The following is a 550,201-nucleotide window of genomic DNA, read 5'->3' on the forward strand; positions in this document are numbered from 1 at the left end:
CTAGTTGTGATAATGGAATCATCGTCTGCATACATCATAATTCACAGAAAATGTGAGGTGCTATAACACTGAACATTAAAACAGTTTAGTTTTTAGTGCAGATTGTTGCCTGAAAGAACGTTTGAGTGTGCGTGTGGCTCCTGATGATTAATCTGGACTGGGTTCAAGTGTTAGGTTAAAGTTAATGTGCACCTGATGAGTTTTGAATGAATAACATCCTGCAAGTTTCTACTGCTCAAAATAAATGTGCAACTTTCTTTCTTGTTTTGTTTCATGTTTTCATGCTTTGAACTTTTGTGGCTGCCAACATCACATTTTCAAGTTGTCTATATGGAAATGGTCGTTCATGTGAGCGCAGTGTTTCAGAGGCTTGAGTGAAATTCTCCAAATTTGGCACAAATGTTGACTTGGATTCAAGGATGAACTGACTGACCTCACGTCCATCCCATTCTCACCAACACAATATCTTAGAAATGCCTGGAGGGAATTTTATTACATCTAGCACTAATGTCCACTTGCACTCTTGGGTGATGTTACCAGAATACAAGTCTGGACCGTCATGCAAAGGAGCTGCAACTTGCAACTGCAACTGTTCAGCATCGTTGGTATAAAAGTGTGTTGGTCTCTGCAGAGATTGATCCTGTGTTTAGCAGAATACTGGTACAACCTTTTTAAATGGTCAGAATTTGAAACTTAGTGCTGTGTTTTCTTATTTTCTAGTGTCCAACTTACTTTTCATTCAGTAAGAAACAAATCAAATCTTTTCCTGTGTTTCCCACTGAATGACTCTAAATTACTACATTTGCTTCTGCGTTAGCTTGTGGAAGGATTTTCCTTAACAGGAAATTGTCAAGATCCCCCAGAGCCTCTCTCTGGTTTAGTGACCGAATATTGTTGTTGAGGGTTGAGAAAATAAACTGAACGGTAAGAGGCTTATCTGATAAATTTCCCTCTACTTTGGGTCCCATGATCCAATACTGCAATAAGCTTAAAACCTTCCCATCTGCTCCACTAGATTAATTTTATACAAATACAAATCTATCTTATTACTCCCTGTTCAGCTTTTTGTGTGGTTTATACAGTATCCGTGTATCAGTTTGTGTTTATTTCCATAAATTTGTACATTTCTATTTTCCCCTAGTATCCCATTTTGTGCTGTAGATAATATACATATCTTTTGTTTGGCGTGATAATGTCGGCAGTTGGTGGATTATAAGTCCTGTTTGGGCGGCTGGGGAACAAAGAAACTCATTAAAATTTGTACTAATATGTTTTATATTTTGTGATAAATTAATACCTGGTTTATTCCATATGCACCCACAGGAAAAAATAACAGAACCCATGATAATTCATAATAATTATTTTCACTGGCTGCATATTTAGGTGCAGGAAGATTTGGGAAACACAAAGATTTTGGAAGTGTTTTTGCAGTCATGTTTAACAATGAGTATAAAGGCCAGAGCATGTCATTCACATCATTTTCATGCTAATCAAACCATTCAGTGACCCCTTGTGCCCTAACGGTAGGATGTCTCCGATCATTTATTCATTTTGTTATCCCGTAATTTGTCCATCATTCCTATATTGTATCTGCAAAGAGGAAAGAAGACACTTTCACTATCACATTGGACCTGTTTTTGTAGATTATTTGTGATTAGTATATGGGATGCTTTTAAAAATAAAAAGATTTAAATGTAATAAAGACCAACAGGCCTACAACATTGTTCTGCTTTAGTGAAAATGATCCAGCATCCTGAATCCAACCCAGCTCTCCCTGTCTGTTAATATTCTCATACTCAGGCCAGACTGAGATGGTGGTTGGACCCCATGAGACCCTGCAGATGGGACAGCTCGTGCCATACTGTGGGCCGTCACATCCAGACGGTAAAATGTCACAAAAATGTCAGGGGAAACCCAGTTGGCTTCATAGCAGATACTCTTCACTGATACACCATTGAACAACACCAAAGAAAAGGCCAAACTCTGCACTCAAGTGCTGTCACAGACTGCATATTGGCACTGTTGCTATTGTTCAGACAGTGGTTCAATATTTTATTTGCCTGTTTTTCAAGACTTAGGTCTATAACAAGCAGAGTTATGAATACATTTATTGGGAAAAATGAAGCTGTACAACACAAATATTTAGTTATTAACAATGACAGAGACCTGCTCTTTGCAATCAGTCCACAGCTTTAAAGGGGTGTTAAATAATCTATGACCTTTATGGGACTAGTAGGAATTGCAACCAATTTGGCAGAACTTATCTCCTCCTCCAAGTCTCTGGCACAAAACCAATCTCCAACCCTCTGCTTCCCCTGAGCGACGGCAAGATGCAACTGACACAAATTACAAAGATGCATTTTGAAAAAGGATATAAATAAGCAAAATGTGTCATTTGAAGAAGAGATTCAGACACCAGGATGCAAAATGTGGGACCTACATTGGTAAAAGCCAATAATAGCAGTTAAAAAACATTCTATATATGAATATTAAATCATAAATACTGCTTACTAATGGTCCTAGCATGCTGTGAAAATAACATTCTTTAGTATCACTCAACAGCACAACTACAGTATATTTAAAGTGCTTCTGGCTGGCGTTAAACTGACGTTCTTCGTTCTATGGTATAAAGCTGTGTTGTATTTTTAAAATGTTTTGTCAAAGTGCCTTTAGCATTCTGCTGGCAAAGTTATGAACAAAAACAGCACTCACAGCAAAACATCCACTCTTTAATCAACATTTGTTGGCATCGGAGGAAAACTAATCACTCATTGATCTGCAGTAGATGAACCTTCACTTTAATTCAAACTTTTTAAAACCATACAGCTGGAAGAAGCTGGTTTGTGCACACTGTTAAAATGTTATGGACACTTTCTGCCTAAACTTCATGCTTACTCTTGTTTCACTGCAACACTGCAGAATATAATAGTGTGTGTAACCCAGAGCATGTGACTTGTGATTTACTGTCTTACCAATTCTGCAAAGCTGGGACAAATATAATTAAGTTGTATACAGCTGAGTGTGCAGAACATCTCCTTCAATATGGACTTGACTGTTAACTTCACCCTGGCCATTAATCAATAACAGTAGTCATGAGAAAATGTTGTGAGCTGGATAAACAACACACTGCTGTACAGACTTTACTTTTATTTAGGTAGCAGAGATTAGCATATGACACCTTTGTGTGCTGTGAGTTTGCAGTGTTTGGAGCCCATCCCAGTGGTATTTGTTGATTAGCATGTGAGCCAACTGGAATCTGACTCATTATCTAACAAGTTAATTACGAGCCAATTATTTCAAGGGAGCGAGGTTCATCAACTTTGCAAAGTTGTGAAATTGATAGAGACAATCAGCAGTGAGGGCAATCGTTATAATTGACGGAGTACCTGTTTGTATAGCTGAGAAAGAAATCAACTGAACCTCAGGAAAACTGGTACATCTCTAATTATAAAACCATCTATGCTGCAAAGGAAAATTAACATGAAATCAGTTTCTCTAACACTTACTAACAGCACTTTAGAGAAAAATTACACACTGATCATAAGCAAAAAAGTCTTTATTGGCACAAACAGGAAGTTTCTCACACATTAACACATTTTTAAAAACTCTACATTTAGTGGTTCACTGAGTGTTACAGTCTTTTAAAGCTTGGAGGATTCCTGCTGCCTTATGGTTTGTAGCTCTGCAGCTGTTGATAGAAGCCGGGGTTGGGGCGAGTCGAGGGCCGCGCCAGCTTCACCTGGCTGTGTGCATCTTGAAAAGAGAGCCCCTCCCTCAACATCAGGTAGCCAATCACAACAGAGGAGGAGCGTGACACACCAGCGTTACAGTGGACCAGAACCACACCCTCCTATGGAAAGAACGTTTACACTGAGGATATTTTAGTCAGAAATAACAGAACATCTTTTACTATAAGAGTGTGGACTACATGTTAATCAGTCTGCTACTAGAATAGACCGGTCAGTGATCAGAATCAGCTTATTATATATTCTGGAAAGAGAATTCCTCTCATTCAGCTGTATTAATACTTCAGAACATGCACGTTGTCATTTTTATCATTTCTCTTTGTTGTGATAAATGAACATGAGAGTGAAGAGTCAGAAAACAAAGACCTCAATTTCATGGCATCTCCAAGACCCTCATTAATATAATAATTAACACGAACACTGACTGGGGGCCACTAAATCCAACAGGAACCTCCATCATGGTGACGAACTAAACTGTAAAATGGTTCTTAATCACATTTACTGACACCACAGTCTTGAACCCACGACTTATAGCACAAATCATAAAGTCCAAGCAGACACGTCACTCAAGTCATTAATATATTTTTTTATCAGCCAACCACAGCTTTTAAAAGAACGTGTCCTCCCTAGAAACTGGAAACACACCTCCTCACTGAGAGAAGAGGTTTTGTCCTTTCCTAGCTCAGAGTAAATGGAAATCACTCTTAGGCTCCGAGCTGGGCTCAGTGAATACGGCCCCTGATTTCTATCATGGCTCTTGTGAAAATGTCCGTAATAAACCACCGTGAACTTGTTTTACTATTGTTGGAGCAGAACATGTGAGCGAGGCGAGCAGGCACGTTTTGGACAGAGCAGTAATGGTGGAGCTTTTAGCAAAGGATTGGTGCAGGTGATATATACATATATATATATATATATATATTACATGCTCTGCTGAAATAGTAAATTACACGTTACTGTGTTAAAACTTTGTTCTGTAGTTTAACAGCAGTTACTAAAAGCATTACAGTGTGGTTATTCAAGTCATTGTAATCCTTCAAATTCATTTTTTAACTTTCTTGCCTTAATCTCATCCCTCAAATTTTTTTTGCTGTGTTCTGCGTCTCGATGTCTGAACTTGCTGCAACACCTCGATTCACTCGTCGTCAAATAAATGGGCAAAGGTATTTTCACGTGTAGGTGCAAGGCTGAAGTGTCATCAGTGAAATCTGTAAACTAACTACAATAGAGAGAATCATTCAAACATGGCAAAGGTTCAAGCAAACAAACAAAGATCCAAATTGAATTCAAATGTTATGTCTGAATAAATCTCAGTTTTGGAGTTAGTAAGATTTAGTAGACAGGAATTATGGGGAACAAACAGCACACGACCATCCTTACCTACACATATGAAGCAAACCACACAACACTGATCCTCTAAGGCGGCTTTTGAGTTCTTGTTTAGTTCTGGTTTTGATTTAGGTTTGTTTCTAGTGGTTTGTTGAATGGTCTTGTGACCATTCAACTGATCAGTGCAATGTCAACTTAAAACTCTTGGGTTGCTGCACAAGTTGCTGTGTGGTTAAAACACACAGTTAACACAATAATGTGCAACATTCTCATTTCTGAGACAGAAACTGTCCATCAGTGGTGGGGAACAGATCTGTTACTCATGAAGCTTCATTATCGAAACAGGAAGACAGGAAGCCATAAATATCTCATTAAGGAAGGTGAAAATATTAAACTCATGACCAGGATACACACATATCTTATCAGTGAGATACCAACAAGGGTATCAGGGTGTTCATGAGGATCTTATTAGATCTTTAGCCTCTGCGTGAAACACCAAAATGAAGAAATTAAAAAAAATGTTTCAGATCCAGAGGACGGAGCCCCAAGGGTCATAGTGCACAGTTTTACTACATCTGAGAAAACATATCAAGTTACTTTGTCATCTAATATTTAAACAACTGCTCCTTCTGGTTTAGACTGGTGTCAGTCTAACCTCTTATGACTGGTTAATTCTCACAGTTTAATTAAAGAGGAGACGAGTGTTTGTTAAATGAAACAACTCCAAAACGAAGAGTTGGATCGCTTAATTTTCACCAAGGAGCTGTTTGAACGAACTGGATCGTTCCTAAACATAATAGAAATAAAAATATGCATCCATTGGTTATGGGGACACAATGGCCAGTGTTAGGCTTATACCCATATTAAGGAACTGCCTATTATTACCTTAGGTAGTGAAAATATCCGTCTAATATATTTTAAGCTGTACTTTAAAATGAGCCTAATGTAAATGAAATGAAATGCGCTGTGTGATAATGGAAGCTCACAACAGACTCAAATCATCACCGCTGCATTTTTCCAGTGATCAAACCATCTTAATGGTTTGATCACTTTCATTTCTGGTGCAAATGTTGTTTTCTTTCTCTCTTTCTGCCATTTTGTCATCTGCTTAAGTAACTCTGAAGATTTTAAGTAGTCATCCTCCCTACTCTGAACAGTCTTTTAAAGGCTGAGATGCTTCATTAATAACTTTTATCATTACCAGGATCTAGTTTTATATTTAAAGGTGGCTTAAATTTAGGAAGCTTTGTGACTACAGCATCTGATCCTCAGTTGAATATTTTTTATCTGATCTCCATCTTTAAGATTTCTGCTACCATCCAATAAAATAGAGGTAAAAGGAATTCTATTTGTTGGGCTCAGAACATTGAAAAATTAACAACAGTGTGTCCCTGCCAAGAACAATTTCATGGTTACAGAAGATATTTCAAGGACCTCGCTGTGAACTGCAGATAAAATATAACTGTACTGGGGTTGGAGCAAAGACATAAAAATAAAATGTTAAATATGCTAATGTTATCTTCTCATCTAAAAACCATAAACACAATCTAACAAACGACTGCAGCGTTCACCATGTTGATATGTTCATGTTCATATAGACGGAGAAAATCACTGCATTTTCCTGAAAACCTGTAACTTTCCAACGTAGAGCAGATTAAACTGTGTCTGTGTGCGTCAAAATTTGTGATATGATTAATATTAATGTTGATGTAATTATTTTAGCGCCTAGAGTGCTTGGCTGGAAATAATTTTTTTAAATTCCAGCCACATCTTCAGACAATGCGAGCAGGCCCACGGCTCAGCTCTGAAGCTCGGTGTATTGACACATTTGTCTCTTTTATTCAACACGGAGCCTCTATTCACAGAACAAAGTTTCTTTTCAGGCTGAAATCGAGCGGAACAGAAACTGTAAGCACATTTTTGATTTTGCATTGAGAGACAGGAGATTTAAATTGGACAAACACGTCCAGGGCTTTGGTTGCTGTAATTGACATGTTACCAACGTCATCTGTGCTTTCCTGTCTATATATAACCCAATCAGGTGGTTCCTCTGGGTGAAATACAATCAAATGAAGCACATACAGTACACACAGAGAATATTAGTCCTTTATAAGTTCCTATCAATCAAAACTGTTTCTTTGCACCTTTATAATATTTGTGCTGGTCTCTGCAGTCAGACAGTCACATATCAGGTCTTGTTTTCTTTCCCATGGAAAAAAAACAACAGTAAACTTCTACAGACTGAAAATTGCCTGAGCAAGAAAATCCATCACAACAAACATGGAGGCTTAATTTGGTTTTGTCAGAGTTTCTTGTTTTTCTGTTATTTCATTGCGCTGGAGTTGAGTGTTTTCATATCAGTGCTCAGATCACATTATGTTCTGCTTACGATCAATCTCCAGACACACACAGAGGAAGAAATGCAAGTCGCTGCCAGAAAATAATGCTTATTACATACAACACGTGAAATGATTCAGTGAAAACTAAGTGTAAGAAGAGGAAAAATTCATTTTTGACATTAAATGACCACCGCATGGTGTTTTAATAGGTGTGCTGACCACCCACCGCGCCTTTGTGCTGTGAATAGATAACTTACTGCTGGTGATGTGTGTAAATGCATCACAGTGAGGTAGCAGAATAGCTGTGTGTGCACACTGACATGTTAAATTAGCTGGCAGATATAAGAGAATCCATTTTTAGACTGCACGAATCTCCTGAAATAAAACAGATCCAGAGAAGTTTAAACAGATTCAGAGCATCTTTAACTTGTCAGATTAACTTTAAAAACCCATTACAAGCAAATGACTGTACTTTAGGTTCTGTAACTTAATGGAACAGTTTAAAATTTAAAGAAATGCACTTATTGACTTGCTAAAAGTTGAAGTGAGTTATCTTAGTTTAGCATAAAGACTAAAACACAGCTAGCCTGGCTCATTCATCTATACCATTTATCCCCTGGAGGGCTGCAGAGTGATACCCAGGACAGTTCAACATTCACACCTACAGGCAATTAAGAGTCACTAATTAACCCTAACCTGTGTGTTTGAGTGTGGAAGAAGCCAGAGCACAGGAAGAACATGTGATCTCATACTGTGTTTTGTTACTTTCCTTAAGTTTACATCTAGAGTCATGTGAGAAGTGGATCGTCATGTGCTAATTGTGTGCGTGTACCTGCTCTCGAGCCTGGTCTATGAAGATGCTGCACTCCCCGAGATATGAAGTGATATCGGTGTCTGGGAGGTCCAGGATCTGAAGTGTCTTATACATGATGTAGTCTGGGAACTTGTTAGCGACTCCATAGGCCACATTTAGCACATGAGACACCTGTCAGAGACAAAGACAGAAGAGAGGAGCTGCAGACACACGGTGCTCCTTGAGCAAATGACCCCTGAGCATTGACTTGTTGAGAGGCTGTTCTGTCTGTCAGCCATATTGATGACATGACACTTCCTTAATGTGACTGAGAGAAAGAAAACAGAGGGAGAAAGAAAAAGGAGGCTTTGCAGAGAAGGGGGAATAAAGATGAAGAGCAAAGACAAAGGCGAGGGGGAACGGCAAAGAAGACAGATGGTCCAATTCATTTTACAGTATCTGTCTACTCTCACTTAAATTTAGGTTACCTCAGAGGGTTAAACTCTCTCCTCCTGTACACCGTAGTATTGTACTGACATGTTAGGCTTTAACGCTGCTTGTAACACTTCTTTCAACACATATTCAAGAATGAGCCTAGTGATCTATCTATCTGATTTATTTTTTTGTACTGACAACAAATCCCTTTAATTCCCTATTTTCAGTACAGCTATTGACATACTTAATTCCTCCATGTAGAGCGCAATTCTCCTTCAAAAACACATCAGTTAGCCAAGGTTGTGTTGCAGTATGTTCCTTAATTACCATGAACACACATTAAATCTCACAGACAATGTCCTGCTGCTGAAAATACTCACTAAAGGACCAAATGTAGATTCATCCGCAGCTGAAAATAGTCCCTAACGGATGCACTACCTTGTGTTCAGTAATGTTTGCTCTAAACTACAGTGAGCAAGTGTTGAACAAATTCCATTAGTGCCCTTTTAGACTGACTATAACATTGTCTGTGTTGGTGTTTTAAATAAAAATACATAAAATAAAAACCAACAGCAGCTTTTAACTGTGACAATGCTCATTGATGAACGAGAAAAAAAAACTGCATTAAACGCTCATTTTCATCATTTAGTCCCTGAACACATCATGAAATTCATAGATGCAGCTTAATATACTGTATTTCAAGGTTTTGTGAAACCTTAATGTTGCCAGCTATAGTACCCCAAGTAAAACTGTGAGATATTCACATTTTAATCACAACAGTTGATTTTTGCCAACGGTGCATCCATAAATCAAGTTATAACGTGATTAATCAATAAAACATATAACAGTGAACGGTATAACTGATTGGATCCACTGCTAAAGATTAAATGGAGACGCTAAATCCAGCAGAGTGCAGAAACGTTCAAACTGTGCTCATCTTCAACAGTCAGTCAGTCGATACAGAAATGTGTATGGAATGTGTGTAATGTGTGGAAGAGCTATAGTCAAACATGCACTCATGCAAATGATCAGAAATCTGGATGATACAGGGAACAAGTAAAGACCTGTGCAAATGAGAAAGTCTGAAATAAACTGAAAACAACACTATGCATGTAAATACATGTACTGTGTTCATTTTCTTTATGTGTTTTACATGTTCTACTGGTGAGAAGGCATTTTAAGTGTCCTTTGGAAGCACTGTCCGGGCTTTAATAGCTACCTGGTTGATTTGGTTATTACACAGTCAAGGTTTTATCCCAGAAACAGAAAGTGAAGGTATTTGAAATCTCTCCAATTTATCATCCTGAGACTGCACAGGCAGCACTATGCTCATGCCTGCGAGCAGCCACTGCAGAGAGGAGTAGTCACATTTCTCCAATGTGCAGGAGCAGCGCTGAGACTTACTGTAATCATTTACTCCCTCTACTGAGCTAAACTGTCACTGCATGAGTCATGAAGCTCTTAAGGCTATTGGCTGGTTATTGCTAACCTGAAGCAAAGCACACCTACATGGCTCAGTCTAATCTCATGTTACTACACATGCGATGGCACACAGGCAAAGGCGTGTCAGCGTTATTGATCCTCTGTACTGACCTTATATCTCTGCAGGATGTCAATGTCGTGAGCTGCATCTTGAGAACCTGAAAGGCAGAAACAACTTGATGAGAACAAGATAAACAGGAGAAGAAGCCTCTGCTTAGCAAAAGTATGTTACAGATTCTTCCTGCAGGCTGACTTTAATTGACCACTTATAAAATGATCAAATGCTAATTTGTTCTCCTTTGATATTTTTAAATCATTTATCAGAACAAAATATCAAACAGTTGCTTGTTCCAGCTTCTAAAACTGTTAAACAAGTGATCTGAACACATGTCACAATATGAGAAGTATTATGTAATATGTTAAATATATTAGACAATAGATTGCTGTGCTAAGTGTAAAAATAACCTATTAATGTATACACTAATTTTATAATAATTACCCAATAATTGTTTCATAATTTTACAATTAGAGCAAAATAAGTTTGAAATTTTACTTTAATTACCTGGTAATTGAAATGACACAACGTGAAACAAGTTTGAAATGTTAATATAATTACATGGAAACTTTTGCATTGTTAAGACAATATTTCACCTAATTACAGTGAAAAACAAAATAATAAAAAAACTGAAATTTACTAATAATTACACAATTTACCTTCCCATCAATTTGGAAATTTAGCTTTATAATAACAACAATAATTGTTTTTTTATACTAATTAGATTCAATATTATCTCATTTGTGAACACTTTCTCAGACAATTATATTACAATTTAAAATAGTTTCACACTAAATGCTTGTTTGTGGACAAACTGACAGGTAATTATATCAAAAATCAAACTTATTTCAAAGTAAATTAAATTCAATTGTGGTACAAGTACGAGATATTTATTATTAGCAAAATAATCAGCAGATGAAGATTAAACTGTATTACTAGTAAAAGGAACAAGGGAATAATCACTATCATATAAACAGAGCAAACTTAGCCGTCATAAATATAAACAGATATTTAACAGTGAAGCAGAAACCTACAGTATGATAACTTACTGCAGAAAAACTGCATCTGCAGAAACAAACATTCAATAGCATCTACAGCTGCAGAGTGGGAATTTCATGATTTTGATAAAAAGTGTGAGCAAAGGCATCAAGACTTCATAAGTGCAAGAGTTTGAACGACTGATGCAGCAGAGGAAGCAGGTCAAAGACTAATGGAGAGTTGTTTTGGCAAATAACTCATGAGTAGCAGTGGTAGTCTTTAATAGCAGGCGCTAGATAATTATGTGAAAGAGACATATGGACAGTAAACAGAAAATGATGCAAGGGCTTCCTCCTGATTTCCTCTGTGGAAACTCTGCAGCAGCTCCGAGCCTTCAAAGGAGCAACATTTGCACTCTTTGCATTAGCCAAGCCACTTTCACATAATGCCAAATTCATGGTGTTGAGTAGTAAATCTAAATCCAAAGGATGGAGCGTCTTTGGAAATAAGCCAGCTTCAGCCCATATGCCTCATCAGTGTAGAAGGAAAAGATTTAAACTGACACATCTGTGAAAAGATGCATCAAGGCAAGGATTTTATACAGCATTTTGAAAATACTGAATATGCTAAACAGCAAAAAGCAAATATGTCATCTTTATTCCACTGAATACACAATGTTCTTTAAATTCTATTTATAGAAACAAAATATTATATTTAGCATTAGGCTCTGTTTTCTTCTTGTTGTTTGTACTGATTTTAATTTGATGTTTTATTACTTTTCCTGCATGTTACAATTACTGTACAAATCATATCTGTATACCAATATCCAAACTTATTTAGCTTTAGCTAACATTTCATGGACATATTTTTCTAAAACTGAAATACTTTTAATTTATATTAGCATGTGCACAGAAAAGCTTTATTGTATAATAGTGTCAGCTTGTTGTCTATAACAAAAACTATTACTGTACGTTATGTGTTGCTTAAACTTTTGGAAAATAAGCTTACTTGCTTCAGTATTTTTGATAAATTATTTTGATTTTAATTAATTTATTGTAATATAATAGGTCGCATAGACCTGTGTTTACTTTTCACTGCGATTCAAAGGTGACTTCCAAAATCTTCCAAACGTGGTGAAGAACTTTTAAAGGCAATTTAATGATGAGGATTATCAGCTCATATTTTGGGAAAATAAGAAATAGTTTCATGTTATTACAGTAGGAGCAAAGCACTGTATGGAAAAGAGTCACCTCTGCTGAGCCTAACAGATGTAATATTTTATTGATCCCTGCTGAGAAATTCTCTCTTTGATTCTCTCCTGAAGTGAGGTCAAAGCGCAGCGCTAACTACACAAGTGAACAGCACCTCAGAGCCGTGAAGGGATTCAATGTCAGACTCAAGGACACCTCAGCCGGATGGATACATGCTGACATGTGAGGGTGTCAACCTGCGTCCTCCGGCTGAAGGGTAGACCACCAGGCCCCCTGAGACGAATTCAAAATTAATGACATTGATTTATTCGTTATTAGGAATTTATTTATTTATTTATTATTGGAACAAACCATGACGAGTGCCTTTGTGGACTGTAATGCTGTAAATCACCGGACCACTGAGAAAATAATACTGGTTGAAATAAAAAAATAAAAAAAACACTGTTGGTTTATGACAATAGAGATGTTTAGTTATTGTTATAGTTCGCAGTAGTGATAATACAGCCTGTTAGTAGTAAACATAGTGGTCGTGGAGCAGAGAATGTGGATTTAAGTGTAGTCAGAGTTTATAAACAATAGCCGACTATTATCACTATTAGTAGAAGTACTAGTTTTTAGTAGGTATTGTAGTTTTTTTAACAGTGTTTACTGTATTACCCAGAAGTAGAAAGGGTCTAACGACACCAACTTGAAGGTCGAGGTTTGTATCTTCTACAAACCCACATCCACTTCCCTCCTCCAGCTCTTCGACCTGCACCACCTCCCCATCTTCACCACCGCTCCTCCTCTCCAGCAGCTTCCTGCCCGTCACCGTGGTAACACGCGTGCACTGTTTCCTCAGGCAGTTTTTGGAGAATCCCTGGATCTCCTGAGCCAGCGAATGCATCACAACAGGCTTTATGGGATTCAACTGAAACAAACCAAAACCAATTATAAGATTTTAAGATAAGATAAGATCATTTTTTTGCTACATTATGCATCATGTAGGCTATTTCAGAAGAAAACATTGTACTATATTTATCAGCCAACTTTAGTTACTAATTACTTTGCAGATTCCGACTATTAATAGTAAATATAATTAACAAATAAATTATTAGTTTGTATACTATAGGTAAATATAAGACTTTTTACTAATTCCTGGCAAACAAGCAGAAGTTTTTGCAAAGAGGCATCAACAGGATTATGTATTATCTCTGCAAGTATTTTGCCTGTTTGTTCACTGAAAGGATGTCTTGTGCAGTTGAATGCATTTTATTGTGTATTAGTTACACACCAGGTATCCTTTTAACAGCTGTAACTTTTAAGTAGTGTACAAGTTGAGGCAATAGTAATTATTTAAGCCTATATACATAATTCGGAAAGGCTCTGCACAACGTGTATTAGTTTTAGTATGTATTTCTGGTATAATTTGACTGTAACATGTTTGCACAGAGTGTATCTATATTATTACAATGCTACTTTTACTTTACTAATACAAAACCACGCGGAGCTTTTCCATTATAGCTTTCCTGCACCCACCTGTGCTAAACGGTCTGAAATCAAGTAAAATCCCGGTAAGGGTTCGATCATCGCTGCTTAAAACACAATCATGACCTCATTACTCCTATCTTACTTAGTAAAGGACAAAAATATGTGAGAATTAGAATTCAGCAGGAGCAAAATAAGGTTGAACACCGAGCTGACAGCTGAGTCGGAAGCTGCGTCAACCAAAAGATGCGTTAGAGGACACCGAGTAAAATTGTAAATATGCGAACTCACTTGGAACCTTGTTGTGCTCAAATGCACCAAAGACCAGAACCTATAGCAGTTGATGATTGTGATGATTTATGTTAATTTATTATTTATTTACATGAAGACAGAGAAATTAAAATAATATAATTATGCATTCTGACAGAAAAGCATTTCTTCTATTAACCCATAGAATTACCCTATAGCTAATATCTTATTAGGGCCGACACAGTCTGGCAGCTGTCCAACCTCAATTTCCCTGAGAGGATCAATAAAATATACATTATTATTATCCTGGTTTTTGATACAAATGTGTATTCATAATTGTCCCTTAACAAACACAATAAGACTTTAAGGATCCCCAGGGGGAAATCCACGTTACAGCAACAACAAAACAAACAACAACAACAATAAACAAACTAAACATAGCAGGCAGCATTTATCTAGAGCATGTCCACATGAAGAAACTAGGGAAGCTAAGGCTGATTTTGATTATTATAATTACATTATTTAATATGTATTAATCAATTGATTAATTGATCAACCAAAACTCCAGGTAACCAAAACATACAGTTTAAAATCACAAGTCGGTAGAAGTTTATTAAAGATGTGTTACAAACAGAGTCCAAGGAAGGTGTTCTATTCCAACATATTTATTTTTTGCAGATATTAATACTAAATATAATGGTTAATGAATGTGTATGATACTTAATGGTTAAAATGAAGTCCTCTTTTACTAGCTGGTGGTTTGATTCTACTCCACACTGATTTTTATATATTTTTTATTAATGCTAGAACATTTTCTTTGTTTATTTTTCACCTTTGAACGTTTGTTTGCACATTACAGCTCAACTGTGAAATTAAATAGTAAACTTATAAATAGAATAAATCTGTAGAAGGTTTGGAGGTGTCCTTTGAACGCGCTGCACCTGAACGCAGCAGCAGCCCGTCGTTCTGAAACCAGGACACCTCCTCATCCCTGTGACCGGAAAAAAAGACACAGGCAGGGAGACGGTGGGGTGGAGTCCAGGAAGCTGCTGTCCCTGGAAATCTGAACATGGGCGAAATCTAACAACTACACACATCACTGCGTCTTTTTTCCCTTCCTTTTTTTCGTGGCTGCGGAGATTTGTGATATATTCCTGCCCTGATTTTGGAGATTTAACCGAGCGGAGAGAAGATGTCTCGGGGAGTGATCCAGCCCAGCCAGCAGAAACTGGCAGAAAAACTCACCATCCTCAACGACAGAGGCGTCGGGATGTTGACCCGTGTTTACAATATCAAAAAGGTTCGCACACACCCCGTTATATCCACATTAGCCACACGGAGCTGATCGGAGCTCCGCTGTATGGAGAAAGATCTGCACCTGCACCGAGTGTTAATGTTAGCGAGACGGGATGAATGCTTGATTAGCTAGCACCGCTGTTGGTAGTTAGCGGTAGCTAGATGTGTCTAACATTACCCCTGGTGTTTTGTATATAAGCCACTGGTATCAAAATGTGTAAATATGCCTTAATTGACACTTACGTTTTCCCAAATGTGTCTCCTCTATCGATCCTGGAAGCAGACTGTGGTCCCTGTTAGCCGCAAACAGTCGGCTAGCTTGCGGTAAAGTTGCCGACTCGTTTTACGGTGTTAAATGATGTTCGGTTGTATTAAACACACATGATGATGTTTATTATCACCAAGAAACCAGCGTTATAACCGAAACTAGCTAATGAAACCCCTCAGGGTGAGATTAGGCAAACCTCCAGGCCTGCAACAGCGTTATTAGCTGCTAGCTAAACGTCGGGTAATGGCGGCGGCTGCTGGCTAAGCTAACCACGGATAAGCTAGTTAGCAATCGGGCGTCGTCTCCGCTCCATCAAAACACCACAGCACAGATTCAGCTGCAGCTCGATCCTTTCATCAGTTATTTAAAACACGTCTCTGGTGTTTAAAACCCAACTTAGTGTTTTTGTCGTCCCAGCTTGGAGATAGTTTGGTAACGTTATAGAATTTTAAGAAAACGAAACGGAGAGTAACATAAAACACTGTTGTTGTTGTTGTTGTTAATGCCTGAATGTAAGTTAGGTAACGTGAGCTGCCATGTTTATCAAAAATACAATAAAATACTCCTTATAACAAGTTATAACAGCGGTGGAGATGAACTAAGAATTATACTTATGTATAAAGGTGGAAAATAACTAAGTCAGTTTCATCAAGCACTGTATTTAAGTACAATATGAGGTACTTGTACTTGTTATGTGGCTTTTAACGTTGATCTACTACAATTCAGAGAAAGATGTTGTATTTCTTTATTAATTTATTTGACAGCTTTAGTTACTAACACATTTTAAAATGTAGATTCACTGTTAGAAATATAATCAGCCAGTTTATATAATAATAATAATAATTAATGAATAATAATAACTGTGGTTTAACCATCTAATAGTAGATAAAGTAGTTAAATCAGCTCCAGCTTCAGCAGCTGCAGTGTTTTTGTTCCACATTAAGTCTCTATGAGATGCTTTACTTGTACAATTTTAGGGTATTTACTTATAAATTTCAATTATTATATCTTTGGAGTACTTTTTCTGTTTGTGTAAAATTGTAACAGCAATGAATCTGAAGTAATTCGCAACAACTCTAACATGAGAGAGCCCATAATACAAACACTAAATGTGTGTTAGAATTCTTGACCCATTGCAGGGACTTGACCCCTAGGTTGGGAACCACTGACTTAACTTGCTAGCAGTATATAAAATTGTTGAAAAATAGCTCCTTGTACACCAACTACACCAGTAAAATGCTGGTCACACACATTGATGCATCAGTATTAACAAATTACTTTTTAACTCGTTCAATATTGTAAAACTGTCAACGCCACATTATATTTAGCTGGTGTTTACTGGATAAATGACACAATATAAAAGTTAATTCATTGATATAGCCCTATTATGCCCACATTGACATCTGCTGTTTATACACTAGTGCAATAGACACAGTAATAAAAAATCAACCCATTTACTGATGTTACTGACTCTTAACTGTGAACAGCACTGGTTTGTGTGTGGGAGCAAAAGAGTAGTGAGTTTGTTTGTGTAGGATGACCCTTTGTGCTTGAGTATGATGAATAAAAAAAGTGTGAGAGAGTAAAAGAGGTCTAAAAGACATCCTATCAGAGATTTAGAGAGTTCAGAGAAGAAGTTAAACTGCCCCAAAACCCATATTATTTACTAAATTATAGTTTTTTTTCTTCCACTGTCAAGAGGTATGTTGCTATTATAACAAGGTAATTAGATTCAAATGTTAGATAATTATAAATTAGCTTAAGTAAACTGAAAACTTTCTACTTATTATTTATATTTATATAAATATATAATTATGTATATATTTTGAACACATCGCAGTATTTTTGTTTTTCAGTGGAAGTTACGAGTATGAACAGTCCAACTCAGAGATTTTGCTGCTGATTACTCTTCTTAATACGCCCTTCCTTTCCTCCTTCCTTCCTTCCTTCCTTTTTCTTTCTGTCTGTTCCATCATCTTCATATCTGTCCTGATCTGCCTCACCATAGGCGCCTGAGCATTTCACCCCGAATTGCTGTCCTTATGTTTTGTTTTTTTAAGCATTCTTTTACCTTGTGGTATTAGAAACTTTAAAGCATCCAGTAACAACTTCATCCCAAAGTTGGAAATAAAAAATATAGAACTGGGACAGTTTGTGTTACAGTCAGTGGGATCATTCTGGTATTAATAATAGCAATTTGTAAGTTTAGCTATAAAATTTGAACAACAATTCCTGCTCTTTTCACAAAGTTGTCACTAGTATCAATGATTGAAACACATGCCCGCTTGGTTTCTACCTTTGGGAGAGAGTAATTCATGCAGACTAATGATATTTGTATCATTTATGATCACAGCAATGTTCTTTTCTCCATTCTAAGTATATATTTACTCATTACACACCATTGACTTGTGGCAGAAAATCTTAAGATATGTTTCTTCACTTTCCAGTAACAGTCACCTTAATTAATCTTGGCTGAGCGGCATTAACGCTTTTCTTTGCTGTGCTTATCTTTTAGCCAGTTGAACATATTATCATATTTTGTCTTGCACACAACACTTGGGTTTTTTATTTTCCTTGAACTTGCTTCCACTCAGGTAACCCTCATTTTCTTCCAAGCTAAAAAATATATCTTTTTAGATGAATCATCACTACAAAAACAGGATAGTCCCTCACTATAGGGGGGAAACACAGCTAAATCGGTTAGACTTGCTTTATTCTGTTGTAAATGCCAGCTGTACATTGTTCTGTAGCATTAACTATATCCCTGAATACCTGTAAATTATAATGCAGCTTAGTGTAAAAGCTCTGTAACAAGACCTCACCCTTGTGATGCCCTTGTATTGTTAACTTTCTCTTGCAAATTCAGGCCATGCTCTTGTTTTTTTGTTTTTTTTAGACAAAGCATGCATTTAAGTGGTCTCAGATCTAGCTTTAGACAGAGTCCCAAATATTTTGTATTATAGTTTTATGTAGCCAGTATTTTTCAAATTGAATAGATTTTTAGGGGCATTTTAGATATCCTTGACTTCATTTCATCTCAATTGAACTAGTTAATTTCCATTACATAGTAGTAAAATAACATTAGTTTTTTACCACTAAGATTTATTTTATAGCACTTATTCTCCTAGTGTTGGACAAACTGACTCACCCTGACTTCTCTGTTTTTGACTATTCATTAGTTTTGTGAGATCAGGATTTTCTGCTACTGCCTGTGTGGTGCCAGCATATTCCACAGATTTATTCTGCAGTAGTTTACTGATCAAAACAATCTGCCAATTTTTTTTTTTTTATTTGTTGCCTGGAATACACTAGAAAGTGTTTCATGACCGTAGGCTTATCTGTCGCGGCCCGGCTGCAGTCACACATGATTTTTACCTACTGGAAAAAAATCAGATTAACATTTAATAAAGGGCACAGCTGATTACCAGGAGCTCTTTACTTATTTTTATTTAAGGTTATTTTATGAGCTATTATGGGCAAATTGCTCCAGATCTGCATATATTTCTCATGGTCAGAATAGCACGTTCCCTTAGGGAAAGATGCAGTATAAACTGATTTTATCAGAGTTGTTGGCACATTTATTTATTTTTTTTTTTTTTTACAGATGTGTGGGACAAACATTGGAGTGATGTGTAACAAATGAATAGTTGTGCCATTCAGGGCTGTGAGGATGCAGGTTTTCTTTGAAATTGAAGGCTTCACCAGGTGGTTATCCTTCTCCCCGGTTGAAAACACTCTCACCTGTGGTAGTGTTTGACTTGGAAGAAAACCTGCAGGCTCTCCCAATGGCATTACTGCACATCTGTGGTTTACACAGTAGCTGATGTCTAAATGTTTGCAGAGTAAATCCCTTTTTCTCGTCGGTGCTCAGTCAGAAGCAGTGGTTCTTCTCATAAATGCATACACACATGGAGAAAAGTCTCTTATGTACAACAGTGAATGTATTTTAAAGAGAGATCAGATGAGAGTTGTTTTTATTCCAAATGTTTCATAAGAAATTATGTGACTGGAGTAACAATAACTCATCTGTTTTCCTCAACTGTTCTTGTACCTCTTTTTCTTTTACTTCCCAAGAAGAAATGTCAATAGATAAGAAAACTTACTAGTGAATGAATTTATAGCTAATCATACATGTGAAGTCAATTCTCATCAGTTGTTGAATCATTAAAAAGTTAAACTAGTAGCAATCTGGCCATAAACAGCACTAAATGGTGTAATAGCTTGATGCTAATCTACAGTAGTAGTATTTGTTATAATAATACTGCAGAGCTCGTGCAGAAAAGTTGGTATTTTTTTGTAAAATGCAAAATAAATTTTAATCTGTCAGTTAGCTTGAAGCCATTTTAATTGTGTTTCACTGGTCAACCTAATGATATTTTTACTTAAATATTTTAATTTATTTGTATTGATGCGGAAACACACTCAAAACAAACTTGGGACTGAGGCATGTTTGCCAATTTTACATCTTCTTTTCACTTTTAATCGTTTGGAAACAGAGGATACTAATTATTGTAGATTTACAAGTGGATTATTTTCCCATTTTTGCTGCATTCAAGATGTGAGTTGTTTAACAGTCTGTGGTCACCATTGTGTGATTCTCCTCTTCATGATGTGCCATACATTTTCAGTAGGAGACCGGTCTAGACTGCAGACAGGCCTGTCGAGCAAACAAAATCTGCATTTATAAAGCTACGCTGCTGTAGCACGTGCAGAATGAGACCTGGGATTGTCCTGTTGGACTATCTATAGACTTCCTGATGGCCTATGTCCCAGAATCCCATACCCACTAATGCACCCCCATACCATTACAGATGCTGGTTTTTGCATATTTTTCTGAGAACAGTCAAATATATTAAATATTTGAAGCAGAGAACCTGACACATTTAGAACAATGTTACCTGAATATTATTTTGCCCCTGTCCCAACGATTTGTGTGTTTTAGCATCAAACTCTAAAGTTGATTATACGTAAATAAATACAATTAAGATGATCAGCGAAAACACTGAAAATGTTTTTTGTTCTTTTGGAATGACAAATCCAGGTTTTAATTCTTATTGTATTTTAGGTAAAGTTCCACCTTTTCTAGAAATGGGGTTTGTAATTTTAATATTTTTAGGAAACAATTTGTTTGCTTGCTTGAACTGCCTCAAAGCTGATTGTCCGCACCCAGGATCCTGTACCACAGTTAATCTGTTCTTATTTAGATTTTATATTTAAACTCTGATCTCGGTGTCTGCAAATTTTAAGTACTGATGTTGTACATGAACAATAATGCTAGAAATGTCAATATCATCTTCAATAGAAGCGAAGAATCAGTAAATAACATTATTAAGGAAAACTAACAGTATTTTGTCTGCTAAGGTCACTGTCTGTGTTGGATCAGACTGATTGACATTACCTAGATTCACCTTAAGTGAATTCAAGATTCACCTTGAAGTTTTTGTGAACAGGTATCATCCGACAGTGGATGACATAAATGGCACAACCTCTCAGTTCACCTGAAATGAGCGTTTTTGTGGATGTATAACACATACAATAAAATTGCCAGATTGCCCACCTCTACTTCTTGTTATTTTGGCAAAACCCTGCTTAAAGCGCCGCCACAGTCCTACTGCAATATTACTATTTTCTTTAAATAAGTGGGGTAAATTTGGATGGAAAGTGATCAAACCAGTACCACAGATCATTGTATCAACACATATTGTTGTTGCTGTCTATCCATATAAATGATCAAATAACCATGTATTAGAGCATCACCAGCAACGAAGCGCCCAGTGCAGCAGTGATGAGGGAGCTCCGCATTGTTAGTTACTAAGCAACAGCTATGGAGCAGAAAGCAAATATTGCAGCCAGAGAAAACTGCAGGGGCCAAACTTGTGACATAGTTCTGCATAAGACGGCGTCTCTGCTGATGCCGGCGTGTCAGCCATATTATTACAGCCCCTTCACACTTAAAACGAATGTGTTATTCTCAATATGTCTGAGTGTGTAGGTAGACCTGCTAGACTTTGTGCTACCTTGAAGACAGCGTGCGTTTAACAAGTGTTAAAATGATCACATGTTGGTGCAGCATGTGTTATGTTTTATGTGCGCTCTGTTGGAAAGAATTACCAGAACGGCTGTCCCAGATTACATTCTGATGAGATGCAAAGGAACTGTTTTAAGACATGCATGTGTGTATGAGTGACTGTATGTGAACGAACAAATGAATAGACCAGTGATCCAGCAGTTTGTTTGGGTGGGCTCTTTGTTTTGATTTCTTCTCTTCTTCTCTCCGTTCCAATGCTTCCCCCCTCTCCTATGCAGCAAGGACAAGTTTGGAAGGTTTGCAAAGTTTATCACCTTCCACTGATGAAACCCCTTCCTTTTCACTCTTCCTCAGCTCCCCTTTCTTCCTCCTTCCCTGCCCTCCTCCACCACCTGGCTACCTGTACTGATCTGTTGGTCCTCTCCTTTGTGCCTCACTCCTCTTCATGTTTGAATCTGTAATGCTGAGAGTAAGGCTGGGCTACATTCACTGTCAGTGTTACCAATCCATAAGTAATACACTGTAATCAGTGTAATTCAGAGTAATGTATTTATTTCAGATGTCACATTCACGTGCACGTTTGTCTGTGCTTTAATTGAAAATTGGCCAAGTTTGCTAGTCTGCAAAAGCCAAAACTTGATTTAATGCTTTATTTGTGAATTCCAGCAGTGCCTAACAATCAAAAGGCGGTTAAGTCTTGATTTGTGAATATGGCTTTTAAATATGCCCGTTACCAGATACTTTCATCCACAGCATCTGACAAATGAGTGTATACATTTTCCAACTGTGTGAATCAAACCCCCAGATGTTGCAGTGATGGTTTCATGTTGTTGATCACAAATGCGTAAAATATTTATTAAAAATTAATTTTTTTAAGGATTTTACAATTATTATGCACTGATACATTAGGTACAGCAAGTTGGACAATTTTTACCAACTCTTTCCAACTTAACCTGTCATATTAATATCTTTTATTTGTGAAGAATATCAATTCATAAAGGAGCTTATTCAACAAGCACTTTTTACTTGGACATTTAAATAAATAAATAAAAAAGTTTTTGATGTCCATATGTTTGGGTAGAGAACAAGGACAATAATGCTGACAAATGCAAATGCATGAGTGAAGATTAACACTTTAGCCAGCAGACTGTTCAGGCAGTCAGCCAGCTCTTAGCAGGTTGCAGTCGTCTCTGGTGGTTCTCTTTCTAATCACGTGAGACTCTCTGTTCTTTGGAGCTCTTTATTTCTTTTTCTTTTTTTTTGCAGCAGTTAATCTCTCCTTGTGAAAATGAGAGAGCTCATACTGTGAGAGATGACGGACAAAAACTGCTTCATCTCAGAGATGATGAGTTTGTTTTGCGTGGTTTACTGGGGGAAGGATCACTGAGAAGGTGTCATGGGGTGTTTGAATATTTCATCCAGTAATTAGCAGATGTAATTAGTTCTCAGATGCAGGCTTCCCTAGCCCAGTGCTATCTATTTCAGGGTCCCCTGCCATATGTCGATTAATGTGGGGACCCTTTAAAGAGCTCAGCTGTTAATTGCAACCCGGAGTGGGGAAACGATGGTGGAGGCGAGACTAAGGTCTGTTCTGGTATCCATGCAACAGCTCCCTTACTCCTCCCTGAACACTACTGATTCTCAGCTTTTTTCCCATGCCCTCTCCCTTCATTCACTGCACTCCTCCTGCCATCCATCCTTCCATCAGCCCCCACCCAAACCCAGTCAGCCAGCTTATTGCACTAGTCACCACCAGCACTAATGGACAATACCATGTCATACAGATTTGATCTGTGAAGCTAAGAAAAAAGCTAGCTAGTTTTGTTCTTCATCTCTAGCAAAATAATGAATAATAAAAATCTAGTTGAGGCCAAGTTAAGATGAGTTAATAGCGTGACTGTATCTACAAATAGGTCTTTAGTAATTGCTAGTACAATAGAAACAGTTGTGAAGGATCTGTTTGGAGATTTTGCATGTTTTAGCCCATTAATTAAACTGTTGTTTGTCAACTTGTTAATTGCTTGTATATATATCTCTTTGTCAGAATCAAGTCACTGTCACCTTTAAGTCAGTGATGACAGTGAGTTAAAAACTTGATTTCAAGTGTTTGTGAGAATTTCTATTATTTTGCATTATGTCAGCTCCTGTACAGTGTCAGAAAATCTAACCAGACTGACAAAATAGAATTTTGGTTGGTTTTTGCACTATGAAACATGTAGGTAGCTTTCCTACAAATCTTGGATGTTGGAACTTCCTACAGTCATTTGAACACACCAGCAAGTAAGTAAATAAATCAGTTAAGTTTCTAGAGCAGGCATTGCTAATAATAATTTATAAACTAGGCAAATTATTTATCAATGCAGACTGTACATAAGTATTCAGATTTTAAATGTTGATTTTACCTTCAGATTTACATTTGGGCTAAAACATGGAAAACACTTAGTTTCAACATACCAATGTAATTTAGTAATCAGTGTTTTTTTGTTTGTTTTATTTTTGTTTTGTTTTTTCCACAGTTGCGTGGTGTGAATCAAATGGTAACTACTTTTTAGTAGAGACCAGTCTGTTGTGTAGGGCACAGCTAGTGGTGTGTTGCCATCAGAAGAGAACACGGCTTGGGCTTTTGCGGTTGCATGGATTTCACAGTCACATCTTGAATCCTTGTTTCTCATTTTACATGGTTAAAATTCAGTCTGCCTCTCACACACCAACAGATTTCCTTTGTCCAGTAGCTGTTGAATAAACAGAATGACAAGGACGATGAGCTTTGACGGCTCTCAAATGTGGAAATCTGGCCAGGTGTGAGAGAAGTGGGCACAAGGAAACAAGCTGAGACTCAAGGTCCAGTCTGTGTCATTGATGGGTTTTGAAATCATGTTGGTGTTGTGTGTTTTTTTTGTGTCAAACCCTTTAAGTGTCTGAGTGTTTTGTGTCGAGATCCTGCAGTTGTGGATGTGTTTTAGACGCAGCTCTACAAGAGCTCAGCATGCCTGTATCTGGTGTTTGTAGCGAGTGAACTAGCTGAAGCTTACAGACTAAACAGAACTGACATTTGGGTCAGTAGGTAGCATGATTTTATTTTGCTCAGAGTAGTCTCTCCTTTTTTTCTGTTAGGATAATATTTACAGTGGATTTAATGTATTTGTCACGTGCACCATTTTGCATCCCATGTTGAGTTGGAGGAGATGCAACGTGGTAGAAGTTGCTGATCAGTGTTTTACATTTAAACTTGCTAGTAAACCAGCAACATCCACAGAAGTAGCTTTAGTTTAAATGTCAACTAGTCGTAGCTAGTGTGTAAATTCAAAGGTTGATGACATGAGAACAGTGTTGCATTGATCTCTGTGGGTTAAAGCTGTCCACGTCTGTTGCACTGACCACACCCATTGTGAGTAGTGTGGTGTAATACACTTGGGACCACAATGCAAAATAGAACTGCTTATCAGCTTTGCCTGTGAAAATCTCAAGAAGAGCAGATTTTTCAGGGTGTGTATCATCATATTTTAATACCTGGGCTGTCAGTTACCTACTGTGCTTGTGTGAACTAGCATGCGTTGCTGTTTTGTGGTTTCATTTTGTACTGGCGGAGGCTGGAAACGTTTCAGTGCCATGCAAACTGAAATCCAGGGTTATGGTTGTGGTGCTGTTTTAAGCCTGTTGGTTCATTAGCTGTGGTTTGTTATTGCAGATGAAACATTACATTGCAGATAATACATTACATTTGTAGCATAGCTATGTGTTGTAGAATTCATCTGACTTCATGTTACTTTTATGGTTCTTCTCAATGTGTGCCACCACTTTCTAAATCTAAACCTTCACCACGAGGAACTGAATCCTCAGAACGGTCAGGCTTCTAGGATTGTTCCTCTGCGTTGGCAGCAAACAAACAAACTTTAAACATCCACTTAATTTATGGCACATGCATGAACCACATCTTCCTCATCATTCACTACTACATTACCCATAATGCATGAGCGCTGTTGCTTCCTGCCAGAGACGAGGCATTCAGGCAGATTCAGCAACATCTGAAGATGAATAGATGAGAATATTAATAAGAGAAAAGCAACTGTGCAGGTTTAGGGACATGATTAAAATATTGCTGCTCTGCAGAAAATTCAGCTAATGTAGGCACAGACAGCAGGGGACATACTGAGGAAGGACTTTCTCTCTGACCACTTATCTGTCTCTTTTCTCTGCCATTTCTCCTGAGTCATTTCTCACTTGACCTCTGTGTGTGACCCTTTTAATTTAATCTCCCCTTTTTTCCATTTCTCTACCATTTCTTTCTTTCTCTGTGTATTTCTGTCTCTCTCGTTTCATTGAGTGCCGTCTTCACTCCACCCATCCATCACTCTGCCTGTCATGCAGCGGCTCTAACCAGTGATGGCTCAGAGATGCAGTTTGAATCTGAAACCCTTTCATTACCCGTTGCACCCTCAGTGGTTCTCAGCCTTTCTGCGTTGTGGACAACTTCTGATAAAGCACAACTTTTACTGGTCGACATTTCTGGACACACTATATCTTCAGACACTAAACATGTATTAAAAACTTCAAGTCTCCATAGAGAAGATTAAAACACACACAGCACTATTTGTATTTGACATAATTCTGTTATCTAGTATCTAGTTTAGCAAACTAATGTTTCCACAGCTCAGCAGTTGAGAGCCACTGATCAAATCAGGCTATTGCTTAGTCTTTTGCAACAGTCGAACCTGGTTTATCCAGACATGAAAACAACATACTCACAAATAGTATAATTGGAAAATCTACCCTGCTGATATTTTCATGATATGTGCAAATTAGACACATGCACATGTCACTGTGTTTTCATGTCTTGAATACACCTCTGGTCTTCGCTAATTGTCAGTATTTCATTCACCTGAACCCCATTCATAAATCCTGGGCCAGGATAAACCAGATTTCACTGTAAGCACTAAATGTTTCCCTGGTGATGACCACACATCTAACATGCCTGACCATGAAGAAAGTAACTGTTAGAATAATCAGTAATGTTTAAACAAACAGTAAACAGCTTAGGTATTTCAGTAGCAGCGGTGTACTTGACATATTTTTATCTGCCTCTCCACTTATTTTCCTCTCCCTTTCTTTCCAGGCATGTGGCGATCCCAAGGCTAAGCCCTCCTATCTGGTTGATAAGAACCTGGAATCTGCAGTTAAATTTATCGTCAGGAAGTTTCCTGCTGTGGAGACTCGCAATAATAACGTAAGTACGCCTGCACGTTTGCTTCCTGTTTGCCAGTGTGGCATAGAGAGGAAGACGACGAGTTTGTTAACTGGTGTGGTTGATATTTTCTTCTTCAGGTGAGCAGGTACTTGGAAAATTGTCACTGTTGTTTATAGTTTGGGTTCGTCAGCTACACTGAAAGGTCTAGGGCTAACTTGGCTAATTATGCAGCAGTCGCAAACAAGTAATTTTTTGGAGGCTCAAAAATAAGTAGCATTATAAAGCACAAAGTGATGTGTATGTTTTCAGTTTTTCAAGAGATTTTACTTCTGCTGGGATTGATCTCTTGGATAGATTTTTAAAAAAGGAGTGGACAGATGTTCTTAGGCGGCCCATCCAAGTAAAGTGTATTTGTATGAAACATTGATTTAGTTTGACCCGGCCAACAATTCAAAATCTGAAAGTATTAAATACTTGAACAATAGAACAGCAAATTGGCACATTGATAAGATTTTTCCTTTACGTTTTCTGGTAGATTTGATTGAAATATCACTTAAACCATCAGTCAAATGTCAAATTATTTTATTACTTTTGTTTATTATACCAGCTATGATTCAGTTTTAAAATAATTGTAGCCAGTAGCCAATCACAGTTTCCTCTTGTGACTGAATTAATGATGATAAATCAAGTGCATAAATGTCAATATGCCCCACGTACCCCTGAACTGTCATGCTTGTGATATGATTTAATAAGACTGTGAATCTAGCTATGTGTGTGTCTTTGTGTGTGTGGAGTGAACTAAATGGAGTCATTGCTCATTTATTTATTTATTTATTTTCTTTCAGCTTTACCTGTTAGCTTAGCTCATAGCTTCTGGCCCATGTGTCATGTAGTAAACAGTGTGTGAAAATGATTGTGTGTGTGTGTGTGTGTGTGTGTGTTTCTAGCTAACTGCTTTATTTATTATAACTGTGCAGAAATCGTCTCTTACGTTGTTTTTCTGCTTTGTTTCTGTGTTTTTGGTTGTGTTTTGCATGCTAAACTTGGCTTATTCCGGACTTGTGCTTTTTGGTAAGTTTTGTATCTAAGTTTCTGTAACTTTTATATTTTAGTTTTATGTATCTAAGTTTTGTAATGATGCAATTTTTGTACCTGTATTTGAAGCTGTTTTGAAGTGTGTTTTGCTTTGCTCCGCTTTCTCTTCCTCTGCTGACATTATTTTAAGTTTCTCCTTCATCCACTGAGTGACTGTTTGGCTGGTTGACTGGCTGATAGTTGGTTAGATAGCTTGATGACTGACTGACTGGCTGGTTGCTTGAATGACAGGCTGCCTGCACTGAGGAGCGTTAAATGGCACATATACTAATCAGCAGGTTTACTCAATTACCACGTTTTAATGATGGTTGATAAATGTCAAGGCAGGTCTGAGGACATTTTTCTGCTATAAATCCAGCAGAAAGGTAAATTACTAATTTTTAATAAAAATAACTTATTAAAATAAAACCCAATGCTATTATAATGTTCAAACACTCATCTGTTTCACGTTATTTCAACTCCTTGGTGCAGCAGCAGTGTCCCACACCTTTCCTACACTGGTCATTTCTTACACTTTTTCCACTTTACCCAGTAGATCAGCTCTGATTTAGATTCAGTTCTGACTTTAAAAGCACTTTAAGTTTAATTTATGTAAAATCAGCTTCAGTTATTTTTAAAAGAAAATGCTTCTTACTGACAAGATAGAAGGTTTTATTTGCTTTTAAACTTGTGTTTACATATATATAAGCTTGTTATAAAATAAGAGAAAGGTTGTGTGAACATCTTTTACAATTAAATTTATTTTCACAGCATCAGCTTTTTCAGCTTAAATTTTCCAGACATCAACAAGCACAAAAAATGTTTTTCTTTTTAGTGCTTCTGTTGATTTTCCCATCTTATGTATACCGTAAAAAGTTTGATTTATAGAAAAGTATAACGTGCTGCTGGATGGGCTGTCCGGCTTTGCTTCGACATTTGAATTCTACTTTTGGTCAAACATTTTTATTGAAAGTTATTTGGATTTTTTTTCCAAACATAATGATTTGTTTGTTAAAAAGTAGGGAAAACAATTTAAATCTGAATGTATCTGTATGTATTTAACAAAGACAAAATATACAGCAAATATTCAGATACAGTAAAGGAAATGTTCTGCCAAAGTAAAATTACTAGAGAGAGATAGGTGGGTTTAATTAACATATTTATGGAGATATTAAGTGTTAAGGTCAAGTCTGAGTCTTGAGTTGGTAAATTTAATGCAGCACTTACAAAGTGGGAAAGTTAAATATTTGGTTAATACATGTAACATCTGCATGGACCTATAAAATGCAAAGAAGAGATGCATTAAATGGTAAAAGTAGAGTAACCTGGGTTTGCTGATATATTTAAGGTGATTTCCTGTTGCTGCTGATTTTTCATGACATGTGTACTCTGCTGGGTTACAGCAACAGCTGGCTCAGCTGCAGAAGGAGAAGTCAGAGATTCTGAAGAACCTGGCTCTCTACTATTTTACCTTTGTGGATGTGATGGAATTCAAGGTGAGAAAACACACACATGCTAACACAGTCGAGTGTCTATGGTGTTGACTCCAACAGATGTATTTACTGTGTGTGTGTTATGAACAGGACCATGTTTGTGAGCTGCTGAACACTATTGATGCCTGCCAAGTCTTCTTTGATATTGTAAGTATCAATACCCAGTGGTGGTATCAATATTAATTCATGTAGTTAAAACAATTTAGAAACCTACAGCAGCACAAGGAAACACTACAGTTTCTGATCATTATTATATCACCAGCTTTTGTTCTCAGCTATCTGACTTTAAAAGTGTGTGTGTTTGTGTGTGAGGGTTCTGACAGTATCTGACCATGTAACAGGCAGTTTGGAAAAATCGATAACCCACTTTGTGTCTTTTGGTCCTTGTTCATTGGATGTTTGGCCTGAGATTGGAGGAGCGCTTGATTTGATGCAGTGGGTCTCCTCACTAATACAAACATATTAGTGAGGAGACAAAGATACAAAGAATTGCTGGTACTTAAGGAGGTTACATGTTGATCTGTAAACCTTTAATCATGCAGCCATGACGCTTCCTCTCAATACATAAAGATTGATGATATGAAAGTAAATATAATCTGCATTAAAAATTATGTTTTGCCTTTATTTCTCCTGCCAGACGGTGAACTTTGACCTCACCAAGAACTACCTGGACCTGGTGGTGACTTACACTACTCTGATGATAATACTGTCTCGCATAGAGGAGAGGAAAGCCATCATAGGACTGTACAACTACGCCCACGAGATGACACATGGAGCCAGGTGAGTGAAATACTCACAAGTCAATGAGAGAAACGCACGTTAAGTTGAAAGTTAAAACAAGGCTCTGTGGTCTCTGCTGATTCACAACGTAGTGACCGGGAGTACCCCAGGCTTGGCCAGATGATTGTGGATTACGAAAACCCTCTGAAGAAGATGATGGAGGAGTTTGTTCCGCATGGAAAGGTAATGTCTAGTAGTAAAATATGGTAGTGTACAAACGCTATGTGAGATTATTCAGAGTTCTTAGCTTTTACAGTAGTTGTGCTTGTTTCCAGTATGTTGTTCCACATGTTCAGCATATTTAATCTTTTTTATCGGGACACTAACTAACACTGACACTGCAGTTATTGCTGTCATAACCTTCTGGGACATTGAGATAAATAATAGTGATGCGTGGTGATCCACACTGAAGGGCAGAAATCCAAGTTCACATTCATCAACATTTGACAAAAATGCTTGTGAATTCCTCTTATTAGTCAGAAACCTGCCACTGTGCTGTTTGTAGTGTTGAAGTTTAATTCAGTGGCTTATCTCTCTCCTGCTGTCTTGTCTCCAGTCCCTGTCAGATGCATTGGTCAGTCTTCAGATGGTCTATCCCAGGAGGAATCTGTCTGCTGACCAGTGGAGGAACGCCCAGCTGCTCTCTCTCATCTCGGCCCCCTCCACCATGCTCAATCCTGCACAGTCAGACACTGTTAGTATGAAAAGGATCACACTGAAATGGTTGAGATTATGTAGTAAATGTATATTTTGCTTCAATATTCATTCGCCAGAAAATGTAAAGCCTTAAAGACCACGCCTCTTGATATAACTTATCTCTATTTTAGTAATTGTTCACTTATATCTGAAGCTCTTTTATCTGTCTTTAGATGCCGTGTGAATATCTGTCACTGGACACAATGGAGAAGTGGATTGTTTGTAAGTACTGTGTCAGGGCCTGGTCATATGAATTGGTTCTCAGTTGTTCAGATGTCTTATTCACGTGTCCCTCTCTGTTTAATCTCCAGTTGGTTTCATCCTGTGTCATTCGGTGCTGAACAGCGACGCAGCAGCGTTGTCATTGTGGAAACTGGCTCTGCAGAGCTCCACCTGCCTCTGTCTGTTCAGGGATGAAGTTTTCCACATCCACAAGGCTGCAGAGGACCTGTTTGTGAACATCAGAGGGTAAGACCTCTAGAAAACTGGAGTGAAATAATGAAAGTTTGGTTGATTAATTATTAAATAAATCTCATGTTAACTGAATATATTTAGGTTTGTCACACACTAATGTTTGACTGCCCTACATTAAGCCATTTTCTCATATAGCAGATAACTTTCCTACAAACTGGATAATTCAAATACGAATTCTTTCTTATTTTTTTTCCAGGTACAACAAACGCATCAATGATATCAGGGAGTGCAAAGAACAGGCCTTGTCTCATGCGTACGTAGAGTCGCACACAGACAAATCACCTTCTCCTCCTCTTTATCCCTTTTCAGTTGTTTCCTGTTTTATCCTCCTGTGCCTCCCCACTTTGTCTCATATCTGCTTTTATCCTTATTACTTATTCTGTATTCCCCTTTCATCTCTCCATTCTTCTGCCATCACTGTCATCTGCTCATTTTTTATTTTATTTTATTTTTTTGTCCTCTTACAGGATTGTCCTAAAAGTGTCAAAATACTGTTTTTATCATGATGCATGTGTGGTTTGGCGCTCTGCTCTGACTTTCTCCGTCTGTCTGAAAATCTGCAGAGGCTCCATGCACAGAGAGAGACGCAAGTTCCTCAGATCGGCTCTGAAGGAGCTGGCTACTGTTTTAGCCGATCAGCCTGGACTACTAGGTCCTAAGGTAATAAAAAATAACACAAAACAGCAGCAGCTTAATTATCTGAGATTCAGTTTTAAAGAAGATGTTCATTGAAGAGTTTCTTTCAAAAAACAGATCAATTCAGAAGGGAACTGAGAAAACAATTCTAGAAAAGCATATATGTGATGTGGCTCTGCAGACACATTAGATATATAGTAGGCAATGGTTCTGCAAAAACATCTTTAAGCAATGCTCCATAAATATCTCAACTTGCATTATTAACAGATTTTACCATTTTAAAAACTTGTGTAAATGTCTCTTGCCAGAAGCAGACCTTCCTAAATCTATTACAGGATTAATTTCTAAGCCAGGCTCACTGTAAACATTTTCCATATTTAGTTCAGAGACTCTGAGGGTACAGTTTCTGCCAGATGCTCTTGTTAATTTATCTTAGAATTATTAATCTTCTGAATTTCCCCATTTTTTTGAAAACCTACCTCTCTCTCTGTGTCCTCTTAGGCCTTATTTGTCTTCATGGCATTGTCGTTTGCCCGTGATGAGATCATTTGGCTACTTCGCCACGCAGACAACATTCAGAAGAAAAACACAGATGACTTCATAGACAAGTATGCACACGTACACCTGCAGAAAAATTCTGCACCAATAATGCACATTTACATCTGTTGCCAGCCGATGCTGCTTTATTTCAATTTTATTTTCCAGTGTAGTTTCTCTGTGACGCTTTAGATTTCGGTCTGATGTTTTTGTACGTGTGTTTTTGTGTTTTGCAGACACATAGCAGAGTTGATCTTCTACATGGAGGAGCTCAGAGCTCATGTCAGAAAGTACGGACCTGTGATGCAGCGATACTATGTCCAGTACCTGTCTGGGTTTGATGCTGTGGTGCTGAATGAACTGGTGCAGGTATAAACACACAGCACAGAATAGAGCACTACTACAGCATAATATAACTTAAACTAAACTAATATACTATACTTGGTTAAAAACAGAATCTAGACTTTACGTAGAGACAGTTTTTCTCACTGCTCTTTCTAATCTCTATTCTGTTCTGTTCTGTCTTTCTATGTTATAGAACCTGTCCGTGTGTCCAGAGGATGAATCTATAATCATGTCTTCATTCGTCAACACTATGACCTCTCTCAGCGTCAAACAAGGTAACCTGTCACTTTATGGTAGAGTATAAAGCCAATTCATGGTTTCTGTGTGTCCTCAAGTGTTGTAATTGCTGTAGTGTTGTAATGATGATGTGAATTGCTATGTTTTTGTTTCCAGTGGAGGATGGAGAGGTGTTTGACTTCAGGGGCATGAGACTGGACTGGTTCAGACTGCAGGTATCCATTAACATTCCTAAAGTTCCTCCATGTTGCACTGGAGGAACACTCAGGACTACTGAAATAGTTTTTACAGTCAGTGTTTTCCAGTAGATATCTAGGTCGTACTGCTTGATAAAGAAAATATACTAACATACACTTAGTTGGTGTAACTGACCACAGTAAACCTTTGTCTCCATATTTCCTTTATGTTCTCTTTATACTTATTTTTCTTTGTTTTCCTTTCCGTAGGCCTACACCAGCGTCTCTAAAGCCAGTCTTGGTATAGCTGACCACAAGGAGCTTGGTAAAATGATGAATACCATCATCTTCCACACAAAGATGGTGGATTCTCTCGTGGACATGCTGGTGGAGACATCAGACCTGTCTATTTTCTGGTGAGACACACATTGAGATACAGTCATTTGTATAATCAGTCATTATGATTTACATATGTAGGTGTGCTTTATGTAGATGAACAGAGCCATGAAGTGTTCTTCAGATTTTTAAATATATTTTATTTACAGTAAATAACTTTTCCTGTGTTTCTGTGTGGGTGCAGCTTCTACAGCCGTGCATTCGAAAAGATGTTCCAGCAGTGCCTGGAGCTTCCCTCCCAAAGCCGACACTCCATCTGCTTTCCTCTGCTCTGCACACACTTCATGTCCTGTACACATGAGCTCTGCCCTGAGGAGGTACACACACACACACACACACAGTTACAGTCGTACACTTCTGTTAATACAGATAAGAAACCCCAAATCAAAAAAGTTTTATTCATCTAGCCCAATTTTCAAACATGCTAAATGTTGTTTGTCTTTCTGTGTTTTGTTTTTTCTTCTTCCATAGCGTCACCACATAGGCGACCGAAGCCTGTCATTGTGCAACATGTTCCTGGACGAGATGGCCAAACAGGCCAGAAACCTGATCACTGACATCTGCACTGAACAATGTACACTCAGTGACCAGGTAGGACCGTGCACACAAAGCAGCGAGTTTTAGTGCTGCTTTTGCACAATACACCCAGCTAATGTAAGGCTGCAGCCAGCAACTGATTAGCTTAGCTTAGCTGAAGAAAATCCCCCTCTCAGAACCTCCGATGCTAATTAATTAACATATTGAAACTTATGTGTTTAATGTGTAGACCTAAAGGGTTCTTATGCTAAAACAACACATTCTACACAAAAGCAAACCTGGACACTTTAATACTTTTATACTCAGTTTACATAAAGCTACCGTTCTACCAATTAAATCGGTCTTTGTCAGCTGCTCATCTGTCGTCTTCTCTTTCTCCACTTCCTGCTGTAGCTGCTTCCTAAGCACTGTGCGAAAACCATCAGCCAGGCTGTGAACAAGAAGAGCAAGAAGGCGACGGGGAAGAAAGGCGAGCCAGAAAGAGAGAAACCTGGAGTGGAGAGCATGAGGAAGAACAGACTACTGGTTACCAAGTTAGTCTCTTTATATTTCTGTTAATAAATCATTACTATTGTTTTCAAATGATATATTTATATTTTTTAGTTGTTGAGTCCAACATTAACATCACGTCTGTCTTTGTTCTTATATATTCTGGCACAAACTGCTCATATTGTTACTGTATTGCTATTGTTGTACCAATGGTTTCCACTTAATAAGAGAAGAGCTGTTTACATTGTCACATCTCTAACGCCTCCATGTTTAGTCCTCTTATTATGTTCTGCTTTGTTTATTGTTGGTTTTTCTCTATTGTATTCTGTTTATTAGAACTTTCATTTTATATAACTTCTGTTTTCTTTTTGTTCTCCCAGTCTGGATAAACTCCACACCGCCCTGTCTGAACTCTGCTTCTCCATCAATTATGTTCCCAACCTGGTGGTCTGGGAGCACACGTTCACACCCAGAGAGTACCTCACTTCACACCTGGAGATCCGATTTACCAAGTAAACAGACGAGCTAAAAATTATCTTTAATGACCATCTTGTTCAGTTTAGCATTTAATCCACCTTTTAAGTTAATTATTAGATGTTTTGCTCTGGCTGGAACATGTAGACTGTCTTCGACTTTCTTTCTCAGTTTGTCAGTGGTTTTAAAAGCAGATTAATTTGCTTTTTAATAGCTTGTTAGTGTCAAGTAAAATGAATTTGAATTGTTCAGTGTTTGTGCATTTAAAAAATACGTCCTCTACGGGTTGATGATAATAAAGATTTATTTTTAAATCTTGCGTAGATGTTTAGGGGGATATTACATTTTTTAACACCATCGTGATATGTTTTATTTGTCTCTATCTTTTTCCGTCTTTAGGTCCATCGTGGGCATGACCATGTACAACCAGGCTACCCAGGAGATAGCCAAGCCCAGCGAGCTGCTGACCAGTGTTCGGGCATACATGACAGTGCTGCAGTCCATAGAGAACTACGTCACCATCGACATCACCCGGGTCTTCAACAACGTACTCCTGCAGCAGACGCAGCACCTGGACAGCCACGGGGAACCCACCATCACCAGTCTCTACACAAACTGGTACGTTTGCTCGAGCACCATGATCTGAATTCAGACAGATGTCGCACCGTAATGAGGGATAAAAGTGTGATTATCACTGGGATAAAATACATTTCCTAAAAACATATGTGGAATCAGGCTTTCAGATTATATTTGTACAGGCTCATGCAGTTAAAAATTTCTGATCTGATGTTGCAGAAGCTTTCTTAGAGTCTGTTAATGGATTGCCAGGAGTTATTTTCACTATATTACAGCTTCTAATAAAACATGCAATCAATAATTTTTTGTGCCCTGCCAAAGGAAATGGCTTTTATTGTTACATGTCTTTTGTTCCTGCAGGAAATACTATTACCACACAAACATCAAAATGCCAAACCTCTTCTATTACAGCCCAGAAACTGCAGGATTGTTGTTCTTTCATTTGTTATTAAAGTTCAGGGCATTGTATTTTTCTTCTCTTTGATTTGGGGGTAAATTAAGTGGTGTACTTTTACAGAAATGTTTATTAATGTTCACTGTCGACTTGAAAATAAGACGAGGAGGACGTGTCGTTCTATCAAGCAGTAGTTCACTGAGTCTTCTGAAAATTGGATTTACTTTTACTTTTAGCATTGTTGAGATTTCTAATATGGACTCAGGAACAGACGTGCTCCTGTAACGTGTGATGATAAAGTATTTTGTGTGTGTGTGTGCAGGTATTTGGAGACGTTGCTCCGACAGGTCAGTAACGGACACATCGCCTACTTCCCCGCCATGAAGGCGTTCGTCAACCTGCCCACTGAGAACGAATTGACTTTTAATGCTGAGGAGTACTCCGACATCTCTGGTACAAACAAGCAGACCTTTCACTCATAGAAACAAACTGAATCTTCTCACTGTGTAGAGGCTAGTTCTGTTCCAACAGCTCTTCTCCACAATAATACACATTTCCACTCAAATCCATGTCCATACCTAGACGGTTTAGAGATGCAGGGTTTGACTGATTATATGCTGAATTGAACTTGCTGTAATTATTTGCATGTGTTATTTCACAGAGATGCGATCTCTTTCTGAGCTGCTGGGGCCGTACGGGATGAAGTTCCTCAGTGAGAGTCTGATGTGGCACATCTCATCACAAGTCGCTGAGCTGAAGGTACAAGGACAGCCACAGTGAATACTCACATGTGATGAGTCATTTTCATTATGTCAAATACAACGTATTAAACATGAACTCAACATAGTGATTGAAGCTAAATCTTTGTCTACATGTAGAAACTGGTGGTGGAGAACATGGAGGTTTTGACCCAGATGAGGACAAGCTTCGACAAACCGGACCACATGGCCGCGCTCTTCAAGAAACTCACATGTAATCACAAACGCACACACATCCAAGCTTGTTGTCGTTGAAAGTCTGTGTGTGCATTTTCTTTTGTTAAACCTTTGTGAACACTTGTGCTTGTTTTAGTGGAATATAATTTAGTTTAATGACTTGATAACCAATTAGTGAGACATATATAAATATTCTTTCTGTTTTCAGCTGTGGACAGTGTACTGAAGAGAATGACCATCATTGGAGTGATCTTGAGCTTCCGCTCCCTCGCTCAAGAGGCTCTTAGAGATGTATGACTCACACCCAACACATTTATTCAGTTGTAATAGATGTAGACAAATTCATTAATTCTTCTGCTCATGAAGATTAATATTTATCCATATTTTGAAGATTTCCTGCAGAGTGCTGATGCTGCATCACTCTTTGTATCTCTCCAGGTTCTATCCTGTCACATTCCTTTCCTCGTCAGTTCTGTGGAGGATTTCAAAGACCACATTCCACGAGAGACAGACATGAAGGTAAAATCCACTCACAGACATGTAAGAATAAAATAACCCCTGGACATGTTGTCAGTGTTCTAATCTTCTCCCTCTCCTTGTGTTTACGTGAATATTCTGGGTTTGTAGGTGGCCATGAATGTGTACGAGCTGTCGTCAGCAGCAGGTTTACCCTGTGAGATCGACCCCGCTCTGGTGGTGGCTCTGTCCTCACAAAAAAGCGGTATGACACACACACACACACACACACACACACACACTGAATTCAGCTTCCACACATCCCATCTCCAAATGACAATTTGTATGTGTGTATGTGTGCAGAGAACATCAGTCCAGAGGAGGAGTATAAGATCGCCTGTCTGCTGATGGTGTTTGTGGCTGTTTCATTGCCAACGCTGGCGAGCAATGTGATGTCACAGTACAGTCCCGCCATTGAAGGTAGGAAACCAAGCTGCTGTTGTTATGTTTCACATAAAAAGTGTTGGTCACCCAGAATAAGTCAATTCTAGTTTTGGTTAGGCAGGTAATGGTTTAGTCTGTAAAATGCTGTCATGGTGCCCTGAAGCGGAAGAAGATCTTCATCTTGTTTGGTCCGATCAGCTTTACGTAACTAAGCAGCTTAGAGGTAATTCTTGTTGAGAAAAAATATCAATATAATCACTCACTTGATATTAGACCACACAGTGCAACTACAGTACAACAAGCACTTTTTAGACAGAATTCCTTTTAAAAAATAAAAAATACGTTCCTCAACCGGGGTGATTTTTCCAGTTTCGCACATTTACACCTCTGCCATTACCTCTCAACGTGACTTACAGGAGGGTCAGCATAAAACTATTTGAAAACGTTATGTGCTGTGGGTGTTGTTTGGTATAATCAGATATTACACAAAAACATTTCCCCCCATTTTAAATAAAAGAAAAAAAGAATTTCATCCCATGTTGCATCAATGAACCAGTTCAGAGCCGAAGAGCAGCACAGAACAAAAGCTAAATTACTGCTTCAGCAGCATTAGACTTCTGTATTCTAATGAGATTGCCCTCCTGCCCTCAGATTGATTCACTTGTGTGCATACGAGCTATATCATCGAGTCGAGTATATCATCACCGTCATTACTCATACTGTTTTTAAGATGGAAGTATTAATATATTTTATAAGTCAGTGTGAGCCGTTGAACCTTGTTTCATATATTTAAGTAAAAAGATTTGTTCAGTTAAATAAACCTGACATTTAGTACAATAGAGACACAGTTGTTACTGTAGTTGAATGAGGCTTTTGAAAAGGCATCAAAGAGACGTGTCACTCATGGACGAATTATCAAGACACCGCCTCTTAACAACCTTGAAATGAAAGGTGCCGTTGTCGATAAGGGACATTTGAAAAGGATAATGAGTTGTAATGGGCTTCACCATTGTTGGTATGCAGACAGCATATTGGCCAGCAATTGGTTTTCCAGCTGCGCGTCTCAGTCAGCAGTCACGCTAACCATCCTGTCAATGTACATGCACGTGTTTATTCACATACTTATTTCATACATCTGTCTTAATATTAAATAAAATACTTATTTTTAACACTTTAATTTCTGCGTCAATGAGGATTCTCTGCTTTGAACGTTTTAAAAGAGCCACACACACTTTAATTCTGGTGATGTCTTTTTGTTCTTCCTCTTATTTACTGTGTGGGTTTGCTGCCCCCTGCAGGACATTGTAACAACATCCACTGCCTGGCTAAAGCAATCAACCAGATTGCTGCTGCTCTCTTCACCATCCACAAGGGAAGCATAGAGGACCGCCTGAAAGAGTTCCTGGCTGTAAGACAAACACTTGATTGAATCTTTGTTTTTGCTTTAACAATCCATATCTACATTACGGTCCTTGTCTTCGTCTAGATTAAGCATTGACGCCTCCAGTCCCACATGGAGAAACATAAAGACTTTAGTGCCTTCTTATTTACTCAATCTTATGAATTTTGATGCTGTACCACAAAGTTCTGCTGCTCCATTAATTATTATTATTTTGAATCATATTTACATAAAGGTATTTGATTTACGGTTTATTTTGCACCAGGATACTATCTTGTCTAACCACTTGTGCTGTGTCACACTGTATGTTACTGTCTCTGTGCTACATGAAACAACACGCCCCTACTGTTTTGACATAGAGGAAATATCTGCTTAGCCACAGCTGAACACGTCCTTCTGTTTTTCTCTGTAGTTGGCCTCATCCAGCCTGTTGAAAATCGGCCAGGAGACGGATAAGATGACAACACGTAACAGAGAATCTGTCTATCTGCTGCTGGACATGGTGAGAGGAAAAAAAAACAACAATACAGAAATTACATGACGTCATGTGTTACGATGGTACATTTGTGTTGCTTAGTAGAAAGCAGCAGGTTATCAGTGGAATGAAACGAGAACACAGTAGTTATGTAGTAATGTGATCTAACAGTTGGACTGTGCTGCTGTTCGTGTTGCAGATCGTGCAGGAGTCTCCCTTCCTGACCATGGACCTGCTGGAGTCCTGTTTCCCCTATGTCCTGCTGCGAAACGCCTACCACGCCGTCTATAAACAGAGCATCAGCGCTAACGCATAGATGCACAGTAAACACACAGCAAATGCCCATCATGCTGTTTACCATTAGAGCATTAGCGCTTCTACAGCAACAACAACAACAAATACATACTAACAGCAAACACTAAAGACAAACTAAACACACTAAACTATGTGTACGATGCCTCAACGTACTATACTGACAACACGGGCACAAAAATGCTGACACTACTTACAGAACAAATACACTAAACGCCAAAAGAACTCAGAAAAACAGCAATTAATTGCACAAAAATGACACTAAAACATTGAAATTTGACAAATATGAGCAGAAACACACAGATACACACTAGCTGGATGAAATTGGGGGATCAGTGTCTTTATTTTAATCATTGTACTTTTTTCATGATGTTGCCAGGGACCATAACCATAGCAACACATAATAAACCATATGTTTGGTTGGTATAAAAGAACAAAAATATAAATATATAGTATATATATAGTTGAACCTAAACTATTCTTTGTTTTGTTTTGTTTTTTTCGATGAGAGATTTGAGATTTTTAGAGGCCAGCTGACATCTTCTATGTGGTGATGGATTTGGATGCTTACTTTTTGGGAATGCAAATGGTTCTGATGTGATGTGGGTTTTCTTCTTTTGCTTTTATCGAGGAGGACGGGCCAAGGATTCCTCTGTTCATAATAAAAGACATGTTGCTTGTTAATGTTTACACATATATTTACATGCAGACAGACATACACACTAATCTTCCATCACTTCATAGTGAACACACACAAACAAACTTGTATAACATGGTGATGTTTTCTTTCTTTTTTTCTAGCTAGTCGTAACATGAACCTTTTGTGGGTGAAGACATAATATCTGTATTCTACTTTGATGTGAACTGAACTCGTCTGTTTTTAATGTTCATGTTTTTGTTATTTTTATGACGACGACAATGATGATGATGATTTGCCAAATGTGTTGACACTAAAAATTGTGTATCAGGGCTTGGAAGTGGTGGAGTGTTTGGGTATTAATGGGTGGAATGCCGTTTTTAAGTGTTTGGACGATTCTGGAAACGACCGCCTGTTTCGGTGGCAGCTCGGTTAACAGAAGGGGTTAAACGAGAACCTTTTACAGTGGGAACAAACTTAAAATGCTGGTGTCCCATCCTGCTATCGAAGACCCTCAGTGCACCTGCAAAAATCCCCCTCAATTGTTCAACTCACCTGAATAAGTAAAGCTCTTCTAGAAATTAACAAACCAGTAGAAACATAATTTCAAGTTTTAGCAGCTTCTGGATTTAAAAGTTTTTCATCTTTACTGGGGGATTTTTTAGTTTTGTCTGCATTGAATTTTTACATTCTGGTAGAGCGACTGAAGCAGCTTCATCTACACTCTGTGGGTAGACAAACGTGGTAGTACTTAACAATAATAGAAACAACTAAAGTAAACTTAACAGATGACGGTGAAACTGTAAAACGACATTAAATCCTAAATTCTGGTGTCTGGTCAAAGTTTACAAAACCTGCAATAAGAGTAGAAATAGTGGACTTGTAAACAGTTCAAGGGTCATCGTCCAGCATCTTTTAGGACAGACGACATCTTTTACTACGTGCAGTCGGAGGATTATTTTTATTTTCTTTGTTTTTCTCAATCAAGGCGCAGCAAGGGCTACATAATGAGACACCGACAGACCCCATGCTCCCTTTGTGCCAGCCCTCTGCTAAAGTATTAGTATCCAGTCTCTGTCTCCAGGCTCATACTGCATACTACTCTGGACTGTACTTTAATCGAGGACTGTTTAAAGTTAAAATTGAGACACAGTTACAAAGTGCATGTAGCAGGAAACATCACTTGGATCACGTCTGTTTCTACCGAGTAGTGTGCTTTGTGAACCCGTGAGGACAGATCCGTGGACACATTCTGCCATTTGATGTGGAATGGTTGCTGTTTCCTTTCTAAACTTTTATTTTTATGTCTCTGATTCCACCGTGTAACTTAAATGATATGAATAAAATAAACTTTAGGGCTGTGTCACACCTAAGATGTAAGTCTGTGATGGTGGTTCGTGCAAATGACCTGGGCTGAGATGACATGAGATAAGATGAAGTGAAAACAGGTGAGTGGTCAAACTTTATTTGTGCAGGCCAATGTTTTATTGGTGATGGTTGTACAGGTGTGGTTGACTCATCTCAGGACAGAATTTAATTCTAGTTTAGTATAAAAATGTTGTATGTATTTTAATATTTTCTCCTGTCTGCTGCAGACGTGAGTTAAAACACGTTTCTACATGTGACTGCAGGCTGTATTTTAAATATATATATGAACTAAAATATGGATTTTGTAGGAGGTAGTTCAGTATATTGTGCAGTTTAAATGTCACCATTGTCAAATTTGAGCTGCAGAGGATCGTCGGCTCTCAATAAGTTGGAGTCAATTATTTTTTTCAAATATTATTAAATTAATTTGTTAGCTATATTAAGCGTTATTGTTCTTTACTCCTGAAAAATACAGACACCAGTTCTAAACCCGTATGACTAGGGAAGAGGAATAAATGTAAACAAGTTGCAATTGAAATGGTTAAATGTTATTTTACTAAATGCAGAGATGAATTTAAGGATCTGACAAAGCTGAACATACACTGTACCTGTGTGTATTATAACATGATGAAGTATCGTTTCAGGTCATTTTAAGGTGTTAAATCTTTGCCCATTTTTTAATTTAACTGTCCTAAAAGGCGACTGAGGCTCTGACTGAGCCTGCACATTTACATTTGCAGCAGCCATGATGAGTTGTTTCATACAAAAGCCAGCAGAGGACACCCAAAGGAAACTAACACGCAGTGCCGGGATGAAGGAGAATCAAATCTGTGGACGTGTGTAATTCTTTATTGTTTACAAAATCAAGGTTGACTTTCTATTGCTGTGACAAGAAGCTGCAGACAGAGATTAACAGACAGGAAGAAACTTTAAAAACATGAATCCTCTCAGCAGTTCATCTGTTAATGCTTCAGTTAACAATGTTTTCTCATCCAGTCCAGTTTAGAAACAGTAGAACCTGTGCTGATGAACCGTAAACTCTTTTTTAGTTGTGTAGCTGCAGAGCCGTCTGCTCAGTGATAATTAGAAAACTTCACAGTAGAAGCTAAGGTGTGTCTGCAACACTGGTTGACTGAACATGTCACCACCTCCTGTTAGACGTCTGTTTTAAAAATAGAAAACTATACTAAAAACTACGTGTATTACTTATTGTAGTACTTTGTAGCTTTGGCTACAGTTTGTTTTACATGTTCTGTTGTGCACGTGCAGATTTCCTTCATACAGGGACCTTTACTGCAAACTGGAGGCTGAAATAACCAAAAGAAAACTGTTAATTAATGCAGAAGGTGAGTAGAACTGAAATGAGAACCCCTCATATACTTGATGATCTACTATATACTGTGATTATAGCTTCTAAAATATAAGGATTTGCTGATGTCTGTTATGTATCGTCAACAGAATTTGGAGTTTTACACAGTGAACGTTGGGAAATTTTAGGTGTTTTTGTTCTTAAATTTTTTTTTTTTTATCTACTAATTGATTTCAAGCCTTAAAATCTTTAAAAGAGTTTTTTTGTTAAATACTCAGAAAGCCATTTATACATAAACTCCACACAACGTAGACAGAATTTGGTCTGAACATTTAGCTGATTTGTATTTTGACACACACGGTGCAAAGTCAGACGTGTTCTCACATGGGAAATAACTGAGGGGAAAGCGTGGGGCCTGGCCGCCTCTGCAGAGCACAGGACAAGTAAAACAGCAGAGATCATGTTCTACGTTATCTAGACTAGAGTGTCTAGATATGTTTAGGGTTCCTGTGCATGTCTGAAATCAGCTATAGAAATGTTAGTAACATGACTAAAAGTCAATAAATGATCGATAATGGTCCTGATGATGTTAAATATTCGGGACTACCTCTGTTGTCTCACTTAGCCACTTATTAGCAAACTTCTTAAGACTTAAAAAAGAATCTTGTTTGGTGCATTTACTGTTGCAGAATAAATGTTTTCTGTCCAGTCTGTTTTTGTTTTGTCCAGAATATATTGGTGCCTCTCTGGTCCTGAGACTTCCCTCCGGGATCAGTGGTCCTGACGGTTGGCTTCGTCCTCATCCTCCTCAGGTACAGAACTTTCCAGTTTACCTACACACATACACACAAATGGGACTCGTATTTAATAAAACTATTGCAACTGGTTAACGTCTCAATCTGCCACACTTTAACTATGACCCATGGACGCTACGCTAAGGTTCTCCCCCTTGTTTTAATTTAACTGTAATGGTCCCACTGCTGTAAATCACCTACAGAGGCAGGAGAAAGCAAATGGAAATGAAAAATGAACAATAAAGAAGTTTTGTATCATACAGAGACGGAGGTGAGCGATTTAATCCAAGGTGTTGATGCACTGAAACAGAACTTAGTGTGAAGAAAATCCAGACATTTTTGGGAGATCATGTGTTGCATGAATATTCGAAGACCACTACGAACAAGAAGAAAACCCCAAAATATTCTAATTTTCCAGTTTGGTTTGGAAGATGAGGCCCTGGTGACAGTCTGACAGCATGTTACTAACAAAATGTGACCAAATTGGATTCAATAGAGTGGTTTTCAGTTGTTGTAGGTAGTGTGTCTACTCTAAACTTTCAAAACGAGGTTCAGTTGATCCTGATCTCAGTTCTGGGGGAAAAAAAGAAGAAGCAAGGGATCAGAAAAGCTGCAATAATGACTTAACAATCAATTTTCAACTTCTAACATGTAGTGTGGATTGGAAAAAGTAAGTGAACCTTTCAATTAATGACAATAACTGAAGCTACCTTCAGTTGGGAGTTTGCAAACCTGGAGTAAAAAAAATGAAACAAGACTGGAGGTGTAGGTGGTTTAAGATTGGAAAGAGTTACCTGATCACAAGAAGCATCTGATGATGTGAACTCTCAAAAAAAATGAAGAGATCCCAGAGGAGACATGATAAGTTGTTCGTAGAGGTAAAATCACTGAGTGCTGACACTCCTCAGCACAACTGGGAGAATGACTTGTGAATTTACAAAACGAATTTTCAAAACAGCGTCCCTCGTGATACCACACACAGCTGCTAAGCTTGTCCATCCCTCATGATTTAAAAAATACTCACACATTCAGTGTATGTTTCAATAGAATCTTTATTCACAGCCGTTTCTACACAAGCATCCTCACCAACATCATCTACAATATTTTAAATGTAGACTTAACTGAAATCTCTACGTGTCTGAACGTGTGCATGAAAGAGAGCGAGAGCTGCTGCTAAATCAAAATATACAGTACTGATGTGTCGCACAAGAGGGAAGCAGTGTGTTAATGTGATCAGATGAACAGCGGAGAAAGAGGAGGAGAAAGTCGACGACAGAGAGATGAAATGGGAGCAAAGGTGGCTATCGGGAGACGGAGTCGGGACTCGTTGCCTCCTTTTTGTGGTCACGAGACAAATCTAGGAAAGAAGGAGAGAAGTAGAGAGGGAGGGAGGTAGATAAAAGAATGAAGGCCATGCAAATTCACAACAGGAGGGAAGACGAGAGACAGAGAGAGAGGAGTTAGTGCTGTTAGTAGTCGTTTGTCACAAGAGTTATTATGGAAATATAAAGCAGAGTTAATAATTAGTATATAAACAATCTGCACAGTTTGTGAGCCTCGTTGTTGAAATGCAGATTAATCACTGACAAGCAGAGGACAGAAAAACATTAAACAGCTGTCAAATGGACTAACTGATGTACAGTGTTAGGACAACGACGCTAATATTTTGTTATTTTTTTTAATCAATATTTTTTATATAAGTTCATCCCTAATGTCAGGGCTTGTTTGAAGTTTACATCTAACGAAGTAAAGAAGTAAAAAGCTCTTTACTGCTGCACATGTTGAATTTAATCCTGATAATGCAGTTTGAAGTTGTTTAAAATCTGTTCTATTCTTATTTTATTCCATTTGGTATCTTTTGTTTGTGTTATTATCAGACCCTCAGTATGTTAAACTCTTCTTTGTATACATGAGTTGTCACATCGTGTACTGAATTTGCTGTTCTTTTCTCTTTTCTCTTTCCACTCACCCCAACCAGTCGAGGCTGATGACCGCCCACCCTGAGCCTGGTTCTGCTGGAGGTTTCTTTCTCTCCACTGTCGCCTAGAGCTGCTCAAGTGAGATTTGTTGGGTTTTCTATATAATTCTATGTATTTTATGTTTCCATATAATTCTGTTAAAGCTTTATTATATATAATGTTTTGTTGCGATTTGCCGCTGTATAAATAATCTGAAATGAATTTAAATGCTTCTTAGGATTACGAACAGGTTTTGTTGAGTACACTTCCCTGCAGTTCGTTACCTATAGCCCACTGTAGATATCCATATTTATTTATTCAGCTGATTAGTGTCTAAACTGTCTTCCAGTTTTCTCTTGGTAAATTGTATTATTACTTTTATTCATCTTAATATAATTGAGAAAAATTTTAATTTAAAGAATACATTTGGTGGAGATGTATTAGCAAAATACAGTGACTGTTGGCTGTGTTATTCAAACTTTGGTCAAATAAATGTACACTGGTGTTAATAAACACTGGGCCAACAGCATGATCCAGATTTGAATATGAAGTATTTTTTACGGTGTTTGTTGTTTAACATCAGCTTTTCTGTTTAGCTTTAGTCTTTTACCATCCACTGTAGAGACTAAAATGTTGTTTACTGTGTGTTTTTCCTTATCTAGTGTAATTTTATTTTCTTTCTGTAAGGAACTTAGATCTAAAAGTTCCTCCAGCTGGTGTAAATGAGTAGAAGAGCTTCAAATTCACCTTAACACTTTTTAGTTGTAACTCTCCTGTATAAACTATAAAAATCTTAGAACACAAAATTTAATGTACACTGCCCGTCCAAAAAAAGGTCACCTGGATTTAAATAATCAAATAGGTCAGAGCCTCCCACTGGACAATTACTACATGGATGATTATTCATGATTATTTTTCAGCTGGTAACAAGTTATTTAACTCTAACTGATGCAGTGAGGAGCTTCTCATCCTGTGGTCGTAGAAAAGATGTTAATCTGTTTCAGAAGGTTCAAATTATTTTATGAATCAAGTAAAGAAAACATCCAAGGAGATTGATGAAACTACTAAAACTGGGTTAATAACTGTCCAATGGAAGAAGGTCATGTGGTCTGATTAGTCCAGATTTATCCTGTTCCAGAGTGATGAAGCATCAGAGTAAGAAGAGAGTGATGCTCCCATCATGTCTAGTACCTACTGTACGAGCCTGTGGGGGCAGTGCTATGATCTGGGGTTGCTGCAGTTGGTCTGGTTGAGGTTCAGAAACATTATGTCTCCAAAGAATGAGGTCACCTGACTACCTGAATATACTGAATGACCAGGTTATTCCATTGATGGATTTTTTCTTCCCTGATGTCACGGACATGTTCCAAGATGATAATGTCAGGATTCATCAAACTATAATTGTGAAAGAGTGGTTCATGGAGCATGACACACATGGATTGTTCCACCACAGAGTCCAGACCTTAACCCGATTGAGACTGTTTAGGATGTGCTGGAGAAGACTTTGTTCAGCGACCTACTCTCCCATCGTCAAAACAAGATCTTGGTGAAAAATTAATGCAACTCTGGACGAGAATAAATGTTGAGACATAGCAGAAGCTTATTGAAAAGATGTCACGATGAATACGTGCCGTAATTAAAGCTAAAGGAGGTCCAACGAAATATTAGAGTGTGACTTTTTTTTTTTTTTTTTTTTGGACGGGCGGTGTATGTTTCTTAGTCTAAAACTTCATTTACCGCCTGAACTGTTGCTGTCTGCCACTCCTCTCTCCTGATTGGCTAACTGCAGACTCGCCTCATTCCCATTGGCTTCTTCTGGCCCGTTGTGATTGGCCCACAGGGAAGCAGTGGCATAGAGCTGTGCTGTGATTGGGCTCGTCTGACCATCAGACTCGCACAGCCCCGTCCCCAGCAGGTGCTGCTCCACCTCCTGCTGAAGCTCTGAGGAGAGAAGATCACCTCCAGTGGAGAGATGCTTCAACTACGACATACCCGCTGCATCACACACAAATTGATTCTTTTTGCCCACAGACTTTGATCCATTCAGTCTAGTGTCTTTTAGAAAGTCTTATTTTTATCTTATATTTATGTCTGGAAGCCAATTTGAGTGTTATCCAACCACTTAATGGTGAGTTATCCGTATTTATCACACCCATAGTTAAGGTGCATCAGTGCATCTACTAGTTATTATGACAGAGAGCAAAACAAGAAACCATGGGAATTTCAAACAACTAGTTTTGTGCTAAACAAATCTAAAAAAAACAAAAAGTCATTCTTGAATGAAAATAAATGCCATAATGATAAATAAGATGGTTTTTTAATGACCTACTGAGCTGCACGTGGAGCAGGTCTCACATCTATAGTGGTGACAATAGATCTTGGACATTTTATTTTTTATGGATTCTGGCAGAGTATGTGCCACTGGGTAGCTTTCACAGGGAATGAATTAATAATGCTATATTTTGTTTGGTATCTGCTCTCTTAGTCTAGAACAGTCTAATGGCATGTGATAGGAAAATTAGCCCCACCAGGTGTTCACAGTTTGCATAATGGTAGAAGAAGGAAACATGTTGTTTTGCCTATTAAGTCAAAATTGTTCATCTGTGAAACATTTGGATTGAAATTTTAATTTAAAATAATGAAAATAACACTCAGCCAGCGAGAAGCTTCAGTGGGAGAAATCAGAGAAATAAGTTTACTGATTGACAGAACAAACAATTTAATCTTTAAGATGATAACTATATCATGAAATAGTGTTAATTCTAAAATGTCAGAATAAAACCAAATAAGATTAATGACGAAACGTGCTGCTCGTGATCCTACAGACTATAAATGCTCCGTGTTTGGTGCATAGACATTATTCATAAGGCTAAAAGCTAACTGGACTCCACACACACACACACACACACACAGACTCAGACCAGATCAATAAAAAAAAGCTTTTACTGTCTCCACTTCCTGGAACCAACTCTCCAGCACTCACTGGTAGAGAGCTCCACACACACATGCACTCTGTCTTCCTTTAGCACCCCTGCCCCCCGTTGCAAAAGAATAAATGAATAAATGCCCATTTTCCTGCAAAGACACTGGCACTGCACATTTTTCAGCTCCAACACGTACGATAGGAATTAGGAAGCTTTAAACTAAACAAAGCTTGTGCAGTAGCTGCATGTTTCCTCGGCACATCTCTACACGGAGACGCTCCGTAACTGTTTTATAAATTATTCAGCACAAGCGATGATAACAAAATGACAACAACAGGTGCTCTCAGCTTGTGTTGGTGGTGAAAGCTTTGCAGCCAGTGACTTATTTTTCCAGATAAAGGAGCTATTTGCTTCTCAGACGACCTTTACTGTACAAGCAGTGATCATTTTTCATTATGTGGAGCTGGAGTGACTGCTGCTGTTGCATGTCTTTGGCTGCGCCAGTTAAGTTTCCTCAAGTCAGCTGATCACTTGCTGCTTAGCTTGTGCGTGCCTAGTAAAGTAACCCGCCCCCACTGCCGCCCCATCACCTTACCAGCTGGGCTGAAAAACCAGACTAAGAAAACAGACGTGGGTGTGACACCAGAAATATCAGCAGATAACACAGAGAAACACAAACAGAACTCAAACAGAACTCAAACATATAGGAACCATGAAACTGAGGAGGCAGGAGACGTCTGTGTACACAGCTGCAACACAACAGCAGAGCATGACATTACCGACCTTACAGTACATATCAGCACAGAGTACTGGAGCACGCTCAGTTAACATCCAAATACTTGGAAATTGGCTTTGGCTACACCTACTTTTTGGATAAAATATGGATCTGTTGTTAATAAACCAGAAGTAAGAGAACTGTATCGGAACACTAACACACTAACAGGCACTTCTGCAACTGCTACTGCATAGTTTTTGGTTATCTTTGTTGATTCCCATGTTATTTGCTGCAAACATTTTCACCTCTGCTGTCTTCTTGTCACCATTTTCCTAATTTAGAGGAATTTTTATGATGATTCATTATAGCAAAAAAATTACTTATTATATGAGTAGATTCCACCCAGTAAACCTCAATCAAATTCTTCTGCTTTACTTCCACAGAAGATAATTTACATATGCTCAGATTTTATGCACATTTTAAAAATCAGGCTGAAAACAGTTTGTACCTTTCATGGTGGGTGGGATGTAGGTGCTCTGCTTCCTCTGAGAAGAATCTGAAGCCTGCAGAACAGGATAAAACATATCAGCACTGTACAAATCAGATAATAAGGTAAAGTTACTGTTGCTTATGATTAAAAATGAATATCCACAAAGGGAATACACCATGTTCTGCTTCCTAATCTTATTACAGTGAAACATTGAGTCCCCTCCAGACAAACTATCATTTATCGTCCATTTAGAGACCTGCTGTGAAGCTTTAATGTAAAGTGCTATGAAAACACGTGTTGTCATGCTTAGTGCCCACACGTCCTGGAAAACTGGAAAAATTAGAGAAACGCTAAAATATTCTTCCTTAAGTTTAAATTTTACTCAGATCTTCACAGGTGCATGTGAAATTAGAGCTAATGTGTGTTCAAGGATCGAGATTACGCTGCTTATGTATTAACATACTGTAAATGTAAAGTGTACATGTACAACCTGTACATTAAAGTACACTCAAAACTAGTAGTAGTTTACTAAGTACTATATGTCATGTGCACTACTTTTAACTGCTCCCCAGTTTAGAGATGAAAATAAGTCTGTTCTCATATAAATGTTGGCTGTATTAGTGGTGATGATCAAATATAATAATATTAACAAGTATCGTAGTACTGAGTGTACACTAAATATGAAGTACTGAATAATGAGGGTAGGTAACAAGTTCTGTAGTTGTATTAAAATCTGAGACTGTGCTGGACATAAAGAGCAAACAAAGATAACTTGAGTGCTTTTTGTGTTAGTAATGTAGATTTAAACCCGATCCAGCACATGGAGATGCGCTAGCTTGTCTAACAGCTAATTTACATTCTGGCTAGTGACCCGAGCCAAATCGAACCCGCCCCACTGAGTGGATGAGAGAGGAGACATACACACAAACCGAACGCACCCCGACCCGCCTAATGTTGAAGGCTGAAATTTAAAAAACTCGGATAAAGTCACTGTTGAAATGTGAGTAAAAATAATAATCAATACTGCCATAAATACTGTTTTACAAGTTGTAGTTGACACTGTCTATATGTTTATTATTCAGGTTGAATTGCTTTATATTAAAAGGTGCTTCTAACATTTTAACTGAATTATTTATATTTATATTCTTAGGGACCCAGAACATCGAGCAGTGATCTGCAACCATTTACAAACCTGTGGCTCTTCGCTGGCGTTGTGTTGATCTCCAACATCTGCAGAGGAAGACAGGACACCAGCAGTGAGCTCTTTATCTTTTATTAAGTGGATCCATTTCTGGCACATTACTGTTTGAACATCTGCACAACATTCTCAGTGGGTCTGTTGTTCCGTCTGGACTTTAATCCACATGGGTCAGACTGGGTTGTGGGTTCTAACAGTCTCGTTTCCTCTGTGACCTGAAGCCAAGCTGTAATACGGTCGGAAATTAAATATCCATTTGCTAATTTAAATCTCAGCCGTGCATTTTACAGATTTATTATAGGAGAGACCAGTAGTCAGTAAATGTCCCTTAAAGTGGGTCAGTGATGGAACGTAATATTTGAACTTTGTCATGGTGATCTTTGTAGTTTGAAGGCAAAAAGCCAGTGGCCACTTTGTGTTTTCACAGCTGCCAGCTGGTTTAAGACTGAGTGGATTTGTCAAACATTTGACTTTGAGCTAATGAACAACTGATTAACTGACAACTGATTTTTCAGGGGTTTAATTATTAAATTAATAAAGAGAGAGAAAGTGGATTTTCTTTCCTAAAATCCATGATATTAAGGTTATGTTATGGTTTGCCCACAGTTTTGTTCCCAGGCCTCCTGCTGTGTTTGAAACCAACATTCTTGGTCTCTGATTTCTTTAAAAAATATACAAACTGGCCGGTTGAAAACACCTTGGGCTTCCACTGAGCTCTACACAAACATATTAGAACAAGACTCTCAGATGTGAGCTCACAGAATGGACTCAGGCCTATTATTCAATCACTCGGTTCCTGTGTAGAAGGATTTATAAGAGCTGAGAGCCAATACACACACGCACTTTAGGCATCCATCAGTTCAATCTGAACACTGAGCTCACTTACCAAAAGCTGCAGCACAAATCTAATAAAGGTTCCATTATAGCTGCTGCTTTTCAACTCTCTCCACCTCCCCCCCTTTCCTCCTTTCTTCCCTCCCTCCCTTCCTTCCCTCTCGCTCCCTGCAGTTTTACCTGTGCCAGGTTGTCTGTAGATCTGCAGAGTTGCAGGAGTTGGTCTTCTGCGACGGATCTGAGGTAAACACATAAACACACCTATTTTTAATGTTGCTTTCAAAGTATTTATTTTTTTAAAAAAAAAAGGAAAAATACAAATCTCTCACACCTGGTAAGACTTCTCTCAGCCCTCTGATCCAAAATGGTTTGGAAATAATATATTTAATGTCCCAGTGAGATGGTTTTAAAAACACTGAGTCAGTAGACTGTAAAAAACACAAAACTCAGCTCACTGTCCAAATAAAAGTGAATTAACAATACCAGCTGGTGCTAATTCAGTCCTAATTGCTGCATTGCAAAAACCCACACTACTGTATACTTGATTAGACATAATGAGAGCATTTGCAGTTTTAATGCTTTCTGAATTGAAGGTTTTAAAAGCAGAATTGTTCAACATGTTGCAGCAAATGATTAAGAGTATTAGGCAAACACTAACATCCTAAAGCCTTACAGCCACCCTTTAATTAGAATTTCCCCTTCTGTTAAAACTTACACTTTACGTCTTACACTCTAAAAGTGAAAGCATGATTTATTTTTATAAAACTTACTGCAACAATCACTTTTACAGGCATAAAAGTGACATTAACAAACAGAAGTAGAAGAAGAATTTAACCCTCTGTTGGTGCATGAGAACGTTAACCAGGATAAATAGAATAAAACTATCAAACTGTAATGTAAATTTCTATCATCCTGTTCATTACCAGCTTCCCTAGAAATTAACACCAGTTACAGCATCTTTACCTTGCTGCTAGTTCAGCGTTTGAAACACCGTCTTCTCTTTTTTGGGCTCTCTGTGCCATTCAGAAACACCACAGTTTACATATTATGGTAGAATTGACCTTTGTATCATGTAGTTGGTGATCTCCCATGTTTCCCAGGATGCCTTTCAACACCCCCTCAGTAGAGAGTGAGAGTGAACTGTTTGCAGTCAGTTGGAGATTGTTAGTGACAGGAGTCAATGCAACTTAAAACATGTCACTTCTGCATAAATGTACAACATTATGAAATGATTATAAATTAAATTTACATCCTCAGCTACTTTATGGAGCAAGAAAAAAAGAGGATATGAATAAATGTGTGATTAATAGAGGAGAAGAAAACTAGTCTGAGCAGTTTGAAACGCTGACATTTGATTCTACTGTAATATTTCAGGAAGAATAAATAATCATTGCATGTTTTTAACGATAAGCAGGGTGGCCTCCCCAAACTATCACAACTATCTTTTTAACTCTTGGCCAATTGACATCAAAACAAGTTATTAAAGCAAAATACACAAACACGTCACATGCACAGAAGCTCAAATACGACAGACCCATTAAATACATATGCCAGAAACACAAACAAGACTTTCAGAAGTCCTGACTTACGCACACATGCTGATTTGTACCCACACACGGCAAATTCCAGACAAGACTCAAATGATCATAGAAGCCTCTTTCAGCCCCTCGCACATGCATAAACCTACACCGTCCCCCGACTTTGTGACAAACAATTATGCTTACATGTTCAGCGGCCTGTGGGTCCAGCTGTCCCTGCAGCGGTGGGACAGCAAACTGGATCTTCTTTGGACTGCTAGGCTCCATTATTACTGACTGAGAGATGGGAAGAAAGACAGAGAGAGAGAGAGAGGGAGGGAGAGAGAGAGGGAGAGAGTGTATATGTGGGTGCATGTGTGTCCAGGAGGCAGGGAGTAGAGAGGGAGGGAGTGGTCTTCCCTCGACCAGCAGAGTCCATTATCACTAATTGACAGGCTTGGAGAGGGAGAGAGAATAGAAGCCTAGTCATTGCAGTATTTTCTAAACTATAAATTTGCTGCAGCATGAAATAGTGCAATAATATCTGAAAAGTGAATTTATTTTGCTGTATTTATTTTGATTTCACCTGACTGTGGTTGATTTAATTAAAAGCTTTCTTTATACTGCTTGCATCCACATTTAGCCCACGATCAATGTTAATTTGTGAACTGTTAGACAAGAAGCTGCATCAGTTTAAGTGTACGCCAATCTTTTTTGTGGTTTGAAATTAAAAAACCGAATTCGACTCAGAAACATGTGTATCAAGAGATAAATAGCAAGTCTCCATCATGTGACGTTTATCAAATTAAAAACAAGAGTCTGCTGCCAACAAAGCTTGCATGCACTCATTTGGCTGGCTTAGTGTTTACCATGTTCAGAAGCCGCTTTATCAGCCAAGTGTGTGTACACATACAAGGAATTTGACTTTGTTTTTTTGTTGCTCTCAGTGTACTCTCACACAGCAAGAGCTAAAAGAGCAATTCTCAGAAGACAGATGGAAATGTATATTCAGATCCAAGTAAAAATCCCGCATTTAAATGCAAATATATACCTTAAGTATCAAAAGCACTTAATGTGTAGATCTTTTTGCATTATGTGAAAGTTATTTTCCATTTCACTGTGACTTTTTTGAGAAAACACTGAGAAGAAAGTTGCCTTTTACTTTCTGCTCCACTTTTCTCTCCATCTCCATTTGAATGTTTCTACCCCCAACTCAGAAACCTGCATCCTATGCCACCGATGACATCAGCCTGTGTGTGTTGGGAGTTGTAGTGGAAACACTTTGTGTCAGAGGAGACATCTGGAGAGACTTAGTGGCTACTGTAGGTGGAACAAACCACGCACACATCATACAAAGAGCCTCTTGTTGTTTTTTTCACGTAGTTGGAAACTTTCCATTCCTGCTCTGTGAAGGTGAGAAGGGAAAGACTGCTCTGTTGTCTCTGGCTAACAAACACCTGCATCTTCTACTCATTTAAATGGTTGCAGTTAGTTGTTGTAATGTAATGTAGTTTCTATGTTGTTGTTGATGAGTTGCAGTGATTGACATCTGTGACGTGCAAAGATTAGAGTGTGTATGTGTTTTTTATATTAGTCGTCCAGTGATTCTTTGTAATGTGACACAGTTGATATTAAGGTTGATCTCACCAAGAAGGAATGAAAGTGTGGCTCTATATCTGATGGATAGCTCTCTTTCTGTTCGATACATGAGGCAAGTAAATGTTGCAGTACGCTGGAGACTGGATGGATCTGGAAAACAAAAATTCAAAGATCACCAAACACTTAATTTGACTATCAGAAATATTTAAAATGGAGCCAAAACCAAGAAATCAAAACAACTAAATTGGAAATAGCAGATTGGACTTACAGGAGTGTACTATATTCCTACTAGACTACTCTAAACAGAAGGTTTTACTTTCAGTATCATCATTAGCAGCATCTGCTTAGATAAGTCACAAACCGCTGCATGAGCCGGCAAAGCCTTTTTATTTTTCTGCACCATTAACTGTGGGTTTCCTCTTTATCTTATTGTTTTGTTTTATAGCACATGCAGCAAACTACTGTGGGCCACTGGGGTTTGAATCCCACCTGTGCTATTTTCAGGCGGGGTCCTTGAGCAAGACCTCCTAACGCTTATCCTGCCTTTGTGCCTTGTTAGTCTCTTTGAATAAAAGCATCTTCCAAAGAAGAAATGTCCTATAGTAGATGAAAAGCACATTCAGTTGGGTAAAGGTTATTTATTTACATTTCAGTGACTTTGCACATTAATCAACATTAACATGTGTTTTAGCTGCTGAAACATACAGCTTGTATTTAATATTTAATATGTGGAGGCTCTACTGAATATTTCACATTGAATGGCTGTATACAGGTATTATTAGTTTTTACCATCTGGGTAACTCTCCACTACTGTAATGGCTCCAGTATGTGAAGGGAAACTGCATTGGGTAACAGCATGGTTGTGATGTGACTGCATGCAGATGGCTCTGGGGTACATGTTGGGGCTGTAGCATTGCGGGAGGGTGTAGTACAGGGAGTGGGGGTGGTGGTAACATTTGAACCTGAGCAGATAGGGGAGGAAAGTGTTGAGGTAGTTGCTGCTGGTATTGGTATTGATACGACATCTGCTGCTGTTGTTGATACTGGTTTTGCTGTAATGCTAGTTGCGACATCTGTTGCCATGGCAACCCCATCTGCTGCCATTGAAATGGTTGTGGAGGCAGCAGATTGTAAGTTCTTCCCTCTCCTTCCTGACTTGGCGCTGTGTTTTCGTGCTCTCTTCCCAACAGGTTTTGGCGAATGGTGAAGAAGGTGTCGTTGTCGTGCTCCTCAGGTAACACCTGCAGGTGGAGTGTGGAGACAATTCTTGGAGGGCGGGGCAAGAGTGAAAAGGGGGTGAGGTGAGGAGTAAAGGATGAGGGCAGGGAGAAAGACTTGACAAGTGGAGCTCTTCGAGTCATCCCATTTGCCCTGATTTTATCTTCCTGACTCTGCGATGCATTTCCCTTTTGTTCATCTCCATCTTCTCTAACACATTCAGAAGCATTTTCACACACAGGTGAGATCCTGTCTGTTTCTGCCTTCTCAGGTGCTGCAGGTACTGCTACAACATGCCCAGAGTAGCTGCTGCTGGAGCTGGACTCTGCTTCTGACTCGCAGTCCACCTCCGATTCAGAGTCTTCAGCTGAAGAGCTGGATTCACCGTTGGCCCCGTGCCACCGCTTAGAGTTTGCATTGTGGTTGTAGCAGGCAGCACAGCGAGACAGGCCAAGGAATTCATTTCCTGATCTATCCTGGACACAGAGAGAGGTAAGGACAGACAGGCTGCAATTAATCCAGTCAGTTAGTTATTTAGACAAGCAGACAGTCTTCTACTAAATTATTTATGACCTTTTTCACTGACTCAGTATAGTGAGCTTGACCCTCATGGGGTTGTTCAAACCACGCACCAGGTATGTGTATTTAGTTGGGGGCTGTCCTAGATACTTGCACGTGTGCAGCTGATATACATTTTCTATAGTTAAATCTGAAACTGAAATGTTATTACAACATGATTGAGATCATTTAAACCTGCAACAAGCTCAGCTGCTTCATCCAACGTTATTAGTGATGTGCTATTTTAATGTGCTGCAGATGAATCCTGCTGCACATTAAAATGTGTCATCATAGAAATTAAGAATACACCTACCTGCTGCTTTTTATGTACCTGCAGCTACGTAACAGTAGCTAACAATGAATTTTTATCCAGGCGATTTTTGAGACTGAATCAGAAGTGTGTTTGTTTGACTTGGTCACGGTTTCAAAGACACACGAGGTCTAGTGTGTGTCCCAGTTCACACTCCCTTCCAGTGGGTGGCGGTAGTGGACTGTTCGACTACAGTTTATTTTATCTCCTAATTGAAAATGCCATCATTTAAAGTAGAATTAAATTTATTTATTTGTTTTTATTGAGATATGATCATATGCATTCAACTTTGACCTCTGCTGACCCCTGTGACATTAAGACAGTGGCTGTGATATACTGAACAGTATATGTAAGTATGGTATATGTAAGTATGGTATATGTAAGTATAAATGGTTACCCTTAGTAGTTTCGGACTTCGTGCATACTGTTGCTTAGCAGAGTCTCCATAGTACGGCCGAAGTCCTCTAGAGTGGTCTGGACCAACAGAACCACAGAGAATATGTAAAAGATAAAAACATAGAAGCAGGAAGAGAAGAGAAGGAACATTAAGAATCAGTATCGATAGTTTTAAAAATTTAATTCAAACTCACTAGTTGTGACTAAATCACACATCCATCACAGCTCTTTACCACTCTATTAGCAGTGATACAGAATTAGATCTTAAAGTTGTGACTGTGAACGTCCTTATCTGACACAAACTGCCAGCTAAAGTAGGTCAACTGCACCTCCCACAAATCTTGAGTCAACACCTGAACACCAGCTGCTGCGATTAAGAAAGCATGAAAACTCTATATCAAGTGAGCAGAGATATTTAAATACAACTGATCTATAAGAATAAGAATTAGTTGGAAAGTCTGGCTTGTGTTTGTAGTTGGATGTTGTTTAATTACAAACTTGACAACAAACTACTGAACTGGGGAAAAGGGGGAAAAACTCAGATCTAACTAACGACAATTCCAAGATCACCACCTCGTGTTTGACAGGTGTTAATCACATCACTGTTATATTTCTAGGCTTTTAAAATAAAGTTGAAGTGTCAGTCATGTTAATTGTCTTACTTGTATATTACCGTTTACTTTGAATTTTCAGTTAATGTTAATTTCTATCTTGTGATGTTTATATAATTTGTTTTCTTGTGTGGTTAAAACACAAACACAAACTCATACTAAAACTTCATTTCAAATTCAAATCCACTGCTTGTTCATCGACTCATAACAACTATAGAGCTGAAACGGTAAGTTGAAGTTTTTCAAACATAAATACTAGAGATTCTCTGTTAGACATCATTTTAAAATGAATAACTTTACGTTCTGGTTGTATAAAAGACAAAGACATTACATTAAAAGTATTCATTTATCAGAAAAGAGTACTTACCCATACCTCCACTTTCTCCTCTTCAGGTCCAGGATGCAGCTCAACTGTCAGGTTGAGTCGACAGCTGCTTCACATACCTGTGTTTGTCAATGCAAATGCATGTTTACGCCCAGGTGACTGCGCTTGTCTCTGGTGTCGAGTGAGTACACAGTAGGTCGCATTGAAGTCATCAATGTCAAGTACACGCATAAAGACACCTAAGTACACACCCTATGTACACACACAGTAGGATCGTTCTCCAGGCCCCTTCTAACTAAAAACTGTCACTGTTAATTACAATTACTTAATACTCAATAAAAAAAAAAACACCATTCATTTAGCTTTAGTTTAAAATATGTTTTTATTTTCACAATGAAAAGACGGACACAACCACACATCACTTTGTGCAAAGTCACTAAAGGCGTGAAAATCTCGCCACTAATTTGGCAAAACTGAACAAGCTGTCAATAAAACATAATCCGAGATTCAGTCATGATTCAGCACTTTAGTTCGGTTATTGCGCTTGTTTTAGTAGGAGTGTTGGGTTTTCTATATAATTCTACATACATTTATATTCTGTAAGGTCTTGATATGACTTTTGTTGTAATTTGGTGTAACCTGTGTTTTTTATTTTTTGTTTTTAAGCTCTACTTACAGCAGCCCCAGAATATGACATTTTCTTAAATGGGTTTGACCGACTAGCTGTAATTAGTGGCTCAGTTAAAAATAATTTAATAATGCTTTATAGGTCACATGTAAATCATTAATAAGAACCTTTGGGTTGCCAGGTTGTGGAAAATCCTTCTCATGCTTCTGTGTCGTTAATTTTTTTGGGACTTGTTGAGCTTGTCTTCTGGAAGAGTGCTGCAGAAGTTACTAGGAGTGAGTTTTACACGGGTTCTCACAATAATCCCCCAAATGTTAATAAGGTGTTTATGGGCCTGATGTTCCACAACACTTTTCTAGAAAAACCTATTGAGTAGGCGACTGAAGAACTGAAAAGAAAAGCACAATGGCATGCTAAAGATTTTCTCCGTTACAACCTGAAAAGCCAAATGTTTTTCTTAATGGCATCAGAAACATTTGGCCGTGAAGACCGATTAGTCCACGCTGGACAAGGTTCTGCACTCCTCACACACAAGAGTAGAGGCAGATGTAGACATTGTGCAAGAATGCAAAGTTGTTTGCATTGGCAGAGGAACATGTAGCTTCTCAGGCAGCAACAATGAGACAAAGAAAACAGTTCTCCATTGCCATGTATGCAAAAAGCATTGTCTGAAATCACTGCTGAACTTTGCTCCCCTTCCCCTGTTGTTCATTCATTGGCTTCTTTTAAGCACTTATTTATATTGAACCTGAGTGCATTTTGACTGAAGACAATACATGCAAATACATAAAACATCTTCATTTTTAAATTGACAACACATAAAGCAAAACAAAACACGTGTAATACATCTGTGTTCACACAAAACAACTAAAAAAAAAAGATGCTGTTGATTCAAACACTTCAACCAAACACAAAGATGCTGCAAGCTGCACAGTTTTGGCATGTACACTATGTATACTTGAGTGGTGTTTGCTATTTATAAATAGCTAAATAACAAATGAAGAATGTAACACTGAAACTTAAATTATTAACTTGATTTCTAACAACACTGACATTCTGTCCACTTCGTGCACTTCTTGATTTGGCTTGTATTGTCCATGCTTGCAACATGTTTGTTTCGTGTTGATATTCATGTCAAGCTGTTTAATAATTAGTTTTTATATTTTATTTTCTCAGTGCTGGGCATGTGTTGTCAAATTGACGATTTCATTGAATTTCTTGTGTCTGTCTTTACGTTGCAGTGCGTTCTGCTCTCACAGTGACAGTAGTGGTTGCTTTTCAGAGACACGTTGACAAGTACACACTCAAAAAATACAAATATATAAGATGACTGTTTAAAATGGTTCCAGAATCTCTAGCTAATCCTGAGCTACACTCAGCTGTATCACCACTGACAAACCATTATACCTTTTGTTTCAGCAATCAAACACAACTGGAAGAATTATGTTTAGGAGAGAATGTCTAGGTCAGATCATTTCAGAAATCCATTTTCTGTGTTATTTGTCTCACCAGCAGGTGATGGTTGTTAAAAGACTTTTTGACAATTAATTTTTAATTATGATTCTAAAGTGCACTTAAATGGCAGATTTACTTTGGCCTCCCCCAGAGTTCAGAAGGTTTACACGTCACAGAGAATAGACAGTGTCTGTCAGTGGGTTGGGTCTTGTCTGTTCTCAGGAATGGAAGATGTTTCACTGTTGAGACTGGACAGCCCACCTGCAAAACACAAATTTAGCCAGTTGAGTTGTTTGTTCTGAGCATTCAGATGCAGATTCATGACAGATGTCTCAAGTTGCATCACATCAAAAGATGTTGATACTGGACGCAGATCACCCAGGATTCTGTGGGTGTGTAAGGAGACTGTGTCCTCTTAGAACATATGTAACTTGCTTGCTGCTTATCTGGAGTTTACACGTGATCACTCAGGTACCTGGTCTAGTCTTTAAAAACATTGGCATTTCTGAATTCTGAATGCAGGACCTGTACTTGTAATGGAATATTCCTGCAGTACTTTGATTTATGTACTGCACGAGTAAGTTTTAATAGAGAAGCACCAGTCATATAATAACATTACTACATGTGATTGTGGGCAACAAGCACGGGCAGGTGCGTATAGCTTCTCCAGGATTTACTGTTGCCACATAAGAACTTGTTGTGACGTTAACTTTGTTCTTCACCACTGGCAGGTGCTTAATGTCTGACTGACTGCTGTTCCCTCGTGGGAAAGACGTGTCGTAGCCATGTTCCACGAGTGGGACGTGTTGGTGGTGAGGCTGGACGTGTAGCACCTCATGCACCACAGAGAGCCACCCGCTTTACGGTAAAGTTGATGGCGCAGCTGTCCTACGCCATCTTTGAGTGGGACTAAGACAACTTTGCCCGTCTGGACAAGGCCAAGTAATCGGAGGAGGGGAGGGACGACTACATCCAGCTGTCTGCCAAGGAGATGGCCCACCACTGTCGCTGCCACACGCGGGGTGTGGACGAGACGGAGATGCTCATCCAGGAGTTCCTGATGACTTCTGGGATGTGCGGAATGCCCTGGGCGCCCTGCTGGTCGACCACAAACGAATGTAGAAGAATTGGAGCATGCAGTGCCGTCCTCTTTGCTGCATTCAGGATCCTCCAGGAGTTGGCGCTTTACACCAAGACGGCTGCTTGTCTACCAAGCTCCCTGTCTACAGGTGCACCAGAGGAACCACTTTCCTGGAGTCGTTCCACCTGATCCTCTTCATCCCAGGTGAAGGTTTTAAACCTCATGGTGCGTGTGACGTGTGTGTGATTAACATATTGTGGCTCTCTCTCCTCAGGAACAACGGCCAGCGCCCTAAACTTCCAGGTGGAATGAAGACTGACAGAGCTGCAGTGGCTGGAGCTCAGAGACCATTAGCGCCGCCACTTGGTTGTCATCAACATCTCAGACTGGTCCCACCCACCAGGGTGGAGGAGGAGCAGCAAGTGAGTCTCACTCATCATTTGGACTGTATGTGTTTGTATGTTTTCATCATTAATTCGTAGAGCTTTACATTTAACCTCCTCCTCTTCTGTCTTCTAGGACAAACATGGGCCAGACGGACACAGCGGGTACCAGCGTGTGATGGATCTGGCCCACGCCCTTGTGGAACTGCGTCACCAAGCTTATGTACAGGCGCAGGAGATCGTTTCCCTTTGGCTGAAGCTGTCAGAGACAAGGCTCCAGTGTCCTTTCCCCCTCTTGCCACCAGGACTGGTTGTTCAAAGGACGCTTCAAGACCTCTCACACGCCCGGTGTCGACAGTGCACAGCGGTGAGATTAAAACGTTTTGCTTGTGACTCCACTGACACATACATTACCGTGTGGATGTTGAGCCACCTTTAACACCGGACTCGTCTGCGTGTGTGTTGTTGAGGCCTCTTTTTGGAGCTCTGCTGGTGGAACTACGAGGGACGTGTGATAGCTGGCGTCCGGATTAACGGCTGGGGTGTCATCATGAGGGAGTACAACGTCCTCAGCTGCCCGACCATGATGTACACCACTTTCCAGGCAGCCTGACGGCTCCATCTACTGGACAACGGCTCTGGAATGTCTGTCACCCACCGTGGGCCTGTGGCAAGGGCACTTTTCGACGTCCTTGCTTCTGCCACTGCAGTTGCCTCCACCTCCTCTACTGTTGCTCCTGCCCCTCTTCCTGTGCCTCCTTCAACAGCTTGACAGAGGAAGCTGAGCGAGCAGCAGCGTCGGGAGTGTGAGTGGGGTCTTCTCTTCAAGGAGAGAACTTACACATCGCTGTGGCCGACCCAAGACCGAACAGTACAGAGGAGAACACCTGCTCACAGCTGAGGGTCGCTCTGTGGAGGAGAGGTCGGCAGAGAGGAGGAGACAGGAGCCAAAACGTACGTCTCCCTATTGTATTTTAGAGATGGAACCACCGTCCTCCAGCCACTCACCGTCCTGTGAGAAACAACCAGCCTTAAAGAAATACACTGCATTACTAGATAATAACACGACTTCCTTTAGTACAAAAACATAATTGTCAGTTTAGTTTCTAATAAATAATATATTTTTCCCTCTGACATAGATTTTGTCAACAGCACATAAATGTTAAAACAGTATATTAACATTGTGATTATTATAATTGATTCCGTTAATTAATCAGTGAGATCAGTACCAACTCTTTTGGAGTGCTCTTTTTAGTTTATGAAGTCGTTCTGTGTTTGGTTTTAGTTTGAATAATAAATAACTGAACTTCATGTAGTCTCTAGTAACATCAGATTTACAAGAAGCCACGACTAATTAAGAGTCTGTACTACACAACATTTATTAAAACTAATATATACACTGAATCCTGTCTGGAAGTTCTGGGTGTAATTTAATTCAAGAAGAAAACTTTGGGCAAGTCAGATATATTTTTTAAATTTGATATTTTTAAAGGTCAGTATTTGAATATTTTACCTAGTGTTGACACAGTAAAGCTTAACGTCAAACAACATTAAACATAAAATGTAATTTAAAGTCCTCAAGGTGAAATTTTAGGGTTCGTCTTCGCACAGCAGCTGTACGACCGCTTTCTCTGTTGTATGTTTGTAAGAGGACAGGATGATTATCGACCGGCTGACGTAGCCACACAGCTGCAAAGCAGTAGTTCTAGTTCAACACATCAGCTGTTCACTTGCTGCCTAATATAACCAACCAGTTCACACCCGTCAGTGCAACAAGATAATAATAAACCTGTTGTGGTTTTAATGTGGTGGCTGTAAAATGACGTGATGGAGTGTGTCTTACGGTCAGTATCGTAAACGGAGCTGTCAGAGCACGTCCGGTTCCTGCACTGAGTCGACCTCTGACCTCCACCCACATACTCCTTCAGCACACTTGATCTGAGAAATAGAAAAAAAAAAAAAAAGTTCAAATACACTTTATGAGTTCAAGAAACAAACGACCAGCTGTGTCCTAAATAACTCTAAACACTTTAATGTAAAAACACTTTTTTGTTCTACTAAAGTCGTGTTTATGTCCTTTGACCTTTCTTCATATTACACATTTGCATTGTTCCCAACACTGTTTGTTGTTTTAGGATTTGATGTAATTGATCATTCTCAAAGTTTTATAACCTTTGAGTTTCCTTACATCTTTACAAACATGACATAGATCACACGTTAGAAACACGACTGAAGACAGATTTATCCATCACGTTTGTCTAACTGGTTTTATTAATGTAAAAGATAATTTAACATTTTACTCAGAAGTGTTTTTTAATCATTTTAACTGTGCTTGAAAAGTACGGCACAAATAAAGTTACTGCTGCTATTAAACAGTGAGAGGAAGCTACACACTGTGTGTGTGTGTGTGTGTGTGTGTGTGTGTGTGGAGCTCACCTGTCGAAGCTGTATGTTCCAGGGTGACTGACTGATCGCCTCATCTGGACAGAAGAGAGAATATTTATTAGTAGCACTGTTGACACAAACCTGCAGCTCCTTGAATAAAACACTTTTATGACAGGTGCAATAAGATCCGTCATAAAATCCATCCATAAAATTTTTCCTGCAGCTGATTTATTTCCTGTAACTGCTGTAAATCATGTTTTTAATTAGATTTAGTCTATTTTAGTCTGCGGGCATCAGGTGATTGATGATCATCACAGTTTAACGCAATATGCAGACACACATTCATGTCATGAGTTCAAAATGTACTTGTTACCCTTTCCGGAGGTCGGAGGTCAGGGCTCAACCTCTGGCCAGCCAGGGTCATGCACTCCTCCAGAGTCCTGATGAAAGTTGCACAGGTTGCACTGAGAAGAGAAGCCTGGACACAGAGAGAGAGAGGATATGAGTCATCTGTAAAAACTGCGTCACTCAAAGCTGCAGTGTGAGTTTTTGTTTTTAGTAGAGACGTGTTTCATCTTCAGGTGGAGAGGTTCTGTCGAACTGCTGCGACACAGACTCACAGAACATCACTAACAGCGAGGAACAGGTGTTTGAGCGAGACGCCCCCTTCTGACCAATCAGAAAGTCTAAAATGGAACGACGGTCTCAAAGAACTGATGTAGCTGTTACCTCAGAAGTGGGACTGGTCTCTGTGTTGGTGGTGTGCTGCGTCTGGATCGTGTGGACCTGCTGCATGAGGAGGTCACAGTACAGACGCACTTCAGACATCTTCGTCCTCAGACAGTCTGGACCTGACGGTGGAGAAATACTGATGTTTAATCTTAATCATGGAGAGTTAAATCAAAGAGTTTGTTAAATTATTAAAAAATGTTCTCTTCACGTTTAATCAAATCATGCTGATTATTATTGATTATTGTCATTAAACTGAGTTACATGAAACATGAACGGATTACGGCTTCAACACTGTGTTCATTTTAATCAGACTGAAATGTTTATTATCTAACAAACAGATTAACATCTATTACATGTACTAAATACTATTGTGACACATATATAACCCTGAGGTTCCTTTTCATTTTACGTTTACTGCCATCATCTGGTCAAAACTCTGCTCTAATACTTTGGTTCATGACCAAAACCAACAACGTTCATCAGATGTGTTCAAGTCACAGAACAAACCCACATAAAGCAGACGGACACTTTAACATCCTGTGTGCACCTTTGTGTTTGTGACTGTCCAGAGTTCCAGCTTTGGACGATCCTAAAGCCACCAGCCACTTCTGTCTCTCTGCAGCGTTCACGGCTCGGACGTAGAAATGCTGCTCGCCGGGGATGATGAGCTCCAGACGGGTGGGATCTGTTGGATGAACTGAAATATAATAAAAAAAAAGAAACACAAGGTTTGAAGAACACGTTTCTCCTCATGGTACCATGAGTGAGGAGAGGAGAGGAAATCGAACCTTTAATATCACACACAGACATCTTGATGGATCCTTTGCTTCCTTTACCAACGTCCTCCTCACTGTCATAGTAAGAAATGACTCCGTTCTCCAGGATGAACCAGCGGGGCTGCCAGCCTGAGGACAGAGGACATGTCACCTCGATCAAACGAGAAATTAAAAAGAATAAATATAATAAATGAGATTTTATTAAATCTGACAGGATGAAGTTTCATAGTTAAATCAATTAAACAACTAAAGCTTCAACTAATGAGTAATTCTTTAAATCAGTAAAAAATAAAATGCAAATAGTGAAAATGCTTCTTGAAGAAATCTACAGATTCAATTTGTACAATAACTGTAAGAAAAGTAAATACTGAACAGTAGAATCTTAACATGTAGCTCATTAAACTGTGACTTGAGGAAGAACACAGTCACAGTTTATTTGGGTTGATGGTAACAGGAGGTTCTTCTCAGTTTCTCTGGGTTCATCTTCCTGATCCTGGTGGAACCTGTTGCATTAGTGCACTTTACTGTTCTATGCAGAACCCTTCTATGCTGAGAAAGTCTCTCTTAGAATAAAACATATTCAGCTACAACAGGTGAACAGTGAGTTCATAAATCACCTGAGTTAACGTGTTCATATCTACACAATGAATCAGTGACGCACAGGAATCTTACAGCAGTTAGACCATCATTTAGCCGCTGTTTGTGTGTCCGGTCGTGTAATACAGTGAGTTAAAACGCAGACAGACACTCACCTGACATGTAATTAGTCCATTTGTACAGAACCCCCTCCATTCTTTGACTTCACATCGGCTGATGAAGACTGTTAGCTCCTCGGGCTAGCTGCAGGCTAGCTGCAGGCGAGCTAACTCACGTTCAGCGTGTTTCCGAGCTGCTGAGCTGTCAAAACAACAAAAAAGAGCGAAGTGTTGGTGGTTTGTGTCGGGGGGAGGAATTCATGCTGATAGTTTGTCGTCACTCGACGGAGCAGCAAACCTGAGGACAATCAGCTGATGCGGAAAAACAAACGTCAACAAGCAACAGCTGATCTACGGAAGCCCGCTGAGGCCAAGAACCCGCGATTAAACTACAAATAAAGTCTGACAACTGTCCGCACAGGTGGGATGTAACTAACAGGTGGGATGTAACTAACAGGTGGGATGTAACTAACAGGTGGGATGTAACTAACAGGTGGGAGGTAACTAACAGGTGGGATGTAACTAACAGGTGGGAGGTAACTAACAGGTGGGATGTAACTAACACAGGTGGGATGTAACTAACAGGTGGGATGTAACTAACAGGTGGGATGTAACTAACAGGTGGGATGTAACTAACAGGTGGGATGTAACTAACACAGGTGGGATGTAACTAACAGGTGGGATGTAACTAACACAGGTGGGATGTAACTAACAGGTGGGATGTAACTAACAGGTGGGATGTAACTAACAGGTGGGATGTAACTAACAGGTGGGAGGTAACTAACAGGTGGGATGTAACTAACAGGTGGGATGTAACTAACAGGTGGGATGTAACTAACAGGTGGGATGTAACTAACACAGGTGGGATGTAACTAACAGGTGGGATGTAACTAACAGGTGGGAGGTAACTAACAGGTGGGATGTAACTAACACAGGTGGGATGTAACTAACAGGTGGGATGTAACTAACAGGTGGGATGTAACTAACAGGTGGGATGTAACTAACAGGTGGGATGTAACTAACACAGGTGGGATGTAACTAACAGGTGGGATGTAACTAACAGGTGGGATGTAACTAACAGGTGGGAGGTAACTAACAGGTGGGAGGTAACTAACACAGGTGGGATGTAACTAACAGGTGGGAGGTAACTAACAGGTGGGAGGTAACTAACAGGTGGGAGGTAACTAACAGGTGGGAGGTAACTAACAGGTGGGATGTAACTAACAGGTGGGAGGTAACTAACAGGTGGGATGTAACTAACAGGTGGGAGGTAACTAACAGGTGGGATGTAACTAACACAGGTGGGATGTAACTAACAGGTGGGATGTAACTAACAGGTGGGATGTAACTAACAGGTGGGATGTAACTAACACAGGTGGGATGTAACTAACAGGTGGGATGTAACTAACACAGGTGGGATGTAACTAACAGGTGGGAGGTAACTAACACAGGTGGGATGTAACTAACACAGGTGGGATGTAACTAACAGGTGGGAGGTAACTAACACAGGTGGGATGTAACTAACAGGTGGGATGTAACTAACACAGGTGGTTAGTAATAAAGTACATTTACTCAGTAATGAGCTTGTATGGAGGCCCTAAAAGGACAAAAAGGGAAAAAAGAATAAACTGAGAGTCCAAACATCAGCTAAAGTGGATTTTACTGTACTGAGAGTTGAGTTCTGTTTAATCTGTTTCCTCTCACATTAGCTCGTGTTTGTTTTGTTGAGCACTGAGCAGGAAGAGATATAGGATAAAGGTCATAGTTCATCATAGAATTTCCATACATGTATTTTCCATAACCAGACATAAGGAGGACTGAACAGCAGCACCTTTTAATGTTAACTGACATAAACTCATCTCAAACATCATCATTTTATGGTTCTAGCTTCATGTTGTTAGAATAAAATGACTACACAATCTATGAATTTAAGAAAAACATTGTCATACTTACTGATTTCTGCTACTGTGGAGCTGGAAAACAGATCTGAAACTGTTATGGTGCATTCAAGTTGATATTTCATATTGAAGTGACACTTACAGCTTCATTAGGGGGAAATTCCAAATTGTAATGTGTCCTGCCCTAATTAAAATATGATGTTAAATTATTTTAGCATTCAAAAAGAAGAAGAACAGTTTTAGGTTTCCGTATAAAAGATGACTCATGTTGAAAATGACATTTGAAGGCATCATACGTTCATTGTGATCTGAAGCTTCACTGTTTTTAAATAAGAACAATCCAACAAATGATCAGAGCCTTCAGTGTGGTCCTAATGTACTAATGAACTAGGACAGACGGATCCACTGATTCTTGATCCCACAGAGATCTGTTCTGCAGTGAACTCTACACCTTCTTCATGTGACACTAATAACTCAATGAAACATGCTGCACCTGCTCTGTTGTGGTGACACAAGAGAGACTTTACTGTTGAGGGCGTCCTGCAGTTAACCACCAACTTACTTTAGTACATTTACTTTACATTACTTATTATTATTACTTATTCTACAGCTGATATTAGATCAGTCTGGTTTAATTTAGGTGGAATTATGCTCTCACTTGTCCTGCTCCACTTCCAGTTTCTTCTATCAGGATAATTCATTCAGTATCAGTAGAAGAAGTCTGTATCAGTCTTTTAGTTTCTAACAATCTTCTTGTGTCGAGCTCCACCTGCTGTTGATACCTATTGACTAATTAATCAGCATGAGCCAACATGTTCTGGTGAGGAGCAGTCCACCGGGCTTGACCGTGATCATCAACGCCATTAACACTCTGCATGACTCTAGTATGAAATGACCTCTGACCCAAGCTGACGGTCGGGTGACAGTGAACAGCAGGGAGAAGTTGCGTTTTCCTCAATAGGCTTTGATTCTGTCAACTATTTATGTAGCTTAAACTGAACCTCATCACACAAACTTGGCAAGAAGACATTAGTCAATGCACGTAGCTCGATGCTTCATCAGCACAGTCGTGCAGAATCTACGCCACGGGAGGCTGCGACAGAACCAACTGAAGACAGTTGGTTGGAGCCCACAAATCTGTACTTCAAGTTTGACCGAGATGTGGATCTTTTCTTTTTGAAGTTACATCTGATCATAAATAATTTAATGGCAGAAACAGACGTTAAGTTATTGTTTAAAACTATTTTATGGTAACTGACAGATAAATATTAAAAAGGGAGTCAAGACATTGAGTAAAAATCAGATTGATAATTCTTAATCTCTCTTTATTGCGTTAGAACATACATTTCTCATATATATCTATATATATATATTTTATAAATGTGAATTTGTACACTACAATCTTTTATTGTAACATGTTAGAAAATACTCGTAACGCTCCAAAAACATAGCACTAAAAACAGTTACCAAACAATGATTATTACATTTCCTCGTTTTGTTTTACATATTGTTTTGGCCACCAAGAACAGAAAAACAAGATGGTGGAAATGAAACTGTCGATCAGGAGGAGAGGAGAGGACACAGTCAGAGACAGACGGTAGAACTGCTGCAGCTTTCAGTGCCATGCCAGCCACTAATCAAATGGACAGGGACGAGGGAGGGGTGGAGTCTGTCAGACCAGGAACAGTACAGGTGCAACAGGTAGAGTGGAAACATGGGAACGGAGCGTGTGTGTGATAAAGCGGGATATCCATGTTTCTCTGTCTCTGCAGGACAAGTAGGTGAACTGTGCACCAACCCTGCTGCCACGAGAATGTGCCGACTACTTTCTCACTGCAGTCATTTTTGTTTTGTTCAGTAGTAATGAAGATGGTTCAGTGTCATAATAGATCATCAACTGAAACTGAGTAACAGCTTCTGATATAACCGTCAATTACACAAATAACACAACATGCGGCGTATGATGAGAAGTTTAAAGTAGTTCAAATCTAAATCAATCAGAAAAGTAACGAGAAAGCAAAAAGTTTGAAATATTTCATATATATTGTTTAAAACCTTAAGACACTGACACAGGCATTAACAGCCTAAACACCATTTACCTCACATATTTCACGTGTTAATGTAGGAGTGAAGTAAACGTACAGTGGCAGCTGCTGTTTCAAATTAAGCATTTGTTAATAGTTTATTAAGAGCTAGTGCAACTCAGGCCACGTGTTTAATGGAGGAATCAGGAAAGTTAAACTAGCAAGTAGCCAGCAGCAGTAAGGGTGGAGGTACTGGAAGCTGGAAAGTTGTATCACAAAGACACAGCTAGCAAGTTGAGACCGAGCAGGTTAAAGCGAACATGGGAGCAAAGGTGCAGAAAGTGGAGACAATCTAGCAGAGGAGGAAGATGGGTACAGAAGAACCAACTAACACACAGACACACCGAGGCTAACGACCGGCACTGCAGGGAGGTGGGTGGGTGGTGGACTGACTCAAAAGGACAGACAGACTCTGTTTGGATGTAGATGTGTGGAGGAGGAGGAAGAGGAGACGTGAGACATCAAGGAAATCAAGAGTTCCCTTTTTTAAATCCAGTTTAGCAGACAGGAGACACCTCGGACTGATTGTCCTCTTGAACATTGTGCCCCTCCCCTCCCAGTCTCCACTGTCCTTCTTTCCTTCGTCCTCCTCTTTCCTGATTTCTTCATTTCACAGACACACAGAACCCTGTGACCTTAAAACACATCTATATATATATGTATATACACATGTACACACGTTCTCTCACACACGACACACACACAGACAACAGGTAGACACATTTTGACCCAGTAACACGGCTGACAGGTTGTTGAACAGGAAGCAGATGTGAAGCGCACAGACTCTGCAGTCTGTTATTGATATGACGATCCGAGCTACAGCGGCACAAGATAACCCTACTAGTACAAAATCAATATTAACGGTTGTCCTACTGCAATTTGAAAAATGAGACGGCGTTTTCCCATCATTAGTCCGAGAGCCTCCAGAGATTATTAAATCAATTAAAGAGAAAACTGAAGCAACAAAATCTCCAGCTTGTCAATTTAGAAACCAAATAATCAAATGACTTTTAAATGAAACTGAAAAACATGCAGCCCTAAAAATAGATTTTGCACAGATTCAAACCTCATTTGTTCCTCATTTCAGCTGCAGAACAGAAATGTTCCATCTATCTACCACATTCATATGTTTCCTTCTTCCCCTCCTCTTCTCCCTCAGTGAGCAGTATCGTGGTGTTATGATGTTAGGTTCCTAAGGCAGTATCACAGTACAGTCCATAGAGAAACAACAGCGGTACAGAATTACACTGGCCTGCCCAGAACCATACATCCGGCTCAGGTGGGACACTGACGACACCTGGATTGTTTTGTTTTTAGGCCTCCAGTCATTTTGCTTCCAAACAACTAAAGTTGCAGCTGTTGCAAGAACAAGAAGCAACGAGGGGAAAAAAAAAGATTCTAGATTCAAGTAACTAACAAATGATAACGTCTCATTCTCCGTGGTGCCCTGCTAGCTCAGCGGGCTAAGGCACGCGCCAAGTTCCTACGACGTCACTGGTTTGAAACCGGCTCATGACCACTGTCGCACATCATGCTCGCCTCACCTCTGTCCTATCACACTCTATTCAGACTGAGTTATTAATCTACCACATGATCTTTATGTTCATCATCATTAGGATAAGTTAACACCTCAGATTTACTGCACAGAACAGGATCCACCAAAAGAAAAGGAAGACGGCCTGATTGGTTCAAGGTAGAAAGTGAAGTTTAGAGTCTTAAAATCAAAATCAAACCGTAAGTTATGAGAATTAAAAATGTTTTCACAAACTCAGTCTCCTGAAGCGTCATATTCAGATATAACTGCAGATATCTGTACTTCTCACAGTAGTTATATGTTTGGAAAACACATGCAGGTTCTTTTTCACTGTTTTCTCTTATTCGAAGATAAAACAATGAATTAAAATAAAACGAGATGATGTTTAAAAAACTGTTAATATTAGATATAGCAGTGATGCAGATCTCCAATTTCATATTTAATTTTCAAAGTTAAACTCCTGGCGTCACTTCAGGGACCGTTTGGTTTCCTTCTGTGTCAAATGAATCAATAAGACATTTTCTACAAACAAACGTTTGCAGTTTGCTGCTATTGGACGTGGAGGAAGTCTCCTGCTGCGACATGTGGGATCTTGTCGACAAATTCTCGAGGCCTCCAAGTAAACTCAGTGGCACAACTCTCAGATATAGGGTTCTGGGCCAGAGCTGGAGCGGGAACCGCCCGGCATGATGTGGGCTGGCTCTGGCACTGCAGTTGCATTTTCTGATTGGTCTAACATAAGTCAAACTGGCTATGGATGGCTCAGACAGCTCAGGTTGCCCATTTTTCTTTATGTTCAACTATACTATGACTACTAGACATCTACCTATCACTACTGAAGCCACCGGAGCGCCCTGAAGTGCCAGAACCAGCCCAAATGTCTCTGATTTGAGTGATATTGTAGTGCATGTGGTCTGTAGTACAGTAGCATCAACACAATGGTTCAATAGACAGATCCGATAGAAGATATCATACAGATGGTCCAATACAATTATATTACAACATCTATACATCAACTATACATTGTGCGTTTTTTTTTTTCCTTTGTTAAATTTTCAAGGGATCTCAGGGGTTAGACTTGGTCACCATTACATCACTGCTGTAAGACGGGGGAGGGTTGAAGTAGTGGTAGGCAGAGCCACAGACAGACAGTGTTCAATCATTACACTTTGACATTGTGTGCTGCAATTCAGCTACTTGGCAACAGGTGTGGAGGTCAACATGAAGACTGTTGAGTTTAGTGGCAGTAATAGAAAGCTTTTATTTAATGATTCAGAGGTAGCATCTTGGAAAACTTGTTAGCTCTTTGGATTTCTGTTCACCTCTGGATAAATACTGAAAGTATGTTGCTGAATTTGTTTGTTTTTTAATGCGATTACAAATCATCCCCACTGCAATAAAACTGCATTAGAAATGTTCTTCCTAAGCAGAGCCATACAGTACCATAACGACACCTGCAGTAGTGCTAAGTAATCCAGGACGTTCCCCTGTTTTGGGACATAACGCAGTAAGTGCTGTTTTTGAACAGAATTAAAATTTTAAAAATAGAATATATTTGTGGCATTAAGAAATATTAGAGCAATCTTGAATTTAATAATAACACTTAAACTCGATAGCTTTCTAAAAAGCAGAGGTGCATTTCACTCAACACATACCCTGTTAGACAAGAGCTAACAACAAGCCAGCACAGTCCAACCAGACCAAACAGTGTGTCTATCCATGGCTCTGGTTCCAAAACCAGAGCTGGGTAAGAGGGTTTAGGGTGCTGAGGAGTTGAATGGGTGAAGGGACTAAAGAGGGTACAATACTAAGAGGTTTTAGGACTCTGGATGATGAATTGTTGAAGTCAAGGTTTACAGTGTTGAGAGATTTACCAGGATACAGGAACTGTGAGATTTATGAGTGGAGGTTAGTATGAGTCTCATGGGTTGGTAATGTTAGGATATGACTGTGGCCTCCGTAACTATAGCAGGGTCTTCTATGTCAGCTTTACTTTGAATCATCCTCAGCTCCAGCTGGGGCGGACTGGGCCTCCGACCAGGACCTGCTAACTCTGAGACGAGAGGGGCAGGTGGGGTGGGGGGTTGGGGGCAGATACAGAGATAAACATTCGTTTTAAAGATACTAAACAAAATTACATTGTGAGATTAATTACAAGAATCCTAAACCAGTCAGGCCTCAGCTAATTTTCATCTTGTTGACATCGCCTGAACTTACTTGACAGAGGTGATAAACAAAAGCAGGTGACGGCTGTTATGCCGTGTCTGCACAGAAGGCATTTCAGCCTTGTTCTTCAGCCATCAGTGTCACATGCATCTGAAGGAACGAATACATTTTATTTTGTCCTATAAAATAGGGCACACAACAGATGTGTGTTTTGCTGCTGCCACATGCTTCTAAAAGCGTCCCAAAGCATAATAATGCTCTTCAAGTCTATATTTCATTTATGTGTTTATAATTTTGACCACAGTGGCTGTATATTGGACTCTAAGCACGTCAAAAATGCAGGTTAACTGCACCTGAATGCCTCCTGCTCTGCTAGCGTGCTGCTTACCCTGTGCTGTCTGTGTCCACACTGTTACAGTTTTTTAAGAATCTGAAACTCTTAGAAATTTAGTTTTGTTAACTTCAGCTAATTTTTTACCTGCTAAATGCAAATTGTGTTTTTTAATTAAATTAAATTAAAATCTATGAATCATGCTTCCAAAATCAGCATATACTCGAATTTCCAGCTACCAGGTTGCTGGAATGCATGTAAACATACCTTGATCAACAATCATAGATACACAATAGTTAAAAAGCGTCACAGTATCTACCATTCAAACAACAATACGTTACTTCAACATTTACCCTTCGGTAAAAAACACTTTCTCTTGTCTTACCATGAGCATAAGATATGGTCCTCTGGATAACATGGTGCATCACTGAAAAAGTCTTCTCACAAGCAGTCTGAGAAGGAGACAACAGTAAAACTAGTGTAATTATTATGTTTTATGACTCTTGTATATGTGTATCTCTATTGTGCATGTTCATGTTTTCTACCTTGAGGTCATTAGGGTAGTGGTGTGTCCACGCTAGCAGCATCGCAGCAAACAAATCTCCAGTTCCTACAAAGACGGCATCCACTTTGGGAACTTCTATTCGAACTCTCTGTGTCGTCCTGGTGCCGTCCGGACGAACTGAACAGCAGAACACATCCAGTTTATTTGGAACCACTACGTTAAAACTCTGAATTCTTAACGCTGTCTCATAAACAGACATGTACAGGCACACACAGCATACTATATTTAAAAAAAAAATCACCCACCATGGCGCTGACTGCCCAAAGACACAAGAAAACGGTCTCCTAGTCTAGAGGGCAGATCGGAGGAGGTTATGACCACTGTGTCTGGGCCCATAGCATGGAGAAGGTCCATAACCTACAGACAGACATCAGAGAGTGAGACAGTGGGCGTGTGTTTAGTCAGCAGTAAGTGAAACGAGGAAAATCATTCATTAATGCAACATGTCAAAATACTGCAACAGTTTATTCTATACACAAAGAATTTCCATAAGAAAGGAATGAAACATTAGATAGTAGGTGTTTACCTCTACAGCGTCTTTCTCTGTGCTGATGTTTTTTCCTGTCAATAATCTAAAACGCAAGCAAACATATGGCCACATTATTCCTTCAGGACTCAAACACTTCAAAATAAAAAATATAGAAATTACCATTTACGTTTCTAATTCTACTGGTTTGTGTAACAGATACAATAAAGAGCGAAATCCACAGTTTATTCAGAATAAAACGTTCTCATCCTACAGGCTTATAGAAACCACTGACCACTAGGGGGAGCAACTTGACAGCTCAGTCTTAATGTTATCATCAGGATTGCAGATATTTGGTCAATACTAACAAAAACACAACCAACAAAATGCAGAAAACTCCTCATATCATTAAAATATTTAATTTATACCAGAGATACTAAAATCAAACTCTTTTCAACCTGCTGGAATCCCTGGTTGTTCATTACAAAGCCATGTACAGCGGGTCGTGTGGTCGAGTACTGCTAAAATCCTAAGAACTTTGTTTAAGATCACAAAGTATTTAACCTTATATTTCTATTAATAAAACAAAAATAGATTTTTACAGCGCTGAAACAAAGTGAAGAGAAGCAAGAGAAGAGGAGATAAAAGAGGAGCTATTTTCTATTTTCCTTTAATTCTTTCCTAAATTTCTAGCACCACAAAATGGAGGTATTAGATAACAACATGAGTACCATTACATAAAGATACTTTGCTATTCCTCTGCTACCCATACAGTTACAAAATCACTGAGGTGAAGGTCATTCACCAAATCATGTTAGAAATAAACACACATTTGCAAATATGAAGTAAGTAAAAGATGTACTCACTCAGCCTCGAACTGGTTAGGAGTAATAATGTCAGCAACAGGAACCACCTTGTTCTTATAGACCGGGTAAAGATTCTGAGGGACATACTGCAGAACAAGACACAGGTTAAAGTCACAACACACTGAGAGTGCTATAAGGCTAGGATTAAACACACCTGACACACAGGCCCTGAAATTTTTCTTTTGTGTCTGTTTTCATGGTTTAAAATAAGAAGCTCTAAGTGACTGAATATGATCTTAACGCCTAAAACAATGGTAAATATAAACACAACACACAAACACATACAGACATATGTGGAGATGAGTCACTGTGTATATGTTGTTCTGTCAGATCACAATAATCCTTGTAACACACCTCCAGAAGAAAAACACACACACACAGACAGGGATGAACAGTGATTCCTCTTCCACACACACACAGTAAACCCACAACAACACCGTTAAAGGTCTTGCTGATAACGACAAACATTAACAGAGGCTCACAAACTGCATGTACAGTAGGTAGAGCATAAAGATGCCAGTAATCTCACCATAGATCCATGATCACCGAGGACAGGGTCACACACTGAAATGACAGACACACATTCAGAGTCAGACACCCAACACAGACCTGTACAGCTCGAACTACTAGCACAAAGTATAAATACTTATAAATACTTTGTTTTCAATGTCCCAAAAAAAGCTATGGAAACCTGGAGGGACTAGAGCAACAACTCCTGTTCTCTACATCATGAATCTAAAACCATATGAGGGCAAGTCAGAGCAACAGAGAAGGAAATAACACTCTACAGGCTAGAAAGAGTTGCCTCCTGTCAAAGCAGGATCTTGTCTGGAAATTAAAGAGATTACAGTAAGTAAAGCTAATTAAATGAATAAGTTTATTTACTGTGTAATCACAGATATTAGTTACAGTTTAAAAGATTAGAAACTGTTAATGTAATCCTGATGGGGGATTTGTTTCACTGTCCCACATCAACTTGCACATATTTAAGCTCCATTAAGGAACATTCTAAATTAATAGTGGATCATGACCATGCATAATGTCAAAAGGTTCCCTCAAAGTGACAAATCCACAGAAATATCTCTCGACTCTGGAGCTCTACAGTTTTTTTTTTTTAGCCTCTTTTAGTTCATATCTTCTCAAATCCGCTCTCATCAACCCAGTTTCCAGCAGCATTCATCTGTTTTCCCCCAAAGCTACAATAAAACCTGCGTATGCTCCAGTGCACAGCAAAACAAACTGCATCTAGCAGCTAAATGGTCAGATGAATGAAGGTAACTTAAGCACTGAGCTCGACTGGTTTGGTAGAGGAAAACAGATTCATATAACGTAAAGTTCATCTAAAGTAATATCCTTCCTGATGTAACCCCGGACAGTGCGGGCGGTTCAGTGCTTTGTCCAGGAACACTTAGTGTCCATGGTCAACCTCGCTCCCAAATGAACCCACTGAGAAATCCAATAAAAAACAGGGAGTCTGAGCTGAGTACTTACCATACACCAGGTTGGGGTTGGCTGTCTTTAACTCCTGAACAATGTCCACCACCATCTCTAAGAAGGATGTGTCTCTGGTATACCCTGAATACAACACGTGAATACACACATAAATAAAGATAGGTACATTATCATACTCGTTATATAGTCATTCAAAACTTTATCTGAGTGGAAAACATTTATTTTAATTGATACTTCTGTTCCAAATTTTTTAATTAACTGTGAGGGCAGAAACTGTGAGTGCAGAAACTTTAGCTACTTCCTTAAGATTTTTACAGTGATCTTAAGTCTCGGATGCAAACTCCAGTTTCCAGTACAATTCACATACAGTGCTGAATGTAAAGTGATGTAAATAAAAGATTTACCAGCATGTAGAAACGTCATCATAATTAACTAACTGTGGAGGAGTTTTCAAATTACACTCGGTTTTTAGCAGTGTGAGAGTGACTGATCAAAAACACACGATTCACCTGTTAAAACATAATCGTAGTGATGAACATTGTTCAGTTTGATTCCTTCATAAAGAACATGGAGTTCATCTGCTGTCAACACCTGGCCTTTCCAATGAGAATAACCTGTGGAGAGCAGAGCAGACAAGTTATTGTGTTTGCCAAGTTGCTGACTCTCACCCTTCCCGATGGTTTTCCCACATTCCACTGGCGCACACATGCGCGCACACACACACACACACACACAGACACTAACTTTTTACCCTCTTACCTCTATTCTTGCTATTTTTACTTAAGTAAAGGTAAAATTGTTTCTTTCACCACCAATTGACCTGCTGCTCTTTTCAGCTGCTGGCACAAAATTAAACATTGTCCCATCCAGAACCTATATTTTGACCTTGTTGGTCCAAGTGTCTTCTGCTTGTCACTGAGTACTGTGAATTTCAGTGAAGTAAGCACAGAAAAGGTAATGCTGAGCTCAAAGAAAACAAACACAGGTGGCCTAGTGGTTTGTGTGTATAACCAAAACATTGCTGGTTTATGTCCGGCTAAGAACCTTTGTCACACCCTCTCTCTCTCCCCCTATTTTTCCTGTCGGCCTTCTACTTCCAAACTATCAAAGAAAGGCCAAACATTAAAAATGTCCAAAAAATAATGGATTCTCAAAAGGACACAGACACACACCGAGGGGTCTTAGTGCAGACTGCAGCAAGTATCTGGTCAGACAGGGTCACAGGGACGGTTGGAGGAGGACGACGGCACAACCATCCTACTAACAAACACACCATCATTATGTGTGGAGGGGTGTGTTGAGTATTTCTATTTATGCATACGTGCGTGGTACTGTATGCACCGATTTACATTTATGCGATGTGAATGCCATTGTAAGCAAGCGTAAGTGCACGTCTGTCTGCGTATGACACGTCTGCTGCAGGCTGATGATGTCGCAGCTCCAGGTGAGTCACAGCCAGATCACGTGGCGGTGGCGGTGGGGTTCTGGTTGCTAAGCAACAAGCCGGGAGAAAGCCAAAGGGGCTAAGAAAGAGAGATGAGCAGTCAGAGCGCTGTGTGTGCGTGTGGCAAGCCTACAGATAAGAGCTGCTTCTGTCGTCATCATTCGCTGCTGTCGCAATTCATAATGCCTGCTGCTGTTTACTGTTGCGCCCCACTGCTCGCTCTCTCTCTCTCCTCTCTTTCTGTCTTTCTCTCCAACATCCGCTGTCTGTCTCTCCGATTCATTTCTATCCTGTCTCTCTCACACTCTCTATTCACCTTCTCTATCCCTCTCATCAACCACCCTCTCACTCTCAGAAGCAAATGTCTTCTTCAATATGTCACATCAAATTACACACTCTGCTCGGTGAAATTGCAAATGTTAGTTTCCAAAACACAAGATCTTATTGAACTAGCACTAGAGTCTTGGCAATTTTTATGTTAAGCACTATCAAACAAATAATTTACAATAGATTTATGTGAGTTTTTTTCCTTATTGATTTTCGTCTTGACATTGTCCTCAGCTGGGAGCTCACAGGAATCCCAGCTCAGCTGTGTTGAGACAGAGAAGAACACAACAAGTAATGGTACTTTCGCCAGGCTTCACAGCCTAACCTAATGTAAGGATGTTTATCTGAACATCTGGTAATCTCTAGAGAGGTTTAGGGTTCCAGCACATGTCTGATCTAAAAATCTTGACTTGAAAAGAAAACTGAGAAGAAAAAGCCCTGCATACCGACCATGAAGTGAACTTGATTTATTAAAACAGTCCACTTTGGTTTTCTTTAAATATTTAAAAAAGGGAGCAGTGTACAATGCTTTGGACTCAGAACACAAATAAGCAGTTTTCTGTATAAAAACAAGTCACCGACGAGTTTCTTTTACTCCCGAGGATTTTAAAAACCTGGTCAAAGGAACCAGTTATAAATGTTTGTCTAAATGCAGCCTTTAATGCTGCTGCTGACTAGTCCCACACTCGCCCACACAACAACACTTATCCTACACAACACCTACAATTATGCTTACCCCTGCCTCCAACATCACAACAGATTATTTTCACAACATTTAAGCTCAACATCATCCACATCAGTAGCAATGAAATGACAAAATCAACATCAAACCTGCTTGTTTCAAACAGACTTCTAGGAGTACACGGTAAAAACACAACTCTGTCAAATGTCATCAAATGTTAAACAGCTTGGTGACTTTACAACCTGAATCTGAACTGGATGGATACAGTTATGGTTACTTGTATTCTCAAACTAGACCAAATGAAAAATTAGACCACAGTGGCTTAAGGGGGATCACGGTCACAGAAAAAAAACAAAGCGTGTGTAGCAACAAGCAACAGCTGGGCAGATGTGCTGGTTTTCATAGCTCTCAGCTGATTCATTCTTCAAGTTCATCTTGCATAAATAACATGAGCTGAGACTGCCCATCAGCGCAAGACAAGGGAATGACACAGTGCGTATTAGTCATTCATAGCGCTGGTAATTAGATCAAAATATTACAAGTAAATGTGACAATGCAGATATTATGCAGACGCCTCCCGGCCAATCAGTAACAAGATGTAATCATCCATGATCCTTCAAAATTAGATTATTGCTGTTGCAAGAATGTCTTTTTAAAAGTTTCCGATGTTGGATCACAGACTTTGTTCAATGAAAATGGTAAAACACAGAATCAGAGAACAAACTTACACAAGAAAGTTTTCAAGCAACCTAAATGTATAAATCCCTCCAACTACAGCTACAGAACATATGAAAACATGTATGTGAAAAGCAACAAGTCACTGTAAAACTTTTAATATCCAAAAAGTTGTAGTTGTAGTAGTGATAGTGAATACAAGGTCCTCCTGTGAAATGGACATTGCAGGATGCTAATAAATACACATTTACTGTGGCTGAAGATATGAAAATGTGTAAATGTTCACCAACAGCAGGTTTCTTTGGTCATTAGTGTACTTCTTACTAATATTAGCCTTACAGTACTATTCCAGTACATGCATTCTGATAAAGGTGTGCTTTATTTACAGCTGCTCTTACATAAAGTTCAGCAACTTTCAATAAACCAATGGTTAAAAAGGTACTTTAGAAAGTTCTTCTAGCACCACAGAACACTTTATACAACAGTGATCACAGACTGAGTAGTACCCTTCATGATATACAGGACATAGAGTACTGTACATCAAGTTATTCTTCATGAAACCCCAGCGCAACACAGACAGATATTAAGGATGAATACTAAACAATGAATGTGAACAGAAAATAAAATAATTTCAGACTAAAACTCAAAACTACAACGTAACATGTACAAACACGACGCAGTCTTGTGTGAGTGTTTCTGTTTTTTCATGCTGGAATGCTCCTCTAATTGTTATTATGTACTGTGTGAGTCGAGGAGATCAGCATCATCTGAGAAATCCCAGGAAAGTCTAATTTCTACAGCTACTAGTTTGAGAGCTGCTCTTGTGTCAGCCAGCGAACACACTGATCTCCAAAAAACTTGACTCACCCATCTGCCGACTCATGAGCCTGAAAACGGCCTTTGCTTCGACGACAATCATCTCTCTAATGCTCGCTAACACCTCATCACGACACCAGAGGCAGCGACTGACTCATCCACACCCACCCACACACACACGAAGTAAAACATGCACACGCAGTGAATTAAGCCATTTCGTCAGCGTTACCTGTATGATTGGAGAACTGGACAGAGTTGATGGAGTCCACCTCAAATCCTAAAACCTAGAAACAGAAGACAGAGCGAGGAAAGTCATTAGGTGACAGGAGTACTGCATTGTAAATATAATAGTATGAATATATGACTTGCATGCACACACAGTGCAAAGTGTATAGCAACTGCAGTTTAGACAGTACATATTCAGACATTTAGATGTTTTGTTCTTTAGGTTTGTTGCTTCAGCACATTCAATCTGAAATAAATTGATAAATTAAATTTAGATTTACAGATTTACTGTAAGTAGGTTTACATCAATAATTTTACCATAATATTAATATCTTTGCAGCTGTGTCATTTCGTGACACTTTGTGCCCCTTTATAGTCTATTTGTGGTCAATCTGTGCCTCTGTGTAGGCATTTTGAGTCCTCTTATGGTCTTTCTGAGTCTCTTCGAAATTATTTTATGTCTGTTCTTTTTAAGTGCTTTTTTTGTGGATAACATGATAGTGATTTTGTGTCTCTTTGTGGTCATTTTGAGTTACCTTGTTGTTGTATCTCTCCTTGTCGTTTAATTCAGTTCAATCAAGAACAGCTACTTCCTCCATAAACTCAAACATAGGACCATTCTCACATCTCAGGTTCCTTTGATTTTACTAGTTTAATCAAATATTATGATATTGAACTGCACTGGTCGAAGTAAACAAAAAAACTAACAAAATGGACGTTAACTTCAAAACACCAAAACCAATTATCTCTGAGTGGAAGAAAGCATTCTCTCAGTTTGACTTCAGTTAAAATCTGCACGGTGCTTACACATTTGCAAAAAGCATCTCCTGGTGTCCTCCCCTCTCTTTCTGTTTCTCAACAGATTATTATTTTTTAATTACTAGAGAGAGGCACACACACACACACACCTCATCCACGTGCGCAGCCAATTGTTATCTGAATGACTTTATTTAATTTAATAATCAGGAAGTAGGCAGCGTGAAGGAGTTCTTTGTTCTTTTCAACTGACTGTAACTTTAAGATACAAGAATCTGCTTTCAGAGGGGAGAAGCAGTGATTCCGCCCAGAAAAAGGAGTGCAGATATTAACTTTGACCTTGGATGAACTTTTCCCTGCTATTGTCAGACTAACAAAACCTTTCTCCTGTGTGGAGAACACATTTTTAAGATTATGACCACCTAACCCCTCTTATGTCATTAAACAACAATATGTGGTTGATCATAACATGTGACAAGGAGATATCTGCTTACCCGCACATCTGAGAAACTAGAAACAACAAATATTTCTCATTTTTGCTTAAAATTATTTTTCTGTTAACAAATACACTCCATTTCCAGTTTATTTGGATCACATAGGCATAAATGTGTAAAGTGTGTGATCAGTAGACTAGAGAAGTGTCACCAAGTCGTTGAGCGACCTACAAACATGTTATTTTGCTCACATCCTATCTATTCATAAGCCTTAAGTTATTGACACAGATGAACTGTTTACAATGCTGCTGACGGAAAAGCTACTGCTCAAGTATCATCAAAGACTGAGGAGATGATCATACATTAAAAAAAGTCAACATTTTGCCTTTTTGAAGGAACACTTAAAGCACTTTTTCGAAATTCCCAATTGAGAAAAGCCCCGTCGCTAAAGACAGTTTCTTTAATTAGCATGTGTCACAGCACGGACTGATCACATCTGAGTCAACATAAACTCTATATTTACTGCATCGTGACTTCACTGGCAGAGTGCCTCAGCTCGGGATTATCTCCTGAAACTTCACTGTTCGTTTGTAGCTTATTAAACACATCTGTGTTGTCCAAATTAAAAATCTTACAAATGTGTTACTCGTGTTTGTTTCAATTGTTTTCTGCATCACTTTATAAACAGGATGTGACAGTGTATAAACCATCTGTTGAACATCAACTTGCAGTATGCCTGTGAGGGTAAATGTTGTTGTGTATTATATTTCTGATTAAATTTAGAATATAGAATGACATTATATCATGTGCATCATATGCAACCACAGTCCAACATGATAGTTTCAAATGACTTATTCTGTTTGACTAACAGAAAGAAGACCAAGAGTCAACATAATTCAACTCTGAGGTGGTACTTAAACACTGTGGTGCTTCAGGCTAAATACTAATGTCAGCATGCTGACCTATTTACCGGCACCTTAGTTTAGCATATTAACATGCTAACATTTAACAGTTGACATATTAAATGCTGCTGAAGTGGTTACAAATTCACAGGTATTCAATCAACAAAGCACAAAACTGAATAAAAAAAAAACAAATCTAATAAGTAATTACTTTTTAAGGCTTCATGTTTCCATGTCATTGATTCAATCCATTAATAGTTTCTACTATAGCTGCAACAGCTTGCAAAAAGTAGAAATAAGAACTAAAGTATATCCAGGCCCGTCTGACTATCATCAATGATGGAATAGTCATTTTCTCACAGGGCTTCAGTCGGTGGCATTAGCATCAGTATCTAAGACTGAACGAACTGCCAATTTTAACTTATATGATTTGTTGACAGCAGAAAAGGTTTCAGGGCATTTCTGTATTTTTCCACCAAATATGGATCAGGACAGTGTCTTTTCTTCCTTTATAAGTTCATCTTTCAGTGTGCTTTTGATTAGGTTGTAAACCCATCTGCAATTAAACAAACGAAAACTGATAATACACAATCAATGTTCCCCAACATTAACATTTAAAGTGCTTAAATCTCCCCCGTCTTGAAATTCATTTCTATGTGAAAGCTGAATCTATCCAGTCCAGCTCTAAGGCTGCCTGTCTCCATCTTCAGTGACGTTGTGAGGAGGAATTCAGTAGCAGCCAATCTGAGTCTTGCTTCCTCACAACGCCGACTCCTGCCTGAGATTCTCCTTCCTGACAACACAGAGGAAGGGATGCCCTGCACGCTCGCTGACGACATCACTATCATCTTATCCCTCATCTTCAGCACCAACTGAATCATGGTTATTACTCAGAACAACGAAAGCACTTCCTTCACTGACCTGTGGGGTTTCTGGTTTATGAGTCTAAATATAACACACTGTCACCTTTTTTCTCTTCTGTTTATATCCACAAGGATCAGTAGTGGTTCATTCACAAACTGACTGCAACACTCAGCAGCCAAATACAACCTACAGTACTGTAAAGGTAAACTTATCAAGCTTTGACTACATCTAAATGTGCATTTACATTTTATCAGCATTGTATTCTCATAATTGATTAATCATTTGTCCATTTTTAGAATAAAACAAAAGAAATTATTTTATGGTTTCAGCTTCTCAAATGTGAGAACCTGCCACTTACTGCAGCCTCACACTGTAGTTATATGAATATCTTCATGCTTTGGCTCTTAGTAAAACTCAAAAAGCTATACTGAGATCACCCCGTTGGGTTCTCTCTTAATTTTTCACTATGTTCTAGCATCTTAACAGACCAAAAGAACAAAAACAACAACAAAATAAAACAAAAGGCCAATTCAATTACTGTAATGGCTGGAAAGTAAAAGCACTTGAAAGATATTCTGCATGACTCATAGTTCATTTAAACAGTAAAATGCTATATTTAGCCACAAGACTATTTAATGTCTTGAATTTATGTAAAGTAGGTTATATAACTTGCATATACTTTGTAAAATAACAACAAAGGATTTATTACCAGTACAGTGTCTTTAACAACTTAATGTAGGCAATGAGTTTAAAGATCATCCAGTAGTGTCAGATATTAACTTAGGTACCAGTGTTATCTGATTGTGAAACTGGTATTTGAGTATTATTTTTCACAATAGCTATAGCACTTGGCGGTGAATATTGCTGCTTTTCTACATAAAAGACATTTAAAAATGTTACTTCTGTCTGTCAAAACCAACACTATGGAAACCAAAACTGAACAAATGATTTGGTAGAATCATTTATAATGAATACAATCATTGGTTGTGAGGCACATGAATCTATTCCTCCTTATTAATGTCAACATTGAACTTCACACTGAGCCACTTTAAATGAGTTGTAAGCAGCTAAAGCCAAGGTTCAGTACAAAATGCAGATTAATATCAGCTATTAGTAAGATACACTGGTAACTATTATTTTAGCATTTGTCTTACACCACTCAGGCCTTAATCAGGCATAGTAGCTGAACATTATTGGCTACTCTGAACCCTGGTGACATGCATCAAAGCCCAGCAGTCATTAGGAAAACCGCAAAATAAATCCTGGGGTTCTGCCGGCTAAAAATAGACTCCGGACTTCTTACAACAACTGACTGTATTTGAGGAGGATGGCACGTGTACTGTAGGCCTTTAACAGCCTCACTATCTATACTGACTGACACTCATGGAAATTTTTAAACTCTAACAATCACCAGCATCCTCATGCAACAATTATAGACTCAAAGCAATCACCATTATCATCCAACTGTCAACATCAGGGATCATAAAGAGAAACAACTAACGCTTTCATGGCTAGAAGGAGCTAATAACCTCGGTGTCCTTTCACATAATGTCAAATCAATTGAGAGTGCATTAAGTCTTTCTGGCTCCTTATTCTGATAGTTACACCTTCTTGTAAAGCACTCTGTAAACTCTGCCTTTGGATAAGAGCCGAGCATTAGTACTGTTAATGGAGGTAATCACTCAACACTAAAGCCAATAGTTCCTAGTATTAGGCTAAACGAGACACATGTTGAGCCACTCAAATGCGTACTCAACCATTTTTCATCTGTAAATGGTTTACAGTCCACTGTTCACCGCTTCCTTTTCTTTAGTCCCGAAGGGACTGGTGTATGGTGTGATCTGAAATCTATATTAATGAAAATGGATAAATCAGCAGAATGGCATGAATATCAATGAATATAACTATAGAGTATTTTATAATCAGCAGGTGATGTATTTCCTCTCTCATGCTGGCTCATATCTGATGTGACAGTGCTCAATCAATCACCAATTAAAGATACTGGATAGCTGGAGAGCTTGCTGGTTGACCTTTTCATAAAATGCCATTGGCTCCTGTCGCAGTTCTCAGGTTGCAAATGTGGATATATTCATACTTCTGGTAGATTTCCAGCTAAAACAGAGTTGTTTGTAGTGATGTATTTCTAACAAACACACACACATCAAAACATATACGTTAACTCTCAGAAACCAGAGCAGCTGCTGTGTTTGTAGGAAGGGTAGAAAACTATGATAACACTTTCCCCAATGTTTGCACGTTTATCAGCCAACTGATAGGTGTATTGATTGTTAGGCTGGATTTCTGTCCAGCCTCAATGCAAAGTGTTCACTGCACATCCTGCCCATGACACCTGAGTAGATGAGTGGACAGAGCCCGTGGTGACTGGTTAACAGGCTTCTTTGTACAATTTTCTCCTAGACCCTTCAGATTATCATTAGCTAGCTTCTTGAAGCTTGCTGGTTGGTGACCAGCTGCTGTCACAGACAGGCTAACTAAGGACGTACACTGACCTGTGAGTGAACAGCTTTGCTCCTATAACAGTTATCATCAGTCTCATCACTGATCCGAGCAGGGGTCATTTGATCAACACCAGGAGGTCCAGTACCAGCCACAAATCTGCCACAACTCATTAACATTGTCCCTGTTACTCTACAGCCAGACATTTATTGTCTGTTTATGAAACACTGAGGTGGTGATGGTCGAAAATCTAAAACAGACCATGTTCCATTATCGGACACCCTCAATGACAGGTGTCGTGCCACAATGACTCCGTCGGATAAAGAGTCTAAACATAAAGCATCGTTCAATAAGTAATCAATTAATATTATATTAATCATCAATTAATATAATATAGTATAATATTCATATTTCTCAGTTTTCAGTCAAATGGTTTATGGGGATTGTGCACGACACCTGTCGTCGCGTTTATTGCCTCATATCTACGTTACTGTGCTGTTATTTGTGGTTTTTCATGACATGTCCTGAACAACCAGCATTTACGGGCTTTAACTCTTAAATAGAAGAGAAATAAAACGAACTGATCCACAAACTAACTCATCCAGATTCCTGTTAGCTAAAACTGTACCAACTTTGTGAGACGTAAATTAGCTCGTATCATTACAAAAATCCAAGGTAATGTCAGTCGAATTGTTGTTAAAGGGAGGTCGCAGTCAGATTTGGTGGGGACAGGGGGCCCCGGGGTGTCAGACACCTTCGTGCCCGGTAACGAGTGTCTCGCCACCGGCTGTCCGATAATGGATGCATGCAAGTTGTCTTTACCTGTAACGGGAAAGAGGCGCTCTTGTTGCCCACATATCCCCTCACTACATGGCTCTGTATGGACAGAACACGGCATTCCATGGCGGCTCCCGGTCAGCCGAGGAGAGACACAGATCCGTCCGGTACTTCAACGACAATCACGACTACACATAACAAACGTAAGCAGAGTTTTATACACAACCACGGCGCCGTCGGTCAGTGAGAAGCACCGTTAGTTAGCCTGCTAGCTAGCTAGCTAACAAGCAGGATGGCGGAGTGTGTGTGAGCGCGTGCGGCGGTTGTAACCGCTAATGTGCGGGGAGAGCGTGCGTGACGGGGAGAGAGAGAGAGGGCGCGTGCGGCTCCGCGCACAGAAACACCGGGAGCCGGTTCCGCCGCGCCGGTAACGGAGCTGCTGGCGTTGTCGTTAATGTTTAGTTAACGGATATCCCGCACGGTGTATCACGCGCTGACCGGACAACCGGGAGGTCGCGTGCAGCTACACCAACACTGAAGGACAAACGCGCACGCGCACGCACGCCGGTATTCTACGCAGGCGCTCTTGGTGACCGCCCAAACCCGATGACGTCACCGCAGCGCCACTGAGCGCATCCCATCGCTGGACGTGAATGAATGAAAATGACAGTTTTCCTCTAATTTGTTGTTTTATTCCATCTCTTTACGAAGCCGAATTGTTTCATTAAAGCGACTGCATTCAATGATTACATAGACTTGTCTCTCCTCTGCCGAAATAAGTCACAATTGTAAAAGAAGTTTCATTTTTGCAGCTTTAGGTATGAAGTCTGGTGCCGTGTTGAGTTTGTGTGTGTCCTGTATGTGTGTATCCATGGCTGTGACTCACACCATCTCTATCACAGAGTCGTGACTGTGGGGGGGATTGACTTGGCTCTGTCATCGCACAACACGGCCAGCAGTGATGGAGCGAGACAGAGTGCATGTACAGGGAAATATAGAAAGCTAAGAGAGAAATCATAGAAAGGAGGGAGAGGGAAACAGGCAGAAAGAAAAACATATTGAAAATAGAGAGATGTTGAACTGACAGCTCCACCTGCTGTTTAACGAGGCATTGACTGGTATCTGTGATGCTTCAGTTGCAGGTGACACATGCAAACGTCCCCATCCTCAGAATCAGAAAACACCAGACTGACTCTTCTGCAAGTGCTGCTTTAATGAACAGAGTTTAAATCATTATTGCACAGCACACATTAGTACAACAGCGGGGAATGTGTCCCTCTTCTCTTTTTCTGTTCTCATACAGACATAAATTAAATGGAGGTGGAGGAGAAAGAGCATAACGAGTAGGTGGAAGCATTCATGGATCATTTGGAGTCCTGGTCCATGTTGGGCTCTAGAGACAATAACAGCAGAAGTAAGTTGCTGTACATTCAGAAATACATATATTTCTTGTCACTGCAGGTAATTTATTGAGTCTGTGCAGTGAAAAGCCCTGTGAACGAGCTGCAGAGCTGCTACAGAGCTGAAACATCATGTTCCAGAGTTAAAAATACAATCCATCATCCCCATAGGAAATAGGATTAGCTGCTGTAATGTATTACCCATGTGAGGCAGACGAGGCCTTTTGTCAATGTGATGCCAGATTAATTGAAAAATCCAAATACCAATCAACATTTTAGCTATTTAAATAACATTATATTGTGCTTAAATTCAGTGTTGTAACATAAACACATAAAGCAAACAAATGCTTTTGGAAAGGATTCTGTATTTTTAGTACAGAACAGTGACACAGATCTAAAGAGTGAAACATTTTAGACTTAAAATAATAATTCTTATATTATCTGCACTGCAGTTTCTTGCTATGTATAAGAAATAATCTGTCATAAACTGATTGTGCACTGATTCATAGGAAATTAATCTTCTAGTCTATTTCAAACCCACCAACACACTCAGGCAGAGACTCGTCCACCCCAAAGACCGGACTGCAACAGGTTTTAGGTGATAAGAGGCGGGACTATTACATCCTTCACATCCTCATTGTTTCACCTACTGAGCCTAATCAGGCCAGGGATGGAGTGAAAACAAACCTGGAGGATAAATGTGTGGGCTCTAACCAACTATCTTCAGACTGAAGAAGCTACTTGATGAGTAGTGAAAGGTTTCAAACTAACAAAAGGAAGTCCTGTTGTCATGACTCAACTTCCAGATAACTTCAGCTGGACGAAGGAGAATCTTCTCTGACATAAAAAAGGATTCTGTAGAATATTCCAGATATAATTAAGGTGATATTTACTCACTGGTACGACACTGTACTCACCTGTAAAGGTAAACTGAGGGAAGCTGCTCAGGTCTCCTCCTCCATACAGTTTCTGGAGTTTAACAGTCTCCTCCGACCAGGACCTCCTGTAACCTGGGTCGGCTTCTGCTGGTCCTCCTGTCAACCTTAGTGGAGAGGAGATAGAAGATGGTGAAGCTGAAAGTTCAACTGTTGTCTTCTCCACATTACATCTCAACACCACAGTTTACCTCCAGTAAACCTCCTGTTACTTTTGTTTGTGTTTAATCATCTTACAGATATTGTGTTGGATGGTATTTGTTACTTTGGTGAAGATCAGATCAAGTTTAATGACCTATTTATGCAGAAAAGCAGTAAAATTACAACTCTAATTATAACTAGAACCTTTTTTTTGTCTTAGTACCTTTGCAGGTTGTTGTACTCTCTGATCTTTTCCAGGAAAAGTTTCTGAGCCAAATCCAAACCTGAAGATCACAAATAAAAACACGAGTGTTAAAATCAAACCTCATATCAGGTACTGGTACTGAGCAGAACTCCAGGTTCTTGGTGTTTGGGTTCCACATTATTAATGAGGTTATTACCTTTGTTATACTTTTTCATTATCAACACAATGACCCTGTTACCTTGTTAATATGGAGATATTAACCCAAGCCTATTATTGCCTTGTAATTACCTACATATTACTTCATTATTACCATGTCATTTCCGAGCTGTCCGTGTTACCTAATGAGATGCTGAGAGTTTTCATTACCAGTTAAACTGCTGTTGATGTAAAACTACACAGACACACAGATGTCACATAGCTCTTACCCACATGTGCACAGACTTTCACTTCACTTCAAAATTCACCCTTCTCATTCATTTGAATAGATAAAGTATGTGTGTAGAACTACTCCACTTCCAGTTATGGTGTTGAACCTTCGATGTGCTATAATCCACGTGTTGCCCATTTGACCTGATTGGGTACAGTACGTACCTTCTTCATTCCCTAAGGCTTCACTCTGTGCTCCTGTCTCCTCCACCTCCTGTCCCAGCAGCACCTCATTCAACGTAGAAGAAGCTGCAAGATCATCAGCCACTGTATCAACTGCAGCTGTAGTAACACCACCAGAACCAGGACCCACTCTGGCTCTTTGGTTTGAAAATCTACACACAAACACCTCTATAGCTGGCACATGTTGATTTAATCCGTACACAAAAGCTAACGTTAAAATGATAAGATACATGCTGGGACAACTTCAGTGTGAATAGCAGTAAATCAGTCCACCCACCTGTGTTTTTGGTTTGCATGTCTTTAGCTGCTGTGTCTACTGTGACGTCTACTGTAGGCTCTAATGGACGTTCAACAACAGGAACACAAGTTTCTAGTGCTTCTATGAGGGGAAGACTGGACTCTGCTGGTGATTCTGTTGCAGATTTTGTTACAGATGGAGAAGATGATGCTTCTACATTCAGGTGAAATGTTTCTGTAGCAGCTTCTACTTTGGTTTGTGTTGTGGAAAGGCTATCAGCTGCAAAGGTCTGAGTACAATCAAGAGGAGACTGATGACTCATTTCACAGGAAAGTGAAATGTTTGGGTTTGTTTGAGGTACTGATTTTAGTTCAGGTGATGGCTGTGCAGCACACGTCTTTTTGGGAATGCTACAAGCAGCAGGAAAGACGTAAACAGCTGGCTCTGTCTTTGAAAGCAGAGGAGAATTTAAGGTGCCGACTTTCCTTGATGAGGTAGGAGGAGGTTTATTAGGCATGGAGGAGGCTTTGGCAGAGCGAGCTGCAGAAGGAAGGGAAGAGGAGAAGAATATAAAGAAGAGAATCTAGAGGACGTGGAGAGGGGGAATAAGTCAAACCACTCAGCACAGAGATGGAAGAAGACTTTGGGCAAATCTCTTCTCTTTTCAAAAGAGAAGAATTGCTGTTTTTTTTCATCACTACATATTATTTATTTGAGGGGTATCTGGACAAAAATATCACATTCAACTATCACATTCATCAATAATGGAAATATTTGTGATTATATGTTGTTTCCCAGAGGTTTCTATAAATGTAGTTCCAGAAATGTGCATAGTTTAGATCTTATCCACGAGTCCTACAACACATTTTACTGCTGGCTAACACAGAGTGTCCCGGAATCATACAGGGGACAATATGTCGTGATGAAGAAAGGGTTGAGCTCCTTATCTTTTAAACTTAAAGGTTTCTAAACTGCTTACATGAATAAAACATCCAGAACAGATTCTTTGTATCTGGAGCAGCACATTTCTATCCCTTGCTCTTGTCAGATAATGAAAAAGATGGATATCTGGAAGTCTCCTGAATGTGCTGACCTGAAGCAAGAGATGCTGCATCCGGCCTCTTCTGGGAAAAGAGCTGCTCCAGGAGTTTAGCAACATCGACTGCAGGTTGGGGTTTGACTTTTCCTGCCAGTATAAGACAATACATGCTGAGAATAATATTACAGCATCGTCTCATCACCTGGTTCCACTTCTTCTGTTCCACTAGCATAGACGCAGTAATGCAAACACTTTACTTTTCAATAAATTCAATAAATATATAGTTTACGACACACTGTAATGAACACTCTAATTCTCTAACACTCCTTGTTACAAGGTACAACTATTACAGTGCATTTATTAAATTTTCTTACTACGTGTTGATGCAAAATAGACTTTAGCACCAAAATGTGAACAAAGTGCAGCGAGTGTGTTTGTCTTACTGATGTGTGTTCGTCGTGGCTCTTTTCTGTCTGATTTGGAGCTGAGCAGAGCAGCCTGGTCCCTCAGTGGACATCTGCACAGGTCCCTGTAAAGACACTGGACACAGACACAAACATACAGTGAACATCAGGTTATGTTGTTACCAGATCAAATTAATAAATATATTCAGGTAAGATTTAACGTTAATAAAGGAAACCACTGGATTCAATTAGCTCATCATAACTATGGTAATTAAAATGACTTTCATAACCAGCTGGAATATTACAGGGGACATTTTATTGATTATTTATTAATGTAATTATTTTGCTGTACTTCAACAGGATTTTAAATACAACACTTGTAACTGAGTATTTTGAATCTGTGTTAGAGAATCTGTGTATTTTCCAGGATTTAACAGTACACTATGTGAGGACTCTTTCCACCTCTGGTTATGGGTGCAGATATATCAAACATGTTCTGTGCTTTACTCTAATAAACTGTTAAATACATGGGGTCAAAATAAATCTACCTACTATTATGTACAGATAGAAAAACATGTACTTACTTTTGCACATAATCCTTTTCTGAACAAAGCAACAGCCATGATAGACTGAACCTAAAAAAGATGGACAGATGTCAAAACGAGCAGAAACACACAAATTATAAATTAGTTTGCAGCACGTTATACAAACTAAATCTAAACACAGGATAACGACACCTTCTTCCTGTGTCGATCACAGCCGTTGTGTTTGTAAGCTCACTAATAAACAGTGTTTAAAGAGCTGTTTCTAGTGTTACACTTACATAAGAGTTTTATTTTAAAGCCTTTTAAAAAGTGATGGCTGCAAAAACAGACGCGTTTCCGGTCAGGACGGTCAAAATAAAAGCCTCGATAGTAGCTACTGATATGAAAGTGACAGAATCTACATCTGCAAAAGGTAAATTTCAGAGATATTAATGTTAAACTGTACCTGTAAACTGTAATGAAGGAAAAGTACAGTACTAAAGTAAATGTGCTTAGTTATTTACCACCTCTGGTGATAATTGACATTATTGGTGAATGTTCGTTATTTTTCCCTTAAATTGATCAGTTGTCTGTAAAATTTGGTTTGTGCACAATTTATTGATTTTAGAGTTCACATTTTGTAGGAGAAAACCAATCTGACAATGAACAAATGTACTGTTAAATGAAACACTGATTGGTTTTGTTGGATGATCATGAATGGTGTGCTTTTATTTTGAAGGCCCAGCTCGATCTCTTCCGGATTCACTAAGGTTCAATTTGTGTTTTGACCCAGCAGAGAGCAGTAAGAGCATGTGGACTGTGGACTCCCTCCAAACCCAGGTCCTGGATGTCTCTGTACTGACCTTTATCCAGAGACAGTGAACTGGTGGAGGAGAGGAGGATGTTCTCACCTAAAAATACTGAATCATGTTGCTTCATTGTTGTATAACTTGGTTTTCCACTGCAACAACATGCACTACAGAAAATAGATTAAAATAAAATAACTTTCACCTGTGCTGTTTCTATGAGTGATAAAGCCAAATGAAATCAAAATTAGGAAAAGCCTAAATAAATACATATTTTTAAAGTAGAAGATGAGAATCAGTGCTGTAATATGTTTACAACTGATCAGAGGAAAAAACACCATCACATTCTCCAGATCCAAAGTCACTGTCTTCAGATGAGCCGTGTCCAAAACCCCAAAGATTTGATGTTTAAACTGACACAAAGCAAAGAAACACACTTTAAAATCAGTCTTCATCCTAAAAGAAACCAGCTGCTCTCTTGGTCCAACTGAAGTTTATTCTGAACATTGAAAGACAACAACGTACATCATCATCTTCTACAGTGATAATTAACAGCAGGCTGTCTCTATCGCCCCCCCGCCCCCCCGTAGCGCTCATATATTAACTCTCAGATAGCAGTAGTATTATACACAACCTGGAAAGTAGACAGTAAGAACAGGTTCAGTCTGAATTAGGTTAGTTACAGTACACTGTTGGAGGAGGTGGGGGTGTAGGGGTGGGAGGTACTGGAGAACAGTACTTTGGGGATGATCGGGATCAACATCATCATCATCATCATCATCAGCAGCAGCAGCAGCTTCAATCTGGGGAAACACAAACATTCGTTCACACCTTCCTCCACAGCCAAGGTGTCTCACTGACGTCTGATTGGACAGTGGCTGGTCACAAAGGTAACTACTGGTCGTCTCAGGACATTACTGTAACCGTGGCATTAAAATAAAAACGACTAACTAAGTTCACTAACTGGCCGAGTAGATAGTTAACCGTTTCTTTTATCACAGTTTAGAAGGTTAAGTTCACTACTTTGACTACTCAAAATGGCCGCAGTGCTCTAATGTCAGCGTCTGTCTGAGGTTCCTCAGGGTCAGAGCGTGGAAATAGTTAAAGTTATGTTGTACCTAGCGTGTTCGAGGGCCCCTGTCCAGCTCTGGGCCCCGGATTTTTGCCTTCCTGCATAGTGACAGCCACTGCGACAGCTGCAGCGTAACAAAAGCTGTTAGACGTGGGACAAAAAATCACCTAAAACTAGTGTGACCCCGTGTGAGTTTAGCATCAAAAATAAGAAACAACAAGACGTTCTTCTTTACAGTTTGAATTTTCTGCTGCGAACCCACGTTTCAGCCACATTACCATAACGGAGACATGTCAAAGGGACATCTTAACATGTCTGTAACTTCTTTACACTGGACACTTGTCATAAGTCTTTTTGTATTTCCAGCTTATTGGCATAATTAACATTTCTCAATAAACCTGTACATATTTAGCACAATAATTAGATAAGATAATGTGACAAGTGTCAACAGTGTTAGTAAACAGACTAACATTTTACAAAGTCAAGATCCCGTCACACGCAGTACCTCAGGGCTGATCTGAACACTCAATATATAAAAACAAAAAGGAAATGTACACTGAACCGTGCCGTTAATTAGCCCGTCCACCTTGACACCTGTACAGTCATTCACACCAGCTGTATGTCTCACACACTCACACGTGCACACTGGGGATCCGGTTTGCTGGGACAAAGAAGGAGGACTGGGATTGTCACTGGAGTGTCTGTGAGACTGTCTGATGAAGCAGAAAGGGAGAGAAAACAGCAAAGACCCGGCTGATCTCCGAGAGGACTGGACTGGATTAAACCAAACCAGACTGGAATAAACTGGACCTGACTGAAGGAGGACAGAAGTAGACTGGACTGTGCTGAACAGAAGCGTACTGGACTACAGTAGCTGATCTGTAATCACAAGTGATTCTGTCTTCACCCCTTGTGTTTTGCTTTCTCAAGGCTCCAATAGAAACATGTTCTTAACATGAATTAAATAATAAAGATGCCAGGACGATATTATAATTAGAATAGTTTTGCAAATTCCCAAATTAATCAACTATTAAAATGCAAACAGTACACACTAAATTTAGGGTTCAGCAAATTAAATGTAATACTTTTAAAAAATGTCTTTTAAATTTAGAGTAAAATCAAATTTAATACTAATTCACGGTCACACGTTCAGTCAACGTCAGAAAATCATTAGGCTATAGTAAGTTGACATTTTTATCCCATCAGTTTTACATAACAATAATTCATAATAATGTCATTAATATATTAACGTGACCTGGAACCAGATAAATGGTAGAATACTGACGGGAAGATTAACCAACTAAAAACAGCGACAAAACAAATAAAAGAATAAAAGCTGACTATGAGTCAGTGAGCTCTGTAGCTACTGTGGCTAGCAGTATAATAATAATAATAATAATAATAATAATAATAATAATAATAATAATAATAATGATTTAAAAAACCCTCTTGCAGCACAGGATGTGTAAAATCTCTCGACAGCCTTACAAAAGCAACCTTTTAATAGCTCATAGGGTTTTTTAGGGACCTGAATTCAAGGTTCTATATAACTTTTCAAGACCTGTCCAGTTGAAGTCCACTTCCTGATCCCGATTTACTAATAGTTTTTTCATTTTATTTATCATATACTTGATATTAACTGTTCGCCTTAGCTGAATGTGTCGTCCTCCCCTTGTCAGCACTAAAACACCAAACTATGAAAATCCAGACCAGTCGAGTCTAATCCAACCCAGCTTCCAGGGCCTCTCTAAGCTCCTTCTCAGTTCAATCTAGTCCAGTAGGGTCCTGTTCTGGTTTTACGGTTCTTCGAAGAGCTGGAGATCCAGCCTGACAACGATCTCTCCTGTGGGAACCTCGTGGAGCAGCAACCTCTTCGTGATTGGTCCTTTAGAGCCCTGGTCCTTCTTTATTTCAGCCAACCGGATCTCAGTCCTGCCCAGGAAGTCTGTAGAGAAGAAGTCAGAGAGCGGGTGTGAGATGAAAATGTAAAGTGAAGCTACAGTATTTCTCCCTTCATGGAGATCAGGTGATCTGAAAAATCTCTTTACAACAGCACGTTAGTACTGACCGTCAGGTGAGAACTGGTCTCGTTCAAAAACAGTGATACAGAGGACGTCCTGTTCCAGGTCCTTTATAAAAAACTGACAGTTGGAGTTCCACTTAGGATTCAACGTGTCCTACAGACAAAGACAGTTCTGAATCATCGTATGCACGTGAATTCGTTTCAACATTACATTTCTTTTTTTTTACTTTTTTAATTCCACAGTACAAAAACGTAAATGAAAACCAGAGCCGGTCTCATAAAACTGTAACGTCTCTTAATCTCTAATTAATAATCAATTAAAGCCGTTATCATACCTGTAATGTTTTTGTGATATGGCACTGGGATCCCATGGTCACCTCGCAGTAAGGGTTACTCTTTCCTGGAAATACAGACAAACAAATATTTGCTTGCTGTTGATGTTTTAGAACAACGAACCAAATTTCAGTAAAGGAGCGTGTTTTTACCGTGAGAGCGACAGGGTTTCAGCTCAATTCCCTCCACAATGTTGACCATCAGTCTACCGATACCTGTAGCCCTCTGAGAACGAACTGAGACAGAGGAATCAGAGAAAAGCATAAGACGACATTAAAAACTGAGAAAGAAGTAATAATAATAATAAATTAAGACAAAATAAGAGAAAATGGATCAAATAAAATAAAACACAAATACCGATACCTAGATAAGCCTTCTCTCTCTTCTTCTTCTCTGTCTCAATGAAGAGTTCTGAAGCAGCCTTGATTTTCTGAACCCATGCCGTCCTGCAGAAACACACATAAAAATCACAAGCTTTTCAAAATAAGAGCAGAAATTTCAATCTCATCAGCAAAGGCGACGACTGAACTGTAGTTATAACCATGTGTATGTGCAGCAGTGAGAACGTCACCTTTCATTGATGCTCTCGGCTCTGAGTGTGTAAACTCTGTCTATGTGAGAGATGTGGAACAGAGGTTCATCTCCTGATGGATCTGTTGGCAGCTTCACTAACACTTCATTTAGGAAGATCGGCTGAAAGAGACAAGTTAGGTTCTTAGGAGTCACAGAGAGGTTATTAATGTTTTTGTTAAAGCCACATTTAAGATGATTTAAAGTTTTCCCTTATTTTTTATGTAAATATGACGAGTGAAGTGTGAAAAATGGAATAAATTATGTATAAAATAAATTGTGAAGAGGAACAAAAGAGCGGAAACACCTATTTCACAGCAGTAAAGAGCTTTTTTTTACCGTCTTGTACATGCGGTACTGCAGATGTGTCTTTGAGGAGAAGACTTTGTCCGAGCCAGATGAGCCCAGAGGTTTGGTCACCTGTGAAAGACAAGAAGACGACCAGGGTTTTACAAACAGAGAAACAGTTTCACCTGCAGAACACACTCAGAGAGAGAACAGACTCACCTGTGTCAGCAGCAGGAAGTCGTTGAACAGGAAGCCGTACAGCTCTTTGCTGCTCTTGGCTTTAAAAAGTTTCCCGCTGTGAAGGAACTTCCTGGGACCCAGACAGTTGGTGACGGAGTTAAACACCAGTTGCTGACGGACAGAGAGGGAAAGAAAGAGTTGAATGATTTCAGTTCAATACTTTGAATGCTGTTTGTGTCTCTTATTATCTTTTAAATGTACAGATAAGAGGTGAAGCTGCCTTATTAGAACAGATAATACAACAATAACCTGTACGTGTTTGTATATTTGGGTGTTGCAGTTACCTCTGACAGACCCTCACACTGAACATGAGCCTGAATCCACTCCAGTCGATCTGAGTTCTCCTTCTCCCTGACGCCCTCGTTCACCTAAACACACACAGTCAGTTTCCAGCAGCCCTGTTTACAGTCATAGTAACAGTCATGTTCGCTCTACAATGCTTCTGTATAAACCTGCAGGAGATGTTTAACAGCTACAACCTAAAGGGTAGATTGATGTTACAGTGGAGTGTGAGAATAATGTTTCTCCGTGCCGATGTAGTAATAATAAGTTATTCTAGGCTGCTCTAGACCAGTAAATCCTACTGGTTTTCTATTATACTTTCATATCGTGGCCTGTGTGACCAAGAAACACTGTAAGAGCAGCTTGGTGGTTTGTGTGCGTGTTTGTGTTTTCACCTGTGAACACAGCTCCTCTGCTTTCTCCAGAGCTGCCTTCAGGTGGCTGTGGTCTGGATGTGACTCTGGGGTATTTTCTAAGATCTGTAATTAATAATGAGGAATAACAGAATAAGAATGATAGCTTGAAAATTACAATACCTTACAGTGAGGAGGTAAAACATTTACGTACATTCTTAATGATGAGCGGGTAACGCGTGACTCTCTGCATGGGTTTGAGCAGGAAACTGGACAGAGGCATTCCTTTACACCTGGGATCCATGGCTAACCTCTGACAGAGACAGAAGACGTTTTAGAAGCAGCACATTTTACAACTGATTTGTAAAAAATCGGACCTGAGTTCACTCTAATCCTGATGTTAAGTGTGTGTTAGATACAATATGAAGAAGCTACGGGAAGTATTCAATGCTGTGCTTTGTTTTATTTTAGGTTTTTATCAATACTTTAGTGACGTTTTTACACCTTTTTTCTTTTACTCTGACTAAATGAATATTTTATACCTTGAGGAAATCTTTGATCTCCGGGTTGTCGTCTGTTTTCTGTTGAATCAGCGTGGCTCCGTTCAGTTGACACGAACAGAATCTGAACGAACAGAAGATTTTACAAACGTTTACATCACAGATTCTTTAACGAGGAATCAATTGAGGATTTACGACAGCTTCATATCAGACAAGAGACTGAACCTAATGTAGGGTTGCATGTGAGGCAGCTGGTTGGTGAGAATGTCCCCGATCATCTTCACCGGCATCCGGTCACCTGACATCTTCTTCCTCACTCTTAGAGCCCTGCAGGGACGAGGAGGATGCAGCAAGTTTACTTGACTTCACTACAAAGTAGATTCTAGCAGTAATACATGCAGAAAAGCTGAGTGTAGTTAAAACATGACTATAATTAATTTAATGAACCTTCTCGTCTATTGTTTTTAATATTTAGTTAAAATTCAATGGTGTCTAAAGATGAGGTGCTGGGGCCAAACCTCACTGACTTTTATGTTAATTATAAAAATAGAGCACTGCTCTGTTTCAGGTTGGACAGTGAAGTCAGAAAATATGAGCTGTGGCTCATATATGGTTTTTCAGTTTAAACATTATTCAAAGCAGCTGAACTTTGCAAGGCAAACTTGGGTTCACGCTGATGTTATCTTTAAAATTCAAATGAAAGCCAATGACGACTGGATTGTGGTTTGAAATGCGTCTTCAATGCAAACTGTCTACAACAACAATCTACTGTTAACCTGTGTGCACAACAGTGTGACACTGGAACGTGTTCGGTGCATTTCTCTTTACTTGAGTAGCTTGATGTTGCACATGATGAGCTCCTTCCAGTTGACGAAGATCATGGCCACTTCTTTCTCGGTCAGCAGCTCGCACTCCAGCAGAGGTTTGTGAAAGATCTGCGTGCGCACACACACACACGATAGATAGGCATTACTACATGTCTAGACATCTTGTAATTTGTCCACTAACATTTGAACAGTGAGATTTAGTCAATACTGAGGTCCTGTGTGATGACTATTTGAAACCATATAAAGTCAGTAACAGTGTTCAGACTGATTTTACCATTTAAACTCCACAAAATTTACACTAGAATTTGTTCTGGCTACCACATTTCTTGCTGTATCTGTGTGTTTACCTCTGTGACGAGCTGCAAATCGTTGACATAGTTCTCCTCTGTAACGATCAGCTCGTGAATGTATCCCTGCCTCTTCCTCTCCATAGGGCTCAGCATGTCCAGCAGATGCAGGTCAGCGCACCCTGAAACACAAACAACACACAGACCCACACAGCTATCAATAAAATGTCTCGACACAGGACTAAATAAGGAAAATAAATGATACCTGTATTAATGCATTACCGAAAATGTACATACCTGAGATCAACAGAGAGGTAGAGGTGATAACAGTCATCAGTTACTCTCTGGACTCAACAGTGTTTATTTATTTATTATCAGTCTACCTGAGCTTCGCATTATCAGCTGTTGTTGACTGGTCTCTATGTCAGATTAAGTATTTATGAAGGTATTTCTGACCTCTCATATCAAGACGTGTCAAAAGGTGAGAGCATTAAAAGAGAAATCAAGAATAAATGATTCCACTTATTCTTGATTTAAAGCTATTAAATTGAATAGTGAGACGTACTAAAGCTGCAGCCTCCGTTTCTGCAGAGTCAAACCAACTAAACTGAAAACATTTTATTGCAGTAGGGATAAAGCAGAATGTAATTTATGAATAACATGAATATATTAACATCTTTATCACACCTATACACTTCCAGTAAAAATGACAAAAGCAGCATCGTTAAGTATGAGCTGGATAAGATGCAGAAAGTTGATTAACTACAACTCAACAGATGTTTCTGACAAAAAGTGCTGAAAATTATTCGACCAGTTTTTGCTAAAATCATGTAAGATGACTGTAAAAAACTGTATTTCGCTAAAAGTTGGGTCCAAGACTGATCTGGTTCTACTGACTTTAAAGCTGTATTAATCAATCTTTGACCACTAGGGGGCAGAACAAATAAACAGCAAGCTGACAACATGTAGAATATATTATATTATAATTGATATTACTTACTGAAAACACCTGCATAGTTGGTGAAATTTCCATTGGGGCTTCATCGTTGCATTAGATGCCCACTTTTAGATGGAGTAATTTGATTTAGTGTTAAAAATATAGATTAATGCAATTCTACCAAAACTAGTATTTAATGATTTAAAATGTACAATATTTGTTTAAATACACGTTAGAACAAGAGGCTTATAAGAGAAATTGTGGGAAAATGGAAAAATGAGTAATGAGGCCAATCAACTGCAGTCTGTCTCAGAGCGTTTAATCATCAGGACCAGTCAAATCTCCACCAATAAAACCTCAGGACATTTCCATATCAATACTATACTACCATTCTGTACACTTCATTCATTCATTCAAGTATCCTATCCATTCCTTTGTGTATCCATCTGACCATTCATGTCCATAAAATTGCTCATTCATGCTTTAATTTCCACTCACTCACACACTCTTTCATTCATGCACACGCTGACACCGAGTGCAGTCTGGTTACATTTGGCTTGGCTGTTAATCCTTTCACCCGTTCATCAGAGTTGCTATTTTTATCCATCAGATGCACTAATCATAACCGTTCATTTGATTAATTATTAAGTTGACTTTTTATTCTATTTTAATCACACCAGGCTAGACCAGAGCCAGGTTTTAGGGTAGAATTGAGCAAAGTGTGTTTTTTTTTTAACAGCAAAAGAAATAAATGTTAAAATACAAGTTCTGAATGAAGAGCATGTTTAGCTTCCACCTGCACCATTTTGAGTCCCTAAATGATTCAATCTTAATGGTAAAAGGGACAAAAAATGTCCACAAATGAGAGCAAATAGTAACAGAAATACAGTGTAATGTTGATGCAGCTCTTTTGTAGCATGGCTCTGGCTTAGCTTGGTTTGTTTCTAAACTAAAATATGCAGTCTGACTGTGAGGAGTCTCAAAAAAAAAAAAAAAAAAGAAAGTCAAGTGACCCAATCTGGGCCTCGAGCTTCAGTTTGATAAACAACCGATGGTTTTTGACTCACACAAATCAGAGAGCTTCATGTCCAATACTGACACACTGAGGAGACAATGAGATCCAATCAGGATAATAATATTAATAATATCACAATAACACCTCTGTTGCTTGTTGTATAAAAAGGTTGTGTAGCTCAACAATCATTTCATTCACCATTTGTGTTTCTGAGGGTAAACATTAAAATCACAATACTGTCATCTGGAGAAAAACAAACAAACAAAACAACAAAAAAACAATACAAATCCAATATGGCAACCACTATAATACTAGCCTGTTGCTAAAGGAACAAAGAACTGTGGAAAACGGCAAAGACCCAATGACGTGTGTGTCACCATGACATCTCTTAAGATACGGCAGATACTGTATACGGTCTGTATTCCTCTACCAGACAGGCTGTCCATCCCTCAATGTGGGGATCAGCAAATCAGTATTTGATATCATAAATTGGTTCAGCTGTGTAAAGATGTCGTTCTATTATGGCAGCTTAACTCGCAGAGAACTGCATGATCATTTGAAGCACAGGAAAAATTTGAGATTGAAGTAACGGAGCAGGATGTGTCTCTAGAGTCCAGGATGTTTTAGCACCACTTTAAGATCAAACTTAAAATCACCATTTTTGTGAATGGAGTATGGTCATAATTGATTAAAAGACCCTGAAATGTACATTACAGTGTGAGAAATGAAAGGTCAGTTGAGTTAAAAGTATGACCAGTTGTTGAACTGAGCCACAACCAAAACAGCTGTGCAACTTAAAAACCAGTTTGATGTTTTGTGGTTATTCACTATGAGACGAGAAGATTACTACAGCTCACTTATTGTTCGTTAGCTTAGCCTAGAATAAAAACACCTTTTAGAGCTCCCCACATCTGGAAATGGTCGTTATGCTAAGCTAAGCTAATTAGCTCATAGCTCTACAGATGAGAAGAAAATCTCTTCTGACTCTCAGAAACAAGGCAAATAACTAACGTCCCCAAAATATCCAACTACTCTTTTAACTGGAATGATTTAAATTAGCACTTCTTCAAATGACAATTTGTTCCACCCCACTAATTCTGTCTGTGTGATGTCATTGCCCTTCGTCCTGGTGTAGCCATCAACAGCATCTCATCATTGAAACACACAAATAATGAACATGTAAACAAAACAACAACAACAACAGAACATAAAACAGATCATTTAAAGTTATTATAAAGTCATAATGTTAAACTAATGTTGATAAAAAATGTGAGAGAGTAATGTGTGTCTGAATACTCCAAACTGTACCATCTTAACTGTGTGTGTTTGTTTGTGTATTTGATTAGCTGGTACGCTAAGACGTTACCACATGGCTTTCAATTTAGCCCTGAGCTAAGGGCTTAGTCCCACTCCTGCTGCTAGCTCCCTTCTATGCCTCCTTGCCTCCTTCCATAACATGAAAAAGACAGAACCCTGGAAAACCGTAGAAGGGAGCAGTGTGGGTTGAAACTGAGCCTTTAACTGCTGTGGGATGCACTTCAGTACGGCCTCATTTCATCTCCTCTCCTTTCCTTCATCTTAATTTATTTTTTTTCATGGGTTAAAAACGGAAAGGGGAAGAGGAAGAAAAGAAGCTTGACGGAGTCTTTGGCATTGAGGAGAGGAGAGGTGAAGAAAAAGGTGCACTGAGCACTGTCCTCCAGCAGATAGTGGGTCTTTCTGTGAAGCTGTGGGAGGGAGGGGTTAGTTAAGGGGATGGGGTGAAGCCAGAGCGTTTGACTGACAGGTGAATGAAGCTGCTGAACCAATGGAAGAGGTTAAAAAAAGAGGAGGAAAAGAAGAGGAGGAAAGAGGGGATGAGCTGAGCTCTGATTCCGATGGCAGAATCTACCATAAAGCCACAAAATGACCCACTATCCACTGAACCAGGCTAAGATAGGGCTGCGTGTACAGATACATGTTAATGCGTGTGTGAGTGAGTGTGTTGTGTGAATACAGTCACTGTGATCCTGTCAAAACATGTTCATCAGTCCAATCTGGGAGAAAGGACCTCAATAGTCTGGTCTCCTCTTTTGCTCTCCTTTAATCTCCTCTCCTCCTTATCTAAACGCCTGACAAACTGAAAGAGAGCGAGAAAAGGAAGAGGAAAAGGAAAACAGAAGGAGGAGGAGAAGAGGAAAGTTAGAGAGGAGCCTGACTATTGATCTCCCTCCTGTTGAACAGTGCTGTTTGGAGCCAGAGCCTTAGATAAACAGTTTGGCCAAGTCCAGTCAGAGCCATGCATAGACAGAGTTCTCGCCACCACGGGCGTTTTAACGTTACAGTCTGTCTGTCTGTCTTTCTCTCTCTCTGGCTTCTATTGGTGGAGAGGCGCCATTTCCGGGTCATGTGACCTCTTGCTGCTGTCCCATTGGTTGAGTGGCCTAGTGGGCGTGGCCTAGTGGGTCTCTTTGAGGGCTTTGAGGAGAGGGGGGTTCTGGGTAATGATATGATCCTAGAGAGAGGACGACAACAACAACATCAACAAAAACAACTAAACAAAACAACAACAACAACAACAACAACAACCAATCGGGTGCTAGGTGGGTGGAGCGTGCAGCAAGACAGAGAGTGTGGAGGTGTGGTCTAACCTAGCATAGAAACAGAGGTTGAAGAGCGGGCAGCACAGGAAGTCACTGAAGGGTGAAACGTTTTTTTCTCCGAATGAAGACAGTTTTTTATTATTTAGTATCGACCACATATTTTACTGTTCTGTTGACGTCTCCAGTCGTTGGAATCATTGACTGTGTTTACATGCACTTAACCAATCATGCTACTCAGGGAAACCAGGTTTTTGAAAAATCAGGGAACAAGTTTAAATGCACTCAAGAATTACTGGAAATTCGAGTTTACATGGAGCAGATGAGTAATCTGATTTCTCCTCTGCCTTGGGCTCATTTTGTAAGTATGGTTTCCAGATTTGAAACGTATAGAGACAGAGGAGACTCTGTGTTGGGGAAGCTGATTGACGCTGTAAGAGAGACACGATGCTCCTTTTCTTAGTGCAACCTTATGAATTGAAGAAATACATGGTGAAAAGAGTCTTATTTAGACGTCTACCTGGCACGTTGTGGTCAGACTTTGGGTGGACTTGCAGTGACATCTATTTGCAGCCTTTGTTCGGCACATATGCTCTTGTAAATAGCCATTAGAAATTTGGTTATGTTTATATTATGTGTATACATGGCAGGAAAAAAGCTGAGTTGTCAGATTGCGTCAATAAAATGATAACAAATTTTGCGTTTTATAAGCTCTTGTAGCTTCATTTATATTTTTTGGTGGCTAATACTGTTTAGGAAAATTCCTTTAAATGATAAAAAGATGTTTCGCTGTATTTGTAATGGTTCTACATTTAAAATCACAGTTGGTTTGTCTTTATTACATCTGGTACAGTTTTGCAAGCAAGACTGTGCAGCATGGCTTAAATCATTTCAACAGTATTAATAAGAGTACTTTTCTTTTGTCATGTGACTATGTCTTTGTGACACAATTAATCCTGAAGTACATAAATTATAAATAAATGCTGATACCTATCCTATAAGGTTTTCAGAGTTGCCTTCTATTAGATTCTATTATTTACTTGTCATTCTTATTTTTGTGCACGGACCAATACGACTTCTTAGTGATAAAAATACCAACAAGCTTGTTGATCGGCTTAAATTTTCTGCACAGGGACATCAGTTCAGGTTTACTGCCGGTCTTTCCGCTCTAGAAACTCTAAGTCTATGGTGGATCATGCTGAGGGGACACATGCAGGAAAGAGGGAAACACCTTTACACTAATGTTGCACATACATGCGCACACACACACACGGGCACACACACACGCGCGCGCACACACACACAGGCATGCACACGCACATACACATTATATAAACACACAAACACCACCCAGAGGTGGTGCATGACTGGGAGGTTATCAAAGAGGCCCAAAGGAGTGTTGAGTGAAAGGTGAAAGGTCAAACCAACCAAGGGTCAAAGACAGAGAGGGACAGCATCTCCACACTTGGCTCTGGGTGTGTGTGTGTGTAGGTGTGTGAGGGAGAGTGTGTTTCAGAGTGTAAGTGAGACTGTGGGTTTTACATTAAGACCATGTTAATGTGTTCATTGGTGTGTGTGTGTGTGTGTATGTGTGTGTGTGTGTGTGTGTGTGTGTGTACTCACACTGTGTGCTCGGGTCGGTATCCGTGGTGAGTTTAACGTAATTGCTAGGGAACAGACCCTCCCTCCCGTTGAGCTCTCCTTTCCACCAATCACAGTCATCCTTGTTGAGCACCGTGATCACCTGGCCTTTCTGGAAGGCCAACTCGTCGTCGTTCTGGGCCACGTAGTCATACATACCGATCACCTGGCACAGAGCTTCAGGACCAGAGACAGTGAATCAGACATGATGGACACAATTTGGACACAAATTGTTTAGACATTAACAGAGAGTTTATAATCCTTTATGCTTGTGTACCTGTGCTGGCAGGAGTCAGTTTAGGGGGGGTGGGCTCGGTGGGTGTCGTCTTACTCGTGCTGGGACTGAGCAGTTTTACATAATTGGCTGGAAACCAACCTATCTGGCGCTTTTTCCCCCGAGCCTGAACCAACCAGAACATGATTATTAGTCATTAATCACAACATCAACTTCCTGTGCCTGTTGTGATTAACTTAATAAAAGATGGCCTCATAATTAGAGTATATATATTTTAATCTTGTTACATTTATAGCTAAAAACTTCATCTACTAATACTTTGGACGAACCATTACATGTTAAATTCATACATTTCAGTATTTTTAAACTCATCAGTCACATGACAATTTCAGGGGTTTTCTGGCCTTATGGATTTTAGGCAGATTCTTTCATGTAAAGTTAAGATATTCATACCTGGAGCTCACCCTCCCACCAGCCCCCTGGGTTCTTTTTCCTGATGAGGATGAGCTGTCCTGGAGCTAATGTCAGCTGCTCTGCTCCTGTAGCATTGTAGGGGGCGATCACCTGAGCGATTTCTAAAGGAATAAAGGATGCTGTGGTTAGTTCTGTTAGTTAATTAAGTGCTGATATCAATATATAGTGTTGGTTAATGACCTGGAATGTTGACTTTAATAAAAAAATATATTTGTATGGCACCAAATCATAATAGAAGTCATCTCAAGGCACTTTACAATGTTTAACTTTCAAGACCTCACAAAATATTACTCTATACAGAAGGTATATATACAGGTAGGACCAGTAATTATACTGTGGGGATATATGGCTCCAAGGCCGAGGACACCTGCAGAAGAGAACAGAGAGAGGGAGACAGAGAGGAGGAAGCACTTGCTGTGATGGAGCAATACGACAAATTAAATTACGCTCACCTGGTTTCTTTCCAAGGCTGCCTGTCTTCCCTGCTGGTCCCAGAGACTAGAGACAGAATAAAAATATAGAATTCCTCATTACAAATATTTCTTTCAGCACATAAAAGTTTCAAAAGTACATCTCCCACTCTTAATAACTTGTTCTCCCACCTCTGATGCTGAGTCTCGCAGTTTGACGTAATTTGACGGGAACACTCCAGTTTTATTCCCGACCATGCCCGTCCACCAATCGCCTTCTTTCCTGGTCACCATGACGATATCTCCCTGCTGAAAACTGAGGTCCCCTTGTTCATTGCTCTCATAGGTGTACATGGCCACATACTCTGCAGAGGACAAAGGAACAGAGTCTATGATAATCACCCACCTGATTTTATAACGAACAAAAACAGAAAACGTGCACGTGTTTGTTCATGTTACCTTCTCCAGAGTCAGAGGGTTTTGTTGGGGAGGGTGAGGGTCGTTTTCCATTGGGTGGGCTGTCTGATATTCCAGGCTCACTAGAGGAAACAAGAAAGAAACAAAAAAATGTGCAACTTTGAAAAATATAAACCATACTTCTTATTTTTTAATTCACACAAAAGTTTGGTGTTAGGAGCCCAAACTGCAACCACCATAAGAATGAGCCTGGTATTGCCACATGTCACTCCACAGTAACTGGCCTCAGCTATTTGTGGTGGATTTTTCCAATTGCTGCTGGTGGACAGCTCATTACAACGCCTGAAAGCCAGATGCAATCAGTCAGTTTCAGCTCAATTACATCTGATATTTATGGCAGAGGAGTTCCAGTCCTAGGGGCTGTAGCTGCAACAGCCCTAATGAAGGATTAAATGATGTGAGATGGAGCAAGAGTTGAGACCAATAAAGTAGAGAAAGTACTATGTACAGAGTGAAATCTGGCAGCAAGTTCCAGATCGTGGCTGACGACTGTGGCAAAACTATAGCAGGTTTGGTCCTATCAGGTTTTTTACTTGAAGAAGATGAAACAGTGTGAGACGACAAATAAAAGACCAAAACCAATACAGAAAAAACATAAATCCATTCTGACTTGATGTGACTCGTTCACCCACCTAGTGTTTTTGCTGCGTGTTGTGGTGTTAGCAGGGGCCGTCATCGTGGCGGAGATAAGCTTCACATAACTTTTGGGGAACCAGCCTCTCTGTCCGCTCTGCAGTTCACCTAACCACCACATGTCCTGCTGCTCCAACACTGTAATTATCTATATTAACAACAATAACAACACTGTTAGGTCTACTCTGTTAAACATGATAGACCACTCCGAAAATCTGGCTCACGCAGTTTTACCTCATTTTTGTTGAAGTTGAGGTGGTTATCCTTTTTGGCTCTCCAGGGATACAAGGCCTGAGCCTGGAGGCCTTCAACCTTCTCTCCCTGACAAACAGAAAAACAGGGAAAAGAAGAGAAAACAGCATTTTAGTTACGATGTTCATGTGGAAACAAACTAATGTTGGACTTTGTATTAAAAGATTTATCCCTTTCAAGCCAGGACTTAGACTTGTACAGTTTCATTATGTTCCTACCTGCCCTAGTACAGGTGAAGGAGAGGAGCCTGTTGTCATTGTAGCAGGTGTAAAGGCGGAGCGTTGCCGTAGCTGTGCTGAGGGAACACTGAGCGAAGGATTTTGACTAGTTGAAGAGGTCGGCCATGCATCCCACCCCTCGCTGTCTGATTGGCTGGCTGTATTTGAAGGCCAACTGAAAACATATGCAAAAAGATGACAACACACTTCTCATTCCTCCATCTTAATGTTAACAAAACAAGGACATGATTGTCAGGAAGCTGGTGCAGAGATCTGAAAAGTGGTGCAACGTGTGTCCTTTTTGGCTGATCAAAAATGAGACGTGCTGCTGCATTTTGGATCATCTGGAGGGGTTTGATAGTGCAGCTGGTAACCCCATCAGTAAGACACTGCAGTAGTCACGTTGAGATATGGCCAGAGACGTATTATCTGTATTGAAATATATGCAAGTTTTTCAGTAAGGCTCAATATAACATTGACATCAGCAGGACTCACGTGGTGCTGAAGTCGGCCCAGTTACTGTTGGCGGATGATGTGGAGGAGGAGGTTTGTCCAGGAGCAGGAGGTGGTGTCGTAATGGGCTGCTGGACTGAGGTCGGTGTGGCTGAGGCTGTGGCACGCAGGCTGATAGGTGCTTCACTGTCCGGTATCCGTTCTGCATAATTAGCTGGGAACCAACCAGTCCGGCCCCTGAGCTCTCCTCCCAGCCAACCGGGCTCACCTGTTTGGGACTCATCCACCTATCAGAAGAATTTAAACTGGTGTAAGACTGAGTTTAGGCATACAAGCACAAAGAGAAACCCATACGATACATGGAGATGTGCATAGCTGTGCATGTTCTGATTCATGGCAAAGCAGAGCAGCAGTGTAAACAACAATGGAGAACAACAGCAGCAGCTATTCAGAGTTAAATTCCAGGAAGTAAAATGAGTGCTGTAGGTAATCAAAGGGACAAGTGTCATATATAAACTGTGCATCTTGATTTTTTTTTTATCTTATGTTAGCAAGGCTCTTATATTACAATCACTTCTCTAACTAAAGTAACTAAATTATTCTCCTTCTTACATAAGTTGACAAATCTCATGATAAAACCTGCGTCTCTTATAGACCACAGTACCGCTGTCCGGTACATTGTTTTAATTGATAGTTACAATAAACACACTGCATTGAACTGCTGATGAATTCTTTTTAAATCTAATCTACACAAGTCTGTGCTTACTCCATCAAACTCCAACTGAATCACCAATAATTTGGAAGACTAAACGCTAATTGGCTCTGAGCGTTTTAAAAACACAGATAGTAATGTCCCTGAACGCCTCAGCAGTGCTGAAGCTGACAAATAGCTCAAGCTGTAACTTCTTTATATAGTGTTACTTTCTTAATGCAAGACCTGCAGACAAAGTAAGTAATGTGGCTATTAATATGCGGGAGGTCAGGGGACTGATATTTTACATTTCTTTATCTCATAGTTAAGCACATTCACAAAAAATAAACAAACAAACAAACAAAAAGCTCAACAAGAATTTCACATCTGATTAAAATGACATGGTTAAAAAACAAAGTGGAATACATTCATCCACAGCCAAATGAATGAACATGAGGATGGCATGAGATGGACCAATGGCAGCAAGAGCTCAAATGAGTGCTGGCTTGTGACTAGTGGAGGCACAACACTGGGTGGGGGGAAAGAACTTACCCATTCCCCCTTCACCTTCAGTTTGCATAGCAGAGGAGAGAGGAAACTGTTAATACACACACCACACAGTCACACACCACACACTCACACTTTAGCTAAGGCAGAGAAACTCTAATACAGTATTTCAATACAAAAGAAGCATTAAAACATATCAGTGCATGTACACATGGACACAAATCCTTCAGTGACTGCAGGGGGACTTCATTAATGTAAACGCAATATATACAAAATTCCTTTATTAGTCTCTCACATGATCTGCATCTGCACCATCATCATCCTGTGTTCCTGCGTTACTGTAGGAAGGTGGAGGACTGAAGGTTACGTATAAACATCATCTAATTTTGTGTGTAAAATACATACCATGATTACATCTCCGGGAGTGATGCTGATTTCATCATGGCTGCGAGCATCAAATGGATATAGAGCCCTGTAGTAAACCACCTTGACTGGCTGCTGCTGCTGGTCGAAGCCACTGGCGGACGACTTCTGATCAAACAGACTGGGTCCTGGAGCTTTCTCCACTGTAATTAAACAGAAAAACAAAGACATAGAACATCATCAAGTTTTCTTGAGCCAACAAAATTCACTTTAATGTCTGTTTTCCACATGGCGTCGCATCTCCACCCTGTAATTTTATGTAACAGCCATAACACACCTGTTGAAGCCCAGGGGTCTGCTGGCTGACTGAACAGTTTATTCAGTTTTTCGTGCATGTCCTTCTTGTTTCTTCCCTCGTCTTCTTTCTCCTCTACAGACCCTGCTCCTTTCCGGCCCTCTTCTTCTTCTTCCATTCCTCTCCTCTTCCTCTCCTCCTCTTCCTGAGTCACTCTGTTTAGCCAGGCATGAGGCGCAGAGACAGAGGCCGGGCTAGGAGGTTTAGGTGCAGAGCTTCCTGCTTCATGTCTCCAGGCCGCAACTTCCTCTGACCTGCAGGATGAGAAACAGGGAAAGAGAAACTTTCACTTAAATATTTTAATGTATGGACTTTTTTTGTATGGCACATACTGAAAATAAAAACGTTCTATTCCAATATTAAAGCATGTATAACATTCTAGCTCTCAACAGTCAATGTGCAGTTCATCCTCACCTGTTCTCCTGAAGCTCAGCTGACTTTCTCTCAGTTGGGGTGTGTATGTGAGACTGTGTGTGCGTCAGTGTGTGTGTGTCTCCCTCCAGCTCCTTCTGTTTCTGTCTCTGCTGCCGGCTGTGGATCTCTCGCAGCTCCTGCAAGGCATCATGGGATACAGGAAGGAACAGCGGTGAGGAGGAAGTGGGATCAGAGGGCTGGTTGCTATGGGTTACCATCGACAACATACAAGAACAATAACAGCAGCAGCAAGTATGTATTAGTGAAGTGATCAAGGCAAGCTCCGCCCCTTTACTGAGTCACCGAGGTGATAAAACATCCTCGCAGGTAACCAGGGCAACCATTTCAATGTTAAATCTTTTTAGATATGGATGGTGAGCAGCTTATTGGTTCTGATGTAGATGCTCTGGACGCTTTGCAACAGGGGACACTGCCTAAGATCCTCCATATCTGTCCTCATTTGCTCAGGAAAAACAGCCACGGTACACAGACGTTTTATTTTTGTGTGTACTCACGACTTTATCAATCTAGCAAAACCATCTGTACCCACACCTACTTTCTCAATGTGGCCAGTCACCACTTGTTTCTCTCTCTCTCATATTCAGTGCTAGTTGTAGTTTGTTTTCTAAGAGGAATATGACTGTGAAGAAGCTCCTAGTGTGACAAAGAGTGGGCACTGAACAAAAACACATCCAGCAAGTCAGTGAACTGACTTTGCTTACAGACCTTTGAGAATGCATCCAATTTTATTTGGCCTCCCTTTTAGTCCAACAAGCAACAGAAGATCCTAATGTGAAAGGTAGCACATATAACTGTTAATTTATCTCTGCATGTTTGGTAAACCTAATATGCTGTTCGGGTCCTATAAAAATGAAATTTTAAATCAATCCAAGCCAATAAAAGTGGCAGGAGATGTCACTGGAGATTGATCGTCACTGCTGAAGATTGGCACTGACCCAGAGCGGAGGAGCTTGCACAAGGCACAGTATGTTTGAGGGAGGAGGTTAGAAGTAAACAAAAAAAGGGGGGAGGGACATGGGTGGACATGGGGAGCCATGGGTGCGGTGGGGGTGTACTGTGTAGTCATGACAACCAGCTGTGCCATTAGAACACACTCTGTTACTATAACAACACACAAGGCAGCTGGCGTGTTTCAGCCAAACAACCAACGTGAGGAAACCTTCAAAAACAAGCAAATCGATCAGAGAGAAGAGGCTGACGGAGGAAAAAACTACAACTCTGGAGAGACTGAGAGCTCCAAGTCACCTGAAACAGGAAGTGGAGGACATATGAGACAACACAGCATGCACAAACTCGACACAGGAAAACTTTCACCCAAACTAGATCCCACGTGTCTGGCTGAAACATCCTCTGGTAGCAAAACAGAATTACAATACAGAGTAATAGCCTAGTAAGGTAGCCTAGCAAGGCACCAGCATAAAGTAACCTAAATTAGTGCACCTGCTAACCTGCTAATCTAGAGTGTCTGTTAGTTTAGCATGCATAGAGCATTTACTATGGGAGCACAGCTAGCCATGTAGCTGAGTAGTTATCTAACACCAGCTTGGCAAAGATGGGATACTAGGAGAGGTAGAGGGAAAAGAAAGGAGGAAGATGGAGGAGGAACTGATCTGAGAAAAGAAATAAAAAGTAAGAAAGAACAAAGAGTCACTGATAGAAGAACAATAAAAGAAGATGCAGGAGATGAAAAAAGGGAGGAAATAAAGGAACAAAAGAAGTGGTGGGGCAGGTAGGTTGGGTTCTGATGTGTGGACCTTTATAATGTAGTCTAGCCGAGCCAGACACACCCTGACGGCTGACACACACTCCTGTAGCTGTCCCTGCTCCTGGCACTGAAACAAATATATATATATACATACACACACAGTATCAACCATTCTGTAGACACAGACGCTCACTCATAGGTAATTAATTATTTAGTCCATATTTATGGAATTAATAAAGTATTATTTGTCAGTGTCTGAATCAACATCAGACATTTTAAGTCCTCTTGAAAGTGGCCTTTGTTAATGCAATGTTATAAGTCATACTGTGTATAACCTAATGTCCTGAAGTGGATTCATAAGTCATTATTACATACATCGGCAGTTATGTTTTGCTGGGTGTGTTTTACTTGATTTGATCTTGGCCATTCAACTGGAATGTCATGTTTTGCATGTGAACCTGTGGAATTTCCAGACTGCATGGATATTTTAATCGCTAACACATCTTGATGACTTTCTTCAATAGAGATTATTTGCAAATTGAGTCGTGGCAACTGGACTTCCTTCTTCTACTTCCTACTCCAGTTGCCATGACTCAGCTACAAGATAACTTAACCTGGATGACTGAGAATCTTTACTTTTAAATAGAGATTCAACGTAAACAGAGAGTGCACGATGTTAGCTCATGCAAGGAGAGGCACGTGTGACTCACTATGATGAATAACGTGCGGTCACAACTGTAGGTGTAGCTCGGTACAAAACAGGTTCAAATTGGCAACAGAAAAGTTGCTTATTTGTTGCAGCTTGCAATCAGCCTCAACAGATGACTGTGCAATGGATAACAGATAACAGCTTGGAATCCAAAGTGTCTCATTTTCTGACTACTGGCTCCAGGTAAATGAACATATCATATCATTCTTCACACTGATCAGATCAATGAGTAAAAAAAAATCAGGTAAATAAATATGTAGCAGAGAACTGTAGTTTTGGCTAATATTGATCTAACTATTTATTGTATTGTTGCCTACACTGACCTGGAAGATTAGGGAAACAAAAACAACACTACTACAGTCAAGTTTCACCTAGCTACAATACATCTTACAGCTGTGGTAAACGAGGGCATTTTAAGATTCTGGTTTATAGGTGCTAAAGGTTAGTACTCTATTAAGAGGGTGTACAGTGCTTTGTTTGTGAACCTGTCTGTGATATTCTGCAAAGATCAGACAGTCTAGGACCAATATAAATGCAAAACCTGTACTGTGCTCCAGTTTGGTCACTAAAGGCAGAATGTTCACCAAAACGTTCGATATTATTTTGTGTTAGAAATTGCATCCCAGCTGTAGTACCACCCCAGTACAGCAGTGGCAGTGTGCTCTACCTGTCTCCCTCTCTGTTCCTCCTGAAGCTGGCGTCGCAGGGCTTCTATCCTGGCACAGTGGTTGGCATAGAACTCACACAGAGACTGGTATGGGCAAGGGAGCAAAGGGCCAGTGTAGAAGATAAATAAAGGAGTAGAAGGAAGTGTTTATTATGTGGATAAATCAAAGAATAGAGAAAAAAATTAATGCATGAGGTCAAGAGATACAGGTTAATGAAGCAGGAATGAAACACAGCGGAGGACAGCAAGCAGGAGCATAAAAAAGGCAGAAGGAGCATTGAAGAGTTCCAGTAGGTAAACAGAACAAGAAGCACAGCGGGGCGACAAGAGAAGATTTGGGGGAGAGGAAGTGGTGTAGAAAGGAAGTTGGAGGGCACTATAGTCAAACACAGTTCACATCCCAGTGGTTTATGCCTCTGCTTATCAAAGAAATACAGCCTGAACCTTCCTCTAGAAAAAAACTGGTGTCGAACACTCAAACCAACTTCATTAGATTAGCCATCAGAAAATCTATTTATTGTGGTCTGTGTTGTCTCTGCTTTCGTCCCTTTCCGCTGTTTCTTCTCATTCTCCTCGCCTCTTACTCAGAACAGAACACAGGACTAACTCTTCTCTCTCTGACCTGACTGTGTTCTGGGGATATCAATAAATTAAAAAGTGATCTGGCAAATATCAACAGACTGCTTCGCTACAACCTTAGTAATAAAATAATAATCTTTCCAGCTTCCTCTCAGTAGAACATTACTGAAAAGCTGAAAGCCAGATGCAGTTGTGTGGAAAACAATTGGTGTCTCTGTGCACAGCTAGCTCCCTCCAAAACCACAGCAACCACACTAATGCATGTAACAACACAACATAAATACACCAGGCAGCCAGATATAGATGTCAAAACATCAGCAAACAAGAACATTGTGAGTATATTAAAGTACTGTGAGGATGAGGCTACGAGGAAAGGGACAGAACCAATTATAAGCTACAGTCACAACATCAAGCCAATGTTTAAGCTTCCACAATGTGTCATTTAGCCAAACAATTAGTGGATTAACAGGACAGTTAATAAGTTAAATGGCTATTTAAACAGATTTGCTTGAATTACAAAGGCACTATAGCCATGTATTTAAGTCTACTGAAAATAAATCTTATCCTATGAATTAGCATCGTTTTTTATTTTACATTAACACAAAAACAAAATTTTTAGGCAAATGTTTTTATTGTTTTAGATGTTATGATGGATTACTCATTACTTCACTAAGGTTAGCGTGTTATGTGTTGGTAACACATCTTCATTCCAAGACTTGGAAGATTACTATCTTCAAACATTTGTGAAAATAGTATTAATGCACCTGCAATGTGTTGATAAAAACAGTAAAAATACAAATATTAGACAGAGAAAAATAATTTCGGCAGCATATCGATAAAATGCTGTACTATTTTTATTTTATTTTATGTTTTTGTATTTTTAAGTGCAAATTTAACTCTTTTTTTTTATTTTTAACAGTTTTTTCTACAATAACTACCAGCACTCCACAGCATCCATTATGTTATATTCATTATGTGTTTAGTTTGTAAGACAAATTAGTTTTTCAAACAGGTGTTAAACTGGTACAGACACAGCTTTTCTCTTCTGTCTAGTATTGATATGTTGGTTAACTAGCTGTTTACCTTCAGCTGAGTATTAAAAGCATCTATTTCAAGCAGTTTGGCCCTCGTCTCTCTCTCCACAGCATCCAGCTGCTCTCTGAGCTGCTGTCTGCTGGTTTCCTTCTGCTCCACAGCCTTCTGCAGGGATGACAGACTGTCGCCTAAATAAACACATAGAGGCAATGTGAAATCAGAAACTATCTCCGACACTGTGGCAAGAAGAAGCACATGTACTACATGTGAGTGTCTTTAGTGTACATGGTACTCACGGTGCAGGCTGTTCTGTTGAACTTGTTTTAGCTGGTCATTGAGACTCTGTTTATCAGGAATTAGCCTCCCAAGCCATTGCTGGGAGTCCTGCAGACAACCATGAACAGTAACATTGAGCAAAACCATTTTAAAAGTTCCCTTTAAAAGTAATTTACCAGATTCACATTTTACTACATAAAAGTTTATTTAAAATTACATCACAGCTACACTACATGAACTATATATTAATGGGGCACATTTCTGATACATTTGAGTTTATCTGCTGATGGTTGACATTTGTTTTACATACTTGCAGCTGCTGTTGCAGTACAGTGATTTCAGCAATGCGCGTTTCTCTGGTCTGATTGGTCTGCTCCACCTCTCTCCGCTGAGCTGACAGACGAAACCGCACATCCTTCAGTTTGCCCTCCAACTGGGTCTTCTTATCATTCTAGTGAGCAGGGAAGAGAGATGGGAATATACTATTAAGTTTCTGCTGATGTTTGTACAATATATTAGGTTACACAAAGTATTAAATGTCCGCTTTCTGTTCTTCTTATGGCATTATCTGATTTCTTCTGGTTGATCTCAGTTCATCCCACACTGCTTTGACTCTAAAAAATTCCCATGCAGTATGACAAGATATGATCTCTCCAAAATCTGCACTCCTTGGACTGACAAGCGCTGTGTTCTCTTCTGCATGAGTGTATTTTTATAATGAGACTAAGGCGTGTGTCTGTGTATGGTTACCAGAGCCTCCAGTTCAAACTCCAGGGTCTTCTTCCTGGCTTTAAGCAGCACTATACTCTCCTGCTCTCGGTTCCTTTGAGTCAGAAGCTCCTGGCGACGCTGACGTTCCCACTCCAACTGACGCTGGCGCTCTAATTCACGCTTAGCAGCCTGGACAGATGAAAGAGACACAAAAGAAGTTCACAACACAATGATACAGATAAGCAAATGCATTTCAGACTTACGCAAGACTGGATGCTACATCACATAATATTATATTCCCATATTACACGTTTCACTGTACACACAAACCAGAATAAATTATGCATTTTACTGTAAGGTGGTGGCTTTCTGCAGAAGTTAAACATTAACTCAACCCTAACTCTTCAATTAAAATGTGCATAGTTGGTAATCCATTTTTCTTTTCCACCTCTTGCTTTGTACCTCTCTCCTCTCTATCTCTTTGCGTCTCTCCTCTTCTCTCTGTCTCTCCAGCTCTCTCTGTTTCTCCAGCTGTTTCTCTAGCTCCTGCTGCCGTCTCCTTTCCTGCTCTAGACGCTCACGCTCCTGAAACACAAATATACAAACATGAGCTGGCAGAACAAACAATGATTTTATTTAGTTTTGTGTAACTCCAATCAAATTTCCTACTGTTTCAACACTCATAATAAATGTAAATAACTGATAATCGCCCATTCCAATGGAAATGGTGGCTGATAGCACTGTGTCCATTATAACTGCAAATATTCTATATATAATCCATAAACCATGACCAATTTAAATTTTAATCAGGAAGCTAGATAGTAAATATATTCTGCCTTTCTCTCCTGCTCTTCTCTCTCCAGTGCAGCCAGTCTCTCCTGCTCTTTCCTCTGCTGCTCCTGCAATGCCTGACGCCTCTTCTCCAACTCCAGGTTTCCTCGCTCAAAGTTCTCCCTCTTCTTATCCTCAAATGTCACTGTGGAGAGAAAAACAGACTCAATATAAACAATGCACTGTGGCTTTATAATAAAAAACGTGGCTTTGCTTCAAGTTCAGCTTCATTGTAATTTGCACATTGAGGAGAACTAAATGTCACTAAACCACAGTGCAACAAAGAACAGGCATTACTAATAAATAGTAATATAATCTAAAACTAAATTATTAAGTTTAGTTAGTTAGTTATTATTTCAGTTAGTATTTCAAAGTTAGACCTGAACACTAGCTGCTGCATTTTAAGCATCCTTTTTTATCAAAAACAAAAGCAGAATCTTGGAGCCAGCAATGCAAATGAATAAGTCTAATGCCTAAACTGCAGAGGGCAGCCTTAGTCCCACTGCTGGCTAAGACCAATCACCTGGTAGTTTCTTCTCTTGGCTAGTCTCAATCTCTTCCTCTGCCTCCTCCTGGACGCTCTTCTGGTCTGACTGAACACTGTCACTACGCACACGCCTTTAACAGAAAGAACAACACAACATATTAATAGACATCCATTAGCTACTGCTAAAAATAACCACTGCAAAATACAAACTAATAAAAAATATTTTGTACTTATTATGTTTATAATGTTTCTTTGTCAAATATGAAAAGGTAAAAATGAGTTAACAGAGTACAGCCCTAACACAGTTTTTATGATGAACATGTACAGAGTGTATGAATGGCAAATAATAAGATAATAATCATTAAAATATTTGTGATAGATGTATAATACAGTTGGTTCTGTCGTAGAGTTAAGGACAGATTTACCTGAATGTTGGTGGGAGGTATTCTGGTGGTAACACAGTGGGTAGGGGTAGACCCGACATAGCCATGTCTATAAGGTGCATGGCCAAGATAAACTCCTCAGCTGTTAGCTTTCCATCCTGATCAATATCTGATAGATTCCTACAAGAAAAAAAAGGATAAAGCAAATTTTAACAAAAGAGAATAGATAGAGAGACCACATTTGATGTTTATTTGAAGTACTAATGTATTCTATGTCTGTTCTCACGATTAGGACTGAATGATTAAATTTTAGACAATAACTCAATGTACTGACCATATTGTTGCCAGCTGGTTCTGAGGAAGATTGGACTGCATCAGGATAGTGCGAGCCTGGGGACCTGGAACATGTGCACACACAGAAACTTAAACACATCACAATAATGCAGAGAGAAACAGCTACCAACACATTGTAAATGCTGTGGAATACTGTACATGAGAGAAATATTATCACAAATGATGACGTGTGTGTACCTACCGGTGAGGTGTCCACTCATCATCTTGTCATGGGAGTTAAAAAGCTGTCTGTACTTCAACCTTGAGGACTGTGGAACGGCCCAATCAGCGGGAGGCTGACTAATGGTACAAGTAAGTAAGTAAGAGTATTACACACAGTATAGTAATGTGACTTTTTGCAAAAACAAAAGGAATTGTTTAAATTCCCTAAGTGAATCATGGTGTTGGGGGAAACATGTAATGTTTTTCTTTATGAAAACATATCACATGATGTGACATACCTAGCAGCATCAAAGGACGTCCCCTTCTGCAGCTTGGTACTGGAGCGATTAAATGAAGACGACTTGTTGACGGACGGAGCTGAGAGATATAGAAAAAAGTACAGTTTAGCCTGAGGCTTTGTCAAATACTGAACTTCATCACTGAAGTCTGATAGCTTATAAACTTTGTGGAAATTTCTATTTAAGTGATTTAATAAAATGTTCTTACTATGTAACATTGAGTCAACAACAAATTCAGCACTTTATTGGAAGCTGCTACATCTGGTTCACAGTAAGATTTATTTAACACATTTGTTAAAAGCTCTAATTAGCTTATCTACAAAACGGTGACCTGTTACATGATGTAAGGAGGACACTGTTTCATACAGACACAAACCCCCACCTGAGTGTCTACAGTATAACTATATACACATGAAGGTGTATATCCTGTGTAAACAGCAGCTTAGAACTTCTGCCCACACCCACAAGTTTTCTAAACACAACACAAACATTTAAACACTTCCTCAGTGTTGTTGTGTCACCTTGGTGGGAGAAGCCTGCGACAGGCTGCATTATGCCTGTAGGTGGAGCTCCATTGGCGATGGGCTGGGGGAGGGGTGGTGGGGCAGACGAGACTAGTGGGGGAGACACCCCAACAGGGAGAGGGGGAAGGGGGAGTGGTGGCACGCCTGGCAGGGAGGCTGAAATGGGAGCCATTGAGGGCATGCCTGGAGAAAAACAGACAGTACAGACATGATACAGATTAGGAGAATTCATGTTTTTATACAAAACACAGAGCTACTATCAATATCTGTTTATTGATGAATTTCACATTGTATATTTACACTAGTAAATGGGGAGTGAGAGACACACCCAAAAGAGGATCTGGGCACTATTATAACCTTATACTGTGTTTGCTTTATAACTTTATCGATCAGCAAGACGCTGAGTGAGAGAGAGAGTAAACGTCTTCTATATGACCTTTGGAAAAGAAAGAGTGACTAATCCTTATCAAACACATCCGCTATCCTACCAGTACAGAGTTTTACCACGACTTTGGTTCAGACCTGTTAACACATCAACAAACGTAGAGGAGAGGGAGTGAAGTCATGTGATTCTCCAAAGATTTACATCTATGTTGTGACACTAAACTGAGCACTGGGCTTTCTGTATAAACTGTAAGCAGCAGTGCATCATAACTTAGTTTCGATTTTTATCTAAACCTGCTTGGAAGCGATGCTATTATTAAACAAACAATGCGGCTTAGCCACTGTGGTAAACATAAAGCAATGATTTAACAATCACAGTAGTCTGTGTGCTTTGTGTGGGTCTTACCAAAGCTGCTCTGTGGCGGTAGAGGCAATGGAGGTTGTTTCATACTGGGAGGAAGCGTGGGGGGCAGAGGGTGACCCTGAAGTTTCAGTTTGATGAGTTTCATGGCGATGGAGAACTCGTGGATATCCATACGGCCATCATTGTTCATGTCAGCCAGAGCCCTAATGGTGCACAAAGAAAAGATAATTCACCAATATTCAGAAAAACACGATGCTCTGCTGAACGAATGCGGAAACATGCGTGTGAACAGACTGGTGCAGAATTTATCAGGAATCTGTTTAATAATTAAATGAATGAACCAGCTACTTAATATCTGTCAGCCGGTGAGCTAATAGTAATTTCCTCGCTATATGACTCACCAGATTTGGGCGAGGATGGGAGGGGGCAGTCCTGACTGTAGGAAGAAGTTCTTGGCCTGGTCACCTGGCAGATAAGCAGAAACAGGATGTGAGACTACAGCACAGATCTAAAGAGAAAGGTCACTTGAGCTGTAAAGGAAAGTCCAGTAAAAACAGCTTGGATATGGATCTTATATTTGATCTGTAGAGAATTTACTTAAACACAGTTTGTGTTTAATCAGACCAATCAGCATTTTCAGTAGGAGTGAATTAAGTATTAAGATGATAAGAAACATTCATTTGAATTATGAATCTTGTGTGTGACTTCTGACTGTGTGGTGCACTGTGAATTGAAACTGAATTATTTTATGAATTAAATTTCTTAATTCTGACACAACACACATAAGGTACCAAGGACATTAAGTCCCTGACCAACACAGGGACAGCATGTCCCCCTGTGATAGTGGCCTTGTATGTGTCCTGATCTCATCTGTATGAGTCAGAGAGAGACTGTTACCTGTGATGTAACCCCTGGCAGTTGGAGAGAGGCTGTGAAACTGCTGATCATGTTTGGCTCTCTCATCCACTGAGATCAGAAACACATCTGGACCTAACACACACGGAAAGACACACAGTTAGAGATTAGATACCAAGCCCAAGGGCCAAGGAAAGCCAGACACAGCCACAGGAGAATGAGAAGAACGTGCTAGTCATGAGTTACAGTTCCCGTTGGAGGATTCCTACTAAGCAGCACTTTCGAAATATGGTCAACTCAGAGATTGTTGAGCAATGAAAAGGATTTCTATGTTTTAGGTTTGACAATGAAGGGATCCCCCGAACCCAGAGTCAGTAAAAAAGTGACCCGAGTTTGCTTTGTCAGTCTGTCAGTCTCCTTACTCAACAGTATCTAGTTCCTTTTGCCTCTGCTAATTACCCAGTTTGCACTGCTGCATTTCCCCTGACTGTTTGCAGCGGACGTCAAGTCGGAGTTAGCTCATCAAAGAGGTGATTTACTGATAGCTTACACTAATGGTACACATGAACCAGTGACTCACTTTCAACTAGAAGAATGACTGCTGCTGATGGAAACATCACTTCCTCTTGCTTCCCCCTCATTAACTTGCTTATTCAGCTTCTTTTCATGTGTATCATGGATCTTTCTGGTACAGTGCTCTTTGTAGCAGAAACAATTACTGAACAACAGCTATGAGCAAGGAGTTCGTTTTTTGCTTAGCAGCGGTCTAAATGGTAATTATTTTAATAAATGACACAAGGACACAAGACAAGATTCATTTCAGTTATTCCTTTACTCACAACTTCAGCCTCATTCATTTTACAGTATGTACCGCTGATAAATAAGTTTCAGTAGTTTTTATTTTTTACTCTTTTTTTATTTTGATGTTGCCTTTGTCCTTCATTTTGACTCTAGCCATTGGTTCTATGTGATTCTATGTGCCTGACAGATAAATAGAGAGATTTTCAGATGGGGATCTAAAACTAACCATAGAAAAACCAAAGTGGATTTACAACACATTGTGGTTTGTTCTCTAATGGACTTGTGGAGAATGAATGCATCAAACAACGGACTGCCATTTTGGTCACACTCATTACACAACTTTTAGCTGTAAAGAGAAAATAAACTTTGATTTTAAATGTCTTTTATGAGAGTTACACACACACACACACACACACTTACTGACCTGTGAATGTGGTGGGGAACTGTGCCATGGTTCACTCAGTCTTCTTAGGCTACACAACACCTGAAACAACACATTTAAAAGAAACAGACAAAGGGTTTATCTGATTAATCTTCTCCACCTCAAGTATTTAACTCATTATGCATTAACACACAGATAATTTAGTGCTATAAGCACTTCACACCATTTCACAAACATGGTCCTGTTGTGAAGGAGCTAACAATCTAGTTTTGCCAGCAAGGCGGGGAATCCAACTAGACTTTTAAAAGTAGATTAAAAGGAGCAAATAATGGCTGGTCCCCTGCCAAAGGTAGGAACAGACTAGACAAACTCTGAGATGAAATGTTTTCCAGCACAAGTCTAGAGTTAAATTTTCACTCTTCAGTCTGTGCTGAAGTAGGAATTTCCTGCAGGATTATAGTTTTTGCACTTTGAGGGTTTGTTTTAATGATGTAATGATGCACACACACAAACAAAAGCGAATAAACACACTGACTCTCACTAAGGCATTTGGCATCTTTCTAAATCCCACATTTTGGTTTAGTCTACATAAAGAAAAACTCTGCATCAATCTGCTGTTGTCATCTGGTTTTCAGACTAATGCCAGTCCACAGGGGACTGAACCATGTATCAGCAATGATCGTGCATGTCAACAGGGCAGCAGACCTTTATTTATGCAGGGCAGGCTGCCTGGGCATACTTGCTTGTTTTCAGAACCACTCAGCTTCACACTCTCTCATTTACACACATTAGCACTTCGGGTTGACCACAGTGAGCACTACTTGAGTCTTTAAAGTCTGCTTTTCTTTCAGGCGATACAAACTAAAAGACACCAACAAACTGTGTACTTGTATTTATATAAAGAGCTTGTATGAGAACAAAACATCTATGGACAGAAAACGCACCCACCCCAGGAAGTTCAATAAAGTGTACTGCAAACAAAGGTCTTCAGAATTGAGGCTTTTAAGAAGCTGAGTGGTGCTGTACTTAAATACATTTATAAGTGAATCATATTCAAAAACTGAAATAACAGAGTGCCCCACTGCCTTACAACAACACATCCATACACTGTACGTGTGTGTGACATAACTCTGCTCTAGCAGAGGTATGTTAATCAGATCCAGACCCCTTTCCCTCCCCTGTGTTCCTGTGACCAGCAGACAACTCATAATAAGAATATGATATACACTGCAACAGAAGAGCACTTAGTGAAGATGTGTGAGTGCTTGTGTGGGTTGTTGACCTTTTTCCAGGATGACTGGACTCATACAATAAATAAAAACGTGGTTTTCTTACTAACAGATGAGAAGAAAACCTCGATTTCACTGAGACTATTTCTTCAGTAGAAACTTGTCCTTGGCTTATAGAAGGGTGTATTGGAGTGTGTGTGTGTGTGTTCTATTACCATCGGAGTGGTGGAGTGGGAGGACAAAGTAACTAGCTTAACTAGGTCAGAGGAACAAAGCCCACCCTGCACAAACACTCACAGACACACACACACACACCCACCCACACTTTTATTGCTGCCACTAAGGGAACATTAAAGTTGAGCAACTACAGTAGATTTTCTGCTCTAAAATATGGTTAAGAGTGATCACAATGCTGGTCAACTATGTTATTACATGTTAGTTCAGTAAGAATTTGATCTGAAATGATCCCAAACTACAATGTAAGGGTTTAGGGGAGATACTTGACTGCTAGACATTGTTGAGCATGGTTTAAAAATCAAGATTATGAGGCTCATATTCAGCAATTTCTTTTTTTATGCGTTCTTCTGCAAGGTGGAGATACTGTCATTGAAACCGCAATTGTTTTACTCCATTGAGATGTCTGGTTGCCAAAAAATCTGCTCTGCAAATAAGCTGCTTGTGAATCAGAGTGGCTTTTGTTTACAGGTGACAGTTTGCTGTTACATCTCAAACCAAAGCAAACTAACAATCAGAGTGATCACACCCTCTGTGAAAGGTTTTGGTTACAAACTGAATTCTGTAGGTCACCATGACATACTTAGCATTTATCATAGGGTGACCTTGTCTTACAGCTCAGGAGGGATAGAAACTATAAATCGAGCACCAAACTTAATTTAAACTTCAATGAAAAGTCAAAGGCCGGTCAAATCAATTGCTTAAGAGAATAAATTTGAAGTATTTCCTTTGTCATCAGTGTTTTGTTGAAACATGTATCTTCTGTTCTGTATTGTATTTATGGGATTAGTCTGTTCGAACACTGGGATGTAACTGAAGTGTCTGTCTGTTATCAAGGCTTGTGGCAGATGCCTGTTTAAGCCCCTCTCATAAACACAATACACGCACATGCTGTAAAGACAGTTTCACCACATGATACAGATTAGGGTTCAGACTCTCTTCTCTCTTTGTCCCTCCCCCTTATCTTCCTGCTGACCCCCGCCAACATTCCTCCTTCCCTTCCTCCATGAATGAATGAATTTGGGACAACTGCAAACCAACAATGCTGAATACACTCTAAACAAACTCAGCTCAGCACAAACAAGACACTATATTCTCATATTTCATATCCTTAGTTGAACACTGCATTCTGGAAAAGGTTTGCAATTTTGCAATGTATGCGTTTGTTGTTTCCAGTTTCCCTCAAAGTGTTTAGTCTACTTCTGACTTCAAGTACACACATTGCTCTAAGTGTTCTATAAACATGTTTCAGTAATACTCAAGCAATTTATGGACACTGCAGGGCAATTAAAAACACACTCCTGCATCTGCCACTGCAAGAACAACTTACCACACAGACAACGGCAAGCACTGGGCAAGTGATAACATACTGTAACAAAGACCCTTTGTGCAAACAGCAACATCAACACTGTGGAGATGATATAAACAGTAAGAGCAGTAAATTTAATCAGGTTCATCAACTGAGATTCAGTCTCTTCTTCAACAGATTGCTCCTCCAGGACTTTTGCTTTCACAGAGAGGAAGAGAACAATATTCTTGACACATTTTCTATCAGCTACATCCACTGTGACTTACTTTAAATATCAACATGACATAATGTTAAAAACATTTGGCAGGTTGGTTACAAGAATGAGAAAAAGGCAACGCCAAACATTAAAATGGGCCCATCATCTGTTCATCGAGTTCACCGTGGTGACTAAAACCCTCAGTCCTAACATACCTGATCCGCATTGTTCTAGTCAGAGGTAGGGCAGAAAACATGAGTCAACTGATCACTTAGTGGAATGACAGGAACGTAATTATTTACTGATGTTGCAATTAAAATGTAAAGATTCACCTGGTGTCACACATCTATTCTCACTGCAATGTAAACTTCATTTAAAGATAAAAGAAAATGTAACCAACTTAAATACAGATGTATGTCCTTTACTATTCATGATATGAAAGAGATTTTATTCAGAGCTGAAATCACAAGTCAACTAAAAAAAAAAAGCAGCATTGTCAATCTCATCAAAACCAGTTAGGTTACCTGTCACTTATGGGTTTGCCAATGTTTGAGGATGTGAGGATGATCAGCTTTTCCTTTACTGAATCTCTTTGTATCTTTAGGTTTTGAAACATTGGTCAGACAAAGCACTGTTAGACATCTGAAGAAGTCACATCTGGAGAAGTCACCTTGGTCATTGCATTTGTTCCACAACTGTTCTACATTTAGCAGACAAGTGATTAATTTAATCTGTAGATGAATGAATAATGATTATGTTTTACTTATGGCCTTAGTTTTATTTCTTATTTAATGCATCTTCTATGATGCAATGATATATTGATTAGACCACAGTGTTGTTGGTATTATTAACTGCAGTCTCTTTACATCAGCATTTTCACACATATACACAAAAAAACATGACAGTGCATTAAAGACACACCTTCTGCCTCACACACACACACACACACACACACACACACACACACACACACGCACACACACACACACGCACGCACACACACACACACACACACACACACACACACACACACACACACACACACACACACACACACACACACACACACACACACACACACACACACACACACACACACACTCCACTCTGTCTCCCCCTTTTCTCACTCACACGCTGAGGACATACCCGCTCTAAACAGACAGTACTGACCCTAAGCTCTGCATCTCTCCCTTTCCAGCACATATTACAACATTGTTATCACACTGCTGTCAAATGGTGAGGCCTTAGAGGTGACAGGACCCACACCCAGCCAGGATTACCACATTACCACTGCAGTCTCTCCACCAGCTCCTCCTACATTGCTCCGTCCTTCCCCAAGACTCCCTCTGCAACCAACATGCTGCCCAGCCTCCACAGCTAGCTAATGCTAGCACTGTCATAATGTAACAACTGCCAACAATGACTTGTACGTTACAAATTTAACTGAATCACAGCACTTGGAAACTTCAGGCTGATTAAGTTATTTTCTCGTTTGTTTTGTATATAGGAAAAGGTCAATACAACATGAATTAAGCACATGACTTTCTCATTTAATTCTGATCAGGTCTATGCTACAAAAATGTTTACTCATAAGTATGGCAAACCATCTAAAAGAAAAAGTTAACCAGGTAACAGTTAACACAATGCAAAAATAAACAATGAATAACTGCACAACTCCTTTTACATTTGTGTACTGCTATACAAATAGAAATAAGTTACTGAAATATTATTAAATGCTATTGACATGATATGATAACAGAGTTATTCAGAGTGGGGGTTCAGGTAATGTGTTTGCTAGAAATAATAACCGTGAGCATTTCTGTTAGTTTGAGACAGTTTAAAATGATGGTTATGCAAGTTATATTTTGCGGCTCTGATTTATAGGTTGTTTGAAGCGGAGAGACAAAGTCACCTTCCTGAACCCAGCTGGGCTTGATGAAATCTGTCTCTCTGAACCTAGTTTACTGCCTGGAGGCAAACCTTCCAACTTTCTAAAATAAGTGTGAATGACTATATTGTGCTAGTAATGTGGACTGTCAGCAAATAAGGACCTCAGAGACATGAAACATGACTGATAACTAAAACTAAATTGGAAGAGCTTTCCTCTTAGCGTGAAATGTACTGACATTGCAAAATAGGCAACTCCAACTAACTGACAAGCATAAGCTGACAAAGTTTTTTTGACACATATCAGAACATATCAGAACATCCAGATTGAGAATGTTCTCAACCTAGAGGGGCTGTCAAAGGCTTCGGTGACACAGACTACCACTATTACCTTTATGGGCTATTTACTGAATCTCAAAACCCTGGTTGCCCCACAAGACCTCCTTATTCTTATTCTGCCTTTGCCTTGAACAATGTAAGTTTCTTTGGATAAAAGCGTCTGCTAAATGACTAAAAGTAAATGTTCACATGAAAAACAAAAACAATTTAAAAAGCAAATACATACATAAATCAGTATTAGTGCTGAAGCAAAGTATTAGTATCTACCAATAGTCAAACAATTCTAACTGGACCAGGTGTTTCCACCTGCAAACCTCCTCCTACCTTCAAGTACCTGGCAGCATCCACGTTACTATGGAGACCTGTTCTTTCCGATGGAGGATAGTGAGCCTTTGTGGTAACATTGCATGTAAATGTTTGACAATTCATGCTCACTTCCTGCAGCACTTCCTTGGCCTCGCCTACTATAAAGTGTTTGGCTCAACAAGCAGAGGTATTCGTTTTATTTCAAACACATACGAGTGCACCCAGGGGCTTGTTTTGACAACACAGGTGACACAGCTCGGTCGACGGGCGGCTGTGACTGACAAACGTCAGGTTAATGTTTGCAAACGCTACGCAAACTAAGAAAATCTCCACCCTGGAAGTCACTGTCTGTCCTAGCGCTGTTAGCAACCTTGTTGATTCATCATCTTACTCCTGCCCGACCTGGCTCCAGGCGAGGCTAAGCTAGACCACAGACCTCAATGTGAACGTTAGGTCACTTGCAGTGCAGGAGCAATGATTTAACTGACATTAGCATAGTGGCTAACTGTTGGGACCAGCTGGATGGTATCGTCTCCCGGTTTCTTGTTGCCCTTGTCTTGTTACATAGAGGAACATTACATGTCTCCTAATCATGACAGAAGATGATACTAGCAAGCTACACTGGATAAAAATGACCAACTAGCAGCACCAACGTTTGTATCAATGCAGCTAGCAAGCAGGCTAACCAGGGAGAGGCTAACGTCAGCTCGTCAGCCCGCTCAGGGACATTCTTTCACATCACACATACTACACTCTGGCCTTACCTCATAGTTCAGTCTCCATCGTCAAACGTTGGATAAAACAGCTCGCTGCGTGTTTATGCAGCCATATAACGTGGTATATTCTCCCAGAACGCGCTGTTTTATCACCGAAACCCTCTCCGGTGATCCTCCCGTGGCTCAGATATCCTGACCGACTGAGGGACAGCTGGAAAATGGGGTAACGTTGATGCAACGATCGCGAGACTTCGCTGTACCTATAGGATAATCTCTGTGTAACCTCGCGAGAACGTGCGAGCCTCTCGCTGGCCAGGATCATAAGGATGATGTGAAAGGATTAATAGAGCTGCCATGGACCATTTATCATAAATAAATAAGAAAATAATTAAATGTGTGTTTAGAAAAATATATCCCAACTTCATGAAAGTATATTATTACAGTATAATATTTCATTATTATGTTAGGTATATTATGACAGATGTTTACCCTAGAGTAAAATGTGTTGCTTGGTATTTGTTTTAACCTCATACAACAGCAGATATGTGACAGCGAATAGGTTAAAACATATAGAAATATGCAAATGAATAATAATATATGCATTATCATTTTAGCGATGTAGAGTCTAAAATCTAGTTCTAAACTAGTAAATACACATTTTTCAAAAATATGTAAACAGATGTAAATTCACAGAGGATAAAAGCCAAACTTTGAAATATAGAGCTACTTTAACACAGTATTTACTGTACAACAGCACACACGATAAATGAAAATAAATATGAGAAAACATTCATTAAAGATTAGTGAGACATTAAACCATCTCTGAGTGACACACACTTGATTTATTCCACATCTTTTAGTGTCAGACGACCCGTAATAACCAGTAGTGGGCAGTGTAGTAAGAGTTTGACGCCATCAGCTAAAAAATGTAAATAAAGAAGAAGAAGTAGGTCAGCTGACTGAAGCCACACAGTTCAGCAGCATTTAGAAAATAAATACTAATAATATATCATTGACAAGCAGGTGTTGATATATTGAACGTGTGCAGCCGTCGCTTCGCTTTTAAAGGTGTAACATGAAAGGTTTATTCTACCGAGCCGGTGTGAGCGATGCTGAGCCCAAGTTCGTTATTCAGGAAACGGTGAGTGTTCATTGTCAGACTCTGCAGGTGAATAACTACTGAATAAATACTGCTGCAGGCTGAAGGGTGAAAAGCTTTATTTACACACATTATATGACACACTGCATCAAAAGGTTTGTGCACATTTAATCTGCATTTGCTCAACTTTACTGCTGCTGGTTAGAGAGCAAAAGCTGAGTAGGCACCTTAATAACGTTGGTTAATTTATGTAATTAGACCTAGATCACAGTTAAAAAACACCACGGATTAGTGCTCTTTCTGCATTTGTCTCTTTATTAACATATGCTATTTGTCTTCTTAATGAGACTTCTGGTGTTAACCCGTCTGAATTGTAAAAAAAGCCCTGGTTATCTGTGTCTCTATGTGTGTGTGATGGTTTGTGTGTATTTATTCTTCAGTGTCTTCCAGAGGCTTTAGGCAGTCATCAGGTCAGAGTCAAGGTAAAGGCATGTGGACTGAGCCCACTGGACCTGAAGGTACTTAAGTCAAATCAGATTTAATATATGCATCACTGTTAGTTGACTAGATAATAATCAGACACTCACAAGGTGATTGATACTGTATATCTCTGTAATAGAATAAAAAGATAAAAGAGCTAGGGCAGGTAGATTTCAGTAGCTCATAATGAGCCATGATCATATGACCTGTATGACTGTGATGACCACTGACAACTCCTCTCTGCTCCTCTGTCCTGCACTCTAGTTGCTCAGTGACGTGGGGATCCAGAGAGATTTAATTCCTGTTGGCAGAGACGTGGCCGGGGTCGTCCTGCAAGGTCAAACTCACAAGGACAGATTTTACTTGTGCTTCATAAGGGTTCTCAAAGAATACATGGGATTAATAGTGAGTTTCCTGGTGTGCTTTTTTGTTTTTCTGCAGTGGGCACCGATGTCTCCTTCTTCCAGCCTGAGGATGAAGTAGTAGGTAGGAAACATAGGACTGAGAGATGCCTTCTGACTGTGACTGTGGTTTTAATGGAATATAGAGAAAGTGCTGTTTAATGTGGTCACAACAAAAACTAATCCAAACTAAAAGCATGATTAAAACAGCATAATATGAGTTTACCATTTCTATAAACCAAGTATACATTACTACTGTACAAAATACCACATTATCTCATTTTACATTCACCTTCCCTTTGCAGGTATTCTTCCTCTGGACTCTCCCTGCTCCGGACTCTGTGATGTCATTGACATAGATGAACACTATTTAGGTAACACACACACACACACACACACCACACACACACACACACACACACACACCCCAACGTACGTTGTGTAATATGCGCTTAAATACATTCTCAGAGCACAAATCTTTGATTGATTTCATTTTGATGCACTGACTGATGATAGGACAGCCCACAGAAAAGGCAGTCTAGTTCATGTTCTCTCATCTAAAAGGTCAGTCTGTTCTCAGATGTTCCACTTTGCCCTAGAAGATCAAGAGCTTCTCTACTGAGTCGGCTCTCTCTTCTTCTGCACCTCACGTGCTATAAAAGCAAAGTTAAAAGATGAAATTAAAAAGGGGCAGATTAGTGTAAAACTGTTTCACCTTTATGTCATTTTCAAGCTAGAGAGAGAGAGAGAAACATTAGTAGTCTGTGCTTTGAGGTGTCTGGAACATCATTTGAAAACAGTTTAGAAATAGAAAATCCACCATGAAAGGGAATTTGTATGTTATTATTTATTGATAATGTAGCTACGGTTAAGCTGATTCTGTAATTGTGTATGTTTCTGTTATGTTCTCCAGTTCAGAAGCCAGAGAAGCTCAGCTCGGTGTGTGTTGCTGGAGCGCTACGGGACGGTCTTTGTGCGTACACTGCCCTGCACACACACGCTCGCATGGCAGCTGGACACACGCTCCTGGTCATGGATGGAGCCAGCGTATGTCAAGATACTGAAAACTCAAGATCCATTCAAGTCAGGTTGAAGAGAAGAATAGAATTTAATTCAGAAGAGAAGTTTATTGTCATTGTTCAGTAAAACAATGAAAAGAATAAAAACAAACAGCACATAACCAAGAAAAAATATAAAAAAAGATCTGATAATATATACAAAGAGCAGCCGTAGGTCAGGATGCTCTCTATAGCTGACCTGTAAAAGGTTATGAGGAGGTGCTGAGGAAGGTGAGCAAATCTTAGCTACCTGAGGAAATGTAGTCTTTGCTGGGCTTCCCCAACCTGATTGGAGATGTGTGTAGTCCAGTTGAGGTCAGCAGAGATGTGAACACCAAGGGAACACTTTTGCTTGTTTATTTATTCAGAGAACAGACGTTTATGTAGGACAGGACAGCTGTTGTGTGTCCCTCCAGATCAGTCCCCTCAGCAAATTCTCCAGTCTGTATCCTCACAGCAGTCCTGTATCTAAGGTGCCTTTGAATGTTTTTAGAGATGGATTCTGTTTACAGCTGAGTGATTTGCTTAACTTTTAAAACCACCTAATAAAGTGTGTAATGTGTTTAAATTTCAGTGTTCACACGTGTATTCAGCCCATCTCTTCTCTTTTGTCAGTCTTTTGGCCTCATGTGCATCCAGTTGGCTTGTTACCACGGCGCGAAGGTTCTGACGACGTCCCACTCGCCACAGAAACGGACATTCCTGGAGCAGCTCCGACCCAGTGTAGGTCTGTACAGGCCAGCGCTGTCATGACTGTAGTTTTTACCTTGGTGGTTATTTGAGGTTCGGTGCACTGCTCTTTTCTGCTCCACATTTGACCTTTTTAATCAGTTTCATTCTTCTGCTGCTCTCTCTTCACCTTCGTTACTTCCTCAGGTGTTCAGGATCCTTTAGTAGGTGAGATCTTTTCTTTCGGTCTTTCTGACTTTAACTCTCTTTCTTACTGCATTTCTAATTCCTGTAGAAGTAAATGGAGGTTTATAACTGTCATATTGTGTAGATTCCTCGTCTGTCTGGCGCTTGGACGACACCAGATTATATGTAATCAGAGTTAATTTGGTTTTAGTTTTACATATTTATTGCTGTAAAGTAAGTAATGTAATGTATTTTATTTTCAATGTTACCAGTGTAAAATGGAAATTGAATAACAAACATGTCTAAAACCTGCTGCCACCATGTGGCTAATATTAAAAACTGCAAACACTACAACTTCAGTCAAAGTCTGGTGAAATGTTTTTAAGAGAATCACAAACTTTACAACGTTCAGATGTATTACAAATCAAAATGACATTGCTGTACCTTTCTGTATGAAGCCAGGGTTATTCCAGTGGAGAACGGCTCATCAGACCTGCTGTCAGTGGTTTTGGAGGAGACAGGAGGACTGGGAGTGGATATAATCGTAGACTGTGGAGGTGAAAACACTTTTCTGTCTGACTGTCTGTTTTCACTTACTCCTTACACTGACAAACGTGTGTTTCTCTCCTGCACCGTATTGTGTGTCCAGTTTGAACTTAAAGCTTGATTCTTGAAAAAAACTGAAATAGAAATTTGTTTTAAAACGTTTGTAGTACGACTGCAAGAAGAGGACGAGTCTGAGGAGACAAAGTTCCTTCCACATAAACACAATATTATTAGTGTGCTGGGAGTCGGGGGACACTGGGTCACATCCCACCAAGAACTGCAGGTAAGTCAGTATCGGACATAACAGCTGCATCGTAAAAAATAATGACTTCAAAAGTGATTATTATTAGCTTATTCACGTTAAACTATTTAAAATATTTCTGTTCCAATACTTTTTGGGTGGGTTCAAACAACAGGAGCTATCTTCTAAGTTAGATCAGATCCAGATGTAAACGCCTAAAAATAAAACTCAAATGTCGATCTTTTATCTCATATTCATTGTGACTTTAAAGTGTTTGAATGGTGCAGAGTAAATATTAAAAGTAAATGTTAAGCTGCATGATTCTAACAGCTTCATCACCTCTGTGTATCTTTGTATTGTTTTTTTACAGTTGGATCCTCCAGATTGCAGATTATTGTATTTAAAATCGGCCTCCGTGTCTTTCCTCAACCCTGAAGTCTGGACGGCATCATCAGCTCAACAAGGACGATATCTCCGTATCCTGTGCTCACAGTGTGTTATCTTAAAACTTATGCCTCATGCACTGTCCCCTTTAAAGTGGATATGAGTCTTTAACAGCCTTTTGCAGATATTCTGAAGGACATCGTGGAGAAGATGTCAGCTGGAGTGCTCAGGTAAACACCACAGCTATTCTGTAGGATTGTAGAGACAGTAAAAGCTCACATGGGTGAGATGTCCTTTACATGTCCATAACGCTGTATTGAAATTCAGTTTGGTCAGGGACAAATTAGATGAATAAATTCCCTCATGTAGTTCATATCTCTGGTTTAAACATAAAAACAGGCTGATAAACACAAACACGTCACTTAACTTGATGTTTAACCACCCATTTACCTAATCTGATGATGTTTGGGACTGAACAGTTGAGTTTAAAGCCTTAAGACCATTGTGTACGTGTCACTGCAGACATTTTGACTTGTCATAGCCATGTGGCTTTTTTCAAGATGCACACGTAATCACACGTAATCTAGTTCTTCTATGTCCCTCCAGACCTCAGCCTGAGGAGGCGGTCCCTCGCTACGAAGCCACCGTTGCCATGGAGGCTGTGCAGCGTCACGAGAAGAAGAAGGCTGTTGTTCAACTCTGACCAAATATAATCACATTCTGCTGCGATGCTAGTGCTGCAGCCCATAATTCAGTGGGATCACGTCCCTTTCACTCGTTAGACTGCTTGTTTGGCAGGTGATGATGAGGTTCATGAACAGTCATTGCTTATATGACTGAATCCACACACAGATTAGTAAAAGATGATTGTACTGCACTTCTGGTCTTGAATGGAAATGTTTAAGAACTGTTTGTTTTTTATTGCACCGTGACAGTTGATGAGAAAATAAATAATAGTACATTACTGAGAGCTGAAAGTTCCTTTCTGACTGTTCTGCCTCTGTGCTGTTCTCTGCTTACATGAGTCCACCAGGAGTATTGTGTTTATATTCATTTTAGTAAACTGTGTCTGTGACCTTTATTGGGGACAGATACTCTTCCTGCACTCCTGGCATCAAACCTGGTAACAGGGTGTCATGAAGACTGTTCAGCGTCACCACTAACTACTTCTTGTAATGAGTGGCAGGTCAGAGCACCAATCAGATGTCAGCTCACAGTGTCAACATCAAGTTGGCATGACGGCAGTTCATCTGGTTGTCTCAGCATGCCCTGCAGCACTTTAAGACAGCTTCCCAGAATGCACCGCTCCTCCTGTCGCAGTGACTTGACAACATCTAGCTGTTCCCTGACGGACTGATCACACTGCTGCAGGAGACGGGAGATCTACACACACATTTAACAGAAAACAAATCTAGGAATGTGTTGCATCATGGGAAAATAATCTGACGGTTAATGGAGTGTGTGCATGTACAGACCTTATCCAGAGCTCTGTGTGCATCTTGTAGTAGTCGCTGACAAAGATTCTTAGCCGTCTCGATGCTCCACTGCTCCCTGTCATCACACACCATCTGGCCAAGCAACACTGCCTTCCAGTGGTGACTGCGTAAATACACACGTCCCATTATTTATTTATACTGTTTTTTTTAAAATAAGAATAAGCAAGTGGATCTTTTATGTACTGCAGTTCCAGATGCATTAATGAATGTGACTTACTACAGTGTTTGTGGCAAAGACAACAGCCTGAGAACCGTCATCAGCCTCCAGCTGGGGCCTTCACCAGATACAGTGAGATTACTGACAGAGAAGAACAGAAAGGGGTGTTAGATGGGAAAACAAATAATTATAATAATTAATTATAATATAATAATAATTATTTTAATCTTCGTTTGTGTAGCAGACTTTTTACAATAGTACAAAAACAATGCAAAACAACTTACTTCAGAAAGTCATTCTCTCTGAGAAACTTGATTTTCTGGACTAAACTCCTGTCACCACTCAAAACATCACAAATGAGATCTGAGGAAGGAGAAAAGTACAGCATGGATTTGGACACAGAGGCTGCAGTGTTGAGCAGGGTTGTTTGTGATGCATATAACTAAACCAGCACCCCCACTCCAACATCATAATACAAATTCATAATGCTCTTGAGACTAACCTAACCCTAACTCACAAGTTTCAAAATAAAAGTTATGTTTCCAACTGTAGTTTACCTGTGTCCACATAGACCACACTGTGAGGGTTGCAGGGGGCAACAAATCCATACTCTAACAACAGGCGCTGGTTATCATGGGAACCGTAGTTAATGAAGGCCTGCTGGTACCGCAGTGTCCCAGACACGCTTCGAATTTCATAACATCTTGTGACGTCATTAAAACTTGCTTTTACCTGAGGAAGAAAATTAGGAAAGATTATTATAGGGTTTCCTCCTTTCAAACTACATTTAAAACTCAACTTGAGAAACAAATCAGGAAATATAGTGTGTATGATAGAAATACACCTGAATGTCTGGTTGGTGGTTGAGCAGGTCCAGGAAAGGAGCTAAAGCGTAAACATCCTGTCCAGACAGGAAGTTACTGGGTGGCTGTGACATGAACACAGAACGTGTGTTTACGCTGCACCACGCCCACCTGTAGGACGAGGGTAACAGCTTCACAACATGACACAAGATGCTCAAATATATATCACAATTAATAAAGTACAGCTGAATGGAATCAATAACAATGGAAAAGCTCTGCCCACCCTGTGTTTGTCTACCTGTGCGTACCTCAGTGCTGCATATGTCAACACCTCGTCCACAGGCTGATTGAGGAGAGGCTGCAGAGATCTGGATCAAAAATAAATGACTCATGACTTCACATTAAGAAAGCTTGTGGGCTCATTGTCTTTTAAAGAACTAGGGTAGATGCACAGTATGAAGATGTTCACAGATGTTCGAAGACATGTTGAATTACCTAAATGGGTTTGATGGTTATTGCTACACAGGCACCTCTGTGCTGCCTTTACATCAGGGAGGAGAATGGAACTAGGACTGACCTACTTATCTGTAACATTCAGAGACTGTCTGTGATCATCTCGTTCACTGTGTCAAACTGAACAAAATCCCATGGTACATCTTTCTAGTTTGTTTTCTTTATCCTTGCATTTAGGTAAAGTTGTACTAAAACTAAAGATACTACTAATCAATTGCTGTGTGGTTTAATTTTGATTCTTTCAGCAAAGACACGTAATAAAATCTTGTGATATTTCTAGTAGCAGTTACATATAACCGAAACAACTCCCTCCACTGTCCCACCTGCTGAACTGACCTGAAAAAGTCCTGATTTAAGGAATGGAGCTCTCGTACTGCCTCCCTCTGCTCTAAGGCCTGCTTCTGCAGCGTGGCAGGCAGAACAGCCATGACATTTTCTGTGAAATATGCGGGGCAGGTGTAAGTGGTGGGCAGCACGTTAATGTAGGGAAACCAATCAGAGGACTGTCCCCAGTGTCGTTCACACACCAAAAAAACACAGAGTGACAACAAGGGAGAGACACAGGGTTTCCAGCTGTGAAGAGAATATTTGAGAGTTTAGTTTAGTTTAATTTTATTTTTAAGTGTAGTATTTGTTGTATTATCTGACAGTGAGACAGGAATCCTACATTTAAGATGATGTTTAGATCCAAATACTTCACATTTTCTCACACTAATGAATGAAGGTGTGTTTACCTCTTTATATACTGTCCCAGGTAGCTGTCCAGAACAGTCGAGGTCGTGAGGAGACAGGACTCTGGCAGAGAAATGACCAGCTGACCAGGCTGACATGTGAATAAAGGCAGAAACAGACAACATGTGTAGTATGTATAGAGTGTCTATAAATTGTGTCTGTCATTATATTCATCAGTCTATAAAATGTGCAGAGATTTGAATTGAATTGATTAAAGACTTTTTAATAATAGCTGCATGTGGCATTACATTTTTATTTATACATTAATACACATCAGAGTGTGGCTCAGAGTGTGAAAGAAAAACATTTGACAAGAGTAGTAAAGTAGTAAATCAATAATTAATTACATGACTGAATGACAAGTAGACATTTTTATAGAAGAGTTAACCTTCATGATTCATTCTGCCATACATGTAGATGTATGTACTATAGGTGCAAAAGCATTTCCTGGTATAAAAAGAATTAACATTTTGTCTACCTGTTGACTATATAAACAGCATTACCTACCGCACGTAGCAACTGATCTGAGCAAACCTATTACTGTAGGTTATTTAACCACACTGGTCTGTGTGAGCTGGCCTACCTTTACAGTTCTGAGAGTCTGCAGTCCTCTGCCTGTGTCTGCAAAGAGAGAGACAGGACACATAACTTTTTCCTGTTAAGAATTGTACAAAGTTATAGAAAACATGTTCTTTAACAGGAACGTCATTCTCTGCTAGAAGAGAAATCAAAGATTTCTTTAAAACGTCATTCTCTGCTAGAGAAACATGCTGTGACTGGGTCTGTTCAGGACAGAATATGCAGTTGAAGACCCGGGTGAAGACAACTAATCTGAATGATGGAAAACAAACACTATGGCCTATTTTATAGTATATTTTGTAAAGATATACTATTTGAATTTGCTGACATTGCTATGAGACTTTCTTTATTACATCCAAGCTGTACATCACACTAAACAGCTACAAACAAGATGCTGATGCTTTTACTTGTTACTTGTTTTAAACGTGTTAATTTGCTTCTTAAAACATCTGCAAGTCATCGTTATGTAACCAACTTTCAAGCTGCTGTTTTTTTTTTACCTAATATTTGCTCTCAAAGTTATATAAGGTCACTTATGACTTGCAAAAATCCTTTTAAAAAACTGTTACAAACAGGTCTAAAGGTCATAATGATTTGATTTCATTGCACCTCTTTGTTTTGTTCTTCTTTTAATGATTAAATTAGGTTTTTGTGATGTTACCATGGTTGCAAACACACTGAAGTTAAACAATTTTAATCCGTTTTTGGCATTAGTCGCAAGGGGTGTCCACCTCTTATTGTCTTAGCCTGGCAAGAAACAAGTTTGGAAACTCAAAGTGATTATTGAATGTTTACATTTAAATTTAGAAAAATAAAAATAAATATACTATATGTATTTGTTGACATTTCTATCAGACTTTCTTTATTACATCACACTAAACAGCTACAAACAAGATGCTGATGCTTTTCCTTGTCTCTGCCCAGAGAGCCTATTGTCTCATTATCCTCCATTCTACTTATGAAACACCTCATTAAATAACTGATGGGCAACAAGTAAAGAAACCTACTGAGGTTATATAAAATAACTGAGGACATGTAAAACTAAGTTGGATACCAGAGTCGTACCAGTGAAGTGAGCGGGCTGCAGCAGCGACGAGGTGAATCCTCGCTGGTGGAGAAACTTCATCAGCCTCACATACTGCAGCTGATGACACAGAGAGACTATAGAAACAAAAAGAGACAGCCACATGTCATAGACAGGTCATAGAAGAAACCAGAAGAGTGACCTACATGTGCTGCAACATCCTAGAGCAGTTAAACACTTTTAGGAAGCAACAGCAGCACAACAAACACCTGACTGGATGCTGCGTTCTTGTTTCTGCCTCCTCTTCCTTGCAGTTCTTCCAGACCGACAACAGTGATCCTTCATGATCCCATCTGGACCTGTGATGCAGGAACACAGAGGCATGTCGGTTGTTCATAGCATCTTGTAGAACGTTCCACAGTTCTTCTTTGTATTTAATCAGTGCCTTCTGTCTCCTCATGTAATCCACCCTTCATGTGAAGGACCATAACATCTGTTGCAGAAGCAGCAGTGTCTACGCAATCCATTACACATATTCCCTGCCACTAATAAGTTTAAGTAAACACTTTCAAATAGGTAAAATAGGTAAATGCATCTTTCTCGGTGCTTGTATAACATCGTATAACAACCAACTCAGATTTTCTTACATGTAAACCCAAACAAACGCATCATACACACAGCAAAACAAAGTAAACTAAATAAACTGTTAACAGTTATTTCATTTGGATAAAACGATTAAACCACATTCAGGACCTACATAATGTTCTAACACTCCTTAGTCGTGCAGGGACGATCCAGAGGAAGTATCGTGTGTTTCACACCCACGTGGTTTGCGTGTTTTTCCGGGTGTGCGCGCTGAGACTGCGCAGAGGTCCCTCCTGCAGCGCTTCATTCTGTGCAGCTTCAGTTCCGCGTCTACACCCAGAACTACAACACCACCCACAGTAAGAAGCTCTGTTTTATGTCCTAGATAGAGAATTAAATCGATAAATTCATTGCTTTAAACTATTTGAACCTTAGTAGCTGCGCTTGTTTTAAACGTGTTAATTTGCTTCTTAAACATCAGCCAGTCATCGTTATGTAACCAACTGTTTTTTACCTCATATTTGCTCTCAAAGTTATATAAGGTCACTTATGACTTGCAAAAAATCATTAAAAAAAACTGGTCCAACAGGTCTAAAGGTCACAATGATTTGTTTTGATTTCATTTCATTTCATTGCACCTCTTTGTTCTTCTTTTAATGATTAAATGAGGTTTTTGTGAAGGCACCGTGGGTCACAGGAGGCGTCCACCTCCTATTGTCTTACACTCAATGACAATTTTGCACGTTTACATTTAAATATAGAAAAATAAATAAAAACAGAAAAACATTGTTCTTTAAGAGGACAGTCATTCTCTGCTAGATACAGCCAAGAAATAATAGATTTCTTTAAAAGGCCTCCAGAAACATGCTGTGACTGGGTCTAGTGCACAGAATGTGCAGTTTAAAGATGCAGGTGAAGACCACAGACACCTCACTGCTACTGTGTGTACGTTCACTGTGAACAGGAGACGCTGGTCAGCTGGTGTCATGGGCTTAAATTAAAGTTTAAATCATAAAAAGTCTCCTTGCATAATAAATACAATTTTACAAGATTCCCAAGTTACTTTATTTCAGATTTCTTATCTCTTAGCTGCCTAATAACTCGTTGAGTTGATAGCTGAATGCACGCTGTTTAATTCGTATTTAGTGCTGTTAGAGTTGATGTTACTGTTCATTTGTTTTTTTTGAGTTCATGCTCTGACTGTCTTTCCGTGAACAGACATGTCCACCAAGGTCGCCGTGGTAACAGGCGGTAACAAAGGCATCGGTTTTGCCATTGTCCGAGCGCTTTGTAAGCAGTTCAAAGGAGATGTTTACCTCACCGCCAGAGACGTGTAAGTACCTGAGCTGGTCACATCTGGACCAGGCCTCCGTGTGCTGCAGTAACATAACACAGTTTGACTATTGTTGACAAGTACAATATTCAAAAACAGTTCTATTTCAATAAAGACAAAGTCAGAGTAAAATTCGAATGTTTTGCGATTGCTGCAGAGGTCGTGGTCAGGAAGCAGTGGGGTCTCTGGCCTCAGAGGGACTGAAAGCCTTCTTTCACCAGCTGGACATCAACGACCTGAACAGCGTCATCAACGCTGCTGCGTTCTTCAAGGAGAAGTATGGAGGAGTGGACGTGCTCATCAATAACGCAGGGATTGCATTCAAAGGTAGAATTACAGTTCAGTCATACACATGGGAATATTACTACAGAAATTAGCACTTAGATATATTGAGTACTGTAGTGGCAGTAAATAATCATCAGTGGCAACTTATTAATGTTTCAAACACATGTTTTTTATGTGCTCAGATATTAAAAGAGACCATTAAGCAGAATAAAAGAAAAAAAAATCACGTCCCCGAGTAGTGAAAATGCTCAAACCTGTGGCCACGACATGCAGGCGTTTGAAGTACATTTGAAAACAGATGCTTTGAGTTGGTGTAAACTCTCTAACTCGTCAGCGGTGCACTCAGTGCAGATACTTATGTTAGTTTTTGAATGTATTTGAATAAACACACTCTGGTTCTTAACTCAGTGATTTGGTGGCATACTATGGGAGCACTGCTGATGTTTAGCAGTTTGACTATGAAATGAAGAAGACTAAGCTAACTCTCTGTCTTGCTCTCTTCAGTGGCCGACACGACTCCGTTTGCAGTCCAGGCTGAAGTGACCCTGAAGACCAACTTCTTTGCCACCAGAGACATGTTGACTCACTTCCTGCCGATCATCAAAGCTGGAGGTGTGGACACGGAACTGGACAAAGTCGATTGGTTTAATAAAGAACTCAGGGCACAGTCTACTTTACAACCTTAAAAAACAAGACAGAAAACAGACAAAATTAAGGTTTAGGTGAGCTGTAGCATCAGACATCTTCTCTGTGTGTTGTAGGTCGTGTGGTGAACGTCTCCAGCATCGTCAGTTCTCGTGCTTTGAACCAGTGCAGCCCGGCTCTCCAGCAGCGTTTCCGCAGCGAGGACATCACAGAGGAGGAGCTGGTGGGACTGATGCAGCAGTTTGTTGAAGACACCAAGAAGGACGAGCACAAGCAGGCAGGCTGGCCGGAAATGGCCTACGGGGTGTCCAAGACAGGACTGACGGTAAGACAGATCAGTCTGTCTCGATAAGTTTTGGTGGAACTGTTTATCTGATGCCATCTTCCTGATACTAATTATAAATGACTGTGTGTGTTTAGACCTTGTCCATGATCCTGGCTCGCCGCCTGTCCAAGGAGAGACCGAATGACGGGGTAACAACTTAAACTTAACCAGTCTTTAACAAACAAAAACCATGTACTGGCTATCACTTTGTGTAAATACTGTGCTTATGGTCGTATGAATACTTCTTGCCAACATCATTCTTTGTTGTTATCACTACAGATCTTGCTGAACGCATGCTGTCCAGGTTGGGTTCGCACAGACATGGCTGGCTCAAAAGCCCCCAAGTCGCCAGATGAGGGCGCTGTCACGCCAGTCTACCTGGCCCTGCTGCCGCCCGGAGCCACAGCGCCTCACGGAAAGTTTGTCTCTGAGAAAGAAGTCCAGCCGTGGTGAAAATACGTTCCAAAACCAGACAAAGCTTCCATAGATCAAGAACATTAAGCATCATTTGACATTTACATAACACGACATATTACTGACCTGTGGCTGAGTTTAGCAGTTAAACCAAATGGTGATGAAACCAAAATAACTCAGATTATTCCACCCTGCTGGGTGTGTGTGTTCATGTGTGTCTGTCTGTATCAAATGGGTTTAATGTACCAATAACTGTGTGTGATTCTTCTTGCTGTGCTGAATAATCATTGTTGTTTTTGATAAAACTCTAAGAAATTAAACTGCCTTAACTTGATGGTACTTCACTGAAGTCAAAGACAATAAAGTGCATTTCTGGTAAAAGTCTAAAATATTGTGCTTTTTTTAACAGTGTTTTAATGTCAAATAATAAATTAACTTCCTAATAACAGATTTTGCGATAATGTGAATGAATAAGGACATGTTGACTCACTTCTTTCCGATCACCAAAGCTGGAGGTGTGGACACAGAACTGGACCGAATCATGGTCTTAAAAACAGCTCAGAGAAAATCCCACTTTACAGTTTTGTAGAACTTTTTATGACTGACAGAATAAACCAGTGGTTTTTCTAATTGCTCGACTTTAATAAACAACTCAGGGCACAGTCCACTTATTTATTTACTTGATTTTGAACTGGATGTTTAAAATTAGCCTTTTGGAAAATGTTCAGAAGAGTTTTAACTGTCAACAGAAACATTTTTTCAGCTTGTGACTGTAAGTGGTTCCCTCTAATGAGCATTAACTCTTCAATAACCTATTTCCTTTCACACAGACATAAATTAAAAATGTCTTTAGGCCCTTGTCTGTCCAAGCAGAGGCCAAACGACGGGTGAAAGACATCCACTGTGTTCCACTTTGTTTTAACAGATAGGATGATGTATAGGTCATTTTAATGTGACTGTATATGTTGTAACATGTATAAACTGTGTGAGATGTGTAATAATAAATGATAATAAACACAATAACTTCCCTAAATTATGAAGTAAGGAGATTGTCCTTGAAAACATCGAACAGTACCATTACTTTATCTTGACTCCAAGTCCTGAAACTTCCACTCCACTTTCGTCCTGTGCGCACTGCTGCGCAGCGCCTCCTCCAGATCCTCTCTGCTTCCGTCCCACTTCCTGCAGCTCCATTCCTCTCCAGCCTCACCTCCTTCATCCAGATCCCAAAAAACAGTTTAAAGTAAGTAGCTACGTTTCATCCTCTGAGGATTTAGTTTGGCACTTCGCTTATTGAAGTGTGGACTCGTTTGAAATGAAAGCAGTCTGCTCCACGACAGGACCGCTCCTTTCAAACACCCCGTCTCACATTAACCAAGACGATCACTTCTTTTGGTGAATGGTGTTTTTTTTTTTAACTGGGTTTAACAAACTAACTTTTCTCGTTATAAGACATTAATTACCAAATTAAAACTAACAACATTACAACAAGATTAAGGGAAACGATCCATTGTTTCCTGACTCCACGCTGCAGCTTATGTAACACTGACAATCTGGTGAAATGATCTTTTGTTTCTGTTTTTATGTTGTGCTGTTTTCCTTTCGTTTGTGCGCTCACGCGTCGTGCGTATTTGGTTCCGTGGATACAGGTATGTCTGACTAGAATGGACTTCTAGCCATATTCCTTTGTACCGGTACAGTGTGCACAGGTCCAGACACCGTGCATTGAGACTCTCTCTCTCTCTCATCAGCACCGAAGCGCAGTGTTTTACAGCTGCTGCCCTGCAGCCACTGCACCTCCTGATGTCCTGTAATATGACTTGTCTGTATGACACTGTTATATTTCCACAATAACCCTCTGCAGTCCTGCTGGAACTGTATCCACATAGCTCTAAGTTTTATTTTGGACAAAATTAAATATGTTTTTCACCTCTAAAATCTTTGTAGATGATGTGAGAGTGCTTTTATCAGCATGTTGACCTCACTTACCTGTCCAGGTACCTCCCACCATGTCTCTAAGTACTATATGTCACTCTAAGTATACAGTATTACTCAAGTACCTTCACCACTGTACAAAGCCCTCACCACATGTCGTCATAGGATAATTACTCAAGTTAAATTAGGTATATAATGAACCTTTTTCCTTTTAACTCCATATTGAAGTTTGTTATAGCAGCAGATCAGCTCATACCCTGTTCTAGAAAGATGTGTTTTCAGTTTTGTGATTCCAAAACAAAAGCCACCCAACCGTAAAGTATGTGCACGCAGCAGCTAAAACACATGTTGGGACAGGAAACGCAGCTCTTTATATTCCTCGTTGTTTGAGTTGTAAAGGCTTTATTGTTTGTGTCACAGTCTGTTGCAACAGTAATCCTGCAGAAATCCCTGTAAAACCAGTTCTATACAAGGTTCATGAGGGTGAAAAGTCAAAACAGCTCCCCGAGTGCTGACGATGGGATGACTGGACACTTTTATCCTGTTTTTAGAATTTTATTTATCATCAAGTTTCTCTTCTTTCAGTTACCCATTTTATTTTATTAAGATAAAACTAAAAATTCAAGGTACAAGATTAATAACTTTAATTAATCCCATGCTGTGTGATGTGTTTTTAATGAGTATTTACAATGTGAGTTCATACTGCGTCTCAGACATGTCCACCAGGGTTGCCGTGGTAACAGGCAGTAACAAGGGCATCGGTCTGGCCGTTGTTCAAGCGCTTTGCAAACAGTTCGAAGGAGACGTTTACCTCACCGCCAGAGACGTGTAGGTACCTCCGCTGCAGTGTACTGCAATATTATTACTCAGTTATATATCAGTATTACTAACTAGTACTAGTACTGTACATCCTGTTTTATCTTTGTATTCTATATATTACTTATAGTATTCTATTACTACCATTTACTTATAAATTCTATATGCTTATAATGTACTTAATGTACTAAAGAGATGTAATTAATTTATTATTATCATTTTATTTTGCTGCTTTTATTGATATTATTACCGTTTTGTGTTAAAAGAATAAAAACAAACTGAGAATAAATTCACATTTGTTGCAGAGGTCGTGGTCAGGAAGCAGTGGAGTCTCTGGCCTCAGAGGGACTGAAAGCTTTCTTTCACCAGCTGGACATCAACGACCTGAACAGCATCATCAACGCTGCTGCGTTCTTCAAAGAGAAGTATGGAGGAGTGGACGTGCTCATCAATAACGCAGGGATTGCATTTGGAGGTAAAGTAGTAACAAATAGAATAAGAACAGACGTAGCAACATGATAACATGACTAAAATAAGAACGGAGGTGATGGCACTACGATAATAACTCTCTGTCTTGATCTCTTCAGTGGCCGACACGACTCCGTTTGCAGTCCAGGCTGAAGTGACCCTGAAGACCAACTTCTTCGCCACCAGAGACATGTTGACTCACTTCCTGCCGATCATCAAAGCTGGAGGTGTGGACAGTTTTATACCTGACAGAATAAACCAGTGGTTTCATTCAAGAAGTTCAGTTGGTTGTTGGTAAAATATCAGATCCCAACAGGCGAGCTGCAGCTTCAGACATCTCCTCTGTGTTCTAGGTCGTGTGGTGAATGTCTCCAGCTTTGTTGGTACCCGCACTTTGAACCAGTGCAGCCCGGCTCTCCAGCAGCGTTTCCGCAGCGAGGACATCACAGAGGAGGAGCTGGTGGGACTGATGCAGCAGTTTGTCGACAAAGCAAAGAAGGACGAGCACAAGCAGGCAGGCTGGCCGGACACGGCCTACGGAGTGTCCAAGACAGGACTGACGGTAAGACCAGTTGGTGTTTGGAGTCTGTGGAGACATGTGGTGAGATCTGTGTGAAACGCTCAGTGAAACATAATGTTTCATTTCACAGTGACTTTGATTATAAATGTGTGTCTGTGTGTTTTAGACCTTGTCTATGATCCTGGCTCGTTGTCTGTCCAAGGAGAGGCCGAACGACGGGGTAAGTTTAACAACCCTTAGTAACAATAACCTCTAACTCACCCTATAAAAATGTTTATACTCTAATATGTTTTTTATAATATCATTATGTTTTCCAGATCCTGCTGAACGCTGGCTGTCCAGGTTGGGTTCGCACCAACATGGCTGGATCAAACGCCCCCAAGTCACCAGAGGAGGGCGCTGTCAATCTGGTCTACCTGGCCCTGCTGCCACCTGGAACCACAGCGCCTCACGGAAAGTTTGTCTCTGACAAAGAAGTCCAGCCGTGGTGAAAGGTTATAGACAGCACCAGAAGTCTGTCTGGAAAATGTTCATCATCTGAAGTAATGAAAAAGCATCACACACTCTGGGACAGTAGAGTATAAAGGAACGGAATAAAACTCTGGAAGCTTTTTAAAAACTATTTTATTTATGACAGATTTTACTAATGAAACCAAAACTGTGGGCGTAGTGTGTCCGCGTTAAATGTAAAAATCACAATTCACTACTCCTTTTGTTTTTTTATGTTGACTTTGGTAATAAAACCGTTGATAAACGTCTTTTCATTGTGTTGTGTTGACATCTGATGGTCAGAGTTGGTATTTCACAGGAAATTCATAGATGCTGTACTGTACTGATGGCGTCAGTACAGTACAATTCCTCATGTAGGGTACTTAAATACAATATCGAAGTATTTTATTCTTTACTCAAGTATTACCACTTTATTAAACTTAGATTTTTACTCCACTACAGTAATTCAGAGGGAGTTGCTGCACTTTTTAACAGTGTCACTTACTTTGAAGATATTGATTATTAACACAAAACATAATTAATTAAAAAATGATGACGTGTTTTTAGACTGTAGGTAACAGAGATGTCTGAAAATGTTCTTTATCACATTTTCACCTTTGCAGATTTGTTTGCAATTTACAGCTCGGACGTGAAATGGGTTCACTGTAAATGTTTTCTCCTTCTTCACAGTTGTGCCCCCCCCCCCACATTTGCAGTTTTAATTAATTTGCGACTAACCTAAATTAAATTCTCAGTAATCAGGTTTTTGGAGGAGTTCTCTCCTTAAATGTAAAAATGTATTAAACTTAATGAACCCTGAACATTTTAGATTTATGCAGAAATCTTATCTACAAATCACATCACATGTCTTGAGTACTTAGTGGAAAACTTTTTATACTTTACAACATGTACTTCAACTGACCATTTTCACCCAGAGAAAACTAAAGACAGCCAGTTCAAGATGATTCCCTGGGGGGAGGAGGCAGGAATTAAGCACTGGGAAATTCTGCCTCTTGGGCAGGTGCAGCCAGAGTTCACAAACTATATCTCATTACTGATTTGCATGTTCAAAATTAAAATGACACGATCTTTGGTCACGTCCCCGTCATCAGCTGAAACTTGGTTCAAATGTCCTGGAGAGTTCAAATTTTACAATATGTGAAGAAACTTTACTCCAGTCAGTCTGATACGTCCTGTATATGGGCTGATTTGCCAAATATATGATTGTATCAGAAACATTTCTGCACAATCAGAATTGTGGGATTTCATTTGAACATTTGAATATTCAAACTTTAAACTGCGTCTATTCTTCACATGATCTTTGTATCCAACACATCACTAATTTCAGGTGATTCACTGCATCCTGTATATTTCTAATTTGCCCGTAGATCAGGATTTTAATATCTTTTCCTCTGTGTGGATAAAATCAAGGTTTTTCAGCTTTGGTTTCTTCGAGCTATCAAATCACAGACTTTTAACAAAAATGTTTTTATGGAAATCCTTTGAGCTTTATCGCTCACCCTTCCCTCTCCTCTGTTTCAAATCTTTGAGTCAATACCAGCAGGCTGTATCAGACAGCATAGTGCTGATATATGCTGTGTGTGGCTGTGGGAGTTGTAGTCCTGTCAGACTAGAGTAAAACCCTGATTACTTCGTAGATAAAACTAATCCACAAAGCGGGAGAGACAGAGAGATGACCAGAGACTGGGCGGGAGAGATGATAATCCTCTAATCCCTGCTGTCTGCCAAGGGAAACCCCCTCGCACAGTCGCTTTGATAATGAGAGTGACCACGGTTATCATTGGTTGTTATTGCTGCATGAGTATTATAATTACGCTATTGATCCTGCAGTGGAGAATTCCCTGAGAGCTGCAAAACAGCCAGTGATCCAGTGCACACAGTAATCCATACCAACACAGTTCACACGCAGCACATAATAACGTTTGACAGGAGTGTTCATGTTCTTTAGTGTTGATAGATAAAAATTGATCTGAACATCACGCTCAACTTTACGTGCAGCATGAAAGAAACATGAATGGAATGTAACCTGGTGCATATACAGAGACATACACAGGTGATATTAATGATCCTGAGGAGCAGTAATTAAAGCCAGAAGCACAGCATCCCCTGAGAAACCCCTCAGTATTTGATGTATTGGACATTTTGTGTGATCAAACAAAGGTGAGGATTTATCATTGACCACATCAGGCTCTGAAACAGGACACATTAAAAAACATGTTGTAATAATTTGTTGTCTTAGTTATGCAAACACAAGGTTAAAATCCCTTTAATCTGACAGAGATTATTAAGACAATGTTCGCTAAGTAGGAAGCGCATTGATCATTATTGTATTGTATGGGGTAACAAGGGACCTGATATGAATATTAGGGCTTCAGCACACACTCAAGGGTGTATATGGCAACCAACTCAAGAGAAAATTAAAGACACAGTGGTCAAATAAGTCAGTGACTAAATCAAACCAGAACTGACTTCATGGATTATTATTATCAATATAATAAATGATTCATCAAGGAGCATCCAGCTCATGGTTCAATCTCCTCTTTGAATTTTATCAGTAGTGAAACTTTGCATGTGGAGGTACAGTGCAGTGCACTAGTACTTCTACTGTCAATGGTGTTGCAGCTCACACTCGTCACCACTAGATGTCAGTACAGCTGCACATCACTTCATTTCCATAGGTTTCTCTGCTGCACTGGTGTCTCAGCATGATCTTCCTGCCTCAGTCTCTCTGTCACTTTGTAGGATGAAGTCCAAGTTTGATAAACAAATTAAAACAATATTTATGCAGTCCATGGCCATGCAACGCCCCCCTCTCAGCCTCCCTTAAACAAACAGCCAGTGTGTGGTCTTCTTCTATGTGGGGCCGCAAAATCCTCACAAGAAGTGAAAAAACTAAACTAAACAAGAACAAAAAACATTGTCATCAAATCATCATGAGTCATTTTAGTTCAGTCATCTTCTGCAGGTATAGGCTTCTTGCTTGAATTTAGCTCATGTTACGTTGAGGCTAAGGGTTGGTGATTAAATGTCAGAATAAATGTCGTGTTTATATGTCAGCTAGTCATAAAATGCAAGACCGCAAAGTTAAAATCTTGCCTTTGTGCCATTTTGTTCCTACTTCTCCTCAACAAATGTGCACACTCAGTCAGTTTTTTCCTTCTCTGATCTTCTGCACGGACATAAACATAACATCAAAGTCAGTAGCTGCTACACGGGGGTAATGTTGAACCGAAATGATCTGTCAGCTCTACAGGAAGGCTGCATGTCCGCCCCAGAGGCCTGTCCTTACAGGACCAGCTCCTTATTCTCATGCTTTGTAATGGAAAGGACACCGTGCTGACATCAGACAGAGCTGAGTATCTTTTGAGTCTGGAAATGAAGAGTAAAAACCACAACATGAGCAGGGGGTGCGCGTCTGCGTAAAACACACAGCAGGGAGAAGGTTTTCAAAGCAGACGGGGTTTGAACATGACTGAAGTTGTAATAAATGACACCACCTAATGGACATGAGCAAGAACTTCAGTGTCTCTGAACTGTCTAGTGCAGCATCTTTTGATGGCGTCTGATCGACAGTCTTACTGAACTGAAGTCTAGCACTTGTTATTGCCGTTCTTTTTAAAGTGCTCAAGTTCAGAATAGTTTGTTTGTGTGCATTCATGTGACTCTTATGATCCATGGATAAATGGTGGAGGGCAGGAAGTGAACATTCAACTCTGCCAGGCCTTCATGACATATCTACACTAACAGCACATCAGCTGCATGTGTTATGCAACCTTCACTGCCTACATATCAACCCAAAGCATATTTTTACACCTCAGGCCCATTTTATTTAGTCTCTGTGTGTAAAATGCTTCACAGAAAGCAGAAAACCAAAAAGTTCCTACAGAAAATAGAAAAATATATCAAGTGAACTTTAGAAAGATGAAACTAATAATCAAGCTGCAAATGCTACCAGTTTGGCCACACTCATAGAGCTGGGGTTACAATACGTAACCAACATTTTGAACCCTCTTTATACTATTTAAATTCAAACATATAACAACAGAAAGATATAGTAACACCCTCAGCCTCTCTTTTACTTGTTGTTTTAAATTTGCATCATGTAAGTTCAGGCATCAGCTAAACAGTGAGTAAAACCGTACCATAGATTCATTAAGTGGTCTGAATTAGTCCAGGATGCATCTGCTGGACGTATAAATAAGGATTTTCTTTTCCACATAAGCTTTAAAAAGCTCACACGTCAGTATTTATTCCTGGTTTAATTATAAATCAACTGACAAAGATAGTAAGAGCTAATGTTCAGAAAAACAAACCAACTCTTCATTAAATACTAATGTTGTGAAGACTAGCGTCAATCATCAGTTCCAGATCAGAACATCACAGCTTTGATCTGTGGTGAACCAGGTGAACTGGTTTTATAAAATATACTCTGTGATGATCTTCCACATATGTTTCCATGCTGACTGAGTTCAATATAAAAATGTATATTTTGTATATAAAACTACAGCAATTTTGTCATTTAAGAGTTCACACCATTCACTCTATCAGACATTATTACCCTGAAAAACCTGCTTTTAGCACCTGTAAAAACTATTAAAGTAGGAATTCAGGGCAGATGCTTTCATTTGGTAAAGAATATTCTGAGCCTTGTAAAGAGTTTGAAGTAGGTCTCCTGCTGACAACGTCATTCTCACCAAAAGTGAGTTGTGATTATTGTGGATTGAGGTCTTACTCACAAACAAACTGTTTTTATTTGGTGACCTGACATGAAAATTAAATTGCCGTCTGTTTATTTAAAATGTCTGTTCTGCTTTTTTAATGCATGTGAATAACTGTACTTCTTACGTTATATACAGGTGTATCTGTTGTCTGATTCGGTTTTACTATGTGTGAGCATTATTGAGTGTAAGTAAATACACTGCGTCCCTCCACAAAAAAACAAGTGCCACCTGATTCCCATCAATTGTGACAAGAGCAGCTGTTACCTGCCCTGAATATGCTGTTTTACACCTGAACCTTGTTTCATATGCGACAGGTGGAGATAATAAGATACAATTTTAGCAGGTATTTCTTCAAAATTAGCTTAAAGTATATTTTGAAAAGAGGCGATAAAGATGCTTGGAAAAGAAATCAGAAACAGAGATTAGAGGGTTTATTCAAGGACAGGTGTGACAAAAGAATAATTGTGTGTCAAAATAAATGAGAAATGATTAGCAGTGACAGAATAAAGACTTTTTTCTTTCTTTTACATCATTTTGAGGAGGAGGAGGAGGAGGATGTGGAGATGATGAGATGAAAATAACAAGAAAGCTATATGCCTACCTAGTATATAGCGTAACTGCGTTCATATGCGTATATGTCTAAATATAAATGGGGGGATGGTTTGTGTGCGGGGGTGTTTAGCATAATGATGTGTAGGTGTATTTATTTTTGTCAAATAAATAAAAAATGGCACAATGATAATGTTGGATCTTTGTGTCACGTTTGCACGTGAACATATACAAATGGAGAAAAAAGGTTTTCTGCCTCTGCGGAAGAGCTCACGTGAATAAAGAAAGTGGATTATTATCTTTGTGAGCAGTGATGTCACGATTGAGTGGGTTAATAGTTTGTGAACATTTTGGAAGCAGAGTGAATCATCTCCCCTAACAGACAGTTGAGGAGCAGCTTTACGCCACAGGTTGGTGGGAGAATAGGAAGGAGAGGACATGGTGGCGAAGGACAGGTAGCGCCTACAAATAAACAAGGACGTAGTTTTTATTATTGTTATGATGCAGCGTTCAACACGTTGTTTGACAGCTTCACTGTAACCAAACCATGGACCTTCCCCCTATAGTGGTGAAACTGGACGTTGGGGATGCAGAGATAAAGACAAAGTACTGCACCGTCCACACACACATTTGAAATATCGACATAAAAACGATCCTTCCAAGGTTTTCTTTTGCACTTGCACTGTGCATTTTCTGTTAAGACATCTAATTCCTTGTGACTTATGCTCTTAGCTGCTTCTAACGCCTGAGGCAAAAGGCTGGAATCACCTGGGAATCTGAAGAGTAAAAAAAATCACGATAATGTGAGATAAAGAAAAGTCTAATTACAGACTAAACAATGTCCATTAGAACATACTGTGCTGCCGGCGTTTTTTCAACACCCTTGATGCTTTCTGCTGCATTAGCACAGGTAAATATGTTTAATTTTAGCAGACAAATTGCACCAATTTGTAATTACTTATTTGAACAAAGTCCATTTAGAGACAGTGAAGTTCCTGCTGCTGCACTCATCATGTCAGCAGCTACACAGCAAATTCTCTGATGATGCTAATTTTTGATTCTTGATTATTTGTTGTTGACAAGTGCTGATTAGACAGTTGTTTGTTCTCTCAAATGGCTGATACGTCTCTGGGGCAGTTAAATTAACTTTGATGGTGTGCTCTTATGAACACCATCTTATTTTTATTTATTTATTTTTGTACATCATGTAACACTGATGATTTTGCTGCGTAGAGATAAAAGTATGTTGGAGCACAGACAGTCAAGCATGGTAAAGTCCTGCAGTTTGAGGGGTATTATGCTATGTTTCCAGCTGCGGAGCATGTCTCTGCACTGCAGCATGTAGCTGACATCTCGTACTGTCAAGAAACACCCTTGGAGCCACAGTGTCATAATGAAAAAACATCAGCCTGTGTTGCTGCATATTATGGTTTAAACCATGATATTATGGTTTTACAGCTAAAAGTTTTTGTCCTCACACTGAGAACTTTCCAGCACAGCCCGTCTCTGCATGTGAGATGTAGGCAAAAACTTAAATAGCAAACAAACTAAAGACATAAAAAATAGAGAAAAGGCCATTTGAGGTACAGAAAGAAATAGAAGACTCATATCAGGAGAAATATATCTGTACCAAGTCCAACAAAACAGCAGAGAAACACTAGATGTGAGAAACAGCAACAACGCTCTTCAGTCTCCTTATACAGGACCTTGCATCTGGTGATTGGACCACTGAGATTCAAACTAGCCAATCAGGGCTGGACACAGGTGAGCTGAATGGGCTGATTGCAGGAAGATGAAAAACAAATGTCACAAACAAAATAGCAGCTTGATTTTTGAGAAGCTCCTCAACTGATGAAAATATAATGGAATCATATTTGCAACTTGCCTTTCAAATTAAAGGTCTCTGTCAGATATTCAACGTATTTGTTAACAGGAATATAAAATAGCTTTTGCTAAGTTCCCATAGAAAATGAAGATTTTTAATCAATCATAATAATACATAACATAACATACAACATTACATTCAACAAAATATAAGACTTTACACACTGAACAGAGTGTATATTACTGATTAATGCTACTGTCTGTAGGTATATGATACACAGCCTCAGCACTTTGTGCTAAATATGGTTGATTTTTATTGTGGATCCGTCTGCCAGTGTCTTATGTGCAGCACAGCGATGGGCTAGAAAATGACCTGCTTCACCAAACAGTCACATTTATTTAGGCCACTATTTCCACTCTGAAGCACTAAACGATAGAAGGGGAAGATGAGTGACTGACTGTCATGCAGATAGTCGTGATGTGCTGAGCTGCTTTTATGTGAAACTCCTATTAGTGTGCAGCTCTTACACACAGTGAAACCGGTACAGTAGCTATATGCCCAGGTTCAGGCTTTAAAAGGGGCTTTATTGGTTTTTCCACTTGAAGAATTCTAAAAACTTTCTGACATGTCATGCATTAGAAAGAAAAGGGAAGACAGATACGATTTCAAGTATAAAATTATACACTATAGTCAGTGGAGTAGTGCTGCCTGGAGAAGTGGGTGTACTGTAAATTTATTTTAAGTATCCAGCAAAGGCAACAAGCAGGTAAATCTGGACCACAGATTACAGGGTGATTCAACCCCATAATTATGCAGTTTTTACTCTGTGGAAGTAGCAGATTAATTGGTAACGTCTAATTTGCAACAGATAGTGAAGTGTGCCATTATTATAACATTAAAATTGTCAAAGGGCAGAATACAACTGCAAACCCTGCACTACTGTTCACCACCGACTTCGATGACTTGTGTATTAGAATATAATAATCAAGGCTGAGTTGGACTTGATGCAAAAGTCTTTGAATCAGTCACTTGTATTGAAGCTTTTAGATCATTGTCAGATCAATGATGCTCTAGAGAAAGTGTCTGACTCTCATTACAGGGCAAGTATGTCAATGACAATTAGGGAAGATCTGTTAGAGTTACCACTGACTGCTGACCTCTTCCATGGGCCAAACATGAGGACGATTCTCTCTAAGTTTTACAGGACAGCGTCTTAAACTCCATGATGGCTTTTGAACATGTCGACTTCCTGTCAGTATGGTCACAACAGGAAGAACAAAGTTGTAGCTTCTGTAGTTAAATATCATTACACCCAGTGGGATTTTGGTGTTTTAAATTTATTCTAATCTAGTTTTATTTTCCCAGATGGCATCCATAAACAGTCAGTGTGCGTATAAACAGACGCCATTCACTCACGACCCTAAAGGACCATTCATGACCTCTCTACACAGAGAACAGGGTCACAGTGACTTGATCTTGAGGGAAATGTCCACTTTGTATTCTTACTGGTCCTTAGATAAATACAGGATTAATGTATAGATTACAAGCAAATACCTTCACCCACTCATGTAATCAAACAAACAAACACGTCCTATTAAAGCCAGCTATGTAATCGTCAATCACTTATATAAGCAGTGACACACAGGCATCACGCAGCAATTCAGAGCTCAGTTATTGAAAGTCACGATCACTCTGATCTCTTTGAGCACTTGGAGCACACACACCCACATGCCCACACAAACAGCCAGCCTTGTAAAAAGAGAAAGAATCTCTCTGCACTGATAAGTCTGCCCACAGTCTTCATGCTTCACTTCCACAGACACGGAGGAGCTTGAATGAATAAGAAATAGACAAAAGTGACAGCTAATGATCTGACTTATACTGTATAGGGTAACAGGTCTCTTCTTCATTGAATATCAAACAGACCGTGAGTGCAGATCTTCCTTTCCCTCAGATCCTGGCTCTTGTAATGCCATATGAACATGCACTTAGCTCCACCGCGCTGGAAGGGTACGGTTTGGTTATGCTGTAGAAACATAGTGCACAGAAGTTCATGATGAATCTTTCAGTGCTATAAGAATCATCCTCTGCCAATGCCAGTGGGGACGGTGGGTAAGGTCCAGCCCTTTCTGTCTGCAGGGCCAGTTATCTCTTTACCTCCATGCAGTAGAGGTTTTGAACTGCTCTATGGGCTGCTTGAAGACATTAGTCCAGTGTTACTGAGGCTCAAATACAAAGTAGAGCTAAGATGTTCTAATGCCAGGCTCTGATCCAACACAATCAACAGGTTCCATTTCACAATACCTTCAGGTCAGTAACAAGTGGAGGCTTTATCAGGATGTCTCAGGTAAATATACTTAGCTGGTGGTAGCAGTGGAAATTATCGACATGCTTACACGTGGTCAGACAAGCAAATAGTTCAATACAGGGAAGGCTGGAGCAGGCAGACAAAGCAATCAGGGAGCAGACAACTGTGCAGATACAGAGCGTGAGTAAGAGTCCACGCACAGTTAGCATAAACAGTTCATAAGGGAGCAAGCGGAGTCGAGGTCTGCAGGGGAAACAGGTCAACAGCGAACAGGGATGAGGATGATATGATGGAGAGCGTGTGTAGACAACTGGCTTGTAAGTACTGAGGCTGATTGCTGTGATGCAGAGCGTTAACAGAAGGTGCAGGTCCGATCATGGTGAGCACAGCAAATCGAAACTCAGGCAGGCAGTGGGGCGGGACTAGATCTAAGCAGAGGGGCACAACACGGTGGATGTGCATTCAGTAAAAAACCCTGGTAGAGTTATGGAAAGTGATGCAAAATGAGGTTCGAAGAGACTCAGTGATGCAAAATGTCTACAAGCAACACATGATTTGTAGTTCAGTGACAACTGAGATGGTGATCAGCACTGTTTTTATAACTGTCAATTACAAATATAGTTACAGCTTTAAGTTAGCTTCATACATTTCAGTTAATCCATATTCCATGTGGGTGATTGCAACAAAAAAGAAAAATAAAGGACTGGAGAACTTTCTGCATTGTATTTGTTGAGAGCCATCAGCCACAGAAGTGTCTTAAAAGGCCCATAATTGGGGTATTTATTTGTGATAGCTGCTGCAGCTTTGTTATCCTCTTCTGTGCACAACACATTACATGTTATTGTTACAGTATATTCAAAGCTCGCTATTCAGGTAACAACTCTTTGAAAACCAGAGCACTTAGGACTGTTTTAAGAAGTAGAAACCTTTGAGGTGTGGGTCTAAAAAGCGTCTCAGTCCTTTCAGAGAAATGGCAATGAAGCTGTCACACACACTCTGACTGTGACATGCATAAAGGTCAGTATAATCATTGTTTGCTCTCTTATTGGTGCTTTAATTTTTGTTTCCAGAAGTGAGATAATTTTTTGTAAAAATGTGCATTTAACATTTCTGCTACATGATGGTTTTAGGGGAAGTGAAGGAAACAAATGTTTGTTTTTTCTTGTGGTGCACATTGAGGTTGGAGGTTCACTCACTGCTGGGATAGAACACAGACATACAATATGATACAGTAAAGTACAGTACAGTACAGTACAGTACAGTACAGTAAAGTAAAGTACAGTAAAGTACAGTACAGTACAGTACAGTACAGTACAGTAAAGTAAAGTACAGTACGGTACAGTACAGTACAGAACAGTAAAGTACAGTACAGTACAGTACAGTACAGTACAGTAAAGTACAGTACAGTAAAGTAAAGTACAGTACAGTACAGTACAGTATGGTACAGTACAGTACAGTACAGTATGGTACAGTACAGTACAGTACAGTGCAGTACAGTACAGTACAGTAAAGTAAAGTACAGTGCAGTACAGTGCAGTACAGTACAGTACGGTACAGTACAGTAAAGTACAGTACAGTACAGTAAAGTAAAGTACGGTACAGTACAGTACAGTACAGTACGGTACAGTACAGTACAGTACAGTACAGTCAGTGATACCCCCTCCGTGCTCCAAAGAACAGCTGGGAACGAGACCAGTTTTCCTCACAAGTCACTTGGTTCAAAACCTGAATATGTTAAAACATGTCTGCAGATGACTCATCCACGCAGTCAGCTGATGAGTCAGCTGACACTAAGGACTTTCCTCCTGTCCACAGATGCATCCACAGCTATAGCTTGACCTGAACTCAGGTGGGTCTCTCTGGTTGTCACATCCCATCTCATCCCCGCCTGGTTGTCCCATATGTTGCGATGGCAGGTGTCCTCCTCTCTTTTACCTTTAAGCCCCATAAACCATCTTCAAACCTGGAAACTAGAATGTATTCCCAACAGGGAGCATACATCCAGCAGAGGAAGCGGCTATTTTAAGGATATGTAGTCATATGTGGACAAAACATGTTCCTATGTGTGTTGATTTAAGCACATTAAGACAGAATCACTGCCCCCCCCCCTTTCCATTTCACATAAACAGTTTATAAAATAGATTTGGATGCTTATTTGAAATAAATCACCAAACAAGCAGATTCCATCTGAAGAACACAGTGTGTGACTGAACATTTTCAGTGGTGATCTCAAACCAAATTCTCTGATTCTCGTAATACGAGTTGTATTTTCATGACTCCTTGGCATTTCCTTCTGTCTGTTTCTGTTCTCGCCTTTGGCTGATGGATTGAAAGGTTGGTGAGGCTAGAGCCAAAAGGATTTCTGTTCTGGACTGAGATGGTTTATTGAGTGGAATTTTTTTTTACCTGCTGGGAAGCTGTCAATATGCCAAACTTCGAAATACTGCCTTTGATTTGTTACTCTATTCCATTCAACTTGTTAGGAAAGAAAAGGTCATGCATATGTTTTTATATTTGTGCACATGGAGGTGACGCTTTCGGTGCAGAGAGGCTGAGAAAAACAATCCCGAATCCAGTCATCAGTTCATTTTTTTGACATATTGCCTGAATGATAAGTAACTCACTAACTCTACTTTACTGAATCTTCAATAATACCAGTAGAATGAAATGTATAAATAGATGATATAATTACGAGACTTGTCTATCGTCTTGGCATTTTCAGAGGACAAAGGTGAGAAAGAAGCTAAAGGAGGATTTTTGAGTCTAGATGTGACTCAGATATTACTTATTCACGTACCATTTAAGATGGAAATGTAAGGACGCAAGACTCAAAAGTCTGTGTGCAGCAGGGAGCAGATCTTTGGTGCTTTTTCTCTGTTAGTTGAACAAACAGATGTTTTCCTCCACTTAGGACACAGATTTTCGCAAGAAGTCCGACCTGAATTATTAACACAACTATTTTAATGTTAAAGACATTTTATAGTCTTATCAGTCTCTAATTTTTCCTGATGCATGACCTTTCTATTTGTTTTGTTGTTGCTCTATGTGAAATACAGCTTTGCACTCACATGAAGAAGAGGGCTGCAACAGTGGAAACATGGAGCAACACCCAAAGGAGAAACACAATAAAAGAAAAAGGTTCAGTGAAAAAGAGGTCAACAGAACAGCTTCTTTAAAAAGAAAAAGAGAAGAATCTGTGATGGCTCAGATCCCAAGGTCAGCGTCTGTGATCTAACAAAAACAGTCAAGTGTGAATCCTTAAAGATTGGAAACATTGCCTGGTGTAATGAATCGTGGCTCCAGTTATTTCACACTGATGGGAACACTGGGGAAATGGATTCACACACACAGAATAGTGCTTTGAGGCTTTTTTAATCACAGTAGGAGGTTTAGTTTCAGTCTCCTCCTCTTTTATTACAATCTCACACTGAATCCCAATTAGGTTAAAGGTATAAAAAGTTCTGCACCTCCATTAACTGAAGAATTCAAACAACTCTAATGAAACGGCTCTTTTTAAGTGTGCACAACTCGGTTTCTTTTTAACAGTTATGCATAAAAAATCCCTCTGATCACTGAAGGATATGTGCTGCAGTAATCAGAATAGTAGCTGTTTACACATATCTGCAGAACAAAAAAGACAATTCTCCAGAGAAGTCCGTCGTTTTCATGTAAATGTCCCTGGAATTCACCTGTGGTGAGCCTACGCACAACCGACATGGATAACGAGCAAACATGCACAACGAAAGAACCCTAAACCAGGCCCACGTCAGGTCTTGGCTACTAATCAAGCAAACACATGGAGCTGATCCAATTTTTAAATTAGCCTTCAATAAAACCAACATTAGCAAACTGTGCAGAGTGTGAGGAGCAGCATGTAAAAGCACACAGACAATGATAACTGGTAATGTAGGGAGGAATCTACAGGAAACCTGGAAGACGTGTTTTTTAGTAGATGAGTCCTTTAAGACTCGTACAAATGTTCCACTTCATGCCGTTCGTGTGGTTCCACCTACTCTGTGTCCAGACTGCTGCTGTTGTTTGTAATGCCCTTTGCGACACCAAAATATTGAAACAAAGATGATGGAGGTGCTGATTATCCCTTCAGTATGTTGGAGTCTCTGCAGCTCTGGTGATGGTGTATACTCACCGTTAGAGACTAGAGCGGGTTTTTTCACTCTCTGTAATAGATTTTAGAGGACTGAGAAATAAAACCCATTTGTCAACATTGACAGTTTTGCCTGCAGTAAAAGCAGGGAACCCTCTGACACACTGGACTGACTTATGAGCTTTTGGGCCTTTTGGGAAAGACAAAAAATCTCCTTTCTTTGCCTCTTTCAGGTTTTCTTCAGCTGCTTCTTCCTTGAATGTCTACTGGTTCAACTCCAAACAGTTAAGGTGCTGTTTTCCCTTTGTGTGCTATGGTAATATAAAAGCATTTGTTCCCTCAGTCACTCCTGATGTTTAGATATGCAGATGTGTACTATTTATCACTGTGCAGTGTTTCACATGTTCGTCTTGCTACGATAAGCCAGAATGTCAGCTGGAAAAAGGGTTTTTTAATCAGATTCATTCAGAGATGACGGGATATTGTTACCTAATCTTGATGCTCTGAATCACAACCTAATTTAAGATCTTGATGGATTGCAGGGCTTTTGGAATGAGAACCAACCATGAAGGTGGGAGGTAAGAGGAGAGTCCCAGACATCAGTTTTGTTCCCTTTCCTCGTGTTGATATTTCTGTGCAACTACAGTGAGTTGAGATGTGGCTCAAGTCAAAGCTCCGTGTCAAAGTAATGATTTGCACTATAAGAGTACCCTCTTTTTTCCAATGCATGTGTTGTGTTACTCTAATATTTGTCAAAATGTTGTTTCTTTCACCTGTTTGCAGTCATCAAAGCTGTAAAAAGAGCCTGAATGCTGCTGACAGTCGATCCCCAAGGCAGCTTGAGTTGAAAATTAATGGCTGCTGAACTTTTACGGAGGTGCATTCTGAGATGTGAAAATGTTTATTGCTTTAAAATATTGATTGCTTGATGCTCAATCATTTCTTGAGCTATTATGCAATTTAATGTAAAATGTGTCGTCTTCTGCTGCTAACTGCTTTACCTTGAGGGTATAAACGCTCCAGATCTTTCTTACGTTCTACATTTTTTGTAAAGCAGGTGCAGCAGAGCACTTTTATTTTAAATTGAAGTTTTACTGTTAGATGGAAAACAGATTTAAAGACTGCTTAGAAAAAGAGGAGTGGATTTAAAAGTAAACCTCCCCTGTGGCTGCCTAGGTATGAATGTGCCTTACATACTGGCAACAGCATAGTGATGTGTGCAGAAATGTGGTGAGTAAACGTCATTACAGACTTGGAAAACGTTTTGGTACTCTTCAGTTAAAGAAAGAAAAACCCACATTGGTCACTGAAATAAGTTGAATCTGACAAACAATCTGAATAACGTAGCGTAAAACTCAAAACAAATCCTCTCTGCTCCACCCAGCCTGCTCTCTCACTCTTCTACCATCGGCTACGGTCTGCACAGCCCTTCAGGTATCTGTCAATATCAAATTACAACAAACAAGAAGCTTTAAAAACTCACTCATCAAGCAGAGAGCAGAGGAATTCTCCGATCGATAGAAGGGCGAGTGTCGCTCATAAACTTAAGTAAACTGATGCCGTGATGTTCTGTGAGTCAAACTTCACTGGAGGTGTCGACAGCTCCTCTCAACAATAGGTTTAAAACATATTTGCAGTATTAAAAGTGCACATTAAGGTTACAGTATTGGTGAAATACTGACAAAGAACATGTAGTACCAGACACAGATGTGGCTCCATCAAAAACATTTATTCAGAACCTCGATATTTCCTTTTCCTGTCTAAACCCAACCATGTGTGACTGTAAATCGGCCCAAACATCTTCAGTTACTGCTGTGGTTTCACTAATGCTCAACAGGATGTGAAATACAACACGATGGCTTCCATTTTCATTTCATCAACTATCCTCTATGAATCAAGCTGTTGTGATCAGAGCGTCATTCATCTCCCTCAGAGCTACATTAATTACATTTACATTAATAATTCATATTGCACTATATGTAACGTGGACGTTAGTATTTCACCTTGTTATTTAAGGATTTCCTGTTCAAACACACAAAATGCTGCTGTAACCATGCGTTGGTTCAAGCCAATAAAGACACACACTTCTACAACACACAAACATAAAAAGTGGGTTTATAGTGGGCTTGATGAAACTGTTTATTCAGCTACTTTGTGAGTATTTTGGAGAAAAAAAACCCAATCACATTAGCATACCATTGAGATGATCCATTTTATTGCTTTTCAGAATATTAAGGAGGAAAAATCCAATTATAATATGTAGACTTTATTGTGCTGCATTTTACTCCTGTGAGTGAAAGAAGAAATGGAGAATGCTGCAGAGTTTAAAACTGCTGCACCGTGTTTGTGAAACATCATATTTGAAAATGTGCTTTCAAACTGTTGAACTCAGTTCACTGCGCTGCACAAACCTGTCATCTAGAAATAATAATGTGTTAAAGTTAAATAGTTATTTAATTGTTCCTGTTGAGGGTCCACATGTTTGTGATCTCATGAAGCACAGTTTGAACCTGCACCCTGTGATGCTGACATGATGTCTAATGTCAAATTGCTGACTCAGAGGAGCTCACTAGTCTTTACTACCTCATCTGACGAGGCCTCCTGGGCACCGAGAGTCTTCTTCCTTAGAAGAGTCTCCTGTCGTCTGTGCTGCATGTTGACAGAGCGGCTCTCCAGCATGTTTATGCGACAGGAGCCGTTGGCATTGCAAAGCTGTCATTGACATCTCTGCCTTCTTCCTACGTTTCCTGCCCCTGTTTGGACTTTTCAGTGATGCTGCAAGTAAGAAAATATGCAAAGTCACATAGAAAAACAAAGTCCTCACAGCATGAAGCTGCACACAACGTGAACTGATCCAAGTGTCTGTGTCACTGTGATTTGTCTTGATGTTGAAAAGAACACAAGTGTTTGGAAAACAGTAAAGTGAGTAAAGAAACATGTTTTAGTCTATTAACCTCCATCCACTCCATTTAGGAGACTGATAATAATCCTGTTGTAGTAATTCTGCTTGCGGGTTCTGTAGATGTGAACACGAGTTCTTGATTTTCTTTTGCACCCATTTCTTTCATGAGGTCATGTAAAAAGTGACAGACCTATTAGGTATGAAAATAGAGCAAATCTGGGAACATGTGAACCTAGAGATGAATTATTGATCAAACTAACGTCCTATATTTAGTGTTAAATAATAAAAAGAACACATTCCATATAGCAGTTTTTCAGTGGTAGAAATAAAAGTCAGTTGTATCTTTACACATTATATTCTGATTCTCTTAATGCTTTTAAATGTACATTTAAAAGTTAATTAGGAGGTTGCTTACTGCAGCAAATTGCAAAAAATTAGAAGCAACCATTTTGTTGGTGTCATTTTGGGATTCATTTGCATACTTTGTATTCCCATTTTTTGAGCAAGACTTATTCTACAAACCAGTCAGAGATTATTTCAGTTGTTTCTTCTTGACTGTTTGACTTCAAGTTTTGCAGCCTCCAAGTGAAGTGGAGCAGGAAGAAGAGTGGATTGATTTGCTACTGTCAGTTTAATTCCCTAAATTGCCCATTGTAGCATTAATTATCTTTTTTTTCTAAACAGTGTGTTTCATTGTAATGCCACACTTACACCTCTTATCAAACATTTTTATTGTTTGATAAGAAAAGTTGCACGTGATAAAGTAAGACGAGAAGAGTTCTCCAAGTGATGCTAACTCAGTTTAGTTTTACAGCAGAAGATGATTCTTTCATTGAACCTTTCAGAGTTTTGCCTGCAGCAGACTTTCTTATTGTTTTTTTTAACCAGTGTGTAACTACACATGACTCTCCAGTACATGTCTCTGCTTTTATCAGAGTGTCATGTTTTGCCTCTTGGTCCAAAATTGCATCTCTTCAACCAGCGCTATAATAGCAAACATTGATTTTTTTCCTAAGCCCCATCAACCCTAAGTTTCTTGCAATGATTTAGGATTTCATTGCTTTCTTTTGAACATCCAAACCCATAACAAAATGTCTTCTGAATGTTTTAAGCCTGGTGTACCTGCTTTGTCAAATCCTGATGGCTGGAGCAGCAACACCATTTCTCCGTTTTATAAGAAATTGTGTTTTATGTGATTTTATAAGCTTCTGAGCAGCTCTAATACTCCCTGAGCGCTATGCAAGATGAGAAGGGGAAGTAGAGGCGAGGGAAATTTTCCAGTGATGTGAATAGAGGATGTGGGAATACGATGTGGAGGATGTGAAGAGGACACAGGCAATGGAAGGCGAGAAGAGAACACAGGGAAAGAGATCGATGAATTGTGAGAAGGAGGAATCAAAGACACAAAAGGGCAGGATGCTAATCCACTAAGTTCCCTCGAGATTCCTGCCAATGTCACTCTCAGAGCCCTCGGGGAGAGCAGAGGCTCCACGTGCAGTCATTAAAGAGGAAACACGTTGGAGGGGATGTCGAAGCTGCTCCAGCAACAGTCAACAGAAAGACGGACTTCAAATGAGCAATTACAGGCTGTGTGCAAATAGAAACCGGACTCCGTTTCTATATCAAACGTTTAAAAGGGTACAAAGTAGAGTTGGCACTGAATCTACGAAACTAAAATCATAATAGAAACTTAGCTAAAACTACAGAGGAATAATTAATCTGAAGAATTCTGGTGACGGCGACAAACAAGTCACACAAACTGCTGTGAAACAGCCTCTTTTCTCTGTGCACGTATGTTCTCGTGTAACTCTGCGTTAGTTCTGGTGACACTTTTACTGCTTTCTGGTGTAGCAGACACGTCAACAGAAGTCCCTGCAGATTTTGCTTTAGTTTAATTCATGGCAAAGGCTGCACAATAAGTGAAGTGCTGCTGCCCAGAAGCCAGCAAATTTCATCCATTATTAGCACCGGGAGCAGCACAAGCAATCCCAGTGCAGCAGCAGCACACTTTCATTTTAGAAGTTGTCTCATAACTTCATACTGTGGTGTACTGTAGTACTTTGCAGCAGCTGAGCTCTGACTTCTTTAATTCTTGGGATGTGTTATGTTGGCAGATGATTTTCAAGTTTCAGGATGATCCAATTGGATCAGGACAAGGTGAGGAGTAAACAGTGACAATAAGTTGCTCCTTCATCTTAATGTTTCTAGTAAATGTTGAATGAATTTTATCTTCAGGGTGCAATTAAATGTTTTTGAAGTGCTCCGAGCAGCTTGTGGATAACATTAGACTGCAGTGTTTTTATTTATTGCCATAACCCCCTGTGGCAGAAGCAACCCCTGCTGCACCAACACATGCTCCATCGAGATTAATGAGAGGTCACACTGAACGCAATGACAAAGATGAAAGCTAGAAATAAGTGGAGGAGGGACTTCCAGCTCCTAAAGGCCCCCGGATTCTTGCCTTATATGATTTGAGGGCAGGCCAAGAGTCTCTGCTGAGGATTAAAATGAATTGGAGATGCTCTGAGATCAAGAAAACACAATGTGTGTGCACAGAACGTGTGTGTAGTTAACGTGTATCAACTGACTCTACTGCACTTAAAGTGTTCTGGATATTCACAACACTGAATATGCAGTGTTCCACTTAAAGCTGCACATCAAACTGAACCTACTCGATCAGCCTGAATTGCACATTAGAAAAATTCCTGTTATCTTTCCAAAATTAGAATCCCAGACCCAGCATCCAAATCCTTAAAACATGTCCAGGGTCCAGTACAGAATAAACAGAGAGTTGACTTAAAGAGATGAGGTTCAGGCAGGGAATTGGACTGGAGAGTAGGTGCGTTCAAAGCAATGAAAAACCTGGCACTGGGCAAATGGAGCAGAGCAGGTAAAGTAGAGCAGGTGCATCCCATCAGTGGTGTTCACTGAACCAAGACAGAGGAAGGAAAACAAACCAGCAGGACTATCCTCCAGGAACCAGGAAGTCAAGCTCAGACCCATGACACACTGAAGCAGTGAAGAAGATTTTTCCTTCTACCAACACTTCTTCCTTTTTAATTTAATTGGACATTTAATCAGCAGTGAGAGCGGAGAGAAGACATTATGGTCCAAAGGTGTTACACACTAACAACGACAACCACCTCAGTTTGCTGTTTTTAAATATGGTTAATATTTTACAAAGGGACGACAGGGCACAAAAATAAGCAGCAAAATTTATATTCCGCTCACATGTTAAAAAGAGGAACAACTGTATAAGTCGCATGCTGTTCGTACCCACCGTCCCTGCCTTCAGTTGAGTTTTTCATGTTGAGCTAATTTGATTATGAAATTATGCATTTGTATCACACTACATGCATACAAAAATAAACTGAAGCGTAACAGTTAACTTCCTGCACCACGTCCTCTGATGATTCCAGTGAGTGATTGTTGCTTTGACAATTAGAGTTCAGTGTAAATGAAGAGAAGACAGGATCCAGTCTCATCTAAGGCCCAGCACAAAAAATATTATTTAAGACTAAACTCAAAGACATTTAATAAACCAATGAAAAAGTGCTAGAAGAATATATAAGTTGTTATTCTTACAGACATGATTTCTGGGTCCTGAAGTTCATTTTGTGCTATAATGCCATGCTGCAAAGGTGTTAAGTGTTATGCTATCACCTTTCCACAGTACTGTGCTGAATGTTCTGCTCTTTTATAACAGTCTTCTTACCCAGCATCATATGAGAGATTCATAAAGGAGGAAATCCAGGAGGGACACTTCAAAAGTCACCAGAAATTAAAAGCTGATAATGTGGAACTATTCCCCGTCTTCTCCATAAATGCTATAAAACCGTTTAGACTTGTACAAACAAAACCTTGTGCATGTTTGCATATGTGTGTATTTGTGTGTGTTTCTGCATGTGTTTGTCAGAAAACCTTCAGAAAAGTTGATGAAGTGATTTTCTTAGCTGTAGCACACGAGTGCAGGCTGCCTGAAGGCGCCTGGCAGGTGATGGGATTCTCCAACCATTAGACTCACTCGCCCAAGAATATTATTATTGATTTTGATCTTGAGCTACGGCCTATTGAATACACCAACTTGTTTTTTCAACAGCAAACAGCAGTAGTGGGAGCTATCGTTCAGCACTAATGACATCATTTTGCAAGGATGCCTTCTCTCTCCTGAACGGGTGCTGTAGATATATTTATTTATCTCTTTCACAGGCAAGTTCGAGAGGGGAGAGGAGATTACCTGTCGAGATTATGCTTGATGATTAATGTTTGTTTGGGCGCCATGAGATAATGCGCATTTGATTTAATGACCAAAATGAATCGCTTCTTTGCAACTTGCAACTTTAATAGCTTTTTCAGAGGTGCGGGAATTGGGGGAGGCCTAAAATGTCTGAATTTGGAAACACAGAGAAGATTAAAAGACAGACGGAGGTTAACTAGACGTGTATTTCATGCATTCTTGATAAGAATGTTTTGCTCGTACTTGTATGAACATGAAAATAAATAAAATGTATAAAAAATGAAGAAAAAATACATGAGGTATAATGTGAGGTATAATTTAGAAGGCTTGGATGTGCAAAGCTCATCTTACACGATGACGCACATTTTTATGCAGATTTGTTCTTTGCATATGTTAACTTAAAATAGCAATACATAGAATTTCACATACATATACATATACATATACATATACATATACATATACATATACATATACAAACACATTTTTACTCTAATGAACTCCTGGGAGCAGACATAGATGCAGGAGCACACCCATGACATATTTCACTCAACATTTTTGGAGTGATAATTATCGTCACTGAAAGAGAACCGCTTAGCTCAACTGAAAAGCACAATTTTATGTTGATTATCTTTTTAATTAGTGAACTGTCCAGTGCTTGATTGAAATGCAATCAGTGCATCCGTACCACAGGGACGATGTGTAGCCTAAACCCATACCATGAGGAGTTTCATGTAAAGAGGGAACACATGCAGATGGCGTTCCTGCAGCACAGCCCGAAGCTAATTTCCATTAGTACTCCCATGTTTCTACAAGTATGTCCTCTGTGGTGTGTTCCTGCCACATTAGTGGCATTTATAGTAAGTGAGCCAAGAGGCTGCAGTTAGCTCAAACCACCAGAAGTGATGGACCACAACCGTGCATCAGGCTTTCAGTTAGCTCGCCCCAAAAGAGGGAAGCTGCTAATAAATGAATCATTCCAGCTGGTTTGCTCCATGGTGGCTGTGAAACTGTGAATTCCAGGGGTTCAACCGTAGCAGCACAAACAAATCTGCTATGATTATTGTGTAATCTCCTCCCGGCAGTCAAAAGTTTTATCTCTTGTATAATTTAGGTTCATGTGCATGTGTTTGGCATTAGCAGAATCCAGAATCCAATGATGCTCCATTTAACAGATTTCTATAGTGTGTGTCCCTCATTGTGTTTTGTCTATTTTTAGTTTTGTCCATCAATACATTCCTAGAAATGTTTGCACAAAACTGGCTGCGCACCATATGTATGGATTTGTGCTATTATAGTGTTTCATAGAACACAGGATACACATCATATGTATAAAATCATATCTTAAATCAGGTGTTTTGAAAGCAGATAAACTGACAATCACTGACTCTACAGCCTGTGATATATCAGTGAATCGTATGAGCCCCAGTTTGGCATCTATAGGAAGTGAAAAGGGCCGTGAGCCTGTATGAGAGGTGCAGTTGAACTGAGTTGAGTTGAGTCTAGTATATATACTGTATGTCTGAAGTACTAACCTGTCTCAGCAGTGAGCACAGTTTTGCCTTGAGGCCACTAGAACTGATTAAAGCAAACTATGTCACATAGAACTGAGTTTGCACTGTAGTGCAATGTAAATGTATTTATGAAATATTTCCCACCATTGAATCCCCTCTGTGGGAATCCAGGTGGTGGCAGACCAGTCTAAATTATGCTACACAGTCTTTGTGTGATAAAGTAGAAGATCATTACTGAACTTCCCACCACAACATATGTGGATAATTGAAAATTAGCATCACTCGCAAAGCCTGGGAGTCAACACAGGCTAAATAAAGTCACTGTTTAACACTGTGCATGTGGAGCGTTATGATTCATGCACACAACATAGAGTAGAGTATACATGTATCTACATACGTCATCATAACATTGCTGTTTTTTATGGAGTCTTACCCAGGGACACTGTTAATTTCTTTTTTAGCCCATTATTAGTTTTTTATTTCTGGAGACGACTGTTTGTATTATGATAATGAGTAAAACTTGCCGCTGTCACAGATTAATTACATTCTAATAATTAACAAATGTGTTTGCAAATTTGTTTGTCAGGTGCAGATTGTTCAATAATTAGCAGGTGAATAATATTCAGGCAAACAGGTTAAAGGGCAAGGCAGGGTTGTCATACAAAAAACATGCACAGTACAGCAACAGGTAGGTAACATGGTATAAAAGAGGTGATGAGAGGTCTTCATCGGTTTCTTGATTAGGACAAAAACAGTAAAACTAATTGTCTTCTTTCTTCTTTCTCAGTGTCCAGTCACTAGCTGAGTTCCAATAAGGATGGGCTTGTCTTTTCTTGCTCATGCCTCCTCAGGGCAGCCTCCTCCCTCCTCCTTTCCATGATGGCAGAGCAAGGAGACGTGAAATAAACTAATGGGAAGAGCCCACTGAGCCGAAATGAAGACACGGAAGAACAGGATGCTGCAAAAACATTATTCTATCGTACTAAATACAATGTAAAGTGGAACTTTTGATTGGTGCTGGATTTGCTCACTGTTGTTTATAGTCACTGTGGAGTTTATCAATTCAATATTTGGGCATTGACCAATTTAAGAATCACTGCTGCTCTTCAGCTCTGCTTAGGAGAGAAATCTACATTCTGTCAGCCCCGTTTATTTATTCTGCTTGTCTATAAAAATGAAAAAGTCTTTGAATTATTGAACCAAAAAGGTGGAGAATCTCATCATCTGCTGTGTACCCCTCCTGCAAGCGGAGACATTTCTGTCATTTGAGTAGCTGTTGGAGCTCCCACTCTTCTGAAAGACTGTAACTCTCACAAAAAAATCCAGTCCTGCCCTCTGGATGTTTTTCCAATTAAACACCAAAAAACAGCTCATTGGAAGCTTCGGAACAGATGGTAAAAGTATGTAATCAATCATTAATCTTCACTTGGCTTCTGATTTGTCTTATTTTGAACATGTTGTTCTTCACTCTTCCAAAAAAAAAAAAAAAAAGAAAGAAATTTAGATTTGCCCACAGCAATTACAGATCTAAATCCAAACTCCCCCATTTATTCCAAGTTTTTCCTGTCAGTTTATATTTTATTAATACTAAGCACAACTCGGAGCACTGCACAGCACAGGGCCTGCCCTCCTTTAAACTGAGATGATTCTCTCCTCCTTGCTGCTGCTGCTCTAATGCTCAGTCTCAGGGCGCCATTTTACACCACAGACCATGGAATTCGACTTAATGTCCCGAACAGTGATTTGTTACCGCAGACACCGGTCTCAAATGGTTCGGATCACACCTTGCTGTTAGGTCACTTTCTGTTGTTTCAGGAACTCCATCATCCTCTGCAGTCGGCGTGTGGTTTTCCCTGTGGGCTGATTTCCACACTCACAGTGTTGTAAACAGAAAACAAAAGATTTTTTTCTGTGACTGTTTACTGCTTCTTGGAAGAAGACATAGCAACAAGCAGCGATGGTGTGTAATTACACATAATGAACTTAAACCACTGCGACCAAAAATATAAACACTATTTGAAGAAATGCTACTGCACGGTGCAACGATAAAACTTATAGAGCTCTACAGAATGATGTGTGTGCATTGCAGAGCATTTAGCTTAATGTGTGTATTTCAATGATACAGCTGTGGTTAAAGGAATAGTTTGAGATATTGAACTGGTCTTAACAAACATGATGACATGATATCCACTCCGACAGAATCCTGAAAAGACCATGTTGTGGCTAATAGCAGTCAACAGACTTAAATGCACAGTTTACAGAGATAGTGATGTGTATGTGGAGACAGTTGTGTACGAGGATGAAGACAATCGTCAGAGGGCAATTACCACAGTAGGAGAGAGGCTTTGAGAAAAGGTCTGAGGAGGCTGCAAGATCAACAACTAACAACACCTGACGAGGGGATAAGTGCAAATAAATATACGGTATCTGTTTTTTTTTTTTTAAATCAGTCTACCAAACTAAAGGTCAGTTGAAGTGTATGTGCAAGAAGTTGTTGCTAAAAGACAATTACATCGCAGACAGCAGCTCACAGTAACATATTGTTCTCAAGTGTTTGAGAACGGGCAAATTGTGGTCACCAAGACTCAGACATGCTCTAATGTGTGAGTACAAAATCAGCCATAGAGAGACATAAGACATACAGGGACATAACCTGGCTGGAAATGTAGCCTAAATGCAGATTCTATTTGAAATACACTGGCTCAATATAGATTAGTGGGACTGGTGAAGTTTCATATGAACGAGGGCTTCACCTGGCGTCTGATCCGTTTGGCACCGGGTTCGTGTTCTAGGTGAAATGCAGCAAAGAATATGGGTAGAACAGAAAGACTAGTAGTGATCAAGACCTATTATCATATATCATATTTTACAAAGACCAGCTACATAAACCCTGACTCATTCCTTTAAAACCTGAAAGCAGGTGATGAGGACGACAGTTTGATGTCTTTTAGTTTCTGTAGTCCATATCTAAGCTAGGCTCACAGCCTCCATCAGCAAACTTAAACAAATCCTCCACAGTTTACACGTATTTCAGCATCTGTGTTAGTGGTTGAAGGCAGATAGAGAGCAACAAATGCATCTAACTACACTGTTACCGGAGTGGCTGATTAATCACTTTAACTCCTCTGAGCTAAGAGAGGAGAACTTTTCCAGCTACTTGATCGTGTGCTGGTAACCAGAAGGGAGTTGTGTCTTTGATTTCAAATTTAAAGGTTAATAGAGGGAAGCAGCAAAATAAATGAATGGACTGAAGCCAAGGGGTGTGGCATCGAGGGCATAATGAAGGAAGAAATAGAGAAGCAATAATAAAGTAGTCCTCTTGATTAAACTTTTGCGAAGCTCCATTTATTTTGCTGCGTTGTGGACACACAGGATATACGAGCATAAAAACAGCAGCGCTGGAAGCTGAATTAATCTAAATGAGAACTTTACAGATATAATAAGAGATTAATTTAACTTAAAGCAGTGCAGTCTAACTTTTTCATATTCCACTCACTAAACACAATTAGCCTGGTTCAGCACGACCTTGATCAACAGTGCCGAGCGTTCTGCTGGAAATGTAGTGATCTGAATCTCACTTTATATGTAAATAGACCTGATTAATTCAGTCAAAATACTGATGAAGAACAATGTTGTTTTAGATTTTTGCTGACCTTAAGAAAGTTATTCTACTTTAGTTTTACTTCAACAAGGGTAAATCACTCATTTGATAACAAACAGCTCAACTGAATAAAGTGAATTATTTTTTGTTTGTGTTGATCTTCAGTTATTAACATATCAATATGTTATCAGTACATATTGAGACTCAGTGAAGCTGAGAAAAGAAAGAAGCTGGAACTAAATGGGAACAGATCATGGTCAAGATGTACTCTGCAGGTTGGCTTGGCTCACTCTTAACGACATCCAGCGCCTAGTTAGAGGTCAACAGCTGCTTCTTTGCATTCAGAGAAGTAAGTCTAGGTGCTTTTGGCGTCTGATCATGAAACCTTCTGGATGTTTTTCTCGTCACGTCGGCACGTCCAGCTACAAGAACAACGACAGAACAGAACCCACTAGAGGTGTGGTGTACTCCATTGTGGCTATCGGTGCCTCAGGACCCCAGGAAGAGCTGTGCAAAGTGAAACCTGAGCTGCTGCTGTTATTATAAACCAGATGTGGATGAAGAGTGAGAAACAGCTGGGTGGATGTAATGTGTTTCACATCTTGCTGGATTCCCCAGAACAGTACAGTACAGCCTAACAATGGCTGCTCTTCATAACCCTGGGGCTACAAGGCTGAGCTCGTATTTATGTGTACAAGATAAAAAAGATGTTTGATATGAGACACAGTGATGAACTGAGCTTTAAGGCATGTGTTTCATGTCACAGTCATTTGTTCATTACAGAAACAAGACACACTGATGCACACACACAAGGAGTAAGACGTGACACTGAAGACTCGTTTTTATTCAAAAAAAAAAAAAAATCTACAGACAAAAATCTGTATTTAATAAAGAGGTGAACTCTGCTCTTACGTTCTCGTTGTAAAACTGGCTGCTTTGAACCTGAAGTTCTCCTTTAACATGTGACTATATACTGTAGATCATTTGTGCCAGCAGCAAAAACAGGACCGCTACTTATGTACAGTAATATTACTGTACCAGACGTTAGGGCTGGAGGATTTAGGTTATACTGAATACTGATAGTGGTGAAATATTGAAGAAAGCTCTATTTTGACATAGAGTAGTTGTGATTCTGCAGCTTGAGAAAAGTTCCTTACTCACTAGGAGGAGAAGAAGCTCGTCTGCTCGAGGGCTGCGTGTTCATTTGTTCTGCCAATTCTCTCTGATAATAAAGAGCAAGGTTTTAACATAAGTTTGTAGATGATGAATTTTAGAAAATGACAAGAAGTTTCTCATCGTAGTTCACATGAAAGGTTGAAATCGCTGCAACTGAAAACACTGACCCACTTTCCACATGTTGCCTCACGCTGCACAGTGAGTAGTATCACACACGTGCTCTCATTTAAACCACGGCTGCATGTTCTATCTGCCTTGAAGCCATGTCATTATGAGCTGCTGCGTACGCTCCTGAAACCGTATGTAGATTAGTAGCTCTGCAGATACAAATGCTTTTGCTCCTGGCTGATCCTGAAACCAGCAAATTTAGCCAGCAAATCAAAGGAAACCAGAGAATGGTCTTAAGTGATGAGCTAATCTTAGCACTCCACTTTTCTTACTCTGCAGATGTGTTTTGATGTTGTTTTATTCATGTACTGCAACAACACCTCCACTGGAACAACTGCGATCGTTCATTACTGAAAATGCCAAAAGATAAATGCTGCATGGGGAGATTGAAAAGGACAAGATCAGGTGAACTTACAGTCGAGCATACATAATGTCCATGAGTGACTTCCTCAGACACAGTGAAACAATGATTAGCTTTTCTTTCACACTCCAGACTGCTGCTATTTGAAATGGAAATAGACTGAATTACTGCAATGGTGACCCCCCCTCTCTATCTGGATCTTTCTCTGACTTGATCCAGTTCAAAGCACCTTTGAAGGCAAAGCATCGTCGCCTTTTATTTGTGTGTTTCTTATCTAGATGTGTGACTGTCCGAGCTGTAGGGGCCGGTCTGAAGAAAGGAGGGCGCACAGTCAGAATGGGAAAGAAAGAGATGTTGACACACAAGCATGGATGCATACGACCGTGGAAAATGTTTGAACACCAACACACACACACACACACACACACACAAACACAAAAATGTTTATAGTATCCGGGCTCACCAGCAGATAACTGGCGTGTAGTTTAGATGAGATCGAATGGGGTTGCCTGGCCTGGCAGTCTAGTGCTTTTGGAGGATCAAACTGTAGCTCTTATCTCTGTGGCCTGATGGTCTAACCTCTACTTTCTGCCATCGGTGTCTCACACAGATGTGCGCACGCATACACACACACACACACACACACACACACACACACACACACACACACACACACACACACACACACACACACACACACACACACACACACAGAGCACTGATGGTCTTAACTGTCTTACCTTTTGCCTTTTTTCTGACTGACGACAAACTGCAGTGCTGGGTATAAACCTGCTCTTGGCTTTTGAGACGCGGAGTGGAGTGAGAATACAGGTAGTCAGCAGCTGAAATACTGAACAACAGCACGTCTGCAACATATCTGACATGCAGAAATAGATCTGGGTTGGTACTTTTTAAAAGGTTGCAGCATACGGTACCTACCTAATGTGGTCGTGTCCTCTTCCTGCTGCATGATGACAGTGATTACCACGGTCTACCGTGTAGGATTTCTTTAAACTCTAAAATGATGTTTCGCACAACTCAACTGAAATCACAGATTATAGTGGGGAATGTAATAATAAATAATAAGGATATGTTCACTATTAACCTAAATGACAAGTAAATAAAGAACAAATCAAGTAAATGGACCCAGACGATGGATTTTGTTTGTGCAAAATGTCCAATCCAGTCCACAGCGTTCAGTTTTCTTTTCTTCCTTCAGTACAACATTCAATTTTGTGACAACAGTGTTATTTAATGTTTTTATGATTGGGTCCAGGTCAGTGAAAGACTGTGGGCTGACTTACTAAGGAAGAATGTAAAAGTCACTTCACACACAACAATGATCATTCTCCAACTCTAACCAGAGTTTTTCTTGCTAAAACCCAACTTGACATGAGAGTTTGAACTCTGACCTGTGGTTTGTCAGTTCGAGCCACCTCATTGTGATCTGCTTTCAGTTTTAAATGAATAAATACAGCTTCATTCAACAAAATATTGCATCACAACATAATAATAATATGTTGATTTCCCTATAAAATTTATTTGCATTTCCACTTTAGTTGCATGAGAATGTGATTTTTAGGAGAAACTAAGAAATAGTCCATAACAGTGAAATGTTAAACTGCAGCATGTTTATTCTTTAAAGTCCCATTTGTATTAATATATGTATTAATGGCAAAAATAAGCAGTCATTTATTCCCAACTCACTTAAATGCCTTGTTATATTTTAAATGAAAATGTGATTGTAATGAAGGAGGGAGTTAGATACCTTCTCTAAACCTGTGACTTATAAAAGAGAGGTTATTGTGGGTTTTCTAATTGAATGCACAACCTTACTTCACTTCACTGCTGCTCTGATAATAATAAACCAGCATTATGTGAAGTTTTACTGTGAACAATGTTCAATTACTGGCACATGTAAAAGCATTTTGAGATGTTTGTAGTGGAAAGCATTAAATCAGTTTTTTCTTTGCCCCATTGTAAAATCGCCAGTGTGCAGCTGCACATTGTGCTGAAGGAACTGAAGTCAAAAGTCATTTCAGATTTCTCAAAGTGCAGGAATAATGTTTCACAGGTCTGTTGATTGAAAGGGAAATGTCTGGCATCAGGTGATGACTTACTGTCCTGCTCTGTGTTTCTTACAGAGTCATCTGTTAATGTGACAACATGCCGTGGGTGAATATTTTTGTTCAAGGCTCGTCTGAGATAAGACAACGAATCAGACAATGCTTGCAGATGTTTATCTGGTAAAAGCTCATACACCGATTACAGTTGGTCAAACAAATAAATTCACATTTTGCATGGTGTCTGTGCACAGACGCACATCAGCCTCCATAAGTCCCCAGTGTTCGTACTGGAGAGGACATTATGGATTTCATGGACATCAGTATCAAATAACCCAAACTGCTGAGGTTCAACAATTTCATATAGGAAAGGGCCTTTTCACGGTTTAATGGGAGTGTGGCAAAGGAATCCTTCAAATGAAAACCAGGAGAAAGACAGAAGTAAATAAAATAAATAAAGCTCTGTGCTGATTTGTGTGTGTCAATAAGACCTAGCCTTGCCATTCAGACAGGCATAAAAAAAAGATGGCAGTGAGCGGTGAATGTTGTGAAGCGTTCGATAAGAAAAGGTTGATAGAGTGTGACTTCTCAGTTACTGTGAGCTTATCCAGCGTGTTGCATTATTGAGTCAGACCTTTCTGGTCTGAAGAGCGTCAATCGCACACATGAAAAACTGTTAGAGGAATGACGGCAAGAGCTACACGAGACAGTAGATAACAGAAGTTAGCTGTCAACAGGGGGCCACAGTCACAGAGCGCTGCAGGAGGGCTGCTCCGACTGCACCATGTGAAACTTATTTGATATCAAAAACATATGGATTAAAGTCCTGTCAGACACAACTAAAGTTGCACATGTTGCTACTAGTGCCTTTTTTGTACCAAGTTCAACCTTTTACTTTTACAGTGACAGTAAATTGGACCTTTTCTCCAAACATCCTTTAGTCAAATCATTGTGAAGAGAAATTTCTAAACAATTTTATTGAAAATGTTTGTATATAATTTTGTCTAAATTAGCCTTCGACTGTCTGAACAACAAACTCCTTCCCAGTCCTCCCCACTGGAACCCATTTTAAAAGAAGCGCTATAAACAAATGATATTGGTAAAATTCCTCAGTACCAAGGTCAGCCTTTCCCTTCGTTTATGTAATTCTCTTTCTAAAATCATATTAGTAAACCTTTGGAAAAAGGCTGCTTTTACACAAATTGGAATAAAACAATCTCCTCCCCAAGAGAAACACAGTCACATGGATGTAAATGTGTGCTTCGGGTAATTTTACAGGTACATATGTTTCCACAAATGGATGTGCAGCAAGAAATTTCAGAATTAAATCATGTTTTAAAACATATTTTATATGTGTTAGGCAGCATGGTGAAAACAGGGAACTATCAACTACAACTACTACGGGTTAGAATGAAAACGTAGTGACGACTGATCCCAGGTTTCTTCGAACTGTTAGAAGATGTTAAAAGGCCAAAAAGATAAAAACAGTATTTCGGTGTAAACCAGACTGATGTTCTCCAGCATGCATGTTCGGACAGGGTGCTGTTAGGGAGTCAAAACGTCTTCCAAGCAATCAACCAAAACAACTGTTATATTGAAAAATCTTTACCAGAATTGCAACCATTTTTTTTTAAACGTCTTGTCACCAGAAACAATTGTTGCTGTAACTTCATACAGAGATTCAAAAGCTTCCAATTCATAGGATACAACATAGAGACATTTATTTCTTGTTTCAATACCCAAACCATGTGGTTCTCCCGCCCATCAGCCCAGAAAGCAGCATAGTTCATCGATAACAAAAATTTAACTAAATCAACTAAAAAATGTCCGATTAGCTCCGGCGGTGCCCCACAGCGCTCCGTCCTTCCTGCGTCCTTCTGTCCATTCATCCAAAGATCCAGTCAACCAAAAAATAATGCACAGGTGAGTGAATGTGCACATATATGTGAAAATATCATTTGTAACAAAAAAGAAAAATAAACTAGATTTGAAACACTGGCCGTAGGAGACTCAGCATCTGGGCTGTCTTTAACAATCCCTCCTCCAAAGTCAGGCCGACTGCAGAAGAAGTCGTTTCCTGTTTTTTTCTTCTTCTCCCGCTTCAATCGCTGCACATCAGCACACACACATGCGCACAGACACACACACACACCGAGGGGAGATTTTGTTTTGTGTTGTAAATCCTCAAAGTGTGGTTGGTTACCACAAAGCGCTGCGCTGGAATTCTTGGCTGGGTAGACAGGGTTTTTCAAAAGGCAAGAGGGGCAAGAAATCCGAGTGAAGGCTTCTTCATCGTGGGCCATTTCGGATCCTGTGCAGGCTCACAGAAAGCGAATCACAGCTCATGGACATGTAACGAGACGTTAATGACATTCTTTCTTTTGAATTGAGCCGGACCTAAAATGTGACAGAGTTGATACAAAACAGGGAGAAGAAGAAAAAAAATGAAAGAAAAACAAAAACTAGTTACATCATTCCTGTGTTCTTCAACTTTGTACTTGGTCACTTTTTGAATTCCATATATTTATATCCATATATATTTATATATATATTTATATATTCTTTTTACAATTAAAAACACCATGGATTTGACAGACTATTTGGTTTCTTTTTGTCTAAGTAGAAGTGTTTCTCTTGTTTAGTAAATAAACGCATGTAAATGTTTTTTCTTTTTTACCCCCATACTGTCACTAGGTGTAAAGGCGGCCACTCGAGAAGTGTTTGTATGTTTTATCCACACAGTATGCATATCATCAGCACTTTATCAGAATTTCCATGATGTTACTTTTTTTTTTTTTTATTCGGCATTTCCATTTGCATCCCGCAGATGCAGCAACACCAAAATCTGTCAAACACTGTTAAACCAAACATGAGCATCCTTAATAGCGTCCTTTCATTGGCTGGTTTGGCCCAGGTCTCTGTGTGATAGGCTGGGGCTGAATAACTGGGTCTGCGTAGGTCCGTTACAGCTCAGCACCCCAGCACTTCCTCCATTAAGGTTCAGGAAGCAAACAGTTTCTTTGACCTCCACCAGAGCAGCTGTCGAACCACTGCTGCTGATCACGCTATCTTCCTGTTTCCTGTGAGCCAACGCCAACGCCCTGAGCTGCTCCTGAGCCTCCTTCAGGAGCAACGCCACCTCATCCTGCTGTTGGCCAATTGTGGACGAGCAGAAAGAAGAAGACGACGCCGTGTGACCCGCCCTCTCTTTCCTCTCATCTTTGCAGGGTGTGGCGCCGCAGGTGACTGACATCACTGTGGCTGCCGGGGTGACACTGGTTTGCATACAAGACACCTCGTTGTCATGGTGACACTGGACGGAGGGGATGATGGGGATGGAGCAGGAGCGAAACGGTGGTGGCGGAGAGTGGCTGTGCCGGCGGCCTGGCCTCCTCAGGCTGCGGGTGGCGGGATTGGGATTGTTGTGCTGAGATGGCGCGCACAGGCCTGAATGCACGTCCATGCGGCCGCTCCAAGGTGAAGGCAGTGTCGTCGCCATGGAAACAGGAGTTTGCATATGTAGGATGGCATCTTGTCTGGGGTCGTCGTGTTGGTTCTCTCCCTGCATCTCGCAACTAGAGAAGTTGGGAAACGAAGACAGACGAGACAGAGACGAAGAGAATAGAAACAGAGCAAAGGTTACTGAGCTGTAGAAAAACTTCCATACTTCACAGAGAGAAGAAGTCATTGTGTCTTTGAGTGTGGTTCCTACTTGATCGTCTTTTCAAACTCCCACACTGAAAACCTGGCAGAATACACAGAGGGGCAACTCTCCACCCTTTGCCATCTCACAGGCTAACTGAGGGGAGGGAGAGGGAGCGGGAAGAAGATGAGCCTGACATCTTTCTTTCATCTCTTTATATCTGAGTCTGCACACAAAAAACCTCCAAATGCCTCAACTCCCTTATTTAAGTGAAAAGGTAAGAGAGAGTTCAGTTCTTATGTTATTGATTTAACGACTTTATGCATGTTGAAAATGAGGAGTGCTGTTTTAAAGTTGAAGGAGTAAACTTCGGTCAAGGACCACAGACAATCGTCTATACAGCCCCTATTGGAGCGGTGATTTAAAAAAAAACAAAAAAACAGAACAACGAACAAACCACGACGATTCACTTTATGAAATTACTTGAGTCCCAGTGGCAGAAGTTTTAATCTGCCTCCCTGTCTTCTTATACCCTCTACTGCCCCCTTCTTGAGATGTTTTCTGCTCCTCACCACACATGCTACCCGTCTCTGGTATGTTTACATGTTGTTGCCTCTTAAATTAAGTTAAATGCCTATTCGAGTGTTGTCCCTGTTAGTCACATCTTGCTTGTGTGTCAGCTGTGGAAACTGACTTATTTACACGTACAGAAGATGCCGTGTTTTAATTTTAGTGTCGGTTTGAGTCGAGCTTGACTTTGGATTTCATTATTTTTGATGCAATGATGCACTGCTGTGAATAATCATGTTCTCGCACCATGCTGCTCTGCTCCCACAGTGATACTTTCTGTGTGAAAGGTTTGTTATACAAATGCAGAAAGCCTCATTAGAAGCATATTTACATGTATTTATACCCACTCCAGGGAATAACATCAATAAAGGGTTATTCTACATGATTCTCTTATTGTTGTGTCATGTTATTTTCTGTAATGTGGAATGCCAACAGTTTTTAAATTAGCCATTATGCTTAGTTTATGGTTTATATTTTATTCTGGGCCCCACTGATATATGATTATTTGATTGTTAAGGTAAAAAGAGCAAATACAGTGCTGCAGAGCAACTGCTGTTGGTTTGAACAGTAATTATCTGTCATAGAACACAAACTCTGCTCTACTGTAACTCACCCATCCACCAAATTTGCTTCCTGAAACTAAAATTTAGTTCATAATGGATGGTTTAAGCCCCTTATTCCTATTTAGGATTCCTGTTCACACGATGAAACTGTGGTTAATACATAGAGCGAATAGTAAATGAATTACCTAGGTACATTTAAAGAGACTCACTGCCTCCTTTCTTGTCTCCTTAGTGTCATCGTCACTTTCCTTTGTGCTTTTTCTGGACTTATCATAATGATCTCATTGTATAATTGTAGACACTCTGTATTTTCAAATCCAAGTTACTGTCTTTGCAACGTCAGCACTACTCTCTTTCTACTCCAGTCAGCTCTGCCCCTAGAGAATTATTGGATATTTCAGTGCCTAATATCAGTGGCCAAATCACTTTGATTCATTTGCCAATTCTGGTTACAGCTTCTACTGTTTGGTGTTGACTTTCCTGAGGATGTAGAGTTTAAAGCTTGAAATTACAGTTTGAAATTATAGCGATGGAATCATTTCTCTACTGACACACGGTCCTGTTAAGCAACATCCAGTTTCTGGTCTGTATCTGAGACTTGAACTAACTCCCTTAAGCCGAGACACAATCTATCCAGTCTTTGAAAGACTGACCATACCCCTCTGTGTAATCAGTGTCCAAATCCAGCTGCATTCTCCTGCAGTGGCTCATTATATTTGTCATAATCCTCTGCAAAGGCTAGCTTTTTCCACCATGTCAAAATTCAACTTGGAATCCCTCTTCTTTGTAATACCCTCATCACACACACACACACACACACACACCATCAAGGAGTTCAAAAATAGTGGTGGGCGGAGAAGGTGCTTTTTCAGACTCGGCGAAAACCACATCCTCGTTTTATCACCACCGTATTTTTCAGAGACATGAAAACCTCTCAGAAAAACCACAGTGGAGATTTAGCTGGCCCACAGAGAGAATCCTGCAAGTGATAAGAGAGGATGATGTGAGGGTGCTAATTCCCGAGATAACATTCACTGACAAATCTCTCTTTTGATGTGTTGAAACACAATCAGATTGCAAAAATCTATGAAGCGGAGTTCAAATATAGACCCTGGAGCAACTCGGGAGCAGCTAGAGGGGTATTACAGGGAGATTGTGAGCAAGTGAGGAGAGATAAGTGACCAGCCTTTTATCTTTTATGGGAGCTCATTACACGTACAAGCATTAACAGACATTTTCATTAATTCAGTCCCGTCCAGATCATTTCTTTACATATCCAATCTGTTTGTTGCTAATGTCAAAGTAAAATCTCTGTGTGATGTGATACAGGTACTTTGTGATAGAGAGAAATGTTCCACAGATGCAACACATCAGCATTTGCACATGCAATATGTCTGTAGGTGTAAAAGTGTAGGTGTGTGCTCACATACAGAAGTTGTCTCTGACTGACGAACTGATGGTTGTGTGTGTAGAAAAAAAAAAAAATCCTGCAACAGTGGACGAAAATACAAAAACGCGTGCAGTCTCTCCATCAGCCATTTTGGAGACAGCTTTATCTTAAAATAGTAGTAACAACAGAGGACGTTCTGTATCCCTGTCAGCCATTTTGTTGAGATAACACCAGGCTTTTCTAAGAGGCATGGAATAGAACGGGCAACCTTTCTTTAAAGCATTTTCTGACTGTCACATACTATCTGCACACCCCTCTATCACATCCTTTTACTTCTCTGCAGCTGCTTTTTTCGTTTTACTATGTTTTTGAATGCTTTCTGTCTGTGTCAGGACGGATTCAAACATCTAGTCTCTCTATTTCTGTCTCTGCATCTTTCCCTCAGTCTCTATGGAGTCATGGTCAAATGTCTCCATGGCAACGCAGACTACTTTGCAATGGGAGGGGGATGCTGGTGTCTGTCTGTCCATCTGCTGTGAAATATTAGATTAAAGTGTGAAGGAATTAGTAGATAAATGAGTACCTGAACGTGTGACTGAATGAGTAAGTTAGTGAGTCTGACTCGATGCCTTTTTGCACAACCGGTTCATTTAAATGTCCCAAACTTTGTCTGATTTGTTGTATCTGCACATGAATTTTCATTCTGTGCAGTGCTAGAAACAGATGTTCCAGGGATGAGGTCAAAATAACAAAAGGACTTCAGCAGAGCAGAGTTGGACTAAGGGTGTATGAATGAATGGAAACACAGGGAACACCTTTTGGGGTGACAAGGGGACCCTTGGGTTGACCATGTCATAGAGTAACCTTCAGTTCACCAGAAGACAGGTGGACCAACCAGAAGTGCTTTCTGATGAGCTCTGTGCTCTGTCACATGGGGTGGAGGGGGTTAAAGGACTGGGTTAAACCCACAAAACCTGGCAGACCAGAGGAGACCCAGACGAGAACTGGGACACCTGAGGTGACCTATAGACCATCTGCTACTTAAAGAATATGGTTGATCATAGGGCTCATTGAGGAGCACTTGAGCCACCCAGAGGGCACTTATCCTCACCAGACGCTTACTTGGGCACGAACTTCAGATGACCAAACGGCACTTGGGCTGACCAGAGGGGCACTTCAGTAGCACTGGGGCCGATGCAAAGAGCACTTGTTCTGGGGAAAGGCACACTTACGCAGCACTTAAGTGTCACTCAATAGTGACATTCAGGCAAAAATGAAGCATGAAATACCCTGCTTAAATAAAGACTCAAATCAAAGGGAATTTAGGTGCCTAGAGCACAAACGGTAAGGGCGATCACCACTCCGTCTCTCCCCTTGGCACTCCTCTGAATCTGCTGTGTGGATGCTGTTTTCCATGCATGTGCGCTCGGGTGTGTGGGAGTGTGTTTTATCCATTAGTGTCTTTCTCCATTTCTATTAGTATGCATGTAGGTCATGTGGAGCTTTATCCTGAATCAGGACGAATGAGATGCCTGCAGTGAAGCTTGTCAGTCCAGGTGGGTAAAGCACTGACTCATGACCCACCAAAAAATAGGTCAAAGCAGAGCGCCTTTCACACCGAATATCCACCTTGCTAGTCATTTTCACTGATCGTTTGCTTTTCCCCCCAACTACTGTACACACGCAGGTTTGCCTGAGAAGTATAACCCTGCCGTGCTACAGCTGAATGTTAAGATGTAATTGTTGGTCTTTCATTCTAAAGATTTAAAAAGACAAGACAACAGAGAGGAGAGAGAGTGAATGTGCAGCCTGTGTCGTGTCCTTAAAACTACAAGCACTAGGTCCTTTGAACTTGTGTGACCGTACTACAGACCACAACATGGCATGACCTTGTTTTTATCTTTGCTCAGCAGATTGGAAAACAAAGGATTGAGGGAGGAAATGAAATGAAATCCAGAGCTTTGCTCATGACAGGCCGGTATTTTTCACGCAGAGCCTTTCACTGAAATGACTCAGGACATAGAGGGTATAGCAAAGCAGAAAGAGAAAGAAAGGCTGTGTTGACAACTAACAGCAATGCAAACACACACTGTTTGGTTTGATTATAAGGTCCTGTAAATATAGAACATTTTACTGGTCTACGTGATCCAGTGATATTGATGTACTGTGTACATAAATATCTTTACATATGCACAAATGCTGAGGGCAGGTTTGGTTTTTCTCATTTAGCAGTATGACATATGTAATCTGGGCCTTCACGTTACTCTCCTCACCCTCTTTGTGCTTCAGACTCCTTCTCGGTTGAGTCTATTTCCTGAAGGTGTTGGTAGGCAGGGCCTGAATACTTGGATCCTCCAATTGGATTTAGTCTTCCTCTGGGTATGGGTGGGGTCCGGCGTGGAGCAGACCAGTGAGCTGCTCGGGTTCTCTGATCTGGGCTGCGAGACAACGACCCACTTCTAAAAGAGAAAAGACAAGTGACAAATGATTCGGGAACTTTGTATCTGATAGAATTTGATGTTTAATGTGAATTTAAGTCTAGGACTTATATTAAGTTAAACTGGACTGATCAGGGTTTATGTTGTATTGCTGGGGGTTGATGTGTTGGTGTCTTTTATTGCTAGCAGCTTACATCATGTCATGTCATCATCATGACAAAAAGAAAATGTGTTTTCATTCGTTCTTATGTGATGGTACATCATGGATCATACTCTTCCACTGTTAGTTTTCTCTTTATTTGGGTCAACCACAATTTGAATTGAATCTAAATATCATTTGGTCTATTTAGGTTGGATCTGTTTCTCTCTTTTAATTGATTCATGCACGTTGGGCTTGGGTAGGTTATCCGCCTGTCAGATTCAGATTGGCTCCAAATGTTAGGATCTGTAAATCTTTCTAGTAAGCATAATTTCTAAAGTGATGTCAGAGTCTAAATAGCTGACTAGCAGAAAATAGGAGCAAGCAAACAAATCAGGTGAGTAGTAAACAGGCTGCACAAGCACTAAGACAAACACGGTAAATGATGACAGCAACGAGCAGGTACATATACAAAGACATTGATGAGGCAATGAAAAGCAGGTGTGCAGGTGGGCGGGGCGGTCAGGTGATGCATGTGTGGAACACAGAGGTAACTGCAGGGTGAGTTAGAGTGGTAAGGTCTGCAGTGACAGGAGAGTTTAATGCAAAACTAAAACTAACAGCAAGAGGCAGGTGACGGTAAACAAAGCCTAGAGGTGGTCAACAGGCCAGTGTCGAAGGATCAATCTAAGAGAGTTTTATAAAAACCGACAGGGAAATTAATTTCCACAGGACCAAATGTGAACTTGACTCAAGATCTCAAAACAATCATAGATGAACACACATGCAAACCTGCACTACTGGGTAATGTTGTGCACGTGTATTTAGTTAATTCAAGAAAGTTGATAATTTGTGATTCAAACAAATCAGCTGCATTTGGAACAAGCTTTTCAGATTTCATTTCAGCTCCAAACTGCACAGTGTCCTGGCTCTGAGCCCTCATTCATATTTACATCTGATGCTGCTGTACCTCTTAGCAATAACAACTGGAAGCTCTGCTTGCAGTCAGACACTTGATAGTGATGGCTGAGTTTTATATAAGAGCTTTTAAATAAAATATTTCTAAAATACGGAATTAGCCCTGGCCAGTTTCTCTCTGGCTATTTTGGACTGTGGTATCTGAAGGCACTCCGCTGTCCAAGTCTTCGCCTAAGGTGATGCATTTGCAAACAAATAAGCCTCTGTCACCTACAAAGGATGTAGTTTGTGGTAACAGCAACCGACTGCCAGTCTGTGATCAACTCAGGTCTTCGCTGAGAGAGAGAGAGAGAAATAGAGAGAAACGTCCTGCAAGAGTTCAGACGAAAGGTTAGAGAAATGGACTTTGTGGGTGTAAGGTTGTCTGATCGTATTTCCGGTTTGTCCGGGAAAATCTCCTCTCAGCTACTGCCTGGATCCCCTTGAAAAAAGGTGATTAACCTCCAGCTGCTCTGGTGGAGCTGCTTAGTAGTAAGAAGTTGAAAACCTTGGGTGTACTGAGAAGTGCTCAGGTGTAAATTTCTGTTGCTGAACAGTGATGAAAACAAACTGAATCAAAAAAGCATTATGGGTGCATTTTCCTAATTTCTCCCTGAGTTAGCAAAAGTTTAAGAATGAGTTTTGTTTCGTGTTAAATCCAAAACACAGACACAAACACAAAACCTTGCACAGAAGGTTCATTTATTAGTCTGTGATTATATTACTAAAAATATCCAACAAGTCATAAAAGCAGAATACCAATAGAAGTAGGCTCTCGTGTGTGTGTGTTGCAGTGTATAGCTGCTGCTGATCATGCCAAAACCCAGCTGGATCTAACACACCGCTGAGCAGTGTGAGGAAAAGCTTACTGGACTTTCCACATCTGCACTGGCTCATAATTTCCCACGTGCTTCCCATTTCATCTCTGTCAGATCTCCTCTCGGTTCATGACTGCTATAGATATGGTTATTAACATGTTTATAGCTTTAATTATAATTACTCTCATTCTTCTGTAAATCAGCAATTAGTGTGAGCTGCACTGTAATGTGCATAATTCAATTTCTTTCCTCATTGCCTACCTGCTGATTATTGTAAAGGACATGGAAATTGGCTTTTGTTGTTACAATCTGCATTATTCCAGTTTCCTGAATGAGGGGACAGCTGCATCGGGTGACTTTCCACCTGCATGTATCCGTGTGTGCAATTAAGTGTCATACCTGTGATGTTTTGCTGTGCTTCTGGAGCTGTTGCAGTGTGCAAAGCTGGATTCACAAACGTTTCCCGGGCGCGACTGGGATGAACGTTTGCAGTACTGAGGAAACAAACAAGGACAACAGGAAGATTTTAGGTTTAGGTGCGATTAAGAAAAGCTAAGTTATGAAGTCGCCTTCGCTCAAATCACTTCCAATTCAATGCATTTTTACATAATGTATAATAAAGTGTTCCTACAGAGAATAAAAGCCCTTCTTCTTAAGCATGGTATAGTAAGATTTCATCTCCCCCAGCTCTTTGTCACGCACTGAGAACCTTAGAGTGGGTAGTTTCTACTGCACTGATCGTGGGAACTGATTGCCAGAGTCGAAATGGAGTCAAGGCATATCTATTTCTGTCTTTTTACACCTCGCTTAACATCATTCTTGCCTTTCCAGAGATGGAGGTAAATTGTACTGTGAGGAGAGCAGAGGGAGGCTGCTGATAGCTTGATAAAATCAAGAGTGAACGGCTTTTGGTTGTGTCACAAATCTTCTAGCAACAATGAAGGGTGGCACCATCACAGATGCCAATGATGGCTGAATGTCTAACAGCTGGGAAAGATTCAAGATACAGGTAAAGATTGCTGCAGTCTAGATGCACACTCAGTTTACACCTACCTACAAGTGTCTACTACATTAGTCCTGCAGCACAGTACAGTGGAATATCACAAGTATTATGATACAAAGGAGATTTTAAATTTGTAAATAGAGAATTATTGCACAAAAACAACCTACATTTGTTCTCTCCCAACATAAGCGACGTTAGTCTGATATGGTGTTTCACATCTCTAAACTTTCATAATTAATCACTGTGAAGTCCTTCATTTTGTGGTGACAGTCCCTTCTCTTTCCCAGCCTTCAGTACAGGATGTCTAAATCAGCAGTGCTGTGGTATGATGTGGGTCCCAGGTTCTTTCTTTTAATTCTCTTCATGTTCCTCTCCATCTCCAGAGAGACAAATATGCAATGAAACAAATCACCTTCTTGATTTCGCACTTCACAGTGCAGTTGACAAAGTCGGCAAAGACACGGCAGCGAAGACCTGCCGTGAACTCCTCAAACGTAACAAACTTTAAAAGCTGTTGACGAGATGTGACGACAGTGGCTCTGGTTTGATTTCTTATCTTCTACCCAAACCTGTCGGTGGTTTGCTTCTGTTTGGCAGTGACACTTTTCTCTTCTCAGCATTATCTCGTCATCGTCTAGACTGGAACTTCCACACTTTTCTAATGTAAGGCAAGGGAGACCTACTTTTGTGAAGTAGTTTTATGTCTTTACTTTTTAAAAAGTTTCCAGCTTAATGTGTGACTAACAAGGTTGTCACTGAAGCATCCCTTCTGACAATTCTCTGCAGGACATCTGCCTCATTAGTGTCACAAATGCTGCCATGGCCGTGTGACTATTCAGACATGTGGAGGCCAATTTGTACTTGACTAAATCATGACATACTTCCTTTGTAGACTATCGTTTCAACCAAACTGGCAAAATAGATGATTAGAAACAGGTCGTCTTGTTTTGTTTTCACTGCAGATGTGGACAGGAAACAAAGGTAGAAGACAGGCGATGACATCCAACATGGAGGTGCAGCCAAGCTCAAAGTGCGGACTTGCAGGTGCACGGTATGCAGGGAAATCATTTAGCTACTTATTCCTATATGAATTTTTATATTTTCCTAAAACGCAATTGTTATCTGGGTTAAGTAAGCATTAAATAATTAGGTAAAGAGGTAAAGACTGATAATCGAGAGCAAAGCAGAAATAATTCACTTTCTATATACTGTATCATGACTTCTGTAAAGTGTTACACACCATTTAAATCAGTTTATCCAAGCAGACAACTTCTACAACAGCATTTATTATAGTGTGAAGGCTTTTGAGCTCTGGAACTTGGATGGTGTCATGTCTGCTATGATTGTAGCGCTCCTCATCAGAAGCAGTCTCATGTTAGTCACTTACAACACTAAATCATTTTTATTACACAGTGTTGTAACATAAAACAAATATAAAACAGATCCAATGTATTTGATCCAGCCAGCCACCCTGTCGCATCATTGACTGTTGAATGGAACATTTCTCTCACGTCAGCTCACACTCCTGTGTTCTGACACCATGCACATCCAGGATACTAATTAATACAGAAACTTCCACTGAGCATTTATTCATATCTCAGCCTGTGATAAAACAAAGAATGGAACGACCTGGATGACAGTACGATCATAACAGCGTGTAACTGAGTTCACTCATTCACACTAACTAATGCTTTGCTTTTACAGTTAAAGGCAGAAAAAGTCATTTTCTCTTACTTATTTATCCATTAGACACTAATAAAGAGCTCTGCCTACCAGCACAAAGGAGGAAAAGGGCCTTCAATCCATTAATGCTGACACTTTGAGGTTCAGTGTCCATTTTGTTTCAGTTTGAAAATAGATTTAGGCTTTGGAAAGATTGCTTTAAGGAAAAAACTGAAACAGTGTGCATGTGTCATACAGAAATACGGACTGTTTATAGAGGTCATCAATAAAAATGGAATGTTTTCTCGCACAGCTGCAGGCGAAAAAACCCGGCTCTTTAGCTCCATAAATGTGCGCAGATACAACGGGCAAAAGTAATCTTCGCTTTGACAGTGACTTCATGCCGAGTCTGGACATTTGTGGTGCAAAGGGTGTATGTAAGGGCGTGTTTAAACGGATGTGTGTGTGTGTGTGTGTGTGTACTGTAATGGATGTTTTAATCTCTGAGATAGGGACTAGCGTACACCATATGCCTCTGGCACTGAGGTTCTTTAACACTGACAGACTATCCGGAGGGAACCAGGCGATGATTTTTATGATTTGTGCAGAGATGCTGGCATCAGTAACAGCTTTACAGCATTATAAACACACACAAACAGAGCTAGACTCAGAGCAAAGCAAAGCAGGCACAGGATGGTCTTGTTCAGATAGAGACAGAGCAGTTTTAATTACACAGCAATGGCAGACTCTGAAACCTGAGGAATTCATGATACGGTGCTAAAACCTGATTGATAGAGAAAGAGCAGCTCACTTAGAGTCGCTCTTGAGTTTGCTGCTTAATCAAATACTTCCAACAAAAGGCCCTGCGGTGCTAGTCCGAAGTGCTCATTTTCTATAACTGAGCAGTGCTGGAAATTCTGCTGCCTTTGTCATGACCCACATGATTATATGGGGTATTAATCCAAAAATCCATGCACTTAAATTCAATAAAAAGTTAAAATCCAAAATGCAGTTAGATATGGCAAAATTAAATGGGGATCTAATTGTATTAAAGAAATGCACCAGAAATGAGAGAGAAATTCAGACTGCTGTGTCTGACATATTTGTATGAGTCTATGCTACTAAAGCAGCGCTGACCCTCTATTTGTTGTGCTGCGATCATGAATTTTGGTAATTGATCGCCTGCAGACAGAAATCAATGTGATTCTGGGTGCGTAGGCACAAAATAAACAAACATATTCATTTGCATATGAGTTCCCCAAAGGTTCTTGTAGATATGAAATAAATAAAACAACATTTAAAAGCAACATTTTTACACTAAAGATCAGCCTTGATTTACTAAACAATACATTCAGTAAACAATAATCAGTAATTCATGGACCAGTGCTAATAGAGCAATTAGCGAAATAAGAACCAAAGGACTTTGTTTTTTGTGTTATGATTAGTTTCAATGTGATTCTATTGTAGTTTGTTAAATGGTATGTTATTGCATTATATTGTAGTTTTCTCCTACTACATTATATTTTTTCTTTCCTATTTATTATCATGCACAATATTACGAGTGTCTTTGGTGAACCGACTTGGGAATATGTTCTTTTTTATTTGTAGCTATCTTCAGTGTGTGAATTTAATGTCTGGACCTTCCTGACAGCCTGCTAACTCCAATTATAATTATAACCATGATCCATTAGTATGTTCTAGGAGCTTGCTCACGAGCTCCACCAATCACACTCTGCACCTATGACTTCCAGCATGGCCCATGTTGCGAGGATGTGAAGGTGCTGATTGTTTCTGGTGGGACTTGGTCACAATGCAAACAAAACTGTGGTGTTTCATTAACTTAAGGACAAGAGAAGAAGTGAAATGATAATGTTATAGTTTGTTTTCACCAACAATGCAACTAGAACATTAGATTTTTCAATAAAATGGTGTTAATGGTTTAAAGCTGTAATGTTACTTGTTGTTTCTGTTATTTAAGATGTATCAGAGCTCCCTCACTGGTCTGTATTTGTTGCTAAGCCTTTTCTCAACCTTTATTTGTTCAGGGAACATTTGAGAGGCCACCTCTCTTTTTCCAGAACGCCCTGATCACTATGACGCACTTACACACATTCAAACTTGGAAGCTGCCGGGTACGACCACAGTCTGACCTGTGGCCACTGAGAAGCTTCACTGGAGCAGCAGGGATTAATGGTCTTGCTCAAGGGCACCACAGTGGTGTTGATGAGGGGGGGCAAATGCTGCTCTAGGACTTGTTCCTCGCAGATTTTCTTTATCCTGCCGACCTTGCAGTGAAGCAGCAGTGGTAACCACTAAGCAGCTGTATTGCCCAGGTGAACTAGGCTCCAGACTCGCTCAGCCCTGTTCAGAAAAAGGCTCCTAAACTTATTCAAACTATCACCTAAGAAGTGAAAGTTTGAATCGGTTCAGTTGCAGCAAGAATGTCTGAACATGCTGTGAATATGCACCGTATACAGTATAATGATTTTAGCCTTGAGTTACAAATGTAATCAACTAAGGGCCACAGATCAAGAAAACCTTACTCATGCGGGTCAGACTTTATGTTTTGAGTTGGCCACAAAGGCATGAATGAACATTTTGGTCAGAATGTTTAACTTGACTCACTCCACTTGGCCCAATTCGCATCCATTAGAAAGTCTCAAAAAATAAAATAAAAATAAAAACTTCAACTGAGATTTTTCAGAAAGAATGAAAAAGCTATCACAAAGCTGAAAGTGCAGTGACCCATTTCAAGGTGGAATGAAGCTGCTAGCTGAAAGAAAAAAAGGAGTTCAAAGAGCATTCGCTTGGAACATTTCTACCATTGACTTCCATAATTTGAAAAGCAAAATATGATAGATATAAACATGTAAGGTAATAACAGTAATGTCCTAAAACTGAGCTTCAAGAGCTTCAGGATGGTAAGAATCAGTGAAAAATGAGGGCGGAAACAAATGAATAAGTTAAAAACAAGAGGAACAAACAGTAGGTGCAGTACGAACCGTCTTAGCACGTTAAATAAACCATAACGTTCTTAAATGTAGGAGCTGCCTGATATTATGTACTTCTCATGCACAATGTCTCTGAATTAAACTGAAGTTTTACTTTAAATTCAGTGAATAAATCCACACGCTTTGATTAAAGCATTTCCAGTTTTGTGGATGCACATAGAAGGTTGGATCGCTGCCATTCCCTTGATCCTCTTGTAAGTTTGGGAAGCCAGTTTGTTTGTCTTTGGCAGAGCATTCGGCTTGAGGTTAATTTGAGGAGGCACACCTGACACACTGTCTTTACAAAGTCCAGATTTTACAGATTGCTTTCGAGCTTTGGTTAGTTCTGTCTCCAAGCTACGTCTTAGATATCTGAACCCTTTGTGAACTGAAACTCAAGCGGAGATCCCGAGGCAAGAATGTCCCTGTGCTTTAAAGTCTAGAGGCCCAGTATTAAAGTCGACAGGGTCTGTGCAGCTCTGCTTCATTCAGACACTCCTGTGAACTGTTGATTCCAGTTAGGTATTGAATCGTTTTACTCAGTATAGTGAAAAAGTTGTGACTGTGCACTGGAAAACTGGTTCCTGCGTCTTAGTAGCACATGAAGATGCACATTTAAAGCTTTGTACTACAGTGGAAATCTTCCTCATAGTAATTGTTGTTGAGTAAAAGCCTGCAGGCTGTGTTAGCTCGGATTTACAACAACTAATGAGATGGGAACTATGGTCTTTGGTGTCAAACACATTTCGCGTCCAGTCATTCACCTTCACTGCCCCTCTATGACATTTTTCACATAACCCCTATCTCACGATCTCTTTTCTTAGTGCCATGTAAATATATTTAGTTTCAGACTGTATTAAACCTCCAGTGCTAATGTTTTCTTCAGAGCACCGTCTAGTTTCTGTGCATGTGCTAATGGACCTGACAAAAGCCAAATTTGGAAAAATCAGGCAAATCAGGCCAAGGACTGACTGTCAGCTGTCTCTTGAACTGCCAGTGTGAGTTGTAATTATCTCTACTCCATGCTGGGTCTCACACACAGCATATGAATCTCTCAGCTTCTATCACGTAGTGATTTAACCATCTTGTGTATATTAATGTGTTTATGATGGATAGAGTTTCCCTCGTGTGTACAGCACACTACATGTGCTTTATCTCATTGGAAATTTATATCATGCCCTTCGAGGAAAGATGCAATTTATTCAGTTAAGGTTCTTGTCAAATCTGTGCAGATTAGTTTCATTGGTAACTTGTAAGTAATAACTAGTTAAACATAATTTCTGTATGTTGGTGCACAAATACAAAAAGACACTTTCTCGAGGCAACTGCAGATGTGCCATTCAAATTAAAGTAATGTTTTCCATGCCAGCTACTCTGGGAGATGTGTGATGACAAAGAGTGCAGAGAAGATGATGAATGACAACACTAGCAGGCGCCGCACTCCCAAACCACTGAACGATTGCTCGCTCAAAGACCTGTGAGCCTGATGCAAGTGGCCAGGTGGAGACGGAAAGATATACTGAGTCATACACAGCTAAAAACTACAGGAGGGTAATGGAGTCTATGACAAATGCTAATGCTCTAAGGTTTTTTATTTGTACTGTTTATCTTTGTTTTTGTGTTAATCTCATCAGCAACAGAACAAAATGACACTCGTGTTGTGAGCTGACAAGACAAATCTGGACTTCCACTCTTTTTGGCACTGGCATAAAGCAGGTTTCACCTGATGACATCCATATTACACGGTCTTCTAAATCATTTAGGCATTCTTAAAAGAAAAACAGAGAAAGACATCAGCAGTCACCTCATGCATTTGTAGGTTGGTGTTTGACGTCCTCGTCTTGCCATCCAAGGCATTACTGGAATTAGCAGTGTAGTTTTTCAAACTGCGACTCTCCTTCAGGTGGGCGTGGAGCTTCTCTCTACGCCTCCTGAAGCGAAACAAAACAAGGATGATGCACACATGACACATATTTCAGGAGAGCTTCACCATCATATTGGTTATAATAGCACAATTTGCAGCAAAAACCTTAAACCTCCCTCAGCTACTCCCACTGAGGAAGCTGCACCCTCCTTCTTCAGCATCACATAAGCTCTCTAATTTATTTCTAGTAAAACACGTTTTGAGTTCCTTAGTGTCACAATTATGTACTGCAATCTTGAAATTAGTCCCACCTGCAACTAATCTATAACATTGTTCCTATTAATTCAGAACAGGAGCTTCAGGGCAAACAGCTAATTAAGAACAAGTTGGAATGATTGTGACAGTGAAGCAGCGACTTGCTTTAGAAAGGAATGACACATATCAACATAAACTGGACAGATTTGCTGTTTATGCTGCAGTGGTCAAGCAAGTCAGAGTGATGTCATGTGTTTGATAGCATGTCACTCTCACTCAGCCTCTTGTCGTAATGGAGTCTGTGCAGTAGTTCTTAGCTGCAGCTATTAATGTGACCATTTTAAGGCTGAAGACAGACGAGAAGAAGAAAGTGAGCTATTGAGTAAAGCAGCTCCCCATCAATAACTGACCTTCTCCTTGATAAATAAGACAGTATTACTGTTATGTGATGTTTCTTGACATCACTCAATAGTTTCTGTGTCTGAGACGTTTTGTGCCAACACTCAGACGTGTTTTTATTGAACTGGCTGAAACTGTTTTATTGCACTTAAACTGTGGCACTGAAGTCATTGACTGACAAGCTAATTAGATTGATCTCAGTCTTCTACAGGCACCGAACTAACCCATGACAAGAGGTGTAGGGATAATCATGTTAGAGGAAATGGAATAATTAGACCTTGTGGATCAGAATGTTGTAATCTGATTACTCCCATTCATTGGAAAGAAGCTCCTCTGATTTGTTTTTCTGCCCATTGTTCACACTATAAATGATTAAAACCTTATTAACCAGGCTTGTACAATAACGCTGACTTACTTGAAAACGCACTAAACCTGAGTATCATGCGCCAGATGCACAGTTTCTTCCTCAGAGACTCTTTGCTGAATGACAGCGACGTAACAAAGTGTTTACAAACAGCCTGGTGGTGAGATCCTCCTATCTTCACCTCCATAGGCCCTTTAATTCTATCTTCTTAGAAGAAGGCTGCGACATTTGTTGGACACTACATTTCAAAAAGCATTTACTTAACATGAAAGGTCCATTATCTCTTCTAAAACCTCGGCACACACTAGTTGTTAATTTGATGCTTTAGCACACTTGCTCTTTATAATGGAAGCGTATACTTTTGATGCAATCAAAAGCTTTTTGTTGAGAGACGTATCGTCTGTCATCTTGCATCACTCGCTGCTTGCACAACACTGAATTATTTTGCTTTGTGATGTACAGTAGAAACTAGCTGCATCCGCCTGCTTGGTACGATAAACAAGTTGATGCAGGCACCTAGCCTCACTCAAAGAAGTTCAGCCTTTGAGAATTAGCCTCCAATCACTGACTATTTGTAATCAGCCCAATGTTTCTAACCACAGCTCAGACTAGACCTGATCAGGGAAGCTTGTGTATTATAATGAATGAGTATCCATGATGTTTTGTTTCTTGGTCAAACACTAATCAGCCACATATTTGATATCCATTTTAATAGAGGAAAGACAGATGCCACAGGGACATGTTACTGTATGTATTCAAAAAAGGATTTTTCCCCTTTGAATTGAAAATTAAGTCACCCAGAGTTTAAGAGTTACGTCCATATTGCACAGTTCCGCTTATTACAATTTCCACCCAGTGTTCAGTGCCAAGGCAAATAATAGGACTGTGACTGAACTCACCTCCTGCTGCATACTGCCATTTACTGTAGCATTCATGATTTCATGAATTGTGCAAAATAAGGTCACTCAGTCTTTTCTCCATATGATCAAAATGTTAGGAAAGCATTCACCCGTACTCAAACTCAGGAGGATAAACTCGCCCATACTCAGATTTCTCATAATTTCTAATAAGTAATTTTTGACTGAGCTGTGAATTTGTCTACTTGTGCTTTTGAAGTCTTCACCCTGCACGGACATCAATGTAACCTTTATATTGTCTGTTCTCGGGTGATGCTAATCCAGCTCTGTCTCATCTAGTTTATGTGGAAGGTGTTTTGTCTTCAGTTTGTCTTCAACAAGTTAAATACATGATCAGTTGGATTCAGGTTAAGTGACTAAATTGGACGACAAAGCTCAGGTCAGCTTAAGGCCACTGTCTTTCTGCAGTTTTAAAATTGGAGGACCATTAGAAAACTGATATAAGTCATCCAACATCCATGTGTTCACACACTTGAAGCACAATACAATAAATATTCAGCACTTTAAATGTGTTGTTAATGTGTCAGAGGAGACACACAGTGCACTGCATGTTGACATTTAAAGAGCAAAAGGAGGAATTGATTTGTCTTGTTCAGCTGTATTTTTGCCTGGCTCTTTTTTCTCAGTGTGATAAAACCTTTGAATTTATCTTTATTCAGATCACTCCGATTTGCATGAACACTTCCTCTTGATCTGTATGCATCTTCTCCCTTGAGTAAGCTACAGTAGTTCCCTTACTCAATTATGATTCATTGAAAGCGCCTGTCCATCCTGCCTTGATCCGATTATCTTGTTGTCAGGCTGCTCACTCACTCACATCATTATATTACAGAGGGAAGCCTTTGGAATTAGAGTGCTATTTATCAAAGCCTGCTCTGTGGTCCACATGCACATGTTGTTCACACAAATGACAGAATTCCATAACACTGAATGTTTGACTCATCCTGTAGAGAATATAGGATTTTAACATAGAACTGCAAAAATATTGATACCAATTTAGCATTTATTGTGCACAAACAGAGCTTCCACTGCAGAATGATATGATAGGTGCAGAAGGAAAGAGAGGAGAGAGAAAGAGATCTCATAAGCCACATAGGTTGACCTTTAGGTTATAATGGGACAAGAGTACGAGTATACACATAATGAGATTTACAAATTGTTGTAAATACCCAGTCTGGGATTTCATTCAAGATGTTTGATGCCTCAAAATGTTCCATCAGCCTCCACTAAATTAACAAAATGTCTCCTTGGGCATTTTATCTGCCCACACCCAGCAGAGGTTATTACTTAATACTGTAATGTTTTGCTTACATTAGGATGTGTGGTCATTTTAACATAATAGTAGCCATAATATAAGTAATTCTTAAAGTTTGAAAATCATTGGAGAAACTTTCAGCTCAAATGCAAGCAAGAAAGAAGATGGTTGGGATGAAATTGCGTGTCACCGCAGCTAATTTACTTGTCAATATATTCATGGGAAAATTTCATATGTAACATTGGAGCATGGTTAGAAAAATGTCCATCGGAGGTTTGGATGAAGCCTCGAATTACAGTTCCTAAACTTTGTGTGTCGGCATAGTGCTGAATTCGTATTCGTATTCCATACTGAATAGTGCTTCCTGTTACCTTATTGTGAACCCAACCTTAACCCAATACAGCTAATATTATTTTTAAATAATAAAAAAATGGTAATTCCACCTAACAACCATTGTTGCCATTATTTCTATTGGTTATCATTAGTATGAATAGTATTGGTACCATAAGATGTAGGTCAGATGGAGCAACAATTATGGGTGTAAGGCCATTAAAACACAAAGTGAGATTGCTTGAATGCCAGCAGAACAAAACTACATAAACACAGCTGGAGTATGATGATTGGATAAGAAGCGTTGCTGAGTGTTATGTATCAGTTGTAGAAATGATCCAGCTTCTTAGCAATTAGTGAGTTGAGCATGGCCAACTATTATAGATTGTCTGAAAGGGTTTGACTACTGTTATCTGGGTTCTGAAACTGTTTGCATCTGGCCAATACTTGATTGCAGATTTATGCTTTTAAGAGTGATTCTATTTAGGGGGTTGAATCTATTGGAGGCTTTGGTAGTTGAAACAAGTTGCACTGTGTGTTGAGTTTAGAGGAACGACTTGCAGTTTAAGTTGTGTTAAGCTTTTTAACTTGTTCCTGTTTGATTTGTTTATTGCAAACAGCTGAAAGTTTGTAGATTTTGCCAGTATACCTAATTTACAAGGGGGGTTGAATGATTTTCAATGCAAATAGACATATAGACTGGGGGTTTGATGCATATTTATCTGTACAGAATGTATTTATGTGTTTGTCCTCTCACTTGTTGCGGCAGTAGAGCGCCATACACAGGGTTCCCAGGAGGCTGATTGCCATGGCGATGGATGTGATTGACAGCACCTGTCTCTTGTACACCTCTTTGCTCTCTGTAGGGAAACAAAACACCGGAAGATTATTATTTGAACAACACACTGTTTGTGAAATAATGTCATAGATCATGGACACATCTGTCGGCGGCGTGTGTTTGAGTGATGGAGAGAAAAGGAGAGATGGAAATGTGGGTTTGTGTGAGGGTGTAAGCTGTAAATGTGCACATATCTACTGAAATCCCACTGTCAATATTCATAGAGACAAATTAATACTGTACAGCAATCTCGCCATAACAGAGAACTAAACACATTTTGAGATTCATACTTGCCCACTTTTAATTTCTAACATTGTTGTTTACAGCACCCTAACAGCCATTTCAAAGCAACAACAACAGCTCTCTGGGGCTTTTTCTGTATCTGCCTCGCAGATTCTTGCCTGCATAAGTGTAATTACTTTTGTTATAAATAAACTAAATAAAACAGAAATAAAAAAGCATTTGCAATAAACAAACTATTTACAACACCCGCTGTTCTTAGTTACCACACAGCTCATTTTATCAGCCCTACCACATCGAGTAATGGAACGATAGAGAGACTGCTTTTGAAATGGATGCCACATGTAATGGAGCTTGAATACATGGAGACAAGAAGAATTATGGGATGGACCGACACCATTAGTGGAGAAAAATGGAAGCTGTCTTGTTTGCTGCAAACAAGTAAATCATAGTTGCCTTCAGATACATTAATAGGTGATCAATCAAGTTTCCTTAAGCAGGACTCAGACCTTGGAAAAGCACAAAGATGACACAAGGTATTGAGGTTTTACATAGAGGTGATTGAGACAAATTTTACTGTGGATGAGTTTGAGTTGCCACTTTAATTTAATAAAAGACACAATTCATAACCTCTACTCAGAAAACCTGAAATAGGAGCTGCAGAAAATGAACACAGCCTTCAAAACTGCAGTAAAATACAACAGCAGCCACTGCGCCTTGCTCAAGGGCATCCCAACAGCACTTGATGACAGAGAGTGTTACTAATTCACAACCACATCAAGATTTTCAAGACTGTCTGGGAATTCAAACCATGACTCTCACAGCACAAGCTTACCACTGTAGCCTTTAAGCTACTGATGCCCACACAGATATTGCATAACCAATGATATGTGCAGTATGTCATACATAATCCCCGGAATAATGGATGTCACAGAGTCTATTAGAGTGTTGTCAGCACATCTCTTCCTGTGTTCTGTGTCTCGATTTCTCTCCCTTGATCTATATCTAAGTTATGTTTGGGGCCGATGTTGTTTTGATGCTGCTAATCAGCCTGAGTCATCACATTGGCTCATTGGCTATAATTATATCATTAGAGGGAGCTGGGGGTTGTCCAACGAGAGCATGCTGAGGTCAGCTACAGGGCATGCAAGGAGACAAACAAGACAGCAGAAGAGGAACTAAGACGGATTGTTGGGGGGAATATTGTGTAAAAAGACATAAGGAGAAGTGAACTAGTGAGAAGAAGCAATGATTCCTGCAGTAATTTTACTGACAAACACAGAGTACAGATCTGATACAGCTGACTATACTTTATAAATTACCTTTGTTGCTTTAAAAAGTGCTTTATAGAAATCTTGCTGCTGGCACTATACAGGCATCAAATCACTCTTCTTATACACAGTATACTGAAACTTCCTTTGTTGATTTTTGTATCTTTACCTCTCCGAGGAACTGATGCCACCACAAAGTACTCCAACAATGTAATTTTGCACTTCAGTGTTTTTTAGGGGAATCACACAAGTCAGCATAAAACATAATAAATAAATCAAAGTTGAAGCAGAAGTTAAAATTCCCTTTGCATTGACCAGACTCAACCTTCAAAACATTCCCATAATGTAACTAATAGCATCTTTTTATTGGACCTATTGGATCTTTCAAGCTTCACACAGGACAAAAAGTCTCCAAGTACAAGCTGAGATAACCCTAACCCACAGTTTTAATTCCCTAAAGCCACAATGCACAACTAATTTAAGTTCATAGCCACAGTAAAAAAAATTAAAAATAATAATTACCTGAACCTAGGTCCCTCTATTCATCTCACAGTTTTCATTCTGTTGATAATGTGGTTTTCTATCACCTATCACCTGCTATCAAGTGACTCAGGCTGAATAGGTCACATGAATACTGAGTGATCTCTGTGACAACTGAAAAAACTACATTCACTGACAAAAACCCTAAGATGCAATTGAAGGCTTTGGAAATACCAAGTGGACCTTGAGTTATTTAATTTCAAAATATAAAACTGTTTTCACAGGATGATAAGTAAACTGACCTTCATGTAAAAATCTGGTGGACTTTCAAAAAGTAGACACATTACTTTTTGCAAAGTGCACAGTGGCAACGAAATAGTGTTTGGTGTGTTGGACATGTTTGGTTGACAGTCTTTATCTGATAGCAGCATGAGGACAGATAATGATCCAGTTTAACAGAGGTAGTGACAGTAGTGTGTAAACACACACACACACTAACCACAGTGTGTCAGATCAGAATGTTAACCTACTGATTTACAGTATAATGGTTTAATGGTGGTATAGGGGCAAATAATGCATCTGTTTTACAATTATTAAGCTATTTTTTTTTTTATTTGACTTACTTTGAGTAATTATTGTTGGGCAGCTGCACAGCGGTGTTCAAAACAGATTTTTACTATGCATGAAATCTGGAATAATTCAAATAGGAATATGAACAGACGAGTAAATTTAAGCAGCAAGGACTAGAAGCACAGGGAAAATAGGATATAGTTGAATTTTTTTTTAACCAGAATGCATTGAGAAATCTAATGTATGCAAGTAAGTATTCCTGGTGGATTGCTATGTAACATGAATATCATGATTTATGATATATCATAGGATTATCAAGACCAAATATCATACAGTTAGCTTTCTAGAGTCAATCAATCATGTAACTACTACAAACTGTGTTGTGTTTTGTGTCTAACAACCTTCCAAACACACACTTTGTCTCTCCAGCTGGACTTCCAGGTCATACTTTATTGACTCTGTGGTACAAGAAACAACCCACTCCCACCTCACATTATTTTAATGTATATAAAATGCCTGTGTGAATATGGTCTAAGAAGGAAGATGATTATTATTAAGTTATTCATTTGCACCCCTGCAAATGAATAACTTCTTTCTCAACAGAGGTGGAAACAGTGGTTAAATCTTGTTCCAGTTTATCATGCTGTCCTTTCATCTATTCCCAGAAAAATCGAGCTCACTTCACACATCCACCGGGAAGACTACAGATAACGACCCACTTTAATTGTCTGTCTAACGAGCCTATCCAAGGATAACCAGTAAAAACACATTGAATCACTGCATGTTTCATTGTTTGAAAGAGTGATCTGATCAGGAATGCATCCTGTAGGTACACACAAACAGAAGTTCACAGAATTAAGTGAGCAAAAGTTTACTGTACCTACTATACGTGTTACATATGCATGCTTGGTCTGAGGCCAATCATAAATATGCTGCCAAGGTCAAACACTGTGACAACCTCCCTCCTACCTTTCCACTTCTTCCTTGTTTGGATTCATCTACTGTTTGCACAGACACACTCTCTTAATTTCAATTAATCATATGTCTCTAGAGAGGGAACGCATGTTCAAGTTCCATCTGTGGGGCCCTAAGGTCACCTCCACTATTTATTTCCACTTCCAACCTCCAGTTCTGCTCTGGTGAGCCCTGCTGCTTGCTTATTTACAGTAACATTAAAGAAAAATATGATTAACAGTTTACACTGAAAGTGGCTGCAGAATTATGAAGGTGTGACTGTGACCTTTTTGTATTTATCTTATATGTTCGATTTGTGTTTACAGCAGCCATGTTTCCATACAGGTGACTTGGCTAGAAAGAAAAATCAATAGGTGATGGAAAACGTGGTGAAACAGCCTTATGTACAATGAAGATGAAAGCCTTTAGCTTTTATTGATTTTAGTGTGCTAAAGGATGACTTGTGTAACTCGTGCTACCTGATATAATACCCAAACGCACAAGTTTCTGAAGTGCTGATACAACACAACAACTTATCCTTGAATACTATATCTTTAATTCATATATCACTGCCACAAAGAGAGAAAATAAATCTCTCTTTGTCTTCCTTTGACAAGGAAGCCACATCCACCCTTGTGTCAACTTAAGGGTTGGTTTAACTTGCATCATGGACATATTTTGGATTGTATATGCTGTGTTGCCAGGATAACTACCAACACCCTAAATCAGTAGAAGACTGATTGGGATGGTTGTAAATCAAAACCTGACCAAATGAAACAGACACTGTACAGATTGAGCCTTTCAGATTTTACCCAATTCAATCTTGATCCCTAACCCTAACTACCCCCTGTGGACAGCAATGAGTTTCTAGCAGACAATTATTTCCCACATGGCTGCTCTCAAAATGTATGTAATAAATGAGAGGGAGCTTGTGCTGGAGTAGCTTCTAGCTGTTATGGCAAAAACTGTAGTATACAGCAATCAACCAAAACATAGCATGGAAACCAGCTAAAATAAAAAGCTGTGATATAAAACAGAACAAATGCACAACGATCTACTTGTGAATCAAATTAATTCACAATGTTTTTTAGAAGTTGTATTGTAATTTTGAAAAATAAACAGTACACCTGTGTAACAAGCACAGAAAGACCAGTGGTGCTGTCATATAGTTGGTGACAGAACAGACGCAGATACTTGAACACAGTAGTAAAGAGAGTGATGAAAGTATTCTGGATCTCTCAGGCATGCTGACTCTGGGACTTTGATGAGGAGGCTTAAGTCTGCAAGGTGGGGTTCATGACACATACACAGAAATGTAAGATGCAAAAATGCAACTGGCCGTGGTCCAGCACATCTGTTTTCATCATTATGGACGCTCTCTGTTGAAGACTCTGTGATCCAAGCCTGAAATCTGCGCTCATATTCTAATAATATTCCAGTAGGTTGCACTGGGTTTGAAAATCATTCACAGAAAACTTGGCGACATTATGAATTGTGATATCTTATTCTTATTTTATGTGATCAGCAGTGCCAGGTTTGTGAGTCATTAAAGGATTTGCATCTAATGTTCTGGACATATGGACATGTCAGACTTCTGGCAGGCACTGACACTATCAAGGCCTGCTGCAGATATTAGGTAAAGCCTCGTTAGATTGTGTTGCATTTGTGCAATTATGAGTAAACAGTGGCCTCTCGTTTGAGTGCGGTAAAATATAATGTTCAGTGGCAGCACATTGGAATTGATTCAAGTTGAACATAGTGGCAGTACTTGGATGAATAATGGTAAAAGACTGAAAAGGTCAGTTTGGATGACAGTCACACAAACAAACTATCATGCTACTTAGATATTTGGAACATGATTCACAGCTAAGCATAATGTTCTTTCACAACAAGGTTGCAAGTTCTTATGATTTGCAGCATTCAGAGAGAGTTGATGTCATCAACCTGAGGCAAAGTACAACACAGCTTAAAAGTTAAACTCTCAGAAAACCACGGCGTCAACCTCCTTTAAAATATCTTTTTTCAGGTTGGCTTGGTTTGTCATTTTCTGAAGTACGCTGCCTCAAGCTTGAGGACAGATACAATCATAAAATAATGATTCTTTCAGCAATTATTATGTTAAAGTGTGCCACTTAAAGGCAGCACATGATAATACGACAAGCTTTCATGACAAATCTTTCATTAATAATCTGTAGCCTTTGCACACTGACACTGACAGACTGACCTGGGTTCATCAACACGCAAATACGATTTTTACAGAAGCAAAGAAGAAGAAATAAATTCACACATTTTCATCATTCAGCCAATTATGCATAAATGCACTATTTTTACTATTTATATATCATAATATGATGATAATCAATGTTTTGTACTATGTTGTATTTTATTTTTCAAAAACTACACAGTACTTATTTAACAGCCAGATTTGTTTTTATGATATTCTCTAATTGAAGGGTGACTGGACAACTCTAATGTTTATGTATACTGAACCATGTCAGCAGACTTTGTTACTGTTTACGAACCTCAAAGAGGTCTATATCACCTACATTACAGGCCAAATGGTGTTACACCTGAATCTGAAAATGGATTGGACCTGAGGTGATCCAGTGTGGAGTCTGATAACAGTGCTGCTGGGTTTATTATATCTCCCTGTCTGCGTGAGCTGCAATTGACAGGAGAGGATGATTGAGAGGCATGACATAACAAGAGTGAGCAGAGATCAGAGGATGCAGACAGGGAGAGACCGGATTCTCCAGCGACTGCCTCACAGCCTTTAGAATTGGACTCTTCATGTCTCGTAGTGTGGATTGCTGATGTGGGTGAAACCTTACTTTGTGCAGCTGTGCTGTGCTGGGGTGAAAGGGATTTCTTGGCTAGTCACGGTCCTGCCTGCTATTACTTGGATGACTTCGTTTGTTCATTTACATACTGAATATGTTTAGAAGACTGGGTCTATTGTTTTCTTCTGTCTGGCTCTTCTCTTTGTCTTACTGTGTTCTCACTTGTTCTATTGTGTAAAAAAGTTATGTATACCTCCCTTTCACCTAGACTTCTGTTACTTCAAAATGCTGCTGCTTCGCTTTTGAAAAATCACTACATCACGCTTTTGTTGGCTTTCCTTTACAACGTGTCAGTATGGGATTGAAATGATTTGAAATCATTAAAGTTTAAATGCCACTAAAGGGGGTGGCACCATTTTACACCCCAGACCTTTTAACCTATCAATTCTCCTCCAGGACTGCACTGTAAGCACTGTAGTCAGCTTATGTTGTATCATGCTTTATGTGCTTTATACAGTAAATAGGACAACCTGAGGCCCAATGAAAGTCCACAATAAACTAAACTACTGTACATATAAATTACAACTCAGTCAAAAATATCACTCAACTTTGATCAGTAGCTGTAAAAACTGGACAAGTAATTCTCCTATGCTACACCTGTTATCTTACATCTGTGTGCGCTGTATTTTTATGTTTCTGACAGCAGCAGAACTGATATATTTGAGCAAAACAAAGCAGTGCCAGGAGGAATTCATAACTCATTCTTAGAAAAATAATAATAATAAAAAAATACTGAAATTGTGATGTTGTTTGATTGAAAAGTGAGCTCTGGCAAGACACCAGTGAGACTGCTGCCTCTCACTCTGCATTATGTCTGCATGTCTTTCTTGTCTCCTGTTACTCATCTCTTTTCTTTTTTTTGACATTGGGTAGCATAGGACTAATATTTTGCAGTCACAACGAATTTCACGTTCCAACTTGTCAAAGTCGAGCAGAGTGAAATGAAACTTTCTTTTTAGCCAATGTAAAAAAAAAAACGACACAAGGCCATAAATTTCACTAACTCACACGACTGCTCTCTAGAAATACTCAACCTATACACACATGACCACTGAGCTCCATTCATCTCGACTCAAGCTTGCCAAACCGTCTCCCTGCAGCGCAAACACACCTCTGTCCTCTGGATGGAAATGGAAAATCAACATGACTTAAAATCCATCCTGCCCCCCTAAAATAGCTGCCTCTAACACTTTGCTCTAACATTGATTTACAACCACCAGAATGGAGTGATCTCTGATGGAAAGAAAATATTGATACCTACACGTCTCACTAGATATAGTGAAAGTTTATCCCCTTTTTGCGTAGCATAAAAATGTATAAGGATGGAGGCAAGACCTAGCAATATATTCTCTGTTTTATTAAACCTTGGGTGTGTGATATCCTAGGTGGTAAGACCTCAACCTTCAGACACCTCTATTCTAATTTTAACCTCAGAAACTGACTCTGTTGGAAGGGGGCGGTTCGTTTTCCATAAATCATGCATAGGACTATGGGCTGTCTGTGGAAAATAACTACCATGGGATTAGACGAGGCTTTCTATTTAAACTCAGTATCAAAATACTGTCTATAGGTGGAAATGCAGTACGATCTGTTTGTCATAACGTCTACATTTATAACAGGAATAATGTTCGGTTTCTGTTGACACTGTGATAGAGGTGCTGATTGAATTGTACATGATTATATATATCAATGTTAAACGAAGCAACACCTCTCAATTTAATGTAGTCCTGTGCAACCACCCATTTCAACAGAAACATCAGTAAGAAACATATGTACCTGAATTCATGCATTTCAGATGCCAGTAGAAACTAAACATGACAAGCTTTGTATAGATAGGTGACACATGGATTACAGGTTGGTGGTCACAGGGTTTCTGTGCTCTCCTGACACCTGCTTTGATTTCCTCTGGGTAGCAGAAGAAAAGTTGCACTTGCATTGGTTGATTGACATCAGCATCTTCACAGTTCACCATCAGTGGCTCATTCATTGGTGGATTGGCCACCAGCTGGCTAATAACATCCAGTCATACTCACACAGGTGTACACAGCAGCCTTTACCACTGACGGCTCTGCTGATACCTTCATGTCATCAGTGCTTATTGCTGCAGCGCCCTCCACCACTCCATCCTCCTTAACTGTTAAGCTTATTATTTTTTACAGGGGGATTATTTATCTCAGCAGAATTCTCATTGCAGCTTTGATCATTTGAGAGCTCCCTCAAAGAGAAAAGCCTTTTCTGTTAAAACCAACTGTGTAAGCATTTGCTATAAATGGTCAGTTCCTTGAGACTAGTTGGCCTCTGACTGGAATTACAGCATATCGGTCTGTCGATGACCCTGTTCCTTCCCATAATACCATGGTGTCAGTTTCTGTTAGGTTTACGAGTAGAGACAACTTTTAAAGCCACAGCCACTGACAAACCAGGGTTGAATGCAGGAGGTGCCTATAAATGTGGCCTGCTTAACACAGTACCGGGGAAGACACTGGCAGGACTAGAGATGTTGGCTAGGCGAAGAAAATGTGTCAGTCTGAATATAAATGGGGAAACCTGCAAGATAGCTTTGTGGAAATGATCATCTGTCAATGCCAAGTTTGTATAGTCTCAGCAAGTTTCCAGAAAAAAATGATTGTCCGTTTGCTTGCAGATGCAGTACTCGTGCTGCAGAAAAGGAAGCATGGCACTGCTTGTTCCTGTGAAATTTTACTTTGAAAATGTAGAAGAAACATTAAAGGAGGAGGAGGCCATTTTCCTAGATGAGCCATTTCTTCTCCAACCTGTTTGTGTGGAAAGGGCCCAAATTATACCAACTGAAAGAGTGAGGGACTCTAGTTAACAACAAGCTTCCGTGTTGTTAACTAGCACTCCTCAGATTCTCAGCCTGTGAGGACAGCCAAGAACAGGAGAGAGAAGCCTGGCAACTATGAGGAGGAACCGTTGGCATCCACCCTGCACAGCCTCCCAAGCATGTGCATGGGAAAAACACACACACACACATGTTGACACACAATCATTGGACGAATCTCATCTAACTCACAGAAGTAAAAACTAAGGACTTTGGAAACACAGTATTGAACATGTGCCATGCTTGTGCACAAACACACACACACACATACTAATGAGGAGTGCATTTGGTAACAGTGCCAACATCATAAAAAACTCCCTCACTGTACCCTGCCCGCCTCTCTGTTCTCACTGTTTCCAAGGAGACTGCAGCACATTGGTATTCTGAAGGGACACTTCATAAGCAATTGTGAGAGAAAGAAAGAGGGGGAGCGAGCAAGAAAGAAATAAAGCATAAAGATAGGCTCGGAAAGTAAACATACAGTGTACATAGAAATACATATGTGGAGAGCGACTAGAGAGCGATAAAGACAATGGCTAATATATCAAAGAAGCACAATACAGCACAGAGAGGGGGGAATGGTTGAGTCTGTGAATGTACTTTACGTTCATACAGATGCTAATTGCATTCACCTAAGCTCAGTCACTCCCATATCAAGTCATGTGATGGCGTATCTGATCCATGTGTGATGTTTGCTAAGTGTCATGAACAATGCTTGCAATGTAAAGGTTTATCAGCAATCGCCCTATGATGTTTACAGCTTTGACTCATGCAGATGCAGGACAAGAAAAGCTTCCTTACCCATAAACTCGATGCCTAGGTGGTCTGACGTTTCAGGCAGCAAGGAGGGGAAGGGGAGTGGAGGGAGAGAAAGACAGAGAGAGAAAAAGAAAGTTATTAAAATAGTGTGTGTTAGCACTGTGTCACAGCATATAACCGGATCAACACTGACTTGTTGTTCTGTCATGTAGACGGCTGTATTCGTATTTCATACATTGCCACATGGAGTCATAAGAGACATGCTGGTAATGTTACAAAAAATGTCACAAACACATGCACATAGACGGACATGTGCTTGCTCCGCTGAATTTGTTAGGTCCTGCAGTGAGATGTATACATTCCTTACTGGTTTAGCATTAAGAGTACAGGTTTAGCATTACATTTCTGTATCAGTGTCAGACTTGTTAACAAAAAATATCATAATCAATCCGTCTTTTTTCTTGACAAAACCCAACGTTTATTTTGCACACTGAAACTTGACTGTGGACACACACACACACACACACACACACACACACACACACACACACACACACACACACACACACACACACACACACACACACACACACACACACACACACAAGCTGGACAAACAACACACTGGCACAACACCCAGACAACATACAACAAATGACAGCTTGAGTGTATCCTGCTGTGTTAAACATATCAAGGAAACAAGAGGTCAGGGGTACTTTTGGTTCCACAAACAGCTCACATTAAAACTGCAATTACATTTTTGTAGCAATTTTCCAGCCATCATGTGAAGAAGTAGAGTGTAGCTGCCAGGCTTCTGCTGTCAATAGAAAGGTTCAACGTGCAGAAATGACCACTGTAGTACAGTGTAGTGCTTTTCTTCAGTAGTACTACATGGTTTCTGTTTACTATGATTATTTCCCCTGAAACAATTTGTGACATTTAGCTTTATAAGTATTGAATAAATTCACATCGTTTCATCTCTTAAATTCAGCATTTCAACAAACACAGTGCAGATTTTTGCCACAGTGACTTGGACTGCAAGATCTTTCCTGAGCTCTACAGAAAGAACTGTTAAGACAATAATCTGGAGGAAATGCAGATATGTGTAGTTTCAATGTGACTTTATCTCCTGAGTGGTTCTGCCCTACATCGTGGAGTAGGTAAGCTGGTCCTTCCTGATCTGAAATGCTTCGTCCAATCTTCCCCAAGTCTTATCAGGCAATGTTAGCGGATCATTTTTCACTTTACCAGTGACCCAGAGACCTCTTTCTACTGCCTTCTTGATTTCTCCCTTCTGCAAATCAAGCGATGTGAAACAGGAGAGGATGAAAAAATAAACGGCAGTCTCACATTAACTCTTTTGGAATAATTTAAGTTTCCCAAATATTTGTCAACCACTGAGCATTTTAACATATCATAGACTGTCCACGCTGTAACCATGCAGAACACTATGGAAAACACACTGTCCGTAAAAAAAAATAAAATCACCATCTGGATTATATTTAATATTTCATTAACAATAATTTATTTCTAAGCAAATAGGTAAGAGCCTCCCATTGGATAAGTACTTCATGGATGATTATTTTTCAGCAGGCAACAAGTTATTTGAAAGTCTGACTCTCCCATCATCAACACAAGATCTTGGTGAAAAATTAAGGCAACTCTGGACGGAATAAATGTTGTGACATTTCAGAAGCTTATTAGAACGATGCCACAGTGAATGAGTGCTGTAATCAAAGCTAGAGGCTCAGGTCCAACAAAATATTAGAGTGTATGACTTTTTGTTTTGGAAGGGCAGTGTACAATTTGACTGAAAGTTGAAGGAGGTCCTTGAGTGAAGATTATTTTGGCAATTTATCCCTAAATTAACTCTGAAATTCTGCAGCAAAACCTAAAAATCTGTATTATTCTTCAAAAATGTGGATTTCGTAAATGACAGTATTTGTGAAATGATGCGGAGCCGGTCAACATGTTTTTCCCTTTTAATAAAAAGATTTTATGGCCATTTCTTTTAGAATGTTAAATAACAACACAACTACACACACACACACGTATAAATATATAGATATATAAACATAGACAGATATCCTGGGTGACCCCATTGACCTTCAGAAAGCCAAAAGAAAATGATCTGTCTTTTGAAACTCTGCAGTTTTGCAGCCCTTTGGGTAGAGCTATGAGCGCTGCTACTGCCAGGGTTAGAAACTCAATTTCCCATGGAGCTCAATGAGTAGAGCCTAGCACTAAAGCTGCCAAGGTTAGGGATTTCATTTTCTGTGTAGCTTGGCGGGTAGGGTATATATCAGCACCAGGACTGTCAGGATATGAGCTTCAGTTCCCATTGGACCCACCCATACTCAAGATGTATGCACTACTGCTACTGCAAACCACTTCAGATGGAATGATCCACAATGTGTCATATGTTAAATATACTCTGTGGAAACCGATGGCCTTTGAAACGCCTGATGGCCAACAGATCCCACTGGAGATGCCACGCCTGAATCCAAAACAGGCTGTAGATGTTCCACCACATGGGAAATACATTTACACAAAAAAGGATTTTGTTTCCCACAAAAAAGTTTAACATACAGAGAGAAGAGAAAGAGAAAAGATGTGGAGGTGAAAGAACAGTGACTCACCTGAAGAGTCATACCACAAATATTATCTCTAAGGCTAAAAGTTTCACTTGGTGGAAAAATATTCAGATGCTTTATTTAGTATGGTGTAAAAATACCCTCAAAAGCCTAAACTACACAACTGTATTCTAAAACAAGATCCCACATTTTCCAAAGCACCAGATATGCCAGGCTGAAGTTGACGGAAACTAGTAGAAAATGATGCACAAGACATCCAAAATATATTAATATTGTATGATGCTGCAGTCACAAATACACGGACAACATCCAGTAATATACTTTATGTTTCCAACACTTTTAAACAGAGTGAAGAAGAAATATTTAGAGCTAAGAGCTAAAAGTCTAAATCTGATTATTTCTGGATCATTGTAATGTAGTTGGGTGAAGTGGAGCTGATCTGATGTACTGTAATGTTAGGTGATTCAATACATCCTTAATTAAAAGGTTACAGGTCGTTAGATCATTTTATTTTAGCTCTCACTAATACTTGTAGTAAGATTAAACAGTGTTTGTACAGTACAGTTCTTAAAATGGGACAGTTCTTGAGTAAATGTACCCTGTTACATCATGTAAAGCCTTTACATAACCTTAATTAAAGAGTCTATTGAAGACGATGTACAGTAGCTGAATCCTTCTCTCTGCCGCTTGTGGACGGTCTCACAGAAATTCACTGTCAGGAAAGGGCCTTGATATTTCTCATCATTTTAATTTGGAAGCTACCTGGAAACTAAACCACAAACCAAACAGGAACTCTGATAGGAAAAAAAAAAACAAGCAAACCAATGTGTCATTTTATATGAAAGAGCTGCTCCCCACTGTGTGTGTGTCTGCAGCCTGGAGCGATCGCAGGTGTGGGTGGCACAGAGTCTGTAGTGTGTCGCCCTACTTCCCCTCCCTGTGGACATACACATGCACGGGCTTGATGTCTGCTGTGTGTGTGTGTGTGTGGGAGTGTGTGTGAGTGCTTCCTGCCTACTTCCACCTCTGGAACAAGCCTCACAGTGGAAGAAAGATTAGCTGACCTCCAGTGGGACACACACTGCTGATTTACGGACTGCACTCATTACAGAATGCAGCTGTATTTATCATATTTTGCAATAAATATGTGATTTATGAGTTTTATTCTCATGGAATCCTTAAGGACAATTGAATTATTTAATCATAACCATGAGAAAAAGACATGAAATGCATGACATGAAGAAGGGATCATGAGCTGGATGCGTCTCTTAAAGCATGTGGTCGTAGGTGTGATGTTGCTGCTGTATTAACAAATATAAAGTTTTTTGTATTAAGGACGCAAAAGAAAAGAAATCAGAATGATGTCCCCCAGGTTTACTAATCATCTCCTATTGAACATATTGAAAACACTACTGCTGTCTGACTGAGCTACAGTCATTAACATAATTGATTAAGCAATTTTAATTGACAGATTGAAACTGGTGTCTTCGTTGAACTATTTCACATCTCGTCCATCAATCAGGGAAATGTCAGCCTCGATCAATGATTATGTTTCTTCAGCATGCTGTGCCTGAAGCCTTAGTACTCACACACATGATTCTCTTAATTGGTTTCTTTTTCTGTATCATACATGCAAGTGCCCATCGACGTGGTCTTATAAAACCAAATGAACTGCTGCAGTCACAGAATGCTGCAGTGAGATTTTGCATGACAGACTTTACATTTTCTTCATAACTAAGGAAGAAATCTCTTCTCCTAAGCTTTAGTTGACAGATTCAGCATGTACCCATTTCTGCCTTAATTCGTTCTTCGCGTGCTGCACTTAATAAGATGCCTCTCCCTGTGCCGTCTTTGTTTAATATGTACGCCGTTTGTGTATTTGTGCCTCCGAGTACACTGCAATTCACACGAACACACATAATCTCCATCTCTTTTACTTCCTTCTGTCAGATAAAAAATAAAAAGACTTATTTCACAGATGGGCATGAGGGAGTGATTGCATCATGTTCACATCTCAGACTGACTGATAGCTTCGCTCTCCATGTGTGGAGAACGGAGAATACGCTACATGCTATTTCCAATTAGTGCTCGGCACTCTTTAGAGAGCGGGAAATAAATTGATATTTTGACAGATGGCGGATCTGAAGGAGCAGAGTGAAACTAAATGATGGCACCGCATTGTCCAGCGTTCAGCCTTGATGAAATTCAGTATGGATAAGTTGCACAATCACAGAGTCTGACTTTCTCTTTGGCTCCATCCACGTTACACATTTTGGTGTTTACTAGATTTTGCAGGTGCATGTGTGATACAAGAGGCACTGTAGCTTGTTTTTGTGCAGTGAAGCAGTATCAGAACTACTTTATCATTATTTCTCTTTAGCAGCTCTAATAGTGATAGTAATTCAGAATAAAGCTACTTTCTATGTGATGAGAAAGCAAAACAATAAGAATGAAATATATTTATCCTAGTGACAGGGCTGCAATCAGTGATGCCTCGAGGTTTATACTCTACAAATAATCTACTCTCACTTTCTACTAATATTATTCTCAAACATTTTCCAAGAAAAGAAAAAACACTGCCATGTAAAATGCTTGTGAAAACACACACTGTCACCAGCTTAGACTCTAACAGCGTTCAGCCTAAAAGCGGTTTAGTTGTTTTTAAAATTGCTCTCCTACAATTTCTCAGGTCACTTGTCCGTTCTAAGTGGAGAGCAGCATCCTGTATCATGCTACAGTCTGACACATTAATGGCTGTTTGTGCAGAGCAGAAATGTGTGTTAAAAAAAAAAAATCCCCAAATAATCTATTTGCTGAATGCCAGACTCGGTCATTGTTGAATTTGAATGTCATCTTTCACTGACCTGTTTCATCATTTCATCATTTGTTCTCTCTCTCTCGCTCTCCTGTATCCTTCTCTTTTTGTTTTTGCCTGCAGTGGTTGCTATGGCAACAAGGTATCTGTGTCTTCTGACCTGACAGAAACTCTTTTATCCGCGCTGTCTGCTCTGCATCCATAAATCAGAGTGGTACAAACAACAGGCCTGCAGAGGATGATCTACTTATGGCTTACTTTACTATCTAAAACCCACTCAGAGTAAACACTACAGGAACGAGCGAGAACACTACAAACAGGCACTGGAGTCATTTTCCTAATGCAGCGTGGTGGAACATGCTGAGGGACAGAGGAGAAAACTTTAAAGCTCTGCTAATCAACAATGATTCAACTGACTCCACACGATGTGGAAAGAATAACTTTGAGAGAATAATCACCAACTCTGAAGCGCTTTCATGTTTTAGCCTCTTTTAATCTATCGTTTTGGTTTTAGGAAACAATATTACATGATGCAGTGTTAGCTGTTCTTATCCCTTATATACAACACAACACTTACGTTTCCAGCAGGTGCAAACAATAGATAGACAAAGTTAGTCATGGATAAAGTGGAACAGATCTCGTCTCCAGATAAAGTATGACCTATCTATGTTTACTGCATATTTAAGGCTATTTAGGAGGGGAGGGTTTCTATTTTGACTGCTGTGATTCACTGATATGTCACCATTTTAAACCAGCAAATTGAACTGGGAATGAATGCTGCGACTGTAACCATGGATATCGTAACAGGATGATAACTTGGAGCGTGATGCAACAAATCAATAACCGGTCTCAGAATAGAATAACAAGGAGTCCGGTAACATAAAATGCAGGGTATTAAAGAAAAATACAAGATGCAGCACAACACAGAGACATAACAAGGCAGCCTACCACACGGTGTTAGTACACTGTCTGACTGAACCTTTAGTGCATGGGAGGAAATTCTTCTAAATCTGACAATGTTGTGAGAAGAGCCTGGTTGAATAACCACAAAACAAATGTGATTTAAAATAGAAACCATTTATTTCTGTTCAGCTCTTGTCTTAATTGCTTTTTCTGTTTTTCACATTTCCTGCCTCATTTTCAAATTCTCCGTCTTCCTCTCTTAGTTCAGTTCCTTATATAGAGTGAAAATCTTAATTCACCAGTGTATTAAAACAGAGATTAACTACAGTTCAGGAAAATGGCAGCTTCACAGATCCTGTGTTAACCACACGGTTCTTCACACCCTTTCAACCAACACACTCGCCCGAAAGAGCGTCTGTGGATGCGAACGCTTCGCACACACCACTGAGCTCACACTTACATACATTCACATAAATATACACAAAAATAAAACCAAAATAAAAGAGGGAATTAAGCCCAATGTGAAATCAGCTTTGACAGTTAGTTTTAATCCAATGCTGCGAAATTCACAAGCTTCTGTTCCTAGAATAAAATAAACTCTGTGAGGGCATTTGAGGTAGTAAAAATTTTTCATTTCACTTTGTCCCTTCATTACGACCTTAACTACCCACATCCTTCGCTGTGAGCCATGTGCGTGTTCAGTCCATTAGACATCAGCAAACACGCACACACACACACACCCTTTGTTTTATGTGTTCAGTTCAAGAAAATGCAGTCTTCACCTCCATTTGACAGTAACCTCCCTCACATTATTTCCTGCTCACTGCGCAGCATTAAAGCAAAGTGACACAAAATGAGACAGAGAGGTCCGACCATACGGGACTACTTTTAACTGACTTTGCTTTTGTTTGGAGTTATTGGGTTGAAATCATTTCCAGTCTCAAATTAATTGACTGAGTCTTTTGGTGCCGCACAAGGACAAATTTTACATTAGTGATGTTTTTCGGAGCCTTGAAGTTAAATGGGCCTGAAATGTATTCACAAATATGACTATTTAGGAAAGGAGGAGAAAAGGTAATGTACAATCTGCAGTGCAGAGTCAAATTCATGTCACATAAAGGTGGTTAATTCAACATCCTCACATTTGGATTAAGAGGGGATTTGGTATCATGTACAGTGAGTAATTGGTCCAATCTGTTTGTCATCTGTGCTGAGTGGAAAAAATAAAGAAATAAATAGTCACTGTGAGTCACTGTGGGAACTCCTACAGGGAGCTGCCAATCATCATCACGGTCGCATCACTGAGAACACATCTTCCTCTCTGGCTTTTTTACTAAAACCTACTCACACACACACACACTTTATTACTGAGGGCTTTCAAGGCGCCGTTTTCATTCTGTAACACTTTACTCTGCACCCTTTTTATATTTTCATCTTTTACCGTTTTGCATTATCAACGTTCAGTGTGCTCCTGGAGTTATTTTGGCAAGGTGATGTGATTTATGTTTACGATGTTCCTACTTTTTCTCAACATGTCTTGGCCTTGTCTATTTGTCTACTTCTACTTTCGTTTGTGATTTTCCATAATTTCTTTGCAGAATGCAGCTTTGAAAAACATCCATAAAACAGGAGTGAGATTGTTGCATTCAGCTTCAGGTGAAACGTGTAGGTGGAAGGAGTAATGGCCCCAGTTATAGCAGCAGAAGAGCAAAAGAAAGCTTTAGAGAGCCTTAAGCTTTAGAAAATTCATGACTTGGCTTATTCAAAAAGCATAATGTAACAGGGATGCGTTGCATTCTGGTCTGTCAAGGCTCCTGGTGGTATAAGAATTTGATCTGTCTGCCTGGATTATTTTCTGTATGACTGCTGAAAGTAAGGAGTTCTTTGGTGTCTGATGCGGATACAAACATCTGCAATTTACTGTTTACACATTTGTGTGAACAGAATTCTAATAAATAACAGCAGGAGTGTGTGTTATCTGCTGATGTTTTGCTCCCAATGAGTGACATAAAGCAAGAAGCTGCACAGCTTCACATTCTTATTCTCTGTGGTACCAAGTTCAAGGTACTTCTTAAAAACATCTTTTTATAACTGACCTCTCCATGTACCCTTTTCATAGCTGAGCCTCGATTCAGGTTTGTCTTAACACAACTTAAAAAACAAACTCAAGTCAGCTCAAAGTCATGAGGATACCTTTAAGCTGCATGCACTCTCTTATCAAGGGCCTTTCAGGGGAAATTCTGATATTGCTCCTATTTCACCACCTTCCAGGGTAATGAAAACAATCTGTCAAAGAGATTCATTTTAGTTTGATGTAATATTTTATACCAGTTAGTCACCATGAAAATTGCAGCTCCCTAATTACTCTGTAATTCATCATTATTACATGTCACAAAATTTTTACAATTTCACATCACAGAACTCAAACTCACTATCTATTACACTATGAGCTAAATTTACAAGCTAATGACACCAGCTTAAGTAATCTTTCAATAACCTCCATGATGATATACCATACTAACTAAACACAACTTAATGATTTTAAATTTAGGGACTTTAACATAGAAAAGGCCTCATCCAGTCATAATATGATCATTTACAGCCATACAGGACTGATTAGATGATAATGGGTGAAATGTATGGAAGAAACAGACAGGCGCTCTTTAGATGCAGCAGTGCAAGGTCAGTTAGTGAATCACCGCAGCCTCTGGGGCTTTTGGAGACCAGGAGGAAGGAGAGGGGCAGTAGAGGAGGGTGCCAACAGGCTTTGCACGGATGAATGAGTAAGAGTGGAGGAGGGAGGGAAGGAAGAGAAAACTGTTCCCAAAAGCAATGAAATGAAGAAGGAGTCAAGAGCAAGGAGGATGAGAGAGAAAGAGAGAGAGGCAGGACATGTCAAAAGAGAGTTTGGGTAGTTCTGGTAAGTGATAAGGAGAGTTTTAGTAAGCAGTACCTCAAGGGCACGGAGGACTGACAGGGATACAGGAGAAAAAAGAGGAGAGAGTGGAAAAAGACCTGGATGAAGACAGACAGAGGGCAACCCATGATTCAGCAGGGCAGGGCACATGTCATGTACTTAAGTCACATACAGTTCGAGACTGTCATTCCCCCTCTCTTATTCTGTCCATCCTCCCTCTTATGTCATTACCAAGAATAAAGCTGAAATGCCAGATAAACAACAAACTCAACTACTCTTGACTTGGGCTTTTTAAGGTACGCTGATCCATCCTCACAGAGAGAGTTATTCAGAGTAAATGAGACACGACTCTGGTTTTAAGTAAATGTTTTTCTGCTGTAAATTCTCTTCTGGAGTTTTATTTAATCCTCAATGTTCCCAAAGTTTCCACCAAAGCTGCTTCTATACCTTTGTTTTGTTTTAGTGAAATGCTTAAAATGACTTCTTTGACATAATGGCTACTAGAGAGTGAAAACCAGGTATGTTCCTACACATCATTTCATCTTTTGTGCCGACATCTAGACTCACAAATGCTTCACTGGCAATACAAAGAGGAATCTGACTGCTGGAGAGCCAAACCAACTGATCTCACGTCTCCTCTATCTAAACACACATGCCTACAATGTGTTTATTCTTGATCTCCACCTTGAACTCTGTTGGGCCTGTTTAACTGGTTACCTCCTTTATACTGACAGTCAAATCCCATTTTTCATGGCTCAACAAATCCTGTATGAAAAGGTAATCTAAGGAAACTGGAGTTATTTTTATCTCCCCAGCTATAAAAGACCAGTGTTCCTCTTTGTGCAGTGCAGTTTAATGTGGCCAGATGACCTGAGCAGTGATCCTTGATCAGTTCTCTTGTTCTTGGAGGTTTAATGACTACAGGCCCTGGACTGGAGCCATATCTAGGTGGAGCAAAAGCAAAGCAGCATACTCTAATGTACCCAGACACTTGTCTTCATTTGGGCTGAGCTGAAGGGTGGAAAGATACATGGTGTGATGAGTTCAGTCTTTTCAGGAGAAACTAAGAGAACGACAAAGAAAAGGGCTGTAGGCTCAGTTTGGATGTTACTACAGACAGGTGATCACCAACTGTAATGATTCCTTCTGAAGTTATGTTATCACCATATCTTTAAATACTCCTGTGTTTATTGTAATGATGTCTTTTGTAGCTTAATTTGGAGAATACTAAAACATTACATTGCAAAAAGTCGACATAGAATAAAGAAGATACAAAAACAGCTGCATAATATGTGCAGAACTAACTATTCTACTTTTACTCTACATACTTTTTATGGTTATTTTAGGTTTAATGTTGCTGGTGTAACTGGGTTCGGCCTCATCAATTTTTCACACACATTTCAGGGCTTCTCAGACCAATATAGATGTTTCACTGTTACACAGTGTGAAGTGCATTAAGTAATAATTCATCCTATTGATGAAGCATTAAATTTACAGAGGAAATGTGAATCAATAAGTAGTGAGAAGCCATAAAAGCTGTGAAAGAGTGTGTGTATGAATTAGAAGAAAGTGAGACAGTGAGAGAGACCAATGGTTGGACACTCCTATAAGTACAGAGAAGGTTTGTACAGAGACGCTACTTAATGAACCTCCCATCACTTGTTCTGTTCTTCCATTGATGGGCAGTGACACTATCCCCAGTTGTCAACTGGTAAAGTTTTAGAAACTGAGCATTAAAAAGCCATTTGAACAGGACAATTTCAAATTACTATCCGTCTCATCCCGCTGCTTCATCATGGAGGTCTACTGGCTATTAGCACGTTCCTCACCTGCATTCATGGAAAGTCATAATCGTTTAACTCCCTGGGACTGGCACTGGAGGAGACAGTTGCTCAAATTGCTAAAGTTATATGTAATTACTGACTTTCTGATACATCTTATGTCTTGACATGAATAAAAAATGTCCATCTACATTGTATAAGGGAAAATAGTCTGCATATAGTAATTAATGCTGTTGGCGTGAACTAATCCTTTTGGAGTCGTCTGACTCGAGGCATGACGATGTTACACTTTGTGTTCTTTGTGAACATTCCCTCACTTTCCCATTTGTTTGCATGACAAACAAATTCAAGCACGTCTCCCTTTTCTGTGTCATCGCCAGCTGGCTTAGTTGCACCCGCAGGTCTTTCCAGCGATGTGCCATCACCTTGTTTTGTACAATATGACACCAGTAGGCTGCAAAGTGCTGCGTCTCTCTCATACATTATTTACAGTCTGAGCTCGTTCTGCTAAATATTTATTTATTACCTGCCTTGGCACATGACATCACACCCTTTTTTGGACTATGTGGGTACACACCAGTTACATCTTTTGCTTGTTCCCTGCTGCTTGATTCTTGCTTGACACACTGTCCACTCCTGTCTGCCATTGGCTGTACCAATGTTCTTACTTCTGCTTATTTCTGAGCAAGGAGGGAACATCAAGAAGACATGAGCTAGTATACACAGTACGATCTTTGTGGAATGACTTCCATCAGTTGGACATAATGGAATTATGTTATTTTGTACAAACTACAGGCTCAGTTCTTAATATAATACAATACTCTAACCATGACATGAATTAATGGATTTGCCAGCATAAACCGAAGCACATCTACACACTGTGAGTACAGAGAGCAGCTACAACAACATGCTTTTTTCACTCTGCTGCTCTTGCACTTCTCCTTGTCTTCAGTGAGAGGCACTAAGTTGTAACGAAAAGATGCAGTAGAGGCAAATATGTATGCAAGAAAGATAACTGACATTTACTGAACCAGTATCTCTCTCTGTGCGGGGACCAACTGGCCTAGAAAAGAGCCACACCCCATCATCCAAACTCTCTTACTCAACTCTGGTTGGTGCAGAAACGTGCTAAGAGCAGTGTTTCACCTTCTAATAATAAGTAAAGGGATAAAACTAAAACAAACACAGGCTATAAGCAGCAGCTGGAGTGAAAAGGGAACAAAATAATAGACAAGAACCCATAAACAAAGAAAGGAAGCGAGCAATGTGCTGCGGAGAGACAAGGCTGGAGAATTGCCTTGCCCTGTCTACAACCCTTGCCCAGTTATTAATGACCTGTGACTGGAGGGTGGGTGTGAGTGGGGAGCATACCAGCCTGCACTGCTCTGGGATAATCTGCATCCCACTGCCATATTCTTCACTAAGCACCAGCTGACAAGACTCATACTTCACTATAAATTGGGCCTTCCAAATCCATTATGGTCTGTATGTGGGCACAGCCAAAAGTCTTGATCGGATGCTCAATGGAAAATAGGACAATAAATAAGGAAAAACCATGCCATGTGGAGAAATAAATGACAAATTTATTGTTTTTAATATTCAATCTAGAATATTTGCTATTTACTTGTGTAAATATTTTTAGAAAGCCAAGTCACACAGGGGTGCTCGCCAGATGAATTGCTGCTATCAATATGAATTTCTGTTCTTTTCACCGACCGTCTCTTCCCTCCTCTTTTCCGCTCGCTATTCAAGCCCACAGGAAGGGATTGCAAAAGCAGTGGAAGGTAAACTGGCCCCAGCAATCAGTAGCCATTAAGCTCCATTTCAATAGTTGATTTCGTGTTTGCCACTGAGTCCACCCACAGAGGGAGGAATATGATCTTAGAGGACAATATAGCTTCATGTGTTTTTGTCCATTTAACAAGAGATGATTGCAGAATGATTCGGTCCTTGTAAGAAACGAGGGGAAGAATCAGCTGTTATTGACACTGCTAACACTAGACAGAAAACATAATTCACACCATTAACTTTTAACTAAAGAGCCAAGTATAACGCCAGTGTTTTCAAGGCTTTAATTCTCTTAGTGTTCAATTTTATTATTTTATTTTATTTAATCCAATTCATTGTGTTTCATGATTTAGTCACAGCTACGACAGAAATACAGTACGTCCAAACAGCAATACTTACTAATCTAGTGTTTACCTTCACCATCAGTGGCTCACTGGTCTATGATTCTTGAAGGCAATTAAACAGGAAGTGTGCTCTAATGTTCTGGCTGAGCATTGGTCAAGATACAAGAGAGGGAGGAGTGGCCCAGCTGGTCAATAAGACACACCTGCAGCTAATTAACCTCTGTTTCAACAGAAGCAGATGGGAGAGAAGTATCAGTTGCAAACTGCCAGTGCCCTGCTGTGCACTTGGAACCTGGAAAGGCTCGGTGTAAAAGACACTGCCATGTTCAGCCCTGAAAGAGGAAGCTTTAATTAGCAGGTGCACAGGTGAACTGTTCCAAAAAAAGAAAAAAGACAAGCCAACATTGATTCTAGCAGTGTGTCAGCACTTGTGCACAGCCCAGTAAATGTGTGCACAAAGAGAACACACCTTTCTTCACGTGAGAGAGAAATGCATAAATACACATATTGGGAATATGAAATCTGTATTGGCAGCAGTTCCACGTCAACTTGTCTACTTGCAGGGAAGCCAGTTTGTCATGCAGCAAGCAATGTCATCAGTGTGTGAAACTTGGCGAGCTCAGCGTAGGCGCAAGTGGCGAATCCAACTCAGTGTCACAAATATCAGTCTCTAATCTTTGAAATCTTAATTAATAACTAAATTTATTAACATAAATGTAGTAATTTATTCATCTGAATTTTAGAAGTACCAGTAAAACAAAGATGGTTGGATTATTTTGTTGGCAAATGTACATTTGTGACACATGAAGAATAAAACCTGCCTGAGAAATTTCAGAAATGTTAGGAGGTGCCTCAGAGTTGTTGGTTTATGTGATTCAGAGCCACAGATGTTGACGCCCTGTGACCAAAGTCTGCAGTCAACAAAGAATGTGCAACTCCACAAGGACAAGTTGGAGGCAGCTGAGTACTTTGTCCTGTCTCCCCTGACACAGATTCGCTCCTCTTCACTATTGGCGAATCCACTGTATTGCCTTTCTTTTCCTTTCTGTCATCTCATGATCTTTCTTAGTGGTAGTTCATCTGTCTAAAAGGGCACTGAAGGTGAAACTGGGGTACCTTCAGCAAGCTCAACTTGTTGTTTCTTTATGTTCTTTAAGTGTTTTCACAGTGGATAGTTTGACTAGTTACAGCAACAATAAGTGGGACGTAACTGAAAGACTTTGCTGAAATCTTGTCTTCCTTCCAATACCTATGGACCCAACTGTACATGTAGTTACTGCCCAATTTCCTACAGTAGCGTATGGATGATATTACTATGGTATAGCATACAACACACACACACATACACACACACACACACACACACACTCTCTAGTGAGAGGGAAAATGGATAACACCATTAATATATACGATTGATTCTTTTCATGTGGTTTCAAAGAAACCTGCTGACAGACATCTTTTGTTGTTTTAATGGCGAGTCTGAATGGTAATATTGTCATTTCCTTCTCCCCAGACATATGCCAATTAAGCTAAATGTTGTCTGTGCCTCTGCAGCCAAAGCTTCATAATAAGCAACGTCTATTATTTATCTTAATATAAAGTAGAAAACACAAAATCCTGATTTGAAATTTAAAAGGTTCTTCTAGGCATTAAAGAAACTCACATCTTCCACATCTTAAGAACCAGACTAGCTTAGACCCCCTCTGGCCTTGGTATCTTAAGGCTGTCAAGCACACAGAGTTGGCAGCTCTTTATCCATATCCTGGTTGGATTTGCCTTGCCACAATGAGTCAGTATAAGAAGGAGGGCCGATACCAGAGCTGATGCCAGAGTCGTCAAGTACTTCTGAGCGTTAAGCCAACTCCTTTCATCTTCGTCTTTCAGATGGTGTGAATTCAACAAGATGTCTCCCGAGACTCCGCTTTTCACTTGTAGGAATGTCAGGATAGAAACTCAGTCATGCGGAAACACAAATGCAAAAATGTAGAGGCGAGGAACAACACACGGCCTTGTACATACACACAAACAAACAAACACATTCACTCAAAGAATTGTGCCAACTTGACTTGAGAAAACTAAATCAAGGACGTTTTGTAGGAGAACTCTGTAGCTGCACAGCTTTCTAACTAATCTTATTTTTTATTTACAGTTACTAACTCATACAGTATTGTATCTTCACAAGTAGGTTGCAGCTAATTCAGGTCCAAATACTAAATCCCAAAAATGACATGTAATTGTTCTTCAGTGCTTTTTGTTTATGTTGATCTCCTACATCCTCCAGCGGGACCTCGTAGGAAGGTGTTCTAGTTTGGGACTGATGGATCTGCACACTCATTGTTTTAACATGACCTCCTTAATCTGAATCAATTGTTCTGTCAGGTCAGGTCATGCAGGAGTCAAGTCTAAGAGCCAACATCATTTTTGAGTCTATTTAAATTCTTATTATATCATGTATGATAGAAATAGTAGAGCACTTATATCACACACAGATACACAGGAAAATACATGATGTATTTAAGCCAGTGTTCTTGTGTCTTTGCTAAAGAGAGGTGCAACTACATGTATGGATTTATTCATTCTTCTGCTCAATTACATACAGTATAATTAATACCGTTTCCTATCAACTGACTAATACTCTGCTCTAAGTGTCACCGCGAGGGAGAAAGTCTAAGTACTTGTACACTTGTGAATAAACATCACATGCTCCGTAGAGCATCATTGGAACCATCAATGATAACTTGTTGACCTCTGATAAAAACATGAAGCTTAAAGCAATCACACATTTTATGTTTCCTTTATATCTCATGGATTGAAACACACAATACAATGTGAAATACAGGGTTGTATTCTCGGGGAGATTGGACTTGCATGATTACTGCTATGTTATCATCTGCGGTGCACACAAACCTGCCAAGCATGAAATCAGATCTCATAAAGATAGTGTGAATTAAATTTGTCTTCAGATTTAAATCTCTAAATCTCTCTCTCTCTGTCTAAGGGGTGTGATATGATGCATGTGGTGTAGATGAGAATATGCTTATTCCGAGTCTGCCTTACAGCGTTGTAAAACCAGACAGTCTCGGCTCCCAGGCCCTCAATTCAGAAGAGTTGAATATGTTATTCAATGTGGTCCAAGACAATGATTGCAGCAGGGTTATGTAGATGATGAAAGTAGTAAAGACAGATATTGAAGTAGTGCGGGGGGGGGGGCGAATATATTCAAGGAGAATACATTTAGAATCTGGTCTACGTTAGGTCCTGAATATTGTATTATGTTCCTCAGAGTGGGTAGTGCCAATGAGCAACCTCCCAGTTTGAACAACAAAAGATGTCTCGACGACAAAAGCAGCTTGAACTCAGTTTCTTCAGCGATGAAAAGATTTGACATATTGTACGTAAGGATGACAACAAAAAGCCTTTGTGGCTCTTTGACAGAATCAGTGGGAACCTAAACAAATCTTTGATCTCAAACACACCCCATCAAGCAAGTTTGGTGATGAATTCAATGCTGAGCCTTGTCAGTATTTTGAGACCTAAATGCTAATTAGTGAGTCATGTGTAACATCCAAGATCCAGTGTATGGAAGCTTAAAAATGTTAGAATTTAGTTAAGGAACTAGTTACGTCTGGCTACCAGCTACATCACTGCGACTCAACCTTCAAGCTTTAAGAATTTTTATTAATGTAAAATGTAAATGGAGTCATTTGACTGCTAGAATTCAGCCATGGAAAACCTCTACCTGTCCCTTTAGCTGGAGTCGGACGTGTCCACTACAGTATGCAGAGTCAAGAAGTGACGAGCAAGATTTGAATCTCTGGTGAACCTGATCAGAACAGTCTGATCTGTCAAAATCAATCGATTTTCATCTCTTTTCTAGCTATTAACTGGTGTTAAGTTGAACAGTGGTTGAAATAACACACACACACACACACACACACACACTCACACACACACACACACTGACAGCATTATACAATTATTCCAGATAGAAAATAGAGTTAATTTTATTTTCAAAATTTAATGGGACAATACCCATCAGATTTTGTGATAGACATTGTCCCACTTTTGTCATGTACTGTAGCCTCACTGAATAATTAATCTATTATCATCTGTAATAAAGATAATCATTAACTGCTGCCCCATGGTTTTTCTTCCTTTTTCTTGAATGTGTTAGTTAAAAGCTTTATATTATTGTTTTATTACACTTCTACTCCATCCATGTCTTGTTTTCATCTTGCCGTCTATTGTTTTACAGTTTTTAAACTGTGTTCTCAATTGTTTGAAATACAGTGTAGACAAACATTTCTCACTCTTGCAGCCTTGCCTTGCACCACACTGTCGTTCTATTTGTATTGTCAATGGTGTCATGACATCCCTTTCGTCCTCTGAGACCCTGAGACAGTGTGATAGCCCAGCTCAGAAGATGTGTCCACTTTCATCTATCCTCTCTTCTCTTCACTTGCGCCCTTCCTTCCCTTCCGTTGAGACCGCAACATGCCAGAGGTCTTTGGCAGCATTTATCTGCCCTGCTGGTGAACCTTTTTAGTTGGCACAATTCAAGTCTCAGTCCATCTGAGGCCCATGCCACTTAGTGTTAGAAGATGAGTTGGACAGAGAACTGTACACTAGGGAGAAGGGATAAGGTCTGACGCTTGGACAAGATGCGTGTTGAGGAAAGGATGGCACGGAGGAGGTTAGCAAGAGACAGATGGGGGCAAGAGGGGGCCATCTGTAGGGAAATTTGGAAGAGGAAACAGGGATGTCAACACTGAGGCAAGCTCAAGCACGAGACACAAAGGTAACCTGGGAAATTAGGATTTGATGAGCTGCGAGCAAAGGAGTCAAGGAGAGTGATGCTGTGACAAGATTATCTGATGGGTAAGGAAAGAAGAGGGAAGCCACATTCTGCCACTCTTCTTTTCCAACTTTGCACTTACCAACTTTTGGAAGCAGGAAGTAGTTGAGTAAAATGGGAAGAAAGGGAGAAAGAAAAAGATATTACTGAAACTAGAAATCCATAGGCATCATGTTTTGTAGTAAAGAACTGAGGAGAAGGACCTGTGAGAAGTAAAGAGGTTCAGCAGGGAGAGGGACTGAAGCCAGTGAGAAAATGACCTGAAAGTAGGCCGATCGAATCTTACTATTAGAAAATGAACTGAGGATAGAGATTTGGCAGATGGAGAAAGTTGCACAGAACAGGTAAATGAGATCAGAAATGAATGAGGCACAAAGGTGCAAGCTAAACCTGAAACAAATAGAAAGGTTTGTGGATTCAGCTGGGATACCAAAAAGTAAAAAAGTAAAAAGACTTTTACTTTTTCCTAGTTTCACATTCCTCAGTAATGACTTGATAGTTCTCAGACAATTTATATGGAAATTCACCTGAAAGACTCCTGTCGATTAATAGGCTAATAATCAGTAACTGACTTAGGCAAGAAAACCAATTTGAGGTTATGGTTAAAATTTGGTTCTTGGGTTCTTAGAGAACACGTTTTCTACTTGATGTTGAAACTCAATTACCTTCACCCCTGGAGTGACATGCGACATCGGTGAACCTGTAGCGGGCTACAAGCAGAGCTAGAGCTCGTTATTACAAACACCAGAGCATGCAGACATTTTTTTAGTTTCCAAGCGTACACATGCTTGAACAACCTCCCCCTGCAGGCTTGAAGTGTGGCACTCACTGTGGTTTCACATCTTTTTTTTTTTAAGTTAAAGTGCTGCTGCTAATTGAAAATAAAACTTGAACATTTATTAAACACAGTTTGGTTATTTCACACTTCAGGAATTTAGTGATCTTTCCTGAGTTTAGATAGTCATGTTGAGTTGTATTGGACATCAGTAGTTAGCTTCCAGAGGACTGTTTAAACCAAAGCTCATCATTTATTCATAATTTAATTAAAATGGCAAATGCATGCAATCTGATGATAGACTGTATGCACTGACATCAGAGAACCCCAATTGGAATCTGTTCATAACTGAATCTTTGGGTACTTGTGACTGTCGCTACTTAAAATTACACTAGGAACATTTAGCCTAATGCTTCACTAGGATCAGCTGATACAGTAGTGACTGTATCGTCTGTTTCCATCTGATCTTTGAGAACTTATTGATGTGATGAGGATGGTGATGGTTCTTCGCTACCATTACATTCAGGTCAGTGGATTTGCTGTACAAACAACCAAACAATAAGCCTTATACTTTCATGAATTTCAAAACATCATTATATAGACTTAAAGTAATTAATGATCTGAAAAGTAAAGGACATTAAGAAAGATCATGTGATACCAGCGTTGCTACATTTGACACATTAAATCTGCACGTCTCATTTATGGCACACTGTCCTTTTCAATCAAGTAGAACATTTCATACTCATAATGACACGTTTTTAATTTCATAATGTTACCACTCAGAGGAGTTTCAACATTGGACAAACGTAAAAGTAAAAATCCTAAAATGCTAATAGTTTACAGTAAATAGTGCAGTTACAGCACACAGCCTGTTAGGAGAAAAGTCAGAGAAGCAATTATTCTGCACAAAGTTAGTGCCCCAGTGACAAGGTTGAGTATTTATTGCAATGAGGTGAGAGTAACGGCAAAATTAATATGGCATAGACGGAGAGTGGTAAGGACAGAAGTTAGAGCAATTTGTGTTCTTCCCGCTGCTGTGTGACATTGAGAGGACAATGTGTTTGGGAGATAACAAAATTGAAGAAGTGACATTAGGCTCAGTAGGAGAGGAAGCTGTATTTGAGAAACAGTGTTTTGTATAAGAGAAAAAGGTTCAGGTGGTCTAAAACTAACAATGTTGGTACTTATACACTAAAGAAAACTTGAACATTATTTGGAATGGTCATAGACATAAATCTAAAGATTCAAGGATTCTGTGGTACTTTGCTGTATTTTTCACTGCCATGTGAAAAAAGAAAAAGAAAATCTACTGAATATAACATAGAAAACAGAAGCGGCCCTGGAATACATGATATTCTTCTGCTTAGCAGTGTTTCTTTCAATGCCTGCATGTAAAAGCATTGGTTTTTCAATTTTAGACCAACAACCCTGCTGGTTTTCTGATGTCCAAAAACCAGAACTCTGGCTTCTGGGGACCTGCTTTAAAACCCACTGACACAAGAATGTTGTCCAGTTACACGTAGAGTGTTTAGTGTTGAAATAGGATTAAGGATAGGTGGTAGGAGGGAGAGAAAACCAGCTAACAGTAAATCTGAAGAAATACTCCAGTGGCTGTGCATATTTCAAGGAAAATTAAATTCTAGCTATATGTTCAACACAAATAGAGCAGACTTCTCGTTATACTGCTTGGTTGAGTCCTTATCTTGTAATAGCTACTGAGTTAATATCATTATACAGTATTAGTCTGTCTTGTTGGATATTTACACTAAGGGATTTGGTAGTGATACATTAAATGTTGATGTAACTTTATGAACATCTGATTTTCTCTAGTGCTTTATTGATGCAGATCAGTACTTTGAGGAATAAATGTTCCTCTAGTTGAACCTCATCTGAATGATCTAAGCATTACGAGCCTATGCTTTCCCCTCATGTTTACTTTTAAACTTTCAAATTTGATGTTATGGTCTAATGATAGATGTTGGTGCACTGAATACATCAAAGTAAAAAATGTGGAAGCTTACTTGGATCAGACAGGATAGAGTCTGTCTTGGGCAGAAACTGGTCACAGCGGATTCCCTGGTAGCCTTCTCGACACCTGGTGAAGAAAAAAGGAAAAATAAATCATCAGTCAGATTCAGGTACAGTAGATGTGCCAGGGAACAAATGCCATTACACCTGTACTGTAAATGCATGAGCTGCACATAAACAGTGTCCTTGGTGTTTTGGGACAAATGCACGTAAAGCCCAGTCCTTATGAAAGCAAGCGTAAGTGCCAAAAAGTGCAAAGTAAGGTAAGCTGACAAGAGGAAATTAATAGCGGGGAGATCTATAAGGCCTGAAACCTGCACTTTTCTCAAAGAAGACATCTGTCAAAATCACAAATTGGGCACTGCAGAACAGAAGAAGCATCCAAAGCCCATTAACTGAGACCCTGTAACCTTTCTCTGTGTGCACCTAAATGAGATTCAGGTTTTTGTGTGGACTTTGAAAATGTTCACAAAGGACAGGGCACGATTAATCAAAAGGCAAAACTTTGTCTTAAAATACAATAATGACTAAGAACCTGCCGTCTTTAAGACATGATTGGTTGTGAATAATTCTCTAACTTTTGACTGGCGAGAGTCTGGCAAAGATCTTTAAGAGGCTAATAATTTTTAAAATGTGCTGCACTGCTCGTCTGCCCTTCAAATTGTCCTAAGAAAAGACTAGGACATTACAGGATTGTGTTTTTAGTTAATTTCAGCTCAGTTAATATGTCCTTACACATGCAGGTGTAACTGTGTCTTACAGTGCACAGAGATAGCCCAAACGTCAATAGGCAGTGTAAAGCCTAATTGGATGCCTCAGTTGGTTTGGATATCAATCTTAGCCTTTGGCCATTTATGCTTTTCTTGCTGTTCTGTTTTTTTCTGTCCCTATTGAGGAAAATGCAGGTTTCATACATGCAAATATAAGAGAAACTTAAGAAACAGATTTAGTCATAGTGCAGAATCCTTTAATTTGAACCAACTATATCGACTGAATCATCATTAGGTCACTTTCACAACTATTCTGTTCTACTTAAACTGCATCCCAATGCATCTCCTGTTTACCCCTGTGGCTTTGTTTCATTGACACTGCTGGAATTAACTTGTATCTGCTCTGACAAGCTGACAGCAGAGCACATAAGCATATCCCAACGGCCTCTGCTTTTGGAAACCCCCAACTGGGAGAACATCTACGTCCACACAGACAAAACACCACAGCTGTGCATAAAGATCAAGCATCCAAAGAAATGCAGTGTGACATATCAAAGATTTTTCTCTTTGCAGAATGAGAATGACGCCCCTCTTTTTGTCTTTCATCTACGGTGAGTGATTTTCAATTATTAAATGAGCTGCAGTAGGCTGGGAATGATGCACTGTTCTGTGCATGCTTAAAGAGTATCTTCGCTGCTGGGAGGAAAGAGGGGCAAATATGGTGCAACATATGGTGAAAAGAAGGTCTGTGACATTGATGCTGACTCTAAACAATATGAAAATCAAACTTCTTTTGGCTTCTTAACTACTTACATCACTTAAATGGGCCCGGATGCCATATTACAAACTATTTTAGTTTTCAAGTGCAGTGTAATTTGAGTAGAAAAGTAATTTACATGAATTTATCTTCAGAAAAGTCTGTAAGCATACTAAAAGCTTGATGGTTGAGTGTGTTGTGGTACCCTGTTCAGTACTGTTCAGTCCTATCACACATTGCAAAGCACACAGGAGATGAAGGATAACAAGTCCTCTAAGTTTTTCCTCACTACGTTAGTCCCGGTTCTTTCATAAGACCCACATAAGTGTTATATACAAACACAAGCATCTGTTAAAATACAGCCTCTCTAGAGTCATGCAACTAAATGGTTTCTGCCGTCTCTTACAATGCCTCCAAAATGGCACAATTACCATTACCGGTGTTTTCTTCCTAACAAAGCTCTGGTATTTTTTATTTTACAGGAAGACAGTGACTTGTTCTTTGGGCTCCCTGCAGTTAGCTTCACATAACACCTTTGTGATAATTTAGATTTAAGGACTTACTCATTTCACCAAATGTCAGGATATATTAAGTATCTGCCTGTGATTATCTTTGTGTTTGTTATTCTCAGCTTTTACTGTAGCACTGTATATAGAAGAACACCACAAAGCCAATCGATCACAGTCACCTTGTTTTAAAGTTACAATTTAAATCAAACTTTAACACCACAGAGAAAGTAGTTTGAATGTTGTACTCTGGTGTTCAGAGTTCAGCTTCCTAATCAGGATCAAAGTCTAACTCATAAAACAGGTTGCTTTCCTCTGTGCTAAATATGTGGTCATTAAGCATCTCTCCATGCCACCGTGACCTGAACCGACTGAACTTTAACAGGAGGCGACCTTCGTCACACCAAGTTCAAGGCAGGAAGGTAATTGAAAGAACAGAGGCTTAACATGGTGACAGCGACTGTGGAAATGAGAAAGAGAATAAAACTAGACTAGACTAACAAAAATAAAGACAAACCTAAGTGATGGTAGAGGTCTGATGTGTAGCTAACATACGAACCACAGAGAGAAGAGACAAATACAACTATGAACAGCTGTGTAGACATAGCACAGATATACGCGTCTTGTTGTGTGGCCACGAGCACCACAAATATTACTTCTTTATCATGCCGAGCACTGTGTAGTACATGAAGTTATTGTCTCCCACAAACTTCGCTCTTCTTTTGCCTCTGTTGCTCCCAGCAGAGACCAAAACACATCAGAGTGTTACTTCATAAAGCTCGGAGGAGTGAATCTAAGACTGGATGAGAGACATTCGGGGGGTACTGAAGAGCCGCATGACTTCTAATTAGCACTGCAGTCATTAATTAAAAGAAAACAGGAAGAGGCTGCACGCATGTGTGAGAGCACGCGTATTGCGTAATATCTATCACCAATGTACAAAGCAGCACAGAACAGGGGATAAATATAAATATACTGCCAGGAGAGTGATGAATGTCTGCAAAAAAAGTATGAGAACACACGTGCTGGTGCATATAGACACATGTACATATGCATAACAGAGAAGAAAGAGCACATCCCATAGCATCGAAAACAGGCCATTTCTTCCCCAGTGATCTTAACTTAATATAGCAGCTGAAGAGCCTTTCATTAACAATGCAGTATGCCAATATCCTGGTTCTTACTGAATATGAAGCTTTATTTATTTTTACAATCTCCCCATCAGGATTTCATAAATAACCAATTATTGGTTTTGGTCAACCCTGTGGTTTAAATGTTCTCACCACATGCTGTGCTGTGTGTATTATACAGACTCTGTATATTAGGATACGTTGATCTTACTTTACCACATCAAGCTAACAGAAATTATAAAACGCACTCTATCCTCATGTTTAATGTCATGACATACCATCCTCATCTACTGCAGTGCTGTACAGCCCTGTTATAAACCGAATTTATTCATTCCAGAGAGACTGAAAAGCAGCAAATGAAGACAGATTTCTGAAATGTTCTTCTCTGTAACCCAATTGTTTTACTGCTCTTCCTAAGTTGGTACGAGACAGAAAACATTTATCATGTCCACTGACTCCTCTCTCAGATACTGAAGATGTGATACAAATAAAATAATAAGGCAATTTACAGTGTCAAACAACAAATGAATGATTAGAAACCCAAACAACTGCTTCTCTCTCCTTGGCAGGGCAGCCATTTAGACCAATTTAATACAGTGCAGCCACACAACAGCGTGAGGCTCAACGGTCTATTAAGAGAAAATATGCCACAGTGCATTGGTCAGACTGTGACAGGTTGATTCAATGATCCTCACACTGTGGGCCATTTTCTCAGCATGAAATTCATTTTCGAGCAAAATGGACGATACACTTCCAGTGAACTGGCCAACAAATAACGGGAAATAGCCGAATAGATGGAGAAGTGTTGTTTCTGTCATGGTTGGAGCCTGACCGTACAACAATCTGCACAGCAAAGACATCAGAAGGTAAAATCACTAAAGCAGCTGCATAACTTTTAAATTAAAATGGTTGTTGCATCCCCTCAAAACCGCTGATGAAATGCATGGATTGGTCTGATGCTGATATTCTGGATTGATTTCAGACCAGCTCCAGTCTCTACAGATTGGTGAGTAAACATTTATAACAAAACAATGATCAAATCATTTAAGCAAAGTTCAAGTTGAAGGAAAGTTCACTTGGAATAAAGTTTTCATGAGTCAATAAGGCCCCATCATTGCTCCATTCACACAGATGATAGTCCAATAATGCACCAAGCTAGATAGAAAAATATAGTGCTACGTGTCCAATAGGCAGAAACAGACGTAACAGATATTCTTTCATTGCACTGTGTGTAATTAAGTTTTAAACCAACATAATGAAGATTTAAATTCAGTTTGTTACTGTGGATACAGAGTAAAGTCATATCATTTGATGCATCAGATCCTGATGTAATCCAATATGTCTGCTCGGCTGGTGTAGCAGCTTGCTGCTCAGATGTTTGTTTAATCCGACTTGCAGACAACCAAATACAATTGACAGTGTGGACTTCAAAGCAGACCTGAGATGATCACCTTTCTACTTTAATGACATTATATACTGCTCACCCATATGTGTTTTCATTCATTCCTCCTTTTCTTTATGGGACAGAAAACTGAAGTGAAAATCTATCTTTGCTAGGTACCAAGGGAAGTCTTTTCTCTCATTTTTCCTAGATGGCGTGATTGAAGCGCATCCGGGGAGCCATGTCTCAGTCTGACAGTTTAAGAGAGACAAACGGTGTGAAACTGCGTGTGCACTGGGTGTTGCTTTTCATGCGTGTGCATGTTGTATTGTATGTGTTTGTATTTTGTATGCAGACAAAGGGCTCTTGTGTGTATGAATATGCAGACATGTCTGTGCTCACTCTTTGTTACCTCTGTTTCCTTTTACTCAATTTGATCAATGGTTCATGTAATGTAATGTAATTAAAGAAAGAAAATGGAGAAATAACACGTTACACATGCAAATATTACATGTCGCTAAACAAGGACTGTGATAGAAACGTTCAAAGGGGATCTCATCCAAAATGGTCTTGTGGTGTGGCGTGACCAAATCTGAGTTGAATTTCTGTAAACTGCATCTGTGGAGTTTTAATTACTAAAATAGATTTCGATGAAGACTGAAAGTTCCAAGTTGATCAAACTGGATCTCAGTGGACTGGTGAGCGTCGTCATGACCCCATTTGGAATTTTAGGATAAAAGTTAAACCTAATTGTAAATTTATATTAACACCTGAGGTAAGTCAAGTGTAAAGAATAGCACTGCAGTCATCTCTAACATTTCCTGCTTTGGACATTTTGAGTTGCCAAATGCAGCTCCCTGCTGAGCTTCGAGCTCTTTAAACAAAACACGACTCCCACTGAACGCTGCACACACGGCATGGTGTTTAAATGTGTGCCCTTTCCTCCATCTCACCAGGAGTCTCGGTGAGAGGGAAGTAACTCAATAATTCACAGCTCCACCTGTTTGCACTCAAAATTAAAACAACACCCTCCACTTTTTGCTTATATTTTCTTATTTTACTTCAGCTCCTCTTTCTTTCAGCATTTCATCATCTCTTCTTTACAGGCCTTAACTTATGAAAACCAAAAGCAGAACTTGGGGAGATGAGGAGCATTTGTGGAGGCCAGAGGAAGATGCTTTGCATGCAGAACTGGTTTTCACCAAAATCGTTGTTATATTTCTGACAGCCTGAAAGAAAGTGAAACTCGATTTGTCCAAGCAATCCCTCCTGGGAGTACAGCAAAATTGGTACATTAGTTCATCCTGCATCTCTCGAACAGTGGCATCAGACGGCAAAGATGACGAGACACAGCAGAGACAACAAACAAACAAGAGAAGACGTCTGTCCTCACGAGAAAACAGCACTGGTTTGTTTAAACAGTTTAAAACAACACATGCATGTTCTCCAGGCCAAGAAACCATGTGTGGTGATATGAATAATGACTGTCCAGAGAAATCACAATTATTCTAAAAGTGTCCTGTGTGTTAATGGGCTGCAGCAAAGGTCTAAATATGTGTGACGCCACAGAGTTTTGGGTTGGATAGATGATACATAAATATGATAGATATCCCTAATTTAAAGAGATACATGATCCAAAGTGTGTTTTTCCTGCGCTGATCCTAAATGTCAGACTCCATGTTGGGGTTATTGAGGCAGCAAGGAGACTGCAAGAACTGAAACTAGTCTGTTTGGGCTGCCTGGGTTTTCACTTCCAAGTTTCTAATTCAGAAACTGAATATAACATTAGGAAAAAGAAAGACTCAGCAGTCTTCTCCTTTCCAGGAATACATATCTAGCAAAGCCATCCACCCTGCAAACCTTTTCCTCACCATGATCACATCTGTCTCTCTCTGTCGGGCTGAATGAAGAAGGTAAACACCAGCAGCTGCAAGAGTTTCTCTCTAGTTCCCTGCACAGAGTAAGTCCAGTTACTCTCTGTCTTATGCTGCCATCTTGATACAGGCTGGAAATACCATTAAAGGTGAGATAAGACTTTAAATCTAAACCCTTATCTCTTTTTCTTTCTGACCTTCTCTTCATTTCTCTCCCCGTTTCCCTCTTCTTATGAATATTAACTCTTTAGCACTAAGCCCACGTATCTCTTTGCTTAATAACTCTCACCCTATAAGTCACTTTGATTAGATGTTTTCTTCATTCTATCGACATTGAACAAATATCTCAGTGAATGTCAAAGGGGGCAATGAGGTACTTAGATAAATAAATGAGCCGTTATCTCTGCTTGTGACAGAAACCACGTTTTAACCGTTACAGGATCAATAGACAAACATTTTACATCCACTGAAGTTAATTCAGTGCCCATAAGTTTTGTATAAGATTCAAATAATATCAGACATGAGTATTATGTTCTGCTGTCCACATACGTTTTATCACATAGTGCAGCAGGTTGTCATAATCACTCCTCACAAAGACACTATTTAACTAGGAACTTTAATACCTATCTGTTTCCACCCTTAATTTTAATTCTTTTCTGCTTGAGATACTGTGGTGCTCATTGGCAGCTGAAACAAAAGGAACTCTGGACTCTGTTAAATAAGGTACGACAGAACTGGCAGCTTTATCACATCCTAATTTCAGAAAATACCAAAACATCCAAATGCCAATGGAGGATTTATGCAGGAGAGCGTGCAGCTTGTGTTGAGGAACAATGGAATGCCTTGACCTTTGGACAAAATTAAGCAGCAGAAAAGTCTGTTAGGGTAATCAGATAATTAAACTCGCCCCTTTCGGCTTCTGTTTCGGATGATTCTGTGTCCCTTCGGATGCATTTCCTCGCTGTGAAAGTGTCACTTACATGCTGCTGATCCCGTTAGAGGGTATGGTTAAGAAGGCATTTGGCAAGGATAATAACGTCACAAAGGAGTTTTACCTTCTAACCTTTTGGAAACAGCAGCCACTTCAGCTCCCAAATGTTGATGTTGGGATTTAAATTCTTATGCATGTAAAATGTAATTTCACTGCTGGAACGATTCTCATTACTCATAATAAACAACAGCAATGTTTTTGAAAGCAGCTGCAAAGACTGTTGATATTAGATTAGAAGTTCATCCTCCTGAAAACCTGGAGTGTGTGTGAAGGATGATTAGTGTATATTCACACACTGCTAACCTTGCTTAAACAGCTCTAATCTTCTATATATTAATAGTAAACAGATGCTTTTTTAAAATTTTTTGTTTAGATTAAGTTTTAGTCTTTTTACTTTTAGTTTTTTTTCTTTAAGTTGTCACAATTAAAACAATTCCAACATGCAGACTCTCATAGTTCTGCAGCTACACCACAAAGCAGCTCTCTGCCCTTGAGTTTGCAAATATACAGAAGTCGCAAAAATGTAAAACGAAGCTACCGTATTCATTTTGTCATTATTTATGACCTAAAGCACTTGAGTGCATGACCAGCTGAATTCAAAGCTTCATAACAAGGAAGACGCTGTGTGAGAGCAGTATCACAAATACCACAAGCCAATTATTTTTAGAGAGAGAGAGAGAGAAGCAGTCAACATGGAACACAGGAAATGGCAAGTGCTGGCAAGACAAAATAGATGATAGTGATGTTTTATCCAGCAAACAATAGTTCCTGACAGAAAAAAAATGTGAGCACTGCATACTGTAGTTTTAAATCAGGAAATGGAAAAGCCAAACATAGTCCTGGATCTAGTAAAACTGTTCTTGGAGTTCTGTGAGAACATTAGATCATCTTGAGAATCAAAGCATGATTTGTCTTTTGTTTGCATTTCTTCTTTAACATTTTACCTTCTTATTACTGATGGTTTCTGTTGTCTACAACCTTGTGGTTGTACTTTTGGTGTTATGCAGTTTGGCCTCAGGAAAGAACTACGAAGATTTGTGTGATGCACATGACCAATCCTAAAAATATCTGAAAATGTTTTTGGGTTTAAACCACATGATGTATTCAGATCAAGCTCCATTTTCTGCAGGTAATATGAAAGAATTGAACTTTAATCAAAACACAACTTGAGGCTACAGGAAGAAAACATATTACAGGGCATTACCAGTTCTCAGAGGATTATTACCCAACAGTGAATATTAAGAACTTTGATGTACACAGATCCTAAGCCTGAAATATAGATGTCAAAACCATGATATAAACAATTATTATCCCAGCACAGGTCCATCACATTTGACAGGTGATTATTTCCACTGATGGCTCTGGTTTTACTCTAGACAAAGGACAAAAGTAAAGGTTCATACAGTAAATATATTGTCGAGTGGAGTTTTTAGAAAAAGGTGGTGTGTGCCAAAAACACAGTTTCTGGTGGGATGTGACTCTATGTAGCTCACAAATATTAAACTCTGAGCAACTGAATACAACAGCATTCATAAATAGTTTGCAGGAAAGCAAATAGAAAGATTTTCATCAATGTCCATTACTCCTCAGTGATAAAAAACGAAAAGGTCGGATTCATTTTACACCAGCATGAGATGAGAACTGAAATGATGGCACCTTAACATGGACGGATTCTCTTTCCACTTATGCTAATGTGTCTAACTGGAGAAAATAGAACAGTAAAATGATGACACGAGGAAAAGAAAGGACAAGGTCGTGATGGAGGTTGAACTCATGTAAGTTTGAAATCAACCTGTACTCTCACAATGAATCAATGACTGGAGGAAAAAGAAGAGAGGACAAGTTTGCTAACTCCTTTTATCCTCATCAATTTTAATCCTGAACAACAGTACATTAAACTTCACGAAGCATTGCACCCCATAAAGAGAGCAGTAAATGGAAGAAATAGCTGCGACAACAAAAGCAAAAGTGAACCTTCCTAAAAAAAAAATCTGTTGTCAACAGCATTTTACAGAGGAGGGAGGAGGAAAGAAGCTTTGTTGTGAGGAGAAAGAGCCAAGAGGAAATAATTACGATATTACAGGAGAAGTCGTTTACACAAGGCTTCCGTTGTGCTGCAGGACTGGAAACACGTAGCAGCTTATGTGACCCAAAAAGACCTGAATAACACACCCTGCCTACAGATTCATCATCTTTGGGATGAGGGGAAAGAAATGGGAGGGAGGCTGCTACTGCTGCCGCCACATCAGTTCAGAGTTAGCAACCAGCTGATGTTTTTTTATACTACAGAGAAAGAGAGAGAGAGAGAGGGGAAGAGGGAGAGAGACATTACGAACCAGAAGTTTTGAGGTTAAATAACTAGCAATAAATGTGTATCTTCAAATCTATGTGATTATTTCTAATTAAATTAGACTCTGTTACACTAAGAACTCATCCATATCTTTACTAATTCAATAAAAACAAGATGCATATATATTATTTCCAACTTCCATTTTATTATTCTAATAACATCACATTTAACATGTTACTAGATTAATGGCGTATTAGTAACAGATCATTACATAAAATACAAAGCGTGTCATTTTTGAAATTTCCTCACTACCAAGATAATATGCACGTTTTAGCCAACACAAACTCGCAACATACATTTTTGTTAAGTGGTTCAGACGTTTGTGTAGGAAGTAAAAGTTATAGTGTAGTTTCACTTGAAAGCTTTTCAAATTCAAACAAACTGGGTTGTATTTACGTTAAATATAATTTCATTGTACCGTGAAACACACGTTTGTCAGATTACAGATGTTTTACTCTCCACAGAGGTTGGACCGGTTTCCTTGCTGCTTTCAAAGTGCAGCTCAGTGTATCATGTCAGTTTGACAGCACCATGTTTTACAGTGGAGAGGAAGAAAAAGACTGCAGGGGGGAGAAAGAAGAGAAGAGAAGAAGGCTGAGACAGTAAGTGATAGCGAATAGTAGAAATGCCTCACCTCGTGTAATTGTATGCATTAGTGTGCCTGCATGTGAGGATGTGTGTCAGAATAAGAGAAAGAGAAGAGAGCAGGGGTGGCAGCTGTAGTATTAATTAGGCAGGTGAGATAAGTAGACTGCAGCATCATTACATTGGCAATTAGAGTGCACTCTATTTGCCTAGTATGCCCCTGGCTCTGAAAGTGAAAGAGGGAGAGATGGAGAACTAGTTGGCAGGCTGAACGAGAGGGAGAGATGTGGTACAGTATGAAGCAAAAAATTGAGAGAAGCAGGTGGGAGAGAGATTTAAAAGCAGAGGGGATGTTATGCAGTTGCAAGTCATGAAAAGGATTTATCGCTAATCCCCCCAGTGATAGTCAGCTTCCACGATCTCCACGACTGTACCAGTCCATCATAGAACAATGTGACATGTTAATAGAATGCAGCCGATGTGACACATTTCCAAGATATTTCTTTCCTTTCAGTGCACTGATGTCGTCTTACAGTCGGGTGATGGATGACTAAAACTCTTATAGAAAAGAGCAGATGTCTTTGAATGCAGCACCACATCTCTGTGCGCCGTCAGTCTTCTTCTCACAAACACACAAACATACCCTACAAAAGACTCACATGTTAGACACTGAGAATTCTCAGCTCCAATAAAGAAAAAATAAGAGCAAGAATGCTCCCAAAAGTAGGGCAACCCCCTTTGGCTGGCCCGAGAAACAGCATGAAAAATGAAAGCCCAGAGTGAACCTTAATCTAACAAGCACTGTACTATATGGCATGAAATTTCAATGTATAATGTACATGCCCTAGATGTTAAATCTCATCATTAGTGAAGATGTTCCACTGTTCTAATGTGCTGTACTATATCCTATATCCTAAATAGAACTTCTGAAAGCCGGCCTTTATTTCAGCTGATTAGTGTTTAGCTACAAGAGGCAGGAATATTAAATACATGCTGAAAATGTGGTTCCACACATGTATGACTAGTACAAATTCAGTTTTATATGGAGTTTTACTGGCAACACATACTGGGAAGCAGGATACTACCCTTACACATACATGTTTTGTAACTCTAAAAGCTGCTGTGACTATGACTAGCTTGGCACATTTGTGGAACCATGATAACTTGTCAGGTTTTACCTCTTCGTTATTTTGATTTGAAGTAAATTTAAAAATGGGGAAAATCCACCAGAGCGGGTTTTCCAGGGGGAAAACTCTCGGCAGACACGGAATGAGCTTTTTCCTCAAGCATTCAGATTAATTTCAGTCACTCTGAAATATGTTGCCGGGGTCTGAACTAGCTCCTGTCCCAGGGGCATCTGTGGTTTGGATGGTGTCTGTGCTGGTCAGGCATTACAGTGAGTGGGACAGCGAGCTGGAGGGAGCTGGCTGGTTTGACTTTGGCACTGTCACACTAAAGTCTCTACTCTAACTCCACTATAATGAGCCTGTCAACGCGGTGTGAGCCATAGGAGATAGGCTGCCCCCATCAACCTAGTTTCACAGACAGGGATGAGTAGTTCTTTGTGTGTGTTTGTGTGTGCTGGAATTGTTTATCGTGCCATTTTTTCCATTAACATTTCCAGCAAACCATTTCCAACTTTGGTGGGGAGCAGTGGACTGAAACACTCTTTCCAAACTCAACCAGCCCTCACGAGCTTTCATGAAGCATGACTTTGCATGTATTCAAATTCTCACAATTTAAAATCTAGTTTAGAAATAGTTTGAGGAACTGAAGGCCAACAGCAAATTCCCTTTATTAACAAAATCTTTTATCGTGTGTTACACAACAAGCTTTCCCAGTAAACCACTTCAAATACCTCAACTCTTTTTATTTCTGCTGGAACACACTATCATAATTATGTGTGTTCAAAATAATAAAATATTTTTTTCCTGCTTGCAAAATAACAAACTGTCTTGTAAAGGGAGTCATTTAATGCTTTAATAAACACACACTCTACTGACTGGTTACTGAAGGCCTAAAAAATACACCAAACACTGGGCTTGCTGGGCTTTCTGTGTGTGTTTTGTTTGCCTGAGCTTGTGCTCGTGCACGTGCGCAGACTTATGTGTTTTGCTTTAAAGCCTCCCTGATCCAGTGTTAACTGCTCTCATAAACAAGCACCTGCCAGATGTGAGCCTCTGCCCACAGAGGACAACCAGTGTCTGGCTGTGAGTGGAATCCATAACCAGACGTGTCCTGCTCACTCCATCCTTTTGTCTCAGACAGATAAGGCTAAATCTAAAGCCAAATACAACTGACCTTCTGCTAAAGCTCAAGTTGTCCACAACAGAAATATTTCACAACCCTTGAAAACACATAAAGACAGACACACATGCAGGCAGCCGGGAACTGCAGTAAGGTCTCTACCAGTATGAATTTAAACAAAATAGTACAGTGGCAAAGGCCAAAGTCCAGTCTCTTAAGTTCTGTCTGAAAAGTTTGAAATCTGTGAAAAGCTATTTTCAAATGGTTGGACAGTTAAACTCTGCATTGTCAAGACATATTTCTGATAAATGAGAAATCCAACAACCACACCCTCATGCTGCAGCAAATGACAGGTGTTCACAGAGCTTCGATTTCACTCAATTCACACTGGCTGCGCTGCACTGATTGCATCTGTGCTGGCAGTGATGGAGGTGGGCTGCATTTGAAGATGTAGGAGAAACTCCACCTCTTCTGAATAAAAGCCAGGACAGATCCATACCAATATACAGATTTCCCCTGACCTGGACAAGTTTCTCAATCAGAATGGTCCAGCTGGTCTTCAACACTGCTGCCTCCACTTCCACATTTGATGGTAGTCACTCCAAAAACGAGACCTAGATGAAGTCTAACTACTAATAAGTTAAACTACCACTAATCTGTCACTTACTTTTTAGACGTAATTTAAAAATTGTTAACATTGTTATAAAAACAGTTTTTCCCTTTTGCCCTCTGTTGTACTTTCTGAGAAATCTAAAATATATTTTAGGACTATGCTTTAGGTTTTACCATCTATTTTTATAACTGAGACAACACTTCCAGCACTACATTTTCTCACGTCAGTTATTGCTCCTCTGCCGTCGTTGCTTGTTGCCTGTAGCAACTAATAACTAGAGTCTAAAAGCTGTGTGTCTGATTTACATTGCAGTAAAATGACAACTGGGACACATGAAAACTCCTCATGACTTATGAGGATCAGTATTCCATGACAATTTTTCCTGCGCTGCTGGGAAGCACAGACTGTCAGTGGTTCTTCTGGTGTGACACACTGATAGAAAGACGTGTAATTTCAAGTTATTTCAGTGAAAGTGATGAACAACGAGGGCAGGAAGTGAAGCAGAATGACACATCTGTCCTCACACGCTCCGCCCACATGTGACCACAATATGACTGCACGCATGCACTCAATATAATGAACCCACACGACTTGTTTAGCATCACAGTTAGTTGAGGGATCTGTTGAACACATGCCAGATATGAAGCTTTGTTGACGCTATCATGGACAGTGAAGGTGCATCACTTTGCTAATTCAGTCTCTATAAGTCTCATGGATCTGTCATGACAACACATCCAGTTAAACACCATCCCTGTACTGTTACCCAGCTTCTGTGGGCTGTTTATGAAACGTTCACAGCCATTTATGACCCTTTGAAAAGCTAGTCATGGCTAATTTAGGGCAGGATGCCCCACACTCATCTGTTGTAAACGCGGTATTGCACGGAGAGATATTCTAATATAATAGGCTGGTTTGTGGACGGGTGCCAGAGTCGCGTGGCGGCTGAGTAAAGTATTCTGCCGGAGCAAATTAGCTTCTCTGTCACACAGCAGACATGCAGGTTGTGTTTGAAAAGACCTAGTGTTTGTGTTTGCTGCTGTTATGATACACACATGCAAACACGGAGCACTGGAGAGAGTTGGTCATTCAAGTGTATGAGACAGGGAGCAACATGGATTCTTGGCAGTCAGGTGGATTAGTGTGTGTCTGTATGAGTGTGTGTGTGAGTTAAAGAGATGAATGAGATAAGGAAATTAAACAGAAAAATATAGAGCAAGACCACTGGTTGCCAGTCCAGCTTTGCCATCATGGGGCAAACAGACTGGGCTTCGTCAGCCTCCATCCAAGCCTGAAGACCCAGGTGACACACTTCATATTTATAACTAGTTCCCAGGCTTCATATCCTTCAGTGTTACAGTTACACAAATCAGCACCAAGGCAGGAAGAGGCCCTAGTTTTGGTTTTAGATTGTCTTCAGGTTTAATTATCTCTTTGGCAGAAACCCTGCAGTCATTACTGTAGTAGATGCCAACATGGACTTAGGGAGGATTTTCTCTTCTAAATTTCTAGATGCTCGAGTCAACTTCTGACCCAGTCTGCTGGTAATTGGGCTGCTTATCAACGCCTGTGTCACGTCAAGGTGCTTCCAAGCTCAAAAGGATGCTAGCATTCATTAACTGTGAGAAAATAATCATTTTAATTGCAAACAGGGTGGAAGGAGCACTGCATGTGTCAGCAGGGCTTCATTTTAAAGTATTAAAAGAAACGTGTGTTAAATGGTGAAAGATTTAACCTGATTTGTCTGTTTTAAAGTGAAATAGAGTTCAAGACTTCATGGGGTTCATTCAGAGGCTAAGGAGAACTTGATACTATTTATTGCAATGGAAACTCAGCCTCTGCGTGCACAATATGTACTGTACTGTATACAGAGAAAACGAGAGGACGTGTTTTCCTGCACAGTGAACATCCAAAAGGTTTAATTGTGCCTAATAGTAAGTGATGATTAGTATTCAAGGGAGTCTACGAAGACTGTGCAAAGATAAGTGCCATGTTGACCGCAATCAAAAGCTTCATTAAAAATTTTCACACCAATCTTTCTCTGTCGGCCTGTTCTTGAAGGTGAGAGCAGCGTGACAGTTGCTTACCCAGATAACAACCAATCCACACACACCTCCCACCTTCTCAAACACAGCGCCTTTCTCCTTTGGTTTCTTTGTCTTGAGTTTTAACCTCAATAGATGCACAATTATACACAACTCCTCCGCTCTAAACCTTGGTGTTGTTTTTGATTCATCTCTGGCTTTGAAGCCACACATCAAGGCCACCGCCAACACGCCTTTTTATTTCCCATCTGGGCATTATTGCCCAAGTCTGCCCATTCTTTTGAAACTAATACCTAAAACACACATTTATGTAACCTAAAATCTTTTTTTTCCACTGCAGGCTGCTAAATCAGCTACCAAAGAGCTTTGAACGAGTGAGACAGCATGACCAAATACTCCCATTTTGACATCCCACACTTGCTGCAGATATGAGCTGCAATTGCCTTTTAAGTCCTACGTTCAGCTTACATACTATTAACTCAGGCATCACACGGAAGAAACATTATTAGTCCATATATACGTACAGTTGTGTTGCTATAAGCACCTTACTGTCAGCAGTAGTTATTGTAGAGCTTTTGCACATCACACATTTCTGGAATCCCCTTCTTATAGTCTGTTTATTGAAGAGGTACATATCCTCACCTGGTTTAAATTCAGGATAAAAACATTTCATTTTCTGTCTTTATGGCTTTTCATGATATTTAGGGTTTTGACCACTAGAGAAAAAGGAAATAATTTAATTTTATTAAAAAAAACAAAAACTAAACAAAAAACAAAATGGCCCCACCACTCCTGCTATTTTGTCTCATTGAGTATTATATTATTTATAGTAGTATTTATTTTTTGATTATTATTTTTAACATTAGTTGTACCACATGTGCAAACACACTGTAAGAGGAACGATAAGAAGAATTTTTTGGAACTATAGTCACTCATCTCAATTGAAGATTTTAGATTATATGGTACATCTACAGCTTAAAGACACGCTCTTATGTGTTTCACATTTTTGTTCTTAGCCACCAAGCAGCAACAAAACGTCCTGATAAAAACATCTAACTTGTCTCAGATGTTTCATGTCTTCCTTGTCAGGTGAAATAAAAGCCCCAGAATCTATTTGAGAATTTACAACGATGTCATTTTTATTGAAAAGATATTGGATTTTTCAGATGTGTTCATTTTACCTGCCTTGTCTCCTTAGGAGACAAGGTCAATTCTTCTTTAGGATTTACGCCTCCTAAAGGCCTTATAAGAAATGACATATGTTTGCCGTGCCTTTAATAGAAAATCCCATAATTGTTTCCATGGAAACTAAAGTTAGTCCTTACCCTGTGCTTCTTCATAAAGGCACATCTACAGTAGACTGCAGGTATCGGTGGCTGCACTCCTAAACGTGTGTTCATACAGTTTCATTATTTATTTTCATGCTGAGCATTTGATGAGCAGAGAATCTGTTTCACTACCGTTTATTAAAGGACCACAAGTAAATACTGAGCGCTTATTAACTACATCACTGCCATTTTTCAAATTTCACTAAATGCAAGAGGCACAATTTCTAAAAACGAGTTTCTCCGTCCTTCCAGAGGTGGTCATTGATTTCACTCAACTTCAATCAAAGTCAACTCAGAGACTTCAAATGTTCTCAACACAGGTAATTAATCACCTTGAAAAGCAAACACGCGCACTGGTTTCTGTTAAGGTTTTCAAAGTTTTAAGGTGAATATATCACCTAAACATCTAATATTATAAAACATTACACAAGCTTAAATATGGCTGGTTGGCAGCAAAATGACTGGCACCAACAGAGGGGGGAAAGCGAGTCATACTGTAATTATTTGGCTTAAAATCTGTGGTATAATCATTTAGCTTTTGTAACTATCCAAAAGCTTCAGTTCTGGAAAACCTCTGTGTTTTATTATGTGCTGGATGTGCCGCTTGAGCTGTTGCCATTGCTGAGCTGAGGTTATTTCAGTCTTAGAGAGCTCTTCCCAGTCTTTTAACAGGGCACAGATCACTTAAGCCCTCTTTAGAAATTGCACTGCAGACACTGATACATCGCCAATAGATCCAAGTGTCTTCAGTTTAATGAGAAAAAGCCATCAACAAAGCCAATCAGGATGTTTCAGTGGAAGGCTCGACATGGTAATGTACGAACTGTGGTGCCAAAATAAAAACAGACAATAAAACAAGACATCCGTCAATCCATTTGTCTCTGTCCTTCTCATCATTTTGGTCTTTCGTACATGTCTTTACTTTCCTCGTTGTCTGTCTTTCCGTTTGTGTTTGTCTGTCTCCCTCCTTTGAAATAACCTCCATGGCTAATGATCTGCCGTGACCTCAGCAATCTTTAATTGAATAATAAATGAGCAGATCTTATCCCAGGCTCATCTCCAGCAGACTGAAGAACACACACAAACAGGCACATACACAATGCTCCAAGGTCACACAGGACACAAAATACTGACTTAGTGTCTCATTTCCAGAGTTTAATCACATTTTGCACAAGTGCTATATTGAGCTGTATATATGGACTGATAAAATATGTTAATTATCAACGGTGAAAGCTTGAAAGCTTCATCAGTCAACAGCAATATAGAAAGAACTGCCCACATAATGGATACTCAGAAAATTATTGCTGAACTCTGCAACTCATTGGGGCCTTTTAGCTTCCTTTAGCTAATTGTTTTGGTTGCGTGGCCTGAAATTGACGCATTTCATACAACAAACAAACAAACAAACAGAGAAAAAAACGTCACCTAAAGGCAATTAAAAGACCATTTTCAGGAATTTTTCTAATGAGCTGATGGAAACTAAAACAGAATTAGGAGGAGAGTAGAACTTCCATTCATCTTGATGAATGCCAATGTTGGCCTGTGACTGCATACACAAGTATTAACATGCTAGCTTCCTAAGTCATATCAGGAATTTTACATTTTATAGGTCTTTACAGTTGAAAACATCATGCCTAACAGGATGTTTAATGCAGTTTATAAATATTTTTTTTCAATTGCATGCAGCAGTTTTAACATGTAACATGCATCACACCAAAACAGAGTGTACACCTTATAAATAATAGGTTGGTTACATTCACAATTTCTAAAATGAATCTTGGTAATAAGTGGTAATATGTGAAATGTCTGGAGTGTCATCAAATAAATGCTAATTTCCTCAACTGCCAAAAGCAGGCCTCTTTGCAGTTCAGGCAAGAATGGAAATATTACTCATCCCACAATAATATCCTCCAACTTGAATCGCTGGATGATGACTGGAAAATGTGTTATTAGATCGTACGATTTATGTGTAAAACAAAAGCTTGCCACCCTATTGTGAAATAGTCTTATGCTGTGCTGAGTGCAAATACAAAGGGTGATTGAAAAGGGCTATTTGGGCGCATGGTGGTCCTTGGTGGGCGTGTTTGCACTGCAGCTTGATTTACATAAATTTCTCAGTAAGAAAGATGAAAGCTGCACTATTAACTTGTGCAACGGAGGAGCCAAGAATTCCCACAAAGAGCAGTCTTACTTAGCATCAAGGTCAGAACAACAGTGGAGATGATATGTAGGTTTTTCAACACGAAGATTTGCATGAGAGGGTGGGGCGTTAGGGGTGGGTTGGTGGGAGAAAGAGGGAGAGAGGCTGTGGCCAATCGAGCACTTGGACTCAGGGGCTTCTGGGGAGAAAGCTGTTTTATCAGAGCTGTTCAGAGGCCACATTACAGCCCCATAACTAGGCTTCTACTCCCAAATCAACTTAATGGGCAGACTGGGGCTTTAGGCTCTCCGCCATCCTCATGCACTCCCACACATACATGATCACACGTGCATGGATAGATATGCATGCAGCATGTACGTACAGTGTAACTGAATTAACTGGGAACCAGAGATATCACAGGCGTTGAGGCAAATTAAAAGACAGCGGTGTGATAGGACTGTGAGATAAAAAGAGGAGTGAGAGGTGTGTGTGTGTGTGTGTGTGTGTGTGTCTGTGTGTGTATGACAGCAATTTGGACAGTGAGGATGAGCTGCCAGCTGCTGGGGGGTTTGGCATTGATATGACAGAGCTAGGCTGGCCATGGGGCATGAGAGCATGGACACTAAATCCTCATAAACAACTCCACACACAGGCATAAACATCCACACAAAGAGACACACATGGAGTCAACACATCAATGTACAACTGCCAAACACAAAGGATGCTCCATCTCTTGCTACACTTTGAGTGTTAAGTGCCCTGAGTGTTTAACATGTGTGTGTGAGTGTGCATGTTGGTGTGTGGACCCGCAGCTTCATAACAAGAAGCAAAAGCTAATTTATGACAGTGCTAGCCAAATCAACAACAATAAAAACTAATGTAATAAAAATGAAGGCATTAGAAATAATGATAATAATAATATCCTTTATTTAAAAGTTCAAACATACAGTATATTTATATTGACGAGTATCGAAAGCTTTAAAACTACATTAGCAGCTCTATCTTAAAGAATAATGTTGGTCATTAAGAAAACACAGATCAAACATCCACCGAATTGAAACCTGGTAAACGACTCTGCTTTATCTACCAGTTCTGGTTCTGGTTCCCTTGCTGCATGATTATTAAAATAAATGAAATAATAAGAAATACAAATATTCAGGCTTGATGAAAGTTAAGAAAACTGATTTAAATTAATTTAACTACCTTCTGCTACTAGACCTGGGCAGTGGGAGTAGTCATAGCTATAGTCATTATAGTCATAGTCACAGTCTAATACGTTTTGTTGGACAACATTGCCGCTGTTCAGCACTGGTTTGTAGAGCGCTGTCTCATGGACGCCATGGCTTTACGATTGTTCTCAGTCGTGACCGCGAAGGTGAAATCGGACCTCGGCAGCAGCACCTGATGCAGCAGCAGTCAAACGTACAGTACATGTTCATTGAACTGGTTCCAGCTAATCATCCATCAAGGTTACATTTGATGGCAGTAAGCAAGCAAACCCCCACAGTAATTGGTCCATTCAACTCCTCCTTAGTTTTTCATCTATAATGGCTTTTCAATTCACCCATTTCCACCATCAGGCAGTGGGCCTTGAAATAAATCACTTCTCTTAGAATTCAAGGTTTTTTCTCCCACATCAGCATTGCAGATTGATCTGATTTATTGGTACCTGTGCTTCATTCCTGCCTTTGCTCTGTTTTGCTTTCTTGCTTTCTGTCACTGTATAGAACTTAAGTTGAGAAACACAAGGTCTTTGGGGAATTATATATATATTTTTCCTTCATATTTCTCATATTCTTTCCCTCTCTGTCTCCGCCTGTCTCTACAGTGCAGTAAAACTCCCCAGCCACCTTTACACGGTTGCCATAGTAACCACCTACCTACCATGACTTTATATATAAAAGTGTGTTTGTGTATCCAAGTTTTAGATGTGAATGCGTGTGTGTGTGTGTGTGTGTGTGTTTTAAGAAATGTGACATATTGGAAAAGTGTCTGCTGGTCCCTTGTCTTGACACCTTTTCCCTTATCAAGTGGTGTCTGTTTTAGAAGTCTGACCTTCACAAAGTCTTTAATTTGTGCAGGTAAACTTCGCCATGTAAGGAACTCTCTGGGAGATATACAGTATATTTGCAACACATAAACACCAAAGTCTAGGTGTTTAAAGTCAAAGATATTCCAGTGCTTCACCAAAAAACATGTTTTGGCTGATTTAGTCATGTGTTTTAGTATCAGTGAGTTCTGATGCGTTTGACTGAATCGAAGCACACGGAGAGGTCCTGTATACCTCTGTATCCATGCTGTTACTTTTGCCAGCACTACAGTATGTTCACCAGGGGAATGCTCTGCTTGCAGCTTACAGCTTGCTTTCCCAAAAGCCCCATTTTCCTTAAATCTCACCACCTCTATTGATGAATTGTGCTGATCACTGAGCTAAATGCTTTTGGGCTCCTTGGCTCAGAAAGAGGCATGCTATATTATTTATACCGACAAATGTTCAAAGAGTGCCTCTCTGGGTATTATGCTGAAATTGTGCTCTTTATCTATCAGGATCTGCACCGAGAATCAAAGAAAGGGTTTAAGGCCTTTGACTTGCAGATGAAACATCCATTTACGAAGCAAATGACCCTTGTGTTTTAGTTTGTATTGTAGGACTCTCAATAGTGCTTTGAGTTTAATTTTGCATCGCTTGCTGGACAAATGTTGAATTCTTGCACAAGAAGATTGCAGCCTGTGTTTGCCGTTTATTGTTTCTGTATTGTCCACCTAACCTGAATACTACATCTGACAGAAGGTTTTTTTTAGTGTATTTATTTGTTATATGTGTAAATATAAAGCTAATAAACACAGTGAGCTAGCCACATCATAGAACAAAACCACACAAACATGGCATAAGAAAACTTCATACATGTTATCACATCATGCAATAATACTCGCCACCTACACCACTAAATATAATCAGCTTTATCCCATCATCACACACACATTCATCCAAAATATTTACTGTAAACAACACATACATACATCATTGGCTCATGGCCATAGTATTGACACAGAGGAGGATGTTTGTAAGCGGTTTCATGTTTTATCCTGTCACACAGATGAGAAACATTAAAGGACATCACCGCTTAGGCCCTGGGAGCCAAACATGGCAGCCAATGGCACGATCAAGAAGGCATCATCTGACACTGGGAAGGAGGTCATGTCACAGAGATGTGGATCATGAAAATCCCTTTTGTGGGTGACACTGTGTGTGTGCGTATGATGTGTGTGTTTGTAAATCCTCTCTCAGTAGAAAGGGATTATACCATACAACCACAGGGGTTGTGGACCAGTGTCAGGTGGTTATTTGCATGCAAATGGCTCAGAGAAACACTGCAGCTGCAAACTTTCCACTCTTCTCTTTATTGCTTCAACTCTCATGAGCTCCGATGAATCAAAAAAAGGCACTGATTCTCTGTGTGTGTGTGTGTGTGTGTGTGTGTGTGTGTGTGTGTGTGTGTGTGTGTGTGTGTGTGAGTGCACACACTCATTTGATAATCTCCTCAGTGTCAACATGCAGTGTTGCATCTCCAGGGGATCTGGTGCATTCATACCTGAATATTGTGTTTACTTAAAAGGCTTTTGTCACATAATATCATTTTTCTGTACTGTACTACGCACAGCCTCCTGTTTTAATCCCCCTCAGTTAGTGTGTCACTCCTGTATTATGTAACTATCTCAGATGTGCCAGCCTCAATTAACCAGGTCAAATTCTTTGTGCATCTGCTGTATCCTACTTGGAAAATTAAAGGGTTTCTGTTTCACCTGATCAGTGCAGAAATCTAAGTTTCTCTGCACCTCAACAGTAACATGCCTGCTGCTGCTGTCACGTTACGTTTTCAGATTTTCAGATTTTGAATTTGGATTCATGATTTTATTGATGACCGTGTGTTTGTTTGTTTGTTTTTTACATCATGGGTGTGTTCTAACTCAGGCTGGCAATGTTGAAATGAGAATAACACACCTGTTATGAATACTAGTAATCATCAAACCATTCATAGCATAAATAAATCTGAATTAGGGTAACCAGTGATCTATTGATAACTGCTGTGCTGTGTAATTTTCTGCTTGATCTTAGTTTGGCTTTTAATACGTTGGTTTCCTCTAGAAAATGGGTTGGCCTCAGGGAAATTGCCTTAGGCTGATTTGGTGGTTTAGAATATTCTTTTTCAATAATCACTAGAGCCTCCTATTCAGTGGACCCCCGAACCTGTTGCATTACCTAAAGATTACCTTGACGTGCTTCCACAGACATTATTGACACCCAGTTTTATGTGCCATCATATAAAACATCAAAAAGGCAACTTAACCATCAGCTAATGCCCTGTCCTTCAGATATAGAGAGCTGGGTGTCTTAAAACTTCCTTGAGCTTAATGAAAATAAATCAGAAATAATTTGGTCATCCAAAATCAATTTCCTCTCTTCACAACAGTCTTCAGTCTTGGCTTCTTGTCTACAAATCTCACACCAACAGCCAGAAACCTGGGTGTATTTGGTCCTTTGACAAACAAGTTACAGACGCTGCCCAATCATGCTTCCTCAAGCTGAAGAGCGTTTAAAAATCAGCCTTTTCTTCTCCCACAGACTGAATCACAGATTCTTTTCTTATTTATTGCTCTGAGCAGCCTAGGTTGAGATTTAGAAAAGATCATCTTTATGGTTAAAAGAAACAACTATTGTTGACTGTTGGAAGAAATTATGAGAATTGCAGCATCTCACAGTCATATGCATTTCATTCTAACATCCCTGAGAGGTTTCATGCTGGTAAAACAGTGACAGTAATGACAATCATTATTTGCATGATCGCAAAAGGCTTTTCAGGAAAATGTAACACATGACATTTTAAACGTTTGAAAAAATGACTAGTGTTGTTTTACTGATGATAACAGTCTCAGTAAATATAATCACCCTGCCAAACTAGTCACTGCTATTTGAGTTTAAATTTTAAAGAATAATTGTGATGGTGGGGAGAAATCCCATCACCATCAAGACACATTATCCTAATCATTCCCACAGCGTTTGCTAGCATATCATTTCAGACAACAACCGCAGCAGCCAGCTCTGCATTGCTAGCTTCAGCTCCATGGACAGCTCCTCACACATCAAGCGTGCACAAACCAGGCATGTGTAATGATTATGACACCATCTGACACCATTGTGTTATACCAACAGTCCCACACTGGTTCACGGTGGCTGTGCCATCATAATAATCTGCTGCACTACACTGATTTGCACCACACACTGATCATATGAATCATATTCAATGTTTTACCAGCAGCCTATGAAAGAGTGACAGTTTACTTTGTAAGTGATATAAATTATTGCAATTCTATGTGGTGGATATTTCATTAATGTGCAAATTAATATTTACTGACTCCAGTCACTGATGTCAGAATCTCACAGTAATCCAAGACATCAAAAGTCATCAGGATAATCTCAGTTAGAGCACGTCTGTTGTACCTTGCCGTTGCCTGCTGTGGTTTTGTGGATATATAGTAGATAGTGTGAAGACACAAAGGAATCTGGGTAATCTGTCAATGTGTGTGTGTGTGATGTGCTCATTTTAGAAGATAAGCAGCTCATTTACAAACTCTACAGCAGTGATTACTTCGGAAAAACGAGATTAGGCAATTATTTGATTAAAGTGTTTACATGGTTCCCACTAACCTAATTTCCCAAATTTTACATGATGTGTGTGATAATCTGGTTAGTGTGCAGAAAGATGGGAGTTAGCCTGCAGGGACCCTATTAGCATCACAAAATACAGGAAGGGAAACAGAGTGGGTATATTGATGAAATTTTTTTATGTATATGAATGTGTAGGCTACATTTTGGTCACTCTAAAAGCTGACAAGTGATCTAAACTGTGATCTGAAATCTCTTAAGCCTGTGTTTGCTCTAGTGTTTTTCCCTACAGTAAGACATCTTGCTGATTATCTTTACATGCCGATACAAATTGATAAACATATTGATAACTATAATTTACCTACTTTTAGTTAAGAAGGTTGGCACCGAGTAGTAACTACAAACTATATGACTGAGTCAAAGCAGGAGTTAGTTACAATTCTTACAATGTTATAAATGCATAAAAAACTAAATTCACAACTATCTTTAAAGCTGTGTGCTTGAACACAGTGCAGTATTGACAGTGTACTGCAAACTACAAGTAGGAACAAATACTACTACTTTCTGGAAAATACTGGGATTGTCTTATGGGATATTCACATTTCTACATTTTCTGTATTGTTTTGGAAACCTATCACAGAAACCTTTTGCTGAGGATATGAATACAGGATACACACAGTGACCATGAACTCCACATAATGTGCTTCATTAGCAACAGTTGACCACACAAGTGAATCTATAAAATACAACATGAAATGACTACTACTACTGTACTACTGTACTACTACTACTACTACTAATAATAAAAAGTACCTGCAGGATTATTTTACATGACAGCGATTGTGCTGACGGTAAATAAGTTTATATTAAAGGTATAAAGGTCCTTGAAGACACTTGAACAATATGTAATCTCAACATGTTGATTCTGACTAAGAACATCTTATGACACAGGATAGAGGAATTAGTATATAGACTCCATGAATCATTAATAAGGAGATTAATTGATGTTTCCATTCATTAATGAGGCATGGACAACGAACAAGGCTTGACACGTCAGAGTGCTGTGGCATGAAACTGGATTAGTCTTGTCTAAGAAGCCAGGACGCCATTATTCTGTGTACTAAGTCCCTTTTAATACTGCAGGAACACACAGGCTTAACGGCGTGTGTATGCTAACATCCTGGTCCACCACAGCAGAATCAAGTTAAACTCTCCAATCACCAACATTTCTGGTACACACATCTCTTCAGCTCTTTCCTGTTTGTCAGGATGAGTTGTAGAAGGCAGTGGCAGCAGGTCCCTGTGAGGATAGTTGTCATGCATTGCTGGTCACCCCCTCCCCATCCACTGAGGGGACAGTAAACCCAGCAGGTGCCTTCTGTAATCCTGCAGTCTTCCAGGGTGTCAAGGTTCCAGAGAGAGGATGGAGGATGCGACCACTAAACTTGTCACGTTTCCCTGGCTGACTTCTGTCTCTAACCTCTATCTGCCTTGTCTCAGCTTCTCTCTTCTTTACCATTTTTTTCCCCCCCCCCGTCCTTCTCTCCTTTCAGACATGCCCAGCTGCATAAATCAAGTCAGAGATCAACCTCTGATCAGACAAAAAGAAAAGAAGAAAAAAAAAGATCTTTTTTGAAGAGATAATGAATATTTAAAACATGGGAAGGGGACAGTTTTTAAGCTGTGTGCCTTGAATTGATAGTTTCAACTTTAGCCACAGTGTGTGTTATAACAGTGGAAATAAGAGCAGCACAATGTGCTGTTAACATGTCCTTTTACTTCTTCCTCTTCTTTCTAGTTCCATTCAGTCAGTCAGTAAGGACCGACCTACACAAATCAATGTAAACACAAAACTAATATCATTTAACAATTTCCTCTGATGTTTTGATACTAAAAGTAACTTAAGCTTTTTATATTCACAGAGAAAAAAAACAGACTCTGTATTATTTTAGTCACAAATGCTGAAACATTTTCCCACTTTTGGATTTTTAAGCACCGATTTTAAAAATTTCAACATATTCCTTTGAAATTTTAAATAGTGATTAGTGATTTAGAATAGAAAAGTTTTGGTAATGCATGCACACTATTGGCATAAAGAGCAAAACAGAAGTAGTTTTATTCATTGTAAAATGAAAAAGTAGTTTTTCCAGGCTCCTGCACTTCACCTGCACCTGTTCTCTATCAGTGAGAGACACAGAAAGGCACAGCTCATCCCGATGCTGCCATAACAAAACCTTGAGTATATTGACATCTAAAAATGTTGGTTGGATTTTCAAGCCCATCATAGTACAGGGACAGCCCTTGTTGATGATGGCATTAGGTTACATCTGATTAATATTTGTTTGTCCTCCTTAGATAATAAATCCAAGACCAGTTCACAACATCTTCACACTGTACTGTACTTAGTTTGATGATGGCTGCCCAACATTATGCAGTATTAAAGACAACATTACATTTAACAAATAAAACCATTTAGTTAAGTGGTCTGTATCGAAAACATTTTCCTCAAGTAACCGTATGAATGTACATTGAACTCTCAAGGACTCGTAGTGTGCTTTATAATGATTTTATACAAGCAGCAAATCTGACACACTGGAGTACCTGGAGACCTTTTTGCAATATATATGTGAACAATAATAGTTGGGTAGTTAAGTAAACTCTTAGACCATCATATAACTGGAACTTATACAGTTTTATTTACGGACTACTTCTACTGTCACCCGGCATCTTTTTAGGTTAAGAGAAAGTCTACAGTCAACACCTTGAGAGACACTACACTATACCATCTCATTTTCTGTTTCAGGGGGCTGGAAAGGAAGGTGGGCCGTCAGGGCAGATGTGGTTAGAGCTCAAACATCCCTGAGATGACATTTTGCAGACAACAGCTGCGGTCAGAGTCCTCATCAATTAACCAATATGAATATTCAGGGATACTTTGCATCTCTTTATATAAATCCATCTCTACAGTTCCCCTTGCAGAGCATCTTTGCAACTCTCTCCACTCTGTTTTCAATTATGAAGCATTTCCACAGCAGATATCCATCTCATCAATAGCATCAAACTGTTTCCTCCCCAGCACAGTGACAGAATTAGCAACCCTCATCTGCAGCTTCATGTCAATCTGAATAAAACTGATTTGTGATTGCTGCATTCATTATGTCTAAAAAACAAAAAAAAAACACTGCACGTCTATTGGCAGTGTGTTCACACTAGGGCAAAAAGAATTGCAGTGTTTTGGACAAGAGGCAGCATAGTAGGGCTGAGCTACACTAATCTCCTTCACAGCAGGAGTCCTATTCCATTGCCTTTCACTTCCTTGTCTTTATGTGTACGTGTCTGTCTAACAGCTTTTACGTGGCTGCATAGAAACTCAATCACAACTGATCTCCCATTTACTTTTGCATAAATCAGGCCAAATTCACTCACATAGTGAATTTTAAATGACTGCATGGCTTGCAGGGAGAAGCTGAAGTAGAAAAAAAAAGAATCAAAGCTCGTAAATGCCACCATATAGATGAGACTATTATGTCTGAGTCATGGCTTTGTTATTTTATGTCTGCCTTAGACACAGACAGATCAAACTGTTGGCCTGCAGCAATGGGACTAACACGTTGTTTATTTCAGACAGCATCAATCGAATTCAGAGATAATTCTATAGATTTGTTTGTTTGGTATTCATACTTAACATCTACTTTGTAACCTCTCTATCATTCAGACAGATATTGCCTTCTTGTTGGATATTTTCTGTGGGGGGAGGATTTGATTAAGCCCCAACCAGACGCTCCTGATTGACAGGCAGTTTTGATGTATTTTTGCTCAATAGTGAGGCCACTTGGCAAAATAAAGTCAAACATGAGCATGATCTTATGAGTTAGTTTATTGTTTTCACTCCACATTTACTGCTTGGTTCAGTCTGACAGGAAGAAGATCCTGTGTTGTTGCTACTGACTCTTTGACATTAGAGAAATAACTTCACAATACGTGAGGTGGTATTCTTGGTCTTTATTTATTTACAGTAAATCATTTGCACACTCGTGTGACCAAATGTCTATGAGGCACTGCCTCTCCTCTCGACTCCATGTTTGTTTGCGATTCACCCTGCAGCTTGTTTTAGGTGTACATGCCTCAAAAATGAAAATCTACATAAAATCCAGTACTCCAATCATGCGATTCAAACCTTTGGTTTGCTTTCTCACCAGGAGACCACCTCGTTTGGGTGTCTTGGTGCGGTTGTTTTGGTCTGCACCCAGACAAAACGAATCACACCAAGAGGGAAAACAAACTTGAGTTTTATTCAAACTGACCAAAGCCTGTAGGTGTGAAAACACTCTTAGTCTCCCATCAAACCTGGTTTCAAGCAGGCAGCTCTTGTTTATTATCAATGCTGTGATAAATCCACTGCTCACACAAGATGGTGGGAAACTTTACTTTTGAAGAAACTTTTTAGCTTCTAAATCTTTGAGCTATAAGGTGAGTAAGTAATAAAATGTTATATACTCATCGTGTGAATGGAGACAACCCTATATGAATGCTAATGTTTTCAACATTTCAACTAGACACTGTATCCAGGTAATTGTTTGCTAACATAGTCCTTTCCCCTAGTGGTAAAAAAAAAAAAATCAATCATTGCAGCTTTAAACATTTGTTTCCAGTAAACAGCAGTTCATGTTTGTTATACAAGAACTCTTTCATTCCTCTTCAGTGAAAACCATGTACTGTATCTCCAAAGTGACTTTTATTGACTAGGAAAAACAGCCCTGTTGTGACAACAAATGTGCACAAAATCTAGTGGGTTTTTAAAAGATGTATTTAGTTAAAAGAAACAGGATAACTACCCCAACCCATAAAGGAACACACAATTTGTTTTTTGTGGAGATACATAATTTGTACTCAGAAGAAATAATGAGCCCTGTAGAAAATGTGTGGTGACGTGGCCTAGAAATAGCAAGGAACCCCTTCACAGGCCAGTTTACAGTTCTAGAAAACTGTAAACGTGAATAGGACACTGAGAGCAGCTAATCTAGCCCCTTTGAAATAAGAAATATGACCTTAAACCTAAACCTGTCAAGCTCAGCTGCCCTACAGCTCCTCGAGCCGCTCTGTCAGAGACTGGCCTGAGCTCACGGGCCATTAAAGTCCGTGCTTACCAGGTATGACACATCATGGTAGTGTATATATATCTTTGCAGAGACTTCAAGTATGATGTAGATGTGCATGAATGATAGTGAAGGTAAATATATCCCATTAATTGGCTGTACTGGTGTGTCAGTGCCCCCCCACCCACTCATGCCTTTTATGTTCCTTCTTGCTTGTGGCTGTGACTCGACCGTGAACTCCCCCTCTCTCAGCTGACTGACCTGATGAGACTCCTCATCAGTTCAGTCAGCAGAGATTTGATTTATTGACCACTCGGAAGCTATTAAAACACATTCTGCATCAAAGCTTGGGGTCAACTCTGTCGGCCATCTGGGGAGATTGGGCTTATCAGAAAGGCCGGTGGTTACAACGGTGCCACATTGGGCATCTCACACAGCCCAGCTGTATCCTGCTACTGATAATAGTGTGTGAGACCGGAAAGGTAACACATAAAATGCTTGCTAGCAGCATGAAAAACATGAAATACAACTATGACAGGCTGATTTCGTGACAGATAAGCATGTTGCACTACTGCTTAGACTGATTTCTGAAGAATTTATTGGGGCTATTATTTTGCCAACAGCCTTGGATGATCTAAATGAAACTGTAAATCCATGGTAACGTGTGGGTCATGCACAGCAGTTGACATTTCATGGCAATGCAGATCACCTTGAAATGGCTGGATTCTGATAACTGGGACACTGGGAGGTGTGACTGTGATTTTGCAAAAGCTAAACTGCCTACGCATTTCAATCTCATGAAGATAGTTAGCACCGAGCTCCTCTCTAGGCTCTTTAGGCTTCCCTGCAGTCTGTGGGGCCCCTAGAGTTCCTCTGCTTTTAGTGGCTCTTATTTTATTCTAAAGCCAGCAGTTTTCCTCCTACACTTGTATGTGCAGATATGATTTTTGCTCACTTGCTTTGCTCATGTGTGTTGACTTTCTTTCATACAATGACACAATGACAGCCTGACTAAACATCTCCTTTTAAGACCTTGTTATGTACAGTCTGGTGGGAGTCGGTTTGTGCAGTTGTTTGTTTCCTTCATGTACGTCAGCTGTAAGGTTGTGGGTTGTAAAGCAGCAGTTGGGGGAATACTCAGCAACAACTGCTGGTCAATAGTAACTGAATCAATGAAAATGTCTGAAACGATCACAAGATAGATTAAACAGACTGTGCTGAATAAAACACTTATCCCATCAGTGAAGCTCATGGTCACACTCTGGTCTAATCTGACCACCTGTACCCTTTGCCCACTATGAGCGGTCTCTTTTACATCACTCTCCATTGTAAAATATCTAATAAGCCAGAAATATATAAAAAAAATCCTTTCAGCCCCTGATCTTTACACTTGAGCTGCAGCTGTGAATGCAAAATAGCTGGTGCTTGTGATAAGTGAAATAACATCTCCTGACTGGTGGCACACACTTCAGGCCTATTTCCTGTGGCAGTGGTTCGGCTGAGACATGCAATGCTTAGATAAGACACGAGAACAAGACAAACAAACTCTCCATTTGTGAAGGAATTCATTCATTTCATGGATTTATGGAGAAATTATTTCACTTAATACAGTAAGATAGCAATGGAAATGAGGATCGTGCTTCACAGAAAGACAAATCTTTTTGTTTTAAATGTTTTCTGTTTCCATCACACACCATGCCGTCTTAAAATATCTCACAGAATAATGAGAATTTAAATGGCACGAGACGTGTATGCACACAGTCAGTGGAGGAGGAGAGCATCTAAAACAGAAACAGAATGGCAAATAAAAAATTACAACGACATTTGTGAGATTTCCTCATAATGTGTAGATGAAACTAATATAGTGGGTTTGGAGTAGGTTCAGTGAGAGAGATACGGTGACACAGAGAGTGGAGAGAGAGCGAGGAAATACTGCACTGATAAGATGCAGTAAATGTCTTGTTCCCATAGTACCAATAAAGAACATTTGAATTAGAAAGCAGGAGGGGAAGGAGGGGAGGAGATTTGTGCTGCGTACAGAGAATGCTGCCTTTTTGAGAGCTATTATACAATAAACAATTTTTGCATCTGAGGCAGATTTGTAGACATAAATACTAAAGACATAAAGGAAAAATACACATTGACACGAAGCTCGGCATCCTGTACATGTAACACAAAGACACGTATGCAAACATACTCCGTCGAGGCTGTGTTTATATGACTAAACTAGAAGAGTGACAGTGACAGACAGTGTATAATTGTGGACAAAGATAAAATGTTTCATGAGCAGGGTGATAAAGTGCATATTAAATTAGCCTTAGCTCTATCGATCGCTGCACTGCAGCAGAAATGGATGCCTCGCATATCAGAGAGATTCAATTATACTCATATAATCAGCTTCAATTCCTAACGGAGCGCGACTCGGATGGAAGGAAAGGAGAGGGGAGGAGAGGACAGGAGTATAGGAAGCCGGAGGGAGGGAATCATTCGATAGACTGTGTAAGGAATATTGCTACTTATAATGTGACAATAAAATTAATAGTGCAGCATGAAAATGAAAAATATCTAAAATTAGAGAATCACAAAACAATAGAAGCTCCACTACCCTAATGATATAACACTTTCTTTCTGCATCACTTCTCCTATTCATGTCCTCTCCCACCACCATTCCTGGCTTACACATTTGCTCTCCGCACCGTCCTGCTCTGCTCAGTATGCATCCCTGCACCTCCCCTCCCCGTGTTCCTCTTTTCTAAGCCTATTTCCTCTTATTACTAATTTATTAGTCATATTTATTGAAGGCGCTCAGTCTGAAGGGGGATCAATGTCTTATTTACACATTGAGACAATCTATGGACTGAGCTGCGATTAACTGGCCTATAAAACCCTTACCAATACTGCCATCAATCTGCCATCAGGGACATTGGCCTCCTGATAATGTACATCTCAATGAGAACAAAGAAAAAGAACGACTGAGCTATTGGACGCTCTGTATGGAAACACATTATATAAGGCAATTACCAAACACTGCAACATTTTATATATTTTATTTTGATGTATAACTGATTTTCTTGTATGATAACGTCATGTTTTTATCATCTTGGAGAATAGAGTTCATTTTTGCCTTGAAATATTGGCTTGTTTTTAAATTAATAAGTTGATCTGCAGTAAAGTGTTAACGACTCTTCTTTGATCAGTTATGAACTCCTGTTATAAGCCGTTCTTTGTTAGAAACATAATCCACTGGATGTGTTATGTCCTTAAGCGATCATATAAACATTTCCCCACATAAAGTGTCTGCAATTATCATAGAACAGTTACTCATTGTGCAGAACACACAGAACATTTTACTGATTACTGTACGTTTGTCTGATCCTGCAGCTGTGACACAAAATGTCTGACTGGTGAGTGAAACGATCAGTATTAATATATTAATTGTCAAACTGTCAAAACAGAATTCTGGAGAGTACATATAGTAAAGTGGAAATCATTAGCATCATTGGCCCAGTTTTTTGATTTGCTGTTTTTTACATCACTTTAAATGTGACATAATTAAAAGACAACTTGTAGCTACTGCCATCAACATGTCCAGGCTTTTTCTTTACTCTTGTTTCCATCCTTTCTTTTGGCTCTGCAACAGAATTCAATTACTCTCATACTCCCATATAATCACTTTTCATCCCCAAGGCTTGACAGTTTCCATGGTCTGACAGAAAAAAGCCTAATTACTCTCTGACCTTGACTCTCTCTCATTTTATCTCGCTCATTTTCTCTCTCATTCCCTTGCCCTCGCTCCTCCTGCACAGCCAAACTCCCTCTCACGTCTATTCCACAACATGCAACCACCTGTTCTAATGTGTGAACTCGGGACACACGGACAACATGTCCACGTTGCCACCTTTGTCAGGCGACCTCTCACCACTGCATGTGCACACACACACTGACACACAAACATGAAGTGATTTCATGGCAACAGTAGAAAAACGCTATCTCTGCCTACACAGCCTCACAATACTGGCTTTTGACTCCAGGTCTCAATTTTCTTCAATTTCATACCACATATATAGTGGAAAAAGTCTTATAGTAATTTAAGTCTTTCATGATCTCAGGGAGTATAAGAGGCTCATCTCTTCTTTTGAGACCAGGCACTCAACCTTGTTGCTCTGTTAGAACATTATGGAGGATGATGTGTGAAAGCTGAGAAAGAAAAAACAGTGCTGTCATTGCAGTCATGCTTCCTGCTTCCTGCTAATCTTCTTTTCCATGTCAAATTTAATGTCGAGTAGAAAGCTTGGTGAACGGTTGATTAGTTGTAGTGAGGAAGACGCCTTTCTTCTTCGTCATGTTGTTTGGCATTAATTCTGTGGTGAGCATGACACATATCGGAGTTTAGTTCTTTTCCTAAATTAGAAAACAATGAACAGTTGCATAAAACACAGCACGGGCTCTAGCTGTAATTGTTGAATTATATATAATATAGATATATGAAAGATTTATTTTAATTAAACTTTGTTACAGTTAGAAGTGGGCTCTCAAATAATTGCATCCAAATCTCTAGAGACGATGAATAAAGGCAAACTATCCTCTCTGATGGGCCCGCATCCATGTTTCCACAGGGGGCACAGTCAAAAGTCAGTTGGGCCTCTGATCTCACTTCAAGCACTTTGCTTCAGGACGTGTACACTTGCTTTGCTGCTCGTCTTGCATAATATTGAAAGATACGTGCCAAAGTGAGCAAAGCAGTTACTTAACACAGTATCGATGGTGGTTTTACAACCAAAGTGGCCTTCACACAATAACTGCAGATCGTTCTAAAATCCTCTGCAAATGGCCTTTTTTTTCTTTGTGAAACAGGAAAGTACTGAACGATGGCATCAAATGAAGAATATGCCGTCATGGAAATATGTAACACGATGCTCTGAAATACAACCATTTGCTCTGTATATAATAATAAGCAGCAGTAGATGGAACCAGTGTTATTATCATAAAGAAATGGAAAAACCTGTTTACTGTGAATGATCTCCACGTACACATGCTGTGACTGTGGGAATACAACACAACACCCTTCAGCAAATGTCCTGTTCTTCCCCCTGAGTGCTGAACTTGGCCAAGGTCTTTATTCTTTAATTATCTCTCTAGGAGTGACTAGCTGACCTGCTGTTAGTTTTATTTCTTACATTTTTCCTGCACACATCCACAGTCACTGTTTCTGCTGCTCTCTACTGTATTCTATACTAACATGACCTCAAGGTCAGGCTGACCCCACTGCTTTGTCTGCACATATTTACCTAGAAGAATACATATTTATAACTCCCAGGCCTGGTGTAGTTGCTGGACAATATGAGGTTCTCGCTGTGTGTGTGTGTGTGTGTGTGTGTGTGAGAGAGAGAGAAGGAAACACACCACACTCCACTGTCAAATGCTCCTGTTATTACGATATTTTCCTACCATGGTTTCTTTGAAGATAGAGTCTCAAACCACTTCCAAGCAAACTCTGGAATGGTTCATATGCTGTGCAGCCAAACACCGGGTCATACTCTGTGTATATTGCATATATTGTAGGCAGCATAGTGGCACAGTGGTCCAAACTCTCGCCTCACACAGAAGGATCCTGAGTTTGCTTTGTGAAGTTAGCATGTTGTCTCAGTGTCTCAATGGGTTTCAACCCGGTGGTGGAGTTTTCTCCCACAGTCCCAATAATTCGCCTGCATGTGTGAATGTCTGTGTCCAAGTGTAGTCCTGCTCAAGATTGAAGATTTTATTTCATTTGTATAGTCATTTAACATTCTCACTACTACTTCAACAGTCTTTAATTCTTCAAATATTATTCTCTGTTTACTCTGCGTGAAGTAATGAATACAATTATGAGGCTACTGTTCACTGGACAGTCACAACATTAGCACCACCTGGCAGTTTCAATGTTGTGCTGGAGAGAAGTCAATATGGAAAAATGTATGCTGGCCATGAACACACAGCACATTGCAGCTTGCTGTGCATTGGGCTGTGTGGCAGCTGACCAGTCAGAGTGGCCATGCTGCCCCGTGTCCACATTAAAACCACCAGGTGGTGTTATTCTCATGTAGAGTTTTAAAAAAAGGACCTTGGCAACCTTGCTCACCGTTTGTTTACTATCCATATGATCACCCGGCCACAGCACTACTTAAAGCTCTGATGTTACAATGTTTGAAAATGCTATAAAGTGTGTGCATATAGGTGAATGCATTGTTATAAAAATAAAGACGTGAAAAAGAAACTGAAAGAAGAGAAAAAATAATGAGCTCACAGCTTTTCCTGCTCCTCTGTTTCTCTGTACGTCCTATATGATCATTTTCACCTTCCCAGATTCTGAGATCATATACTATTCATTCTCTGAGGAACTTATTTATAGAAATACTATACATACACACATCACATCATCATGGTTATTCTTCCTGTCAGTTCTGCTCATGACAGTGCACGTAACTGTTATTTTGTGAGTGGCTGTGCGAGCATGTGTTTTGTTGTAACATTATTTTAGCAAACAGATGTTTATATTATCACACTGGGAGACATTAACAGCCACCCTTGTGAGCTTGCCAGTTACCATCAGCTGATTTATAACACATATCAAAGCTAATTCAACTGACTTCCGCCCCGGTACCGCTCCATCTGCAATGCTGATCGATCTGCCCTTTGTATCTCCATAAGCCAGCCTGCTGTACACTAATAGAGGAGGTATAAAGTTACTTTGTGACCTTAATAAAACCTTCACTTTGTACTTTAGTCTGCTGCTGCCTCCTGAATCAAGCAGCTCAGCAGCACGTCGACATAAAAGCAAACATCCCAACCGGCTCTGGACGTTGTAAATCTGTCCAACACACAGATCCACTTCTTCTATGATTCCTCTTTTCACATTCTGTTTGTTCTGTAGGATGGTGTGACACAAGTTGTCACACAAAAAAACAGAAAGAAAAAAGATAGGCCTCTTCTTCCTCAGCAGTGTGACACCGAGGTGAGGAAATACACGAATGGGAGAAGGAAATTATTTGTTGTGCTAAATAAGATTGGCAAGGTTACAGTTGAACTACAATAAAGAATTCAGTTGGAGCTTTTTTCAATAGCCGTGGGGAAAATGTTGCAAAGTCTTTTTTCTGTAAGGAAAAAAAATCCTGCTTTCATAAATGTGCCGAAGCCAAAGGTCATTTTGTTTCAACAATAGAATTTCTTAGCACGACATACCACAGGGTCCAGACTCGAAACACTTGAAAAAAGGTCACGAACTGTTGCAAGGTCTTAATATTTAATAACTTTTTGGAATATTCAGTAATTAGCGAGTCCCACCACTGTGCCCTTCAACAAAGCTGTAATGTTAAAGTGACTTCTTTGTTGCTCCTCATTCCCAAAACACAGCAAAGCATTAGGCTGTATTCACAGCTGATGTTGTGGTGGGTTTTGTTCTTGTTGTTTCACAGTGCAAAGCCAGCACTGCAGCTCCATTTGAGAAGGAAATGTTCTACCATAGCTTAATTTACAAATTATTCACTACAGTCCTAGTGCAGAAATACACCAGTACACAGACAGGTTGGGGATCATCAGTGCAGCTAATAAAGCCAGAAGTCTGGAGCTTGTGCTTCCTAGGATCCAGCTGGACATTTGATTGGCAACACATACTGACTCAAAACATTTCTGTACGCCGGATTTCTTATTGTTTACTCTCTTTCTGCCTCTCTGGATTTGACTTCCCCTTCGCATGTGACCACTGCTCTGGATGTTGGTTTTCCTCTCAGCCTCTTCTCCATAGACTCACCTCAGCCACGTGGATTCCACCTTTGATCAATCCCCGCTTCACTGACACCGTCTCAGGAACTCACCTCCACAGTTCCCCTGCGGTGAGCCGCCCTCAGAACGGAGCTTCAGGACCTTTGGACTCAACCTCCCACCACCACCATAACCTCGTTCCTGCCTACAACTCTCTGCTCACTTCCTGGTTCAACACCTTCATTCTCAGTGAGAATTCACCAGTGATATCTGCTTCCCCCTACCTCCTCCTAACGGTCTGTATCTCCCTAGATTACGCTGTGCTCCTGACCTGACCAGCCGACACATCACCTCCAGACCTCCCTCGTTCCTGAGTCTCTTAAAATAAACTTTGTTTTAACCAGCAGCTGTAGCTTGTCGTGTCCCTCCTTGAGCCGGGTTGTGGCAAAACCTTCACAGCCTGAATCAGTGAACAACAAATGTGTTTGCTTTTCCTCTTTTACTTTTATAAAATATACTTGCACTTTGCCACAGTCGGTTTTATGATATGCGTTTATGATTAAATGGTAATAGTGAACATTTTCACTTTACCTGACCCTTCACCACATGATCCTTGAACATGGTAACACCAGCTCCAATTTCCGAGGCCTCTAGTTTGAGGACAGTTATGTTTTAAGGTTTATTGGCAGCAGCAAAGGTCAGTTCACAGCTTTTACATGCAGCGGTATACGCAGTGCAGCTGGCACTAAAAGTGTGGGTTGTTAATGTACTAGTTAGACACTTCCTATTGTTTTATTCAGTATCTTTAGAGTTGGTCAAGTACAGTAATGATACAGATGGTGCAGTCAGTCCCGTTTGTGAGGTGTGTTTTAGAGATTTTTTAATGTACCATGTGAAGAAAACACAACTCTAGGCTTCCTTTGTGCAAACACACAGAGACACTGAATTGAACTCGGACTTGTTAAATGGTCCCAGCAGGATGTTTTCAGCAGCTGTGTCCCAATTCCATACTACATATTAATTTTATCTGGGTTTTCAGTTCGCAGTGCATTCACACTGGGAAATTGACAAAAGTAAGTAACACTAAGATGTCAGCGTGCAAACTAAGTGTGTTTAATTTTATAAAGACGAGCTATTGGAAGCCAGCGTCCCACAATTCAATGCAGGAAACCTAAATTAAAACCAATTATGGCAAAAGAACAACAGATGAATGGACTAGATTCAAAACACTTTGCTATCTGTTAGTGCAGTTCTGAATTTACACTGACGGCACTGTTTCAAAAACTGATTCATTGGGCATGTAAATTGATTTCCTGCATAGGACTTGTTAGAATAGTATATTCTAAAGATGAATCACTAATAGATACTCTGTATTGCTCAGTGTGGAACTGAGTCACTGTGTTTTGCTAGTGTTTACTAGCACGGTAATAGCATTGTGTGTGTCCAGTGGTGGTTGTGTGTGTGTGATGCTGGATTCCATCCATAGCCATGTGACCACAGCATTGAGATGGAAAGATTCCTATTTGTCCAGGCTTAGTCTAAAGCAACGTGTTGTGAAGCTGCGAGCCTGAAATAGTCTCTCCACTCCTGGCTAGGCACAAACAGCCCAGCAGTAAACCAAAAAATGAAAAATAATGGCTCCATTATTGGCTATGTTTCTGCAACACATGATTATCTTTTTATAGCCAGCAGTGTTTATGTACACACATAAACACAAACACCCACGTAGACAGTTACATTCACACCCAGACACACACACACATTCTAATAAACCATTATATGCAATACTAAACATATTATATGCAGATTAGGGAGCGCTGATTAAAAATCATATGAAATGTCTGTTTAATTTATACATTAAATTGAAACAAACGATTTCAGCACTTTTCACCATTTTCATCTGGTAATATTAATTCATAGAGTCTGCAGGTTTTACTTCTGGCTCAGTTGATTGAGCTTTCATTCACTCAAGTGAAATACAAAACAAGTTGTGACTACGCAGCGTGATTCATATTTCCTATGTATTTATTCCAACTAATTCTATGAAAGCAGTAATAAAATGTTACACGATGGTCTTTCTAAAAGCACTGCTGCTATTAATGTGTTGGAATTTAAACCATTTTAATCCATTTTATGGCTCCTACATTGTGAATAAACCATTTAATCTCAACATCACCCACACTTTGCATTTATGATATATTAACATGACCAAGCATTTTAAATTATAACGCTATATGTTCCAAACATGCAGTTTCAGTTTCATTCCACTGACTGAGCTAACCGAAGAAAGACAACTGGCAACACTGTCAATATAAATCACTACAACAGACAGTGAATTTTGAGGTACTACATATCACTGTTATGTATCTTGTCAATTTTCTAACTTGCCTTCTGGCCTAACCAACCTCAGTGGTGTTCTCACTCTCAGTGAATTAGGAAGTCTCTCTAAAGTGTTGACATGTTGGCATCTGTTAATAAATGGTTAATGACTTAGTCAGTGTTCTTATAACATGACCATTTACAGAGAGTGAGAACCCGTTAATAACATCAAGGCTTTGAGGCCTTTAATTTCATTTAGTGTGGGATTAAAAATTCATTTTTGACCTTGGAAAGAGTAGTGCACCCACACCCACACACTCTTCTTTACTCGGTAACAAGCTGACAACAGATAAATGGAGATCAGACAGACCTACAATATATCATCTCCAGACAGACGCTCGATTCCACCCATGGCCAACATGACCAAAGTTGTATAAATGATTCTGATTATATGATTATATATGATTATATGGTCAGTCACAGCCTGAAGGTACGGACTGTGTAGCTTGTGCACGGAAGGGTCATAACCAGCGTCACAGGTGGGCTCACTGCTCATCTTACCAGTAAAACCTGGCACATCCTTTGGCCTATTTGTTACCTGTAATAAAGTAATTAAGTAAACGGGTGTTTCAGTCACATGACCACATAAAAAATGATAAATTAACCTGTGATTTTAATAGGTTTGGGGTTAAAATTAATTCTATTAATTCTTGGATTAAGTAGATTTTTCCTGGAGCTTTTAATCATATTTGTTTTTACTTTACCTTACTTTAACACAAACATGTTAAAACTTTAATAATATAAACAGTAACAGAAAAGGGGATAAAAAAAGATTCAGTTGAAACACACCACCAGACCATCTCAACTGGTGGCTGCTGGCTTGACAAGTAAGATTTAATTGCCAGTAATTGGCAAAAAAAATGCCTAATAAGTCAATTACAGATGCTCCAGTTGAAGATGTCAAAATGGCCATTAGCCACGTGTCAGCATGACAATGACCTTGATCAGAGGGGCTGATTGAAATGAGAACGCATTAAATATTCATGAACACTTAACGGAGAAAGAGGTGCACAAGGGAGCTGCTATATGTAGATAATGTATGCGAGGCCTGTCCTGACTGAAGCACTATAGGTTGCATGCACTAAGTGTGTGTGTAATCAAGCTCTGCTCTGCTTCTTGTTAGTCAGTCGGGGAGACAGACATCTCAGGTCTTGGGCTGCTGCTGTCATTCCAGAGTGAAGTGCACTACAGTAAAACATAACATCAGCAGGCTGGTATGGCTCCCAGGTAGCACTGGGACTCCAGACCTGCTTGGTATTGCAGACGCAGCTTGTCTTCAGTTATTGTCTCCTTCTGTTCTCCCTCTCTGTCTCTTCCAATCTCTGCCTTTTCTCTGTTTTGCTCATTCTTCTTATCTCAGCAATCCTTTATGTAAATATATATTTTACTCTGCACCTTCCTCTTTTTTACTGTCACATTAATTTACCTCCCCCCTCTTCATGCTTGCTAAGCTTCACTGCTATGCCAAAGTTCAGTTGATGGGGAAAGATTCCCTGAGGTAGGAATGCAAAAATGCAGTTTCTTTGTGGCCGGCTCATAGCTTCCCCCATTTCTTTTTTTTTCTTATAAAAAAAAAAAAAATCAATACTATTTCTGCATGATCTCTTCCCATATTTATTCTGAGTTCTATCTTGCTGGAGAGGGCAACACAAACTCAGTCAGAGTTCTGGAGGGAAAAGTTAGTTTCATTTGCATACATTTGCATCACATTAGCACATTAAACCTGCTGACTTGAAAGGGAAGCCTTGATTAGGAACGCCACCAATTTACTGTATGTCTGTTTCCGCACTCTTCTATCTCCCATGTACTCTTACTTTCTCCTTTATGGTAGTGCACCCATCCTGTGTGGGCTTGTGTGGATTCGTGCATCGTTATGGAGAATGATGCTGGAATATCATTCAGCTGTTGATAAGCAACATACATTTCCTTCTCTAAATCTTTTCCTGCCTCTTGCTTTAGTCTCTCACCATAAGGTCACATCCAGGCCTCCGCTGACTCCTCTGGGAATCACTGACAGGTTTGACAGGGCTGTGAAACATTTGCAATTTGTAAATGTACATGTATCGGGTCTTGGAACACACCTACAAATTGCTTCTGCACATGACCAAATGTACTGCACCATTAGAGCGCCATAAAGATGAGCCGACTGTGTGGGCGTGCTCCCTCAGCTCCACTGACTGATTTCGATCACTGATTTATGTAATGCAATACATCCTGGCTGTCACTCACTCTAAGTGCACAGCAGGAAGTGAAATGAAATTATCTTTACCACCTCTTCTTTCCGTGTGTTTTATACCATGTTGTCATGAGATTAAACATTCACTTGGAGTAACATCATACAGCTTCTTTACACACACTTTATATATAGATTTTAAAACAGTGGATAGTAGCTAAAGGGCCATTTAAGAACATTTTCAAGAACTCAGAAAACATTTAGAGATATGACCTCCAAATAATTTATTTATTTTCCTAGTTATAAACAAACATGCAGCTTTATTCAGAATATAAAACTAAGTAATTACTTTTTTGATCCCTAGACCTTGCAGGTCAATTTTAGGTTAAGTATATGCAAACTCAACATGGCTAGTAAGAGCTCTGAGTATTTATGGTATATGGAATAAATATTTCAAGCTTACAATCAATGATGAAATGTGGGTAGATCTATGGCAACATGCAACGGAGATTTTCATTTGTAATAGGCCCAGAGACACCCAATTTAGGATACAGCATCATTTATAGATGAAGCAGCTTGGACACAAGCTAAAATTACATTTAACAAACGTATACTCAAAATTTAGAGGTGGAAATGTCTAGTTACTGCATGAGGACACTTTCTGTTTTATTATTTTTTTATGCTTCAAAATAAAAGTTTTTTTTTTTTCCCAGGTGGAGCTGTGAATGCATTTCTACACAATTGGCCACTGCTTTTTTTTTTTTTGTAACTCTCAAGCATTAATGCAATCCCTTCTGGAAATTCATGAACATAGTAATTAGGCTAAAAATTAAAATATTAAGTCTTATTACTATATTTTATCTGACTGCTGAAGGCTATTCTTTATCAAATTGTCTTTATCAAAACCTGCACTTGGCATTGTCAGGGTCCAATTGCTGCAGGCTGTGAGGATTATTCACAGGAAAATGTCAGTGTGATTAATGATTGTAATTTATCTAAGTATTACTATTCATAACTGCTCAATGCACCAACTCTTTAAAGCATTGCATGTCTCAATTTTCAATTGGTAAAAAACCCATGTGTATTTCTACACCTGTGTCACATGAACAGCAACAGGTTCTGCACTCATGGTTTAATTCTCATGAAGGCTTGAAGAGATTGAGACACGTTTTGTTGTAACGTTTAACGTGAACACTTGTACAGTATACAGTACACACGCTGAATATGTGCATCTTTGCAAAAGAGTCTTAACTGGATGCTCTGTGTTTTTAACCAAACCAAGTGAACTAACGCAATTGCACAACTGAACTTACTAAATCGAGTTAATAAAAACTAACAAAGATGTCAATGCCAATCAATGTGGAGCAGAGACTTAGGACATTTTGACAAAGAAATAGCAATGAGAGGATGTCTTGGAAATACAAGTAACTACAGGAAACCACAAACTAACCAGGTATGGAAATGTGCACAGTTAAAAGAAATTAATTTGAGATGGAGCATTTCCTTCACTGTCAACTGTCAATCTACAGAAGAGTCATATGGACTGAAGCTGAATGACTTTAATGCTTTGGGAAATCCCCGATGTTGTATGAAAACAAAACAAATCAAACCTACATTTAGCAAACTTTGGCTATGTACACAGTATACAGCACCCAGACTGAATCACAAGTAATCAGAGTAAAACCCACACAAAGAGGTAATGTAAGATGGAGGCTTTGTTAAGGTGAATAACTGGGTATTCATTTGATTAATTGCGCAGTAATAAAGTAAGGAAACACACTACTGTTTGAGTTTTTTCTTTCTTTTCTAAGGTTCCTATAATCAATCAGAAACAATAGGAATGATAAAATAAGATGCCTGATTGCTCAGTTTTGACTTCCTTTTACATTGCACCCAGACTCAGCAGCCAACATATCATTAAGCCTTTATTGTGTTCTAATTAAATCAGCACACTGACATCCTGACGTTTGGCCTTCATCGCTCACACTCCTCTCAGTAACCACATCACCACAGAAAGCACTCATTGCCTGTTTCCTGGTTCATCGTATTCCTTCTTCCTTGGCTCCCATAAAAGCTTCTGTTTTCTATTCCCAGGCACGCCGAGTGTTTGTCTTTGCGTCCTGGAGGGTTCACTAACTGAACAGTAACTTCTAGCCACTATATGCGGCCTCTTATTCATTTAATTTTCTCTGACCTCAAAAGCAAGCCATAGCATCAGCCTTGTTTATTACTGTCGGAGAGAAACCAGTGGATCTCCCACTGGTGTGCCATTATTATAGCACAGATGGTGATGAGAACAGAGATGGCAAGATAGAAAACAGAGAGGGAGGACGGGGTATGGAGAAAAAGCAGGAAGAGAGAATCAGTGAGTGAGAAGAAAAGAAAAGGTACTTTCCAGTTTAACCACAAGATTCTGAATGTTGGCAGAAGTATATCAGCTTAGACCAGGACCTAATTACATATGGACAGGCTGTTAGTGAGATAAAATAATCTAACGTAAACTATATTTATCAGCTAAATGTAAGCCATTTTTTAATCTAGACCCATAAAACCATGAGAGGGGAAAATGTGATTAGCTTCAGTAAACTAAAAACACAACCCTTTAGACAGTTCTCTGTCCTCTGTGATGTGTAAGCCCGCTGGCACATCAAAACACACGACCTGCCCTGTAGCTTTCTTCGGCAGATGCTGTGACTCTGATTATTAAAACGAGTCCATAGTCAGAGGAGTAGGGATACAAGGTGCCAGCACCCTCAGCAACACTGTCTTCTACTTTAGCAGCACTGTGAGTCCTTCAAAATTATGGCACATGTAGGAACAAACAACAGAAGCCAACACTCAGACACCTTAAGAGTGGACTTTAAACTCCTGATTGATGCCTTGTGATCCTCCTCCTTCCAGGCTCCTTTCATTTAATGCCTGGTTTAAACCTGAATACTCTGTCTGGAGCCTGAATTTGGTGGAAAACTTTGATCTATTCTGGAACTGACATGAACCTTTCAAACCCAACAGTCTTCAGACTAATCCACTTGTATATTCTATGTCACACCTCCCACACTCTGAGGCAGTCTGTGGAAAATACCTGTCTCAATACTGGCTTTATTAACATCAGACTCCAAAGCTGGTTTAGATTGATGATCTAATCCTTGAACCTGCAGCTGTCTCAGAGCCCACCATACCCAGCACAGCGGCCATGACACCAACTTAATTCTGAATGAGTTGCAAAAATGTGGAAAAATAAAAAAAAGCTACGTGGAATCTTTGCCAGTAGCAGAAGTGTTGTAATACAAATACAAATGGAAACTAAATCCAAGTACTTGGCTGACTCTTCTTGGTAACAGAGCCAAACATTTTCTTCTTAACAGCCGAGGTTATTAACAACCTTTTTCATTAAAAATACTGAGCAGAATCAGAGACGATGTGTCTAGTAAAACTGTGTCTCTCCCCTCAGGTCTTTTTCACCCTCTACTTCAGTAGGATGTTACTGTAATTAGCAAACTGTCAGCCAACTTTTTCAAGTTTGACTCAGCTGGTTTGAACACATTTGCTCAATTTGTCACCAGTTCCAAACCAACCATTAGTACATGTGGTTCTGGGAACAGTCCAAGATGTCTCACAGCTTGTAGAATTAGTGTGTCGCTGGATGTGCAATAACTGCATGCAAACAGGACTGAAATGTAGCTTGTTGGACCAACTAGACTCACATTTCTTTTCAACATTTTCCCCCATTAATCCCAAAGGCTGCACTAGTTCTCAGAGTCACACAGTTATGAATTTGGGTGTAGTTTCTCATCCCTCTCTCACTCTTTCACCTGCTCACCTTTTCCTAAACACACTCTTATCCAATTCAGATCCCTGTGCATGATATGAAACCATCTATAATTGACTATTGTAATGCGCTCTTCTGTGGCCTACAACAAAAGGTCTCCATCTCCAGCTGTCAGAGCATCAGATCCAGGATATTTGATCCTATTATACCTGCCCCAATGCCTTTGCAATGGCCACCAGTACAAGTGAGAGGCGATTTCAAAATCCTCTTTTTCCCCCTGCATACTGTATAAGGTCTTAAAAGGATTGGCTCCTGCGTATTTCTGCGGAGATTACTCTGTATCCTCTATAATTTTCTTTACATTCTCTTGATGCTTGTTGTTCCTTGATAAACCAAAGAGGTGTCTACTGAATTAAGGCTCTGAATACCTGTGGAAATGAGATATTGCAGCACACATGCACATTTACTTTGGCATTATGGGTTATATGGTGCAGGATGATGGGCAAAGATGACAAATTCATCCCTGAGAGCCACTGGTGTCTGTTCTGTTTCCATATGCTTTTAATCTCCTTATTTACTGGCAGCTTAGATGTGTTGTTGCTGCTGTGTTTTCAATTTCATGCATGCTTCTTGTTAATTGGCTTGTCGTTGTGTGTATGAGCAGGGAAGGTGAAGCTATGTATTCCACTGCAGACACACTTTGCACCTGTGAGACCCAAGTCAATCTGGTGGTGCTCATCCATGGCTGAATGCTTTGAAAAAGCCAGAGGCTGCCCAGGAAAGGAAAGACTGGAGTCCAGAGGGACCGGAAGCAGGATGTAGAAGATTGTGAGCAAGGGAAGGAGGATTGGAAGAAGTGGTTTGTCTGCTGCCCAAACTCAGTTGCTTGTTGTAACACATTATTATTTTTTATGACCACTGATTTGTATCTACTCTAACACAATGCTCTAGTTCTTGAGATGTACAAACCACAAATTGACAGTGATTCATTTGATCCTTTTTATTCTTTGACTTAAAAAATACTTTAATTACTTGTGGTAGGTTTGTTGAAAATAATTTATCTTTACAAGACTTCCATTCACGTTCCTTTTTGTCACTTAAAATAGCTGAAGGGCAACATGCAGAAACACTACATCAATGCCTTGCTATTTTTATATCATTATACTTGTCTTTTATAGCGGTGTAGCTCTTTCTCCTTCTTTCAGTTTATTTCTGAAAAAAAAAAAAAAACTCTCTCCTCTACGTCTTGCCACACAGTCTGGTCCAACATCTTGCAACACACAAGCTGTGCCAGGGTTTGTGCGTGTATCGTCTGTCTCTGCCCTCTAGAGAGTTTCTGTGTCAGACCCTGGTCTCATTGGCAAAGGCTTTGCAAGGATATCTTCCAAGTCTCTGCTACCGCCACCTGCCAGGTGAGATTACCCATCTATCGCTCTGGAATGGCCTCTCAACAGAGGGCAATGAGATGGGATTAGCTTCCCTTTGTTGCTAACTAGACTCAGGGAAACCCTTTCTGACCAGTTGCTCCAGCACAGGAAAACAAACAACAAACCAGAAATTGGAATCACATGCAGGCACTGGGAGAACATCTCAACTCTAAACAGAAAAGCCTCAACCAGCCAGCAAGTTTGAAGCCAGAATCTTCTCTCTGTAAGGCAACAGATGTAGAGTAAACACTGCACCCCCCTGCACCACCTCACTAAAACCACTGAAAGGAGAGAGAAGAGAGAAATGACTGTAAGAGTATAAAGAATAGCAAAGGTTCTTCATCTCCTTGCTGTTTAAACAGACTATTTAAAATTGTTGTAATTACATAAAAATTATCATTAGAGTTTTTGTTCCCTTTGGGAAAATCCAGCTGCTGATAGTTGAAAAAGTATTATTATTAAATTCAGCATCTCATACAGTACTGTCATGACTGAATGCCTTGGCCTCCTTCCATGTTCTGAAAATATTATCTTAGCACACTGACTGATTTACTGGTTAGCTGAACACTAATGATTGAATGCCTGACTATGTTGCCCAAAGCAGTGAGTACTTGTGTGTGAATGTTCGCGTACTTGTGTCGTTGTGTGTGTTACAACGAGCAGTCCTTATGACTCACATTGAATCCCTCCCCTCTCTGCTTCTGTCCCTGTGGGTTAACAAACACAACCACTGCACACCAACAACGCTAAACAGAGCTCCTGGGGACAATCTTGTGCATGTTTTACAACTCGTTGGGAATGCCACTTGATACTTGAGTTATAGCTTCATGAAGAAAATGAGTCTGCAAAGGATCAAGTTTTATCACACAAATAAAAATGATTAATTCAGTGACAAATAATGCCACAAACTGGTTCAATTTATCCCCATTAAACGTCCAGATTGATCAAACGTTTACGTGATTAGTCTCAATTTGTTGTGAACACAAAGTGAGTCAGATTACACGCTGATCCTGTGCCTGGGGTGAAATGTGTTACTCTTTCCTTGATAAGAATAAATTATTGTCTGCCAAGATGTCAAATAAAGCACAACACATCTTTTTTTTTTTTAAATGTGAATTTTGGTAACATTTATTCACATTAGAGTCTCCACAAGTTCATCAATTCACAAAATATTCACACGGAAGTTGTCAAATAATCATTAGTTAAACTCCAGGTTCCTAAGTATAAAATGTTACCTGTGCAAACTATAAATGTTGGTTTAAGTACTAAACACTTTATTTATGAGCACCCCAGCTGTTATTCACACGTTGTATGATGGTCCATTATCTTTCCTTTAGAAACAGGTTTAAGCTGTAAAGATCAACTTGAGACACATTTCTTTCCTCTGTACCTCAACACGTGCATTAGCATGCACAGACACCGTGTTCAAGGCCATCCCAGCGTACATCGCAAACCTTCGCTCTCTAACAGCTTCGCTGGTCCACAGATTACGTTGCCATGGCAATGGATGCACGCAGGGGAGGAGGGCAGCAGCCCTCCCTCCTCTCAGATTCCTCGTCCGCCTACACTTTAGTCTTTCTCTCTTGGTATCTCTGTTTTCAGCCTCTCCTATCCTGCTTTCCCTGAGCTCTTTCAACTATCGGCGCTTTTATGAAATAAAATAGAAAGCTACAAACTGTTTGTGCTGTTGTGTACAGTTGACTTTTGACTGGGTTATACATTCTATTATATACCGAAAACTACAGGAGACAGACTAAAGTGGTCGCCTCTTTCAGAGCATTCACCTATAAAACTAGTTCCTACAGTAAAATTATTTCTCAAACATGATGTAAACACTGTTTGAGAAGCAAGTCTAGACCAACACATCTTATATTACTCTCATGATCATGTTATTTTCTGTGCCTCACCGAACCGGACTCAATGGGCTATATGCTCGTGGAATCGTACGCACTTGTATGCAGACACCTAACACAGTCTGTGTATGACAGTAGATTTAAAAAGTCAATACACCCATAAAAGGTTGTAGGCCCATATGGAATAAATGAGATTAGTGACTGTGCTGCATGCAAGGGGATTTTATAGCAAGGAGTTTACTGTTTGTGTGTTTGGCTTCACAAAATTCCTCAGCAGAAAAATTTCTGTCAGGTTTTCCTCTACTAATCAGGTTTTGTGTAAATCCACTGTGTGCATCTATATATGTCATGAAGTGTGTTTGCATCACTGCATCTCATGTGTTAATCTTTCTCAATTTAGCTGAAACACACCCCTCATTATCATGCACACACACATGCGCACACACACACAGATGTATATTCTTGGCCCAGGGGAGGGAAAACAGGCTTTTTGAAAAACAGGTCGGGTGGAAGTCCTGCGGTAAGAATTTTGGAAGAAGTTGTTCTGGGACTTAATTAGTAAAGGGCCTCAGATTTGATCAGGCTAAGTGCCCATGAGCTTTATTCTCAAATCTGGGACAACACAGCCAGCCACACACACACACACACAGACACACACACACACTCTCTCTCTCTTTCTTATGTATAGTATCAGTGTGCAGAAAGAGCAGGTCAGATAGACATCAGTCAGCAGCAAACAGAGAACTAAAGGAACGCACCTTTAGTTCATCACTACTGTAACTACAAGTCTGCAGGGTTTGTCCAAAACCATCACAGGCAACGAATGAGTGCACCACAGTTTTTGCTATTTGATGCTGAAGAATTAAGAGCAGGAGGAAGAACAAATATTAAACGTAGATGGAGCAGAGGAAAGGAAAGACGAGGAGGAATTTAAACAGCAAGATCACTTACTTGCAGTGCTTGTGAGGCCCACTGAGCGTCTCAATGACAAAGCATTCACCCCCATTTAGGCAGTAGGCCAGGTCCTTCTCATGACAGGGTTTGAAATGCTCTGAGTGCAGGGGAGGGACAGTTGGAGATGCTGTAGGACAAAAAAAGAATCCTGTTAGTCAGTCCTCCACAAAACTAACACACTTCACTGTATTTGCTTTTTCACTTATAAATCATCAAATCATTCTGAACTGCAGCAGGAAAAAGCAAGTCAATTTTCCAGCAGAGGCCATTTACCTTCCAACTAAGCAGCCATAACAAGAGCCTGTCAGTGCCTCATAATACACTGCAAATAGTGGATAATACCAACACACTATTGTTTGTTTAGACCGTGCAATGTCACCAGCGAAAGATAGATGGAGGATGGGTAATAATCTGTCCTGCTGTGATTGATACTCCAGTCACAGTGTGCTATTGGAGACCCTAACTTCTCCCAGTGATTTATCAGAACATACATGGCTGATTGTGGACATGACACACATCTGAGGCAATCTGCTCAATGCACCTTAAAGCTGGCCTTATAATTAAAATGAATAAGTGAAGCTTAAGTAGCTGAAGCTGAAGTATGGTCATGCTAAAAATGGCTCAATTAAAGGCATTCTAGGCATTTTTGTGCTTGATCAGGATAATTTATAAAACAAAAGTCAGATGTGGGGGAAAAATCTGCACCACAGATATTTATATTAGTGCCACATCAGGCAGATGACTGTTTCTTTTGTGCTTACAAATAAAAAATGAGTGTGCTATGAACTCTCATTAGCCAAATTTCATGAATGTAGCTGCATGAACAGCGATGAGCCAGAATGTTACGCTACAGTGATTAAAGATCTGTTCTGTTCACAGGATGCTGCTATTACCTCTAGTATACTGATTACTGTATTAGGCCATCCTGTAATGGTGTAAGATTTATCCAAGTGAACTGAAGATTTCTCAGTCTAGACAAAGAGAGATTAATGACAAGCTGGGTTTGGGAGGAATGTGGAGGATGTGAGGAAAAAAAGCAAGTGATTTCAGTCTGGTCTGTAATAAGCAGTATGAGGTACTGAGGTACAGTACGTGTGCACGATGGCTGCTGACTGGACTCTTTAACAATCCTTAGTAATTGGCAGGTGAGGGACAGCTAACTGTGTGAGAGGACCAACTATTCAGGAGTTGGATCAGTGATTCAACTGGGTTATATTTGGTTGATGTTGGCAGGTTGGATTTGATGACAACTGTTAGTCTCTAAAGAGCTGTTTAGTCAATTCAACTTTTGAATTGTATACAGTCCTTTTCAGCCTGTCAAAACAGTTTTCTTCCATGGCTTTAGATTCTACTACAGTACATGCTAGATACTACGCATGGAGGTCTGAAGAAGATATGTTACTGCTGCATTAGGAAAGATGTGGGATGCTGGACCTTGACTCATACTAGCAACAAAAAAATCAGCTCTTCCTGCTTCATTAAGTGTGTAACAGGTGGACATGTAGTGATTCTGCCTTAATGGGAGTGTAGAGTTTGAATCTTGTCACACAATAATCAAACTGAAACCAGATTTCTCCCTATTCCTGAACACTACCACACCCATAACAGACAGAAGAACGTGTAACTTGCCTATAAAATAAAACAATATTATGGAAATTCAGCTTCCACATGAATACACAATGCTACCTTTAACTGGGACATCACCTCAGTCTTTCTGAAGTTACTCTGCTGTATGGTTTTACAAGGACATAATGTCATTCACTTCATTTAAAAAATACATTTTCCCATTAACTACACCTGCCAACTAGAAAAAAAAGCATAATAGAGGGAATTTGTAATTTAACAATGCCACTCCGTTTGTCCTGTCATGCTTTGTTTGTCTGGCGGTGTCAAACATTGTGCACACAGAGACACTCAGACGCAGGCCAGAATCACAAAGCACTGCCACGTCTTCCTTAGCACTTGCTCTGCAACACTACTAGATTTTTTCCAAACACAAAGGATATCCCTCCAGACATGATTTCATGCTTGGACTGGGCTGCACTGTTTTCTTAGTCCTGGCGATAAGTGACAGAAGCACCATTTGTCGTCGTCGCTCTTTGTTTTTTGTTGAGTTGTCACAATGCACTGTAGGTTGTTTAGCTTAACACTCGTCACCCGTCAGCTCAGACGCTGCACACACTCAAAGCATTGTGCCACTTAAAAATGGAGTGCTAGAGTCAACTATAAAAAAAATAGAAAGAAAGAAAAATCTATGCAGTTGGCTGAAAGTATCACTGCAAGTTTGAAAACATTGCACACAAGGCAGACGTCAATCACTGCAGAAGAAAACAGACCAATTTATTCCTCCAACCCAAAAAAAATAAACAAAAAAAAAAAAGAGAGAAAAACCACAAGGATCAATAAACTATCGGGTGCTGGATAACACAGCCCTTCACTTCAACCCTGTTGGAGAGAATGAACAAGAAAGTTGATGATTGTCACCTCTGCAGTTAGGTAACACTCGATTATAGTTGAGAAAAGCAGCAGCCAATTATCCTACTTAACAATTTCTTACTCAATAATTTAATAAAAAAAAAGTCAATCAGAGGTCTTTGAACTTCCAACAGTGCTATTGATGTCTTCAGAAGCCACTCAAAGAGACAAATATGCTAAATAGATCAACACTGAGATGAGTCCAATCACTATCGAGTGCAGGTGATGCAGTATTCATGATTTCATTATTGCGCTTCCATTTTATAATCCCAGATCAGCAGAAGAATAAACATGGAATGAATTTCAGCATTTACAAACAGCGTGTAACTGTTTCATGCAAAACGGGTTTTCATACTACTGTCATAAATTGCACAACCAAATATTTTTCAAACAAAATCTGAATATTTACCCAGGTAATTGTGTCCTGTATGTTTGATTTAAAACCGATAATGGTCAAGAAACCAAAAAAAAAAAAAAAAGGAATCCACACCGTCATTCTATAGACCTGCAAAATAAACTGCAACTGCACACTACTGTTACAAGACAGGAACACCAGATCATACCTACACATCAGATTGTTAATTGCCCCAAGACAAAATAACAAGTAAAGCCATAATCAACTTAACAACAGGTTGGGGTTTTATGCACGCTAACACCACCTTACCAGGCAACTGAAAACACAGCATTTGCTGATTAGTTTTCCCAACATAACTCTGAATTATCAGTAATACTCATCATGCAATTAGCAGTTTTGTAAAAGAATCGTACTCAATGCTGCCACCTTGTGAGTAAATCTAGGTTAGATTTAAACATGGTGAAGGTTAGGGAATGATTGTTGAGAGTTACCTACAACTGATGCCATGTGATGTCTAGTAGCAACTTTTACTTTCTGTAATAGTAGAGCTCCACTCTCTACGTCTTCAACATGTGCTTGTTGAACTCTGAAACAAACTAAAGAAGCTTTCTAAACTAATCTTTTCTTGTGCTTTTGTTTCTCCAGACAATTTAAATAAATTAATGTTTTAAAATGCTTAATGTAGAAATTCTGCATTTGGTCTGTTAAAATGTCAGAATGGAACATTTTCAGATTGTTGTAAATTAAAACACGAAGCTTTCCTTTGCTGACATTGCAGTCTTTACTAAATTAATTAACTTCAAAGGGCCAGTTCAGCAAAACATGCTTCGGTATTATTCAAGTCATATTTTATCAGAAGCTACAAATTACCGACAAATCACCGATTAGGTATTATGTGGTGAACGTGTTGCGTTGATCACGGCTGAATACAGTTAAGAAAACACAATGTGTTTATTATTTTGCATCATTTCTTTATTCTTTAATCTCTTTCTTCCCCGTACATGCATGTGTACCACTACACAGATTGTTTGTGGGGGTTAAACTGTGACATTCTCGTGTTAAGCCCTTTAATGGCGTCCTTCACGGATGACATTCTTCCAGAGATGCAGACCTATGAGGCAGTCATTGAGCCAGCTAGCCAGTCAGGAGGCCATGCTAATTGATAGCAAAGATCTCTGGCTGACAAGTCCTAGCCTGCCTTATTATTGATTGGCCCTCAGAGCAGGAATAAAGACCAGAGGCCGGGGACTAGAGAAGATTGTTTACAAGCAAAAAGTCCTGGTGTTTTCTGGTGTAGAAAGAAGGCGTCTTAGCTGAATCCGGTTGTGATGTACAAACATGTACTGTAAGTAACAGGGTCATTTAACCCAGATAAAGAGGCAGAACTGACTTTAACAGGACTTTATCAACAGATTATTTTAATTGATTAATACTAGATTTACAATCATTGGACAGAAACAAACAAAAGATGCTGTAATGAAACGTACACTGTTGTGAGTGAACAGGGGTTAGATATGATGTGATAACACAGTCAGATCAACCTCAGTAGTAGCTGACTTTGCCTGACAGTACACGTAACGTGGAGCATGTTGGTGGCTGTAGCAATTAAACGTGGCTGATTGGAGTAAAATCTTCTCCCTGATTAACTTACTGATCTGCTACATGGGTGCTCTCCCACTGTAATCTGGATTTGAGGAAGTGTGAGAAAGTAATGAACACTTGATGGAGGTAATTGAGGAGACAAATGATTTCTATGAAATTATTGGTTGTGACATATCTCCTTGCAGCTTCATATCCTTAATCTCGTTGTACGATGTTGCAATGACAATAAAGTTTATCTTTCTTTCTTTCTGATGTGGTCATTTAATGGATCCTCTGATCTGGCTCCTGGATTATCGATGACTAAAATCTTACATGTTTGTCTGTTACCAATGCATTACATAAGGCAGACAGCTGACTTATGACTTGACTTCATCAGTGAAGTTTTGCAGAATGATGTGTGAACAGTCAAGTATGAGAGAAAAAATAAAAACCTCCACTGTCGATGTGTTTCTAGCAGTGGCAGCAATCTGTGCCTGTGGTGTCATAATTGAAACTGTGAAGTTTATATTTAGATTATTGTGTTCATGCTCCACGTTTAAAGCAGGCAAGATAATTTATTTATTTAATGCCTGCGATGTGGCTTAATTGGCAGCTCACAGTGTGAGTCATCTGATGGTGCATACCGAGGCCATTTACCAACAAACCATCTGAAAGATGTGAGAAAAAATATAAACTCATGCATGAAGCCTCAGTGGTTCCATTCCTCAGACAGATGTTTTATCCAGAGAATCACTCTCACCCTTTTCCTTCCAGACATAAAATTATTACTAGACAGTTTTACAGTCGATAAGATTATATAGTGTGTACTGTATCTCTAGAGTTAAAGCTTTGTTAAAAATTTATCTCAACTGAAAAAATCCATTAAATGAATACACCCCCCCCGCCCAAACTTTGTCCTCATGTACTTACTCCATGACAGACAGATGATTCATCAAAAGTTACTTTCTCAAGTTTAAATTGCCATAAAATTGAATGTTTAGGTACAAGAGGAGGTAACATTTTACTTGAAAAGACTGACCTGGATTTTACCTCTTAGGGGCCACTGTGCTGGAAAGGAACAGTGCTGCAGGGGAGAAGAATTTGAATGTGGGTACCTAAGGTGGACTTGACTTCTGCTGCCATCACTCTGCATTAGAAAGTGAGCTGCTAGAAAAGCCCCACGGTCTTGCTTGGCAATTATACATCCTGTTCCTAGTTAGCTTCCTCTAGGGTTAAGTTACACATTTCAGGCATGAAACTGTTGAAACTAAATAAAAACAATGAAATCAGGACTGTTTTGTCTTGCGCTGTGACTACATTCTACTGTAAGAGCAACTCATTCAGATGCTGTCCGAACATCAGCTACTGCAACTTACTCCAACTTATTCTGTCTGTACAGTTTTATTTTTCTAACAGCATCATGATGAAATGTAGCCAGGCAGGTTGCCCCATAGTCCTATAAACAATAAATCCCATGTGACTGGTGTGGGGGGGGCAAAACCATGTTTGATGTTGGGTCAGACTGGTTTGACTGCTATTATTTCATCATTCTGGTAAAAATAAATGAACAAAAACATGTGATCCATCCTCAAACCTCAGGTAAATGTATGGGACTTAGTTAGTGATGAGTTAGATTTGCTTACTAACAAAGCAAATAATTATATAATGGTTGTAGAAGTCTCCTCTCTTTTCATGAGGGGTGACTCTGTTCTCAGCAAACACAGATAGAAAAGCAAACCCTAAAGCATATTTCCTTAGCGTTTAAAGAAATCTACAAGCTTTTATCATGGCTGCCAGTTAGATACTTCTGGGTCAATTCACTCTCTTTGGAGCCTTTCTAATCAAAAAGGACTTGAACACACCTCAGGCATGCTCAGCAAACAATCCTTGTGTAAACAAAGGTCAGAAAACACATATTCCTTCTCTGCTGGTGCATCACTTTCATATCCTACTTTGCCTTGATTTTCTCTTGTTCCCCACTTATTTCTCCAGCATGTTTTTTTTATATCTACCTCTCTATAGCCAACTATTGCAACAGCAGGGTCACCGGCATTTTCCTTTTTTCAAAAGTGAGGTAACTACTTCAGTCTGTCAATAGAGAAAGAACTGAAACACATGCAAATACATGTGAGTGTAGCACAGGCCTAGGTCCTGCTTCTATAGCATGCATCTGAAAAAATTTATATAGTCGCTTCACGTGTGTGTGCACAAGAGGGAAGAAAGAAAAACCCAACTGCACACACAGAATGACAAAATGCATCACCAAAAACCATAACACTGCATCACTATATGGACATGCCATCAAGCACATTAACATTTGCTTACTGTCAATAAATGGAACAGTTGTGCCTAATTTTTAATTTCAGTCTTGCAATTTAATTAAAAGACGACATTCGTCTAAAATTACTGAGTCTCAATAATGCATTCTAGCAGCACACACACAGCTTAACATTCGATTCACTGTGACACTGACATTTATCCCAATTCTGAAATTCAATTTCTTGTTGCTGTTCTCGTAGCCTCATTCAACCTCACTCAGAAAAGCCAGAAGAGTTTCTTGAGGCTGGTTTGTACCTGCAACGTCGGACACAGGGTGACTATACTGGTGTGAGGATATCATTACTGCACAGCATGATCCAATAAAGATAACAGCATCCTTTCCTCTCATACCCACTCCTATACAACTGTCCAATAAATATCCACCAAATCACCTTCACAGATACCAAGGTTCTTTTGAGATTAGAGCACCGGGCTGCACTGTGCTGTAGATTTCTTTGAATGCCTCCATTGCAGATTCTTTTGATTCAATTTAAAATGTTTAGTGTGGCTGTCCATATTTTAAAATGTGAGGTCTGTTAGCTCTAAGTGAGACCATGAACATTTTTTCAGGCTTGTTTTGCTAGGAACTGCTGCATATGCTGTGAAGAGGAAAAGTCGTGAGAGGGAAAAGAATGAGTGGACTTCCAGGGAGACAGCCTGTCTGCTTTTAGACACAAGTTATTGTTCTTACACTTTGCCAAGAAATGTGTCTCTCTCATCCAAGTCTGTGTTCAGATCAATGGGAGACAGACAGCGTGGCCAAGCTGGTCAATACAGCGAGGGATGGGCAGGCGAGAAAAGAGAAGCAAAAAGGGTGGTAATGGTGAGGGTATGGGAGAGAAGATGAGAGAGAGAGAGGACATGGGATTTACGGGAATGATCCCTCCTGTTGAGCAAAGGTGCAGCAGCTCCAACACTTATGCATGTTTTCTTACTATGTGCGTATTCATGTGTGCATCTGTGTGTACTCAGGGGTGTTGCGCAGAGGCAGCAGAGCTAAGCCATGGCAGCCACTGCATTGCAGATACTTGGCCCGTTGTGGCATGGCACAGACGTGTGTGAACAGACCTCCGTGCTCTGACTGTACAGCCAAACAAAAACAAAATGGCAGCGTGTCAAGATAGCTCCGCGGTCAACAACGCACTCATCATGGAAATCTGATACTACTTGATTTTTCCTGCACTCACTATCAATCTCTCCCCGTGCACACAGGCACATCCACATACACACACATAACACTCTGGTGGCTCATCGTAAAAACACCTGCGCAGAGCAGATAGACCTGCTACCACTGCTAATCTGTCTGCGTGTCAGTCAGCCTAACCCGGCCCATAAAGTTCCCCTGCTTCTCCAGATCAAATGCATGCAACACCTCCAGGGTTCGCCAAATAAATAGAGCTAAGTATCAGGCTCGTCTCGTCCTCTGGCCATCTGGCTCTATAGTGGAGAAATTCATTACTCTCCAGGTGATAGCTCCAGTATGCTCTCTCTGGATTGGCTTTGTATCCCTGCAGGCTCCATTCTGACAGTGGAGATTATAATCAAACACTGGCTGCAAATGTGAACGCTGCGACCACTGCTGCTTCTCATACTAATAGTCCCTGTCCTACTATTACCACCAAGTTTACTACAGGTGCCACAACAAATTCTCCTAGTACTAAGTAATGTTAACTAGATTATAAAAGCTGATTACTTCATATTAACATTTTATATTTATATGGTGCAATTTAATGACATTAAGCCCATTTTGTTTATACTTTAATTATTGTGCCTTTTGACTTTATAACTACCCCATTTTTTAATCTCTGATCTATATGATAAAAAGTTTACCAATTACCATATTTCAATCATAAGGCCACACCTCTTTATTTTGATTGCATTTTCTAAGTCTAAATGGAAGTATCTTAAATTATGGACTGCATCTTAAGATAGTTACTATAGTGCCATATCCAGGGAACCCTAATGTTCACACACTACAACCAGCAGCCACAATGTATGCTGGCAGCGCTCTATCACTATATTTTCTACCAGCACACTCATATTAAAGCAATATCTCTCCATCATGTCAGTACAAGATGCGGTGCAAGTACCTATAATAAGATTGTGCTGGTGCAGCCCACACCTCTGCTGTATTGGGCAGCTTAATCTCAATACCATTAACATTTATTTAGTGAACTCTTTATGTACTGGATGTAACCATATGTCACCGTTGCTGACTGCAGCATGAGGTGCTAACTAGCTGCCTAACTGTCAATGTTTAAAACAACCTGCTGTTACTAATTCATCTTTCTTTAAATACATAGTGCAGCTGCCATGTTCTTCATATTGTATTGAATGTGTTGTATGATTCACCATACTGCTGCCAAAAACATGTCCTGGACTCATACGGGCACCTATAATATTTATACAGTCTCAAACCTTGTTAGAGGTTTTATAAGGCAAATGAATAGGGTCAATCAATCAAGTTCTATTTTAAAACTGTCAGCGTTATTTGATTGTATAGAAGTTGACAAATTGCTCCCAAGTGACTCTTGGATTTATAGAAATCCAATTATTGATCATCTCATGAAGCCTGTGTGTATGAGCATGTCATGTGCATAGAGCAACATGCAAATCCAGAAGGAAAAACAACTGCATGCAGAGTGTTAAATCACAGCAAGTTGCTATTTTCCACTACTTCAGCAACTATGATCCCTATGAGGCCCCTTTGAGTAAACCACTTAACCTGTAATTGTTGCAGTGAAGCTGCAGTGGAGCCAACAATTGACACCGGGCAGCCTGAGGTTGAGAGTCAGTCTGATGCTAAAAAGAAGCAACTTTGCTTCGTAAGCATCTACTTGTAAAGATGTGGAGATTCTTCTCCTTCAACAGCTGTTTGGCTGTTAAAATAAACTTCTTATCTGCCCTTCACATGGGTAAAGTAGCATTTTTTTAGGCTACAGAACTACTTTGTGTGTTTAATTTGTGGTTCAGCAGAGAGATAGTTATGTCTCTGGGGATGCAGACTTTCCAAACAAGCAGAGTAAGTATATTTTTGAGGATCCAATTTTTCTTCTGATGATTCTATTTATCAAGTTTTTCCTCGAGCTCATTACACAGGCCTGTAGACAAAGTTAAGTCAGCTGCGTGCCAAATGGCTAAAAACAGCTCTGAACTATACCATCAAACATCTGCAATTCACAGGGAATTATAATGGTACAGGCACCGATCCTTGCTCAACATGCGTGGATATTCAAAGAGTACAAAAAGCATTTTTCTTGCAGATACAAAACACAAGTTGTTTCAAATCTGTAATCCACAAACAGAAAGACAGATTTATGGGCGCTCTGCCACATGTGTACTCACAGACACAGTGTGTCAGTTTGTCAGCCCACCACTGCCCCGCTTACAGGGAATGCAGAGTGAGTTTCTTAATTAAGTCGAGAAGAAGCTATTACTTTTGGGACAGACTCGATTGTCCTCGCTCTGTGGCACCAATGGTTCTGGGTTTCTAATCACATCATACAAAGAGAGATAGCTTGACTGGACGCCTGACAACAATTAACCCTGTCTCTAAGACTTCCTACAGTCAATGTGGTCTTTGAGGAGAGGTATTCTCAGTTGATTCCAGCACATGGTGAGTCTTTAATATGACCTGTGATGTGTCCAGCAAGCTCAAGAAGGAGGCAATAGTAAATACTGTACTGCAGACACTGACTGAACTTCAGCCAGGAATGATAAGACACTTCACAGAGAACTGAAAAGTAGATGTTTTTGCATTCACCATTGTTTGAACCTCAGCCCTGTGGTGAAGAAGCAATAGAAACTCCACTTACTGCCAAGTAAAGGTGTGACTGCAGAGTACAGACCCACCAGTACAGAAATAAATGCTCCATGTCATAGACTTTGCATAGTCAACAGTATAGGCTCTACACAGATGTGGAACAGTTTGACCAAAGGAAGCAGTTTCAGAAAACACCATCCAGTTCCAAAAGCTCCACCTTGACAAACATATACTCAGAAATATTTACAGCAATCACAAGATAACCCAGACTTAACTGGAGAAAACCCACCTCATGTTCACCCAGCTGCAGTCCAATATTCCCTCAAGCCAAACGCCACTGTTTAAATACTCAATCAATCTGGATCAACCTCACTCGAGGAACTGGAACCATTTTTTTTTATAGCTACACATAATTTCTCTTCCAAAATCAAGCAACTGATATTGGATTACGTTTCTCAGTTAACATTCAATACACCCCAAGATCTAATAAACTTTTCTAGACTACACCTTAATTCCATTAAAGTAGACCCTAATCAACATTAAGACCAACACCTAACCCAATTCCCCCCCCACAAATATAGGCCACCACATGATGTCACTGATGACATCATAGAGATTGTAAAAGGTGGAGGTAAGTAGGTGCCTCCTCCTTTAGTCTCCAGAAATCATGGTGAGTATAACTCAGAGTTGATCAACTTCATTTCTCCCTGTTGGTGTCCAACACTATTCCAAATGGAGAACTGTGTTGTCTCCAGTTGTTTTGTGTTTGTCACTTTACTGTAAATAAGTCAGCTTTCATTCATCTTTCATAAGTTTTAAACCGTAGAAACACAAACAGCATTTTAGTTGACTCATCGTTTCACCACCAGCTAAGAAGGAGAAGTTCATCCAATGTATTTATTAGACATTTGTTGGAGACATCACACAAAGTTCCCTTTATTTATTTTTGTGACACATCTGCGTGGATATTAACACGTTGATTTGAATTAGAAAATTTCAATCGACAGTGAATAAACAGTATTCATAACATCTGTTAAGCACGGCTTCGGTTTCCTTCGGGGCTGGCCTCGGCACAATGCAAGGCGAGTCTAAAAACAAACATGACAGCGAGTAAATCTGTTTTCCATGGATTCCAAATTCTATAAACCGCAGCGCACCAACTCTCAAACATAGCAGCATAATGTTGTAGCCTAAGGGCCAAATAAAAGATAGTCATGCACAATGAAATAAACATCTACATTTTGTCATTCGGTTCTCATCGAGCTTTCACCTGCCAGAGCTGCATCATATCTCAGAAAAGGAAGTATTAAGAAAGTTGATCTCATCATCTTTTTCTTTGCTTTCTTCGTGCTCAGTCCATCTCTTGCTTGTCCTCACTTGCCTTCTTATCTAACCCTTGCGGTCTCTCTTTGGCCATCTATCATTCATTTATTCTCTCTATATTTACTCTTCTTCCTTTGCTTCATCTCTCTCTCAAAGAACAGAATTATAAATCAAAAAAGAGGCACCTAGAGCACATCTCTCTCTCTCTCTCTCTCTCTCACACACACAATCAATACAAACAACACAGGAGAGTGATACACAAACTTGTAGAGAAGTAAAGAAAACAAACATACACATATTTACTTGCATATCCCCATAACGATTCTCAGCTTATGATACGAAAACAGCCAAACCAAACATTTGACCGTGTTGGTGAGTTTTTAACCGAAATCGGCAAAAGCACAAAGTACTGCAGCTGCTTTCTTCAAGCTCTACAGATCAGTAGAGAAGGAATAGTGTCAGGAAATATAGAGACAAAACCAGATGCATTTCAAAAATGAATCATTAACTTTAACGACCAGAGAAGCTTTTCTTCATTCAAACAAGTGATAATAAAGCTGAAATATTTGCTGTAATAAGTCGGAACTGTACTTTAAACCTTTCACACTCACACTGCGGTTTTAAAAAATCCAGCACCAAAATCTTTTACCACACATCGCAGGGGCACACAGACGATGAAAGGACTTTGAGGCTTTGTCTTTTAATTTGAATACACCATTGAATGATTTGCATAGACAAAAACAAACAACAGAGAGAGAGAGACAATGCGGTGGTTTGTCAGCAGGAATTGTGCGGTACGGACAGCTGGGAGGATTGTAAAATGACTCAGCTGCCTCTCTGTCTATAATTTGGGGCATTTTTAGAGTAGATTTAAAAACATCAACACAGGCTAAACCTATTTTAGTTTTCAGGATATACTCTTCATTTCCTAAATGCATTACTAACGTTCTGAATAGGGCAGATGCATTATCTTAATACAGTCTATAAAATTCAGTGAACCAAGAACCTGGCACAGCAATCGCTCACTGTGGTCAGACCACTGCCAGATGTCATTTAACATTTACATTTAGATATTTGGCTGAAGCTTTTATCCAAAGCGACTTACAATGCGCAAGGAAAAGGCAAGGTAAGCTTGCTTAAGGACCCCGACTAGAGGAAGGCCACAGCCAGGATTTCAACCCCGGTCTCATCTTCTTTTATATGTATGGTATTTATTTAAAGTGCCATGATTGAGGATGTCGGAGTTACATTGTGACTTTAACTTTTGTCTATTGTTGTGCATTATTCAGTTCAGTTCAAGACACTTTGAATACCTGAGATGAACACTTTTCCTATGCAAAGATGATAAAACTTTATGGTGTTGATTTTAACTTTGGCTGCGAGAGTCTTATAGGAGAAGTAATCGCATGTAAAGTACAGTAAGGACATTTAGAAATCAGCCAAGCTCGGCACACTGGGACCAATGATACTATCCTGTGTCATGTGAGAAGCCATGAGCTTGTCTTCCTTTATTTGCTTCTCTATATTCCCTTCTGTCTCTCTTACTCTGTCAGACTCCTGATGCCTGTGTCTGTCTTCATCCCACTGTCAGTTTGTCAATATGTCTTCTTTCACCAGCCATTCTTGGCAGAAGCTCTGCATTCGTTGTTTCTTCTCTTCCCTTTGTTCCAGTCGGGTCTGCAAATGCATCGAATGTCAAAGAAACACATGAACTTCACTGGAAGCCGTAACTTTCTCTCATTGCAACTTTAGTCGCTCAGAAATACAACGTATACAAAAATGATGAAACTACTGATGGATGCAGAACTTTCTATATATACAAATATCTTAGTCCCTTCATGCTCCTCCACCTCTTCACCTCTGTCTTGCTTTTCCTAATCCCCTCTTGTTCTCTCTTCTGCCTCAAGAACGCACACACACACTCTCACAAACACTTTGCCTTTTTTTTGCCTGCAAAGGGAGGTGCCAGGTGGAGGAGATCCATCAATGTGACAGAGGCGGAGTGCTGCAGCCAGCAGAACATCCATGTGTGGCTCTGTCTTTGCCTTTGGAGATGACCTTGTCAGCCAGTCATTCATACAGGCACTATTAACATACGGTGATATCTGCTCACGGAGCACAAAGCTATTACTCTGACTACCTACAGCAGCTTTCCTTGTACGAAGCAACTTAGTTTGTTGTGTGTTTTTGCATCTACAGTTTGAAGGTCTCTCTCCCTGGTTGTTTTCCACACAGGTTTGGTTGACTGGTTTAGCTCAACGTGATTTTGCACGGCTGTGAAGCAACAAAGAAAATACACATACACACATTGGCAAGACTTGGCTCCATGATAGTAGTACTTGCTAAAATGACCAATTATTTACTGGTGCTTCTGTGTTTAATCAAACATTTCACTGGTTCTGGACGAGCTTGACACAACAAAAACTCTCACCTTCTACCATCTACAGTCTTCAGCTTTTCTATACCACCTCTCACAAACTAACTGCCAGACTTATAAATGAAATCATTACAACTTTAAACTATTCTGTGTGACAAAGGTTCAAAGCTTCATTTAAGCAGTGTTGTAGGAAACTGACCCCCAGGACTTCACTTAAAGTAGAACTGGCTGCAGCTGATACCAGCTCTTGTAAAGTGAAATTCAGTACAGGCCAAACTTTGGCCCATCCACAGAGGAATATTAAACCTATATGTTTATCATCTCCAGGTCTTTTCTTATTTCTGCTACTGTCATCATAGAAATACAAGTTGGCAGGTTGGTGCACGATGGTTGATGTGCAGTCTGTCATGTTGGTGTGTTCTGCAGTTATACTGTACATGTTATAACTAGAGTTCCAGGTAAGGCACACTGACAAGAAGGTTCCGATCATATTTTTTATGTAATATTCTGTATAAAGAGACCTTTCTGCATAAAGAATGTAACAGATCATACTAAAGTATACAGGTTTGTAGCAGTGAATTCAAGAATCAAGCATGAGGCAGGGTTATCTGCACTGTTTATAAAAGCATAGGCAGCATTTGAACAAAATGTTCAGTGAAAGTACAAAGTTGTTTATTTGCTCTATGAATTCTAAGACGTTCTCTTCTTCCTTCAAGTAGGTGCTCTTAAAATGGGATTACCTATAAATAAGTGACCTTGTCTGGCTCTGAAAAGGTTAATGAGGTAATTCAATGTTGAGATGGACATGGTTGCAGCTTCAGTGCTGAGGCACATCAATGCTGAGCACAATGACAGACTTTCCTTATCCCAACCTGAGGCAAAGGATGTCCGACAGATTTGTCATTCCTGCAGATGCTGTGAATAATACACTTATCTGCTTGGTGAAGGGAACATGGTGGATGGATTAGGTCCACGCTGCATTTGATTTAGCCACAGAATATTCCAGACCATTCATTTGGCCTCTGTCTATTGGCTGATTTCTCCTCTTTACCTTTCACCCTTTTCCTTTCCCCCTTCACCAGTTTAGTTGTCTGAAGTGACGTCAATCCCTCCGTCCCACACATGCACATGCACACTATAAACACACACAATCAGTGAAATCCCCAACAGGAAGCTTCTGCTGGAAAAGCCTCTAGTTGTCTGTCCACATGAGAAGAGTCCAGTGATGAAAGAGCCAGACCGTGAAGTGGAGAATAGGGACAGATGGTGGGAAGAAGACCAGTGAGTCCTTCCCTTTCCCCTGATTCAAGTCTAGTGTCTCTGTATTCATAGGTTTTCATGTCACACGGTGATTTTTTAGGTATCTAGTCTAAACATGGAGTCAGAGACAACACTGACAGTATACTCTAAAGAGATATGTGCCGAGATTTTTCTAAGTTAATGAGAGTAAAAGCTCATAGCATAAGCCAAATAAGTGCACAGAGCAAAAGCTTACACTCAAGGATACTAAGAGTGCCATCCTGATACAGGTTACAGTTGCCGTAAAATGTACACCAGAGGTTTAAGGATTTATAGGACTTATGGGGCTTTGGCACTGCTCAAATCAGGAACTCTTAATTCAAGATTGTCCAGACACATTTAGGTGTGTTTAATTTGCTCCTCTGTCTTAAGATTGTGTATACTGCCCATCCAAAGAAGTCACCACCTGGATTTAACTAATCAAATAGGTTAGAGCCTCCCACTGGATATATACTGTATGAACGATTATGTTTCAGCTGGTAACTAGTTATTTAACCCAAACTGATGCAGTGAGGAGCTTCTCATTTCTTAAACAACCATGTTGGAAGACACATTCTGTGGTTGTGGAAAATAATCAGTTTCAGAAGGATCAAATTATTTTATGAATCAAGTAAAGAAAACATCTAAGGAGATTGATGAAACTACTAAAACTGGATTAAGAACTGTCCAATGGAAGAAGGTCATGTGGTCTGATGAGTCCAGATTTACCCTGTTCCAGAGTGATGGAGCATCAGGTTAAGAAGAGAGGTGCCCATCATGCCTAGTACCTACTGTACGAGCCTGTGGGGGCAGTGCTATGATCTGGGGGTGCTGCAGTTGGTCAGGTCTAGGTACAACAATGTTATTTGTCCAAAGAATGAGATCAGCTGACGACCTGAATATACTGAATGACCAGGTTATTCCATCAATAGAGTTTGTCCCATGTATTGGCCACCACAGAGTCCAGACCTTAACCCCATTGAGAATCTTTGGGAGAAGACTTTGTGCAGTGGTCCAACTCTCCCAACATTAAAACAAGATCTCTGGACGAAAATAAATGTGACATCGCAGAAGCTTATCGAAAAGATGCCACAGAATGAGTGCTGTAATTAAAGCTACAGGAGGTCCAACGAAATATTGGAGTGTGCCTATTATTATTTTTTTTGGGATGGGCAGTGTATTTGATAGAGAGAGAGGGATCATTTCAGGTCACTGCTTGCTGGTGTGGAAAATCACTGTTTCACCATTTCACCATCGAGAAGCAAAATAAACACATATGCATAAATCTATTACTTTTTTTTGGGGAGATTTATTCCCCTCTCTCTCTTAGTGATGAAATGAGGTATCGTTATTCATAGCATGAATGAACAGCTCCTATTTGTTTTGCTTATTGTGAATTTCCATCCACCTTTGTGTCTCTGAAAGAAAATTCTATTTTATGATAATGATTGAGATTATTTCTATGAGAGGACATGCTGATAGATCACAGATACATAAAACATTCACTTGACATCAGCATGGTTAATGTCCTGAAATAGTAAGATAGTAATGTTTAATTTTTGACTATAGTTATTGTTGATTCAATCTTCAAAACACAACAAATTACATTTACAAATGAACCCTGAAGTAAATCCTCCTCCACCAACACTTCCAGATGTCATCCAGAACTCCGTTAATTGTGATGACATGGGCGGTTACGAGCATTGTTATTAGTGTCCATGAAGAAATGTCTCATTTTATGTCATAAATAATGATGGAAACAGAAGAAAGTAGAGGTGACTGTTCTGTAGGGTAAAATAAATTGGGTTGGTGGGTGAGTAGGGAGTTGCATTTTAGTTACTTTATAATATGAAGCTGCCAAAATTTTGTGAGTGTGGCACAAGCACACAAACACCAAATGAGCATAACGACGCTGCCTTAATAGTTCTGAGAATGAGCAGATTTGTTTTTCTTCTTCTTTGCTTTTAAACTACAATTTTTACTAGAATTTACTTAGAAGTGGAACAAAACAGGAAACAGTATTATAACCACTTTTACCTCATTTATGGAAATAGGTCGGCCTGAAACATCATAACAATGCACTTCACTGTGACTCCACCACCCACTATGACTGCAATAATAACAGAGAGTAGAACTATCACCTTTCTGACAGTTTCAGCAAAAATTGAGAAATTAGAACCTTGTAAAAGTCAAATTCATAGCAGAGCTGCTGTATTAGATTGTATTAGACTGTACAAGTATACCTAATAAATTAGCCAGTAAGTGTATGTGGCAGCATTTTTGAGATAAAGCATACCTACAGTATTAAGTAAAATGTATTATTATTTCCAAGCTATTGGTAAATGAAGAAAAAAAAAAAACTTGCAGTGATTCCGTGACAAATACCATCGCTTTAACAACACTGACCCTGTGCCTTCTGCATGACTGTGCAGCAGGCACGCATTGTCCCAGGTGGTGCCACCCCGAGCTGATAACAGCTTTTAATGAGCTGTTTTTCATGCGGCTGAAAGGCACATTATGCAGAGACATTATCAATAAGTATCTTTTATGGAACAAAGCCATGTGTGCAGTCAAACCCTTCCACACATGCACAGAGGCACGTGACAACATACAGTATCAGTGTGCACACACATGCACGAACACGACCATCCACATACTAAAGAAAACAGATCTGATAAGACTGAATTTAATATTCTGCACCACACTGTCTTGTGCAGAACATGAGAAGCTCCACGTTGGGTATCTTTTCATCTTTCTCACCTGTGATGCCACAGCACACACATGAGTTTGTGCTCATATAGTGGATCCCTTAGCCCAAAACCTAACTCTCACCACAAACTGAACCAAGTTTCAAATAGACTGCAATACATGTTCTGCATTGTTGTCTTTGTGTTGTTTGTTTCTGAATAGCTTAGTCTGTAAAGTGCCAGGAAACAGTTATGGGGGAGAGAAGCAAACATAAGTAGTCTACACGTAGTCTACAAGTAGTATTAGTAAAGATTAGCACACACTCACACACACTTACATATAAGTTTGTAAGTATGTTTGTGTCTTTGACGTCTCTGCAGCACACGCACACAACTTAAAACACACACATAATAATTCCCATCATTCATCTGGAAAGCTATTCAAAAGCCTACTGCATTTAGACAAGTGCCCCTGTTGTATTTAGACTATAAGAGCTCATTTGATGTTTTGTTTATGCAGTTTCACTTATCATAATTAAAGGTTACCAGCTGATTTGACAGAGAACAGAGTGGCTTTTTTCCTAAACAGCCATGATTGATTTCCTCTATCTGCACTCCTCTGTCTGTGACAAAAATTAATTCTACTTAAAACGATAGAGGAATGGATACAAGAGCAAAAGAGAGCAACACAAGACACTATAAAGAGACAGAGGAAGCATTCATCCATGGCCGACGTGAAAGAAAAGCAGCCTCTCTGACAGACCCCGAAAGCCACATACGTGTCTGATGGAGCTGACATGTGCAGGCGTGCGGAAGAAAGGATAGAGGGGGAAAATGGAGGTGTGGGAGTGAATCATGTTGTAGTTTTCTCGGAAGCCAAAGTCCTCTCAGCAGGCAGGAATAGGCAGGCAATGGTCATTGGCAATGAGAGGAAATGGATCTAAAATTAATTGTGTCTGAGGCTCTCTCTGCGTATCCGGACTGATTCAGGAATGTCAAGATTAATGATCTAGGGCCTGAGATGAGGTGGCTGTACTTTGCTGCTCAGTTTGCCAGTTAGCTATTTGATAACCTGGTCAATCATTGATTGATTGTATATTTTCCTAGGACACTAAATTTCCATCTAATAAAACTGGAACTGTGTACGTGAACCAACATTAGCCTAATTGTAATGGGAGAGGTGGTTTATTGATGTTTAAGGGAAAATCTTCTAGGTTGTGACTGAGTTGACAGGTGGAAAACTTTCAGCTTGCTTTAGTCAGCACCATTCCACTCTGAATGATTTGCTTCTCAGCCCATAACGGCATTCATTTCTCCCAAGCAAGCCTGAAGGAAAGCAGGTTTCTAAGCATCTCGATGAGGAGAAGAGTGCAAGAAATAAAAAATAAAACAGATGATGCCAGAAGGAAATAGAACAAAGCCACAGAAACTAGAGCACAACAGGAAAAACATATCCAACCAAGGTTTAGAGGCCCCTTCACTTTAAGTCTCAAAGAATCCGCTTGTAATCACCTTTGCTGAATTGATGATGACATGACAAATAGGAGTTCCAACATATTCTTTCTAAATGACCCAACTTCTGCAGCTCATGGTTAATGTGCCTCCAGGGGAGCATGACTTGTACTCCCTGTGCTCTGAGACGTGGATGTCAATCATGGCTCCTGCAGCTGACACTCTGCTGCTTTCACGCACTGAGATCCACTTCTGAAAACATCTTCTGTGGCAGTTGATGTTTTTTCTGTCTAACTTTACATAGTTTTACTCGACTTTTAAATAATACAAAGTTTTAGCCTCTCAACTCTCCTGATGTTGATACCAAGTCAATAGAATAGGATGGAAAATAGAATGTGACTGATTTCATTTTAAAGCTCGATTGATTATCTCAGGTCCTAATAAATGACTGGAAAGTCCCATCACATTGGTAGAAACATATTATTTATATCTCCAGTTTTCGGATTTATTAGAAAATTAGCATGAACACAAAATAAACACACCAGTTCCCACAAGATGCAGTCCGAAGCACATTTCTTCAGTCTGCTACCTTCGCACATTTCTTCTCCACATACTAAAGCGCCAAACCTTCGCTAGACACATATGCTACACACACAGTTTATGGGCTTTGGAAATACGTTGCTGTTCTGAATCTGTTCTGTGTATTGACAGATCTTTAAAGCTCCACTGCCCCGTAGATAGAAAGTACACACTGATACATTATTCATTCATGTTATCCTTACTGTACCACAGACAGATCTCAAAAGCACACATTATTTTACCACAATAAAAAAATGGCTCAGAAATTGTCTGTATTGGACATAATGTGATGTTCTTTGTTTGATCCAGATTCTTATATTCCAGTTAATGTTTAGAGTTTGCAGGATGGCTCAACATCTGTGCTGGCTCTGTGTATTGTTCTCTTATTCTCACGCAGCATAAACTTTCACAGCTGCTGTTTTGATAAAAAGAAAAGGTGTTTGCTAGAAAGTGCAACAATTATTTATTAAAAATCAACATCAACACAAGTTGGTGCATAAAAATGCAGTTAGCTGCCAATTAGCAACTCAGCAGGCTAAAGAAAATCAAAGTAATTGATGAATGAACCTGCAGTCAACAGACAACATGACATCCAACATGATTTTGTTTTTCCAGTAGCAAGCTCCTGCCATTTATCATCTGGTTTCAACAGGTTGATTCAACATGAGATATTCTTTCACTTCTCAGCAGGTATAAATAAAAAAACCTCCCATTTAAATATTTAATTGTTAAAAAAATGATTGAATTCTCAGTGTATTAAAAATGTGTTTCATGAAAGCTAATGGTTTTTAAACAGAGAGCAGAAAATCCAGCCCCCTTTAGGATATTTGACAGTGCACGGTTCTCTACAGCGACACGGGAACCGAGCAGAGAAAAACACACATCACAGCAGGAGACAGGATTTCAATCCCTGCAAATGACAAGAATGCTCGGCAGATACTCGTGCTGGGATTTGAAAGTACACAGCTTTGATACCCCAACTCCCCGTTACACACATACATTCATCCATCTGGTAGATCTATCTATGGATCGCAGCTGAGATTCAACATGGAGGGCAGTAATCTAACCAGCCACATACGACATTATACAGTCCATCATTGCTCCTCTTTGACCTCATTTTATGAGCTACATGTTGAAGTTTTCCAAAAGAAATAACTGTGTTAACATTCCTCCATTTACTCAAACATAAAGTATGTTGGAATTATTTTTTATCTACAACCTGTTGGGGAATTGTTAGTTACCTTTTAATGTGTTTAATAAAAACACAACTTATCACTTGCACCACTTAACTATGGATCTCTACACAGCTTTATTTAACTCCTTAATTTGGTTTAATTAAACATGTATTAACCTCCCAGTAGTGTGCATGGCACCCACAATCATAAACCCACTGTAAAGCTACAGTAAGACCTTTCTCAGGAGTTGCTAGAGACCGGGCTACAAGCTAAAAGTAGAGAGCTTGTTCTCATTCCCAGGGCCTCAGATAATACTGCTTTGTCCATAGTGGTCCATGGTATGCTTTCATTGTTATGAGACGCAATGGGGTGTCAATAGACTATGGTACCAACCCAGGCATGTCAATATTTGACACCTAGAGCAAGGACATGCTATATTAAGCACAAAGTCGACCTAGGGGCGAGGAAGAAGTGGTTGGGTGGGGTCAGTAAGATGCAGGGTTTCCCCACAGGACGTTTGAGTCTAGGAACCGTAACCAAACATTTGTGATTGTTGTCATGACGATATTTCCAACACACCGTTGCCATCATAGCCGTGACATCAAACCGCTGCTCCCAGGGGATCAGATACTGGAAAAAAGTGCAGCACAGACATTTTCAACCAAGCCAGAGAAACCGTGTGCTTGTACTTTGCATTTGAGACAAAGCGTGCTGTGGATTCCAGCAGCATTTAACAGCTAGTACATGGTGGTGATTCTTGGCCCAGACAATTTGTTGTCAACAGATTACAACAAACACAAACACACAAATACATGCACCACCTCCCAACATACGCATTACCAATGTCACCCTGTGTCTCCTGCAGCAGAGCACACTGTTTAGTCATCTGTGAACCCTGATCTAAATTGAACTCCCAATTAAATATTAACTGCGTCCTAGGAGTTCTCAGCAGCTCCTCCGTAGCAGTACGCCTCCACATAAAAGACACACAGCAGTCTGTTTAGGATTGTCATTATGAATTCTGGATTTTTCTTACTAAATGAATTGTGTTAAACTCCCTGGAGACGTTTTGTTTTCTGTGACCATCATTTGTCTCTGTAAATCGAATTTATAGTCAAAATGGCTCTGAAGTCAAATTTCAAACTTTCTTTCAGCCGTTACCTAACTGAATGCTGCAGCGGCTGTAGACAGGTGCCATTATTGTTATAGCAAGTTCTATTTTCAGTACAATGGATGAACTGTTCATTTGTCTGGGTAATTTGGCCTCCAGCTCTTATCTTGTCTTGATGGCATCACAGGGTAATTTTGCTATCTGTACTTTTTCCTCCATTTCCTTTTTTGCTAAATTATTTCCTTTCTTTCAATCTTGCTTCTAACATTGTATTCAGATTGTTCGAGTCTCGAGAGACCAAACGAACAATATGATATTGGTAATGTCTAATAATTAGTCTTGTAGGTATCTGAGGAGCCTCAGTGCAACGTATCCCTGTGACGCACCACAGACAGGGACTGTAATAGTTTGCCTTGACCCACACTGCTTCTGTATGCAAAGAGCAGAACGATAAAACACATCATTTTTTAATTCTACACAGACAAAAGCAACATGTTTTTTTTCTGCAATGCATGAAACACCAAGTGATTAATATTGTTCCTCATCTCCCACTTGTCTCAGGCTCTGTGCAAATCACATGTCCACCGTGTTTTCTTCATATTCATTAATTGTAAGTATCATTTGCTCATTTATCTTTTCTTGCTTCAATAATAGTTATTTCTTTTATTCTGCAGTCATCAAACCATCTGTATGCTCATCTATCTTCTTCTTTTTCCAATTTGTTCAGAACATCAAGCCATTCTCTTTCTTTATCTCTCTCTGTATGTCTAATGTCTTATTTTATTAGTCACCATATCTCTATACTGTCCCCGTTTGATCTCATCCATCTATTTAAACTTCTGCTTTTTTATTATTAACAAATCTCAACTAATGTTTTATTTTCCTTACTGTACTAAAAAAGTCTGAATCTGAGAACTACTGAAAATATTGATGTCTTCAAAGGCAAACTTAAAACCTCTTTAGCCTTTTGAGTCAAACATTTTGTGGCTTAATGGACTGCCCAGTGAATGAATGTATATTTATGTATGTACATATGTTCATACATGTGGATGTTCGTGGATCACAACTTAAAGACTCTGTCTTCATTTACAAGAAGCTGAGCATTTGCAGATACATTCAAATATTTCCAGCCTTCATTTTAAAGTGTTATGTTTTTCAGAATTGTAATATGTATATTTTACATCACCATGACTCTCCAATGTGGTAGCTGTAACCTCGGGCTTAGAGTGCAGTTTCACCCCCAAAAAAGTCAAAATCGTTTTACAGGCAATGGTATCTAGTCATGCAGGAAGTGTCAGTTTAATTTGCTGAGGTGCCACTGAGGAGGCTTCTGCTGCCATACCCAATCCAATAGAGGCGAGTGGAATTTCGTTTCAGGTGCTGGGTGGATGGCTGGATTGATGTGTTATATATTTGCGTGTGCATGTGTGTGTGTGTGGTGCAACACTGCAACTTTTGCTGCCACTGCTGTCTCACTCAATCTCTTGTGTCACATGCGAAAGCAGTCGGAATTAAATTATCCTTCATCATGGTGCTGGCACGTGAACGCCAACCTTTAGCTGGAATGACAATAAATCAAATTATTTTCTAAATTTCCCTGTCATCTGTTAACAAATTGAATCTCACAATGCTGACATGTATTTTAAAAGTATTTCTGACTCCTGCGTGGATGCATTTTAATATGATTTTCCTAATCCACCACCCCGAATTCTACACTGCTGCTACCTGCTGCTTCTGGCTTCCAACAGTCAGTTTGACATTGGACTTCTTTGCTTGTGTCAAGTCACCAGAGTGTTTGCTGAAATGAATTTTGAATGAAACAAATGTCAGGAAAAGCTTTCATGGTGCTAAACCTGTTCAGCTCTTTCATCTGCTTGTTCTGAATATCACGTCTTTAAAAGCAAAAGCCTTGGAAAGAAAGTTTCCTCCAAATTGGTTTTAAATTAGTTAATGTTCAGTGATTCTAACTGAAGGTTGAGATCAGAAACACTAAATGAGGTGAATACTGGTTTGTTTGTGGACACTCGCTGGCCCAGTGCACAGTAACCATCACTATTCTGTTCCAGTACAGTCTATTTGTTTACACACTTTATATCCACACTTTGAATAGAATATCCTCTTTGAGTGTAGTGCAGCATTTTAAACATCTTTATGGTTATGTCTAGGCACTCAGTGCACTTTAGGGAAATCTCACGTTCTGCTTTTATAGAGAAAAAGTTCACAGGGACTTCAGACACAATATGTTCAACTAAAACCACAATCTGGCCTCCAAACAGGGCTGTGCATGCTGCTGTGTGTGGAGTGCCACCATCCATCCACCATTCTGTGATCTGTTGCCTTTAATCAATGCATAAAGTGGCTTGATAGTGTTTCCATGCAGGAGACCGGGGTTTGAATCCCAGCTGTGCCCTACCTCCAGTAGGGGAACTCAGGCAAGACCTCCTTCCACTTGCCCTGCTTTCTTTTGTACTTCGTACACCACTTATAAGTCACTTGAGATAAAAGTAAATGTTAAATGTAAGTAATTTATGTTTCTTGAAACATTTGCTGTTGTGGTTTAGTTTTATACATATGTTTTCTTTTTGGGACCATGTTGCCCTGTGGATATACAGTAGACATATTTTGGGCATTGATGGATTTGTGATTCCATGTTTTTATAAATAATGATAAATAGCTGAGTCTTTATCTTCCACACTCTTTCGCTTCCTCTGTTATGTCCCTCTTTTCCTGCTCTCTGGAGGGGAATCTTTCCACCATCCATCACTGGATGGATGATAGCGATGGGTAAGATTTCTATCTTAATGACTTATGAGCATTCATGCTATCAAAAGAGTACAATTCCAGATTTGGTTCTGTTAAAATTTAAAAACAACCATTCATCCATTAAATCTGAGTTGAGTTACTGTACAGTGTATTTACAACGATGTATGGTCGCTGTGAGATGCTCATATACAGAATCTTTTGGTTGAATGTATCTGAACCTTTAGACAAATCTAAGACGTGGATGTCGTCAGAAATGTCTAATTATGATAATTCTGACATGACATGAATGCAGCATTAGTCAGTCATTCATTACCTCATTCACTCAACCCCTCTTATTTGCTAAACGTCTCCCTCTTTCCCCCTCTCACTCACTCATTTACTTCCACTCTCAGTCACCCACGCCTTCCCCCCCTCACTGACAACACCCCTTATTGAGTGAGGGCCAGCGTTTTCCTCAACTGTTAGTCTATTTATGTGCTATAATCCCACCGTCTAAATGCTCATGAGTAAGTCTCACACTCACTGCTGTTCAGCTCCTCTTCCCATTCACTCCATCAACTATCTGAGTGTGTCATCCTCCCATTTCACCACATAACATTGTCTTTGCCTGTCATTTTCATGTACAGTATGGCACTTCATTCCCATCTGTGTAATTCCATCCACGTCTCCATTTGTCAGATTTGACCCCTCCCCTCTGATTCACTGTCTTTTCCTCATGATACTTTTTTTCTCTTTTACTCCTCTCCACATTTATCTTTCTCATTATTTTTACCCACATAAGATTTGCAATCCAATTTATTTCAAAATCAATGTACTTAAAAATGCATCCCCTGGTTTCTCCACAATTACTGCCTATTTAAAGGGCAGAATATGTATCCTGGACTCTGGTAGCAAACTACTTGGAAAAATGGAGTTGAAGTGAATTGATGCCACCTGACTGAGTATAGAATGTAATTGTTCACGTTGTACGTGTCTGAGCATATTTGTACATTTCTGCTAAATTAGCAGCTTGTTCAAACCATTAATGAGACACAGACGGAGGCAGATGAATGGACTGCTGAGACACAGAACAGCACACAGAACCACTTCATAGTCTTCATCTTTGAAAAACAGGAAATGAAAAAATCTTTCTGCAGCGAACCCAGATACTGCTGCCTGTCAGACATACAGTACCATGTAACCGTGTAGGACCAACTGCACTGCGAGTGGATGCCAAAGTGCATGACACACACTCAGACACACCTAAGCACAGTGACCTGGAGGAGCACAGCCACTGTCAACGTTCATTTAAACTGCACGGATACTGATGCAAATCCTCTGTGGTCACTTTTACATGACAGTCGAGAAACTGTAGAAGCTTTAGTTGGTCACAGTGAGAGCACTTCCAGTGTGTCTGACACTCCACACCTCTTTGTCCTCTTTAATGACTCTTTTCTTTCTTTATGTGTTCTTTTTGTTTTCATTGTATTTTGTTTGAATGTAGTATATTTTCATACTCACCCCCCTCTTACACACTCATTTGTCTTGTCCTTGAGTGTTTTTCCCTTCTCTCTTCTGTTTCTGCCGTCCTTTTCCCTCCATTCTTCCTCTCTACTAATCCTCTATTGTGTTTCTTCTCCTTTCTCCCTCTCATTCTCCTCTTTCTCTCTTCCTATCCTCTCCCTTTTCCCTCTCCCCTCAATCTGATAAGTAGCTATACTAGTTCTCTCTCACTGGCTTTATAACCAGGGTCATGCTCGCTGCCCTTCACTGTCATCCTCTGGACTGACTTCAATCAGAGCTGCCACTTCCAGACTCTGTGTGTGTTACTGTATGTAACATACCAATGTAGTTTGGTGCAATTGCAGTCAACAATGCATACGCTTTAGCACAGAAGAATAAATGTTCATAACCATGGCCATTTCGCTTCTATCCAGCTTTGAAACAAAGTGAGGAATTTAATCTTTGACTGTTAAAGCACATTCATCACATCCTTTGGTGACTAACTACTAAAATTTCCATACACTAGCCATAACTAGAACTAGTGCATACATCTCTGTTTACATATTAATTTCTTTTTTGCCTGTAGAATTATATTTTGAATAAATTATTCGATCACATCAAGAAGCATTTATATAGAAAAATAAAAATAAACACAGAAAAGAAAAAATAAACTGAACATTTAAAGGAGAATATGTAGAAACATATTAATATCTGAAAGATTTCCTTTCAGATATTTCAACTGCGGGCAGTATGTGCTCCATTGACTGACCTGCAGCTCTGCAGGCAAATTCTTTTCTTTCCACTTATTGTAAAAGTCTTTCAGAAGGGAAATAGCTCAGCAGCTTGAGTGCAGCAGTCCTTTCATTTCCCTACAGTATGTGCCTCCACAACAATACCCGTTTATGTAGGGTCTTTTTCAACACTACTTCCAGGCTACAGGATTGTAGAGGGTATGTACAGAGAGCATGTATCCCAACTGTCCTGTGAATGCGTTAGGATCACAGAGGAAGAGCTGAAGGAGAAGAACATTTGGTGGATTAAGCTGCTCCCATCACAACCCACACAGGAGTTTTTGAAAAGTGGTTGGATGGAGACTGGATCACTTACAGGTCAGAGCGAAAAAAGGATTAAAATGTGCATTGTTGATCCAGCCTGTCTACTAGAAAGTAGCATAATAACTTAATGTGAGTGTTTTTCTTTTCCATTTTACTTTTACCTTACTCTACTTGAAGGGGGTCCTGCTGAGGCTGCACTGTCAGCTTGGGTTAGGCTATTCTCAGTATGGGGCTCCACCTAATTTGTCATCTAAAACTTAAGCTGACAGAGTAAAATGGCTTTTATAATGCCCCGTTTCATTTGGAGAAGGAAAGATAGAGATGTTCTGCGCTCTGCTTTGCAGCTGTAAGTAACTCGATGTGATGCTTGACCCTCTGTGTTTCCTGACAGGGTCCATGCTTTCTAAATTTCATGTCTCTTTGTAATTAGAGTCTCTGCATTATGGATGCTGTGGGTTCCTATAAGCATGTGCAAGGCAAAATGTCATGTGCATTATGGATATTTGTTTTTAGGACAAAATGAAAGATGCACCTGCACCGCAGTAGGGCCTCGGGTTACTCTAGTTAGGCCTGCAGCTATTGTATGCATTGTTGAGTGTGGTATGCATAAAACCACGCACATAGTCGCAGAGGTGGAGAGCAAGGCCTTGGCAGACAGGGTTGCATCTTGTCTGGTGTACTACTGCTGCTTCATAAATTACTCTGACATCAGTGGATGCAGGCAGTAAAATAAACGGAGACAAAAATAGTTGGCAAGAGAGAGAATTTCACAGTGACGCCGATGAAAGGAACACACACGTTCCTTATGCTACTTATCTGTTAATTTGTCTGTCTCTTTGACACACCATACCTCTCCTCTCTATGTCAAATAATTATTGCTGACATCCTCCTGAGTGCTGAGGGGAGAACTACATATGCGCTGAGGAATGATGCAGTTTGTCTACTGAATAGGAATTTGCATGCAGACCATGAATACCTTGTTTATGCTAAATAAATGTGTCATGTGTAGAAATGCTACGCTGTGGAGTCGTCTGTGAGACAAACATAGCTTTGTTTACATTAGTGTTTCTCACCCAAGTGCACCGTGTGTATTATTTAAGGGCACAACAACAGGATGAACCCATTTTCTACCTCATAAAATATTACAACTCTGACTTTTTGGATGTTTTGAAACTCTGCAGTGTCGGGAACTGCCAGGGTTGTTTTGTGTTTTTATACTGACACATCGCGACATGTCATCTTTTAGTGCTATTTATTTATTTATTTATTTATATATAGTTATATATATTTATATATAGAACCCAGGAACAACATCCGAGATCTCTGTCCAGAACAGCGCAGTCCTAGGAACAGCTTCCTTTGTTTTTTTCCTCTATCACAAAATATTACATTCCATTTAATACATATCACCACCACCACTCCAGCTATGACATGTTTAACACTGCCTTTCCTCCACAACCTTGTGACCTCCACCCATCCTTCATCCTTCCAGCTTTCCAATTAATTTCTACTTGTGTCTCGCCTGCTCCCTCCATTTGTTCTGTGTCTCATCCTCCACCTTATTTCCTCCTATCACTCCTCCAATCAATCTGATTTCAATCACCTCACCGGGTGAAGATATTCCAAGCACCTATCCAGGTTAAAATTATTGACACGAGTGAAGCAAGCTCAACTGGCATCCGCTGATAGCAATCTCTTTCTCTGTCTCTGTAGTACCACTTGTTCTGGTCACATTCTCTGGTGTTTATACAGACACACATCCTGTACAATCTCCCTCTCTCTCCCACACGCACACACTCTCTTTTACATGTCACCTTCATAATCATTTCAACCTCAATAGAAATAAGCACAGATGATGCACCTGCTCAGTGGCTCAAATAAGCAAAAGAGGCAGCGATGCTTTCCTTTGCAAATAGAAATGACTGCAACAACTAGGAAAAGAGATGGTGGCAAAATGGTTGCCATTACATTTACCTTCTTTCTGCCATTATGGGCAACATGGAGTAGCTCCTTTAATGCTAACTGATATTGCTCTGTCCTAAATGCAACAATTACACCTGTGCTTTACAAATGCTTAGCCGACTATTTTACAGTGAAAAGGGAGAAAATAATGCATGAGGAAGTGTGGGCAGGACTTACTAGTTTCCTAAGAAGCTCACCATGTATTAATGCTGCTGATAGATTGGCTTCTCCCAGACTTTGATCTGCACATGCATGTGTGTTAAATAAGGAGCTTCCTGGTCAATGCAGTGTCCTTTTCCAAAATTATTTCCATCAATTGTGCCACTGATTTCATTTCAAACAGCTGGCCATTGAGTGGGTTGGTCATTTGGGTATCATCTCTGTGCTACAATACAACAACACATCTGGGCCATGGTGTCATTTTTTAAATCCTTAAGGGTTGTGATTTAAAGACGTCAAAAGTCACCTAGGCATTCAGAGGTGGCTTGTTTTGACCAAATAGTTGTTTTGGTCAAGTGAGGATTTTTAGAGATTAGAAAAATTAGAAGGATAAAATCATTTAAAACGTAATGTTTTGTAAATGTAATGTATTGTTGCATATTGACTAATGTACGTGTATAATTAATGGTAAAAAGGTGTCATGCAGAAGCAGAAAGAGGGATTGAAAACAATGGATAGATTAATCTGTTGCTTCTTTCAATAAATGAAGCAAAGCATGTATTAACAGCAGTGGGTATGTAAGGAGGTGGTTTGGGATAATGGCAGGTGAACAAAGCACAGACACTGTGACAGAAACCACAGCCAATCTGTGGTAAGGTTTAGGCCACAGAAGCGTTGTGGTTCTACTTAATATACAAGATAAAGTTGTTGTGTCTTAACCGTTTAGCTTTTACTGTTTGAAACCAGAGCAGATCTTTTTCTAACCTTAATGAAATGTTGTGCAAAGCCTAAGCAGAACCATAAAAAGCCTATTATTACCGCTCTCACTAAAAGAAGATACTGAGTGAAAGAGCAGATATTGTGTGTCTGAGAGCATTTTACTGCTCTGTATATCAGTAATACTGTACTTGCAACATAAAAACACACTGAAAACTATATTTTTGCTACATGCCTATTACCTAATAGGAACTAGAATCTAGTTGCAGTAATATTAAATGTATTTGATGCTGCGCTTAAGCTCAATATAAACCTAATTTCTAGTTAGAGTGAATATAATCATATTTTATTTAAGCATAGCATTTAGCATGCACCCTGTTCCTCTTCATCTCTCATTATCTCTGGACATTTTAGTTATGGTAAGACACGTGGTGGCACGACTGAACGCAGACACATCATATACTAAGTGAACGTGGCTAAAAGGGGAAGAAAGTGAGAAAGACACAGTGAGGCAGCAGAGACACGCTGGGCTGTAAGTCTATTACACAGCATGCTGCTGTCCAAATGGAACATCACCACACTTTGACTAGAAGGTTCTGAGCAGATCTGACAGCATGGGAGAGCAGCACCTCGTTGGTAAACTCACACACACTCCTCACCGTCTCACTCTCATGTATTTGGAATGGAAATGCAGCTTAATTTACTGAGTTCTGTTTTATTTATTTATTTATTTTTACAGCATGCATCAGCATCTAAATGGATTTTTCCAAATGAAATCATTTTTTTCTTGCTGACATATTGGACACGTGCAACCTTTAATCCACATAATGGCCGGGAAAGGTTACGACGGGGTTAATAGACTTGAGATGTAGCCAGAGGCCAGAAATAATCCAGATATAAATTGGTCATGTAAATTTGGAAAATTAATTCCTGTACTAGCAAAGAAAACTACATAATCAGAGGTGTTCAAATCTGTTGACATTATTTTGCTATTGGGCCAGATGGGAAACTCCTGTCTGGGATAATTGCACGTTGAATCTTTTGTGTATTTTACATTGGTGTTTATATAGATTGAGAAGTGAGTAATTATCCAAAGCTGCAGAAAGCTTAACAAATAGGCCTTATAGCTAATTACTCACCATATTATGTTAGTACAACCCTTGTGGGCAAAGTGGTTGGTGTGTCTGTGTGTGTAACCAGATTCATTCTGGACACAAAACCTCACAATACTCAAGGTGTTTTACACTAATGCTGCCCAGCAACACACAAACATCTGTGCATTCTTTCACTTCCCCTTTCATATACACACCTCTGCCTATTCACATTTCTTTAGAGCCTGCATTGTCCCGAGCCTATGTTTTTGTCTTTATCCAGACAAGCCTGGCTCTTTTCAGTGCAGCCTTCTGTGCAGGACTCTGTTACTGCTTTTCATATTCACACACAAAGTGCACTTGAGCTCCATTGCAAACCTCTTAGCTGAGAAAATGTAAAAAGGCACACATTTATTCAAAGCAATGAAAGCAACATGGCACATCAAAATGAAACTGCAAAGCTTCTATTCAGCACTGCAAAGACAGCAAGCTTGTAGAGACGCTGAACATTTCAGCACCAAGGACAGTGCCACTGCAATGAGTCATTAAAAATCCTTTTTTCTATTTTTTATTTATTTTTTTACTGGGGACTGTGAAAAATAATTACAGACAGTGTTCAATTCAGGTGGTACATCTCTTTTTAGATTTTTAAAGACTAATGTAACATGTACTGTGGCTGTAGAAGGCAGATTCAAGCGTGTGATTGAAGAAGAATCCAGATTTGCTGGTTGAAAAATAAAAGTGAAAGCGACAGCGGGTCGCACTTGTCTGCATACGGCCCAACACACATTAAGAATACTTCACTGCGAGTATCAATGTGTTGTACGGACACATACAGTAAGTAAAGTGCCACGTGGTGTTTAAAATAGATGCAGCTCAGTGGTTACCCATCAAAACATCTTTTACTTCAGCTCTGTGACTAAAGCTAGCTCGCTTCTCACTTCTAGCATTCATTTGTTCTTTCCTCCTTCTGCCGTTTCTCTACCTTCATTTCCCTCTTAACCTTTGAGTATTTTTAGTCCCTCCTCCCTCTCTTCAATTTCAAACAGGAGGTGTGATATCTGCATTTTCTGAGACAAAGAGGCCTTTATGCTGAGCACTCCAAGAAGAAAGTCCACCATGCCATACTGTACCTCTACAGCTCAGGTTTGGTTTCTTTCACACTGTAATTACTTCATGCTGTTTGACCACAATGACGACTGTACCCTGTAAGGTTCCCCTGAGACTCTTTCAATTTCTTTAGTTACAGACATTTCTTAGGAACAGGGCTTAAATCCTCTGTTGGTTTGTCTCCAACTAAATCCAATGCAAACACAGAAGAATGAGTCTGAAGGTTTTCTACTATTGTCGTTTCATTTTAAATCATACATAAGTTATAAAACCTTCTTTGCAACACCTATGTTGCCTCTTCTAAGTAACCCACTCCTTGGTAACTTTATGCCTTCAGAGAAATACTCAGTACTGTACATGGTGTTTTCTTAGCAACTGCTTCATGTGGGAATAAAAAATGAACTATTTTTATTTTTCACACTTGTCATGTGTTTCCCAGTGGGATACAGAGAAGACAGATGTTCATTCTCATTAAAAATGTCTTACCCTCACGGGTAGAACAAATTTAGCCATGAGTCTATCATTCGGAACAGTTGTTTATTAATACACTTTGAGTACTTAAAGTTTGGTTGTCTCTGTTCCCTGGCAGTTGACAAGTCTCTCTGCAAAGTTTGGTAAAATTCAAATGCCCCTGCTCTAAGTGTATGTGTAGGTGGTATGTTGCATATAAAGCTGTTGGCTGCATGTTGCTTTTAATAACTGTATTTTAAGAAGCACCAGGAAAGTGAGGTCAGCTATTTCTGTGAAGTAAACAGAGATGGGTTAAACCTGTGCATCCATTTGACAGTGTCTGTTAATTTTATGTGACAGTTGTTGGTTAATGAACTCACATATGAGATCGTTAGTGAGAGAATGCTGATACTATGATTGCACATCCATTGAAAGGGGCAGGGGAAATGCTAATGGTCTGTTAGCATGCCCATTAAGATTAGCTGATAATGATGCTAAATCTGATAAGAGCGAGACTAACGAATATGACTGCATAAAATGAGCCTGCTCATAACATGTCTGTTTAATGTGAATGTCAGAAACAGTATTTTATCTAATATCTTAAGTACTCACTCTAAATCAGTCTTTTAAATGCTGACACATCTGTATTCATTCACTGGATCTGAAAACTTGAATATAATTGTTGTTTTTAAATATATTATTCTACGTTTAAAATGAAAATTTAATTCTTGATGTGAAGTTAAATACTTCAGTATTAACATAAAAAAATATTTACCATGTACTTACTTTATGTTCATTTTGTGCAACTGGAGTAATTTCTCTACTATTACTCATACGCTGTTACTGTTTTAATTTAATTAAATCTCTTTAATAAAAATTAAGCTACAGGAATGAAAAAGTAGAGAAATGAAAGTTTAAATCAGCCACAAAAATAAATGGTTTGTGTTTTGAAAGGTTCTAAAACTTAACTGAGAAACATGCAATAAATTGACACTGGTAGAACTTTCTACTTACAGTATTTAAGATACTGTACGCCAGTCTGTTCTGCCAGCTTAGGCTGAACACTGAGGTCCTGCGGCTGTGTTGGAAATTCACTTCCAGCCCCTTGTTTCATTTTGGATAAATTCCATCCAGTCCCATTTTCAGGTTCACCGGGCAAACACGACATGTTTTCTTAACAGTTCAACAGTTCTGCTTCCACCAGTTTTCTGGTACACTAAGCATGTTTTATTTTCTTCCGAATAGTGTTATGTTTCAGCCTCAATAGCAGCAGTTTCCCAGAAGATAAATGAAAGATTTCCCAAGAAAACACAAAAACAGGACTTTTAAGTTATGCGACAGCACCATACATTATGTCCTGCATCACATAATCTACTATGGCCCTTTATACGTACATGTAGTATAATTCTTTTTAATAGTCAGTCTGGGCTGTTATTAACTCTGACATTTGCATTAATACTATGTAGTTGCTAGCTATGTCTTTTAGTGTAAGAATTCCTATGTGCCCATAGGTATAAGAATATCTGTATAGTGCTGCAACATTCTTCCTATAACTGGTTTTATAAGGTCAAACTCACTGGCAGTTGTTCTAAGAGCATTTCTAATGCTGGGCAATGTACAACTTTGCTAAAACCAAACACGGACTTGCAAAAAGGCACATCTAGATCTAATTACTGACAGAGAAGAAGTAGAAGTGGAGGAGAGGTAAGGGAAAAAGTAGTACTACCAATTAAACCAGGCTCTGGCATGAGGAGGAGTACCTACTTGTAGCCATGCATGTTTAATGCCCTTTTGTTTTCTTCTACACCCCATTGTTAAAATATGGGGTGCACAGAGATACCGGCTGTGTGTGGACCACATTAGTTACTCTGCGAAGCCCTGTGAATTCATGTCTATCTTAGCCTATCAAATTATGGAGACTATCACTGAGGAGAGAATAAAACAATTTCAGCTGCCCAATTTACTATAAAAGAAACACTGTCAATTCACTGAGAGTGAAGCTGATGTGAAGGACGGCTGGGTGGATGAAGGTTTGACAGAGTCCCTCTAATGGAGACAGTGCTCACATACACACTACAATGTGATGCTTGAGAGATTAGATGAGACAGGATCTTGCTCAGTAGTAGACAGGTGCATGTGTGTGTGTGGTTTTCCGTGGGTCTCGCTGTGAAGCATTGCCCTTAGGACACATTGCATTACCACAAAGCCTAAATGCCACATTAATGCTGATGCTTCAATGAATGTAACGGTGCTGTGTGATTCAGATGAGAGAATATTAGATTTGGAGGTGCTCCAACAACCTGCCAGAGGATCTGAGCGTGGCTCAGAGTTACAACTTACAAGCCAGCTTTTTATCTTAAAGCTACAAGGTTTAATATGAATCATTTGTTCCCTTTTATTTGGTGTGCATTAGTATAGTTCTTTTCCTTTCTTAGAAGGTGCGTGTAATGAGACCTCTTATGAATGCACTCTAAAAATCCCATTCAATTAATAAGCTTTCATAGCCATTGTATGTAGATACAGTACAGGATTCTGTGCCTCAAAAAAGTATACTGAAGTAAAATATGAGCATTTACCCACACCTGGCTGTGTGGAAAAGCAAATTGGTCATACACATGTTGGCATAAAACTACAATTAGACAAACAGAACAAAGAAAATGCAGCCTTATCTTTTCACTCGGGGTGCAGTCAGTTTTTCCATCAGTTCTCCTTTACTACAGATTTGCTGCAGCAGATTCAGGTCTACACAGCAACAGCCCATTCTAGACAGGTATCCACTTATTAATGGTACTTTTACATACATTTCACAGTATATGAAACAGTAAATGTGTGGATACATAGTGTTGCACCTTCATTTGTGCTAAATACAGCAAAGCTTAGCTCACCAGACACTAGGCTCAGAGGAAGGAAAGCCAACATGTGGCTTGGTATCTATATGTCAGACACATAACAACATATACATTTGACAAATTTCAACAAAATGCTCTCAATTATTTATAAGCATTTGACAAAAACTGAGCTATGAAGGTATCTTACAAGTAAATATAGACTGCAATCAACGATTGTATGCCAAAGCAGGCCTTTTGTGATACTCACACTCATGAGTTAAAGAGGTAAATAAGTGGCTATAAAATACAAAATGCGTTTCATCCTCAACCTCACCCAAAATCACACAGGAGACACTCTCTGTCCTCCCCGGGAACTGTTTCCACAGCCAAAGGCAGGATACCAAATTTTAGCTGAGCACAGACAGACCTCTTCCCGACCATTTTCCTCTGTTAAACGAAGACCACAGGGCAGATTATTTTTAAATATACACTTGAAACCAAACTTAGAGGATGACTCTGCCAGTTCTCTTGAAAATTGATAATTATTTAGTTATGTGCTTACTAAGTCCCGTGTCCACCATATAAATTAACAGAATGCACAATCGCAGCATGTCACCCGTTTGTTAACATCACATAGCCTCATTATGTACTTCTAGAAAACAGCAACTTGTGTCACTGTTTTGAACTTTATCACTTTTTCAAATGACTCAAATTCACTGCATCATAATAATTGCTTGAATGAAGTCTTTACAAGACTTTGCATACAGTACACAGCTTTGAAAGCAGTAGTCGAGCTGTTTGGCGTTGGCTTAGTTCAATCAAGAATTACTGGGATGCCTTGGGAAAACAGGTCCTTTGGTTAAAGACTTTTTAGTGTTGCAGAGGATGATTGGAAGAAATAAGAAATGTGGTCCAGTCATGAATGATTGCTCTCTGTTCTCTCTGAACTGGAGGGAAATGAAAAAAGTGAAAACTGTTGAAGATGGTAAATTCTATGCTGCCATTATCAGCCAGTGCAGAATAAGAGCATCTTCCTGGATTATTTAATAGTGGGCTAGACTTATAATCAGACAATGTCTTCTTCTGTAACTTCTGAGTGTCCATTTTTGTCCAAGTGTAGTTTGAAGCTACAAAGCAACAATCAGTCTAATTAAAGCAGAAAAAATGCTGCGTTGTTTCCAGTTGGGCAGACTCTTCAGGAGGGGCACATCAGACTAGATATAAGAACTGCAGCATTTCTCCCTATGACTTTATAATGTTGGAGATATTTCAGAAAAAAGTAATATAGTTATTTTCCAAATCGGCTGCCAGCAAAGCCCACAAATGAAAGCAGTAAAGTAAACTTCTAAAGCTGTGTGAAAATGCCAGGTTTAATTCCCAGTCAACTCTGCAGGGGTCAATAGGAGGACAAGTTGGAGCTCACATTTAAATACCACCTTCTGCTCTAAATTCTTCCAAATTGGAATCAGTGGCGTCTCAAAACTGAACAATTTTGTGAGTGAAAGGTAATAATTAACCACTTTGTTTCATGAATCAAATTAATAGCAGAGACAAAAACGATGAGGAGAAAGACGTCAAATTAAAGACAGATGCGGGGATTCAAGCACGACCCAACATTTAGCTCCAAGTTTGCCCACAGTTTGTATCATTAAATACTGAGCTTGACAAGTGTGGTGCAGCTACAGCGTGCTGCATGGACTCATTTACAGCAGATCTTCTGTCACTTATACTTTCACATCTAATTAGGACAAGATTAATCTGAGTTTTGCATGTTCTAGCAGCAACGTTCTTGATTAATGCATTAATACCTTGCATTGCTACTTGCCCTGTTGACATATGTATATTTATTATTCAACTTAGTACAATAGACTGGTGGAAAAACTATTTATATTCCCCAATGGTATTATTTCTCAATGTAAAGAAGCTACATTAACCTTTCAAATAAATGGAAATGGACTCCAAAGCTGTATCTTTAAAACATGCCTTAAAAAGATCATCCTCTGTGCTCTAACAAGAGTTGTATATCCATATTCTGAAATGTCTTCCTCTGGGTCACGGAGCTCCAGTCTTCTACTATAAAAACTATGAAAACACATCATTGAGCTAAACACAAAGAGCACACTGACATGTTCCTGTATAAACACACATTGTAGTTAACTTTAACTCAATCCGGTGCTGAAAACATTATTAATCCCAATCTGAAAATAGTCCCTGACAACAGCTCTACTCAGTCTGGTTTAATACAGAGTCTAGTGTCATCATAGATTGTTAGGTGAAGAGTAATGGACAAATCTTTTTCAACTTTATCAATTTGAAAATGAATTTGTCTTAAATCTACCAAAAAAGAAAGCATCATTCTGTCCAGCATACATAGCTTAATCATCACATAAAACAACAATGCATATTAGAAATTGTTCAGACATATTATACATGTTGGTAAATTGATGGCACAGAACCAGCTGTGTGCTGAATTGCAAATGAAAAGTTTGGATCCACAGTCGTTTCTGCAGTTTTCTGAATTGAAGGAATGAAATTTTCCAGATGAATACAGTGTTTATTGATACAGTATGTGTTCTGCACACACTTCAGCACAAACACAGCTCATAACAAAGGCAATACAAGAGCATCCCAATCCCTTGCCAACCTAATAGAAAAGCATCAATAACAACATGGAAGAATCCTTTTATGAACCAATCGATCTCTGAGCCTTTTACTGTGAAGAGGAAGCACAACTCAAAACCCTTGAAAGGACTGACAACCAACTTGCTTCCTGAACAAATGAAAGAACAAAAATAAGCACAAAGGTGAGCAAAGTATTAAATTAGTTCACAAAGATGAGCAAATTGAAAGTTACAGACGAAAGTTTAGTTTAATAGATTCACAGAGGCAGTCGAGGGACTCAAACTTTCAGAGTGTGCAAAAAAAGAAAATACTTTTTCCAGGTTAACATCATGCAGCCCCCCAGCAGCCTCATGGTGCTCTGGAACTACCATGATATTTGGTGCTGAAGGAACACCAGAGCACACAGAGTAAAATAACAACAGCAGAGCCAATGAAGGCTTCTATTTGACAGCTAAGAAGCCTGTGACTGACATTTTGTTCCATGAACCAAAGTTCAATAGCTCATTATGACGAAGTTGTTAATGAAGTGCTTCTATCACATCACAACCATTGAGTCATTAGTCACCCCATGTGCACATGTTCAACTGGTATTTTACCAGACAATTTGTCTGCACAACCCCGTCCCACAGGTTGTTTCAGAACAGCTCCTTCACACAGAAAGCTGCCACGGTTCTGGAAGTTTCAACTGCTTTTATTTTTTTGTCCCTGCACAGTTAGTTATTCCCTCCTAACACCAGTGCGATGCTCAGATGTCGAGTTTACTCATTAAAACTCTATTTAAATGACGTTAATTGATTTATTTGAGTTTTTTTCACTCACCTGCTCCAGTAATGCACCGTATGTGTCTGGAAAGACGTTTTTCAGCAGTGGCACCCAAAAACATAAGCTTCATGTCCGGTGTAATATAATGAAAACAAATAACTGTAAAAGTTGGTTCACAAACTTAATTACTACTCAACATACACCAAACAAAAAGAGAGGGTCTGTATGAAAGGCTTAATGTACTCTGGGATCTCTGTATTGAGCGTTTGTATGGAGAAACCATCAGACACTGACCCACTCACACTTCCTCATACAGGTTTGCTGGCAACAGGTGAGCAAAATTGTTCCTGATGACCCTAAGCTCCGCCCTCCAGGATCCTTTAGAGAACACTGAAGGAGGGAAGTTGATAAATGGATGTCAGATGATGACGTGGATAGCATGTGGAGATAGTAGGAGTGTCTCAGTGTCCCAGACAAATACTTGAATATAATTCCAAGCACGTTTTTAAAATGTGTTCATGTTACATGAAGCTCACATCTTCTTAAATGTAACACTTGCAAATTAAATTTTTCTTTTTTAATTCCTATATTTGGATGGATTACAGAACCAACAACCAATCTTATTCCTTTCTTATCCCAACATCACTGCTCTCCAGCTCTACTGGACTACTACTACTTCATTCACCATTCCCAAACACACACTTAAAGCATGCCTGTTCTTCTTTGCATTGTCAAAGAGCTGCTGTGTATTTCAGAGCCAGATGTGCTGTTATGCAGAATGGAAGAAGGAACGAAGATGAGTGACACTGGGAGTAGCTGTAAAATATATACAATGCTGTCTTACACAAAAATCTTATGGTTAATGTTTGATGGATTAAGGCTGGAATTTCACTCTCTGAAGTAACCGTCATGGCAGGAACTTGAAATGTTTATATAGCTTCCCAAAGACAGCTGACAGTTTTCACTGCACTCTCTGCAGTCTAGTGAGGAACAATATGGATTTACTCAGAGCATGTTACTTCAAGTGGCTGTGAGTGCTCTCCTTACATGAACCCTTCCCAAATCTGGATGGATGTAGTATTCTCTGAGCTCTTGTCATTGCATGTTTCCCATTTTTTTAACTGAGAGGGGTGACAGGTGTTTTGTAAGTGGGTTTGTTGTTGCCTTATAATACTTGATTTTATTGTCTCCAGAATATGCAGTGCTCGATGACTGCAGTCTGTCCACTGATCATGTTTCCAGCTGCAACAACTGATAGTAGGTGAGTCATGATCTGAAAATTAAAGAAAAAGCTGGACCATAACCTTGTGGAATATTTTTACCTAATTTACTGCATGTTTACTGTAAGTTAAACCTAAATATGGAACCTAATGTCCAAATGTCAATCCCCACTTTAGTAACATAGGTTACACTGTTCCTCAAGGAGCCTCTAGAAATCTCTATCAAGAAACAGTGATGTCTAAACTTATTAAACTCCTCACAGGCTGTGTATCTCTTCTGAAGAGTAAACTGAGCTTCATGCGTAAAATTGGTGCTGTGCCCTTTAAGTCTTAGCTGTCCCTGCTGCAAATTAAAGTTAAAGGTGGGGAAATATTCTTACTCTCCTTTTAGATTATTTTGTGGGTGCAACTATCCTCCATAGAAAGTGAGTGGGGGCAAGAGATGAAAAGAGGACAAAGAGGTGGTTGTGGCGAGGGACTTTCATCAGGGCTGAAGAGTGAAAATTGATCTTGTTGTCAAGGAAAGGTGGCAACGTGAGGCTCACAGCACTTCTGTCTCTGTTCTGACTGCTCTGTTTGGCCTTGATGCCCTCCCCACAGAGGGGGGGGGGGAAGAGAGAGAGAGTGAAACAGAAATAGAAAGCTTCCAGGTAGATTTTCCCCTTATCCCCACCTGCAGAATTTCATCTGGATAGGGTGGCGTGGTAGGCAGTTTCTGTGATAGAGGGAAATACAGAATGCGGCACTGATAGAGGAGGGATGATGTAAAATGCATAGTTTGATAACTGCTGGGCGCCTAAATAATATATCCAGCTCCACAACTTCTTTAGCCATCCCCGAGAATGAATTAACCTGCTTCATTTTCTCTCCTCACATCTTTTTCTCGCCTTCCAAATCAACCCATCCAACCTTTTTAAAGCTTTTATTTTTTGTGAGGTGAATTTCATTCTGAGGTTCATTTCACTTCTGTAATAGTTTAACCATCATCCTCACAAAATAGAAATTTTACATTAAGACCCTTTGCAGTGTGCCAGTGTGGTGTGTGGGAGTCATGGGCTTAGTTGGCTGAACAACAAATGTTTGATATATAATCATATGCACAAAACCAAAGGACATGATGTAATATTTCAACAAAGGCTTTGACTCTACCAAAAGTGAATGGAAATGTGATCACATTTTTTAAGATATTTTCTTCATGTTTGGTTTCATAGAAACAACATTTCAGACACACACACATAAATAAACCCAAAACGAGGTCTTTCCATCTGTCTGATGTTAAAAGTGTTCAAGTGCATCTTGTCAAATTGGGTCCAATCATGAAAGGATTCCTTGTTTACATCCAGCTGATCAAAGACTGTCCTGATGCCTCCACGTTTTCTCTTTGTATTGTTTTTTTTTTTTTTTTGAACATCATTTTAAGTGATCACTGAGTCCACTGAGGGTTAAAAAAATCCATTTTAAAAGTCTGTTATCCGCGTTGTCACATCAAGCTCTAGTTGTCAATTTACTGTGACAGATGAAGGATTTCCAAAGCCAGGTACAAAATAATGCACTGCTGCTAATTAGTTCTTTTTTCTGTTAAGATGATCAGGTGGTCCTGTACTGCTTTATAAAGTATGGGGACACTGACACACTGACTTGAATGTATGTTACACATGAAAAGCACAAGCTGGAGTTACTGAGAACCTCAGACTAGATGATCTGAACATTATAAGCAATAAGGCAGGTATGGTGGCTGATGATGATGTATTTTCTATCCCAGTCTACCTGTATTTGATCAAGATTCTCATTCATGTGATGCCCCTACTTTTTAAATCCTATTTCTTTGGCTTATTTTTACCCCTTCATCACAATTTCTCTTCATGAATCCTCGGTTGAGCAAGGAGGAGGAGAATTCAGATCTCCCCCCCATCCATGAAGACATATCCAACAGCAAGGGAATGGAAACTGCCATTAGGCTGCTTTACAGCCCTCCCACTACAGCACAGCGGGTAGTTGGGATGGACTGCGCGTGACACATGCTCTAAGGACAACACACAGCAGCATGCAGCAGGTCCACACACTCCAGATCCTCAGGAGTCAAGAAATCTCACACACACACAGGCAGGTACTCCAAAGACAATTTAAGTTGAATGCTTGGAGGCAGGTTCATGCTTGAGATTTAAAAGTCTTCTGGGGATTTAGAAATGTAAAGAAATATCAAAGAAAATCTTCGGGTGGAACTGAATTCATTCTCTACAAATATCATCTGACAGTGTGACAGTATGAGGGAGTTTGACTTTGAATTGCAAATGTTATATCTTCCAACTTTTCTCAGAAACACTGACTATTAATTCAAGGATTTTATTTGTGTGTGTGTGTGTGTGTGTACATGTGCACTCTGGCATGTGTCTGAGTGGCGCTCGTCTCTAATTCAGTCATTTGAATCGGTTGCGATGTTGACAAAAACAGTGCATTACCATAGCAGGGTGCAATTTCCAGCTCATTGAAGCTCAGTGATGCTTTACTGGGGAACAACAGCCTGAAACCTTTGCTGTTATTCTTCTAGCTTGTCTGTATGAAGACTTTTTTAACACCTTATTAAAATACAGCCAAACAAGTCTGCAGAGTCCTGGCTGCAGTTTATACTGGATTGATGCTGGTGGCTATGTCTTCGCCAGAGATTGAGATGACGTCAATGCATGAGAATCATTTCATGGGGGCGCACTGAGCTAAGCTAAGCTTCTGCTGATAGCTGCAAATACACAATAACTGCTGAAACCATAATTGAAGTGTCAAATGCATTTTGTGCTCCAGATATTTAGCACAGTTCCTATGCCTTACTGGGGGTACTGTTGTCCTCACACAATGTAGCTTGATACTACACCAGTGACACACACTTATGTAGAGTGTTACTCATCCTGACTCTGCAAAAAGTCAAGTTGCACTACACATCAGTCCAAACTGTAGTTGAGTGTTTACTGTCCTGCATTTTTGGTTTCATACTGTGCCTTTAATAAATATAATAACGTCATCTTGTCCCTTAACATCTTTTGTGCTGTTTCCATTCATCCCTTTAAAAATATGAGACTACGCTGTTGTCACAGAAATCATGCAATGTTCAAAAACCTTCACTTGTATCTGTAAAACCCACAAAGCTTGTTTAGTGCTTTATTTTCACTTCTGTGCTCTATGGCATTGTTTGATTTCCAACAACGATAAACTGATCCTCTCTATTTCTGATGTTTGATGTGTTCCTTACCTGTTAAAATGTCAGAGATTTTAAATCCCTAGTCTAGTGTGCACTTGACAATACAGTATGTTTAGGTTTACAACTAAGGTTCTGGTGTGTACATGGAAAGAAAGCACTCTGAATGTCAGAGCCTGATCCATATTTGCCTCAAAGCCTCAGCTTTGGTCCTGGTTTCAGACAGTCCTTGTCGATTAAGGAGTCCCATGAACTCAATTGCCTTGTTGCCTCCTCTGCGTTAGAAAGTTTAGACACATTAAACCAATAAGAAATTACGAAGCAATATGACTATTTTTAATTAAATAAATAACATGTGCTGCCAACTATAACATTTGAATAGATTTTGGAGGGTAGGGCTGAAGGTGCCTGAATTGAATTTACACATTAACAATGTATTTAACATAATCAGCCTGTTCTTTGCCTTTTTGCATGAAACTAAAAATTCAAACTTTAATTGTGCACCATTTCTCCTACATATTACACACTTCAGAACATTACAATTATAAGGAATTGCTGTGCCTTGCTACTACATTGCATTGACTAGCAATCAGCACTTCATTCACACTGTGAATAAATGCTTTACATAAGGTCTAGTAATCTTTAGCCTGTGTTTCACACCTAGAACAGAAAACCTCACACCAGAGAAATTGTAAGTAGGTTGATGAGGCTCACAATATGCGTCAGCAGACTATGATTTAAGTACACAGATTTGCATTGCTTAAAGATAAAAATGAGTTTCCCCATTATTCCAGTAATCCAGTGATGATACATTTGACTGAAGTCGTGCATCCTCAGGATCTATAGGAAAATATGAATGGAATATGACTAATGCAACCTTCATCTTACCTGCTTCTGTCTAGATGTGATTTCATTTTAAACCCCTGGAGGCTCCACGTCAGTCCCACATGACACATGACACAATGTTATAAGTCACTTTGATTTCTCATTAGTCATACCGTTCTCATACTGTTCTGTCCGACACCACCCTCATAATTTAAAGTAATGCTTTAAAGCTCTGCTGCATTATCCCGTCTTTTCTCCCAGCTGAGATCTTCAAAAACAACACAATATTCCCCATTTGGAAGGGAAAGCTGCCGTTTCTGCTCACTTTAAAGCACACAGAGGATTGGGTATTTAGGTCCACAACACAGCTGTAACTGTGCTAAAAGTCTGCATGTGTCCTTTGTGAGACCCACATCCCCCTAATAAGATTGCTACAACTTGCCATCTGTATGGCTACTTTAGCAAATCTGGGGAAAGAAGTATTGTGAAATCAAAGATTTTATGCTCCAAATCAGGGACTACAGCTCCTGTTCAGCGGGATGTACAAGAGATCCATGACCTATCCTTGTCAGACAACGGGTAGCTGTGATTTCAAAACACTAAATAATACAGCACAAAGCCAGGCCATCGCATGAGTCTATAAATAAGATGTGATCAAACAAACTTACCTGTTGGGTAGCCAGGAGAAATACAGTGTTTGGAGAAAGACACCATCCAGTCAAGGCCCAGCAGAGCAGAAAGAGGCGACAGAGAGGAAAAGAAAAGAGGGAAAAAAGTGAGGCAGAACAAAAACCTTTGCAAATAAATAATTAAAGACATTCTTTTTATGTCTGGCCTCAACAAAGATGGTTTTTAAAATGCCATTTGGGCAGGAATATTGAAAAGAAAGAAACACCTCTCAGTATAAATTATTGAAGAGGTGTGTGATTGTCTCAGCAGTGGTGAGGGCAAGAGGTAAGCTGAAGCTATCCTTCCTCACCCAGGCAGAATAGCCAAGCAGGAACTGGCTGCCACATTGCTAGACGTGATGCTGAGGTGTGTGAGGAGTTCAGATGCTTCATTGCTTGAACACATGCAGAATCTGTCAAAAATATTGCTTCATTATGACCCCACACAAGACTGAAGTAGGACCGAGTGCATACAAAGCAGCTCCCTACAGTGGCATACATCAAGTTAACCAGCCATTCATTATGTATGCTGGCTCCTGGAGAGCTGGAATTACCCTTATATTCCGGGCTCTCTGCTGTGCAAATGAGAAGGGAACAGGTCAGTTGTACAGAAGTACACTTACTCTTATATTAACTTTATTTAATTTCCACTGAACTATGCTATAATGATTTTTATTCCAAATGCATCTATCAACACTCTTGCTGATTGTAAATCCTGAGCAAATGTTGGACTGTCAGAAGAGATACAGTAAGTAAACCAGGTTGGTCCACAATGCTGCAGTCACAATAATGGAACAAAATATGACAAAATACATAATAATAATAAATGCTACACATGCAAAGGTCATAGAGCTAAAAGGGAAAACAAAAATACTGCACACACACACACTCACACACACACACGCTGCAAGTTGTGGGCTCTTACTGATCCATAGTCTTTTTAGAAATTGTTTTACTGCTCGAGTTGCAAACTTCCACATTAAACAGCAATAACACACAATCATTTGCAATTTCCACAAAAATAAATGCACACATGCTCACTGCTCCTTGTAATGAGTCTCCATATGAATTCTTTGGTACAAGTGAATATAAACCACTGGATCTGACTTGGTGTGCCACATTTTGTTGACGTTTAACTGTTTTGTGCTGAATTCTGTCTGACTTTGCATTTATAGCTGCGAAGGCCACTTTGCCTTTGAGGCGTCACAGAAACAAACTAAACTGCAATGAGAACAGGAGTTTCTCCAACAGACCAACTCCCACCTACAAGACAAATCATTTCTCTGTACAGAACAGCCACAGCCACAGCGCAGGCCAACTATGTCTGTGCAAAGACAGGCTATATAGCATTCACAGCAGCTCCCAGCACAACCTCATCAGCTCTGCCACATCTGAAAAAAATACATTCCACTTCTGAGTGGGCACGTTGTTCAGCAGCGCTCCAGGCCACTGATCAATGAAAGTATGTCCAGGGATGCTTTTTAGGAGAGTTGAAGCAGAGCTGGTGATAGAAATCTGCACCTTACTCTCTCAGCAACTATAATTTATAAAGGCCCGAGGCACTTGGCTGGCCAAATAATCAGGACAGACAGTGCATATTTCTCTACGTTATCTGATGTTGTGTCTATATTAAAGGGCCCAAAGTTTTGTTTTTGGAAGGACAAAAATCACATTTGCTACAGGGCCATGGAGCAATTCCAGACATACAGTACATATGAGTGTTTACATCTTGTTGTTATTAACAGGAACGAGCAGCACTACTTTCATTCTAAGTGTTTGGGTGGGATATCCTCAACACCCAGTCAATAGTGAGTTTTCAAGAGAGCTGTTGTATGAGCTCTGCAAAAATCAGAAATTTATGAACTGTTGGAGAATGGATTTTTGTGGTTATTGCTGCTTTACAGCTCTTTACCTGCTCTTCTTTCTATTTGTATGTGTGTATAAAATGAAAAGGGGACTTGTTTCCACTACTTCATCACGTCTGTTCCTCCCACACTGCCTCTTTAAAACATTTTCCCTCATCTGTGCCCCAAGCTAAGTTCCTAGCATTTAGGGAGGACATATACACAACACTGAGATACAGTCACCACACGTGTGGGTAAATGCATATAAATAAACAAAGTCAATTAAAAAGATCAGATTCTTTTAGCCTCTCAGTCATTCAGTCTGTCAGCCACATGGTATTTCTGCCAGTCACCTAATGAATCAGCCAGTCATACACTCATTCTATCTTGTTTATGTTCGCCTGGTGAGATATTCAGACTTCAAGTTGTGTCCCTAATGCTTGTCACAATATATCTGAATCCTAAGTAGTGGTAGAAGATTGGATGGAATGGAATAAAGAGACAGAGAAATAGAAGCTCATTCTGGCAGACGGTACAGTATTTTCTCTCCCTAAGAGGGCAGCGTCTGTCCGCTCTGCAGTGCTAAATCCAGAGTCCAGTATAAGATCACAGAGCCATGTTTCTGTGAAGCACAAAGAGTCTGTTTTTATTCAGCAGCATTTTCAACGCGTTCATTCTGTTGCAAAGTGAGTTGGAGGGGAGTATCCTGGGAAGTGTGGTGCGTATTACGCACACCTGAGCATTTACCTCTTCCACGGATCCTCACTTTGTTACGAGTGGCCTTTATCAAAGCCAGTAAATCCAAGGTAGAAGCTAGAAAAGTTGGAAAAAGGTCCACAGGGGCAGTAGCTCTGATGTTCATGAGCTCTTCCCTGGAGTAGGAGCCACCAGAGCTGTGGCAGAAAACTGAATTAAAACACAAAAAGAGACAGAGTGCACCAAAACACAGAGGCAGCTGGAAATAGTGCCAAAATACAGATCAGTGACTGCTTCAACTTTTCTTAACTCAGTAGCCAAATAGCACATCAACTATTCTATGATTAAGTGGTTTGAAAAGTTCAGTACATCTAGAATCTAAAGAGCCATTTTAATGAGTGGGTGAAGACCAAACCAAAGCCACGCTGAAATAATTCTCATCAGACAGACAGGACTCCCACAGACAACTGCTGCCATGTTCTTCCAACCATTTAACTCTAGCATGTTTCTGAGCCCCAAGTGGCCCAGTCATCAATTATTAAAGAGGAATAAGCAGGTCTGGAAGTCTGAGACTGAAGAAGCTACTTGGATGAGTAGTGAACATTTCGACCTAACAAGAAAGAAGTCGAGTTACCATGACTCGGCTTCCAGATAACTTCACCTGGACGACGGAGGATCTTCACCGACAGCTTCTAATCCTTTTCAGATCTGTCAGGTCTGTGGTGAAATATGCTTTTTTGTATCATTCTTTTTGGGTGGATGTGTTAGAGGACTGTTGCCAAAATGGTTTAAAAATAACAGCTTTTTCTTCCAAGTACACATTTCACATTTTTTTGCAACGAAAAGACGTGTCTGGAAAGCATCTCAATTACTTAACACAATCTGACAAAAGCATGTCTCGTATGCAATAGACAAATAGATGGTTTACTGTTCTCCTCCTCCATCTGGCCACACTTCCTGTTCCTTGTTTCCTTTCCTGTCTGATTTTCTTATCATAGCCCTGTAATGGCCCATAAAACATTAATCCCATTGTTCTAGCAATAGGGTTGTTAGCTAGATACTGAGCAGGCAGCGATGAGGGAGTGGTACAGTGTAACACATCAGTTGGACAGGCACACATGCAAACCATCAGACTTTCCACATGAGGCTTTCCTCTCATCAAATTAAAACAAGCTCTAGCTACGCAGAGTTTGTTCTCAAATCAAAGTAATTGAATTCAAATAACTACATATTTTCATTTTGCAGTATACGCTTGAAAAATAAAGAATATTTCCACTGAGACATACGTGCTTCTGAAGGTTTAATGGGAAAAAGCAGTGACAACATAAAAATCATGATGAATATTAGATGTCATTTTTCTTTTTGGGCCTTTTAATGAAACCTGATGAAGGACAATATTGCTTATACTGGAGAATCAATCAGGGCCATTTGAGCTGTAGTGATCTGCAAACGATGATAGCATGGCTGCAGAGAGTTTGGATTGTTAGCCTGTGCCCTGAGACTTGACTTCAAAGCTTTATGTTTAGTGCAATGCAAGAATGAATTGGCTTCAGCTTGTGCCTTAGAGAGGAGGGAAAGAACAGTTTCTCACATGTAGAGCACAAGGAGAGCTAATTAGAGCTGACCTTACTGTATAAGACCGCTTGCTTCCAAGCAGGCGTAAACACACACACACACACACACACACACACACACACACACACACACACACACAGTTAAAAGGGCAAACTGTGCAAAACTAATTCCAAGCGTCTTTAAGTATGAACAGGTAGTTCGTCATTGTATCTCTGTGCTACTGTAGATATATGTGCATGAACCACCTGTTAATATAACCATGCCCTCCGATGAAAGAGGTATGCAAATCTACCAAAGCAAAATGTCTCAGTGAATTTCAAAAGACGCATAGAGATGTTTTCGATTTTCTTTTTTGCAACCGTGTCGTGCTTAATTATGCACTTTTGTTTCTAAAGCATGTGAAAGCATTAATTAGATACGAGACACGGTGCTAAATTCAGAACTCTCTGATGAAAAACACCCATGTGATAAATCCATTGGCATACCCATGTCATAATGACATAACCCAACCTTTTTTACCTCGAGCATGTGCTCACTATACAAGGACAAGATTAAGCAGCATGATTCTCAGTGATTATAGGTGTAATTGGACTTCTAATTGGTTTTCTGTGCTCTCTCTATAGTTACACTTCACCACCTTAAACGCCGAAACCCATTTAATCCTTTTAGCAGCTCATCACCGTGATGAACACAACACACGCCAAATCGATGGTGCTAACAGTGAATCACACAAATGGATGCAGGCACTTATGGTCACAAACACACATGTAAACATACACACGCACACACACTTAAACAAACAAACATACCAACTACGTTTTATGGAGAACAAGGGGGGAAACAGCCATCACAGCCACCACATAACAGAGAATGAATTGAAATATATTGATGTAGCCTGTAGGCATCTTAGACTTGATTATTACATTAGGAGGATTTTCTGTGTGGCTGCACATCATAAATAAAATGAGAGTCGATTGAAAATATCTTTTCAAGGTGTATTGAAAACAGTATATCGCAGTCAAGAAGTTAAGTGTTTTTGATATTTGCAGGAAAAAACATTAATCAGTCATTCGGTACTCTTAGGTAGAACTCATTAATCACTGCAGCAATTATCCAGTGAAAGGCTATTTTTGCTTAGGGAACCCCAGGTGGGGGCACTTTTTGACCACGCAGTGTATATGCTCGAACAAAAAGTAAAAGTGAACTGTTCTGTGCAACTTTTACCATCAATAGAAATCAAGTTAAATACAGTACAGTGCAGCTTTAACAGCACTAAATGTAAACATTAATTTACAGTCAGTTCCTACATTAAAACCTTTTTATTTCTTATTTATTCTTATTATTTGTTTATGAACATGTTTAGTATGTGGTGGTATTCAGGACTAGTGAAGAATGGGATTGGTGATGAATGATAATCACACGCAAGTAATGAATTCTATTACTGTTAATATATTAGATATTATAACATGGTTACACTTAAAGAATTAAGATGAATAGAGACAGACACGTTTTCATGTAGCTTATTTTACACTAATCTTACATATTAGTTACAAAGGCCACTCTTATTACAACATATTACCGAGCTGCACGGACCTCACTTAACATCTAATACTTTACCATAAATTACTAAACACTGTATCATTTTACATCAGTTTTTCAGGATGTCTCAAGTACATTTGTTCAGTTTTACTCCATGAGAGGAATCTATCAACAAGTAGAAAAGAAGACAAAGAGTGATGGGGCATAAATTGGTTTCTAGAGAGGTTGACGGTAGCTGGTGTGGTTGTAGAAAGTGGTGCCTGCTGAAGTAGAGAGCAGAGAGCCTCCTGGATGTATTATGAGAAGTGGATGCTGGACACGCTTCAAGGTGGCATCTATGAATTCCGATTGCTTTTTTCCCCTCCCATGTGCAACATACGGCAACATTCATGTGTTTCTCTTCTTTGTTGTGCAGCTCAACACAGAAACTCAATGACATCTATTTGGATACACTAATAAAATGTTACACAAACTACCAACACATCACAGATAACACTGCTCAGGTCATTTGTTTTTAAATGTTAAACTTGAGAGTGGGATATTATTAGCTAGATATTTGAATATAATGTACTGAGGTCTCTGCAAGTTATGATACGTCTGTGACTCTAAAGTGGACAGTCGCTTCCCAAGACATACTCCCCAGCAAACATTTCAAGCTTCAGTAACTTCATCACCACCATCTCTCACACTCTCTGTTCATTTAGCCTATTAGGTTGTCTTCTCTCGCTTTTTCTTTTGTGACCTGTGTATAGCACATTCCAATAACAGACTCTTGTAAAGCTGGAAACTAGCCTATGTTCGGTTCCTGCTCTGTATGGCTGCGGCTGCCCTTTTGCTTGTTTCTCAGCTCATATATCACATCCAGCCAGGCCCTGCGACAAGCCAGAGCCCTGCATTTGAAAACACATTACTTTTTAAGACCCCCTGAGAAATTGTGAGAGGAGGAAGAGTAATAGAGCTTTCCACACTCTCTTGTAAGGCACCCGCTGTGCACATATGAGATTGTGTGTTGCTGTGTGTTTGGCTGTGTGTCTAAGTACATTTGTTGCACTTGTCTGTATTTGTGTGTTAGAGGATATTTGGACTGGAGGCTGGGACAGACAATAACAACAAGCAGTAAAGTCAGCCAGGTCTGTATTGTTGTTTTTATTCCTTCAGAATAATCTCTGAGTGAAATTAGAAAAACAAAGTTGACGGCTTTTACTGCTGAATTTGACGAGTTGAATGAATTTCATACCTTACTGAATGGTCACTAAGCTCTTCTGTGTAAGTAGCTAACCACCATGTAGAGACTTGTGTATTTTATGCATGTTCTGTAGCTCAGGTGAGTCACAGCCTTCCTCCTTTAGTCACACAATGAAGCAACTACTTCAGTAGCAGACCACAATCTAAACACGTCCAAGTTTTATCAAACTTACCATAAGATCTTACTCAAAATGTCCTGGTCACTGGGGTTGACGCAAATCTTACATATGGTGAAGATGACTTTACGATGCATTTAAAAGGTTATTAAAAGTTTCACATTTCTCACATTAGTGGAAAGGAAGTAAACTTTGAGAGCAATAGCATGTCCCCCTAATGGGCCATAAACAGCCTGTTAATGCCTGTGAAAACTTGCCGGGCTACATCACACAGCTCAGCAAGGGAACGTTTTGCTTCAGGTTTAATATTTATAACCAATTGGCTGATGATCTGCAAATATATTCCTAGAATATATTCAAAGTCTAAAGCTGATCTCACCATATTCCACACAGGCTAAAAGATAATCCCCAAATCCCTCATTGTGAACCCTGTGATGATCACACTGAATGTTTCTGACAGATAAATGTATTTTTTACATTTAGTTAAAAAACAGATGCAACAGCAGAATCACCACAATCTGATTTTTATTCTCTTGGTTTCACACTTAAAAAGGCACCTAACCTCCAGTGAGGCACCGCTGCAGCGCCAGCGATTTCTTTAGTATTTTTACAGCCAGATCTGAGACACTTGAAGAGATCTCCACCAAGTACATGTCTCTGGGGTGTTCTTACTTACAAAAACATTTTTAATGCTCCCACTGTCCTTTACTCATCTCCCTCTCTTTGTTTCTAATAGACCGATTATAAAAAAATCATCTGTATGGTTGGAGAAAATGCAAAGTGTCAGTCTACAGGAGAGACAGATGTTTGGAGCGATGACTTGATGAATAAACGGCAGGTAGAGAAGACAAACACTGGCGTCCAGTGATCATTTCTTTGCTTCAGATTTTTTCAGTTTTGTGCAAGTGAATATAAAGTGTCCAGTTGTGTACAGAGAAAACATCTGAAGCTTTGCAACAACGAACCAAGGGTGGGTGGAGGGTGAAGTAAGGACGATAAGAGTTCTAGTGGGCCGTTGTAATAGTTCCTTCACAACACACAGCTAGTGGCTAATGAGTCATTAATACTCTATGTCTACAGTAAGACTACAATGACGAGGCCACACTGCTTCAGTTACACAGATAACGAGTTTTGTGAAGTTTGCCTTTGACTAAAGAAGCAGACAGAGTTGCTGGAGGGAGAGTAGGTGAGGAAGGACAGAGAGAGGTTCAACAATGAAGAATAGAAGTCCAGAGGAAATGTCACCAGCCCCTGCAGAGACATACGTGTGGTCTCAGTATGATTCCACACACGAGCACACACACACACACACACACACACACACACACACGGGTATAGCAGTGATGGTGGGGACTTGAAGAACCTGAAAGGTTAATTAGTCACCATGGGGGAAACTCAAAGGGTGTCAGCTCAGTCTCCCTCCCTCATCAGTCTCTTGCTGTCTCCAGGCCTCAGTTCCCTGCTGTGTTTTCTGATTCCAGGATGAAGGAAAAGACCACTCATGATCTAAATTAAGAAGATGAATTAAAAATAATAGGATAGCTCGTTACAGAAAAAGGTGGGACACTAATAGAAGCCTGGAAGATAAAGATAGATAGGACAAGTGGAGTGTTCTTTAGATACATATCCTACTGGCTGATAGCCTTACTGTTCACTTCACGATTACAGTCTTGTCATTGAAGTAAATGTCAAGTTCATCCTGTCAACTGTTGACAGTTTGCCACCCCCAGCCACCCTTTAGTTAAATTATTGCAGCATGTGGAGATGTTCAACTAGTCTGTAAGTGCAGAAAGGACAAAGTAGTATTGAAAATAGCCAAAACGGTGATACACACATATTTTCCAATCTTCCCTTTCCCACTTTACATTCACTGGTATTCTTCAAATGCAGTTTTAATGTTTCCTTCTGAGCACTGGATGCAGTTGGAAAATTCTGGATGATTGATAGATGGTCAGTACCCAATGTTCATAAAAATGTATGACCTTCTGACTCTTTGCACAGTTGGCTGAAGTGTATTTAACATGAATAAGTCATTACGTTTGACTAAGAGACATGGAAAATGCCACCAACTGGCTTCAAAGAATCATCCAGACAGCTAGAATTAGTCAACATTAGAAGTGTTCCCAGAAAAATCTGCTTCTAACTATAGTTCAATCTGTGTGAAGAAGACTTGGATAAAATGGCTTCAGATCTTTAGACATTGTCTACTGTGGCATCTGTGAGCCGAGGGAAAAAAGCGTTGGGTCCACTGGGGACTAGATTCAAGTGCAACACCACTGGAGATTAATGCAGGGATGCAGGATTTCCCATTTGTCTTATCTCAGTCTTCTCACAGCACTGAAGATTTGATTCCAATGAAATAAAATGATACAACAGATCACTGCAGCTGAATTTTAAATAAGAGTCCTAACTTACAATGAATGAGCATCGACTGTTCTTTACTCTGATGTTAGTCTGAACTAGTGGTGGAGCTCGCAGCTTTGTAGAGATCCAAACAGAATTATACAATGGATATATAAGGCTCACGTGACTGGATACATGCAAATAAACAGGCTGCATCATCTAATACAGGAATTTAACACAGGAATTTGAATAGTGGGTTTAATGTCTGTCCCTTTGCAAACACGGCTTCTCTTTACTTTCTCTTTCTACTTTTTTTTTTTTTTTTACCCTTTTTGTTTAAACAAAATCTCTCCCAAGAGTGCTCAGCTCAGCCTTTGATTATCTGAGCAGATAGAGCATCTGAATTCAGCCACCAGGCCATTAATCTGTGACTGTGTCTGAGAGACGAGAGGGCCTTCAGTGGTGACCTGCAGGGAATTATCTGCTCACTTCAGCCTGATGCACGGACCCACTGCTGGGCTCAGACCACAGCATGAGAAACGCACTCGCCAATGACCACCTAGGGCAGTGACTGCAGACACTGTCGGGGACAGAAATACAACTGCAGTTTTGGATCATACCGAGTGGTGAATCCATAAAAAAACACATAAAGAAAACTTCACCAATAAGCAACATCTACTGAAACAAGAGAGAGTTTGGAGCACTGACTAACACACAAAAGGTTTTTACCAACATTTTAACATGACCTACAAAAACACGCTGAAAGATAAATGATGAGAATAGTACACCAACTGTTTTTAATCTCTTGGTTTAAAAGCTACTGGGGATATGGTAAATGCATTTTCTTGATCCACCAGCTCATGGCCCATTGGAAAAAATACTATCACCAGGCACTTTAAGTATACCTGTTCAACTGATGGTTAAAGCAAATGCATAATCAGTCAATCACAGTAGCAATTCAATGCCTGTATACATGCTTAAGATAACCTGCTGAAGTTCAAACCAAGCATGAGAATGGGGAAGAAAGGTGATTTAAGTGGCTTTGAATGTGACATGGTGGTTTGTGCCAGATGGGCTGGACTGAATATTTTAGAAACTGCTGATCTAATGGGGTTTTCATGCACAACCATGTCTGGGGTTTAAAGAAAATGCTCTGAATAAATAAAATTTCCAGTGAGCGCCGGTTTTCTGGGAGGAAATGCTTTGTTGATGTCAGAGGTCAGAAGAGAATGGCCAGACTGGTTTGAGCTGAAAGGCAACACAATCTCCAGTAAGCACTTGTTAGATGTGGTGGAACGTTAGATTTACATCTTGAACGTGCAGCTGACAAATCTGCAGCAACTTCGTAAAGCGATATGAAGCAAAATCTCTCAACAGTGTTTTACAGCGTCTTGTTACTTAAGACTTGAGGCAGTTCTGAAGGCAAAAGTGACTGGTGATTGTACAGTACATAGTGAATAGGTCTTATTTAAATAGAAGAATTGCATTGACACAATTTTAATAAGTGTTGACCCAAATGCAGGAAAAGAAGAAATAGGTGAGGTGAAGAAAAGCTTTAATCAAACAACTGCAGACACTAAACTTGAAATCATTAAGAGAAGGTAAAAATACTGTGAACAGAAAATCACTACCAGCAGAGGGGGGGACCAAACCCTGGGAGGTTAACATTAAAAATGTAAATGTAGTGTAATATAAAGGGTACCCAAAACAGAGCCAAAGTGTGGCTATACAGAGAACAGAAACATAAACCAGTTAGCACAAACTGAAATGGACAGTGAGATGATAAGATAACATGGAATAAGAAAGAACTAGCATGGCCGAAAGTTAAGAGAGCAGGCAACACAAAACAAAAAGTCAGTTCAGCAGTTCAGTTGTCAGCCAACAGCAGAAACAAGAGCACGATCCGAGCCCGTGGCAAGGTAAGCAGGCGGGCAGAAGCTCGGAGACCGAGGACCAAGGTGTGCTTGGCGTACGTGCTAATGATGATCTGAAAGTTTGCTGAGGGTGAGTGGCAGGCTTTCAATAGATGGGCTGATTCTCTGAGCAGCTGCAGGTGTTGGAGGTGGGCCTGAGGGCAAGTAATCGGGAAAGTCCTGCAGCTGTGTAGTGTGGAGAATGGGGAAAGCAAGAGGGGGGTGGCCAGGTGAGCGTAAGAACACAGCACGGGAGTAGAAGAAAGGAGAGAACTTTAAAACAGGGCAAGAACAAGTACACAACCTGAATAAATGGCAGCACCACGACACTGGACCTTTGTACACTGAAGAAAATCTATTTTAATCTTTACATTAAACCTCTGAAACTCCAATTTAACATCTCATCTTTTTAAGGTGGCAGGAGGGAAATGACAAAGAAAATCAATAGACTTGACCCATTAGACTTGATAAATATGGTCTTTTCATCCTCTTTATGTTGTGCTTGAGAGATGTCTCTTCTCTCCTTTGCTGCTCTTGCTGATCCATTAAGGGCATTTCTCATTTGAAGTCACACATCATTTTTCATGATGCTGGCTTTTTTATTTCCTGTTTTCTTGTCCTCCAAACTGAGCTGAGGTTGTATAAGGGCTCTTGACATTTGATGGATGAAATCATCAGTGTCCTTACAAGCACACATGGAAACAAGCAATTGGGAAAATCAGCTTAAGGAAAATCAACATACACGTTTACCTGAAATAACCCTGATTAATCACAGTCTTTTGTGGACATGCAGCTGGGCGATAGTCCAGATCCTACTCACGATCGCATTTTTGACAAAGTTGGACATGTATTTTAGGGATGTCACATGACACTGCAGCCGTGTAGTCCGACTTACTCAAGTAAGTAAAATGACTGTGGACACAGCTGGGAGTGAGGATTGTTCCTTCTGTTCAGTTGTACAGTCAAAGCATACATTAAACATCCAACCAAATGTCATGACAAGTAATTTGTCAGTTTTTCTTTTAATTTTCTCTTGAAGGAGTAAGGTGGACAAATTACCATACATCTGCAGAGATTTTTGCAAACATTGCCAAGCAACATAAGGCATTAAAATTCAGGTTTAAGTGTTGTGTCAGTGTGTGTATTAAAATAATTGTCAATCATAACAGGAGGAGTAGCAGTACTTTTTTTTACCTTTACATAATTTACTGAGTCATTATATAAGAATGATGTAACTGGCCACATATCTTTGCCGTTTACAAACAGCTAACTACTTATTTGAATCAAATCATGCAGCAGCCAACAACGTGTGATACTACAGGGCTCTATCTGTCGATTTTTATGTGTGAAATACAAACATGGCAGGCAACTTGTTACTAGTAGAGCGGCTGTTTTACACAGACTTAATTGGCATCATCAGCCAGGACACACTGAAAAGGACTGATTGACATTTGTATAAAGAAGTGATTTAGTAATTAACGAATCTCTAATCTATCTCCTTCTCTCTTCTCAGGACTGTCTGCCACATTTAGTTCTGACTGTGTTTTAGTCTATTTACTTTTACCTGGGTCTCAATCCTCCTCGCTGAGTCTTTGTTTTAGCATCATGTGTTTTCTGTGACTAACTCCAGCACCCAGCACCTCTGGTCTCTTTCTTCTTTCTCTGTGTGAATGAATGCTGAAGGCTGGAGTTTTCCTCAGTGTGCACTTTAAACATCTTTCCATAGTAAAGAACAGTTTTTGTTTTCTTTTTTTGGTCAAGGCCGTACCAGCATAGCAGCATCTCGAAGTAGCACGGTGTTAGCTTAAAGTGGCCGCAAAGACTGTGTGGGTGTCTCCAAGAACGCCTGCTATGTTTGGTTGATGTAAGTAGATCAGTTCAAAGTGCAAATGGGCTGACTGAGGAAGACTAGGAAATAAAGGTTGTAGTGATTATTTATTCAAATGCATCACTGGTGTCATTGCTCTGAATCAGTTCAACAACAACAACAGATGAACTGAACCTCGACCAGAGGTTGAAAAAAGTTGGAAAGGAAGCAGTGACACATAAGATTGCTGAGTGCTGGAACCTCACATCAACACATACATCGTCCTGTGTTCAGATGGATGTGGGGGCTTAAGAAAGTATAAACCTTCTTATACAGCATAAAGGGCAACAGATCCTCTCCTTAATTAGGCTGATTTAAATATCTAAACTCTCTGGGGAGTGATTAGTTAATAGGATTTATTTACATGTTTAGCATCATTCTTGTCATCATTAGTATATTTACTCTGTATTTAGTTTGCTTTCAGCAGCAGATTGACATCGTGCCAGAGGCAGACATGGTACCAGCATCTCCCTCTGCACTGTCTCGTGTGAATGGATCTTAAGTGTGACTTTATACACGACACGTGTTTAATCTAACGCTAATAATAAATCAATAAATCTGACATGAGACTGATGGAAGATATTAATAATACATCGCATGTGTGGTCATTTTTTATTCTGTTATTTGCAATTCATAATATAAACATTTCAAAGAGAATAATGAAAATACATCCTCACCACTACAACATATAAAATATACATACAAACATGGAACCTCTAAAGTTATCTTGTTCTCAATCTAATGTAGGAAACAGATTTAGTTTCCATGGAAAGCTTCCATTTGTGCTTTGGGATGCAGTCAAGAAGGTTATTTACGGGCCCTTCTCTTGACATTTGATGGATGAAGCAATGTAAAAAAAGGAGGATGTGTAATAAAACACCACAACACTAAAGACATATTTTTTACTTCAATTTTGCATTCCAATGATTTGAAATTGTTTCACTCCCCAGTGTGTCGATCTCTGCTACCTGTTCACCCGATGAGCGAGCACTATCTGAGGAGAGAATTTGTGCCTGCATCATTTGGTAGTTTGTCTTTATGATAGCAACGATATGAAAAAAATGTGTTGCAGTGAGAGCAATTTATAATTATTTTTCCAGGAGGGATCCTGGAGAAACACTCTGATGGAAGAGAGAAGATGGTAATTAGAATAAAAGGAATGTGAGTTCAACACTCCATCTTTTTCCTCTCAGCCCTGTGTCCTGTGGATTGTGTTCTCCTGCACAATTCACCTGTTCCGACAGCCTTAATGAGCCATGCTAACCTCATGGTCAACCAACCCTACCTATGTGTGTCGCTTTCCCCTCTGCACCTCTACATTACATCCATCCTAATTAGATGAGGCTTTGTTGTATATCTGGCCCATGAGATGCACATATACATTTTCACTTTTTACAGCAGGGGTCAACTTTTTGGGGGCAGGAAGGGGTTTGGAGTAAATATCGAGGGCACAAATGTTGATGGATGAGTGCTATTGAGCGATTCGATATTTGGAAACTGCATTAAAAATGCAGGAGCGATGCCCCAAGACAAAGCAGAAGGACACAAACACAGAGAAAAAGAGACTGTGGAACTTGATTCAGTCTAATATGAACCACTGCACCACATCCGGCTGATGATTGTAGCTCAAGTCAAAATCCCATTTGGTGGTGGGCGTTGTCTGAGATGCTTAAGCTTCTATTTTTATTATCTGCACCATATGTTTAGAAATGTGTTGACATCCTTATTTCCAATTCATAAACAAGGTACAACTGCTCTGTCGCTCTGTTTCTCTGTCTATCCATCCATTACAATTTCATTAGTTTTCCACTCTCTCTTTTTCTTTTTCAATATGATTGATGGACTCAGAATCAGAAATGCAATCAGGCTATTGATTCATAATACTGATATGAAGGTTGGTTTAGAGCACTATATAATAAATCTAATGAATAATACATACATGCACACAACAACAACTCAACATGTAGTATAGTCTCTCAGGTTGAGTGCAGGCTTCAATGAACTTTGCAATTAGAGAAGTCATAAACCGATGATGCTGATGATGGCTGAGATTTGTCTTGTGCTGCTGCTGCTGCTGCCGCCGAGCTGTATTAATAAACAGTGATGAATTTGCTCATACAACTTCTCTAATTTGTGCTTGCTTGGTATGCCATGCTCATGTAATACGAGAAGCAGGATGAAAAAAATCTTTTGCTGCTGCAACTTAGTTTGAACACACATCTAAAATCTATGTGTCTTCACTATAACCACTTAAATAAGTCAAAAACGAATTAGTATTTGTAAGGATTAATCTCTAATAATAGAAAATATTTTTTGACTGGATCCACATCTACTTCCTGTTTTCAGCAAATGGAAGTCCACAAAAAGTCCCATATGTCCAATTTTTTATCAGCCTAGTGCATCTTCATCCATCAGTCTCACATTACAGTAAACTCAGCACAACATGAATGCAGAATTAGAGCTCAGTTAGAGTATCATATTTTTATTAAAGTCCTGGAATGTATTCTATCGTGGCAAAAGGATGCTTTCATCTGTGCATCAGTGTCACAGCGCTTCCATCTGGAAAATATAAGTAATAATGCTATATGAAATATAAATCACGGCTTGATTGGCTCAAGGCTCTGGTGACATATTGGAGAGCTGATTAGGCTAAAAAATCCAATTTTTTGCAGCTGAGGCAGAGAAAAATCAGTCAGATGCCAACAACAAATGAGGGCAGTGTGTTTATTACGTGAAACTCTGAAGGGGTTTTTTGGCTGGGTGTACCCGATTCATTCTTGCTGCCTGAGTCTTGATCACTTTACATCTGGGCCGAGCTGGAACAGACGGGAAAACACTAACACAACAGGAAGCATGAGCATTTGCATGCACACACACACACACACACACACACACACACACACACGCCTACACACACCTATACTGCATGTATTATACATATGCATACAGTGGAACACATACTCGCACACGGTCTTTGTGGTGACAGAGATGCAGAGATGGGAAGAGCAAAAGAAAAAGACGGAGAGAGAGAGAGAGAGAGAATTAAATGAAAAAAATGAAAGAGAAGTGGCGATGGCAGCTGGTGCTTCCCACCAACCTCCTGCTGTCTGACTTCTCTCTATGTCTCCTCTCTTTATCTTGGGCTTTCACAGCCTCATTTCCACCCTCCATTGCCTCCGCACTTTTAGACTTTCATTCACCATTAAGCTTCTATCTATCTATCTATCTATCTATCTATCTATCTATATATCTATCTATCTATCTATCTATCTATCTATCTGCACAATAAGAGTGAAGCAGTCATACTTCTATCAACTCTAAATTTAGCTCCCGCTGCATTGCAGGTGACAGCCTGAAGTCAGCAGCTACTTTCTCTCTCACACACTCACTCACACACACACACACACACACACACACACACACACACACAGGCCTAGCCACCAGCAGAGTGAAAAGAAAGCATCCCGGTTGTTTCTTCGTGAAATGAAAAGCCACTTTAATCTGCCAGTCTCCCCCACCCTGCCGGCCATCTCACCTCCCCTCTCCTCCTCTTCCCTGAAAAAGGTTACAGGTGCCACCGGACTCAAGAGTGGCCATCATGCTTCATTTCCTTTCAGATTTATCTTACTTACTGCTCTGTGTTGTTTGCCTGTATGGATTTATGACATGGCCAGATACCCTGTGGGCAACATGTTGAAATATAGAAAGAAATAAAGGGTTTCTGTGCATGGATATTATTACAATATATTTTTATTTCCATGCCACTTCCTTTGGCTGCCTGAGGAGATTTTTCTTGGACATACCCACCTTCCTCCCTTTCCGCCCTCCTGTCTCTGCTTCTCTCTCTATTTTTCTTAGACTTTATCACTGTGCCAGATTAGTGACTGAAAAAGGTACAAAATTCACTGTGCCCACAAAGTGGGGGAGGTAAGAGGATCTGATTAATGCACATTCCCTCTTTATGTATTCAGCACTATATCCTGGAGTCTGTTAGAAAGACATGACTTATTCAAGTGGAGGTTTTGATTGAAGTTCTTTCTTTCTTGGCAGTTGACTTTCCATCTTTCATTTTCCAATACTCCTCCCCTTCTGTGGGGCCCATCTCTGTCCTCCCTCTTCTCTAACTCCTTCTTTAACCCCACCCCACATTTCTTTCATTCTGAGTGCTTCAATTGATTGGATGTGACAGATTATATCCATTCGGCACCACTTAGCTCATGAAAGTGAGGGTTTTGACCCTGTATGAACTGGCGATGAGAGACGGTTTGGTTGTGACTATCATGTATTATGGATTTACAGGGAAATGATGTTGTGATGACTTTAGTCCAGTGGCTGCCCATCCGCCTCCCTGCCTGTGAGGTCCTGATTATCCATTCCCAGCACTGCAGGGTTTTTTAAGGGATCTGAATAGTGTTGCTTAGTTTGAAAAGTTATGATCCTAAAAAGTGTCTTAATGTTACAGTATATTTCTCCCTCTGTTCAAAGGCTTTGCTTCAAACTGTGACTTAGATTTCAATAAGTGCAGTGCAGTGGCCACAGCTTCAAATGGACTCTCTGAACTCTTAATGATTTCTGGTTCTCTTTGCTTTTCTCTCAACAATTCAATAGACTGCAAAGCCAGGGTATAATAGTTGTTGTCTTAGGGGTTAAGTCCAAGTCAAGACAACAACAAGTCCATGTCAACAGCTTAAAGCCAAGTCAAGTCTTCATAACCAATGTGCAGATCAAGACGAAAGTTTTACACTTTCTGAATGCTGCATAAGGAGCAACTAAGTGGGAGGATGAGTTATTTCTGGTGTCAAGGTCTCTAAAGTAAGAGTCCAGTTTATTTTCTGCATAGACAAACGTAGGTGAATAGCACCTGGTGCATTTCCAAGAATTGGAAGGGCACATTTTGCTCATGGTTGAATAACCACTGCAGAAGATAAACAGCTATATTTAACATATCTGTTCTATTCACGCCTGTTTACTCAAGTAGGGAAGATCACAGTGACTTCCAGTAAGCAATTTTAAAGGAAACACTCAACATCTACACTAAAAATGACGTTGCTAATTGTTAGCTAACAACAGATAACTATTAATACAACAGGTTATTATAGTAAAACAGATTCTGATTTGCTTTGTGACAATTATGCTTAGTTTTTGATTTATGATATAAAGTCATAACTGGTAGTATGTATGTATTAAATGTCATTCTGTAGGCTCCCTATAACAGTACAATCAGCCCTTCAAAGATGAACATTAAGATGAAAACATGAAGGTTGTTTTTGGGTTCAGTGTGGAATCTGGTAGACTTTTAATGAAAGCAGTGAATATCTAATGTGCCCTTGACCCTGAATGGTGCCACTGGACCATGCTTTGCAGGTGAAATTAGAACTTATTCACAGAATGAACTCAGAATCACTTAAAGAAACAACACTGTACCATTTAAACTATTGGTTCTCATCAGTACTCCCTCGAGTGTGTCAGAAAGAAATTATTTCACTTCTGACAGCACTGAAGACGACCCTGGCTGCCATCTTTTTTTCAATCAATATCTGGTAAATGTATAACCCACTGTCAGGAGAGCTCGCTAATAAGGATGATACACTTCCTTCTACCCGGAAACCTGGAGTGATTTTCTTTTTTTCCAGGTGGACTTAAGATGAGCTAGATTTAATTGCTGCACTAGGCAGGAGGGAATCTCTTCACAGAAAGAATATCATTATAAAGCCAGGATTTAGGTGACATCCATCACAATTCCCCTGTAAAGCTTACAGCCTTTGGAGTCTACCAGGAATCCCTTTACACAAAGTGCAAGTAGCTCAACAAGGTCAGTGGGTCACTTTCATGCTTCATTCTAGGAAGGTAATTTGGAAGTGTGTGCTCTTCTCCACAGATCAGAAATTCTTGTCTGGATTCTGTTATTTTTCTTGAGAGATGAAAAGACATTATGCAGCTAAATTCAGTTATATTTAAATTAATTAAGTAAAGGCCAGTCTACTTTCTCCCAACTTTTTCCTAGGAAACTAACTTGTCTCTATCTCTTGCTGGCTGCCAGTGCTGCTGGGAGCCTTTTGGGACTGTGGGCAGCACAGGGAGGCAGATGGTCCTCAATCCTATTACACAGCTCCCTACACAACATTTCTACAACAAGCTCACTTACACCAGCATTTGTCATCTTTGTCAAACATTTAATAGAATGTATGTAAATGTTCAATACAGAAACATTCAATCATCACACTAACTTGTTGTTGGATTAATGGATTTATAACATAACATGTTTCATACATTTCCAGTACATTCTACGTATTAAAGTTTACACTGTGTGATGTTTTTACCATAAAAAGTGCAGTTTTCTTCCTGTCTCCTGCTGACTGGTCATTGAATTATTTTAACATTTTTCCCATAAACTAAACAGATATAATTATACCACTCTCCTACAAATATAGGAGAGTGAGATCACAATATTCTCAATATGAGTCATTTTCCATCAGCTACATGTGTCATTCAGGCAGATGGCACTGAAAATATGAGTAAGTTCTCATATCATTTGTCTTGAGAGCTTCTAATACCATCTACAGAGTTGCGCCTCTTGCAGTCTCGATAGCTTGACTCATCACTACATGATACTGCACAGACTGAAATCTGAAGTCCTGGATCAGCTAGCTAGAAATGCAGTAAAGTCATAGAATAGAAATCTAATCGTTTATTGCATGGCATCCTCTCTGCTTAGTGCATACGGTTCAGTCCCTTCTATTCTCAATGCAAAAAGATTTTACTAATAGAATTTGTAAATACTGACTAACACCCTTTGCATTGAACAGAAGGTGGCCAATCCTGTTGAACACATGAGTAAAGTGTAGCAATGAAGTCAACACAAGAATAATGAGTCATGTTGGAGAGAGAATGTGGTTAATGTCGATTGAGTATGCACATGCACTTAGCACACAACTGTTAGGCTCTGAGTGAGACTGAGACTCAATTTGAGGAGAGGCGATATGTGTACACAGCTGTAGTGATACGATAGCCTCTTATGCCTGTGTTGCCAGAAGCTAGAGTACTTAAATGCCCTCTCAACATATACAGATTATGCCCTGGGAAGTAAACATGAAAATAGCTTCGACAATCTACATGCAGCCAAAATGTTTACATTCAATTATCCCATGAGAAATATAGTGTTTTCATGTTAGAAGCACCCTCCTGAAAAGATTTATCCCAAGAGTACAAAACTACAAACATGACACAAACACATGTTGTTTGTGTGTATTGGTGTTTAATTGGGTTGTTCTTCCACTTCAGAAAATTGGTATGATTGGTATTAAATTTATTGGTGTTTCCTGCAAACCTCACTAGAATAAAAAGGTCACATTAATAATTGTCCTAATAATAGATCTCTGTTACACTGTCGCATTTATCCGGGGCAAAGGCAAAAGGCACATTTAGCACAAATACCTGCCAGAAAATATAGGACATGTTACCCACAGTATAAGTATTTACCTATGTACTGTGTAGGATGAGCGTGGTTGACCTCATACACAGGTGTGAGAACATAAAACATGCCGTTTTGGGACCTCTGAAATTGGATATGCACCCTGACACACACTGCAAACTCACCATCACAGCCAAGCCACCAATCACCACTGACCCAGTTGCCAGGGAAGTCGCCTATCCTCAAAGCAATTTCTTCCCTACACATTTATATTTATAGGTTTGAGGGAAGGATGCTGCAGACCTAGAATCACTCAGAATTTGTCCATGATTCTGGATGGGTTACACTGCCATATAAAGTCCTTAATAAGCAGCACTGATATTTTAGGCTTTCTGTGGTGTAACTCTGGGTGGCAGGGTGCACAGGGATGTCAGAGCTCATGACCTTGTGATGGATGCTGTAACCTGTCAGATGAGGTCAGGAGACAGTTCATGCAATGGGTACTGAACCCAACTAACTCCTGAGGGGCTATGGTGTAGTTGTTTCTGCACTCTGACATTCATGTAAACAAAAATAACTCACCACTGACATCAAGGGAAGGGGATTTTTATTTTATTTATTTTTTATTTGCCAGTTTTATGATACTTTGCGGGGTTTCCACTCGTAGTTGTCACTGGACTACTCAAGGTCAAACGTGCTTTTATTAGATATCAGTGCTGGGTGTGTGCTGCATTTGGGGAACTTTACCTCGGAACACTCTAATCTAAAGTGTTAATGAGACTTAATCTGAAAATAATGTGAAAAGTCAATTAAAGTTTAGGTAGCAAAGAAGTGTCTGCCTATGCTCTTAACTCAGTGGAGTACTTCAGACACCGTAATTATTAATGGTAGTTATTGACCCACAAACTGATAAATTCATGTGGGTTTGAGCTCCATCATAATGTAGTATTTCCAACATCTCCACTGAAAAACATCCACCATCTGTAACAGCCAAATGGGTGAAGCACCTCAGAGGTAAGTGTGACGTCTTGATGTAAAGTAGTCTACCTTTCTACTAATACTATGTCATATCTGAATCAACACACAACATCTTAGAGATAATGCATTCTTCATATTTCAGAATCAAAGTAGGAAAGCACAATCGACAGTCTGATGGAAAAATCCAGTTTCAAAACTCTTCTCAGTGGGAGTTAAAGACCAGACAACTCAGGAGCAAGTGAGATCTGTTGATGATACTACACAAAACAACCAAGAAGTGTTTGTTCGTTAAACAGCTATTTCACTTGGGCAAGGTTGCCATGGTTATCATCTGTCACCTCAGCATGGGGTGAAACACGCTTTACTAGTTCTTCATGGTGGCTTGTGGTCCGTTTCTCATTTTCTTAGCCTGTAATCCATCTCTTTCACACAGCCCATAAAAACACATGCACTTGTGAAAAAAGAAAAAAAAAAGCTAAATAAATTGTCACTGTGAGAAAATACAAAAAGATTGACCTTTACGTGGTGAGTTCTGGGAAGAATGAGGCATTTGCTCATCTTATTATGCATCACTGATACTGCTTTTCTGTTATTCTCTGATTTTCACACACTGTCCACATCACTAAAACAATTTCCAATTTGAAAAGCTTAAGATAAATCCAAAAGATACTGCTACATTAATCAAAGCTGTGCGTCATAGTTGAGTGTTTTCCTCGATCATCTTGGTACTACACACACTCTCCTAGCCAGCATCACATGTATACTGTATAAACACACTAAAATACTAATGCACGCTCGTTTCATTCTCTCCCAGCCTGTCTTTCTCCCTTTATTCATTTACTCCTCCTCTCCGCACTCAGCTGACTCTCTTGTGGGTGTTGAGGAACAATAGATGATGAATGAGAGTACCCATGTACTGTAGGCTATGTGAAGGTGATGTGAATCAGACAGTTCTGTATTTATAGTGGCAACCTACTCTCTCCATCACCAGGTACTCCACATTGGCTAGTGTGGTGAACAGTGTTTAGCCAAAGTGGGGTAACACTCCCTCAAGCACATGCAGTCAATATTTACGGTGTTTCGAGGCATTCAAAAACACAGAGGGTGGTTGCAATTGAGAAAAATATCTCTGCACTTGTAAAGTAAAAGGATATGGGAGTTTATACTCTGTAGAGTAGTAGAAGATTTTCTTCCTTGATGCTTTATCAGTTTTGCTGAAAGGTGATTCCACACGTTGGATAGGAACCGTTATGTTCCTATTAAAAGGGTTTTTGTCTTCATATTTTTAAAGTTGGACACCCCAGCCCCTCCCTCACATACACAGAAATTGAAAGGGAACTTCAGGGGGGAATCAATTTCCCCATCTAAGAGTGTGACTGAGTCTCTCAGCTGGGTTGAACAGGCCCATTACTGCTGGACAGTGAGGGCAGACCAGGCACTTCACCATTCCCAGAGTGGGTGTCTGCGTGTGCGGTCCTTGCAACTGTTGTCAGCAGCACTTCCATCCTCTGTCCTCTGTCACACACACACACATACACACACACACACACACACACACACACACACACACACACACACACACACACACAATTTCAGACCTAGGACATCGGCAGTCACTGGATAAATTGGTTCAGTTAGGTCGCCACTGAATCCAATCATCCAGAGGAGCCTGAAGAGTCAACCGGATTCAGACCATCAGGCTTGATAGGAACTGATTTCATGACTAAGTACTGCGTGAGTCAGTGATGGTATGTGGATCTTCTCTGGGGTGTGAGAGATACAGCAGCTTTGTCATAGGTTGTGTGCGTCATAAACCTTCATTTAAACAACACAAGTGTGTCATTTACATTAATGGTTGATTAAAGTTTCTTTGATTCTCTGTACCAAAGGCTTTGAATAATGCTTTAAGTAGGTTATTTCTCTATTTCAACTCAGAACCTGTGCACTGCATCCTCTCCTGACTCTGTTTTGGAGAAATAAAATACCACGTCAGGTCCTATTTACAACACTCTGTCCTGTGCCATTGCTTTGCTTTAAATAAGAGATACCTACACAGTACAGATGATATAATGTTGTGTGTGTATGTAAAAGTCTGAGATACAGAAAAAGGGTGATTATCTCTCCTAAAGGTTGGTAACTGCTACTAATCTTCTCTTTGTACATAGGTATTTGTTAAAATACCAGTGTAATCCTTTGTAAGGTGTATTTTGTTTATTCTCTTTATGTTGTGATCTTTCAGGTTCTCTTACTCATACAGTAGCTTTTAGAGTAAGGCTTGTCAAAGCTTTTATAGATTCCAGGAATACAGTAGCATAAAGCAGGGGTTAGGGTTAGAGTTCAACTGTGAATACAGCAGGTACGTGCAGGTAGTAGAAAGTGGGCGTTCCCTTATAGTCGATCTAGGACAACACCAGAAAGTAAAATAAATACTGTGCTTTCTGTTGTTGGATCACACTTAAAGCTTCATTTCTAATCATGTGACAATCTCTTCTTTGATTTGCTGCAAACAACGACTATTTCCTCGAGTGAGATCATGTCACCAGACTTTCTCCTTCTGTGTGCTGCATATGTGGACACACAATTCCACGTAATGTCCAGACCAGACGAAAGTTAATCAAATTTACTATATAATCTACCTCTCAGGTAGAGTAAGACAATAGATGTCATTGAACTTATCACTAGAATATCAATTACAATAAGAAAGAATTACTAGCATGCAGCTATCACTTCACTTCACTTCACTTCACTATCACTGATGCAAACAGTATCAGCAATGCTTCTTTCAATGGCTCAAGAGTAAATGCATAGTCCCTGTCCTTTCATAAAGAAAAATCACAATGTAAAAATGTCCAAATGCTCCTTCCAGGCAGATACTTTAGGGGCCTGACCTGCTACTGTTGCTCTAATTCCAGGACCAGAAGCTTCATGGCAAATTCTGTTTAACTGCAGTAGCTGCTTTCTCTGGTGATTTGTGGATTTCATGCCAGACCTACACTTTGGTGCTGAGTGCCAACACAATAACTCATCCAGCAAACACTGTCAATCATGACATGCACTACCTGAGTATTAAATCTAATTTTACTGAAGCCAAGCTCAGTCTGGCTTGATCTTTCTGAAGCACCACAACATACACATGCTGCATTTTAATGTTAACCAAAGCACTGCCTTGTCTGTTGGAGATAACAGGACTTTAAATGATCTAATTTCAGTTCCGAGTTAGAAGCTACTCAAGTGTGGAAATCTTTTAGAACATTATTAATGAAATATCTATGCATTTGTATGGCAAAGATTTTCTGCACGACGATTACAGTGGCACACAGACAGAAGTTCATCAGCAATTCTGTCTAATGTCCGATCCATTCCTATAACCTGGGAAAGCTAAATTCTCCCGGAGGAACTCTAGTCCCTGACACAGAGCTTCGAAGCAGTACTCCAGAGACACAATCCATTTTTATCAGCCTGTCCACACCAAGGGTTCATGAAAGAAGAATAAATTGGGCTGTTAAAACCGTAAGGCTTTTCTCTTAAACTACAACAAATAGACACGGCAATAAAAAGAGAACTGCTGAGAAAAGCACTGTAGCTACTTCTTTACCATTACGACTTTCTAGGGGGCTTGGAACATTCTGGTGATTGATAAAACCACATGTAGAGGTCCGGGAACTTCCCCTCTTTGAGTGTGGCAAGTCAAATCACTCTCAAGTCACCCTCTTAAATGCATGTGTGGGTACGGAAGAGCTAGAGTGTTTGTGCAGCCAAAGAGAAAAGCAAGGCTTTAGGTTGAGGACTGGATGTGGCTGGTACTGGATCAATAGGACAGTTTTGCTGCTGACCTCCTGCTGCTGATGGACTGTCCTGTGACTATCCAGCTCCCCATGTTTGTTTTTTATCCGTCTCGCACTGTCACTACAGCCTCATCAGCTCCAGGACACTAGTCACCAGAGTCTGTAAAGAGGTTACAGTGGCGGCACAGTGGACTGCTGTACGATAGGCATTATTTGGCAACAGTGAATCTGCTCTAGGGGTCTTTGCAGAAATCACATTTTCTGACTAAGGCTGTAACTAAACATCACAGTACAATGTTTTAAGATTCAAAAATGTGGTGATGCAGTTGCTTCAGGAGGAATTCAGACAACTTCCCTCTCTGCACATTTTGTACATCGACAATAACAAAACAAGTTTTAGACATTTTGGTAAAATTGTTAAACATTAAAAGTTGAGCTTTTCACTCTCAATATGTGGGGTTACGGTTAGTGTTTGTATTAAAGTTGAAGGGTTAGGGTTAGCTGAAACCTGTCAAGCACCAAGGGACACACACACCTGCAAAGTCATTCTTTTAAACTAAATACTGCTTAGAGCCCATAACAGTTTCAAAGCCTTTCACTTCATTACATTTTCAGTATCATCTTATTCATATTTAGGGGTCACTGGGGATGAAGCACATCCCAGCAGGCTGTGGGCAAGAGGCATGCAGACAGGCCAGACAGGTCGCCAGTCCATCGCAGGCCTGCATTCACAGACACTCACAGTGTGAAATGAAAGTATAAAATATTTATATATACACTTGAGGATCATAAAATGCATGTTAGTCCAGAGCTCCCCAGAGCAACAAGCAAATGTGTTTGTTAAAATTGCAAGGCACAGATCAGTGATGTGGTATTCACTATGTATATTTCTTTCACACAGCAGACAAATAAGGTGTTTCTTACTGAGTTAACCAGCTCAGGAGAATGCACAAGTCTATCACTGTGATGTATTTTCTAGACAGCAATTTACTGCAACATTTGAAATTCTAATAACATAATTAAGTGACAGCTTTATGCATGCACCAAAATCAGAGTGTCCCAAGGGAGTGATAATGAGGGAGGAGTGGTGAGGATGGGGCCTTAGAGCTGAAATAATACTGTAAATAAGTATTGTACTGGCAATACCGTTTTCCCAAGAACCACCATCATTCTCATTTTTGTGTTCTTCTTCTTCAACACCTGTTTAATTTAATAAAATATTCTATCTATCACAAATACACAAGGAGAAGAGTGATATTCTCGTTTGCTTTTGTGCATTTGTTTAATTGATGTCAGAGCAGAAATTCACAGGACATCTTGGTGCTAAACATTATTTACACTGATAAGTGAGCCAAGCTTCACATTAAGCATGTAGTGACTTATATTAGAAGTACATCACAGTGGCAAATCTCACAGAAACATGAAACTCGATACTGAGAGGGTGAGCTTCAGTATGACAGTACTGGAATTCTGCATGTGTCTGTGTGTCTCCCCTAGAGTGCCGTGTGCCTGTGAAACATCAACACTGTGTCATCACATTTTTTTGGGTGAGGTGGGATTGAGATGGCTGAGCAGATAAAAGAAAGAACTGAGAGAAACTGGAAAAAAGAAGAGAAGTGAAGCACGAGGAGGCAAGTGTAAGAGTTACTGTTTCAATGTGATGCAAAGGAGCCTCGTTAGCACTGAATAGATGTGTACGTGTGGTTGTGCTTATGTGTGTCTTTGTTGCAGAACGTGTAGGTGTGATGCTATAAATGTGCAAGATAGATATATGCATAGATATCTTGCACATTGATACGTACAAGGTTTGACTGTGTGAACATCCAGGCGTGTTCGTTCTCTTTATATTCAGCATGTTCTTTGGTGGCACAGTTTAATCTAAACTGAACTTTTCTATACATGAAGGTATGCGTGTGCGTGTTTGGCAGTGTTTGTGACATCTAGGAGGAGGAGAAAGAAACAAGCTATATTAATCTCTGTGTGGGCAACTTTTAGCAACACACACTATTACTCTCTCAGGATTTCTACATACACACTACTACAGCTAAATTCATAAATATAAAATAAGTTTTTCTCTCTGTTTTGGGCCTTTTACCTCAGAACAGACTAAAATGGTGATTTTATCCCCCAGATTGGAGCTTTTCCAAAACAGCCTCTAGAAATGCATTTAAAATATACTGTAGTATTTCTGCCCTAATATTTCTTTGTCACCTGTGTTCTGTTGCAGTCTTGCTTGTCTGACCTCTATTTACAACTGCTGGCAGGAGGATCAGCAACTTTGCTGAAACATCTGATGCAAATGCAAGTTGCTGTGGCACAAAAAGGACATTTTAGAATTTAGCCAGCTTAACTGAGATCTATTCTCACACCTAAACACGGTACAAAGACACACCTGTTTCAAAGTCTTCTCTCTGAGTCACGTGGCTCTTTTTGCATCGAATCCATCAACAGAGATAAAAGTACTGACACAGCCTTTGTTGTGTTTGCATCTAAAATGCATTTGGTGTCACAGGGTGAATATGAGGTCAAAGAAGAACCTGTCTGATTTTTCTTACTGACTGTGTTCTTTTCGTTCATAATAAAACACTGACACAGGCAAAATACGCTTTGATTTGCTGTTTAAGATGACAACAATTTGTCCTACTTATGCCAAAATCCCCTGTTTAATCAGTAAATTTCCATGTGCCGTACTGTACCGTGCCGTAAATGGGTGTTTTCTGATCCTCTAATCAAACAGCTGAAGTGAGTCCTGTCCTGTCAAAACAATTACTTCCTATATGTCATCAAAATGACCATGTCTGTGTTCATTTACTTGTAGCACAATGCAAACTAATTAGCTAAACATCTTGGCTGACTTTTATGTGGAAATGATATTTATTTACACAGACAAATGGGCTGTCAATTGTTTAACAAAGTCAAAGACCTGAAGGTTATTTTTAAAGTAAGACATAAAGCTACATCCCTGTAAATTGCTTAAAAAAAATTTAAAAATAAAAGATGCATTGTCTGTAACACTAACACCATGCAGGCTTAATCAGTGGATTTTTATCAGCATTAGGTCACATGCCTATTTGGATGGAAAGGATCAATACTGCATTTCTTCAAGTGTTGAAGCCAGCGCATGTGAAATCAGATGAATAAAATACATACCAAACACAGATGTCAGGAGGATTTCAGACAGAGTGCAGCAAAGCATTTAAAAACTGTTTATATTTAGATGTCACAGACTGTCAAAAATGGATTAAACGCTTCTGAAATTGATATAAGAATAACAATCTTTTGCCAACAAAGTGAACCGTTCAAACTTATGTAAAAAGGATTGGCTTTAAGTGTCACAAACAATATGTGAGAATTTGTCATCTCTGTGACACAGGAAGACAAACATAAAACCACCGCACCAGTGCTGTCAAGACAATTCCACAGCTCTCCAGCGCCGTGTTTCCACATCTCCAGGCTAAACGTGCACTGTTTGTTGTGCTCTGCGGCTGCTACAAACTAATAGAAACACATGCATTTGAGAGAAGCTATATCCTTGATCTTCACATTCCTCCACAGCTACAGACTAACACAAAAAATTGAGGTCACAACATCTGTGAGCTGGGCGTTGGCGCCATTACTGCTGTTTGTTAAGTAATGATTACAAGGTCCCCTGTGCTTCACCTGTGCTGCTGCAGATGCAGGAGTGCTGCAAGTGAGGAATGTCTACAGGCAGCATCAGACATACAGAATCTCAAATTGAAGTCATCCACGTCTTTATCCGCAGCTAATGGTATTTTTTAAATTAAACTAATCAGAGGCAAAAGAGAATATTTGAAACTGTAGAATGTAAAATTGTGTGTGTTGAAAGTAGGATGAGAGATTTTCACTGTAACCAACCAGAGCTCATTAACTTCTCCACAGTGCACAAAATAAAATAAAAGGAGAGTAAAAACTATTGATAAACACACCGAAATATATGAATCACTCAGTCAATGCTACATCCCCTCCCCAACCATCTTCTATCTGCCTACATCTTCCTCTTTCTCATCCCTCTGCTGAGAGGGCTCATAAATAAAGCAGGGTAAGATTGCAGCGCCTGCAGCGATAAGGGATGCTGGCTGGGAAAGCTCGGGACCTAGTCTGCCCCATAGAGAGTGTGTACTGTTTACATGTACATACGTGTGTGTGTGTGTGTGTGTGTGTGTGTGTGTGTGTGTGTGTGTGTGTGTAGTATACTACGCCTTTAAGGCCCATGTGTTGGATTCAAAAACGCTGATTTGGAAAAACATATCTATTTGAAAATACAATTGTTGTCCTGCTTCGGTTTAGTCACACACACTGACACTAAACAACAGATCTAGGTCGTGTATGTTAATTTTTGACTTTATTATTACTTTTTAATGCACATGTTGAATGTTTAACATGTTTGTAATACTAATCTAATTGAAAATGTGCATTAGAAAAACATCTTTTCCAGAATTAGTTTCTATTAAATTTCTTCAACTGTGCAGTTTTTAGTGCTCATGATGTCTATGTGTGCTTTATCTACCAGTAACATACAATATGGCAGCTCAGTATGCTACAGTAAGTGTAGGAGCTGATTCATTTATGCTAAGACTTCAAAGAGATTATAGCTAATGTCAAAGTGACATTACTGACACTTTGTTATGAAGTGTGACGTCAGTGGCCCATTTCGCAAAGCTTAAAATTTCTCAGGCTAGAGCGGCCCCTCGCTGTGCAGCCCCAGCCGACTCCCAACAGACAAGACAAGTCTGACACAGACCTTCTGTCCTCAAAAAGGACAGACCTCTTTCAAGCCTATTACCAACACCCCTGTGCATTAGATCTGCTATGGCTATTTTACTCTCTTTTTCTATTGCTTTCCTCTCTTTTGCCCCCTATGTGATTCCAGTGAGTGTTCCTCTGGGACAAGATCATCATGAAATTTCTCCCCATAGCAATTAAAGAACTGTATCGGACCAGCTGGCATGGCCACTGACTCATTTCCGCCTTACAGCTTCCTCATTATGTGACACAAATCAATTATGGATGAAAAAAAGCCTGCAAAGATGCACAGAGGCGCCGTCATGTGTCAAAACCCACAGCCTGCCACACAATAAGGAGATGAGGAAGAGAATCAGAAATCAAAAGAGGCGATGTAAAAGAGACATGGATAGAGAGTTTGTGTGGGATTTTTATTATTCCTCCGTGGCTGCCATCTCTGTTCTGCAAAAAAGAAGTTCATCAAGAGCAGAACGTTTTTTGCTTTCTCATTCTCCTCATGCAACGCACCTACCAGTGCCTACTAATTAGTAGCACTCCAGCACCTCTGACTTGAAATAGGGCTGACAGAAACAGTTGACCATACCTGTGGTGTTGGTCACTCTGCAGGTGTGATGCACAAACGTTAGCATTCACCAAGGAAGGTTTTCTGCATGTGACTCCCATTAAAAGTGTCATTTTTTAATTTCCATCTGTTTGTATGTGCTATTTATACAAATGACATAAAACACATTGATGAGTAGGCTTTGAGCCAGCTGAACTCTACCTCAGGATTTATGCTGAGCAGGGTGTACCCACATGATTAACATCGATCTTCTAGTGTCATTCAACAGAAGGACCAACTGCTGTGTCGCTTTAAGGCCCCAGATCTTCTCCTGTTTGGACCAAATTCTTTCTCTCTCACACACTCTATTTTTTGCATCTGTTCCATCTCTGCTGAACTATTTTTGTCCTTCTCTCTCCTTCTGTCTGTGTTTCTCACTTCTTCGTCTTCTCATACACCCTTCTCTGTTACCTACTGCTCCCTGTCTGTGTCCTCCCCCTCCATTTTCACACATCTGCTCCTCCTGCTGGGCTCTGCCTGTCTCAGTCTCCTTGCTCTCCTTCATTGTTTGCACTCTTTCACTCATTTGCTCTCAAGTCACCAAGGTGAGGAATACTAAATTACTACTGACATTATCCTTGACAATGACTCCTAACCTTTGCCGCATTGCTCAGACTCTGCTGATCTCATGCTCTAACCTGCAGTGACATTTCAGTGAGTTAGTATGTTTATGCGTGTATGAGAGCGGATATGCAAAATATTAATTTCCGGTGCAGTGTGTGATGGCCTGCTGCTCTCTCTGTCTCTCCAAAGAAAAAGAAATCACTTTTCCTCTATCTTCCATTGCTGCGTATCTCCATCAATTCCCCTCTGTCGCTCCCTCGCTCCCTCTAGCTTCAGAAGTTGTGATTGTATTCAGGGTAAAGTGGAGCAAGGGCGATGCAAGGCCTCCTCCTCTGAGGCGGCGGCTGCCGGCCATTTAGACAGCATGGGGCATAAAACACACAGGCCTTGGCAAATCAGTGGGTCCCTGCAAGCTATGGTAGCAACACCATCCCTGCATTATTACACTGGCTGAACACAGCACTGCAAGAATGAGCACAGATTTATGCTTAGTCAGAGGAGGGAATGTGCCCATGGATAATGACCAAGGAAAGATGGAGAGATGGAAATCAGATACAGCATATAAATCATCACTTACCTGCTTGGTAGAAAACAGGATGTATCCAGGACCAGAAAGCAAAACACAGAGAGAAAACACAATATGAAGTTATAGGATATAGTATTGTACATGTTTATTTACGTTGGGCAAAGAGCATATTGTATGTGCCATTAAATAAAGTTATATAGAAGGCGAATAATAAGGCCAAAGCAATATCCCTTCACCACCATCAAAATAAATAAATAAATAAATAAATAAATAAACAGTCATAGCACAACAAGACATTATTGCAATATCATGTACTCTGTATGATTAAATCATTAGTTTCCTTTCAAAATGGCAAGCCAGAAAATGTAACGTCCTCTGTGACTAATTGCTGCCATTTACTGAGAGTTATTAGAACCATGTGACTTATTTTAGGATCATTGCCTTTCAAAACATTTTTTTTAGGAAATATTGCACCTTATACACCAGGGAGTGATTTAAACCAGCGTGTCTTGAGGCACAACCTTTCAAACACCTCTGTAAAGGATGAGCCCTCTTTTGGCTGACTTCTAATACTTTGTGCGAAAGCTTGGCTACAATCCTGTCCTCTTTGCTCAAGAGATTTAATAAACCTTTCACAATGGGCACATGACAGGATGTCTCCACTGATTTAAGGAAGCTTATGAAGCTGCATTAAAGGAGAACATGCCTACAAAGTGTTTGCAGTGTGCAACTCCTCCGTTTGATGAGAGTGGAGCAGTTTGGATGGAAACCAAAAAGGCAAACGACACGTTAATGTTTTCATAATCAAACACTGACGTGGATTTGAACTCAACTGATCCACACAAATAAAATGAATCTTTAATCACACTGTTTGGTTAATTGAATTGTGTGTGCACGTTCACACACACACACTCAGGTTTCCCTGTGTAGAACATCAGGAATTAGAGTTGTGGTAGAATTAAACAAGGATTGTGTAGTTTTTCTTCTACTTTCACTGTGTGTTGCATAAAAACTGCACCAATCTAGAAATACAACTTTCATCATTACCCATTTCAACACAGTAGTAGGCGTATCTGTTGGCCTGCCATGTATCCACTCCACACATAGAGACAGAGAGAGAGGCCTAGTTACACAGACCCAGATATAGCAAGGAAATGAAAAAAAAAAAAAAGAAATGAGACTGAGAGAAACTTAGAAATTGTGTATTTGCATAATCTCCTCTTTCCAACCAGTCTAAGGGAGGCATAATAAGCTAGAGAAAGCTATCATCTGGTTGCAAGCAATAAAGTAGCTCTCAGTGGTGCTTAACTCAGTTGCATGTTCACTCCTATTCAGCTCATGTGGGCGTCAGACGTCCAGCATTAGATTTACCCACAGATGCCAAGAAAGGAAGAGATAGTAGACTCTTAGCTCTTAGTCATGTAATTTAAATTAAAGCAACAAGAAGCTCTTCACTCACTCTTGAATTAAACTAGTCTCATATATAAAGATGTAAAATGCTTTGAAAATGTGAATCACACTGTTTTTTTACCCAGAGAAGAACTAAATCTGTACAAGAAATGCTTCTCTCCTGGTTTTCAATCGATGGGTTTCACATGTATTTTGTGCTGTATTAACTGTTAGCACAATTTGATGAATTCCTAAATTACTAGAGATCATTTCATGCAGGACTTTAAACTTTACACTTTAATGTAATTACAGCATTTGTAGTCCAAACAAGGCTGAATTATAACCAAGAGAACTGCCCCAGGGTCCCTGAAGGCACCAGTTTCACAGTTTAGTTTGCTGTAATTCATTTAAATACTTTTTATTTGTTGCCAGAAAGTTAAATACAGTAATTTGATGACACAACCTGTTAAAGCCAGTTCTCCTGTATCTCATTAAATTTTAAAAACCTGTAGGCCTACTCTTAATAACTTGCTGATATTTGCAGCCTCCAGCATGCACTGTTCACAAGGTTGGGCTTAAAACTGCCTGTGTTTGCTTTAAGTATCATACATGGAAGTTTAGTGATGTAACACCGTTAGAGGTTGACTTCCTTTGACCATGTGATTTATATCAAACGTGCAAGAAGCCAACATTAGGAAATCAGAATAGGTGTGACATAAACCTTTTTTAGAAGATCTGGTTGAAGGATTTTTTATGGTCAAATTCAGGATCAAAAGTCATTTTACCATCTTCAAAAGGAGGTTGTCAGTAGATGAGTTCCTACGTGTCAGTATGAGCCTGGCTAGACATGAAGAGAGGAATTCAACATTTGACGGATTTTTCTGCAGAACACCATTGCTTCAGAGCTTCAGTCAAGGACAAAAAAGACAGAAATCACTGGACAAAACATGATGGACAAGGACAATTAAAGCATGCATACGGCGTCACTAATTCTTCGATAAGTAGAATCATTAATTGAGACTGACTACAGATGGATTGGTGAAACGAGAGGCAAATTGAGTTATATTTAAAATTAACTTAGGCTGTTGCAATGTTTAGATAGATAGCTCAAGATGAAGATAAAGTCTTGGCCTTGTTTATAGTGTGCAGTTCACTTGCTGCTCTGTAATTCGGATGTCTTGTTCTGCACCCTGAGGGCCCCAAGGCAGAGTGGATGCTGCAATCCTTTGAAATCAACCAAAAAAGGGGAAAGCAGAGATATCATTGTCTGCTTGGTGTGGATGCACATTTTAGTTGCTGCATAACAGGCAACAATCTCCTCTGCACAATTATGTGACAGACACCATGTACACAAGTGCATCAACATACACACGTGAATATTACTCAGTCTGTGAGGATAACACCGTCACATTAAAAGACAGGTTTGGATTATCCTAGTTGGTTGTAAAAAAACAAGACTGCAGCAGCTGATTAGTGTAGTAATAATATCGCTCCACGCAGGAGACCGGGGTTTATATCCCAGCTGGTCTACCTCCAGTCGGGTCCTCAGACAAGACCTCCTTACACTTACCCTGCCTTTGCCTTGTACCTTGTAAGTAGCTTTGAAAAAAGCTTGTGCCAAATGACTGAATGTAAGATTGACCTGCCTGTATGTACATCAGAATCAGCTGTAACCTTTTCGACCTTTCTATCTTGTCACCTTTGCAACTTGTCCTTGTTTTGTGCAAAAATCCACTCCAGTGTTTGAGCTAAATATTAAATTCAAGACCAATAATTTTTAATTGGCTTAGGAGTCATTTCATGCATGTTTGGGTTTGTTTTCAAGTGTATTTTATTTGTATATCTCTAAATCACAACATAAATCAACTCAATAAATTACAGAACTGGAGAAACAGCCAACAAATCCCTCTTGAGCAAAAAGAGAAAAACTCCCTTTAACAGAAGAAATCTCCAACAGAAGCAGGCTCAGGGTGGGACGCCATCTGCCTGTGTGGAATGAGCGGAAAGCTGAGACAGAAAGAAGAGCTGGTCTTTATTTGTTCTAGGAGTTAACTTGGAAGCAGTTTTGTACTTTGCAGCTTTGCTAGATGGAGTATTTTGTGATTCTGGGATACAAAATATGTTAAAACCCACTCAGACTGTGTTTGGATTATATTTATACATGGCATCAGAGTGACTCTGCCTACTGTTGTCCTGCAGAACCCCTAGATTTGTTCCTGGTTCAGCTTATAAGTCATTAAACATGGTTTGTGTTTGCATTTATCCAGGGCACTGTGCAAAAAACAGACTATAGATGAAAGCGTTCCATAGGCGTCCCCTGAGATCCTAACAGGACAGGAGTTTAATATGCTGTTTCCAAAACTGAGAGAGTTAACATGTAACATGGAGCCTATGTCTCAGAGGACGATTGCCCCAGTAGGAGCATTGCTGTGTGAAAAAGAGCATGACTGCAACACCAGCAGCTGAGCTAACAACAGTTCATAAAGCAGTGAGAGTAAATAAATACATACTGTAAAGTTCTGTAGAGATGTAAGAAAGCTCCAACGAAAACACTGAGGCCAGCTGTGACACTTAACTCAGTTTTGCAGAAACAAATATGTGTGACAGGATAGGATTTAATGTTTAATGATGAATAAAAATAAAAGGCTAATCTTAAATGTGACCACTACTCTACTGGTCCTTCATAAACCAGTGTTATTGGGATTAAGGTGAATTTCCCCATCTCTGATTTGGCCAAATACTCATCAAGCATCATCCATCAAACTGACTCTGACTGGTCTTAATGGATATATGATGTGTGCTTTAAACACACACCTGCTGTCCCACATGGGTGAATTTGAAGGTTACTGAACTGGATGAGGGCTTCCGTGTATGATTCAGCCTTTCTAATGTTCTCTCTCTCTCGCTCTCTTAGCCTATGTCTTCCTCTTTAATCATGCACAGAGATCAGTGGCGGTAGGGAAAAAGAGAAAAATGCTCATGTAAGCAAATCTATTCCTCATTATACTACACAGACACACACAAACCCACACACTCACAAACTGCCACACATGCAGGTAAATAAACTACACACACACACACACACACACACACACAAAGCTCTACAAACCAAACCACACTCGGGTCAGTACACAAGATCAGGAGAGTAAATAAAGTTGTGCTCAGTGTGTGTGTGTTTCTGTATTAATATGCAGGCGGATCACATGAAACTGAAACATACTGCAGCACTGATTACTGCATCAAAGGAGAAGAGAAAAGTCCAAACAGTATGTAAGTCATTATTATTTTATTCCCTCCTATTCGGCAGTGTTGAAGGTAATAATTTCAGTTTCTTGGTTGCACTTATATCACTGTCTGTGTCAGAAAGCAAAACAACAAACCCATTTATAACTGCACGTCAGTGCAAACAGCAGATGGACCAGTGATTCATGCCACAGCAAACACTATTCTGTTGTAAATCTGACTTTATTGCAGCTTCATAATACTAACAAATGTACTGTATGGCAGGTATGTTTATGTACATACACAAGATATTCAATAGAAATGTACTGCTGGTCATGATCAACGGGTTTGGATACAGTGCACCGCAGCTTGATGTATATGACCCCGTCTGTCACAACACTGAAATTCATCAGGTGGTGGATTTCCAGACATAACTTCAAATTATCAGTCTCAAAAAAGAATCCAAGCAAACCAAATGACAGAAATCTGTCTTAAATAGAACGTAACTCTGAGAGGTGCTGGCTCAGTTTAGCTTGGTGGCACTGCTGAAGTTTCATATATGAACCTCAGCTGAACTTTGGAGAGCTCGTATGCAGGCTGAGAATGCAGGCTGCACATTTTGTTCCTTATGTCATACAGCATAGCTGTAGGTCAGGTGAAGCATTTGACAGCTACTGTGAAAAAAAAAATACTGTTCTAAGACAGAATGAAAGAATTCAGATCAGATAAGATCAGTAAACTTGTGTCTCTAAGTTGCCCTCAGGTGTGAATGTGTGTCTCTGCGGTGAGGTCCTGCGGTAGATCAGATGACCTGTACAGAGTGTAACCTGCTTCTCGCCCAGTGTCAACTGGGATTAGCTCCAGCACTCATAACATTTACCAACAGAATAAAAGACTAAGACTTTCAACTAAGTATGACCATGCAGCACATAATTTAATTCAATATACACCCACATGACCTTGTTTGCTTAACAGGGAGCTGCAAGAACACACATATATTCTCTTGTGTATAAAAATAAATGTCCCCAGCTTCTGGGAGACTGATATTCTAAGTGCATCCATTACCATCTTGTGGTTTGTGTGACTATTGATATGCACATACTTGTGTACAGGTGTGTATTACAACCAGAGAACCATATACAGATACACACAGAGAATCATGTGTCTAAAAAGTGTTTAGAAAAGACACAAGTTACACAGAACGTGCTGCATTTCACAGAGTTTTAATGAAAATCTAAATGTGCACGATGAATCACACCCAGTCTCAATCTCTCTCTTTCTCACACACACAGAACCAGATTGGCTTATTGAGCCGTTCATCCCAACTGAGAGCGCCTTTGATCGAACATCAAACAAATAACATGAGAGAAAACACACATACTGTACATGAATTCATACACACACACACATGCACAGAGACACTCGAACAGAGTGTGAGAATCCATGTACAGAGTAGGTTCTTCCTGGGAATGAGTGACAAGAGGTGCAAGAGCAGATGAGCATCGAGGGAACATGACAGATGGATTGAGAACATGCGAAGACAGGGAGACAGAGAACAAGCAAAACTAGACTCTACTGGAATGAGGAATTCGTCTTAGTCACGCAGCACGGGGACATGTTGAGTTTGGACATTTCTCTTTTTATTCAAGATAGATATTTATCTGCACATACAACGATCACTTTAAAAGAGGGCTGTATGTGTATAAGACATCATGTCCCCATATATGTTTAATTTAAAATCAATTAAAATAATGAAAACGATGACTTATATATTCTATAGCCGTATTCTCAGAGAGGCATGCCACTTAATTTTTCATCATAGGATTATGGCACCGAGCTTATGCTGCAGCTGCCAAGCTCTCCCACACACAGATTTGAGGAAAGGAATTCACTGTAAGCACAACATGCCCATTTCAAAGGATTTTATTCGTATCTTTGCACAGGCAAACAGTTTCCCGAATATCAACAAACAAGCATGGACAAAGACATACTGTACATGCACACGCACGTTGTGGATATGGAATTATGCACGAATACACACACAAGCAAACAGGCATGAATGCAACCACATGTTATGTACACAGACACACACACAACCATTCCAGAAGCAGCTCTAATGTGAAAGCATCTGAGTCTTTAATGAGCAGGATAACGCAGGCGGCTGTTTTGAAATTCCGCTTCGCGCCTGTACCAATCTCCAGTTCCTCACCTCCCTCCCTACCTCCCTCTCTCCTGCTAAATCCCTTTCTTCTACCTCCCATCTCTCCTCCTCTGCCTCCTCCTCTGTCTAGCAGCAGCAATTCAGTTTTAATTGCTTTCTGAGTCACATAATTCCCCCCGAGGAAAGACAGAACATGTGAAGGAGCGAGATGGAGAGACAGACAGCTAGAGATGGTATATTTAAACATTTAACAACACACACACTTTGTCTGACCCGCTTCCTTCCTGCCTTTTCTTTCCTCACCATTTTCCTAAGGTCTCACTGCTTGAAACTGTTCGTCCTCTCTTATCCATAAAAGTCTTCAGAAGTGGAAAACCGCTCATTTTATCTTGACATGCAGTACTTTATTCAGGACTTCTACATCGCGTCCTGACAAATGTTGCTAAATTGTAAGTTCTCCCAGAGTAGCAGGTGTACTTTCACTGTTTTCAGTGTAAAAATCTATTTGCATCCTTCTAGAAAAAAGAAACATAACCTTATTCTACCAAACCACTTGTTTTCCTATGAATAATAAAGAAGACAAATGTTCCTTCCTTTCATTTCTTTGCTAGCTTCTTGTCTTTTTATAGGCCACCCTATTGTGCAAAAATCCCTTGGATAGTTCTTTCAAAGCAAAGTGCAGCAGCAGCATTTATGTGGCCATATATTACGTTATATAGTCCCAGCTCAGTGGCTAATTAGCCAGTCACACCCTGATTATGTCAGTGATTGTTTCGCCTGTCCTGTGCCCACTCAGAGTGAAAAGCTTCAGTGTAGCTGAAGATTTGAATAAAATATTACGTCACTAAAATGTTCGGGTTTTTTTTTCTACTGCACAACAAAAAACTTCAATCTTATTAAATCCCTTCTACCCACAAGAGCCTTCAAATATAAATTCCTCAAATGAATCATTCAGTATTTGGGACATATGCTTACCAGGTAGAAGAGGGATCAATATCATTGTAATGTGTGCATATTGAGTTCAAAGCTAGAATCAGGAGGAAGTTAAGTTAGTTTAATAGAGAGACTGGAAGCTGAGGAGCTGGTCTACTGACTCCCTGTAGTCCAGTCCTCAAGTTTATTTTATAAAATATTTTAATCTTTACTAGTCTCCAGACACTGTAACTATACATTATGGACTTTTGGACAATAAAAAAGAGGTCATAATGTAAGAAAATGCAGAAATACATTGAAGATGAGATAAAATGCTCAATAAAGCCAGTGTTGTCCTTCCAACTCTCCTTGAATGCTGCAGGAGTGTCTCTCCTGCTTTCTCACTCCGGCTTTGAAGTTGTGAAATCAAGTTCCTCTGGTCAGTGGTGACCAGACAGAATTGATTTTCTGCTGATGAAAGCAGACCTTGAATGTGTCTGTGTAGGTATGTCAGTATTTGTCTGGGTCCAGTAATCTGTCTACAGTCTAAGAGTGCACTTGTGGTTTTATTTCTCCTTACAATGTGTTTTACTATTTAACAAACTTCAGAAATCACCATCAGGATTCACAACTGAAACATTTTTAATACGAACATTAATTTTTCAGAAGGTGACATCTGGTAAAAGTCTCTGCAGTTGTTCCAGTGATTGCACTTGCAACTCAGATTACTTAATTTGTGCACTTTAGCCTTTATTTTAAAAACTTTCTACTCTGCTGTCTCTTCTTTGTCTCCGAAATATGACACAAACAGCTCAATTGACTTTTGTCCTTTAATTATTAATGTGATTATATCACCACTGCTCTTTTCTTCTTCTCTTGCCATTTCTGCTTCGCTTTCATTCACCAGACTTTCTCATCGTTTCCTTTTTTTTTATACATAATGTCTTTGAACTCTTTCCGTTTTAGTTCCCTGCGTTTTTCTGCCAGTGAAGCATTTGCTGTTGTTTACATCCGTCAAGCTTGGACAGCAGCATCTGTACGCCACAGCTTCCTGGCAAATCAGAGGAAAGCTCATACAGTCATTACTATGTGTGTTGATGAAGTGTCTTTCATAACTGCCTCTTTCACAGCCGTCACTATTAATAAAAAAACACAACTGCAGTTCATCTTAAAAGTTTTTTCTCCAGAGCAACAAACAGCCTCGCTCTAAATTACTGGAGGGTTTTTGCTGAGTCAGGCCTATGGAGTGTATGTGTATGTTTGTATGCTCATGTTGTGTCTGCTGGCAGCTGTGTCGTGGCCATGTGTGCATGACAGAGTGTCTATGAACATAAAATTAGCTGTGCACACGTGTCTTCAGACATACTCCATATACTTTTGTTGCCGATGAATTAAACATTTTCTGCCTGATCGACCAGATACTCTCACCTCAAGAACCAATTAAGGAGGTATTGAGAAGAAATTTATAAAAAGTCTGTTCCAATGCTGCTAAATAAGACAGTAAAACTTCTACATTTTTCATCTGAAAGCGTAGCATCAAAAGTCAGCCAGACTTCTGTCCATTTAAATATTAAGCTGGTTATGTCATCAGTGCACATTTTCATCTCTCTCTGCTCCCCGTCCTCTGTTGATTCATCGCTTCTCTCTTCCCTTTGAGCCAGTTCCTCTCCTTTTTATTTTACCATGCTGTATTTGATAAGATGTGTTGTTTATTCTGTAAAGGATCAATACATGTTATGTGCGTACATGTAGTATATGTGAATATTATAGAGGACTGATCTACCAACCAGGATGCAGCCACACATACAGTATGTACAAAACATGATGACTACTTCCTGCATACACAAAATCAAAGTATGTGGACACAACAATTATTAAGCATCTGACTGAAGAGCTGTAGCATGTGAACACAAATGCCAAAATATGCCTACTCCTCTCTGTGGACCTGCTGGGCAGATTTTAGAATTAGGTCTATTACAATACACCCAAATGGTACAATTAAAACTTACTGTATATGTAATATTACAGTATTTGTGCATATGTATCGATACCTACATATAAACATATATTTAATATGTATTAAATGAACAAAAAAATAACCAAAAAACACTGCAAATACAGTAAATCTCTCTCTTTGAAGAGAGTGTGATAATAGTCAGTGTGCCAGCAGCAGGGATTACTAGATGAATTCTAAGCTCCCCATGCTTTTCTTCTCAATCCACAACACAGGTGACAGTGTATAGCCTGAGCCCACGCTACCTTATCTTCTCACTGTGTTTTCTATCTTTGCAGACCTTTGGATGAGTGTATTTTATTTGCAAAGTCCCTTTCAACTTTGTCGACTAAATTAAATAATAGACATCATCAGCCAGCATCATGACTGTCTTTAACTGAAGAAGACAGACGAAGTGCACAATAAACAGAGTTACTGTAGAGAGTCTTTACAGTTGTACTCGTTAATGGCTTCATGCAGTATTTACTGAGAGGAAATCACACTTTTAAATTCATTTATGTACATGAAATTGTTTCACAATGTCCTGTTTTGTTTTCTATTTTCATCTTACACATGTTTTAATCTTCTTTGCATGAATACAGATTAACCAAATTCTGCCTCTCAGGGATAATATAGATAAAATCCTCTTTCTCTGCACTCTTTGACTGCCTCTTCCTGTCTCTCTCTTTTCCTTCCATCTGTTGACTTTAGCATCCTTTCTTATAGTAGTTACTCTCATTTATTTCCTCTTGGTTTGGAGAATACTGTACATTCAACCTTCACTTATTTTCATAGACAAGAGAGAAAAATAAATTTTGGGGCACAAAATTCCATTAAATTCCACTAAATTACCACAGTAAAGGTGTTTTTATAGTGAATGTTTATGTTAGGTTATATTGACAATTACGTAATTGACACATTATTTTATGGTTGGGTTTAGGAACTCACAGCACTTGGTTAAAATTTGGTGAGGCTTAATTGAAAGACATGTCCTGCAAGTGTTTGTTCAACGTTGAACAAAACCACAATCGTCCTCCAATATTAACCAAAGTGCTTTTTCTTGCCCAGACTTAACTGCACACTGGACTCTGGAGTCAAATTCAGGTCTGTGGTGAGACAGTCTTGCACAATTTATGTCCTCTATTCACCACAACCACCTCCCTGTGATTTGCTTTCTGTTAATAAATGCAACACTTCATTCTTTCATAAAACATTGCTTGAATTAACAGAGAAACTGTTCAATGCAGGAGACGTTAGAGGCCACAGCGTGGTTGCAGCAGACTGGACAGTCCTGTGAGCTGCAGCCTTCGCTGGTTCATTGGTTCTGGTAAATTGTGAATTCACACATCCTGCGTTACCATAAACTAGAATACTACAGTGGCTGCTTCAGTTCACTTCACTGGAATAAAATGGGCTTTCAGGGGTGAGAGAGACTAAAACAGTGTGTGTGCACCAATGACTGTATGCGTGTAAATCATGATTCATCTGCTGGTTTCCCACATCCCCAGAATGAGTGGAGGACAAAGAGGAGAGAGAGGGAGAGAGAAAGAGAGAGCTACACCTATACCTGTCAGGTGACTCTCGAACAGATGGTCAAATCCAAATACAGCACCACAGGCACCAAAGACAGCGGGCTGACGCTGTGAGTGTGTGTGCATGCTTGTGTACTTTTGCAAGTCTGTGTAAATGTGCAGATGGACGAGGTTAGCGATGAGCTCAGAGGTGGAGCACAGCCAGCAGCCCAGCGGCAGACAGCTGGCTGCAGGTTCGAGTCCTGAGGTCTATCCCCCGTAGGTCTGTGCATATGTCCATGTACTGTTAGCAGCAAACCTTATTGTATGTACAGCACTTTGAACCCCTGGGACAGCAAATGCAAACACTCTGCACTCAGCTCCTAAAGTGATCATCTTTCATATTTGCATATAAATAAACTTTCAGCTCATAATTTTTTTTTAAATAAAACAGAAAGCTTCCACACATGCCCTTTTAAATTAGAATTATTTGGAGGAAGGTGGTTTGGATTAGCACCAATAAACCAGAGTGGCTGTAGGTACAGTACAGAGTGCCAACCACTGAAAAGTGAAAAGAAACCCAACATTAAATGCTAATCACTGTAAACCCAAATTAACCACTTATGACTATTTGGTTTTACTATTTATGCAATAAAAATAGAAGTGATGTGACATGACATTAACAGCCTCGTCTCTGTTAACTTTGAATGAGCAGCAAACACAAAAATACTGAACATCTGAAGAAAAGAACACACCTCTTAAAATGCTGAACCTTCAAAAGTTGACATATCTCTAACAGACACTTCTCTCTTTTCAAAGCTATCACACTGTCTGCTGTAGTTTACAATGTGTTCGGCATCTTTAAAAGATCTAAAAATGTATTATTGGTGACACTTCTAATAATAACACCACAAATGTTCAAAAATATGTGCTGTAATGTGACTCACATGAGAGAAGATAAATGATAGTCCTGCCTACACCAGCACATAATCCATTCACAGTCAAACATGAGGATCCCGTCTCTAATTTTCTTCCCAGCACCAAGTCTGCAAGCACTTTTGCGACCGTGTCACTATTTTCATCAGGATTTTATAAATATTCAGGTCAACTCACAGCTTGCTTTGTGCTGTATAAAAGTTGATACTTTACAGCATTGGCCTCACTGTTGGCTGCTGACTTAGACTCCAACTATGAAAAAGACAAAAAAGAGGCTAAACTGCAAAAAGTAAATCATGTGGTGGGAATTCTACATCAAAGACTTGTCAGGACAAGTACCTGGAAATGTTCAGTAATTTGTAAAGGCTGTTGAAGTTGTCAGTTCTTTAAATCCTGTGCAAATCTTCCACAGCTGCTGGGATAGGCCAGTCAAACTGCAACAGGCCGTGCATGCAGCCGTACTCGTGATTATAGGCAAATCCTGTTCTGAACACTCTTATACTGGGCAGAAGAATGGGAAATAGTGGACAACATACAATAAGGACAAAAAGACACTAGTTCCAGTCTTAAAATTAACATCAGTGATTGGTCAGGTGAGCCCCCCCCCCCCCCCCCCCCCCCCCCACTCAGTCAAGTGTTTTTACTATTGTCATTTCAGCAGAGAAGCATCTCACATGTGATGATTTGTTTTATGTATTGTTCAAATACATAATCAGACAATCTGCTAAGGTTTTATCCTTCAGACTACAATTTCAGCCCTGGATTTATTTAAACATTAGAAAGGACCTGACAGCAGCACCCTTCTTTTTCTGGGTGCATTAGTAGCCACCAGCTTTGTCATAATATGTCTTAGAAGAGAGTAAATGTGGGTGAAAAAAAGACAGCACTTGCACACCATTCATGAGCCGCAGTTCTTTAATTATTTATGTTCATTACTTTGCTTTGTCAGTGAAAAATGACTGTCTTACATTCATCTGAAGTTCACTTTCCCCTACAAGCTACTACACCGGATACTATATGAAAAGCCCATTTGAACTTGTTCAATGTGAATTAACAACCAAGTAATACATCATCCACTGCTTCTGAAATTGTGCAGAATCATGATATAAATTAGAAAACAAAGACTTCATTAAGTGCACACATGACTTAGCAAGAGTAAGCTGTCACATGACGGAACAGTCATTCTCTTTTACATACATGATCCTGTACATTCATGCGGTTTCCTCCACTGATGACTTAAAGGCCTCTAGTGTTGATGCACTCATTGCCCTTAATGCTGTGGTTGGAAACAGTCAGTGTAATGGTCACTGAATATGACTCAGTGGTAAGTACATGCGTACTGTATGTATATATATATATATATGCTTCCTCTAGACTTACATTTCACTAAAGCAATGTGCATCATCAAAATGGAAAAAAACCCTATTGCCTAATAGTGTCATCAAGTAATAAAGCTACTTTGAGCTTTTCCTAATCATGCATATAAAAATTCTGTGTAAATCCTGTTATTATCATACTTAAGCGAGGCTGGCAAATCAACATGCACATGAATTTGTTTCGGAATTAGACAGAAATTTGTACCAACTGTGCAAAACAATGCACAGATTATGATTATCTTCCTTTTTGGATGTGATGTAGATGCTTCCACGTTTTATTCACTTGCCAGAAAAGCATCAAAATTCTCCTGTGGGCACAATAAAAAATCTAAACTAAAGTCTTAAAGTCCAGTTTTGGTGAATCTGGACCTGAAAGCTTTCAGCCTCAGAGCTGATGAGTCACCAAGCCAAAGCTCCCGGCACTGATAGTGCTCCATTTAGAAGAATAAAGTCGCCTGGGATGTAGTGACTTTGCCCCTATCCTTGTTTCCCTTCCCCAACATACTCTAATAAACAACTTGTTTTTGTTTTGAACCAAACCCTGTTATTGGTGCGTTGCTTTCAATCACAAAATCACAAATGTACCTCTTAGCTGGCTCGCCATAATACACACACAAACGAAACGCCAGTGTACTTTAAGCTCAGCAGGGGTCATTTGGTTCACTCCCATCACTCAGACAGACTGCTAATGTCAACATAACCTCACCAGCTATAGCAAGTGCTGCATTAAAGGTACCATTCAATCACCAGGCTCCAATTAACAATGGAGGATAGTGACACACAGGACACTAGAAAACCTTGATTTAACAGGAAAATAAATAAATAAATAAGTCATTGAGTGTCTACAACAGTTTGTATGCAAGCTTTGTCATACCAGGATGATTGTTTTGTCAGTTTCATTGATTTGTTTTTTTGCACTGTTCTTTGCTTTTGTAATTTTGTCTGTCAGGAAAAAAGATGACAGGCATTTGCCAAATGATTGTGACAAACAGGCAGCACTTGTTTTCATGTAAGAAGAGAATTCCAGTTTCCTCGTCCTATGTGCTCCCTCCCTTCTCTGCCTTTCGCCTCCATCTCCATCTGTCTGCAGAAGGGAGTCTCCCAACTTCAGCAGAAAACAGCAGGTGGAACCCACAGCAGCCTACCAGTTTCTGATAAATAAGTTCAAAGACGAGCTGTTTACTTTGTACTTTTTCCTCTGTATTTTATTTTATCTCTGCCTCCTCTGCACTCACTCCCAGCTGTGTGTGCAGTTTTTTATCCTTCATCTCATCAGATGTTCAGATTTTCTTAATTGGGCTCAGACTAAGAAAAGTAAACATGTAGGTAACAGACAGTATCAGAACTACACCATGACTGTTAATCGACATTTAATCACTGGCATGGAACTAAGCTTAATGGCAATCCACACTGGGGTTTTGGAGTGACACGTTAAATGTGATGAAAATGAGGTTGGTGGGAAACCTAAATTAAATCAGACTATGCCATGATATATCTGCTGTTCTCTATCTTCAACCCACCTTACCTATCATCTTAAGTTGCTTTCTGCCTTCTCCTAAGCTAAGAGCAAAGCTCTGGTGGCTTAAGCCATCTACTTAGGCTGAGCTTCTTTGTTTGGCCCCAACGTCTTGGGTGGCAGTTTCATTACAATACCACCGCCTACTCCATAACTAAAGGAAAGTTACCACTCTTTGCCCTAGTGCAATGAGTGCTAAACACCAACAACATCCGAGGCATGATGAAGGAGCTGCTCTACTTCTTGGACTCATATGACCCAAAATTCAAAGCAGACTGTGCTGTAAACATTCTTGAAAACTATTTTCCCTCCCGGTAATGCAAAAAGTAGTTTGGTCTGTCGTGCTACTGTTACATTACTGATCTACCCAATAGTCATTACATATCAACTCCTCTACCTCATACCTTTCTGAGCCACCAATATTTTAAATAAATCATCCAAGGACAACAGAAAACATATCACATCATCCTGTCACTGGAAGTAAACATACAGTATTTAAGGAGATACTCCTTTTTGTAGAGGCTGTAGCACATGCTAACAGATTCTTAACCTCATTCACAACATTAGTAAAAGTGAAAAATCATTTGAGCCTGAGGTGAATTAATTAGTTGGTCATGGTTGTGAATGGCTCATTTTTGTCTTAGGAGAATTTCATCCCAGCATATATACCTGAAAAAGCTATAAAACCTTATACCTATATAACCTATATATCCTCTAACAGGAAGTGTGGGATTATACTGTGTCAAATCAAGTGACATTTTCCCTAGTTGCATAGAGAGATGAACAGAAAAAGAGTGAGAAAGGGAGCATTTCAGGAACCTTCAAAAAGACAAGATGAAAGTATACGCCAGATGGGACATACAAGAAAGGAAAGATTGTTGGACCAATTTGTCTTTATTTCCCTGCAGTGTCTGCAAAATAGACCACGCTGAAAGACTTGTGCTCTCTGCGCTGTCATTATCCTCCCTGTAAGCCAGGACAGAATCTCTCAGTGTGGCCTGCTCACTATAGTTCTCTCCTATCTGCACTTCCACTTCTCCTCTCTGTGGATGCAGACACTGGTGCACAGATGGCCCTTTTTGACTGTAAGTTTGAAAAATGAGATGGTGGGCAACACATATAGACATGTTCACATTGCAGCTGTTTGCTACATGGTACAACTAAAAAAGGGAATAAAAAAAACAGTCAAGATGATTTGGACTTGAGTTGGAGTTTTCACAACACTGGTAAACATGTACTGCCGCCTTCTCAGAACTTAAAAAATGTGCTAGGGTGCATTACAGCAGCTTTATTTGTAATGGAAGGTATTTTTAAGTAGCAATACCACCATTATTTTAGCATTAAATGATTATTTAAAATTGTATGAGTCATTGTACTAAAGTATCTTATGCCCTCATTTGGTTCATTTCCTGTCTGTGTCTCTCACTCTGCTCTAATCACCATGATCAGCTCCACCTATATCATCCTCTACCTACTCACCTTGATTACATCTGTTCCACCTGTGCACCCTCCTCCCTATATAAACACTCCCTCATCCAATAATATGAGTTGGTCAGTGTTCGTACTGCTCTCCAGCTGTTCACCTGTTAGTTTGCGTCTTGTTTGTTACCATGTGCTTTTGTCTTGCTTCTTGTTTCTTGACCTTGTGCCTCCTTAGTGCTTTCGCCTGCCCTTTTTTGTGGCATTTTCTGTTGTTACTTTGTGCTCTGCCACGTTTCTAGTTTAGTTGTTCCTTTGTATGTTCCATTCTAGCCATGTTCTTTTGTTTCCTGCCACGAGCCTTCTGTCGCTGCCCAGTTCCTGTACTATCCAATTATAATTATTTTTCAATAAACTCCATTCTTATTCATGTGTTCCTGGCATTTTAGGTCCTCCTAATAAAAATATAAAAATTTGTGACAGTAATTATTAAATTGCGTTGACAGAACCTGCCTTTCTTACCCGTGTTTTTTTTTTTTTTTTGTTTGTTTTTTTCTGAACTGACACCCTTTGAAACATCAATATATTTTACACAGTGAGGTTTGTTGTCAAGTATTTAGCCTCGTTGTAGACATCAATCAACAGTGTTTAAGGGCTCAAAATGAGCCATAGGACTGTTTAACCTCCCCGACATATGAAATTATGACTAATATTTGATTGTACATTATATACAGTGCACTCTCCATGCACTAGTGCCTTTTCTGGCCCATTATTCATCATTACATGATTCATATTAAGTGGTCTTTTAGGGAAAACATAATAGCCATTTTCCAAACACGTGCACTGGTTACTGGTTTGCTAGCCACCAGTAGGTGGGTACTCAGGTGCTGATGGAATATTGTGTGTCCTGGTGTGTGTATGCATGCACGAGAGTACATGCTGATATGCATTTGTGTAAATATGAACGTGTGTATACTCCTACAGTGACACGCTGTCACCTTCCGGAGCCCAGGTGGCCTGGGTCACATGAGTGCCGTGTGCAGGCGAGCTAGTGTAGAGCATCCATCTGGTCTCTTTATACACAGTGTGCATGTGTGTGTGACCTTGCCCACATTACAGGCCAGAGCTTAGAATAGGTGGCAGAATGCTACTTATAAAAACAGGTTGTTTATACACTATAACATTCAAAATGATGATAATTACAGCCTATTTATAACATCTGAGCTTCAACGACGTCATTCTTATAACATCTCCGGCTTTCATTTTGTCTAGATTTCTGTGAGAAAGTTTAATTATGCAAGAACACACAGATCACAGCCAAAACACTGTCAGGCTAACAGGCAGTTTGTCAGCCTTCTACTCTTCCATCTGCCTTTCTGGGGACTTAATGATTCAAATTAAGTCACTGAGAGATATGGTGAGAAATTTGAAAGTTTTGCACGATTACTTCTGTTCACATATGAGGAAAAAAAAGTATTGAAACTGTGATCTGTTATTTCCTGCTCTGCTAGCCTAAACTAAATTTAACTTGTCACATCTCTCCACATCTTCCGTGAACTAATTATCACAGCTACAGCAAGTTTAAACCTCTTGTGAATATACTGTTAATATCTCTTCCTACATTCTGACTGTCTGATTCCTCTCATTCTTCCAGCTAGGAATGGGTATTAGTACCTCAGTCTTTCTCACAGCCTATCACCCCTGGACGTGTGTACACAGCCATGTGCTTTCTCTGATACAGTTTCTCCAGATGCCTCTTGCCAACCTGCTCATCCAGCGACTGACCAGCAGAGAGGAGAATCCAACAACATTCAAAAGACACTGGATCCCTCACTGGCTGCCCACAACATTTGCATTCATTCAAGTATAGCTGTTAGGGACTGAATTCTTCCATCATCCAGCAGGCAGGTCACAGACATTAGAGAACAGGTACATGTATGATTTTGTTATGAATATTTTTTTTTCCACTATCACATCTTAAAACATTCCACTTGTTGCTGAAAAAAACTAAGGAAAATCACAGCTCCTTTGCCTATGGTCTGTGCGGTTTTCTGTCAGCAATTCTCTACAGCTACAGATACTTATGTGTGCCAGCTACCTGTAGATATATGAAGATTCCTAAGGATGCCGGTGATGTGTGTCTATTCTCATAACACTGACAGGTCCTGGCAGGTGTACATGTGCTTCGTGTCCTAATTTGACAATATTTCTTCTTATTCCGCAGCACTTATCCATCTGTTCATATTGCTCTCTGTCTTGCACTGAGTGACTCTCCATAGAATCCTTCCATTTGTCAGACTGTGTGTGTGTGTGTGTGTGTGTGTGTGTGTGTGTGTGTGTGTGTCATTTCACATAAAGTTTTATTCTCACTGTGCCAATAATTGCCTCTCTCCTCACTTGTGGGTTCAGGGATGTTTCTAAATGGGAACTCGAGCTTCTACAGATGCTGCTTCCACAGAGTAGCTACAACAAGAAACCAAACAGTACTCAACTATTGTACAGTACAAGTGTCTAGTTCTAGGCAGTCATCAAATAATTGTAAACTATGAATGTAATAGAAATACTTTTTAGAACTGATAACTGTTTAAGTCTGTAATTTCTGTCTGAACTTTCTCAAGATTCATTTCAAGTCAGGTACAGGTGTGTCAGGTAGCGGTGGCCAGGGAGGCACATGTGGGCCTGTTTCACTTGGAAGATCACTCCACTCCACATTTTGCCTTGTAGACTATTGATTAGAAAATGATTGGTAATTTAAAAGGTGAGGTGGCTACACGACAGATGGGGGGGATGCGGGTGGTAGCTGGGTTCTTTGATGGACTGTGCTCGAGCATCATTAGCATTTGGCTGACAGCGACAGTATGGATAAGGGGTGGCCCTGGCTGCCCAGAAGTGCTGATGTAGGGAATAAAGCCCAGAAGCCTGTTGATAAATACATGAACATGAAGAGATGTTTAACAATATTCTTACATATACACACAGGCATGCGGCCACACACAAACAGACATACACTCCTTGCAGCTAGTATGGAATTAGATTTATTCCAAGAAGTTCTGCATGTTTAACATACAGTACAGTAGGATATGTGTAAGCTTAGGAAGCTAACACGATTAACGTTAGGATGTTCTATGTTCACAAATGTTTGACTCAGTAGTTTCTACTGAGTATCTGAACAATGACTACTGGTCATTTCTTTGGTGATAGTACAGACATGTCATGTCTTCTTGGTCGTATGGAGAGGAAACACGTTCTCTCCGTGTCTTTTTTGGTTTTTTTTTTTTTTTTTTTTTTTTTTGGCATCTTTTCCGCTGATTACATTTTTCCCTGCAGGTCCACTCTGGCCAATTACTGCCACTGCTCCTCTCCTGACTGGTCTGTCTCTGGCCCCTGTGGCAGCACTACTGGTAATTACACCTCAGGAGAGGGGAAACACACAATGACAATGACAGCCGCATGAACATGCGCAGGCAGTGACATAAAGTTTCACTGACACGGTGTAATTGCATCACAAGAAAAAATCAGCTACATAAAATCATTGGTCATTAAAGTTTCATATAATTTTTCTATTACATGGAAAATCATTGTGATAAGTAAATGGAAGTGTTTCTTTATTTAACTATAAACATGGCGTAGATGATAATTTAAGCTGACCCTCCTCATTGAGCTTGCTACTCTGAGTGAGGGTCCTACAGAAACCCACCATTATCTGCCAACAATACTGGTTAGTTCATTGTTTGTGTTTGTCTGTGCTCTTAACACTCATTCTAAGAGTAACAGCTGATGTCAGGGATTTGCGACAATAAAGATTTAACAAGAACGACGAACACAAAGACAACATTTCATCATCCCTTTATAGCACCAAGTCAGTTAAACTCCAGGGATATCAATCTGTCTGGCAGTGGCCACATATAAAAAGCTCTCTCCTTATGCTTCCTGAGTAATTTGTGTTTTTAGTTTTTAGTTAGAACCTGCAGCCTGGTCAACTTGCACATCCATGTGTTAAATTGCAAGATTTGCCGTGTCTCCCAGCACAGTCTCAAGAGAATGAGGGAGATATTCTTTGAGGGTGGCATGAGCATGCTCACAGCCCAGCACCATGCAGCTCAATTGGCATTCACCAGAGAACACCAGAATTTGCATGTCCACCATTGGTGCCCTTCACAGACGAGAGCAGGTCTACACTGAACACATGTGACAGGCGTGAAAGAGTCTGGAGACACCGTGATCAACATTGTGCTGCCTGTAACATCATCAAGCATGACCAGTTGGGTGGTGGTGCCCTTGGAGGGCCAAACAGACCTGCATGTCATAACCAATAGTACCATGACTGGTGTGATGAAGTCCTCAGTCTGTCAGACCTCCTGTGGACAGAGTGTGTAGACAATTCCTGAATGATGAAGGTATTGATGCCACTGACTGGTCCTGTGTTCTCATGACCTAAATCTTATTACATATCTATGCATTCAGAATCATTACATGTTGTCCAGGAGCTCAATGATGCCATGATCCAGGTCTGGGAAGTTACTCCCTCAGGGCACCATCCACTGACTCATCAGGAGCACGCCCACATGTTGTCAGGAGTGTATACAGTCACATGGGGGCCATACATAATGTACAATGTACAGATAAGTAAAGATGTTTAAATGAAATAAAATTGTTCTTCATTTTTTATCCAGTATAGTTTTAGGGTTATTTTCTTGAATACCTGTCAGTCAGGTAGTCAGTTCACACACCAATTCTGTGGTCTGGACTGAAATGTCTCCAGATAAACTGTCAAGAAAATTTCCACAGACGGTTGCAGTTACTCCAAAATCATCCTGAGCTTGACTTGTTTTTATTTTTAAGAGACAGTAATGTTGAAGAAATGGAATTATTCTTTCAGAAATAGACAGTAAGAGAGACAAGTAAAACAAACAGTAGGAGAATTGCACTTGGGATGTGACAAGGAAAACATGTTTTCTTTTTTTCTGTTAGCCCCTTTGTTCTAAGGTCATGCAGTTTAATTAGTATAAATGTAATCACATATGCAGCACAGTCAGGATATTTAAATAATATACACCCTTGTGTTTAAAACAGAGCTTGGAGCAACTTCATGCTAATTATAATTTCTTTCACATGAATCCTAAGTCTTCATTTAGTACAATTAACCTGGTTTCTACCAACAAACTGCACTGAGGTAACCGGGGCTGATTCATTATGGATGGAACTCAAAGTGAAATGTGGTGTTAACTGATTTCCATAGCATCTTGATGCTGGCAGAGTAGATTTTGTGTGTTGGTGTGCACTCCCTAGCTGAAACTTGACTTCCTGAGCTTCTAATCTTTTGACAAATTGCATGATGGCCTGTGTCATTTATGGCAAAATCTAACCTCCATGTGTTTCAGTACGTCTGGTCGTTTAATACGACGCTGTAAATTTCAGTCAGTCTCTCTCTTGCCACTGTCCTAAAGACTTTCTGACAATGTTCTGATAGCAAAGCATAAATTTAAGTGTTATCAGACTGTCAGACCTAAAAGTGCCAGAACGATGCACGTAAACAGACACACACACACACACACACACACACACACACACACGCATTAAATGTCTCTAGCACACAGCCTCAAGCCACAGCTGAAATGTCACAAAGAGGCAGCCCGTTGAGGATGTTGTTGGCTGTACTTTTTCAGTCTCTTTGCTGCTTCCCATTTCAGCTCTGTCCAAACAGTCAAGCTACTGCTCCAGGGAAAGAGCAGCAGAGCTTGTTGTGAGTGTTTTTGAACGGTCTCTGTCATCATTTAAAGATGTAAAAATTGGTATTTTTCTCACTTTGTTTTTCCTTTTTGTCAGTTGCTCTTGGATCCAGTGAACCAGACCGAATTCTGATTTGTTCAACTAGAATTCTTCTCACATAGCAGACATTTAGCTTTCACTGCCAATAAACAATGTTTTCATCCATGGATGATTCAAATCAGACTAGAACATAAACCACCATCCCAGTAATATTTTGCTGGCTCACTTGCTAAGTTTAATATTATTTCACAAAAAAGGAATCAGTGCCCAAGTGTTTCAGACTCCAGTTAGCACAAATAGACGGTGCACACGTTAGTAACTCACTTCCGTCTTTTAGAAACATTGAAGTTACAGGAAAGCAGCTAAAGGCATGAGATCTGAAACTGTAACTAAATTCTTGCAAACAACCCTTGGTTCGAGAGCATCATCTGACATAATAGACATCAGATATTATAAATCCCAGCAGTTCGGTTCCTTAGTGAACTCCTTCTTGAAGTTCATTTGTCAAAAGCCATGTTAATTGGTGCACTCCATCTTGTCTCCCCTGATGGTAAAAACTAATCTATCACAGAGGACAGACCTCCCTCTAATATAGCCGCACAGAGAGAATCGCTGGAAAACCAGAAAAAAGAGTTTTCAGAATGATTAAACTGAATAATATTTTTCCTCTCAGTATTTCCAATTCTTTCAATATTTCCATATACTTTAAATACACACCAACACTGAGTCTGTGTGCTTGTCTGTACTGTGGAATTGGTGGAATTGTGCGAACCTTTCTGTCTCATGGGCAACAATTTGGGGAGAAAATTGAGATATACTATAGACGTCAAATGACACTGGTGGCCTTCTCTCTCCCTCTCCCTCTCCCTCTCTTATCCCAGCCCTTCCCCTCTCTCACAAAGTCATTTGTCAACAGTAAATCCCATCAGTTGTCACAGCGACCTCCTGACAGCATCCAGGCTTCAAGGGACCGTCTTCATGCCAGGAATATTCATGCAGACCCAGACAAGCCAGCACCAGAGTCTGACAAATCACTAAATCAGCCAGTCAAACTGAAGAAGAGTGAGAGTGCCAACAACATGTTGGTAGAGGCAGAAGAACAAATCGTGCTACACTGCAGCCTATTTAAAGAGGACTCTTATTTTGTTTTTGTTTTTTTTTAGCAAAATAAAAGTGAAATTCTAGGAGTTCAAAAATACACTAAAGCTGGAACAACATATACAACTATATTAGATTTTTGTCTGATATTATAATGTAAACAGATAATTTAAACTAACAGTAATATTGTAAATGTGTTATACAGTCACAACTCCTTTAGTTTGCAGTGTCCAGGCTTTAATCCCTAGAAAACAATAGTAATAGTACAGTTGAGAGGCAATAGTTTATTCATTTCCTCTGAATCCTTTAGCTTTTGCCCACTGCTGACCTTTCTACCAAATCCCCATGCACATGAAGTAAAAACAGACAAGCTTCAGTCAATACTTGAACAAGCTGCTTCTTTTTGCCTTTTTTCTCAAACAGTGGTCCCTGTCCAACCCACATCTGCCCTGCAAATAGATTTCCATAAAGTTTATTTGTGTGGCATTTAGCCATACTACCTCCAACACTTTGTTTGCTAAAGGTCAGATCCCTAAAAGCTTTCAGCACACTGCCCTTGATTCTCACTCTCAACATCTCTTTCGCTGTCACATTTCTGACCCCATCTCTGTCTTGTTCTATCTTTCCTTTTCTCTGGAGATGATAGGTTTTACTAGTAAGCTTCTGAAGTCAGGTCTTGGAGATTTCATTTCTTGCCACAGTCAGTGGCAAAGATTTCAAATAGCTTTTTTTCCTCGAGTAATTTTCTTCAATGTTTGAATGTTTATATATTTTTAAGCTTTCTATATGTTATTTTAAATTGAATTCCATGTTGATCTTTGTGTTGTTACCTTGCCATCATCAAGCCAGGCTGAATTTGTCTTTAACCTCTCTTAAACCTCTTTGTCTCACTATCAATTCTTCTCTCTAGTGTGTGACCAGAAAGAAGGACTTTATTAATTCATATGACTTACTATTTCTATGAGAGACATAACTCATTCAGGTTTGAATTGAAGTCTCTCTCTCCCTCATGCTGTCTCTCTGTTCCCAGGATTTCCCTCATGCAAAGTGAGAGGGAAAGCTCTGAAATGGAAGCAGCACTTTGTGGTTGACAGTAGGATCACTCTGTCTGCTTTCTCCCTAATTAAAGTATTATTCAAGTAGCCAGTGCCAGGGCATGTACTGGCAAGACGTTGGACAAGGTGAACCCTGGAGGAAAATGGCTAAGTGAGTGCTTAGTTAGTAGCAAGAGAGTTTTAGAAGCACAGCAAGGACCTAATGGACGGTTGATGTTGTGGATGGTGTATTGTCGAGTAGCGATCTGGAAAATGTTTCTCTCAATGATTTGAGGATGTAGAAATAAAATGCACATGAATTATTCTGCTGTTGTGTAGTGAAATAGGCAAAGCCTTTTACAGCATGAATGCCAACATACTCGAAGATGTACAGTAAGTGCTGGCTTGCTGCTTCTTTCGGTTTATCCCACAGCAGATCATAGTCCATACTCCAGATAGTCTTTGTGTTACAACCCTGGGCAGCTTTAGGTGCGAAGTGTTTTGTTCAGGGACTCTTCAACAGGCATCTAGTAGAACGTGGGTTGTGAACTGCTGACCTAGAGTCAATGGGCAACCACCTTACCAATTGATCCACTGCCATCCCTCATAGATGTACAGTAATTGTGAAAATAGACATTAAAGCAGCATCCTCAGCCTCACAAGAGTGCTTCTTCTTTGCAGGTGCTGTCTGCAAAGCCATACCTTTCTGTAATGGCCACATGTATTATCTCCAGTGATATCCCTGCTTTTGTTTGGCTGCTTCAACAATATTAAGATTGTATCAGTCGTCTCACCCAGTTCCCTGAACACTTCCTTCATTATTCAGCAGTCAAAGACATTCTTTCAGTAATAGGCCCAAACAGTCGGGGGGGATTTAGCTGATCATACTTTACACAGAAAACCTTCAATTTTTAGGCTTCGTGGCTGAAAGATTGACTAGACTGTCTGATTCATACTTAAGTCTTTCAAAGGACTCATACATATTCTAACTGAGAGAACTGTTAATCTTTTTATCTGCTGTTTGTTTTGTATGTTTGGAGGATCGACTGGGACAGTGTTTGGAATTGTGATCTCTCAGGTGCACACAGAGTTTATCTAAGGGTAGACACTAATGGTGAGAGAGGGTTCAACACAGAATTTGGTGAATGAAGAAGCACAAATGTGGCAGACAGAAAAAAACAAATTGGAATTAGAGAGTGGATAGTTTTTAAAGTAAAACCTTAAATTAATCACTCTCTAACACACATGTAAATAAATACTAATGACCACATACACAAGCAACAATGGCACTACCCTTAGTGGCTGCCTGAGGGTCTGGCTTCAGAAAATGCCATCGCAAATTGAGATCGCTAACAGTTTACGCTGCACTGACATTTTCCAGCTGGCCACTCACAAAGGTCAGCCTCCCCACCTGAAGGCAAAAGCAGAGGGAGATGGTAGTGTAGCTGTGGTCACTACTGAGATCTGGCAGCTTCAACAGTCATCCACCGGTGCATTATTAACTCTGAGTGTGGGGTGCTCAGGATGTGGTATTATAGGCTCAAAGTAAGGCCGTTGGCAGCTTTGCACTTGTCAAGTGCCAAAGGAAATAGGCAATGTTTGGCATTGAGATTGTCAATGAGGCAAATATTTGCCTTGTACTGTAATTGCTGCTGATAACTAATGCCTTTGACAAGGATTTGAAGGATCTCAAACTCTTTATTTACCCATTAAAGCTGTTCTATAATACAGTAAATAAAGCGCATATATTAAAAAACAGCTATAACTTAGATGTTTAAAATACATGTTTGCATGTACATTTTGCATTATACAGTAGTAGAAGTAGGTATACTCTTTTTCCAGAGTATACATCTATTTATGCCATGGACATAAGTACACGTGAACTATTTAGGCTAAAATAATATCTTCAATGTGCAGACTCTATGAAGACATGCTCACACTATAATGAACTTACCTGTCATTGCTCATACTAATCATTAAGTACCATGAATCATTTCCTTCTAACATACTGACTTATTATCTGATTAAAGATGATGCTCTTCTTTATAAATTGAACACATACATATGTATAATGTGCTGCCATGTATGCCATGACATGCAGACACACACACACACACCTGCACACACCTACGCACAAACACTGCTCTCCTGACAATAGATAGACACACACCGAGTTGATGGTGTATAGCCTTTGAAGGGCATCACCAGTGCCTCTGTCTCTCAGGATTCAAGCAGATAGTAGGGTAGCTAGAATGTCATTTATCTCTCCGACAGGGACAAGCATCTGTGACAGCAGCAACCAGCCGAGCAGCACTACAGCAAGGCTCTCTCTCAGTAATACTACCATCTCACCAACCACTCACACCAGCAATCCATTACAACAAACATACTGTACCATGGTATAGTGTATCGCTGTAGAAAATGTCGTTTCACTCCAATATTTCATTCACAGGGCTTTCAAGGCATACACTGTCTGTCTCCTCATTTTCCTGTTGCCCTCTGCATTGTCCAATAAAGCAGCAAAGCTGCAATAAGTAACTGCTCTGACATAACATAAAGCAGAAAGTTTTATTCAAAGCATGTATGAATACAGTGGTTTCTTTTTAGTCATGTAGAGTAAATTGAGCAGTGTTGAAATGCTATTTTCACTCTTCAGTCTTACAATTACATTTTAAGTTGTACCACACAATATATTTAAGTTTTCTGAATATTTCCAAGTGGTTAGAGTTGAATTGTAATGGCTGCTGTGACTAAACAGCTACTGCAATTGTGGTGATTTTCACTAAAATCCATGGGTGTGCAAAACGTGTTAATGGGCAGGGGCCTAAATCTTAAACTGTAGCATACAGTGATAATTAATAGGAAAAACATGAAAAAGGTAAACTGATTGAGAAAACATAATTATGGTAATAAAGAGGTGAAGAAGCAAGTTGTAGTGTGGGTTAACAGTAATCACTGAGCCAGCCTGGGACCATCAATCATTTCATCACTTTGCCCTTATAAAAAATAAAGAATAGAAATCACAGTAAACATTCTCATGCTTTGGGAAATTGGTTTTACTTTGTTGTTGCATTTGCATAAGTGAACTGACACATTTCAAAAATGGATACTTTCACAAGACCAAGTAAACATTGTTCCCTTTTAATTTATACACAGTTGTTCATTTTAGTAGCACAACAGAGCCTTAACACCAATATTGTCCAGCAACAAACAAAATACAAACTATTTCCTTGTGATAGCTGCATTTGATTATTCTGCTGGCTGGTCTCAGGAGAGACGGGATGGCCAACAAATATATTTACCTGAGTGGCTGTAAAATCAACAGGCTTCACTTTACTGTACCTGGAGCCACTATCAAGGTAAAGAAGATGTCATTTGTTCTGCTTTTCTCTATGAAAAACACTGATCTCTCATGGGACAGGAAAGGAAAAAGGAAGTGCACAGTTGCAGGGGAAAGACAGTGTTTCTGAGATGAAGCAAGTATTCTATGCTCTTAAATAAAAGAATGAATAAGGGAGGTTGGGATTCCCTAAACATGGTGAACAGACACCACTGCCAATCAGAAAAGTGCATTAGGTCGTGCACAAGCCATTTGGGATTACATAACAGGAGCTTCCCATCCCTGGTTAAGAGCTTGTTCCTGTCATCACTCATCTCTTCTCGGAAATAAAGGAACCCTATGGAGCTCAATGGCTTACTCTTAAATTCAGTTTGCGTATCCAGAATGCTTCCCTATGTGTTTCAAAGATTTGAGAGCACAGGGCAAGTGAGAGCTTTTGTGTATCTGTGAGTGTGTAAGTATACACTGACTTTAGAAAGCGTTTGAATGCCTTTACTTTCTGTACAATTTTGTATCTAAATGGGTAAAATTGCCACAATTCATGATAAAGTAAAAAAAAATATAAATATATATATATATATTCAAACACTAATCTCTCTCAGTCACAGAAGTATTCATACTCTCTTGAGGGATCTTGAAGTCTCTACAAGCCTTGCACAGTTTATCCCATTCTTCCTGGCAGATCATCTCAAGCACCGTCAGATGGGAAGTGATTGTCAAATGCCATCTTGAGGTCGCTCCACAGATGTTCTTTGTGAATTAGCTCTGGGCTTTGGCTGGGAGGACAGTCAGAGTTGTCCTGAAGCCACTTTTAAGAAATAGTTGTATACCTGTGCCCTGATCTGTGCAACCACAGTTTTACCATGGACGTCTACACAGAGTTTGTAGGACTTGTGGCCTTTACAGTGTCCAATCATGTGAACTGATTGAGTATAGATTAGTTTATAGATTATAACAGAGATTATTATTCTGTACTGTAAAGCTGAATCGTTCTCACCCAAACTTATCCGTCACAATTTTTCATTTCCAAGCTTCAGCTGGTTATACAAGAAAAATGACCTCCAAAGTTCAGTTTGATCAGTTGTTTTTCCATCTGGGAAAAACAGTGGTATCGTCACAACACCATGAATCACTGAACAAATTTGTAATGTGGGCAGTGATTTAGAAGAGTGTAACCAGAACAAGAATGACTCAGTTTCAAGTAGTAAAGCCCTTTGTACAGTTAGTCCTCAGTCAACCCAGTCAGCCTCAACAGCTACTCTTGGCAATGCAAGAGCAATACACATAATCTGCTTTACTTTAGAACATTGGATCTGTATGTTGTGGTCAAATTAATGTAAGATCACAAAAAAAGCATTTAGCATTTTCTCATTAGTTAAGGTTCACTATACCATTGCACATGTTTGCCCCCTTTTCAGTGAAAATCTTTAGTTTAAATTTGAATAAGAATCAAAAAGTTTACAGAAAAGCACAGGGGAGTCGGTTCTACCTGGACAAAAAAAAAAAAAAAAAAACCCTGACTATTACTGATGCTGTGCAAAGGTTTCCAGATTCTACTTTTCTTGATCCATGTGATCCCCTGTGGCCACGTTGGGTTTACACATTGTCTGTAGTTGCCACTGAATAAATCCAAGGAGATTAAACTATAATTGATTTATGCAGAAAATTTGCAAATCACCTCACTTCAGACAATGTTCCTTCAATAATTAACACTGAATGAAAAGTTTGATCAGATTACTACATATCATTTAAGGAAGTATTTGTGTTTTGTTGCATTAAAACATGCGGAGAGCAGGACACTAAAGCTGACAGAAATCAATGGCTTCTACTTAATTCATATGCTCAATAACACCTCCAGCGGACTGTAAAATCGATGTCGATAGGACACGGAGCAGCTTTGACAAGAGGCTTCTGGCTGCACATGTACACTTGGCACTCATAAACATGTCTTAGTCTGGCAGTAATTCAGGTTCAATATCTGTATGTAGCTGGACAGTGTCGTGGTAACTTTGCCGCCCTACATGCAGGAGACTGGGGTTCAAAACCTGCCTGTGCCTTCTCTCTAATAGGGATCTATAGCAGACCTTACGCTGTCTTTGCCTTGTAAGTTGCTTTAGATAGAAGCCTCTGCCAAATCACTAAATGTAAATATCATTGCTTGTCCAACAAAAACCTTAATATTTCAACCACTACTTAACATAATAAACAAACACAGGTAAGTTCAACTTTAGCTGAGATTACAGAGGTTGAGGAGCAGCTGTGTGAATTCATGTTGTCATTGCAAATTCTCCGAGCACATACACATTTGTTGAAGGAGCAAAAGACCAAACATTTTCCTGGATCTGAAAAAAGACCCTCTATCTAAAGAGCTGATTTTTTTTTACCAGGTGTGGAGATGTCTGGATTTCGAAGCTCTCTGTCTGGATCGAATTCTCCAATGGTCAATATAACTACCTGCTGCCAACTGGAACATCAACATAACACCTGCTCACATTTTTAGCAGCACTGTTAGGATGATGGTATAACGGGTGAATAACGGGTAAAGCAAAGTCACTCAGCAGCAAAAGCTAAGGCGGCTTATCCTCCAGATGAGAATAGAAAGTAGAACATTATGCTTTTTCATTTCATATTTGCATCTAATCACCTGAACACTACATGTAACAGCTTCTTCCTGCGACAGTATATCAGAAATAAATTGAAAACAAATGCGTGCACATCTGATAGATTAGAAAATGTCAGAAACGTGGTGTTTGCTAAAATAAACTGATAAATTACTTTACTTACATGTAATATTCATACAACTCAAACATTTTGTAACTGTATTACATACAGAATTGAACATGTATGTCAGTCTGTAGACGTCAATTATTCAACACATTGGAGACATTATGTTGTGGGATTTCATTTGATTGACAATTTAGCGAATTTGTCAATTTATCTTTAACACACATTTTATCCAAGCATAATTCAAACTAGCAGACAGTTATCTCTGGTCGTGCTTATCCTGCTGTCTGTGTTGAGCATTATGTGGTCCCTTTTGTATACTGTATGCACTATTGTAAAACTCTATCAAGATCTCAAGTTCAACCACAGAGCCATACAAATGTCTAAGTGATCACTGGAGTGTTACAAAGGCACAGTTAAAGCAATCTTATCCTGCATAATGAGCTTCTTAGTTGGTCGTTTTCACTGTTTTACTGGTTGATGGAGAACAGAATGCAGCCAGCAGTCCTGCAGGGTCTGTTTACCTCCCAGCTCGGTGACTCCACACTACGCATCTCTCAAATCAGTATACATGAGATGCATAAACGTCTTTCGAAATGGAGGCCCTTTAACGAGAGACACCGAGAGAGAGGCGAAGAAGGCGAGTGAGCAAGCATTAAAAAATGATCGCAGTAACACTCATTTGTGTGTTCATCTGGTTGTGTCTGCCGTCTATGATGGATCCCAGGAGACCGGTCCTGGAGTTTGCAAATACGCCACAAATTACACACATTTTTTCCCCATGATACAGAGTAAATTCTCCACAGTGTGACTTTAAGGGGGTCTAGATGGAAGGCAGCACGTCTTTGGAAAGAACCATAGTCCAACTCTTATCAAATAGAACCTTTATTCATGCAAACACGCTGCATATACATGGACTGATCATGAGAAAATGCACTACAAATAACGCTGCTGTGCTGTTTGTGGTCAGTTGTCTGCTTGTGTGCTTTCACCTTACATTTACCTAATACTGAGGATGTGGCCCAGTGGCTTCTGTGGCCTGTTTAGTAATCTATACAGGTGTGTGTGTATATTCCTCACCCATCAATTAAAATGCATACCATTTAGGGACAGGTACAGTGAACACATGGTGGTCTAAGTTTGATCTTTTCTCTGCATGCTGCACAAAAAAGCAAAAAATAGGTTTTCTTCCCTGTTTAATGTTTGTTATTGTGTTATTTATCTTACTATTTTTAGTTAAAACTGGTTGACAGAATGAAAACTACTCCGTGACTGCAAGAAGAAAAAGCTAATTAGGCCTCTACTAATTTCCTGGTCCACTGGCAAAGTCAAAAACAAATGCTGAGTCTCTTACTATAATAAACCATATTAATCAGCCCCATATTACTCCAATAAACACATGTCAGGTGAGTAATGAATGAGGACCATTCTGCTGTTTGGTATGGTGACACTACAGGGCTGTTTCTGTTGGACATGACCTTGTGCTGAACACGCTGGACGTGAAAAGATCGGTGTAAATTATTTCTCGACAAAGTGCTTTGGCAAACAATGGAGGAGTAATGGTGTGTTTCACTGAGGCAAGACTAGTGCCTCTTATTCACATGGATGAATGCTCTGGACACCATTTAGTGTTCATAAAAATGGCTTTTGGCTGCTGGTAGAAGTCTGGGCTTCTTCGCTGGGTGAGACCAAAAATAGACAGTGTTGAAGTGTTTCATAGAAAATGTAAATAATTAAATATACCTGCTGCCATCAAACAACATTCGTGCCAGTGATTTTTTTCTCCCAAAGTACTGGATTTTATGGTGTACATCTTTATCAGCTGTGTTGGATTCTGCTTGATTGATTAAATAAACCTGGAATTAAACCAGAACAAGAACAGTAGCTTTTCTGAGCCGTTTCGTGCTCAAAGTTCCAGTTGGAAGATGCATATTGTCTCTCATCAGATCTCTGGCATAATTGGGAGAATTCTAGACAAAAATGTCATGGTGGGATGAGGGTGGATGAAATTTGGAAACCAGAAAAAGGGAAAGGGAGAGGAGGACAGAGGGGGAGGAAAGGGAGCAGCACAGATGCCAAGGTTTTCCAGTTCAGTACGCTGAAACACGAGCCAACACCACAATTAGGAAGTCTGAGGAGATTGTTAAATAAGACACTTATCAGAGAAAACACTGTTGCCTGTGCCCTTTCAGGAACTGCAAACTTTAATACAATTCAGCTTTTATTGAAACTCTTTGTATTCGACTGCTCTAAAAAACGATCGGTATGAATGAAGGTGCTTTTTCAGAGGGGGGTGAACTGCAAAGACAGTTTAAATTTGTGTGCATTTAATCATGTGGCTCATTGTATATACAGAAGGGGGAGCAGACTTGTTTATCTTACTTTATTCACATTTCAATTTACTGGAAATGTGGACATGGGAGGAAACCGCCTGATGTCCCCCATCACTACTTCCTCTCACTTCATTTGGAGTCTACTTAGCAGTTGTGTTGGTCAATGTCATTATCAATAAATGCCTTCACTTCCTGCACAGATGTTTCACAATAAATGTCTTCCTCCAGCTACAAACCATAGTGCCTCCATGCTTGACCTGTGAGTATTACATGTGTAACTGCCAGCAGGAAGCATTAGGTTTCACTAAAAATGTGTTTTGACACAAAGAACAGCAAAGTAGCAATGCTAACATAAATGCAATGTATTTTATTAACTAGTTTAGATTTTTAAGTGTTTAAGCAGAATACATTTAGCTACTGCCTTTGCTGATTGCAGGCAGAAACGAGGACGATGTTTGTGCATTTAGGATGTCAGTTCATCACGGTCACAATTGTTTTTGAAAAATATTTGTCCTCAGTCTTTTTCTGTTTGTTTTTTTTTTGCTTTGTTGCCTCTCCATGCAGTGGGACTCTCATCTCTCGGAGCAACATAGTCAGGCCAATGTGGAGAGGAGAGACACAGATGAGAGGTGAGTATATCTTCCTCCCTTTCTCTCCATCCCTCTATCTCTCCACACTTCATTTCAATTCATGTCATAGGTGCATCCTGTCTCAGTGGAAATTCACCATCTGGCACTTTGGATTTTGAGGCACTATTAAATATATATATAAAAAAAAAAAACATTCTCACAAATCACTGTAGCACAGGATGTCATGTTGAATTTGTTACCCCACTTCATGTTACTCTTTTTCACTGATATTACCATTTTGCTGATTTATTAAATCTCAAAGGACATGAGCTCTGTTTGAAGTGTGTAGGGGGATAAAGATGATCCTAAAGGAAGTTTCTGACCTATTCAAGCGTGACGGTTCAACAGATTTCAGCGGTATTTCTAATGCGATCTTGAGCTGAACGCTAGAAGGGAAGTATAAGGGAGACAGCAGCAGAAAGCAACATATAAACATATAATTGATTCCTTATCTAATGCAGAAATATTGTTCACCTCAGCTGTAGTGATTCTATCCATTAGCTCCCAGTCAAGCTGCCTCCTGCCTCTGTGGGAGTGATGGCCTGCAGTTAACATATATATCTTATTGAAATAGGTGTGTACGTGTGCATTTCTGTTTTTGAACCCGTGGGCTCACAGATATGTGAATTTATTATTCTGTGCAATGATGTGTGGGTTTGTGTCTGTGTTCATCAGAGTCCAGCTATTTTCATTTATCAAATGTATGCTGTATTACCCTCATTTTAAAAAATCTAAATTAAAAACTGAAATATATGGTGTGCTTGTGTATAAATGACGACTATTTAGGATGATTGTTTGGGAAGCTGATGGTTTACATTCATTTCTAGCATCTATCACATTGAACTGAAGTTTGCATTATTTATCAGCATGTTGAAAATACACATGTTAATGTTTTTAATGTTAAGTCATATATTAATATCATACGTACATAGAGAGTTCAATTTTTAATATGAATTAAAAAATCAGAAGACCCTTGTAAAATGATTAATGTTTGATGTACATGAAAAAAAGATAAATCAGAGCAGCTGTACCGAAGCTACTGGTGTGTACATTAGCAATATCTTTGATTCCATGTCTGGCAGCCGATCTGTGAATGTGCACTGAGGAAATGTCTCAATCAAATAAAGTACAATCATCAGTATTGTTTTATAAATAGATCTCACACACACACACACACAAACACACACACACACACACACACACACACACACACACACACACACACACACACACACCATCTTTCACATTGATAGGCATCCAGTGTAAGTACCAAACCACTATATACTGAAAGTGCATATGCTGCATAACTTTGTTTGACGCCTTAGTAATTAAACTCATCCAAGCACAGGCTGAATATCAAATGGCGGACTCTGCCTAACACATGGTGTGGACCTAAATTAAATGAATTAAAAGTGAATCTGTTTTGAGAGTGGTGCTCTCAAGCGAATCCTCCACACACACTAGAGTCTTTTTAGAACAGGACACATATGCAATATTAATATGGGCACACAACACAGGCGCATGCCCCTAAACACATCCACATACACACTCACTGCATACACAAGCTCTGTGCACCGCAAATGACCACGATTCAGTGAGTCGCTTTAGCTGCCCACTGTGTGGTGGTTTTTCTGCTACACAGCCAAGTGCACACAGATGTGCTAGTGAAGCATGAAGCAGAGCCACAGATGCAAAACTCGCTAGAAGATAGCTCCGAAAAAGATGGTGTCCAAGTTAGCAGCAATGTGACAGAGGGCTGAGTCACTGTAGGATTTCATAAACCCTGTAGCCAAGAACGTGAGCTACCAAGACGACATTAAATCATGTGAAAAATGGACATTATTACAAGATTAAAATGCAGTTTTCGAGTGAATGCATCATCACTGGTCCATTTGACAACGTATTGTGATGTTTCTCTGTCTCAAATGGACAAATACTGAGTTTCTCATCAAAGTGTCAGGACTTTACTTAACACTGACAAAATGCCCTCATGAGGAAACAGCAAACACAATCTGTACACACTCTCAGGCTTCTAATGTGCACTACAGGGAGCACATTTCAACATCCTCTCCTCAAATTCACCTCAGTTCTCCAGTCAGTTGCAGTTGAGAATGATCCACTTAATTGGAGATGAAAACTGATGTGAAGAATCACCTGCAGGGGGAGCATCTGGCTGCCTGCCTTAGGCTGTCCATCAGTACCTCACCAGCTGAGGAGTTCCCCAACCACAGAGCTGAGAACTCAGTCCAGAACTGAAACCTCAGATTCCCAACACCTGCGGCACAATACACAACCAAGCATACAGGACCCGGTGCCTTGTTTCTATTTATTGTTTTATGGAAGTAAATGAAGTAAAGGTTTTATGGAGTGCAGGTATAATATCCAAAAAACCATGGCATGAGTTCTCTATGTAGTAAGTTATTTATTTTTTCAGGGGTTTAACTTCGAGTCGTGCAAAGTTTGTTGGCCAGTTGAACATCATGACAGTGGTGACCTTTGACTAAACAGAGAGCCCCTGAGAGTCCAAAAAAGAAGAAGCACATGCCAGCTGTGTCACAACATCCAACTCTAAATATCTTTGTTCTGCCTCTATCCCTGTGACCCTCTGTAGGAATGAACTGAAATAATAAAACACATGCAACATTAGAGTCTTGTCATGATCTCTTAGCTTGTATTTATCCACCTCTGCAGCAAAGTCGCCAGAGACTCAGATCCACAAAGTGTTAAGCAGTGTCCCAGACATGTATTATTGAGCTCCCTTCCCTGTGCCCTCTCTCATTTGCTAGTCTGAGTCATCCTGCTCTGCCCCTCTGTTTTCTCCTTCCTTTGCTCTGTTGGGACACATGCGCTGCTGTCTCTCCTGCCCAACCTTTCCTCTGTCTTTTTTGCTTGTGTTCCGTGTCCTTCCACTCCCTTCCTCTCTTGCCCTCTCAGTGAAGAATACACCTCTGTCTTTTGTTCCTCTGTTTCCTACACTGTGCTCTGTTCTGCTTCCTTGTGCTCTTTATTCTCACTGTGGGAGGGGTGCAGAGAGGAGATATACGTGGGAAGCACATCTGGGTTACTCATGTGCAGCAGCGATAGTGGAGTGTGTGTGTGGGTGGATCGGTGTCAGTGTGTGTGTTCACATGCATATGTTTGTGTGTGTGTGTGTGTGTGTGTGTGTGTGTGTGTGTGTGTGTGTGTGTGTGTGTGTGTGTGTGTGTGTGGGTGTTTTCATGTGGAGCAGTGATATGGGGTAGCATCAGCCATTTGGGCTTCACATGAGCCTCCTCTGCGTTGTCTTAAAGCTGCTTAGCACTGCATCTCTCTGTTCCTCTATCCTCTCTCTCTCTCTCCTCCGCTCACTCCATGTTGGTGTCTTTCGTTGGCTTCATGTTGTAAGACCGTTTCTCACCACCGCAGTCCAGAGAGGGTTGGAAGAAAGCCTACATCCTGGGGAGTTAAAGGCTGTATGTACTGTATGTGCTTGTTTGGAGAATATGGCAGCAATGTGCATGTCGGTTCGTCCATTCCACTGGCTTGTGTTCATGTTTCCATGAGAGGGAGACAGAGGTACTGTTTATTTTGCAATTTGTTAGGACATGTAAGAGGAGGGATATTGGTTTTAGTAGGAGAAAATTGCTCCAAGCTATACTACCTCATTAAGATGGGTCATACATATTTAAGGCTTTAGTATTTAGGACATGCAGTAATCTGATTTGCAGCTTAGTAAGGATGCAAACTCTGAAGCAAGGCAAATGGAAAACAAACAAAAAAAAACCCACTGCTTCTTCACCATATAGATTTTCACTAAGATAAAATCTCTCTCATACACAACTTCTTTATATTTAGGTTTGTTATATGTAATGAGCTGACATGACTTGATGGCCGTTTGTATGATTAGACCTCCTGGCCAATCAAAGAGCTGCAGGTCAGATTTAAATACATGTTTCTGATCAAAATGAATTGAACTAATTGAAGGACAAAGTGGAATTATACAGATTAGTTGGTAGTAATTATTAAGAATGTTATTATGGAAAAAAATAATAAGATCAGAGCTATGTGTGTGAAAGGGACAGGAGAGCCTTGATGAACTATGTACAGAGACTTGGAAGACCTATCATTATCATATGAAAACAATCATTATCACTTGGCCCCTGTGTGACTTTCTTCAGAGGGAAAAACTGCAGTATTTCACACACTGAATGTCTAATAGTCCAGATTAATTCCACAACTGGTGTCCGCAAGTATCCTATTATACAATATCTCTACTTAAAAATGAGATTTAATAATGAATATACAGCCACAATATATAAAACTATATTTAAAATACAATATAATTTACATGGCAAAGATTAATTGTACTGTTTCTATAATGTAATGATGTAATAATATGTTGGTCTCTTAGACAGATTTAGCAGGATTTTATCAGTGAGGTGTTTCAGAAATGAAACCTAAGAACTCCTAGAAGCAACAGCAACTTTGAAGTGAATGGATACCTTGGAGTTTCAGTCCTTTTACATTTGAGCAACAGTGGCTTTGGTGTTCTGATAAGAGAGAGAGAGAAATGCCTTTTCACTCAAGAAGCTTGTTAGTTCAATGTCCACCATCAACCAAAAGCCTTTACTCAAGCAGGAAACCAAACTGACAGAATGAGTTTTTGCAATGTGTGTTTATCGTCTGGAATATTATTACTGTCCTGTGAGATGAGCTGTATGCAGTCATAAGTTTATATTTTCATCTACGTATGAAGTCCTGTTGTCCAGAGTGCACGTGTGTGGGAATAAAAGCAGCTACCCTGAGAAAATCTGGGTAGCTGATGTTGAGTGACTGCGATTGGTCTCTGCAGGCTGTGTGTGCTGCTAGCAGGGCGCTGAGGTAAAAGCTACTGGCTGGTCAGCAAACAGGCTTTGGTGGAACAAGTGAGCAAAGATTTGAAGAATGAAGACAGACATTAGGTCAGGTTGGTGTAAAGGGTGACAGGTTTAGTTTGCTGATAACAGGGGTACAGATGTGGTTAGCTCATTATATCAGCCTGGGAAAGAAATTCCAGGGCTGAAACCATTTAAAAGTCTCACTGTACTTTGCAGTTCCCTATGTACTTTTAATTGCACCCTTGTCAGATCTGCAATCTACTCCTATTCGCACAGTTAAAGTAGTCAGTGATGAAATATGATAAAAATATCTTCATCGGGCTGTAGTAGGGTCACATTTTCATGTGATACTTCACCACAGAGCAAATTAGTTCTGGTTAATTTAGTTGTCTGACACATAATGTAAATATACTGTGGTTCCACATCATGGAAGTAGTAGTACACTAAACAAAGCCTGAAGACATACATATAAAAAAATTAAAGAAAAAATAATTCATCTTGAGCTACATTTTAAAAGCTTATCACACAACAACTTTAACAACTTATCACACAAGTCGCAGCCATTCTGGCAAAAGGCAAATATATAGACCTGAAGTTGTTCAATGGTGACACAAAAATCATCATCAGTATCTTCTAATGAAGCAGGATAAAATATTTAGCTTAGAACATGACACAAAAACCATAGTAGGAAATATTAACACTGTAGTAAACATACAGAGGTTAGTGGAACACAGCAACAATAAGGCGAGTTTAATGTTTTGTTTCCTTTTAGGTGCAGTAAGAAACATAAATGACTACAAATTTAAATTGGAAGCTGCAGGTTCACAAAAACTGTGCACAATTACGACAAAATACAGTATCTATCGTGTGTGCGATGCACCTGTCCGTCCTACTGAAGCATGGCTGACGTGCTCACAGGGGGGGGATGAAAGTCAGGGCACACATGCACTTGCACATGAACTGACACATGCCAGGAGTAAAAAAAAAAAAAAGATTGTTTGAACAAACACAAGGTTGCACATTGATGCACAGTGAAGGAACACGTCAAGAACCATAAACAATCATATACACATACAGTGGGAGGAGTCTGTCTTGGCCTTCAACTTCTAGCGTGGTGCATCATACCCAGGTGGCCAGCCCTTGCTCTCTGGCTGACTAATGACCTCAGTGGAGCAGCTCAGGACTCCATCCATCACTGCTACACGGTTGTGAATGTTGCACAAACAGGTACATAGATGCACACGCACACACACAGGATGTATGAACAGCCGTGACCTCAGCAAAAGGTCCATGCATAATGCATAGTTTTGATATTTCAGCACTGTTAAGGGAACAAGAACCGAAAAGTGGGTCACATTAATGGAGAACACCCAAACTGCATGTCATGTAAGTGTTTATCTGCTATGAATGGTTCTATTCCTAGCCCAGTGTGTTCATTCGTCAGCTCGTGTAGGAGTCATTTATTACCATTTGCTTTGTCAGTCAAGCCCCAGATCCTCTCCATCCATCTCCCAGAGCTGGCAACACTGATCCCCACCAACTCCCCCCCCTTCTTCCTGAGCCTTCACTGCCTGCATAACGCTATGTTCAGCATTCACACTCTTACTTATGCGGATAGTCTGATAACTATTCAATAGGCGCCACGCCACACCACACCACACCACGAGCTGGAATGATATGAGATGGATGGTGATAAGGGGCTTGAGAGGGAGACGCAGAGTGAGAAATGGAAGTGAGAGCAGAGCAGGGAGGAAAGGGGTTATCAGAAGGTACGACAGATAAGAGAAAGAGGAGAAAGATGAAAGATGCAACATGAGAAAGATGAGGGGACAAAGAAGAGAGACTGAAAGAAGAACAGAATGGTGGCTGGTGGTGGAGAACTAAACATTTCAGAAGGATGGAGCCAAAGTTGTCAAAAAACAACACTAATTGGAAAGGAGTTTGAGCAGAGGTAGACGTTCCAATCTTCTGCATCTGCAGTTTGGCATTGTGTTAGAAGGGAGAGAGAAGAGGGGGAGGAGGAGTGGGTCAAACATGAAAGTGCAAGCTAAGCAGACATCACAGGAGTGAAAACGTGTCCAGACAAAAATGTTCTCTGACTCGCTCCTTCTGGGACCTTATTAGCAATAGCCGCATAATCAGTTTTCAAGGTTTAGCTTTGATTTCCCTCAGCAAAACAGTATCACCATCAAAATAAAAGACAGGATTTGTTGAGTACTGGGTATTTGCCTTGGGGGGTTTTTGATGTTTCTAGTTATTGACATGAAATTAGCTATTACACAAATTATCAGGAATTTCTACTTGTTCTGTTGAACCTTAACAAAGGATATAATCCACTTCTACATTATATATTAATTAATTAGTGTGTACTGGCATGCACAAATAAGCAGTAAAGCAAAAGCATGTCATCACCTGGCTGATCATGCATCATGTCAAGATGCCACTTCTCTTTCTCCTGTCACACATCAGTGATTTTATAATAATGAAGATGCTGTTATCTCATTAGCTGCCCAAACTGTCACACCATTACACCGTAGTATTTTTCATGTATCGTGCATGAGAATTAATTATCTTTTTTATCTATTCAGATGCATAAACACCTTCCACACACTACTGAATGATGTGCACTGAGAACCTCTGTCAGGGAAACACTGGATTACTGCTCCAATCAAATCGCTGGACAAATCACTCAGTTATCACACGAGTGTTATGTCAGTGGTCAAAAACTGGCAAGACTTGCTTCTATGAGCAGTTAGGATATCTTGGAATGATGAGTATGGCATACAGTGGTGCACAGTATCTATCATGTAAGCGCTCTACGTTCTGGCACCTAGTTGCTAATTGGCCCTCTGGCTGTAGGAATATTGTGGCTGAACCAGGTAGAGGACTTATAGTACATCAGCAGACCCAGAAGAGCTATACCACCTGACAACCCTGTGCATAAATGCACACACACACACACACACACACACACACACACACACACACACACACACACACACACACACACACACACACACACACACAGCAGATTTTCTTTGAGGGCTAGTCATGCAATACCATTGGGTGAGAAATGATCCCAGAGTGAATCACGCTGAGAGGTAGGGCCAGGTGTTCAGGCTCTGCATCTCTCATCAGTAATTAAGACTGGAACCCCCAGGCCTGCACAACCCATAGGAAAAGGATGGAGAGGGAAAGAGAGAGAGAGGAAGGGAGCACAGACCTGGGTCTACTCGTGCTCAGTTTAGAGATTTGTGAAGCGTGACTCACACCATCCCCTTGTCCCATTTATACTTATCTCTGAAATGCATAGTCATTCACTTCTCTCTCTCTCTCTCTCAGCTCACTCCCACCACCTGGATTCCCAAACCGTTCTCATCCAACGGGTTGGGAATCCATAACACTTAAGTATCATAACGTCACAATGTGGTGCAGTTTGGGCAATGATCTAGCACCTGTTTCATCAGATTACACAGAGGCTCAATAGTTACTGATCAGTTACTAACAGTTTCTTTTGTATGCTGGTGGAACAAATGGAGTTTTAACCCACTTTAAAATGCTTTTGTAGCAGTAGTAGTTGTAGCATGTACTGTAATTTTCTTGTCTGTCATTGAGAACGACACAGCAGTGTATTAATGGTTGATGTGGGTTAGGTGCACTCTTAGATGTGCCAATATTCAAGCAAGCAAACTCGTCTCTGCAGCAGATCATGTATAAAACCATGCTTTTCTTGCTTTTCTTGCTCCTCTCCTGCCCAGTTCTGCTTGCTTTGTTATTTGGGGCCCCAAGTGAAAACTAAAAAAAGATGAAAAATGGAGCTAACAGAAGGAAACTGAGCAAGGACATGATGTTCGCAATTTACACCAGGTTCCCATTGCGTAGAACACAGCATTCCTGTATATTACAGTACGACTTTCCTAAAGATCGCAGCTGCTATGGGGACTACATTAAAGTTATAAAATGAACACTTATCTGTTTATATAGCTGCTTAAAACTAGATTGTTCTCAAGTGTGTATCGGGATTGTTGAAAAGCAAATTGCATTATAATGAGAAGAGCGGAGAGAAAGCACTCGGGAAAACTGTAATTTATGTGTGAATAATCACAAAAAGACCAAAATAAAAGAAGAAGTGCACACGAACACTCATGCACTTCCTAATCCTTCTCCCAAAGGACAGTACAACATGGATCACCTCGTACAGATGGTGCACAGTCTAATACACATATGCTGGAATTTCATGTGCATTTTCATTGCTCACATTTAGATTTAAATAAACTCTCCCCATCTTTCCAACTTTGTGATCTGTTTTCCTCCTGATATGAGAGACTGGGCAGAGGAGACTCTTGCTGTCCATCTGCTAAGAGGTAATTATTAAATTATTGAGCCATTCAGAGTATTTAAACTTTCATGGGGTGCCATTAGCTTCCAAGCCAGCAGAAGTAGACTGGAAAAGGCTGCAATGGCTAGAGGATGAACAATATGGGAAATTGGGGAATAGAGAAAGACAGGGAGGGAGGGGGAGATAGCACGAAGCCGGCGAGAAGTAAGGTGACCTAGATAAACAAATCTTGCATGACATTTTCTCTCCTCCTCCACCACTTCTTTCTTTACATCCTCGTGTTTTTCGTCATGTTGCCTCTCCTCCGCCTCCTCCTCATTGTCATCATTGCTACACTTTTCCTCCTCTGCTGCCCTCCCTACTTCCTCCTCCTTCTCTGGATGAGTAAATGTGAACATCGCATGGCCTCACAGAATAAAATATAACATCAGTTTGTCTGCACGTGGCATTTGTTATACACCGTACCAAAGAAAAAGCGTGTGAGAGTGTGAGAAATGGTGGTTGAAGGTGAAATGAGGGCAAAAAGACTATTTGGATGAACTAACTGATGATACAGAGTAAACTGTGGGTGTGTGCATGGATGCTGCCTGCATATGTGTGCTTCAATTCTGTTTTCAATGCGTCAGCTTTAGGTGGTGTGCACCTTTCTTGATATGCAATTTCAGTCTGACGTATTTACTAATGTATAATTAGGTCATTACATAAACATACAGGCACTGACACACACACTTATACGCAACACTTCAAACTGCATTATAATTACAAGCATATCCAAACTTTCTACTCCTCTCTTTTCCCTCCGTCCTCATGAAATAATGATGGATTGTGTCAGAATTTTAAATTTAAGCTCAGTTTAGCCTTTTTTACCCTTTAAGCTTCTGCTTTTCTGACTTTTTTTCTGACGTAAACCTTTTTTAAAGCTTAAAGTTGATTTTCTTTTTACCTTTTTTCCTGGAGGAGTGTGTTTTGTTTAAGTTCAGGTTTTCGAGGTTCAAAGAATTTAACAATGATGGTTTATATAATCTGTGGCAGCTCAGAGGGACACAGCATCAATCTGCAATAAATCTTAAATTCAAAAGGAAAACAATGTTTTTGGTATAGACTAAAATCTATTCACTCTAGACTTGACAAGGACTCTAATTCAAAGTGTTGAGACTTTATTCAGTCCTAAATTAGAGATTTAAGACTTGCATTGGATTCTGAAATACTTCAGACTTTCCTTGTGACTCATGAACATTGGTTTTTAGAAAGGTTTTTTCATTATTTCCATTAGAAGGTTTGAGTCTGCTGCAGAGATATTAAAGTTAGAGTTTTCAGTTTCTGATGTTGGTTTTGAGTTTGCATGTTTAAGAAAGACAGTGAGGAAGACGGAGAACACAATTCGCCATGCAGCTAATCAAATATTTGCCTTCTAGTATCTGTTTTCAGCTCTTTGCTTCTACTGAGGACAGCGTCTTAACTCGGCTGCAATCGTAATTATTATTCACCGATTTGTAAGTGCTTGTTGAGTCTTGCAGGGCAGCTTGTAATTAAACGCATTGCCCTATTAGGTAATTGTTTCTGTTCTCACTAGGGCTGACTATACTGGCTACACTGGTATCACGGTTTGCTGCACAAATTATGGTGTGGTTGGTTTGAATTGTTATCTGGTTATATTCTGCAGTATGTTGTGTTGAGAAAAATCCTAATGTGCTGCACTGATTACCATTATTTTAGGGGAAATTGTACTGCTTGGCACCACAATATGTCCAACACTGTATTAAATAAAAAATACATATACAAACATAAGTCATTTGCAGTAGTTCATGCTTGTGCAGGAAATTCAATATTTCTGCAGTTAGGATTTTATTTTAGCAACATAATACAAATAAACATCAGACATTGTTCTCTGCCTGTGTGTTTATTTTCGATGAGTTCCTTGTTGTCTTGGTTGTTGGTTCTTTGTTTCTTGTGTTTAGACACTTCATATTTTATTTAATAAGTTGCTGCGAGTACCAATTCCCCACAAAAATACAAAGGGCAGGACCTCAGTGTTTTCAGCTACTAGAGTGAGAGAACTATAGTACACCTTGTGGGATGTGGGATGAATGATATCCTGCTCGTGAACTATATTATAAGAAGTTATAATAAGAATGGTTATTTCCTATAAATGTGATCCAAGCAGTAATTGAATCTGAAAATGTATTTGACAAATCAAGGTGTCTACATGTATTTTGTGGGAAACAGGTCTCTGTGGAGTAATGTTTATTTCATGCCTTCTAAATGTTATAACTGCTCAGTTTTCAAAACCGCTGTTGTTGATAATTAACTGTACTGTAGACGTTGAGTTGAAAACTTATGAGGAAGGGGAGAAAAACAACCAAACAGCCAATGAGAAACAGAGAAAATGCCGTTAAAAAGGCCTGTCAGCAAATGTTAAAGGATGGCTATTAGTGAAACACCACTTTGCAACCTCATCAATATTTCAGCAGCATGTCAAAGGCTCAGCATCAACCCCCCCTCTCTCCTACAGCTCTGCTATCTTGCTCTCGCCCTCCTTTGCTTTCATTGAAGTGGTATATTGAGTAAAATCTAATCAGGGTAAACAGCCAAACAACATCAGGAGTCAGATTCTCAGATGAATCTGGCTTTTCCTGTATGTGGAAGGGCTGGAGCCTACACCTAAACACACAGTAAAAACACAAACAACCCAGTCTTTGTCTTTGTGAATGCTACCTCAGCATTGTTTAGCCTCAGTTCAACCTCCCATGATTTACTCCTGACCTATCCCAAACGGTGCCTTCTTGCTATAAACAAAACCTGGATACTCTCTGCTCGTTTCCCCTCTTTCTGTAATCGCTCACTTTCACCTTCACTCCCTCAACCTTCAGACTTTTCTGAACGCACACACCGTAGAATCCCAGCCTAACTTGTTTTTAGGCTTTCTAACATTCTTTAGCCTTATCGATTTGCCTGCAGCCACTTTGGGACCAGGCTGCCCCGAGTGAATGAGAGAAATTACCTGCAACACTGAACAAATTAAACAGTCATTTGCTCTGAGCTGAAGCCGGGCTCAGTACAGCAACCAAGCAGCAAATCCAAATTTTCTGGTTAGTCCAGGATACAAGGCCTCCCCTCCCATCTCTGTCTTTCCCCCTCAGAGGACAGATAAACACCCTCCATTGGTAGGCCTTAGCTGTATTTACGACGGCTTTCCTCATAGGGATTGGGGATAAAAGCGTCAATCCTCTCTAATTGGTCACACCTATGCTGAGAGGGACGTAGCAGGTATTATTCAATAGGCAAGGGGCCTTTCATCAAGACAAATTATTGAATAGGCTGAGCTCATTCAGCGTGGCAGTGAGGGGACTAATCATGGCTTTTTGTGAGGATAAAATGTGCACACATGCACTCAGTGAAATGTGGGTGAGCTTGCACGCATTCACATCTGCTCATTTACAGCAAAAATACAAAGAACAATACACATGTAGTTTAATACATGCCACATATTTAAATTACATCAGCAAATCAACACAAACCAGAAATGTCATTTGTTATACGCACATTAAAAGATGCAAGTGATCAACATATTTTAAAGTTTCTTTAGGTAAGTCTTTATCTGAATATTATTCTAACACTGTAGGGTCAGAGGCAACAAAAAGAAACTGAAATATTCATGAAATCTTACATGATGGTTGACTAAACACAGGCTGACTGAGAAGGCAATGGGCAGTCCAGCTACTTTCATTAATCACAAATTACCATTTTAGCTCCTTGTAGATTTTGACATGAATTATGCTGTTAAATCCTCATAACCCTGAAGGAAAGTAGTGAATATTCAAAGCTGAGATGTGAAGACTGCAAACACTGAAGGGATGTAAATAGTAACATACAGTTCTCCTGAAAGCACATCAAAGACAGGAACCTGAAGCTGATCTATACGACAGAGAGGTAAACAGCAGAGGTGAATAAACACAATCTAATATAAAGGAGGTTCCAATCTATTATACCAAATTAAAGAGAGCAGGATTAAAGGATGGTGGTTAATGTGGTTATAAGCTCCTCCTGCAGGTACAATGTGTTTCCCAGCTGGTTTATGTAAATACGTTAAAGAGTAGTGTGCAAGGTGTAAACTTTTTAAAGATCTTGTAAATTATGAGTGATGTTAGCCTGACTGGTAGATGAATGACTGATACGTGGTCTTAAAACAACTGTTGATCTGTTGTTTCTTCATGAATATTCACCTAATCTGGGGTTGGACCACACAGGGTTGGACGGTGAACAGTTACATACGTTACTAAACATTTGATTCATTTTGATATCAACGTACTTGATGCCTAAAACAGATGCTGTGTTTTAGTGTCAAACACAGTTTTTTCCACTTGTTCCTTGTATGTTGTTTTGTTACTACTTTCAATGGGGCCACTCTTGGAGAGCAAAGGTTCAGCACTAGACTGAGGACAGCTTCTTCACAGCAATACTCTTATTTCAGCTGAAACACGCTGCAAGACAGAACCAGTAAGTAGCACTCCCTCAGCATGGGAGCATCACTTCAGCACCACACAAAGTGGACAGCTGCAGTTGAGTGTAAGCACTTTGGACAGCTCCTTAAATGTTGCAGAACACCACAGCTGCCCCTTCACTAATTACAGAGCACTGAAACAGCAATACTTAGCTAACACGCAATAAAGCAAAGTGAAGACACTGAGCCAGATTCAATTTGAGTCTGTCCTTACGAGTCAGATAAATATGATATGCTGCCATGATGCATGCAAAGAGTCACAACAAGAAATGCAGAACACGGGGCCGTTAGGCCTCAGTCAGTTTTAAACAAGACTGAAAGTCAAAGCCCCTTGACTGTCATAAATGATGCAGCAAGCACCTTACTCCATGCATCATTAGAGCCTTTCCAATGGAGGACTGGATTCATTATGTAAAACCAAATCAAACTTATCTTCTTGGAGAAATGTTCAGCAAACTCCACGGCAATAGTCGTGTTGGATTAAAAGACATCTTGACATTAAAGCTGACATTTCTGATTCCTGGTTCCTAGATGTGTTGCAAGAGAAATGTTCATAAATCATCTTATATTAGAAATTCTCTGGTGACTGTCGTCATCTCCATGGCAATCTTTTTATTACAACAACAATTCCTCTTGTTATTTTGTTCCTCTCAGTCATCAAGCATACGAAACCATGAATGTTGATGACGTGACACGTGCAGGCATATGTAAGTGATGAAGTCAATGTCATACAATGTAGAGAAACAGTCAAACAAGCTAAATAAACATGTATGGGATGGGTGTGCTGACATGTTCAAAAGCTAAATTATACTTTTTGGAAATTTCACGACAGAAAGAATTAAAATGACAGAATGAAGACCCAGGTAAAAGGCAATGAAGAGCTTTAGTATCAGAGAAGTCTATCAGAGAGTGAAGTAGGAGTGTTAGAAGAGACTGGGTGTTGGTGGAGAGGTGTGTGTTCGTGCCTGTGTAAAGGACTCGACCTTGAGGAACTGTCAGGTGGTGCGGAAGGCTGGAGAGGGGTAGAGGATGAGCTGGGAGAGCTGTTTAATCGTCCATTGAAACAAGGCCTTCTCACCCTCTTGACAGCGCTGCCCTGGGCCTCCCCCAGCTTGCTAAGCACCCGTGGGACAGCTTATGCACACACCCAGCAGCTCCGGGCAATCTCATTTTGAGTATTTAGAAGTTTATATCATCCTCCTCATCTCTCTTTATCTGGCCTGAGTAACGCTGGAAGTGCTCCAGTAGCTCTATCAGTTCCAGCACTGTCAGTTCTGGGAACAGGAATAAAGTGATAGTCAGAGCACGAAGCTAAAACTGTAGCTAGAAAAGAACCCACTTTTTTGTAAGAGCAGCTTCTTTGTGACTTAAACCAGTAACAGACATAAACATTATAATTGACGATGGGCCATGAGCAGTGACTATAAAAAGAAATAATAGCAGTATATAACCCAGACAGAGTCAAAACTGAGATTCAGATCTGATCCATTTGAATAAATATCTATTCAGCACAGACTGAATAATGTCATATTTTTTACACATTTATAAATGAGAGTGGATTAGTTATGAGTACACACTGTCTAAAAGGAACATCAAGCAGAAATCACCCGTAAAATTATGCCTGCTGCCAAACTAACTATAGTAAACGTGCTGCAAAACACAGGTTAATGTCTTGTTTAGTTTCCACTGTGGATTCCAATTTTCACTAAAACGCAGGTCTCACCCTCTTTTAAATTTATCAAGGTATTCAGCAAAGATTATCAGTTGTCATTGCTCCATGGTTATGAGTTTGGAAGCCTGAATCTTTCCCTAAACCAAACCAGGTAGAGCCGTCGTCCACCGTTCCTATTACGGGACTAGCTGTTTGAATCCCAGCAGTTTCTTTGACAAGAGGCTGAACCCCTAGTTGCTCACCGATGGGTCGGGCCAACTGGATTACTGCACCCACTGCACGCCTGCGGTTCCAGTTACAAAGGACAACATCCAGTGAATAGTGGCAAAATATTCAAAGTACGTGGGAAGTTGTAGGTTATGTGGTAGAAACTAATTTATGCAGGTCTGCTGCTATCGAGTGCTGTCACTTATGTAAAGATACTGTATATATTATACACTGATAACACACACACACACACACACACTCACAGCATTACATAATTATAACCCACTGAGTAAAGGATGCAAGATAAATTACATAAACACTGGATTAACCTCCCTGTGCCACACTTGGCACTTAATCGGGGAAATCTTCTCTGCGTGTGTCGACGGTGTGATGATGCTTTCCACTGTAGACTGGAGACATTTTTACTGTTTATGAGCATTTGTATTGTACGTATTTTACAAATAATCAGTAAAACCACTGCAGTTTTTGCTGTAAAGCTTTGCAGTCGACTCACATCAGTTTGTGCAGAGTTAAACTTCTTTGGCTGTCAGAAGGTGCAATGTTCCAAAGCAGTAACAAGGTGAGAAACTTTGAAAGATCTCACCTCCGAGTTCAGCGTGCGATGAGCAGAGAATGAGACACTCCACCTCCTTTGCATCATGTCCCCTCTCTCCCCCCTCCACCTCCTTCTGCTGCCGAGGACATGACATTTACCACTTGGAGCCACTGTTCTCACAGTGCAGTCAGTTTGGAGACTGACCCGCTCCACTCTCAGTTCTTCTAAGTGCTTCCATTACCATTTTTCTTTCAAATTAGAGAGTGCTAAAAACACACTCTCTCTGAGACATACTGTAAAATGGATTCAGACTTCCTCAGATGTCACATATGCACACACGTACACATTTGTTAATGGGTGGTATGTGTTGATTTATGCTTTATTGATCGAGATTATGTTGGAGTTTTTATTTATTTATTTTAATTTCTAGTGTATAAGAGCTTCTGAGTGTGAATTTTAATAAAATTGTTAAATAAAATTTGCTCAAACCTCTGAGTTAATGTTTTGTTTCTTTTCATTGCCCCTAGATGATTTCTTCCTGTCTTTTCATCAGACTGCTGCACGCTGCCCATCTCTGTGCACCACTCGTTCATTACATCCATCCCTCAGACTCAGTCTCTGTGTTTTATCTCCACGTTTCTGGTGTAGTATGTCTCTGTTTGTACCATAGTGCTTTGTGTACTTTCTTAATGTGACTTTGCTTTTAAAACCATTAAATCAAATGATTCACATTTCATGCAATGTAGGTTTTGTGGCTTTTAATGTGTTTTAATTTCATGGACACTGATTTCCTGTGTTTTGGTAATCAGGCCTACACACCCTTCACCTCTATCTCATGACATACAATATGTCACCGACACAGCTACTTAAAAATAATCATTCTAAATTTGCCAATAATGCAGATTGTGCTGTCCTGGTTTTTGACAGATCTTTTGTCTGTTGTTAATCTAAATAAAACCAAGTTCAACACATTAGGTTAGTTGCTCTGAGGTTTTGGCTACAACAATAAGATTGGTTAAAAGGTTTATTTTAAGAGACTCAGGTGGCAGAAAATAAAACAAACTGGAAACAGGAACAAGAATTGTGAGCCGGGGGTTCTGGGTAATGAAGTTGAAGCAGGGGAGTGTAGAACTGGGAGCGGAGGATTCTGGGAGATGTACAAAAGGAAGTCAGGAGCAGTGAAATGACAGGTGAGTGCAGGAGACTTGGTCAGAAGATTGAGCAGAGGATGCTGGGAAATGTAGTCCAGCACACGTGAAGTGGTTATGAAACTGGCTAGGGGACTGGAGAGCAGTGAACACGTGGGCAGGGAGGTACACAAAAAACAAAAAATACTGAGGGGATCCAGGGTCGATGTTATAAACACGATATTTAAAAAAAAATAAAAAACACACAACAGGGTCACATCGAAAATAGACAGTCAGAAAAAGACTAACAGAGTGTGAGTCCTGGGTCAGAGTGTTAAGTCTCTACAACAGGAAACTGCTTCAAAATAAACGTATTACATAAATTTAAAATAAGTTACACTACAGGGTTAAATATTTAGTCAATAAACATCAGATTTAGTGAAAACTTCAGTATCAACACTTATTATTTCCATTATATCATAATTCTTTCATAATGGTAAATTAATATTTTCAATACAGACGTTTACCTTCCCTGTTGTTTTATTTTGTAGTGTTGTTTACTTGTGTAAAGGTCTGTTAATAAATGTACGACTGTGCTGTCAGTAGTTTAACTTGAACCATGTGAGGTTCCCACACATGCACTGAGAACAGCTCTGATCATAGCTGCACCTGTTGGTAATCAGTTGATTGAAAGTCATTGGTCAAGAAATGTTTAAAAAGGACTCAACCATGAACCTGAAGGACATATGAGGGGGTGGAGCATCAGAGGCAGAATCACAAACCAATGTTTGTGATTCGATTTTAGTGATGCATATTGTAAAACATTACCTTAGCTGTCCTAGTTACACTGTGCTTAAAAACAACTGAATCATCCAGCATTGATTTTTTGTCCACTCCCACTAATCAAATAACTTAAAATGTCTTAGATTGAGAGAAAGTATTGTGCAGTTATGTTTAAATACATCTGTTTAGTACAAATCTTCCAATTTTTCTGAAGCCTCTCTCCTGCAGAGATCACGAGATAAAACAGTTTGGCATTGAGGAAATTCCATCACACCAGAAGTGTCAACTAGATTTACATGCTCTGCCCTGACAGCATGTAATCCATCCTAATTTCCCTTCACCCTCATCTACTGGCTGATGTTCAGAGGGTGAAAAAATAATGTACACACACGATACAGTAGGACAAGCAGGAGCTGTTCATCTTATGACAGTCTGCACTTTTTACCGGGTCCATGTTGCTCCATCAGACCCGCTCATTAGTTTGGAGGTGAGGAAGTGCAGGTGTGTCAAACAGACCTGATCATTACATCAGGACACGATACACATTCAATTATTTTACAATATCTAATGCTGATTAAGTTAGATGTTTTATCTATATTGTTATACTGGCTATACTGTTTATGTGTCTATGTATTGAAAACGAAACCAAAAGCTTTAGCGTGTGCTCGCTCACCACAGCTACACAGAAACCTTCCTCCTGCCTGTTTAGCGCCTGCGGTAAACACTCTGATTATTGACTGTACTTCTTACCTCTTGGCATGTCTCACACCCTCAGAAGGAGCTCCAATTCAGTGGGGAGCGTGGAGAGTTCTTTTTATGTCTTTCTCTAAAATCTCTGTGGGCTGTTGTGCTCTTGGTGAGGCCTTGCCAAGGATGAGGATGTATTAGTCACACACAGGTTGCACTCACACACTTTTGAATTAATGCCAGTGAGCAGAAGAATAGCTGACAAAATATTGAGCGGAAGCTAAGGAGCAAAAAGTCTTTGGGCATTATAAAGTAATGCAGAGGAGTGTGTGTGTCTCTCTGCCCTGGATCCTTTTCCCCCCCTTTACGTTGTCGTGTGTGTGTGTGTTCTTTTGCTGGTTCTAAATGCAGGGATTATTGAAGGCTTAACACAAAGATGTATATAATTTCACTGTGTATGAGGCCATAGCAGGTCCTCAGTCAGGGGCGGAGATAGAAATACTATTTATTGTTGAGTTATTGTCATTCGGATTATAGAAATGTGTATGAGCACGTGAAAAAAGTCTGAGGAAGCACGAATGAGAGAGAGAGAGAGAGAGAGAGAGAGACCTGGATTTTGTAACTTAGTCTGTTTTTCACGTCACACCAACTTCACGGCCTGCAAAATGCTGCTGGATGCTAAACACTGTTTACAGGCTGAACTTCAAAGCATTATGGAAGTTGTTAAAAACAATGGCACTACATCACTTATTCAAATCTAGAAATATCTAATTTACAATATGGGAATTTCAATATTTTGTTGAAAGGGACTGGAAACAATATTTAAAGTCAATATTTGTTTGTTGACATGCAAGTGTGTGGGAATAACCTGTATGAAAACTAAATAAGAAGAAAATGTAGAAAGGAGCATAATGACAGTGTTTTAGAAACAAGGCTGGAACTATATCATTTGCAGTGTGAGTTCGTGTTTTTGTGTGAAACCAAAAGGAAGATAATTATAGTCATAACAAGGTGCCCCTGTCATTGTCAAACTCTACTGTGTGTGTGTGTGTGTGTGTGTGTGTGTGTGTATTTAGCACTTTTGCTCTAAATCCTCCAAATACTTTATGAAAACACATGATGTTTGATTATATCAGCAACAAAACATGTTTATCTGCATTTGATTAAAGCTGCTGCACACGCCTGCAGTCAACCTACACAGGTGTTATCAGTTCTGCTTGATTACAATCAGGCTCTGACCATTGTTTCTGTTTTTGTGGTAAGAGGCACTGAAAATCACAAATGTAGAATATACATTTGTTAGTCTGTGTTTATTCTAATGCCACTGGCACTGGTTTCACACACATGCTTTTCTTGCCATACAAAACCCTCAATTCAACTTGGCACGAGCAGCATGTGTCATCTTGTAATGGAGGAAAAAAACCACACCCACTGCCCCTGTGCCAATCGAGGTTTGGAGCACACCCATTTTTAAAACCTTCATTTTATAACAGTATATGATGTCCCAGCAGTGTTCTCGCTGAAGCCTGTGAGGCTGTTTTTAGTCTGTGTCATATGCATAGAGGTAAAACAAGCGAGGGAAAAATGTTTGTGTAGCAGCAGAGAAAAGCCTCAGCAAACTCCTAGCAACTGCAACCAGGCCTAATTAATAAGTCGAAACACCTGCACGGGAATCCAGGGTCTCCACTCCATGTAGCCATAATTTATGAGTTGTTTCTCAGGTTCAAACACTCCAGCACCACAAAATACACAAAGCCACTACTGCAGTCCCTGTAACTTTTGTACCCAAATCTGGCAGAACTGATGCAAGATGTGTTACACAACATAAATCCTGGATATTTGGACAGTTTGCCCACTACTGCATCCTGCAGGGGAGTGGGGAGATTTGTGTGTGTGTGTGTTTCTTCACCGTGGGATTCAGGAGACATGATAAATTGTCCCGCAAGAACAAACCGAGTCCAAATGCATCAACGGCCTCGCTGTCACGTGCTTACAGGCTTAAGCACGTTAGAGGAAACGAGCAGCAGTCTCGCCCTGTGGCAGCAAATAAAAGCTGGTGGTGGAAGATTGACATGGTCGACGGCGACTGATGAAACATTAAAATGCTCTTTCGATGTCATCAACAAAATCAGCCATTTGGTTCATGAGACATGTCTCGTAATACACTTTGATTTGATTGATGAACCCACACCTGGCATGCTTCACTGCTGCTCAGTCGTCCATATTACTATCAATCTCAATAGCAGTCAATTGTTAAGAAGGACACTGTCAGCTGGTGAACTGTGGATTCACTGAAATTAAGTGAAGAAAAACATTTAGCCTATCTTAAAGGTTCAGTACACCCAAACCACGGAACACTTATTAGTTTCTCTTGTATATAAAAATCTTTACAAAGAAAAGCTTCTGCGCTGTCCATGAAGAAGAGTTGACTGGTGCTCACATGCAGAAAGATTGCTGCGAGTTGTATGCATGGCTGGAGAGACGCAAACTGTGAAAACGCCATCTGTTAACACTAAAACGTCATGGTACTAAACTGCTGTTAAGATCAGAATGACTGAAAACCATTTAAAATATTTTTTTTAGATTGTAGGTTTAACATTGTGTGATTTTCAGTCACACTTTGCATCTCAATAAACATCTGCACCTGTCACACTGAAGAGAAATATGGTGCCAGGCAGAGCGATGAACATGAGCATGTTATTTGTTCTTTATGGACAAAATTGGCATCTGGGAAATTTAATATCAGATACAGCTTTAATATCTATGTTAATCCATAAATTATCCTGAGAAATATATCAAACATATATTCACAGAAATTTCCATTTGCACAGTAAATGTGTTGCTCTGTCTGAAATTTTAAAAATTCATTTTTCATTATATCAGCAATGAAACAAGTTTATGAGCATAATGTCCAATGTCATACTTTTATATTGACTTTTATTTCAGTCATGTTACTTTTAATTCATACAAAAATAAATTCTGATACTTTTTTTCTCTGATTTACAAATACAAAACGTTTAAGCCAAAAAGCCAACATCCCATTTTCCAGATTTTCTTTTAACAATGTAGCAGCATTTAGATTTGCATCTTAGCTTTTCATTAACCTCCTCAATGACCCTTTTAGATAATTTGCATTTGGCTGAAGTGGCCAATTGCTTTCTTTCTTGAAATAGGAGAAAGAAGAAGAGGGGGAAAAATGAGGGAAATGATGAGGAGAGATGAATTGTTAAACATGTCATGTGTGGTTTGCAATTATATATAACTATTTCAAAAGAGGATTGAGGATTAGGTGCAAGGCCAAAGGAGAGGGAGAAGATAAGAGTTAACATACAATAGGTGAGCTGTGTCATGTAGGATTAGTCATCGCTCCGTCCCACACACTGTGCAGTGTGTTACGCTGATGCCGATATACTGTACATTCACCACACTGCTGTCTTTTGTCACGTTATCTACAGCTTCATCTTAACTGCAGCTGTGCACTGATGTTTATTTAGTTGTTGGTCGAGTTGCCAGCGGTACAACAGAAACAGTATCAATCAAACTTCTCGAGAAGATGCTGCTCTAAATACAAGTAGTGATCATGTTACAAAAGGTTCCTGTGTTATTCGGTTCTAATCTGGATCCTAACGTCTATCAAGACAAGGAGTTAATTATTGGGTAGCTGCAGCAACTGTGTACATGACCTGTGCTCTTCCACGCAGATTTTACACTTCTGATTACCTGCTTCAGGTGTGTTCACCCAATCAGAAGTGTATGTGCAGGGTGCACGTGGGGCTGTGGCTGAGGACCAGGGTTGGCCATGTGTTTGACATTCCCCATGTAGGACACTCCCCCTCATAGATCTCACATGGGCAAACTGAACCTATTCACAGAATATGTACGACGTCAGAACAATCTAGTAAAGTGCATGAAAACTGTACATATAGTGGCTTTAAGCAGGATGATGTTAGATCTGTTTGTTTTGCTCCAGATGTCAAAGTGCACAGACTCGACTGCGCATGTGGTGCAAACAATCTCAGAACAAAGAATCATATCTAGCACCACAACACTAGATCTACTGTATCTTCACTGTTTAAATGGTTTATCAAAAGAGAGAGTGTGTGTGGGAGAAGCACAGTGCAGATGTGTTGGGGGATGGGAGGAAAGAGCCAGGAACAGATGTGCTCTAGTGGGGGCATCGCTCAGTCTGATCGGACAGAGCTATGCTGAAGCAAGTGGCCGCTCATGTTAAGCCTCTTAGTGCTGATTCAAATGACACTGGGCAAGAGCTTCTGGCCTGTGTGTGTGTGTGTGTGTGTGTGTGTGTGTGTGTGTGTGTGTGTGTGTGCACATCTGTACATGAATGCCCCTGGAAGAAACAAAATATTTAAAAAAATGACTGCACATGTTCACATCTGTCTGCTCCCTCCTGTAATGTGTGCACTTCTGACCGTACACATTCAATAACAGAAGTGTGGTACAGACCGAGCATTACTCAGTGCTTAATGCTGGAACCAGATGCTTATGATTGGATAAAACAACAGCCATTGATGGTTTGCTAATATGAATTAAAAGCCAGAGAAGTACGGAGGCGCAGCTTTTCCTGTATGTGGATTTAGCCTGAGATGGGATATGACGTATGTAACTATGTATAATAAGTCATGAGTGCAGTGACTTAGAACCTGCTTTAGGAATCAATATAGAAGCAGCATGAATGATGGGAGATGGTATTACAGTATTATCTTATAGCTATTCTTATTGTATTATGTTAAGGAGGGAATATAGGGTTCCCTTATGGCATGGAGAACTATGTTTGTTCTGATAACATCACTTATTACGTTTGGTTCAACAGTGATGCCAGTCAGTCGCCCTTGAAGTTAAACATTCATACAGTAATACACTGCGTATACAGTCACTCACTAAAATCGCACAATAACATCAGCAGACGCATATTTGACTGCACACATGCGCACACACACATGCACAGTTACAGTGGAGCCATCCCTGTGTGAGGGAGACATTGGTGTATTTGTCTGAGGCTGTTCGGTTGCCAATTTACTTCTCTTTGTCAGCTTTCTATTGTTCAGACAGACGCTCTCCAGCTGAGCCCCCTTCAGCTCCACTCGTCTGCGTGCTCTCCTGGCCCTCCTTAACAAACCTTTTACTCATTTATTTATTCCTTTGCTTCTGCCAGTGGTTGCTGTAAGCAGCAAACTGTTGTTGAGCCCCTCTAACCTGACAGAGTGAGGGGACAGATAACAAGGAGGAAAGAAAATGTTGCAGAGCAAAGGGAACAGAGAAACACATTTTCATTAGAGAGGTTTGAAGGATCAGACCTTCTTGTTCTCAGTTGCCTCAAGTAGTTCACATTGTGCTGCTTCATGTAGTGGTATATCAGTGCAGCCAGCACCACAACATACTGACAAAGACGGGCTGAATATGCTGCAATCAATCGCATGTCCAAGTCCCAAGGTGATGTCTTACAGCTGTTTGCTTTTTGGTTGAGCAGAAATACAAAGCTTCAATGTTTTTGCTTGTTAAATGACTCAAATGGCTGATAATCAAACTTATTGCTTAATGAGCCCGAGCATGTCAGGAAAAGCATTAGTGGAACTAAATGACAAAATGTATTATATTAATATTTCAAAAGCACAATTAGTCTGTAAAATTACACAACTGCTAACCATTAATAATCATAATAACCCCTGTTCGTTGTGCATTCATCTCATGTCTGGATTCTACAGCCTCCCTCTGTGCTCCCTTCCAAATGATCAGATCAGAACTGCCAGAGTAAAATCTTGGCTCCACTGTGGACTTATTTGGTTTCATTCACAGGGCAGGTGTTTGACAAAAGCTGCATGACACACTCAGAAACCTAACAGTCCTTCAGTCAGACGTCAACATGAATCCTTCCTGCTCCTGATGTGACAAACTGGCGTGTTCATTGTGTGTTCCTCCTTATTGTAAAATTAGCCACATGTGACAGATGTTCTGTTTCTGAACACTGCACATGTTGAGTCTCAGTGTACTTGTTTCTTCAAAGAAATTAGATTCTGATGAACACTTTTTGGAGTTTTGAGTCCCCAGAGCTGAGATTACGTTGGATTGCGACAACAGATCTTCCAACGATACTCTGTTATGACTTCTATATTTCATGTCATTTAATTTAATTCCATCAGTTCGTTCATCAGTGATCGATAGTTTCAATATTAAAGAGGCTAATTAAAAAAGCTTTAGTTAACGCTTTTTGTTGATACACCGGTTTGTAGTGGTGGTTTTCCACAGGCCGTACTATGCAGAACTGTCTGAAATAAAATTAAAAAGAGGAAGATGGTGTTTCTCTTTCTTCTTCTTTGGACTTATTGTTGTCTCCCACATTGTAAATCGGTGTGCTGCTCTCTGCAGAAGCCCTCTCTGCTTTAGCCTGTCAGATTGAGGCTTTACACTGGCTGGCTAGGGGACTCCTTCCTTATCCCTCTGCAAACACTGGGTTAGACTCATATCATGTTTCAAGCCATTACCAGCAAAGCTGAGTCCCGGGAAGGCAATGAGAGCAGAGCGGTCAGGGAATGGAAAGGAGAGGGCCCGTGGATCGGCCATCCATCACTCGCTGGCCCTGTGCCCCTCTCATTGCCACTACACTGAAACACTCAGCAATAAGGACAGGGTAGAGGCACAAGCCTGCCACGCCCAGGTGGGGGTCAGAGCAACCAGAGAAGGAAGAGTTGAGATGAAAGTGAGAGAGGGGGAGAGCAAAAGAGCAAGTCTAGTGGATTTTATGCCATAAGAGCTTGATGTGACAGCTTAATTTCCCCCAGCAACAACCAAAGAGAAAATGAATATGGGATGTGAAGTGGTGTTGGACCAGGCAGGGAGAAAATGTGGAGAGAGCAAATGAGAGAGAGAGAGAGAGAGAGTGTGAAGAAAAGAGAGGTAAAAAAAAAAATGCACCATTTTACTCAGCCCAAATTCAAAATATCTGTAAATCCACTTAGAAGTCTTGTTAAAAAAAGGGACATTTATTGCTTGAGTAGCCTGCATGTAAATCTGTTTGTTTGTGACCAGAAAGTTGCTGGTTCGAACCCCAGAAAGCAGGTTTAAGCGAGAAAAGCAGCTTCTTCAACATGAATGTGGTGCCCTTGAGCAAAGCTCTTAACACTGACTGCTCCAGAAGAGTTGCTCAGTGGCCACAGGTTTGAGGGTGGTTGTTCTAGCTTCCAGGTCAGATCATATGTTAGCTTCTAGCTTCAATAATAGCTTCTTAAAGAAAATCTCACAATAAATGTGGGACCTGGAAGTAAAGAGTACAAAACCTTCTTCACAGGTTTAAGCAGAGAAAGAGATGGATAGTCAGAGTTTAACAATCTGCAAAAGACCGAGTGTGATACTGTTTGAAATATTTACCAAACACCAAGCAGTGACAGCACCTGAGGAAACGGAGCTTTTCAGAGAGACAGGAACACACGCTGGTGTATTAGTAAGGTATGCTGAAGGAAAATCAGCCCCAAAGTACCTCAGCAACACCCTTCATGTTGTTCACTCTCAAATTTAGAGTCAACACGCATGCAAACAACCTGCTCCTGTAATTAAATTCTTATTCCTTCAGGCAAGTTAACAATTTACTATGTAAATAGGTTGTACATATTGTAGTATTTTAGACAGTTTGGGTCCTTTGCTAAACTGTTTCTGACGCACGGTATCTTGAAGGGATTTGTCAAGGCAGGTTGTTAATTGGTCCCGTTCAATCATAGCCTCTATCAAACACAAGCAGCATTAATAATGAGATAAAAATATTTCCTCTAGAAGTGGAGCTACTCTCATTATGACAGACCTATGGCAAAGACTGACACTAAAATAATTATTATGATGTGGAAAACACCGCATTTATAATGCAGTATAAATACCTCACCAGTATTTATAATGCAGTATAAATACCTCACCAGTATTTATGCCACAGTTTTAGTACTGCACTGTATAGAGTTATACATTATTGACTGGTAAAAATTGAGTCATCTGCTGCTAAGAAAGTTCGGGCTTTGTGAGAAAAGTTGTAGGCGAGACTGAATTGTTCCACTGAGGTTTAACAGACTTCACTTGTACAGCCTGTAGGTAAGACACTCTCTGAGACGACTGCTACAACAGAGAGTCAGGAAGGCTGCCTGCTAAGTATATATTTAATTCATCCTGCAACCCTTATAAATTTCTAAGACTTAGCTTCAATGAGCTTCTCTTCCTTGCTGTCACAGGATCATGAGTTCACCAGGACTCATTGTAGTGCTGCTTATAATCCGACTGGGGCTTAAACTGTAGATTTCGAACCGAGCGTCGTCCTCTTTTGCAAGTGAATCCAAAGGCTTTCAAAACACTCTGGTAAGAACCTTTCGGGGATGTGAGTTTTGCAATTGTAATGCATTGGACACACCTTCAAACGAGAGCTCTGTCTTTTAAAAGTAGAGAATGAAGTTGGACTGAGATGAAGTTGTTTTTCCTATTACAGCAGAAGAGCTAAAACACACAACCAGTAAGGAGCCAACACATCCTTCAGGGACCAGAGACAAATATTAGCTGTCTCACAGAAAGCCCGTCCACATGCACAAAACTAGAAAGCTGGAGATGGGTGCAAATATTAGCTTCACTTAGAACATACACTGAAGTAGGACGCACTGCACAGACTGACATCTCTTCCTCTAGCTTTCTCTTGCTCTCTTTCAACTTTCTCTATTATGTACCTGTATATTTTCATAAAACATACAGTAGCAACCTCATGGTTTATTCATGCAGAGCTGCAGAGGTTGAAATGCAACATTTCTCTTTCGTGCTTTGCCACAAAGGAGCAATAACTGCCACAGCTGGACCAGGCCTTGCATGCATGACAAAACTGATACCCCAGACCTCCCAAATGTTTCAACGTGGTGCCAAATAGGATGTGGAGGAGTAACTAGGAGGAAGGGTGATCCAGTAAATGAGAACCTTAGAGGAAGAGAACAGAAGTAAAATGAGAGGAAGAAAGTGTTTCTGTAAAGGTTAATGTGTGTTTGGATGTTTGATGCTACTGGTGTCTTAACTTTAATGAGTGTGAGGGAAAGTTTCAGAACCAAGACGTCATTTGGCTTTTTTTACAGCAGGAAGGAAGAAGGAGGCAAGTCGGCAATGAAAGAAGGTCTAAAGGAAACGGAGGCATACTGTAGGTTTTTAAACTGTTAAAGAAAAGATTATTTAGTGATTACACACAAATCCAGTATAAAACCGTAAAGGAGAGAACCGTAAGCATATATGCAACTGTGCTGGTAGACTTTTTGTTGCATGTGTCCATTGACCAGCATTAACACCTCTGCATAGTGTGTAGTTCAGTTAAACCACCAGTCAACAGCTACAGAGGCAAACAGGGTTGGTATGAGTGGATCACTAGAGTAATAAGTGTTAAATAGTGAGTTTATAATGGCTGCACTGTACAAAAGCATGATTATGATTGGACATGATCAGTCAGCTGATAGCCAAACAGTTAATGAATGAGCCAGTGATCACATATCATGAATGAATCAGCTGATGTTAGTCTGCTAATGCATGTCTGACTTCAGTGCCTGATCATTATGCTCTATGTTGAACTGTCTGTAAAATGTCCCCTGACCAGGTTAAAGATTGAAGACGATACTTGTTTAGATGATTTTTACTCGAGAGCTAGTTGACAGTTTTTGTGTATTTCATCCTACGGTTCCGACGATGAGAATTAGTTTCACATTTTATTCTTAACTGCTTGTAGAGATTATAAAGACACCACATTACAACATGTGAATGTTCCTCCACATGCTTGTAACACTAACACTGCTCCATCCAATTTAGCCATTTGAGTCAGGATGATGGCAATTAAAGCCATTACCCTGAACAGTAACAGTCATGTTTGTGAGCCTGTGGTGCATATCCATGCCAATATGCCGCCCATTTAAAGCTGCACACATAGCTGCGATGAAATGGCATCAGTCCACAAACTGTTATTGTGGGAATAGGAGGGAAAAATTACACCGTACCTTTTGACATTTCACAAGGAATTGTAGGATTGCCCAGTAATTACTTTACATAAATCGCAATTTGTGTACATTTCATAATAAAGGTAGCATTTATACACAAGAACTGTTTATTTGTATATAAAAATAATTTACTCCTGTGCATATTCACTTGACACAGCACATGGTAAAACATGTCAAGATAACAAGATTGTATGATAAGAAGAAGCTTAATGTATTGAACATTCTTATTATTTTAGTTCTTTTAAGACGCATGAACGTGGATAATGTGGACATTGTGTTAACTAAGGGCATGTTTCACTTTAGGGCATCTTAGAAAAGGAAAACAAATACTTAAGGAACAAGATGTACAGTGGATGTAAATGAAACAGATTATGGCCCATAGTGTCACAGTGAATAACCTTCCGTGACAGGGACCAAACATCTGTAACATGTTGTAACTTATGATTAAACATGAGAGAGAGAGAGAGAGAGAGTTAATGCTACGTTTTGTTCTTACTAAGAGCAAGAAGAAGGAGGGGCAACGGGCATAGGGATGTGGCGAGAGGGAGAGAACAGGGTCAGTAGTGAAGTCACATTAATCCCATTGAAGCACTGGTCAGGAGGTTAATGGTCTCTCTGTGCACTGACGTCTGTATGAGAGCGCTGGTAGGCTCAAACCCGATGTTGCTTCAGTTGCTTGGCATGCAGCTCGTTTGAGATGTGCAATATTACTGCTTCACATGCAAACATAAGACAAAGCCACACGCATGCAATCTCTCACGTAGGCACAGTTTACAACATCCTGACATCCGCTGGTGTCCCAGCGCTCTGCTCTCTACTCGTTACAAGATTACACAAGTGCTTTAGGTGCCTTACTGGAACTTCATTTCCCACTTATGTTAGATAAGTGGGAAAAAAATGTTGTTCTGATCCCTACGTACCGTGTGGTGCTTCTGGAAAATGTATAAAAAATAAATGACAAGGTCAAACCAATTGTAAACACGTGTCTCATTGTTCCATATGTGGAAAAATTCACATTCAAAATCAGACATTTCACTAGAAATTGAGGAACATGTTTAAACTTTTCGACTTGCAGTATAATTTTCACATTTGTGACCTCACAGGGAACTTAAACTTTTTTTTCTTTTTGGAAATTGAAGCTTTAAATTACAGCTGTTGTATCTTGATAGCATAAAATGAAGCCACAGAATTACATTGGAGCGTACAACAAAGACTGTGCTTGTGTCTGGGTCTGCTCGCTCACTTTTCTCCAGGTGTGTTGTCAGTTTCTGAGCACGAGGAATGAAGAGATCATTTGTCAGCCAGTTTTGACACATCGAGGTGGCAGGGCCATGTCGTTGCAGAAAGAGGGGAAAGAACCTCCAGCCACATAGATCAGTCATGTTAAATGTTTAATCAGCCATGTGAGATAGTTGATGGGGGCTACAGCATCTGTGTGTCTCAGCATCTTGTAAAATGCTGGCTATCCTGGAGACAAGACATCATTCCAATGAACCATGTTTGCAAATAATAGTATAAGCAGATTAGGAATAGGATTTAAAAATAATACATTTAAACACCAGCATGAGACACCTATTATTAAACTGTCACTCAAAATACAAGTTAGCTAACATGTTCATTATGACACTTTTGTACTCCATTAGTTTTTAAATGTAAAAAAAAAAAAAAAATACTGTCTGCAACAGCCAATTTATTGTTAACACATTTTAATTAAGATTATACTGACAGCAGCTCCTACTTCGACAGTAGAAGTCGAGTAGGATGAACCTTTACTGCCAAGCAAAGCTGAACAGGTGACTCTGTTTTCAGGTCAGGTTTACACCCAGGATACTCAGACTGCCTTGATCATTACAAGCATGGGAATTGATTTGCAGACTGGGGAGCAGTCAAAATGTGGTTTGGGATCGCTTGAAACTTTTGTCACTGATATACTTCCCCACATTTGAACATGCACAAAGGCCACAGATCAAAGGTCTAAAGTGAATCCCCCACTGAAAACAGTACAATGCCTTTAATGGAACAAAACGTCAGCATGCAGACTGAACATGTTTACAAAAGACTGGAAAGATCATCATACATGCTCTCTACTCAAGCACAGCCCTCCTCCGTATGGAGCTGCTCTTACGGTGCACAGGCACGCTGCAGACTCACAGGCCCGTTGTGTCACACTGTGGAGACACGAGATATTTATTGTTAATGTTGTGGTGTCCAAGTGGAATTTAAAAAGCGTGTGAGTAGGTTTGTACTCAATGTTCTTTCAAATAGATAATATATAATGTATAGGAGAGAATACACATGTGGTTGTAGAGTAAAGTGGGGTGAGCTGAGCTGCCAAATGTCAAAAGGAGCACTAATGTTTTTGTGATGTGTTTGCAAGGAAAGAAAGTTATTGTAAAGTTTTCACATTGACTTTTACCATAATAGGAAGTCATTAAACTTGCTGCATGGTTGCTGATCTCAGTTACCTTAAGATAAATTATTAATAAACTAGGTCACTGAGCACTGGACTGTGATTGTTCTACACTAGATTAGATTTATGTATATTATTATAGTCAGATTTACTGATTTTTTTTTGTGCATATGAGATTCTTGGATTCTGGATTCTTCAGCAGCTTCACTCACCAAAGTCGTTTCCATCTAACGTGGCATCACACAAATTTGTTTCCTGCTCCATGCTACAGTCACATTAATAATTGATACAAGACAGTGTCAGTTGTTTACTACAAAGTGGCACAGAGCATAAGTGAGAAGTAATGTTAGAAATCAGATTCGCCTCAGTACGGATGAACTTAAAGGTACAGAGATTTGTGCAGATGCTCCCAAATCTTCACATTTTCTTTACAATTATTGTTCAAACCTAGATCTATTTTAGTTTTCAGTGTTTCTAGGCAGTCCTTCAGTACTATTGCTTAAGATAACTACTGCTTTTGGTGACTCACATGAATGCATGTTTTTGTTTTTTATGGAAATTTGATTACAGGGCAAACAACAGTGTCACCACTGTAGCTCTAGTTCTGTATCATAGTCAAACTCAGTTAAACTCTGCAGCAGCTTCAAGCACTGTCTACTTCCTACTCTACTCAGCACACTCTCTCTGTCTCCTAACCAGTAGTTCACACCGTGATTAGGATGAGTGACTTGTGCTGAGATAATTATCAGCCGATCTAATTGGAGACGAGTTGACGTTTCACATGTGGTTCATTATTTGAAGTGAGAAGCCGACGCTGTGTGTCCCTGCATCCTCACTGACAGCTCCTGTCTGTCCATCTTCCTCCAAGTTCCTCTCAGGGCGCAGAGCCATGAGAGTGACGACCCAGCTGTCTCTGTGTAGAGTGTGTGTGTGTGCGTGTGTTTTGCGAAACAGAGAGAACAGGGGAAAAACAGAGCGAGTGCAGGCGTTGGACATCAGTCACTGCTGACAAGTGGCGGATGGAGTGTTGACAGCTCATGACTCTGACGTGTTCATGTCCGCAGGAACAAACCACATCTGAACTAGATGCTACAATTGGCTTCTAACAGGATAGAAATGGAATGATTTGTTTATGAAACGAAGAACAAAAATCAATTAGAGTTTACATCATTTTGCAGCTACACATAAGCGTTACATCACTTTAAGTAGTACACCACAGTCAGTAACTATTACATTCGTGCCTCCGTATCAGGGGTTCTGCCTGAGTAGTGACGTCCAGTCCAATCACATAATGATACAGTTGGTATAACTAACAATCAATGCCTTGGCGTTACGCCCCTGACAAACTACAGAGCTGAATTGAAAACTTTAAATTGCCTGAAGTGTAAATCTAAGTGTTTTTCAATTTGTGTCTGCCCTGGTGAATTGCCGAGGGTGCATGCTAGGATGTGCAGCAGCCTCCTGCACCCCGGGACAAGAAAAGCAGATCTAGAAAATAGATAAATTGAAGAAGTATTTTAGGTCTAGTTGCTTCTCTTTCCCTACTGTTTCCTTTTATTAACACGCTCATGCAGTGTGTTAGCACTGTCTCACTGCATCTTCCACAGTCCTTTGTCTTCATTTATTTCAAACATATAGAAATGTATACCTACTTTAGCAACACCCTGTTTATGCATGTGTTTTTGTGATGCTAGTGCAGACAGCACTGCACGACTAGAGTGTGAGGACAGCAATATCTGAGCAATCACAAGCTGACTGTTCAATAATGGCTGAATCTGTGAGAGAAGCATGAGAAATGTAGGAAGACCACGACCCTGCAGTACACTACCAGTGTCTTGTTGGTTGTGGCTGCAGATGTGTGCACAAACCAGACTGGTTCTTTTGACCCTCTCAATGAAAAAGGTATTAAAATATTACAATACCTAATAAGAACAGAACACAAGTCAATTGATAAATAAGTAGTAACGATTACACTAGATTTAAATAATCCATCCATCTATTATCCTAACACTTTTCCTCTTACAGTAGTGCAGGAGCCTGTCTGTTGTCTATCACAGGACAGATTACATTGATTACATGGATGAATGTGAAACATGGAAACTTTCCAGTAATTTTCCTTTTTATGTTTTAGCAACCAGAAGATTTCCCCAGTATGAGAAATGATTTGAACAGTGATCATAGAGATTTATTCCCCTTTATGAATGGATATCCAGTATTAAACAACAGCCCTGTTCTGGTAGCTCTGGTTTCTAGAGAATAGGTTGGGTAACCACTGATATACACTGTAGGTTATAAAATGACTTTTATTATGGGATGTGAAAGATTACATATTGTTCAGTGAACTGTGAACTTCTGTCTGCATAAAGTCACTAACCAGGTCAAATTGTGTATTATAAGTTTTAAAAAAGCTCTGTTAACTGTTCTGCTAGACTGTCACTCTTATATTGAAGGTGCTAACTAGCTGGTAGCCTACAGTGACAAGCACATATTAAACCATTGTATCCCACAAATACATTTGTCACCACTGTATCCAGCAATTTATTTGCTAATGAGCAAACCATATTGTATCAGACTGCAATCGCCACCTTTCGAACATCTGACACTGGTAACACTGTGAACCAATTTCTATAAACAGCATCAGAACATCACCATCCATCATCCGCCACCAAATCAACTCCAGCTGGGTGTAATGTAAATGTAAATGAACTGAGTGGGCACAGAGGGGTAGATGACTGGAAGATGGAGGGTAAGCTCAGAGCTGCTACATCATTGGGAGGGATCCTTTTAGCCAGTCCTACTGCTACCTCCTCAGTGCATTTCTTCCTCTCTATTATTCTCCAAATTCTCCAGTCCTGTGTTTCCTTGCCTTTCTCTCTTTACTCAAACGTCACTATCTCATCTCGTCCATTCTATCTGCTTGTTGATCTCCTGTATTGCTTTTAGGATGGTAGTGCAAAACTATTTTCTTTGTCTCCAAACTCCAACAGCCTGAAGCAAGAAAGCAAGGAGTCCACCTGTCAAAAGGAGATCTGTGTCCCTTTCAAAATACACATATACATACAGACAGCCCACCAGTTCACCAAATGTGTCACAGAAAGTCTCTCAGACAGCTGTCAGGTGTGTCCCAAGAGAAAAAGCAAGACAAAGGGCAAGAGAGAGCAGGTATAGAGTGATGAAAACATACGCACTGAAACACACATATATATATATATATATATATTATCTAGTTATCTAAGCTATAAAATGGTAACTGATAAATCTAATAAATTTTCTTTAAATTTAAGGTAAAAATTATGTAAATCTACTGATAATATCTACACATGCACAGACACAAACATATGCTTCATGTCAGGCTTCAAAAGAGAAATGACAGAAGCCCCTCTCCCAAGGACCATCATCTAACATCAAGTCTGCCCGTTCCTGTTCATGTGTACACGTGATTGTTATTCAAGTGTGTTTGTTTTCAAGGTGAAAATGACCTTCTGTAAAGCTTTGTGTTTTCCTTGGAAACCTCCGGCACGGTAATAGAAGTAATGTGTGGTTTAACGGCTTTGATTTCATAGGAGAGAGTCTACTATCTTTACTCATATTGTTGATGTCTCAAATTGCCATTACTTATCATATTAAGATGCCGTACAATGGAAGCAATCCCAAAATAAACAAACACATGAAATTATTTTTCATTGGGCTTAACATGCTAAATCCTCGCTAACTGTAATTCCAAAATAAAACCATCTTCTAGTGACACTAAAGTCGCTGTCTCGACTGTCTCCTCTGTGTTTCTTTGTTCTTTTTCCTCTAGCACTGTCAGCTCCAAGGCCTCCACCAGAAAAGCCAGTTCCACGCAGTCTCCCGGAGAGAAGCTGGCAACAATCTTTGAAGCTAAAAATAACCACAGCAAAATGCAGCAAGCTCGGGATAATCAGAACCCACACCCATATGCAGGCCGCCTGCTAAACTGCTGAGTGGCAAAAGACCAGGATACAATCACACTGGGATCAATATCTTGTACAGGGGAGAGTGTGGCTGAGGCTGCTCATATACTGTGCATGAAAAATGTGCCACCAGACACTGACAAAGCCACATACAAAGAATCATTATCTATAACTAACCAAGAGGGAGCCTCTCTTGCTGGTACTGACGTCAAAATTAATGGCCAGGAAAACAGATTTATTAGATTATCTTGAGGTGCTCTTTAATCAGGCGTCCCTTCAAAAGATCACTACATGTACACAAACAGCAGTGTGAAAGCACCTAGAGTGAAGTGGCACAAATATTCACAAACTTTGATTATAGTACAGTTATTTATGGATTTATTTTGTTGGAACAGATGATCAAATGTTGAGGGATTCTTGTGTACAGTCCCTCTGAATGGCACTCCACTGTGTCCAGTCAACATCAGCAGCAGGAGTACCAGTAAGATCAGACAAGATGACCTTGAGAAGCAGGCAGTGAGAGACATGAGGGGAGAGAGCGAGAGAGAGCGAGGGATGACAGGACAGCAGGAAGAGTTTCAATCATACAGCTCAGCCACTGATAAAAATCATATCAGACTACAACCGGTTCAAGCTCGACTTGTTGGACTCCCTGCTACCTCTGTATACAGTACACTGAGGTTAAATAGTCACTGTCAAAGCATTTTATCTTTGCTAATAGCATTGTTTACTGCCAGGTGCCACCAGCACGATGAGCAGTGAGCAGCAGGGAGGATTCTTTTTCTACCAGTGCATCACTGATTAATATTTAATGCTTGAGGCATAAAACTGAGAGGTCAAACTGTGCTATTTGGCTTATATGACCTGAAGTTGATGGCTGCTGCCATATGTCACCTAACACATTTTACATGGCGTACTAGTAAATCTGTCTTTCCAAAGGATTATTAAAGACAAAAGAAACAAAAGTTGTTTCATAAAAATAACCCTATGACTGGTTTAAAACAAATGTTAGGACACAGGAGGTCAAAGGTCAGCAGTTTGTACCAGCACCAGGCTTCCTGCACCTTTTCTACAAAGAATTATTTGCATGATGTGTGTTAGTACTTGTACTACTGTCATTTCAGTAGTAGAAATATATCGTTTTAGAAACATTTGAGCTAACAACCAGTGCATCCACGGGTCCGTTGGGTGGTTAGGGTGGTGGTAGTTTCCAACTGCCCCATTTGTCATAGCCCACACTACTTCTCTAAAGTAACTACAGAGAAACAAGCTGGAACACTTGCTGTTGGCTGTGACCAAACTCATAACAGTCTGATATTTATTTGCTTACTCGTGTTAAACGCTTTCTTGCTGTAGGCCAACTGACAGATTTAATAAGAGGGAGGCAAAGGTGGGCAGTGGGGGGAAAGGATTATTGCCTCTTTGGAGACCTTGCTTATTTAGAAACCCACAGAAATCAATATGTGTTTCTTACATGCTCTCAGTAAAATTTAGAAATGTTAGGTTTTTGACTTAATTTACACTGTTTTATAAACTGCTGAACAGTTCTAACCCCAAAGGAAGATAAATTCAACCTCAGAGTGCCAGTGCCATGCACAAACATGCAAGTAAACAAATTAAAAAGTTTAAGTCAGATTATGTTGTGATGCAACAAACTCAATGCTAGTCTAATTTCACCAAAGGATGTCAAAGAAATCCCAAGTTGTGTTATTAATGGTTGTGTTTCCCATCAGCAATCAGAAGCAAACAGAGAGTTTGCTTCTGGAGCAGCTAACTGGAAGGTGGCAGCCTCCTCTAGAGAGCCGGGGCAGGACAGGTGAATCCCAAAAAAGGAATTAAACTCAGCTCCTACCTGCCACTGGCTGCAATAAAATGGAGCAACCCTCATCTAATCAAGGCAGCTTAAACCTGAATTCATTATTAAAAGCTCCTCTGAAGTTAGCAGCAGTTTATAACCACTTTGTACTCCTTCGTCATCTGCACCCGGCTGATAGATGTGCTCAGAAGAGGAAGAACAGGAGAGACGAAGTGAGAGAAGGGAGGCAGATGGAGAATTTCAACCTTGGTAGCCATAAAGCAATTTTGAGAAAAATCTGGGAAAATAACACCTTTTTAACTTTCTTTTCCTCTCGAGCATAGACAGTCTTATCCAGTGTGGTGAATGAAGTCCCCGTGAACACCTTCATTCACTGAAGAAGTACCCCAGACATGTACAGGAAATAGCTCAGCATGGGATAATTCGTCAAAGGGCCATCTTCAATTATTTACACTTTCCTCTACATTTTAAACGTGTTTCTCTTTCGTTTCATTAATATTTCATCACTCTTCCCACTGCAAGATATTTCATCAGAATGAATCATGTGACTCTAAGCTTTTTTTTTTTTTTCCACACTGCATCTCAGTCGAATTAAAACATCTTTCTTTCTTTTGCTGCTGTGTTCTGTGATCTTACAGGACCAACTCATGTGATTGATAATGTTTTCTTGGCAGTCAGTTGAAGTGGAACATGAGGAAACCATGTGCATTTATCATTTAGATGCAGGGGGATAGGTTACCACACATTTTGAGTACAATACCCTTGAGATAGGTGTATGTCTGTCTAGATTTAATTCAAGTGTACATCATTGTTTACTACAGATTTTTAGAACTAGCTATAAACTGCAAGAGGCTCAAAGATGGCTCTTACATCTAGGTACAATTGTGTGTCTGCCACTTCCAAAAACAAATCACCAAATTCCTTTTATTTCTTTTGTGTTGCCTCTAAAATGTGAAACTCTAGTGGCCATAACCTAGATTCTGTCTCCTACTGGGGGAATTTCTGTACATTTACAAGTAAAATCTGATGTAAATGCACTAAGTGACTTGGAAGCTGAACATTATTTTTCCCTTTGATGAACAGCATCCATTCTTTCATGCTCAGACACAGATTTGTGCGCAACTCTATAGGGAACCTGTTACTAGGAAGCTCACAGCAAACTAATCCAAGTGTAAAGATTGTGAACTCTGGCTAAAAACCTAAAATCTGGTGCAAAACCTAAAATCCCCTCTATAAAGTGATTATAACAACATAAATACTGTGTTGGCGTCCAGCCATCAAGTTAATGTTTCGCTAATTTGAGGTTTTCCTGTGTGTGGTAGATAAAATGGACAAAACTGTGACCATGTGTCCAACATGTGTCCAATGAAGCATTAAACTTAGAATACTTAAGGCATCAACTAATTAAAGGTTAATCACCTTATATTTAGGAATTTGCTTCTCATGTGAAAATCTGCTCTTTGACTAAACCCATATCAGGATCAACATAACATTTATGTTTCTGAAATGTTGATTCCAAGCCCATCATAGTTCTTCGAATTACAACCTACATGACTAGGATGATAAGGAAACAGTAGTTGTAGACTTCTAGGATCAGAAATGTCACCAGTAATGACATCAGAACATATCACACAGATGATTACACTACTCTAGAGAAGACCTACATTGATATCATGCCTTGTAAGGAGTATTTGATTGAGAATCCATTCCATTGTCCTCTCAATGCTTCTTTTTATTTGAGATGCCCAGTATCTTGTTTTTTAAATTGCATTAACCTAAATTTCCCAAACTGGAGATTTGGAGTGATGTACTCGTGTCTTCATAAACCGTTTTTTTTTCCTTCTGTGTTGACTTTGCAACAAGTAATTCACAGTGACATTTGGTAAAGTGCATGACTCAACACGATATGCCATAAACACTACAAAAAAAGATAAAGCTCCCTGAACAATACAGAGTGCAGCAGTAAGCACCACCTTATTATTGTCATATCAGTGTTAATATACAGCATAAACCATTGCCTCAGGACTTTTCAAGGTGTTCATGAGGGATCCTGAAACTCAGACAAGAGAAAATGCCCCCTTGAACATGTCACCTAAGCATCATTTAATGAAAAATATCCTGCCACAGACCATCTATCCAAACAATCCTCCAGCAGTCAGGCTGCTTGTAAGCCCATGTATAGTGTGTGACTGATAGGTGGGCTAATGTAATTCTGCTGCTTCCACAGTCACGGTGATGGGCTGTTAATCTGGATTTAGGTTTCAAGGCCACTGTCTGACTGAAACCTAATCCCACTGAGTTGTTCAGCGTGGAGACAAAGACCCCTGACTGCATGAGAACAACTTCTGGAGCTTGGATCTGACAATTGTATAATAATTTATGGCCAAAGACTGAGCTCTTGTCTTCTTGTGCTACCGCTAATGAAATTATCCATTTATGCATGTGTAGGAAATCGTTAAACACTTACTATAAAGTATCTCAACTTGTGAACCTTGGTTAAAAAAATATTTCCAATCCTCTTCTCATTCTTGAGTAAACTGGAATAAAAGAAAAATAAGGGCACTGATCTGATTTCCAGTTCACTTCATCCAAGTGACATTATCGCTGATGCATCACCTGATATTTTATTCTGCAGGGCAAAGATCACTTGGCTCGCTTTAATGGAATCAACTTTACAAGGTCTCTGATTCGTTCTTTCATTCTAATAGCACAGGGGTGACCTAAGATTTTGTAAGGTCCAACAGACCTTAAAATCTCATTCATGCTTTCAGTGTGATATTTTAGCTGGCAGTGTGATCCCTTAACCATCATACCTCCTTAAGCAAACCTACAAAGCTACTGTGCATTCAACCTTGTGGAAATAAATGTGCCATTCATTGTTAGAAAAACAAATAACAGCTTATTAACAGTTGGAGAACATCCAAATCTTGATAAATGAGGAGATTGAGTGAAGACTAAAGATTTAAATGAAGAATTGAGTGTATCAAGCCTGTGCTAAGGTTCACTTTTTGATGTTTATCTGAATTTACTTTGGGATTTTGGTAAATATCATCATATGGTACAATACACTGTTTTGTTCCCAGCTGAGATTTGTACCTATTACTGGTTTCTTATAGCAAGGATGTGTCTGATTTGCTACAACAAACACGATTTTTTTTTTTTTCAGGAATGATAAAATATTGATCAATACAATCTGCTGCATGATTACATTCAATAGAACCTTCTTTCATTTTCAACATTAACGATTTTGTTAAAACACAATGAAAGACTTTTCAAATGGGAATTTACATGAGCAAGAAAAGAACCAGCAGCCCATTCCACTCCAGTGTGAGATAAAATCTATGTCCATCTTCAGTCTGTGACCCACAAAGCCAGGTACAGCATCGATAAGAGCACCCAGATGTCCAGCTGTAATTCAATTAATAGAAATCTCTCTGTTTCTGAAAACAAGCCAATACTGTGGTGTTACAGATTCAGTAACACCACATAACACATTCACATGTAATAGATAGTTAATGTGAAAATGATGGCCTTTCCAAATCAAGGCAGCATGTGGGTGGGAGAATAGAGCTGGTGGGAGGGTGAAGGGTGTTTAGGATTATCGGACGAGTGGGCTATTCTGTAGTGGCAGAACGTTCTCAGGCAAGCTGAAGGAGGGGTGACATTTTCCCTAGGATATCTATCAACGAAACTTAATTGTTTTCATGAGCACTTGCAGGAGAAATGGCATTCTTTTCCATGGTTAATTAATAAATGAATGGATGATGATGAATGGTCCCATTTCTTTCTTCCTGGTACTGAAATGATACATAATTTTTTTCCCATGTTTCTAATTATTATGAGGAACAGTCTCTGGTCTTGTGTAATCTGGGGACACTTTCATTATCATGGACTAAAAAGAAGCAGCCACACCTTTGCAGTCAAGCAGACAGAAGCAACAGCAGCAAGGCGTGGTGGTCATCATGTAATCACACGATGCCACACCGTGCACGACTGTATAATGAGAGATATTTCAGCAATACCTAAGTTTAAATTCTGCTACAGAGCCATTTAGGTCAGTGACAATGGATTTGTTTCTAAGTCTGGTACTGTAGTCTCATATCCTGGTTATAGGATGCAATTGCAATGTTAAATTAAAGTGCAAGAAGAGATTAACATGATGTTTGAGCTTAAATCTCCTGAATATTGTCAAATGCCTACTGACTTGTCAGCTTTTTTTACTCTGCAGAGATGTGACAAACATGAGACATGCTGAGTGTGAGGTCACACTGCTAAAATATAACCCAGCCATGTCACTCTGAAACTGTCTGTGTAGACCCAAGCCAAGATCAGAGACAGGAATATCACAAGTGCAGGGAAGTCCATCACATAATGTGACACCATTTTGAGAGCAGAGAGATTTATCATGGTGGTAGGTGTGTGTGTGTGTGTGTGTGTGTGTGTGTGTGTGTGTGTGTGTGTGTGTGTGTGTCATTGATGCTGCAAGAAAATCCCCAGTAGCACCAATCAATATCATGTGTGCTGTGTACTAGCACGTCAAGGACAGAGATGAATAAGACAGAAGAAGAATCAGCATTCAGTAGTTAAAGGATCTGATTTCTTTTCAAGTCTCTCAAGATGAAAACAATTATTAATCTGGTGTGGGTCTTTACCATCTTGGTGTGACAAAGACATAATAATAAAAATAATGAAAAGAATTTGGAGCATTGCAGGAAGGCAGAAACACCTCTCTGTACTACATCTCTGTAGCCTGGTTGCAGCAAGTCAACAACAACAAGCATACATATGTGTGTCAAGTCAGTAAGTATAAACTTTCTGTTTTCATCAATTTACATTAAGCACAATGTGCACAAGCATTTCTAAAATAATTAACAACAAAAAAAATATATTCTTTGCCACCAGCACACAATGCACAAAGGTTTCTCCATCCACAGCAGAAATATTGATTATTGAGTTGTACAATAGTTCAGGTAGCCTAAGCCGATGTGTTATCGATCAATATTCTGCAATTCTCATTGAATAAAATAAATCAACGTCATTTCGTTTTGTTGATAATAAAAACAACCAACAACAACACAGCTGTGGGTAAGTGGATGTGTTCATTGATCTGTTCAACCAAGCCAGCTCCAAACAAATCACTTCAAAGTTTTCATAGACCAAAGATGTAAACCAGAAAACCAAATGCAAAATTGCAAATGGTCAAGAAGACATGGCAAGGCTCATTGATATGAGTGACTTACGTGTTTTGCGGTGGCTGTGCGTACGCGTGGTGAGCGTGGTGGAGACCGCCTCTGTAGTAGTATGCTCTGGGGTCCACATCTGCGTAGAGTCATGGAGCACTGTTGGATTGGAAGGAGAAGGGCTAGATGTTGCTTCTCCAAGGATGAAGGTTGTCCTTGGCGCTGCAGTAGTTGTAGTAAAACCAGGATTCCGAGGGGTTACTTGGCTACCTGATGCTCCACTTCCTCTGGGATTTATAGTAGTGGTGGAACGAGTTCTACCTTTTGGAACAGTTACAGTTCTAGGTGTGGGGCTTCCCAACATCTACTGTAGGAGTAGTTGTTGTAGTTGTAGTATCGGGACTTTTGGGAATCCCGCTTGGCTTGGAGAGGAAAATAGGATCCTGGCCAATTCGATTAGCATCCACCAGGTCTGTTGGCACATAATCTCGCACTGTACCAACAACAATCCATTTAAGCAACATCAAGCTCAATCCAAGGCCAATAAAACCAATTAGTAATGGGACTACACACAGCCACGTCTGCTGACGAGGCCAAACTGCGCAGCGAAGGGGACCCTGGTCCTGCGCTTGGCCCTCGCCATGGCCCCCTGAAGCCCCTGAAGCCTCAGGTTCCTCCAGGATCACCGCTCCAGATACAGCTGCCCCAGAACACTCACTCATTCTTCCCTGCCGTCCTTTATGGCTCATTGAGGGTTAACCCTGGGATAGGCATTGATAGCACATGGCAGAAAGGTTCTCAACAATGCCGCACATTGAGAAGAGACAAGGGGAAGGTGAAGAAATGGATAAAAGAGTATCCCCACAGAACGGAGGCTTCAATAACACATACACAAATATGTAATCCAAGGATAGAGAGAAGGGGAGGGTTGTAGGAGATACATGCAGACATGCGATTTCCAACACACAGCCACACACACTCACACTCAGAGACACCCAGCGAGAAATGGGGAGCTGGTGTACATGGATAATCACCCGATTAGTCCGCGTTTAGTCCTGACCAACTCCCAATGTCCAGCTGAAGGAACAGCGAACTTCAAGACTGCTCACAATAGTTAAGCCAGATGAAAAGAAGAGGTGATGTCTCTAACAGGGAGAAAGAGGGACAAAGAGAAAAATAGCAGGGAAAGATGGGTGGAAAGGAAAAGCTCTACATCTGTGCATGTGAGAAATCCAAAGCATCAGTGTTCAGATGTCACTGCAGCAAAAATCCAGCTCTTTCTACTTGACATGCATGTATCATGTACAATCCACGACAGGAAAGTATTGTCTAATCAGGCGAGTGAAACTTGAAGGGTGGGTATTGTTGCTTCCCCACCCTGTGCCGGACAAAAAAAATGTAAAATGTTTCCCAATGCAGTCTCTTCCAAGAGCTTTAGCAGAGTCAGCGTCCCTCAGCTCCCAAAATCAGTCTCTTTCGTAACTGAAAGAGAGCGAGAGCAAAGAGATCTACCGTTTCTGCGTCTGTCCAACACTCTCCCTGAATTATCCACTATCTTTGTCACCCGTTGTTTTTCAATCAGCTTCTCCCTTTTTGAGGATTTTTCATTTATCACTCTTTGGATCCAAAACCACTTTGGTTCCTTTACGTGCACTCTAAATTCCAGTGATGCTAAAAATAAAGCAGTAGAATCCAATTAATTTTCCAGATCTCGTCAAAAATCAGCACTTCAGAGGAGGACAGGGAGAGGGAGAGGGAGGGGGGGAAGAGGGGTGTTGTCGCGCAATGGTATCACAGGGCGGATAAACTGCAACTGCGACGCGTGATCCTGCTCCTTCTCCAGCCGGCTGTGGATCAGATTTCCCCAAGCTGTCCGCTCAGCGCCCTGCTGTCTCAGTGTACTGTCTGTTAATACTGCAGCAAGCACTCAGAAAGCCTCTTCTCATGTATTTGCAGGAAACATTCCGCCACAGATGGATAAAATTGAGAAGATGAGGAGCAGGGAGTGGATGGAAAAGCAGAAAGAGAAAAACAAGCACGAGGTTTCAATGATTAAAAATATCCCACTGATTCTCTGTTGGTGTGTTTTCCTCCGTGCCTGAAAGACTGTGCTCTTTCAAGTCAGCCTAGAGATTTGTTGGTCTGGTTGCTGGGATCCTCTGTACGTCCTTTCCTCCAGGATGCCTTCTTAGAGATTATTAGAAATATGTGCCCCGCGCCGGGATGAGGACTTCAACTGCAGCAGCAAAGGTTCCTTAACCCCCCTGTGGGGTTAGCAACATCCGACAATGCAGCTGTCTTTACCTGTGGCTATTGTGATGCAGATGCACATACAGCTGCCTCCCTGAGCCGCCGCCAGTGAGAGACAGAACGAATGAGAAGGGGAAAAAAAATGCAGGCACAGACAGAGCGGAGTGTGCATGCTGGTAGAGCGAGGGGAGAGAGAGAGAGGCGGGATGGGAGGGAGGAGAGAAAGAGGCTGCACCTGCTAGATGCACCAGTGCTGGGAAGCATGCCCATCTCCGTTAGCAGGGAGGGGAGTGGAGTTAAGATGCAGAATGCATACAGAAAACTAGGGGGGAAAAAAGGGAAAAGAGGAGTGAAGGTGTGTGTACAGATAAAGATAATGAGAGTGGGAGGGGGAGAAGGGGAGACTGCGCTGCAGCACCAGACAAGGCAGTTAACAGCAAGAAGCCCGAGTCCCAGAAAGATCAGAGCAGGAGCACAATGCAGGAGCCGTCCCTCAGCCGGCCCCACCCACCGCATGGCATTAGAGGAAAAACTGGAAAAAGGGAAGGATAGACACAGATTTTCATATGAAAGCTCGCAGTTAGTGTTTATGTGGATTTACTGGAAGTTAGTCAACACTAATATATCATTACTGTGTTACATTTAATTCTTTTTTCTATTATATTTTTTATTTTACCTTTATTATTTCTGCCCTCCAGTCATCAGACTTTGTAATTATACATATACAGTATTAACATTTAACAATATCAGACTGTGAACATATAATTTGACTGTAATTTCCAATACAAGATGGTTGAATGTGTATTAAAAAAATAAATTATAAATACTAATACTGTACATACAAAACATCAATAGAAAGAACTGTGGCGATTTAACTGATGACAATATTTATAATAATAGTATTTACATGACTGCTTTACTTTGACTGTAACCATAATCAGTCGGTTTGAATGGCTTAGCCTCAGTAAATTCATCCTGGGTTTGAATCAATTGAACCGTGCACGGCAGAGTGTAAAACAGCCTTTACAGTGCTTGTTGTAAAACTGTGCACTGTTATGTCTGTTGTAGCGTGACTTCATCTTTGTGTGTTCAACAGCATGTACTAAGATGTGATAGCATCACAAGACAGTCGCACATAAACTGATGCAGATAGCCATCTGCCTGCAGAAGAATCTTTCAATTGGTCCTGTGGGGAAACTCAAGAGGTGTTGGGGACTTTTACATCTCTTCGTGTTCTGATGCACAAATACATGGCAGCACAATTCTCTTAAAGCAGCCGTCAGGATGCTGCTGGTTTGGAAAGACTGTCGAGGATCATGTTGACAGATGGACACATATTACAAAGACATTTATGATGAGATAAAAATATATGGCTAAACCGTGAAACCTATGGTAGGTAATTGATATCTGATTAAAGATGTGGATTAGAAATAGTGATTTGTATGCAGATAATTCTCTATAATAGGTAGGGTGATTCAAAAGCACTTTCTCAGTTACCTAGAGTCGCAAAACTGCTTCACCTCCAAACTGGAACAGTTTCTAATTGACTACAAAAAAATCTGCCGACAAGACAAACCTTAACTGTGCTTAATTATCACATATCATGGCCTGTGCTGGATTATGAATTAATTACTTGTCCTTACCTACAATGAGAGCAGTGTGTGCATAGTGGAATCCAATGGTGAACAAGGTCAGCATGTCTTTGCACTTCACTCATGTTAACTGGGTGCAGGGCAGCTTTTTAAAGTTATTTTATCATTTTCAAACATCTGCATGAAGGTAATTGTAGGTAATGTGCCTCCGGGGGGGTTGTACGGGGGTCATGTGCTCAGCTAATCTAAAGCACTGTGTATTAATGTCAATAACAATGAATGAAAACTGTATAACATCAAAATGAAACACTATAATAAAGACAAAGCCCAGTGATACAGTGATTACTCATCCAAGCATGTATTTATTGCATCTCTCCTACGCTGGGAGAAGCTGCAGACCGTTGTGCATGATAAGAAGGTACATTAGGAGGAAAATGAATAGAAGTACAAGAAAATAAAATATCATATAGCAAAGATAATATAAGTTATTTATTAAAGTAAAGAAGCCTTAAATTAACACAGAATTCAACTGGAAAATGATCACAGGCTCATTTATTGTTAATGAATACTTGAATCATTCCTGTTTTTGATTTGCACGTGACAACATCATCTTCTGTTGTCCAACCAACAAAATCCCTAGATATTCACTTTACAAAGACATTACTCAGAACATTTTGTCTCCTCTGTAACATCGTAAGCACATGTGGGATTTTACTTTGTGATTTATCTAGTAGCTGCACATGTTGCACACATTGGCCTGGAAAACAGCCAATACAAAAAAAAAACATAATAAAATTACACATTAGACAAAATTTTGTTCAAAAAAAGCTTCATGTTTATATATTTGGCAAGACAAGAAAAAATTAGCAATGATCCCTTTAATTAGGAAATATAGCAGATTTATCCACCTTTAAAATCTCTGTCTCAGCCGTCTCCTGTGCTCCATATTAAAACATGTTTATTATTGTTCCTTATTAAACTATTTGACTAGATAAAGGTGGTTAAGTGGAAAGGAGCCAACCAGCGTGCACAGAATAATGTGACAAAATAAAATAATGAGAAGTCTCTAATGCCCGCATGTTTTTGATGATCTTTATTTTGATAATATTCCTTATTACTTGTTGGCATTACCAGGCTTCCCAGACTGCAACCTGCTTTTTAATTAAATGGCAAACAAATGTACTTTGTCCAATCAAAGGAGACAGGAAACAACAAACTAGGCTGATTGCCAAAAAGTCAGAGTTGTAGTTCTTTGTCCAGAGCAATAATGTTGTGCATGAGAGTGGGATCTCAGCTTTATGGCCTCCAGGAATTCCCCATCACAGATGTTTAATGAATCCCTTAATTACTTGCAACCTGTTGCAATATTTTTTAATGAAACTGGTGGAATTAGTAGAGTATTTTAAACTTCTACATTGAATTAAAACAACTCAGTTCACACAACTACAGTAACGTGTTTCGAATCCTAGAGAATGAAAATCATTTTTACACACAATTAACTACAAATACAAAAATAAAATGTATTTTAGTAAATAATGCAGCATTGTATTCATCCATCCATTATCCATATGATACCAGTTGTCCTGCTAAGAGTTGCAGGATGGGTTGAGCTGATCCCAGCTGTCATTAAACTAGACGTGGTGAACACCCTGGAGAGTTCGTCAGTCCATCACAGGGCCGACACAGAGAGACGCAGCCATTGACACTCACATTCACACCTACGGGCAAATTAGAGTCACCAATTAATCTGACTGGATGTCTTTTGGATTGTTGGAGGGAAACTGAGATAATTGCAGTTCAATGTATTTTGGGGCCATTAGACTATTTTCACATGTCTTGTACTTCTTGAAAACATTCTGTGTCCTGTTCATGTTATTTGCGGTTATACTGTACACAGACCACAGGCAGACTAGCAACTGTGCTGGCAGAAACTAATGAGGTCTTGTAAACAATGACATTTCATGATTTATACAGTTATTGGAAATTAACTCTGGGCTAAAGGTCTTTAAAGAAACCTCAGTGACAGAGGACATGATCAGCTCATTAAACGCAGATCTTTTCAAAACGCTGGGATCATTACTGGGCACAAAGACTCACTTTGACTGTGCCAGCATCAGGGGTAGTTGAAGCGGTCTGGTTTTTAGATTAGCACCCTGTTTCTAGCATGTTTTATGTGTCACAGCCTGAGGATTAGAAAGTCACGCTATATTTTATCTGTGTCTGAATGTCATCCTGCTGCCATTAAAATGGCAGTGCTGTCTGCTGGGTCAGGCAGGGTCAAGCCCTGTAGGTTTGGAGCAGAGATCAATGAGTCACATAGACACACCTGCACATGTACACTGATTTCTCAGTGCTGAGGTCCTGCTTTGCTTCTGACAGTTCAGATACTGCGGGATTTACACACAAGATTTATGGAGGCAACATAAATGAAACCGTTCGGGACCAGATTCTCATTCACCAGATTCACCAGTTCATAGGTTTTTGGGTGTTTTCCTAGATGATTTTATTCAGTTTGAACAATCAGCAATGACTGACAGAGCATAATAAGATAGAGGACACATTTTCCAAAGCCAACATAGCATATCTTGTAAATAATGTCTACAACTGTAAATATCCTGTAGTGGTATGACAGCTTTATAATTAGAAAATCAGTGGCTAAAAACTCATTTCTTAGCCCTGTTTCTTTTCTGTGCTTTTACCACTGGAGACGGCAGTTTCCTCAATTACCACCCTAATGTCAGAAGGAAATTCTGCTGAATCGATGCAAATGCAGCACAGTGATTCTGTCTCAGCATTCACCCTGGGGACCTAATGATGAGTCCCAGAGGCCAGACCACAAACATTATTTCTAAAATGGACAACCATAGGGTCAGAGGTCTATGGATATCTCACTCAGCCATTAAGAGACATGCTTGCATTTAGTGGTCCATCTGTGATACATCTTAGTCATGTATCATAATTATTTAAAATAATCAAAAGGTGATGATATTTGAAAAGAGGTTCAATTCAGAGCAAATAAACCAAGAAGATCCCACCAGACCCACGCCCCCACTGTGGACAGTGACATTTAAAAACTATTGATGAACTGTCAATAGATATGTCACTGTGTCGACCTGTTAGTGTTATTTTGAGCGTGACTTGTTAAGTTGTATTGTTTTCAAGATTAGATTTGTCGTTGGTGTTAAAATCGTCTGAGGTGTGAAACTCGCAGCACGGAGAGAAAACATCGCCTGGTGTGACTAGTGTTTCCAAACGCATTGCTCCTGTAGTGTTTCACAGAAAAGGACCCCGCCTCACAAGACCATTAAAGGGGGAAAATGTGCATACAGGTGACAGTCACAATCCTTATCTCATCCTTGGTTGTTGCTCGAGGCCATTTGTCAGGCAATAAACCCACCTTAATTTACCTTCCCCGTAGCTCCGGCAACATAAAATCCACCAGCTTCGATTGGTTCTCATTTGAATACAGGCACAGTCATTTTCCCTTTCTCCACTACCACAGAAACATTAACCTGCTGATATTGAACTTTTCTAACCTCAGTATTCTTCATTTTCCACGATGTGGAGCTTCATTGCACAGTTTAGCTGCGGTCAGATAAAACTGTGGATTTAATTGATGTAGGTGGATTTTCAGGACCTGGACATCAGCAGGGTCATGATTGTCTTGTCTCCTGTGTTGTGATAAGGTCAGCACACACTGGTTTAATTGCTACCCAGTGCTCCCAACCTCCTTTGTGAGTTTCTGATCATTATCAAACATGTTCAATAGTTTCAGCAGCAGACTTGTAGTGTGACCAATTGAAGGAGTCAAACTGTTACACAAGCCAAGTCAGAGGACAAATGTCTTAGGACATCTCATTTAACCCACAGGTAACCCTTTACCCGATGCTCCAAATGATCTCCATTTTAAATTGTGCCGTTTGTCACTGTTTAGTTGCTTTTAGGATAACGGGGCTTGCAGAACTTCTTAAGCACATCATCGCACCGCTAAGATGTACTCCAAAGACAAACAGTTTAATTCTGTGCTCTGCCTCTTGTTCCACTGCACAAATAACATAACAGATCTGTAATCCACTTCTTCACACGGCTTATTTACCAATTTGTAGCAGCTTTGAGTCAGGACAGCCTGACAGCATAAGGGACAGTCGAACAGATTTAGAAAGGAAAACAGAGCCACAAGGTCCATTTTTGGAAACGTTAAATAAAATCTCCATTAGAGAAACAGTGTTAATCACCTGTCGCTGCTAAAATGAATCTGAATACAATTGGAGCTCAGAGTATTTGGCTTCATTTAGAGATGTGTCTCAAGTTCTTCCAGCTATTTGTAGTGTTCAGCTTCTTTGGGTCCACTGTAATTAGAATGAACCTTTGTTTGATGGTGACAGTTGTTAAGACGCAGACAGAAAACATGGGATGTGATGGGTGCTGCGGTTACGTGGGATGTGCTGCAGCCACTGGGTTAGCAAAGGAGAAACATTAACTTAACAAAACTTTTTTTTGTTTAGAACAATTTCTGTGAGTTTTACAAAGAAAAAACAAAGGTTTGGATTTTTAAAAGCAAATGTTGTAGTTTGTCTTCAACTGTGGGCAGTAACCCCGAGGGAATAGACTTCATTTCATCTCACAAACACAAATGAAAGAAAAGCTGACTGAGAAATTGCATTGACAGAAACCAGTGGAACAGAAGCTAACATCCACATGGTGTCATGACTTTGGATCTTTATTGATTAGTGTAGTTTGAACATGCTGAAAACTAAATATTTGATGAGTAACAACATCATCCTTTTGCTCACAGTCAATGATATTATGATAAATTACAACCATTTTATCTGACTGCCTTTGAATTCCTAAATCCTGCTATGTCTGTTACAAATTAGCTCCATAATCCATTTTGATTATAAATATGAATTTCGATAGTAATAACGTTTGTCTTTTCACACCCGTTAATCATAAATGTTGTGCATGCTGTGTCTGGTTAGACAGCCAACCACTTCAGATCAAATTAAAGGAAAACACATCTGCTTTCTCCTTAGATGGGATGAGTCTCCCTTTAGATTTTTTATTTTATTTGTTAAAATAAGCATCTGTGTTCCTTCTATTTTGGCCGTCTGTGGAAGTGAGCACATTTAGCCGGGCATCTATTCTGTATGTAATGTATGTGTGAAATTCTAAATGAGCGCCCTGAAACCTGGGCTTAGTGTTGATTATGCAAACAAATCAACCCCAGAATGAATTTCCTTTGCCCTCATTTTATTTGTTTGTTTTCGTCCCCTCACCTCAGCCATTTCCATTCCTCGGAAAATTGGTGTTGTTTGTGCATAGATCCTCTGTTATCTCATTAAGCCCTCCAAACACTCAAGCTGCCTGAAGCTTCCATTATTCTTTTTATCTCTGATTAGGGATTCTATTAAAAAAGTAAATGAGGTCTGTGGGGTCCTTGTTTTTGTGCCCTTTGTTTCCCAACAAAACGTGTCGTAGCCACATGTTTAGACTTTGTTCATTTACACTAATTTAGAGAGGTTCACTCATCTGAATGAAACTACTGGCATGTAAGCGCTTTTCAATTTGCTGATGAGTCACCACATATGATAACGGCATCAAACCATTGTGGACTTAAAGCTACAATACAAAACTGGAACGTCTGTGTGACTGTGTCTTGGGCAAATCCAGCATGTCCGCATAATTGTAAGCCAATCACACCTATGTTATTCACCAGTGTGACTGCAACCACAAAACAAATAGCATCAAAAGAACATATGGTTGCATAGAAGCGAACACAAAGCGCTGCGGTGTTGGAGTGATGCGGGGGCTAAAATGAAAGGAAACAGGACACCAAGAGTTTCCAACAGATGTAGCACTTACAGAGAAATGACACACTTTAAAACAGTCATAGAGCTCCAGTATGGCTGGGTAAATCTACAACGGGCTAAAGAGAGCATATGGGAGGTATTAGCAATCACAATACAGCCCACACGTTGGTTTGACTAGAAACTGCTTTGGACTAATATGCTAATGGAAATGTTGGTGCCAGAAAGATCAACAATGCTGTAATTTATATGATTCACTAAATCTCTGACATAAAATACATTTCCCTCAACATAAAAGTGAATGTATGCAAAGCTGGTCTATATAATATCTGCTCGTGGCAACTACAGCACAATTAGCTTCATGTCTCCTTGTTTTACTGTTGCAGCTCAGCTTAATTTGGGTCTAAAGTCACAGTCTAGGTTAAAAGTCACAAGAGGCTTCAACTTTTTGCATTAAGTCTTAAGTTGAATTCCAAAAAATCTATATCTGAAGTCCTAAAAGTGAATTTCATTCACATGGTTTCATGTCATTTCACACTGCACATTTTAGCAGCAGTTAAAAAAATCTAGTAATCAACAACCTAACAAACGTTTTTGCTCTGGATAAAAAACACTTGCTACTTGGAACTTGAATAATTATCAAATATTGTATAAATTCGTAGACAGGAGCAACAAGAGGATCATCTGGAGCAGGATTCTCATCAAAACGATGTGAGCTGGGGCTCCACTGAGGACGCTCCTTCATGAATTACGTACTTACAAAAAGAACTCGTCTTTAAATTATAAGATTTTGAGAACTGAAATACAAAGTACAATCCACTGTGCTGTATTTCCACGTCAAGTTTGAGCAGCTTTTGAACATGTAGACTTAATCAATCCACGCAGAGCATCCAGTAATGACACCGTGTCACCAGACATCACTGTGGATCCCTTTCTCACACACAGGGTTTCAGAAAAACACTGTAATAACAAAAAATCACAAACATCAAGCACATACTATATCTTTAAGTTCAATTAACGTCCTCTTTACTTAAAATAAAGCACTAATACTCGTCATCAAAGCTATTGATCAATAAGACCAAAGAAGATGTGTGGGCTAATTAACAGGAGATATCTGCCCCTCAAACACACACACACACACAGAGACAACGTCTTACACTGGAGATCCTTCTCTTTCTTTCTCGTGTGACACAGCCGCTGCGTCTGTTCTGTGGTGGTTGCCATGGTTTCCTCTGATGTCATGGTTTTACTAATGAAGTAAAGAAACAGTTGGGGTTTGTTCAGTGACACAAGTGTCCCATCTGCTTAATTACTCCTAGGAACGACCAAATGGACTTTCTTAACAGGTGGCACAAGGAGGTCCCAGTTAGTGAATGAAAGGGGCGGTGGAGTTGTGTCTGAGGCACAGGAAGAAAGTTTAAATGTTAGTGGAGGTGGTGAATGTGATAAAACAGACTCGCAGAGGAGTAAGTGAATGAGAGAAAGTCCGAGGTTACGCATGAGGAAAAAGGACGAGTTAATCAGATTGAGGAAGTGTGGCAATGCTGACATTTTCCAGTAACCCTGATTCACATCACATTCATAACACCTGAATGAGAGCATGTTGCTGCTTGATATTTGAGAAGAATAGGGATTTTTTAACAATGTAAAGCTTATCTATAGCACCTTTCAACTTGATTCTGAGCCCTGCTTTCTCCTGAAAGCTGATACCACAAATTATAATATAAGCCTTGGCACACAAGCTCAGCACACTCGCACAGCTATCTGCTATCTTCTTCTCCTAATATCCACTCCTGCTTCGAAATGCACTCCAGCATCAAGTTCATTTCAACGAAAGCTCTTTCAAGTCAAAGCCAGTCTATGTGGTAAATGAAGAAAGTGGAGTATTCCATCAAACACATTTATCCACTTTGATCTTCCTGACAGCTTTTGGCAGCAGAGTAAGAGATAGGGAGACGTGTGAATGGTGTGTGTGTGTGTGATGTAGTTACCTAAACCTATGTCTAGGTATGAAAATAAGGTGGTGGGCAGTGTTCAAAGGAGATCTACAAAGAAGCAGTTGATGCAAAGATGCAGCATGTCCTTGTACTGAGATGTCCTATACATTACATGTATGCTCCTTTTTTTCTCTTTAAGATGTAGTTTTTACTGGTTTACACGTGTAACACACAACACTTGTCCACATTATCATCTCACCTCCTGCTGGTCTTCCTTCCTCCCTTTGTTATTCGTTCCTCCTCCATCTCCTCAGCTCACGCGTCCTGTCTCACTCTGGTTCATTGAGCGGTGAGCAGTAAATCTTTAATGAGACGCCCTCTGTGGAAAGTGTTGACTGTAACATGAAGGGACAGTCAAGACGGGTCAAAACATAAGACGTGCTCTGATTCTTAAGTCTTTGTCCAGAGAGAGGGATACCGACGTTTGTAGACGTCCATCAGTCACAGCATGCCATAAGAACATTTACCAGTGACTTAGCATTAATGCAGTAACAGAACATCTATGTATGAGATCCGACATCCGACAGAGAAAGTGACAAGACAGCCTGAGACCCGAAGCCAGATGATATGAAATAATAAATTACTGTCAATCAACCGTACAAATATCTCTTAAGCCGGTCATCAGTGACATTGTGCTGCATTAACCACAAGGGTGTAATTTTCATTTAACTGCACAAACCACTGCAATTATACAAGACAAATGTATGTGGCAGCACACTGAAGATACTAAGATATAAAGAAAAGCCTGAGAACATTTCTTTATCAGGTTGCCATGTTGGTGTGTTGTCTGCAAAAGCAATGTATTGTGATAAAGAGTGACATATGATGGGTATCTGGTGAGCTGCTGTACTACACTGTCTGCTAGCTGCATCACTGGCAGTATTAATAGCATCTGAAAGGTGATAAACTAACGGCCATTTCAAGTGTTTTAGTATGGATATCTTTGCTGTTTACATAATAAATCAATCAACTGATAAGACTGTATGTTTAAATGTACGTGTCAGGTGTTGGTTCATTTGTGATCATTGCTCACACACCATTTGTAATTGTTCTGTGCCACATGTGGACTGTCTGCCATGGTGTTTCTCGGCACCCAGTACTACAGAGCTATCATCAACAGCATCCTCACCACATCCATCACTGTGCACCCTGCAACCTCTGCTCACACCACACACCAGGCTGGAGTGTATTGTGCAGGCAGTGAGCCGACACACAGGACAGGAAGGTGTTTCCATAAGAGAACTCCATGATGCCAGATTCAGGAAGAGGGTGAGAAACACGGTGTTAAACCTCACAAACCATACTCACCGTCTCTTTAAGAAGCTCCCATCTGGTCTCTGGTTCTGCTCCATCAGAACCAACAGACACCTGAACAGCTTTTCCCCCAGGGCTCTCACTGAGCTCAAAAACCCAGCCAGCCCCACTCTAACTTCAACACCACTCATGACACCCTGCCACACTTCGAACCAACAGTACTGGGACTATGCAAACCCTACTAGACACCCAGGACTTTGTGCAATATGAATCAACAGTCAGAGTCCTGTGTACATTGAACATTTGGTGAATAAAACAAATCTAATTTCATTGACTATTAATTTTACAGGTCCCCCAAGAACCAAAATAGCTTTAAAGTTTGCTTATTATTCAAATGTTAATTATTTTTTAACATCAGTACCACGTAGGATTATTAAATTATTGAAGCATCATATAGCCACTACTCTGGTGATTTATGGGTAAAAAGTATTGCTTTAAAATGTTGCAGACCATTTTGACATCAGCTGAAAAATGCAGTAATGACACAGTGCATAAAAACCCACTGAATAAAAAGTAGGTCGACTGAATGCCCTTGCACTCATCATTTTAGAATGGAGACCTAGAAACAAGTGTTTATGCAAATCTTTTCTATATGACATAAAGCACGCACAGATAGCGTGACTAAAACAGTCCAGCTACTGTGTGTGAGTGCATATGGCAGATAAAAAGAGGCAAAATGCAAATATACAACTGGGCATGTTGGCCATCTGATATAAATGTTGCTGCCAAAGTTAAAGTTAAACCAGCTTTTACTTCAAGAGCTTTGAAGAACAAGTTGAGACAATGGAGAAAAGTTAGACAGGTTGTAAAACTGAGGCTGACAAACACACAAGGCAACAGAGTGTGATAAACCTAAAGGGAAAACTCTTCAGGACACTTGTATATCAATTAATGTTCTCCATTGTTCAAGCTATTTAGTTTTCTGGGTCATGTGTGAACTGCTGTCAGAGTTGGCAGGAGACCTGATGGCGTACTGTAGGAATGAATGCATCAGTGCACATTAAATGTCTGCATGAAGGAGAATGGGCTCAATAGATAATTGGCTTTCAGACACAATGCAAAATAAAGTGATGCAACAGTTTGACCAGTTTGTCCTGACAGAGATTTTATCCCATGCTGTGATGTTCTCATTTCATGGACAAGTCGATGATTGAGCAGCTCATGTCTGAATAATGAAGCAATTTTCACAGGGGCTGCAGACAAACAACCATGTATTTTCTAGAATATTACAACCTGACAACATTAAACCTTAAAATTCAGAAACTATAACAGAAGAAGGAAGACAGGAGAGGATGTAAGGAGAACTGTTCCTCATACTCTTTGGGTTGATTTTCATGTTTCCATGTTTTCCAGGTAAAAGGCCATAGCTCAGTTTCCCTGCACTTGTTTTCAACACTCCAACTTTACTGCTCCTACTTTTCTATCTTGTTTTTTATTTATTTTTTTCTCTTTAGGACTGGGTGAAATTATGCAGGTCTTATGCAGATTGAGATCCACACATTGAGCTTTCCTAATCAGAATTCGGCATTTCACTGCATGCATTTCAAATTTTGGCTGTGCTGTTTTTTGCATACAGACTCACCAAGAAGCAAGCTTCTACTTCATTTGCTCATTGTTTCAATCTTGTACAAACTCTTCCCCGTGTGCCAATTATAAAGTTATGAACTGTACCGTCTTTTCCTCTTTTTATTAAAACGCATTTTAATTATTGCTCTGATAATGATTTCCAAATGTCCATGTACTTATAATTATACATATAATAATTCTATATAGAATAATGATTCTTGCTGTTTTGGATGTGACCTCCGTCCAGTAGGTTTAATTGTGCCACTATGTTAACATGACTGTAAGTCAAATGGCTCGTGTAAGATATGAAAATAAAACTAGCAAAAGTACAGAAGAAGTTACAACAAAGAAATACATCCTAAAATAAGAAGAAATTACAGACACTAAATGTCGTAAAGACATCAGAGTGCAATTGGTCGTAGTTACAGTGCAGTAATATATAATCCCAAATGTAATAAAGTAAAAGTGCAGCAGAAAAAAAATAATCAAAACAAAGGGTTTTAATTCAAAACTGGGTAAAGTTAGGAAAAATGTTTAATATCATGCAGAAGTGTGAAACTACTCAAGCAAACAAACGTGAGTAAAGCACGAGTAAAAGCAGCTACAGTATAGTTTAACATCATTTGGTCATCATGAAAGACTTATGTTCATTGATTAAAACTTTCCTTGCAGGAATTTCCTTGTATGCAAGAATCTGTACAGAACCAAAGCTAGTCAGTGTGAGAGCACATGGGGGCCAGCTGGTGTTTTCTCAGTCTGCAGTACATAACTCTACTACATGTAACAGATTGAAACTCTGTTGGGCTGTGATAGACTGTACAATTGGCCAGTAAAGAAAAAAAATGCGGTTTATTAGACGCCTTAGGAAAAAAATGACACTGTACACGTTGAACAGCAAAACTAAAAACATCGGGAAAAAGTTTTCTTGTACTTGGGAATAACACTTGGACAAAATAAAGGTCAAGGCCAACTCACTTGTTCTGGAGGTTTCACAAGGTCAAGAGGACGTTTACTGTGAAAACTTAACACTGAGAAGACCAAACACAAAGTTCCCTACAGCTCGTACACAGTCACAGACAGCACAGCTTACATCTCTCCACGTTGTGACCATAACCAGTCCGTCTTCATGGTGCACTGGACTTCATGGGTCCAACAACATGTACTTTCCCTTTCACTGTGAGTGTGACAACTCCATCTCACACACTGATGGGCATCTTATTGAAAAAACAGCGCACACACAAGCTTCCAAACTGTCTTCTACACTTCACTCACTACAATCCACATTCACACCAGGTATAGACATAGATGTTTGTGTGTGCATACGTAACACAGACACACACAAACACCTGAACATGTACTTTCACAATGCTTAACAACAACAGTTGGTCCAGTTGTGATTGGCAGATCATCCAGAGGCAACATAAAGCCTTTCTTCCACCATCAAACCGAGCTGTCAGTCAAAGGGGAACAGGACAGCACTGCAATATAAATGCTGAAAATAGCCTGTCCTCACCTGTGGCCCTTCAGCGAACACACTGAACATAATGTTTTCAGGCAGCCACAGAACTGAGAGACCACATTAACCTGCACAGTCTGTGGTAATGTGGAATAAAGCTACCAAGCTTGTCGCTCCAAACATGCAGAATTTGCTAATTTACTATTCAGTTTTTAAGGAATTATGTTAATGGGACAACACATTTGTATAGTAGTGCTCTGTTGGAGATGAAACCAGTAGATTCAAATCAGAGTCAAATAAAATAAAACGGGGATGAATGTCCTGAAATAAATGAAAAATAAAAAAAAGGTTTTGATGTTTGCTTGTTGAATTTAGCACCGTTCATCTCTAAAGTTTGACAAACTGCTACTTTGTGCCCACGCTTTCTATGTTGGCACAGCTGTAGTCAAAATCACTAACAGCAAGTTATGAGGTCTTGGTCTTGGCAAATCAAAGGATGTTGGAACTTTTAGAACTGCTGAATGAATCATCTGCGTGGGTGTATGTGTAGTGTTTACCCTGTATGTTAAGTATTGATGTCAGAATGCCCCAAATTAATTGAACTCTATGCACCAAGTCTTTGGGCTTTTCATCATTCTGCCTCGACGAAAATGTAAATAGCATAAATCTCAGTCTTCTTTAAACACAGACATATACTGCTACTGTCATCTTTCAAAAAGAAGGGCCTAAGTTTAAATCCACCGTCGTCCAGGTGCCTCTCTGTACCTACTTAAGTTGGGTCTAACTACCTACAATCCATAGACATGCAGTTGGGTTAATTGGTGTTTCTAACTTGCCCATAGGTGTGAATGTTACTTTGACTTGCTTGTCTCTATATGTTGGTCCTGTGAAACTGGAGACCTGTCTAGAGTGTACCCAGTCTCTCCCTCTTATCATAGCTGCAATGGGCTCCTGCAACCCTGGGACCCTTGACCCACTTAGGATAAGTGTATTTTCTATGCACTTAAATCTCATAAAATTAAAAGTATATATATGTATGACTCTAATCTTGCCCTGTGATCCCAATGAACCAAGGACAAATGGTAACATTGTCGAAAACAAGATGGCACAACAAGCAAAGTAACTCGAACACAGGGACAAAGAGCATTTTCTCTGTTCCCAGTAATCTTAATCTCTTAAAACGGTGCCTCTGTGCTGAAAATCCTTACCTCCCGTCAGCGGCACAACAAGTGGCCGTTCAGGCTGCTTAAGTAGATATTTAAAGGTCACTGTGTTTCCTACTTCTTAACTCTACTGTCTCCTATTTTCTCTGCACCGCGGACACATTATCTCACTGCTTTGTGTTTCCAAACTAATGCTTCATATTACTGGTTTCATCTTTTTTTTGTTCCATGTGCCACTGGTTCTTGTTGCTGGGTTATGTTATTTCCTTTCAATCTCTCTCCTGGTCCCTCTCTTTCTTACCTGCAGTGATCTAGTGTTTTGTTTACTTCCAGCTTTGGTGAAGCTAAGTCTGAGTGCTATTCAGCAGAACCGTTTTGAAAACCTCTTGTGAAGTACAACTAAATCGAGAATGCGCCCTGCTTTTGGCTTTGTAAAAAGACTTCCCATTTAAATTAGCAGCATTACAAGGATATGCTATTTGAGATTCATGTGCTTGGATGTCAAGTAAAGCCTGTGTGTGCCTGGCCTTTCTGGCTGTTACCTGTAACTTGAAGGTGCTTGAGTTCAGTTTTCTTTCATATTCTGTATTAATGTGTGGCTAAGTGCCTGCACCTTGAGCCCATTCATCTTCAAGCTCAGCTGCTTTTCATCTCGTCTGCCAATCGTCACTTTCAATGCTGGAAAGAAAAACATGAAAATGTTTTAATAAACACCATTGCACTTTGTTATAGTAAATCAAACACAGTACACCTTGTGGAATGGATTATGCACACAGCAGACACATGCTGACACACACGCACACTAATGTTATGTTTATCTTTATTGCTAACTGCTATATTGTATTATTATCAACTGCTGTACAACATGGTAATTTCCTTATGACAGAGATTCGTCAGCTGATGCTGGTTTCATTTCTACGTCACTGCAGCACATTACAGTCCTTGTTCACGGGAATCACAGTGGCGATGGTGAGAGAGGCCAGCTATGCTCTGTTCTTTACAAACACAGATTCTGTATGACCAGGGATTGAACCGTGACACTCGAACATGTCTCCCACTGCCCCAGTATTTCACCAACAGTGAACCAAGTCAATAAGTCGAGATACTTATTTTTATAACATGTTTTTACCCCCAATGTCAATTCAAGGTGTTTCATATTAGCATAAAAGCAAAGTAAATACATGATGTCAAAGGTGAACTTTGCTTCAGTGGGTTTCAGAGTCTGGACCACAACAACCCTCTGTCCTTAGATCCTTGAATCAGGAAGGTGAGTAAAAACAGCAGCTGAAACATTTGCTTATATCAGATATACAGATCAGTCTGAGCTGAGCTGAGTCGGAGCCTTGATTTACAGTGTAGTGTGTTTTAAATACAAGTACAAAATTACACTGAATTCACCAATAAGGAAGAAAAAAAGAGACCTTACTTCTATCTGACTCTCATAATTAGGTCTGACTATCTCATGATTACAAACAAAGATTTGATAATTACAAGATGCACCTTATCAAGGTTGCCATAGAAACTGTTGTAGTAGGTTACTGTGGTAAACAGGTCAATTAGGAAGTGACACACTAATATTGGGTCATATGAAAGCCACAACTTTTTATAATAGTTTGCTCATTTTCAGGAGCTGCACGGCAAATATACGATCATGATGCATATGTGCAGGTGAACGACCTGTAGCAGCAACAGGCTGTTTCTAAATTAATGATGAAACTGTTGTACTCAGAGGACTGCTTTAAACTTTGCTGCTTACAGCAAATGACTGGTTTGTTTACCTTAATTAGAGCTCAGTGTGCTATTTGTGGAAAATATAAATCTAAAATGTCCCATGATACTGTGAGATATGACTTGTTTTGTATTCTCTATTCTTGTAAATGCAAGTGTAGCAGCATTACCTGATAACCATCAGATGTTCATAGGAAGCTCGTAAAAGCTTTGAAAAGCTGAATCAGTTATAATTATGGTCATATAAATTCTACACAGATTATTTCCATAGAAGCAATTTTGAGAATAGTTCCAGTTGAGCAAGCATGAGTGCAATCCTCGCAGCCATGTCATGATGCAAAGGAAGACAACATGGGCAATAATTGAATTTAAGCATGAGGGAAATCATTTTGGGCCAAAACAGTTGGGTTTGGAAATTGCACTATGTTTATTTCGATTTTAGACAAATCATTGAGGATGAAAAACAGTTCTTCACACACACATATGTCCACGGCGTGCTTTCCAATCATGATCTACATTAGTTTAAGAAGCACTTCATCTGTTAGTGAGCTCATGGGCAGCACCTCCATCTCTACACTGGCACAGATTTAACACTTGTTTTTCCAGGGATGCTCTCAGGAGGGCTGATTCTCTCCAACTCTATATGCAGTTAAGCTGTATATGATTTGCTCCCTCATTAATTTTTTGCTTAACAGTTCTAATGGACTATGCACATCTGTGTTGATCGCCATGCCCAGTCTTTCAAATTGCTTTAGTCTGTTATGCTGTGCTTCAAGTTGAAATCATGTCAGTGGATTCCTAGACCCTTTAAGTTAATGTGTGTGTGTAAAACTTATGTACAACATTTGCTTCTAAATAAGGCTTAAAGTATCTCAGACAACAGATACCTTCCATGGAAAGGACATTATTTTCTATGCATATTGCAAACAGTAAAACTTTGACTCTGGAGGTGATAATGGTGCTGACCCTTCACCTCCAGCTCATTCTTTTTGTTGCATCGTGTTTTTGAGGCATTATTTGACATTCATTTTCACTGCAGCACATTTTACATTAGCATTACCAACCGGTGTAAGTGGACCAATTACCTGATCAGTGGCAGATGGCAGACAGATGGATCCATTCCCCAGGAATCGGTTGACAGTGTCACTGCTTCATGTTTCTGTTTGTACTTTGCAATAACAAGAGAATGAGCGTTGTTTTTGACACCTAAATTGACATGATCTAATCTACATCCTATTTAGTGGAAGCTTTCATATTAAGTGCAGAATGGAAACTCTCTCTCCCCGAGGTAATTTTTAAATGTCAGTTCAACATATGAATGTGAATGTACAGTCAAAGCTCTGACTTGTGTTTAGAGACTGTACATTCTGCTGATAGGAAGTCTTAATGATATAATATCCTCCAAATATAAAAGAAATTCAAACCATTAAAATAAATATAAGAAGCTTATGCTTGAGTTGCCACTGACTTTGACTTTATTTTCAGTGTGACCATAAATCACTGAATACTCCTTGACACAAACTTGTGATCTGGAAAACCACTTTCTAATCAGAGTAAATACACCCTCAACAGAAACTTGACTTGATTTTTCTCACTTCTTCTGCTGTATCTCAACTTTGGTGAGTTCAATGCATCACACTTATTTCTGAAAGACCCTGGGTACATGTGAGGGAAGATTCTGCCACAGATTTTCTTTGTACAAAGATAAATTACCTCACTGTTGCCAAGTAGAAGGAAGCTTTTGCAATCCTCAAGTCTTCCCCAAGTGGATTTACTTTATGCACAACGTTGAACATCAAGTTGATGAAATAATTAACAATAAGAATAATACATATATAACACACGTATTGCAATTGCATCTGTTTTCTTGTCTCGAAGATACAGAAATAATTTGCTTTACTGTATTTCTATATAATAATTTTTACCCTGAATTATAATTATTGATGTAAAATAACTTTTTTCCCCCAGGACCCCTGAAGTCTTCATTTTTCCTGTGGTATAATACGTGCTGTCTCTGCTGTGACAACCATCACACCAAATATTTTGTGAAAGTTTGTGGTTATTGTCTCAGGTCAGGAACCACTACCCTGGTGTTTAGTGGTATTTTTCTACACAGTGTCTGTTTTGCTCTTTCTTCCTTTACATCCTTTACATGCTTTTTCATTCTACTCGTCATGTTGTAATCTAGCTGAAAGCCAGCTGGCTCAAACGGCAAAGATCAGGAGTGTCTGATTTGGAACGGTTCACTCAGTGTCACAGGATTAAAGATGCTGAAGATTGCTCACTGGACTGGAGGCATGTGGCTTAGCTAAGACAGACTGACTGACCGTCAGGCCATCACAGTGCCCAAGCAGTTTCTGAGGTTAATATTGCTGCTGCTCTTCCTTCTCTCTCAAACTAGTTGGCATGGAGACACCAATGCTACTCTTTAGTGGTCCCACCGGGAAACATTTCATTTCTGCTTCTGGCCTATTTTGAAAAGAGATGAAGCTGGTAAACTGCCACACCAGAACCAACTGTGATACAAGTTGATTTCAGTGATGTAGGAAGTAAACATGCTCTCTCTGGTGTAAAAAAATACACTGAATCTGGCTCAGAAATGTAGAAATAGAAGATTTTACAAGATATGATTACTGATAAGGAAATGTCTTCACAGTGGGAAGTCAGAGATGAGAGGAACTGGCTCTGTGCTCTGGGTGAAACAAGTAAGAGGAAGACAAACAGAAGGGTATTATCGTGGCAGGGCAAGTTTAGGAGATGTAGAGGGATGAAAAAAAAATCTGCTATATAGCAAAAGCTCAGTAAGTGATGGTGCAAAATGGACCTACAACGATGCAGGTGCAGAGTGTCTGAAGCATAAAACATTAGAGGCAATTTCACAAAAGCTATTCACCTCAAGATATGGCAAAAAACGGTGAAATACCTCTTCCTACTGCAAAGTGACATTTTTCTGAAAGACAGAAAGGCCAAGCTGTGAGATGGAGGGCAAGTAAAAAACAATGACTGTTCAGGAAGAGGTTTATTCTTTCAGAGAGTAATCTCAGGTACTGGATCAACACGAAATTAAATAATATCAGAATAAGAATATCGATTTCACTCTTACTCAAACAAACCCCACCCCATCAACATTTCAACCAGACAAGAATAACAACACTACTCTGAATATCTATGAAATTTCAAAGTAACAGCAATTTTTGAACACTTGTTAATGCTTAATCCATTTCACTCAAGCAGTGTAGATAATACAAATGCAGCTTGTGTGGAAATGTCATCACTATCTCTCAGGCTGTCATGAGATAAAACAGACTTGTTTTAGTCATTTAATATTTTCATAAGTGATGTAATGGTCGCATCATTAAATCTAAATCTTGTGAGAGATCAGAAAAAGAGTTTCTTTTATGAGGCACTCAAAACAAAAAGACGAGGATCTGGGGACCAGCAGACGGGCAGAGGGAGTGGGAGGGCATTGTGGTGGAAAGCGAGAATAGATGTACGAGTGCCAGGACTGCAGCACTGTGCAGAAAAGATTTTTTTTTTACCAGTTGTAAGAATTGTTTGTTAGTAAGCATTTACTGTGACAAGAGACTGAAGAGCTCTGATGTTTCACTGCTCTCCTTTGCTTAAAGTCTTAAGTCTCCACGTCACCTTTAACCACACGTAATGGTGATTTCACAGTGTTATGGAGCGCATCACTGCAGCAACGTAAGCAACTACTGGACTTCAGTAACAGCACAATGATAATGGTAAATTGCATTAACATTTTATAATAGTGCAATTCACCCAATACATGATCTCCAATACGGATAAAGAAAGTTAGAAATGTGTTTGGTACAACTTGTTATGTCATTGTCTCAGCATAAACAACAAAAGATTACGCTCTTAACTTGAGATGATAACTTTAGCTATCGGTGGTGAGTTGGCATTTAACTCTCCTTTGTTTTAGTCCGTCATCTCTTGAGTCAGCTCCTCTGTAGAGTTTCCTGGGTTTGGTTCTGAGGTTTCATCAGTTAACATCGCTCACATTTGAATCAAACCCAGGGAGGGCTGCAGAGGAGCAGATTCAGGAGGTGACAGCTTAAAAAGATGAGACAGGCCTGGCGTATTATGATGGAAGCTGGTGGGAGAAGGAAGATGCTTTTGAGAGAAAATAACTGTCACAACCACATCAACAAGCAAAACAATTCAATACAAAAACTGACAATACAAAACACAATACCAGAAAGATTCCCAAAGTGTCCTGGATGAGCAAGGGCGTTATCACTGCTCTGCAGATTTAATGTCCTGAAATACACTGTTTCAATAGCATGACATAACATAAAATTTGTGGTGCATTTGCAAAGCACAGAATCAGCCTTCTCCTCTATGGTGCCTGCATTACGTCTGAACTGTAAGTCAGTAGGTTAGGCTATGATAGCCAGTGATATCCAAAGTGTTGTGAACACTCTGCAGTAGGAGCTTATGAATAAGGGCAACCACATGAGGTTGTTTAGCAACCTCTGCCATTTAAACTGATCAAGAGTGGAAACACTAAGAAATTGGGATGCACTGAGTACGTATCACTTCAAACAGCTGAGACTTGTGAATGTCGAAAAAGAAACAAGACTGTTACTATCAAACTGAAACTTGTCCAAATGTAAGTACAGTGTGATACCTATACTGCAATCGGCAGAAAGTTGAAAGAAGGGATAGGTTTGAGACAACAGGTCAGCGAGGATTATCGATATGGCCAAGTTCAGATCCTTTTGGATAATACAGTTCATTTCAGTACGTTAGATATAAAACTTTAGTTTCAACAGTTTGAATTGACAGTATTTACTATACTTTACTATATTTATATATATATATATATATATATATATATATATATATATATATATATATTTATATATATATATATATATATAGTAAATCTTCCTACCAGTGTGTTAGAGTCATCCTCTTTTTTTAAAGCAACGTTTTAACAGTAAATATCTATACTGCCAGCAAGGCACTGGAGGCATGCGAAGTTGTGGTTTCATTCCTCCAGCACTAATAGAACACATCAGCAAGGCAGGCTTAAAGGAGAGATGTGCACAAGGTTAAAAAGAAGAAGATGGGTTTGATGGAGTGGAGAAGGTTTACATTTAGTTTGTACAGCTTGAGTTCATTCCAAGTCTTCCTTGTCACTACTCATGTCATATGATAAAAGTCACGATGCCAATACTGACTCCTACATATCCATTTTGTCTCTTTGCTTTTGTCTCCTGAGACAGCTGATGACAAAAGTAAGCAAAATGGAGAAGAGATGGAAAATAAGAAAGATTGAGTCAGTGATCGCTGCCTGCGCTCCTCGGGGGAAAGAGGACATTCAGTACCACAAACATTCAGGCAGATCAATTTGACGAGGACACTGGAAAACAGTAGAGAAGCACGTAGTCACAGCTAGAAAAATCACACACACACCATCCACCACATACAGTATGTACACGCACATTTGCACGAACAAATACACAGCCCTTCTTCTACCCACTCACTCTCCCTTCGCAGATTAACAAGCACACCGAGACATAAACAAAACTGAACTTTTCGTTAGAACAAGAATAGTTGTGTTTCTACCCATATAATGAGGGCAGAAATCGTGAGCAGGCCTGCATGTGAAGCTACACTACATGTGCACATACAGGCGTATATCTGATAAAGACGCTCTCACAGGAACACGGTGCATTTCAGTATATGAAAGGAAACAGCAGATCATTTTTTTCCTCAGTGCTGGGCCTTATTACGGGGAGAGAGCGAAGTGATAAAACACAAGCTTGTTAGTGGCAGTGCTTCAGTTGTCTTCTAATAGAAATGTGTTAATCCACCTATTAGGCCTCTTTTGCATATGTTGTTCAACTGCAAGTTTGATACAGATCTACCAAATTGCCATAATGTGTTTCTCCCATCACACACCCAGACAAATGCATACAGGTTTGATCACCTCTTTACATCTACAAATCCTAAACCCAACCAGATGCTAATCGTATACATTCATAAACCTGGCTGAATATGGTGAATATACATTTTTCCTCTTCTCTTGCTTTAAGTACTCCAATCAATCAATTGTCACAGTGTTCTTCAAAAGCAAGTATGTGACAGCCACTACCCGTCTGTCCTACCAAGCGCTCAGTGGAATTTAATTCAGTTTCATTCAATTGTATCACATAAAGGTGTAGCACGCAGTTAATTCCCAGAATTCATTCATTCAGACTTGCCATTTGGATGATTCTCCTGTCTGTCTGCCTCCCTTCATCCGCCTCTAGCTATCCACCTATGCATTCAGTGTGCAAATTATTAAACATCCATGCTTTCTCTCTGCCTTGACAAAAACCTCAAACTAGCTGCAACTTATTAATTGATTTTGGATTTCTGTTGCTTCACATCTTATGATAAATATATGACACATGTTCATTTCTGTCTCAGGGTGAAACTTAATAATCTGCAGTCAGCATCGACCACATGCGATTCTTTATATGGACTGAAACGTGTAATAAACTGCACTTTTTTGCTTGTGGAAAAAGATAAGAATATGTGGGGCATTAAATGGATGAAATGATGAATAGATAACACACGATAACGGATAAAAAGCAAAGTAATGTCAACCTATCATTTTCTCATCAACTATAACTACCATCCATGTTTCTTTTTCCTTCAATAGTAGGTTTATCCCCCACCCTCCATTTCTCCCCCTGTTTTCCCAGCTCCTGTCTTGTTGTGCACCATGTTGCTCACAGCGTCAACATTCACCTCATGTTCTACCTGAGACTGACGGCTGACTGACAGTCCACAACCTTTTCCAGGGAGTTACCAATTTAGCAAACATGCTGTTGTACAGAAATGGAAAAGAACCAAATGGAATACACACATTCAGACGCTCACACACGTCTAATGACAGCGCGGTGTTGAAAGCACATATTTGGACTGTATGTGCAGAAATCTCAACAATGCCTCTGCGTAGACAAACCAATATGTTATCCCATATTGTAGCAGTAAGTACAGTATATGAAAGTAATAACATAGAATGTGCTCAACCTGACATTCATCTCCAGGTGATATACACTAACACAGTCAGTTAAGCTAGAAGTCACAGTCTGAATATCGTAGCATTTGCTGGTGACGTATTCAGACGTATTCAGAGAAAACTAGATTTCAGATTCAGGTTTTCTTTAGGTTATTTTCAATGTGAAGAACTACACTGTTGATTTTATTTCACTTATGTGAGATATATGTTTAGTAAGTAGCATCAGATGCTTTATTTGAAGCTGTTTCGACAATTCTCCTGGTTTGCTGTTGGCTTTCATAACATCACTGATCCAAGAGGTGATTTTGTAATTTCAGGGTATCACTGGGCAATATTTACCCCACTGCCACAAACTAGGCTACAGCACGGTCTTAGAGCTGAGAGCCACATTTTTGATGACAGTTATACTGTCGTTAAAATGTCATTGGTCCAAGCCTTTGCACACCGCCTTCCATACCTAACTTTGAATCCTGTATAAATATATCGAAGCTTTCATTTCTATAAGTGCACTTGCTGGAGCCGTCACTGAAGTCAAAGGTTTGACAGAGCAGAGTAGCAGGGCGTACCAATGACTTGGCCTTTTACAGTCAGTCATGCCTCATGTCATCATATGGCACCAGCTGCCTGTAGACGTATGACCTTTGACTCCACTATCCACCATGACAGAATTCTTCAGGGATGACACTGACCTCTGGTCTTTGGGACTCTTTAAGTAATGAAGGCTGGTGTGTGTGTGTGTGTGTGTGTGTGTGTCCCTTTTGTTTTAAGTTTCATGGGGAATGGCTGTAATGCTTGTCTGTCATCATACCACAGCTTGCTCAGCTAACAGGCATCATCTGTCAGTAGTTTTTCTCTTGGTGGTGGGGGGGTTCTTCCCAATTCAGTTCCCACCAGTAAGGTTATCATGTCAACACAACTTTCAAAACATTAAGTAATTCAACCTTGTTGCAGGCCTAAACTGACCCACCTCATATTAAGACTAGGGTTAAATGTATCCTTGGTATGCTAGGTGTTCTTGTTGAGTGTTTATGTTCACATCCCAACCCATATCATGAGCAGGTGCAGACAAACAGATTTAATTATCTGAAAGTCGATTTATCTCATTTTTGTGGTTTTGTGATGTTTTGACAGCTTTGATCTAGTCTACAGAATCATCCTCTAACATATACATGAATATTTTTTGTGAAGCATAATATCTGTTTAGGGAGACAGCACTTGGTTAGGTTTAGGGAAAGGATTGTGGTATGGTTTAATATAGAACAAGTTAGGTAACTTCAGTGATGTATAAACAAAATCATGCTCTTTCTGTATCCTAGCTTTATAATTTCAGCCTTAATATGCTGTAGCTGAAATAACTTATTGCTGTAGGTGTAAAACTTGAAAAGAGTTTTTAGTATTCTGTCCTAAAAGCTGTTTCCTGCCTTTCCTTTAAGAGATTCTTTTCCCTGACCTTCTTCTTTCCCTGTCAGATAGAAAGTGAAAACACTTTGAATAACAACATTTTAGACGAAAGACTGTCAGTCCACATCAGCTGGTGTTTTGAATAGGTCATTTGTCATCTGAAAGCATACACAACCTCAGGGGTTAGAAGAACACCTCTCGAATTTGACATGAAATTATTATGTCTCTCGTTTTTGTTTTTGTTTTTTTTTGTTGCTGCTTATGCCATGATGACGATGGGTGGCAAATTGAAAAAATGTACATATAGATGAGTAATATATGTTTAAATCTTGTTTTCACATGTCCAACTGTGTCCATAAGGAATTTTTCAATACTAAATAAAATACTATTCTAGCCATTCAAAATGAGAATGGGATATTATCAGGTCCAAGACGTTTTTAAGGGACAGGTAGATTGTCATTTTTCTGTGCCGAAGGGGGATTTGTTGATAACCTTTACCATATAGAATTCCAAATGCACTGATATCACTGTTGAAGAAATAGGGAGTTGTTTTATCTAGCTAGTAACTACACTCACACTCATCACTCAGAGATTTCAGTTTTTCAATCACAGCCTATGTGAGAATGGATTCAAAGCCTGCCCCTGACCCACAAGAACAGGTTTCAGTGTTGACGTCAGAGTGAGCGTAGGAGACAAAGAAAGACCAAGTCTCTCAAAAACACAGTTTTCTCCCAGACATATATCCATAAACCATAAACCTCGCAGGAATACAGGAAAATGCTGTCATCAAATAGAAGACAGATATCTTTACTCAGTAGAAGTGTGACAATATACTAATGTTGTAACTTAGGAAGAAGGCTGTTCTAGATTGGGATCAAGCAAAACGTGACTTTGACTTGAAAGAATTGACTAACATGAAAGTTGATTTCTTTTAATCTTGGACCAGCCTTTGTCTTACTTTAAACCTGACCCTAACTATAGAGCTGTGGAAAGCACTGACATTAAAATGATGTAAAGAGACCATCTATCAGTAACATGTTTGACATGCCGTTCAACCTACTCAACTAATATAGAGCGGGTCCTTTTTTCCACAGTAAAATAACAACAGAATCTGTTTCCACTGTCAATTTATCATATTCTCAATTTGTCAGCAAGATTATGTGATTGGATTTACAGTGACATTTAAATGGTTCAGTGACATTTTCAGATTAGAAACACATGCTGCAGAGTAATGGTTTCTTCTTAACATCGACATTTCACAGGAACTCCAGACATTCCTGTTTTCTCCACAGGTGCTTGATTATGATCCCATGATTGTGTTCCACAGTATATTGGTGTCTCTCCATCAGTTCATGGGACTGGACCATTGTAATTTAAACCCATGCTTCTGTTACCCAAATTCGATGTACATAAAGTAATAAGAACTCCTTCTGAAAGTGACCTGGGGCTAATTACACCCATTTCAACCTGAGCCAAAGGACAGTGGAGCAATTAGGCCTGACCCAATTACAGCAAAATGTTGTGAATAAGGAAGATAAATGATGAAGCTGTAGGAAGTGATAAAGATGATATAAGGCTCAACCTACTGCTGGGCAACTTGAGCTGCATGCCCTCAGTAAATTAAAGTATTACTTACTGTACTGTGATAAGTGTATTGTGCCGGTTTGTAAGTTTAATATCACACAAAAAGGTATTTTTAGTGACGATCACGTCTCACATGTCATTATTTATTTACTAATAAGTTACAAACTGCTTAAACATGCTGTGTTTCTTTTTTCTCTGATTCAAAAAAAAGGAAAAGAAAAACAAAATCTCAGTTGCATATCTCACTATAAGGAAAAAACCTTTGGCACATCTACACTACCATTTAACAATACATGCACATAAAATTTAACACACAATTGAAGATGTGTTGCAAAACATACAGATGTGTTTTTAATGCATGTGTTGTTTTTATGTAAATATTTCAGTGTCCTGTCCATCTGCATTTCACTCAGACTGCAGGATATATATTTAGGCCCTGAGGGCTAAAACACCTGAGGTGGGAACTCCACAGTTGTGTTGTTGAATACCAATTTCAACCACAAGCAAACATCAAAATTAGCTACCTGAGTGAAATGTATAGGGGTTGTAGGAATCTGGCTTATAACTCGTGAACGACGGACACATCAGCATGATTTGATTCAAAAGCGAAAAGTGTAAACAACATCAATTTATGTTCACAGTTTTTTTTCCCATGTTTACATATAAATCCCATCAAATCTTTACCAATGGTGGTACATAAACTATGTACCCCAAAAAGTCTTCATTTGTTAATGCTCAAGTCAACGTTGTCTTGATATCTGTAGACAGATTATACAAAACATCATGAACCGGATTCTGTGATCGTGTGATTCAGTTCTATTTATGAATGTCATGTGCAAGATTACCTAAAAGTTTGACATTTAAAAGAAGAAGTCTGTCTCAGCTGCTAATCTCACTGAACAAGAAACCTTTAACTTCCATATATGTATTACCCTTTAAAAAACTGGTGCACATGACACTTAGAAACAGTAGCATTTTTCCTGGGCATGTGCTTGTTTGTGTGAATATTTAGGTCTCCTGTCAATCTACATTTCAGTCAGACTTCAAAATGTAGATCGAGGCCCTCAGGGCCAAGACACCTGAGCGAGGAAGTCTATAGTTGTGTTGCTGCATACCAATGTCAACCATAAGCAAACATCAAACTTGTAGGTGTCAAAGGAATTGACTTTGACTTATAACTTCTGAGCTGTGGATATAGAAGGATTACTCGACTGAGCAGAGAAGACCACACCAATTTCTGGTTAGCATGTTTATTTCAACGTTGTTTTAATACATGTCATCAAATATTCACTTTGAACATTGAACAGTCTTCATATTTTTGGGCATAGTGTAAGTGGAGGTGAAAGGTTTGTAAAAGGCAAAGCCAGTGTATAACTTATGTAACTTACATATTGTATTTACCCTGCAACACACAGCATTATACATTTATATATATAATAAATTATATTATTATAGAGATATACTGTAGATAGATAGACATAGAATTTGAGCAATAATACAACTGTCTAGATTATGTTTTAACATTAAATGGAAAATTTATCTAATCAGTGCACCTCGATGGACTAATTCATCTTTACACAGGATCTAAGAACCTACCAATTAACTAAGTTAACTTAATCAATCCGACATTCAAAAACCTACCTTACCTAGCCATACCTTTTCAGAGTTCATATTATACTGTGAAGAACTGTTTGATAAGTTAGTCAGCCTAGTTGACCTAGGCTGACAACAAAATCAGACAAGGTTGTTTTATAGAACAATTACATCAAAATAAATGTTGAATATAATATTAAATAATAATATAATTAAAAGTCTAATCAAGGTCTCAAAAACAGCTGTGAGCAGCTCATCCAACTTATTTTAATGATAAATGTCAAAGCAGAATTAAGATCCAAGGAACAGGGACTGCAGTAGAACTGGACAGCTGAGACCTTTACAGCTAATGAATCAGTAATTAAGATTGGTTCATTATGACATTTCATATCAGTCATCTTAGAAACAACAATATCCCTAACTTAGGACACTGTGGTTCTGCAAACCTGACTCCTGTTTGTGTCCAAATGCGTGGTCTGCATTTGGACAAAAAATGGCCAAACACAGTTCCCCCCACCATGAGCAACTGACTCACAAAGATATAAAGATAAAATATTTAAAGGAACATTATCGATGAAGATTCTCAGTCATCCAGGTGAAGTTCGCTGGAAGTTGAGTCATGGCAGCTGAACTTCCTTCTTGTTAGGTCAAAACGTTTCACTACTACGTCTCCCAAAAATTGTGTTCAGCTTTTAATGTTCTGATGCCATAAATGTCTGACTGTGTATCTCTCCAGATATGATAACACTGCAGTTTTTTTTTTCTTACTGTCTTTATCCAGTACCTGGTTTAAAAGAGCTTATTAGCAAAGTCCATCCAATCGCTTTCTCTTCCTCTTGCACGCACAGAATGGTGCAGCAGTGAACCACTAGGAGTGAGGCAGTTGAATGGAAATGACTTCACTGGGCCCTGCTGTTACCCAGGGTCCTTTGGGTCGCACCAGCATGCCCTGCGGCAACAGAGTTAATGGGATAGCAGCAGGACTGCTGATCAAGCACACTAGTGGCACACACTAGGCTACACACTCTCTCACATTCACAAACACACACACAGCAGCAATGCCAGCACATTCAGCTACACATTCACAAAGATACACCTACAGAGGAAAAACCCATATAACCATCGTCATTAAGGGGAGGTACACACAAAAGAAAGACAGACGCACAAAGACTAAAAAACCCACAACTCCCAGTCTGTCTCACAAGTTTCTGCCGCACTGCTTTTACTACACAATATTTGCGTCAATGCATTTGAGCAGAGACATATATCCTCCTATCTACAGCAGTGAAAAATCGGCACTATTGTCACATCCAGGATCAGCGCCCACAGAATGCAAGATGTGGACATACAGTAAATGAATATATCACTGTTTTTAAACCAGTGAATCAGCGACTTCAACCTTCTTGTCAAAAAGTTTAGGCTTTCTGTACTTGAGGAAAGTTTAGCCTTTTGTGTTTGCTGCTGTGTTTTATCTTTTTTCTCTGCATGAGTGTGCAATTATAAGTGTGCAAATCCTACTTTATGTTAATGAAAAGCAAGTTATAAAGCGTTTGAAATGGAAATGCTCATACAGTAGTAGAAAGGATAACTAGGTTACAGCTCTCAAAAGCACACATAGGATCACCAAAATGTATGCATTTTTACTGAAGAAAGGCAGAGACATATACCCAAGAGCAGTTGGTTCAACAAAGTTTCTTTGTCATAAGTGATGGAATTCATCTGTGTCTCATGGTGCTAAAGTCATGGACACAGCCTTTGTGTTGTAAACTAGAAATGCCTGTACAGTATTGAAATGTTCTGAGTAGAATAGATGTGAATTCCTGGTGGAAGAGTAAGCCACTTTTCAATCTTAAAGTTATGATTTGAAAATCTTTTAGCTATATTGCTTAACTGACACAATGAAAAATCGAATGCAGGGTTTTTCATCATTCAATACTGATGTTCTGGAATGATGATAAGGTAGGATAGAAATACTGTTGGCACAGCAACAGCTCATAATCTTACCTTACTTAATGCTACCTACTAGTACAATAAGTATTATTAGTAACCAAGTGTCATACAGGTAATTAGCAAATCAACTTTCCGATTTTACTTAATCTCTTAATCTTGGGGTAGATTGCACTATTTACTCAATGAAATGTTTGAGTTTGCAAAATGGAAATTGATTTACTTTATTTAATATGTGTCTGAGGACGAGTAAGGCTGGGTCTATCCTCCTTTACATGGCAATTGAATTAATACTTATCAATGTCAATTTGAATCACACAGGGCATTAGTGGCGATGTAGGCCTAAATCCCTACAGCACTAGTTTTGATTTATGGTCCATCACTGGCTTTCTGCCACTAATGACCCCATTTCAAGAATATGCAGATGCATTATACTTGATCAGGATGCACTGTCCTTTGCTTACACTCAGAAATGATTGTTGTTATTCAATCTGATGGAATAGGATCTGCAATACATTTGCTATGTGGAGATGCCTTCACTATCAGCAAGATGTCCAAGCTTGTAAAACACAGTTCTTGTGGCATCTCTGTTGTCCCAGGATGTAGTTTTCTGAGGCTCATGGAGGCATAATAGATTCTTATTTAGTGTCTATTGTAACAACACACAACCTCAGCACAGTTAAGTATAAATCATTGTGCTGCTGTAGCTTGTGATGCATCATGATGTAAGGTCCACAAGACCTATAGATCATAAATAAAAGTTTCTACCATTCACTCAGATGTTGGTAATATATCATGTGCATTACCACACTACAGATGTTCTGCCCTTCTATGATGGCAGCTGTCTTGTTTAGTGTGGTGTGTTGTAGTGGTAACAGTGTAACCAATGGCAACATGATTACCAAAATCACCAAATATGCCCACTCCATCACGGGTGTAGAACCAGAGTCTCTGGTCTGTGACAGACAGAAAGACACTACTCAAAGTAAGCTTGGTGGCAGTTTCCTACAGTGCTGCCTTAGCTTATGTTACATGAACTTATACACTAATTATCTTATTTAGCTAGCTTACTCATTGTGCGGGAAATTTCCATTATGCATCAGTGTTGTATATTGAGGTGTGAAGACAGTTCAGCCGTTCTGCCAGGTGATACAGTGGAAACAAGCTGCTATTTTTACAGCACTGTCTGTTCACACTTCAGTGGTTGGATGCGATTTCTGTGCTTCATCGTTGTGCAGCAGCATGTGTACAATTTGTACTGCTGCTTGAGTATATTGTATCAGTTCTCTGTCACCAGTGGCTTGCGTATTGACTGTGTTTGTGTGGCGGAATAAAACAGCGGTTTGTGTGTGGTCTGTTTCTTCAGAGCTGGAAAAGTTCTGTGTTAATATTCTCAGACTAATTGTGAGTGACACTTTGTTTGCCACTCTCATGCTCTGTCTGCAGACATGTTTCTTACATATTTATAGAAATGCAGTGTGCAGATATTTTCTTTTCTAACATTAGCTGAGTTTAAAAAGACCTGGCTGATGTGTTCTGTATTTAATTATTATTTCACTTTTTTATGTACTTACCTTCATTTTTGCGTTGGCTTCTCTACTGTTTCCTTTATTTAGGACAGTCTGGCTGATGTAAGTCAGATGTTTTTTTTTAATCTCTGAATTGCTCTTGAAGTACATTTTGAAATTCAAATTTTCTCTTTTGCTCTTTTTTTTTTTTTTAACTCCCTGCCTGAAAGCTTAGGATGGTAGAATCAGTTTAGTCAGTTGAATCGCTTCTTGAAGCTCGTTTTTACAGAGAGACTTTGAAAATGTGAATTAATTCACTCCACTTTCCATACCTACTACCCTGTGTCATGTTTGTGACTGGTGTTTGTGCTACTTTGAATATTTTCTCATTACTTCATTCTTGTAATAGGGTCTTCAACAGTCTAGTGCTTTGCAGTTGGGATTAATAGGAACTAAAACACGTTCTCAAGCAAAACAAGGTCCCTTTCAGAGCTTCAAAAATGGCCAGACCCTCATTCCCTACTCACCCCTTCTCCTGTTTCACACCCTCGCCAATCACCTGAGACTGTTCCTCTTAGCCCACCTGTTGCTCGTCCTCTCATCCAACCCCGTGTTCTTACTAGTCAGGTTGTCAGTATTGCTTTTTGGCCACAGTTTTCAAACCATTTCTGTCTGTACCTCCTTTTAATTAAATGCTGCCTCTACATAGTACAGTTCATTTTGTTCCGTTTACCCTGTTTTTTAAACATTATCTTACATTAACAGTGATGATAGTGGTCGCCAGTCATCTTGTTGCTTGTAAGAGAGAACATTTTGCGACAAGATGTTTCTCGTTTTATTTTTGCAAATTTCAAAATAAAGACACTCTGAAGTTGAAATAAAAAATATATATATAAGTTTAAATAAATAATTTACCTTAGTGTGAAAAATACCCCGCACGACTTTCTGCAGTTTTTAGAAAGTGTTGAGCAGTCTTCTTTTGAAAGACTTTGAATTAAAATATTGCCTCAGATTTTGAGGCAGGTGGGAAACCTGGATTCAGTTTCATTATTAAAATACCACATTTATTCCTGAGGTACATGATAGATTCCTAATTCTGCTCTGCTACAGCTCATCTTACTGCTGTGCATGGTTTCTGAAGGCGGTAAATAAAAGCCTGCCAAGGTCAGTACAGATTTCTTTGGAACTACTGCAAATGCGCTGTTGAAGATGTTGATTTCAGACTCCTCCCAGCACATCTACATTTGCTAATCAAAAATGAAAGCAGGTAATCTCAGATATTTAATGTTAGAATGTGGAAAGTATTTCACATCAGACCTGTGTCATACAAACTCAGAATCATCCCTCTCTCTCTAATGGCTTGGATGTCTGCCTTTTTCATTACTACACATGCTCTAAAGTACAACATAATGAAATATTTAAGTCCGAGCAACAACAGGCTCATGGCCACTGTCAGATCTGCCATATTACAGCAGTTTACATAATTGGTTTGGAGGAGAAATGCTCTCTTAGTGCTGCAAACATTCAAACTCTGATGCTGATTTAAACTTGTTCCTCACATTTGGAACCAAGCTGCATTGGGTGAAATCAATTTTAAAAAAAAAACAGCAGATGTGCAAATCAGAATGGAAGAATTATAAATGCTGGCAGAAGATGGATGCATGTAACGTTGTGAGCTGACACAAGCTGCACATCTATGGTATAGGTATATACACTGAACTACCCAACTTCCTTTCTCTCAGTCCCCACTGTCATTTGCCAAAGATGAACTGTGTGAAGGCATTTATTGCACTGGGTGAGGAGACGATTACTCCCTCTCTACGCCTCTCGTCACCCTTTATCATCACTGCCCATATCACTTCACACATTCATGTCTGTCTGATATTGTCCAGGCAAAAGTTAACCAGCTGCTTCAACTCCCTCAGTCCCAGTGCAAGAGATAGGGGATCATATAATGGATTTACAAACAAAATGAAAAATGGACACAGACAGGATTTGGAGCAACTGATGATAAATCAGTTTTATAGATGAAAGTAGTACAGATCCTGTGTCTGATCATTTAAATGGTCACTACATTTAAAACCTAATTTTATTAGAACCACTTGACACTTTGCATTAAAGACGAGGTGTAATGACTTGACTGACAACGTTGAACCAGAGATGATATATGCAGTAGGCTACTGTATGTGGGTGTGTATATGTGTATATATTTAAATTTGAACACTGTTTTTCAGACAGGGACGTTATATTTTCTTGGTTAATGGCACAAATTAAGCATGAATTCGGGAGCGCTCATCAAAGCAGTACCTCATTAAACTTTGCAAAACCACACTAACTTGTAAAAACTTGCATTTAAAAAGGCAAACGTAAGCCAGCTGCTGTCGCCCTATCTAGTGAGTGACTCATTTTGTTGAAACATAGAGATAGCTTTATGTGGTTGCTAAGCTCCGCTCCCCCACAACAAAATGCTTCATGACAAATTGGGGAAACAGCTTGTGAAATACTAATTGCCACTTGATCAGCAGGAATTTTTGAATCTGTGCCTTTAATCTGCTTTTGCACACGTCCCATGTTTAAATGAGTCTGCCAGATCCCATGTACCCCCACCTCTGTGACAGCATGACACACAGGATATAATGTGATTACATATGACCCTGAACAGTATGTAATGACATTAGTGGATGGCAGAAGATACAGCACAGGTGGGGCCCACAGGTATGACTGAAGGAGTGTGATGTGTTTTCACCTCATGCTACTTCTCTGAGGCGTTAACAGTCGATTTACTCTGGATGTGTTATATGATACAGTCAAAAGACTGTAGGAACCTGGCCTTTGGCCATGAAGCTGTATTATTTTGGACATGCTGTCTTCTTTGTATTTAAATGTCATTGTTGCTGTACCTCAGGCGAATCAGTAACAGTAGTCAAACTTGTCACCAACAGCAAAATTGAACAGCTTTGGTTTAACTTACAGTTCTCTGCCTTTGAATCCATCTGTTATTTTACATGTTTCTGACTGACTGAATGGTCAAGTGGCATCACCATCAGCTGTTAACTGCTTAACCAAAGTTTAAATAACAAATGCAAGTAACTAAGTAAATCTTATTTTCAGACCACAGATGAATTTGTGAACTAAAAAGAAGGTTTGGATTAATTCTTCAGGACATTGAATGGGCTCCAATTAAGAACCAATTTTATGTATTGATCGTCTTGACTGTAAAGTATTACAAAGTCTTTCTTGGCCAGAACAATAAGGAAGTTGTAAATATGAATGATTAGGCCTCGGTTTCTATTCTATCTAATGTTCTTCCTAAAACTGTTTCTGGCTCTGGCTTTGCTGAGAGGGCAACTGTAGAGAACTGTGTGTACCTATACCTCCATTAGTTTAAGAACCAATAAAGGTTTCGGGACAAGAATAGCCTGATGTCACTTCTTGATAGTCTGTTTAAGACCGAGTGTTGAAGTTAATATTAAATTTAGCTCAAGGTAAAGGTTGTGCTGTAAGTGTTGCAGTTAAGGTGAAGGTCATCACTAACAAACTACTGCTGCTGTATGTACATGTGTGGGTTAGGTGTGTGTACATACTGTATGTATACACTGTATAAGCAGATCTAGATTTAACACTGCAGCTGACAGCTGTTTACAGTGTAAACAGTGAAATTCAGTTTATAATGTAAAATCTTTCAAACTAATCATACAGGCTGTTAACAGCATATGTCTTGATCGTCTCTTGATAGACGTCTCTCACATCCTTACTCATATGCTTTCCTATATGCTCTAACTTAATAGTGTGGTTACAATTCAATTTGGAAAATATCAGGGTTTGCTGTTTGATCTTCAGTATTGACACAGTACTGAGATGCAGAAGTAAATGTTTGCAGACAAAACACCTTCAAACTACAGTCATTACAGAGAAGTTCGTGTCAGGTGGCTGTCTTGAAAAGCAACCATGACAAGAGATGGAGACAGAAATGAAAATATATCATTATATACAGACACACACAGTAATCATTCTGGATATTTATGTTATCTTGTACAGCCTCCTCCAGTAATACCGTATTACCGTCCTGGTAATAAAACAGTTTTAAATTGAATGAAGAGTCATGTTTTAGTGTCAGCTGTGTTCTGTATTATACTGTGTGTCTTTGTGTACAGTGTTTGTGCACACACGTGTGTCTTTTTGCTCTGATGGTGGTTCATTTGCACAGAGACCTACCAACAGTTGCTTCACTCATGGAAAAACCCAGCTGCCATATCATCAATTAAGTCCACAGCAAGGCTCCATCCCTGAACACACAGGCAGTAATAATATACATTAAGAATGGTCTGTCTGGGATGAGCGCATTAGCATCCCCACCCGGCTCAATGGCATTAGCATCAGCGTAGTTTGGAGGGCTCGCTTCCATGGAGCAGACCCTGCACCAAGCAGATAAGGGTTGTACAGACAGCACACAGCAAAGGTCTGCTCAAGTCCTCCCTCCACATATGCTAATATTTCCGCCTTCTCACATCCTGCTGACTCTGAAACATCCAGCCAGCCTGGGGAGAGGGGGTATTAAAAATATCTCCACAATTACAAGCAATATAAAGCCTGCACATGGGGGTACTTGCACATGCACACACATTTTTTAAAGGTGTGTCTGCATACACACTCGCTCTTCCAAACACCATTACTCTGAGTAATGACTGTGAATCGATTGGAGAAAAGGGGCTGCATCTTTGTCTTAATAGGGCTTATTACTGTGTTTGATAGTCTGTAAGGGGTGTATACCTTTTCAGTTGGGCCATCATATCTTCATTAAGTAACATGCTACTGCAAGAAAGTATCTATTATATGTTGTTAATTGTTAAGCTAATTACTGGCCTGCTTTCCACTGCCTTAATTATAGGCCTTAATACACACACACACACACACACAAACCTTCTTCAGAATTAAGTTTATATGTGTGACCGGGGCAACTGAGCCTTATTTTAAAAGCCAACTATGCCACCCTGGCACTCTAACCCAAAGGTTAGACCCTACTCAATGTAAAATACAACAAAATAAAACCAATATTACAGAAACTACACACACTTAAGAAACGTGGTTAAGCCCAAGCAAGGTTAAAGAAAAGTCTGTGAATGCATCGATATGTAGGAACTAACTCAGATAAACTCTAGCTACCATTATACAGTCATCCAAAAAAAAAAAAACACTGCCCAGGATAAAATCACTAATAAGGAACTCACTTAATTAAGACCGATGCAGATAAAATAACCTATGTTAATCATTAATTAATCTAAACTCAGGAGAGTCTAAAACTATTTCAAAACATGTTAAATAAATTTTAAACAATGATAAAATGGTGGCAGAGGCTCATCTGTTATAAAAGTGCACAGCAACTTCAAACAATTCAATATAAAATACATTAAAGCAATTGGATTAAAAGAGAGTATCTAGTCTGTACGACTAATCCCACATCATCACCATGCTGTTGCACCTGAGGCCACGGGAACTGGACTCATTTCTGAAGGCAAAAATCTGTTGTGCTTGTTATCATGCAGGCAACGCAGACACACTGAAAATGTGAGAGTCCTGCAAAACGGCATTTCCATTTAAAAACACAGCAGCAGTGTGAAAACATACGTTTTCAGAGGGTCGGACACAATCAGCAGCAGGAGATTAGTGCATCTCTGGGAGGTATTTATTGCCTGAATTTACACACCACTGATAAAATTGCACATGCTGCCATGGGTGTGGCTACCCACCGTTAAACTGGCAAGTATTTAGCATTTACACATTTTGAGGAAAGAAGTCGTCATATATAGCTATGAAAGTACACTGTTGTGTAAAGAAAGTGAAAATTTATGTAAGTAATTAGTGGGTACATTATGACATTGTTAAAATATAAATGCATATAAAGGTGTTTAAGTGTGAGTTTTATCAGTACTGTTACGTCACCACCATCAGCATTGAATCTTTAAGACTAGAGACAAATGTAACTTGTCGAACAGGGAAACCTAAAGTGTAACTAATAATACTGGATTTGCTCTGTTTGGTACAGTTTGTTTTGAGTCACCTTAAGACTCCAGGACGGAGGACGTGTGCGATGTGGATGTAATGAGTGCTGCTGGTTACTCTATACCTATAATTGTAAGTCTGAGAATGAATACGACCCCAGAAACAAGAAATTACTTGGATGGCGTGTGTCAATATATGGATCAAAAATGCATTGTCCACAGTCAGTGGATCAATCTGTAACTTCAGTGATATGATTATTATTATGTTTACCTGGCAGTATATTCCAACTGACCTTCTGGGATTGTTTTTCATGGTCTCACTGGTACTTGTTGCTACACACCCACACCAACACAACCCCTTGTGTTGTTTGAATGCAAGGCTTTTTTTTTTTTTTTGCCTGAACACCTGCTGTGCTTCAGATCTTGGGAGAATTAGGGCATAATTTTCTTGTCAACTTATGAAACACTTTTGTCCTTGTGTGATTCACACAACCAAAAATATCCAAATGGGAAAACCAGGCATCCATTAAGGGTGCAGCCATGACATTTCTATATTTACTAAAAGCATCTGAATGACACCTTACTCAGCCAAGTTTTGTTTGACAATTTGACCAAAATGAAAATTTGTTCTCATATCCATCTGGTCCTGCTGCTCATATGTTGCTCAAAGCATGGCGCTGTTCAAAGGGTTCGTTTCTCAGTATGTAGTACCTCTGTGGGTGATCTGATACCTGCAACTCCCGCTGATGCTGAACGTGACTTCAGCCCCCAAATGGTGACATGGATGCAAATTTGTATGGGAACAAAAACAAGTAGTCAATACAACAAAAAGCTGATTTCTTTTTTTTCAAAATGAATAATAATATAATAATGCATCTACAGGGCGTGTCAGTTCCAACGGTTAGCCGTATTATCATTTTGTGTGCTGTCATTTTTGTCTGTCAGGTATTACTAAGAGTCTAATTAGATGGCAGCAGTGGGAGAGTCAGTTAAATTAGTTTGTTTGAACTTTTTCAAAGTCAGCTGTGACAATGTGAGGTCCTATTTTGTCTCATTTATTTAATTTAAAGCATCTCCTATAAAATGTAATTATCATTGAAAATGAGAACTATAGAGTATTTTACTTTAGCAAGTTTTCAAGCCTAATCATCTTGATTTGCCATCGGATCTAGAAGGATTAGCCAGGGATTTTAAAATAAAAAGAAAAACCTTTATGTAAGTCAGTTTACTCTTTGTATGTATATTGACAACTTGCAGAAAACTATGTACTTTATCAAGGCTATGGCATAAGCTATGTTATAAAACCTATATATATATATTTCACCATGACAACGAGGGATTTATTTTTCTATTTTTCCATTTTTTCTTTGCTATTTTTGACGTGTGTACTTTGTTTGGTTTTGATCCAGTGTTTGTGTTTAGTCAGACTAAGATCCTGCTGTGGTCAGATAGAGGTGTTAAGGGATTGTCTGTGCCCTGAAGTGTGCTTAATCTGTGTCTGTTACATTGTAATTTGTGCTCCTGTCAAATGTGCAAATTTGATCTCTCAGAACGTAAATCTCCCAGATGAGTCCCATCTTGGACCATCGCTACCACATCCCATTCCACAGCATGCAGCGTTAAAACAAGTTGTGGCAGATTAAATACGTTGTAGTCAAGGTACAACAATGGCAGGCATCCTGCCAGTATTGAGTTCAGACCCTGTGCGAGCATGAATTCTCACATGTCCTTGTACCAAAATAAAAAAAAAGGCTGAAGCCAACCGAAATCCACTGCTGCACAAAAAAGCAAATAATACGTAAAAGGTAATTTCAGGTGAATGGAGAGAATTTGGCAACAAGACATTGACTTTGGAGTTTTTAGAGTTTAAAAAAACTGCACTGACAACCTGGATTTCTAAAGCTATTGCACTGAGTCTCTTTTTGTTTGCTTTCCCCAGTGTTTAGTTTTAATTTCACTTTCCAACATTTGTACCTGTGATGTCATCTGTCCTTATTCTGATTCTACTTCTCTAGTTTTGGTGTTCTGTCTGGCTCTAGGTTTTTCTCATACCTCTGACCCCCGCCTCCTGTCTATCTGCTGTGGACCTCAGATTTTGAGATAAGGATTCTCTGGATTGTGGATTTGTTTGCCTTCTGCACTGTGGCTGTGTCTCTCTGTCTCTGCTTTGCTGCTTCTCTGTCAGCAGTAGAATTGAGAAGAGTGTAGGTGTCTGGCTGTGTGTTTCTGTGTTTCACACTACTCTCCAGAGACCATGCTGCAGACACCAAATCTGGAGGCTGCCATCTTGAACTACCCTGCACCCTGTCTCCACCATTTTGTGAACTGCACTTACCTGCCGGTTCTCCTGGCTGAGATCTTCCTTCTGCTCTGCTGTTACCCTGCCAAACCCAGTCAAGCCCCCCCTCTCATTCAGTAATATTGTTATAATTTAATTCAAGGGGTTTGACAAAAGTACAACATTAACCGTTCCGCAATGTTCATATAGTACTTACCTAAAATAGAAAGCTATAGTATGGCCTAAATGAACCTTACTGAGAAATAGTTGCATCCTTTTGTTGGGTTTGGCCAATGGGTGAACACTTTACAAAGTAACATAACTTGCATGATATATTTAATGCTTTGCTGGATTGTGTTGCAACGTAATTCAACACATCAGTTGACAATTAATTGCAATTCTTGCCAAGAGAACAAATTCTTAAGCATGTGGATAAACAACCAAAGGCTGAATACAATTAAAGACTGATAAGTAAACCTGCCTGTGCAGTATGACTTCATAAAAAGTGTGAACACTGAGGCTGCACCAGTGGTTCTCAAGTATAAATAACGAGTCCTGAGATTTACAGTAGAAAAGGAAGGTGTTTGTTGGGTATATGTTGTAAAGTAGGTTGTTCCTGCACCTCAGAAGGACAGCTGGATAAAAAGCAAAAAACTGAAGGCTTACAAGGAAAGGAAGAATGCATCCCAAATGGCACAGGGATGATCCTGAGTGCTGATAGCCAGAGGAAGAGAACAGCAGCTATCCAGTAAACATCAAAGGCATGAAAAACTCCTGACGTGAGTGAAAGTGCAGCTACATGTGTAGTTAGAAGAGTGTTTGCACTGGTTTGTATTTACGAACAAGCTATTACAGTACCTTTTTTTGTTAATTAACAGAATACACATCTACATAACTCTTGTTTATCTTACCTGGATGTGACAGCAGCTCTACTTTCACATACCTGCAAACACATGCTGTTGTTACACATAGAATTGTTGTGACTGTTTAAACCATTTCCCTCAGTTTCTGGCTTCCAGAGATAATTGATCAACCTTTCTGCCCTGAGGACATCCTTCCTAACAGATGCAATAACAGGATACATTCTGAGTGGTTCCTGTCCTCTCTATGATCTTTTTATTTCATGGAAATGATGGGTAAGCGTCCTGGGATGATGAATCACTGTCTTGTACTTACGCATGCTTCCTGTCTGCATATACAGCAGGGTGCAAATGTGCTGGTGAATATTTAAGGTTAATATGAGGTTGCGTAGTTTTATTGCTTCTCATCTGTGTTTCTAGACACACCAGAGGTGGGAGAACTGCACAAACTTAATATGTACTTAAAAGTGCAAACATGCATTTAAAAAAAGTACTCCACTAATTTGAAGTGCCATTTTGAAATGTACCTATAGTACAAAGGTGCAAGTACTTCTCTAAGAAATCAATGTATTCAAAATACTATTGAATTTGATGCTGTTCATTACATGGACGTGCAGTCCACATTTGTTCCATGTGTCCCTCTTTTTCTCTCTCACACTCACACACAATTAATTATGTTTGTATTAAAAATCTTCATCTGCGAAGTAACTAATAGCTTCATTTTTTGTTGCAACAACCAGAATCCAGATTTAATGCTGTTTTAGACAATCAGGAAACATTTTGCCTTTCACCATTCAAATAGATGTGTTTACTTCAAGCATCTTATGTACATTATCAGCTAACTACAGTAGCTTATCAGTAGTCTGGTTGTCTTAGAACTCAATATTTATTTAATTTCCCTCTTTTTTTCTATGTTCCCATCATCTCTGTAGATTTCTGTAAAACTTTTTTTCAAGTGAAAACATTTTCTACTTGTGTGAACTTTTTCATATCAGTTTTCACCACCTTAGGTGAATTTGTATCCAATCAACTCTATCTGTTGACTTTGTATGCAGTTGCATTGCCTCTAAAATTTATCTTGCAGCCTCTCTGTTTACACAGTCAGAGATTGCTTTTGGCTTTCCAGCTAACAAGAGAGCTACTGCAGGGGTACAATCTTTTAGTTACAGATGTTAAATCTCTTGTTTTCTTCATGTTTGTGGAAACTACTCTAAAATCTTATTATGGCATGTTATCTATGCTGTAATAATTTAGGGACAGATTAACTACTGATTAGCAAGTACAAACCATGTAATTTGAGTGTAGTCACACTTGGTTCAAAACTTTTCATTGACTCATTGAAGCAGAGAAGACAGGAAAATCTTTTCAAACTGCTACAACTCTTTAGCACCAACCATTTTTCACTGTTAGCAGGCCTAACTTTGACCAGGCATTTATCACCTTGGACTGTGTGTGTGAGAAATGTTGTTCTGATGGGCTAATAATAGGGCCCTCATAGTTTGATGGTTCTGCCAATAAATGCCTTTTCACATCTACAAGAATACGAGGTAACTAGAAACTATAATAAGGCATTGTTTCTCAAGCATTCACATAATTGTGGTGTCGGTTCCTTAGCTCTGAGAGCCGTGATGTACTTCACAGCTTTAATTTGTTGGGTTACTGTTACAGCTTGGCTCTTTCATTATCCATTCATTTATGTGGGCCTGCTTTCACCATTCACTAACTCCCCTGTCATTCCAGATCCTGCCTTCAGCACCCTCAGCCCTTCAAGAAAATTAATTTTCACCTGTTCTCCAGTTTCTTATTAACTCCATATTTATCCTGGCTATTTACATTTATTTCATGATATTCTGTTTATCACATTGTCCTTTTTGTAGCTTCACAACTCCCCCCCCCCATCCGCTAATCTGCTTGTTTGTCTATGAGTATATATTTTTGGGCTCAAGCCAATCTGTTGCTTAACCAAGCTCCATCACATGCACTGCCCCTTGCCTGTTGCCCTCTGCTTGTTTTTTATGCAAGTTGTTTAAACTTTTATCAAAGTCTGAGTTACCAAAGTATAATCTGTTCTGTATCCAAAAAACTACATTAATACTGTTTTTTTCATATGTTATTGATACACAGTATGCTTCCTGAAAATCCTGACATAGTTTTGTATTGTGGACACTACAAAACATGCAACTGACAGACTCCAATAACCGAAGCTCGGGAGAGAGAAACAGAAGAACCAACAACCAGTAGTAACATAAATCATCACATACAGTCACCAGCAATACCAACTATCCAACTTCCAAAGATTAATGGTGCAAAAAAACAAGACAAACCTGACCTTGACTCCAATCCCAGAAGGAACTAAAACCACCACCCACCCACACCACCCAGTTTCCAACACCTAAAAAATGCCACAATCTCACCATATTCGATTTGAAATGGGCACCAGAACCCCCATCCCATGATACACTCCACCTCACACCTTCACAACCAACAATATTCTAAAACCCTGAAACACAGGAGAAAGATTGTGCCCAAAATAATGAAGATACAGAACTCGACAAACGAATCACCCTAATCTTCCGAAGTGAGGAACCCAGGTTTACTAGCCACAAACACAAATGAAACAAGACTGAAAACTGGTCCCTAAAACCTGACAGATTGATCCTGATAATCGGTGATTCCCCTGGATCTCTGATATCAGCGTTTAAACGGACTGTTACCCTGGAGCCAACATCTCACACACCTACTGTGACAGAGGACCCCCCCTCAAATGACACCCAAGAGGTGATTCTCTCCTTTGGCCTAAATAATCGCATCTGCAACAACCCCACGGGTCCAACAACTCCTCAATGCAGCACAGTTCAGATTCCCATTTGCCAACATCTTCATCCCACTCATAAATTAAATGACTCCATCCCAATATCCAACAGAACCTTAAGACCCTCAATCAAATCAACACAAGTCCAGTAACAGAAGATTGAGCTGCAGCTGGTGAAGCACGGAGGGATTCCACGACCCCCTCACTTCCGTTGGAGTGAACTATGGATGGCCACATTTTTCTGTGTTCCTGAAGAATCAGAAGAACTATTAAGTAAGAAATGATCCTGGTGTACTTATTGCTTTAAACAGACTAGTCTTTTAGTGGAAAAGGATTTATCCCAGTCATTAGTGACTTGTGCCTCCTATAGTGAATAATTAATATATAGAAAAAAAGTACAACCATCCTATGTGTCTGGCAGCCTAATGTGTAATTTAAAAAAATAATTTGTCATCAGCAGCAGCTGAATAATATTCATGTGTGCAAAATGGCAGAGGTCAACTTGTGTAGTTTGTTACATTATGCATGTCCTGATTAAACCACTGGCTTGGACAAAGCAGCGTGATTATTTCCAGCCAGAATGATTTTCTGAAGTATAATAAATTGCCAAATAAATAAAGTCCACTGGCTTCCCACAACTGCACCAAGTTGCCTTCTGGGTGCTAAAACTGGGTTATTTGGTCTCATCACTGGTAATGAACATGATGCATTGCAGAGACATCTGTCTTGGCGTGGTCTTCAAAACCTGTGAGGTCACAACTGTCCAATCGCTGTGGCAACCCGCCCTCTGATGCACCTATAGTGGCTGCCTGCTCTGTTCTCAGCCTTCCTTTGGATCTGTGTTGCTCACCTAGTCACCATCCTGCCAGTGTGAAGAGCTGCATTGGCTGCTGAGTGAAATAATAATGAAGACAGGCTAAGAACCCCCTCTCCATATATATGGTCTCTTATACTATTATGTTCTGTCCTGGCTCCTCCCACCTTCTCTCAGTAAATCTAGCCAAACACTCCAGCTGTAACCTTCGGAACACTGACTCCGTCTGTATACTTGAATCCCTTATTGGTACCAAGAAATCAAATCATTTTGGTGGCTGTTGACAGGAAAATTACCACCTTGAATGCCACACACACTCCTGCACATTGCACACATTTGTGTTTTTATCTGCACCAACCTCCTCCACAGTTCTTTCACTCCCTTGATTTTTCTTTGCTCTCTCTCCAGCTATTCAGGTAATATTTTTTAATAAAGGCTTATCAAGGAACAGACAGTGCTACTGTAATGTAGCCCACTCATGTCTCATATTAATATGTTTGAGTTTTCCAAGGTCAAATGACTCAGCCAGCTGACAAACTGACAAACACACCAGCATACTGAAATGCAACCATGACAACCAAATACCTATCATTATTTCTCATAACCTCTAAATAGAATCTCATTTACACTGAGTTGGCAGCTGATTAGCTGAAATACCTAGCTAAAGCTAATACATCAGTCCTGGAATAAATCCTTCTTGAAAAAGGCAATAATGTTCAGTTTGTTGAAACGGTTTGAGAGAGGTGACAATTCAGCTGTTTACATTTAGTAGACACTTCTATTCGAGGCGACTTCAAGGTAAGCGTAAGGATGTCTTGTCTACGGACCCCTGCTGGAGGTACAATAGTTTGGGATGCTGTTGAAATCCATAGCTAAATAACAAACTCTGTCTCATTTCCAGGATTTTAGAATCAGATATGTAACGTCTATGTGTGTCATATTTTTAGTTTCTACTCTAACGGTAGAAAGCATAACCTCAGACACCCGCCCAAGGTTCACCACGACCAGGTTGACGTTTCTAACCAGTTTTTTTCCCACTCAGCGACACACCTGCTGAAAAACCCACTCTGATGATTGGCAGCTCTATAGTCAGAAACATGAGGTTAGAGAATCCAGCAGCCATAATCAAGTGTATTCTGGGGAATCCTATTTGAAACTCCTGTGTAAGGATGAATGGAAACACAGTAAGATAATAATTCACACAGGAGTTAATGATAGGAGTTACAACTATGCCAATCGGAAGTCACTAAAAGTAATGTGGAATCGGTGTGTAACTTTGCAAAAACAATGTCGGACTCCTTAGTTTTCTCTGGACTCCATGTTTAGCCGAATGTCGTCATTTAACCGCTGGCTGTCTAAGTGGTGTCCCGCAAACAACGTGGGCTGCATAGACAATTTGAAAAACCTTTGGAGAAAACCTGGGCTGATTAGAAGAGACAGCATCCATCCCACTTTAGATGGTGCATCTCTACTATCTAGAAATATAGCAGAGTTTATTAGGAGACCTAAACCTTGACATCTCAGAATGGAGACCAGGACACACCTCTCTGCAGCTTCCTTACGGCCATCACTTGCCCAAAACCTACCAAAACCCTATAGAGACATTGTCTGCTCCCCGACAAAATTACTTACTTACCAACCCAAGAGGAGTGATTCATAAGAACCTAATAAATAAATAAAGACGACTCCTCTCTCAGAACAAAATAAAAAGAAAACAATAAAATGTGGACTGTTAAATATCAGATCTCTCTCGTCTGAATCCCTGTTAGTTGCTTGTCAACTCATTCACTATCAAATTGACTTATTCTGTCTTACTGAAACCTGGCTGAAGCAGAATGAATATGTCTGTCTGAATGAGTCAACGCCCCCAAGTCATGTTAATTATCATATTCCTAGAAGCACAGGTCGGGGTGGAGGAGTAGCAGCAATCTTCCACTCAAGCTCATTAATCAACCCCAAACCTAAACATAGTTTTAATTCATTTGAGAGTCTCCCTCTTAGCCTTTCTGTTTGTTATTGTGTACTGTCCTCCTGTCCCTTACTCGGAGTTTTTAAGTGCACATTATAAGTCAAAGTGATGCTTTCGCAGTGGGTTAAAAGAAAAGAAAGGAACTCAATGCAGCCTAATATAGTCTGCAGTCACATAGCGACACCTGTCCATTGGCAATAACAATCCCTGGTAACCCGGACAAATTTTAGGGTCGCACTGTTATTTTTTGGTGATTGTTTTTTAATTGCATCACGCTATTTGCAGTTTTGACCCCCCGCTGCCAGGTCTCTAGCAGCAAGGAGTAGGCAAGAGAAGCCATGTTCAGAAGAACAGTTCATGTTCTTCAATGTTCAATTCATGTTCAGAAGAATAAAGGTTAAAAAACTGTTAATACAGGCATTTCAATCTGAATACAGCAGATATAGAAGACTGAAGAAGCCACATATAGTCGCCGACTAGAGGAATCTAATTATTATTATTTTCATTATTATTATTATTGATATTTCTTAAATTATTTATTACTGATTTATTTTCTTATTATTTTTTAATTTTTTTATTTATTTTGTATTAAAAAATAAAAAATAAAGAGATTTGAGAAGATGTTTTTTTAACAAAGCTTTTCTTGTGGAAAAGTTTGAGACCCCTTTTCTAAGTAATTATGTGACCACCTGAGAAGGAATAAGGGGATGAAGATTTCGAGATGATTTCTGGATTTAGAGTACATCATAGTACAGAAACAGCACCGGAAACGTTTACTAACTAACTAACTAATCAGTGAAAGTCAGTGTCACGGTTGCCTCATGCAGCAGCCCGAGCAGAGAGCTGACCACTCTGCATCCGCACTGTGAATGGATAGGCAAACGCAAAACTGCCACTGAGCTGGCCCTGGCTACAGAGCAGGATTCATCATCACTAAAATAATTCACTACATTTGATTCACACAGCCTCAGTCACTTACGCACCTAGTCCAGTGTGTCTCTCTGTGTCGTAAGTTAAACATAGCTACCCAGCTCATCATGTCTCAGTCTAAACTGTATGCTCATAAATACAGAGAAGAGTGAGACAAACGATAATCTGATGTAGGGCACCAAAATGGCTGGAGCCGGCTCTGGGGGAGATCCAACATTAAAGGCCACTGATTCAATCACTGACACTGATGATTCGATACACTCAATTTGCTGTGTTATGAATGTGTTTCTTTCCTTCTTTCCTGTAAGTGATGACTTTAAGATAAGACTCTAAAATGCTAAATTAAAATAGCAAAACACACTCCCCAAAGCACCAGTTCATGTCACTGTATTTCTAGTCAATATGCTAATATGATTTATTTGTATCAGTGTTTGCAGCAGTAGCCAGACTGCATGAAAAATCATTTTTCATGAATTGTTTATATTATGATCCAGAGTAGTTCTTGAAGCATTGCTGTGCCCTGGAGAGTACATAGTCATCATCTTCTTTACAGTGACCCAGCATGTCACAGCCTGCACAACACACTGTAAGAAAGAGCAAATGTCATATAAAAACATACCAACAAATGCTTGAGTCACTGAATGTGATTCTGTGCTCCCTGTGACAAATGTAGAGTGGTTGCAGCTGTGGTGCTCCTCCAGGGCTGAACTGGGGTCAGGTACATGTCATGTGATCGGTGTTCTTGTTGTTCTTTGCTGACAAATGATCTCTGTTCAGGAGGATGTTCACATTGTCGTCTGAAAGTTTAGGAGTCGCACACATGCAGCTGAAGTGAGCTCTAATTGCTCTTGATTAAATTTTGTAAAACATATCTAAATTTCTTCTGTGACTGAGTTAAAATGCAAGGTCACAGTGGCATAACTCACACAACACAGTGTTAAGGGGTTTGTTGTTGCACTTGCTTTGTTCACACAACATAGTTTCTCAGGAAAGTGTTTCAGAGTTTAAGTTTTTAAACTTCTAGTTCTGTTAAAATGAGATTAATGTGTAGAGCTAAAGATAGTTTTAATGATGAAGCTTCAGAACATGAACTGGAGGTGAGTCATTTGTCTATAAACAAGTGAATAAATGTAACTTTGAAATGTGCTAAAAATCCAACTGGGAACCTCAGCGATTATCATCTCATACATAGCAAATACACATCTGAATTTCTGAGTAAGAAAATGAAGTAATAAAAGATCATAGATGGCAGAAACTGTATTCTAGTGGCCAGATTTGAATAAATAACACATGTAAACAGAAGAAAGCTTTCACACAAATTTTCTAATACCTGGTGAACTTCAGGGAAAGTAATTTATACTGCGAAAACCATCACTGACATGTAGCCGACTGAAAATGTATAAGAGGAAAATATAAGACACAAAGAAATGAAATGTCAGGATGTTGAACTATTTCTAGGAGACGTGTTGGATCAGTGGAGTAAAAATGTGTGATTCAGCAAAAACAACACAAAATAAAACAATCAGCTGGATGATGTGGGCAGTTGTGAAGTGACTTGCAGTGTATAGTCTGTGCATCTTTCCAAAGACTGGAACTACTACAACTCAAACTGCTGGAGGTGTCTGACAGCTGATTTAGAGGCTGGGCTCTACTAAATGAAGTGAAGCACTAATGGTCCTTCTCACCACGACTTTAATGGACATACCCATAGAGCATTGGACACGGAGTGCAAGCCTGCCAAGAAGCTGGCGGTAGGAGACGGTATGCGGTAAGGAGAGGTACTGGTGGTGGAAACAAAGGGTGAAGAAATAGAGAAGAAGCTGATTATGAGCAGATGATTTGAAAAATAGAAAAGTGTGGCGAGTCTTGTGCTTTCTACTTGGCTCTACACATTTTCTAGTTAATTTACTGTCCTTCTCACGTGTTCCCCCTCCTCCTCCTCCTCTTTCCTGATCACCAGTGACCTGGTTGGTGACCACCAGGAAAGCAGTAGCACCCAAGAGGATTCCCTTTTGACAGAAACCATTAATCCTCAGTCTGAATTTAATTCAAGTCAACTATCTGTGTCTTACCTTGGGCAGTTTGTGTTTTTCCCAAATGCATTAGATAATGATTACAAATGAAAGTTTGATTAGTCCGGATTGCATGAGGTGCTCAAATTGTCTTGCAAACACAGAGCTCCCCTTTCAGCAGGATACTCTACATTCAGGAACAAACACAAACTCTGGGAATCTTCATAGCAGTGTTCTTAAGAGCAAAAGCATTATTTGTTGAGCCACATCATTACATCTACTAATCATCACTAATGGATGTTTCACTGTAGATCTCGGAAATCCCACAGTTGCATCCTCAGACCAGCTGGGGCAGCTTCACTCCCTTCATTTACTCACCTGTTTGTTTTGCTTCTGGGTTTCTGCCCCGGCTGATTTACCTCACACCTTGTATTTATGCTCTGGTTTGTCTTCCTTGCCTTCCTCCCACCCTTTCTCCTGCCCTACTGCCCAACAACCAGCTTTCTTCTGCACAGTTTGTAGAGTTAGTTCTTGTTAGTTAGCTTAGTTAGTTAGTCTTGTTACAGTTCTTTGTCTTTTGTTTGCTTATTCTTAGTTGATTGTTAGCTCCTTGCTCTGCAGTTGGTTTTTGTTCATAGTCTCTCTAAATTCATAGTTTCCTGTTTTGTTCTCCTTTTTTTTTCCTATTAAATTTAGTGTTATTAGTTTTCGCCTGCCTGCAGTGATTTTTTTTGTTCCTCTTTGTTTTTTTTTACTCTGCTAGTGAGCATTTTTAGATTTTTCTCTTTCTTTTAGAGAGATCTATTGCTGTGTGTGTGTGTGTGTGTGTGTGTGTGTGTGTGTGTGTGTGTGTGTGTGTGTGTGTTACTTATTGTTAAATAAACCATCTTGCTTTTGACTTTGTCGCTTTGTGCTTCCACGTTTGGGTTCCCTTGTTTACTGGTTTGTAACAACCAGAAATTTTATGAAACTTGAAACTAGTAGCTGAAACTGTATTTGAGATGTTTTTATCATTATTATAATTTATAAATGAGTAAATTAACCTAGCTTAGCCATGTAAAAATATTACTGCTGCATACAGTTTAGAGTTTCAACAATCTAACCTCTATAATTTAAGACGTTAATACCAGATAATCATTCAGCCGCTGTCCAAAATAAAAGTACAAAAGAAATGACTTGGAAAGGAAAATTACACCACGTCAGATTTAGACATTTCCAAGCTGCAGGCGAGTTGGCTGCAGCTTAATTTCCCCCCCTTGTTAACACATGTGTAGAAGTTGCTAATGATACACACTGTTTATCTGTAGCTTTGTTTTCTAGCCCAAAGTCCAACATTCAAAGGATTCTGAGGACGTCCTGCTTCCACTTTAATGCCTCGGGGGCCTGTCGGACTGTTTTTGTGGCTCGTGCTAATTACAATTCAAATGCTGTCTCTCCGTCAGTTGGTGTGTGTTGTTTTCAGCTGTGTTCATATACGAATTGTTTGTGTGTCTGTGCACTGCTTCATACCCTCAGAGGAGTGTGGCCCACCTCCGATGCTCCCATCATTCATGTTCATTTTGCAGGCAGCAGCCAGTGACTTTCCTGATGGGAGTTTGTGAATTTATGATACATGTGACATGGATTGCCATCTCTGCACTCTTACTGCAATGAAATCACATTAAATGAATTCCCCCTAAACGTAATTTATTCTAACAGTGTCAACCTCAACATTATTAAAATTTACATGAAAGGGTGACAGAATCCTATGTTCCAGTCCCCTGTGCCTCCATACCAGTTTGAAAATATAACAGATGAGAGAGTAGTACACTGCCGAGTCCCATGTTAGACAAAACCAAGATGTTTACCTTAGTTTTCCTTTCAAACTCAACTACTAGAAAAATTTGGATAGAATCATTTAGATACTGTTCTAAACACAGCAGCAGTTTAAGAGAAGAGTCAACAACATCAAGCTGAAAACGGAACCACACTGAACTGAACAAGTGTAGGATTTATTTCACAGTAACAAACATGTTGTTCCGAGGCTCTCATTGAAAAGAATCTCATGTCAGTCATGGCCAGAGGTGAACTGGGCATGTGCATTCTGGAAAGGTCCAGAGTTGGTTATAATAAGCTGCTTGCATGAAAAAACATTGGTGCTGATTTATTTGGGAGGACATTCTCAAAAAGGCTGAATTCACTGCCAGTAGCATTTCATATGGACATAACAAAAGTGTAAAATATCACACAATTAAAGATTTTCTTTCTCTAATACTCACAGACAAGTGTAATTATTGAGCTTCTTTGAATTTACTTTAGATTTTTATTCTTTTTTACATTATCTGTAAATAATTAAAAAGAATGGACGGGAACAGGGACTTATTAAATTTTAAAATATTCATCTTTTAATTTGGATTAATGTGGAGGAAACAAAACCTAAAGCTGTATTATTATTTAAATATCCACTTTGCCATGCTGCGATATGCTGAAAAAGGTTTGCTACCTCCATATTTCCCATGTGGCGTTAGTGTTTGCTCATGTGTGAACACATGGGCATGTGTGGTGTGTATTTGGGTTTATATTTCTGTGTCAGTGCAGCTGTAGTGTGCTAACAACTTTAGCATTCATGAATTATGCATTCAGCCGACCTGACTAATCAATGTTCTGCAACATGCTCCTCTACCTACTTGTTTTACAACTGCTGTATGTTAACACAGTACAGCTCAAGAGTTTGGGTTTTACCTGTAAGTGCCTTCTTAACAAAAAACCCAGGCTAAATAAACAGTCGGCACGTTGATGATAACTGCTGGCAGATCAGTAGGCCGACAGATGGGAATGGGTAAAAAAAAACAAGAATAATTCCTGTAGACTGTTACTCAAAGCACATCAGGCCTTGTTATCTTCAGTTAAGAAGATGAGCTGTCTCATACATCCTCAAACACTGTCCACAACTGGTGTCCTGCACTTGCTGGATATATTCATTTATTTGTCTTTGTTTACCAATGAATCCATGAGTGGTGAGGATGCTCATCAACACTGAGGTTTACAATTGGTGCAGCGTCCAAGACTTTCAGTTTCAGAATTCACATTTTTCATTTAAACATGATGGACAACGGACATGATGATGAAGAACACAGCTAATCTCAGACAAGGGGTACAGATTATGAAGTTGGTCAATAGAGCAACTGGTGCAAATGGCTAGGATGTCCAATAAAACTGGTTAAATGTCTCATCTTACTGCTGCACAGATAATGCAACAACTGGATACTGCAAGTGCAAGGAAGTAAATGTGGAACAAACCAATAGGAAAAGAAGCTCACTGGTTTATTTGCTGAGTGAGCTCCTTTTATTTTTAAAGCATATACACTATCTTAGTGTCCAGCTTTTAATTCTTGAAGTACATCTGAGGTCCATGCCTTCCTCCCTACCCTTCCCCAATGCTGCTTAAGAGACATTAGTAGAGTGAAAAACAATTAATAAAAAAAAGTTTTGCTCCACTATTGTAGAAATAGTGCAGTTCAATCAACTTTTGGAGTAGATCCATATGTAAATGTAGACTATGTACAGTGTTGATGAGTCCTGATCTATGTCCTGTCCAAGATAGGAAATGGCAGCTGAGACAGATCTCGCACACCCAGCAGCCACAGACTTCCCAAAAGAATGGATAAGGATATGTAATCCTGAGGTATCCACACACTTCTGGCAACACCGTGTATGGTTTCTGCAAATTTAAAACAAGCAACTGTTATGTCCTTTCCAGTATTTCAGAAAGTTAGTTGTTGTTTTTTCCACTCTCTTCCTGTGGGTAGCTTCATTTCAATTTCCTGTGTGTTGTCACTGCCATGTCCTTGTCTCTCCGTAGCGAGAGGATATGTTCAAGCTTGACAGCAATCATTACGTGTTGGTTTAAGAAAAACAGTGAGAACCATGGGGAAAGTCATTTCCTAAACAAGCTGCCATTCATGAAGATTTGAAGGGAAGGAAACATAAATGTCCTGAAATTTGTCTAATAGGGACTCAAAATGCCGAGAGCACTTAGAGCAGTTTATCCCGTCCAAACAGATCGTTAGTCCACCCAAGGGGACGCCAGCATTTCAGAGCAGGGATGGACCATATTTATTGATGCCAGTTGGAGCTTTCCATTAAAATCTGAAGCCAGGGGACTTGGAACTCTCAACACTTGACTCTAATATTAAGCTGGAAATCTGATGTTTTCCAGTTTCACCATTTGTGTATTTATATTGTAAAGAAGTGATTATAGCTTGTTCGAAATTAAAAAAATCAGACAAATGAAATCAGTTAAACTGTAAATAAGAAATTACTCAGGTAACACAGGATATGTAACTGATATTGCTGTTTACCAGTAACCATAATGCTGAATAAATTCAGTGTGCCTCTAGATGTTAGACTGTTAAAGACTTCAACTTTAGTTGGGTCACAAGTACTGTAAAAAACATTAGTAATGACTAAAATGCTTCTAACCCATACTTTTGGTGGTCCTTGTGTTTCCATAGTTACTATCTCAAGCACCAGCTAACTACATAATGCATCTAATGTGCAATTATTGATCTGTTTTTACAAAGTAGAATACAAGACATGGAAAAATATTCTCACTATTATAATTCTCATTAGACTTCATTAGGTTCCTCATTGAGTCCTTATCGCAAAGTGACCAGTCATGACAAACTGGAGAAGTTTGGGCTTGATGGATATCTCCACTCTACAGTCACATAACTGTAGAGACTTTAATTGATTATTTGTCATTGTCTCAACCCAACCACTATGTGATCACTGGCTTTAGGTGAAATAACTGCTCATTATAGTATATTTGTTATTTTATATTTTATATTTTTTGTTTTCTAAAATGCTGCCACTGTGACTTGAATAGAGTCTTATGTGATAGCTCACAACAATCTTTTTTCTTGTTTGGGGTTGAAGGTCAGAACTCACAGCTACAGTGTGACGGCAGATAATCACACATTTAATAATAATATTTGTTATTTTTTCTCTTATATATATCCATATATATTGTATCTACCTTTACAGAAATGCATTTTTGCAACAGTATTCATCATTAACAAGCAATTCAAAGGAGTAAAGCTAAATTAAATATGAGCTAAACCAAATAAACAATACTTCATCACATCCTTTAGCTGTCAATTACAGCACTGCTGAAGAAATAAATTAACATTAAATTTTAAAATATACATTGTTTCTTAGTAAAACATGTTTTGTATCCTCAGAGCTTAAATATGTTGGTTGCAAAAACTCTTTCAGGTTTCGAAGACAAGACCTCAAAGTGCAACTTTAAAACTGGCAAAAAGCTGAATCCACGTCTTTAATTCAGTTTTATCAACGGTGAGAATAGTTTCATAAGTCGTTTACTGAGAGACTGATTTTTCTGGCCCCTGTTGTGTAACCCCCTTTAGTCTTCTATAAACAGCAGGTGAGATGCCAGATACATAAGTAACACTTGTACAACTACAACTGACAAATACAGCTGTTGTGCTAAAGAATAACTCGAGGCAAGTCACCAAACAGCCTGTCCAGCTCTTCAAACCCAGCTCCGGCAAACATTTCATTAGATGAACGATTCCCTCACACCGCATTAGAGGGGCAGTTTGTAGCACCTGGCCAAGGTGAGAGCAGACTCTGGATTTATAGTGGAGTACGTATAACCTCAAGGTGAACTAGCTGGTAATGACACTATCTCTGCACTCAGAGTCCCTCTCTCTCTGTCTCATCTTCACACCACCTATAAAACCAAGATGTGTCCAGAATCAAGGATCCTCCTGCCAACTCCTGCCACTGTTTCCTGGAGACATATTCCATCTGAATAAGGCTCGTTCTTTTCCGAGATGTCCCCCATTCACATTGAAAGGCCTGTGATGTTGTTGAATCATTCTATGAGTCTTTTAGATGTTGCTAACAGATGCCTTTAAATCTCAGAGAGGAGAAGCGAGCCTGGAGCATTCGGGACATAATGAGGATGAGTTATTGATAAGACAGAATCACATAAAGTGGACAGATGAGTGGTCATCAAAAGTGCACTGAAAGATAAAGGGAAGCATAAAATAGATTTTGTGGATTATAGGACACAAGCTGTAATGTTTGTAAAGTTGTGTCTGTGTGTGAATGAAAGCTGCATGGTACCCTGTGTGTTTATACATATTCATGCACACATAGCTGAGTGGTGATATAATGCACAATAAGGGTATTTTATTATGTAACAGTCATAAAATGTGAACATCTTAAAGTCTACTTATACGTCTACTAATACTTTCAGTATTCAAAATACTTTGAATACTGAAATTTCATTTTGAGAAAAACAAAAACTGTCTCAGCACAATTACAATGAATCAGCCTGTTCCCACTTTAAGGGTTTTAGATTCTGATGGTGTGGACCACCCTTTGGCATTGCATATCAACACTATAGGCATCCCACTGTGTGAGGCATGGTGTGTGGTAAAAACGCTTTTATCCAAAGCAACTCACAAGTGGGACCCCTACTGGGGGTAGGCCACGGGATTTGAACCCCGGCCTGGAGGACGGTGATCTTACCACTACACGATCCAGCTGCTATCTGTCTATCTCTGATTCAGTTTCCTTTGTGCATTAAAGTTTTCTAATACATGCATACAATGTTGGTCTTGAAACAGACTTCGCCACCCTCCATGTGGGAGAATGGGGTATGAATCCCAGCTGTGGCCTACCTCCAGTAGGGGCCCTTAGGCAAGACCCTTTACACACCCTCTGCCTGTCTTTGTACGTTGTACCTCACTCGTAAGTCGCTTTGGATAAAAGCATCTGTCAAATGAATAAATGTAATAATCCACCTCTTTATCATAGCATGCAGACTTTAGTGATAGCATACCATAATATCACTATCATGGTTAGCTAAACTAACCTGCAACTGCAGGGTAATGTGTGGGGGGAACATCAGCAGGTGGTGGAATATGTTTGGAAAATGTACTGTACAGTGTATGTGAGATATTTTTGGAAACAATGAAGCACAATGTTTATCCATAAGGTTTGAAAGGTGGATATGATTGTCACACCACAGACCGGAGTTGGTTAATGTCGAAAAGTTCCTGGTTTTGTTGCTATAAAACTTATAAAATATCCATAACACAGTCACAATAGCTGGATGTTGTGCTACCAAATCAAAAAAGACATTTTATTGATATGTTCATTATCAGTGAATTTGCAACTTGCCATTTATGTTAATATAAAAAGAATATATAGTTAAAAAACAATCTGGTTGCAGTTTAGTTGTGCAGAACGCTGTTTCTGTATATGATCAAGGTAAAGGATGGTGAATCACTCTCAGCTGTTACTGGCTGTTGGTACTTATCACTCTTTGAGTCCACACACCACAGGAAGCAGCCAGGCGTTGAGTAGTAAACACCAAACATTTGATATGATCACAGCAGCTTGTATCTGTCAGTGGGTCCATCACTGTAGTCTGTTTACACTGGCAAATACTTCACATAACCAATAATCTATGCGGGCCATCAGTCCAGACTAGGATTAATATCAGGGCTTTTTTCTCAGCTGCCCTCCTTAGCGTTGATTGGACTGATAACCATCCGGCCTGTTGTGTGTGTGTCAGACCACTTGGTAATGTAACCTGTTCTACAGTATCTATGTTTGGAGGTGTTCTAGTTTAGGTGTAAGGAGGCACCTTTCAATTCCCATGTGCAGCCAACGGAGCAGCTAAAAAGTTGAGACTTAATGTGTTTGTGGAATAGAAACAAACTAATCAGCTTTGGGAGAGCAATTATTGGAGCTTCAGAAACTAATCAAAGTGAAGAATTGAGCTATTCCCATCTAGAAACAAAGGATTCTGCCTAAAAGAGAAGACAAAAGAAGACATATTAAAGAGGTTACTGATTCGACGGACAGCCACTTCCCTCATTTCTGTTGTTTTAGTTACAGCTGAACCACACTAATGCCATTCTCTTTAAAAAACATCCAAGACGAGGACCAGTCTTTGAATTTATCACAGAACGGATTACTTGAATTTATAATCTTGGCAAATTCAATAAACTCAAGTCTTAAGTTAGATAGGAAAGAATTGTTCAGCTAATATCTTTATTTTTTAAGATATTTCTTTTCAAACCGAGTTGTATTGTTGCAGCATTGTGAAGGTCAAGAAAATTGAATATAAATATTCACACAGTGACTGCACAGCTTGTTCTTTTTGTCTCTTTCTCTGTCACTCTGACATTAAATGTCCTATTTACAAACATAAATATGAAAATAAAAACCAAAGTTAAAGCCAGGTCTCTCTTTAGCTATAGTTTGTATTTTTTTACTTTGGAGATCTTTTGAGCCCCCCCATAATGAAATAGACTGTTTTATTGAAAATTACAAGAGATTGGTTCCATTTTAACATCTATATCATTAAAATGGGATTACAACAAGAGACACTAGTAGGTGGATTTTGGTAGTTGGTGCTAGCAGTTTTGCCCGTTTCCATCAGCTCCATATATATTGATCAGAACGTGAATACATGTATTTCCCAAAAAGTCAGACTATTTTATTCAAGCACTACGATTTTTTTGCTCACACAAGGTTGACCAAGCACAGAAAAGCTCATCAGATGCATACTGTATATGATCTGAGAGGTCTTTGTTACCTCGTTAGCTTCCTTGAACAGGACAACAAGATAACAAGCCAAAGATGAAGTGCTGAAATAATTAAAACTTCAGACGACAGTCTGAGACAGTTACCACAGCTGTTCACTAACAGATGACACTAGCTGTCAGAGAGCTCATCTTTACTCTTGCAGGTGCTTGTGCATCTTTGTGCTCACATGTTATATCATGTATGTAAATAATGATAAAATAAGATCATTCAATCTCAAAGCCAACCTTAATTTCTACATCAATGCAGTAAATGCACATATCTCTGAATCCCTGGCTTAGCACAGCATGCAGCAGCTTGATGTCCTCCCTCCCACACAACCTTAAGAACATCTGCAAAACATTTTTAAGCCTTTCTCTCATACAATTGAATGTCATTATGAATAAAAGTGACTGCAGCATCTACCTCCTGACTGCGTTCCCTGAGCAGTCCAATGACAGCACATATAAATGGTATTTTTATATGCTGGCTCTTTAATACACATAAAGCCAACCCCCTCCGCTCCAGATCTAATTCTTTGTGAGAGTGCAAGCACGGGCCACGGCTGCCAACAGAGCAAACGTAAAAATTTGAGTGACTTGATAAAAGGGAGATAGCAGAAAAGGTAATGAGAGGAGAATTTCATTAAATTGGAGGCATTTTTCACCCAAATGGAGACAGAAAACAACAGTCCCATTCTTATCGTCAAATAACATCAAAAGAAAGAGCTTTTCGTACTTTAGCGACTGATTTGCTGTGTGCATTGCTGTTGACACTTTGCCCAACTAGAATGGTGATAAGAGGCAAACAATTACAATTGCTGCACTTTCCCTAAAGACACACACGCTCACACATTAAAAACAATTTCTGCAATTTCTATACACAAACACAGCTGAATCGAAGATGTATGCCTTATGAGATGGGTGTAAGGGACAAAATGGTCATATTTGGATTTATGGATTGCTTATATTTTGATAAGAGGAGCATTAGGAAGGGGGCAAAGAGAGTGAAAGGTGTGTGTGTGTGTGTGTGTGTGTGTGTGTGTGTGTGTGTTGTCTCTGTGGCAGCACTGTAGCAGAGCAGAGTGACAATGAAGGGGAGAGAAAAAGAACATGATTGAGTGGGACATTTTGTCAGCCACAGACGTGAGCTGGAGCCTCAATTGGGGGCACGCGTGTGTGTCTATAGGGGTGAACCAAAGTCGGAGTCACACTGGACCTATTCTTTGCTTCTTTATTGGCATTCGAATGCAGCCACCTCAGTGCTAACCTGAGCAGTGGCCCAGCTGTTGATATGTCCGTGCCATGTGTTACAGCGAATGAGTGGGTCTGAACTTTGCTAAATTTAGGATTTAGACTAACTGTTAAGGGCCAGCTTGTTAATATCAAGTTTGGTTTAATTACATATGTTAGCTTATTTCTGGCTTCTAGTATCTTGTGCTATTTCTCATAATCATAGTTTAAATCATGCATTTATTAGAAAACCATTAAGCGATCAGTCCAGAGATCTGGGTCCAAACTGACCTGCTGCCAGATGTGAACATCAGCCAGCCCTGCAACAGTAAACTTGGACCACTTTTATGATTATGATTGGATCTGTACCTCAGGGAGGTGGAACTGGCAGACTGCTACGTAACCAGTGCAGAGCTCAGTGCTATTTACACGTGTGCGCTAACAATCAGCTTGCAATACCTGTGCAATGCTGACATCATGATCATAACACCACCTATTGAATACAACACCGTTGTACGCATTGAAGGAAATAACAGTGAACACTTTAATACTTTAATTTACTCTTATAGTTTAAAATTACAGTTTGTTATTGCCCTTTAAATTTTGATGAGAATTTTCTTCTTTACAATCTTAAGATATAATAAAATGCGTCTTTAGTGAATGCACGTGTATCTGTGTTAATATATATATATATAGTATATGTAATATACGTTGGGCAAACAGTAATTATCTGTTGTTCTCTTGTCTCTGTGCAGATATTTGTTTCTAAACCAATTCAAACATGCCAGTGTGAGCTTTGATTTTCCATCTGCACCACACTAATAACAAATAAAACACATTTTCTTTTGTAAAATCCAACTCGAAGTTGCATGTTTTCTTATTATAGCTCAAAAAATAGTCAGGGCTGATGGGCCTAAAGGAGGTTTAAATAATGAATGAATTCCTCTAAATACAGATATCACATCGTTTAGAATCACAGTGTGTTGTTTAAGTTACAATGAAATGACCAAGAACTTGCCGTTTTTCATTCTGGTACTTTGCACTGTTGTTGGCAGTGAGTTATGTAATATTACTGTTAATGCATTAAGACATTTATTTTTTTAATCCTCAATATGACTCTTAAGATGCAGTCAGCCCAACTCTGCCCAGCGCAACAAAGTTGTCGTTGTGAAATCGACTCTTCGCAAAGATGTACATGCAACATACTAAGATACTTCACACTAGGATGGGAGAGCAAAGCAATAGAAGTTGAAGCTGCAAATGCAGTCATCGGCTAAAATGCCTTTGAAGAAGCTTTAAGTTCAGGGGCAGTTGTAGCAGTCGTCTATAATTCCCTGTTCCAACTAGCTACATGTTGAGGTGTCCGTGTCCTTGGACGCCATCATCTACTGTCTGGCAGCTGTCCAACAACAATTTCCCCAAAGGGATCATAAAGTACATGTCTTTATTATTATGATTTTATTATATTTGCATTCGTTTATCTCACAGACTTGTGAGCAGGACGCACGGCGCCTGTGATAGTGTCAGGTTAAATTTTACTGACACATGTCTGAGTCTTAGAAACGTGTCAGTAATATGTTCATATTAACCTGGGCTCAATAATTAACTTCATATGACGATGATAATAATAATAATGACATACTTTATTGATGACAGCACTACTGTGGGGTCTTGTAGCCGAACCACTGACACTGGGGTTTATAAAGGACTGCTCTGCCAACTGAGCCAAGTCTAATATGTTAAGTTTGCAAGACTAATGCAAAAGTCATGTATTAAAGTAACTAGTTACTGTCCTAAATTAACTACAGTTACTAATATGTAATATCACATTTGATAACTACATCAATCAAGACTGTCATGACATCAGCACTCCCATCCGCTGTCCCAACAGAAGTGAGTACAGGGTATGCTTTTTCCTTACAGAGCTGACGCTGGTCTCATTGTACCCTACTGTCGTGGTTCTCTGCATTGACTTGAGTCGCTGAAAAGTCCTCGCACCTATAGAAACACAGAGATTTATGTGAGTGCTAATTTGTAATGGTGACTTTCAAAGAGAAGTGGACATGAACCAGTGGTTAATCTAATGGTGTTTGTGGGAGACAAAGCCGATTTTTCTTCTAAATGATACCACTTAGGCACCAGAATCAAAAGGATTATAATATGAAAGGGATTAAAGGCCTTCTGTGACAACAAATTAAACAACACGCATGACTGTTGGAAGGCAAGTTTTCATGTACACATAAACACATCTGCGAGGCCTCGGGAGTGAACTGCACAGCTGCAGCACAGAGCAGAAGAAACAGACTGGTTTCCTTTCAGAGGACAGATGGCTGTCAGGGAGACACACTTACCAAAAATCTATCTACCCCTGCTCTGATTTCAAATCATCTCGTTCACAAGTTGACTGAACTCACTCCTCAGGCTGTGGTGCCTTTTCAGTGGTAACACATGGTTGACTTGTGGATTTAGAATCAGAATTATGGTAATAATGGATTAAATAAGTAATTTATACTGACTTGTTGAACTGAATCTACGATCCAACAAGATGCAGTTTTGCATAATTAATGTATTGATTTGAGATGATTTAAGCATCTGTACAAAGCCTATAGTATATATTCACATGTAGTTCAGATTCTCATAGTGGGATTAAATAATCTAGCTACATTTTCCACAGTTTTATTCATATACATATTCATTATATTTATTCGTATAACCCACTTCACGTGTTTGGATTTGTGTTGTACGTGTGAGAGGACATAGCCGGGTAGAACAAAAGAGCTTGGAGTCATTCACTGAATGTGTTAAAATCCAACCAGACAAGCGTATGTGGCCTTGTTTCCTCCCCTTTCTCTTTTTCTCTCCTCATCCCTGAGCATCTGTTTGCATCCCCTCTCCCGAGCTTCCTGTCTCTTCCTCTATCTCTTTTTGTTCTGTTCCCTGGTTACCATGTGGGCACAGTGTGAGATGTGTTTGTTTGCCTCCTTCAGCAATATGTTTCCCAGACCAAGAAAGAAAGTGGGGATGGGTGCTTGCAAAGCCGCATGCATGCACGCATCTACAAATCCATGTTTTTGTGTTTGCACAAATACAAACACACATGCAGGGACTCACAGACACATGCGTATGCACTAATGAAAGTATGCTGGTGTTAAAGACGCCTACAGGTTCTGAGATTAATATGAGAACCTCAGGTTTAGAGGAGAATAGAAAGTGAGTAGTCAGAGAGAGTTACAGCTGCTGGCTGCTTTCTCTCAATGTGTGCACACAGAAGTCAGATCTGTGATGTAAGCAATCACCTCAGCAGATATCCAGGCAACATGACACATCTGATGTGTGCAAATGCAAAACGCTTTTCATGTTGTTGCCATGTGCACTGCTAACACACAGACACTTCACAGCTAACTATGTGTCGCATACAATATTCGCATTACAAGAGGAAGTGTGAACCTGTTCATCATGTTTATTTTTAGCTATGAAAACTCAGGTTTGCGTTAAATGTTTAGCATTTACACAACACAGGCCGACGCAGCAAACTACAATTACAGCAGCTTCAGATCCTCAGAACTATTCACGACTCACAACAATGAAGAGAAACCCTGATTTTAGATCTTTTGCCAACATGGTAAAAATCAATAACTACATAGTTGTTGAGAGATTTCAAGATCTGAGAGTGTCCTGAAGTGACCCAGCCAAAGCGTAGATTTAAACACAGACGCTTTCCACCTAATCTGATGACACTCGTGTGGATCTGAATGAAGGATGAAGAATGTGATAAACTGCCCAAATAAAGAGTGTGTAAAGCTTGTAGAGACTTAAGCAAGAAGGATTGAAGCTTTAATTGCTGCCAAAGGGGTTTCTGCAAAGCTCTGAATTCATGGTCAGAAAACTTTGTGAAGCCACTGTGTTTGTACAGTCTCTGAGAAAAAGGAACACATTTAGTGAAGTGATGTATGAAGTATTCTTCCTGCAGGATGGACACACATGCAATAGATGCAACATTTAAGCAGCATGAATTTCTCCATTTCATATTTTGTATCTGATCATTGAAAATGTTCTGTTCTTTGCCAAATAGAGTATTTTAGCAATTTCCTACTGTATATAAAAGTGTTTTGCAGACAAGTAAAGCCCAAGGTGAGTATATTGCCAGTTTTATGTAAAGTTTTACAAGTGTTCATATTGTGTAGTGTGCAGGAGCGAGTATGCAGAGCAACTCCCCTTAAAACAATGTCCAAGATTTCTTTTATATTTAAAATTTGATAGGACAACCTGGTGCTGTTAAATCATTAAAAGTGAAACACATGCTGAGCTTTTTCCTCCATTATTTGTGTATTTTGATTGTTTCCGTTTTTAGTGTTTTAAATGGTCAGTGTCATTACCAGCGCTGTATTTTAATCAATGAACCACACACAGACAACAAAGGGATTTGACTGAAAGATTTAAAAATGAAGTATCTACTGAAATGGTAGCACCAGTTGTAATAGGATGTGTTTTGATACATTTCTAATCATGGTGGGAAATTGTCTAGCCCCACATTACAGTGATGAGAACGTAATGAGAAAAACATTGTGTGAATGTAGATGAGGCTTCATGCAGGTGTGCATCACCAAAAGAAGAGAAAATTGTACTGTCAAAAAAAAAAGAGAGAAAGATAATGAAGATTTGTTCACAGTTTATTGGTCTTACAAGACAAAAATGTCAGCGCATCATGAGCATCAAGCCGTGCTCTAAAACACAACTGAGTGTGGATAGAGATGCTGTGAACATGCTTACAGTATTTTTTATTTTAGATTCTGTCACTGAAGAAACTGACGGCGTATTTTCGTACCCACACGTCTTCACATAGTATTAAAATTCCAGATCATCCATATTAACACATTCATATTTCTACACATATCGTGACCTTTATTGACTTATCTATGGAAACTCTGATCTTATTAACACCTAAGCTTTAAAAAAATTCAGAATCGTGTGCATACTGGTTTTTAGAAGAAGTTCTTGACACTTTAATTATCATTTTGCATCATCACATCCACACACCCAGTCTTAATGTTCATTATTAGCTTTTAACCTCTTTAAACCCCTTTAATAATTAGTTCTTACTAAGTTATTTTGTACTTTTGTTGGTGTGGTTCCTTTCTAGTTGTGTTTATCAGTTATCACTGATTTCTAGACACAAAACGAAGCTGTCGTGTTTCAGTCAGGTTTCCGGACACTTTAGCTTCTGTTTGTGATTTGGATTCAATAAACAAACTGTTTTATGAATCTGCTGAAGATTATAGTTCATAAAAGCTCCTGTAAAATGTAAACCTTTTACTTGAATTGAGTGGGCTTAGTTTGGTTTTTAATTACTTCTTTAGCTGCATAAAAGCATCCACTGGTTGAACACACACACACACACACACACAATGTGACGAGTGATTGATCACAGCTCTAATCTGCAGATGAGTCACAGCTGCTTCCCTGGTTTTAGGAGCAAGCAGACAAATGTTTAAAGAGCGATAGGGTCTTAGGCTCCAACTCTCTCTCCAGCCATCTATCCTAACCTGCTCTTTTGTCCTGCCTCTCCTGTCCTCGCCTCCCTACAGTTTCCTCACCTTCACGTAACCCTCTTTAATAGGATTCCTGCTGCTATTCAGAAGCAAGGTGATTCTCTTGATTCAACGTTTTCCTGTAGGGTGCTCTATTCATTCTCTGTATGAAACATGACCTCTCTATTCAGGCTGTCTGTTCTGCTACTTTTCAGTATGATATCTCAACAGCGCCAACTCTTCCAGTCAGAGCATTTGCACCACAGTGGAGATAATTTATGATTTTTTTTATGTTTTCAAGATAATGTAAAGCTCACATTAATTTAAATTAATGAGTGAATAGAAATTTTTTTTTTGAAAATGTGAATACATTAATTTACAAATTGAACAATTGATTTAAGATCAAAGCACCACGCGGCCCCTTTCTGCATTGTTTATTCAACTTAATGCTTGAATACATCTTAAAATGTCCAACATTCAATGAGTTTGATGACTTATCTGTCCTGTTTGACTTTTGTGGCACTTTAATGAATTCCTTAGTGCGGTTTCTGCTCCGACATGAAATATTCCCTGTTTGGCCTATTGAGTATGTAGTTATAAATCATGTTAATTGCATCGGCCACAAATAGATTCATGTGCAAGTTATTAAAGGCCTTCAACATTTAAAATGCTGCTTAATCACAGAGTTTAGCGTGTTCCAATACTGAGGATTGTTCAACATGTACAGTATTTTCTCATTTTCATGTTTCACTAATTGAGAAGTGAACTTTGGTATCCGTATCCATTTTGAATCCTTTATCTATTACATCATGTAATGTAAAGTTTAAACCTCCAATCCTTCCTGCAGGTTCTTAATGTGCAGTTGCCAGGACAACACATGTAACTTTACTCTCATTGACCATCCTTCCAGGAAATTGGTTCAATCAACAGGAAACCTGTCAGGAGCTCATCTAGCATAGTATAGTATTTGTTGGATTGAACAAAACCTTTGTGGCCAACACGGTATAACGCCAGCCACTGTGCTGTGTTTCATTTGCTTTGATTTGTTCATGTTCATGGTTTCACAGAGATACAGTGAAGAAATTCCCCTCTCACCCCTGTGGGTGGTGTGTGTCTGAGTTTAAAGGTTCTGTGTTGTCTCTCAGCTGTATTCGGTACCTTTCTGGACAAACAGTTCCTGGGATCTTGGAACCACTCTTCTAACTTAGGAGTCAAAGCCCCACGTGCTCCTACCTCCACGGGAACCGTTTCCGCCTTCACTCTCTACATCCAGTCCAGTTCCTTTTTCAGGTCCTGGTCCAGTTTCTCAAACTTCACATCCACCTGATCCTTGGCTTCAAACCCAGGTGCCCCTAGCTGTGAGGCAACAGTGCTAACCAGTACACCACCGTACTGCTTACCTTTTGAAAGTCTGCTAGAAGATGTGAGTGCAGCATCACAACTACTGAGAACAACCAGCTGATTGTGACACTTGAAATGCTAAACTACTAGGATCTACAGTAATGACATGGAGATGTCACTGGGACTGGAAGTGTGTTCTTGACTATATCCTGTAGAGAAAAAACCTCCTTTACTCCAGTAAAGTGTAGGCAGACGACTTTCTAAAGAAAGCAGTGGTTGTTTGGCTCCTTTAGTTCTGATTTACAGACATTGAACACTTTCCCTAAGAGTAAATTATGAATTCAAACTATTGGTTTGATAGACAAGTTATATGAATATGATTTAACACCTGGGAAGGCATGCATGATCAATTGAAGACCGTGTGTGTGTATATACAGTACATATATACGTTACTGGGTTTAGAGCATACACCACCTTCATATTTCATTTATTCTCTCTTATTTTCTCCACCTGTCTGGTTTTCTCTCATAAATTGTATCAGTCTGTAAGAAATTGCTTATAAACACATCACGAAACTTCATTTTGCTTTATCGTATCAACACCTAGAGTAAATCTGTCACAAGAGGGGAGCTGCTACATCTGTGTATGGCGGTGGTGCATCTGGCAGTAGGTGTAGGTTGTACCCTCGTACAAAGGTTTGTACATCAGCTGCTGTTTTTAATGTAGTGGCACGACAGAGTAACACAAGCGGATTAGTGTTATTGCTTCATGTTAGTGTGCAGTGATGCCAATTAGTGCCAAATAAATCAAAATTGTCCGACTGTCCGTTTGTGTCAGCAGTTGGTGCCACTGTGCGCTACACCTGTGAGTCTCCAGACATTGTCCAGAGTTCCTAACAGTCCAACTCATCCAGCCGATATGGAGCTATGTCATTTGCACAAATGTTTCAGTCCAACTCGCAGGTTGATGTTTTTCACCAGCCAGTCGTTGACTTTGCCTTTTGGCACATTTATCACAGCTCTTTCCTGAAAACTATATATTGTATATATGAGACTAAAACTAGGAGACACTGGGTGGTAAAATGTGCACAGGCTGCATTTTTTAAAAGGATTCTGAATGTTAAATGTGTGTGTTTACAGTAAAACTACAGGATACAGGGCACTGTGAAGTGTGACAGTCACAAATCATCTTTAACACTATGATTTAAAAGTCAGATAGAAAATGAACTGGCAGTAAAATATGTTGATGCTATATGAAGCCAAAACCTGCATCTCTGTATTCAGACAGCAGCTAAAGCACAGAACTCCCACAAGGTACACAACCCTGTTATTCAGACCATGTATCACTGAGAATACAGTGAAATAATGATTCAGAGTTTCAGTTCACTAGTTCATGATGACACTAGAAATTCCATGTTATAGGTTGTTTAAATATATGCTAAATGAGATATTGTTGTCTGGCAGCTCTAAAAAGATGTCAGTTCAAATACGATAATGTCAATTTCAATTTTAGGCTTAATATACAGTTACAGAGAAAGAGCTCATCTGATTAAAAGTCATCAGAGGTGATCGTAAAATACACTAAAATGATAGACGCACATGTTGAAGCAGAAGTCATCAGGTCATGAATAATAATTAATCATATCTGAGTGACATGGTCAATTAGAGAGATAAACTGTAGTGTAACAGCAGTTCAACAGGCACATTTAATGCATTAACCAATAACAATTTATTCTAAATATTCTCTGGCAAGAGTTCAATGTCAGTGGTGGGCAGCTGCCAACAAGCAGACCGATAGCAGCTTCACTACAGAGGCACAAGCTATTGATTGAATGCCTACTTTGCCTTCTAGGTCTAAAAAAAGAAACTTATATTTCTATACAATAAAACAAATAATTTAATATTGATCTACTTGCACAGTTTCAATTAAAACAGGACCACTTCTATCCTTATTCCATTCTCTTGTAAATGCCTTGAACTGTGGGTGAAATTGTTGAACATTTCACATGTAGGCCTTTTAATTTTCTCTTTCTGCACCAGTGGAGAGATAACGCTGAATGCACTCTTATGTTAATAAGACAAGTGAACTGGAGAATTAGTTGAACGGCCTCGGGCAGCTCAACTGTCAATGAAGGGTCAACTCCTGCTCGTGGACTGGGAATTGAGAGTCACTGCTGTTCACATTCAATCAATTGGTGCTGACGAACAAAAGAGCATCTTTGCGTATTCATGTGTATGTTGTGGAACATGTGCTGTTGTGCTACTGTGTTTTTGCACGTGTTCACGGTACACCTTGTTAGACTTTCAGGAGTACTCACATGGGAAATCTAACCCATTGAAGCATGAATGCTGATTGGAGGACTGAAGGGAAAAAACAGTCCAGGTCCAGACTACACAATATGTTGTACAGTATGTGATAAGATGGTCAGTATGTTAAATTAGACAATTAGAGTCATAAATTCTATTTGCATGTTCGATGACAGATATGACGGACTACAAGCTGGTACTCAACCAATCACAGCTCTGCAAGAGACTCTCTCAATGTAATGTTTTTTCTTTGTATGTGTCTATACATGTGTTTTTCTGCTCTTGATGAGACTTAAATGGTAGATGTGCTAGTGCTAAGCTAATAATAAAAATAATACTAATACTTTAATCCCATTGGGAACATTTCTGGCCAGGCAGATGCATTTAGGTGCCAAGGGAACACTTCAATATGTAGCCAGGAATCAGGAGAACTGGCGTCAAATGACCAGCCGTGGGGTTCATAGACGACGGCCCCACCATCTGAGGCTTGGTCACCTCGCAGTCCTCACTGCAGTGGTTTTTGCTCTGCGATGAGGCCTCAGAAAATCAGCTGCATTGCCAGAAATCTCCACAAAACTGTCTCTCTGGTTCACAGCTCCACCTGACTACATGTGTATGTCATAATCCAGTTCCCTACTTGCAGGTCCATCTTACCTCTGTTCATTTCCGTTTCTGTTTCCCCTCTGATTCGGCTTACTGTGTTGTTGGTACCTGCCTGGCCCCTCCCACTTCTTCATTGGAAGCACCTGTTGTGCACCGACTCTGCCTATATATACTGGAGCAGCGTCACTCTCTTTTTGCCAGATTGGTTTTGCTCACACTTTCAGATACTCTGCAGTTTGACACCCTGACTGATCGCCTGTATTCTTGACCCTGTTCCTCCTCAGTTTTCTGCACCAGTCTGTTTCCTGTCAGCCCTCTAAGTGTATCCTGAATTCTTCTTCTGACCTGTGTTGTTGCTTTTGGATATTCAACTGTGGATTGTGGACCCCGTTTTAAAGTTCTTAGGTCCATTTGTCGTTCTTGTGACGTGTGACGTGTTTTGAGAGCAAACTGAGCACAATACTCTGACACTGTCTACACATGCATGTATGTGTGGGTGTATGTTGGGCGTGTGATCAGTGAATGTTTCGAACTTATCACCTTCTCTTCTGAAGGAAAAGCAACTATAGGTTGCTACCATAGCAACACCCCAGAGCCTGAGAGTGGGAAATGTTTGATTTAAAATAAAGTGTGATTCTTGGAAAACATTTACTAAATGATATCAGCGTGGATTAAAGAAAATAAAAAAACGATGACAATGCAGTTAAACTTTACAAAGTCCACACTAGGTGAGAAAACGGTTTTTATTGACCAAGCTCACAAAACGTTTTCCAAAAACTGTGACAGAGAAAAAAAATCACAGAAATGAAATTTGCTGTATTCAAGCACTAATGAACAGACATATGTCCAGTATATATTAAGCGCTACCCTCTTGTGGCCGAGGAACTAAGCTTGTCAGAGGCCGTGTGCCACCTTAAAGGCCTCAATCAGGTCAATCAGGAAGGCTGGTCTCAGCTGGAGGCCGGTGATAATGTGTGCACTCACACAGACACAGACATTGAACTCACATCAGTCCATGTCCAATCACGTAGCGTCTTTCTAACACTGAGCCTCATGACTTGAACAGGCTGAATTTTCCTCTGACACAACGCTGCTGCTCGTCAGCCAGCAAGAAAAATAAAGGTCGACTAACACATGGTGCATTATCGCTCGGTTGTCAGTCCTCTCCTGCATCTCAGCCTCCACATCTCTGCCCTTTGGCATGAGGCTAAAGGAAAGAGACACACCCTTAAAGAGAGTTTGTAAAGTGGAAAACGTACAGTAGCGAGTGCTGATTCATATATATTGCATCAGTATTTTGATGACTCGAGGCCCTGATGTCACCTAGTACCCTTTTGCCCCTTTTGTGTGAAAAGCATGGATCCAGAGTTGGTGTCTTGAACCCATTTCTTCTGTGTCTTCTGTTTCAGTCTTCCTCTCTCTTTTTTTTGTAAACCACAGTTTGACAGTTGAAGCTGTTTGTCTTTTCCTCTTTGTAGCCGCCGTTAATGAGCTACTCTGCCTGGTAGGTTTTTCTGAGAGTTCATGTTGTAATTCTTCACTGCTTCACACTTTCTGAGGCTTGTCACTTGGCTGCAGCCAGACTTTTTCTTTAAAGTGATAAACAGGATATTTCAAAATGCTGTAATTTGGTGAAGACTCCGTGGTAGAGGTGATATAGATAGATAGATAGATAGATAGATAGATAGATAGATAGATAGATAGATAGATAGATAGATAGATAGATAGATAGATAGATAGATAGATAGATAGATAGATAGATAGATAGATAGATAGATAGAAGTATATGGTCTCAGAGTTTGAGATCCCAACGGCAGCTGCTGGTTTGCCAAACAAAATTAAACATGGCAAACTCGGTCAAGCTGACAAAAGGCCACAAGGCAACAGGAACAAAAAAAGGTTTAACCAACAACGGAGGAAAACATTGTTTGTGCCTCCCACAGAAAGCACTGCTTTGGTAATTTATAGATCAAAAGATGTCTAATGCTTTCAAATTAAGCTTAAAGTTGCCTTCAAATCGTATTTTAAAATGGTACAATTGAAATGTTTTAATTCATTAAATGTAATATAGATTCCTTTTGGGTTGCAAATTATTATGGACTGTTTGACTCCTTTGTGAGACTTCAGTACCTCAGAAATGATTATTATCTTTCTGTAGCATCGTGCTGATAAATAAAACTGGTACTGGTTCTGTCCTTTAGTAATAGACTGAACCGTACACTACTCCAACGAGCTGAGACACCATACGTTACTTATTTCTTTCTCCTCTGTCTGCATTATGCTCCACTTGCCTCTTTTGAAAATATAACTCACATTTCAATTTCTTCCTATTTATTTTTAAATGCACTTCCTCCACACCATAGTACTATGAAGCCAATTAACTCCTGAGAGAAATCCCACATCCTTGACAGCTATTATTGAGATCTATATACGAATAATAGCACCTGCCTTTGTTGAAAATAAGTTTATGCAGCTATTTTTAAGGTGGCAGCAGTTTAAGAATTGCACACATATTGAAGATATGAGCCACAGTGAGACAAAGTCACAAAATAGGGGAGGTGTTGAGATCGTTTATTAAAAGAAATAGTACTGAAATACAGAAAATGCATCAATTACAGATGTATTAAATGAAATCTATGAATCATAGAAAGGTTACTGTAATACTGCTTGGTTCAGATCTAAATTCTAGAGACAACCAGTACCAACAACATGAAGCTCGTCTGTACAGGAGGAGAAACAACGTTCGAACAACGATCACGTGTTGAGTAATATCTTAAAAAAAAGTTCTATTTTACCATTTTATGAGAAGACAGGTACCAGAGTCTTTTCACTGGAGTTCCCCGTGCCTTCCCTCCTGTCAAAAAGGACGTTTAATACCATTCACACACAGGACACATGCTCCCAAAACAATAAGCATCCGAAGCAAGTTGAAAACACCTTGTTAAAAATGTTTTTGTTACTCTAATGTCGCTAACAGAGGGATATTTTAAGGAGTTTTGGATCATTCACAATATTTGCTGAGCAGTATGAAGTGGGTGCCTAGATCTGGTTTTTCCAAATCAAAGCAACCCCCAAGTTAGACGCACAGTAGTAGGTGGTTAAACAATTAAAAGTTTTCTGCATCACTGTTCACTGAATATGTAACAGATCATCTGATTTAACAAAGAGAACAAGACAATCAGCCTCTTTTGGCTTTAGGGACATGATGGGAGCAACAAATGATTCAAACTGCAAAATTAAAATGGCTCAACAAAAAGCCAATCTGAGACATGGAGTTTGCTGCTAATACCTTTGTTAGACTCTCCAGAATTTGGGTTAATTTCTCCCGAGGCAGTGGAGAGAACTCTGTCTGAAGCAATCCCTGCAAAATCAAGATGGTTAGCAGGCCCTTGTGTTTTTACCTGTAAAAGAAGACACGTTCGCTCTTAGTGAATGTGACTTTTAAGACCATTAATATAATGAGTAGGCAGAGAACAATAATCATCTTCAAAATGAAGGACACTCCAGCAGCATTCAGCAGAGTGCTTTTTTTTTTGTCATTGCGGTCCTTGAAAAATCAGACACATTGTACAGTGAGCAAGACTGTAAAAATAAGGAAAATTAATGTATCCATAATGGTGAGTCATGTTCCCTCTCCTGCATCATGGCATTAAAGAAAATGATGTCTAACTTGGACGTCATTGTTAGCATTGTAAAGGTCCTTTTTCTCTCTCTTTTCTCAAATATCTTCTTTACCATTAAAATGCACTGATGACAAAACAACCCTGTCTCCTAAAAATGATGCTTCTAAACAGCGAAGCTGCTCTCAGAAAAATCTAATAGCAGTTAAGTTGCAGTTACAATAACATGTTAGCAGTTTTCTGCAGCACTTGTTTAAGGTTAGAGAAAACGGGTGGTCTTAGAGAAAATAATCCCTCCATGTATCTCAACTACCACCTGGGAAATCACTTGAAATCAGTAAATGTAGCACTTCAGTCATTCACAAAATATTTGGCTATAGAACAAAATCATGCTACACAAACATATTTTGTATGTGTGGCTCTCAGAGAATACAAATACAGGGAATGAACAGGCCAAAGGTTAAACTAGAAAAGAAAATGGACAAAACTGTTTGTCAAAATAATGTTGATATAAAGTCATTGGAAACATTAGATGCACAAAAAAGTGAAACTAGAAAAAAAAAGGTGCTGACATGGTGTTGATTGGTCTGAATAACTGAATTTCTATTTAATACAGTCTGACAACTTTCTACAGCTGAGCAGCTCCGTCACAATGAGTCCTGCTATTCCTGAGTTTTATGGGCGGTCAAAGAAGAAACCATCTGCACCAAGTGTGCAAATGTGTCCAATGTGTTAAAGCGATATGCAGCTTGTGTCTGCACTTTCCCCGTGGATAGAGATGTGGATGTGAATCACTGAGCTGTGTCATTTCTTATCACCATTCATACAGCCCAAACATGAACGGCTCTACTGTTGCACCATGTAACTGTATGTGTTCCCCCTCTGCTGGTGTTGGCTCAGTTTGACAGCATGTGTAGTGTGTTGGGGGATAGTCTCGTTGGTAAATGAGTGGATGCACTGGTATTCTTAAATATTCAAGGATACAGCAGCACTGTGTAAAGATCCACTCACTGTACGACTTGTGATTATCTGCATTTGGGAAAATAAGAGCTGTAGCTGTATAGCTGCAGTCTGCCTCGGCATTGTTTAGTGCATGAATCAACAGAACATTCATGCTGTGCCTTGTGAGGTTTTAGTGTGAAGGTTAATTAATTGAGAATTCAGTTCTAGTATAAATTCTAATTAAAACGGTGTAAAAACTGGATAAAACTGGGCAAAACTGAGTAAGCTGCTTTGTAAAATGACCTGCAGGAAGGCCAAAACACTTTGCAGCTGGACATGCCTGTTTGCTGTTAGACTGACAGGCTACATTAAAGGTTTTAGCTTGTTATTAAAGGCTTGACTGAAACCAACAGTCAATAAATGTTCTCAGGCGGTTATTCTTGTGACCTTAGTATCAAAGTCCTCCTGTGAGCATCTACTAAGTATCTTAATTCTAGTCTGGACTCAGCATGAGGCACTCTTGACAGATATTTGCAGCTCCTTATTGGTCCGGGGGAAAAGGAGAAAATACACCAGAAGCTGCCTGGGGACAAGTAAAAGCCACTCTTGATGAATGCCAACCTATTCCTCATAACAGGCCGCAAAACCAATTTGAAACCCCCAGGATAGCACCATGATACATCAGGTTAATTTGACGTAACCAATTTAAAGTGTCATTGTGGTGGAGTGATGAATGATGCCTATCTTGACATGGTAGGTAAAAATGGTGAAATACACACGTCGTTCATCTCATCTCTCCGCTGTGGCCCCTCCTGGCCTTTATACTGCGGGAACCCCACTCAACCCGTTAAAGCTGGGTATACAAAGGTGTGGTAAAGAGTCACTGGTCAGATAGCCTCAGTGGATTTGACTCACTCGTCTCTTTTTATGGGCTGTACATTGGTTCATATCAGGTTGTGATGTCACTGGCTAAGAAAGGTTTACCAATATTAGCAGGTATTGCAAACGATACAGACACTGCACTGATGATCTAACAGGAAAATCTCTCTGGCTGCAGCCACATATGCAGTTGGGTTAATCGGTGAGTTCAAATTGCACGTGGTGTAGCGTGTCTGTTTCTAGATGTCGGCCCTGAGACAGACTGTCATGATCCTGCTCATCACTTCCTGTCCCATACTTTGATTTTGACTTTCATTTCCTCTCCTAGCCCTGTCCTCACTTCTCCAGCTTCACTTAATCCTCCCTCATGGATTGCACCTGTTCTCAGCTGCTACTAATCACCTGGTCAGTTTCACTTGGTCTCCCCTGCTCCTCGCTGCTTTGCCAGGTTGTTTTCTGTTTCCCAGCCTCGGCCTTGCTTTGTGTTTCCTGCCCCTGTCTTCTCTTAGACTTTGCCTTTGCCTGCCTCATGTTTTAGACCTTTTGCTCACTTCTGGATACCCTCTTGGATCACATTGTGCTTTAGCTTTGTTTGTTCCTGCTCTTTGTGCACTGACTTTCTGTCCAGTTTACTCTGCGCCCTTTGTTTCGCTCTGAGTTCTTGCTCCTGACTTTCTAGTTTTGGTTTTGTGCCTCTCCATGTTTTCCAGTTGTTTTCTGTTGTTACTTTCTGCCCTAGTACCTAGTCATTCCTTTAACAATAAACTCCTTCTTCCAGTTTACTTGTGTCTGGCATTATAATTGGGTCCATCATACTAAATCCTGTATGATTTCACACTCTGCCTCTCACCCTGTAACAGCTGGGACTGACTTCAGCAACGTTGCAACTGTTAACAGGAAAATCAGTTAAGATACTTGATGGATGGATGTTTATGGTCAGTTTGAATTCACAGCCACTTTGAAAGATGTTAATGGTGTTTTAGAAAGACAGAACATATGCATCGTCCATCCATGGAAACATTTTAAACCACTCCTGATGCGTTATAAAACTCTCCTTGCCCATGAGAGCTGGATAAGGCCTGGCAAGTTGTCAGTTTGACTTAGTGAATCCTGGCACCACAACAGTCTATACTTGGACCCAAAAAGCTTTCTCTACATTATAAAAGAGAGCCTTTGAAAACTGTTGACAGAACACTTCAAACTGGTCAAAACTTTATTTTTCAACTACATAGCTTACAGAGTCTCCCTTAATCATGGGAAAACTTGCTTGAAAATGCTCATTTTTGTTCAAATAAGCTTTTATTGACAGAACTAAATTACCTTCATGATACCTTCTGCTCCATTTACTGTCACTTCAGTTGCAAAACTGCTTTGTTGTCTCAGTAATTATGATGTACTTTTCCAGTAGGCCTATGTGTTTGAGCTTAAGGCCCTGTCTTTTTTTTTGCAGGTTACTATTTTGTGTTGTGTTATGTCCATATTATTTCTTGTTTCTTCTGTAATGAGGCTAGCTTCGTTTTGCTGGATTGTGTCTCTAAATTAGCCTCAGTTCCAAGGCAACCAGCAAGTTTAAATGCTGCTTAAATAAAACAATGCAACACATTTTCCTAGACTGTAATTATGGTATTGGCAGAGCCTGAAAATTTAAAACAGTTTAAAAACCACTGATGCAAAGAGCCTGCTCCGTCCCACATTAGAATAAATATATCCTGCTCCCACAATATATGTTTTAGCTCTTGCAGGACACACTTCAGCCCTGTAGTCCAGAGCTTTTTTGCCTGAGGCTAAATCCTAAGCAGCCTCTGTTAATATCTGGGCTGTGAAATAACTCAATGTCTGTCTAGTCACCTTAGGATGATGCCACTGGGTTTTTAATTTATTTCAGATTAGCATATTTAACACATCTCGTCAACACATCAACCTGTATGTTTCTTCAGACAAGTTGAGAGAAGCAGGAAGATGTTAATTAGAATAACTTCATACAAACACAATCACACATGCCCACCGGTATGAAGTCTAACGTTAGTGTATCCATTGCATTTTCTAACATCTCCATCATATATTTCAACCCACTCACTGCTATTTCTGTTCTTATTTCTTTATTTGGATACTGTATAAGAGACAGTACATCAAAATGAATCAACATTAAGATCTGGAAAACTGTCACCATCCAGAAATGCAGCTTAAACTCTATTAAACAAGGAGGAAGCCGCATCTGATTTCTGTGCAGAAACACCCCTGAGTTCTCTGGGCAGTGGAAATGTGTAGAATACATCAGCACACACTGCATGGGTGACTTGCAAAAGTGTGATGTGGAGGAATATACTGCAATTTTAGAGAGACTGCATTGTTTCCTACAAGGTCAGTGGATATTTCAGCAGAACAAAACCAGGGCTCATTCTGTACGTGCTACTAAAGCACTGTGGCTTCATGGACACAGTGTACTTGTGCTTGATTGGCCTGGTCCAGAGCTGTCTCCCATTGAAAGTCTATCTTTATCATGAAGAGGAGAATCAGACAACAGCAGCCCAGGACGTCTGAGCAGTTAAAGTCTTGTATTAAGGAATGGACAAAAATGACACTTAGAAAACTGCTATGACCATTTGTATCCTCAGTTCCCAAATGATTACAGGTTTACCTACACTACAGGGAAATGCGATGGAACACAGTGGTAAACACACCTCCGTCCAAACTTTTTAAGTGTCTTGCAGCAGCATCAAACTCTAAATTAGATTATTTTACAAAATACCATTAGACCAGGCAGCGAAAACACTGAAAATCTTTTCTTCTGTTGGATAAATAAAGTCACTGATTTTAGTTTTCATTGCATTTTAGATACAAAGGTTCCAACTTTGGTTTTGGAGAAATGGGGATTTTACTTTCAGTTGCTAGGTGAGTAAAATAAATGAATTAAACTTTTATCAAATCACATTACTACTTCTTAGAGTAGAAGTAATGGAATTTAAACCATCAAACATTTTGTTTTTATCTTTCTTGTTTCGTTGGCCCAGCTATTTGTTCTTATAAAACCTTGATTTACCACTCCTAAGTTGCAGGGAAACCTGTAAGCGTACTAAATACAGGAGGATAGTAGCAAACAAAATTGCCGGACACATTAAAACAGAAATCAATACAAAGTTATCCAAGGTGTCACTGAAGATGTTCAAAGTGAGAAATGCAATTAACTGCAAGGCTACCAGAGAAGTCGAGGTGAATGTAATTATATGCTTCTTTAACATTTCTTGCATACTTTTCCAAGAATACTGCAAACACAAAGTTTCACTTTTTCCAAACACAGTGTCCAAGTTAAATGTGATGATCACAAACGTCAGGCCATAAACCTCAGCTAATTCTAATTGATGTGATTCATGTTTGTCAGAGAGAGAGAGTGTGTGTTGTGGTTGTAGGCAGCAGGTTGTCCAAATGTGGTCAGTGAACACACACAGGTAGCACATCACCTACAGAGTAGAGTCAAAAAACAAATGATTAATAAAGGGGACAATTTAGGAATAACAAGCTTTAGCAAACTAGTGATATTACTGTTGTGATAGTATTTCTCAACCTCAGTATATTGTGAGTAGTTTCAGTTGTTAATGAAAATTGTCTTTGCCTATTGCTGAATTCATGAATTCACATATTACCATGTCAGAGTAGTTTACTTTGTGTCTCTGTTGTCTATCTTCAATGTCGATAGCCACATCCAAAGATAGTCATTTGATTGTGATTATGATACTTAACAGTTCCTGTATTTTTTTGTGATGTTTACAGCCCTGATTGCTTGTGATGATTTAACATGCACCATTCCTCGATGCTCTACTACTTGATAACTGCTGTAACTATTAGTTAGTAGCAGCCACATGCCACCATTTCTTACGTTAATTAAAGTATAGTCATTACACTGATCAGAAACTGAACTGTGCAAAAAGAAACTATGGGGTTTCTACAAACAGACATTTGTGTGTGCAGAGAAATGTGTGTACAGCATTGTCTCCTCGAGTCACAGCTGTGGTTCAGGACTCTGTAAATCAAACAGATTCATGCACATAGATGTTCCCAATCAAACTCAGCTCTGTGTGCTTAAACCCTTCCTTTCTTTCATTCCTTCTCCTGCTAAAGATATTTATTCTTGCTTTCCTGCAGCACTCAACGAACAGCCAATGTCAGCAGCAATTACAAATCCCCACAAAGGCTTTACCGCAGAAAAGGTGATTAATTAAAGCAATTAAGGCAATGACGGTTTCAATTAAGGCAGTTATGAGCTCAGAGTTGACTCGTAGGAAGGGCCTTTGGGCCTGCGAGGTGGCAGAATGAGAGAATATGACCAGATGAAAGTAATGAAATGAATGAGGAAGGCTACCTGAGGAGCGACAGGGAGATATGGAGGGTGGGAGACAAGGACAGAGCGAGAAAAGTGAGAAATTAATTACTTCTCAGCTCATCTGTTGCCTTCTCCCTGCAGCTGTGATTGTGATCATTCTATCAAACAACAACGATTTATTCCAGCCATAGAGACTGTACGTGTGTCTGTGTGCGTGTGCCTATCCACACAGGTGTCCACGCAAATGTGCATGTGTGTATTTTAGTGAGTGTAAGTACTTTACATGATTTACTGTTTTTCCTGTTTCCCATGTTTTTGCATGTTTCTGCAGCTTCTCACTCTGACACAGGAGGACAATAATTCAACACTGTCCTAGTTTTTGTTTTAATTATTTATTGTTTGACGGCTATGCTGCTGATGTGGGTTAGAGAGATGTCAATAATGTAATCAGGAGATAATTAAAATCTTAAATCTCCTCTGAGATGCTAAAATAACATGTTAATCTTGTAAATTTTATAGCACATTTTATGCTGATGATACCATCCTTAATACCAAGGGGACTACCACAGATCAGGCCTACTCCAAATTACAGACTGCTTTTCATGACCTCAGACCTCCATGTTTAATTTAGAACTTGTTCTACAAAATAAATAAATAAAAAGAATGCATTTCAAATCTAATGCAAGAACATGAACCTCTGCATGTTCTAATTGGATAAATAATTATCAAAACTATTAATGTATTATTAATTAATGTATTAATAAATACTTTGGAATTTGGCTGAACAGCAGGTTGTCACATGAAGCTCAGATTGAACATCACAAGAGAAATATTGGCAGAGACTTTCACACAGGAAACAGGGTTCAAGTCCAGCATTAGACTTTCTGCTGATGGTATTTTTGCCAGTAACGTGACAACGGTGGTCGGTTGGGACGTTTGTCACATGACAAATGTTATGTGAAGGAAGCAGCCACACGTTTAGTCACCTCACCATGTGATTAAACCTAACCCAAACTTTCTATGTCTAATCTCAACCAAATCACTGTCATTGTCCAGCTTTGTTGTTCACCAGCTGCCAGTTTCACGCCATTGTATGAAACAGCAGTCATCATTTTGCCACCTAGTGTCAAAGGGACTCCAGTTTCATTAAAGGCAGTGACTTTGGTCGTGTTGGGAAAAACAACCTTTGTAGGGGTGTTAAAGTTGGAGGGCTTGTTGAGTGATGTACAAACCCATAATGATAAAAATGTTATGGCTATCCAAATATTTATGGACTTTATTGAACATTATGATTTGGTGGGAGGATTTGTTGTTTGTGTGTATATTTAAAAGCTGTGATACAACCACCCAGTTTGAAGGCACAGAGGTTTATGTACCTTTTGTGCAACAGCCCATTGTTGCTTTCAGAGGATTTAATCAAAGTCCCCCTTTGTCTGAGGGGTGCATAATTGCACTTAGAACATCCTCTACATAATGTAATGTAATGTACTGTACCATTTATGCCCCATTTTTCTGCCTGCAGATGGATCCATAGCTTTGGGTAAGTGAAATATAAACTACCAGCAGCTGTGAATGTCAGCTCTTGATAAGTACATCACCATTAACCTTCTGTCTGTGTACATGTCCTTAACTGTGGGCTGTTAATATAATTAAAATCAGAACACTGCACATATGTACCTATAATTATGCTGAAACCAAAATGTACTTTGCATTCCTGTGTTTTTCCAAAGATGTGAGTGTGGTCTGTGCATACGTGGCTGTCTGTCTGTGTGCATGAGTTCACACCTACTATTGACAGAAGGAGATAATATATGCTTTGGGTTCCAAATTTTCCAAAAGTATTCACATGAAACTGGTTCATGAAAAATAATGTCACCTCATAAAAAAAGGTTCACGGGTTTAAATTCAAGGGTCAGTGCCTTTCTGAGAGGCGTTTGCATGTTTAATGAGGCTGTCATGTGCTCTGGTTTTTTTCAACCGCAGCCCAGAGACATGCATGTTAGGTGAAGTGGTAACTCTAGTGGTGAGTGTTGCTACACTGGTGACCTGAACAAGGTATACACCAAACTTTATGAAGCTCTTCAAATGAAAACAGAGGAGAAAAAGAGGTCACATGGGGACTGTAGCATCACCGAGAGCTGTTTATATCACCTGTGCAGGGCAGGAACAGCGTGGCTAAGATGTAAACAGAGGGAATTACATCAATTACATCAAATATAACATTTACAATTGTCATTCATATTGATTTTGGCTCCACAGAAACATCAAGGATGCTGGGAGAACTAACCCCCCCACTTTACTAAACATCAAGTATATGTAAAAATAAAAGAAATAAAATCGAAGGAGGGTGTCAGGGTGGTGGGGGGGAACTGCAGCAGCAAACTGCATCACTGTGAGCAGAGTTATTGTGAGAAGTGTCAGAACGGTGCATGCATATACAGCAGGTTGCTGAATGAGCCGGTGGCTGTCGAGCATAACTGAAACAGCTCATGTCAGTCAGCTAATGCAAGGCCACCTCAGCACTCTGCCTGAACTAATGTTTCCAGCTGGCTCACAAAGTAAAACTACTAAAGGGAGGTAATAGGTTAATCAGCTAAGTGGAAAATAATGATAATGAGGTGTGTGATAAGGGCAAACATTTGTGGTTCAGATGTAGTGTGAACTGGGACATAGTGCTATGTGGTATATCCAACAAACACAACAAATTAAGCACCAACACAGTGCAGCTGAGAATGTGACATAACCTGTCAGAGAAAACAGAACAAGGAGAAGTGAAAAAGGGCAAGTTGAGGTGAATAAAGATCCCAAAACATAAAGAGAGACAACAATTTAATAAAGTGGTAACTGGAAGACAAATACTATCATCAACACTATAAAAATGTCTAGTCTAGTCTAATGTCTATCAGCTGGGAATGATTAAACAACTAAATAAAAGAACAATATGAAAAAACGAATACAATCAGTATAAAATTAATAAGTTCCCAAAGTAGAAATCGAAATTCCCAGTGTGATGTAGCAGGGCTGTGTTTGCTCGAGCCCAACAAGATGCTCCTCCAGCAGCAGCAGGTCAGGACTGGAAACCTGGAGAAATAAAGATTAAACTACCAAAAGTTCCCTTAATGTGCACATTACATATGGACGCCAGTGCATTGCCGACCACACAAAATGAACTGAGTATGAGTATCCTACATGAAACAAAGAGTGTGTAATTTGCTAAGATACAACTTTAATTAGGTATTTAAAAATAATTTAAAGAATAAAACAAGTCTCAACCAAAACTAACAACAAAATTAGCTGTGTAGCAGCAGGTGCAGCCATCACACTTGCATATGACCACAACTCAGAGGAGACTACTTTGCTGTGTGTGTGTGTGTGTGTGTGTGTGTGTCTCTGTGTGTCTGTGTGTGCGTGCGTGTGCATGTGCATGTCATATTGAGTGACTCGAGGACCGGCGCAGCAAGGTGCAGATTTCTGCGACATCCAGATCTGTCTCGTCAATAATGGATGTGAAGTTGAAAGTCTTAAAATACCCTCAGTGGAGACAGCTGGCAGAGTTATTAGTTCTGTCTTTGACTGGCCTGCGAAATACACAAGTTAGAATTCACTCACAGCACCTGGCTGGCCGGCTCCCCAGAGAGTCCTGCTCACAGTCACATACACAAAGTCAGGGGGAGAAGACACCCGTCACCACACACTTATCAGCACATTTACATAAATGGAGACACACACACACACACACAAGTGGAGAATGTATACATGCCCACACATCGCCCATGTGTTTGGATTCTAGTGCTCCTCCGCTCAAATGATGCTTTGACAGATTTTGTCCTAGTTTACCAGACTTTTTTTCTTAGCCTGCCATACTTCTGTCCTATGAGCAGGGAAAAGACATCAACATGTTAATGTGGGAGTGAGGAATGGTCTCTCATTAACGTGGCAATATGGAGGGGAAGCCACAACACCAATTAAAGGTCTTGCAATTAAGTGGCAGAGAGGGTGGTTAGGTGGAGGTAGGAAACTTCTCACCCAACAAAAACAAGATGGCAAGTGAAGATGCATGGCAGGGCAGACAAGGACATGGGCGTTGTTTAAAATTTTGTAGCTCTGTAAGCCGAGTTTCATTAAGGTTTGTAACAGGTTTAAAATAGCCTCTTAATTAGATCAAACAGCTGGCGTATGGAGCGAGGCGAGGTAAATGCAACATCGGTGTAAAACATAGCTGTTGTATGTCCTCTATGCAATATGTTCTGCAACTTTTATGACAAATATGTACTGTAATTTGTCATTACACACTCAGTTTTACATAAAATCCACACAAAACCTGCCAGGTGGAATGTGTCAAGCATGAGCAATGTTGCTTTTATTTGTAGGCAGTGTGTAATCTCTCATTAAAGGGTTTTTACATGGGTGATTCTCAATCATGGTATGCCATGAACAGCTTGTCTGACTGCAGTTTTAACCATGGTCTATGTGGAAAATAAGCAATAATGATGTTCATTATATGTGCAGGTAGAAAGATGTGAAGTGCCAGCTGTCAAATCAATGACTGCATGGTAACCAAATGTTAGGGAAATGACATAGAAACACAGAGCATGCTTTTAAAGATTCAGGAAGGGGATAACTGGACATAATACAATGGATGTAGTATGTGAGAGTGAGTCTGCATTATTCCAGCGAGCTCCTCTTGCCTCCCTTTGTGGCTAAAAAAATATTTTAAGAGGAGTAAATATTGAAACTTGAATATCATTCACAGCAGGGGGCAGTCAGCTCTGAGAGTGGAGATCGGAAGACTGGGAGAGGAAATGCAAAAAACAAAGTGCTGATATGCTAAGTCGTAAAATTATTATTTAAAAAAATCTTTAAAGTAGAGTTGATGCATAAATTGTTTTGACAATGATAAATTGTTTTGCACAATAAACGGTATTTGCCTGGATTATTCAGTGCAGTTAGTACAGCACAACAGAACAACAGAAACACCGATGTTTAGGATTATTATTAACAAAATGTTCTCTCTTAAATGTTTTACATGCATTCTTTGAACTTGGCTAATTGAAATGTGAATTAAATATGATGTTGGTTAAATACAGGAAAATATTGCATATTTGGTTGAGTATTTAGATATTAAACCAACCATTCATTACCGTATTTAGTGATGTGAGTTGCTTTATAGCTATGAATTTGTTTAATTTAATGTCTTTCTGTTTCTTGTGAAGATAAGTCTAGTAATGGGATGCTTGAAGAATCCTAAATGTACAAACATGTGAACTAACAAAACGTGGTGCAGGGCAAGTTGAGTCCAATGCAACAGCAGTTATATATTTCATCTTTATGATGCTTCCTGTTCTTCTGACTTGTCTTTTTATCCTCAATTTCACATGAAAAGTCTAAAATGAGAACATTGTTAGAACAGAGACTGACTTAATGCATATGCTACTGATGAAATCTGCCAAAGTATTGCTGCCACACAGTCATAATCTTTCATAACTACAGCCTTGAGACATTTATATAAAGTTTGAACTGTACAGAAATACAAAAAGTCATTTGTTGGCCTGTCATCCGTGACAGTTGAATAGACGGAACTGAGAGCTGTGGATTGTAGGAAAGAACATTACTGATGCTTAAATGCAACTGCAGTATTTAGTTCAGTCTGTACTGAAGTACTGAGGCTTATAGCACACAGGGACGCGCATATCTGCACATGTATACACATACACACAGGCTGTGTGTTTCCATTGACTTATTTCCCTTTAGATAACTTAATTCTGTCCTTAAATTCAAAAAGCAGGCAGGAACCATTAAAAGCAAAGCACTGGTGCTGAAAACACACATTAAGGCTTACAGCTCAGAGAAAATTGACTCACAATCAAGACGCTCCTAATCCATTTTGAACCGTCAAGAGTTAGTATTCTTATCTCCTACGAGAGACGAGAGCAGCCATTTTGGGTTTGAATGGATGTATGAATGCTCCTGCAGTGTGTGCGCACATTTTCACATGCCTTGTTTCCAAGTGTATGCGTAAGACTGAATTACTCAAGGTACCCAACTGTGGTATGTGACCTTTTCAGGCAAAGCACTAAATCTGATTGATATCGCAGCTAGAAAAATATCTAAGTCAGTCACCCTATCTTTATCATCCATTTTACTTTCTTTCCCTAATCCCGTCATGCATATCCTCTCCCTATTGATCTCCTGCCCATCAGTCCCTCTCCTGTGCCTCTTCTTCTCTTCATTTGTTTCCTCACTTCTCTATTACCCATCACCTCCTCTCAACCTCCCCATTGCCTTACCATTATTTCCTATTTTTCTCTCCCTTCCTCTCTGTCTGCCTGCTGACTGACAGTGCAGACATGCTGAGGTAAATTGGGATGTAGCCGCAATGACAGGCCCTTTGTATTGATTTGTTCATCTTCATCATCTATCACGGTGTCCACACAGAGCTCAAGCACACACACACACACACACACAAACACGCTGCTTGCAGCAAGAGGGAACCTGTCCAGGTCTCCGGCCTAGTAAACTAATCACATTACCTTGATGGAGTGGACCAGTGAACCTCACAAGGCTGCAGTGCTGGAGAGAAACAGAGAGAATACCTTATGTTTCTGTCACCACTTGGGCTAACGTTGAAACAATAAACAAGATGAACAGGCATAAAGCAGATTCGACAGCTCCGCCAACAATGGAGATGTGCATTGCCTCCTCTTTCTCTCCATGTTTATTGGTGGTTTGTGTTATTGTTACGGCTATAGTTTCAGGCGTTGTATTCAATCTTATTCTTTCACATTTTATTGCCTTAGATGTGTACTTACACTTATTCCATGAGGCTCCAGCTTTCATCCTGATGCACACTGTCTACAGTAAATGGCATGTGCCTGCAGCATTAGCTCATTGCTAATTTGGTAGCTTACCAAACTATTTTCACAGCTAAATAAAAGGTATCATTGGGATTTTAGATGTTGCCACTTGAATTCTTCCTTTACTCTTAACAAGATTTCTATATGAAATGTAACTGCTCCCTTGTTTGCTCTTGTTCTTTGAGAACTTGTTACATGGGGAACATGTGGCCTTTCTGCTCATATCACTAGTACAGTTTTATGTTTCTTACACGTTTATTAATGTTGTAGCTTGACTCGGTACCTTCAGGGACCGAGTCATGTGAACCAGCAAGTCTGGTTTGAACATGTCATAATACACACAACAATTCACTCTAATCCTCACTGCTGGTTGTGGTTTGCTATGGGCAGTAACACCATGCCGCCATTTTAATATAAAGCCGGTTCATCATTTTATTTTCATAAATATCAAGCATCCACTGACTGATGAAGTTTTTTCAATGCTGTTTTTAATTTTAATGTTGCAGACACAGCTCAGTCAGTGATCATCAATAAGGTGATTCATTTACACTGAGCTGATCTCAAGAATAAGCAGCATGAACTCGAGTTATTCTGGAGCATAAAAATAGGCCATTTACGTAGAAAGCCTGCAAATGGAATAATGAATAACAACAGGTACAAATCAGAGCTCAAGTAGGGTTTTTCTAAAGGTGTCAGCAGAGTCAGATAGTCTTCTGTCAGAAAGGAGATTATCCCAGAGAAAGGGTGCACAACAGGAAACTGCCCTGCAGCCAGCAGACGTAGGGTTAGATGGAAACCTGTGTTATGAGAGCAGAGCATGACATAGAAGATAAGGTTTTCAGAGATTAGGCAGGCATCAAAGAGGATGCCCACGTAGGATTTTATTTGTCATTAGTAGCATCTTGAACTGTATAGGAAGCCAATCAAATGGAGTCTGTAAAATACTCACCTCGTAGTCTGAAAGCCTGCCTGAAGCTGCATTTGAGTGAGTTGTTTCCTGCTCCTTCCTGCAGAGGCAGTGCTGAGTGTGCTCTTTAAACTCCTGCAGGTTTCATATTGGCTGAAATTAAAATAAATTAATCGCAGAGTTTGAGACGTAATTATAGTGTGAAAAAAATGTGCCTTCAAAATGATCTGTGTGGGTTTACGCTTGTTGGTGATTACAGAAAAATAGAAAGACCCACTGTTTTATCTAAGTATTAATCTTATGTGGAGGAAGACTGTAAGAAAACTACTGCATACAGCAAGTCAGTATCAAAATGACTCCTTAGTTACCAAAAGTACAGGACAGTGAGCATGAGGCCAGAGGATGTAGGTAACTGTGAATAAAAATCTGTTTTTTGAAGAATGATATGGATTCAAATGTGTGCTGGATAAACTGGAACTAAACAGTTTTCATGCTTAAAACAGAGCTGGATGTTTTCCTTTTCTCTTCCATGTCAAGTGTCCCATGAGACATAACACACATCAGTTTACAGATACAGTATACTGCTGCTGGAAATTTGGTATTTAATTAAATAAATAAAATTGATTGGAGGCTGCATGTGATCCCTGTGGGTTCCTCCAGGAACTCCAGCTTCCTTTCATGTTTCTGTGTTTACAGTGACATGTAACACTAAAGGTCTTCTCTTTTGTGTGTGTGTGTGTGTGATTTTACATATTATACTGTAGAAAAGACTTAGAAAGCTGTTTCAGCGAGTATTTGCTACTGCAGCTGCATTTGGACTGTCCTATTGTTTCTCACGCACTGACACACAACATGATAAACATCAATATAGCATCTTATCATACCTTCCATACATGTCTTCATATAAACATATCACTTCCCCAGAGGCATGAGTGCCTCTATCATATATTCACACACATCCTCTGTGTGTGTGTGATTGTGTGTATCTCATTCCTGCAGGTTTCCTTCCACTATCATGTTAAAAACAATGTCTCATACAGCAGGTTACACGTAAACATCCTTCTGCAGGCACCTGCAACACAGATATCGCAGATGTGATTCACACAGTTTTACTTTTAAACAGATGAATAGTTCCCCTGTTAAAACTGTAATAAGTAATGTAACTGTTTGAATTACTTCACCAAAGGAAGGTAACATAACATCTTATCTTATATTGTTCCTTCTCATTTAGAGTCACTGATGGCTATCAACCATTCTGACTGTTTCACACACACAAACACAAGATGTGAGTCAACTCACACCCCTGACACTTAATCTATCACTCAGCTTGAAGTGTGTGTGTCTGAGGGTCCGCAGATGTTCATTGTACTGTGAGGAATCCTTGGTTAAGGCAAGCAGCAGGCAGTTATTGCCCCATTAAGTATACAGACATACACACACATCACAACATGTACTGTACACTCACACTCAACATCTACACAATGTGCAAGTCTGTGATAAAAACAGTGTTTTTAAAGTGTGTGAAGTGTGAAGATAAAAGGACAAATGAGCACAAGTCTCTTTGTCCAGGATGCATTCTCTGAAGCAGAACAGATCATGGCTCCTTTGTACAGTGTAATATGTTTGCAGCTCAACAATGTGCAAATTCCATATTAAGATAGATGGAAATACTATAAGTGCAAACACACAGTACCAGTAGCTCGGTGTGTTTGTGTCATTGTATGAAAGAAAGAAACAAAGAACGTAGACTGAAACGGCTCACCTCAGAGCAGGGAATGTTTTATTAATCTGAGCTTTCTCACGTGTGACAATGAAAAGCTTTTTGAGGGTTTGAATTTCTCTATGCTAGTTCAGATTTATTAGATAGCACACTGTGAGCAGTGACAGAAAGCGTGTAGGAGAGAGTGCAGGGATGTCACGCAAGAAGGGTCGTGAGCTGGATTCATCCCATCATCCCCTGACATCGTGAGTACCTGCTATCTGCTTTAGCCTGCTGAGCCACCGTAAGACTTTAGAGAGACATTTGGCGTGTGTGTGTGTGTGTGTGTGTGTTTGCTGAGGTGTGATGAGTTGTATGTTTGAGTGGGCCACAGGCTCATTGCACAGTGTGACTCAGGCTTTGAGCCCTGTTAGCTGTGTGCCTCTCAGACATGTGAAGCATGTGAATAGTGTATAAGCCAACTGTGTGCAAATAACCCACGAGAGCTACAGAGCAATGTGTGTGTGTGACTGTGTGTGTGAGTGTGTGTGTGTGTGAGAGCCTCAGACACACTTCTCTAATCTGCTAATTAAAGGACAATTCAGCCTGGTGGTTCACTTAGTCATCATCTGTCTTCTCTCTGCTGAAATGTGAAAAACTGTCCAGTGAAATGAATTTGAACTTGCAATATGTGGAGGTCCTCCATCATAGGGAGGGAGGTTTAGGGTGGAAGAGAAAGGTTCAGTGGTAGAAAGTAAGAAGTTTAACACCTGCCCATGAGCAGGCAAGAAAACCTGTCAAGTGTGGAGTGAAAGATACAAGGAGAAATAAAGTAGAAGACATACAGATGTGTCATTAAAGACTAAAATACATTTTTTATAAGCAACATATTGATTGAGAAATACATTGGGAAAATCTCATCTCAAGTTCTTCGACATAAGTAAACAACAGCTCAGCAGCTCCAGTAAAGACCAGAGTTTGGTCACAGTTGTATGAGATATTTAATTCAATAGAGCCAAATCACAACAGGAGTCATCTCAAGACAATTTACAGCGTTTAAGGTTTAAGACTTTACAAAATATAACTGTATACAGAACTATTTAAATATGTGGAGAAAACATACAACAAACCTCCAGGAATGCAGTGGAAAGAAAGTGTTCATAGATCAGCTGACCAGGTTTCATTGTGGCTAATATGGTAGTGTCATATTCATACACTGTATTGTACATGTGTCCTGTGAATTCCTCTTTAGATTTTCTAATTTCAACATTAGTTACTGTGGAAATCAACTAACCCAACTTCCAACTCACTTAAGCTGGAGAATTACCTTCCTATGTTCACTTGCTGTGCATCTGTGTAATCTTATTTCAAAACATATTTAGGAACTGAGACTGAAAACCATTTTGCTCAGTCAGTTTTAAAGTCCTGTCAGTAATATTCTTTGTGCTTCTTGAGGACTTGTGTGTCCCCAGATATGTTTGGCATCCTCCAAACTTTTGCATTTCCTCTAATTCTTGTTTGTGTTTTCAGCGAGACTTTTCAAACTGCCACTGTATTCTTCTGGTGGAGTTTCCTTCACCAGTAGCAACACATCTGTGAGATTTTGTTATGCTGCTGAAAACTCACTTCAAATAACTTTCACTCACGCTGATTCCACAGGGAAAATCATGTTGTGCGCATTTTCTGAGTCTGACACCAGACATTTAAAATCGGTTTGCTAATCGGTACAGTGGGCTTATTAATAGGCAAAGACAAGTCTTGGGTATGATGTATATGGTAAAGTATTCTCAAGAGCTACTATTTTGTTATGTTGAAAACAGCATTAAGTGGCAGAAGCATTTTTCAATTAGCATTTCAGATGGGAGATTGGCTTTGTAAATGAGATGGATAATTAGCTGAGCATTTATAACTTGCTAAAAATAACAGTGACTCATTGACAACAAGTAATTAAGAGACAATGCACATGTTTTAAACAACTAACTCGTTACCGTGAGGGTTTATTTTCAGCGGCACCTGCCTCCGCACATCATAGCAGCATCTCTAACTTTATGAAAACCAGATCCTGAAGAGGCAGCTGGGAACATTTTCTGAGAGATTTGTCGGTTTCATTCCGGATGTACTTGACTTTGACTTTGAATAATTCTCAACATTATTGATGATCCAGTGTCAGCCCAGTCGCTACAGCAGCTTCACTAAAAGTCCCAACTGAAGGTCCACAAGGGATGGTCTCAATGTCAAGAAATGAAAATGAGAATAATTCATGGCGAGGCTCTCCATCACACCAGTGGGAGGATGAATAAACCAGCACAGTGAGCCTAACTCACCTACATCCAAGGACAAGGCCTCAAACCCGTGAGGTTGCTGAATGTGTTGCCCTGAGCCTGATTGTGTTTTTAATCTGATAACTAATAACTTGTTCATGTCACTCCCGGCTCCATCTCTCCTGCTTATCTTTGCATGTGTCACGTGTGAGTCACTCATTGCCAATGCCAAACACTGTTTCATGGATTTCTCTCGACTATCTCCACCCCAAATTATGAGAAATGCTTTAGACACACTTATACCACCTGAACGTTTCCATTAAACGCCACCATAACCTTCACTGGGGGGGTCATTTTAAATCCAACTTCCTTTGAAAGGGTTGTTCACCCAAATTACAAAACTCATATTTTATCCACTCAGCCAGTGTGTTGCTGGCAGATAAGCTGCGTTCAAAATCATAAGAAACACTCTGCAGTGAGCAGGTTGCAGCCACTTGAGGATGATGATCATGTGTGATGACTGACAGGTTTGGAGATGCAAACTATTAAAATCTCCACCTGTAAATAGAATAGATTGAATCATGACACAATGGATTTTCTGTTTCACTATGACATTTTGGTGGGATCTATGGTGGAACAAAATGGGTCATTGGCTGAATCCAGTGGAATCCAGTGAATCACAGTTTTATATTAAGTTCAGTAAAGTCTGACCCAGCTCCAGTACAACTTCAGAAATATGAAACAGCAACTTGTGATTAATGTAAGATAAATCACTTTAGGAACTGGAGAAGCAAAAGAAATGACGAAGATCTTGTGTAGCCAAAACTGAGTTGCACGATTTTAATGGACAAAGTTCTTTACAGTTGTTCTCCTGCCCACTGTGAGCAACTGGGGGTTCAGTCTCTTATCATACTTCAGGTTCAGTGTGTGGACAGGAGGAGGTGGGAGTCAAAGCGTCAACTCCACCATTAGTGGTGTGTCTGTCACATATTTACAACTGAGGGCTGTAAAGCTGAACACAATAAAAGGTCTCTGTCAGATAAAAATGTTGCTCTGATAAATTTGGTGGCAGCGATGAGTGAAGATGTTTCCTTTGATTTTTAAATCAAATGTGTAATAAAACATCTCATCTTAAATTCTTGTAGACGTCAACAGAATGCAGTATGACACGGCTGAATGGGCTTTTCTGATTATTGTCATCAACAAAAAACTGGTTAATATTGAATTTTACCTCATCTTAGCAACATGTCAAACCTCAGAACAGCAGAGAAATGTGTGTTTTGGAAAAAACAGGAAAAAATCAGGAAGAAGATGTTATATGTGATAAAGATGTTAAATAGGATTAACCTGAAACTAAATTTGAAATGCTGCTCGAAACATTGAACATTTACAAAAAACTTTATTGACTTTTTCATTCTCAGTTGCATCTGAATTGGACAAACTGCCTAATGCATCTTGACTAAATACAACAGGTGATACATGAAATGTGTATTTATTTGTAGTTCGGATGGACCTTCACTTAAAAACATTTATTTTAATCTATAGAATAAGAAGAAATGTATTTCTGTGGATACTCTGCCATAATTAAATTCAACATTAAATATTTTAAATACCCTACTCATCATGCACCCACGTGTGTTTTCACTTAATTGACTGATTGGACGTCAGCTCAGCTGTGTGGGTGGAAAACTGTGACTTGACTGACAGCTCCCCGACTCTGTTGCACCTTTTCAGAGTTTTTTCTTTTCTTGACAAAAATTCAGCTGTAATTCTGCTTAAACTGAATAATTTAAGGTCTCTAGACATCTCTGATACATGATCTGCACCTGCGAGTGAATTCTGATTTGATTTATCTGTATTTGTTAAACCATATGTAGTTCAGATAAGTGTTTCTTTGTGTGATTATGTTTGTAAGTCTGTGTACAGACTCAGTACAGTTATCTGTAAAGACCCTTTAACAGTATGTGAGGAAGAGAAGGGGAAACATGGAGACTACCACATCAGAGAAACCCACCTCTCTCCCCTCTTTGCTCCTCATGACACACACCTGCCAGCAACAAAGTAGGACGTCCACTTCTGAAAGCTCTTAAACAAAACCAAAGCTGGAGGAACAGCAGCATCGTAAGCAGGATGCCAATAGATTTCCTTTGAAGAGTAAGTAGCCATTCGCCCCTTCAATGTTGCATTTTAAGCATGTAATCAAGCCCGGAGTAATTGAATACGTGGTGAGAATGCAGATGTATGAAGGAGATGAGGAGAAAACAGAGGAGAGAAGAGTTGAGAGGAAAGGAGAGGAGACACGATAGGATAAGAAACAAGGTCAGGACAGAAAGAGAGGAGACAAGAACAGGACAGGATTTAAAATAACAGGCAAGAGCACAGAAAACATGGAGAAGACAGACAGTGAAAGATGGGAGGAGGAGGAGGAGGAGGAGGAGGAGGAGGAAGGACAGAAGGAAACAGACATGAGAATGAGAGGAGAGAGGAAAGGAAATAAGGAAATGAAAGCTACCAAAGAGAAGAGAAGACAAAGGTGTAGTAGATACGACTAGGGAGCAGGAGGGGAAACAGATGGAGACGTATAAAAAGACATAGGAACAAAGAGATGGAAAGAAAAAGAGGGAGATGGAAAAGAGAGAGAGAGAGAGAGAGAGGAGAAGAACGGAAGCAGCCAGATATTCTGCCCTACATCTACAGCTCTGCATTTTGGATAATGAAGAGAAGCAGGTGGGCGAATAGATTCTGTCACAGTCTACAAGACGCGAGGACACTGGCAGTGTGTGTGTGTGTGTGTGTGTGTGTGTGTGTGTGAGAGAGACACACACAACGACACACAATACGCATGTCAACAGATCTGCCATCAGACACAGCTAATTCTGATGATAGAGAGAGCGACTGTGTGTGTGTGTGTGTGTGTGTGACTAAATTCTCTTTAGACGGGCTCAGAGAGCAGACTACAGAGGTCTAGGTAATTATCTCCTAAACAGAGTGCCAACTACAAAACTGCACACAGGGAGAGGGAGGGGAGTGATGGAGAAGCTGACACACACACTGAAGTGATGTTGAGCGCTTAGTAACATTTCTATTAAACCATTGTTACAAACACTGGCTCTATAACATCTCTGTTATATCAAAGCACATGGTGTGATTTAAAGAATCATAGAAACAGCAGATTGAGGTAAAACCATCTGTGACACTGGATTTCATCTTTTACCTTATGTTTCTCTCCTGATGAGTTCAAGGAGCTGTCACATGTTACTGCAGCTCCTGATGCTCTGCTGGTCCACACGATATATGGACTAATGTTTACAGCACGACAGTCTAACTTTAAATGATTCCCCCACATGATATGCTGTAAATGACTGAATGTGGGTAGAATGGAACTTCATTCAACATCTTGAAGATGGAATGGAGCAAAAGAAAAAAAACACAGCAAAATGCTGAGATACTTCACCTACGTTGGCTCTAATATCATCAAAGCAGGGGGAGCTCAAGCACTTGCAGACAGATGGACCATACTTGACTGAATGTGGAATTGTGGTCCTGGAAGAGCTTGAGCTGTGATCAGTGAGTTTCAGAAGCACATAGACTAACAGCAGCTATGTGCTTGTGTGCACATTCTGATCAAACCAGACAAAGTGAGGCTGAAGCAGCAACTCCCCAAAGTGTGCTGAACCAAACAAGTGTGTTTTATTGCTTATGAAATTAACTTTTCCCTTTGTAAAAGGAACATTGTGTTGTTTCTTTTTTTTTAACTTCCACAGTCTTGCTTTAAGGCAGCCGGTTCAGAACAGTACACACGTCAATAAACCTGTGCTTTTGTTGTCAGATTACGTCCACAGGATATAAAACCTTCTTTTCTTTGGTTTTATTCTCCGACTCTTTCTGTCTTTCTCCTTTTTGTGTATTCCTTTTTTAATATATAATTTTTTGCACCCATTTCCAAGTCCTTCCAAGTAATTCTGCCTGCCGCCTTCTCCCTCACACCACCATCTCTCTTTCTGTCTCTGCCTGCCCACTGAGGCAGCAGATAAAGAGCTGGCCTCCACGGATGAAAGGGGAACACACTGCAGAGAATATCTGCTCAGCCAAACACCAGCTCGCCCCTCCGTTCTCTCTGCCTCAATCAACCTCTCTCTCTTTTTTTGTCTCTCTCACTCGCTTTCTGTCTGTCTCTTTTAAGTGTTCCCAGTGCATGCTCTCCAACAAAAATCACACACACTCAGCCAGCCAACAACGAGCAGCATTTCGACTATTCACAAACTCTAAAAGTGTACTAAAAGCTCCTGTGAGACAAAGAAGGAGAAATGTGTGAAGGACAGGCTGCTCCCAGCAGCTATTCATCTTGGAATATGAACAAAACTGCATAACGTAAAGCCAGACTAAACGATCCAAATGGCTCTGTCTTTACAGACAACCAATGTGCAAAATAATCAAATCATTGCTTGAATTCGATCATAAAAATATTTAGATTAGAATTTTTCTATGAACACAAGAGGGTTCTTTTAATATTTCAGTTCCCATGCAGTCTTGGCTTAAAACATTTGCCACCTCCCACTCAGGCACCAATACAATGACCAGTCATCCATATCAGTCACTTCTTATCTGTCAGTAATTTCACTCTTTTTTTCCTCTGTGTGACTCCTGACACGTTGGCAATTTGAAGATCCAAACCTCTCTGGGATGAAAGTTAGTTTTTAGACATCTGTGCTAAGTTCAATAAAACCTCTATTTCTACAATGTTATAATCATTATATTTCAACAAGCGGTTAGAACCTACTTTATATTTAACACACTCTTTAAAAACCTCTTGGAATAATGGCTATTAGAGGCTTTTAAACCAATTTCAGCTGAGTTACACCAAGTCCTACAACTACAATGTTCAGCAGAAGATGAACCAAATATTAGAGGTATTTTAATTTGCATCACGAAAAGTTGGATAGACATCTTGTGACATCAGTGCTTCTGCAGATGTGGGAAATTAGCTGTGTAAAAACTCCAGTAGTGTGTCTGCAGTGTGGACCTAGCTGTGTGAAGGCTGATAAATTGCCTCAAGTGATGTCCCATGAGTCAGTGTTGCTTGGGAATGAAGGTTACAAGTTTGGGAATGAATAAATAAATGTGGGGGTTCGGAGTTATCCCTCGTGTCCACAGGATTTGGCTGTGTCACTGTTTCCACAGGGAGAATATGTGTTCCTCAGCAGCTGCATACATTGGCTCGTTTAATGTGGTTATTCTGACTTTTCATATGGTCTACAGCACATAAATTACAGGTTTGCTGCTTATTTTGATGTGCTGACTGTAACTGAACATGACCAACCTATGCACCTCTGTAGTCATTCATTGCAAATGTTAGCATAGCCCATTTCACAGCACAGATGCTTTCATTAGGCTGCGTTTCAGTTTTCTTTATGACAGGTGTAATAAAAGTGTAATTATGTCTTTGTAACATTTAGACTAAGTTCACAACATCCGTTTTACATCATAATGAAATTCAATTGTTACTAAAAACATGCATTTGTTTGCCCTGTATTCACAAATGAGCTCACTATTTCAGGACAGTCCCATTATCAGTCTGGCAAAAACAAACCTGTGAAGAAAGCAGTGGACACACACTGGGTTGAAAAGCAGCAGCCACACAGATGTTTGCTGTGGACATTGTTAAAGAGAAAGAAAAACAAAGCTTGGAAAAAAAAGTGAAGTTTGAATGTCCACAGTTAAAGACCTTCTTGTGCAGATATGACAGTATGAGGATAAGGTCATCCAGCATTTTATGAATGACCAGTGAAAGAGATTTCAAAGGTTGCAGCTGGAGCATCCTGACAGTGTTCCAACGAGCCCAGAGTCATGTTAGAAAGTAGTGCAGAGGAAAACCATAAGAGAGGAAGGCAGTGAATCAGAAAGTATGACAGTAAGTGGAGAGTATATGATTCAGTGAGGAGCAAGTGAGGAGAGAGTTGCTCAGAGCGGTTGGTGCCATTAGGGACACCAAGGTCATGTCTTCAGAATTTGGTGATTTTCACCTGAGAGACACACGTGCTATAATAACAGACATGTAATGGACAATGGGTTTTTTTAAAGGGCTTTGATTGTATTAATGACACCATGACTGTGACAGTTTATCAGACTACTGAGCTGATTAGGAGGTGGGGCTGGGCTCTGATAGGCTCACCGCATCTGAAGCGGCTGCCTGGATATGAACTTACATTTGTTGAGAGAAAAACAAATACATATTAACCATATAACTAACAGTCGGTTGTTTAGAGCTGGTGTGTACAGCTGAAACGTGACCTGCTCCCTCACCAACACTTCACACCAGTATCAGGGCTAATAGATTCATACCAAGCTGTAGCAGACAGACAGACTGGCAGGAGTGTAGGAGGGAAGTGATACAAGAATTTCCAGAAGCTGAAGTGTTGCGGTTTGTGTGTCCTTGTAATTATTTGAAGTGAAATACTAAAGAAATCTTCCACGAAGCCCTGTTCACAGGGAACTCACCAGAACGTATGTTTCCTGTGGTACGTTCTCACCATTAACAACATAATCTTAACAGTCTTCAAAGCAAATCTCTCCCGTTATCTTCAGATCTGACTGAAATGTAATGTTAACAGACAGATGCAAAGCATAATGTTCACCAATAAATGCTGCTTTGCACGTCTTCTATCTCTTTCTCTTTTCAGCTGTTGTTGTTATGTATTGCTTTTCAAATTTCCACTTTCTTTATTTCTTTCTTTGTTTGTTTCTTACACCCATTTACCCACTGCATGCTCGTTAAAACTTTCCATTCTCCCCTCTGTCTTTCTGTTTCTCTCTCCACGGGGGTGACTGATAAAGAGCTGGCCTTCATGCATGAGGAGGGAATAAGGGATCCCTCTTTCTGTCTCTGTGAAGACAAAGAAGTCAAGAGAGAGCAGTGGGGAAAATAATCAGCAGAGCTACAGGAACACCAACTTACAGACAGGTTCATTGACAAGCAGGAAAACTGCAAGACTGTGATATTCTGAAAAACCTTTGAAGATGCCAAAAATGAATCCTCATTAGAAAAACCCATTTGCAGCTTCGCAAACACTCATAAATTCTCCAAGATAAATGTATCTGTCTTTTGAGGCTGCTCTCCAGCTTTACCTGAGTCCAGCTGAGCCACATTTGGATCCTATAGCATCTGTCACGATTGAGGTAAAAACAGTAAATGATGACGTGAATCAGAACAGCCGACAAAAAGAAAACTGTCACGAGTCTGTGTTGTGCAACAGAAAAGGACAAGTTATGTTGTATTGTAACTCCTGGACATTTTGTATAGAGAAATGTGGCATTCATTACAGGATTATCGACAGCACTTTGCACAAGGCCAAGTCCACAATGGATTAGATAATCAGATGGTCTCTTCACCTACACAATAATGGCTCCTTTGTGCATAAAATAACAGGGGACAAGGTTGTATTCTATTGAACCACGGAGGATAAATTCACTACAACAGGTCATTTTGGTCATACTCAGTTATTATTTGGGGGCTGCCAGCACAATTATCATTGTAATGTGTAATTATGAGTGGCATTACAATGAGCAGAACAGTACAAAGAGCTTCCTGGAGTGGTCAAATTAGAACTACACATCAGAGTCATAATACCATTACACTGTATTATTAATTTACTCACCAGGAAGTTCTTATTGGATTCTTTGGGATTTATTTATTGAATGAAAGTATAAAGAGGTGCACTACGTACATGTGCTGGTATGTATAGATCACATATCAGCTATTACCCATCCCGTTTACTTGTAAGTGTGAGGAAGGCGTGTTTGCCACTAAAATGAAACCCCTTCTCATTTAAAGCAGGTCTATCACACCAATATACCGCCATGCTGCTCTGTGTTAAAGGTACCACACCAGCATGGGGGGTCCATCCTGCCCCTCCATTTTATTATTTGTTATAATTTATTATTATTCCTTATTGTGAGCCCCCACTGAGGGTGTTTCTCCTGGGAGGCTCTCTCATACACAGGAGGAGAAGCAACATTTATGAATATCCTGTAGTATAACTATGAAGGCCATGTGTGTCAGTTTCCAGGTATAGAGCCACAGCATGGGGGGGTTCATATTCTGCCAGTTCTCAGGTCTTAATTGGGATCAAGGAACATGGTCAGATTATAAGAGATAAGGATCATACTATGGTTTATACTTGGAAACACGTATTATGTGTAATATATGTTACATTTCTTTTTTATTTCAAGTGCACAGTGGGAAGAATCATGTGAACACTGTCATAACCAGAGACAGGGGTTGTAATAGGATCTAAGGAAGAGATCTGCCTACCTCTGGCCAAGAACGGCTGCTTCTCCAGGGGGTAGACAGCTCATTGCCAGAGAGAGAATTCATTGCCATATGCAGTTTGGATCCGAGAGATAGACAAGAACAGGAAGAACAGAGTGTGGCTGATAAAATGGGGGAGCACAGGAGGGAGTACATGTAAGATAGACCATAAAAGGGAACTGAGGAGGAAGATAAAACAGAGGGATGGAGAGAAAGAAATGACGAAGAAATGTGAAGAGAAGTCTGAAGAATGAAATTAGAGACGGGGCTTCGAGAATAGAGAAACATGTAGGAGAGCTTAAAAGAATACGCAGCCATCTACATTTCAATTTCTTCCAGCTCACCACAGCGCTGTTGTCAGGCGTTCTTTTCTTTTCTCTGTTCTCTGTTGTGATACCTTCTTCATCCCCATTTACCCCTCCCCACGACTGCTTTTCTGCTTTACTCTTTATTATTGTAATTGCCTTTTCATCCCGTGACAATGCCTTTTGTTTTTGAGGTGCAGTGCAGCTCTTAGCCAGAGCAGAGACAAAAATGTTTCCGAACAACATTATATTCATTTAAACACAGAAACGGTCATGGAGAAAGGTACTCTGAATAGTTTTACTGATATTACATTAATATTTATGATGACGGAAGAAGCATTCAAACCCATTAAGTAGCAATACGAGTTCAAATGCATTTAATGGAAAGTTTGACACAATCTTAAAGAAAGACTGCAGAAAATTTGTTATTTATTTATTTACAGTACATTAAACCAACAGGTTCTTCAAACATCTGCTATTTGTAATTGCCCTCCAGGTTACACATATATGCTTTTTTATGATCTGAATGCAGGTACTGACTGAACAAAAATGTATAAAGAGCTGGTCTTCATGCATGAGAAGGGAAAAAGGGAAAAAGGGAACAACAACTAACATACAGTGAAATTGTGAAAAAGATGAATCCAGATATAAACATCCCAGACAAAGGTCCAGCTCTACCTGAGTCCAGCTGAGCCATGTTTGGATTCACATAGAAAGAGAAAAAGACCAAAATTTTAAATTCAATTGGAGACTGATGATATTAATTTAAGCACAGATGCTGTTACAAACAAAGCACAGTCTGTGGTCTGACCTGACACTTCCACAATATAACTTTTATATTATCGTGTTTGCGGTGTGCATTATTCCATAATCAGAATAGTATAAAACTAATTCAAGTGATAAATGTCTTTAACATTAATCATCATCAGTGATTCTGTCCATTTCAGCTCAGCTTGACCTTAATGTTGGGTTTGTCAGTGCTGATCAGGATATTTTCATTAAGTGACTTCAGGACTCTCCTCTCAACTGGTTCACTTGCTTTTGGTTTTGTTTTAATTGCTTGTTTAAAATTTGCTGAAACAGAAATCTGTTAGACCTTTATTTAATCTATACATGCTTCTGCTTTGAAGAATTGTGACTTGTTAGGGAAAAAACTATCATTAGTTTGTTACTGTGGGAACATACAACTGTACGTCTCTATCATCTGAGGATCTAAACCCCATGGTAATCTGGTAAACATTAGTGACCTTGAAAAACACATCAGTCTCATAATTACAACTGCTTTCTATCATTTCTATATAAAACAGATTCTGAAAATCTGGCCCTGGTGTTCAATTACAGTAGAGCCTGTTAATGTGATGCTATCAAGTCTTACATGCCAATGTAAAATGTCTTTATTGGCTCTCAGTAAAACTCAGAATCACCTCCAAATTTCTATTGCTTCCGTTAAAAAGCTCTTAATGGTTTGGATCATCTGTGCATTTCTGACCTGCTCATTGAGTTCAGTCCATCCAAACACCTCAGGTCATCTGTGAGTCATCTTACAGCTGAACCTGGAAAAAAAGGGAGCTTTTAATTACTTTGTTGTGCTCTGTGGAATGAACTACCAGCTCACCTGAGATCAGCCAATACTGTTTCCATATTCAACAGACACCTTAAAACATATGTACAGTACGTGTGGGTATGTGTAGGAAATAAAAAGATAAATATGTCGATTGTTTGTTCTGTTGTTTTACCACTACTGTTAACAAAGAACCAACACAAACCTTAACAATAGTATCGTCTTATGCCTGATGGCCGTTAGTTTGCATTAGCTCTAACCATCCCATCAGAAACTGGGATTGCACAATGTGTTCTACATAGCAATCAAAGCTACATTAGCAACATTTAGTTGTGGCCCATCCTCCAAACCTGGTTGGAAGAAGTCATAAAGAATTCATAATTTCTATTGAAATGATTTGATATTATCTGGTTGACAGAACTCTGGAGGTAATTACATTAAAAGGGTTGACCTTTTAGATTATCGAAGGCAGAAGTTAGCTCCACGGTTTGACTTGAATAGAAGTTAAGTTTTCCATTCAGTGAGGTTCTGTAGCTGCAGTTCACTAATAAGCACTAGTTCTGTCTGCATTTATTTTTTGGTTACATGTCAAGACAATTGACAATTAGTAATTTTTATTGCTTTTACTCTAGTGTCAGGATTTTACATCTGTCATAGTTCTTACACTGACTGCAACCAAACAGGCGCCTCTCTAATCTGCTGCTCGATTTATTTCACTGTGCAATTATAAAACAGGAACAAACATTATGTCCTCAATGAGAAGTGAGTCCTGAGACCAGCTGGACATCTTCGTTTTCAGAAAAGCACGAGTTTATCATGCAGGTAACAGCTCACAGTTGCTGCCAGTTACACTCTCACACAGCTCTGCACTTTGTTGGGATATGGGTTTGTAATGAGCTGTCAAATTTTATGATTCTAACAAAATGCATTCAGCAAATCATTGTTGCCAGTGTGTGTTTCCTTATTTTCAATTCCTGAAAAAGAAATTGTGCTGCAGTACAGCTCTACATGAAGCTAATGAGACTTTCAGTGGCAGATGAATAAGCATTTAAAATATGAAGTCTAATTAAGACGGAGCAGTAATGTAACTAAGCTTTAGTGCACAAACTTTCTTACATTTACCTGGTATTATAGGTAATAAATGCTGTGCATGTTCTTTCTAGAGAGGGAAGCCATGGAAACAATATAATGGAATATGGATATACTGTGCAGCCACTGTATCTCTCACTGAAAGAGCACGCCCCAGTGGTCGATACCAGCACTGCAAAGCCAGGATTCCCTCATGCTGAGAGATGTCTGTATTTACTCAGCTTGTGGAATCATTTAGATAGAGCTGAGATGGGCAGCTGATAGTCAGGACAGGCTACAGGGCAGGACAGGGTTGTAATTGACTGTGGCAATCTCTCTGTATCTCTCTTTTTATTCCCTCTATCTCACTCTCACTCATTTCTCTCTGCTGATTGAGAGCAGATAAGTTTTTTCTCTCACTCTCAAAAAAGCCATTCACAAATCCAATACAATTCCCCATTCTATAACCCATAGAAACCCTTCAGCTCTGCATGCAATTCATTCACAACTAATTATAAGTGAATTGAATTTTAACACATATGATATGTTTTACTGGGGCTGCACATTGGAAGAACTGCAAAATGACCTAAAACTTATTATTGCAAATAGCTGCAAAACAAGACAGACAACTACAAAAAGAAGCTAAATGACCTCAAATAAACACAAAGACAAGCAAACAACAAGAAGAGATGCTGAATGGCTAAAGAGGGACACAACATGAGTGTATAGAGACACAGAATGGACACAAAGCAGCTGCCAATGACTTCACATAAGTCAAGAGGAAACATGCCCTCTTTCATTTTGTGCCTTATGTGGTTGTTTTACATGCATGTATCTCTATGATCTGGATATTTTGCTCTGTGCAGAGAGGCTGGGACACCTTTTAAAAAAGTAAAGCCTCTTTTGTTAACCAGAGGATGAAGAGGAGCCTCACAGTAAGATGGTTTTCAGGGAGCTAATTCCAGATCTGTGTAAGTGTGAAGTGTCAGTGTGTAACTGTTGTCATACTGCCATGTGGCTACACCAAGAGATACGATGAGTGCTGAAGTACCAGTAATTGGTTCCATTTATCCTCTTCAGACCTTTTGGGCATCAATACAAAAGAAGTGTTATTGTAGCAGTTCCCATGCATGCACACAGACACACACAAGCTCCTCGTCTAGCCTCCTACTGTGAGCCAAGGGATTCTCTTGTGGATCTTGCAGTGTTTATAGGATTCCAGGGTGGGCAGATGAGTTGGGCTGAGAGTTCCCAGACAGAGATTGAAGCAGTTTTGCCAAGAGCACATTTCTGCCTGACTCCTCATGCCATCCTCTACATTCAAAAACAATTATTGAATCAGTGTCGGGCGGTGGATTACCACAGCATGATTTCTTTTTATGCTCTGAGAGAGGTGAGAGTTGTGGTCATTTAGAGAAACAATAAACTTGTTTTGTTCTCTTATTTAAAGCCGTTTACTGACATTAACCTAACACTATCTGGCACATGCTATTAACCAGAGTGACTCACAGCACGGAGAAAGCAATAGATTTGGCCCAGCGGAAATGGGATTTAGTGGTGTGGCAGCTGGAGGTTTTAGCAATATGCTACATCCAATGAGCTGAACATCTGATAATGAGATGTCACTGGTCATGATAATTGTATTCTTGCTTTACCAAGTGCCCAAAGCTCTCATTGTACATCACTTTGTCAGGAGTGAGTTGTGGAAGCTAGACTAAAAAGAAAAACTGTTTGATGCCTTATAACTCTTCCTCTCTCTTCCTCCTCTGATATACCTAACTGAGCTGAACGTATGCACCCACCACCATTGCAAGCCATAAAAATTGATTACTTGAGATTTGTGCTTTCATTTTCATTACTGCTGCAGTCAAGAGGTAATTTCTAAGGTTGTCTGAGGCAGAAATACTGTCTAATTACACACAGAGACTCAGGTAAAATATCAGGTAACTTTAAAACCTTTTACAGGATCCAGCCTGGGGTTTTGAACTCAGATGTTTTAAGCTATAGCATGTAACTTTTTTCAAATAGTATTTTTGAACAACAAACATTGTACAAAACCCAAATCTTGCTGCCAAATGATCAAAAGACGCACAAAACAGCCTCGGCCATGGTGAGATATTCCAATCTCAAGGTTTTTGAGCACCACAAGGTGACCTCTCACGCTACAGCTTGATTCCTAAAAGTTATATATTGTTGTTGCTAAAGCAGCTTTTTTATTTGATCACATGTTATTATTATTGCTATAATTACACTTCAACTCCAAAATTCAATCAAGCTTAAGTTGGGTTTAATGTAAGACTGTTTAAAATTATAGTATAACAACCAATACCTTACCATTTCTAATGAGACAATTAAAGAGACACTTGTGGACATAGGTCCACAAATTAAAGCAATCTCAAGATATTGACACAGATTCCATTCATATTACTGTAGATTCCTGCAAATAAGTTTTTAGTGAGTTTTAAACTTACATTTCAAATAATGCCCACTAATCTCCCTAAAGACTGTGCAGACTGAGGTTTGCACATGCACACAGTTCATTAAACTGCACCGTGTCTATTTTGCAGCCGTGTCTCAACAAATGTTACCAGTGTGTTTATCTGATAAATCACTATTTATCCTCTAAAGTCAAAGAGAATGACAAACTCTCAGTTAGATGCATTCAAAGCCTCATTACTTTACTGGCTGACTAAATGCTTATGCCCCAACATCAGCTGCGATGTCATCTGTTGTCCCATTCCTCATGCAGCCCTTTCAACCCTTTCACCCTCACAAACTCCCTCAAGCTTTGCAGGTGTTATCAATTAATGTTTGTGGGGGCTCATTGTGTAGGACAGAGGTTGGACACTGTGATGTGATTGAGCTGGGGTCACTGGACTGGACCAGAGGTTGGATCCTGTCCCAGAATGCATTAGGCAAAAAATATAAAAACAGAGAAACACCACACTTGAATGTAACTGAACTCATTTTGAGTTTAAAATATTGTTTAACGATGGAACAAGACTATTTTCCCAGTGCATGTAAATGTCACTTATTTTGAAGAGCTATTTTATCTTTGTTTGAGTTGTCTATGAAGAGATGAACCACATGACAGTCCTCAAATCAAAAACCAAATTGATATTGACATTGATTTATTTTCCAGGCAATCTGAACAGCATGTTTTCAGAACTGTGGGAACAATTGGAGAAAACCCACATGAGGAATACATATTCCACACAAAAGATTCAAACATTTACCCTCCTGACTTTCTTTACTGGAACTGGAAAACTGTGTTTTTATGGAAGAATCCAAACCCTTAAGAAACTTAGATAGTGATTTAAGGAGAAGTGATGGATTTCTCTCCACACCACCTATTTGGTCATGAACTTTGGGTAGTCACTGAAAGAATGAGACTGCAGATAAAAGCTCTGCAGACACGCTTGTCTCACTTCACATAAACGAGTCACAAACTTGTGTGAGCCATGATTTAGGAGGGACTCGGTACAGAGCTGCTGTTCCTTCTCTTAATTGGCCCGGGAGTTCTTAACGTTCCCTGAGGAGGAGCTGCAGGAAGACGCTCACAGAAAAGGACATTTAGGTTACAGCATGTCTACTCAGGCAATGTGGAAACGCAGAAGTGCTCTCAGTGCTCCGTCAGTATCTACACTGGATGGGTGAGAAGTGTCTGTGATATGTGGATGAAATGCATCACGTGAAAACATGGTGTTAATTATTAGTAATTAGTTAAATGATTTAATCACCTTGAAAACCAGGTGAGATCACTGACCATGCCACTGTAGCACATTAAAGACTGGGGTTCTTCTGGGACAGGTCCACCTGCATCTTCCCAGCAACTACATATGCTCTGTATTTTGGAAAGTAACAACAGTGGCTTAACATGGATTATTGTCAGAGCATTTAGCTGTATGAAGAAATCAATACGGCAATTTGGCTTCTTACCACGATGAGCATGTTTCATTGTTTTTTATGATGTGTGAGTGAACGTAACTCAGCAAATTCAAATACCAGTAAAATTACATCCTGCATCATTGTAACATGGCAAGGCATGGTGACAAGCTGAACAAGTTCAACCAGGGGTGACTCAGGCAAATTACCATGTGCGTTCCCCAAAGTGGCAGCTGTTTTCTCTCTTCTTTCTGTTGGCGACCACTGTGGTGGCAGGGCTGCCACTGTGTTTACACTGGAAATAAGCTGCAGCGGTACCCCCTCACCGTCTGAAGGCCTAAAAGGTATAATTGCTCACGATGAATTAACAACTACCCTGTCAGTGAACTCCAGCGTAATCGCTTACTGTTAGAGAGTAAACAGTAGCTGTGCTGCTATCAGTCTAAGTTACGGAGCAACTTTCTTCTTTAGTTATTTCACTTTAAAACAAGAATGTTTTGGTTCGTTTCGCTTTTTCCACCATTTTCAGAAGCAATACGTCACAGACGAGAAGCAGCGCTCTACGAGGTGCATGGCTGCGTGTGAAGCTCCCGTTGAGGTTGTTACTGTATCTTTCCATGTTTATTCAGAAAGAGTTTTCAAAACAGACAAATTGTTAAACAAGTTCTCGTCATCATAAAGGGATTAGAGCGTTCAAAGGCTAACAAGTAATGCAGTTTGATGTCACACATCTGGTTTTTCATCCTACAGTACATGCACACACTCCCTTTTAAAGCTAATGTGCAGAGAAATCTTAATAAATATTTATTTCATACCTCTCTCCTGCTACATACACACACAAAATACATTCCTATAATGCAGTGTGAGCAAGTCTCAGCTCTCTCTGCTTGGCTCCCTCTTCACCTCAGTGTTCCTCCTCCGTGTGTAATGATCATTAAGCAGCTCCCTACACACCACGCAGGCAGCAGCTAACAAGGGAAGCATGTACATGCTGACTATTAGAGGCAATTAAAAACTTGTCTCTGTGTGTGTTGTTTTGCGTGTGCATGTGTGTGTTGGAGCGTGTGTGTGTGTGTGTGTGTGTGTGTACGACTGGGAAGGAGAAACAGAACCTCGTGCATGGACAAATTGTGCAAAGGAACAAGTGTGTGCGAGTGTGTTCTTAAAGTAATGATGTTTATATGAGTTATTTCCTTCTCTTCTATTCATGCACACAGCAAGACAGTGCACTTGTTGTTTGGTTCAGTGTCACCATGGAAATAAAGCCTGCTATTCCTACTGGTGGAGAACATGTCAAACAGCCGACTGAGGAAAGATGTGCCTCTGAATGAGTGTGACCGAGTGACAAATATGGATAATGAGCTCAAGCACTGAGTGAGGAAACAACTTGAAAATGAGGTTTGAGTATTTTTAAGTGCCTGGTGCCTGATGGCAGTCAAAAATCCATCTACAGAGGGCCACTGATATATTTTCTAATATCTCCAAAGTAATCCAACAACAAATGCTACAGCATACAAAGATGTGGATCCACAAAACAACAAACTGTTTCCTGCTAAAGTTGTTTTGATCATAATAAAGTGAAAATGACGAGAGTCATAAAACCACTATATAAAATAGATCAATCTGGAAAGAAACCTGAGATTCTGGATCTCTACAAAACCACAAGGGGGCCATTTTCTTCAATTGGAGAATCAGTAATTACTGTTGTTTCTGAGCCCCAGAAATCCCAGATGAATGTTACACAAACTATAACAATGGTTGTGGTATCGATGTTGTGGGGACAACGTGTCCTGTGACTCTGTGACCACGGTCCAGTTTGTCTAACAGGGTCAGGTCTGTTTCCACTATGACTGGAACACTGTGTTTGCACAAGTAAAAGCACGGTGGTTGCCTAAAAGTATTTTTACCTTTAAAATAGCCTGACTTTCGTATAAATATAAAATTGCATGAGTTAAAATCTGATTAGGTAGAAGATACTAAAACTGCTGTGGCAGGACTGAACTCTACCTGCAATCGACAGGTAAGAATGATGAATTAAGTAGTTAGAAAACACGACAGTTTTAATCCACTTCACGAGAACTGGTTGTTATTTTACTGCTTTCAGTTTGTAGATTGGAAAAAATGGATTCCTAATGTGTTGTCAGGAACTTTTTCACAGCATTGTGCCCACGTGCGCACAGACGCACACACTCAAACAGAGAGTCGGAGTGTGTGTACGACTAATAAAGCCTCAGAGGCATACTGTAAACAAACATCATCACACCAACCTGACTCGGTTCCCTAGAAATCCACCAGAGATCTGAAGACGTCACCTCTACTAAGTCTGAGGAGTGTGTGTGTGTGTGTGTGTGTGTGTGTGTGTGTGTGTGTGTGTTTACCATCCTACTAAATCACACATAGCACACAGCAGAGGTCTTGCTTTCTGTACAAGGCAGTGCTGAGATAACATAAACCCTTTGGAGATAGGGGATTGTTTTTAATAGTCAGTGTTTTTAGCATGAGTTGAAATAACAGGTTGATTCAGGCAGGTTGTTAAATCCTCTCTCTCTCTGAGACCCTCATCGAATCAATTTATTCTCACCTTGGGCTTGTTAACACACACTGGTATCTTTTTGTTAATTGGGAAGCAATGTCTCCCTCTTGGCTTTACTTTAAAAAGTAAAAACTGTTCACAGTCTGCAACAGATGGATGCAGTTTGTGAACATACAGCCCTGGTTCCTACAGTTTTTAGTCCTAAAAGGGTTAAATCATTGAAAGAGTGTGATGATTCTCATTTGGTAGCTGGGATCCTGACATTTTAGACTCTGATTCTCTGCTAAGTCCAGGAGGGTCAAAAATGTGGAAGGACTACTGAATGTATACACACACACACACACACACACACACACACACACACACACACACACACTTGCTGATACACAGGGATTATCCAGCATTTCAAATTACCACCTTGTTTAAATATGATTAGAGTTTATGTGATAAAAACACATCTTGATGCGGGCTACAATTTATTTAGAGACACTACTGTGGTACAAACAGTGGAGACACATACTGTAGCCTACCAGATGCACCAGATGTTAATGCGTAACCATGAGTGGCTCAGACAAGATGTACGTTTTAATAAAGTGTAAATGACGTCTTTCTTATCAGCCTGTTTATTAACTGTTGAACTGTAATTTGGAACTTCTTTGAACACCACATTGCAAAGTGTGGCTTTCATTTGGTCCTTAAGTCAGCAAGACACCTCCATCAGAGGATTTAGGATGTGTTGTGGTGATCACATCATTTAATTGTGTCCGAGACTTATAAATGAAAAGAGAGTATCTTAAAACCAGTCTGTGTTTAATGGGCACAGGACGATGTGCTGTAGTGAAAACTGTCAGTATGTGAGCGACTTGATTTGATAAAACAGTAGTTACACTGAGCATCAAGTTCTTCTCATCCTTCTTAACTCATTTTGTTTCTCAAGCCATCAGAAAAGTTATTAATTTCATTTAAACGTTTGAAACATCTTTTGTCATTAGAATAATTAAAACCTTTACACATTGGTAACTCTGTTAGTACTTAATGTGTGTGTGTGTGAGTGTTTCAGACTTCAGGCTGCTTGTAGCCAAGTCTCACATGAAAAAGAGTTTACCAACCTCCTCTGTCATATCCTGCCACCTTGTAAGTGCCATCTCATGCAAACGTGTGATTGCTATGATTTCAGTGGAGTAACATCAATCCACCAGCCAAGCATTCAGACACATTCTGTAAGAGCCTGGTCTGCTGTGTCAAATGCTGCATTTAAATCACACAGTGCTTAGTCTCTGCATTCACCGTCATAAGTACAGGTGAAAAGAAAAGAGCCGCGTGGCTGCAACATGAATGTGGACATCAACTGCTCTGCTGGTTTAATGACGACTTTCTCTAAAATCTCTACAGTCAGGTGGGAGGATAGGAAGTGTGCACCTAAAGGGAGGTTTGTGCACCACAATGGCAGTGAGTTCTGCGTAAGCTCTACGAAAGCCATAAGATGATCTAAGCAGGGAGTTAGGGGCTGAAATGAGTCAGTGGAATCAGTGAGATCAGCAAAGAAAGAAGTGTTAATATCAGAAAGAAATAGTAAAGTTTGCAGCATTTTTAATTAAAAAAGTGTCAAACAGATCAGTTCAGTATCAGATGAATGAAAATACTGTGGTTTAACATGTGTCACTAAAATAAAGGAGTAAATTAAAAGCAAACAAAACAAAAAATAAAACAAAATATTAGAAACACAATGTGAAAGAGAAAATTATCATTTAATTCAAGACGGCAAATGCAGCACGCCTGAGTGATTCTGGCACTTTTTTGACTTCTGCAGCCTCGAAGCTGTTTGAATTTCACAAATCAATGTGAGAACACTTAAAATAATTATCAAGAATCTCTGCACACCCACTGCTGTGACCCCAGACTGACGACACTTAAAATAGCTTCAGTCTGGAAAATCAAGTTAAAAGAGTTCATTAGAGTCAGTGGATTTTAGCAGAAGCTTTACTCAGACAGTACATTTAAAAAACCCACATGGCAATAAATAAAAGAAGTCCACACCACGAATGACACTCCGTGAATGATGAATGAAAGAGCTTCTGTGCAGTTCATGACCCTGTTTGCGCACACTCATACTGAGGACGGTTTGTAATTCATGACAGAGGTATGGAGCTGACATTAGACACAGTTCATTTCATTAATAATTCATGATAACAGAGGAAAAAATCTTATGATCATGCTGCAGATGAAATCCAAGGAGGATTCAGCAAGTACCAATATGCATGACTCTTTAGCGGATAATGGATGTGACGGTGGATTAGACCTATACGGGCTGATGTAATAATCGTTGATAATTATCTCTCTTTATCCTGAGGGGTTTGTAAAAATATTCTTCCTTTAATTCTCCCTGATTCCACATTTTATTCGCTCCTTTAGCAGAACAATTCACTCAAATTATAGCATAACAACACATTTCTCTAATTTATTTTTCTACTTCTCCCCAGTGTATTTTTATTTTAATTTGATTAACATTGTCCAGAAATAAACCAGGGTTCATGTCTTGTCATTAGACTCCTAATGCACCCGTCCTGTACAGCAGGTATTAACAAATCAGTATTAATGCAATCAGCAGTGTTTGTTTTATTTTTACACTCTGCTGCTCCTGTGTTTTTAGCAGCCTCCAGCATCTAAACTTTACAGAGCTGATTTCAGGGGGATTTGAAACACTCAGAAAGTTCCTGTGTAAAATACAAGCAGCAGCCCAAAACAACTAATACATATATTATGGTTTCACGTGTGAGGAGGGCACATTACATGACCACCCAATATTTAGACCCTCAAATGTTTGTCAGGAGGAAGCTGGGATAAATAAAACCTAAGAGTTTCCCTCAGGAGAGCAGAGTAAAGTCCAACAATTGTCTGTTGCTGTTGGAAAACCAGTCACATGAATCACATTAGGAGAGTATTCTTTTTTTTTATGACAAAACCAAACCAGTTGTCATCCAGCGTTTTATAGTGTTAAAAACATTGGTGCCATTTTGGTGCATGGTGCCGAAAGGAGCGCCTACCTACCTGTGTGGGGGCACTCTTACTACAAATACTTATGTGGGTGCTGTGAGGGGGCGGGGACAAACGTGTATGGGAGGTAACGATGGAGACCTTGATGGACACATGTCATTTCATCCATCATTATTTATTTCTTGAAGCTTTTATTAACAAGAATATCACTACAACAAAATTAGATAATGAACATTAAAATACTCATTTCTGAGACCGGTAACAGTAGCAGCTTATTCATGAACCTGCTCTCATCATTGTTCCTTTTCCATTTTAATACGAAACACTGTTCGAGTTCTTGAGATGCTGTAAAATACAGTTGGTTGGTTGGTTGGAAAAAAGAGAAGATGACTGTGGGAGATCTTTTTATTTTTTTGCATGTGCCCATAAAAAACCCATATTCTTTGTCTCAAACCTTTTTCCCCTCACCCGCAGCCTTCTGAATCTGAGCACCTTGACAGCTTAAAGGCAAAGAACTCCCACCGTTGGGTGCAGAGATTAACACTGACAGCCACACTGCAGGCTTTTTCCTCTTCAAGAAGATTTTGCTGACACCAGGCCTTCCTGGTAGCTCATGCAGATTGGATGTTTTAGCAAAGCACGCCTATATTTAGCACCTGTCCATACATTTTTCTACTTACTAATGCCTCATCGGCCGTATTCTGCAGTGTGGATGGTAACGTGTGACATGTTAAACCTGGCACTTGTTATATGGATCATATCCCTGTGAGATTAAATTATGCCTACACCTTAAGACCATGGAAGACTTGACATTTATCTCCAGCCACTGAAGCACACGTTAAAAAATGAGCAGAGAGAAGGTGTTTGTCTGCTTCAGCAGCCTCACTGAGCCTCAAGTGGAGAAACCAAACAAATCAAAACCATTAGTTTGTGCAGGAACGAACTGAAGACACACATGTAATGTGGTTGACCTTATAAACTGGGGTCAAACTGTTAAATCCCCTGTGCCATTTCTCACTCTGTGAGCAGCACACAGCCTCAGCTTCGTACAAAGAACGTCTTAACCATGTTCATGAAGCCATGAAACTGGATCTCGAATGCATGAGTCACCCCTTCAATGCGACCATCGCGTACCGAGAAAATTGGTGTTGTTAGAAAAAGTCACAACTCGACAGGAAAAATAACTTCTTCTGACTAACGGTGGTTTAACAGTATATTGAAAATAACACAGGAATCATTAGCATGATTATCACAATAAGAACAGCAACTGTTGCTTTGAGTACCTCCTCTCCTTTGTCTGTGACTGTTTACTGCATCTGTTGCATTTCTGTTGGCTTGGGTTTCCGATCTCTGTGTGTGCCCAAGAGAGATTCTCATCTGTCCTCTGTTGTTTTTCTCTCCCTTTTTTCACTCTCTGTAAACGAATAAACAATTAGTTTAAGAAACCACTCGCACAGATTATGATTCTCTGCAGTTTTTAACGCCTCCACAAAGCTAAATCACATTTTACTGAGCACATTATGAATTTACACAAAGGAGAAGACGCTGTTCGTTTTCACCCTTCACTCCTCCGTTTCTTTATACTGTCGCTAAGTTACTGAACACAGCGTACACAGAGCTGATCCAGACTTGGATCTCTGGAAACGAACACTTAAAGCTCAGCACAGTGGAAGAGCAGAGGGTGACGATAACAAGCTTCCACCCCTCATGGTGAACTCACAGCTTTCACTAAGGGTTCCTTTTACCCTGCCCTTTGTTTTCTGCACATTATTAGTAGTTAGTTAGTTAGTTGTCCATGTACCTGTTTGGCAGTAAGACCTATTCTGCATTGTTGCATTTGGATCTTTTAAAGGGTCAGTTCACCCAAATTGGGAAAGAGCTCATGTTAAAGCTGGATTCACTTTCCAAATCTTTCCTACTCTGACGACTGACTTGTCTACTGACAAGTTACAGATGCAGTTCAGTGACTCTGCTCCTTCTCCTCTGCTGAGACTGACAAGACATGGAGTTCAATATACAGGGCACACAGTTAGTGGGAACTTATGAAGGGCAGACCAAATGTCACTTCTCTTTACAAGCACACTGAAACTTTACTTTTTAAACTATTACATGTCCCACAGTCATGAGCGGCTTCTTTGCAGCAAAAGCTGTTGTTGTTTTCTTAAATAAAGTTAAAATACAGAAATGTTTCAAATGCTAAAATGAAAACACGTGTCAGAATAGTGGGTATGTCTTTATTTATTATAACAATTTCCCATGTTCTAGGTTCACATTTAACTTCAAGTTTGGAGGTTTAAATTCATTTAAGGCACGCTGGGTCTTAGTATCTGAGTATCTCTATTACAAACACAAAGGTTTTGTATGCAGCACAACACTACACATATTCTGATGTCA

The 550,201-nt window shown here is 39.6% G+C and overlaps 14 protein-coding genes and 1 long non-coding RNA gene across 26 annotated transcripts; 6 read left to right on the forward strand and 9 right to left on the reverse strand.

The window, feature by feature from the left end:
* Nucleotides 1-3,145: 3,145 nt before the first annotated feature.
* On the reverse strand, nt 3,146-15,963 carry LOC113158415 (dual specificity protein phosphatase 19-like). 2 transcript variants are annotated; one of them, XM_026354318.1, is made up of 5 exons: nt 15,624-15,963; nt 13,026-13,278; nt 10,236-10,282; nt 8,247-8,399; nt 3,146-3,850 (listed from the first exon to the last, which is right to left on the reverse strand). In XM_026354318.1, exons 2-5 carry the CDS (start codon nt 13,252-13,254, stop codon nt 3,668-3,670), a joined length of 612 nt encoding a protein of 203 aa, XP_026210103.1. In that variant the 5' UTR covers nt 13,255-13,278; nt 15,624-15,963; the 3' UTR covers nt 3,146-3,667. The 2 variants fall into 2 exon arrangements, with proteins under 2 accessions (XP_026210103.1, XP_026210101.1); XM_026354316.1 differs by lacking the exon at nt 15,624-15,963 and adding an exon at nt 13,887-14,064.
* Nucleotides 15,072-42,206, forward strand: nckap1 (NCK-associated protein 1). Of its 2 annotated transcripts, none has more exons than XM_026354315.1 (31): nt 15,072-15,384; nt 26,790-26,900; nt 29,345-29,431; nt 29,519-29,575; nt 30,066-30,208; nt 30,301-30,391; nt 30,765-30,902; nt 31,078-31,126; nt 31,216-31,372; nt 31,575-31,631; nt 31,942-32,038; nt 32,516-32,622; nt 32,788-32,920; nt 33,090-33,171; nt 33,290-33,348; nt 33,580-33,725; nt 33,890-34,022; nt 34,177-34,296; nt 34,636-34,775; nt 35,112-35,243; nt 35,605-35,823; nt 36,498-36,628; nt 36,837-36,934; nt 37,054-37,147; nt 37,319-37,401; nt 37,549-37,629; nt 37,738-37,831; nt 37,930-38,046; nt 39,309-39,418; nt 39,822-39,911; nt 40,084-42,206. In XM_026354315.1, exons 1-31 carry the CDS (start codon nt 15,277-15,279, stop codon nt 40,198-40,200), a joined length of 3,381 nt encoding a protein of 1,126 aa, XP_026210100.1. In that variant the 5' UTR covers nt 15,072-15,276; the 3' UTR covers nt 40,201-42,206. The 2 variants fall into 2 exon arrangements, with proteins under 2 accessions (XP_026210100.1, XP_026210099.1); XM_026354314.1 differs by having other exon boundaries at nt 15,277-15,384; nt 29,339-29,431.
* Nucleotides 42,207-43,965: 1,759 nt separating this feature from the next.
* ppp1r1c (protein phosphatase 1, regulatory (inhibitor) subunit 1C) lies at nt 43,966-54,304 on the reverse strand. Of its 2 annotated transcripts, none has more exons than XM_026356494.1 (6): nt 54,148-54,304; nt 52,604-52,661; nt 51,584-51,621; nt 50,410-50,464; nt 48,000-48,203; nt 43,966-44,343 (listed from the first exon to the last, which is right to left on the reverse strand). In XM_026356494.1, exons 1-6 carry the CDS (start codon nt 54,226-54,228, stop codon nt 44,282-44,284), a joined length of 498 nt encoding a protein of 165 aa, XP_026212279.1. In that variant the 5' UTR covers nt 54,229-54,304; the 3' UTR covers nt 43,966-44,281. The 2 variants fall into 2 exon arrangements, with proteins under 2 accessions (XP_026212279.1, XP_026212280.1); XM_026356495.1 differs by lacking the exon at nt 43,966-44,343 and adding an exon at nt 44,350-45,661.
* Nucleotides 54,305-56,306: 2,002 nt separating this feature from the next.
* LOC113159254 lies at nt 56,307-59,040 on the reverse strand. Its single transcript, XM_026355858.1, has 3 exons — nt 59,000-59,040; nt 58,023-58,099; nt 56,307-57,233 (listed from the first exon to the last, which is right to left on the reverse strand). The coding sequence occupies exons 1-3, from the start codon at nt 59,001-59,003 to the stop codon at nt 56,325-56,327; spliced, it is 990 nt and encodes a 329-aa protein (XP_026211643.1). The 5' UTR covers nt 59,004-59,040; the 3' UTR covers nt 56,307-56,324.
* Nucleotides 59,041-59,322: 282 nt separating this feature from the next.
* Nucleotides 59,323-67,449, reverse strand: plekha3 (pleckstrin homology domain containing, family A (phosphoinositide binding specific) member 3). Its single transcript, XM_026356383.1, has 9 exons — nt 67,391-67,449; nt 67,150-67,294; nt 66,410-66,526; nt 66,169-66,318; nt 65,619-65,740; nt 65,263-65,367; nt 64,941-64,984; nt 64,348-64,442; nt 59,323-61,301 (listed from the first exon to the last, which is right to left on the reverse strand). Exons 2-9 carry the CDS (start codon nt 67,187-67,189, stop codon nt 61,234-61,236), a joined length of 741 nt encoding a protein of 246 aa, XP_026212168.1. The 5' UTR covers nt 67,190-67,294; nt 67,391-67,449; the 3' UTR covers nt 59,323-61,233.
* Nucleotides 61,308-64,341, forward strand: LOC113159608. 2 transcript variants are annotated; one of them, XM_026356386.1, is made up of 3 exons: nt 61,308-62,543; nt 62,641-62,871; nt 62,975-64,341. In XM_026356386.1, the coding sequence occupies exons 1-3, from the start codon at nt 62,175-62,177 to the stop codon at nt 63,017-63,019; spliced, it is 645 nt and encodes a 214-aa protein (XP_026212171.1). In that variant the 5' UTR covers nt 61,308-62,174; the 3' UTR covers nt 63,020-64,341. The 2 variants fall into 2 exon arrangements, with proteins under 2 accessions (XP_026212171.1, XP_026212170.1); XM_026356385.1 differs by having other exon boundaries at nt 62,641-64,341.
* Nucleotides 67,450-70,283: 2,834 nt separating the features above from the next.
* Nucleotides 70,284-89,370, reverse strand: LOC113158734 (pyridoxal kinase-like). Of its 2 annotated transcripts, none has more exons than XM_026354871.1 (11): nt 88,859-89,370; nt 82,628-82,682; nt 78,964-79,068; nt 78,494-78,577; nt 77,532-77,566; nt 77,003-77,088; nt 76,197-76,242; nt 75,916-76,027; nt 75,651-75,787; nt 75,491-75,557; nt 70,284-74,661 (listed from the first exon to the last, which is right to left on the reverse strand). In XM_026354871.1, the coding sequence occupies exons 1-11, from the start codon at nt 88,937-88,939 to the stop codon at nt 74,546-74,548; spliced, it is 924 nt and encodes a 307-aa protein (XP_026210656.1). In that variant the 5' UTR covers nt 88,940-89,370; the 3' UTR covers nt 70,284-74,545. The 2 variants fall into 2 exon arrangements, with proteins under 2 accessions (XP_026210656.1, XP_026210655.1); XM_026354870.1 differs by lacking the exon at nt 88,859-89,370 and adding an exon at nt 88,090-88,398.
* A 632-nt stretch (nt 89,371-90,002) lies between these two features.
* Nucleotides 90,003-95,664, reverse strand: si:dkey-22n8.3 (ATP synthase-coupling factor 6, mitochondrial). 4 transcript variants are annotated; one of them, XM_026354867.1, is made up of 9 exons: nt 94,608-95,664; nt 94,369-94,419; nt 93,824-93,920; nt 93,435-93,527; nt 92,381-92,881; nt 92,086-92,169; nt 91,513-91,573; nt 91,131-91,255; nt 90,003-90,206 (listed from the first exon to the last, which is right to left on the reverse strand). In XM_026354867.1, the coding sequence occupies exons 2-9, from the start codon at nt 94,405-94,407 to the stop codon at nt 90,178-90,180; spliced, it is 1,029 nt and encodes a 342-aa protein (XP_026210652.1). In that variant the 5' UTR covers nt 94,408-94,419; nt 94,608-95,664; the 3' UTR covers nt 90,003-90,177. The 4 variants fall into 4 exon arrangements, with proteins under 4 accessions (XP_026210652.1, XP_026210650.1, XP_026210653.1 ...); XM_026354865.1 differs by having other exon boundaries at nt 94,522-95,664; XM_026354868.1 differs by lacking the exon at nt 92,381-92,881 and having other exon boundaries at nt 94,522-95,664.
* An 11-nt stretch (nt 95,665-95,675) lies between these two features.
* On the reverse strand, nt 95,676-131,481 carry itsn1 (intersectin 1 (SH3 domain protein)). Of its 4 annotated transcripts, none has more exons than XM_026354861.1 (45): nt 131,316-131,481; nt 125,094-125,153; nt 123,911-124,003; nt 123,415-123,478; nt 123,056-123,216; nt 122,263-122,448; nt 121,742-121,820; nt 121,483-121,580; nt 121,282-121,345; nt 120,990-121,127; nt 120,601-120,695; nt 120,083-120,222; nt 119,709-119,831; nt 119,286-119,435; nt 118,846-118,986; nt 118,556-118,643; nt 118,308-118,447; nt 113,544-113,680; nt 113,112-113,383; nt 112,817-112,977; nt 111,256-111,500; nt 110,761-110,935; nt 110,525-110,611; nt 110,290-110,438; nt 109,640-109,719; nt 109,373-109,545; nt 109,223-109,268; nt 108,750-108,871; nt 108,339-108,462; nt 108,044-108,238; nt 101,950-102,071; nt 101,604-101,710; nt 101,001-101,102; nt 100,818-100,899; nt 100,490-100,588; nt 100,318-100,401; nt 99,925-100,008; nt 99,620-99,751; nt 99,452-99,532; nt 99,114-99,235; nt 98,906-98,988; nt 98,695-98,778; nt 98,545-98,609; nt 98,255-98,363; nt 97,983-98,131 (listed from the first exon to the last, which is right to left on the reverse strand). In XM_026354861.1, exons 2-45 carry the CDS (start codon nt 125,119-125,121, stop codon nt 97,983-97,985), a joined length of 5,259 nt encoding a protein of 1,752 aa, XP_026210646.1. In that variant the 5' UTR covers nt 125,122-125,153; nt 131,316-131,481. The 4 variants fall into 4 exon arrangements, with proteins under 4 accessions (XP_026210647.1, XP_026210646.1, XP_026210648.1 ...); XM_026354863.1 differs by lacking the exon at nt 131,316-131,481 and adding an exon at nt 130,570-130,704; XM_026354862.1 differs by lacking the exon at nt 131,316-131,481 and having other exon boundaries at nt 95,676-98,131; nt 125,094-125,121.
* LOC113158735 lies at nt 101,605-103,828 on the forward strand. The gene is made up of 2 exons (XR_003298584.1): nt 101,605-101,697; nt 102,036-103,828. It is a non-coding gene; the product is annotated as an uncharacterized LOC113158735 (long non-coding RNA).
* A 733-nt stretch (nt 131,482-132,214) lies between the features above and the next one.
* Nucleotides 132,215-137,301, forward strand: cryzl1 (crystallin, zeta (quinone reductase)-like 1). The gene is made up of 12 exons (XM_026354546.2): nt 132,215-132,408; nt 132,807-132,884; nt 133,111-133,183; nt 133,288-133,332; nt 133,553-133,621; nt 134,161-134,294; nt 134,921-135,032; nt 135,619-135,717; nt 135,874-135,989; nt 136,318-136,423; nt 136,516-136,561; nt 136,938-137,301. Exons 1-12 carry the CDS (start codon nt 132,343-132,345, stop codon nt 137,032-137,034), a joined length of 1,041 nt encoding a protein of 346 aa, XP_026210331.1. The 5' UTR covers nt 132,215-132,342; the 3' UTR covers nt 137,035-137,301.
* Nucleotides 137,302-137,422: 121 nt separating this feature from the next.
* setd4 (SET domain containing 4) lies at nt 137,423-142,483 on the reverse strand. Its single transcript, XM_026354545.1, has 13 exons — nt 142,393-142,483; nt 141,905-141,994; nt 141,677-141,772; nt 140,616-140,653; nt 140,035-140,123; nt 139,637-139,873; nt 139,096-139,155; nt 138,829-138,958; nt 138,542-138,716; nt 138,269-138,347; nt 138,045-138,125; nt 137,807-137,930; nt 137,423-137,714 (listed from the first exon to the last, which is right to left on the reverse strand). The coding sequence occupies exons 2-13, from the start codon at nt 141,978-141,980 to the stop codon at nt 137,538-137,540; spliced, it is 1,362 nt and encodes a 453-aa protein (XP_026210330.1). The 5' UTR covers nt 141,981-141,994; nt 142,393-142,483; the 3' UTR covers nt 137,423-137,537.
* Nucleotides 142,484-142,489: 6 nt separating this feature from the next.
* LOC113158565 (carbonyl reductase [NADPH] 1-like) lies at nt 142,490-145,611 on the forward strand. Its single transcript, XM_026354548.1, has 7 exons — nt 142,490-142,579; nt 143,439-143,553; nt 143,711-143,880; nt 144,343-144,450; nt 144,600-144,808; nt 144,904-144,957; nt 145,088-145,611. Exons 2-7 carry the CDS (start codon nt 143,441-143,443, stop codon nt 145,259-145,261), a joined length of 828 nt encoding a protein of 275 aa, XP_026210333.1. The 5' UTR covers nt 142,490-142,579; nt 143,439-143,440; the 3' UTR covers nt 145,262-145,611.
* A 756-nt stretch (nt 145,612-146,367) lies between these two features.
* On the forward strand, nt 146,368-149,719 carry LOC113158566 (carbonyl reductase [NADPH] 1-like). The gene is made up of 7 exons (XM_026354549.1): nt 146,368-146,465; nt 147,871-147,985; nt 148,279-148,448; nt 148,561-148,668; nt 148,795-149,003; nt 149,128-149,181; nt 149,279-149,719. Exons 2-7 carry the CDS (start codon nt 147,873-147,875, stop codon nt 149,450-149,452), a joined length of 828 nt encoding a protein of 275 aa, XP_026210334.1. The 5' UTR covers nt 146,368-146,465; nt 147,871-147,872; the 3' UTR covers nt 149,453-149,719.
* A 32,175-nt stretch (nt 149,720-181,894) lies between these two features.
* On the reverse strand, nt 181,895-435,305 carry LOC113159489 (pro-neuregulin-3, membrane-bound isoform). The gene is given in 11 exon segments (XM_026356211.1): nt 181,895-182,576; nt 187,441-187,626; nt 189,919-190,013; nt 196,979-197,105; nt 201,316-201,418; nt 211,395-211,418; nt 229,432-229,434; nt 232,146-232,219; nt 281,857-281,986; nt 434,498-434,795; nt 434,797-435,305. Coding segments are annotated over 11 exon segments (2,112 nt in total). The 5' UTR covers nt 435,187-435,305.
* Nucleotides 435,306-550,201: the final 114,896 nt, after the last annotated feature.

Source organism: Anabas testudineus, chromosome 15 (genome assembly GCF_900324465.2).
Source record: "Anabas testudineus chromosome 15, fAnaTes1.2, whole genome shotgun sequence".
In the NCBI taxonomy this organism is placed as follows: domain Eukaryota; kingdom Metazoa; phylum Chordata; class Actinopteri; order Anabantiformes; family Anabantidae; genus Anabas; species Anabas testudineus.

Bases quoted from the DNA above. Each gene is read 5' to 3' on its own strand.
- si:dkey-22n8.3 (XM_026354867.1), bottom strand. From the start codon at position 94,407: ATGGCTGTTGCTTTGTTCAGAAAAGGATTATGTGCAAAA. The intron at 93,528-93,823 runs GTAAGACAAACA...TTATACTGGCAG, and splicing joins GCCACGACGAACACACATCA to GAAAAGTCAAACCCCAACCT. The intron at 91,574-92,085 runs GTACGTACTGTA...TGTGATCTTCAG, and splicing joins AGCCTTAGGGAATGAAGAAG to GTTTGGATTTGGCTCAGAAA.
- LOC113158415 (XM_026354316.1), bottom strand. From the start codon at position 13,937: ATGATCGAACCCTTACCGGGATTTTACTTGATTTCAGACCGTTTAGCA. The intron at 10,283-13,025 runs GTAATACAGTAA...TCTGCCTTTCAG, and splicing joins TAGACCCTTTCTACTTCTGG to GTTCTCAAGATGCAGCTCAC. The intron at 3,851-8,246 runs GTACACGCACAC...TTCTTTCCATAG, and splicing joins TAGACCAGGCTCGAGAGCAG to GAGGGTGTGGTTCTGGTCCA.
- LOC113159254 (XM_026355858.1), bottom strand. The intron at 57,234-58,022 runs GTAACCATTTAT...CTCTGTGTCCAG, and splicing joins GAAGTCCGAAACTACTAAGG to GATAGATCAGGAAATGAATT.
- ppp1r1c (XM_026356494.1), bottom strand. From the start codon at position 54,228: ATGGAGCCTAGCAGTCCAAAGAAGATCCAGTTTGCTGTCCCACCGCTG. The intron at 50,465-51,583 runs GTTTGTAAATGG...CCTGTTCTGCAG, and splicing joins ACGCCAGCGAAGAGCCACAG to GCTTCAGATTCTTCTCAGAG. The intron at 44,344-47,999 runs GTAAATGAAGTT...GTATGTGTGTAG, and splicing joins AGACAGCAACAGTTCAGGCG to GTAAACTGGAAAGTTCTGTA.
- itsn1 (XM_026354862.1), bottom strand. From the start codon at position 125,121: ATGGCACAGTTCCCCACCACATTCACAG. The intron at 113,384-113,543 runs GTGAGGATGAAC...CTCATCCTGCAG, and splicing joins GCTGAGCTTCAGGAGAACAG to GTCAGAGGAAGTTGCGGCCT. The intron at 109,269-109,372 runs GTGGGAGAACAA...TTCTGTCTCTAG, and splicing joins TGCGAGACTCAGCATCAGAG to TCTCTGGGACCAGCAGGGAA.
- LOC113159608 (XM_026356385.1), top strand. From the start codon at position 62,175: ATGCAGTGCCGTCCTCTTTGCTGCATTCAGGATCCTCCAGGAGTTGGC. The intron at 62,544-62,640 runs GTGAGTCTCACT...TCTGTCTTCTAG, and splicing joins GGGTGGAGGAGGAGCAGCAA to GACAAACATGGGCCAGACGG.
- plekha3 (XM_026356383.1), bottom strand. From the start codon at position 67,189: ATGGAGGGGGTTCTGTACAAATGGACTAATTACATGTCAG. The intron at 66,527-67,149 runs GTGAGTGTCTGT...CTCTGTCCTCAG, and splicing joins ATGGACTAATTACATGTCAG to GCTGGCAGCCCCGCTGGTTC. The intron at 65,368-65,618 runs GTAACAGCTACA...CTCTGTGTCCAG, and splicing joins AGACCAGTCCCACTTCTGAG to GCTTCTCTTCTCAGTGCAAC.
- nckap1 (XM_026354314.1), top strand. From the start codon at position 15,277: ATGTCTCGGGGAGTGATCCAGCCCAGCCAGCAGAAACTGGCAGAAAAA. The intron at 32,921-33,089 runs GTATAAACACAC...TCTATGTTATAG, and splicing joins TGCTGAATGAACTGGTGCAG to AACCTGTCCGTGTGTCCAGA. The intron at 34,776-35,111 runs GTTAGTCTCTTT...TTGTTCTCCCAG, and splicing joins AACAGACTACTGGTTACCAA to TCTGGATAAACTCCACACCG.
- cryzl1 (XM_026354546.2), top strand. From the start codon at position 132,343: ATGAAAGGTTTATTCTACCGAGCCGGTGTGAGCGATGCTGAGCCCAAG. The intron at 133,333-133,552 runs GTAGGAAACATA...TTCCCTTTGCAG, and splicing joins GCCTGAGGATGAAGTAGTAG to GTATTCTTCCTCTGGACTCT. The intron at 135,033-135,618 runs GTCTGTACAGGC...TTCTGTATGAAG, and splicing joins GCAGCTCCGACCCAGTGTAG to CCAGGGTTATTCCAGTGGAG.
- LOC113158734 (XM_026354870.1), bottom strand. From the start codon at position 88,242: ATGTCTGGCTGTAGAGTAACAGGGACAATGTTAATGAGTTGTGGCAGA. The intron at 78,578-78,963 runs GTGAATCGTGTG...TGTTGTATTCAG, and splicing joins CTACGATTATGTTTTAACAG to GGTATACCAGAGACACATCC. The intron at 74,662-75,490 runs GTAAGACAAGAG...CTCTCGTCTCAG, and splicing joins GACCATATCTTATGCTCATG to AGTTAGCAGGTCCTGGTCGG.
- setd4 (XM_026354545.1), bottom strand. From the start codon at position 141,980: ATGAAGGATCACTGTTGTCGGTCTGGAAGAACTGCAAGGAAGAGGAGG. The intron at 140,654-141,676 runs GTACGACTCTGG...CTCTCTTTGCAG, and splicing joins GCAGCCCGCTCACTTCACTG to ACACAGGCAGAGGACTGCAG. The intron at 137,715-137,806 runs GTCTGTACATGC...ATGTGTGTGTAG, and splicing joins CACACAGAGCTCTGGATAAG to ATCTCCCGTCTCCTGCAGCA.
- LOC113158565 (XM_026354548.1), top strand. From the start codon at position 143,441: ATGTCCACCAAGGTCGCCGTGGTAACAGGCGGTAACAAAGGCATCGGT. The intron at 143,554-143,710 runs GTAAGTACCTGA...CGATTGCTGCAG, and splicing joins TACCTCACCGCCAGAGACGT to AGGTCGTGGTCAGGAAGCAG. The intron at 144,958-145,087 runs GTAACAACTTAA...TTATCACTACAG, and splicing joins AGGAGAGACCGAATGACGGG to ATCTTGCTGAACGCATGCTG.
- LOC113158566 (XM_026354549.1), top strand. From the start codon at position 147,873: ATGTCCACCAGGGTTGCCGTGGTAACAGGCAGTAACAAGGGCATCGGT. The intron at 147,986-148,278 runs GTAGGTACCTCC...CATTTGTTGCAG, and splicing joins TACCTCACCGCCAGAGACGT to AGGTCGTGGTCAGGAAGCAG. The intron at 149,004-149,127 runs GTAAGACCAGTT...TGTGTGTTTTAG, and splicing joins TGTCCAAGACAGGACTGACG to ACCTTGTCTATGATCCTGGC.